This window comes from Oryzias latipes, chromosome 9, assembly GCF_053564925.1.
Source record: "Oryzias latipes strain Hd-rR chromosome 9, Olatipes_Hd-rR_3.1".
Lineage (NCBI taxonomy): Eukaryota > Metazoa > Chordata > Actinopteri > Beloniformes > Adrianichthyidae > Oryzias > Oryzias latipes.
The window spans coordinates 30,822,490-31,390,177 of record NC_136245.1 but is presented as its reverse complement, the minus strand read 5'-3'; the positions used below and the strand labels follow the sequence as shown (position 1 = coordinate 31,390,177).

General features: G+C 39.5%; 2 protein-coding genes and 2 long non-coding RNA genes across 7 annotated transcripts; 3 read left to right on the top strand and 1 right to left on the bottom strand.

The window, feature by feature from the left end:
- The first annotated feature begins 968 nt into the window (after window positions 1-968).
- On the top strand, window positions 969-43,077 carry aacs (acetoacetyl-CoA synthetase). 2 transcript variants are annotated; one of them, XM_004072081.5, is made up of 18 exons: window positions 969-1,212; window positions 1,950-2,053; window positions 2,754-2,874; window positions 3,247-3,360; window positions 8,423-8,520; window positions 9,842-9,956; window positions 10,363-10,444; window positions 10,532-10,685; window positions 13,816-13,896; window positions 14,915-15,039; window positions 23,887-23,951; window positions 26,119-26,241; window positions 37,516-37,629; window positions 39,906-40,031; window positions 40,228-40,297; window positions 41,480-41,538; window positions 41,701-41,903; window positions 41,977-43,077. In XM_004072081.5, exons 1-18 carry the CDS (start codon window positions 1,074-1,076, stop codon window positions 42,112-42,114), a joined length of 2,031 nt encoding a protein of 676 aa, XP_004072129.1. In that variant the 5' UTR covers window positions 969-1,073; the 3' UTR covers window positions 42,115-43,077. The 2 variants fall into 2 exon arrangements, with proteins under 2 accessions (XP_004072129.1, XP_078808462.1); XM_078952336.1 differs by lacking the exons at window positions 969-1,212; window positions 1,950-2,053 and adding an exon at window positions 2,495-2,613.
- Window positions 43,078-61,746: 18,669 nt separating this feature from the next.
- On the bottom strand, window positions 61,747-77,596 carry LOC144994456 (uncharacterized). The gene is made up of 2 exons (XR_013658002.1): window positions 76,082-77,596; window positions 61,747-75,055 (listed from the first exon to the last, which is right to left on the bottom strand). It is a non-coding gene; the product is annotated as an uncharacterized LOC144994456 (long non-coding RNA).
- Window positions 77,597-96,522: 18,926 nt separating this feature from the next.
- Window positions 96,523-363,544, top strand: si:dkey-215k6.1 (transmembrane protein 132C). Of its 3 annotated transcripts, XR_013658211.1 has the most exons (17): window positions 123,679-124,459; window positions 214,120-214,538; window positions 215,337-215,914; window positions 263,809-263,949; window positions 308,405-308,600; window positions 327,170-327,313; window positions 350,650-350,855; window positions 353,141-353,204; window positions 353,517-353,648; window positions 354,874-354,951; window positions 356,469-356,531; window positions 357,783-357,911; window positions 359,866-359,994; window positions 360,118-360,402; window positions 360,610-360,851; window positions 360,995-361,783; window positions 361,972-363,544. XR_013658211.1 is itself a non-coding variant. In XM_078953270.1 (16 exons), the coding sequence occupies exons 2-16, from the start codon at window positions 214,281-214,283 to the stop codon at window positions 361,566-361,568; spliced, it is 3,219 nt and encodes a 1,072-aa protein (XP_078809396.1). In that variant the 5' UTR covers window positions 96,523-96,590; window positions 214,120-214,280; the 3' UTR covers window positions 361,569-363,544. The 3 variants fall into 3 exon arrangements, 2 of the variants coding, with proteins under 2 accessions (XP_078809396.1, XP_020561373.2); XM_078953270.1 differs by lacking the exon at window positions 123,679-124,459 and adding an exon at window positions 96,523-96,590 and having other exon boundaries at window positions 360,995-363,544; XM_020705714.3 differs by having other exon boundaries at window positions 360,995-363,544.
- A 30,186-nt stretch (window positions 363,545-393,730) lies between these two features.
- On the top strand, window positions 393,731-441,283 carry LOC144994455 (uncharacterized). Its single transcript, XR_013658001.1, has 5 exons — window positions 393,731-394,528; window positions 394,610-394,712; window positions 431,758-431,862; window positions 435,069-435,222; window positions 436,445-441,283. It is a non-coding gene; the product is annotated as an uncharacterized LOC144994455 (long non-coding RNA).
- Window positions 441,284-567,688: the final 126,405 nt, after the last annotated feature.

Below are 567,688 nucleotides of genomic sequence, written 5' to 3'. Positions count from 1 at the left end.
AAAATAATATACATTTCATGAACACATTTTATGTCACAAGATTAAAAGATTCCATCAACAAGTAAATCATTCAAAATCACAATTTTTGATTACTCCCAACTAACTATTTATTTATTTTATTTCATTTTAACTTGGTCATGCAATGCCTACAGGAACATCTACTGATCAAATTTTGAATGACACCACCAGGCATTGAGGAGGGTCACAATTTCGTGGTCCTGATTGGTCACACCTCTAAGCCCCAACCTTGGATCCTGCTCAGTGATTGGTTAAAGCATTTGGGAGGCTGTGCAAGGAAACTTTCTATTGGTCAAGCAAGACGTCAGTCAACCAGAGGCGGTCCGCCGTCATCCGACCGATCGGTCGGCTGATGTGGGACCAGTTTGCCGAAGACCAATCACAGTCCTTCATTTTGACGCGCACGAAAATGTGAGCTCATTGACTGCGCGGTGCTGTTGGGATGTCGTTCAAGATTCAACTAGTGTTTATCAATTTTTGAAAAAGAGAATAACAGGGAAACTATTTAATGAGTTTCCAAAATGTTACCACCTTTTATTGAAAAATTGGTAGCAAATGCATTACTATTCTATTATGTGTTTATATAAGAATATAAAGAATCTTTACTTCTTGATTAATTTTAAACAATTGTTGAATAAATCAGGATATTATTTTTCATGTATAGTAGCTGATATATTAGCCAGGAGATCATTTTCCACAAAAATATTTTTAACTGTAGTTATAATTATCTTCCAGCTATAAAAAACAAAAAACAAAACAATCTTTAGATTAATTAAAGATGTCAAGTTTTTATTCGGATCTAGATAACTGGATACTTAAAACAACTTTATTGCACAAGCTGGAAGTAAATACAACACAAAACACAATTTTAACAAAATAAAATTATCGACGTTATTCTGGAGAAATTCGGCTCAATATTTTGAAAGGCATCACACCAGCTTACGTCATGACGCAGGGGCGTGGCCCGGCAGCGTTCTTGAGCAGCCGCACACTTCCATTCAGCGCACTCAGACTAGCCTGCTATCCCGAGGCGTTAGGGAGCTCGCGCAGCGACTATGTCCAAAGAGATGGAAGGAAAGAGCGAGAAGATTCTGAACATGGACAGCAAGGTGCTGTGGTACCCGGACTCCAAGAGGAACACGCGGATGGACACTTTCAGGACGCAGATCAACGCGGACTACGGGCTTAATCTGGGTGAGTAGGACAGGATCGAAGCGAAGGTGGGAGGGACTCAGTCACTATGAGCTTAAAACACAGTTGGAGAGGATGCAAATTGGATTTTTATGTGCTGGATAGAGAAAGAATAAGCAAAACAAAATTGGAGCCTCTGTGACTGTGTTAGCATTAGCATCACTTCATCTCTAACCCAAAAACAGTGCTGCCAGCAGACCTGTTAATTGTTAATGAGCAATGATGCACATTTTATCATTTATAAACTTATTAACAAGATTGCACACCACTCCCGTTAGCAGCAATCAGCTGTTTACAGCTCTGCAGATCTGCAGGTGATCTGAGGCCTGTTATTTATTTTTTTACATTTGTGTTAGTGGATGCAGATAAACATGAATGTATTAGAATGTATTAGAATGTATTAGATCACTAAAATAAGAATACAATGGATGAAAAAACCCTGTCAATAAAAAATGACATATTAATTTATTTTAATAAATCTATTTTTTATCAGTTTGATCATCCGATTAGATCTTCTTTTACTTCTAGTATCCAATAAAGCTTCTAGAATCTGTCTGGTAAATTAGGATTGATTTAGTCACTTTTTTCCACCTCTCATATCTTCATTTGTGAAAACGTCCAGAAAAAGTGAAATTAGATTGGCGGTATTTGTTACAAATATTGATTTTGCGAAGTGTTAAAGTGTTTATATCATTGTTTGTATCGTCTACCTTTGGAATGATTGACGCTGTGCTCTCTAGCCAACTACAATCAGCTGTATCAGTGGTCGGTGGACAGCTATCCAGATTTCTGGGGAGAAGTTTGGCGTTTCTGTGGAATCATCAGCTCTAAAACATACGAGGAAGTAAGTAAAAAAAAATATATTTTCAAAAAAAAAATTTGTTTTTACAGTGATCAAGACTCAATGTCCTGATAGTTGTGTGATACTGGGCGCTCATAACTCATTAATTACGATTTAATTTAAAGCCAAATAGAAAAAAAAAAAAAAAAAACGTTATGTTTGTAATATAATATTTACCATTGTTGCTGCGTAGTTCCAGGATGCAGACACTTATCTGAAGTAATAAATGATGTGTCATAATATGTTAGGCACACCTTTTTTGGGACATAAGGACATTTTATTCCACTTAATTTGCCGGCACCATGTTCTCACCCACATAAATCCAATATTTGACTTTGTGTTGACTCTGCTGCCTCTGTGGCTAAGCATTCTGGGAAAGTAAAGGGTGTCTTGTTTCAACTGAAATCTCTGAAGGAAACTAGGAACAGTGTAGTTGCCATAAGAACTAAAAAACAAAATAAAAACATAAGTATAAATAACAAGTCTGAGTGACAGCCAGGTTCCATGAAGACATAAGGAGGAGTGCACTTTTTCTTGCAAAAAAGACTGAAATGGCCAAAAAAGTATTTCGTTTCTCAGTTGGTTTTGTCTGATTTACACTAAAAACATCCAGTCGGGTTAAAAACCTCTGAGTTTTGCCTCATAATAGAGGAAAAGAATCCTCACCAGAGTGGAGCTGCATTAACTGCTGTGTGTTTGCTAGGTGGTGGATGCAACTAAGAAGATCTCCGATGTTCCAGAGTGGTTTAAAGGAGCTCGACTTAACTACGCAGAGAACCTGCTTAAACACCCCGACCAGGACAAAGTGGCTCTCTATGCTGCACGTGAGTGCACCTCTGAATGTGTGAGCCTGCCGTCTGTGTGCAGACTTCACACACACACACCTACACACACTCACCCACACACACACACACACACACACAGATCGGCCAGGGGTAATGGAAGAGGCTGGCAGAAGACGGCAGATGTTTACGTCATCCGCCTTGTCGTTATTAAATTAAATGCTGCGCCCTGTTTAACCTTTGAATGACAAATACTAATGAAAAGCTCTCTCTGCGTGGACTTAGGAACACGCACAGCCTTCCACATGTTATTAAGAGAAGAAAAAGTGGTCATTATTCTGTAAAACGTCTTTATTCCTTTTGCAAAAAACATTTTCTTGGTTTATAAATGATTTGTGCTTCTTTGTTAACCAGGGGAAGGTGGAGAGGAGATTGTGAAGGTAACCTTTGGAGAACTGAGGCGAGACGTGGCTTTGTTTGCCGCCGCCATGAGAAAGATGGGAGTCCAGACCGGAGACAGGGTTGTAGGTAAGTCTTACATCAACTGCCCCTTTTTATCTAATAAAAGAACAACAAAAAAACAACAACAATGAAATGCAAACTATTTTCTTTATCATCCAAAACCATCCGGAGAGACAACATAGTGACTTGTTGAGAAGTTTGCCTCACGTATTTTTTGGCTTTTAAAGGAACATTGCAGGGCAGCTGAAAGACGTTGGGGGAAAAAAGGACAAATTCAAAATAAACTTTATGTACAATATGTATATTTTTTATTTAAATTATTTATTTTTGTGCAAATAAAGTTTGCTTTAATGTAAGAATGTTTAATACTTTCATCAGGACTTTTCTTAGTCTCATCACTAACCTTAATGCCCCCGCCTTACCAGCCCCTCATAAGGTGGGGGCATTAAGGCTGGACTGAGGCCTTGTGAAGCATGTGAGTAACTATGACGTTAAAGCTACAAGTGGACCTAACTGTTAAAGCAAGAGTCTGGATAAGTCTGTAAAACACCAGTGGGTTAGCAGCCCCCCAGCAAAAAGCCATTAAGTCATTATTGACAAACATTAAGAAATCATTAATACAAGTTTCTTTAAGTATTCCAAAAATAAAAGTGCCTTAAATTACGTATACATATTTTTTATGAATACATATTTTTGATTCATTCATTTGTAATGGCCTTCCACTCTGAGCTTCTCATTTGCCACCCTTCCAAAGTCTACTGCCCCCCCTGTATAAAATGTTCTAGTTCCTCCGCTGAAATATCATGGTAGAACAGAGATGAAGAGGTCTGATTGCTTCCTCACAGTAGGAGCTTTTTCTGAAAGGTATTTATTCATTTTGCAGTTAGTATTTCTACACGGTGGAATCGCTAAATATACTTTTCTTCAATGGTTCATTTGCGAGAAGGTTCAGATCCTCACCTTTACATTTACAACCTGCTGCTCAGCGGCTGCAGTTTGGCTGTAATGTAAATAATATTACTGGCACAACTCAGAAGCTGCAATGTAAGTTAAAGAACTGGTCTCTGTCACAATTCTGCTTCAGATGTAACCATCTAAACTGGATACCATAAACACAATGAGTTTCTTTAGCAGCACATTGATTAGCTCTACTATGATAACCCCACATTTACCATCAGTCTTTCTCCGGTTCTTGTGTTTTGTCTGAAATCTCACCATAAATTCAGCCCCAACAATCCCATGTTTCTCTCCAAATGATTCTTACTTTAGAATTTCATTTTCTGTTATGACATGTGTGTAACTTTCAGCCAAATCTTCCACATAACCACAAAACACTCTTTAAGTTTTCAAATTCAGCTGTTGAGGAGCGATCAGGTCCTCCCGATGTCTGCCTGTAGAGGAGCTGTACATTACGAGCAGCTGGAAGTAGAGCCCTGCTGCCTGCGAGACGCGTTCTTTAAGGAAATCTGGTTTTTCCTGCCTTCAGTGCAGCTTTTCCCTCTCTCTCAAGCTGCAGATCTCCAGAGCTTGTGTTTTTCCTCATTCTTAGATTCTTAGACTGATTGGCACATGCTTTGGTTTGTGAAAAGAATTGTTTTGTCAATGCCTTAGTCACAACTATGTATGAGCGGTCTGCGAGCAAAAAAGGGGCAAATAGGTACGGGGCATAGAGGCGGCCCGCATGAAATGACAAGGTACCAGATCGCTTGGTGAGCCCATTGAGGAAAAAATGTTCAAGCACCTTTTTCTTTGGGTTTGCTTCAAGCGACAGGTTGAACACTTATACAACACGTACGAGGGAAAACGGGTGTGCTGTATGAACAATTTTAATTTTTGTCAATGCCTTTAAATCCGGTGCAAGGGACCCGTTGGCGTGATAAACAGGCGCAGCCTGACTGTTAGAAATGAGGATATTAGTAAATCGTAGTGTAGTTTAAGTGAGCTTCCTAGTGTGACACCGTACGACCGCATCACCCATGCGTCATAAATGTGTTCAACCAACATTAGTTTTACAGATACTTTTCGATACACTTCCCCCATTGCGATAATGGTACGTTCCATTTTCATGACATCACTTGCTGTGGCCGTACGAGCCTCAAGGGAACTGAAATAAATCCCTCTGAACAGGTTCAAGTGACTAAAGCCTTTCAGAGAGTCCATCTTTTAGATGAGGGGTTAAAAATCAATCTGTTGTTACTTTAAAATGAATAATGATGAGGCCAGCACAATAAATTCGCAAATTTATCGTTATCGCAATATCAAGCTGTGCAATAAGCATATCGCAAAAGTCGATGAAAATTGCGATAAATGGTTACCTTAAATGTGCTAAAACAATCTTATGGCAGCTTGAAGTATTTAACGGATCAAATAAACCCCTTTATGCGTTTGAACAACGGGATGGAGCCCTTTTATGTTAGATGTTTGCCTCCTTTGTAGACGAGGATCATTTGGAGTGTAATTAAAGTTATGTGGACTTGTATTTAAATGAAAGTGTTGCAGTGAAATGGAAATGATGTATTTAGATGTTTTGCTATTTGTTCATGTAACACAAGGTTTTACGTCATCGCAATATTGATCACTAATATTGCAAATCGTGAGTTTTGATCATATCGTGCTGCCCCAATAACTATGTTGTTATTCTCAAAGAAATAGACTATGCAAATATAAAAAAGACTTGACGTTATTTGGCTGCTGGTTGGATTTTTCAAAGCAATGTGGCTTCTTTAAAAAAAACAAGTGAGATTTTTTTTTAAAATTTTCATCCATGTTTGAACTGAAACAGAAAATCTAAAACGAAATTGTCTTTTTTGTGGATGTAGGTTGATTTTTTTTTTTTTTTTAATTTACATTTAGGCCCTGCTGTTTCTCTGTAGTTCTGTCTCTTTCCAGAAATCTAGAATTGCCGTCAGTTCAGAGTTATTGAATGCAAGCAATGACTAAAGTGCGATATAGTTTGTGCGCCTTTCTAGTTGAAGGAAAAGATGGGTATAGGAGGAGTGAAGGGGAGGGGGTGCATTACCTAAATGACCTGAGCTCTGTGGGAGGCTCATTAGAAAGATGTGAAGCAGAGTGAGAATCACAGGGGAGTAAGGAGAAAGCTTCTTCATGTCTGTCCTCCTCCTCCTCCTCTCTTTTCATTACTTTTCTCAGATATCTGAGCACCGTGTGTGTGTGTGTGTGTGTGTGTGTGTGTGTGTGTGTGTGTGTGTGTGTGTGTGTGTGTTAAAGGCTGGAATGTCCTTGTTCCCAGATTGCAATGAAAATGTCTTCGATTTCTGTACTCTAGAAGATATAGAAGCACTTAGCTGATGAAGCTGAACGTTTTTTTGTGCCAGAACCACCATCCAGCCTGTGGCATGATGGGCCGTGGCGACCTCCATTAAAGTCCGTATTTTCCTCCTCATCCTCTCAACTCTTTTTATTATTTACTTTAAAAATTCCACAGTGACTTCAAATTAATTAGTAATTTCACAATTTATGACTTGAAATCAGATTTAATTAAATAGTCTATCCCTTTATCTATTTTTGTCAATTTACGCCAAAAACCATTTATGCTTGGTTGATTTGGGAATTACACTCACTAAAAGTTAAACTATTATTAATCTATTAATTCTAACATGACAAATAATCAATAGTTTTCTGGCTAAAAAAAACGCAACTAAATAAGAAGACAAAAAAATAATTCAGAGATTTGATGAAGGGGAATTGTAATTTTTAAGTAAAGATGGATATTCAAAAACAATTTCTTCATTTTTTTAAGCCAAACCTTTTATCTAGTAGGAGTTTTATTTTTTCTTTATATTTTATGTTGCTAAAACACCTTCTGGAAAACCCTCACCATAGAAAATATCAAACGGTACAACAAACATTTGCAGTGTTAATTTTGCACGCTGCGTTCATTAGTTTCACATCAGGATTTGATAGAATTGGAAATATTTTTGCTTCACTTTGATTTTATCATCTTATTTATGACTAATAATCTATAGGGCAATTTCCTTCGCAACAAATGGATGATAAATATATAGTAAACGGAGCTAACAGGTTTCCGCCAGGCCTCTCCCCTCACAAACAGCTGATGGTGACACACGATGGTGCAAAGTCTTCTAAGAAAGACGGCAGGCTGGCTTTATTCCTCCGTTTGTTTGACAAAAATACAAACCCCATAAATGTGCATGGAAGACGAAAAGAACAAAATTTCTGTGTCACGGTAAAACAAACCACAGCTGAGGTTCCTGTTTATTACAAATCCTGCAAAAGAAGTTTTTTATAAATAGTTAATTTTTTTTCTTCCTGTTCCTTGAAAGCTCCCATCCCTCAGTAATCTGCATCAGTAAAGATGCTGAGTAATTGCGACGTGGAGTCGGTGTTTTTACGACGCAGCCGGACGGTGATTCATCACGTCAGCCACGTAGGCAGTCAAACAAGTTGTTGTAGGAAGATGAAGATTCATGATGCAATTTCCATGGGTGCGGTGTGAGAGCGCCATTTATCATACGAGCTCGCAGAACCGGTGTGGCGGGCCGGCGATCCGTCTCCGAGCGCGTCATCATATCGCCTGGATGAGCTTCCCGGCTGCAGCTGGAGTCGGCATGGCAACCAGACGAGGCTGATTAGTCGGGATTCATTTAAACTGTTATTGCCTTTGACCAGTCCGATGATAAGATTGAACTACCGGCAATACATTTGTTTTATAGAGGGAGATTAGCTGCAGGTTATCAGAGAAACTGCACAGGTACAAGGTAGACAGGTAGCATCAGACCTCCTGCTTTTAAGAGGCATTGTTACCGCTGGTCATTCCTGCTTACATTTGAACTCGTGTTGACATTTCTGCTTTGTTCCATCTAGCTTTCATTAAACAGTCTCTACATGTCAGTCGCTACAATCCTTTTGCGAGCATAGGCCATAAATAGTACAGTTTACACAAGATCTTCTGATAACAAAATGTGTTCTCAATTGTTTTTTTTGTGGTACTCTTTCATGCGTTTCATATTTTTAATAAAACTGTTTTTAACTCCCAATATAGTCCTTAAAGTTTGATATTAGCTGCGAAGCTACTTTTGTAAAGCAAACAAACATATTGAATTCCTAACTTTCTTGTTTTTCTTTTTTTTCTCGTCTGTCTCGTCAGGCTACCTGCCTAACGGGATCCACGCCGTGGAGGCCATGCTGGCAGCAGCCAGCATCGGGGCCATTTGGAGCTCCACGTCTGTCGACTTTGGAGTCAATGTGAGGACAACTTTTTATCTTGTCTTTGTGTGTTTTTAAAAATGTTTTTTTTTTTTTTATTAAGTGGTTCTTTTCCCTCCGTGTTCTGTCATGAAGTCTGTTTCTCAAGTGAGTTTTAATGGAGCTCACTTATACCATGGTCTGGGTGAATACTCTATTCTCATTGGCTGCAGGGTTTCCATTAAAAAGTGATCATTTACACCTAAAAAGAAGTTCCAGTCAAATGGCCTGAATGTTCTCTATTAGTGCGCTGGCCTCAACACCAGTTGGTAACCGAAATCACAGAAACGTGGAATATAACTAATAGAACAGTAAGACAATAGAAAAGATCTGCCCTTCTCTATGCTGGACATGACAGGATCTCTATCAAATGTTGCCATCAACGGCAATGTAAATATTGTAAATATTTGTTGCCTGTCTTTCTTTCTTGTTTATATTGTTGCTTGACACAGAGTGAACACGTGTTTATGGATAATCCTAGTGTTAATCAATGAAATAAATTGATTTGTTTGTTGATGGAAATGTATCGATCAGAGTTCATGGTGGGTATTTCCTGCAATTAAAGCGATCCATGATACTACTTGTGGACTTTGTTTTTCTTTGTAACAAACTTTTGTATCATTATCTGAACAAAAAAAAAATGTTTTGTTCGATTTGTTGACGTTTATAACATTGATCACTTTCCTCTACAGGCGGTAGGCTTAGAAGGTGTTACCATGACAACGCATCACACAGCTTATCTATATAGTCTGTTTCTTGTGAAAAATTGTTTTAATATGAAAAAAAAAAACAATTTTAAAGTACCAATACTTGATGTAATATTTGCTTTTGTCGTAAGTGACCGTGGGATAAAAGCAGGATTATGCTCTTCAAGGTGTCCATGATCAGAAATGAAAGGACATCGCAGAAGCAAATGTCCTCCACTTTGCGTCCAACGGCTCGGACCTGTGCTTTGTCCATTCATCCTAATTATGGACACCTTGAAGGACTTTTATTCCTTTCATACGCTGCAAACTCTCGCCTGTTAAATCTAAAGTTTTCAGTTAAAACGTAGCATTTTGTTTTTTTTATAAATAGGTCTTTGTTTCATAAATTAGATTTTAACTGTTCCAGACTTCAATGTGTTTTTTCTCTTTTATTTTGTTCTCCATTTATTTTTTTATGTGATGACGCCCCCTCTGGTGAATCAGGAGAACTACTGCTTTCATTAAAAAAAGAGCTAGTGCTGCAAGATTCTTTTGTTTTTTTGCTTTGAAGCTGAATTTATTGTCTTACTACGTATAGCATCTAACCGTGTCCTGTTCCTTTTGTTTTTCTTTAGGGAGTTCTCGACAGATTTTCTCAAATCCAGCCCAAACTGATCTTTTCTGTTGCTGCTGTGGTTTACAACGGCAAAACTCACGACCACATGGAAAAGCTTGTAAACGTTGTGAAAGGTTGGCGCCAACATTTCTTACACTTTCCAGGTTTCCAAACTCCATCCTCAGATTCGACGCCTAAATGTCTGATTTGGTTAATGATTTGAGGAGTTGAAAGTTAAATGACTTCATGTGGAAAGAGCTGTTTAGTTTCATTTTTTTCTAATAAAAAATGTTTCAAACTATTAATATTGGAGGTTTTAGTAAGTTCGAAAACTAAATGAAAGCATTTATGATTGGCAAATATGTGTTAAGATGTAGTTAAAATAATCAAGAGTCCCTGTGAAACGATTTGTTATGGGAATTTTTAAAATATAAAACCATCAATTATGCCAAATGTGAAATGCTCGCTGGGCCTTTATCTCAATAATGATGACATGAAAACAGAAAAACATCAGCCCCTGTCTTCTTCTCACACTCCAAGGTCTTCCAGACTTGAAGAAAGTAGTTGTAATTCCCTATGTTCGCTCCAAACAGGAGACTGACCTCTCCAAGATCCCAAACAGGTGGGCGTCTCTCATCTGCTGCCCTTTATCCTAAAAAAACCGGAAACCCCTGATGGATGTTCTCCTGTGGCTTCTGTGCCGTTGCAGTGAATTCATTGATGATTTCCTGGCGTCTGGGCGTGGCGAGGGCGACCCGTTTCCTCAGCTGGAGTTTGAGCAGCTTCCGTTCAGCCATCCGCTGTTCATCATGTACTCATCTGGAACCACTGGAGCTCCTAAATGCATGGTCCACTCAGCTGGGGTAAGAAGCGCCAACCTTGAGCCAAATTTCCCTGGACCGTTTCTTTAAAAAAAAAAAGTCAAAACAGTTTCCTTTAGCAGTCTCTGCCCGGCTCATGGTCCTATTTGTCCTCATAAAACATTTGACATAACTGCTTGGTATTGTTGTTGCCGCTGTGACCCAGCTTTTTTTAGCGTGAGACGCAGCTGCGTTGCATTCAGAAATTGGCATCCCAAAGTCACATCTGTGGCTGAACTCCCCTGGGCTGACCCACATGTGCAGCACAATGTTCATTACACACCACTGCCCCTAAGAGAAGTCAGCCTTGTAAGAAGGAGCTGATGCTGTCCACCCAAAGGTCTGAAGGAAAAGAAAAGAGAGGAAGAGGAGAGACAAAAGCCGGTTATGTGTGTGTGTGTGTGTGTGTGTGTATATTTTTGGGGAAAACCATACAACCTTCCCACGGGGAAGGGGATTCAGTTTCCAGGATAAAAAACATGTCCACAGATTTATTTGCTATTGGCATTAATCTCCCCTAACAATGGAAGCCTGTAGATCTTTACTGTCCCACTTTTTTAACGTCAAAACAGTGACTGCAGATCCTTGAAGCTTTATTTGTTTTATTAGTCACTTTTGCTTAGCTCATTGTCTCTGAAAAAAGAGTTTAAAGTTCTTGAAATGTTATGTTTATGGAGGTTCTGCTCCGATCATCTTTTGATCTGTTGTAAAAGCGTCTCCCATTGGTCTTTTAATGATGATTATGGCGTTTTTTGCCAAAAAAAACAAACTTTTCTGGAATGTAGTTTCTGTAGTAGATCATTAGAAATTTACCTCTGAGTTGGTTGTGGGTAGGAGCGCTGGTACAGAGCAACCCCGCCCCACTTCCTGTCTATCCAGCTGTACAGTTTTGATCCAGATGCCAGCTCAGACGAGGAAAATGAATCTAGGTGTCTACATGAATCAGAACAGAAGGAGCTAGTGGCCCGCCCAGCATATTGTTGACATCATAAATACGATCTTCTTCAAACTGCATTTTCCTCTGACGACGGCAAAACGCCACAAAAACACGCTAACAACACAACAGACTGGATCACATGCCCTTATAGCTTGAATTTATTGTCGCCTTTTATAAAACCAAACGTGATTGGAATCATTTTTGCTCTATGACAATCTAGCATTTTAAAAATAGCCTCTGCCTTATATTTAAACTTGTACGATACAAATACTTTTGCATTTTTAGTGGCAGCTTTTTGGCATTCCAGACGTTTGATATGTGTGGCCATATTTATCTTGTTTTTGCTAAGAAAATAACATGTATTAGGTGCCTAAAAACTTAATGCATTATGCCATTATTTAGAAAAAAAAGAATATTTTTTTACCGTGTCATCTGCAATGTTTTTGTTCAGCATTAAACTTTGCGCTAAAACTTCTAAGAGGAACCAGAGAAGTGTTGTTGTTTTTAATTCACAGGCTTATACCATCTCTGTTATTATTCATATTGTGACTTAACCTATCATCGAATTAACTTAAGACCAAGTAAAGATGGATGCACATATATTCTTTTAGTGAGCCTCTTAATTGAATAACCAACTTTGGAAATGGCAGATCAAAAAAAAAGTTGGCAGAATTTGTTCTTAGACTCAGTCATCATCTCATAAAAGTGACAGGATGTATCTGTTAAGCATCGCAGCTGTCAGAAAGATCTACTCTTTGCTGCTAAATGCTCTGGGAGTGAGTTTCAACTCATGCAACAGGGGGTTGTGTTGAGTAAATCCACTTAAAATAAACTTGTAATGCGATATATTCAGCCTTAACCCTTGTGCTGTTAGATGTCCCCACCCTTACATTGACGTGTTCTCCCTACCATGACAAAGGTGGATAAAGGTGGAAAGATTTCATGTAATCCATGGAAACCAGTGAAGATCACAAATCATTGAAGAGGAAGGTTCAGCGCACTGTCTAGTGGGTCTAGATGACCCAACTCCCAATTTTAAAGTGCCTAGGATAGCACAAGGGTTACGGTGGTTTCTCAACTAAGTCTTCAGGTTGTCCAGTGATCTGGATGTTCCACCAAGTAAGGTCTGGCTTCTATTTTTGTCCTGTGTGTCTAAATGCACAGCTCCATTTCAAGACCATTTATTACAATATGATCTTGCTGATGAGCAGAGGTTTTATTACAATAACTATACTTTTGCTGGCATACTTCCCACCACAAGATGGCAGCAGACCTCCATCAGCAGATCCCTTCAGTGTTAGTGGCTCCAAATTGAGTAAATTAATGACATATTCATGAGAAAGGTCATCTCTGCAGGAGACGGGATGGTTAAAAAAAAAGGTCACATTTTTGAAAAAGTGGTGTTAAAAACTGGTTAATTCATTTAAAAACCCCTTTTTAATGCTTTTGTGGGAGTCTGTAGTCCTGTCTGACACCTTTTACCGTTCCTGTATTTAAAAAAAACAAAACAATAATGGTTTCTGTTTCTCATCCTCCTCATTTTTCTGCATTTAATTTCAACTTCTCTCTCTTTTTCCTCTACATTGTCTCCTGCTTTGTCACAATTCCCCCTTTTGTGTTACCTCCCTCTTTCCATGCTGCCAATAATTGGATGGTGACACTTTATTGAAAAAGCGTTTTGGTATTGTGACGAAGGCTGTCCCCTCTGCCTCTGCCAATTAGCCACAGTCCTGTTGTGCCTTTTGCTTTGTTTCGGCTCTGTTAACATGCTGTCAGTAGCAAAATGGCACACGGTCCTGCCAAAGTTTGCGCGAACACTCACACACACAGGTGGAACGGCTGTGACAAGGATGTACACATAAGCTGAGCCCTAAAACACAGTCGCGCACGCTCCAGCCTGTACTCTCCTCCAGCAGTAATGACCTACCCAGCTGTGATGGTTTGGAGACTTGGGGAGTATTTGCACTTTCCACAAATTGCCTGCTTTAAGAGGGGAAGTGGCGTGTAAAAGCTGAGTCGTTTCCGTGCAGCTCTTGGAGTGCAAAGGATAAACACTGTCCTTTAACATGACGAGCAGGCGCTGCCGCCCCGAATCAAACTCTCCGGCGCCGGCTTTGTGGTCACGAAATGCTGGGTTTGTGTCGTTCTACGAGGTCTTTTAGAAACCAGAACCAATGCTGCTCCTTGTCTCTTCAGGGCACCCTCATCCAGCACTTGAAGGAGCACATTCTCCATGGCAACATGACTGCTAGCGATGTCATCATTTACTACACTACGGTAGGTCAAAGGAGTTAACCTATAACGATAACCCTCTCAAAAGTCCTTTTTTTTTAATATATTGAAGCTTTCCATAGCTCTTTAAACCAACGTTCCCTCACATGTGTCTAAGAAACATTTTAAAAAACAGTAGTGGCGTTTGGTGCGTCCCTGTTTCCCCTGGCTAAAGTTACCACAAAAGGTTGTGCAAAACCTTCCTTTAAATCTTTTAAAGAGCCCCTTGAGATGTCGCTGCTCATCAGCTCTTCACCCGCCAGTGAAATGATGGAGAAACCACGTTGGCCCCACTTTGGTCTACAATGGCTTCCTTCAAAGCACTGATCCATGTTCAGAGCCGTTGTACTGCTGCTGCTGTTTGGACCCCCCCTTCAAGACAAATGCAGACCAGAAGGTGAAGTGGGTCTCTTGAGAGCAGAGGGCCACTTCTCCTTGATCAGGGTGTCGGCAACTCCTTGCAAGCGACCCTCTCCAGAGTAATTCCCACGTCTTCACTGGAATATTGCCGCTGCCGCTGCTGGGATTTGTTCTCTCACATCAGTCTTTCTCCTCTCTACTGCAGTAGATTTTGAACTGCAGGGAATTCTGGGAACTCCTCAGCATTTTCATCTTTTTCAACATCTCTGGAAGTAGTTCTGAAATGTAGTTTAGGTTGTTGCTGCATCCTTTTCCTTTATTTCTACAAGAACACTTTTACTTATTTCATTCAATATTGACTTAATATTTTTGTTTGTGTTTTTTTCTGATTTGGAAACTCTTAATTTTGCTCCGGCAAAGTTTGTAAATGTTTAATTTTTTACATATTAAATTAACGCTTTCCTCGTTTAAAATTTCAATAATTTGATGCAGACAAACGCCAGCATGACCGAAATATTTACCCAACTTTTATTATGAAAAAATCGTTTCTGATGCCAATGAGGCCAAATCAGTAGCTTTTTGCAAATAATGCAGCTCTATGCTAGTTGTTGAAGCAGCACTTCTTCCAGATAACAGATGGTTGTGTTGCTGTGTGTGTTTGTAGACTGGCTGGATGATGTGGAACTGGCTTGTGTCCGCTCTGGCGGTGGGCGCCTCCGTGGTTTTGTACGACGGTTCTCCGCTGATGCCCACTCCTAATGTTCTGTGGGACCTGACAGACAAGCTGGGGTGAGTTTAACACACGGATAGGAGACACTGAAGCACTAGGAGAAGCTAGTCACTCACTTGACGTGTTGAATAGAGTTTTAGATTATAATCCTTGTAATTGATCATATTTTAAATAAAGATATTTGGTATTTTTTACTACAGCAGTGAAAAATATGACTGCTTTATTCAATTTGAAAAGCATAAAGACGAGCTGTATTTAAAGTGAATACACATATTTAAAGAATATCTGAATCAGTATGAAACACTTTTTCTGTTATTTACAGTTTGTGACCTTTTTAATGTACAGTTTTAGGACTTTCTGGAGTTAAACAAACAGAAAAGCACATTTTGTTGTGTTTTTTGCTGCCAAACATTTTCTTTGGATAATTAGTAATAAAAATACTTGGGCACCTTATCTTGAATTTGCATATGCAAGGGTATATTTTCATTGTTGCAGCATCTCAGTAGCAGAGATGCAGAACAAAAATGAACATGGCATTTCAAGTCGGTTGAACTGCGTAACCATAGCAACAAAGTGGAGGTTAACGATTTAGAAAATACAGAACTGGAAGAATTTACGAGACCCTCTCTTTGCTTTTTAATTGTCATATTAATAACATAATAAATAGATTGAAAGAGTAGTAGATGGAGTTTTTCTTTGTTTTTTTTCAACAAATATTGAACTAAACTATGTTCCTAATTGAAGTGTTAAAACTGCGTAACCATAGCAACAAAGTTGAAGAGTTTAGTTAAAGCATTCATTTGTTTAATTGTCACTCAATCATCAGTTAGTGATAAATATATAAAGTGAATTTATTGAATTCTTTTTAGTTTTAGATTTGATTAAAACAATGTTCCTAATTGAAGCTTTTTTTTTTTTTTTTTTTCCTTTTTTGGGAAGCTTTCATATTTAGACGTCAAGATTACTTCAACAGCAGTTTTTTCTAAATTCCTGTCTCTCATATGGAAAGAGGAAGTTGGCTCCAAACACTCAACTGAGGAAGAAATCTTTATTATTTAGCCACAAGTGAGCAGCCCTGCAGCCATTTTTAAAGCTGTTCTCTGTGGAGCAGACTGTTTGTTTTAGGTCAGCCTTTCCTGAAGCGCTGCGCTATGAAGATGAATAGAGACACTTTGAGTTTGGAAGAAATCCAAAGACTCGCACAAAAATCACAGAGGCGGCAACTGAAAATGCAAATTGTACACATTAACACGACTGGAGGATGTAAAGGTGGAATTTGGTGAAGGGTGGAATTTTCTCTTTAATGTTTCCCAACTTTGTTTTTTAATCATTTTTTAACCTCTATCATTTGAAGAGCAAAGACTCGACAGCAATCTCATGCCGACTCCCGTGTGTGTGTATTTTTGTGTGTTTTGATGCATCAAATCTGATAGGACAGATGGCTTGTTCTCGTTTTCCCTCAATGTGTGCATTAAGTTTCTCACTTCTGAAAGTTGTGTATGCTTTGCCTCAGTGCATTCCAAGAATTTCTAATTAAAAGTTCAAGAAAGGGATATGCGAGGGTTTAAAATAAAGTGGATAATTGCCTCTAAAATACAAAATACCAGTATTTTGAGCAGTAGTGCCTAATTCTGTCTGCATTTAATGAAACTCCTTAGTGGGTTTGAGGATTGTTCCTGAGTTTGATTATTTATTGAATGGAAATTGAGCAAATACAAAAAGCTAATCACATACAGTCTGCTGATAGTCGACCATCCTTAAAAAAACTTTTACAAAAGGATCCTGTTTGTCAAAATATTAATAGACATATGGTTAAGGAGGAGGAAGACAAGACGTCACCCCATGAACAGTGTTCTTTTCTGTTCTTTAAACAAACCACTTGAAATTGGTATTTGAAGTTGGTTAAACTGCGTAACCATGGCAACAAAGTGAAGGAGTTTAACGATTACAAAAATACAAAGCAGGATGAGTTTAGGAAACCTTCTCTTTGCTCATTAGTCGTCATACCACCGTCAACTGTTCAAAAATAGATTAAATGAATGAAAGGTTAGTTTGTGAGGCTTTTATGTTACGAAAGATGTTACTAATCATCAAGGAAATTTGTTTTTTTTGTTATATGGCTTAAGCAGGATGTCCAAATTTTGCTTCCTGTTCTAATTAAATCAATTAAGTTGATGTTAAGAGCATTATTGTGATTAAAAATATTTACTATTCAATCTGAGACATCCCTTTTAGTATTTTAGAATGCAGGAGGTCCACAAAGGCTTTGCTGCATCTGTAAAACACTGGTACAGCCAGCACTTGCAGAATGGCTTATTGTATGACTTATGACTGCGAGTGTGTGTCTGTCAGGCTCAGGTTATTAAAAAGTACTGCGGTCAGCAGAAGCGATACTTTCATGCAGTGAAAGTGCTCCTGTACCTGGGAGACGCATCTTTACAGATGGCACTTTGCCTTCAGCAAGAACGGCTGTGAAGCGAGATTTTGAAATGCAGAAGAAGTTGCAGAAGTGCAGAGAATTAGTTCTTCGGCAGAAACACTTGACAGGATCTGCTTGGAAATCCCAAAGCTCTGAGCCCCGTCCTACAGTCCTATAAGTACTTTGAATGATCGGTGTGTTGCAGAGGTGGATTTTTTAAAACGGGTTGCTTGATAAACGACTGGAGGGGAGATTGCAGGTCTGTTTCTGCTGAAAGGCTTGGTCAAACGTGTCATTTTCCGAGAAAAACAAATGTCCTTGTGCTTTGACCTCAGCGCTTGTTTTCTTGGGCAAGTAATGGAAGACTTTGGGGAACAATGCTACAATGCTGGTCACAAAAATACCCACGCTGAGGCATTTAATGAAGGCCTTCCAAGAGTGACAGAAAGATGGATAGTACCTTAAACTGTGAGATTTTTTGAACCAATTAAGTGCTGATATTGCAGCTTCAGATATATTTTTCAGAGACCAGACCTACGTATCCAGAAAAAAACCCTAAGGGGAAGACTGACATCACTTTTCTTTTTTTTTTTTCTTTAACTGCCTTTTCTCTTAAATTGAGGTTGGACATTTTAATTGGAGCTAAATCTGTCAGACTAGGTTGGAAAGTTTAAAACTTACTGTGACTTTTTCTTTCCCCTTTTGCCTTGACTTTTTTGACCACTTGCGTCATCATAATTGTCACACAATCCTTTTTTGTTTTTTTACATAAAAGAAATATTTTACATAAAATTGAGAAATTTTCGAGGGAAATTTTTTTTTTAATGTGCTTTAAAGACTTGGTTCAAATATCGATTATTGAAGGTGTTCCAGTGGTCTTTTAATTATAAATGTGTTGTTTTTAACCAAATGGAATTTTTAGCTTATTTTTCCTGATATATTTCTTCCATCATTAGAAAAATGTCACAAGAACATTTTATAAACATCAAACATGATTTTATTGGAGTGGGTCTTTTAAGAATAAATCAATAAATAAAAAGAGGCCAAGGTCAAATGATAAAAGTAAAAAAGAAACCAAGAAATGTTGATGAAAAAAAAAACAAGTACCCATAGAAAGTTTTATCAGAGATTTAGAAGTTGTTTTGAAAGTCTTCAGCTGTATTCCTGATAAAAGTAAGTAGAAAACAATTACATCTTGATGTAATAAGTTCAAAATCTGTGTTTTCATTCTTGTTTTCTGTTTATTTCTGTTCATTTGTTCTTTGAATTTAAACCTTATGTGTCGATGGACGAGGATATGTCAATGCTTTCTCCTCTGTAAAGGTAAAATATTGTCACTAAACATAATGTAATTATTTTTAATTTAGATTATTTATGACTATACTCGAATAGATTTTCCACATATGAAATTTTGGTCTTTCGTGATACATGCGTGACATATACATAACTCACAAGTGTTTCTTCAGTTAGCCATTTGTCGACGTGCGCAGATTTCCGTTCAGGGTACCAGCCGACGGGTCTTTACGTGAATTCGGTTTTGAGTTTGACATTTTTGGTTCGATTGAGAATTACGCAGTTTACGCGTATTTTAGGTAGTTTATACGCAATTATAAGGGAAATCTTACGGAATTGTTCCTGATTATTGTTAGATGCATACGCAAATGTGTCGCTTTCCACGACCGTTCCCCGTATGTCTAGTGACTTTTCACGCATAAACCAACAATGTATAGCTTCAATATCGTGTACACGGCGCACATATCACATTCAAATTATGTGATTAACGCACAACGCACTGATGAATTGCATATAAACAGAACAATAATCACACATGCTTCATGTTCTGCGTTGATTTGTTCTTAGCGTTTTAACGTGGTTTCTTTGTGATACATCTGTGACAATGTCATGTGAAGACTGCAACTTTACTCACTTTTTCTACGAATATTCACTACAACCAATTTTCATCTGTGCAACATGCCTAGTGGCTATGTGACATGGCCTTAAGATGAGAGCAACATGCCTGCATGTTAGTGATAAGGACAGGAGAGTCATTTAGAAAAAGATGTCCTGACAAGTGAAGCTTGAGCCGCTGCATCACGACACGCACAGACGCACATTAGCGTAAAGAAAATGCTCAGAGGTGCCTTTGTGCCTCATTGCCTGTAAAGCTTCTCTTATTGACTTAGGAGCTTCCAGAAACATGTCTCACTTGAAGCTCATACGCTGGCTCACGCCGCCTCACAGTCTCAGAAGCAAGGACTCACAGCTTCTCCTCCTTCCTCCATCCTAAACACCCAATTAGGAGCCACACCTAGCCACCTGCCTCCAATCAGAGCAGACGGACGGTTTCCGAGGCAACTAACGACGAAGTCAACATGCAGATGGAGGGTCATCTGATGGAGTGGAGATTGACTTTTGTCAGATAACAAATGGGTTTGAATTTTCATCTGCAGATGACTAGAATTAAATGCAAAGAGGAAAAATAAGTAATACGAATATTTATAAACGTTCAGCTTGCACGCATGTGGAAGATTTGTTGCTAATGTCCAGTTTCTCCTCTTTTGCATCTCAAAAGAAAAGGTTTTAGAGAAGGATGAAAAAAGACCAATATAATAAAAAAAAATCACATATTCTAGATTTAACTAAATAAAAGTACTCGTTAGAATGTCAAAGGAAGTGAAGGAACCGGCAACTTAAGCCTGCATGAACATTTAAAACATTGACCTATTTGAAAAGAAATATCTTATTTGAGATCAACTTAGTTTTTATTAGATTTTTAGAGTATTTTCTATTCCAACATTGGGAAATATTTGGATTTTTATATGTGGATTTTTTGATATCTAAATGTGCATTTTGTACTTATGTAGCTAAAAAAGCAGATTTTTTTCTATCATCATGTTCTAATATTTTTTCTGTATTTTATTTTGGTTTACCCACATTAATTGACTTACCTGATCAAACTCTTGTTTTTTTTAAAAGCACATTTAAAATAATTATTCGCTTAATTGTTGTACATCCTGAATATTCACAATATTTGAAGTAGATTTTTTTTAGATAAATAACAATGTCTGCATGTCAACACCATTTTTTTATGAATTATCAGTGAAATCTCTTCTTTGGGATCATTTAAGTAACAGTTTGGGGTTAACACCATTCGGAAAAAAACTGAAAAATACATTTTTTTATAATTTGAAATAATTGTAGGCATGAATGGTTTAGGAACACATGAGAAACACGATTTTAAATCAACCTGGACTACTATCGCTAGAGTCAATCAAACCTTCTCAGGACTTTTGGTCTTTTTTAACCCTCCATGGTCATTTAGCACTTCAGTAACACCAACATCTATGAAAAAAGGCCTAATGCAAAACAACTCTTGTTTATTTGATTGGTCAAACTTCAGGGTCTTTATGTCCCACCAAACTGTTGTTTATATGTACTGCTTACAGACAGGAATGGTTAACGAGAAATTTGATTGATTTTGATGTCGGTGAGGAGAAAACGTATTAACTTGCGAAGGAGGACTTCAAAAAGTCCTTTGTTTTGGTTTAAATTAAATCTGCAGGGAAGATGTGACGTTTTGTCACTTCTCGTTCTCCACATCTGTCCATTTCTTGGCAGCTGTCAGGATAATCACCATTCAAATGAAAGGAAACTCCAAAACAATCTAATACTAAGGTTTATTCAGGTAAACATTTCATCAATACCTGCTCTTGTGGGGCATCTAAAGTTGTTGTTTTTTCTCTCCTTCTGTTCATTCACCTAAAAGTCCTTCTTAGTTTAATTTTCCCTCAACCTGTAGATGAAGGCTCAGCTGACACAAGCTGTGTTTCAGCATCACCTCACTTTATATGTTCACTGCGACTTACTCTCCTCCACTGGGAGCTACTGAGCAGCTCCACTGGAGCAGATGGGATTAAGGGCAAAGGCTGCTCCGTAACTTTTGCCCTTTTTATTCTTTTATTTACATTCATCTTAGACTTAATGAAGCTACAAACGGACTGATGCCACTGTTGAGGGTCGGCACCAAAGTCGTGCTCACTTCACCGCAACGGTGATCCCTTTCATCAGCATTTACGCCAAATAACGCTCAACTTTTGCATCAACGTCCGTACTTCTTCCTGCAGAATTAATTTCAGTTTCAGAGTTTCCAAAACAGATGTTTAATTTTTGACAAACCAAAAAGTGAAGTACAGCCTTAGTCACATACACCTATATGTGAGGTTGACCCGTATGGATGCTGCCGGTTTCTGGGTTGTCCAGGCCCATGGAGGGTCATAGAGAAGAGCGGCTTCATCTTAAGTGGAGCACAGGTGTGTCTTTCAGTTCTTTTAAGGCATGTATGACTATCACATGGGATGTCATATTATCAGAACACATTATTGTTGTAGGTGTGGCAGCCGTGGTGCAGAGGTAGAACAGTCGTCCACTGGTTTAAAGATCACAGATTTGGTTCCCGCTCTGTTTTCCCATGTGTCAAAGTGTCCTTGGGCAAGACACTGAACCCCAAATTGCTCCTGGCGGTTATAGGTTGGCACCAGTGTTAGACAGCGGAGCCGCCATGGGTGTGTGTGACTGTAAAGCAGTACAAGTATACACATTTACCGTTTAAATGTACCATGAAGTATTTGTAAGGCTAATGTAAATTGTACTCATTTATGACGGACTACTGATGCCATGGTACAGTGTCCTCTCTAGTCATTAGTAAGGTGCGAGTACTGGCCCCTTACTGACCGCACACATGGGTTGTGCACGAGGTACCTAAGTGTGCCCGTAGGACGCCTGTTGGATGTTCACACAAACTACGCTCTTATTGCCTAATATCCTCATTTCTAACAGTCTGGTTGTGCGCATTGAGCACCCATTTTTCGCATGTGCAGCACCAACAGGTTCCTTTTGCAGTCCACAGAATTTGGGGCAGTTGAAAAAATCTGTACGACACGCCTGCATTTCACCTACTTCAGGCTTACATGGTCTTTAACTGATCGCTGTGACCTGTCTCTCGCAGCATGGCCGTAGAAAAACAACATTTTTACTCGACGGGCTCACCGAGCAGTCTGCGACCCGCACAGGTTTGCCCGTTTTTTTTGCCCGTATCCATCCATAAGGGCAGTTGTGACTAAGGCTTACTTGAATTTGGTTAACCAGATCTTATAGTGGTTTAGTTTAAAAGGAACACATTCAAGAAAAGAACATTTCGATTGATTTCAATTAGAGTTTTTTTTTTTCTTTTTAATAAGAACAGCTCTTAAATGAGGCAGAGAAGATAGTGTAGTGTCTGGATATTTTTACCTAAAGCACAGTCAAATGATTAGTCATCAGTATAGACATTAGGGTTGTGCCGATGGACGATACCATCGTCCATTGTGATGGCTGACTGACATCACATGCGCAGTAGTGTTTGAAATACCGGAAGAGGAAATTAGTTCCGCTGAGAGGCTCCATACATAGATATCTGGCAGCTCGGCAATATACGAGAGAATCTTCTAAACGTGCTTGTATTAATGTTACGGTTATTATGAAGCACCTGTTCGCTCATCATTTTAATTTTAATTAGTGTGGTCAGTGCTTTTTCTGTTGAAGAACGGAGCCGGAAGAAGGCACGGCTAAGAGAGGCTAACACACGCTAACAACATTTAGCCTTTGATGAACATAAATCCATGCGGGAAATGCTGCAATCTGCAGCTTGGCGGCACGTATATATGTGGGAATAACATCAGCCTTTATTTTGTCGGGACACGACTGGAAACACGAATCCACGTGATTGTTTGAACGGTTTCTAAGGACTGAGCGATATTTCTGCTTTGAACAGCTCACACACCGCCCCAAAGCCGCCGAGTGAGCTGACGGTCCGAGCTCTGCCCGGACACACACCTTTACCGGAAGACCTGGTTCTCCTGAGTTCGGTAGCTCGTTCACCTAGAGCTGCGGGACGGATCGCAGTCCGAAGTCTCCCACACATAGCGCACACGTAACACAGCATCCTCCCTTCCCCTCAAACACAAAGCTGTATATGTGCGACTGCCCTGCTCAGAGACACGGTCACTCGGTCCACCGGTCCACTTGACTAATCAAGTGCAGGAGCGGATTACTTCTTTGATGAGTCAATAGTTGGGAAATAAAATAAATAAAGTAAATTAACGAATAATAATTACATAATAATGAAACATTTAAAAATTACCCCCTCCGACGATATCATCGTCCATCCCGATGGTTTACTGCAAACGTCGTAAACTGCCAATTTAAGGGACATCGCCAACACTCTAATAGAAATGTTTGAGAATTTAATAAACCATTTCAGGGAAGAAGGCTGTCCTCGTACAGTGGAGGGCGTTATCAACCCACCTCTAAATGATGCTCTTTGTATAATTCCTTGAAAAGAATGATTTACTGGTCTAGAAGCTTTGTTATTTTGAAGCATTGTTATTTTGGAATAATGAGTTGTTATTTTTATTTTTTTTAATGCTCTTGTCTTTATCTTTTTTCTCAGAATCACTATTTTCGGTACCGGGGCCAAGTGGCTGTCTGTGCTGCAGGAGAAAAACTTCAGACCCTGTGAGTTATCGTTACCCATGCAGTTTACACTATTGTCCAAAGACACACATATACACACATATACACACAAAATACAAGCAGATAGACATTAAATAGGACTCTTTAATACAAAGCGGCTTTGATTGTCGGTGCAGTTTCTCTGCTTAAATGAGCCCATCTGTGTTTTGATGCTGCGCTCTAATCACCATTACATGACATTGGTCCCATTTAGCACACTGCTTTATCTGAAGCTACTTACAAGTGAGGAACACTCTGAGGGACAACGTGGGGTTTAATGCCTCGGCCAAGGACATCTTGGCGTGTGAGGCGGAGAGTTAAGGATCGATTCAGCAGCCTTCCGATTGAAAGACGACCTCTCTGCCTTCTGAGCTGGAGCCGCCCCTAATAACCCAAACCATAAATCTTCATTCAAGTCGTCCGCTCTGTGTGTGTGTCTGCTTGTCTGCAGCTTTTCAGCTCATCCTTAGGGTTATTGATAGACAGGAAGGTTTAGAAATCATAGTCTGCCCCTCCTTACTGTGGTCTCTATACGTTACTAGGCTCCTATTAGGAAAAAGGGCAGTGTAACAAAAAGGTGTGTGTGTGCGTGGTTGTGTGTGTTTGCATAAAGCATGCCTGAACTGGGCCAGGGAGAATTGGGTGGATGTTCCATCTTCACTGGCTGCCCCAGTGGAGGGGCCCTTTTCCCTCTGCTGACATTTGGACTGGACACCTGGAGGCATGGTGGGTGGTAGCAGGGAGTGTGTGTGCACGTGTGTGTGTGCGTTCACACATATGTTGGGGTATTCATGGGGTGAGAGTCGGTTGCTGGAAGCTTTTTTGTTCTTGAAGTGCCACTGGTGTGTGTGTGTTAGAGATATGGGCTGCTAACTGAAACCCTGTGTGTGTATTTTGTGTGAACTTGCATCCGCTGTCACATCAGAGTACAAACCACAATAACACAACTGGTCGTGAGCCAGAAAACACAGCTGTTCATATGTGCGTGCCCGCGGTTTTTGTGCTTCAGTCAATTCTGTGGATTTTCTTTGATTCTGTACCAATGATGATAATTAATTACAGCTCTGATCCCACAACAGTGCATTGTATGGTTGTCTAAGAAAACATTTTTCTTGCTCTCAAATTGGACAAGAATTGCAGAATAAAATGAACAGAACTTTGTGATGTCCTCATTTAGAACAACCAGCCTGTTTTTTATACTTTTATCAAGATCTGAATACATGTTCAGTAGGTGTGGAACGGTTCATTTATATTTATATCATCATTTGTGGTTGACGATACGATTCAAAGTTCATTTTGGTTCATTTTAAACGATCCGATTCACTAAAATCGATCCAGGACATCTTTATCCAAAACTTCAACCAGTGTGGATGCTGAACAGTGCAGGTGAGGTTTTTCAGATTCCTTGGATTTCTTGCAAAATAATTAAGCGTAAATTAAACATGTGTCCAAACAAACAAGTAAAAAAGAATAAATGGCAAATCCATTCACATTCTAGTTTCCTAAAGTTCAGCCCACTGTTGTTTTTCCATATCCATGGAATCCAAAGGGAACATTCTAGCACACTGGATGGTCACATGACTTTGCTAAATTCAAAGTTTCCACACATTGGACTGGAATGATGGACTGGCCAGTTTTTGCTGACATCACATGTGTGTTGTCCGCTGTGATTGTACTTGGTTGTTTTACATGATAGGAAAATAAACCTACCATGTCTCAATCCAAATGGTATTTCCAACATTGATTACAATCAATTGACTTTGTTTTGAAACTCTCGATTCGATTAACAACTTGCCTCAGATTGATCTAATTATATCATAGGAATAGAAATCAATTAGTCAAATAATTGTCAATCATGCTCAGAGATGGATGAATCTAAATAAAAATATTAAATTCTATACAAACCTCTCTAGGTTTAGGCTAAAATATGATCAGAATTCACAATTGTATGTCATGCACTCCTGCAAAACAGATGATCACATTCTCCTTTTAATCCCATCACTGTTTGGTTTCTGAGGCTGCAAAAGGCAAAAGATTTGCTTTTATTCAGGATTTAGAATAAAATACATCTTAATAAAATTGAGTGCATCTCATGACAATTTGATTTGAAACTCCATGTGTAACATGGACTCTTCTGTAGTTTTTATTTTCAATTATTTTTGTGTCTCAGCGGAAACTCACAACCTTCAGACTCTACACACCATCCTGTCCACTGGATCTCCTCTCAAACCTCAGAGCTACGACTTCGTCTATCGCTGCATCAAGAACAACGTACTGCTGGGTTCCATCTCGGGTAAGCCCAACCACTTCTGCCGCTTTTATCTTCTATACACATTCTACGACTATCTTGCAGTAAACTGGATTCCGTCACACAAGAAGTACAGGAAAGTTTTGTTGGGTTACAGAACAGACAGAACAGTTAGATATTTCAAAATAAAACTATTGAAAGATGTGGTGAAATCTTTGCTCTAAAAATGAAATTGCCACAAATATGAGGCACTTCTGCAGTTTTGATGATAATATGGCTTCTGTGAGAAAACCAAGCAATTTGCTTTTTTCTGAAATGTTTCCTTTTTTCCCTTTGAAGGAACTACTAAATCATGTTTTCCTCTAAAAACTTGTCACCGTTGCTGAATCTGATCATTTTCTTTGTGTGCATTTATTTTAGTATTTTCGTCACTTCTGGATGCATGTGGATGAAACGTTGTTAGCCAGAAAAACTAATAGTTTTGGGCTGTAGTCTGAAAAAACCCACTAGTTCTGTGATTTGTCGGAGTTACGTTGAGCATCTCCTCATAGCTAAATGTTTAAATATTGAGAAGAAACTTGATGTTAATAAAAGTCCATGAAGTCCTCTTATCTAGATTCTCATCCAAAAAGTAAAAGTCCTTAAAAAAATCCTTAAAATCAAACTTTTTATTTATTTATTGCACTTGAAATGAAATTCAGATTTTTGCTTTGGATAAAGATCAGTTATTGGTTCCTAATAGCTCTGATCAGCAATTCAAAGCTTTAGAAAATCTAATGGTGCATTGATGCTTGTGAAAAGGTCAGAAAGAAATGGTTTCCATTCTTTGCCTTGACTGCTCTTGAAGCAGAAAATGAGAAGCTAAAGTCTGGGTAAAAAGAAGTAAAATCTCAGATGCAATGGACGAGAACCACCGTTTAGGAAGAAATTGAAGTTTTAGACCAGACAGAGATGAAATATCTGACTAAAGCTTTTGCTTCAGAGTAATATAAAGTTCAGGAAGTCATTTTTTTATATGCCAAAAAGTCATCACTGGAGATAAAGGTTTAGTTTGTGGCCTGAAATAACCTGAAACTTTCTTCACTTGGTGTGTTTCCATGAATTAAGGTACCTTATTCACCAAAAAAACGCACATTTATGGGTTTACAGGGACCCACTTACATCAGACAATCCCCAAAACACAGTTCATTTGGGGATCACCATCACTGCGTTATGTCCTCAAACAGGATTAGGGTAACCGTGCTGTGGCCAGCTTGCAGAGTTGGATGCACTCCGGTACTTTTGGTGACCACACCGGATCGAGTCCAGTGAACCCGCTCTCCGGCTTTCTGAGCCGGCCTCGCCTTGGTTCCCTCTTCCTAAAGTCAAAGCACAGACCAGAGCCAACACAGCAGGCGAAAGTGCTGAGTGAGAATGATTTTTGCCCGTTGAATTTCCCAGCAAAGTGGCAAAACGGTGGAGTGTCTGCCCTGAAACTGAGCGATCATGGGTTTAAACCCACAGTGAGTTAATACTAAAGGCTAAAAATGAAACCCAGTCCCTTCCTGCTTGGCAGTCAGCATTAAGGGTTCAATTGGGAGGTTAAACCACCTAATGGTTCCAGAGTGCAGCTTTGACTGTTTCATTGCTGCCCCAGGGAATGAGTCCAATGCAGAGAACAATTTATACACACTGGTGTGTGACAACTAATGGGACTTTAAATTTGCTCATGGGGAAAGCTAATTAGAAATCCAGGTTTTCAGGTTTGGGGGAAAATGGATGTAACCCATTCAGTGATGTTTCAGGAGGGTGCTGCTGTCTTAGAAAAAAAAGATGAGGGAATATTTTTGTTTAAGTTCCTGGTTCCTATGTATGTTTCCCTCTGGTTCTGTTGACCTGCTGTATCCCAGTGACCTGAGTGCTTCACGGCTTTATGAAGCAGCAGCACCTGCCCCACTCCCTTGTTTCTGCCCCTGAAGTCAAGCATTCACATCTAAAGGAGTGGTCCAAACCGGAGACGACCACCTCCGGGGGCGATGCTGGGCGTAACTTTACAGGCAGAGTGAGGACATTAGCTGATTCAAGCTCATTTCCAAATTATAAATATTTTTTTTAACGGCACGTCTCCAGGTTCTCTTGTGATGCAAAGTACAGCAACAAAGCATCTGTGACGTGGACATAAAGAGCTGACCGGATGAAAGAAATTTCCAGCAGTATAAATTATATATAACTGTACATTTTCCTCGCTGCACAAAGATGCACGAGAACAGACACACACGCCTTCTCAGCCTATTGTGGTGCTGACAGGCCAGGAGAATGCTATCTGTCTCTTTATGTGAGTTCTGAGACGGTTAACATTTAGCTCAGCCAGTGTGACTGACGTCTTATAGTCACACATACACATACACACACACACCGTGAGTAATAGCTTACAGCAACACACTCACACAGATGTACACAGCCCTTGCAAATGGCACCCTTAATGTGTGCAGCATGGGCACAACATTGACCAAGATGTCAGTCACAGGGCGGAAAAATAATAATAAATATGAGGTGGTGGCTGCAATCCATTTCCTTAAACGTCTTCCCCTTGCTGTCCGTCTTTTATGTGGTTTTCATTTATTCAGTGAATCTTTTAAAATGTCCCATTTTACTTAAACACCTGTATAGTTGACCTTTTATAGCAAATCAGTAAATATTTTAATACTCTTACTTATTTTTCTTAAACTGATTTTAAAACAGGGTGTTAATTTCATAAACCATTTAGGTGTTTTCTACCAAAAAAAAACACAGTTTAGTTGGGAAAACCTTTATTTTACCTGGCAGACACTCAGAGTTCTCGATTCTAAGAATGTCAGTTTGTCTTGGTCATGCATTTGTACTTGCTTTTGGTTAAATGGATGTTTTAACTAACAAATGGGAAAATAGTTTACAAATTAGTTATTGTTAAATAAAAAGTTGGTAGACATTTTGTTTCTTTAAGGTTAGATTGTTTAATAGAAAGATGGACAGCATACTAACCCGAAAAGGTTTTAGCTTGTCGGTATATTTTAAGTTGCTCTTTTTAGTGCTCGTTTGTTCTTTTGTTTCCAACTTTTATGATTTTTTGTTCATATTCCATGAAACAGGACACAAAAGCATTTACCAAAAATAGATGTCTATGGGGAAAAAAATAGCTTCAAACTCAAATAACCGAAGACTCTTCATGAATCCAACCAAATATTGACAGTTTTCGGTAAAATGTCACAGCTAAGAGATGATGCAATTTAAGTATTTGGTCCTGCAGAGTAAAATATTACTACTAACATAATCATTCCAAACATTTTTTTTCACAAAAGTGCATTAACTGGACGTCCAGCTTTTCTATGTGGGTCTATTTTAAGGATGTAGCCAGGCTCTTGGTGGTCCAGATCATCATGTTTACTGATGATCCTCTAATCTTTGGTGGTAGCCGATAAGTAACATAAAACAATTTCTTTAGAATTCAAAAAGAGATTTTGTGGCCCTGTGTGAAGAGCTGGTCTTGGCTCAGTCATTTTCCATCTTGTCGCCAAGGGCAACAGCAGGCTGCTACACTGCTGGCTGCCAACCGACCTAACCTTGACCCCTGAAGTGAACCCTCTGTTGGTGTGTTTGTGTGTATGTGTGAAGATTTATCACAACATATGTGTGACTGTGACCAGTGACTGGAGCTCACAGTGGCATATGGGATGGCCCTCTTTGCTGGTTTCACCGCGGGTTTGAATCCTGCTTGTTTTGTTAGTCCATACATGTTAATTTTGCCCTTCCATTTATTCAAACTTTGATCAAAATCTCCCTCAAAGATGATGCATCTTCCTGCCAGCAGGGATCTTGCAGCCATGCATTTCTTCACTTTTAACACATTCACTGCTGGATTTCCTCACCACCGTCTGACATCCCATATGTCACTTTTTAGCTTCCTCTGTGCCCATCTCTTGGTTATTTAAAGGGGCTTGCTTTACTAAACTTTGACCATTGGTTTCCAATCCAGCAATTCACCTACACATGCATGAATTTCCGTTGAAGGCTGGTTGATTTGTGGAACCTAAAAAAATGGTATACTTGAACAAAAATGTACGGAAAGTTTGGGATCCATGGGATGTTTTAGTTGAAGCTAGAACTGCAACATTTAATTTCCAGCCCTTCTTCTTCTTGGTCATCAACATCAATTCGGTCGCTTTTGTTTTAAAAGTAAAACCCATCTCTACCCAAAGCTGTTGCCTTTATGCTGAGAGTTATTGTGGCGTTTATCTGAAAAAAGGGATAAAAAGCTTTTCTTTTGGGAAAAAAGACTGAAGGGGTAAGATGGTGACTCATATGAAAGTGGCTCATATTGTAGTGGAATACTGACAGCTCAACGTAAAGAAAAAAGGCTTTTCTTCAAATGTCAACTGATGAGAAAATGTTTAAACTATTGAAATTACAAGATTTGTTGACATTTACAAATGGATTCATTAAGTGGTTGCGTCGTTTTGGGGAACAAAAAACAATTCTGTCTTTATAATAACAATTCAACGTATAACAAACATGTAATTTAAGATGCTTTTTTTTTTAAACAAACATCATCTTTAGGTATCTCAGTTTAAAAAACAAATCAGACAAAAGAGTGAACGAAAATAAATCATAAAATTGCTAACTGTACTTCATAACTTCCACAAAATGTTGACTGGTCTTGGACATGAAAAGGTTGGATGCAAATCCAAGAAATCCCCTATATAACTGCTTTAAAGCCTCTATATATTATATAAATAAATCAAACTAGGTAGTATAGAAACAGGAGTTCTTCTTCTGCTTAGAAGACTTGGTGCTGTTTGGGGAACAAGTTCAATGTGACAAGTTACCTTCTTGTTCATGCACACAGAGGAGTGGATGATGGAAGGCATCCCAAGAAAGCCGCGGTGTCTTTTAACCTAAAATACATCTGTGTTTGAAAAGGTACGTGTGTTTTTGGTGTGTGTGTAAGCCCACCTTTGGCGGTGGGTGAAACAATAAGATAATTGCTTATCTTCCCACTAAAAGTGTGTTTGTGTTTAATCAGAAAACAAAGTTAGCACTTCCTCCAGGGAGCCAATTAAAGCTCAATAAAGAACCTGGCAGACAGAAAAAAAAAGGGAGACCGTGTAGAGAATAGAAAGAAAGGAACGAGAGGAGGGAAGAGAGGTAGAAGGGCAGAGCGTAGTTGAGAGGAAGGAAACAAGATGGATGGATGTGGTCTGTGATTCAGAGGGGAGTGAAGCTAGGAGGTAGGCTGAACACTGGGAGGGAGATAAATAGAACGTGTCAGAATTAGTAGATGATGGGAGGCAGAAAGTCAAAATAGATGTGTGATTGCAGGCTTGGGAAGATGTTGCTAAGGAGTAAAATTCCTAAATAGGTCAATAAGGGTGGTGTAAAGTGCTGAGGCTGATTGCGTTAACAATGTCGGACCAGTAGCAGTGAGAGATGTCCTATGGTCGGGTTTTATGAAGACCTAGAGGAGTCTGTTGAGCAATAAAATGACAAAAGGATAATGGCTGAGACAAAAACAGCGAAAACACAATTTGATAGTTGAAAAATCAAGAGGTTTGATAGTTTAGGGAAGTTTAGTCAGCCGGGTATCTAACTAATTAACTAACTATATAGGTATTGTAGAATGCGTATGTGTTCATGCTGAAACCTGTGTGTCAGCGCCCTGCGTGTGTAGTAGTTGGTGTTTCTTTTTTTTTTTTTTTTTTTTTTTTTAACTTGTCCTGTCCAACAGCTAGGCAAACAGATGAGAGCTGAGGGCCTCTTGTGTTGGACATATTTTATTCTAACAAGAGGGGTTATTCATCTTCAGACAAACCAAAGGTATGTCTGAATAAACCCCTTTTGTAATTGAGGCCAAACTTTATTAATTTCAATCATGTTTGAAAATCTTTGGTGTTGGACCGGACGGAAAAGGAAAGAGGGGAACAAGAGAGAGGGACGTTAGAGAGAGGGGGGGGTAGGAGGGTGATAATAGGAGGGGAAGGGGGGTAAGACCATGAAGCAGCATAGAGCAGGCAGGTTTACTGGTTGTTTATCGTTACGGTACGGTTCAAATGTAGTACAAAAAGGGCGGGGCCTGTTCACACACACTCAAATATTATCAACACACCTGCTAGCCGCAGAAATGTCCACATGTCCACATGCACACAAAACAGATAGTGTTCACGAACGCATACTTATGCCTTTAAACCAACTAGTGTGAAATCTTTCATTCATTCGATCATGCAAACTATTAGTGCAAAGGTGAGCTAACACCTGTGCTCAGGTGAGTGTTTATGTTCTTCTAAAATGGATGGTGGAATGTGAAAAGAAGGAGGAGGAGCGCCCAGCCACCCCCACACCCATACCCCCGCCGCAGCAGCAGCGGCAGCCGGAATTCCCCCAGCGCCACACGGGAACAGGCAGGGAACAACCGCCCCCCGGGCGACCAAGACCGCCACCCAGGCCAGGGCCAGCAGGACCGCCGCGAGGCCCCCAGAGCCAGAGAGCAGGGAGGCGCAGAGGGAAAGAGAGCGCCGCCCCAGCCCAGCCAGGAAAGCAGCCCCCCGCCGCGCCGGAAGAGCCCAACGCAGGGCCCCACCGGAGAGGGACGCTCACAGCCCCAGACGAGCACCCCACCACCACCCAGGAGTTCCGGGCATCCCCCCGCCCCGACCCCAGGTACGAGCCAGGACCCCCCAAGGGAGACCCGCTCCGCACTCCAGGCAGCCACCCACCCGGCCCACGGTTGGTCCAGGTAGGAGCAAGGCAGGGGCCCGCCGCCCCCGCCCAGGAGGGGGGAACCCCGGGGAAAAAAGGGCGGCCCATAAGGGATGTTATAAATATGGCCCGACCAGGCTCGGCCATGTTGGAAGTTTGGCGGGGCCCAGCGCCCAGGGGCAAGGACCAGGACCCACCCCCCAGGGACACGAACACCCCCGGCTCAGGTGTAATATGAACCCCCCCACCGTGCGGAGAGAGCACCGCCGGGCCCAGGGAGCCGGCACCCAAGGGACACGGCCGCCATCGCCAAGGGGCCCACACCCCCCACCAGGGACGGGGTAGGGGACAGATGGACCCAGGTCCCACCTTCCTTGTAAAATGTGTGTGCGTGTATGGGTGTTTGAGAGGGTGTTTGTGTGCATGTGTGTGTGTTTATGTTTGAATGTATATATTGAAGGGGGAGGGGTGTGTGTACTAAGGGGGGTGCAGTTAAAATTGGCGAGTAGGGCACTAAGGGGACATCTCCTGATTACTCACAGTGATGTCCCCTCACCCTCCACACCAAGGGGCCCTAAATGTCTAAGGTGCGGTTAAAATTGGCGGGTAGGGTGCCAGGAGGACATCTGCTGCTTGCTGGCAGTGATGTCCAAGCACCCCCCCTACCAAGGACCCTACGTGTCTAAGGTGCAAATAAAACCGAAAGAGGGGGGGCCCACTCCATACGGCAACCATAGGAGGGGGGCCACTCCCAAGTAGCCCCCCCCCAAGGCGCATCGCAGGCTAAACCCCCCACCCCCTCACCCTAATATGAGGTTATATAAGGAAGGGGGTAAGTTGGGGACAGCTGGTAGACTGTCCCCCGGTGGTCAAACAGCCGTCCCCCAGCCCACCCCCAGCAAAGGGGCCAGGGCCACCCAGCCCAGGGGCCCACCCCCGGAGGCGCCGACACCCCAGGCCCGGCACCACCCACCCCACACAGAGAGAGAGGAGCCAGAAAGCGTCGCCCCCCCCCGGAGCAAGCCCAGGCCCCCACCCCCAGACGCCGGCCCTAGAAGAGCTCTGGTCAGGCCTCGACGGGACCGAGGAGGCCAACCGGCCGAGGCAACCACTGATTGCCTCAGCGGAGACCCCGACCCGCTAGCCCCCCCGACCCGTACTAATAATGGGCCCCCCCTCCCCCCCAGTACGCCCCCCCACAGGACAGGGCCGACAAGCCCCCCACCCCACCCCACCCCAGACCCCGCAGCCGAAGCGGGTGACACCCAGAGCGACCGGGGGCCCCGAGAGGGTTGTCCCGTCCCGTCCCAGAGCCAGGGAAGGGCCGATCCCAGCCCCAGGTGCAGATGGGCAGCCCATCCGGCGCCGCTGGGCCCCCCCCACCCGAGCAGGGCCCCCCGCCAACCCCCCCCAGCACAGGCAAAGGGACCACCCCCCCAAGCCAAGCCAGACCACCACCCCACCCCCCCACCACGCACCCCCACACCCAAGCCCAGAGGACCACGCAGCGCCCCAGCCCGCCCCACCCAGGCACCGGACCCGACCCCCCGACCAACGGAGCCCCCCACCGCCCCCGCCAGGCACCGGAAGCCCCGACCCCCACCCCAAACCACGGCAGAAGGGCAAGGAGCAGCGACGACCAGGCCCTCCACCCCCTAAGTCATGGAGTCAACCACAGGAGACCAGAGAGACTGAATTCTTTCAAAGTTACTTGAGCTTTGGGCTGACATTTTTTCCAAGCTGATATGATCAAACAGCAGATTTCTGTGTTGACTTATGTTTATATTTTTCTTGTTTTTCCAATTTATTAAAATAGTTTTTTTGGCAATACAAAGAGTTATGAAAATGATAGATGCTAATCCTTCTTCTATATCGATGGCACTCATGTCACCAAGCACACAAAGTGACGGTGAGGCAGTGATTGAAACCTTAAGCCAGACTGATAAATCGGCACATACCTGCTGCCAGAGAGCCCTGACAGGAGTGCAGAACCACAGTGCGTGCATGTAGCTGTCGGGTAGATTATTATCACAGTGCTCGCAAATGTCTGAGTTACTGAGACCCATCTTGAACATCCTCTGTCCAGTGTAGTAAATTCTGTGAAGAGTTTTGAGATGGATTAGCTGCAGATTTGGACTTTTTGTCAGTTTAAAGGTGTTTAGACAAAGTTCTGACCAGAAGCTTTCATCTGTGCTGATGCTCAAATCTGCATCCCATTTTTTTGTTGGAAGGGCAATATTGTTATCTAAATTACATAAAAGTTTGTATATTTTGGAGAGAGTTCTATTCATTGAAAAATTAATCAGAGTGGTAACTACATCTGGTAGCTTTAAATCGTCGTCTTTAATTTTATACTTTTTAGTAATACTTGATTTAAGTTGCTGATATTCCAAGAAGTTATTTATTCCATGTTTGTCTTGAAGTTCCTGGGGGGTTATGAATCTTCTATCAATAATTACGTGCTCTAGTTGTTTTATGCCCCCTGCTTGCCAAGCTGGGAAGTGAATCATTTTTTTGTTAATAAGGATGTCCGGGTTGTTCCAGATGGGTGTCATTTTGCACGGTTGAATTGATGATTTTGATATTTTGAGAAATTCCCACCAGGCTGTTAAGGTGGCATTTATATTAATGCTTTTGAAACAATCCTGTTTTTTAACTGTTTGGCTAATAAATGGTAGCTGTGACAGGTTGATCTTTCCACATAACAGTAGTAGTAGTTGGTGTTTCAAAGTGAAGGAGAACAGTAATAAAAGAACGTTTCCCCCAGAAGAACGGTGATTGATTCCTTATTATTTTACTTTATTACTTCATTATTTATATTATTAACCCGCTCTAGAGTAGAGCTGTGACGGTGTGGGATTTTTGATCACTGCTGTGATGAAGCTGCAGGAGCCGAACACAAAATCCCCAAATGAATACAATTAATAATTACAGCGCTCTATTCTTTATTAACAAATAACCGTATGTGTGGGATTTTTGACCACGGCAGTGATGAGTGAGGACTGACCTGATTACATAAAAAGCCACCTGGTGGTTACCAGGTGTACTGCCCTGGCTACAGTTTCATTTAGTTTTTAAATCGCTTCAATCTGGAAATCTTTGTTCACTCTGAACACAAAAGGTCCTTAGTCTCATTTTCCTTGCTCAAGGTACAACGTTTTCAAAAAAATCTATAAAAAAAAAAGACTAAGAAGAGAGGAGAAAACTTTAAAGAGTTTAAAAAAAGTTTTAAAAAATAATTTAAATAGGATTTTAAAAATACAGTAAAGAAAATGTAAATTCATAAGTTGTTTGAAACTTGATTCATCAATTAATTTATCATTCTTTGTAACTCCTGATCTTACATGTGTTTACCACTAACGCAAATGTATGTTGTGTTTATGTTCTGTGCATTGTAGGTTTTGAGTAACACAAAAAAAGTGTTAAAAGTTGCGCTTAAGCGCAAATAAGCCTTAGCTTACCAGTCAGTGAAACAATTAACATGAATTACCTAAAAATGATCAAAATAAAATTACTTCTTCTTGGTGGACTATAGAAGCTTTTCTTTTAGTTGCTTTGCTTAAAGCAGTTTCTATGTGCAGTTCGCTCCATTGCTGCCACTGCAAGACAAAAAAAAAAGAGATTAGTTGTCTGGGGTGAACAAAATATAAAAACTGAAATGTTTGTGTACGGTGATGGCCAAAAAAAATCCTGCTCATGATTCTGACCAGACTTTTAAACCATCAAACTGTGACCACAGCAAGGCTCCCCGACTGTGAGTGCAAGAGCAGCACTCGTCCCAGATAGGTCTGCTTCCAAAGCCAGCTCAGTGCAATGAAAGGCAGAAACAAAACAAAAAAACCTGTTTGGTGTTGCCTACAATCCATCCTCACAAGCCACGGGGCTTCTGGGAAAAATCCTAATTTAGAACCTTTACATGTCACATTGGATCTTTGTGTGTAAAAGAATCAGAGGAAAAAAGCATTTAAAGAAAAGAGCATCATCCCCACTGTGAAACATGGAGCAGGACTGGTTTTCTGTTGGGACTCTGCTGTTTCTGCTACGGGGAGCCTTTATTTTAAGCTCAGTTTTGATGAAGCTGGAATGCAGAGGGTTTTCATCAAATGTCCTTTTCTAACCTTTCAAAATACAAGAAAAAAAATGCTGAAAAAACACTAAACAACTGGCATCCTGGCTATGTTGTTTCGTACAGAAAACTCCAAAATCATATATAAAATGTATAAAGTACTTTAACTGAACCTTACTTGATACTTTCATCAATTACTTCTTCACTCTTGCTTGCTTGTCGATGAAATCCAATCATGGCATCTGGACTTAAAATCTTTTATTTTTGAGATGTTCCATCACTCTTCCATCAGTCTTCTTGAGCAAATACCTGGATGACTGTATTTTACTTAAACCAGCATTAATAGGAATTTAGGCAATCGAAACAATATTGAATGGTTTCAGATTGGAATTGGTTGATTAAAATACTGCTGAAGGGATCCTGTGCGTTCATGAGTACAACTTTTGACCACACTACCCAAACTGCGGGTCAAGTGTGGCCCTGAAACTGGCCTTTGCACATTTCACTGATGTATATCTCTGCTTTCCTTTGTGCTTTTTCTCCAGGTGGCACCGACATCGTGTCATGTTTCATGGGTCAGAACCCAACGGTTCCAGTGTACCGAGGGGAGATCCAAACCAGAAATCTCGGCATGGCTGTAGAAGCATGGAGTCCTGATGGTGAGACTCTGACTATTTCTAAGGATTTTAATGTCCTTTTTTTCCTAGTAGTCAAAACGCAGGACGTTTACAGTTTTAACTGGTTTAACTGGAGACAGTTGATTTCAGATGCATTTTTAGTTTTTCTTCATTTCCAGCTGGAGGAGAACAGGCAGATTTGACAGTTTGAGCGATGAGATGAATTGAAAGTATTCATTGTATTGACTTCAAGGCTTGAAATCAATCAATCAAAGTTGGACTGGGCCTTAATGAGTTAATCAAATCTTAACACACTGCTGATTAACAACAATTATGTTACTTTTGTGCACTTGTGTTTATTTGATTCAAAAGACTTTGAATTATTCTGAGGCGCAGTGTTGTAGCGATGTGCTGTTCGTAAAAGAAATGACTATAAAAGCTGAAGCTTTGTGGTGAGCAAAAAAGGTGAGTCAGGGAGACACGAATTATCAGCCACTTATAAGTCTGCTCTGTTAAAAAATCCTTATAGAGTTAGCAACACTATTTACCTGTCAATTAGCCAATCACATGCAAGAACATGAAAGATTAGAGATTAGAATTGAAAGACGGATGGAGGCAGGCGCTCCAAAGACAGAGTTAAGTGGTGCGGTCCACAGACGGAGAGTCAGATTTGCAGGGAGAATGTAGATTCCAGTCTACTAGAAAGTGCTAGACTTTTCTTTCCAAAGGAAAAAAAAAGGCAAGCAATATTGGAGATATTCAGCCGTAAAGTTCTGAGCCAGATGTCGGCTCAAACGAGGAAGTACTTGGATCTAGTTGTCTGCTAGTGGATGCATCAGAATGAAGTGGATTAGTTGAGCTTGTGGCTTACCTTAGCAGCTTCTACATCACAGCCACGAGCTTTTTCCAACGAAATGTTTTCATCTGCTCCTGATTCACAACGATTTGAGTAAATGCGGGAACCTCCCAAATGGATAAATAAAGTTGTCTGTCTGTCTAAAGAAATAATCAAATCAAATCAAATCAGATCAAAGTTTATTTGTATAGCACTTTTCCAACACAAAGTACTCAAAGTGCTTTACATGATGAAATTTAAAAACAAAGGACAAAACAAAAAAATATGTAATTAAAAAACTGGCACAATACCACCCCCCACCCCCCACCCCCCACACACACACACACACATGTACTCACTCGCTGTGATAAAATGACAAAAAGATGCAATGTAGAAACCTGGCTTTGTACTGAGGTTGGGGAAATGATGTTTTGGGGACATGTCCACATCAGTGACACCCCACTCAGGTTTACAGAGTCCACTACCACAGGACCCCCCAGATCCAGACAAAGAGCCGGACCTGAGAGATCCCATTGCAGCGACCCCGCTCACTGGGAAGGGTCCATCACCGATGTGGAGGATCCCTTGGAAATACTCAGAAATGCAAAGTTAATCTTGTTTGTTTTTTATAAATGGCCTCCATCATCAGAAAGGTGCCACAAAAACACGTTAAAAACACCATTTTCATTGGAGTGGGACATCAAAGAAGACTTTTGAACATAAATGCACCAAGTAATTTATCATCTAACTTTTTAATTTAGAGAATTTCCATGTAAAGAAAATCCAACTGTAATTGTGTTTTTATTTTATTTTATTGTGGTGAATCTGTTTTTCTCTAACATGGACTCTTACCACTGAACAGGCCTGTTTATGCTGTTCCCTGACACAGGAAAACCACATTTCTAGTTATAAATTGAACAAGAATGGTTATTAAATGTTATCATATTGTTGCTCAGAAAATAGCTGTTGGATACTGAAGCAAAAAATAAAGTTCTACGAAACTTCTTTACAACCTAAAATGTTTCTTATACTTTATCAAATTTTGGAGCCAGCAGTAGAATGAATGACAGAAAACTTACATTTAATTGCGATTAAAAATTGTAATCTACTTAGAAATGTCTGGAATTTAATCAACCGTCCCTGTATCATCGGGTTGTTCTTTTAAATCAACAAGGTTTGTTGTTCTCTGTATTTTCCCCATTTATTTTAGCCCTGCAGTCTGCACCGCCATATCTCTGCCACCTGAAAGAAACTTAGACTGGGGGGTGTTATTTAACGGCAATTTTGTAGGAAGATCCTTGGATTATTTCAGTCGGTCCTGAAGCCAGAGGGAGAATGTTCAGGTGGCGCAAAACCGCACGCCCAAAGTCCATCAGGCTTTTCCGGAATTGTGTTTGTGTCTGCTGCACTCTGATAAATGTGTGTCATGGTACACAGAGGAAACTTGAACCTGAAAATTCTGTGTGTGTTTGGGCTTTCACAGGTAAGCCGGTGTGGGGGGAGAGCGGGGAGCTCGTCTGCTTGAAGCCAATCCCCTGCCAGCCGACACACTTCTGGAATGATGAGAATGGAAGCAAATATCATAAAGCTTACTTTTCTTCATTTCCAGGTAAACACAGCATATTTGCAGAGAAATGTAACATAAAATAAATGCACCTAAAACCACTCCTTAATTTATAACAATAATTGATGAGAATGAGAATTGGTTGTTTTTCTCATTTTCCCTGTTTTATTTGTACTTTTTTGCTGAATTGTTATTGCAGGAATAAAATTCAGTTTTGAATCTCTTTCTTTGTGTTCTTTAGGCGTGTGGGCGCATGGAGACTACTGTAAAGTCAACCCAAAGACGGGGGGCATTGTCATGCAGGGCAGAAGGTCAGCTTTTGGGTTTTCTTTTTCTAACAATTTAAACACGGTTAGTACCGGGTAATTGTCAAAACAAATAAAGTTCACATTTGTGTGTTGGGTCGTTTCTCAAGACGTTTTGAACTCAGGGTTTAGGCCATTGACTGTATGTGACGTTTGGGCGTCACCTTTAGAAAATGGTTTACTTCCGGCTCCAACAAAATGAATTCAGAGCCAGACGTCGTCAGTAAGATTGCTCGGAGTCAACTTTTCCATGCCAACCCCTCTCACCAGCCGGGAGTGAGCTTGTTGGAAGGCCACACCCCTACCACTTGAAAGTGGGCTTGGGAGAGTCACTTCTCACATACAGTCTTTCACGTGTTAGGACACCTGCAACCACAGGGGGCGCCAAATTCCTGTCAGTAGACACAGCTGAAGACACTTTGGCTCTCAGAAAAAAGTCAAAACAGCTGCTGGAGCTTCATTAAACACACTTGTAAAATTGTTACTATTAATTATAATAATAATAATTATATACTATTTTTATTATTATATGTTATCTTTATTTTTTTGTACATTATTAAACTAGAAATAAACATGAACGCATGACAGACTATAGACACCTCCTCTCGTTCCCTAAAACAGCCATTATGAGGGCAAAGACTAAAACGGAAAACGAAAATGGTTTTAACTGATGGAAAAGTGTTTCTTAGTGAAATAAAACATATTTAGTTCTAATTCAATGAGGTTACAACACAGTGGTCAAAAACTGTAGGTGGCTTCAACGTTACCAGTAGTAGATATATAGATGTTCCACCTTAAATACCCAAAAAAGAGAGGATAAAGAGAGTAAAGGATAAAAAAACTGAATGTCTCTTTAAAAAAAAAAAGTCCACAAAGAGGCCGAAATTTTTGTTTTTTTTGTTGAGGAAGTACAGAAAGAAATGATTAATGATCTGACATTTTGGAAAGTAAAATAATTCAATTTTATTTTTAACTTGGCATTTGTCCCCTATGTAATTTACAGGACCTAAAAGAAATCCTCATAACTGCAGATATAGTCTGGTGCTGAAAGAGATAGTTTTATGTCAAATGTAGAAGGTGAAGAGGTGTTCCATCAAACAGGGAACTGAACTGAAGCGTGATACCAGCAGCTGTGAAGAAAAAGAAAGGGGAAGCTGGAATTTGAATTCTTGAATCTTTGTGCCTCAGTGATGGAACACTAAACCCCAACGGAGTCCGCTTTGGAAGCTCTGAGATCTACAACATTGGTGAGTAGAAAAGGTTGCAGGTGTGACGGGACGCGGATGTGATGCAGGAAAAATGATTTTCTCCTTTTTTTTTATTGTCCAGGAAAACGTTTTAACGCTTTTCCCTTTTTCTTCTTCTCTCCTTTTGCAATCCTTCTTTGATCCTCCCTTTCGTCCCTGCAGTGGAGGCCTTTGAGGAGGTGTCAGACAGCCTGTGTGTCCCTCAGTACAACTCTGACGGAGAGGAGCGAGTCATTTTGTTCCTAAAGATGGCACCCGGAAAGTCCTTTTCTCCGGAGCTGGTGACGAAGATTAAAGGAGCCATTAGGAAAGCGCTGTCTGCGCGTCACATCCCCGGCCTGCTGCTGGAGACCAAAGACATTCCTGTAAGAGAAACATCAGCCAGAGGTGAGGGGCACTCTGGCTTGACTGATGGCTTTTCCGTTTGTCCCTCTGCAGTACACCATCAGTGGGAAGAAGGTGGAGGTGGCCGTCAAACAGATCATCGCTGGTCGTGAGGTGGCACAGAGAGGAGCCTTCTCCAACCCAGACTCCCTGGATTTTTACAAGGACATTCCTGAGCTGAGAGACTTTTAGGCTTTGCGGGAAACATCTCCAGGGTGGACAGACGGGAGCAAAGTGCAGTTACTGCCGTATTCTGAGCTTTATACAGACTCGTTCATTAATATATTAACAGTTATATATTTGCAAGTGTTTCTGTAGGGAGAGGACTTTGGAGAAATGAAATTCAGATGCTGCTGCCAGCGAGTTGATGTTGAGATGAATGAGGCTTTCAGTGTCAACGTGCACGGCTGTACCGCTGTTCATGCAGTGCAAGAGGAAAAATGTGTGTTTTATGTGCTTAAACAGTTTAGGTTTGCTTCAATGTAGAACTTGCACCAAAACTTGAGAGCTTATCTACTGAGGTAATTTATTGATCTTTTATTGTATGAGTCGGTCAAACTACCTGCATTTAAAGACTTTTCTTCCCATGTTTTTAGGCAAAAATGTTGCTTAATGCTGATTCAAAGGCTCATTTCGGTTGAAGATTTCATCTGAGACACTAAATTGATGTGCATCATACAGCTGCTGTATAACTTCATGTCAAAAACGACGTCCATGTCCCAGAACTGTTTGGAAAAGTCATTTATTGATACACACTGTTTCTACTTTTACATACAAAAAAAACTGTATTTATTGAAAATTTCTGTATCAGTCATAAAACCCAAAGGATAATAGTTTTAAACAGATTAGTTGCAGCATTTTGTGTGCTTGAACTAAACTTGTACTTAGTTTGAAAAGCGACGATAGCGACTAAACTGTGTTTTTCTAAAACCAGACGGGCATCCAGTGTTTCTGTTCCAATTCAGGAAGCATTTTATTTGACTTGCAGGGAACATTTTCGTACTTTTTTGTGTTTACCGATTGTTAAAAAAAGTTCATCTTTAATGTTGTACTGGCTTCTCATAATATTAATATTATTTTTTTTATCAGGGCAATGTGTTGTTGGGAACATAAAGCATCAGGTCAAAAATCAATAAAAATAATATTTGTAACAAACGGATGATGACTAATTTTGATTTGAAATAATATTATCCCAACAAAGTTCCTGTTTTTTTTTTTTTTTGCAATCGCTACATTTAGGTTGCCTCCATTCAAATATTCAAATCAAAATGACCTTCATTTTCATGTAGGAACTTCCATTGGTGGAATCAGTGAAATCAATACAGCACACTCATTCAATAAAATCTACACTCAGCAACCACTTCATCAGGTCCACTTGTTTTTTTCTCCTTTATGCCTTCAGAACTGCCTTAGTCCTTGGTATAGATTCAACACGGCACTGAAAACTTACCACAGAGTTTGGTTTGGTTTGGTGTGAACCTGCAGTAGGTTAAGCTTTCCTACGGCTCTTCATGACCAGAGATTTTAATTGTTATGAAGCATGGAATTACTTTGTGTTTTGCAACAGGACAGATAATGGATGATCTCCAGGTGGACATCATCTACTACTATAAAAGTAGTAGAATATTGGCAGGAAAAACTGTTTTCTAGCATATTTGTCTCCTTACAGCACAAAACAACTTCTTCTTATTTATTTTAATGTTATAAAACTGTTAGATCCCGGCGACAGAAACCTGTGGAGTCTTTTCACAGATCATTTTTCGCAGTAACCCAATGAGGACGACTCGTGCTGTCACCGTTCCTTGGCTCTAAACTTGCTTTTGAACTTCTGGCCTCAGTTTTGCGCAGAAGCACTTGTGTTAGAATTTTTTTTTTTTCTTTTGGTCACAGACCTGCTTACTGGTGGAAAACTTTTAACTGCCAGATAAACTGAAGCCACTTTGAGAGCAAACAGTTGTGTTCCAAAACCGGAGCTTTTAAGGCCGGTTGGAGATTTGCCGTGTGCTCCCACATTGTTTTCCAAAGATAAACTGGAAGAATTGTTATCCTCTGTGCACACCAAGCACAAAAAAACCCCTCTATTTCTTTGTTTTTTTTTCTAAAAGTTGACATTTCCGCTTTTAATTCGGAGCTTAAGTCAACAGAAAATGACAGACAGATGGTTGGTAAAACGGAAAAACAGTTTGCGTTTGCAATTAAGTGATGCTCTGGGTGTGCGTATAAGATGACTGAAGGCCAATCACTTTGACAGATGGCTGCTATAGGAAGTTTAAAAGATCCCTGCAACCTTTACACAATCGGTGTGAAAGCTCACACCTGCCAGTCATCCAACTTCTAACACAACAAAGAAAAGAAAGTTTTTGTAGATTCTTTTACTGAAACTTCAGTTCTTGATGCGTCGTTGGTTTGTTGAAAGGAAAGGTGGATTTTTTTTTTTTTTGCAAGAACCAAATAGATTTTAGGAGCAAAATAAGAGAAGAGGCTGAAGTGTTCAGTAAATTTACTAATAAAACCCACCACATAAACACCAATGAGATGGACTGAGGCCTTTCTCTGAGTGAATGGTGCATTCTGGTATTACTAACATCTAAAGCAAATATAAAAGGAATCGACTATTTTAGATGGATTTCAATCTCCGATGTTGGCCACACAGTTTATCCATTTATTTTGATTTCTCATTAAAGTATTTTTAAAACCAAAAAATCACATCAATATTAGCTTATGTGGCAAAACAAGACATTTAAAGAGAGCGACAGGGAAAGCCATGGGTCACTGTCAATGTGTTCCCACTTATATGAGGAATCATTTTGAACTCATTATTGTCTAATCAAACATTAACAACATTAAAAGCCACAAATCTTTTTGGGGATAGAACGCAAACATGAAAAACTGATCGCCATTGTATACTGAATGACAAAATCTTCATCCAAATAAACTAAACACTCATTGGTCTACGAAGGAAAGACCATGTTGGAGTACAGGATTGAATGAGAAAACCAAGGAGGAAAAAAAAGTTGTCACATTCTCGTCGCTGCGAGTCCACAATTATGCCAATCTGGTTTGTTTGTGTTTAATTTTTGTCCTTTCTTCCAAACGTCAATGTGGTGCGAGCTGGGAAAAGGTTAAAAAAGAGAAGTGACGGAAAAGGCAGATGAAAGACACGGCAGACAGAAAATGCCAAATGTTGATGGAGGGATGCCCGCTGCGTCCGGCCGTCTTGATGGATCACTGCGATGTATGGAACATTCATGAGGCATAAAGGGAATCAATAACACGCTTCATATGACAGCAGAGGAGACACAGCACAGCTGGGGGCAAAATACTTTTGTGAGGAAAGCTTTGGGCTTTGAAAAGGGTTTCAAGTTTTGATTATTTTGTCAAAAAAAAAGTCTTAGTTAACTCTGTCAGAGGGTCTCATTTCAGTCAATGAACCAGAGTGTCAAGACAAAACCAAGTTTAGAGAACATTTCTTCTCTAAAGGGAAAATAAGTTATTACATTTATTTTATGGCATTCATTTACCTGTCACAACGATGTTCTGAAAAGCACACAAAAAAAATACATTTTGCAAAAAAGAATCAAAAGTTTGAGAAAAACAAATATTTTTTATTGAGTCTAAATGAGTGCAATGAAAAAAAAAATAGAGCAAATTTTGAGTAAATATTAAAGAAGGTGGTTCACAGTTTTAGTGGCATCAGCCTGCAGCTGCTTTGGAATAAGTATTAATAAGTGAATCTGTGATTTCAGATTCTCGCTTTTGTTTCCAATCAACTCCTTTTTCTGCCAGAATGAGTTGCATCGAACACACCAGACTCCTGATGTTCTCTCAAAAACTCTGCAGGTTGTTAACCTCTTAACTGCAGCCATGTGATGCACTTAAACAGCAAAAACTTGGATTATTTTAATAATGTAGGCTACGTACAACTTTAATCTTTAATTATTTAATTTTTTTTGGAAGTAAACACAAAAAAACGGAAATAGCATCTTCTCACTCACTTCAAAAACGTACTAATACCCCCACAAGTCTCTTTTTTTTTTAAATCAGACAATAAGACAAATGCAGAAAATGCTGAATGAAAGAATGGAAGAAAAAAAAGGACTTTCCTGAGCTTAATAATCAGCTGGAAACAGGGGAGACGAGAATTAATTTTATTTCAAACATGCCTTATTTAAAGCTTGAAGGAAATGAAGGTGTTAGAGACATAAGAACAGTAACTGGCAAAAAAAAAAGAAGAAAGCAAACAAAACAAAGGAAAGAAAAGAGAAATGAAAGACAGGAATGTAAGCCAAACAGGCAGAAAGCCGCCATCATCTTTTTCCAGTTCCTCCCGTCAATCTTGACATCTTTTATGCAGAATTGTTCACATGTAGGTGGTTTCTTACTTTGTCAATGCTCGGTTGACTCTTTTAAAGCGGCAGTTTGATTTCTGTTATTTGAGCAAAGTTTTTTGTGTGTCTTTGTGCAGAGCCTTTTTTTAGCCTTTGGTGGCAGCGACACAGTTTGAGACGTCCTGGCTTTCAGAAGTGACAGCAGAAACCGAGCCTAAGTGAGACGGATCCAATGAAATGTGTTGAAGAAGGTTGACACACAGTTTTCCTTCCATGTTTAGTTCAGTTCTGTCAGAGGCTCTGTGTGTGTGTGTGTGTGTGTGTGAGAGAGAGAGAGAGAGAGAGAGAGAGAGTGGGATGTGCTATTGGCAACTTTAACTTCAAACCGCTCCAAACCTTTCTGTGCTCTGATCCTAAGAGATCTGCTGATGTGAGACAAACGCTGATGTTACGTTACTGTCTTTTACAGACTTTACCAAAAACTGCAAAAACACACATGATAAATTAACACAGACAAATACAGAAATGTACTCAAATGTCAAACAAATGTACGAAGATTTTTTTTTTCTTGCATCAGCATCCCATCAGTGCATTTTTGGTGGCTCATTAGAGCTCTGTTAACATTCACGTTGGTGTGACAAGAAAGAAAAACTTGCAACAGCTTTTTTAATGCCAAACCTTGCACCTTGCATGAAAGCAAACACACAACATAGAATGTATGTGAATAAAATGTCAATAGAAAATTGAACAGTATCTTCCTGTTTTTTCTACCAGTTCAGAATTCATCTTTTGATCTATTTTAATTATGATTTTCAGCCAAAATCTGGGGACATAGTTTCTGCAGAGCGGCATTAGAAATTCACCTCTGAGTTGTGGGCAATACCACTGGCAGGAAGCCCACCCCAGTTTCCCATCAGCCATCTGTTTACAGGCTCTTCTGCGATCCTCTGACACCCCCAACCAAACATTACCGGAGCGACCAAAAGGGCGAGCAATATTGGAGCTATCCGGCTGTACAGTTCTGAGTCAAATGCCAGCTCAGACGAAGAAAACAAATATGGAAATGGATCTCTTCATCTATAACATCAGAATGGAGCGGAGCAGGGAGCTGATTGTAGTTTCTTTGTCACAAATACAAGCCTTTTTTTTAAACTGCATGTTTTCATCTGATCCTAATTTGCAATGATTTAAAGAAATACTCATAAATGCAATTTTAAGATGAGTTATCTTTATGTATTTCCTCCATAATCAGAAAAATGCCACAAGAAAAACACAAATTTCATTGGAGGGGGTTTCTATCTTAAAAAATGACTCACCTAGAATAGATTGACTCACATGTGGATGATCAAAAATGGAAAGTAGTTTGATGACTTTGCCTTTCATACTTAAATTTAAGTTTGGAACATGATTCAGTTTGGCAATAAATCTTAAACCATTGGAACACATACAGTTTAAAAATATATTTCTTAGTGTTTTAGATGAACGTGGTAGATCTTTTCAGTCCCAACAGCAAAGATGGAACGTTGAAAAAAAGCAGAAGAAGTGTTGATGACAGTGAGTTGACAGTATACAAGCAGACGGACAGATGGAGAGAAAAGTGAGCAAATAAAAGAGAGTCAGCCACGGATGGAGGGAGTGAAAGCAGAAAAGTAAGCAGGACAGGGGCTGTTTAGAGCTGCCTGTTTGGACAGATGGTCGTCTGTGTGCTAATTACAAACCAAGTGCTTGACACTGCAAACATAATCAAAGAGGAAACTGGCTTTATTTGTTCAGCTTCACCCTCATGGAGCCATGCACACAGAAAACAATACTCAGTTACACACTGTCCACCAGCCGGTTTATTGATGCGACAAGGACGCTCATGCAAAAAGACACAAATGCACACTTGGTCTGAGGGAAATCTGCAAATTCTGCACTTAAGGTGCAAGTTCTGACTTGTTCATTCGTTCATCTTCCAATCAGTTTGTTCCCTTTCGGGGTCGCGGGGCTGCCGGAGCCTATCCCAGCCAGTTGTGGGTGAAGGCAGGGGACACAGGTTGTCAGTCTGTTGCAGGGCCACAATCACACACCCATACAGCTTGACATTTACACCCATGAACAATTTAGAGTACAGTTCATCCATGAAGCATGTTTTTGGGAAGCCTGAGTCCCCGGAGAAAACCCATGCATGTACACAAATGGACTCCACAAAGAAAGGTCCGCTGTTTCAGATCCCTCAGCTGGGACTTGAACCAGGGACCTTCTTGCTGTGAGAAAAGAGCGCTAACCACTGGACCACTGCACCACTGCAGCCCCAATTTTTTTGAGGATATATTACCTAGTTGTAAGGGATTTAATAGATTTTTGATATTCAAACTCCACTTTTATATTTATATTACTGATTTTTGAGTATCATTGCGAATTGTAGTGCTTTGTAGAACTTTTTTTTAAATGTTAAAATCTTCTCTACGTTTGTCTATTTTTGAAAAAAAAAAAAACTGTTAATATTTTTGATTTGATTGTGGATTTAATGTGACAGCAGACACAAAAGTCATTTCAATTCAATCAAATATTACAGAGAAGTAAAATAATGTGTTCAAGTCATTTCCAACATTTTTTTAACATCAACTGTCTATTGTTCTCGTCTCATTTGCAGAAGTTCCTCCAAAAGTTTTTTTTAGTTGATCAACTGTGACCTCCCTCAGCACCTTATGTACTTTTTTTGTTGGTGCATGTTTACTGAGGTAAAACAGAACTGTCATCTGCTGTCGTGATGAGACTGCAGCTGACGAGGCTGCGATACCCCGGCTCAGACTGAGCTGCTAATCCTCTGGTAAGAGCCGGTAAACCTCTGCAGGTGTGTCAGGCAAGCTGCTAGCTGAGGGTGCGTACATGGAAAAGCCCAAACACACATGCATAACCAGTCATATGCAGCATTTTGTCAAAACACAGGCGTTAACCGCACGTCACCTTACATTTCCTTTCCCACATTCGCAGATTGAAATATTAGTCAAAACATTAATGATTGTTGATGTGTGTGAAGAAGCTTTAGAAATGATTCTTTTGCTCGTTCCATTAAAAAACGATCAGGACTGAAGCTTAATGAAACTGCAGACATTAACGCCCAAAGGACTCTTTAGAAGCAAGATGACTTTGTGGAAAATGACCCCCACCTTCTTGCAACTATGGTCCTTGCTCTAAACGTTGGAAAAAAAGATTTCCTTCTCTTGCTAAGGGGATGCTGTAAGACGACCAACTTCCCCTTCAGACAAAAAAAACAGCAAAGGGTCCTGAAGCCACATTTGTCTTCTTTCTCTGTGAGGCCCTGAAGAGCCTCCAAGCACATGCAGAGGTCAGCCAGTCAGGACTCTCCAGGTGGTTCAGCAGTTCTGCACATGCGCTCTTGAATGCATCATGTAGAGCAAGATGCTGCCTTTGTGATGAAAAGGGTTAAAAAACAGGACTTATTTCATCTATAAGTTCACCTATTTTTCTTGTTCAATTAGCTAAAAAGAATAAAGAAATAAGATAACAGAAACAGTTTTCATTTACTGGTGAATTCCCCTGGATCAAAATCTTCAACAAAATTGAATAGTTGAATAAAGAGAGTAAATTAAAAGTCTTTCTTCACATTGCTTAGAAGTCGGCATCACTTTGCCAGACAGCTGTTGTTAGTGAACTTGACACTTGAAACCCTAACAAAAGAGGAAGAGATTCATTCCTGATCTGGCAACAATCTTCCACCATTTTCCTCCTGAGAACAAAGGTCTCGGATGCGGAGGAGCTGGTTCACATCCCAGTCACTGCACACTCAACTGCTTCACAGAGCTGAAGGATGAAACCTGATAAGGCCATAAGAATCTGCAAGAAGCTGGGACGGGATTTTCAGGTTAAACACCAACATTTCTGCTTTCGTGCACCAAGAAAATTGTTTTATTGTATTCATTTTTTTCAATTTGCTGCCACCTAAAATGAGGAAACTAACAAAAAATAAAATTGTCAAATTAACTTTGAAAGCCCAAAACAATTGCTCTTGGGTGGTCTGCGGTTAGTAATCAGTGACAAAAGGGAAACCCTGGTGAAGTCCAAGCATCGAGTGTCGAATTTGGCATGTGTCAAAAGAGAGACAGTGGATGCTAATTTGATGCAGAAAATTGTGTTTGTTATTCTGTGGTTGGAAGAGTTATTCAAGATGCACTTTTGGGAGAAAAGTGCATCTTGTATGATTTTTCTTCTTTATTTGTCATGGTGCCTCTGTCAGCTCTCCTCCCCCTCCCCTCTCTGCTTGGCCTCTGATTCATCCCAGCTGCGTCCACTCATCTCATCACCTCACCGACCTACTTAAGGAGCCTCAAGACCAGGATTCATCGCCAGATCGTTACCCCTGATGGTGCTAGTCTGGTCTTCCTCTCTGTCTTTTCATGTCTAGTATCTCGTCCATGCCTCACGTACGTTTTCCTGTCTCCAGGACCTTCATGCCCACGAGTGGACACCTCGAATCAAGAGACAACCGAGCAGAACATCACCAGAAGCCACCTACCTCGTCACGGAGTCTCAGTCACGTCCAGAGCCATAGCCGAACCTCCAGCCAAGCCAAAGAGCCACAGCCGAGCCGAAACCACGTCGGGAGCCGCAGCCGCACTTCCACGTCTCGCTTCGGAACTTCGACGTCCCTCCAGCTTCGCCGTCCTCCTGCCACAGCAAACTATGTCACCTTTCTGGAACAATTAAACTTACTTACTTACTTACATTCACCTCTTGTCCTCCTTCGGGTTCCAGCAACTGGGTCTGCCAAGTTAGCGAGCCATGACATTATTATGCCATTTTTTAGCTGCTGCAATATCTCTGGAGAAACTTATAGTCCCAAAAATACAGTCGTTCTCTTAACACAGGTCCTCCAAAAATGCCGCAAGAACACGCTAAAAACACCAAAAACAGAATTTAAATAAACACCTTCTTTGCACACACTGACATACAAGCACACATACTTGCCCAGATTTGGCAAGATGCCAAACCTTCGACAGCTTGCAATGAATATTCATTGGATAGTAAAGTATGTGTGTGTGTGAATGTGTATGGGTGTGTATTTGTGTGTGTGTGTGTGAGGTTCTTGTGGAAGTAGAACTGCAGCTTTGTGTAATCCCACTCAACAGGTGATTTACCCTCCTGGGACGGGACATTTTGTCTAAAGGGTGCGTACTCCTGGTGAAGTACCTCTGGGATGCAGAATGCCCCAGTGTTTCAGAGTTAAGCAGGATACCAGCACAGCTAAAAGCAAAGGTTAGGCTCATCAGAACACACAAACAAACGCAGCATTTCATGCTTACAGCAGTTTCTCACTGTAAACATTTTGGTATTGCTTGCGCTTTCCTGTGTAATTATAGTTTGTGCTTTGCTGTGAAACTCCCATGTTGGAAACAGACAGAACAGTAACGAGCACAAAGCATCAAACATGAACAGCACGGATCCCAAAGCAGTTTTTTGATTTCAGCCTTTTATGTAGAAACAATCAAATTAATGAGAATTTGTTTTTCAAATACGTTTTCAGATACTAAAAAAAAAAAAACTGAGGCTCACAGAGAAACATGCTCCATGCAAACACCTGGGTGCCTGTATGAACTGGGAGATTCGGCCTCATCAGTCTTTGTTAAGACTTCAGGAAGCATTTATGCCTCTAATTAGGTTTCAGAGTGTGTTTGTGGCAGAAAACAAATTGGCTGATTAAGGGTCTGAGGAGATGTCCTTCTATAAATTAACAGAAAGATGATTTTATCAGGTCGTTATACAGTGTGCCACCAAGTTCAGCATATCAATCAACCAAAGCGACTCGTGATTTACCTGCAACATAACAAATATTTAAAGACGTGCTCAGATAAAATGTGTTTTCCTTATTCCTGTGCTGTAAAATAAAAAATTATACTTGACTTGTGGTTAGGATTTAAAAACTGAACATTGCTTTCTAGACTTTATTGAAAAGAAATAACACATTTTGTTACCAAAAATGTTTTTGCAATTTCATTGAAGCAGTCATTTTGAAGAAGCCCTTCTATTGCCCCTAGTGAAATAATGGACTACAGGGCAAAAAAAACACTGGACCAAATTATACACAATGGGTTTTTAAGGAAAGTTTGGATCATGTTAATGAGATAGGGGACTCAGAAATGCATTTTATAAATATGCATATTGATAAAACAATAAAAGGCAATCATTGCAAGACAAAAAGAGGAAGGTTTTCAATGCCATTCAGTAAATGCAAAGTAGATTTTTGAGGAAAACTTTAAGAAATTAATCAAAATTTGAAAGCAACATCACGACCTGCATTATCTGCATAGCTGATGGGATTACAGAGTCAAAAGAAAGAATAAGAAAAACAAAAGACATTTTTAAATTCATCTAAACCCCTAAATAAGAGAACAGATTTCTGAAATGCTTCTAGAATAGCAGATTCTGACAACTTTAGTGAAATACTGTAAATCAATAACACACTGACAGATAAAAAGAAAAAACATGTTCTTAAAACCACCTTAAAAAACCCACCATGTCATGACTGCCGCTGCCCCTCCCTCTCAGCGGCCGCTCATCAGGTCTGATTCTCCTCACCTGTACGCCTCAGTATTTAAGCCTGCCACGTAGTCTCAGTTATTGCCGGAACGTCTAGCCTTTTTTGCCTGACTACCAGCCTCGTTGTTGTGATTTGAGCTGAAGTTCAAGTTATTAACCCTACGCCCTGTCTATGTTAACGCTCCAGGTCCTCAAGCCAAACAACTACTTACCTGTCACGCTTCCAGAGACCAAGCATTCTGCCTGCTCGTCAGCCGACGCTCTCACTCCGTGTCTTTCTCCACAAGACTGCTATTCCAAGTCGGATCCATCCCAAGAATCTCTCATTCCCGGCTCTGGCCTCTAGAGGACTTCTTCATTCAAGGTTTCCACGCTTCACCCCCCCCCTCTCGCTTCTCCCTCAGTGACTGTTTTTCGACTCTCCTCTCAGCCTGCTGGCGGCTCCCATCTCTTGCAACGCCCTCTGGTGCCTATTCCGAGTACTGCAAGCTCCAGCTCCCCAGTCTCCTCAGCCCAATAAATATTAAGTTACATTCCTGGGTCTGTCGTTTTTGGGTTGGTCCCCAAGATCCTTCCTGACAGAACGTTCTGGCCACAATGGACCCAAAGACAGCTCAGGAGTTCCAATCCCAGGTTGAGGGTGCCTTCAGGAACTATGATCTGCGGATGGCTGAGTTTTCTTCAGGTTTACGTGACATAACTGAGAAACTCGCTTCTATGAGTGTTTCCCAAGGATTACCGCCCTCTGTCACTGTGCAATCCATCAACGAACCCAAGATGAATCCACCAGAAAGATATGACGGAAATCCTGCTTCATGTCGGACTTTTCTCTGTCAATGCGAACTGATTTTTTTCTCTTCAGGAATCTTCTTTTCCCTCAGAAAAATCTAAGGTTGCCTATGTAATTTCTCTGCTGACTGGCCGGGCGGCTCAGTGGGCAACAGCTGAATGGACTCGTGACTCTATCATCTGTTCCTCATACAGGAGATTCTCAGAAGAGCTCAGGGAGATTTTCGACCCAGTAAAACCCCATAGAGAAGCTGCTCGACAGTTAACCAAGATACGCCAAGGGAAAGAGACAGTTGATGATTATGTCATTCGTTTCAGGACCATTGCAAGTAACAGGTAGTGGAATGAGGAGGCCCTCTACGACATGTTCTATGAAGGTCTGTCTGACAACGTTAAAGATGAACTGGCAGCACGTGAACTTCCAAGTCGCATCAATGACTTGATGTCCCTAGCCGCTCGCATTGACAGACGCATCCAGGAGAGGGGGAGAGAGAGACCACAAAGATCACGCCCCGTTTCACATGAACAGCAATCCTGTTTTTTCCCCAAGCAGTCAGCCCCTTCAGGCTCAAGCACGGAGGAGCCCATGCAGTTGGGTCGCACCCGACTCTCCAAAGAAGAGAAAGATCGTCGTTTCCAGCAGAACCTGTGCTTTTACTGTGGCTCTCCTGGTCATCATGTCAATAACTGCCCAGTAAAAGACCAGGCTCAACACGAAAGGAGGAGACGTGTTTGAGCCTTTCTGTGTCCTCCTCCTCTCATCCCAACCCAAGAACCAGAGCATCTTTTCACGTCAAGAATCAGGTACTCACAGAAACTGTTTTTATTGATTCAGGGGCTGATGGCAATTTTATGGCAGAGGCGATTGTACAAAAGTGGGGTGTTAACGTTTCTTTGTCTCAGCAACCTTTGAGTGTCAAAGCCATTGATGGACATGTGATCACTAACAGTCTTCTTGTTACAGAACCTGTTAAGATGCAGATCGACAATCACACTGAAACTGTCAGATTCCACATCCTCAGGAATATTGACCTACCCGTTATACTAGGACTGCCTTGGTTGCAACGTCATAATCCTCAGGTTGATTGGCTTACAGGACGAATCCTGACCTGGAGTACTGACTGCCACAGAAACTGCCTTGGTGCCATGGAAACCCCATCAGTCCCTAGCCAGAAAATCATCTCTATTGAAAAATACCCTGACCTCTCTAAAATACCCACCCCTTATCACGACCTTAAGGAAGTGTTTAATAAGGTAAAAGCTACCAACCTACCTCCACATCGCCCTTACGACTGTCCCATTGACCTCTTGCCAGGTACTTCTCCCCCCCGAGGTCATTTATACTCTCTGTCGGTCCCTGAGAGAGCGGCCATGGAGACGTATATTAAGGAGTCTCTAGCTGCTGGACTCATTAGACCCTCCTCCTCCCCAGCTGGGGCAGGGTTTTTCTTTGTAAAGAAGAAGGATGGGGGTCTAAGACCTTGTATTGACTACCGAGGGCTAAATGAAATTACAGTACGCAATCGTTATCCTCTGCCACTCATGTCCTCTGCCTTTGAACTCCTTCAGGGGGCCAGGATCTTTACGAAGTTGGATCTTCGTAATGCCTACCATTTGGTGCGGATCAGGGAAGGAGATGAGTGGAAGACGGCATTCAACACACCTTCAGGTCATTATGAATACCAAGTCATGCCATTTGGCTTAACCAACGCTCCCGCAGTTTTTCAGAACCTGGTTAACGATGTGTTAGGGGACATGATCAACCGCTTTGTTTTTGTTTATCTGGACGATATCCTGATATTTTCTCGTTCAGAGGTTGAGCATATCCAACATGTGCGCAAGGTTCTCCTACGCCTACTCCAAAACCAGCTATATGTTAAGGCTGAGAAGTGCGAATTCCATGCCACCACCACTTCTTTTTTGGGTCTGGTCATCGCTGAGGGCAGAGTTAAGATGGATCCTAAGAAAGTCCAGGCAGTGTTGGAATGGCCCAAACCCGAAAACCGTAAGCAATTGCAACGTTTTCTAGGATTCGCCAATTTCTATCGGCGCTTCATCAAGAATTACAGTAAAATCGCTTCGCCTCTACATGCCTTAACATCATCCAAACAGAGCTTTTCTTGGAACCAGAGAGCAGAATCTGCCTTCAAAGATCTAAAGAACCGCTTCACATCGGCTCCTGTGCTGGTTGTTCCTGACCCCAGTAGACAGTTCATTGTGGAAGTAGACGCTTCCGACACTGGGATCGGAGCAGTTCTATCCCAACGCAGTCTGGATAACAAGGTGCACCCTTGTGCCTTCTATTCCCGCCGTCTGTCCAATGCTGAAATGAACTACCATGTCGGGGAGAAGGAGTTATTGGCTATTAAAGAAGCATTAGAAGAATGGCGGCACTGGTTGGAGGGGGCCGAAATTCCTTTCGTTGTGTTTACTGACCACAAGAACCTGGAGTATTTAAGAACTGCCAAAAGGATGAACTCACGCCAAGCTTGCTGGGCCCTTTTCTTTAACCGGTTTACCTTCTCTTTGTCCTATAGACCAGGGTCTTGAAACGTGAAGGCTGATGCACTGTCCCGAAGGGATGAATGCCCCCTGAAGAAGGCCTTTCCTGAGTTTATACTGCCTACCTCTGCTCGACTCGCTGTTCTCAGTATCGACATAGAAGAGGAGGTAAGGTCGGCTAACCAGGACTCTCAATCTCCTTCTGCCTGCCCCGTAGGACGTCTCTACGTACCTGTAGATCTCAGAGCCAGGGTTATTCAATGGTTTCACACCTCACGTATGTTTTGCCATCCTGGACAGAGAAGAACACTCTCCATCATTGGACAGCGCTTTTGGTGGCCCAACATGAGGAAGGACATCAATGAATATGTCTCTGCTTGTCCAGAATGTGCCCAGGTCAAAGTAACTACGTCCCCACCTGCTGGATTTCTGCAGCTTCTGTCTGTCCCTAGAAGGCCCTGGTCCCACATCTCCCTGGACTTCGTCACAGGACTTCCACCATCTGAGGGCAAGACGGTGATCCTTACGGTGGTAGACCGTTTTTCTAAAATGGTTCATTTTGTTGCTCTACCCAAGCTCCCCACGGCCAAGGAGACTGCTGAGGTCCTACTCAACAACGTCATTCGTCTCCATGGCCTTCCCAGAGATATTGTCTCAGACCGGGGACCCCAATTCACTGCTAAGTTCTGGGCGGAGTTCTGCCGGTTGCTTGGAGTCTCTGTGAGTCTGTCCTCTGGTTTTCACCCACAATCCAATGGCCAATCAGAACGGCTCAACCAACAGTTGGAGACCGGCCTCCGTCTTCTCTGTAGCTGCGAGCCTGCATCTTGGTCCCGCAATCTGGTCTGGGTTGAGTATGCACATAATACCCTTCCTTCGTCTGCCACAGGGTTGTCCCCCTTCCAGGTGGTGTTTGGCTACCAGCCCCCTCTCTTTGCTTCCCAGGAGGGGGAGGTTTCTGTGCCATCTGCCCATGCGTCCGTTCGCAGATGTCAGCAGGCCTGGCGCAGGGCCCGGCAGACTCTCCTACGGACCGTGGAGACCTACCGCACCACCGCAAACCGACGGAGGATTCCTGCTCCCTCCTATCAAGTGGGTCAAAGGGTTTGGCTTTCTACAACTAACCTGCCTCTTCGTGTGGAGAACAGAAAACTGGCTCCACGGTTTGTTGGTCCCTTTCCCATCTCCAAAGTGGTCAATCCGGTGGCAGTTCGCCTGCGTCTACCCAGGACTCTCCGTATACACCCTACCTTCCACACTTCCATGGTGAAACCTGTCAAGACCAGCCCTCTTGTCCCTCCTGCTGAGGCCCCGCCACCGGCTCGATTCATTGATGGGGGTCCTGCTTATACAGTGAGGCGCCTGCTTCGTTCTCGCCGCCGTGGACGTGGCCTACAGTACCTAGTAGATTGGGAGGGTTATGGTCCTGAGGAACGTTCCTGGGTTCCTGCTCGGTTCATCCTTGACCCTGATCTTGTTGCCCAGTTTCATAGTGAGCATCCTGACCAGCCTGCCCGACCGTCAGGTGCCGGTCGTTGAGGGGTACTGTCATGACTGCCGCTGCCCCTCCCTCTCAGCGGCCGCTCATCAGGTCTGATTCTCCTCACCTGTACGCCTCAGTATTTAAGCCTGCCACGTAGTCTCAGTTATTGCCGGAACGTCTAGCCTTTTTTGCCTGACTACCAGCCTCGTTGTTGTGATTTGAGCTGAAGTTCAAGTTATTAACCCTACGCCCTGTCTATGTTAACGCTCCAGGTCCTCAAGCCAAACAACTACTTACCTGTCACGCTTCCAGAGACCAAGCATTCTGCCTGCTCGTCAGCCGACGCTCTCACTCCGTGTCTTTCTCCACAAGACTGCTATTCCAAGTCGGATCCATCCCAAGAATCTCTCATTCCCGGCTCTGGCCTCTAGAGGACTTCTTCATTCAAGGTTTCCACGCTTCACCCCCCCCCTCTCGCTTCTCCCTAAGTGACTGTTTTTCGACTCTCCTCTCAGCCTGCTTGCGGCTCCCATCTCTTGCAACGCCCTCTGGTGCCTATTCCGAGTACTGCAAGCTCCAGCTCCCCAGTCTCCTCAGCCCAATAAATATTAAGTTACATTCCTGGGTCTGTCGTTTTTGGGTTGGTCCCCAAGATCCTTCCTGACACACCAAGTAAAATATAAACATTATCTAAATAAAAACATTGTATTAAACAAACCAGTAAGAAAATAAGTAAGACCCTAACCCTAACCACGTTGTTTTTGTGCATTTAATATATTTCTATATTTTATATTATATCAAAACCCACAAACTTCTATATTTAATTCACAACACTGAAGGGAAGACAAAGGCAGACAGACAGAGCCGGCTCTCTTCCAGGCATGAGAACATCGATGTTAAACATTAAAATCCAGTAAAAACCTTTAAATCTGTCTCCTGGCTCTTCCTCCTCCTTTCTTTGCCCTTCTAGATCCAACCTGGTCCCCCTCGGCTGTTTCTGGGCCAATTACTGCCGTTCCTCTGCCACGTCTTTGGAAAGCTGTATGGAATAGATGGCCTTAAGTATAATCCCAAAAAAAGGTGGATGAGGATAAATTTGCAGCAGGTCAGTGCAGGAGAATAACTCCAAAATGAGAGGAGGCTCAGACGAGGCTGGTGAGGAGAGAAATGCAAGAACTGATAACTTTGGATTCAAGCAGTTAAGTCTAATAATAGAAAACTGGGATGAAGTTTGTGTCTGCACGAAGGAAATCAGCACTGTGATGTATTTTAATAAGGAAAGAAAATATTTAAAAACGTTATCTTCATTATGGTATTAGTTTTCATATTTTTGCGTTATGCTACAATTGACTTCCATATTTATTTGCAAACAATTTTGTTTTTTCTCAATTTGCAGATTGAGAAAAAAGGTAAATAGGTCAAAGTTTGACCTGGTTCAACTTGCAATGTGCGTTCAGTGGCCAAAGTTTTTTCTAGTAGAACCCATAAACAGTCTCAGTAATGTGCGTAGTGACACATAAACACAATGGTTTTGAATGCAGAAGCCTGAAACACACATTTATGTGCGTTTACATAGACTTTACATTGAAAGTCACTTGAATACGTGTTGCAGAGGGCGGTGGTGAACAACAAGCTTTTAGGCTGCTCTACTTCAGTTTTAGCTCATGCGACATAAAAATAGATAAAATTGGCTAAAAAAGTTTCATAAATGTGTTTTTACTTTGCAGATTTTATTAGCTGCACCTTTAATAAGTGGTTGATAGTCGGCTGCACACAAGCACAGCTACAGTAATAAAAAATGACCAAAAAATGCATGGGAATGCATTTTGAAAAGGTTCTTTGCCTGCCTGTGAGTCATCTTTGAGTGATCCTCATAGACAAACAGATTAGACTCATCAGTGATCAACCCAAGAGAAAGCTTTTCTCAGTCCTGATCCTGCTCTGAATGTTTTCCTCATTTCCCTGCTCTCACACTTGCGATTTAGTTCATCAGCTCTGCAGAGACCTGCTAATGAGTCACCGTGTCAGGTGTGTATGGAGCAGGAAAGGAAGGAAAATATGCAGAGCGGAGGGAAGTTATTACCAGGCTTGAGAAACATTGCATCAAGGTAAAGGAATTGTAACCAAAGATAAGCTGTCAGCCTGTTTGATGGAAGAAACCTGTGGAGAACATGTGTGTGTGTTGAGCAGAGGTAAAAAAAAATCCTGTTTATTTAAGGACACTAGGCTTTCAGGTTCACCACTTTGCCTATCCAACTAGTTTTTTGCTTTGGTTTTGGCTTCTATTTGTAAAATGTCAACAAATGGATTTCATGGTCGAGATGCAATCTGTCAGGCTGGGGTTGTCCAGCAGATCAGAGAAAACAGTCATGGAAGCATAAATCACTTAATCAATCAAAAATCTCAGGTAAACTAAATCTTTAAAAAAGAGATTTAACCTGACGGAACTGAAACAGGAAGTTTACCAATAAAAATCATCACAAGAAGTAATAGGGACCCATCTATTCCATTATTTTTGAATGTTTTTCTTTTATATTATTATAATTTCAATTAATTAATCATAAGTTATTGTTTTATATTTTTTTATTTTATTGATTTTTTTAACTTTTGTATTATGTTGTTTATTTTAGATTGTTGTTTTGTTTAAATCCTTCATTGTAAAGCACTTTGGTCAGCCCCTGCTGTTTTAAAAGCTCTTTATAAATAAAGTTGGCGTGACTTGATTTTAAATAAAAGATATACAAATTCATAGATTTAGTCAAATATAGTCTCATTATATGTTTTCCTTATAATGTACAACATAAATCTAAGATAAGGCAGTAATTACAATTTTCAAGAAACTTAAATTAAGAACTTAAGTTAAAGAAAGATGTGTCTAAATATAGAGTATCCGGCCATGGGAGGATCTTCAACCACAAATCAAAAAATAATAAATCAATGAAGTAATTTTTAAAAAATGTTTACAATGTAATATTCCAAAGATATGAATAATAAGAATTGTTGGTTATATTGTCTTTATTTCATAGTTACATGATATGTGTAAAGTAAGGAATCCACATTTGTTGTTGTTTGCGTTGTTGTTTTTTTGTTCATTGTTTTGAAGGGAGTGTGGACCAATGTCTTTATTAATTAAATAAAAGGGACAAAACAATAAGTGTCCTTCTTTCTGCTCCACTTTTTGTAACAAAAAAGGTTTGTATGTTTTATGTTTTTGTAATTGTTTTGTGGGAAAAAAACAAAAAAAGAATTAAAGCTACAAGTAGCATTTAGCGGGCCCGAGCACGTGCGACCGCCTGGCATGGGCGACCGCCCCAAGAACAACGCCCTGCTCGAACCGTTTGGCTTCAGTCTTCCTTCTGGTTTCTGGAGCTGCAAGCTACATTTAACATGATTGACACAACTGCCCTAACAGACAACTACAAGAGGAGTTTTAATGTATAACACGGTGAAGGAGTTTTTGTGCAGAAAAAGGTACCATTAGAAAAGTTGGTAGCCATACCTGCAGACGGGGCTCCTGCTATGATCAATAGACAAACAGGTTTCATCACTCACTGTAAAGCTGACCCAGACTTTCCAAAATGTCTGCATTACTGCTGCTTCATTCACCAGCAGGCCTTATGTGCAGAAGTGATTGGCTCTGGACACATAATGACTCCTATTGTGAAAATCATAAAAAACCTCAGCTGCAAAGCAAAACAGCACAGGATTTTCAAGGTGCTATTAGAGATGTCTGCTGAATATGGTGAGTATGAATAAGAATATGGTAAATTTGAACTTGCAGTTTTGACTGACATTACTGGAAAACTAAATCACTTTTACTGTGATCTGCAAGGCAATGGCAAAACTATATATTTTTTTGGAACAGACTGCAGTGTTTCTTGTGCGGATTTTTTCTGCCAGGGCTTGTCGGCTTGGTCTGTGGTTGTTGCCCTTTCTGGGGAAGCTGGAGTTTAACTTTGCAGCCTCACGGCTGTGAAGTGGACCCCGTTGATGTTCTAGTCTGGGTGGGTGCGGTGGGGATTCTCCTATGGCGAGATTTATAGAAATTTCTCTGATTAAAAAAGTTAATTCATGAAGACATATATTCACTGACATTAAAAAAATGTTTATGTGACCTCAGAACACGGACATTGTAGGGAATCGAACCCCATCCCAGTAACTGGGAGTACCATTACCAATGTCTTTTGCTTTTTTGAAGTCACATGGCAAGGAAAGCAAAACCTGCATCATGAATAACTAGGCCATAGGAATGCAATAGATACATAAATTTCAATTACTTTCTGAAGTACTTTTTGAGTACTTGTAATATGTTTGTAAATCAGATGGTTTGAAATTTAGAAATATGCAAAAAAAGGATTTTGATTCTTTACTCAATTGCTAACTACAGAAAAAAATGTAAATTTGTAATGCCTTATATGTATTCATGATGCAGGAAAAGAAACCATATTTCCATAAAGTCAGAGGATTGTGACTTAACAGAGATAAAGATGTCACCATCTCTCCCCGTCTCCTTCGCCACAACAACTGACACCAGCATGTATTTAGTTAAACATTTGACGTTTTAATTTAAGTCAGACGTTGTGACTCAACAGAGATAAAGATGTCACCATCTCTCCCCGTCTCCTTCGCCACAACAACTGACACCAGCATGTATTTGGTTAAACATTTGACGTTTTATATCAAGTCAGACGTTTGTGACTTAAAAGAGATAAAGATGTCGCCATCTCTCCCCTTCTCCTTCGCCACAACAACTGACACCAGCATGTATTGAGTTCAACATTTGACGTTTTATATTAAGTCAGACGTTTGTGACTTAAAAGAGATAAAGATGTCGCCATCTCTCCCCGTCTCCTTCGCCACAACAACTGACACCAGCATGTATTTGGTTAAACATTTGACGTTTTAATTTAAGTCAGACGTTGTGACTTAACAGAGATAAAGATGTCACCATCTCTCCCCGTCTCCTTCGCCACAACAACTGACACCAGCATGTATTTGGTTAAACATTTGACGTTTTATATTAAGTCAGACGTTTGTGACTTAAAAGAGATAAAGATGTCGCCATCTCTCCCTTTCTCCTTCGCCACAACAACTGACACCAGCATGTATTGAGTTCAACATTTGACGTTTTATATTAAGTCAGACATTTGTGACTTAAAAGAGATAAAGATGTCGCCATCTCTCCCTTTCTCCTTTGCCACAATCATCAACAGTCACTTACATGTGTAAAACGACAAAGAACCCCATCATGATCACTAAAGTATGTTTGTACAACTGTACATTCGACTTTATAGTTTGTTGTTTTTAAGTACACATGATCGATTATCGTATTTTTTAACGTTGTGTTTTCAGAAACCAGTTGAATGAAACCTTTATGTGCCATGAAATCAGTTATTGTCTTAGAGTTTACTAAGTTTTCATTAAAATCACCCATTATAGCAATGGTATCACCCAGGGGCTCCAAAAGATCAACTAATTTCTTAAGGTTCTCTCTAAATAATGAAATGGCATATGATGGTGGACGATACAGAACTGCCACGACTATGTTTGATGTAATAAATCTGTGCACTAAACATTCAATATCTACATTTTGTATCTCTACATGTTCAAACAGGATATTTTCAACGGTGTACATTCCAACACCACCATGTTTTAAGCCTTTAATCACATTCAGTCTAGGATCTACTCCACTATAAGACAGTGAGCGTGGCATACTATAAAAATTATACCCACTGATGTTCAATGCATCAGTTAAAGGTGCATTTGGAAGCCATGTTTCAGTTACAGCTATGCAGTTAACATGTAACTGTTTTGTGCACAAAGCTAAGTCCTTTACATGCCACTGTAAATTTTGCACATTCATGAGGAAAATGCTGAATTCACATGAACTAGAAGTGAGATTTTCTTTATTTATCAGATATTGAGGCATGTTTGCCACATATTCAGAAACTGTTTTGTTACAGTAAATGGCCTGTTCCTTAAAATCTTGAATAATTAAACCAGACAAACTTGTTACGCGGCTTAATGCAACATAAGCCTGCCCAGGAGCAAAAGTTTTTTTCAAAGACACAACAACATTATCAATGGTAAGACCCTGAACTTTATGAACAGTACAAGCCCAAGCAAGTTTTAGAGGAAACTGACGTCTCAGACCACCTCTTCCTGTGACTCGTTCCTCTTCTGGAACAATGGCTACAGAACCTGAGACAAGCCCTGGATGATTTTCATACTGTTTCTTCCGTTGTCTTCCAATGTCTTTATTATCAAAATTCACAAAAACAATTTGTGGAAAGTCAGAGTTTCTATAGACAATATCAGTCACAATTCCACATGCACCATTGACAAGACCATCTGCCACATCAACATTTTTACAGAGCATGACACGTGCATTCTTCCCCAAAAGAAGTCTTTCTGCTAGACAAGTATTGTTAGCATTTGAATGATTACCACTTAGTAACACTTGTCTACCTGTTTCCTTACAATTTACATAATCTTGAGCTTTAATAGTTACATACTCTGGACAGGATGAGTGTAGATGGGTTAAATTATGTTGATTTACTTGACCATTAGTTGGGAAAATATGTAAAGCAGAGCTGCCTTCTCCCGTTTCACGTGACTTCAATTGTTGGATATCACTTTTTAACATTTCAGTACCTTTGCATCGTGTCCTAACTCTGCCGAGTAATTTGGCAAATTCCTGATCTTTTTGGCGTACAATGGTTTCTAGGCAAACAATTTCAAACACACCACACCAAAGATCCATACCCACATTTTCTACATACAATGGTTTTCCTCTCACTGGAGGTAATTGAAAGAAATCCCCAACTGCAATAATACAAACATTTCCAAACAATGCAGAGTTACCAGTTTGCTTTATTTGCCTCAGACGCCCATGAATATATGCTAATAAATTATGATCTACCATGGATATTTCATCAATTATCAAAATCTGTAAACTGCTGTAAATGGCACGTAAAGAATTTAATTTTTCCTCACCCAGTGGTGTGTAAGGTAAGCGGACATCTTTACCAATACAAAAAGTGTTGTGTATAGTACTTGCTTGTACATTAAACGCAGCAATTCCTGTGGGAGCCGTCAACAAAACACAGATGTCATCTACATGACGACAAAGAGGAGACAATAGTCTATTTGATTCATATTGTATTGCTTTAATTAGGTGAGTTTTACCAGTCCCTGCACCTCCTGTTATGAACAGGTGGAATGGTTCTGGCTTTTTTCCCAAAACCTTTTCCACACACCATTTTCTCACTTGGTAAAAAATATCCATCTGAATTTCATTTAAAGAGCGAATTAAAGCCAAGCCATCACTACGAGGCATTTTTGTGTTATTCAGTTGAAAGAAATGGCTATGTTGAGCAGAAACTCTTAAATCAGGAATATCAAATTCCTGTTCATCATCGACACTTTTTTGGTTCTGCAACAACTCTTGACACTCAAGTCTTTCCAATTCTTGCTCAGGGCATAATTCACACCAGGCATCTTCAACTACACCAGCATTATCTATCCCTTGCTGAGCATTAACCAATTTATCACCATCAATTTCAAATTTACTTCTGTTTAATGTTACCACGGACTTTACCAACTGCAGACCTGAATTACCAAGTCTTATCGTGCCCTTATGAAAAAAGTCTTGATACGTTTCAAAACCTTGAGGTTTCAGCTGGCTATCGCTGTAGTATGGCAAAAACAACTGCAGATTGCTTTGATAAAACAATTCAGGCTGTTTTGTTTCAGAGAACTTAACGTAACGTACAACAGCAGGTTGTGTGCGGGTTCTTTTTACAACATATCCAGTGTTGTTGTTCAACTTTATTCGCTTAGCAGCACTTTCATTTTTTGACAACACACGAAATTCGGAAGCAAATACTGCTAAACACATTGAAGGAAAATCATCACTCTTAGGTCTGTTCTTATATCTATCCACAATGCTTGTCATCCACATATCATCTGTGCTAACAGAATGCTTTGATGCTTTTTCTTTAAGTACTTTTAACGGTAAACTCATTTTAACAGTATTTTCACCAACAGGAAGAAACACAACTTTCCGAGAGCACTCTTTCAAATGTGCATTTGTCAGTCTATAAACACTTTCTTGAGCAGATACATCTCTGTTGTGCAAATATGTACTGCCTAATGTTTTTAGACTCTCTTTGGCAGAAGCATTTCCATCCCTGCATGCTTCCTTTTGTGCACACTGCAATAATAAACCCATTTCCTTCTCTGATTTAGAGATGTAAGAAATGATGTACACAACACATGCGTATGCGTCGACAACAAACTGTATATCCATATTAGCATTCCAGCATTTTAACAGTGGCTTGCTATATTGATTAATCCAAACTTCTTTAAGTTGACGTTTCAGCACAACATGGGTTTTCCGAGCACAACAGTTATATGCAGTTTCAAATGTGCTTTGGTTTAACCCAACAGATTCAAACAAATCCTCAACATTGTCATAAGTTGGCCCATCAGTTGAGAGAGCAGCTTTAATGTGTGCAATCAATGCAGAAGCCTCTTTTTTCTTCAATTGCGGTGTCTGTGCATTTTCTTTACAGTTGCAAGACTCTTTCTGTGATAACACACATTGACAAGACTGTGTCTCTTCAGCACTTGTGCTACGTGATATGAATGTACGCGCAGAAGGTGGTCTAGGAAAATTAAAACGACACACAGTTCCTTTTTTTTTACATGTTTTCGCATGTGTTTCAGAGTGTTTTTGCACAGATGTTACAATTTCCAGTAAGTCAATATTTGATGGTAACTCACAAGTCACATAACGATCAATAAATGCAATCACTTCAGCATCTGTATTTCTGTCAATTACAGGTGCATCCTCTATCCAAAACAGGCAATGAAGATGTGGTGAGCCTCGTTGCTGAAACTCCACCCTATAAAAATAATCCTTAATTTTTCCTATAGGACATGCAGGCGACATAAGAACCTCTTTCAGAAAACAATGCCAACGAAAATCAAACATCCGAGCAGCAGTGACAGGATTACGACGCAAAAGCTCACATCTGTCTGCCCATTCCAACTGCTCCACAGTTTCAGTTCTACCTTCGTGCTTCAGAATGCAGGAAAGTAAATTCTTCCAACGCATATCAGCTGAAGAAAATGAACAGAACCATGTGGGGATTCCAAGCTGCCTCACACAAGCCATGAGGTCTTTCTGGGCCGCCTGCCAAAAAGCTGGCGTACCTCTAATTGGTTTTAAAAATCGGTACCCATCATCAAATTCCAACATCCTTTTAATAGAATCATCACTTTTCAACAACTCTCCAGTAACTACTCGTTTATTTTTAAAATTATACTTACCTTTTCTTACTGCAATCGAAACATTTGAAACGACCTTTTCTAATTCTGTCATATATTGGGCAAAAAAAATATATTCCACATTTTGTGCAAAACGACAATCAGCATTAAGAATCCTGTTGTTAAAATATCGTGATAGAGTTAAAGGATGTTGTCTTCCATCATGATATGTTGGTCCACCCTTAGGAAACAACACAGGAAAACACTTAGCCTCATTTGTAATATCGGACAACAACTTCACCGGACTATTGCCTTCAGCGGGAGCTACATTCAAAATGTGATCAAAATATTGATCCAAAGCCTCTTGACCAATGTCTACTGGCATTAGACAAGTGTCCTGGAACATGCAATGCTGCTGTCTATCATGCAGAAGTTCATCTCCTAAAACATTTGAATCGTCAACATTTGCAGTGCATTCAACATCTTTTTCTACCACATCAGATGTTTCTTTACAAAAACCATTAATCCAATCATTATTAAATTTCACGTTGTTATAATAATAATTATGGGTTTGTAAAAACTGTAAAGCCTGCTTAACACGTTCCGTATCAACATACTGATATTCATAATGTCCTTTATAAGTAAGCTTCCGTTTTAATTTCACAGGCACAAGAGAACCCTCAATAGACATGCGTGGTAACAAATAAGTTGTTTGTTCAGTATTTGCAGGAACACAAGTAATAGGTCCATGCACGCCATTCTGTCCACCTTTGGGCAATGCTAACAGTTTCATAAATGGAATATGTAACGCTATTAGATGTTGTTCTAATTGATTTAAACATGCCAATTCCGCTGGTATAGGTTCAAGTTCTAAGTTATTTTTAACACTTTCAGCTGGTACTTTACCTTTCTTGATTTTAGCATGACACGTGTAACAAATCCACAATTTGCTTCTTGATGTTTTCATCCATTCACAATTTTTTGAGCAGTTTGCATTGCAGATATGCAAATAACCAGAAGTGATACATTGATCAGCGATAAGTCCAAGTCCTGCATTACTGTACAACTCTTTTTTACAATGTAATACTTGATGTTCAAATAACAACCTATGACATACACAACAAACAAACCCAGGTCCATCTTTAACTTTATCCAAAAATTGTTTCATAACAACATCAAACTCTTCCAACTGTTTTTTATTCAATTGTCGCTTCAATTTCATCCCATCCAACACACTTTTCCTAAAGTGAGGATCTTGACGATATTTTCTAGAACTCAGTGCTTTAACATTTTCTCTATGAGTAACATTACTCTGATATTTTCTAGAACTCAGTGCTTTAACATTTTCTCTATGAGTAACATTACTCTGATATTTTCTAGAACTCAGTGCTTTAACATTTTCTCTATGAGTAACATTACTCTGATATTTTCTAGAACTCAGTGCTTTAACATTTTCTCTATGAGTAACATTACTCTGATATTTTCTAGAACTCAGTGCTTTAACATTTTCTCTATGAGTAACATTACTCTGATATTTTCTAGAACTCAGTGCTTTAACATTTTCTCTATGAGTAACATTAATCTGATATTTTCTTTTACTCATTTCCTTAACATTATGTTTGTGTAACAAATCAAATTTATACTTGCTTTTACTCCCATTTTTAACACGATGTCTGTGTAAATCATCAGTTCTGTATTTTGCAGAACTACGTTCTTTAACCCACATTTTATGCATAGCATTTTCCCTATATTTATTTTTACTCAATTCTAATGCTCTGGATCTACGCAAAGAATCAGATGCATATTTCCTTTTACTCATATCTTTTTTCTTCTGTTTATGCAGTTCACTTGTTTGATATTGCATTTTGTGGTAAAAAGATCTCCTTTTTTTTAGATACTTTGAAAAGGAAGATTCACCAACTGAATCACAACTAACATTATGTGGTTGAAAAGAACGACATCTTAACAGTGGTTTCTCAGAACAAATACTATTGCTTTTACACCAATTGGCACACCCAATTTTACCACTACAATGAACACAAACAACAACCTCGTAATATTTCTCACCACATTCTCGCAAATAAATTGCTTGATTTCCAAGTATTTTATTTACAGGGTTATACTTTCTCCATATGCTACCATTGTGTACAAAAATTTCTACTCCCAAAACATTTGAAGTAGCTTGAATGTCAATCTCACATACAAAACTGCCAACATATTTCATACGTGACTTTTGAATGTACTCAGACACTGTGGCATATCCTTTCTCCAGCAACTTCATATGAATGTCACTGTTCTTTAGCATAAACTTAACAACAGCCAGTCGAACTCTTCTATGACAATTTTCAGATCCACTAATGACTCGAGAAATAGCACGAAAAAAACTATTGCCATCATTTAATGTGACCTCTGTCTTACAAATAGAACCAAGCGTTACATTATTAGTTGGAATGTCTTCATACTGCTTCACAAAATCTAAATCAATATGTTTTGACAACAAAACTGTACTCTCAAACGACAATGGATAAAAACTGAAAGCATTTTCAACTAAATTGTTACTTTGATAAATTTCACTGTTTTGGTGATCATTGTTAACCAATGCACTAAACAAAACTTCATTACAATCACCAACTTCAGACCTGCCATGTTTAACACTCTTGCAATCTCCTTCTGACAGCATTTCTGAGTCTCTTTTGCGTTGCCTCATATTATGACCCAAATTATTTTTTTCCATAGATTTACACAACCCAAAACAACGCTGCTGCTGAAACATTTCAACGCAAGTTACAACTTCATAATGACACTCATTTATATTTTGCAAATATATGCCTTGTTTAGATATGGCCTTACGTTGACAGGCATATTTCAACCAACGTTCATTGTGAAATGTATACACACTCACACCCAAGTAGTCAGCTGTAGCTTGAATTTCAACCTCTGTAGCCCAACTACCAGAAAATCTCATTCTAGAAACATTGAGATATTCATCCACAGACATATTTTCAGATCTCAAAAGAGAACTATAATTTCCAACATTCTTTTGTAAATGTGTGACAACTGCACGTCTTAACTTTATGTGATTTTTCTCTGTACCACTAATAACTTTGGACACAGCCCTAAAAAAACAATTGCCATCGGCTACTATATGATCAGTTTGACATGGAATTCCCAACATATCAACCTCTAGAGGGTTAGAACAAGCAGTGTTTTCACAATGCACATTCAGTTGTTTACACAATGCTTGTGTAACATCAAAATCAACAGGGTAAAACTCAAGTTTCTTTGATGAAACATCAAGAAACTCAACATCCAAACTAGCTTCATTAGCATCATACCATTTTGTCTTCTTTGATTCACGTTGCACAGTAGAAAGCTTACGCTTTCTGTTACTTTCATGCAACGGTAAGGGACCAGTTTGAACATCTAAACTGCACCCGAAACCAAACTGTGACCCAGTATTTAATCCAGTTTTACAATCCTTCTCAAGCACACTTTGTTTATTTTTCTCACTATGATCATTGTCAGTAACAGCAACGGATGCAATTTCAAAAGCCATTTCTTTCCCTGCAAGTGAAATACTCAGGCAACAAATATAATTGTATAAATCATTAAGACTAGGAAGGTACATGATAATACTTCTTCCATTTACATCTGCCATTCCAGTACCACTGCGTGCATGTGAATCCACCACAGCATAATGGCCGTTTTCTGAAATAACAGCACAAGTACTACTGCCTATGGTCAAAAAACATGTTTTATACTTGACAAGCATGTGCTCCAGTCCCTTTTTAAGAGTTATCACTTCACCACTGTCAACAAATTTACCATTACTCACATTAACAATCCCAGAAACGTATTCACCATACTCAAACTTAAATAATTTACCATCAATTTCAGAATCCATGGGCAAATCAGGTACTGACAAAAACTTCAAATTTCCAGGGATGATTTTGTTTTCACACACCGAGGAGTAAAGCTGATCACCAAGAAACACAACATGGTCCAAGTCTGTTGCCTCCCACTCAAAAACACTACGATGCGTGTGTTTAGCCATACTCACCAGGGCTATTGCCATGCACTGCACACCTCTGTTTTGAAGCTGCCGATCTCCTTGATGAAAAGATCCCCTTACACAACGTTCTGTGTCAAATCTGTTACAATTGTTTTCATTTAAAATCACTGAAGATGATTTTTTTTTTAAATTACTGCCCTTTTTTCCAATTTTCAATGTATTTTTGCATTCCATTAACACTTTACATTTATCGCCAACCACAATTTTGTCATTTAACTCCTGAACATGTTCTTTTATAAAACCAGTCTGTCTTTTGCCCAAAACTGACTGATTCACACGTGCATCCTCTGCTCCCAAACCAAATGTATTATTACACCCGTCCCAAGAAGCTTCTTTCACAAACATTGAACTAATGCCAAACCATTCTGCATTCAAAGACTTTTTCAAGTTCCAAATGTGCAACATCAAGTCATTAAAGCAACTGTTGAAGACAGCCACAGATGTTCCAATATTAGAAAACATTCCAGATGAATCTCGTGCACCACAATCAACCACAACAAAATACTCTTTGTGATGAATGACAGCACAAACGAAACCCTGCAAATCCAACAAACACAGATCTTCCTCCATCAGTCGCTCCTGCATCATTTCATACAACAGTGAAAAATCTTCACTCTTTGAATCACCAGAATACACAGGCTCATTGATAGCAACATCCCAAATTCTTCCAAACACACTGAGCTTTTCAGAAACCTTGAATAACTTTTCGGAATTGTTCACACATCCATCACTTCCATTAAATGAACAAACCAACTGCACACCTTCATTTCTAATATTATCAACATCAGCGTCCCTCCATGTACACACTGGAGCAACAACATGGTTGATTGCAGCCACAACACAACATGTAAGCGATGTTGTACTATCACTTGAATTTGTCAATCTTACTTTCATTCCAGAAATCAAAGGCCTCTGTATTTGCTCCAGACAAACACAACCAGAAGTTTTACCTTCTTCCTGAACCTTACACACTTTGGTGCGACGCATATTAAATCCCTTCTTTCGTGGCATCTAAAAAAAAAATAAAAAAATGAAACCACCATTAAAATAAAATTCTCATTTCTATTATGTATACATAAAGCAATACATTTATACCACACAGACAAATAATCAAAAACATAAAATTAAATATTCAGACTATTGGAAAATAGTTATACACAAATAAATGTAACATGTGTCCTATAATACAGTGGTCCCCAACCCCCGGGCCGCAAATAATAAATAACTTACTTTACTTCCGGTTTATTTATATCTGAATCTGAAAGATGTTTTATTTTGAAAAGATGCCCGATTCTCTGTGTGACTGTCACACCCGTCTATGTCACCAGTAATGTATGGAAGCGATTCAGTAGCATTAATAAAAAGCAAAGTTAAAACCAGAAATGCTTTTTCATTTTCAAAAAGAAGCTGCATTTTGTTGACTCAAAAATAAAATGAAAAAACAATCCCCCAAAATGCTTTCTTTTCCTTCCTCAAAGCTTATTCTGTCACTTAATTAAAATGAAAATGGTATTTGACATTTCATTTTCAAGTCGTTCTCTGGTAAATGTGTAGCATAATTCATTTAGAAATGTTTAATTTGACCTTTAAAATGGATTAATAGAAATGCTTTTCTGATTTTCAAAATGAAGCTGCATTTTTTGACTCAAAATTAAAAAGAAAAAGCAATACTTCAAAATGCTTTATTTCCTTCCTCAACACAGCTTATTCTGTCACTTAATCAAAATGATAAAGAAAATGGTGTTTGACATTTCATTTTAAAAAAGGTCCACGGTAAATGTCTAGCAAAATTCATTTAGAAATGTCTAATTTGACAATTAAAATGGATTAACAGAAATGCTTTTTAATTTTGAAAATGTAGCTCAAAATTCAAATATAAAAGCAATATTTCAAAATGCTTTTTCATTTTATACTTCAATCCGCCTATTCTGTGTCATAATTAAAACGAAAATGCAAAGAGGGGATTGCATTTTAACATCCACCCTGCAAAACTTGGAGCAATATTCATTTCTTAAACACATTAGCAGAGGGGGGGTGGGGCGATGACGTCACTGCTTTCTCCGTGTGTACGGCCGCTGTCGCTGAGAGACCTGGTGTGTCTGTGTTCGCATTAAGATCACCTAAAACTGGGTCCTGTTCACAAACCGCTGGACCTGGCCTGCTCAAACCTGGATTCCTGGATCTTAATGCGAGAAATGCAGCAGAATGTTCCTTTAGCTCCCTCTTGAATCAGAAGCTGTGAATCCCAACCCAACTTCTTCAGCGTCGTCTGACCGCACGGATTTACAAACATATGATCAAGCAGAGCAGGCCTTTAATAATAATCATAACAGTAATAAAAGCACATTATGAAGATAGTCTCCTGCAGCTTCACGCTGAGTGAGTGTTTTTGGTCCAACCAGCAACCGTTTAGCATGGAGAAATCTGTCTGTTGATGGAGCTCCAGCTGTCAAACAGCAAATTTAGCTGCAAATAAATTTGTAAATATGTGAGAATTACATCAGTTTTTATTTTGTTCTGGACACCACTGGAAACACAAATTCATATGATGGTTTCTCGGATCATCGTAGCAGCATTTCCGCCTTCAGCGATCGGAGCTTCGCGCTCCGCTATGAAAAGGCAGCTGGCGGTCCGAAGATAAAAAGCTTGTCTGCGTGCGTCAGGAGGAGGACCGCAGAAGACGGACATGCTGCTAGTTAGTCCTGAGAAGCTGTGCAAACTCATCAGAAGTTCACAACCATCACAAAACCCTCTTCTCTGCCACTAACAGTCTGCTCCTGGTGCGTGTGTCTTTCAGCAGGCGGACACACGGAGAAAGCAGTGACGTCATCGCCCCGCCTCCCCTCTGCTAATGCTTTTAAGAAATGAATATTGCTCCAAGTTTTGCAGGGTGGATGTTAAAATGCAAATGCAATCCCCTCTTTGCATTTTCATTTTAATTATGACACAGAATAAGCGGTTTGAAGTATAAAATGAAAAAGCATTTTGAAATATTGCTATTATATTTGAATTATATTTGAATTTTGAGCTATTTGATGCAGCTACATTTTGAAAATTAAAAAGCATTTCTGTTAAACCATTTTTATTGTCAAATTAGACATTTCTAAATGAATTATGCTACACATTTACCATGCACCTTTTTTTAAATGAAATGTCAAATACCATTTTCTTTATCATTTTAATTAAGTGACAAAAAAGCTGTGTTGCAGTATAAAATGATAAAGCATTTTGAAGTATTGCTTTTTCTTTTTAATTTTGAGTCAAAAAATGCAGCTTCACTTTGAAAATAAAAAGCATTTCTATTAATCCATTTTAAATGTCAAATTAGACATTTCTAAATGAATTATGCTACACATTTACCATGGAACGTCTTGAAAATGAAATGTCAAATACCATTTTCATTTTAATTTTAATTAAGTGACAGAATAATCAGTGTTGAAGAAGGAAATGAAAAAGCATTTTGGTGGATGGCTTTTTCATTTTATTTTTGAGTCAAAAAATGCAGCTTCATCTTGAAAATTAAAAGGCATTTCTGGTTTTGACTTTGCTTTTTATTAATGCTACAGAATCGCTTCCATAGTAACACAGACCAAGGTGCTCCTCTCAGTCACGTGATAAGTTATCGCTAAAATAAAACCCAGGAGCTAGCAAAATGAGTAAAAAACAAACGTCTTTGGAAAGTTTTTTTTGCATAGGTGAAAAGGCCCAGCCAGGAGACAGAAGAGGAGCCTTCTACTTCCAGAAAAAAATAGCTACATTTTTCTTTTTTGCACCATGAGTGGCAGAAGGGGGGAGGATGATGAGAGCCATGCAATGTTCTATCCATGGGTGTCTAAATTAAAGCTGGGATGTGTGATGTCACACATCTGTTCCTCCTTCTGCGTGGCGTTGCTACAGTAATCCTCCACCAACATCTCAAAGACCTGTCCGTTAACTTAAAAAATGTGCAATCAAGTTTATTGAAACAAGGTTGGGGATCACTGCTATAATAGATTATTAAACACTGCAAATTTAACTTACCTTTACCAAACTCTTTAATGGCTTACAAAACACAACGTTCTCTGGAAAAAACAGCAAACAGCTCCTCTCTCTGTTGTCCAGACAAAGGTTTAGTCACTGGTGTGGAAGATCCCTCAGAGGAAAACTCTGGAGTTACAAATAAAAATGTAAAAGGAAAAACATTTAATTCAAACAAAAATAAATACATAAACAAACTTTAATAGACATGAAATGGTAGATGCTCTCTGGGAGGCTAATCCATAGAGGAGGTCCATTAAAACTGAATGAGGCCTTGCCGTGTGTTTTAACTTTTGGGATAACCAAAAGGCCTGTATCAGAGGACCTCAGGGTCCACAGGGGATCATACATTAAAATCATATCAGACAAATATGAAGGCCCAAGACCATAAAAACATTTATAAACTAATAATAACGTTATCAATCCTAAAGCGAACAGGAGGCCAAGCAGCCATTTTAAAATCTGTGTGTGTTCCTGCAAATATATTCATACTGGCTGCCACACTTATAGATTATATGAAAACATTTATACACAAATAAATTTAACATGTGTCCTATGAAATTATTAAACACTGAAAATTTAACTTAAAACCTAAAAAGTACAAAATAGGTTGGAACTGATCTTCAGTGGAAATACTCACGGGTCGGCACGCGTTCAAAATGTATTATATGTGAACTGCTATGTATTTGATCAATTAGAAAGGAGTTTCACTGGTTAATGTGGTTTAAAAACCGTAAAAACTACATTCGAATATTTAATTGAGAACTACAAAGATGGTGGATAGACTACAAAAAAAAACGATCTCTGAAACTGATAGAAACTTGTTGTTTGTCGACCAGTATCGATTCTACATGTCATTTTGTACATTTGTGTCCGTTTAAAAAGAAAATTCGTCGGTTGGTTTGCTTTGAAAAGTCTTTTTAAAATTACGTTCGAAACAAAATGCCCGCCATCACTTCCGGTTCAACGAAGTAAAAGGTCAAATTATTTGCGTTCGTCTAATCAATTTTAAGCAACTTTTACGGTTTTTTATTCAATAAAATTGATAATCAGAAGGTGAGTAGTCGTTGTGGCGATGTAAAAAAGTGTCGATGGTCGATTAAAGTAATGGTTCGTTTACAAGTCGCGGGAAAATTCATAATGGTCGTGACAAACCTCGAGTCAAATTGAAGGCGTCCTCGGCGCAGTGCGTCTGGCAAGGTCGAGTTCTTCTCACTGGGGGTCCTGTAGTCTTCCTTGCTGGTCAGGAGCGTCGAAGATCGAAGTGCAGAGGAAATGAGAAAGTTCTGAAAAGAACTGATTTGCTCAAATTCGGCAAGCTTCAGCGAAATTCTCTGTGGGGTGTGATTCTCCAGTCGTCCAGCAGGGGTCGAGCAGAGGGAGTACTCAGACGAAAATGCCCTGCCTTCAATGGCTTGACCAGCTGCTTGACTTGTGGTTTTTCCCATCATGCATTTTATCGTTCGTATTTGATGAAGTAGATTGATTACATGTTATTGCTTTCATGAAATAATAGAAGTTCTACTTCGTTTAGTTCCGTATGTATGTGTAGAACATTTTATAGTAATTATTTTATTGATCATTAGTCCGTTAGGGAACATTGTAGCTGTTGGGTTTGTGCCCCATTGGCATGAGTTCTCCCATGGACCAATCAGACAGCTCCGTTTTTAGTTTGATCCCAAGGGTTAAAATCTAATAAAATTACATTCCAATCCCAAAGTGGTGGTGTGTTGTCTTCTTTGTGTTATGTCTGTGTTCAAAAAAATGTTTTGTGGGTGATTCTGTTAGATACATCTCACAAGAAACGTTTGCTATTCAGGGGTTGTGACGTCATACTTCCCATGATGCTTTGCTGGTGGGGGAAGCCTGCTGCATGTGAACTTTGTCAAAGAACAACAAAATCTTTTACAGCATAAATACTTAACGGTCACCTGCTACCTAGAGGCCGAATTGTAATCCCTTTGACTCTCTCTGGTGGACTTTTCTTAGAAGTTCAATCGGCTGCTTTATTTAAGTTGAGAAATCTTCATATCTATAAATATAAAGAAGTCTAAAAAATTTTTCAAAACACAACTGCCCTTACAGACAATTAAAAGAGGAGTTGAAATGTATAACACGGTGAAGGAGTTTTTGTGCAGAAAAAGTACCATTAGTAAAGCTGGTAGCAGTGACTGCAGACGGGGCTCCTGCTATGATCAATAGACAAACAGGTTTCATCACTCACTGTAAAGCTGACCCAGACTTTCCAAAATGTCTGCATTACTGCTGCTTCATTCACCAGCAGGCCTTATGTGCACAAGTGATTGGCTCTGGACACATGATGACTCCTATTGTGAAAATCAACACCTCAGCGGCAAAGCAAAACAGCACAGGATTTTCAAGGTGCTATTGGAGGAGATGTCTGCTGAATATGGTGAATTTGAATTTGGTGAATCTGAACTTGCATTTTTGACTGAAATTACTGAAAAACTAAATCACTTGAACTTCGAGCTGCAAGGCAATGGCAAAACTATATTTTATTTATGGAACAGCCTGCAGTGTTTCTTGAGGGGATCTTTTCTGCCAGGAAACTTCAGGAGTTTGACAGAAAGGTGACCAGCTGTGCAGCTGTTTGTGTACAGGGAGAGTAACAGGGGTGAAAGGACACAGCCCTGGGGGGATCGGGTGCTTGTGGTCCGAGTATCTGAGACGAGCTTCCCCAGCCTCACATACTGCTGTCTGTCCGTCAGGAAGTCTGTGATCCACCTGCAGGTGGAGTCAGGCACATTCATCTTGGAGAGTTTTTAATACCAAAGATGTATGAAAGACATACCGAAAAAATATGTCTTTCAGTGTTTAACTGGCTGTCTTTGGATTATGCATGCCTGAGTAATGGCCATTCTTACTACTCATCTCTCTGTTCACTGCTTGCTAATTTACATAGCAGGGGTCCCAGCAGGAGGGGGCGGGGTTGTAACACGACTCCTTCAGCAGAGCCAGGCTGAGAGAGGCTTTGACATGTAAGATGTTAGATGTTAGAATGCCAGATGTTAGAATGACCAGTTCATTTTATATCTATGAAAATATTCAGGGAGCTATGGGACATGTTCAGCTTTAGGTCTGTGAAAATTGGTGTCGATTGTTGAAACATAAGTTACCATAAAAAAAATGTTTGTTTGGAGTCTAGACAGATTTAACACAGGTTTTTGGATGAAAAGGATTTTTTATAAATCATCTGTTACACTTTTAAGTCTGAAAAAAATATGGAAGGCAGCAAACACAGATCCCTACCGTTTTTAATTTTTTTGTGCTGATATTTGAAAGATAAGTTATGCAAAAAAATAGGTGTTTGCAGTTTTGCCTAAAAAGACGTTTTCGGACCTTTTTGGATGTAATGCTCTCTAAGATGTCACCTGTAACTTCAATCATTCTGAATTTTTTTAGGAAGCAGTAGCACATAAATGCCTATGAAAGTTGAATTCTTGGTGCTGATAACCTAAACAGAATTTATGCTAAAAATCTTTGTTCAGTCCAAAATTTCATTAAAAAAATCAAGTGATGAAGTTTCTCGTAGACCCTATAGTGTTACATATCAAAGCTGGAGGTTATTAAAGGCATCTAATTCTGAAATCTCAGCTTCCTGAGACAAACGGCTGATTTATAATAAATTTCTATTATTTGGGTGCACATAATCGACCACTTCCTGTTACGCAGGCACCGTCAGGTGTACACCCATGAAACTTTACATGATGAGAGAGGACCCTTCTGAGTATCTCCAGTTTTAATTTCATGCACATCGGACAAAGCAAAGAGAAAATACAGGGCAGAATGTGCCCAATGCAATAACTAGGTGGCGCTATAGAGCTCGTCCAAGATTGTCATATCCATGGGTTCAGAATAGAAGCTTCATCATATCCATTGAATTTCAGTGAGATTGGACAAGGAATGTGCACGTGAGAGCAACTTTTGTGTGCATAGCGAGATGCCCAACTTTGCCGCTCTGTCACGACCACACCCCCGCATTGAAAGTTATGGTTTTTTGTCAGAGTAAACTTCAATGGCTTTTCAACAGGTGGACGTCATTTTCAGGTGTGTCGGCTCATCCTACTCGGAGCAGTGATGCTCCAAGTAAAACATGTCATTTCCTCTTGCCAGCAGGTGGCGCTACACTTTTTCCAGATTTTTTCACTGCAGATGTGTTCAGAGTCAGACTACAATCATGCACATCAATTTTGGATCAGATTGGATTATGCATGGCTGAGTAATGGCCATTTTTCTTTTCATGGCGTGTTTTCGAAACGACCTCCAATTTTGACGCGCCGCCATGGTCACAAACATCCATAAAAACTTAAAAGCTTTGCAATTTAACATCGGACATGTGTCTAGTTTACAAAACCAAAGTTTGGAGTCATTACTCTCAAATCTCTAGGAGGAGTTCGTTCTAGAGCGAGGCCTGCAAATGACCAAAATACAGCAAAAATGACATATTGTCATCAAAATATCAGACTTCCTGTGCGACTGACAGCTTGGTCCCAAGAGACTTTTTTGTAGGTTTCTATCCGATGAACATGCCCTGTTAAAATCAGGTTTGTACTATAAAGCATATGGAGGTGCTCGCGAAAACAAATTTTGCAGGTGGCGCTATCGAGCCATTTTTGTTTACCTATGCCGTTCTCCTATAAAATATGAAATTTTTCGCGACTCCTGATGTGTATACAAAATTTGGTGAGTTTTGGGGTATGTTAAAGGCCTCAAAAAGGCGACGGAAAAGTCGGAAGAATAATAATAATAATAATTAAAGCTACAAGTAGCATTTAGCGGGCCCGAGCACGTGCGACCGCCTGGCACGAGCGACCGCCCCGTGAGCAACGCCCTGCTCGAGCCATTCTCGTCGTTTTTTCTTGTCCATTCTGGAGCTCCAAGCTATTGTTAATACGACAGCAGCCTGGGGGGGGGGGGGGGGGGGCTGTAATCTGTTGCCTTAAGGGACAAAGACTTTTGCATATAGCATGAAAAAAATTCAAGCAATGATGATAATTGCTATCACTGTCCCTAAGGATGAGAACAATAGAACTCATTCAATTTCCACTACAATGTCTAGATGAGTGTCAGCTATGTCTGATAACTTGGCCAATTAGCTGGACCGGGATCTTGCAAAGTGCAGGTGGTTAACGTCCAGTGTGATGAGTCTGTGGACGGCAACAGTACAGCATAGCTTTTGGTTTCCACAAGAGAAGAACTCCTGACACATCTGCCCTAACAGACAACTACAAGAGGAGTTGAAATGTATAACACGGTGAAGGAGTTTTTGTGCAGAAAAAGGTACAATTAGAAAAGCTGGTAGCAGTGACTGCAGATGGGACTCCTGCTATGATCAATAGACAAACAGGTTTCATCACTCACTGTAAAGCTGACCCAGACTTTCCAAAATGTCTGCATTACTGTTGCGTCATTCACCAGCAGGCCTTATGTGCAGAAGTGATTGGCTCTGGACATATAATGACTCTTATTCTGAAAATCGTAAACAACCTCAGCTGCAAAGCAAAACAGCACAGGATTTTTAAGGTGCTATTGGAGGAGATGTCTGTTGAATATGGTGAATATGAACATTGTGAATCTGAACTTGCATTCTTGACTGACATTACTGGAAAACTAAACCACTTGATCTGCGAGCTGCAAGACAATGGCAAAACTATTTTTTTTTTGACCAGCCTGCCTTAGCCAGTGTTTTTCTTGTGGGGATCTTTTCTGCCAGGGCTTGTCAGCTTGGTCAGTGGATGTTGCTGCAGTTGTCTCCCTTGCTGGGACAGCTGGAGTTAAACACAGCAGCTCACGGCTCTGAAGTGGACCCCGTTGCTGTCCCAGTCTGGATGGGCACTGTGGCGATGTTCCAATGGCCAGGCTGGCTCCTGGTATAAAGAGATTCCCAAATACCATTTCCTAACCGCAGAGCCAAGGATGTGTTTACATGTTTAGGTCAAAAATGTGATGGACAGCTTCATGTTGTCTAAACATGCCACCCTGTTATTAATCCAGTTGATATGGTTCTCCATCTGTGTCTAGGTGATAGAAAAGCATTTTTTTTTATATTTAGAGCTCTAAGCAAACAAACAGTTGTCTATATAAAAGAGCTTTTACAATTGTGCACTTTTAGCAGGTCTCTGAGTTCATGTGACCAATGTATGGTGGATTTTCACAGACCTTGTTTAAAACTGAAGGTGAGAGAGACTTAGAGAAATGGCTTCATTGTTCTGGAGTTCTTTGTTTCATCCACAGAAGAGTAGAATTGGTGATTGATTTTGAAAAGCTGCTGAAAAAAGTATCTTTTTCAAATTGCAATTTCTAACTTGGGTTTTACATTTTGTGTTCCATTTTTTGTGCTTTAATTGGGAAGCATTTGTTATTTGTTTGGTGTTTTTAAGGTTCTGCAAATATACACATCATTTTTTAGAGACATTTGTTATCAGTTGTGTTTGTTGATTTGTAGTTTAATTTCATTGGATGTATAGATGTCGTGTGGGGGGGAGGCTCGAGAGCAGGTAGGACCCAGGCGCAAAGACGGGTGGCAAACGGGTTCAGGGCAAGTGGGTTTATTTAACTAACAAAAAGCGCTGCAGAGCAGGATGACAAAACTAAAAACAAAAACTTACTGTGGCATGGCAAGGGACATGGACGCCAGACAAGAAGACGTGATCAACATGAGCAGAAGTTAATGGACCAGCACAGGAGGAAGGCAGAGACAAGACTTATATACAGACAGGGCAGACAAGACACAGGTGAACACGATTAGGGCAAATGGGGACCAAAGGAAGTAAAACTCAAGAAACATGACAAGACAGGAAACCTTTCAAAATAAAACAGGAAACAGAACCAAACAAGACAGAACAAGAACTAAAGCGAAAAAAAAAGACAACAAACTGAAACCATGACAATAGAAAGGAAAAGAAGTTCAAACATTGATTATAAAAAAGGATATAAGAGATAAAAAAAAAGAAAAAGGAAAAGAAAAAAGATAAAATATTGATTTAATTGCATTTTGAATGAATAAAAAACAATGATTAATAGAATCAGAAATCAGAAAAAGTTTTATTGCCAGGTTCAGTAGAGCGCACTTTACAAAACGAGGAATTTGACTTGGTGTATAGTGCAATTAAGAATAAGTTAAAAATTAAGTTAACAACAACAACACACTATATACAGTAGAGTAAGGTGAATTAAAGTGGGAGCACAGATGGGCTGGGATGGTGGGGCCTGTAAGTGGCACCGACAGTCCTTTGGTGGGCGGGGGGGGGGGGGGGGTCACCTGGGGGAGTTGGGGTACTGTTCAGCAGGCTGACTGCAGTGGGGAATAAGCTGTTCTTGTGGCGCGAGGTCCTGGTCCTGATGGACCGGAGCCTCTTGCCAGGAGGGAGGGGCCGAAAGAGATTATGTCCTGGATGAGAGGGGTTGGCTACAATCCTGGCTGCCCGCCTCCAGGTCCTGGAGATGTGCAGCTCCTGGAGAGACGGGAGGTGGCAGCCGATCACCTTCTCTGCTGAGTGGATGACGCGTTGCAGCTTGGCCTTGTCTCTGGCCGTGGCCGCAGCGAACCAGACTGTGATGGAGGACGTGAGGGTGGATTCGATGATGGCGGTGTAAAAGTCTACCAGCATCTTTTCAGGGAGGTGAAACTTCTTCAGCTGCCTCAGGAAGTACATCCTCTGCTGGACCTTCTTAGTGATGGAGCTGATGTTCTGCTCCCACTTGAGGTCCTGGCTGATGATGGTTCCCAGGAAGCAGAAGGACTCCACAGAGGTCACCGGGGAGTCACAGAGGATGACAGGGGGGAGGGGGGCTGGGGCCTTCCTGAAGTCCACTGTCATCTCCACTGTCTTCAGAGCATTAAGCTCCAGGTTGTTAGCGCTGCACTATGACACCAGCCTGGCTATTTCACTCCTGTAGGCCGACTCATCTCCGTCAGAGATGAGGCCGATGAGTGTGGTGTCGTCAGCAAACTTCAGGAGTTTGACAGACAGGTGACCAGCTGTGCAGCTGTTTGTGTACAGGGAGAGTAACAGGGGTGAAAGGACACAGCCCTGGGGGGATCCGGTGCTTGTGGTCCGAGTATCTGAGACGAGCTTCCCCAGCCTCACATACTGCTGTCTGTCCGTCAGGAAGTCTGTGATCCACCTGCAGGTGGAGTCAGGCACATTCATCTTGGAGAGTTTTTAATACTAAGTCTAGACAGATTTAACACAGGTTTTTGGATGAAAAAGGATTTTTTATAAATCATCTGTTACACTTTTAAGTCTGAAAAAAATATGGAAGGCAGCAAACACAGATCCCTACCGTTTTTAATTTTTTTGTGCTGATATTTGAAAGATAAGTTATGCAAAAAAATAGGTGTTTGCAGTTTTGCCTAAAAAGACGTTTTCGGACCTTTTTGGATCAAATGTTGTCTAAAAGTTCACCTGTAACTTCAATCATTCTGAATTTTTTTAGGAAAACTAAACCACTTCAACTGTGATCTGCAAGGCAATGGTAAAACTATATTTTTTATGGAACAGCCTGCAGTGTTTCTTGTGGGGATCTTTTCTGCCAGGGCTTGCCGGCTTGGTCGGTGGTTGTTGCTGTTACCAATCCAGTTGATATGGTTCTCCATCTGTGTCTAAGTGATATAATCAGAATCAGAATCGTTTATTGTCATTGTACATGGGGATACAATGAAATTGCAGCAGCCTTGGAGTGAAGGAGTTACATAAAATAAAAATAAAAATAGAATAGAAAAAGAAATACTGTATTTACAACTCTTAACAAAAAATGAACAATATGGACAGAAACTGTTAAATATTAAATATTTGTGAATAAAATAGAATGGAATTACATGAGTTGCTGTGAGCACAGCTTAATAAATATCAAGTTATTGCACAGTGACCCGGTTAGACAGTCAGGATATTGCACGCATTGTAGTAAAATTAGAGTGAGGTGTGGTTAGTGGACGTATGTGCATTCCGTATGATAATTGCCTGTGGAAAAAAGCTGTTTCTTAGTCTGTTTGTCCTGGTTCTGATGGACCTGTACCTCCTTCCAGAGGGCAGCAGTTCAAACAGAGGGAAAGCAGAATGGGTGGAGTTAGTGGTGATGCTAGTCACTCTGCTGAGGCAGCGAGACTGGTAAATGTCCTTCAGTGAGGGGAGGGGGCAGCCGATGATCCTCTGCGCTGTCTTTACCACTCTCTGGAGACTCTGCCGTTCTGCTTCAGTGCAGTGGGAAAACCACACTGTGATGCCATAGGACAGAATGCTCTCAATGGTTGAGCGGTAGAACGTTACCAGCAGCTCCTGGCTGACGTCGTTCCTCCTAAGTTTTCTCAGGAAGTGCAGGCGTTGCTGGGCCTTCCTGATGACAGTCATGGTGTTGTTAGACCATGTGAGGTCAGCAGAGATGGTGGTGCCCAGGAGGGTGAAGCTGTGGACCCTCTCCACACAGTTTCCATCGATGTAGAGTGGGGGTGGATCTGTTCTGTTTTTTCTGAAGTCCAGGATGATCTCCTTGGTCTTGGTGGTGTTCAGGATGAGGTTATTAGCCTGACACCACCTTGAGAGTTTCAGGACTTCGTCTCTGTAGGCCGTCTCGTCGTCCCCAGAGATCAGCCCCACCACAGTAGTGTCGTCTGCAAACTTCACCACGGTGTTGCTGGTGTGGGCTGGTCTGCAGTCTGCTGTGTACAGTGTATACAGCAGAGGACTCAGCACACATCCCTGTGTGGAGCCTGTGCTCAGCGTCCGGGTGGAGGAGAGGTGGGGGTCAAGTTTGACTGTCTGTGGTCTGTTTGTCAGGAAGTCCTTGATCCACGTGCAGGTGAGTGGGTGGAGTCCTAGTTCAGACAGTTTGTTGACCAGAATGTCAGGAATGATTGTGTTAAAGGCTGAGCTATAGTCCACAAAGAGCATCCTGGCGTAGGTGTCTCTGTGTTCCAGGTGGCTCAGCGCAGTGTGGAGGGTGATGGAAATGGCATCATCCGTTGATCTGTTTGCTTTGTAAGCAAACTGGTGGGGGACGAAGATTGGAGGGAGGGAGTCTTTGATGTGTCCCAGGAGCAGCCGCTCCAGACACTTTGTGATGACAGCAGTGAGTGCAACTGGGCGGAAGTCCGTGAGGAAGGCTGTGGATGAGGACTTTTTGGGTATCGGGATGATAGTGGATGACTTCAGGCAAGCAGGGATGAAAGCCTGAGCTAGCGACAGGTTGAAGATTTTTGTGAAGACCTGGGAGAGTTGATCGGCGCAGGCCCGCAGAACCTTTCCGGGAACTCCATCAGGTCCCGCCGCTTTCCTGGGGTTTACCCTGCTGAACATCCGTGCCATCCGTGCCACGTCCATAAAGGCATTGTTTTTATATTTAGAGCTCTAAGCAACCAAACAGTTGTCTATATAAAAGAGCTTTTACAATTGTGCACTTTTAGCAGGCTGAAAAAATTATCTTTTTAAAATTGCCATTTCAAATTTGGGTTTTAAATTTTGTGTTCCATTTTTCTGTGCTTGTATTGGAAGGATTTGTTATTATTTTGTTTAAAAGTGCTACATATTGTATATACACATAATTTATTTAGAGAAATTTGCTATACGTTGTGTTTTTTGGTTTTGTAGTTTAATTTCATTGGATTTATATTAAGGAAATGAAGTTGCAGCATTGATTAAAAAAGGATAAAAGAGACATTTACTGTCTAAGTCTTATGTTACATCTGTAGAACTGTACTGAGAGTTGGGTTTTGTTTTGGAGCACATTCATATGTTTTGTTTGTAAAAAAAAAAGATAAAATATTAAGTTAATTGCATTTTACATGACTAGAAAAGCAATGATTATTCATAAAAATCTATGAAAGACATACAAAACAAATGAAAAAGCAGTCTGCCCTCCCTCTTGTGTCTAAACTATTGTCACCTCACTTCTGGGTTAGTTAGCATATGAACTGGCAGCTGGTGTGTGTGTGTGTGTGGGGGGGGGGGGGGGGGGGTGAAATTTGACTCCAGCAACAGGGATGATTGAGGAGCAGGCTGCAGCATGAGGAAAAGACTTAAGCATGTAAGAGGAAATGACATCCTACAGTTGACCAGTTCATTTTATATCTGTAAAGAATATTCAAGAAGCATTTAGACATGTTCAGCTATATGCGTGTGAAACTTGGTGTGGATATTTGAAGCATAAGTAATTTTAAAACACACTTGTTTGGAGTCCAGACGGAAAAAGCACAGGTTTTGGGATGAATCAGGATTTTTTTAAAATCATCTGTTTCACCTGGACTTCTGAAAAAAATATGGAAGGCAGCAAACACAGATCCCTACATTTAAAAAAATAAATGGTGTTGATATATGATGATTAAGTTATGAAAAAAAATAGGTGTTTGTAGTTTTGCCTAAAAAGACGTTTTCGGACCTTTTTGGATGTAATGCTCTCTAAGATGTCACCTGTAACTTCAATCATTCTGAATTTTTTTAGGAAGCAGTAGCACATAAATGCCTATGAAAGTTGAATTCTTGGTGCTGATAACCTAAACAGAATTTATGCTAAAAATCTTTGTTCAGTCCAAAATTTCATTAAAAAAATCAAGTGATGAAGTTTCTCGTAGACCCTATAGTGTTACATATCAAAGCTGGAGGTTATTAAAGGCATCTAATTCTGAAATCTCAGCTTCCTGAGACAAACGGCTGATTTATAATAAATTTCTATTATTTGGGTGCACATAATCGACCACTTCCTGTTACGCAGGCACCGTCAGGTGTACACCCATGAAACTTTACATGATGAGAGAGGACCCTTCTGAGTATCTCCAGTTTTAATTTCATGCACATCGGACAAAGCAAAGAGAAAATACAGGGCAGAATGTGCCCAATGCAATAACTAGGTGGCGCTATAGAGCTCGTCCAAGATTGTCATATCCATGGGTTCAGAATAGAAGCTTCATCATATCCATTGAATTTCAGTGAGATTGGACAAGGAATGTGCACGTGAGAGCAACTTTTGTGTGCATAGCGAGATGCCCAACTTTGCCGCTCTGTCACGACCACACCCCCGCATTGAAAGTTATGGTTTTTTGTCAGAGTAAACTTCAATGGCTTTTCAACAGGTGGACGTCATTTTCAGGTGTGTCGGCTCATCCTACTCGGAGCAGTGATGCTCCAAGTCAAACATGTCATTTCCTCTTGCCAGCAGGTGGCGCTACACTTTTTCCAGATTTTTTCACTGCAGATGTGTTCAGAGTCAGACTACAATCATGCACATCAATTTTGGATCAGATTGGATTATGCATGGCTGAGTAATGGCCATTTTTCTTTTCATGGCGTGTTTTCGAAACGACCTCCAATTTTGACGCGCCGCCATGGTCACAAACATCCATAAAAACTTAAAAGCTTTGCAATTTAACATCGGACATGTGTCTAGTTTACAAAACCAAAGTTTGGAGTCATTACTCTCAAATCTCTAGGAGGAGTTCGTTCTAGAGCGAGGCCTGCGAATGACCAAAATACAGCAAAAATGACATATTGTCATCAAAATATCAGACTTCCTGTGCGACTGACAGCTTGGTCCCAAGAGACTTTTTTGTAGGTTTCTATCCGATGAACATGCCCTGTTAAAATCAGGTTTGTACTATAAAGCATATGGAGGTGCTCGCGAAAACAAATTTTGCAGGTGGCGCTATCGAGCCATTTTTGTTTACCTATGCCGTTCTCCTATAAAATATGAAATTTTTCGCGACTCCTGATGTGTATACAAAATTTGGTGAGTTTTGGGGTATGTTAAAGGCCTCAAAAAGGCGACTCTTCCGTCGGAAGAAAAAGAATAATAATAATAATAATAATAACTCTAACAGATACAATAGGGTCCTTGCACTCCGTGCTCGGGCCCTAATAATAATAATAATAAACCTAACAGATACAATAGGGTCCTTGCACTCCGTGCTCGGGCCCTAATTAATAAATAAGTCTTGTAAAAATGAAAACACTGAAACCCTCAAACCCCACTAGCTGTTATTTGATCTTATGCTCTTTGCCCAGTGGTTTAAAAAAATAGATACTAATTGATCAATCACTGATTTAAAGAATACAAAACCCTTTTTCTTTTACTTTGATAGCAGGTTTAGGAGCAATACTCAGCCATGCCAACCAGAAGAAAGAAATCGACACAAACATGTACTTTTTTATGATTTTTACTTAATAAAAAGTTTGCTATGATTCAGGAAATGTGAAATACAGTTCAGTCTGGAATAAAAAGATTAAACACAAAATGCATTGTGTGTAACAGTGGTTGTAGGATTGTAAGGTTGCAAAACAAAATTAAAGCTACAAGTAGCATTTAGCGGGCCCGAGCACGTGCGACCGCCTGGCACGAGCGACCGCCCCGTGAGCAACGCCCTGCTCGAGCCATTCTCGTCGTTTTTTCTTGTCCGTTCTGGAGCTCCAAGCTATTGTTAATACGACAGCAGCCTGGGGGGGGGGGGGGGGGGGGGGGGGGCTGTAATCTGTTGCCTTAAGGGACAAAGACTTTTGCATATAGCATGAAAAAAATTCAAGCAATGATGATAATTGCTATCACTGTCCCTAAGGATGAGAACAATAGAAATCATTCAATTTCCACTACAATGTCTAGATGAGTGTCAGCTATGTCTGATAACTTGGCCAATTAGCTGGACCGGGATCTTGCAAAGTGCAGGTGGTTAACGTCCAGTGTGATGAGTCTGTGGACGGCAACAGTACAGCATAGCTTTTGGTTTCCACAAGAGAAGAACTCCTGACACATCTGCCCTAACAGACAACTACAAGAGGAGTTGAAATGTATAACACGGTGAAGGAGTTTTTGTGCAGAAAAAGGTACAATTAGAAAAGCTGGTAGCAGTGACTGCAGATGGGACTCCTGCTATGATCAATAGACAAACAGGTTTCATCACTCACTGTAAAGCTGACCCAGACTTTCCAAAATGTCTGCATTACTGCTGCGTCATTCACCAGCAGGCCTTATGTGCAGAAGTGATTGGCTCTGGACATATAATGACTCTTATTCTGAAAATCGTAAACAACCTCAGCTGCAAAGCAAAACAGCACAGGATTTTTAAGGTGCTATTGGAGGAGATGTCTGTTGAATATGGTGAATATGAACATTGTGAATCTGAACTTGCATTCTTGACTGACATTACTGGAAAACTAAACCACTTGATCTGCGAGCTGCAAGACAATGGCAAAACTATTTTTTTTTGACCAGCCTGCCTGAGCCAGTGTTTTTCTTGTGGGGATCTTTTCTGCCAGGGCTTGTCAGCTTGGTCAGTGGATGTTGCTGCAGTTGTCTACCTTGCTGGGACAGCTGGAGTTAAACACAGCAGCTCACGGCTCTGAAGTGGACCCCGTTGCTGTCCCAGTCTGGATGGGCACTGTGGCGATGTTCCAATGGCCAGGCTGGCTCCTGGTATAAAGAGATTCCCAAATACCATTTCCTAACCGCAGAGCCAAGGATGTGTTTACATGTTTAGGTCAAAAATGTGATGGACAGCTTCATGTTGTCTAAACATGCCACCCTGTTATTAATCCAGTTGATATGGTTCTCCATCTGTGTCTAGGTGATAGAAAAGCATTTTTTTTTATATTTAGAGCTCTAAGCAAACAAACAGTTGTCTATATAAAAGAGCTTTTACAATTGTGCACTTTTAGCAGGTCTCTGAGTTCATGTGACCAATGTATGGTGGATTTTCACAGACCTTGTTTAAAACTGAAGGTGAGAGAGACTTAGAGAAATGGCTTCATTGTTCTGGAGTTCTTTGTTTCATCCACAGAAGTGTAGAATTGGTGATTGATTTTGAAAAGCTGCTGAAAAAAGTATCTTTTTCAAATTGCAATTTCTAACTTGGGTTTTACATTTTGTGTTCCATTTTTTGTGCTTTAATTGGGAAGCATTTGTTATTTGTTTGGTGTTTTTAAGGTTCTGCAAATATACACATCATTTTTTAGAGACATTTGTTATCAGTTGTGTTTGTTGATTTGTAGTTTAATTTCATTGGATGTATAGATGTCGTGTGGGGGGGAGGCTCGAGAGCAGGTAGGACCCAGGCGCAGAGACGGGAGGCAAACGGGTTCAGGGCAAGTGGGTTTATTTAACTAACAAAAAGCGCTGCAGAGCAGGATGACAAAACTAAAAACAAAAACTTACTGTGGCATGGCAAGGGACATGGACGCCAGACAAGAAGACGTGATCAACATGAGCAGAAGTTAATGGACCAGCACAGGAGGAAGGCAGAGACAAGACTTATATACAGACAGGGCAGACAAGACACAGGTGAACACGATTAGGGCAGATGGGGACCAAAGGAAGTAAAACTCAAGAAACATGACAAGACAGGAAACCTTTCAAAATAAAACAGGAAACAGAACCAAACAAGACAGAACAAGAACTAAAGCGAAAAAAAAGACAACAAACTGAAACCATGACAATAGAAAGGAAAAGAAGTTCAAACATTGATTATAAAAAAGGATATAAGAGATAAAAAAAAAGAAAAAGGAAAAGAAAAAAGATAAAATATTGATTTAATTGCATTTTGAATGAATAAAAAACAATGATTAATAGAATCAGAATCAGAATCAGGAATCAGAAAAAGTTTTATTGCCAGGTTCAGTAGAGCGCACTTTACAAAACGAGGAATTTGACTTGGTGTATAGTGCAATTAAGAATAAGTTAAAAATTAAGTTAACAACAACAACACACTATATACAGTAGAGTAAGGTGAATTAAAGTGGGAGCACAGATGGGCTGGGATGGTGGGGCCTGTAAGTGGCACCGACAGTCCTTTGGTGGGCGGGGGGTGGAGGGGGGGTCACCTGGGGGAGTTGGGGTTCTGTTCAGCAGGCTGGCTGCAGTGGGGAAGAAGCTGTTCTTGTGGCGCGAGGTCCTGGTCCTGATGGACCGGAGCCTCTTGCCAGAAGGGAGGGGCCGAAAGAGATTATGTCCTGGATGAGAGGGGTTGGCTACAATCCTGGCTGCCCGCCTCCAGGTCCTGGAGATGTGCAGCTCCTGGAGAGACGGGAGGTGGCAGCCGATCACCTTCTCTGCTGAGTGGATGACGCGTTGCAGCTTGGCCTTGTCTCTGGCCGTGGCCGCAGCGAACCAGACTGTGATGGAGGACGTGAGGGTGGATTCGATGATGGCGGTGTAAAAGTCTACCAGCATCTTTTCAGGGAGGTGAAACTTCTTCAGCTGCCTCAGGAAGTACATCCTCTGCTGGACCTTCTTAGTGATGGAGCTGATGTTCTGCTCCCACTTGAGGTCCTGGCTGATGATGGTTCCCAGGAAGCAGAAGGACTCCACAGAGGTCACCGGGGAGTCACAGAGGATGACAGGGGGGAGGGGGGCTGGGGCCTTCCTCAAGTCCACTGTCATCTCCACTGTCTTCAGAGCATTAAGCTCCAGGTTGTTAGCGCTGCACTATGACACCAGCCTGGCTATTTAACTCCTGTAGGCCGACTCATCTCCGTCAGAGATGAGGCCGATGAGTGTGGTGTCGTCAGCAAACTTCAGGAGTTTGACAGACAGGTGACCAGCTGTGCAGCTGTTTGTGTACAGGGAGAGTAACAGGGGTGAAAGGACACAGCCCTGGGGGGATCCGGTGCTTGTGGTCCGAGTATCTGAGACGAGCTTCCCCAGCCTCACATACTGCTGTCTGTCCGTCAGGAAGTCTGTGATCCACCTGCAGGTGGAGTCAGGCACATTCATCTTGGAGAGTTTTTAATACTAAAGATTTATGAAAGACATACCGAAAAAATATGTCTTTCAGTGTTTAACTGGCTGTCTTTGGATTATGCATGCCTGAGTAATGGCCATTCTTACTTCTCATCTCTCTGTTCACTGCTTGCTAATTTACATAGCAGGGGTCCCAGCAGGAGGGGGCGGGGTTGTAACACGACTCCTTCAGCAGAGCCAGGCTGAGAGAGGCTTTGACATGTAAGATGTTAGATGTTAGAATGCCAGATGTTAGAATGACCAGTTCATTTTATATCTATGAAAATATTCAGGTAGCTATGGGACATGTTTAGCTATAGGTCTGTGAAAATTGGTGTCGATTGTTGAAACATAAGTTACCATAAAAAAATGTTTGTTTGGAGTCTAGACAGATTTAACACAGGTTTTTGGATGAAAAAGGATTTTTTATAAATCATCTGTTACACTTTTAAGTCTGAAAAAAATATGGAAGGCAGCAAACACAGATCCCTACCGTTTTTAATTTTTTTGTGCTGATATTTGAAAGATAAGTTTTGCAAAAAAATAGGTGTTTGCAGTTTTGCCTAAAAAGACGTTTTCGGACCTTTTTGGATGAAATGTTGAATAAAAGTTCACCTGTAACTTCAATAATTCTGAATTTTTTTAGGAAGCAGTAGCACATAAATGCCTATGAAAGTTGAATTCTTGGTGCTGATAACCTAAACATAATTTATGCTAAAAATCTTTGTTCAGTCCAAAATTTCATTAAAAAAATCAAGTGATGAAGTTTCTCGTAGACCCTATAGTGTTACATATCAAAGCTGGAGGTTATTAAAGGCATCTAATTCTGAAATCTCAGCTTCCTGAGACAAACGGCTGATTTATAATAAATTTCTATTATTTGGGTGCACATAATCGACCACTTCCTGTTACGCAGGCACCGTCAGGTGTACACCCATGAAACTTTACATGATGAGAGAAGACCCTTCTGAGTATCTCCAGTTTTAATTTCATGCACATCGGACAAAGCAAAGAGAAAATACAGGGCAGAATGTGCCCCATGCAATAACTAGGTGGCGCTATAGAGCTCGTCCAAGATTTTCATATCCATGGGTTCAGAATAGAAGCTTCATCATATCCATTGAATTTCAGTGAGATTGGACAAGGAATGTGCACGTGAGAGCAACTTTTGTGTGCATAGCGAGATGCCCAACTTTGCCGCTCTGTCACGACCACACCCCCGCATTGAAAGTTATGGTTTTTTGTCAGAGTAAACTTCAATGGCTTTTCAACAGGTGGACGTCATTTTCAGGTGTGTCGGCTCATCCTACTCGGAGTAGTGATGCTCCAAGTAAAACATGTCATTTCCTCTTGCCAGCAGGTGGCGCTACACTTTTTCCAGATTTTTTCACTGCAGATGTGTTCAGAGTCAGACTACAATCATGCATATCAATTTTGGATCAGATTGGATTTTGCATGGCTGAGTAATGGCCATTTTTCTTTTCATGGCGTGTTTTCGAAACGACCTCCAATTTTGACGCGCCGCCATGGTCACAAACATCCATAAAAACTTAAAAGCTTCGCAATTTAACATCGGACATGTGTCTAGTTTACACAACCAAAGTTTGAAGTCATTACTCCAAAATCTCTAGGAGGAGTTCGTTCTAGAGCGAGGCCTGCAAATGTCCAAAATGAAGCAAAAATGACATATTGACCTCAATATATCAGACTTCCTGTGCGAGTGACAGGTGGGTCCTTTCAGACTTTTTTGTAAGTCTCCATCTGAAGAACATGCCCTGTAAAAATCAAGCTTGTACGTTAAAGCGTATGCGGGGCGTCGGGACAAAAGTCACTGTAGGTGGCGCTATCGAGCCGTTTTTGTGCGCCCATGCCAATCTCCTATAAAATACGAAATTTTTCGCGACTCCTGATGTGTGTGCCAAATTTGGTAAGTTTTGGAGTATGTCAAAGGCCTCAAAAAGGCGACTCTTCCGGTAGAATAATAATAATAATAATAATAATAATAATAAACATTCGAATTACAATAGGGTCCTTGCACTCCGTGCTCGGGCCCTAAAAAAGAACTTCATGTTCACAATGAGACAGGAAGGGACAAAACAACAAAGTTTTTGTCGACACAATGAGAAACTAAATGAAGAGTTAAAATGTGCGTGTGTGGTTTGTTCAGCTACACAGGGTCAGCAAATGTAAAGTGTGCGTGTGTGTTTAGTCAGTGGGTCAATATCAAGAGTCAATCCTTATCCCTGTGTAATCCATTTCTCCTGATAAAGTTTTTTTCCTACTTATGTGTATTTATGTGAAAGTGTGTGCACACATTTGTGTTTAGGTCACACACTTTATCCCTGTGTAATCCGATGATCCTGGCAAACAGAGATGGAGAGCGATCCCTCCAACAGCTTTGTGTGCATAATGAATTCTCGCCTCCATTTTTGCTTTACCTGGTACAGCTCATTGTGAATGTGACTGCACAATCAAGGACGTAGATCAATGCAGATGAAGAAGAAAACCGTGGGAAAACTCGCCATAAAACATGACATGCTTCACCCTGAACAGGTGAGAGAAAAATATAACAGACCTGCAGGTCGGCAGAGGGAGTGCTTTCCAATACTTGTGTTGGGAAATTTCTTATCTTCATCAAATTATCTTTTTAAATGAAGAATCGAGTTAAGCAGAGGATTACACTTTGCACTTTGATTTTGTTTTGTTACTTCACACCAAAGTTGAAATAGGTCCCCTGTGTTTCAGAAGAAAAACCTCACAAACACTTTGTTAGAGCTGGGGCTACCCCTGAGCTACAGGCTAACTTACCTGGATCAGGTCTTTTCAGGAGGAATTAAACAGATTCTTTTTTTTCAGATAAATGGAAGGGAAAAGATGAACTGTACCATGACAGGGTTCTGAAAGCTGGACTGCAATGTCCCACTCATTATGAGATGTCTCTGTCAGCTGTTTTTGATGGGCGTGGCCTGCGATAAGTGGCCATGCCTGCCCTCGCATTCCTCCATGGCCTTCCTCATCCATCGTTTGAACCTGTTTGTTTTTGTTCCATTGTCATCCCAGTCCATGATGTGATAATTTATTTTGCAGTGATCTGGTTTTGCTGATGGAGGTTTGGGTGCCCTGCTTCCTTTGTGTTTTTATTTATTTGATATTAGTATTTAGGGGAGCCAGCAAAGGTTGTCCAGGCATCTGGTCCAGATGCGTCCTGGATGCCTCCCCAAAAATGCCACACTGGGACCCCAGAAGATACGGAGAATGACTCGGAACCTGCTGGAGAGACTACGTCTCTCCACTGATCTGGGAATGCCTTGAAGTACCCCCAGAGGAGCTGGAGGAGGTAGCCAGGGGGATGGGAGTCTGGCCATCCTTGCTAAAGTTCCTGCCCCCTGACCCGATTCCGGATAAGCGATAGAAAGTGGATGGATTCTCCCTCTGACAATGAATTTTTTCCTTTTTTCTCTTGTGTTAAATGTTTGTCCTTTTTCTATAACGTTACCTGTCCACGGTGTGCCCCACCTTGACCCAACAGTGGCTGGGACAGGCTTAGCTTGTGACCTTGAAAATGATTCAGCGGGCTCAGAAAATGCTTGGATGGAAAAAGAAGAGGCGAATATGAAATGCAAAGCTTTAAGTGTTTCCATGTTGAAGTGTATTTTGTAAATGACATTGTAATCTTTTCTTGTTCTATTGTGTCCTTTGAGTGAACTTGTTTGAGTTCTATGTGAGGTTTGGTCGCTGTGTTCATGGCTCTTTGGATTGGTTCTGTTATTCCCTCCCCAGATGTCTGGAATGATTCATCTTTGTTCTCCATCTTCGCCATGTTCAACTTTTTTTATTCTTTGGTTTTTGTTCCCGGATGCTGGTCCGTTCAGTGTTTTGATAACTGTCAATTTGAGGGTGATGGGGTGTTCTGAAGGCCGCAGCAGGTACTGGTCTGTATGTTTGTGTGGATTTCCTAAATAATGTTATTTTTATGCTGTTGTCCCTAACAAAAAAAAATTAAATGTTTTTTTATTTTTTTTATTTAACATTGACTTAACCAGGAAAGTCCCATTGAGATTAAAAACCTTTTTTACAAGGGAGTCCTGGCCAAGAGGCAGCAAAAAGTTACAAACACAGACAACAAATAAAATTACAATTTCAATTATAAAAAGTTACATTTAAAGGAGTTGACCTCAAGTGCTCTCAGTCTAGCTTTAAAATCATTTAAAAAGATAAGTTCAGGGAGCTTCCAGGTTTTTTGCAGTGTGTTCCATGAAGTGGGAGCAGTGTGAGAAAAAGACCTTTTTCCCAGTTCTGTGCGGACAAATGGAACACTGAGCAACAGTTGATCATTTGAACGCAATGAATATGAATCAACAATTTTCCTCGTTAGTAAATCTCCAATGTAGGAGGGAAGCAGTCCAAGCATGGCCTTGTAAATAAAAGTGTATATGTATATATATATGTATAAAAATATGATTTTTTTTTATACCAAAGATAGTAGAAAATGTACAAACCAGGTCCTTGAAAGAGGTAAACAGAAAGACATTTAACTTTGTTGAGTAACTAAACTTTAACTTAACCAACTGAACAGACCAGCTAACCCAAATAAACTGACATAGCAAGAAGAAACACCTGGGAGAACATTCATAGTGGCTGCTCAAACCCTCTGACAAACATGCAGGACTCTCAATATGTTTGACAAAAACTACAAAACGACTTGGTCTTTCAATGGGAATAAGCAACACACATGATAACTAACAGAATTAAAGAAAATAAACATCATTTAAATTAGTCCATTGTTTTCCCCCTGTAAAACTTGGGTAGATGGTACCTGCCCAATTGCCTGGGTGGTGTATTTAAAGGTCATACTTCCTGTTTCACCCCTTTTGGCCTCACAGCTCCAGGATCAGAATCTCAGCCACACCTGCAGGGACCAGCATCATTCCCCAACAAATCAAAACAGGTGAAGCCAATAAAACTGATAACAATCAAAACTGCACACAAAAAGTGGTTGCCACACATTCACACTAGAAAAACAAAGTGAAGTATTTATTTTAAGTCAAGGAAATGTGTTTATTTATTTGAGCATGTCAGTAGAGTCTTGAAATGTGACCCTGTAAACTCTGAAAAAGGAAAGGTGGTGTGCAGTGAGTGAGGGTTTACCACCGTTTTGCTGTAGGTGTGGCAGTGTCTGCTGTCATCACACTTCTGGATCTTCACGTTCAGGAAGGATCTTGTGATTTCTGCTTCTTTGTTGAGGGTAAACTGTATGATTCCAGTTGAGTTCTTGTGTGTTTGCTAATTTCTTCTATGTCATCTACATATTTGCATTGTATTTGTTGGGTTGGTATGGAAGCGATTGAGGAGCATAATTAAAAATAAAAGTCAAAACCAGAAATGCTTTTTCATTTTCAAAATGAAGCTGCATTTTTAGACTCAAAATTAAAATGAAAACGTAATCCGTAAAAAGGCTTTTTCATTTTCTTCAACTGTTTATTCTGTCACTTAATAAAAATGATAATGAAAATGGTTTTTGACATTTCATTTTCAAAAAGTTCTCTGGTAAATGTGTAGCAAAACTCATTTAGAAATGTCTAATTTGACAATTCAAATGGATTAACAGAAATGCTTTTTTAATTTTCAAAATGTAACCGCATCAAATGACTCAAAATGAAAAATGAAAAATCAATACTTCAAAACGCTTTTTACATTTTCTACTTCAAAACCACTTATTCTGTGTCATAATTAAAACGAAAATGCAAAGAGGGAATTGCATTTGCGTTTTCACATCCACTCTTCGAATAGTGTTACATGTTTCTATTTGACTTAGCATTTCCAGAGGGGAGGCGGGGCGATGACGTCAGTGCTATCTCTGTGTGTCCAGCTGCTAAGAGACACAAGAAGCAGTGCAGTCAGGCTTGTAGCCTTGTGTTAGTGGCAGAGGAGAGGGCTTTGTGACGTTTGTGAACTTCAGATGATTTTACACAGCTTCTCAGGACTTCCTGGCAGCATTTCCGCCTTCCGCAGTCCTCATTCGGACGCACCGCGGTTCGTTGAAACTTTCCTGCGGACTAGCTTTGTCTTCCGACTGGCAGCCGCCTTCGCATAGCGTAGTGCAACGCCCCGCGATCCGCGTCTCCAGATCCCGGAAGTGCAGGTCGGAAGTGCTGCTACGCAGATCTGAATATCTCAAAACCATCATATGAATTTGTGTTTCAAGTGGTGTCCAGAGAAAATAAAGGCTGATGTAATTCCCACAAATTTACATCCAAGATGCTCATTGCGGCATTGCCCGCACAGTTTTAAGTCCCTCTATGGCTAATGTTTTTGCACATATTAGCCTAATGCCTACCTTTCTTTCGGGTCCGCGGAAGGCTGAAATGCAGCTATGTAAGCGGTGTACAATGATCCGAAGTTCATTACCGCTACAAAGCCCTCTATTCTGCCGCTAACACAAAGCTACAAGCCTGGCCGCACTGCTCCTAGAAAGTGTCTCTTGGAAGCCGGATACACGGAGATGGCGCTGACGTCATCACCCCACCTCCCCTCGGGAAATGTTAAGTCGAATTGATACATGCAACGCTATTCACAGGATGGATGTGAAAGTGAAAAGGCAATCCCCTCTTTGCATTTTTAGTTTTAATTATTACACAGAACAAGCGGTTTTTAAGTAGAAATGAAAAAGCATTTCTAAGTATTGATTTTTCATTTTAATTTTGAGTCAAAAAATGCAGCTTCATTTGGAAAATGAAAAAGCATTTCTGGTTTTGACTATGATTTTGGATGATGCTACACAAATGCTTCCATAGATTGGTGCCCTTTTTGGTTGCTGTTTGTTCCAGGTCGTCCATAAAGAACCTGTATTTATATGACAGTTAGAGGATCCACCGTCTGTAGATGTTTGAAACAAAAATAAGTGGATTTCATAATGCAAAGAGAGAATATGTGCATAAGACACTAGACCGGTTTGTATGGTGGGCCATCACAAACGGCTGATTTTGACATGCAAATAACAGGTGAAAATCCTTCTGAGGAAGACTGTGGTCAAAACGTGTCAAGAGCAGCTAGGTCATAATCTTTTCCTAGGTCTGACCAAAAGGACATTATAAGCTGCTGTCGGGCTTTAGTTTTTGTCAAAGTGCAACATTTTTGTTGGAACATTTGAATTGGAAGCTTATTTTGACTGATTTTATCTTGAATTGCGCAGTGTGTCTACCAGGTTCCATAGGGGTTACAGCTTCAAACCACAACCACCAGCACTGAAATGGACCCGTCGGTCAGTGGCTTTACAAAAACGAACCCCCCCCCCCAAAAAAGCAAAAACACTCTAGATGGCAGGGAAGAATAGCAGTGGTTTATAAAGTCTCTTCAGAACGGCTCACAGAGGGCTAGACAGGCTTTGATAGGACCAGATCTTCCCAGCAGCTCTGAGCAGGTAAGACTTTCAGGGGTTGCTGGTTCTAGTATGAGCAGAGAAAGACCTCATCTTTTGATAGTTCTCACACTCCAGTACTGGATACAGTTCACAGATTCAATCTGGAGGTACAGACAGGGGGCAGGCGGGGCAGTTCCAGATTAGATTGGGGGGGGGGTCAAAAATGGAACAGGCAGACCCGATCAGGATTCAAAACAGAGAGACAGCTTTCTGGCAGAGAATTAATGGTGAGGAAGAGGCAGGTGAAGCGGTGCAGGTGATGTCTGGAACAGGCAGAGCAGACAAAGGGACAGGCAGAATCCTGACAAGGAGGCAGACCAGGACACTCTTTATAAATTAACAACCTTGTTGTATTGTGCTGCACTTTTATTAGAATTTTCCTTGTTTGTTCATGTGATCCTTTTCCAAACACAACTCTTTAAAGGAGAAACAGTTGGAATGATGCATCATGAAAGACTTGTGATGTTTTCTATGCTAGAATACTAGATTTATTTGAAATGACCTGCTCTGTTGGTACTGTCATACAACAAGGAACTGAAGTTATTTTGCACATTATCGTTCTCACATTGCTGTGGCAATATCTGCATTAAAACAACGCGCGCCACTGTGGCAGAAAGTCACAGATTTAATGCGAAAAATGTGAAGGTAATCGGTTCGGTTGGAAAGAATAATGTCTTTTAGAATGACGTTCCGTTGCTGCACATACTAATTGCAGCCTTTGATTTCCATCACATGCAAAGGCACAAACACGCACAAATTCAAACACACATTTGCTCACAGGGGAAATGATTCAATATGACAATATTCTTAATTCAAAGTGTTGGGGGCAAATTGTCTCAGGTGAGTGTGTGTGTTAGTGTGTGGGCTTTTGTGATCCTGTGGGAGACAATCAGAGTGAAATGAGTGTAATTAAGCTGCCAGTTGTGGTGTGCTTCTGTCGAGAATTAATATCTGTTGGCCAAGTACGTGTGTGTGCGTAAAAACTGATTAGCATCGTCTCAATGGGTTGCTTCCATCCCTTCACAGGTGGCAAACAGCAAAGCCCCCTGGGTAATCTGTCCAGCAAATTGGATGTTTGTTTGAACTGACATCCAGCTTAGAGCACTGAGGGTGTGTTTGCTTGTTCCGATAAGTGAAAGCTATCCAAATGACTGCGTACACCTGTGATGTTCAGAGGCGGGATATGCGTCTCTCACACGGACTTGTGGTTGCTCTCCAAAGTTCTGGATCTCTCTTTTCTTCCTTTTTGGGGAAACTGAGTTTGGATTTACTCCATAGAAAAGAATTGCTTCCATTTCTTTAAAGTTGTTTCTATCTAAAACACAGTTGTGGTCTTAGTCTGTCCAAGCAGCACAGCAGATGTTCCAGGTTTGAAAATCCAAGATGGGAAAATCAATTCATAAAACAGTAGACTGGTGGTAAAGCCTTTGTTCAATTCAGCTTTTAGTTTGTATTACGATAATTCAGACTTCTTCCATTAGAAAAACCAACAGTGAATTTTCATGCAGTTATTATTTTGATTACCGTAGTTTAAACATTTTTAATTTGGGAACGTTCTTTCAACGTTAACCTAAGTGCAGTGACATGTCAAGAGCCAATTGAATCCAAACCTCTTAAGGTTCGCAGATATTTGTAGCCCTCATGCTATTCAGGTCAGTAACCTTAGTTAATACCAAGAGGCAGGTTAAAAGACAGAGTGGAACAGAGTAACAGAATGTATTGTGATAAAGCACAGAATAGAGAAAAATAAAAAAAATTACTGTAAACAAGAAAACCGACAATTGTATAATGGAGAACATAGATAAATAAAATTAGCCTTATAGTTGTAATTTCTGAGCATTTCTTTATTCAAATCTTTGTACAGCAGAAGCATTGGGACAAACTGCTTTCGGAAAAAAAACTTAGTTTGAAGAAAAAGTTACAGCAAGCTCTCTGCTCCACACTTTTCTGATTCATCCACCTGTACACAAATGGATTCATGTTCACCTTTGTTTTCCTTGTCCTGGATAGCTCCAATATTGTTCGGCATTTTTGTTGTACCGCTAATGTTAGGTGGAGGTTTTAAGGGGCTGTAAGCTAGAGGGAGAAAGTGTAAACAGATGGATGATGGAAAATGGCTGCGGGCTTACTCTGCACAAACAAATTTGGCTTTATATGAAGGCAGATAACACAAACACATCAACAAAAAGCCTAAACCCAGATGTGTTACTATGGTAAAGGTGAAACCATCCAAAGCTCGTTAGGCCATTTTTGGCAGCAACAACTGCATTTTTGACACTGAATGCAATCTTTTCAGCATCGTGAAGGGATTTTGAACCACTCGTCTTTGCACAATAGCTGTTAATTTCATGCATGGTGTCGCTGAACTTGGAGTAACTTTGGTTGGACAGTCCCTCCTAGAACAGTTGACCACTGCTCCATATTTCTACTATTTGTGGATGACGACTTTAACTGTGGTTTTCTGAAGTCATAAAAAAAGAAATTAAATAATTTTCCCAACAAACATCTGTAGCCTTGCCCCTCATTTGTTCTGGAATTTATTTCTACCACCGTATGATGTCTAATGTTAACGAACCGGCTTTCCTCAGTCAGCCAGGTCTGCTCAGATCAAACCATTTCTCGATTCAAGGTCTCGTCATCATTAGACCTGGAAGTGGGTTGAGAAATTTAAATCAGCTTTCTAAAAATGTTAGTTAATTCATGTTTTGTTGTTCTAATTTTTAAATTTGCAACCAAATAATAAATCCGACTGGGCCAAATACTTTTGGACATTCCTGCATGAACATATAGAGATGCACAGTAATGGGAGACTTTGCTGTAAAGCATCTGCAGAAGCAGACTGACTGACAGATAAAGTAATATAAACACAAGGAAAGACAGAGAGGAATCAAACAAGCCACAATGCTGAAAGTCAACATTTGCTGACAGAGGGGTCTGTGAGCATCTTCTAACACTTTGAGCACCAAAATATCCCTGAAATGCTGTCTATCATGGATCTGAAGGGATTCCTCATTGAAGTGGTGGAAAGCTTTCCGGAGCGTTTCTGCTCTTCTTTGGTACAGCTCGACTCTGCCATCAAAATGTCCAACTGCACGTACAGTGAGCTGTGTTAGCGTTTGGACCATTATTTTACCAACCTAGAGAACTGGTACTGGGGTAGGTTCTGGCAGTTTGAATCCCAAACCTATGACTTTTTTATTAGGGCCACTGTAAAAATTAAAAAAATACATTTAAGGGCATAAATTTATAAGAAAAATTAGTAATTTTACAAGGAAAAAACTTTCCTTTCAAAAATATAGTCTCTTCTTCTGAAGAGGCCTGCAAATTCTTTTCGATGTTTTTATAGTCAAACTTAAACTTTACTTTATACTTAAAATGGAATGAATAGAATGAGACATATTTTCTTCTTTATAGCCAAAATAAAACATAATCTGTGGTTTTCTATGTCGTTTATGCAGAGCAGCGGTAGTTCATTAAAATCTCACCTCTGAATTGCGGATGGAACTGTTGGTTTGGAGTGAGCCGTCCTCCTCTTCCCATCATCCCTTTGTTTACTCTCTCTCCTGCTAGCTGACAGCCTCTCACAACCCCAACCCAATACTACCGGTGTAGCGAAAGGGATACGCAATATCATAGCTATCCAGTCATCCAGTTTTGAGCCGGATGCCAGCTTGTATGAGGAACTTGAAGACGTACATGGATCTATTTGTCTACAAGTGAATGCATCAGAATTAAGTGAAGCTTCTTGTGGCTTGCTGTTTTAGGTTCTATGTCACACCTACCACTCTTTTTTGATAACATTTTTTTGTCTGCTCCTGATTCACAACACTTTGAATAAAGAAATACTCAGAAATGCTATTTTGAGGTTAATTTTCATTATACATGTCTTTCGTTAATCAAAAAAAAAAGCCACAAGAACATCTAAAAACACGAAAAAACCTAATTTACATCAGAGTGGGTCTTTAAAGCTCCTGGCGCTCAACTACAGTGACCTGTCCAACTATGTTTGATCCACCGCTCTGAGAACTGAATACAAAGCAATGAAGAAATGAACCTTTAATCAAAGAGCTTCTTCTTTTCTGGTCATGTGAAAAAGTGTGAAGCCCTAACTGCGCCATATTTTCTGGTCCGTGACTTCCCCTTCGGCTCTCTTTTCTAAACTGCTTCTTTTATTGGACTCATTAAAGCAGACTCAGCGGGGTCGTCTCCTAACACCTTGTGGACCATATCTTAAAACAATACTAATCTGCGTTTCACTGAAAGGTCTCTTTTTGCTCCAGCTGTGGATTTTCTTGGTTTTATGACATTTCTGGGTTCTGAGCAGTTTGAATTTAAGCACGAGTGACAATTTTAGTCTAAACGTGAATTGTTTCCAGACCTGACTTCAGACCTTGTTCAGGGCAGACACAACTTTAACTCAGTTCGGTTACTTCTATAGAGAGCCTATCCATCTCTTTGCTTTGGTTTTATTTCCCTCTTACTCATCTGCTCTGTCCTTCCAGCTCACCACCTCCACTCTCTGCCATCTCTCAATCATCCCCTCCCATCCTCTCCAGTGTTTCCTGAACCTTTACACTCTTTCCTCATCCCATTTGCTTCCTAGCTTGCTTTCTGCCCACCTTCGCAGCCACTCTACTCCCTCTAACAATAATTGATAGTCTCTGGTGTGGTTATTTCATTTAAAGGGCCCTGTAAACAAAATCGCCCCTGACAGAACCAATATGGAAATCTCAGGCAGTGGGGCCACAAGTTATGACCTGTGTCATGGTTTGTGTATGAGAGTGCGTGCAGGAAAAACGTGAAGAAAGCGCCTCGGCGCATAGATGTTTGTGAGGGTGTATTTGTCTGGCTGGGACAGAGAGGCAAAAGAGCGGTCCTCAGTTCTGCGTAATAAACTCTAGCGCAGTTAGTCATTAAGTGGGATGTGAATGTGTGGCTTTGTGAGTCTGATGGGGAGGGGTCAAGGCCAAATTGACATCAAATAGTCTAAATTAGCCCCACTTGTCTCCATTGATTTACGGAGGACGAGTAAATTGCTTCTATAGGGAGAGAAAGCGAGGAGGTTCTCCAGGTTTTTCTGCTATTGATCTTGGTGGGCCGTTGGCGCTGACAAAAACTGTGGAGGGAAAACACAGACGAAACGTTATTATGACCGCCGCTGTCACGTAGAACCTTTTTGACCGTTATGTCCCCATGTGTGGATCAATCTGTCCAAGTGTTTAGGTTAACAGTAAAAACCACCAATAGAGTATAAAAAACATCTGAGGCACACGTTTTTACATAATTAGCATTTTTCTTTGTTGCTTTTCTAATTAATAAAACCAGCATTAAAGTTAGTTAGATCGGGAGAAGAAAATTTGGTCTTTGTTTTTATTTTATTTTTGGTTTTAACATTTAACATTTTCTGAGAGAAATTACTTTAGTCAAAATGTTTCTAAATCCACAAAAACTACAGTTCCCAGAGCCTCACCCCTTCACATTTGGCATTACTGAGAAGCCCTAAATGTCCTCTGTTGATTCCAGTTGGGAATTAATTCAGTAGTATGCAGTGGTTGGAAGATATTCAGGTTTAGAAACATCCTCCAGAGCATATTTGCATTGCTGGTAAGTCAGGAGGCTGTTTAATTACAAAAATGTATTTTACAGAGGAAGATTTTTTTTTATAACAGCTTTATTTAATACATAGTTACTTTTAATTTATGTAAAGTTGTGTATAAATAAAGCTTTCGTCATTTTTGTGGTTAGCTTTGAAAACAGAAACACTGATTTCAATAGATAATCTCCAAATTGAAGCAGTTTTCAATGATTCTGTTTTGGCTGAAGAACTTAATGTTCATATTAAAGCAAAGAACAAAATGTTTTAAACTGTTCACACCCCAATCTAAATGCACTTTCACACAGACATTACTGGTCTGGGTTAGCAGCCACATCCATTTGAATTTTTACCCTCATGAATTTAAAATTAAACGTTACATTCCAAAACCATTCAGTTGCAGTTTTTGTGTTGTAGGAATGGCATCCATTGTGGGTTCAAGCTTCAGCCATGATTAAAAGAAAGAGTAAATACATAAAAGCACAATAAACAAACAAAAAAAAAACGTCCATTTGGAGGAAGAAAAAAAAAGCCTTGTAATGACCCCAACCGCTGCAGGATAAAAAAGTAAAGTGCATGGTGGGTAATTTAGCTCTTGTATTGGCCACTAGCTTGGTTTTGGTTCCATATTTGTTCTCCAAATAAGGGGACATGTATTCCTTGATTTTTGTTTTCTTGATTACAATGTATTTGTTAGTTTTCTCAAAAAAAACTATCACTTTATTTTACTAAAGCGATAAAACCGTTATCTCGAGACAGAAGGCTGAACAAACATATTTTCCGATGCAGCCAAGGGATAAACCAGTTTTCTGAAGAAAGAGCAGGTCTTTTGTTGTCTGCCTTATAATGCCACAACGTTCATGTTAATAACACTCAAGAGTTTTGAGTTTAGTCTTGGTGGCTTCCAAATGTTTTTCATTCATTTCTTAAGACGGGTTCCATCCAAGTTCTGATAAAATGAGGAAACCATGATTACTTTTTTTTATCTGTCAATAAACTTATTCAGAAACCTGATATAATCCAGCTGGTTCATAATTAGGGCCCGAGCACGGAGTGCAAGGACCCTATTGTATCTGTTAGGTTTATTATTAGGGCCCGAGCACGGAGTGCAAGGACCCTATTGTATTTACTCGGATTATTATTATTATTATTTTTCTTCCGACGGAACAGTCGCCTTTTTGAGGCCTTTAACATACCCCAAAACTCACCAAATTTCGCACACACATCAGGAGTCGCGAAAAATTTTATATTTTATGGGAGACTGACATGGGTGCACAAAAATGGCTCGATAGCGCCACCTACAAAATTTGTTTTGGCGAGCCCCGCCACATGCTTTGACATACAAGCTTGATTTTTTCAAGGAATGTCCATCAGATGGAAACCTACAAAAAAGTCTCCTGGGACCAAGCTGTCAGTTGCACAGGAAGTCTGCTATATTGATGTCAATATGTCATTTTTGCTGCATTTTGGACATTTGCAGGTCTCGTTCTAGAACGAACTCCTCCTAGAGATTTATGAATAATGACTCCAAACTTTGGTTTTGTAAACTAGACCCATGTCCGATGTTAAATTGCGAAGCTTTTAAGTTTTTACGGTTGTTTGTGACCGTGGCGGCGCGTCAAAATTCGAGGTCATTTTGAAAACACGCCATGAAAAGAAAAATGGCCATTATTCAGCCATGCATAATCCAATTTGATCCAAAATTGATATGCATGATTGCAGTCTGACTCTGAACACATCTGCAGTGGAAGAATCCGGAACAGGTGTAGCGCCACCTGCTGGCAAGAGGAAATGACATGTTTGACTTGGAGCATCACTGCTCCAAGTAGGATGAGCCGACACACCTCAAAATGATATCCACCTGTTAAAAAGCCATTGAAGTTTACTCTGACAAAAAGCCATAACTTTCAATGCGGGGGTGTGGTCGTGACAGAGCGGCGAAGTTGGGCGTCTCGCCATGCACACAAAAGTTGCTCTCACGTGCACATTCCTTGTCCGATCTCACTTAAATTCAATGGAGATGATGATGCTTCCATTCTGAAACCATGGATATGACAATCTTGGACGAGCTCCATAGCGCCACCTAGATATAAACAAATACATTTTTTGTCACATTTTGACCTATCTTTTCTCTGTGCTTTGTCAGACGTTCATAAAATTACAACAGGAGATACTCACAAGGGTCTTCTCTCATTGTTTAAAGTTTCATGGGCGTACACCTGACGGTGCTTGCGCAAGCCACCGCCAAACAGGAAGTGGTTGATTGCGTTGCAGTCAGATAATTAAAAATTCATAAAAAATCAACCGTTTGTATCACGAGGCTGAGATTTCAGAATGAGATGTCTCTTACATATCTCCACCTTAGATATACAGCTCTCGCATGGGTGCACAAAAATGACTCAATAGCGCCACCTACAATGTTTGTTTTCGCGAGCCCCGCCATGTTCTTTAACATACAAGCTTGATATTTACAGGACATGTTCATCAGATGGAAACCTACAAAAAAGTCTCTTGGGACCAAGCTGTCAGTTGCACAGGAAGTCTGCTATATTGATGTCAATATGTCATTTTTGCTGTGTTTTGGTCATTTGCAGGCCTCGTTCTAGAACGAACTCCTCCTAGAGATTTGTGAACAATGACTCCAAACTTTGGTTTTGTAAACTAGACACATGTCTGATGTTAAATTGCGAAGCTTTTAAGTTTTTATGGTCGTTTGTGACCGTGGCGGCACGTCAAAATTCGAAGGCGTTTCGAAATCACGCCATGAAAAGAAAAATGGCCATTACTCAGCCATGCATAATCCAATTTGATCCCAAATTGGTATGCATGATTGTAGTCTGACTCTGAACACATCTGGAGTGGAAGAATACGGAAAAGGTGTAGCGCCACCTGCTGACAACAGGAAATGACATGTTTTACTTGGAGCATCACTGCTCCAAGTAGGATGAGCCGACACACCTCAAAATGACGTCCACCTGTTGAAAAACCATTGAAGTTTACTCTGATAAAAAACATATCTTTCAACGCAGGGGTGTGGTCTTGACAGAGCGGCAAAGTTGGGCGTCTCGCCATGCACACAAATGTTGCTCTCATGTGCCCATTCCTTGTCCAATCTCACTGAATTTCAATGGATATGATGAAGCTTCCATTCTGAACCCATGGATATGACAACTTTGGACGAGCTCTATAGCGCCACCTAGTTATTGTATGGGGCACATTCTGCCCTGTATTTTCTCTTTGCTTTGTCCGATGTGCATGAAATTAAAACTGGAGATACTCAGAAGGGTCCTCTCTCATAATCTGAAGTTTCATGGGTGTACACCTGACGGTGCCTGCGTAACAGGAAGTGGTCGATTATGTGCACCCAAATAATAGAAATTTATTATAAATCAGCCGTTTGTCTCAGGAAGCTGAGATTTCAGAATTAGATGCCTTTAATAACCTCCAGCTTTGATATGTAACACAATAGGGTCTATGAGAAACTTCATACCTCTTTTTTTCCTATACAATTTTGGACTGAACAAAGATTTTTAGCATAAATTCTGTTTAGGTTATCAGCACCAAGAATTCAACTTTCATAGGCATTTATTTGCTACTGCTTCCTAAAAAAATTCAGAATGATTGAAGTTACAGGTGAACTTTTAGACATCATTTCATCCAAAAAGGTCCGAAAACGTCTTTTTAGGCAAAACTGCAAACACCTATTTTTTTGCATAACTTATCTTTCAAATATCAGCACAAAAAAATTAAAAACGGTAGGGATCTGTGTTTGCTGCCTTCCATATTTTTTTCAGACTTAAAAGTGTAACAGATGATTTATAAAAAATCCTTTTTCATCCAAAAACCTGTGTTAAATCTGTCTAGACTCCAAACAAACATTTTTTTATGGTAACTTATGTTTCAACAATCGACACCAATTTTCACAGACCTATAGCTAAACATGTCCCATAGCTACCTGAATATTTTCATAGATATAAAATGAACTGGTCATTCTAACATCTGGCATTCTAACATCTAACATCTTACATGTCAAAGCCTCTCTCAGCCTGGCTCTGCTGAAGGAGTCGTGTTACAACCCCGCCCCCTCCTGCTGGGACCCCTGCTATGTAAATTAGCAAGCAGTGAACAGAGAGATGAGGAGTAAGAATGGCCATTATTCAGGCATGCATAATCCAAAGACAGCCAGTTAAACACTGAAAGACATATTTTTTCGGTATGTCTTTCATACATCTTTAGTATTAAAAACTCTCCAAGATGAATGTGCCTGACTCCACCTGCAGGTGGATCACAGACTTCCTGACGGACAGACAGCAGTATGTGAGGCTGGGGAAGCTCGTCTCAGATACTCGGACCACAAGCACCGGATCCCCCCAGGGCTGTGTCCTTTCACCCCTGTTACTCTCCCTGTACACAAACAGCTGCACAGCTGGTCACCTGTCTGTCAAACTCCTGAAGTTTGCTGACGACACCACACTCATCGGCCTCATCTCTGACGGAGATGAGTCGGCCTACAGGAGTGAAATAGCCAGGCTGGTGTCATAGTGCAGCGCTAACAACCTGGAGCTTAATGCTCTGAAGACAGTGGAGATGACAGTGGACTTCAGGAAGGCCCCAGCCCCCCTCCCCCCTGTCATCCTCTGTGACTCCCCGGTGACCTCTGTGGAGTCCTTCTGCTTCCTGGGAACCATCATCAGCCAGGACCTCAAGTGGGAGCAGAACATCAGCTCCATCACTAAGAAGGTCCAGCAGAGGATGTACTTCCTGAGGCAGCTGAAGAAGTTTCACCTCCCTGAAAAGATGCTGGTAGACTTTTACACCGCCATCATCGAATCCACCCTCACGTCCTCCATCACAGTCTGGTTCGCTGCGGCCACGGCCAGAGACAAGGCCAAGCTGCAACGCGTCATCCACTCAGCAGAGAAGGTGATCGGCTGCCACCTCCCGTCTCTCCAGGAGCTGCACATCTCCAGGACCTGGAGGCGGGCAGCCAGGATTGTAGCCAACCCCTCTCATCCAGGACATAATCTCTTTCGGCCCCTCCCTTCTGGCAAGAGGCTCCGGTCCATCAGTACCAGGACCTCGCGCCACAAGAACAGCTTCTTCCCCACTGCAGCCAGCCTGCTGAACAGAACCCCAACTCCCCCAGGTGACCCCCCCTCCCCCCCCCCGCCCACCAAAGGACTGTCGGTGCCACTTACAGGCCCCACCATCCCAGCCCATCTGTGCTCCCACTTTAATTCACCTTACTCTACTGTATATAGTGTGTTGTTGTTGTTAACTTAATTTTTAACTTATTCTTAATTGCACTATACACCAAGTCAAATTCCTCGTTTTGTAAAGTGCGCTCTACTGAACCTGGCAATAAAACTTTTTCTGATTCCTGATTCAGATTCTGATTCTATTAATCATTGTTTTTTATTCATTCAAAATGCAATTAAATCAATATTTTATTTTTTTTCTTTTCCTTTTTCTTTTTTTTTATCTCTTATATCCTTTTTTATAATCAATGTTTGAACTTCTTTTCCTTTCTATTGTCATGGTTTCAGTTTGTTGTCTTTTTTTTTCGCTTTAGTTCTTGTTCTGTCTTGTTTGGTTCTGTTTCCTGTTTTATTTTGAAAGGTTTCCTGTCTTGTCATGTTTCTTGAGTTTTACTTCCTTTGGTCCCCATCTGCCCTAATCGTGTTCACCTGTGTCTTGTCTGCCCTGTCTGTATATAAGTCTTGTCTCTGCCTTCCTCCTGTGCTGGTCCATTAACTTCTGCTCATGTTGATCACGTCTTCTTGTCTGGCGTCCATGTCCCTTGCCATGCCACAGTAAGTTTTTGTTTTTAGTTTTGTCATCCTGCTCTGCAGCACTTTTTGTTAGTTAAATAAACCCACTTGCCCTGAACCCGTTTGCCTCCCGTCTCTGCGCCTGGGTCCTACCTGCTCTCGAGCCTCCCCCCCACACGACATCTATACATCCAATGAAATTAAACTACAAATCAACAAACACAACTGATAACAAATGTCTCTAAAAAATGATGTGTATATTTGCAGAACCTTAAAAACACCAAACAAATAACAAATGCTTCCCAATTAAAGCACAAAAAATGGAACACAAAATGTAAAACCCAAGTTAGAAATTGCAATTTGAAAAAGATACTTTTTTCAGCAGCTTTTCAAAATCAATCACCAATTCTACTCTTCTGTGGATGAAACAAAGAACTCCAGAACAATGAAGCCATTTCTCTAAGTCTCTCTCACCTTCAGTTTTAAACAAGGTCTGTGAAAATCCACCATACATTGGTCACATGAACTCAGAGACCTGCTAAAAGTGCACAATTGTAAAAGCTCTTTTATATAGACAACTGTTTGTTTGCTTAGAGCTCTAAATATAAAAAAAAATGCTTTTCTATCACCTAGACACAGATGGAGAACCATATCAACTGGATTAGTAACAGGGAAACATGTTTAGGTTTAAACTTACATCAATAGACAACATGAAGCTGTTCATCACATTTTTGACCTAAACATGTAAACACATCCTTGGCTCTGCGGTTAGGAAATGGTATTTGGGAATCTCTTTATACCAGGAGCCAGCCTGGCCATTGGAACATCGCCACAGTGCCCATCCAGACTGGGACAGCAACGGGGTCCACTTCACAGCCGTGAGGCTGCTGTGTTTAACTCCAGCTGTCCCAGCAAGGGAGACAACTGCAGCAACATCCACTGACCAAGCTGGCAAGCCCTGGCAGAAAAGATCCCCACAAGAAAAACACTGGCTCAGGCAGGCTGGTCAATAAAAAAATATAGTTTTGCCAATGTCTTGCAGCTCGCAGATCAAGTGGTTTAGTTTTCCAGTAATGTCAGTCAAGAATGCAAGTTCAGATTCACAATGTTCATATTCACCATATTCAACAGACATCTCCTCCAATAGCACCTTAAAAATCCTGTGCTGTTTTGCTTTGCAGCTGAGGTTGTTTACGATTTTCAGAATAAGAGTCATTATATGTCCAGAGCCAATCACTTCTGCACATAAGGCCTGCTGGTGAATGACGCAGCAGTAATGCAGACATTTTGGAAAGTCTGGGTCAGCTTTACAGTGAGTGATGAAACCTGTTTGTCTATTGATCATAGCAGGAGTCCCATCTGCAGTCACTGCTACCAGCTTTTCTAATTGTACCTTTTTCTGCACAAAAACTCCTTCACCGTGTTATACATTTCAACTCCTCTTGTAGTTGTCTGTAAGGGCAGATGTGTCAGGAGTTCTTCTCTTGTGGAAACCAAAAGCTATGCTGTACTGTTGCCGTCCACAGACTCATCACACTGGACGTTAACCACCTTCACTTTGCAAGATCCCGGTCCAGCTAATTGGCCAAGTTATCAGACATAGCTGACACTCATCTAGACATTGTAGTGGAAATTGAATGAGTTCTATTGTTCTCATCCTTAGGGACAGTGATAGCAATTATCATCATTGCTTGAATTTTTTTCATGCTATATGCAAAAGTCTTTGTCCCTTAAGGCAACAGATTACAGCCCCCCCCCCCCCCCCCCCGGCTGCTGTCGTATTAACAATAGCTTGGAGCTCCAGAATGGACAAGAAAGAACGACGAGAATGGCTCGAGCAGGGCGTTGCTCACGGGGCGGTCGCTCGTGCCATGCGGTCGCACGTGCTCGGGCCCGCTAAATGCTACTTGTAGCTTTAATTATTATTATTATTATTATTATTATTATTCCGACTTTTCCGTCGCCTTTTTGAGGCCTTTAACATACCCCAAAACTCACCAAATTTTGTATACACATCAGGAGTCGCGAAAAATTTCATATTTTATAGGAGAACGGCATAGGTAAACAAAAATGGCTCGATAGCGCCACCTGCAAAATTTGTTTTCGCGAGCACCTCCATATGCTTTATAGTACAAACCTGATTTTAACAGGGCATGTTCATCGGATAGAAACCTACAAAAAAGTCTCTTGGGACCAAGCTGTCAGTCGCACAGGAAGTCTGATATTTTGATGACAATATGTCATTTTTGCTTCATTTTGGACATTTGCAGGCCTCGCTCTAGAACGAACTCCTCCTAGAGATTTGAGAGTAATGACTCCAAACTTTGGTTTTGTAAACTAAACACATGTCCGATGTTAAATTGCAAAGCTTTTAAGTTTTTATGGATGTTTGTGACCATGGCGGCGCGTCAAAATTGGAGGTCGTTTCGAAAACACGCCATGAAAAGAAAAATGGCCATTACTCAGCCATGCATAATCCAATCTGATCCAAAATTGATGTGCATGATTGTAGTCTGACCCTGAACACATCAGCAGTGAAAAAATCTGGAAAAAGTGTAGCGCCACCTGCTGGCAAGAGGAAATGACATGTTTTACTTGGAGCATCACTGCTCCCAGTAGGATGAGCCGACACACCTGAAAATGACGTCCACCTGTTGAAAAGCCATTGAAGTTTACTCTGACAAAAAACCATAACTTTCAATGCGGGGGTGTGGTCGTGACAGAGCGGCAAAGTTGGGCATCTCGCCATGCACACAAAAGTTGCTCTCACGTGCACATTCCTTGTCCAATCTCACTGAAATTCAATGGATATGATGAAGCTTCTATTCTGAACCCATGGATATGACAATCTTGGACGAGCTCTATAGCGCCACCTAGTTATTGCATTGGGCACATTCTGCCCTGTATTTTCTCTTTGCTTTGTCCGATGTGCATGAAATTAAAACTGGAGATACTCTGAAGGGTCCTCTCTCATAATCTGAAGTTTCATGGGTGTACACCTGACGGTGCCTGCGTAACAGGAAGTGGTCGATTATGTGCACCCAAATAATAGAAATTTATTATAAATCAGCCGTTTGTCTCAGGAAGCTGAGATTTCAGAATTAGATGCCTTTAATAACCTCCAGCTTTGATATGTAACACAAAAGGGTCTATGAGAAACTTCATACCTCTTTTTTTCCTATGCAATTTGGGACTGAACAAAGATTTTTAGCATAAATTCTGTTTAGGTTATCAGCACCAAAGACTACACTTTAATAGGCATTTATGTGCTACTGCTTCCTAAAAAAATTCAGAATGATTGAAGTTACAGGTGACATCTTAGAGAGCATTACATCCAAAAAGGTCCGAAAACGTCTTTTTAGGCAAAACTACAAACACCTATTTTTTTTCATAACTTAATCATCATATATCAACACCATTTATTTTTTTAAATGTAGGGATCTGTGTTTGCTGCCTTCCATATTTTTTTCAGAAGTCCAGGTGAAACAGATGATTTAAAAAAAATCCTGATTCATCCCAAAACCTGTGCTTTTTCCGTCTGGACTCCAAACAAGTGTGTTTTAAAATTACTTATGCTTCAAATATCCACACCAAGTTTCACACGCATATAGCTGAACATGTCTAAATGCTTCTTGAATATTCTTTACAGATATAAAATGAACTGGTCAACTGTAGGATGTCATTTCCTCTTACATGCTTCAGTTTTTTCCTCATGCTGCAGCCTGCTCCTCAATCCGCCCTGTTGCTGGAGTCAAATTTCACCCCCCCCCCCCCCACACACACACACACACCAGCTGCCTATTCATATGCTAACTAACCCAGAGGTGAGGTGACAAGAGTTTAGACACAAGAGGGAGGGCAGACTGCTTTTTCATTTGTTTTGTATGTCTTTCATAGATTTTTATGAATAATCATTGCTTTTCTAGTCATGTAAAATGCAATTAACTTAATATTTTATCTTTTTTTTTTACAAACAAAACATATGAATGTGCTCCAAAACAAAACCCAACTCTCAGTACAGTTCTACAGATGTCAACCCCTCTCATCCAGGACATAATCTCTTTCGGCCCCTCCCTTCTGGCAAGAGGCTCCGGTCCATCAGGACCAGGACCTCGCGCCACAAGAACAGCTTCTTCCCCACTGCAGTCAGCCTGCTGAACAGTACCCCAACTCCCCCAGGTGACCCCCCCTCCCCCCCCCCCCCCCCGCCCACCAAAGGACTGTCGGTGCCACTTACAGGCCCCACCATCCCAGCCCATCTGTGCTCCCACTTTAATTCACCTTACTCTACTGTATATAGTGTGTTGTTGTTGTTAACTTAATTTTTAACTTATTCTTAATTGCACTATACACCAAGTCAAATTCCTCGTTTTGTAAAGTGCGCTCTACTGAACCTGCCAATAAAACTTTTTCTGATTTCTGATTCTGATTCTGATTCTATTAATCATTGTTTTTTATTCATTCAAAATGCAATTAAATCAATATTTTATCTTTTTTCTTTTCCTTTTTCTTTTTTTTTTTATCTCTTATATCCTTTTTTATAATCAATGTTTGAACTTCTTTTCCTTTCTATTGTCATGGTTTCAGTTTGTTGTCTTTTTTTTCGCTTTAGTTCTTGTTCTGTCTTGTTTGGTTCTGTTTCCTGTTTTATTTTGAAAGGTTTCCTGTATTGTCATGTTTCTTGAGTTTTACTTCCTTTGGTCCCCATCTGCCCTAATCGTGTTCACCTGTGTCTTGTCTGCCCTGTCTGTATATAAGTCTTGTCTCTGCCTTCCTCCTGTGCTGGTCCATTAACTTCTGCTCATGTTGTTCACGTCTTCTTGTCTGGCGTCCATGTCCCTTGCCATGCCACAGTAAGTTTTTGTTTTTAGTTTTGTCATCCTGCTCTGCAGCGCTTTTTGTTAGTTAAATAAACCCACTTGCCCTGAACCCGTTTGCCTCCCGTCTCTGCGCCTGGGTCCTACCTGCTCTCGAGCCTCCCCCCCACACGACATCTATACATCCAATGAAATTAAACTACAAATCAACAAACACAACTGATAACAAATGTCTCTAAAAAATGATGTGTATATTTGCAGAACCTTAAAAACACCAAACAAATAACAAATGCTTCCCAATTAAAGCACAAAAAATGGAACACAAAATGTAAAACCTAAGTTAGAAATTGCAATTTGAAAAAGATACTTTTTTCAGCAGCTTTTCAAAATCAATCACCAATTCTACTCTTCTGTGGATGAAACAAAGAACTCCAGAACAATGAAGCCATTTCTCTAAGTCTCTCTCACCTTCAGTTTTAAACAAGGTCTGTGAAAATCCACCATACATTGGTCACATGAACTCAGAGACCTGCTAAAAGTGCACAATTGTAAAAGCTCTTTTATATAGACAACTGTTTGTTTGCTTAGAGCTCTAAATATAAAAAAAATGCTTTTCTATCACCTAGACACAGATGGAGAACCATATCAACTGGATTAATAACAGGGTGGCATGTTTAGACAACATGAAGCTGTCCATCACATTTTTGACCTAAACATGTAAACACATCCTTGGCTCTGCGGTTAGGAAATGGTATTTGGGAATCTCTTTATACCAGGAGCCAGCCTGGCCATTGGAACATCGCCACAGTGCCCATCCAGACTGGGACAGCAACGGGGTCCACTTCAGAGCCGTGAGCTGCTGTGTTTAACTCCAGCTGTCCCAGCAAGGGAGACAACTGCAGCAACATCCACTGACCAAGCTGACAAGCCCTGGCAGAAAAGATCCCCACAAGAAAAACACTGGCTCAGGCAGGCTGGTCAAAAAAAAATAGTTTTGCCATTGTCTTGCAGCTCGCAGATCAAGTGGTTTAGTTTTCCAGTAATGTCAGTCAAGAATGCAAGTTCAGATTCACCATATTCATATTCACCATATTCAACAGACATCTCCTCCAATAGCACCTTAAAAATCCTGTGCTGTTTTGCTTTGCAGCTGAGGTTGTTTACGATTTTCAGAATAAGAGTCATTATATGTCCAGAGCCAATCACTTCTGCACATAAGGCCTGCTGGTGAATGACGCAGCAGTAATGCAGACATTTTGGAAAGTCTGGGTCAGCTTTACAGTGAGTGATGAAACCTGTTTGTCTATTGATCATAGCAGGAGTCCCATCTGCAGTCACTGCTACCAGCTTTTCTAATTGTACCTTTTTCTGCACAAAAACTCCTTCACCGTGTTATACATTTCAACTCCTCTTGTAGTTGTCTGTTAGGGCAGATGTGTCAGGAGTTCTTCTCTTGTGGAAACCAAAAGCTATGCTGTACTGTTGCCGTCCACAGACTCATCACACTGGACGTTAACCACCTGCACTTTGCAAGATCCCGGTCCAGCTAATTGGCCAAGTTATCAGACATAGCTGACACTCATCTAGACATTGTAGTGGAAATTGAATGAGTTCTATTGTTCTCATCCTTAGGGACAGTGATAGCAATTATCATCATTGCTTGAATTTTTTTCATGCTATATGCAAAAGTCTTTGTCCCTTAAGGCAACAGATTACAGCCCCCCCCCCCCCCCCCCCCCCCCCCCCCAGGCTGCTGTCGTATTAACAATAGCTTGGAGCTCCAGAATGGACAAGAAAAAACGACGAGAATGGCTCGAGCAGGGCGTTGCTCACGGGGCGGTCGCTCGTGCCATGCGGTCGCACGTGCTCGGGCCCGCTAAATGCTACTTGTAGCTTTAATTATAGTTTGTTTTTGTTTTTTTTAAACACAAAAAGCTTTTTTTATTATTCATTTTATGCTCTTAATCTGTGCTCTTTTTACCCTTCTGTACAGGACAGATGTGTGGTGCAGAACATACACTTCTTGTTTACTCTTAGATTTGCCCGTCATATTTCCATCAGTTAAGAAACAGGTCTGTCAACTGAACAACTAAAGCAGAAACCCGCTTTGAACAGCTTTTTTCCTTTTCTCAAATCTGAAGCTCCAGTTGAATCTGCGTTATGAATATGAAGAATTAACTCCTGTTGAATCAGGTTTTATTCAGAACAGCGACAGTGAAAGTAAAGTGGGACAGGTGATACTTTAAGGAAAATACGGGAAGTGACTCGGACAGGAAACTGAAGGAAATTGATGCGGAAAAAGCTGAATTTGGTCGTCGTCAGTGCAGCCTCCTGAAGTCTTCAAAGACGACTGTTGCTCAAATAAGCAAAAATCCTTCCAGAGTAGAGTATCAAAGTTCTTGCGTTCATGTCTGCCTCCTTACTGCTGGTTTTGTTCATTTGATTGTTCACAACAGTAGATTTTTTAGCAAGATTTACATTTTCAAAATGTGGTGATGGTGTGAATAACAACAGTTGGGATTGATTGAGACGGCGTCGTAGGCCATGTTCCCCCTCGGTACTGTGCGGCATTTGCTGGAGGTGACTCTGCACACAGAACCCTCAGGCATTGTGAGCTGCCTTAATCGTACAGTTCTTTTGTGGGTCTTCAGATTCTTCCACCACACATCTGTGAAATGGGTTTGATGTCGGAGTCAAACAAACTGTCGGTAAAAACTGAAATTAGTGATGATATGTAACTGCTGGTTGTGTCTTTTTCGTGCATCACTTTGCGTGTTTTTCGGCAAACTCCATCCGTAAATGTGAACCTGCATGTGAGCAGCTCTGCTCCTGAGCTTCAAACTGAACAGGAGTTGTGTGTCATGCAACACTGAGGCATCGATTCTGCCTCAGCCAAAAGCACACCGCTCTGATTCACCAGGCCTGTCGGTGGTCTTCCTGTGTGTTCGCACAACAACACAAACCGAATGAAGATGGGCGAAGAGGACAAGGAGCCCACACTGTGTCTGAGTTTTTCGACTCTGTGTTGCAACATGTGTAACGATAGAAACATTATTCTACGCTACAGTTAAGTAGTTTGTTACTCCAGCAGAAAAGACAGACCTGAAACAGAAAAGCCTTCCTCTCACTCTGGTTGGGTATAATTTATCACACATGATCGACACACCCGTGAGCATACAAACACACACGGACCCACACATGGCTGCACATTTAAAGCCTGAGCAGTTCTCTTCTCCAGCTTTAATTGGATTCTAATGTATTCAGTTTGCTCCACTGGGCACGGAAATGTCTGTGGTACTCTGACTGCAGAGGGAGAACCGGGGTAGAGGAGGAGGAGGAGCAGGGAAACGGGGAGCGAGAGGGAGTCTGAAGTCGATGTGGAGGTTTGTCAGCAGCGGTAAGCTTTCTCCAGCCGACATGTGGAAAGTACCATCCGAACAAGCTGTCGCCAGAATTTCTGCAGGAGCTGTTTGACCTGAGAGAGGGGGGGCTGCCTGCATGGCTTCACATCGCATGGAGCCTCACTCTGAAATTAAGGTTTCCTCATAAAAAAAACAAACAGCTTTTGTCATAAATTAATCTATATTTATTTACTTAAAAGATCAAATTAAAGATGATAGTTTGATGATAAAAGACAACAAATAGAGCAATTTACAAAGTTAATGCTTGTTAGTTCAGTGTTTTTATTTAGCTGCATTGTAATAAAGGATGAAAACTTTTGATACTTAATTGGGCAGAAATGGTCTGAATCCCAGCGAGAGGACTTCCTGTGCTGTAACCATGGACACGTGGGTGATTTTAACTTGTCCGTTGGACTGAGAGTTCATGGTTGCTTGGCTGGAAGACGGACTGGCGGAGTCTCATGACAGCTGGGATCAGCCCGGCCTAAACTGACGAGATAAAAGGGGATTTTGGAAAACGAAGGAAAAGATGCGCCTAAAGCACAGACGATAAATGTACAGAGAAATGAGGTAGATAAAAAAAGAAAAGGAAAAAAAAGAGTTTGAACTGCTGTTCAAAGTATTCCTGGTTTAGGATGTTTATTCATAATATGGAAGAGTGTTTTAACAGATTGTAAGAATTTTACGTTTAAGAACATCTGAATTCAGAGAGTAGACATGACATGAGATACTTTTAATTAAAGGATATTTTTTAGATTCCTGATGTATTGCTTGAGAGAATCCCATTAGAGCAGTGGACTACGGTGGCCCTGACATTCAAATGACTCAACGCAAAAACATATCAACCCATAGTTTCGGACCTTATAAGCATTTTTTTTAATCACAATTTGCTCTAATAATTTATCTTTAAAACTGTTTTTTGCTGCATTAACTGATATCCATCTTTTTAGTACAACTCCATTCTTTTGTTACAGATATCTTTAACTATATTCCACAATGAACCTATAACTGTATATAATTTATTGAATTTTGTCTTTTTTTTATTTTAATTTTTCTTTTTACTTGCCATGAAATCCCAATAATTGAGATTAAGCAGTTTGTATGTTCTCTAATAAAGGTCTAACATGTAAAGATAAAACAAAAATGTATAAATCCAAAAACAAAGCAAAGAAAAACTGTCTTATGAAGCAGGTATCCTCCACTAAACAAAATACAATGCAGCAAAAAATATATATTTTTAAATGAATTACATTTTAAAAACCAAAACAAAATTCCAGAAACCAAAATACAACAAAAAATACATAAAAATAAAAGAAACCTTTCAGAAATGAAATAAGTTTTCTGAAATTAAAATGAATTGTTAAAAAATGAAGCAAAATAAGAAATCAATCCCTGATTGGTTTGTTCAATTTTTCAACTGGAAGTTTTTCGACAGGATATCTTCCAACGGAAGCTAATTCTTTAAGCTTCTGACCTCACCCACTGCAAAAGTTCAATGATTAATCAATTAAGTCAGTTGACGTCCAGTTTCTTAGTTTTTCATTTATTAACTTTTTATTTTTAATTTCTGGAATTTTAATTTCCTGGAATTTTTTCTTTTTTTTTAAATTTTGGTTTTTCGAATTTTGTTTTGATTTCCAAAGCATAATGTTGTTTTTAAATCATTTGTTTTGCTCTTTAATTGTGATCTCAAATCTGTTTAGCATTGAGTAATCTGCTGATGTGATTTGCACGTCAGGGTCACCGTCGTGGAGTTTAAAGGATAATTACAGACCTACACACATGACTCACTTTTGGAAACTTCCAACTCTCTTTGCAGAGAGACTTTTTTCAAATGCTGCTAAATAGATCAATCATTTGGGAGATCTAATGTGATGAACAGAAAAAAATTCAACCCAAATACAATAAAATTCAGTTTTAACAAACTGATTTCAACAAAATTCTTCTTTTCATTTTAGACCCTGAAATATTAAAAAGTTGTTCTGCCCAGAAACATGGCACAAATTACATTTGACACAAAATCGCCAAGATATGGATTTAAATACGATCTGTTGATGAATGGGAACCCAACCATCTTGGTATCTTTAACCAACAGCACTGTCCCTATAGTGTGGGCACTCCATGTCCTTTTCTTGGTGAGTTTGCTTTCACTGCAGATGTGAAACGGCACCCAATGATGGCAGCAATGAAGCACAGAGGAGGAAGAAGTGAGATCTTTCAGTGAGGAGCAAGATGGATACGTGGATGAAGAGGGTATAGGGAAAGACTGACGGATGAACTCATGAAAATGTATTAACAGACGGATGTCAGACTGTGGGTAGAGGGCTTACGCTGTTAAAAATATTTAGGTATAAGAAAATAATGAAGAAATGAAGGGCTGTATGGTGTGGTAGTGGTTAGCACTCTCGCCTCACTGATTTGAATCCCGGCTGAGACCTTTCTGTGAAGAGTTGGCATGTACTGCTTGTGCATGTGTGGGTTTTTTCTGGGCACTCTGGCTCCCCCCTCTGAGTCCAAAAACATGCTTCATAGGTTCATTGGTGATTCTAAAATTGTCCCAAGGAGGGAATGTATGTGATTGTGTGGCCCTGCAACAGACTGGCGCCCTGTTCAAGGTGGCAAACAGTAGTTTGGATCGGCTCCGGTGACCCGATGACCCTCAAAGGGATTCAGCAGGTTCAGAAGATGGATGGATGGCTGAAAAGATGAGGAGGAGGAAAAGAATTGGTCCCAACAGATCAGGATGGTTTATACCTTGGAAAAGATGGTGGTTAAGGCCCAGTTTTGCTTTTGGATTTTGGTCACAATTGTAACTTGATGATGTGAAAATGTTTCTGAAATGGTTTTGAAATCAAGTAATGGCATCTGGACGTCTTCTCTTTTCTTCTTGAATCGTTTGGCCACCCATCCAAGTCGCTTCATTGAGTTCCTGTAATGGTTTCTCTTTTAAAGACCCACTCCGATCATCTTTTGATCTATCGTGAAAGCGTTCCAGTGGTCTTAGTTATGATGATGCCGTTTTTAGCCAAAATCAAAAACCCTGTCATTTTCTAAGACATATTTTCTGCAGAGTGGCAGGAACACGAAACTAGTTTCCGAGCTGTGGGCGGGACTGTTTTGCACTCCCCCACTTTCCCTTCATCATTGCTGAGAGCTCGAAGTAGGGAGCTTGTGGCGCTCTCGGCGTGAAATACGTTTTTTTTTTTTTTTCAAACGGCTTTTTTCCCCCCATCTGGTCCTGATTCACAACGATGTGAATAAAGAAATACCCAAAAATTCAATTTAGAGCTGAATTATTTTAAATATAGGCTTTCATCATCAGAAAAATGCCACCAGTTCATTTTAAAACACCAATGACACAATTTCTATCTGGCTTTTATCTGCAATAAAGATCATATAAATATTAAGAAATACAAAAAAATTGCAGCTATTGAAAAAAAAGAGAGAAAAACAAGTAACCCTTCAACAATCCTTGAACCTGCCTGACCTGTTCTACTTTTGAACTTCACGCAGGATCAGAGATCTGTCGGCGATAAAGCTCAACAGCTTCAAACATGTCCGCTTAAAGAGCAGATTCTTTCTCATTTATAAAATAGCTATCAATTAGTGGTTGTGAGAAGCTCCAATCCTATATGACAATCCAATCTCCATGATAAATGCCTTCCTTTTTATGATATAATGAACACTTACTGCCTCCAGGCTTCCTCTAATAGTGACAAGTGATGTAACTTCAAACGGTGTCAAAATAAACCCCAAAGATTTATTGTAAAATGTAACTCATTTTTATCGCCAATAAAGGATATTTAAATCTATTTTTATTTTTGGTTTAAAATGTTTCCTAATGTGGAAATGCCAAAGTTAAATATCCTCATCACAGTTGCAGAGGAGCATCTCAAGGTTCCCATGCAGTCCTCTGGAACAGCCACAGACGCTGCATTTTCTACAAATATTTCTTTTCCGCATGCTTCCTGAACTAATGCCTCGCTTCAGCTGCGGCCCCAAGAGGAATAGATCAGTTAAAAATAGATCTTTCAGGCTGAACTCATGGAAAAAATGAAACTGGCAGAGAGAAAAGTCACTGAGTGAAATTAAAATGATGTATTAAAATGCACTTATGTAGTTTTGCCCCATAACTTGGACAGATGGTGGCTGCCTGCATGTCACGGCAGAACTCTTCTTGTGACTTGAAGGGCAAGAGGGATGTGGCAGCCTCTCATGATGGAGTCCCAGGGAAGAGGGCAGAGCGGGGTCACAGAGGATATATTCCTGTTGCCTCAAAGTCTAACTAAATACAACAAGCCAAAGGCGATCAAGAAATACTGCAAACTAAATAAATTAAGGAAGAAAGAATCTGAGGAGGGGCTTTCTTTGCCAAAAGGCTTCATGGGGACTTTTCTGTGAAGGTGTCGCTAGGGGGTGCTAGTGCTCCTTCCCAGCCTTTCACTGTGCAGTGATGGACAGACTGACACGAGCTTTAGGAAGTCCTCGCGCCCCCATGATTTACTATTCAACAAGTCCCAGTGTCACCTCTTCGGCTTTTACGCATTCCTGCTGACGAAGGGGCGCCTCGTGATGAGTCTTTGATAGATCCGCATTTTCCATGAACGACTTCCTGCTTGATAGAATAAAGTCGCGCCTTCTGGCAACTTTTGGAGGTCTTGCGCGCAAACGCAGCGTGAGGCTCGTATGAAGGATCTATCGGTTACAGAAGGAACAGGTGTAGCGTGTGTCTGCATGAATAATGTAGAGGAGCGCCTTTATAAAGGATAAACAACGCACGAAGGCGTGCACCGTGAAGCCAACACACACATGACAGAAGACAAGAAAAGCAGTTTGGATCATGTTTAGAATCTTTTCAGATTTTTAGTCTCCAACTTTTTATTAAAATCCTTGAAGTTTAATCATTTTGTTTTTCTTTAAACACCGACAAAACCCCAAGAAGTGATCCACTCATCCAAAAGAGGCAGACACAAGCAAAAAGAAGAGGTTTTACGCACTCTATTGGCTGCTAAACTGCCACTCTTGTCCCCAAATCCCGCCCTTCAATTTCGCCCCCCACCACCCCCTCACCCCTCTGCTGCTCTACCGGCTGGTGGAAGCGTCAGAGCTCTTTTGTCCTCTCCTCCCTCCATCACGACTGTGTTCACTCTCAAGTTGAGCGCAGAGGAACACTTGCGCGGAGAGAGGAGAGGAGTCAGTGGACACAGAGCGGGGAAGGAGGACAGGGAGAGAGGAGCAGCTTCTCAGCGAGCGGATTTTGGATTTGTTTCCCCCCAAACGCAGGAGCATCAATCGGCAGTTTTAAATGGGTTTGGAAGTGAACTTCTTTTTCAGTGCATGCTGGAGAGTTCGAGACACTTTTTAAACTTTGGAGGAGCGGAAAGGGTAACAAAGGCATTGACACTGAGGTCTGCGCACCTTTGACCATCCCGTCTGGATACATGACACAGAGGAGCGCACGGTGGGAAGAGGGAAGGGGTTCACACTAAAGCCAGGCGTGACGGGAAGGGTCCACGACGCGATTCTTCCGTTTTGTCGCTGAATACATATGGATTTATAGTTTTCTCCGAATCAAATTTTTGGCGAAGGCAAAGGGACGCAGTTTGGACAGAAAATGAGATTATTGATGGCACCAGTGCGATAGTGGCATTTTTTTTTTACAAAAGGAAATCTAAAAAAAACAAACAGATTTTACCCAATTTCCTCGAACAGTTCTGCTGGTTTAAGTTGGCAGGAGGTATGGAGCGGGTCAAGAGAGGCGCGCTGCTGGGATGTCGCCTCTGGAAGACGATGCTCCTTCTGGTCTTATGGAAAGGTAAGAGGTGGAGGTGGAAACTTTTCGCTGCTGACTCAAAGTTCCCCCCATTACCTCAGGAGTACCGATGTGTTCTTTTTTATAGCCTTTTTCTGTGTGTTCCTAACAAGTTTTAAAACAATATAAGTTAGATTTCTTCCTATATTATGTTGATCACCACATAGATGGAACCACAGCGGAGATGTTCTACGTATTTAGAGGTTGCAGTTTTTGGCTGAACTTTTGGCTCAAACTTAGTTCACCATATATTCCTTCTCCATCAGCATGACTAAAAAATTAACAACTTTCTCCAGTTTACAAGTTATTGAATCTTTCAAAAAGATATTTCCAGCTATTATTTCATAAATCCCTTTACGCGCGTCTGCGGGAATAACGATGACTGATGCTTTTTAAATGTTGGTGTCTTAAACAGTTTCTGAGGCAGCTGTGGCTGCAAAGCCAGCGTCTAATCTATATCTTCATGGTAAAAAAGCCCGACATGAGCTGTGGGAGTTCAGAGCTGATGCGTGTCCCTTGTGTGACCCCAGGATTTTTTTCTTGTTGTTCTTGTGAGGTCTTTCCCATGAATGGAGGATCGGCTGTCTCCTCAGCCTGCCGGAGTTTCTGCGGTACCGGCATGGATGGCCTGTGATATTCTCCTCGTATAATTACAAAAAATAAAAACTTTTGCTTTCCCTGAAATCCAAACTTGGATAAAGACGGGGTTGTTTTTCCCATGATTGGTTTGCTTGCAGAAGTTTTCATTTTAATAAATACAATCGAGTTAAACCGGTTCAGTGGTCTCAATTAATGATGGGTCAGATACATTCTTGCAGTAACTTCCTTGTCTGTGGGGACCCTGAAGTCGCCCAATCAGCTGCTCTATTCACATGAAATTGGATGCAACGTTTACTTGAACGATTACTAAACGGTTCATGTGCAGGTCGAGGAACAGATCCTCATTTTATCCACGGGGAGATAAAAAAAATAGCGCATGAACAGCCGATCAGAGCGCACCATGGCACACGCAGCCTTTGTTTTCCGCACAAATGACACCAGTTCTGCTGTTCCTCCTCAGTCCTGTCTGTGTTTTACCGAATGCGCGGTTGGTCGGCTTTGCGCGTTTTAATCAGCCTGGACGCTCACGCTCCGCCGGGCAGCGCACAGAGGCTGCGTTGTGCGCTCCGGAGCGCAGGGTCGTCGCGGCGCGCGGAACACAAACAAGCGACGGACTCTGAACAGGGGGACGCGAAGGAAAACGGCTGTGGCTGAGAAGCCACCGAGTGACCAAGGACTGGATTTGCTCAAACATCTCCCCTCTTCCTCTCCTTCCCCGACCCTCTGCTCTTGTCTGGCGCTCTGTGTGTGATGGAACACAAAAGCGCTTCGTGTCCAGAGACCGCCAGCGAATTTATATTATCTCCGGCTGCTGAATCTCTCCACTGGTAGCTGCTTCCCCTCCTTGCATTTCTCCTTTCTTGTTCTGCCTCGCTCTCATGCGCACACAGCGAGACCCATCACATCTGAACTGTGGTTAAACGATTTTATTAGACAAGGGAAACTCTGGCCCAGTTAAAAACCCATCCGGGTTTACCTCGATGTCTTTTCAATTGCAACAGCGAGTTCACCATCATGTGGACCTCTTATTCAACACGTTTGTTCCATTGTTTGACTGGAAAACGAAAACTCTTTCACTTAAAAAAAGTTAGGTGTAAGTCTTTGAATTTAAAACATAAATACAAAAAAGAACTATTCTTAATTTAAACAGACAGTAACTGTGACTGAAACTTTTCTCCTGGACTGTTGGGCCCACAAGGCTTTGTTTCCTGCAGTCTGCATTGTTTACTAGGCAAACTCTTTTTCACTGAGGGCCACATCAGCATAGTGGCTGTCCTCAAAGGCCCAGACAAAACTTATACATGTAACTAAATGTAATGAAAAATAAACGTAACTTCTCCTTAATGTTAAATAACTCATTATTCATGTATTATAACTTTTTAATGTGACAGTTACAGTTGCATAAAAAAACATGTTTGTTACTTTAGCAGAAATCCTTTTAAATTTCATTCTGTCAGGTTAGGTTATATGGACAGTGTTTAAGTCCTAATGTATAGTTGCACGATCCAATATTTCAAGTCCGATTCCCCCTAGATATGAATAAATACACAACAATTTTTTTATTTTATTTTAAGAAATGAAAAACTTTTATGCGCTTGCGGGCCACATAAAATGAAATGGAGGGCCACATTTGGCCCCCGGGCCTTGAGTTTGACACGTGTTTTCTAGCCCATAAGAACCCATGGTGACATCACAGAGGAACACCAAAAAATGTATTCTTTGGTCCACTTGGTCTGTGTATCTTGCACAATTTTCCTTTAAGGAAAAATCGGTCTGGGGTCTTATGGGTTAACTAAATGAAGAACTCTGGCCCACCTAAAGATAGTGGTCAGATTTACCTGCAGGTGAACCCTGATGCGGTTCCCCACAGTTATATAGTACATACTGAATTAAAGACGGTGCATTTTCTGCAAGAAATGATAAAAATGCTAAAAAAAACTCTGGTAAAGTGATGGGAGAAAGGAGTTTATCAATATATGATATTCAGAGAAGACTGTTTGCCTTTTTTCTTTTTTTTCCCCCATCCTTGTGCTCATTTATTGCAATATTTCCCCCAAACAGCAACTATAACATCTCCAGAAGGACTGATCTGAAATAAAGATGTGAAAGATCTGAGTGGGCTTGCACAGTGGCGCAGTGGGAAGCACTCTTGCTCACAGCATGGTTCAAATCCCTGTGTGAAGTTTGTGTACATGCTGGACAATCCGGCTTCCTCCCGCAGCCCAAAAAACATCCTTCCTCGGTTGATTGGTGACTCTAAATTCCCCTAGGTGTGTGTGATTGTGTGGCCCTGCAACAGGCAGGCCACCGGTCCAGGCTGTACCTCGCCTTTGCCCAACAGTAGCAGGGACGGGCTCAGGCAACCCTGTGACCCCACAAGGGATAGAGTGGGTTTAGACAAGGATGGATGGAAGATCTGAGCATTCCTCTACAGAAGTGTCTGCTGGACTGTCAAAGCAAACTTACAGCTTTCAATCCCAATTATCTGCCCCTCTTAATTATTCCACACAACACCACATATTCATTTGTGGTTTTCCCACATGCCACCCTGTTTGTCGGTTTTATCAAACCTCTGTTTTTATGTCAGGCAGTTTCTTTCTAATTGCATCATCCCGGCATTTCATCATCCAGGTCATCATCAGGATGTCATTGTGAAAGCAAAGAAAAGAGGTGTGTGTGTTCACTGTTGAAGGCTCACAGGGAAGAAAGTCAATGAGGGTTTCGGAGCAGAACTGCTGTGGGCAGAGTCTGTACATCTGACCATTCAGTTTTTGCAGCTTCATCTATCAGCTTTAGCCTGATCCTGTCTTCTGTCAACACGCAGGCCGTGAAATATCGATTCTTTCTTCAATTAAACAAGGATTTACATTTAAGCTTCACATTTGGATTGTTTTCTGGACAAAAACTGAAGAGATTTGTGAACATGTCATTGCATTGACATCAGCTCTCAAATCAAAAATGTGAAATGGTTGGAAGATTCACTGCAACAGTGGTGGAACCTGGGATTTATTAGAAAAAAATTAGAAATTATAGCAAACTGCTGCTGTTCACTGTAGCTAAAGCTAGACTTGGTATGATGTGTCTGTCTGCTGTTGTGACTGCAGTCTGTCATTCCAAACTGCATTTAAATATCATGCAAAATCCATTTTTGAGCTTTTAAGTGTATTATAATGTTCATTCCTCACGAAAGGAAAACCCCAAAACAGTAATTTATTCAGTTCCTGCATTTCTCATTTCTCTAAAATCCTGCGGCCCTCCCAATCCACGAAAACGAGCTGTTGTAGACCAGTGAGAACAGCCCCTTCCAGGAAGATCTGCGCTGCCAGCACCGCCCCCATCTTTGTAAAAGTTTGGATATTGTTTTTGTGGGGTAAAAGCAGACACGCTGCCGAGGCCGACTCTAGGTTGACATTATTAATTATGCGGTGCCTAAAAGGAGGGAAAGGCGGAACCTAAGAGATCAAGTTGTCGTTTATTTTATTTTTTTTTTCACTCTAGCTTCCAGTGTAACAGTTCTGAGTCATGGAAAAAATCTACATCACATTTAAAGGTTCCTACTTGAAATCTAGTGTACAAATGAAGTTTAAAGCAGCTACAGATGTTTTAGAGGTTGAAGACAAACTTTACCCTCAGATGTTAAGGAAAACTGGAAGCTAGAAAAAATTAAATACATGTCCACTTCAGTCTCGTATAGGTCGGTTTGTAAAAATATTGTCGAACATTAAACCGATCAGCGGCCCAAAAAAGGTTGGGGACCGCAGATCTAAATAAAACTGCTTGTATTTACCTTGTGACGTTTCTTATAACTTTAAAATCACAAAAACTGGCTTAAAATATGTTTAATAGGGGGCATAAGGACCGCTTGACAGGGTTATTAACAGTCGTCTTCTAAACGTAGGACAAAAGATGCTAAAAAAAGGGGGAGGGGGGCACAGCCAAAAATTACAATAAATAAATAAAATAAGACATGTTTTTTGGTCCCTAAAAAAAGAAGTAAAACACCACCATCACTTATGCAAAGGCTTCTTACACCAGTGTAACCAACACCAGCCTCTCTGGAACTGGAAAAAGTACCCTTTATAAATGGCTTAGCCCCTCCCACAGGTCCATTAAACATTCTTCTCTAAATTTCTGCCTTTGCAAATAAAATTTGGAAAACCACTGAAAACAAACTAAAAATTGGAGATATCAAAAACAGGATTTTAAGGCCTAAAATACAAAATAAATCATTGACATAGGAAACAAAGTGAACAATTTTGATGTCTGACATCACTTCCTGTGTCAGAGTGTGAACAGTAGAATGATTCCCCATATGTTTCGTGATGTAAGGAACTTTTGTTGACAAAACTTATATTTAATGACATATTGTTTCCTGTGAAGTAAACTAAAGTTCTTTGAACTTTCTTTGTTTTTTTCCCCTCCCCTTTTTCAGTGTTGCACTAGTTAATATTTGCTGCTGTACTAATGCAGGACTTTAAATCAATAAATTCACAATAGCAGCATCATTGTGAAAAGTTATGCTTAAGTTACGAAAGATTGCACTAAAGAAACGGCAAAGCAATAAGAGATCATTGACTTGATGTATTTTTATCTTTGAATCCTCCTAAACTGTTATCTTTTAAATGCAAAACATCTTAAATGACTTAAAATTAGGACATTCTCTTTAACTTTCAGGCACATAAGAGCTTTTAAATCTGTGTCAGACTCGTACAAACTCAGCATCAGCCGATTAGCAGCAGATGATAAATATTTAAATTTGTTAACTTGATCTATTTTTGTCCTCTTCTGGAGGGGTTGATAACATATGAAGTGATTCTGATCTTAACCTGCTCTAACATGCCTTACTTTTACAGCCTCGAATGTCACCAAAGCTCAATGTTTGATAATTGTTTCTGAACACGAAGGCTATTAGAAAACTGCTTAACTCTTAAAATAAATTGGACTTTTATAAAGTTTTCCAGCAATGCTGGTTAAACTAAAGCTAAATGTAGCTCAGTGTTACAAATAGTCCTCAAGTTTTTGAGTTCTTTATATGATTATGATTATGAATATGATTCTTTTTCATTTTCAATAAATTTTATGGAATGATGCATTTGATTTCCAGTCTGCACAACGCTGAGCACTTTGGCATTTCCAAAAATTGTTCAACCATTTTACAGCGAAACTTTAGTTCCAGTGTTCACATATTTTGACTACTGTAACTCATCGACTGTCTACGCATTGAACGTAACTCCAGCGGATGATGAAGCCAATAAACGCAGCCTGATATGCAACATTTTCCAGCAGTGAAGTGTTCACGCAGTCAACGTAAATCAGCGGATTCTGTCTTGACGCAAAGCGGCTTTGCACTGGCATGCAACACTTTGTTCGTGTTGTGTTGCATAATGATAAAAAGCTGTTGTTCTCCGCATCAAAATCCGTGGATTCAAGTTGATCGCATAAACCAAAATCTATGATACGTCTAAAAGTGTTTTATTTAGGTGTCGCCGGTGACTTTTCCGGTTTAAAGTGTTAAAAGGACATTCCAGATGCGTTGATTTTTCTCCCACAATGCTGTCAGAGGCAGATCGGCTTTTAAAGATGCAGCCTTTTCCTCCAGACCTCATGCAGGGAAATGTTTGACTGACTGGAGCCATTTGAAATGTGTTTATCAGGAAATCTCATCAGTCACGGCCCGCGGTTCGACTAGCGTGTGCATTAGCGCTTGGGTAATTTTAAAGAGATTACCTCAGTGTTCAGTGGATCATTTCATCCTCCATCACCTTTGTTGAAGTCGCCATTTTTTTCTCTTACTTGCTTTCTTTGCAAAATGTGAGTTTCTGATGGAGTAGGTGCTGACTTTAAAAGATGAAAGCTCACAGCATTAGCTGGAGTTGCTGCAATTTCTACACAGTCATATTTTACATGTCACATTGACAGGAAAAAAGAAAAAGGCACCATTCATGTTGTGTGTGTGTGTGTGTGTGTGTCTCCGTGTGTGCCTGCCTCTGTGGTTGAGTGCGTTTTGCACTACGCTGTTAACCTGTAGCAGAATGTCAGCTCTTTGCACCATTACTCATGCAATACAGAGCATTAATTATTAGTGACATAAAATCAGTGACACACACGCCGCTGCTGGTCTTTTTTTTCCTGCCCTCTCTATATGCTGCTCTTTCTCCCCTGCTTTCTTTGTGTCTCAATGGTTTCATTCAGGGCCACGCGCTCGGATCACTCATGCGCGCACTCGCAGACGTTCATATACAGCATTCAGACACAATTAAAGCTGGCTCTTTGAAAAGAAACAGAACGAATTGTCAGTCAGACAAGGGATGTTTCCCCGACGTGAAATATTTGAGTTAGTGAGATGTGAGGCTTCTAACTACCATATTGTTGGTAAATTATGCTCTAATGGTGTGTCTTTCAGCCCCTGAGACACGCATGCACACAGACACTCACAGCCTTTTTGTCATGGTGACAGTGAGCGGGTAGAGCAGAGAGGAAGCCTGAGAGATGTGTTGGAGAAGGTCATGGGGACGGGAAAAACAAAAGTGGGGGTATTAGAAGAAGTGGACTCTTCACTATTTTTGTCTTTTTTTTTGCCAGTTCAGACTTTTCTTTTTGTCTAATATATACCTATGTTTTATAAACCAATTTATCTTATTCTCTTTTGTTTCTGACAGCCCTACATGAATAATATATATATGATTTTATTGCAGATGAAAGAAAGTGCTTCGTACAACAGCGGTTCCGAACCTTTTTTAGGCCATGGACTGGTTCAATGTCACGGACTGGCTGAAGTCAGCGTCTGGTTATTTTTTTTTTTTTTAGTTTCCAGTTTCCCTCAACCTTTGATGTTAAGGTCTATACTTCTTCCTCCTCTGTGAAATATCTGCAGCAAATTGCATACAAATTTTTTTATGCAACGTAAACTTATCCTTGACCTGTAACTGGCGAAGTGGAAGCAAAATTTTTAGGTGCAACGGATAGATACAAAAAGAAAAATTGTCACAAAAACTGTTATTTTCTAAATATAATAATAAACCTGATTCCACTGCTTTAGCACCTTTGTTAGCAGCCTACTCGTAAAATTAGACGGCTAGTTGCCAAATATCATGCATTATTGTTATTATTATTATATTGCTGTGTGGAAACAGCTGTCACAGTAAATTCACATTTAGAGTAAAGACTCCTGGTTTTTGTCTGTTAAATGTGGCTTTCTTTTATTTTGACCTTTTCCGTTTCCTTTTTTCTCGCAAAAAAGGCACATATTTGGAAAGAAACTTTCCAAATACGTTGTTTTTTGTCAACTATACTAGCTTTGATTTAGCATTTGGCAAAGCTGCTTTCAGAAAGTATCAGATGGATTTTAAACATGTGACCTAGCCAAGTGTCGGATGTGGAGAACCCAGTAGTTTTCCAAAATAAAACTTCCTTTAGAACGGGCGGCCATGGTGCAGCGGCAGGGCGGTAGACACATGATCGTATTATTGCAGGTTCGATTCCCGCCTTGCACGCCCATGTGTCGAAGTGTCCTTGGGCAAGACACTGAACCCCACCTTGCCTCTGGTGGGAGGTTGGCGCCAGTGTTTGGCAGTGGAGCCACCGCCAGTGTGTGAATGTGTGTGTGCATGGGTGAATGGGACTGTGACTGTAAAGCGCTTTGGGCCTTCATAAGAAGGTAGAAAGCGCTATATAAGTATACACCATTTTACCATTTAGAATCAGATTATAAATGAGCAGGAAAAAATGTAGGCCAAGTTTCTTGTTTTTCCTTTTCGGCCTATTGCAAACTGTTCCACAGACTAGTACCAGTCCGGGTGGGGGGAGTTTAGAAACCATAGCTGTACAGGCACCTGCAGTAAAATCATTTTTTGAAAACTTATCAAATCAAACAACCAAACAAAGGTACTTTTCATTTTTGAACCAATCCAACTTTTTAAACCTGCAAGAAAACTTTTGCATTTTCCACACTATCGTTTTACTTTGACTGTGAGTGTAGAAATGTCAAAATATAGAACAGCTTTTAAAATCACGGAATACATCTGGTATTTCAGTGAAACAGAGATGTCCGACTTGATGTGCGCTTGGCGTGTTTTTCCAGCGTTCAGATGTGCGATTGAACAGCATATGTACACAGACACTCATGTAGGAAGGCGATAAGCCGCAGAATCAGCTGGCATCGCCTTAAGAAGACTAACTCCTCCTGTCATCACTCAGAGGAGCGAGAAGACGAGCGGATTGAAGACACTGACAGAGGTGAAGATTTTATCTTCGCTCCGCCACAGTATTCATCCTCTGTCACTTCCTTTTATCGGTAATCTGGCGGACAAAGCTTCCGGGCCGTGGACAGACCATATTTACAATCGTGCAACACGCTCGTCCACACATCAAGACAGATTTGTCTTTCCACCTTGGACCAACATATGCCATAACAACGTATACTTTATATTCAGATACTTCATTTATGTTGATAAGGAATAGTAAACACTGATTGCAAACATTTGTTTATTTTAGTTTGCTCATTTTTTATCCATGAAAATGTCTTTCAAATTCCGTTTCTAAACGCTTCTAAAAACTTCAGCACAGCTCTTTGATTCATCTCTTTTTTGGTTTTACACTGCTTCTAATAAGGGAAATACTGGAAATCAAATAATATTTAGACAACGAGAGAATTTTTTTGGCTTGTCAAGAAAAAAAACCAAGTTGACATATTTCAAATCAAGTGCATCAAAGTGCTTTGCACTTCAGAGGATCACAGCAAGTTGTAAAATTTGGTCCAGTTTGGTCATTAAAAGAATCATGTTGATTTACAATGAAAGCATTCATCGAGCCAACACAGAAAACATGCAGGGGATGACTGGACGAGGAACAAAAATCAGCTTTTACTAAAGGAAAAAAAACAAGCAAAACAATAAAACAAAAACAAAAGCATGGCCCTACAGTGGAAGGTAGTCGACAAAAATAGCGGTTAAGGGAAACCTTGGCAGGGATGTGAACAAAGCACAGACAAGGATCTGGCACCAAACATTGGAAAGCTGGCAGCAGAAATACTGAGGAGAACTGATGGCTAATACAATGCTGGAATGAGGCGATTGGTGAAAAACCTGAAGGCAAAATTCCACAAAACACATATCAAAACTTCAGTAGTATTTTTAGGAAGAGGCTAAAAGATTTCAAAGAATTTCCAATATCTGTCTTCTATCACTCATTTCAGTGTCTTGAGTCACAGGCTGGCTGGTTGCGCAGCAGCGGAAAAGACAAATCCCGAGAAGTACATCGCTCTCCCCATAATTCCAGAGTCTGAACACTTTGTCCTGATTGGGTCTTTTCTAGCACAATGTAGCTTTAGTGGTTTCAGCGTGACGACTCATAAAAAGCAAAGGCGAAGATGATGTATTCTCTGTTCCGGGACAAAAAGGATGAAGCCTCTTTACTCTGGCCGCTGACAGGTGTTAGCAGTCAAGTTTTAGATGCTGTTTGTTCCTCTGACAAACACCAGCAAGTGACTTTTACTGAAAATATTGAGGGATTGAATTACCCTTCCCTTTTGTTTTAGGATTTTTGCCCCAATTCTTCCTGCTATGGAAAAACCCTTCAACATGTCCAGCAATGTTAGACAAACGTTCCGCACATGTCACCTATGTTGTTTCGGTCGCCATGGAGATGAGTCTTGCCACGTGCGGGACACCAGGGGCAAACATCTGCTTTGTTTCTGCCATCATTCTCAGGCACTGGGGGGGTTTCTGTTTTGGTCAGGGGTCCTGACCTCGCGTCGTTGCAGACAGAAGGGACATCTAGACCGTGTCGGTGGTGTCAATGTGCGCGTTTCCACATGACTATATCTCTGATTTCTCTCAGCTGGGTTTGATATTCAGTTATTTGTAGTGCTCACACATCTTTCCTGAAAGTCAGCTGATTAGCTTGAACGGTCCAACTCGTTTCCTGTAAGCTTGTGTGAGTGTGTGTGCAGTCGGGGGTGTGGGAGCCAGAGTTTTTGTGTACAGTCTGTGAGGCTGCATGGCTTTCAAAGCCATGTCGAGAGGTTTAAGGGTCTCACTAATGAGCAAGTCATTTTCCCTCAGATTAGCATGAATAGCCAGACTAATTTTCTATGTGCATGCCTTAGCACGAGCGCCAGTGTTGTGTGTGTGTGTTTGCAGCTGTGAGTGCGGGTCCAGAAGTCATGTCTTGGGGTTTAAGGTTGAGCTAATCAGCAACACATTTCCCCCCGCATTAGCTTCACTTGGTTGATTAGTTGCACACTGTGTGTGAAAGCGTTCACGTGTGTGTGTGTGTGTGCTGGAGATACGGCCGGATCATTATCATCAGACTCGATGGAAACTTGCCACTATAAGATTTATTCAAACATTTTTGCTTTTGTTTGCAAAGAAAAGGCCCCGAAACGTTTCATCTGATGCGTCTCTTTGTTTGCATGTTTATAGGATTGCATGTTATGAAAAAATAGTAATAATATACAGATTTTTAAAAGAAACCTGCCAGTGTGACGGTAATGAAAGTCAATGAGTTTATTATTAGTTTATACCCTTTTTAGGAAGAAAAAAAGTGCTCCATATCTTGATATACTTGGTTTAATCCCAGATTATTATTGTTATTATCTTGTTCATGTGTCTGTTTTGCGTGTGCAGCAAACTGAAACGTCTCGATGAGGAAATGAAAAAGCAAAACGTCCATGCACTGTGGTTTTAATATCGGGAAAAAGAAACTAGTTTGACGGTTATTCTTTGACATTAACACATTAAGGCGGGAACAATGACTGCGAAAAAAAATATTTTTAGTTGTTTGCTGTTCTTTGTCTTATACATCATTCTTCTTGCATTTTATGAAAACCTGTCATGAAACATGTTGGTATGTGTCATTTCACACTTTTTTTTATTTTTTGTTTTTTAAATCTGTGGGATTAAAAAGCCCCATATGAAAACATTTTAAAAAAAAATTCAGACTATATTTTAAGAGAGCCATCTTAAAAAGAAAACGTATTAAAAAAAAAAAAAGTAGAAATATGAGGGTGTTTGCGAACGGCCTCTTGTCCTCCAAAAATCCAGTATGATTGCTGCAACTCTGCGGACACGCCCTCTGACCCTCGGAGCTGCAAGTCGTTGTCACACGTCTGGATAAGGACATGAGTGAAGGAATGTGCAGCATTAAGGACAACTGGATACAGTGATGAGCTGAAGCACTGTGTAGGACAGGGGTGTCGGAATCTGGGCCTTGAGATCTGGTGTCAAACATGTTTTCCAACCAAGCTACCACTGAAGCTCCTTCCTGGCTAAACACACCTGATCCAGGTAATCAGCAGCAGCTGAGGCAGGGTTTCTGGGAAACCAGCAGGAGGCCAGCCCTCGAGGCCTGAAGTTTGACACTCCTGGTCCAAGGCAACGACTCATTCTAACAAATTCCATTGATATTTTGTTTTAGGTTCCGGGGCAAGTGGAAGCAAGCAAATCCTGACTGAAAGAGGCAGCTAGCAGATAGTCTAAAGGAGCAGAGCTTGTTAAAAGGTCACAGTATCTGCTTGGCAGTACCATATTTTTGGACTTTATTAATGAGCATTCCATTTCCATTAGGTCATCAGGTGTACCAGATTACAGGACACATTAAGCAACAGTCTGGGACAGTCAGAGGACCAAGAGGCGGATGATTAGTCAGATGGATTGATGGGAAGTTTTCTAGCAAACTGTGTTGTTCATCCACGCCTCTTTTATCTGCAATATTCAACCTTTGCAGCGAGTGCCACAAAACAGACTTTGTTCAACTCATTCACAATGATTATATCTCTCAACATTGTTCATAATAAAAGATAAAATAAGAAAGCAGATACTCAATTTTTAGTGAGACCCTGATATCTGCAGTACTCCAACAATCCATCAAGCTGTGGCACTTTGTAGTTTACCAACGTCCTAGTAAAACAGTTTGACAGTTTTCAAAATGCATTGTGCCACAGAAAAATTCAAGATCAAGACAAACAGAAATCATACATAAAGTTCACACTTTGAGAAAATTAAAGGATTTTAAGTGTGCCGTATGTTAATATACAATAACTATTAGCACTCAGTGGCGAGATGGGACTGTTTGTGAAGCCTGTGTTCTATCATTTGTAAGCCCCTGTCGATGTATTCTTGAATACTTTTGCACACAGTTGCAGAGTATGTCACAGAATATTGCCTTGCACAGATTTATCATCAAATGGCCTTTGGGTTTGACTTCTTTGGCCATGTGTCTGGGCTATGGATCAGATAGGGTGGTTCTTGTGACCTTCTGTTAGGCTCATTAAGTTTGTTTAAAGTCTCTTCTCTTGTCAGATCATCTGCTGGATTATCCATAGAGTCTAAATAATTTGAGATCCAATCCTCATTCAACTTCTGTATTCCTGAAACCAACTTGTAATGGCAAGATTGTGACCCTCCCCCCCGTGTGAACATAGTCAAAACGCTCAACAGGACTGGCCAGTGGATTTCTCAAAAAGTTTGCCAGTTCAGTTGAGATCTTCAGAGTTTCATATAAGGAATAGGTAGCAGGTATTCAGGAGCAACTGTGGATTGTACAAAGTTGATGGGCGGGTTTACCTTCCTGTCAAAGGAATTGCTCCATAACCTCTTTCAGATGCATCTATGAAGATATTCACTTCTTGTTTAGAGGTATTTGGGGTAGCATTCCAAGATCTGCTTCCCAGTTGGACCAGACTTGCAGGAGTTAAGAGTGAAGTTCGGTTTCATTTCCACCATTTAGTGTTTCCCAAAGTTTCCTGAGAATGAATTTACTGGTAGCTTGTGCAGAAAGGGTATGCGGGGATCCTCCAGAATCATACTATGAAGCCAGAACTTGATAGATAATTGTTGCATTTGTTGCCCAAGTAGTTAGTTTGTTAGTTGCGGACAAAACCAAGAGGATTGTTTGTTGGGGGTTAGACTTGTCAGCTAATGACTACAGCTCCAAGCTTTTAGGCTCGACTTCAGCGGGCAGGTGGCTCAAGACATTTTGGTGCAACTTAAACCCGATGCAAACGTGGCCATGAGCTAATACAGTCAAATTTCACCTGATAACTCAGCCCCTTGTTGGCAGTTGTCAACATTAACCCCCTTCATGCCTGAATTTATGAGGGGGAAAAAAAAGTCTGAGAATTGCAGTGTAAGAAGATCTGGGCTTCCTACAGCTCGAAGCATTGACATCCAATGCTGCAACACTACATTGGCTGAATGGGCATTGCTTGTGGAACGGCTTGGCTGAGGATGGGAGGGCTTCATCCAGTGTGGAGGTTTTTACTAAAGAAATCAAAACTCATGTTTTTCCACTTTGATTAAAAGTATTTTTTACATTTTCCTTAGATTTGATTTTATGAACTGTTTTCCTCTGCGTATTTTTGTGCAATGTCAATCTGTGATTTTGTTACCATTACAATATTCAATATTATTTTCATGATTTATTCATTTATTTTAAAGTACTTTGAGTACTTTGACTTCTGTGAAAGCAAACGTGCCCTCCATATGAAGTTGAATCTAAATTTTAAAGGAAAAAAACACACACAACAAAAATAACAATAAGGCACAGAAGGCTATTAGATTGCATTTCAAGTAAAATTGTGTTTTTGAGCTTCAGAAAAGGTCAGTATTTACTTTCAAATAGACTTGCAGTGTTATTTAAAAAAATAAAGGTCCTTGTATAGCTGTGGACTTTAATTAAAATGGTCTGTGTGGCGTTTCATAGTTTTTTTTTTAATGAAATACTTGGAGAAAATAGTTTCTTTTGGCAAATCTGAACAAAAATGTAATCTTCTAGAAAAGATTTCTTTAGGTGAGAAGATTTAGTGGACGAGTCCTCAGCAAACTATGTATTCCCTTCAGGTTTTTCATTTACTTTTGGTCTTTGCGTTTGATAACATCTTCATTTATTCATCCACATTAGGTCATCTGTCATTTTTCTTCACTTGTCTGATATCTGTTCTTCCTCTTCCCCTGTTTTTCTCTCTCAAACTATTGCCTGCTGTCTCGTTTTTTTTGTTTTTCACCATCAGGTTTTCAAAGCCACCCTCATTTTCTCCATCCTTTTCATATTTTGTACCTTTTCTTCTTTTGACTCTTGTACATATTTTGTACCTTTTGTCGTCCTCCTCGTCTTTCTGACTCTCTTTTTCTGATCGCCTCTCAACCAGCCTTTTGAGTGTGTGAGCTGCTCAGCCTAAATGATTTTCTATTACCGGCGCCTGTTAACAGGGCTCCATTTGATCAAGCTAATGAAATTGAAAACTTTCATCTAAGCCAAATTGATTTCAAACCTGAAACCGCATGCGGACAGAGGCAGGAAAAAAGGAAAAGGCAAAGAGTATTATGTTAGTGGAGCGTGACATGCACTTCAGACGCAAACAGAAATCCATTTGCCGGCGTGTCTTTTAGCTTTTGTCCTTGATGGAACAAACGCCTAAATGCTTGTGTATCTGTGTCCAGGTACTTGCTATCATGTACAGTAAGCATCAGAAAAAGGCACCTTTGACAGAAATCTTTTAAACTTTAAGGTCCAGTTTGACGCTGAACTGCTGCAATATTCACGTTTTTAGTAAAAAAAAAAGCTGTCAAAAAAAAGCTTTTTTTAACCTTTATTTGGTGAATCTTTTTGTTTTGGTTTTATAGATATAAAAACGTAAAAATGTTCATTTAAAGCAGCAAAGATAAACTCACTGATCAGTAAATAATCAGAATGACTAATATTTATTAGCTGCAGCAAATAAAAATGTATTTATTATTAATAAATAAATAAATTATAAAGATAAGAAAAAAAAACAGTTTTTAGGAAGTTTTACCTTAGAATTATACTTTCACACTTGGCAATACTATTTTCAGCTTTATACTCTGATAGTTAATCTAAGCTGCGTAAACAACATCAGGCTTTTAAGGGAATTTTAACGAATTGTTGAAAGTCATTGTTGTTTTATAGATTCGAAATCAGAAAAAAATGCATTTTAGAAATAATTCGATGGCAGAGCAAAGACATCTGTGAAATAAATCGAATAAGAAATGAAATATTCTGGAATAAATGGTTGCATGAATCAAAAATTGAAGCTGTCTTTGGGTGGGTTTTCAGTGAGGTGCAACTGATTTATGAAAATGTTTCTGAAATGTTAATGGAGAGCGTGTCCCACGTTTGCGTTAGGATTTCAAACGTGTAGAGAACATTTTTCTCTTCATACTATATTTGTGTGGTTTTTACATAAATCAGAGAGGAGGAAAATTTCATGAAGAGTTGATGACAAATGAAATAAACGGTTACAGAAATAAGAGATCTTGTTTTTTTATTTTTTTTTTGTGGTCCCTGAGCAAATATTAGAAGTAAAACTTCATACAACAAAAACCCAAAGGATTTAATGAAAACGAGGTGTTACGGACACAAAACGAGCCGAAGTGCCGGAGCAAATCAAAAAGCAGCATTTTTACAAACTCATGAGCTACGTCAGCAAAAAGAGACAATGAACTAACTTCTAAAAGCATTTTTTAACAACCAAAGTTTTTCTTTTGTTTCTTTTTGCTTTTATCTGTAACTGTTTTATCATGTTTTTATACATTTAGGACTTCTTAAAATATGATATTGTTTTACTGTTAATAATAAATAAGTAGAGTCACAGTTGTTTAAAGGGCTTTACATGTAATGTTCAGTTGAGAGAAGACGGTGTATTCAAACGTCAAATTAAAATAATTATTGTAACATCCTGATGCGAGACAAAGGCAAAATATATCCTTTAGAGGTAGAACTATTTGATTAACATTAACATTTGATTTACATTAAATACAATTATTTCTGATCAATTTTTAAATATGTTTGTAATAATTTGCAATCTGTGTCAAAAGCCTCAACAGGTCTTTTACCCCATTGCAAATTGAACATTTTCATTTGGTTCCTCAGTCGAGGATTCCTTGGAAGTGAATGCTAAAAGTTTCACAACAAAACAGAAAGTCAGCATTTTTCTGTTTGCTTCCATCGGGCTTTAGTGAAGAATGAGGCCTCATTTGGTCTCCCAACAGGTAATTAACCAAGGAGTTCACCTATTTGTTCTTGTTAAAGTAACAAAAAAAAAAAAAAAATTTTAACAGAATGAAACACTCTTCTTCTTAACTATGGGTGGAGCTACAGGGGAGCAGGGGGGGGGGGGGGGGCAGCAATAAGCTTTGCCCCACACTTCTCCCCCCAGTTTTTGAGTGAATATTAGTATCATAATTGACAAAGATTAAGAATTTGTCAATACAAGCTTCTTTAAGCATTTCAAATTGAACAAAAGCAGCATTTTTAAATAAATGAAAAACAATAGTAATAAAACTGTTATAAACTGTAATATATATATTGGGGCGACAGTGGCTCAGGTGGTTGAGCAGGTCGTCCAATGATCGAAGGGTTGGCGGTTCGATCCTCGCTCCCACCAGCCAAAATGTCGTTGTGTCCTTGGGCAAGACACTTCACCCTCCTTGCCTCCAGTGTGGCTCCACTGGCATGTGCATGTGCATGAATGATCCCGGTGATGGTCAGAGGGGCCGTAGGCGCGAAATGGCAGCCACGCCTCTGTCAGTCTGCCCCAGGGCAGCTGTGGCTACAAGCATAGCTACCATCACCAAGTATGAATGAGGAGCGAATGAATAATGGACACAATGTAAGCGCTTTGGGTGTCTTGAAAAGCGCAGATAAATCCAATACATTATTATTATTATTATTATCCATAATCCTTTCTTTTTAAAGGCCGTCCACTCTGGTGTTTTGCCACCCTTCCAAAGTCTTCTGCCCCCACCCCAAAACATTTGTTTGCTCCGCCTCTGTTACTAACTTTAGAAATATGCAAAACATGCAGAAAGAAAATGGAAGAAGACATGAACAAACACACAACAATGCCAGACAGAAACAGGATCACGTTGAGTTAAAACCGGCGGCGTAGATCCATGGTCGTTCCTTTTGTTTGGCCACCGCTCCATTGTCAATCCATTTGAGCTCAAAAGCTCTCCGGATGCAGGTTGTCTTACGTCGTGTTCACAGAACACAAGGCAGGGTAATTTCTGTTCATCTGCAAATGTGTTGGAACAAATGTGGTGTTGGGGGACTGATGTGCTGAAGAATGTTTAGGCTAGCCTGCACACAAGTCCCGATGTTCGCTTTTGTGGCGGCGTGAAGGAAGTTCAGGGATTTGTGTTTTTAATGTTTGGCTCCAAAACACTTAATGACATTAGCCACAGTGTGGGAGAGAACGCAGGGAGGGGAAGGGAAACGAGTAATGGAAGGGAGATGAAGCTGGAGGAGACGGTTTAAAAGTAGGCAGGCCGTGGTCTGGGCTTTGAAAAAATGGATCAAGTGATGGGGGGAATGAGTCGGAGAAATGAAAGAAGATGAAAAAGTAAATGCGTGAAATCAGAGTGTAGGTGGTGGAAGGAAGGAAAAGGGGAATGAGATAACAAAAAGAGGGAAATGGACAAGTAACAAGAAGAGAAGGACAAGATAAACACATTTAGAAAACAAAGGATAGGAACAGGAAGGGTATTTGGGGAAAGAAAAAGCCGGCGCACAAGAGGGAGATTAAACATTTCCTACTGTGTTGCTTTTAGGCTCTAGGCTGGCATTACAGCTGAGATTTCCACTATTTACAAAGCCCCCAGTAGCATCAGAGCTCCATCTACATAATGTTTAACATGCTCAACTCGGCTGCGCTCTGCCTATCAAAGGGAGACGCTGTACGGATTCTGGGCATCAATCCCTGAGGACTGCAAGAGTCCAGGGAGGCTGCAGCAACAAAACTCAAAGAAGAAAACATTTTTTTTAAAGCTCCCAGAATTAGTGTATTGTTTCACTTTTCAGAAGTAAAAATTCCTTTATTTTTTATTTTGCTTCATCTCTCTTCAGATCATCCATCTGCCAAAGCTGAACTTTCTCCCCCTCTCAGTATTTCCTATCCAAGTGAAAGATTAAAGGAACATCGCATTACCTGTACCTGACAGGATAAGTACACGCTCTAGGAGATGCAAGGAATGCCAACGACGGCGCTGAAACAGGCGACACCAAAGCAGAGAACATTTGACATTTCAGTGAAATGTGGCATGAGGCTGTGCTTAAGAAAAGAACTGAGGCTGCATCTATTGTGGATCACTGACAGCCTGGTGATTACACATTGACTCACTAGCAAAGACTACATCACCACAGGCTTGTCAAGGGACTTAAAACCCGCAATTTCCTACTTCTTATTACAACTTTTATGCTTTTGCAAATAGCTTCTATGGATCATAATTTCTTGTATCGCCTTTAGCTCCAAAAAGTTATCCGTGCAGTAGCAGTTTGTCTTCTTTCTCACATCTGGATTTGTTCTCCTCTTTGGATTTGTTTTAAAAAACATAAAGACAAAATCTGGAAGAACCAAAAAAGTAACATCTTTACAAGATTCTTTTTCATGTGGTAACTGTTTCTTCTTTTGAATCAGTTTTTAAACCAGTCTTCAACCATGCTTAAGTAGATAAATGCATCATATATTCTATCAAGAAGAAAAAGCTAAAAATGGCACCAAGACAGATTTAAAATGATTACAAACCAAAGTGTGTGTTTTTCTCAGAAGGTCTTTTAGAAAAAAGTCCTTTAGGTTGCATGGACAACATCTTTGGTAGTACACTATTCCCTCATTTATCGTGGGGGTTACTTTAAAAAGATAACCCGCAATAGGTGAAATCTGCGGGGTAGGATTATAGTTCACTAGTGGACTATGGTGGCAGAGAAATGCAAGACACGTTTACATATAAAATACAACAACAAATCCCGATACAAACGAACATATCCTGAAGCACTAAAAAATATCTCGGTACAAATCAACAAATACTGAAACGCACGCAACAACAAATCACGGAACAAATTACTGAGTCCTGAAAGACAAAAGCAATTCTGGGTACAAATGACCAAATACAGAATCATACATATATCATCATACAGAAACTATCCCGGTATAAATTACCAAGTCCAGAAACACCAGCGCGAAAGCGGAGACACGGCTTCTAATGAAAAGAGAACGTTCTGTATGGTATCAATATAGCGTTTGGTTGCAAATTGTGGGTTTTGGTTCTCAATTTATGCATTTTGATTCACAGATTTGGGGTTTTGATGCGCGGTTTTACTGTTTTGATGCGCAATACTTTAGGCGCTAATTTGACACCATAGTTCTGAATCTCTTAAGTGACGTAATGGCAAAGGATTGAGAAAAATGACACAAAGCGAGCAGCTGCTAACCACAGAATTTTCAATTTAAAAGGGAATACCCTTTCCGTTAGCAGCTGGTCGTGTTTGTTTAACTTTTTCTCTGTCTTTTGCTGTTCTGTTTTGCACTTGCTGGACTGCTTTAACTGAAAGGGAATACCCTTAATACTGGAAGTGACATCAAAACATTACCTTTCTAAACATTGTTATAAACTTGTCATAAACTTGGCAGTGGTCCACCTCCCATGGTTGCTGCATGACAGCTTCCCTGTTTTGTGTGATGAATGGTCCTTTTAATTGTGCGTTTGAAGCCTAAATTCACAAGAAGAAAAGTGGAATATGTGATAAGATCAAAATGAGTCAATGACTGACGCAAACATTTCAGAAAGCTGCTCTGTTTATAACCGTTTTCTTTGAAATGTTTACATTTTCCTTATTATTCTGAGCCTGAGAAGTTAAAAAAAAAAAAAAAAACGTAAACGTTTAAAGTTTAAACTTTTCTCGGATGTCTGTTAAATTAGCGCTGCCATAGTAAAGTGCCTCTTAAAAAAGCCTCTATGCCACTTTTTTTTTTTTACAGTGTTGGTCTTTAAAAAGTGCCATCTTAATCACAGCAACAAAGGTCAATCAATTTGAGAAATGATGGGAGTGCTGTGCAAACGTGTGGCTGATGGGCTGTAGGCAGCAAGAGTGGTGACCTGCTCTCAGACCTCTGCAGATTGATAGAAGTGCTCACAGGTGTCGCCCAGGCGTCACCCACAAGCTCTAATTTAAAGTCAATTAGAAACTCAGACAGAAATATTACTTTAGACACTCCTTGAGACAAGTAGTTTAAAGATGTTGTGAACTAAATAAACACAATCTTTACAATGACCACTTTCAGAAAGTTATGTTGTCATTATTCTTCCTTGCTAAAAGGGAACAAGTCAATAAAAACAACAAACTGAAACCAATGTTCAAACAACTTGCTGCAGTTTTGATATCACTCGGTGGTTAATGTTAAAGGTTTATAAACTCGAGCTTTGTTTCTCTATAAAAAATTACACCAGTCCGTCTGTGGTGCATCTCCATTGCGTCAAGAGTCCGTCTCACGACCGTCAGTTAGTTTACATGGTCTCCGTTTGGGGTCTGTTCACCCCAAAGTGGTTTGTCCTACCAACCCCGTGTCCAAGAACAGTGTTTCATAACCAGTGTGCCGCGGCGAGATGATCAGGTGTGCCATGGGAAATTACCCATTCACTGAACTAAAAACATTTTCCATCTCCAGGATATCAGCTCTGTGTTCATCCAAACAGGCCCTGATAAAACACTGAGTAGTCAAAAAATACTTTTTTTCTTTGCGTTTATTTAATTCTATATAAGACATTTTGATAAGAATGACAGTACAACGATTTAGCAGCAGCTTCAGCTTTGTTTTTGGAAAAGTCCCGCCCCTTTAACTGTCTCCACCAATCATTCTTGGAGGCTTAATCATACGTCATCAGTTTGACCAATCAGAAGTAGTTAAAGTCTTCACTTCCTTGTTCCGATTCTGCTCATAAAGTCTCATAAATAAAAATTACAGTTTTGACCAAATTTGAGAAAAGCGGAAATATTTTTGGAGTTTGTCTAAACAGCGAAAAACTCTGTCAATCTTTTGGTCAAAGGGACACAATAGGTGTTTCTGTAAGGGAAGCCAATTTGGAAGTTTTGACAGAAGGTATCTACCACCTGCGGATGCTGTGAGGGAAAACAGTCTCTTTTGCTCAGTGACAACCGGATTTTGTTTTAAATACGCTCACCATGAGCTTCTATGCCACGGCATGAAGGTGACCTGCAGAGACAAACGTTTAACCAGAAGTAAAAATGAAAGATGCAGCACCTGCAGCAGGATTTGAGACCTGAAGACTAAATATTTGAAGGGTTGCAGATTGTAAACACATTTATTAAAAAAGGCCAAGACGCAAACAAAGGCACGACAAAACTGAAAACTAAATCACTAGACTGAAGAAATGAGGATCAGACTGAGACAAACTGAATTCAAGCTGGCATGAATAATGAAGCACCAGCAAAGTACTCTTTCTGTGGGTCTTATAAAAAATCTCAGCTTTGGGTTGAATGCTCTGTAAGGAATTTAGGTGCAGATTTTTAAAAGTGTGTACTGAATGTGTTGATGGTTTAAAGTTTTGTCAGAGCAGGAGATTGCATTTGACAAAACGTTGTTGACCTCCGACAGCCTTTGTGTGTCTGCACTTGTTGCAAAGGCAGTGAAAGTCAGTGTCATGTGTGTTTGGGCTGCTGCGGTGGGGGGGCTTTTCCCAACTTTTTTCAGGCTCCGTTGTTTTTCTAAAGAGGGAGGAAGCGATTAGCCGCCCGTTAACGAACCTCTTAACGAACTCCACTAATGAAACCTGAGGGCAGCTCTGGGATGGCTTCTGCGTGCCACCCTAATTAGACTACCAAATGAGAGCTCGTTATGCGAACCAGTCAGAGCTAATCTGCATATCTTTACCTGAGACATTTAGGCTACACAGACAAACGTTTACCTAACGGCAGCGAAGGGGAAAAGTGGGGATGGAGAAGTGGACAAAGAAGTATATGGAGGAGATGAAGGTAACAGTTACTGCATCTGATGTGGGGAGCTCTCATTTGGCTTAATCTGTGGGTGGGTGGATCAGTTTTGAAAATAAAAAAGTACATTTGAAAAATGTTCTGGGGTTTTACTTTAAGGCTGTGTAACACAGCCACTATGTAAAATTTGCACAAATTGCATGGATGAAAATTGGTCATAAATGAATTTATGTGGAATAAGCAAAACATTTTGTGGTCTTTTACTTGAAATTTATATAGATGTATCACGAATGAACTATGTTAAAACGTCGAAGAGGTAAAAATAAACCACGCAAGAACACATAAATAAACTTAGAACGTGAACCATGCATGATTATTGTGCCGTTTATATGCAATTCATGCAATTCTGTTTATTTGCAATTCAATGCAATTTATATCAGAATCAGAATCTTTTATAATCATTCTGCAGTGCACAATGAAATTTTTTCCAGCAACTCTCGTCCAACAATATAAAAAGGTAGAATAAAATAAAATAGGAATAAGGAGCTATATAAGGCATAAATACATAAATACTGTATGCAATAGTAATAGTGATGGTTTGAAATAATATTGAATTGAATTTATTTGTGTGTCAACTACGTAATTAGAACGTGAGATGTGCGCCACATACACGACAAAATAGATATACATCGGTCTGACATGCATGAAAAGTCTGTAAGATGTACGCAGAACAGTCGTGGAAAGCCACAAATTTGCACATGCATCTTGAAAAGGTCACACATAAGTACATAAGGGTTGCATAATAATTGGGTATAATCTATGTAAAATATGCGTAACTGCTTAATTCTCAACTGACCAAAGATTTTGAACAGCTCAAAACTGAATTCACGTAAAGACCTGTCGGCCGGAAACCCTCAACGGACATGTGCGAGCATCGAAAAATGATGAACGAGAGAAACACGTATAAATTACGTGTATCACGCATGTATCATGAAAGACTGAAATTCTTACTTATAAAATGTAAAATGTACATATTGACTGTGTGACAGGAAACTTTCCTTCCATATGATTTAAAAAAAAAAATAAGTAAAAAATAAAACATTTTTACAGTTTCATAATTTAATTTGTGCAGTGTCAGGTAGTGAAAATGTAACACTACACAAACTGATTGCAGCACTAGTGTTCCATCGCTATATTGTAATTCACCTTTTGCGGTCTCCCCGTTTCGTGCATTTTTTTTCCAATTGATTTTTGCATGCTTTTATTTTTCATTTTTTTATGGCACACTTTGTTCTGCCTCCTGATTGGCTGCAGACCTCGTCTGCAGTACACAATGAGTTCCACTTACCACATTTAAATAAATCTTCAAACACTAGCAGATATTTGCTTTGATTCTATAAATCGGAACTTAATTTTCTACCAAGGTTTGAACTTTGAAACTATATTCACACCAGGCTTAGAAATACGTATGTGTTCAGACGACCACTTACATGGAAAAGTCTATTTAAATGCACATATATGTGCATTCAAAATGCTCGTTTTCATGCGTCACTACGTAAGTTTTTAAGCTGGTCATGGGGGTCCATGTAGAAAACATTGAATGGGCGTTAAAAGCACCTGTTAAACTTTGACTAATCAGGGACTCGGATTTGTTGTATATGTGGCATCCTTTTTAATTCATGCAAGTGCCAACCAGTTGAAAATTGATCATAATTGTGGTTTGTGTTGGAATTAAATGAGACCAATTCTATTGGTGAAAGGACAGTCCAGTGTGAACACCACATGCTAAAGGCGCATTGAAGAACCCTCGTTCACCACATGCCCAGTGTGCATGTTGCATGAAAGGTTAAATAAGAGAAATTTTGTTAAAATGTTCATATTTGTCAGAGAAAACTGTATGAAGTGTGTAGTGAGGAGTTTTACAGCCTGAAAACATCTGTAAAGATACTTTGAGGAGTTCACCTATTGCGGGTTAATTTCAGAAATTAACTCCCACGATAAACGAGGGAACACTGAACTTAAAAACTAGATCACCATAGGCATGAAGTGGAGCTGCATTTGTGTCCTCCTGACTTGTTCCTACATGATTCATAATACATGCAAGACCTTCTGTGATTGGCTCCTGGGTGAGATGCGTATTTCCTTGCAGCTGTCTCTGAGGTTGATGGGTTTGACCTCTGCAACAGGAATCCTGATGGATCACTTGCAGCAGCCAGCCCAGACCCCTGTATGCTGTGGAGACTGACGCTGCATATAATGCTCTATGAGTGCTGCCATCTGCTCGTTTAAGGTCAGCTTACCTGTATTTTAAACCGTCTGAGCCTTTTTTCCTCTTTGGTCTACTTTACTCATTTTTATGGGGAAATTGTTTATTCAGTTCCAATAAAAACAAGCAATCCTCCTTTGAGGAACACGGCGTGGTCGGATATAATGACAGGTGTGTGCGTGCGCCTGTGAGCGAGGGTTTTCTTTTGTGTGTGTGTGTTTGGCTCATTAGAGCAGTGGTTCAGAGGCGATTAGTTATCGTCATGTTGCTCGGCCTGCTGAGTTGTGGCACAGTCAGCAGCCATCTTTTTTCCACACTCTCGCACAAACAAATGCACACACACACTGAGCTCTACAGGAGTTGTAGAAGTTATTACTTGTCCCCCAGTGCTTTGTACAAACACCAACACACACACCTTCATAACTTATCTTAAACCCCTTATTCCTAAACTCAGATGTGCTGGAATAAACGCACATTCCCTGCACAAACACACACATGCTCTTTCTCAGACTAAAACACACAAGCTAGACCCACACTTGGTCTCTTTATCATCCACCCCTGACTTTGTCCCGGTGACCTTGGGCGATCGTTGCCAGTGGCTGCTGCTGAGATTTCTGCGTAGGGGGTTGGAGGGCGGATGGAGAAAGGCTTGGCCTGGGATCACACAACTTTCATCCCTCCATCCATCCGTTAGTGCGCCTGATGAATAGGAGAAAAGTTTCCCCCTCTATTGACAGATGGCTGTGTAGTTTTTTTTGGAAACTCATGAGGAGTTCATTTATAATAAATCCTCTTTGGATTCCAGCTGCAACCGCATCATATCATTGAAAATGGTGTGATTATGTTTTTTTCAAACAGTGAATGTACACAAAGTAGCATTAGATGATCTACGTCTGGTTAGAAGCACCAAAGTCTAACTTTATTTATGCTGTTTTAACACGAAAACATCTTTACATTTAATCCCAATAGAAATATTAAGAGAGTTTCTTCATTTACAGTCCCGCTCTATAAGTGTAGGAAAAGCATAGATTAAAAGCATCATGTAAAAGCCACTCATACATTCATTAGTGAACGTCTTTAAAACCCACTCGGATCATCTTTTGATCTTTTCTTAAAGCGTTCCCAGTTGTCTTTTGATGATGATTATGGAATTTCTAAAATCCAAAATCCTGTGTTGTTTCCTTGGAGAAACTGTAGTTTCTGCATAGCGACAGGATTTCATTAGAAATGTGTCCCAGAGTTTTGGACAGGACCATTGGTGCAGAGCAACCCCGGTCCCCCCTCAAAGAAGGGAGCTTGTGGCCCGCCCAGTGTATTTTCCACGTCACAAATAAACTTTTTTTCAAACAGTTTTTCATCTGGTCCTGATTCACTATGATTTGACTATAGAAACACTCAGAAATGCAATTTTGAGCTTAACATTCTTTATGTACACCATCAGAAAAATGCCATAAGAATATGTAAAAAAACACCAAAAACGCTTTTTTTACCGGAGTGGGTCTTGAAGCTTGGTTTGATTCAGTATCTACATTACGTTCCTGTTTGGGCTCTACATATTTTCATTTCACGTTTCCTTTTGTAACCCTTCTTTTCCTTAAATTGTTGTGAAGGTTCACAATTAGTCAATGGAGAAGATGGGGGTTTCTTGCAAGATCTTTTAATATGTTTTTTTTTTTGTAAGGGAAGATAAAAAGGTAAAAAAACAGAGTAGTTTCTAAACTAAAGTAATTTGGGCCCAACTGAAAAAAATAACTAAATGAAACAAGACAAGTGGGACTAAACTAAACAGGCCTGACCAGACTCAGCCCCAGCACTGACTGACACACTGGGGAAGCTTTATAGACAGGGACAAACCATGCTGGACACATGAAAAACCATCTAATCAAACATTCCAACTTACTAATCTAATTACAAAACAGGAAAACAGAAACCAAACAAAATTCATAAAACACAGAAATGGTCTCCAACAAGAAATGGACTAAATAATTTCCTTTAAATAAACAAAAATAAAGTCCATGAGGAGAGTTGGTAATCCAATCCCCAGTGGAATTTCCCAATCTCCTCTACTGATCACTAAGGAGGCTCTCACCTGGGATGGAAACTCAGAAAACAAACAAAAGTGAATAAACTATTTTTTCTTACTTAAAACAAATTAATCAAATGTGTGCACCCATTATTTATTTATTTGAAGTAAACAAAGTAAAAATGAATTAAAAGAAAAATAAAGAAATACTAACACCTATGTGGTGGTTTGAGGTTCAACCACCACAGTTGTGTCTGACAAAATTCTTTTTGATGTTTAGAGAGAGATTTTTCTACAACCCACTTTTTAAAAAGATCTGTGGCTGTTGGAGTGAACCTCCTGCTCCACAGAGTGAACCATGTCTCTGATCAGAGCAGCTGGAGTCTCGTAGCTTCGTGTTCGCAGGCGGAGAAGGTGCTTTGTCATAGTGTGCGGCCCGGAGAAGGATTCGGACCGCAGTCCGTTCGGCTGCAAATGCACTTAAGTATAATCATAACAATAATAAAAGCACGTTTGGAAGATAATCTCACTCTATGTCTGAGCTCTGTTTGTTTACAACCGACCGCATAATATCTTCTTCTATGATATTATCGTAATTTGTGCAGACCAATCACTATCTGACACGTCATCGGAGCAACGGACAGCCAATCACATAATGTGATGTCAGCACTAGTCGAAAGACTCCGAACGGTTGTTGCAGGCCGAATGGTTATGGTACCTACACCGGTATTTTTCATAAATTTTACAGACATAACTACAGAAATGTGTTTATTATCGGTGCAAAGCTGCTTTTCTCCACATCAAAATCCGCTGGAATTGCATTAATTGGGTAAACGGTTGAAGTTCAAACGATTTGATTGCTGGAGCTAAAGCTGTGGTGTTTAAGGTTTCATTTAAAGGAAGAAAATATCGTTTCCTACATTCAACAAAATAATATCAGTGTTGAATGAATCATATTACACACAAAAATTGTCAAATTAATTCCTTTGATGTCTAAATGTGAGCAAATAAACATGGCCTAAACTTAAAAAAAAAAAACAGCTTTTAGTGTTGGGTTTATAAATTCTAACGTTAAAAGGCTTTTGACACATGAATGCAAACATTTGATGTTTTTAATAGAAATTGGATTTGGTAAAACAGGCCTGACTTGCCTACAGTCTGGATTTGTCTCTTCTATCCTTTTAACCAAGCTACAAATAATCTGTTGAGACAACTTCTGTTTTCCCTTAAGTCATGACGAAAACTTTTTTTGTCATACTCTTTGAACTCGCCTGTTGTGTCTAAGATTTGCGTGAATCTGACTTTCTGGCGTTGATAAGCATCTGCTGTAGCCCAATGTCCTTGCAGTCAAAGCTTTTGTTCAGATTTTCTTCAGTGAAGAGGCCTTTAACCTTGTAATACTTGGTTATTTGATTTGATGACAACATATTGATGTAAATGTCTGATGCTACTCATGCACCGGCTCAAACTGATGCGCTGTCAACCATGTCTGGCAGTATCAGTCCACAGTCACAGTTTCATTGGCCACACAGCTGCTGGCTGCCATTTTGAAGAACAGCTGACATTTGCTTTCTCTCTCCATCAGATACATTACTGGGCCTGGGCCTCTGACATTTTTGACAATGTGTGTCTCTGTGTGTGTGTGTGTGTTTATGTGCGTGTCTGTGTGTGATGAGTTACTTGGGCATGGCTCACTGACATTTTATTGGATGCTAATGGGATTCATCGCCCTGGATGCTGGATGGGAGGCGGGCTCGGCTGGCCGTGTGTAAATGGCGCCTGTCGTTCACCTGTAGGAATGCGTGTTGATTGTGAGCTGGGAGGAGCTCACAGCGACACATGGGCAGTGTTGAATGAAGGTGTGTGTCTGCGGAGTGGTGGATGCTATGTCAGGGTCTGCTGTCCTTGCAACAGTGTTGGTTCATGGGTGGGGGTGTGTGTCTGGAGGGCAAAGAGATAAAGGCGCCTGGCTTTTTTTGATAAGGACTCCCACCTCAACCTCTTTATCACTTCACTGTTCTACCTCTCTCCCCTCCATCTCACAATTTCATCTCTATCCGTAACAACAACACCGCCTCTTTCCTCCTCTCGACGGTTCATCCTGCCAACGTTCGTCTATTTTACAGTCAGACTTTGCCTCGCTGGCTGAAACAAAGATGCGGCTGCCTGAGGCAAGCTTAAACATTTAACTGTACAATAGGAAGCTGACGCTTTAAACACTGATGTATAGGGTGCAATTTATTATAGTACAAATCCGGTTTTAATATTATTTAAGCTTAAGCATTGCTCGACACGTTAAATCTTAAAATCTATTTTTAGTACAAGTCAGGGCTTTTTTTTTAAAGTTTACAAAAATGGAAGTCTCTTTAAGCCACCCATCTGTCAAGCATGGTAGTTGACTGTTGATGATTTCTCCTTGCACTGGTGGAAATTGGGTTTTACGCAAACGTAGCAGAAATCTGGTTAGACTGGGTCCTGAATCAGATGATGAATGCATGAATCGGGTTTACATGTTCACCCACATTCCTTATCCCACATACACTTCATTAGAAAGAACAATGCAAAGAGCTTGTTGGCTGTTTTCTTCTCGCTGAAGTTGTTGTTCAGCTTTCGGCCTCTCCCGTTTGAGGTTGCAACAGCGAAACGGCTTTAACTGATTCGCACAGGTGGCATGACAGATATTTTTTTTGCCGGCTGCCCTTCAACCCTGTTTTTTATCTGGGCAGGGAACCGAAAGGCACAGAAGGGGCCAGACTTGGGGCCCTCTTGTGGCTACACACAGTAGTAGTGCAAAGAGTCTTGCTCACTCTGGATGAAGCTCATTGTTCACGTGAAATTAACTCTAGTTTCATATAAGGCAGAAGAAACATCCTAAAATGAGAACTTTAGGTCACATTTCAGAAGTTTGTTTCAGTATATTTTTAAGGGTATTATATTATTATTGTAGCATTTTAGCATGTTAATATTATTACACTTATATTATTATTTAAAATGTTTTCCTGTGTCAACACAAAATAAATTATTACAGAAGGTGTTTAGGGATTGAAGATTTAAATTTGTCAAAGAATAGCTAAAGATTATTGTCAGTGTTGTTAATCTTGAATAAAAGTTGTCAAGTTTAAATCATGGCTATAACTAAATCTAACCAAAGTTTTCCATAACAAAACTCCGTATTTTTTGATAGTTTTACGATTTCCCTCTAGCTGACAAAGTTTGCTAAATAAAGTTGTCTATTCTGATTGTATTTTTGACCTTTTTAAAAATTTTAGCCAGCTCAGACACTAACACACCTCACAGCGTAGCACAATTCATGGTTCCTCCTACGAAATGACTAAAATTAGATGCATTTCTCATAAGAGATTATGTGTCTTAGTTTAATGACATCACTTGTTTTTCTTTATTTACTGAGCTGAAAGTTATAGGCTACAGTTAGGAGGCTGAAACAAAAGCTCATCATTGGCATTTGAATTTGAAATTGCTCATCTATGGGTACGCAGGAATACTTCTATACCTGCAACTTTAAATTGTATTTTTTTTAGAACATGGCAAAGTCATGAATCCTAACCAGTCTTCAAATATATCAAAACAAACAGCTGGTGAACATTTTTAATAAAGAGGTGAGAAAAATGTGTTCTGCTCCAATATAACCAAATATTTATAAAACCTTAAAGTTTTGCTTTGTCAGGGATCAGCTGCAATAACAGCCGATGAAGGATTTAGAGGGAGATTGCCCCCTGCACTTTGGAAAAAGGACCTTCTTCTTGCCCTACCAGCCACTTAAGGACTGTAAATCAAGCATACATATAGATGAACTAGTGAAGGATTAGCTTGAAAGTGGTTCTCAGCAGGAAAGCAGACGTAGCCTGTGGTTCTGCGCTCTGATCTTTCTCCTTTTCCTGATAACTCCTTTCTCAACACGCTTCTGCTCACTTTCAAGCATCAAGAAGAAGAAAGAGACGCGTGTACTGGCTGTGATGGATCATTTTCTCTTTGGTTGTCGTAATTGAAACACGTCTAAGACGATTTTCCCTCTTGCTCACTCTCCCAAACACTCCTTTGTTTGTGTCATGATGCATATAGTCTTTTTTTTTTTACTGCTGGGCATCTGTTCGTGCTGGATGAGGTGGCGAATCCCTCCATCTGTACCTCCCCTCTTGCCTCCTCTGTTTCCTGCCCTACATACACATTTATTTTCCTTCTTTCTCTCTCTCTTTTTAAACTTTTTACTTTCATCCTTGGCCACTGACTTTCCACTCTATTCATTTCATCATCTCATGATTTAGGTTTCCATCGATTTTTCCCTCCCTCCTTCCATCCTTACTTACTTTTTCCTTCTGCCTTTCTTCTTCATGCCTGCCTGTCTTTCTCTCTCCTTCTTTAATACCCTCTTTGCCTCCTTGGATCCTTTCTTTTCCCTCCCAGCTGGCTGTTTAGGAGCTGTTTGATATCTGATGTTCCTATGAGAGGTAATTAAAGCCTGAATTACAGGCTGCATGTGTATCCGCCTGTATATGTGCACATTTCAATGGATTTCACACTAATTTGCCTCAGGCTAAAATTGGAAAATGTTTCGGACAAACCACACCTACATGCATTTTAAAAACCTCAAGCCCTCATTGTGGCGGTGATCATCCCGTTAGATCAAACTAAATATGGTTTAAAAATAAATTATTTTTGGCTCTACAAAAGGAGATTCATGCAAACATCTTTTCAAACTTTAAATCTCCAGAAGTTTAACAGTTAGATTTTTTAAGCCTACTTGCTCTAATACAGAAATTGTAGAGACAACGAGACAAGTGCACACGTGCCCTTCCATTTATTTTATTTTTAGGAGGAGTCAAATTGATCACTTTAAGCTTTATCAATAAGCAAATCCTTGAATCCTGACCCACTCTGGAATAAGCTTATCGTGCTTACTGGAAGAAGAACCCTGGTCTCCCACGTACCAGTCCTTCAACTGAGCCATCCACCCGCTAAATAGTCTATATACTGTATGTGATAAACAAAAGTTTTTAAGCTATGGTTGGTCTTAATTTTCTCTGGTTTCCTTCGTTGGGGAGTTCTACAGGGCTCTACTTTTGGACCCTTTGCCTTTTCTCAGTTTACGGTCTTCCTCTGAGTTTGTCATCTCTTTTCTTTGATATGCTGTTGGAAGTCACTTAAATCAGGCTGCACTGTGTAAAAGAAGGGTAGTCGCAGACTACAACTGTTGATTACTTTCCTTTTCATCCAGCTTTGGCAGCTAGCTGTTGCTTTGCAGTACAGCACGTTGTTTTTTGTAGTCTTTAAAGTGCTTCTTCGTTCCTCATTCAGCTGCTTTTCTCCTGAAGCTCAGGTTGAATAACCTCTAAACTAAAGCTCGAAGCAGACAGATGCTTTGCAGCTTCAGACTCCTTGTTGTCATTTTAAAAATACATCTTTGAATTTTTTATTGTTTCTAATTTTTTTATCTTTGTTTTGACCCAACCTGAGGTTGTGTTCTTCTTTTTATCATTTAATTTTTTTTTTTTAATAATACTATTTAACATACATTCCATTTTAGGCTTATTTTTCCTTCTTAGATAAGTTTTGCATACATAGAATAATACGTATATCAATTTTGGTTTGACTTATTCTTATTTTTTCAAACATTTGGGACGAAGACATTAACATGTTCTTCAGATTTTATAGCAGCAAATATGAAAATGGAGCAGAGGAAAAAAGTAAATCTTCTGCCATTTTGTGTCATAATTGTTCACAACAGCATTTATTTCTTCATAGTATTTGCAAATTTCAAAACTCTTTAAAGAAATTACTTATCTTCAAAAAGCAGTTTAGCTGCATGCAAAGCACACATACTAAAATATATTTTGTTCACCATGCTACACTGGGTAAAACAAGTTATATCATTTATTCTCATTTGCTCCTCTTGTGTTGCCGTGTTTTTTCTCATCTATGCCCCTCTTTGTCTTTATTCTTCCATATCTCTGCATCGCCGATGTTCTCTCATGTGCCACTTCTGTTGTTTTCTCACTTGCCTGTCTGTTTCAGCCTCAACCATGTCACCTCATCCATCATTCCATGCACACATTTGTCTCCCTGGGAGTGTTTTTGAGAGACAATGAGTCAGTGGGAAATAGAGAAAGACACCGTTCGTCTGTTTTTGTTGTTGTTCTTTTATCTTTTTTGAAGGCAGTTTGAGATTAGAAAAGAAAACATTTATTAAGAGCGGGTTACTTTCATTGCTCCAGGCTTGAGGTAGAAAATGAAGTTTATGTCTACTATCTTTACTAGAAGTTGACACAAGGTAAAACTTTATGAATACCTGTTTATTAATTGTCTTTTTAAGCCCATACTTTATTAATGCTTTAACGGATGAATGACAGCTAGGAGCCCGTCAAACTCAAAATTTCTTCTGTTCCTTTCCAGTACAATCTGTGCAGCAGGGACTTATCATTACATCTGTAACAGAAATATCTGGTTTGACAGCTTCCAGCAGCTTCTTTAGAATTAAACCGGTACATTTGAACTGATTCATATAACAGAACTTTTCTAAAATCCAAAAATGATTTTCACCTCCTTTGTATAACTTCTACGTTACACATTTTGCCAAGTCGTTTGTTAAAGATAACCTAAGTTGTTGTTTATGACCCAATGAGTTGGGTTGATTTTGACCCAACAAGTTAGGTTGTTTTTAATCCAACTGCGAGGTTAAAAAGGGACTATTTTCAGGTTTATTTGACCTTAGGAAAAAAAAATAAACTTAGGGAAAAATGAAATCAATCTAGCTCCCCCCAAAATCTGTTTTTCACCACACAGTAACCCAAAAATATATCCCAACATGAATGACCCAGAAATGGGTTGAAGAAGTAACCCATGTGTGTTTTTTTCTATGGCTTAGAAAGTTCGTAATTTTTATAGATGAACATCTGAGAGGCAGTATTCAATTCCTTTTAAATTTGAGACAAAGATTCAAAATCTGTGTCTACCTGGTAAGATAAAGAGCACCTGGATGATGGGACACTTTAAATAAACATGTGAACAAACCACAAAAACACAGATTTTAAACCATTTTCCCCTCATTAATTAAGCATAACTCTGTTAAATCAAAGGCAATTGACAGGACTGGTCTGACAAGTGTGGATTCAGATCCATTTGAATTATTCTGATTAAGACTTAATGTCTTAATTTTGCTCTTACTGTAGCACACTGCAGCTCCTGTTCAGCATCTTATATGCAAACACCCAAAACATTCAAAAAAGTAACTCAGTATGAAGACAGGCGGTGTTGGTGCCAGCGTCCCAGAGCGGTTAGGATGTTACCTGCAAGAGCTAATGAGTGATTTCACTTTGGTTGCAACCTTTCGATTAGGTTTTGACTGTGGGACGATGACAATGATCCTGCTTTAGGCTTTTTTATTTTATTTTTTTGTCACAGCGCATGAAAAAAAACCCAAACTGTGCTGAATCATTGCAGAATTTTGCTATTAAAAGTGTCAAATGTGTTCAAAATAGTGGCAACTGTTATTGAGGAAAAATGAACTTGAAACTAGTTCAATTGTTTGCTGAAACAAACTTGGCATGCTCAGAGTTGGAAGGAGAAAGGAAAAAAACTTGGAAGGAAATCATGGATTCCCTTAATAAATGTATAGAAGGGGGAAAAAAGCATGAAGGACAGCAAGAAAGGCAGGAGTTGGGAGTCAAACAGTAGAGGATCACATCTAATCGATTGGAGGTTCCTGTACTTTTTGGCAATGGTTCAGAATTAAAATGCCTTTGTATCTGCAAAGGGAGGCAGAAGGAGCTGCCAAATGTGAAGCATGATGGTAAGAGTGAAGGCACTGAAAAACAGAAGGCTTAAATCGAGGTTTGCTGTGGATAACAGACGAGTGGCTCAACCCAGACAGCTGAAGGATCTGCTGCTGTCCTTCTGACAAACTGCAGCGGAGACTCTTGTGGGATTTGTGTCTGCAACTGATAAACAATATTAGGCAGATGGCTCTGTGCTTACACCTGAAAGAAGTGAGCAGCTTTCCAATGACGTTGTTTGAGGATATAAACTTAGTCACAATAAAGCCTCTCCATAAAGTTCTCTCACCAAACTGGTCAAACTCAGCTAAACCAAGGATAAACAATTGTTTATTAATAAAGTGTGAACTTGTGGGCAGATGGAAAAAAGGATCACAAACAAAAAAAAGTAAAGATAATTGCATTATATACCATATCTGTGTGGTTTCACACAGTACATCGAGACCTCCCACATAGTTGCAGGTTCTGGTTCAGCACCATGGACAGCACCACAACTCTTTTTGACGTAAATGGTTAAACAGAGCAGTGTTTCATCCAACAGTTTGGTCAAAAAAGACACCATTTACACTTAAAAACAGATTATGTGTTCATAACATTCAGAAAAAATCAACTACTTAAAAACATATTAACCATTAAAAAAATACTTTTATCATTTCATCTTAACCAAAATATCTGTTAAAGTTGCCTCTTTTTAAAATAATCCTATTTTTAAGAAAGTAGCTTTGGGTGAGGACACCCTGGATAGGTCACCAGTCTGTCGCAGGGCCACAATCACTCACCTATCCACTCTAACATTCAGACCTAGGAACAATTTATAGTAACCAATTAACCTATGAAGCATGTTTTTGGACGGTGTGAGGAAGCTGGAGACCCCGGAGAAAGCCCTCGCATGCACGGGGAGAACATGCAAACTCCACACAGAAAGGTCCCCCACCGGTGTTCTGTTTCATGTCCCCCAGCCGGGACTTGAACCGGTGGCAAGAGCGCTAACCACTGCACCATTTAACAACAACATTTAAATGTTGTTAGATGTTTGGATCATTTCTAGTCGGTAGGCTCTCTGCATCATAACACAATTAAGCAAAATAGAAAATGTGGATTAAGATTAAGAAATATTGTCTTTCTTGAGATTAGAGCTGAGATCAAAAGCTAAACTTTTTATTTTTGAAAAAAAAAAAAGATTGTGTTTGTCATTAAAAATTTAAGCTTCACTTTATCACAGCAGCACATTTTTTGAATATACAGTATTTGGCCTTTAGACGCCCAACTATGAATGCATGTCAGTTATGGAGCTTCTCTAGAAGCTCTGATTTACACTGTTTGCCTGGAGTGTCTGAAGTGTGGGAGGAAATGATTTAGACCAGCGAGATAAAGAGTATCAAGAAAGAGAAGACTAGAGGATGAAGGAAAGGAGAATGAGATTTAGTGAGAGTGAAAAAAGAAAAACTGCAGATACACTCAAGAAGTGAGGGGGTGATATTAGCCAGGGTGAAAGTGAGGACAAGTACTTTTTCCTTCTATCCTTCTGTCGTTTACTTGGCAGAAGAGCTCCTGTGGTTGTTCCAGTTTGGCAGAATCACTTTGTACTCAAGCTCTCCTTTTCACTATCTCTCTGAGTTAATGTGGAAAAATAAAAGGGGACTTAATGGCTGATATACATGAGGAGACAAGAAAACACTTTCTCCTTCCTTTTTGTGCAGATAGAGGGACTGGTGTCAGCAGAAAAAAGCACAACCGCTGGAAAAAATCCAAACCACACACGTTTAACTTTCAACTTCCTCAGCGTCTTTTTCGACACAGTCGTGCTTCGTATTTTACAAATTTATATCACAAATGAAGTTTTTTTCTTATCTGTGAGGACATGTGGCACTCGATGTTTTACTCAAAAACTTGTGTTCATGTGGTAGAGGTGTTGGGCCTGACCTTCTGCTTGGAGGATGAACTTGCTGTCCTTTGAGTCAGGATCTCTCCTCGAGTTTTTATGTGAGGTGAACATGTTGAAATTCTGAGAGGGACAGAAACTGGTTCTCTTGGTCCTTTAGAGAGAGTGAATGGACCCCTGGTTCCTGTTTGCTCCACCCTTTCATTAAAGACCCACTCGGATGAATATCGTGTTTTCAACATGTTCTTGGAGCCTTTCTCTCATAATGGAGGACATATATGACGTATATGAATGTCAAAATTCCGTTTTTTTTTTATTCAAATTGTTGTAAATCAGGAGCAGATAGAAAAATACTGTTTAACAAAAGAGCATAGTTGTTGCTCCACACCAAAAAACTGCAAAAACTGTCCCAGAAAACATTTTTTTAATTTTGGCTAAAAATGGCATAATAATAATTAAAAGACCAATTTGAATGCTTTGAAAATGGGACTTTTGGCATACTGAAATGACTTTTTGTTATTTTTTAATGTTAACAAAATACCACCTATTACATATTGTATCTCCACTATGAGCATTTGGTTTTCATCTCAGACTTTTTTTTCCTGTGTCTGATGGGTTCTAAATTTTGTTTTCATTTTCTGAGAAGTAAAAAACTCTGAATTTAAATATTTTTTGAATTTTTTTATAGGGTTTGTAAAGAGGGTTTAGACAATTTTTCTACACATTTTTCTTTACATGTTTGCTTTACAAAATTTCCTGAGAATGACTTAACGTTGATCTAAATGGGAATCATTGTTTACCGTTTTACTCATCTAGTTTTGATCATAGTTCTCTCAAGTTTCCTGGCTGCACATGCAGTGGAAAGCTTTTCCAGGAAGCTGTGCAGAGGGAGCAGCTGTCAAGGCAGGGTTGTGGTAACGATGGCTATGCATCACTGTGCTGATGTTTGTGTGCACACGCAAACGTCTGTGAAAGGGATTGGAAAGAGTGACTGCTCATATGTAGTATTTCTGGGTGCACATGTGTGCTGTGTGTGTTTGGTTAAATCTGACAGTCTGTCAAAAAAAAAAAAGAAAATCTTTTTTGGATGTCATTTATCTACCACACATGGAGGGATGTGTGCATGCACACACACGTATAAAACTCCCCAAAAAATCCAGAAACGTTTTTTTTTTCATGTATTTATGCAATTTTTTCCTGTATGCTATTATGTTGTGGATATATTTGTCCCTAGCTTGTTTGCAATTTCAGGATTTTACAATTGAAGTAAAAAGGCAGTGAAACTTCTGAATCCCCATTAAGTAACCATTTTCTGTCCCCTCAAAAAAGGCAGGTTCTTGCCTAAAATCATGACATCAAATGCACAGGATGAGCTCACAGCTGCAGAGTCACTGGTGTTGTGGGTCATTGTAGGTCAGGATTAAAGGATTTGCTCACAGGAAGTTGCTCATCTTTCGACAGGAATGAGGCGAAGACGAGGAGGTTGATGTCGGAGTTGTTTTTGAAGAGATCTGCAGGTCAGACTGGGCGGCAGGTGGGTCTCATCACCTGTTGGTGGCAGCTCGCAATTCTGCGTTCTACACCCGTGCAGCAGTTACAGATGTTTTAGTAAAATGTTAAATAATGTTACAGAAAAATACAGTTTTTAATAAAATAAAACCTAGAAAATACATTTGCTGACATCACAAAATGTTTTTAGTGCTGAAGGTTTATTTTTTTGAGTCCGTTTTTTCACACAAGGTAAAGGCCGTTTGTTTGAGGTGCACTGAAAAACGATGTTTAAAAAATATGCTGGCATAATATCATTTTAGAAAGCAGTGTGCTTGTAATTCTTGATAATTTACCTCATTAATTACAGCTTTCATTGTGACTACCGCCGCTGATGAATTATGCAGAGCGGCTGTAATATTGTTGCTCCTTGCAGACTCATTATTTTTATTGCACGCTTTAATTTCTCTCGTAGAAACTGCATATTTATGGCTCATTTTTAAGTCAACCACTTCAGCTGGGTGTGAAGCATAAAAGAGTTTGTCATATTTATGATGCAAACCTTTTGACGACCAAAGCAGTCTAGGCTAAATGTTGAAGAGAAGCAGAACAAAAGTAATGATGCGAGACTGAGTCAGGAACCTTCTTAAAATGTGGTCGTTTGGAAGAAGATTCACTCCAATGAAAAAAGTGATTTTGGTGTTTTTAAACATGTTTTGGGGCATTTTTCTAAAGATGGAGCAGATATATAAAGAAACTAAGCTTAAAATTGAATTTCTGAGTGTTTCGCTACTCAAGTCATTTTGAATTAGTAGCAGACGACAGAACGCCCCTTGGAAAAAGCTTGTTGCTGTGAGGTGGAAGCTACTTTGGGAAACCAAAGGTTCCCTGCTCCGCTCCATTCTGATGCATCCACATGTAGATGACTGGATCCATGGACGTTTTGGTTTTCCTCGTCTGAGCTGGAATCTGGATCAAAACCATATGGCTGGATAGCTATAATGTGTAAGCACTAATGTGAAGCCCGTGTCACACAGCCACTATGCATTCTGCGCACTTTCCTCGTATGAAATTTCAGTCTTTCGTAATACATGCGTGATATACGCAACTCATAAGTGTTCTTACGTTCGTCATTCGCCAATGTGCGTCGAGCGTTTGAGCAAATGGATCTTTATGTAAAGGCGGTTATTAGCTGTTAAAAAATTTTTGTCGGTTGAGAATTATGCAGTTTATGCGGATTATATATAGTTTATACGCAATTAATACAAAAATTTAGTGCAATTGTGCGTGAATTCTGCGAGATGTATACACTAATTTGTAGTTTTCAACGACTGTTACACGTATGAAAAATGGACTTTTCACGCATGTACCACCGATGTATAAGTTTCATATTTCCTAAACGGCGCACATATCACATTAAAATGACGTAATTGTTGCATGAATCACTAATGAATTCCACATAAACAGCACAATAATCACACAGGATTCATTTTTCTATGTTGATTTACGTGTTATTTGCGTGGTTTATTCAGACTTTTCTGTGCTTTTAATGTGGTTAATTCGTGATACATCTGTGAGAATTGAGAAACGACCACAACTTTCTTGCTTTTTTTCACATATGTATGGGGTGGGCTTACAACGGCCACAACTCAGTCCAAATAAGTCCAAAAAAAAATGACCCAGGTTTTTTTTATTTTTTTTTTTAGATTTGGGCTAAAAACAACATAATCCTAATTAAAAGACCACTGGGAATGCTTTAAAAATGGATTAAAAGAGGATCGGAGTGGAACTTTAAACACAAAAAACAGATCCCCAAAGCTTAAATGATGAAGATTTATCTTGGAATATAAAGTTGCAGCTTGGAGAGTAAATAAGAGACTAAAGTAAAGGTGAGACAGAAATGATGGGGGAAAAGAAGAGATTAAAGAGCCAAAAGGTAGAGGCAAGTGTTTTAAATGTGGGACTGGAGGAAGTTAACTAACCCCTCAGAGTGTGTTTGAGCATGTGCAGGACATTCAGCAATGTAGGGCATCACCTTGTCAGAAGTATTAGATCGTTTTCATCCTTTCTCCCGCCTGTGGGGAGAACTGAGGGAGAGCTTCACTCACACACATGCACACTCACAGCTGCTTGGTAGAATACACTCACTTGAGCTGAAACAGACAGAAACATTTTGCATAGTATGACACACGGAGCACATCTGTACATGCCCAGTCACATTGTTACAGTCGCGCAGAGACAGTGTGTGACAGGCTGCTGGTTTCAGACTTAACATGCTCCCTAAGCTGTCGCTTCTGCCTCACTCGGCCAGTCAGAAGGATCCAACCTGCCTCGCCTCACATTTGCAGGATGAGGTGGGCAGAAAGGGGAGAACCTATTACACTACTCTGTGCTATAATCCACTTAATGCCTCTTTGGTTAAAGCTAGGACTTCATCCATTTTTTAAAAAACTTACTTATTCATTGTTTTTTTACTGTTTATCTCTCATTGCTATAATATCCTCTGGCTTTAAACTGCAACCGGTTTCCTTCTGCTCACTTGTGCAGAGAGAGATTGGATGTTTCATTCATTTCATTGACGCACAAATATTTGACTTTCATGACTTCTGCTCTGAATTTGTCCTCAAGGAATGCAGGAGTATTCTCAAATATCGTTGCACATCTTAATGTTCCACATTCATGCAAAAGAGAGTATAATTTCCTGGGCAGCTGTGCGTGACCTGAGACTATGCATAGAGAATATGTTTTCTGTATGTTTTGGATTTCTATGCATGGATTCAAAATTAGCAGTTTAAGTAGTGACGCACATCCACTGTGATTTGCGTGTCAGGAGCATCCAGTTTAAATGCTAAGTCAATGTACAGACGCGATCAGCGGGTACTGTGGCGTGTTTTGAGCATCGAGTGCAGCGCAGAGGCCATTGCGCGTTTTTGGGTGAAAATTCTGTTGAAAATTACAGATATAGTCATTGTTTTTACTGTTTATTTCGCTGCATGAATTCAAATATCGGAACTTTGGCAAAGTATTGTGTCATGCCAACCATTCAGGAAATGAGCTTTGGCCTTTGTTGTGTTGATGATGTAATCAGTGGGTGGAGTCCAAAACCAACACCGAGGACAATCTGATCATTCTCCTCCTGAACTTTATATTTTTCTTTTTGTATCACGACAATATTAAAAAAGTTTCTTCAATTTTAATTTTATTTTCATTTGTTTCCTCCTCGGACTAATGCGGGATAGCAAGCAGTCAAACTGGAGAAGCTCACCGTGCCGGGAGAGTCTCTGATGGATCTCATGAACCCAAACATGGAGACAGGACTGTAGAGCTCCTTAAAATGAATAAACCTGATGTCATCCATGTCTTTCATAAAATTTAAATTAGATGTTCAGTCAATGCTTCCATGTAGCGATGAGGCCGAAAACTTTGGGCAGTAGCTCCTCCCACCCGCGTCTGGAGCATCTCGTTTATGAAACATTTTTGGACAAGTGTCCAACGGCAAATTTGCCGTTTGTCAAAACGGAGGTAGAGGATGCAAATTCGCCGCTTAAACTGGTGTGAACGGAGCATGAGATTCAGAAAGGAAGAAATCTCAAATAAGCAGAACTTGTGGTTTGTTTGTAAAACCACCACTTTTAATGTCTGCTGCTCACAAATTCAAACCGTCTTTTGCTACATGTACAATTGTTTTATGATTCTTTAAAGGAAGAATTCATAAGAGAATGGATTGTTAGTGTTGCCTGAAGGGCCCGGATAAGAGTTTTACTACAAAGAAAACACAAACAAACTTTGAACTCCTGGCATAGCCGTTTAAACCTCTTATTTCTGAAACCACAGATGTCCTGGTGTGTATGTTGAAGCTAATCAAGCAAATAATAACCAAAACAAACTAATTAAAATGAAGCAAAAAGAGCCAATCATTTCATTTATTGATTGGTCAGTTTATTTGAAGATTTAGTAAGATTTGATTTTCAAGTGAGTTTATAATAAGATGGCTTGGAAGCCAGTTATTTTTCAACAAGTGACCTTTTTTTTTATTAGTATACATTTAACTGTATGATGTTCTTACGTAGGTGTAGCTTAAAACATCTGCTTTCTTCAATCAAATCCACCCCTACCCATATAATAATAAATCCCCTTTTTTGCCCCAACATTTCCACAAACTTACCAAACAGTTGTGAATGTAAAACAGAAGTTGGACACACGAACGGAAACGTTTTAGGGTCTCCATTAGTTTTAGCACAGGGTAAGGATACTTTTTTAACCAAATACTATGATAGATGACACCCAATAAATGACACACATATATTGAAGTCACTCTATGAATGAAACAAAGTCTTCTAAAAAGCCACTCTTTGAGGGAGTCCCTACAGTTTTTTCAGTACTTTTTGGCACTATAGCCATGCTTGTGTTGAATTTCTGTTACCCTGAGATAAAGAGGTCTAAAAGAAAGCAAAAAAAAAAGTCTTTGTTTATTTGTTCCTGTCTTCTGCTCCGAAGGAAATAGTATGTACATGTAAATAGTATGTGGAAATAGTATGTTCTTAAAATTCTGATTTTTTTAAATGCTTTATTCAAAAATAATTGAGCAAAGCAGTACACCAAAGACAAAAAGACCCCCCCCCCCCCCAGCCTTAACACACATAGATAACACATTTAGGCTCAAAACCTTAAAAGTCAGAATAGATTTTATCTTCTGTGAATCTTAATGGTTTATTAGAATTATTTGGAACAAAACTGGAACCAAACAGCACTGCTCTGTGGTTCTGTAAGGCTCCAAACATGCATGTAAAGAACAAAAAATGCGGAAACAGACAAATCTTTTGCTTCCTCCTCCTGCTAACTTTCACAACAGACTTTATCATTCAATTCCAAGTGAAACTCCATTGTGGTGAAAATGCTGATTTGATTTAGTTGCACATTAAGATGTGGTAAGTCCTAATGGATTCATGGGAGGCAGCCTGAGGGCATGAAGCTCAGCTGAGAATAATTCCAAGAACTCTGTTTATTTTGATTTTATGAACAGTGAGAAAATTACTGGAGAAATGTCTAATAATACAAAGAAGAAAAAAAAAACTCAAGACGTAACCATCAAACTGTGATGGTGAGACATCATGCAACAAAAGTGCGCTTGTGTCAATACGCCTTCAATTCAAGAGACAATTCCACATTTTCTGCAAATATAATATAATCCAGCTCCATTTGTACATCATTCTCTGCTCCTTCCATGTTTCCTCTATGTCTCTTTCCATGTTTCTGTATTCTCAAAGCCTCCTCCTGATGCCTTTGTTTCTCTTTACAAGTTCAGCATGCTAACTAGAGGGCGAAGATTAGATGTGATTAAAGCTACATTGGAGACTGTTTCCACCTGCTGGGCCTCCTGGTGTTTTCTCAGGGCTTCCCTCTTAGTCTCCCTCATACTTCCTCGTTGTTTCCTTCTGTCTGCTCTTTTGTTACGTCAGCGTGGAGCTCCTCGTCGTCTGCAGTGTGTAATACTGGGAATGCTGTCTTAATGCCCGAGTATTTGCCAATGAGCCATACAAGCTCTGCTCGCTGAGCAGCAGCAGCATAATAGAAAGTGCACACACTTATGAAGACGCCACAAATGCAGACTGAAACATTGATGCACTTTAAGTTATTTTAAAATCCAGAGCAAGAAGACACTTTTGGTTTTGCTGGGTTTCCTTTGATGCTGCAGATTTAAACACTGTTATTAAACCAGAAATGTTGAGACTAAATTCTGCAAAGAATTTGAAATGCACAGATGAAAACGTGGATTTAAAGGCTGCTGAAACAAAGGAGGTTGAGTTTTTATTTCTTAAGGATCATTAGTCAAAAAACGCTGTTCAAAAACTGCAGAACCTGCTAAAAACCAGAAATGTCATTTGACTGGACCGCCAGAGGTTTAGCTGGAGCTGGACCAAATGCAAGGCAAGAATCTTTGGAACCTCGTGATTCAGTTTGAATACATTTCAGGAGATGATAATTAGAAAATTAAACGACTGTTGATGCATTATGAATCAGTGCTTTAAAAAAAAAAAAGTTTTCTCTTCCCAACAAAATACTAGACTACTTATTTCTTTTGAATGTGTAGCCCATGGTGTTCACAGTGAACATGCAGGGGGGGTCTTCTTCTTTATTCTTTTCCTACTGTTTACAATTGCATGTCTGCCACCTACAGTTGGAAGAGGCTTTGCGCAAAATGTCGAAGTGGTGCAATGTGTGCATAGAACTCAACAGGTTTGGATAATTCAATGGTTCGGTTCTTGCAATGGGAGATTTGGGTTATTCTGTCAGGAGAATATTCCCTTCTCTGCTTCTGTGCCGCTCCTAAGCCCGAATAAATTGAGAGGGTTGCGTCAGGAAGGGCATCCGGCGTAAAACATTGCCAAGTTAACCGTGCGACTCATCCTCGTAGGAGAGGTTGTTTCGCCGTGGCGACCCCTGATGGGAAAAGCCGAAAGAGGAAGAAGAATTATGTCAGGAGAATGGCCTTGGTTTATCTTTATTTGAAAAACAAATGCAGACGTTGTCAGGCTTGTCGCTGTGTCTGAGTTCCAGCTAAATCCTAGATGACCTTAACCCTAATCCAGATAACCCTAACCCCAACCCTAGCCCTAACCCTAACCCAGATAACCCTAACCCGCCACACTCTGAGTTTCGGTGAGTTACCAAATCCCCGATCGGTCAAAGTTCCACCGGGTTTGGGTAGCAATGCGCGGTCAGCCCCTATGCATTTGATACAAGGAGCCCAAAAATAGTCAATAAAAACTTGCATAGCAACAAAAGAGTTTTAAACGCAGGAGCCCGAAACACATGTTTGCATATACCTTTGACTGGAAGTGGCCCCTTAAGCACGCTTTGCAGAGGGCAGTGTGTACGTAGCTTCACAACTACTTCCATTACAGTTAACTTCTCATTTTTATAGCAACACCGTAAAAGAGATTCCCTTTTTTACTCTGCACTTTGCATTTCTTTTGTTTTTTCAAAGGGGAGAAAGGTTTTGCATCTTAATTTCCTGTCATCTCACTGATTGATGTGGCACAATCAAAGATCTTTATAAAGAAAAAAAGCAAAACGTTCTCCGAGCTGGAAATAAGACTTTCAAAGGAAAGCATGTTTTATCAAACCCTGGGGAAAAAAACAAACAAATATTGACTTATTCTAACAGTCACTAAACTAGTGTTTATTTTAAGTAACATTGAGGTTCTTGAGTGGGAGACTGAGTAAAAGAACCTGCCGAGGACATGGGCTGATAAACAGAGATGCTGAAGGGAGATTGTGGGGGAAAAGGGAACTAAATCCTTAAAGACGAGCGACACGGTATAACAAACATAAAAAAATGTATCTTCCCTGCACAGACAGGAAGCCAGAAAGTTGGTGACAGACAGAATCCGATGGGTGGAAAGAAAAAGGTGAAACTTGAGCATAAAACAGTTTGGAAGAGGCCGAAATGTGCTAGAGGGAGAGCTAATCGGTGAGGCATGTTGTTAATGTGTCCTGTGTTTCACTGTGGCCATAAATGAGTGAATGAGTGTCTGCATGCATGTGAACACAAGTATATTTTTAGCTGGGATGATGAAGCTCAATGCATCTGCTACCTTTCGCCCGTGGGAGGCTGGAGCATCCATACTTACTGCATTTCCCTCACACTTTGTTCCGTCACAAACTCACACATGCATGTGATCACCGACATGTCGCCCGCATGAACACTACACCCAGAATGAATGAAATCACACATGCAAGTGATGTTGCTTAAACTACCACTATCTTTTGATCTATTTTCTAGTGGTCTTTTAACTATTAATAAGCCATTTTTAGCCAAAATTAGTTAATAAGAAAGAAAAAAAAAACATTGTTTTCTCTGACACTATTTCTGCAGAGCAGCAGGAATTCATTAAAAATTTGCCACTGAGTTGTAGGTTAATTGATTAGTCTAAATTGTCCCTGGGTGTGAATGTGAGTGTGTGTGTGATTGTGGCACTGTGACACACTGGCGACCAGTCTAGGATGTCCCCAGCCTACGCCCACAAGTGGGCGGGAGAGGCTCCGGCAGCCCCGTGACCCCGAAAGGGACAAAAAGGCTTAAAAGATGAATGAATGAGTTGTGGGCGGGACTGTTGGTGTGAAGCAACTCCTCCTACCTTCCCCATTGACCAACACAAGGAATCTCTTTTGAAAGATCTCTGTGAGGCAGCACCTGAAATGATAAAATATAGTCTTCTAAAATAAAATTAAAAAAATGCACATACCCTTTATAGACACTAAACTCGATAATTATGCTTTTTTTTCCCTTCCTGATCCAAATTCCTGATTTTAGCTTCTCCCATCTTTGCCTTTTTCTTAGTTTTTGCTGTCAGCATCATCCCAAAAGTCAAACTAAAGATATGAAAACTGCTGGGTGCTCATCTTAAAAGCCGGCCCTCCCTGACAAATGCATGAGCTTGCTTATTGCTGGGTGATTTTTTTTTTTTTTTTCTTGGTTTAGAAGCGGTCACTTTCATCCCTTTTGACTGTTCGGATGTAACACAGCATGCAGCTTTGTAGGTTCGTTTGATTATTAGACAATAAAGCGGACGGAAACTCTGGTGACGAGTATGACTGAGCAATTCAGACCTGCAGTTCTGCTGCATTCGTCCGTACACCCACCAAGTCCTGTTGGCACCAACAAACCCCTGGTCTGTGGGGCTTTTGTCTCATTTTTATATTCACTGATGTCTGTTTTGGCTTTTTTTTTTTGTTTTCCTAAGCTGACAAACCACCTACAGACTGTGGTTTGGCAATTGTAGCTCATTAAATGCTCATGGTTCTGTGGCACAAAATTAACTCTGTGGGACAGCGCTGCTTTATGCAGCACACACAGAAGGGCACTTCTTTCTCCGCCCATGGACATTTGGGTTTATTATGCTTTTTCCTGGTCAGTGAGCTTCTTTAAAGCGTGGCCACTTGTGTCAATGCTTTTGTTTAGTTTTTTTTTTTATTGTGTTTTAGTTGGTGCACCACTCTCTGAATGCCATTATGTTTTAGGATGAACTGATAGAGGCAGGCAGATTAACTTAAATCCTTCCAAACGGTGCATGGAGCTTCCAGGATCTAATAACTTTAACAAAGTACTCCCTAAAAATAAAAAGTTTATTTTATCTGGGCTCAGAGAATGATTTGACATTATGCTTTTATTTCTGTTGTGTCCGTCTTTGAGTTTCACGATGTACAGAAAATGTGTTTGCTTTTTAGCAGTGCCAAAAAAGATAAAATTTAGTTTTAATAGGTTTGCTTTTTTATCCACAAGAGGAGCTGTTTGAGCCTGATGTTTTGACTGTTGTTATGTGTGGGATTGTACACAAACCTTTTCTCAGTTTCTGCTCCACGCCTTCTCCTTTTATTATTTTTTTTTTTCTTGTGCACTCTGGTTTGCCAGTCTGTCTCTTTGGATCTGGCGTGGCAAAGCAACATCAGTGAAGTGTCAGACAGGCCTGATCTTGTTTTGACAGAGGGGAAAGGATGAGGGCGGAATGGCAGAGAAACAGCTAAACAGATGCTTCCTCAAAAAAAAGTCAGAGGGAATTATTCTGCTTGGTTATTCAGATTGATGTACATATTTTTTTTCCCTGAAATTAGATTATGTATAAAAAAAAAACTCAAAGACAGACATTTATCTGTACATAAATATATTAAACTTACTTAGGGTATTTAGTCATGAATTGACAGGAAATTAAGAAGTAAAAAAAAATTATAGGAATAAGCATTTATATATATTTCGTTCATGTGATTATATTGGCACACATCATACTTTTATTTTGAAAATATTCCCCACATTTCTGCCCCCTCCCATTGTTCTTCTAAATTTAGTTGGTCTAGTTTTGAGCATAGCTTGTCTTTGTTTTAGATTTACTCAGAAAAAGTTCAGACATCAGAATAAACACATTACATTTGATGAAACAAATCCAACATTTTTAAACCAATAAATATTATGATTACTCCCAAAATGTAGGTTTAATTATACGATAAACGGATACGTTAAGGATAAATGTTTTAAATCGAATACATACTTTGACTCTCACTTTGATAAAAAGTTTAATAAAAGAAATTCCAAATGATAAAACACTTGATGTCAAATTCCAAAAGCAGAAGAAGTGAATTTAGGTCAAAATCACTTGAATAAACAATATGTGAGAGGAAAGAGCAAAATCCTGTTCAACGCTACACTGAGACTCTGGGGAATCCAGACACAAAAGCACTTAAACTGACGGCCCGAACTTAAATTTCACAAACAGACGTGTGATTACCAAAGCTGGCTTTCTCTTTATCCAGCCGCCTCTTCTTTCTAGCAGCAAAATCCAGGGACTTCAAGCAGAGGCTGTAACGCTGCCAGGCTGGAGAGGCAGGGAAAATGAGTCAGAGAGAAGTCCATCTATGACAAAAAAAACATGCATTTAAATCAACGTTTAAACTGCATTTTTTTTCAGTTTCAATTTCATTTGTTAAAAAGCTACCAAAACATTGACATGTTTACAGTTTACTTCCAATGTTTACCTAAATATTTCACTGTAAATTTGCAATAACTTGCACTCATTTTGTAGCATAAGAGGTTGAATTCACTCACAAAGTGTGGGACCATCCAGCGCCCTGGATTTTAAAGGCCCACTCTGATGACAATCCTGTTTTTAAAGTTTTCATGTTTTTGTTTGTGACGTATATAAAAAAATCAAGTACAAAATTGAACTAATTTATTTAAATCAATGTGAATCTGCAGCAGATGAAAAAATGCAGTTTGTAAAAGAGCTTATGTGTGATGCAGAAAATGTGCAGAGCGAGCTCTCTGCTCTCAGCAACAGGGAGGGGAAGGGGGGGGGCGGGGTTGCTCCATGCGGACAGTCCTGCCCACAACACAGAGGCAAATTTCTAATGAAGTACTGCAGCTTTGAGGAAATATGTCCTGGAAAATGACACTGGTTTTTGGATTTTGGTTAAAAACGGCAATTCGTTAACATACTATGAGTCACTCTACTTTTTTTTTAAATGTATTCTATGCAAAAAATATTCAGAACATTTTGCAAATACTATTTATGAATAGTGTGTTCTCATGATTTAAATAGTTTTTTTTTTTTTTCCAAATAACCAATCATTCAAACACAATGCATTGTGGTCTATTTTTGCAAATTAAATAAGATTTGATGCACATTAGTTTTTGGTAGAGACTTCTGGGAAATTTCAAGGGTGCTGGGTTTAGGATTTTCCAGATTGACACATGGCAATCGCCCTTTATAGCGCACTGAAATGGTGACTGAATTCAGATGAAGTAATAGCATTTTTAATGTTAAATATTTTGTTTTTCAGGACTTTACTTTGGTCAAGTAAATGTCTCACTGGTTTCTGTGTTTCACTGAGAAAAAACTCCTTCTCGACATCATCTGGCCACAATCCAAAGTATGTTTGAAATGTTTTACATATTGTTTTTGCTGCCAGTGATTCGGTGCCACATGGTGCTCAGTTTGGTTGTATTACACTGCTTCTCTAGTTAATAGGGTGAGACAAGACAGCTTCCTAGAGACATGCTGTGTTATTCTTACATGAGCCATTTGAAACTTCTGTCAGCTGCTGAAGTGAAAAAGATTGCTTGTTGAAAGTAAAGAAAAAAAAAGAAAGGCTAAAACGAAACGTTGTCTTGTGTCTTATCCAGTTTTTATTTGTCGTTTGATGAGCGAGTTCTAATTTTCCAGCAAAAGAAGAAGCAACTCTTGCCAGAGTAATTGAGCAGGATTAGCCTTCCAGACACTTTTTAAACATGTTGCTGCAATGTTATTGAAAGAAGTAAAATACCCAAACACCAATTTGGACAGTCTTGCGTGCTAACGCTCTATCTCCTCCTTTTTGTACAACACCAAAACAGCATCGCTAATGAACTGACTTGACATTAAAGTCCCCGGAATCTGTGCTGAGGGATCTATCTCACTGACAGCTCGGGACTTTTTGGGAAGACAAAGTGCAGAAAACATGTATTTATTGACATTTATTATTTGTAATCTTATTTGCGACACGGGCTCCAAAAGTTCATCAGTGATTTTTCTGCATGATCTGTAACATCAGGTGGAGAAGGAGACTTTAGATGGTCACCAAGTCTGTGAAAGTTTAGTTCTGTAACTCACAAGCTTCCCATAAAATGTTCTCACACTTTCTGACTCCAGGAATCTAAACTGGTTTGAGATGCTTTTGAGGCTCCTGCAAGGATTCGTTCAAAGGTGGAGAAACACATAATAATAATAATAGATATTTTATTTATCCCACAATGGGAAATTCTCCACATTTTGACCCATCCCCTGGAGGGCGCGGTGAGCTGCAGACTGGCCGAGCTCTCGGGGGGCGACAGCTGGCTGGGGAAAGCGGGGATTGATCTGCCAATTCTTTACTTGTTGGACAACCTGTTCTACAGTTTAGCTCAGCAACATGATTGTGCCCTTATAATTGGGGTTGAACTTTGTAAGGTTTTGAAATAATTTGTTAGAAGATTTTATGTGCTGGCAGTCTCTCTGAATCTTTTTACAGGTTTGTAACTTTTGAGCTGAAATAAAACCTCTAAATAGTCATCCATGATCAATTAAAGTGTTTTTTTTTTTTTTTCAGTCAGATATTGAATAGATGGCAAGTTGGAGTCCAGAAATGATGTATTGGTGTATGTTCCAGCCTTTGAGTGTGGGAGACCAGACTCTCTTTGTTAAGACTTCATATGAAGCAGCAACATTTCAGATCTTCTCTGCATTAATGACGAGGCTGACACTGAGGTTCGGCTTCAGCAAAGCTGCTAGGTGTCTAAATCAAACTGTGGGGACTGTGATATTTACTCGAGATGTGCATTGCTATTTTTGCAGCTTCTATATGGTTGCAGACATGATCACTATGGTGTAGTGTTTGTGCTGCAGAGGAGGTGCTGTAATTGGACAGTGTTTGATTCTGGTGGCTGCATGTTTCAGAGGAAGTCCCTTTCATCCTTTCATCACTCATGACACGCTTGATAACCTTTTATTGTCTGTCTCAACTCTTCTTCTCTTTTGTTACCCCCACCCTGGCCTCTTTATCCCCCCCCCCCCCCAACCTGCTTGCTCTTCCTGTTCTTTGTGCAGTTTCTGTTTCCCTCCCCGCCTCTCGTCTTTCCTCCGCCTTCGTCTCTCTTTGCAGCTTCGTGTCGTCATGTCTGTATTTTGGCTGTGTGGGCGTGATCCTGTCAGAACCTGCTGTGTGTCTGTACTCTCCCGTCTCCACACATATCGGTGTTCCTTTGTGCACACGGTTCTGTTGCCTGTTGTGTGTCTGTTGATGTTGTGTGTTTGCAGTTCAGTTGCCATAGAACTCACAGTTATTTCCTAAAATTCCAAACTTTATTGTCTTTCTTGGAAACATTTTAGTTTTTCTTGTTTAAAGGTTGTCTTCACAAAGGAAGTCTATAATCTTACACCAAGGATTAGCTGTGTAGTATTATCCAGCAGGAGTGACCAATAATTACACTGAACAAAGAAGAGGTTTGGAGAAATCCTCCAAATTTAGCAAGAAAGGCCTGAATGAAACCTCTAACTAGACTGTATTTGAGACCATCTGTCGTGACCCAGTTGGGTTTAGAGAAGATGGGAAAAACACAAAAAAACATCAGAAAATCTATTGTCACACATTTTCTAGCCATTTGGGCCGTTTTCTAATGTGCTTCCCAGATTTCCTTGCCCTTCTCTTGCCGTATTTAGTTGAAAGCAATGTAACAACATTGACCAAGTAAACTCCTTAAACATGTTTCTGTGCTATAAATCATCCTAAATTGGGATTTAAGAACCCATCAAATGAGGTGTCCTTTTTTCTCTCTTATTTAGAACACCCCAACATTCTTGTTGATACATCATTGGGATTACACAGAAGGTGGCAGAATGTTGTGATTCTCAATCTTGTCACTTTTGTGTAAAATCTGGGATGGTAGTCTCTTGCTAAGTCCTCCCATATGATGTAACTCACTCCTCTTTGCTTTGTGGAAATAGCAGTTTTTCTTAATTGCAAACCAAAAATAGATTGATCTGTTTTTCAAAAGCCTGATTTTATTGTCAATTATTTGACAATTATTACTTTTTCTTCTTTTTATACAAAACTGACATCAACTGCAAACAATTTCTGATTATTTAAAAAAAACTTTTAGAAATATTTTTTTATGTATCTGAACACATTTTTTACTTTCTTACATCAGACACGCTCCACCTGCCAATTAAAGCATATTTATAAAAAATAAGAATCTTCTCGCACAGACAAAATAGAAAGTGTGACTTTACCGTTCGTCTCATTTCCATGTGCTTATTGTGTTTTATTGTCAGACTGAACCAAAAACGGCTTTCGACAAGAAAAGGAATTTTAGGTAATTTGTTTGGCTCAAACTTTAAAGTGATAAAGTTTCATCTCACATTCAGCCCACACTGCTGTGTGTTTATGCCAACAGTTTTCGCCCTGGTTCTTAAGTATGTCAAAGTAATGAACAGTGTGCTTTGTCAGGACTGCCACAGCAACGGGGGTTCCCGCAGAGTTTGCTGCCCTCACCAACAGAGAGAAGAGAAAGAAAAAATTCTGTGGGCATCCTGAGCTGATTATGCATTTACAGACACTTTTTCAGGACAAAGTTGAAGACCAACTAATTGACTGTTCAACCCAACCATTCACACAGCAGCCTCCAAGCTGAATGAATAGTTGTTTGGTTGTGGTCTTGACAGGCTGCATGTTAAGGTTTTTGTGGTTCAGACATTTGCCCTCTAACGCTTTTTGGCATTTATCCTGTGAGAGCCCCTCAATATTCTCTCATGCGGGTTCTGGCCCAAATTCAAGACTCCAGTAATCCATTTTAGTCCAAATCATTTCAAGACTAACTTTTCCTAAAAAACTTTCAAATACATTTTTGTACAACCACGTAACAAATAAGATTGAGAATTTTTGTTCAGTGTTCTAAAAAAATAAAAATTAAAAATAAAAACCCTCCCTGAGAACCCCGGATTTTAAAAGCAATTTGGACACAATGCTTTTAAAAGCATTGTGCAAACGCCACACAGAGAGGTCCTGTTTTTTTAGATATGACGTCAGAAATTTCATGAACTGAAAAACCAAATCAATACGAGCATTTTAGGACAACTATTAATGATTCCACTGTGTTCTGATGATGAAAACATTCATCTTCTTCTGCCGTTTTATCCCTTTCGGGGTCACGGGGCTGCTGGAGCCTATCCCGGCTACTTGTGGGTGAAGGCAGGTGGACACCCTGGACAGGTCGCCAGTCTGTCGCAGGGCCGCAATCACACACCCATTCACACTCACACCTAGGGACAGTTTAGACTTGCTAATTGACCTGTGAAGCATGTCTTTGGACAGTGGGAGGAAGCCAGAGACCCTGCAGAAAACCCACGCATGCACAGGGAGAACATGCAAACTCCACACAGAAAGGTCCCCCATTGATGTTCTGTTTCAGGTCCCCCAGCCCGGACTTGAACCAGGGGGCTTCTTCTTGCTGTGAGGCAAGAGCGCCAACCACTGCGTCAAGGTGTATTGATGGTTTATTAAAACAAGTAACATTTAAACACATTTTTTTCCCCAAAATTGTTCAAACACAATGCATTGTGTTCTATATGCCCAATCGAGTGAGCATTAATGCACTCTAGTTTTTACGGACAGTACTATCAAATGGTGAACGCACTATATAGTGCTCAATGTTGTGAGCAGTGAAGGAATTCAGACACAACCTTAATGTAATCTACATGTTCGACACTGCAATCACATGGTTATAGGGTAGCTTTTTTAATCCTTCTGAAATCATTCCTCCCTTTTTTTGTAAATCTCTTTTAGTTTAACATTCAATCGCTGGAAATAAACTTGATTTGAGTTTTTATATGTTAGCCATTTCCTAGAATGTGTTTGAAAACAAGTCTCTTGACATCTTTGAAAACCGGATCCTGTTTTTTACACCAGCCATCCAACTACTATTGAAAGGGACTTAATGTTGACCTACTAGGTAATGGAACATGCATTTTAATTTTTTTTTCTTTAATAATAATAATTCGGCTCTTTTCCTTTTCCATCCTCTCATTACTCAATAAGAATTGGTGCTTGTAAACCAAAGCAGACAATGAGAGAATTCTGAATTAGATAAACAAACAAACCTCGTGACCTTCTCTCCACCTTTCATCTCAGTTTCATATATCAGTCACTTTGTCGTTTATTTCCCTCTTTAGATCTTCTCTGCTCATCACTTGTAGCTATCTCTCTCTCTCTCTCCTGCTTTTTCTACTCATTTTGTTAATGTCACTTAACCTCTCATCCCTTCTTTGTCCTTGTGTGAAGCTGTCAACTCTTTTCCTTAGCTGCAAATCAGCGCTTATTTACCATTTAGTTGACCTTATCTGACATTTAATAGCCTGTAATAGGAGATTGTTAAAATATCTTGTGCCTGAACCTCTATAAAAGTTTGCGATATAGCCATTATTTATGAATACAACATAAAATTGTTCAACATCTATTTACATTTTTAATTTCTAAACGCACACATTTAAAAAAAAATCATCAATTTTCTTAACAACCAGAACGACATGTCATTTTCTAAAATAATTTAAGAATTTTTATTGAAATTAATAAAATGACAATGGATATTTGAGACCTAAAAGATCATCAGTGTGACGGGCGATGCTTCAAAAAATAAGAATTAGTTTCTTTATGCAAAGTCAGTTCTTGTCAGAACAAGCATGTGTGAGCAGGCAGCTTCACTCTGGAAAGATTTGGAGTGTAAAGTTGGATATAAAAACACTTTTTTTTTAAAACAAACAAATTCTTCTTTTCTGTTGAAATAATTTGGTTTAAAGCTGCAACTTTCCATCATTAACTGTTTCAATATAAAAGTCAATGTGGTGGAGGATGTAGAAAAATCCCCCAAAATTACCTTTTTATTTTTTTTAGCCCTCTGCAGCTTTGACGATGAATTGTCTAATTGAAAAGCACTAATCACCCTTTCAGGTGCATCTGCTTTCACGTCTTTCTCAGAACTCTATGTTCTTGAAAGCCTCCATAGTAGAACTCAACAGTGAGACAAAAGTGAAGTGAGAGGCAATTCCGTCTAAATCTACACTTTATAAATAAAAAAAAATAAAAAAAAAGAACTCCATCAGAGAAAACAGGAAGGGAACAGAGAACTAGATTAAACCCCGTCTCAGAGACTGAAGGCATGACAGGAATCTGTCTGGGTAATACAAAAACCTGACATGAGAAACTTAAGGAACCCCACCCACATTCATCAGCGATGGAGGGGGGAATTGAAATTTATAAGAAGTAAGGAAGAAAGGGATTATTTATGCATTGTGACAGACATTATTAAGTGGATTTCTAATATGTAATAAGAGAGCTGAAAGGAAAGAGAAGGAAGCAGACACTAAAACAGACTTTCGGGCTTGACTGCAGGATCATCTGAAGAGCAGCAGCATAGAAACACCAAACAGTTAATACATGAAAACATTTCCCAGATGTTTCTTTAGTTTCTAAGTCCCTGAAAAACAGTCAAAAAGCGGAATTATTAAACCTTAAACCATCTGAAATCATATACCAGATGCAGACAATTATTAATGACATTTCATTTTTTTAATGTCCCCCCTAAAGCCTTATTCACATGCACATGTACAGAAGGTGACCTGTGATGGTGCAGCAGGTTATTATGTAGTCCGGGCCCGTAGAGGGTCATAGAGAGGAGTGGCTGCATTTTAGCCCTGTTAATCCCACTGGAATAAAGAATTGACCTAAATTTATTTTTTTTTTAAATTAAAGGGACTATATCATGCTTTTCTTCAGCCTTTCAGAGAAAACTATATCCATATATATGATATTTTTTTTACCTTTGGCACACTAAAGAATCATTTTTAAATGAAATATACGTTATTTTTGCAGCTCTTTTTCCTACCCGGGGCTAAGACGACTCGATCTCTGAGGCGGCTCCTTATAGGTGCCACCCAATTTGTGGCGTCATCTTAGAGCCGGCCTCGGCAGCATGTCCGCGTTTCACCCATGAATACGATCAACATCCAAACCTTTACAAAGATGGAGGTTCATATAAAACGAACAGGATAACTGCTAGCTCAGCGGAGAAAGTGTGTGTTTGTGTTAGCCTGGCGGCAGGGCTGGCAGTGCAAACTCTTCCTGGAAGGGGCTGTTTCCCCATTTTGTGACCCCCAATGTGAGAACTATCGTTTTCATTGATTGGCTGGTGCTCAGAGGCAAAGTTTTGTAGAGGAATAATAAGAAATGCGTGAAGGTATCAAAATACTGGTTTGGGGTGGTTTATAGTGAGGAATGAACATTATATTACACTTAATAGCTCAAAAAAGTTGATTTTTCTTGGTATGGACCCTTTAAGATGATTTTTAAACACTGATAAAATCCACAAAATATTTTTGTAATAGGATTTTTTAAAATTAGAATTGATTATAATTTAAAGGGTGATTTGGTAAGTAAAAAATATTGAAATGAAATTTCAGGAAAAGTCACCTTACAGTCTCTCATTTGATACAGTGGTTTGATAACATAGTGTAACTGTATCACAAAGAAATACTCATCATCAACAAAACCTCAAGTACTCATTTCCTGCCAAAACTGTTTTTTGTTTTTCGATTTCATGAAAGCAGGATTGGTTGACAACAAAGAAAAAAAGAATCTCAACAACATGCCTGCTTCTCACTTTCTTCACTCTGACTTACCCTTGCGTGTTGTATACGTGTTTTCTACAACCTGTCACCCAGACAAAAATATGCATGAACATTTGCACTGTTCAGGCTGACCGAGTGGTGTATGAGCTTGGCATTTCATGTGAGCCACCTGCGTATAGGTTTGCTCTTTCTTTCCCCTGCAGACACCCATTGACAGTTTAGACTAACGCTTAAGATGTTTATTTCTTTTTCCTTATTTGGGAAATTGTGATCCTTGTTTTAACTGGAATACTGAAGCAACATGTGGAATCTTAAAAAAACCGGAAGCATAATGCCATTTGACTGTAATAAGCAGTGCAGTGGAAGAAGTTCTTACATAACAGCAGGAATGAGTGTACAGGGCAGAATGAGCACTGTGGCAGCTTGAGGCAGTGTCAAATGAGCTGTTCTAATGCTTAATAGTTTGCTTTTTTTCCAAAGCAGCTGAAATGGGAGTAAAGTTTGAGTTTACTGCCATGATACCACCTTCTGTCTGACTGACAGGTCTGGAAATGAGCTGAAGGCGAGTCTTAAATCTAATCGGTGAAGATGACTACAGGCTCTTGATCCACTTCACTCCCAATTATTGCACCCGAGAAGATGTAGCGGGGCAGAGTTACAGGAGAATGGGAGATTAGCACAAGCACCGATAAATGGTGTGTTCAGGCTGTGCTTGAGGAGCAAACATGCTGCAACTATGACGTTTGGGATTCGTGGCTGGCCGTACATGTCATTTGACTGTGTGCTTGTGTTGTTTTCTCCTTCTTATATTATTGTACTTTGCAAAAAAATGGACCACTGTCAACTGTTCCCCTGGATGCTGGGTGTTAATCAGCTTATTTCATCTATTCAAAAGGGAGACAGCAAGTCTTCTGCATGCTGGGTAATCACAACGACAGATTCCTCTTTGCCTCACTCTCCGGTTCTGTGTCAAGTTGAGTTCCCACACTATTCAAGCATATTTGCGCCTTTTACCTTTTTTTGTCAATCAAATAGAGAAGCAGCTAATGAAGCAAATATAGAATTTGAATATTTGTTTTTAAAAAGGACAGCTGAACAATAAGGTGTTTGAATATTCCAACAAAAGAGAGACATTGCCTTCAGTCTGTTTTTTTCAGACAGCTGAGCGATTAGGTAAAGTAAACGCCCTTTTTTTATGGAGCCTAATCAATGCTGCAACTTTATCACTATCTTTATCACAACTTTATCTATCATGCCCTGCAGTTCTGCTTGTGCGGGACGGAGGCAGAATGGAGATCAAGAATTTTGAGGCTTTGACTCAGTGTCCAAGACTCAGCACAGCAGTAACGCCTCAAACATCTGCCATGTGGCTGATTACCAGCGAGCCATCTGAAAATCACGCATCTGATTGGCAATACCCTCCTTTCTTCTGATTTAGCAATAGTGGGTTAACCCTGAATGACCCTTTTGGAAAATTATTAAAAAATTACATTTTGCTCTAATATTTTACTCTTTAAGACCCACTTTAATGAAAATTTTATTTTGGGGGTTTTAATTATAAGGTTCTTGTGTCATTTTTCTGATATGGAAGGTGGACATATATAAAGAAAATTAAGTTCAAAACAGAATTTCTTTAATCAAATCGTTCTGAATCAGGAGCAGGCGAAAAATGTCATTTGGAAATTAGTTTATTTGTGACAGATAATACTTTGGGGGGGGGGGGGGGGGGGTCACAAGCTCCCTGCTCTTCTCCATTCTGATGCATCCACTTCCAGACAAATGGATCTATGAACGTCTTTGTTTTCCGCGTCTGAGCAGGAATCTGGCTCAAAACTGTACAGCTGGATGGCTTCAATATTGCTTGCCACTTTTGTAAATCCGGTAATGTTAGGTTGGGGGTGTGAGGGACTGTAAGCCAGTGAAGGAGTGTGTAAACAGAAAGCTCTCAGTTATGGATGACGGGAAGGGGTGGGTTTGGTTGCTCTGGGCCAACAGTCTGACTCACAACTTGGAGGCAAATTTCTAATTAAATCTGCGGATACAATTTCTGAGACAATGGCACACCTCTTTAAAAATTTGGCTAAAAATGGCATAATCTAACATAAAAAACCCCACAAGGAATGCTTCAAAAATAGATCAAACGGTGATTGGAGTTGGTCTTTGAAACTGTTTGTTGCTGAATGCCCATCTTTTTATGAAAACCCCAGCCTCTTTTTTACTGACATTTTTTTATTATATTACACAATACATACAGCGCGGCTAGTCTGCAGCTCACCGCTCCCCCCAGTATGGAAGCAATTCTGTAGCTTAATTAAAAATAAAAGTCAAAACCAGAAATGTTTTTCATTTTTAAAATGAAGCAGCATTTTTTGACTCAAAATTAAAATTGAAAAAGCAATCCATCAAAATGCTCTTTTCTTTTCTACTTCAACACCGCTTATTCTGTCACTTAATTAAAATGATAAAGAAAATGGTATTTGACATTTCATTTTCAAAACGTTATCTGGTAAATGTGTACCAAAATTAATTTAAAAATATCAAATTTGACAATTAAAATGAATTAACAGAAATGCTTTTTCATTTTCAAAATGTAACTGCATTTTTTGACTCAAAATTAAAATGAAAAATCAATACTTAAAAATGCTTTTTCATTTCTACATAAAAAACGCTTATTTTGTGTCATATTTAAATTTTTATTTATTTATTTTTTTTTTTTTTTTAGACTTGTCCTGTCCAACAGCTAGGCAAACAGATGAGAGCTGAGGGCCTCTTGTGTTGGACATATTTTATTTTAACAAGAGGGGTTATTAATCTTCAGACAAACCAAAGGTATGTCTGAATAAACCCCTTTTGTAATTGAGGCCAAACTTTATTAATTTCAATCATGTTTGAAAATCTTTGGTGTTGGACCGGACGGAAAAGGAAAAAGGGGAAGAAGAGAGAGGGACGTTGGAGAGAGGGGGGGGTAGGAGGGTGATAATAGGAGGGGAAGGGGGGTAAGACCATGAAGCAGCATAGAGCAGGCAGGTTTACTGGTTGTTTATCGTTACGGTACGGTTCAAATATAGTACAAAAAGGGCGGGGCCTGTTCACACACACTCAAATATTATCAACACACCTGCTAGCTGCAAAAATGTCCACATGTCAACATGTACACAAAACAGATAGTGTTCACAAACGCATACCTATGCCTTTAAACCAACTAGTGTGAAATCTTTCATTCATTCAATCATGCAAACTGTTAGTGCAAAGGTGAGCTAACACCTGTGCTCAGGTGAGTGTTTATGTTCTTCTAAAATGGATGGTGGAATGTGAAAAGAAGGAGGAGGAGCGCCCAGCCACCCCCACACCCAGACCCCCGCCGCAGCAGCAGCGGCAGCGGCAGCGGGAATTCCCCCAACGCCACACGGGAACAGGCAGGGAACAACCGCCCCCCGGGCGACCAAGACCGCCACCCAGGCCAGGGCCAGCAGGACCGCCGCGAGGCCCCCAGAGCCAGAGAGCAGGGAGGCGCAGAGGGAAAGAGAGCGCCGCCCCAGCCCAGCCAGGAAAGCAGCCCCCCCGCCGCGCCGGAAGAGCCCAACGCAGGGCCCCACCGGAGAGGGACGCCCACAGCCCCAGACGAGCACCCCACCACCACCCAGGATTTCGGGCATCCCCCCGCCCCGACCCCAGGTACGAGCCAGGACCCCCCAAGGGAGACCCGCTCCGCACTCCAGGCAGCCACCCACCCGGCCCACGGTTGGTCCAGGTAGGAGCAAGGCAGGGGCCCGCCGCCCCCGCCCAGGAGGGGGGAACCCCGGGGAAAAAAGGGTGGCCCACAAGGGGTGTTATAAATATGGCCCGACCAGGCTCGGCCATGTTGGAAGTTTGGCGGGGCCCAGCGCACAGGGGCAAGGACCAGGACCCACCCCCCAGGGACACGAACACCCCCGGCTCAAATTAAAATGCAAAGAGGGGACTGCATTTGGATTTTAACATCCACCCTGCGAACATTGTCGCATTATTCAATTTGAATAAGCATTTCCAGATGACGTCAGTGCTATCTCCATGTGTCCGGCTGCTAAGAGACACATGCTAGGAGCAGTGTATCTTTGTGTTAGCGGCAGAGGAGAGGGCTTTGTGATGGTTGTGAACTTCTGAAGATTTTACACAACTGGCAGCTGCCTTCACATAGCGGAGCGCAAAGCCCCCCGCGACCCCTTCCATAATTCAGGGGATGGGTCAAAATGTGGAGAAGAATTTCCCCATTGTGGGATAAATAAAGTTTAAGGTATTATACATAATAAGCCTGAAACTGTACAAAAAACAAAATTCTAAGAAGTAAATAATGTCAATTTTTTACATAATGAATTGAGATCAGATGATTTATAAATTTTTATAAAAAAGACGAAATGTGTATAGACAAAAATAAAATAAGGAAATCCAAAAACAAAGCAAAGAAAAGGTCAAAATAATGTAAAAAATGTGTTAAAAAACAAAAAAAAAACAGACGACCCTCCATGTTCACATTTACATGACATAACTCTTGTCAAGTTTGTTTTTAAACCAAAAACGTCTAATCAAACATGTCTATGAAGACTCTCATTCTAATCAAACAACCATTTTGAAACGTCTAGGTTAAAATTTTGAATGAAAACTACAATAATGTCAGGTTGGCGTTATTCCAGCATCATTGTAAACAGCCGAAGTGATTGGTTACGCACCGGTCAGTTCAGAGACTACTTAGAGAGCAAAGGTGACCTTTTCAGTGCAGATTTAGTGCAACAGGCTTTACCGACATGACTAAACACACATTCTTTTTTTATAATAAATAAAGCAGACTTGTTCGCATGCACCCATGTTTGAAGATAACATATATGTATTGATCGTGTGAAATCAGATGTTTTTGTGACACATTTAAAACTAGCTTATATTTGCACATTTCAAATAGACTGGAACACACAGGCATGTGTGTGAGTGTGTTTCTGCAAGGCCTCTTAACATTGATAATAGCACACTCCTCTGCAGTAATAGATCTGCCATTCAGCAGAAAAATAAAAGGCCACACAAAATCTCCTCTGTCTTGCTTTCTTCACATACTTTAAAGCTCCTTTTTAACGTATCATTATCAAGCCATCATATTTCCAAATTGAGGCAACACTGTCACATATTTTCTTTAATTGGCATAGGAAGTTACCCCCACATTCAGATTTTCCCTTTGAATTGTAAAAATTCCTGTATTAAGGATTAGGTCACAAGCTGTCACATTTCCTCTCCAGCTATAATTAGGAGTTATGTAACACAATACCGCTAAGCGCACTGTTAGACACACACATGTGGCTGCACACATATCCTCGCGCATTACAATGCAGTTTCTACAGACATTTACCCCCTCCAGACATGCACAGGAAAACGAGCATGTGCACAAAAAAACACACAAGTTGCTGATGTGGGAGAATGGATGCAACACGCCTGAGGGACTTTTAAATTATTGAGATGATGCCTTGAAACAAGTGATCACATGCAGCCTGGCATAAACACAGATTAAGAAAAAAGACTGTCTGGATTGCATTACTTTCTTTTCCCGCCATAAAACAAGCCTTCGGGTAGCAGAAAAAAACAAGCGGTCAATGATTCATCAGCAATGACCTATTTTATAAATAACAAGCTTTAATTAGCGTTCTTCAGGGCGCACCTGCTGTATAGTTAGAGGTCTATCAGCTTTAAAATACCATTAAAATGATTTCCATTAAATATGAAACTCTTCAAATGGAAAATGGGAGATAGATGAATAAGAAGATAAATACATAACTGGGCTATTGCCTCGCGTATTGGACAGGGACTTGATTGGAATACCTGACGAATTTTGTCCCAAAAAAGAAATATGAATGCACAAATGGAATTTCTGTCTCATTCCAGCTGGTGGAATATCAGGCAAAGACAGAAAATAATGAAGAGATGAATGAGGAAGACATGGAAGCAGAAAGAAATGTGGATAAAGTATTGCTTAAATCCAAAGCAAGAGATGGAAATGGATAGACGGATGGATGGTAATAGGATTTCTGCCTCGTTTTTGACCAATGGACTTTAAGCCTCATGTTTGTTGTGTGCAGATTGACTGAAAGCTGCTTATAATGCTTCACACTGCTGCAAGTCAACTCTTACAGTTTTTACTGACTGTAACCCCACTTATTACGCTGTAGGAAGCTTTGACTGACAGCCACTTTGCAGCGCTGATCTAAATTTAGCTTATTTTGTCTAAAGCAAATTTTAAAAGTTGAGTGACAAAAGATGGTCTAAATCCACTGATTGCCTTCTGGAGGTGAAAATAACTTTTTCGCTGACCTTTTCTGAGTAAAATTGAGTTTTTTCTTTAATAATTCCCATCACCAGTGACCCTCCTGCTGTTTTACATGCCATCCATTTCCCTCACCATATGCTGAGTGGGTCAGACAGTAGACTTTACTATCCACAGCCAGGGGAGACTATCTCAAAAAAAAAAAAGTTCACTTATTGTATTGGCTTTTTCATTGCAAAATTTGTCAGGTTTCTGGTGTTTAAAGGTGTTTTTTTTTTTCTTTGATTGTCTGTGGTTCTGTTAACGTGTGTGTCTGTGATTGTGTGTGTGTACCAGAGGACATCCAATATCACCTCTGCAGGAGGCCAGAAAAACCACCGCTTCACAGTTGGAAGCCAAGACAGTCATTACAAAGGGCATTGTGTTTCTATTTTACTGTGTCCAAATCTGTCTCATGTGCAAACAAAAGCAGCAACACACGAGTCCATATTACATAATAATTTGATTATTTTCAAGTTCATTCCTGTAATGAGATGCAAAGAACCACAGGCTTCAATGAAATGGTTTTGGCCAAGTTCTCGGATGAAACATTTTCCCTGGCTACTTTTTAAAAAGAAAAATCAATAAATTGGACAGATACATGTTAATAAAACTGAATCTTTAAAAAAACCTGGATTGAAAAAATGTATTGTTTTATAAAGTTCAAGTTTGAAAAGCAAGTTAAGATTTTAAAGAGTTTAGATAAGCATCGTAATTAGCTTTGGAAAGGATGCCAAATAGCGGCACGTTCTTAGTCAAAATGACATAAAATCAAAAACTGCTAGCAAATAAAAAGAAAACATTATTTTGTAACATATGATGTTTTGTTCCTCTCACTCTTTGCTTGAAATTCAAAATTTTCTGTTTCAATCTAGACTTTTCTTTTTTGGTGTTGAGCCTAACTGTAGGTGGAGCTGAAATGATGTCATCATAACCTCTATTACCCGAGGTCAATCATGTTCAGCAGCCGATGGGCTCAAAATCCTAGATTTAGGCTCAATTCCAAAAACAAAGTCTGAATTGACACTGTAAATTGAGGACTGAAAGCAAAGAAAGAGAAATGAAAAAATGAACAATTCAAATTCAATTATTTTAAATATTTCCTCCAAGTTTACAACGTGAATTGATAAGTGTAAAACTCTTTTCAAATGGTCATTTTTTTTTTCTGATTTACAATCTGTTTTTTTTTTTATAACCCACAGACATGTTTTAATGTGTTACTTTTTACTGTCTACGGTAAATGCAAAATTATTCAGTCTAAATAGATTGTTATTTGTGCAATATATCTGTCTGACATACCTAATTTAGTATCTGTTAAAAGTATCCGGGTGGGTGGCCTTCCTTCATTTCTTTGCTTTGTTGGTTCCACTTGCAGGATGCTGAATGTTGTTGTTTAATCAGTGGTTCAATAATTAACTCAAGCTGCTGGTAAGAACTTCTTCTGCACTTCTTCTGTTCCAAAATGGAACAGTAATTGACAATGAAAATTGGACAATATTAAGTAAGAGTTGCAGAAACTACCACCTACGTTCAACAAAAAATCAAGAACTTGCCTTAATCAAACCAAAATGAAGTTTTTTTACTAAAAACTTTGATTACGCGAACACCAAAAATTCTAATAAGATTCATCTGTATTTTTCTGTAGCAGGTCTGGACATGACACTTGCCGGATAAACATTAATCCCACTTTTGGTCCTGTGAGTTTGTGTATAATGTGTTTTGTTGTGCTATCATCTTAGTGTGTACCCCCACGATGTGCAAGAATGCTTTTCAGTATATGTGCAGCCTTTCAGGTGTGTTTGTGTCATTTCGTATGTGACTGAGCCTTTGCATGAAAAGAAAGGTAGGATTACTGGCTTGTTGTTGCGAGATAGGGTAGGATTTACGTGAGAGGGAAAAGGGGAAGGGGGAGAGCTGAGGCAGGGGGTGTGACAGGAGCTGAGATACAGAAACAAAGAGATAGATGAGGTGACAGTCAGTGGGAGGAAATACAATCAAAACGAAGAGCTGAAGAGGCGGTTAGAAATTAGAGAGAGAATAGGATACAAAGAACAAAATAAGAGGGAAAAAAGTGCACATTTCTAATTCAGGAGCATTTTAAAATAATAAGTTGTGTGTTACCAGTTGACATTCTACATGCGGTGGACTTATTTTCAATGTTTTTTTCTAAATCTGGAGATGATGTTGGTATTTTGGATGAATTTCCAGCAACTGAGGAGGGATGCATTCGGATATTTCCCTCAGAGGCTGGGTGAGAGGACAATTGTCGGTGGCTGCACAGATTTAGAACACTTTAACAAAAATGTTCATCTTTCTTTTCATGGAAGAGAATTTCTACTTTCAAAAATATAGCGTTTATCTTTGATTGTGACCCCCGGGGTGTCCGGCAGTAAGTCGGCCCTTTTCCCGGTGCATGTTGGACTCCGGCAGGGCTGCCCTTTATCACTGATTCTGTTCATAGTCTTTTTGGAAAGCATTTTTTAGGTGCAGTCAGGGACCAGAAGGGGGTCTGGTATGGGGACCCAAGGATTTCCTCTCTGCTCTTTGCGGATGATGTTATGCTGTTGGCTTCATTAAACCTCCAGCATGTGATAGGGTGATTTGTGGCTGGGATGGAGCTCAGCATCGCAAAGGTAGCTTGTTCTCTCTGGGTGGGTGGAGTGCTCCTGCCCCAGGTGGAGGAGTTTAATATTTTAGAGTCTTCTTCATGGTTGAGGGAAGATGTGTCACACAAGATTGACAGGTGGATTGGAGCAGCATTCGTTTTTATGTAGTTACTGTTTGGTCCGTTGTGGTGAAGAGAGAGCTGAGCCAGAAAGCAAAGGTCTCAATTTACCGGTTGATCTTCGTTCCAATACTTACCTATAGTCATGAGCTCTAGGTCATGACCGAAAGAACAAGGTCCCGAATACAAGCCGCTGAAATGAGCTTCCTCAATAGGGTGGCTGGGCGCTCCCTTAGAGGTCGGTGAGAAGCTTGGTCAACTGCAGAGAGCTCGCAGTAGAATCACTTTTCCTCCACATCGAGAGGAGCCAGTTGAAGTGGTTCAGGCATGTAGTCTGGATGGGCCTCCTGGAGAGGTGTTCCGGGCACTACTCACTGGGCAGAGGCCCGGGGAAGACCCAGGACACGCCGTCTCTCGACTGGCCTGAGAACGCCTCAGGGTCCCCCCAGAGGAGCTGGAGGAAGTGGCCAGGGAGAGGGAAGTCTGGGCATCTTTGCTTGGACTGCTGCCCCCCAAATGAGTGGAAGAAGATGGATGAATGGATGGCTGGATGGACAGACAGTCTTTAACTATCCTAAATATGACGTTGGTGCAATATTTTCATGGTTTTCATGAATAACTAAAATTATCTGATCTTCTGCTTCCTGCTTATCACAATAAGACGCTCTGGCCACCATCAGCCTGCAGGTAGCCAGGCTAATGTCAGGTAATCTTTTGGCTTATGTAGCTCTTATTGATTAAGCAGACAATTTAAGGCATAAAATGGTTAAAGAAGAGGTCACACTGGCTGGACATGACCTCACTCTGTTTCAGTTTAACCTCATGCCCCAACGGGAGTATCTCAGAGGTTCTTTCCATTCCATGAGAGGAAAAATCATTTCTGGGACAGAGATGTTTTGTGAAACTACTCTGAGTAGAAAGGCACAAATGATGGTGAGAACAATGGAAACCGTCACTACAATAGTGCAATGTCAGTTACAGGAAGTTTCATGACAGGCAGAGAGGCAAAGCTCAACTCCATATCTCTGGTTTGCAAAAAACTCTTTTTTTTTTGTTTTTTTGTTTAAATAATCAGGTTCTTTAAACTAAGGCATGAATTTGTTTTCAAGAATAAAGTCAAATTTATTCATTATTCTTAGACAAAAGACAGCAGAAAAAGCAAATTCGTGTTATTTTAAAATGAGAAACTTTGGAGGAATTCAAAACCTTGTTTATGTTTCTTTCTTTTTTCAGCTATAAAAAGTTAAAGTTTTATATATATTGGATGGGAAGCAGCCCTAGTCTATAATCAAGGTAACAAATTAGAACGTTGACATGTGGGGTACTACCTGTCTCATTTCTTTACCATGTCAAAAAATGTTTATTTCAATATTTTCCACCCCAACTCCTCTCTGGATGTCAGGATTTGTGCAGAAGCTGCTCATCTCCAACCCCTCAATGTGTAATTTGGAAATGCAAACGTCAACCCCCAGATTCAGTCTTCTCAAAGTAAATATGTTGGGAAGAATAGCAGAATGAAATTATTAAAATAAAGTGGGAAAGGCTGTTCAGTTATTAATGTTTGTTTATACTGGCTTCTGTTGAAAGGAAATGAATGCAGGGTGAAGCAATAAAGGTGCAGGCGGCTGCATTTTGGAGCTTCATGCTAATCAGCTTACACTTATATATTCACCCTCTGCTCAATGTGACACTCTCAGCAGGCAGGGATGCCTCCGAAACACACGCTGAATTCCAAACTTCTTTAACATTAAATAACCCATTTATTATGTTTACTTTGTATTTGTTTATAAAGTTGAATGGTTTAGTTATAATTTCTACCAAAAAATACTTAAATATGGCAAAAATAATGCTCACATGCCGCAATTTTCTACAGGCTTCAGAAATTATGAGTCAGAAAACAATATAGCTGTTTTGATCCCGGTGATGGTCAGAGGGGCCGTAGGCGCGAAATGGCAGCCACGCCTCTGTCAGTCTGCCCCAGGGCAGCTGTGGCTACAACCATAGCTTATCATCACCAAGTATGAATGAGGAGTGAATGAATAATGGCCACAATGTAAGCGCTTTGAGCTTCTGGAAAAGCGCAGATAAATCTAATCAATTATTATTATTATTATTATTAACCATTTTTTGTTACCTTTGCGAGTGTGATGGAAGTATCTCTGTGCCCACAAATGAGCGAAGAAAAGATTTACCTACTTTGACTCCTCAATAGTACACCTTATTATAGCAACGTCTCCTGAAGTTTATAATAAAACAGGAGAGACCTGATAGCAGTTAATCAGTACTGCTTCAACTTATAAAATAAACTAGGTATGAAATCTAGACGTCTCTAACCTTTTGTCTTATATGGGCCGGTTCACAGTAAGGGATACACATGGACGGCAATGAAAATACCCTTTCAAAAGTTCATAAGAATACAATTCAACAGTGTACAGAGTTAGTGGTAGCCCTGATGACGCTGGTTCTCTTCATATCGGCTTTCCATTGATATGCAATACATCACCAATGAAAAGAACCACATTTCAGTGCAAGGCTAACTTTCTGAGGTTCACAATCTGCTGGAATTATGCTAATTGTGTAAATGGTTGAAGAGATACGGTACTAGAAACAATTTAAACACGTGAGCTAAAGCTCTGGTGTTGAAGTAAAACAGGAAGGAGCTGTTAACAGTTGGAGTCAGTGACCAAAATATTATGGCTTTAAAATTATGAGATCATCTTGTTACAATCAAGTCCCAAAGTCTTTAACTACTTTTTTACTTTTATTTTGTTATGGTTATCTTGCATGGATGGCACTAAAAACCCATTAAAAAGTGTATAAGAATAACAAGAAAACTGTATACAGAGTTAGTGTCCTGTGCTTGTTTCTCTTTAATGGTCAGTCATACTGCGGGTAATGGGACACATTGAGAGCCTAAGTGAGTTACTTAAATGTAGTTTTGTTGTTTTCCTCTCAGTCAGGATCACCACAGAAAATTCCAATTTGCAAAAACTGGTTGTTGATATTCCATCATGTGACTGAGATAAGTTGCTTCCAATCTGGACAGAATAACAATTCTATTCTTGTTTTTTTTTTTCACAGAGAACATCTTAAAAATGTGGATTATGAATACTATCCTTTTAAATTGTTTTCTGTGCATTATGTTACCAAATGACCCACAGATACCCACAGATACCGGTCTAAGCCCCAATAGTTGGGTACTACATTGCCTGGGTATGCATTGTTTCTTTTTTAGCCACTATTTTAGAAATATCATAAATATCAGGATTAATGTATATTTAATTGAGAAAAAAAGATTTTAACACACACAAAAATATAATGTCCATATATTTGTTCCTCACTCCCCTGAAATACACAGTGTCTTAACTGGGTCTTGTAAAATTAGAAAGGCAAAAGAAAGAAGTGGAATATTGGAGGAACATCTGTTCAGAAATGAATAGATCAGGTCTGTTATAATGCTTGAGCTTGTGTTGATCCACTTTAGATTTCAGAAGTGGCTGCAGATGTTTCCTCCTTTGATGTGAAACTGCAGATACAGCCTGGATAATTGACATGATTTTTACAATTAAATGCTCATTCAGTCTCAAAATAATGCTTGTAAGATGACTCATACTATAATACATTCTCAGATGTTTGGAACAATAGGAAACAGAGATTAAAAAGACAGCAATTAAAACACATGGGATGCATTAAAATTGTAAGAATCTGAGCACAGATTGTAAACTATCTCAACATTAAGCAATAAAGAAACTTGATACAACAGCTCTAACCTTACAAGCTGCTTTTTTTTGTAAAAGGGAACATCACCTTCGGGTTTAACAATGTTTAGAAAAACCAGAGTATTCTCTGCCTCTGTTACACACTGAAAAAATATGCTTTAGAAAGAGTAAAGTGACTGACATGTAGGCTTTCTTTGTGCAAATGTGTACAATTGTCTTTTTTAATTATTTTTTGCTTTGGGTGGCAAAAGTAAGGTGGCCGACACTGCTCACACTACATGCAATAGAAACAACGCAACGGCATAAGCCGTAGCACAACGGAGTGGAATACAAGAGAAATGAGGAACGGACCTTTACTGTAAATAAAAAACAAAAAAACTATTCAAAAAAAGTTATTCAAGCTATTCAGTGCTTCTTAAGAGGTATGTGATATTTGTACTAATAAAACGTGTTTTCTTTCTAGACGTTATGTCTTACTAATATACGTTTGTCTAACAATGTAAATTTAGCCAGCTCTCCATAGTGACATGTGCGTCTAAAGCTTTTTGTTTAACACTAGTAAGAAATCATGTTATCTAGTTCAAATATCACATAACTCTCAAGAAGCGCTGAATTGCTTGAAACTGAACTGATATTTTATAATAAGTCCGTTCTTCATTTCTGTTGTAATTCCCTTCAGTTGGGCTTTGGTTTATGCCGTTGCGTTACTTCCTTTACATGTAGAGTGAGCCGTGTTGGCCACTGTAATAAAGCCTATCTTTAATGTTTACATTTGTAAAAACTTACAAAAGCTTTAAAAAATTATTATTTTTCTTAATTTAAAAACCCCACCTACGGATCTACAGGCTCTGACTTTTTCATTCAAATCCAAATAAAAAAAAAAAAAAAAAACTTGACATGGTCTACTCAAATCAGATCTGCATTTTGTCCTTTGAGGATTTGTTTTTGTGAAACTTTTCACTTGTTGGTTTTTGTTATCAGTTAACATCATCTAAGGATTAGGAGTCAAAGTCTTGGAAAAAAAGTAGGAATGTAAAATGAAAAATAGGCAATTCTGTGTAATTCTACGTCCACTTAGAATAGAGAAAAAAACATTTAAAAAAACCTTGCAGAGGAAAAAAACACATTTGTGGAAAATGAAGCTTTTATTTGATGGAGGGATGAGCAGCAGCTAAAGTCAGTCACCCTTATGGGTGATGCTGGCTGTCTGCAGGTAAAATATGGTCAAGCCTGTACGTGGCACGCAGGTGTTCGGCACAAAATATTAAAGTTGTAGACTCCTCGGTGAGTCCGTAGGGCAAAAATATACATGCCAACTTTTTTATGCATGCTGCAAGGGACAAATTGTAAGGAACACGACAACAAACATAAGGGTAAAGCAGGTAAGATGCAGGCACGTTGTAATGAGTTTTGTTTGGGCATCCTACCGGCACTTACAAATCATGCAGCATGCAGCATTTGTGCACGGTCGGTGAGGAGCCAGAACTCACACCTTACCTACAACTAAAATGTGCAGCATAAGTACAACAGCATCACCAGCACATCATACGTACAGGTAACATACCATATACCACACGTGGCGTCATAACATCCCAAAAGCTGCATGAGCTTTAGGGAGACTGCAAGACACAGCTGCGCTCAAACCTACAGCAACCTCCTGTACAATTGTATGTGACTGGGGCATCAATTTAAGGCAGGATGTTGGTTTACACTTAAAAAATTGTAAAATTGTGCAAAAAAATTATTTGTTTCATTGATATTTTCATTTAAACGGGTTGACTGATCCCGCATCCATTGATGAGTTTTAGAATAAAGGTCCATGAATCCGGTGAAAATGTTATAAGACTCGCTGTACAAACTTGTGTGAGTTTGTTTGTGTGCTGACCACGGTAAAGTGGCACCCTATTCTTTACCAAGACCCCCTAACCTCCCACACATATACTCAGTGTAAGCACAGACTGGTCCTGTAATGAAGTTTAATGACTGTGAGGCTGCTGCCAAACAAGAACAGGGAAGGTTGGAAAGAGGTACAACAACATTACCTGCTTAAAAGTCTGGAATGTTCATTGAATACAGGATATTATGCATTCTGCAAACTGTAGTTGATGCCTTTACTGCACCTATGGGCAAATGTGGGCAAGTGTTTGCAGTGAGACTAAATGAGACCAGATGAAAAAATTACTAATAAAAAGCAATTCATAACACCCATAAAACACCTTTGTGAGCCACCCTTTAAATATACAATCCAATTTTTACCCTAATTTGCTCATTTGTCAAGCATTTTTAGCCGTGCCTTGCCATGTTGACCACAAAGTTCAAGGTGTCTCTTTCACCTCATTGTGCTTTCCAACGAGTTTTTTTGTTTTTTTTTAATCTGTAGGATTTTATGCATTTAGCAGAAACCTGCAATTGCAATATTTTCTCTGGTGACGGGGCAGGATGTGACCCCCAGAAGGGTTTATAAATGGTTTGCCACACTGCCTTTGATAATTTGTAATGTTACCATTAATCTCAGCCGTAGACTTGAGGGACTCCCGTGTCTTAACACCGCATGCTCAGCAGGAATGAAACCCAACATTACTGACATGTTAGAGGCCTAAAATACTGAAAGATGAGCTACACAGTGGGAAACCTGCTATTTAGGTGCATTGGCACAGATCACTAAGAAAGGTGAGTCACATCTTAGGAACCAAGAGAGGCTTACCAAACCTGAATACATTGGAAAATGTTGCTCTGAATCAGTCTTACCACAACTTCTGGATAAAAGAGTCCAAATTTGGCACCAAAACCAAACATTGAGTTACTTACAATTTGAAATTCAAAATTGTTCTGTTTTCTTGCATGGACCATGGACAGGAAAAAAAGACTTTTTCAAAAGAAGTTGAAGTGTTTTTCTGAGAAGATTTCTTAATAAAATAAGATTTCTTAATAAAAGTTGTAAAGCCCTTTTAGCCCCTTAATGCCTGGTGTTGCTAGCGACAAACCACTTCGGCTGCCGAATTACCGAAATGTAGCATCTTCTAAAAAGCAAAAACAGAAGTGATTTTTTTTTCTCCATAGCTTGATATATTTTCAGGCTTTAAGGGGTTTAGGCAAAATTAAATCTTGAAATTAGCTATAAACACTCATATTTAGGTATATTGATCTGGTAATTGGAAATATTATGTCCTAAATAAAGTGTGTTTTGAAAAGGTTTTTTCTTCACTAGAGATATTATTTCTTATATCACGTGTAAAAATATATTAACACTAAAATCCAGACAAAAATACTTTTGTACGGAAAGACCTTTACGTTTTTAGTTTAAGTGGCGGCAAAGACTACATCTAATTGTTTTGTATCAGCAGCAGGGGTCATGATTTGTATTCCAGTCCGTGGTATGTTGAATGTATGCATAGGTATGAATGCTTTATAAATGCGTTTTTGTGTGTTGGTGAATCTCTTAAAGTGCTTGAGGGCTGCATTGACTTTGATGGATCAATTAGCCTGTTGAGCCATTATTTTACTAATTTTTTTGGCAAAGTGGCCGAGCTAAATTTTCAGGGACAAAAGAATAGAAAATGTTACTTGCATGCTGTCAAAACAATGAAAAAGTACATTCATGTTTAAATGAACTAAAGGATTTTAATTTAAAGATGTAAATGTGAATAATGAAGATGTAAATTTTACTTTTTGTGTTTTGCTGTTCCTAGCCCAGGAAGTTGAGGCCTCAGCTGCATTACCGGTACTAATGATGAAGATAACAGTCTTTTTCACTTCGACCTTTCATTTAGAGGGAGTTTTCCTCAACGCTGCCTCCTTTGCTTACTCAGATATTACACTGACAAACTTTGATGTAATCTGTTGGTCACTTAAATAGGTCATTAGGACAGTTATATAAATAATATGGCTTCAATGGAAATTTTCTGGACAGAAATTGATTATTTTGGCTGTAACTGTAAAAGCTCTTTCTAACTGATGTTTCTCCTTCGGTTTTTGTGTTGCACTATGAAAAAATGAGATGAAAAATGAGAAAATTTACTGAATATTAATCCAATGTACAGTGGTGCAAAAGGTGTTTCACAACCAGATTCGGCAAGTAGTCTGATTTAAAAAGACAAGGAAGGAACAAATGAGGTCTGTACTGTGAAAATAAGTATGTACGTCCTACGAACAGGCAAGAACTCACAGATCTCTAAGTTCTTGTTTAAGAAGCTCAATCTTGGGTCAACAGCCAACAATAATGGAGAGAGTGGAGAAGAGGTGAGGAGGTATGTCCAAGTAGGTTGGAACTGGTGGAGGAAGGTTTCAGCTGTGATGTGTCAGCAAGAATTTGCAGTAAGGTGTAGAAGACTGTGTTGAGAGCAGCCATGTTGGACTCTGAGAAAGAGGCTGGAGGCAGAGCTGGAAGCAGCAGAGATGAAGATGTTGAGGTTCTCTTGGGGAGTGACCAGGATGGTACGCCCCCCCCTCCCCTTTTTTTTTTAAATGATGCTTGGCTGGTGCCAAAGTCATGAGGCAGATTGACTGACTTACAGCTACATCCAATCATGTGATGGGTGTCAGCTCTCAGCCTCAACAGTTCAATTAATGTTACAAACTCTAACTATTTCTGTAATAAAAAAAAAAAAAAGTATCTTTATTTTACTTCTTGGATAAAAACCTGTCAACCCTAAAATGAACTGTTTTTTTCAATTAAATGAAAATACTAAAGCTGTGATCATATACATGTTTTAACTGTTATAAAGATGTATAAAGTGAAATATGCAGTTTTAACGAGTTTGTTGAAGCAATTTTTGGAATTTGCTTTACAGACACTTTCCATTATTATAAATCAAAAGTATTTAATGTCAGTAACACAATTTTTACTTTATTGGTTAGTGTCATACTTTTGTGAATTTTCTTATTGATTGAACATCTTTCAGCATTCAAGAATGTAATTGGATTCAGCACAACATATCAAACCTATTTTGCAGACGTCAAACTTGACTTTGATACATTATCAATCACGGTAATGTTTTATTAAGGAGAGACACCAAGCCTTTCCTGCTATTGAACAGAGAGCCTTTCATCAAGTGCCAAGTAATGGTATCGTTGTTTAAATCTGTTTCGTGTCTGTCTCATATGAATTAGAAAGGTATAAAGTAAAATTAGAATTAAAATTCAACACATTTTCAAAAGCTAGTGATTTTCTAAGGGATGAAGTTGGATTTTAATTTATTATTGTTATTTATTGGACATGCTGGTGTCCAAAAGAAACAAACAAAAAAATCACGTCATCTGATTCCTGAAACTTGCAAAATTAAACTATTTTTACCTTATTTTGTTTATAAGCAGACCTTGTCTGAAAGTTACAGGTATATATTTTACTTTGAAATAAAATATAATGGGGAGGTTGTAGGTCTCACTTTTGAAGATTTTTTTTTTTTAGAAGTGCCAGAGTGTTAATGATGTCATATCCTGCCAATGCTAACCAGTGGTTCACACCTTTGGACGGTAAAACCTTAAGACTTGGCTCGGCAAATTGGACTTTTTCTGTGAAACACAACATGAAACTTAGATGAAACAAGAATTTCACTATTAAAGGATGTGAATTGGTACTACAAGTTTAGAACCATTGGAATTTTTGATTTTCTTCATTATTTAACTATATGAACTCATTGTTAATATTGTTGTGGGGTGCCAGACCTATGGTACAAAGTGTCTGTGTTTGAATATTAAAAGAACGTTTTAATAGACAAACCTGCTTTTCTTAGAACTTCCCGTAGTCATGACAACAAATGCAACTTCTTTATCACTTGATTAGGTTAATGTGCTCAATTGCTTATTGACTCAAAAATCTAACCAGCAGATAACACAGCTGCAGCTCCATGTTAGAGGGCATCTCTGTGAGAAGTTACCTTGTTTGTTTGCTGATCGGCTATGAGCAGAACACCCGAGGCTACGCCCCTAAAAGAAACTTCACAGCAGAAGGCCGTAAACATCTCGCTTCCTCTGGTGGCTTTGAATTTTCTCCTGTGTGATTCAGATAGCAGATTGTGAAAATGTCCTGAATAACATGAGGCATTTTATGACCTCATTATAGTCTCTTGAAATACTGCAGTCATTCTTTGGTGGTGTCAGCGATGGAGGATTTGTGTGGATCTCAGCTAACTGTAGGACTCATCCTGTCTTCCATACAGCTCCTGACAACAGTTTAGCTGATTAAACAATTTGTTGAAAATAGAATTGAAATTATTAATAATTAAAGATAAAGGATTGAAAAAAAAGTTTAAAGAAAATAATGTGACAAGTTACCATTTGAAGTCATGCTTTTTTAACTAAACCTATTCGAATGACAAAATTGTCTGCAAACATGAGAACTGATGACCATGTGACTCGCTGGGGGATATTCACACCTTTCTGGATTTCACATCACACATTATGGGATGGCAGGCACACAGCTGCGTGTTTAATAGATGACCTTAAGGAAGAAATGATTAAGTCTGAAGTGTGCACTTGCAAATGTGTGTGCAAATGCTTAAGATTGGAAAGATTAAAAACAAAAATAGCGGAGAAAAATAAGTCTTTCCTCTGCTCTTCTAGTTTCTGCAGAATTTGAGATGAATGTTTGACGATTGTAGGACTTTAGAGAACAGCTAATGACATGAATTGATAGTTTTCATAACAACTGCTGTCTTGGATTGGTGTGGATGTTATCTCTAATATTAACATAAGCTGACACCCTCCCAGCACACACATGCTTACAAAATGGCAAAAGTTCAACAAGGTCACAATTACCCTCACAGCTTTTCACCCCAAATCAAGCCTGTTACCGTATTAAGACACAGAGATTTAAATGGGTTTGCCTGTGTATCTGTGGGTTTGAGAGGAAGTGACAAAAATACTTCCTCTTGTCGGATTGAATTACGTTCAAGTGGCTTTAAGACAGCTCTGAGTGGTAAACTATTGACGGCAAACAGAAGGAGCCTCCAGAGCATCCCAACAAAGTCTGAATCTGAAGAAAAGAAGGTGAACGAGACACAGGAGAAGGAGTCTGTCAAAGTTCCTCCTAATAGTCAGAAGATTACTTTTATCAGATTATGTTAATTAACTGTGGAACATTAATAAGATTATCCTAACCAGATTAGAGCTGCAAACAGATTATAGGGGGATTACAGTAACCTGCTGTAGTAAAAAATGTGTAAGATATTTCACGCTGTGTTTTCTACAGATTTGAACACTAAAAGCCAGAAACCACAACACAAAACCTACATTATGTCGCTTATCTCTGCTTTTTTCTTTCTCTCTTTCTTTTTTTTTTTTTTTTTAATTGTTGAAAGATTTGGTTTGAACCACATTTTAGTTAATCTAACAGTTTTAAATGGAGGTAGCGGAGTTCAAAATGATTTAAAATCTTTTTATTTTTGGCCATATGCTTAACCATGTAGATAGAAACAAACAACTCAGCGAGAACCTGACAGAAAACCCCCTGGAGGTCGATCTATTGCTGTCACTGTCAAACTAACACATTTTACTCTGGTCACAATATTGTCACGTTATTTTCAAACTTTAATTTAAATACATAGTTTCCTTCATAATCTAATAGAAATCTAACATTATTAGGTTCTTTATGTGGAAACGACGTTAAATAACCTTCAGACATTTTTAGCTGGTTTAATAAACACATGTTGGCTCTGAAGTGCAACGCCACGATTACTTTATATTATAATGCCAAAAAATCCACAGATTCAAAAGGTAACTGTATGAACCACAGCCTAGCTATCACTTTTAGCCCTGTGTTTATCACTTTTCTCCTTAAAAAGATCCATGCATTTGGTTTTGAGGTTTTGAAAGGACCCTTTATAACCCCACAGATCAATATAATGTATATTTTTAAAGTTTTGCTTTTAACCTGACTTACTGAATCATTTATTTACACTTTTATTTTTTGCAAAGCATCATGTAAAGTGGCTCCACTTCAGAAAACTCACAACACTAATTTGTGTAAGTGACACTTTCTCACCTACATATGCTCTTACCATGAAAACATTTTGCTTCTATTAATTATGCAAAACATAATTAAACTACATTTTATTTTGCCAAAATCTTTCTTTTTAAGAAATCTGACAGATTTCGCAATTCTCCTTTATTTGAAATAATCCGTTGTTTAAACAGAGTACCTAAGAGTGCAGGTAATTGTTGTAAAAGGATTCATTCCCTAAAAAAACGTGTTTTGACAACTTTTCTGGAATTTTTACCATTTGACTTAAAGCCTTATTACAGGAGCTCTAAGCCACTGTGGCAATTTGTCGAAACAGAAATCAATAAAACGTAATTACACAGTCGATGCTAAACTGTGGCATGACAAAAGGATGTAACATCACTGATATCTAACTCCAAGCTAATTTGTGTTTTATTTTGTTTTCTTTCCCTGAACAGCTAAATTGATGTGTATAAATGTATAGAAAATTCATTAGAGGACATGTTTGTCATTTTTAGTTTCCCCTTATATCTTTTCAAAACATGTTTAGACAGTCTAATTAAAGTTGAGTTTTAATTGTCAAAGCTTCACTATTTATTGCAAATTTAGGGTGAGGAGGTTAGATAAATATAGTGACATTGTAAAATTCATGTGCATATTTGGACATAAAAGCAAATAAAGTTTTAATAACTGAACTATTTGTAAGTCGCTAGGATCTTCTACTTATAGTAACTTTGACCAATGACGAGTTTCTTTCATTCAAGAAAAGTAAAAATTGCTAAATGTTCACCTCGCTTGATCTCTTCACCTCCTTCAGTTGTCTGCTTAGATTTACTCATCTGCTCCTTTAGCTCTTATCTGCAGTCATTTTATCTCCCACTCTTCCTTCTTTCTTTCCCTCTTTTTCTTGATTAACCCTTGTCCTTTTCTCCTCTTGTTAGCTCTCAGCCCTCATCTTTGGTGTCCCCCTTCTTTTCCCTCTAGGAGAACCTCTTGTCATATATATTTTTCTCGCTTGTCCTTCAGTTTAGCTGTTTTTTTTTGTCTTTCCAACTTATGCTCTCTTCTCATCCTTACCAGCACCATCGAGAGCCATCTTTCCTTCCATCATTTCTTTCCTCTTACTGTATCTTTTCTTTTCTCTTTCTTTCCTTTTAGTTGCTTATTTTCTTTCACTTGCTCCATTAAATCAGTTGAGGCTGCAAGTCCTTTAGCCCTTTATAAGCAGCTTTTACAAGTTGGTTGAGTGGCTGTGGGTCACTGAAGGATAGAATTGAATGGCACTAAGGCCCAGTGGATTTATCCCTCTCTTATATTCACATCCAGGAGATCCTGGCTTTGCTCACACACAGGGTTTTCTTCAGATCCCCATTGTTCAATGCTCTTATTGAAAACCCTGTATGGAGCTTAAAAATGAGAGTTAAAAGATGTTCAGTGACTTTTTGCTTAATCTGTTTCAGGAGGAAAACAAACAAGCATCCAATAACAATTGTTTTATTTAATTTTTTTGTGTAATTCTTAAAGCCACATTTGTATGTTAAAAATGGAGAAAAAAATATTCAAATTGTAATGGATACAAATCCATATGATTTACTGCACAGGTCAGTAAATCTTTAAAAGAAAAAGTCATTTAAAATGGCCATAAAACTTTTATTTTTTACGCTCCCCTCTGAACCCCCACCTGAACGTGGTGGGGGAGTTTGAGAGCTCGAGTGATTCCAGGAGCTTAGCTGTCTGGGGCTTAAGCCCCTGGTAGGGTCTCCCATGGCAGACAGGTCCTAGGTGACGAGCCAGACAAAGAGCGGTTCAGAAGCCTCTGATGACAAGAAAGACCAAGAACCAGATTATGTCGCCCGGATTGGCGTCAGCGGGGCCCCACTGTGGAGCCAGGCCTGGGGTTGGGGATCGCAGGCAAGCCCCTGGTGACCGGGGCTCTTCCCACAGGCCTCTGTCGGGCTCAGCCCGAAGGTGCGACGTAGGACCACTCTCCCATGGGCCCACCACCTGTAGGAGACCTCAAAAGGGATCGGTGCAATGTGGTTTGGGTGGTATGGAATTTGGCTTTTGGGACATGAAATGTCACCTCTCTGGAAGAGAAGGAGCCTGAGCTGGAGCGAGAGGTTGAGAGATACCGTCAATATATAGTTGGGCTCGCCTCCACACATAGCCTGGGCTCTGGAACTAAGTCCTTATAGAGGGGTTGGACTCTCTACCACTCTGGAGTTGCTCATGGTGAGAGATGGCGGGCTGGTGTGGGCTTACTTGTGAGCCCCCAGCTCAGCCACCAAGTGTCGGAGTTCACCTCGGTGGACGAGAGGGTCATGTCCCTCCGCCTACCAGTGGGGGACAGGTCTCTGACTGTGGTTTCGGCTTACGGGCCAAACAGCAGTTTGGAGTACCCGGCCTTCTTGGTGTCTCTCGAGGGGGTACTGGAAAGTGCCCCAGCGGGGGACTCCATTGTCCTCCTGGGGGACTTCAATGCTCATATCACACAGATGGCCGTGATTGCTAGAAATAGCCCCCTGATCTGAGACCGGCACGGACTGTTGGGGAGGCAATAACTCGGTCCTGGAAGGAGTTCGGCGAGGCCATGGAGAAGGACTATCCGTTGGCCTCGAAGAGATTCTGGCAAACCTTCCGGCGCCTCAGGTGGAGAAAGCAGTTCTCTACAGGCACCGTTTTCATTGGAGGTGGGGAGCTGTTGACTTCGACTGGGGACATTGTCGGACGGTGGAAGGAAACCTTTGAGGATCTCCTTAATCCCACTGACACGCCTTCTTTTAAAGGAGCAGAGAATGACGACTTTGGGGTGAGGCTGTCTATCACCCAATCGGAAGTCACTGAGGTAGTCAACCAGCTCCTCAGTGGCAAGGCTCCGGGAGTGCATGAAGTCCGCCCTGAGTACCTCAAGTCTCTGGATGCTGTAGGACTGTCTCGGGTGCCACGTCTCTGCAGCATTGCATGGCAGTCGGGAACTGTACCACTGGACTGGCAGACAGGGTTGGTGGTTCCCCTCCTTAAGAAGGGGGGCCAGAGGGTGGGCCTCCCTGGGAAAGTCTATGCCAGTGTACTGGAGAGGAGAGTACGTCCGATAGTCGAACCTCAGATTCAGGAACAACAGTGCGGTTTTACGACCTGGTCGTGGAACAGTGGACCAGCTCTACACCCTCCTTAGGGTGCTGGAGGGATTATGGGAGTTCGCTTATCCAGTCCATATGTGTATTGTGGGTTTGGAGAGAGCGTACGACCGTGTCCCCCGTGGTATCCTGTGGAGGGTGCTCTGGGAGTATGGGGTCCGTGGAGCCTTACTGAGGGCTGTCCGGTCTCTGCACGACCGGAGTAGGAGCTTGGTTTGCATAGCCGGCAGTAAGTCAGACCTGTTTCCGGTCCACCTTGGACTCCGGCAGGGCTGCCCTTCATCACCGGAATTTCTAGGCGCAGCCAGGGGCCGGAGGGGGTCTGGTTTGGGGCCACAGGATTTCCTCTCTGCTTTTTGCAGATGATGTTGTCCTGTTGGCTTCATCAAGATAGGATCTCCAGTGTGCATTGGGGCAGTTTGCGGCAGAGTGTGAAGCGGCTGGAATGAGGGTCAGCACAGCTAAATCTGAGGCCATGGTTCTCGACCGGAAAAAGGTAGTTTGCCATCTCTTTGTGGGTGGAGAGTCCCTGCCCCAGGTGGAGGAGTTTAAATACCTTGGGTTCTTGTTCAAGAGTGAGGGAAGACCGGAGCGTGAGATTGACAGGCAGATCAGAGCGGCATCCGTGCCAAAAGCAGAGCTCTCAATTTACCGGTCGATCCTTATTCCGATACTTATCTATGGTAATGAGCTATGGGTCATGACCGAAAGAACGAGGTCCCGAATAGAAGCGGCTGAAATGAGCTTCCTTCGTAGGGTGGCTGGGCGTTGCCTTAGATATAGGGTGAGAATGTCAGTCACCTGCAAAGAGCTCGGAGTAGAACCGCTTCTCCTCCACATCGAAAGGAGCCAGTTGAGGTGGCTTGGGCATCTAGTCTGGATGTCTCCTGGACTCCTCCCTAGAGAGGTGTTCCGGGCATGTCCCACTGGGCGGAGGCCCCGGGGAAGACCCAGGAGACGCTGAAGAGACTACGTCTCTTGGCTGGCCTGGGAACGCCTGAGGAGGAGCTGGAGGAAGTGGCTGGGGCGAGAGAAGTCTGGGCATCTCTGCTAAGACTGCTGCCCCCGCGACCCGGTCCCGGATAAGTGGAGAAAGATGGATGGATAGCTAAAATATTTTTCTGTTGTACAAAAATTAAACTTTTCTGCATATTTTCTTTATTTAAATTGTTGTAAATCAAGAGCAGATGAAAAAGTGCAGTTGGAAAAAGCTTGTAGTTGTGCATAGAAGCTACAACCTGCAGGCCACAAGCTCCTTGCTCTGCTCCATTCTGATGAATTCACTTGCAGACAAACAGATCCATGTAAATCTTTGTTTCCTCGTCTGAGCTGAAATCTAGGTCAAAAGTGAACGGCTGAATAGCTCCAATATTGCTCTCCATTTTTGTTGCACCAGTAGTGTTAGGTTGGGGATGTGAGGGGCTGTAAGCTAGCGGGAGAGCACGTAAAATCATAGATGATAGCGTTGCTCTGCGCCAACAGTACCACACTCAACTCAGAGTCAAATCTTAAGAATTACTGCTGCTCTGCAGAAACTATGTCCTAGAAAACAACACAGGTTTTAATTAAAAGAACATTGGGACAGCTTTTACAATGGATCAAAGGATGATCAGAGTGGGTATTTAAGGAGTAATGTGTAATTATTATTCCAACTTAATAATATTGAATGTTATGTAACTTATCCATAACTTGGGAAGGGTTTTGTGGGGCCAAAGAGACGGAAAGCTGAACATTTTTGACATTTCTCTGCAGATTATTTCCATCATCCAGCTGAATAAATTCTGTGTGTGTCTGTGAAAGTCTTAGTGAGTTGAGTCTTTCTTGCATGGTGCCCCTCTATTTTCCTCTGTGCAGTTTGACATCTTCTCTGAGAGCTCTCTCTTTTATGTGCCTCTGTCTCTCTGTTGCAGGGTGACCATGTGAAATTGCTCTTCACACTTCCCTGCTTTTCCTGCCACGGCACACATACACAAAGAAAGCAGGAGGATTGACCCCTGCACACATGCATGCACACACTCTCATAAATCACACTTACAAAAACCACCATTTCCTAAGTCCTCATCCCTCTATTTCATCCTTCCTTTACTGGGTGGTTCAAACTGGATGAAAAGTTACAAGAAAACTGTTGAGAGGAGGTCAGTATTGATTACGGACAAGGGGAACATTTTCACAGTTGGACAAGTTAAAATGGGGAAGGAGAGTCGGGTGACACAAGTACACTCAACTTCGACTGTCAAACAAAGACATCTGTGGGAATTACCCAAAATCCTTTAATGCAACTAGACTTGGTTTGTCCTACAAGGGGTGTTAAACATTTTTATTCAAAATCATGGACTGTAGAGGGTAAATGCAGGGTGTGTGGTATATTTTAGTTAGGTTTGGGACTGATCTGAAGCTTGTTTAGTTTTGTGGCTGTCATCTTGACCATATAAAACATCATCAAACCACTACCTTAAGCCTTAGTCAAAACTGCCCTTACAGGTGGAAGTATGCACAAACTTGCACGGGGCTCACAAAATTTCGAGGTCGAAGACAACTCAGTTTTTCTACAGGCATACTGCGAGTGACAGGTCATGGCAAACACTTGTACAAAATGCAAGAATGAAGTAAGGGGGAAGTAGGTGCGACTAAGACAGGTAATTTAGAATGCACACCTCGTACATGCAGCATTTAAAAGCGGTCAATAAGGGGCCAGTACACGCACCTTACTAAAGACGAGAGTGATGTGTAAGGACACCATACGACAGCAGCACTTGTACGTCGTAACAACATGCAACTTCCAACTACATGTGCTGTGGCTGCTCCTCTCTACCACCGTCCACAGGCCCAGACAACCCAAAAAAAGGCTAATGTGAGTAAGACTTTACTAAAAAAGGACTAACTCTGCCTTCAGCCAACAAATCTAGCATTATTTGGAACCAAGCCCCCACCTTGCATTTTTGGTTTTGAAGTTTTGCAATTCCTTGAATCGCTAATAAAGATTAGTAACAAAAGGAGCAATTTAACATTGATTCCAGTCAGATTTTACACCCAAAGTAATGGTATTAGTGGCCTGGTATTTTTCCTTCTTACTTATGGCCATGTGACAACTGGGAAGTGAATCAGTTTTAAGGTATCATTTTGACTTTCCTAGAGCTCCAATTTCTGTATCATGAGTCATGTTTTTTATTTGTATGTTTTTGATTGGCAGGTGGGTTGACCCTAAACTCTCACTGCAGTTTGCCCCCACCCTCCCAAGACAGACACACTGTATGTTGTTGGGTTGCAGTAGTCCAGTGCAGTGTTCAGATATTTATTAGAATGTTGAATTTTAATTTATTATTTTTTTTTTTGATAAGTTCTTGAAAATGTAAAGCAGTAAAGCCACATTATAAGCAAAATCAGGCACAAGGCCCTCCACAAAAATATAAAAGACGGATGACTTTGGCGCCACATTTAGGTCAAAAATCCAGGGCAGGCAGAAATATGGCTCAAGTTTCTAAAATCATAGATAACTTTGTGTTTATAACAGTTATGTCAAACTGCTAAATAACCTTTGGTGAGTTTTGCTTCTTTTATTAAAAAAAAAAAAGTACTTTGCTACATAAATAATCCAAAAAGGTCACTGATGTCAGGTGTTGGTGTTGAAAGTCAGCCTCCTTTCTCCTTTAAAATCCTTTGATAATCCATTTTCTCAGCCTTACTTTGTGATTTTTTTTTTTTTTGTTTTAACTCACATATCTCCAAAGGAGGGAACTTCAGAAGTATTTTCTTATCTTGGCCTGTTTCTCACCTTTAGTGACTGGATATTGAATTCATCTTCAGCAGACATTTTGGACTCAGTGAGGTACACCCCAGGCATTTAGCTAATTGACTTTTTTGTGATTAAATAGAAAAATGTAGCTTGATCAATACTGGACAGCAGGAGAAATAGTGAGAGCACAAAAGAAAAAGGAAAAAACTAAAATGAACTCCTTGCTTGTGATGAATGTGCCGCTCTGAAATAGAAACCTCATCCCTCTTTCATCCCCTTCATCCTCTTTCACCCTGTTATGTCTCCTCAACGTCTTTCCCTTTTGTTCCTCCATAACTCACACCATCTCTGTCTCCCTGTAACGCCTGCAAGTTTTCCCCCTTTCCCTACCTCCTCCTATACTCTTCTTCTCCCTCTTTGATAGCGTGCCATCTGTGTGATCAATAGTGTTCACTTTTCTCAGAAAATTTTCCTGTGATGAATTTTCCAGGCTATCAGTGTTGAATGAGTCAAAAGCAGTCTAACATTTTTGCTGCTTCTCATCAAAGTCTTCTCAAAATCAGAAGAGCTGATGTTAATTAATTTTTTTTTGTACGTGATAATGGCAAACAAATGTTAACACACAAAAAAGAACAAAAAAAGAAAACATCGATACGTGAAAGGTTTCTAATTTAAATATTGAGCTGCTGTTTTTCCTAACATGTTCAATCTTGTGATGCAGATACACACTTCCAGTTCCAGTCCCATAAAGCTGTTTGGAAAAAACAGCTCTTACTGCCGGATTTTTTCGGTTCCAAAAACCCCCCAAAAATCAGAGTCATACTTAATCACATCAATAACAGAGTAGCACTAATGTCGTTATCACTTACTGCCGTCTTTTCTTTTCGCTCACACCCATCTGGCTCTGCTCTTGTTGACTGTCTGTTTTGTTTCTTCTTATCCTACACGCTCCAATGTGTTTTGATTACTGGCTGCATGTGTGTGTCTGTACTTGGGAACAGAGCCGGATGGGCATTTTTATTTGGGGAGAGGAGATCCCAGATGGGCCTAGTCAAATCCTTATACATCTGGCTTTGTTCCTGTCAAACAAATAAAAGGAATATGAATTTTTAGCATTGGTTTCCTTGATGCATTGCACCCATTCTGCACGCATGTGGACAGGTTTGCACTTTTAAAATGTGGCACGCCTGCACGTGTTCATCTGAGCACAATGATGTACGCTAGACTGCTCAGAAATCCACACAGAGACACACAGACGCACAGCGCAGCAGGACGCAGTGGGTATGGACTCCTGTTGTGTTTTATGGTTGCCAAAGTAATAATGCCAGGGAATCTGGGCCATGCCAGCTTTAATGGTGTCCAAAAGCACAGTAGTATAAGTGTGACTGAGGGCCAGGCTGGCTTGTCATATAGTGTCTCCTATCGAGCTGGGATTTGTCATTTACAGCAGACTGCTGTAGATGTTTTTTTCCCCAAAGTAAGTCATCAAAACAACATCAGAAATGGGGTTTGTGTCATTTACTATTTGCTTTTGTTTCCTACTGTTATAAACTGTTTCTGTAGTATTTTGTGGAAACAAGGTGTATTTTTAAAGCTTCCCCTAATGTTGATGACATCAGTAAGTCAATGTGAGGGTCATCTTTTGCTCGCCAGGCTGTGTGCGTGCGTGTGTGTGTGTGTGTCTGTGTCAGCTGCTTCAGGTCCCAATCTGGGGTTGGGACATATGCTTCAGGAGACTCCTGTGGACAAACACCCATGTGGGCCCCAAAGGATGTTGCATTCATTTAACACACACAGTTTTATCTGAAGTGACACCCACGTGGGGGGTGGGCAATATGGGGTTCAGTATCTTGCCCAATAACCATTTGACATGTGAACTACATAAGTTGGTGATCCGTCCAACAATTGGTGATTAGTCCTCCACTTCCTGGTAGTGTAATGTTTTCACATTTGTATCTGAGGAAAAAAGTCGCCTGATGTTTCCATGATGCTTCACAATTGCATTGGCATGAAAGTTGCAGCCAACATGATTAACTATGTGCATTATATGTGGGGCTTCAATCAAAAAAGCAAATAATCTAGAGCTTAAACCAATTATTCACTATCAATAATATGTGTACTTTTCAAACTGTTCACCTTTCAGACACTATTCATGGTAAATACTCTTTCTTCACCAGTTCCATCACTCAGTTTGACAATCATATTTACTGGATTCATTGTGTCGTGTGGGTAGTGTACGTATACAATTGGAAATATGTCTGCTTATAATTGAGATAAATTTTTATGTCAAGAAGTTGTTTTCTTTATTTTCCAAGATATCTGAAATAGATTTGATATATCTTTATATTTTGACTTTTATTTTTTTATGTTGTCATTTTCCCCCTTTTTTATTGCTTGAAATAAACCAATTAATCCAATCCTCCAAATCCTTACTTATACAAACGACTACATTAATCAGTTCAAAGAGCAACATTGTTGGTTAGTTGTGATTTGTGTGACGTAAGCCCCCACCTTTCATTCCTAAGTTTTAAAGCAAACACAGGGAGGGATTTTCCATTGACTCCTATGTTAAACAGTAAGCTTACTTTTGTATTGAAGCTGAAATTATTGTGTTAAGATCTGTATATAAGAACTGGACTGAGGGAATGTGACATTATTCATAGAAAATGGTTGAGTTTGTTTGCTTCTGGCTCAGATGATATGAAGCCAATTCAGTCGCCATTTTTTACGGAATGGAAACCGCCATGTTGGAGCCAGACAATGTCAATAAGCAGGGATTGGTCCGAGTTGGTCTGAGTCAACATTTCCATGGCAACTGCTGTGACCAATCAGGTGTGAGCCTGTTCAAAGTTCACACCCCTACCACTTAAAAGCGCACTACAGAAAATCTGTCAGATGTTTTGAAAGTTGGACATTGGGGCCAGCAGGCACCATTTATTTTTATTGAGGCATCTGATTGGCCAGTTTATGACTTGAATAACTTGCAATAAAGAGAAAAATATATATAATTAAAAAGTAGCATTAGGAAGAACATCTTAAAGAAGGTATCAGAGTAAGACTGAGTAATAACTGTTTATTTCTCTATCGAGGTCTGTGGGATTGAAGTGCCAGCAGGCACTTCCTGTTTGGAATGCTGTCGGTTACTCAATCTAGTTCTCACATACAGTCAGTGGTTAAGGTGTGTTTCTTTGATTGGCAGGTGGATGTACTTATGGCTAAAATGAAAAAAACATTAACAAAACATTAAACATAACATTAAACATAACATTAAACATAACATAAACATTCACAAAGTGTTCCGGTTTCATATTAACGTTTCTAAAACATACGGTTCCTGTCAAAGATTGTTAGTCCAATGTATGTCCATAGTATTCGTCTATCGTGAATAGTCGGTCTCTCGTTCTCTTAACTTGAGGACTTTTCTTTCACAGACATTTCTTACTCTTTGGTTTTCTTTTTTTCGTTAGTTGCCTCTGCTGGTTTTGCTTAAACTCTCCCCTTTGTGTTCATACATTACACTCAAACTACTCTGCTTATTCATTTTTACACTGAGTTATCACTTCATTTCTCTGCTGATTTTTCTTTTTTTTCGTTATTAATATTATTTTTTTTTGGAGTCAGTATTACTTGCCCCAGACAGCACCATGCTGTCCCGTTCTCATTATATTTTCACACTCCACTTCCCTGGGACTCAGAAACACTCCCTCGTCTTTTCCACTCACCACTGGATGTGTGCTTTCCTTGTTTCAGGCGGGTTTTGGAGAGAATCTTCTTGTCTGATAACCGTATAGGAACCAAGCGCAGCAAAGATTTCATTGCTCCATAACATGAGGGATTGTTTCGCGATTTTTCAAATGGATATTCATGGAGTCTGATGTACTTAACACCAATATTGGATATAGTGAAGTCTAGCTCCTCTTAAATTGAACTAAAAGTTTGTTTTAGTAGCTATCAGCTCTAGCAAACACCCATCTCAGATTCCAGTTAATATGTTTAAGGGAAGTGATTGACCATGTTCTCAGCTGGGATGAGGGTCAGTGCCACCAGGTCTGAGAACAGAGAAAGGTTGTTGTCCTCTCTGGGTGGATGAAGCGCTCTGGTCCAGGTGTAGGAGTTTAAGTATCTTGGCATCTTGTTTAGAGCATGAGGTCAACAAGTGGTTTGGTGCGATGTCATGCAGTCCTTGAGCCACTTCATTGTGACGAAGGATGAAAATTCACTGGTGGAGCTTTGTTCCAATACTCACTTGTTGTCATGAGAGCTGGGTCATGACCAATAAAACTAGGCCCTGTAGTGAGCTGTAGTGAGCTTCCTTTGAAGGGTGGCAGGGCATTGCTCTAGAGATGAGGTGTGAAGCTTGGTCACCCAAAGAGAGGTCAGAGTAGAGTCGCTGCTCCTTCACATTGGGAGGAGGCAGCTGAAGGGGCCTGGGCATCTGGTCCAGATCCCTCTTGGACTCCTCCCTGAGGAGGTGTTATGGGCATGTCCCACTGGGCAGAGACCCTTGGGGAAAACCCAGGACACACTGGAGAGACTGTCTCTTGGTTGGCCTGGGAATGATTCAGGATTCCGATTGAGAAGCTGGAGGAAAAAGGGGCAGAGGGGAAATTTTGGGCATCTTTGCTTCTACTATTGCTTCTGTGACCTGGTCCCACATAAGATGAAAGAAGAGAGATGGGGGGATGATGGAAGATCAAGATTAGTGCTTTAAATTCCATCAAGGCACATTTGGAACTCTAAATTTTGTTTTGAAAATAGGAGAGGACATCAAAAGGGCCACTATTCCATCCATTTCTTTAAATCCATTCAGCATTTTCCCCTCTGGATACTTTGACAGTCTTTGCAGGGCCACACAGAGAGAGACAACCTCACACACTCACATCCACACCAAAGGGACAATTCAGATTCACCATTTAACCTATGAAACGGGTTTTTGGAATGTGAGAGGAAGCTGGAGCACCAGGAGAAAAGGCACAAGGAGAACTCTATACAAAAGGTCCCAGCTGGGATTTGAACCGGGGCTTTCTTGCTGTGAGGCAAGAGTGCAAACTGCTGCACAACCCACAGCCCACAATTTATGGTGTCAAAATTCCAGCATGTCAGAAATGCATGAAAAGCAAATGTAAATGTACAAAAAAAAAGAGAAAAAGCAGCATGCTCTTACTGATGAACACATGTAGTGCGCTTTGAGCACATGCTTAGAAAAAAAATGCTATAATGTAACTGCGATGCTGAGCTGATCATTTGAAAAAACCTGTGAGCTAATGTTTCCGCAAGTGGAGAAAGTGTGAAAAAACACCATGTTTTTTTTCCCCCCGCTCTGTCAGTGGGTAGTAATGTGTGTGTGAATTCATATGAAAAAGCTGTTAGGTGTGTGTGTTTGTCAGTGTGTGAACACAAAGGTGCATTTGACAGGTCAGTGACCCTGAATGCACGGCTGCGCTCATTTCAATGATTGGCCTTTTTGGAAAATATTCAGAATAAATCAAACTAAGAATTTCAAGTTGTGAGCATTCAAATCTAATTCTATTTTTCTTTTTTCTCCATCCTTTCTTCATTTTTTCCTTCTCTTTCATCCATCCACCCTTTCCCTGTTGGTGTATTTGTGGACGTAGTTTCCAACAGCACATTAGGAGCAGCAGGAGGAGGACTAGGAGGAGGTCCAGAGTCCTTGCTGCCACGCTTTTCCTCCTCTCTCCCCACCTACCTCCCTGTCCAATGTCAGCTGAGTGGTGCTGACTCCGCCTTCTTCCTGCGGGAAGCCAATCAAGAGGTCATGCGAAACAGCAGCCTATCGTCATGGACCGAGCCTTTCTTTCTCCACCAGCTAGAACCGGGCATCGCTGCCCCGCAGTCCCTTCCCAGCGTCAACTGCAGCTACGGAAATGTGAGCATCGAGCAGCCAATCCCAGCGGAGCTCCTTCAGGGGCCGCCCCCACATCTGCTGCACTCCACCAACCAGGTGACGCTGAACTGGAAGGTCAAAGGACAAGTCGTGGTGCCTAAAGTGGGGTCAGCAAGGCCGTGGATACAGGTGGTTGCTGAGAATTTACTTAAACATTGAAACATCTTTAAATGTTGTGTGTTCATAACTTTTTAATGTAGTCATTGATTTTTGCACATATTTAAGCCAAAGCAGCAGCAGGCCTGTTGGTGATTAAAAAAAAAAAAGATGGTGAAGGACTGAAATGAAAAATATAATTCTTGGCCAAAAAAGCAAAATTAAAATTAATGAGCTATTGAGTTAGATTATAGTTTCTCAGCACTGTAGGCATAATTATTTTGTAATTGTCCAGAGTAATTAGACTTACTAATGAGACACTGTAAATACACTCTTGTAGCTTCAAACAAAACTCTAGTTATCGAGATTAAAAATGTTGCTCACCTAAATTACATTTTTCTTTCATACTTGGCCATTAAATAGGAAAACCGTCAGTCACAAAGGTGAAGTTATTACAAAAAAGTAATGTTCAAATGCAGGAGAATTGAAAGAAAGGTGATTTAATAACAAAAAAGGCTCATAATTTATTGGACAAACTTGTGCCCTCTTGCTTAAAATGTGAAAATTATTCTAACCAAAAGTATTTAAGTCAATCAAAGCAATTAAAGATTTTGCAACACAACCTTGCACGCAAAACCTTCAAAGTGGTCAACAGTCATTGGGTTAAAATAAAAACAAATACATTTATTTCAAAAACTCAATTTTACTGCTAAAAAAAAATTTTTTTACAGAAATAATTTATCAATTTGTACATTTAAAGGACCTTCATCCTTTGATTTACATAAAAATCTTCTCAGGAGTGACATCATATGCATTTTTACATCCTGTTAGGTACTGTTTTACCTGATAGGACGGCGCTGGGATGACCCCAACCTGCCGCCTCCATCCCTCCTGCCTTGTGTCAGAGCCTTGGCTGTTCGTGACAAAAGTGAAGAGGCTCCCTCAGCAGGCTGCCGCCTCATGGGACCATCCGGCATCTGTGTTGTCCGTCTGGAGATTCCCCCAGTCTGGTTTGCACCAACACAAGCGAGAAAGAGACCACCTGAAGCGGCCCTTCCGTCAGTGGATGTTTACTACTCGATTATAGCCATGGAAGGAGCTCGTCAAGAGTGTCCTTCTGTTGTTAGCGAGCCATGGAGAGCTCCGATTTCAAGTGCCGGGGCTGTTTTGGGCCTCAGTGCGGGGCTAGGGGGACAGTGGACTACCATTGATGATGGAGGCCTTCAGGACATGCAGAAAGCTGGATCTGTGGAGATGAGCATGGGCACAGTTTCTGCCAAAGGAGAAAGATTGCATTTGGATGAAAATGTGGAGGTTCTGGTTCCACCCAGCCCGGTCCGGCTTGGCAAAACTGTGGCATTTGGCATTCACATGAAGACCAACTCAAACACGGAGCAGTTTACGTTAAGGTAGGACAGTAAATGCTTTCATCCAGTTTGATTCAGTGTTCCACAGTTTTTGTCTCCTATTATTCATTTCCTTTCATCTCTGGCCTTTCTTGTTGCACCGTCTCTCCTTATTAATTTCTTCCTCATTCACTTTCTCCCGACTCGGCTGCTCCTGAGGTGGATGGCTGTCACTTTTGTATGCTTAGCCTCTTTCAGTAACCGGCAGTGCAAATTACAACTTCATGAATATTCAACGTGACTGATCGAAGAGGAAAGTAAACAGAAAAAAAAGGGTGACTGGGGAGACGGAGAGCAAAAGATAGATTTAAACGAGTACATCTGTGTTATTTAGAGGAATGGTAATTCGTAGTATGTCAATGGACATAGCTGCATAAATGCATTTCATTTTTAATTCAATTGAGCCTTTTTATATTAACTATATTTCACAATTTGAATTAATAATATAGTCGACAACTGATCAGGATGCACACATACTACTATCCCTCCAGATACTAACCCATCACTCAAACTAACACTTAGGTGAGCAGAATATGATGGAGCTACATTCTCAATATAATCTATCATTTAAAGATAGTGTCACAGTTAGAAGAAAATAACATAAGGAATCACCTAAAAACCCGACAATAAAACTGAACTGACAGTTGGGATTCATGCCTGATCTTAGTTGACTTGCTTTTTTGCTTCCTAAAATCTGTAAACGCCATTATTAAGAATGATATGGAATATAAAACTCTGGACTTGAAAACTTGTTTTACCCTAAACTTTTTTTTTTTTTTAAACGTAACACTGGATACATCCTTATGAGATTCACGAAGCTCTATTACATTCTTTTTATTTATTTATTTTTCATTTATTCATCGTCTAAACCCTTTTTTGTCCCTGTCTTGATCACTGGGTTGCCGGAGCCTAACCTGGCAACTCGTGGGGCATAGAAAAGCATGTAAGAGGTGTTTTCAGCGGTGTAATAATAAACAGTTTGACCCTTTTTTCTCTTTGATGATGACAATTGTTGCTTTATGTTCGTCTGCGGCTCATCTGTTGCTTCATTTTCATTCCAATTCTGTTTACGTCGGCTATGGTGGCCGTTTTGGTCCTATACCAGCGTCCGCTTGGGTGTATTCAGACTGAAAATTTGTTCCGGATTATCAGGGAACCAAATGTGTCTTGTCTGAATACACCCTTAGTTTTACTTCCTGTTCTCGCTTCCCACTTCCTTTTTGTTGCTGCTGCTCTTGCTGCCTTTCACTTTATTTTTCACATATACTTTACAGATGTCTCATTGTTTTTTTCATATATGTTAATGGCATTAATTTGCTTTCTATTAAATTGTTGTGTTTATTAGAGGTGTTTAGGCAAACTCTTCGTCTTCATTTTAAAAATAACGTTTTTTTCAGATTTACCTTTCCTATGCATCCATTTAGTGTTCAGTCTTTTAGTTCTCTTTACCCATTTATCCATGATATAGGAAGCCTTTTTAAAATATTTTTTTGTTGCTGAAGTTATAGGGAAGAAGAAATGAGTGTCTGTGTTTGTTTGTGTTGGTCAGTATGTGCTTTTGATTCTTGCCCTCTATCCAAGCATACACTCTAATAGATAATCTTCCATGTTCAAAGCACAGTCAGTCATGTAATAAGGCTTAAGTGGATCCTGCTTGAGCGCAGGAGTGTGTGCATGTGTGTTTTTATGTGTGTGCCAAATAATAAGCCTTAAGTGTGCTCCATTACACTGAGGGGATATGATTATGATAAACTGCTGAGGAGATGGAGCGGCACGAAGAGAGGATGAACCAGGCAGATAGATGGAAAGGAAAAAGGGAAAAATAGTCGTTCTGCTCCAAAAATATAAACAGACAAAACCTGATGAGAAATGAAACAAAAAAAAGAGGAGAGGATCCCCTCGCTTGCATTTCTTCAGCAGCTCCCGAAAAACAAAACAAAAAAAAGATGAGATGGAAGGATGGGCAGAATCCTGCGTTAGTTAAATTAGATCAGGCATCCGTTTAGAATCACCCATCACCGGGCTTGTAATTCACATCACCAAACATGTTCCTGTCACAATGGCTTGAGACTGCCAGTGTGGAGAACAGCTAAAACTGAGGACCTACAGACACGCTCTCATTCCCAATTTGTCACATACTGATGTATGGTCAAGGGCCCTCTATGCCAGTTTGCATGCAGCGAGTACCCATTTATGTCACTTTTTGACACTTATCTAGGATATTTCTCACAGTCTGGGTGTATTTTGGACTTTTTTGTAGATTGTGTCCTTTGCTTGTCCTACTGAACTACTGAAAACTTTTCATTCTCTGCTCTTTCCTGTTTGTCCTGTACGGTTGACTGTATATGAAAACTGGACTGAATGAATGTGATGTCACCCATATAATGGCTTACTCTCAGTTCCAACAAAATGAAGCCTATTCAGTCACTTTTTTTTCTTTTTTTGTGATGTGGCCGTTGCCACGTTGAAACCAAACGATACCAATAAGTGATTGCTCCGAGCCGGTCTGAGTTAACATGTATACTGTATGACAGCCATTCTCGCCAATGAGGAGTGAGCTTGTTAGTCAGTACCCCTCCCACTGGATAGTAGAGCTTCTCCATGTCATTCCATTTTTTTAATTATATAATTCAGAAAGGTACACTTAGAGCTATTCCAGGCTATTTGATGGTGTAAGTTTAATCATATTTTGTTTGGGTATTATAAAGTCAATGTATTTTCAATTTGACTAAGCTCAGGAAAAAAAAAAAAAACTTCACCTGACCACTTATGTGCAGCTCTGCTGTGTTTTAGTTGGAAAACCAAGGAAGTGTCGGCAAAGAGCAGCTGAAGGTGGAGGAGGATGATAAGGTGGACAGTGAGGAGGAGTTGTCCTCTTTTCAGAACAGAATCAGGAAAGAGTTCTGCTACTTACTGTACAATTTAAACTACTTATAATAAAAAATGCTCCAGCCGTATTGTTCAAGTTTCACGAGGATTGTAGAGCTTTATTATGTCCAATAGGTTCTGGCTTTCAAAAAATCAATTGAAGGAAATTAAAATAATTTATTTTGGTCTCAGAAAATAAATTTGAGAAAAAAAAAGTTATTTATCCAAAAGATGTTGAATCTGAAATGAAATCAAGTTGTGAAGTTGTCATTCAAAACTAAATAATTTAGTAATTTAGCTGTTGTTTTTAACACAGCCCTCCTCCCCCGCCCCAACCTATTCTAACAACTAAAGTTGAAGTTAACGTCTCACTAGTTGTCACTAGTTGTCACAGGCGCTGGGTGTGTCAGATTTGTTCTCTGCATTCAACCCATCCTCAGGGGGGAAAGATGAGTTGCAGACAAAGTTGCACACATAACATTTGGTGAATCCAACACCAAAATGCCGATTATGAAAAAGGGGGGCATTAGGACCCATTTTGGTAAAACCCGACCATTGACTGTAAAAGAGAACCGGACTCAGGGAGTGTGGCGCCATCCATAGGAAATTGCTTATTTCCAGCTCATTCAATTCAATTCAATTTTATTCACATAACCCAATATTTACAACAATAGTCATCTCAATAGGCTTCATGCCGGTAATTGAGTAATAAACATGAATCATAAAGAATATAATGTCATATCCGGTCCAACACCAAAGATTTTCAAACATGGTTGAAATTAATAAAGTTTGGCCTTAATTACAAAAGGGGTTTATTCAGACATACCTTTGGTTTGTCTGAAGATTAATAACCTTTATTGTTAAAGTAAAATATTTCCAACACAAGAGGCCGTCAGTTCTCATCTGCCTGCCCAGCTGTTCGACAGGACAAGTTAGAAAAAAAAATAAAATAAAATAATATAAAGTCATAGAAATCTAGCCACAGGGGTTGCAAGCCAGTAACTTCTGTGCCGGTCCCAAGCCCGGATAAATAGAGAGGGTTGCGTCAGGAAGGGCATCCGGCGTAAAAATTGCCAAAATAACCATGCGAATCATCCACAACACTTTAGACATACCGGATCGGTCGAGGCCCGGGTTAACAACGACCGCCACCGATGCTGTTAACCTACAGGGTGTCGGTGGAAATTTGACTACTGTTGGTGGAAGAAAGAGGGGAGGCAGAAGGGTCCGTTGCCAGAGAGAGAAGGGAAAAGGCAGGAACATAGGTTTGAGAATAGGGACTCTTAACGTTGGCACAATGACAGGGAAAGGCAGAGAGCTGGCAGACATGATGGAGAGAAGGAAGGTAGATGTACTGTGTGTGCAGGAGACAAGGTGGAAGGGCAGCAAGGCACGTAGTATTGGAGGAGGATACAAACTTTTCTATCATGGTGTTGATAGGAAGAGAAACGGGGTAGGAGTGATTCTGAAGGGGGAGTTTGTAAACAGTGTTCTAGAGGTGAAAAGAGTCTCAGACAGGATGATGAGCCTAAAGTTAGAAATTGAAGGGGTGATGGTGAATGTAGTCAGTGGGTATGCGCCACAGGTTGGCTGTGAGTTAGAAGTGAAGGAGAGATTCTGGAGTGAGTTGGATGAGGTCATAGAGAGTTTTCCCAGAGGAGAGAGAGTTGTTATTGGAGCAGACTTTAATGGGCATGTTGGTGAGGGCAACAGAGGTGATGAGGAGGTGATGGGCAGGTTTGGTGTGAAGGAAAGGAATCTGGAGGGACAGATGGTGGTGGACTTTGCGAAGAGGATGGAAATGGCTGTAGTCAACACTTACTTCCAGAAGAGAGAGGAACATAGAGTGACATACAGAAGTGGAGGTAGGAGTACTCAGGTGGACTACATCCTATGTAGACGAGGTCATTTGAGAGAGGTTAATGACTGCAAAGTGGTGGTAGGAGAGAGTGTAGCCAGACAGCACCGCATGGTGGTGTGTAAGATGACTCTGGAGGTCAGGAAGAAGAAGATAGGGAAAACAGAAAAGAAGACCAAGTGGTGGAAGCTACAGAATGAAGAAACTTGTGAGGAATTTAGGCAGAAGTTGAGGCAGGTCCTGGGTGGTCAGGATGAGCTTCCAGAGGACTGGGAAACTACAGCAGAGATTATCAGGGAAACAGGTAGGAAGGTGCTAGGTGTGTCATCTGGAAAGAGGAAAGACGGTAAAGAGACTTGGTGGTGGAATGAGGAAGTACAGGAATGCGTCCAGAGGAAGAGGTTGGCTAAAAGGAAGTGGGATGTAGAAAGGACTGAGGAAGGTAGACAGGAGTACAAGGAAGCGCAGCGTAGAGTGAAGAGAGAGGTGGCAAAGGCCAAACAGAAAGCTTACGATGAGCTTTATGACAGGTTAGACACAAAGGAAGGAGAGAAGGACTTGTACAGGCTAGCCAGACAGAGAGACAGAGATGGGAAGGACGTGCAACAGATAAGGGTGATTAAGGACAGAGATGGAAAGGTGCTAACAACACAAGAGAGTGTACAGAAAAGATGGAAGGAGTATTTTGAGGAGCTGATGAACGAGGAAAATGACAGGGAAAGAAGGGAGGAAGATGTGGTTGTTGTGGAGCAGGAAGTAGCAGAGATTGGAAAGGATGAGGTTAGGAAGGCTCTGAAAAGGATGAAGAGCGGAAAGGCCGTTGGTCCTGATGACGTACCTGTGGAGGTATGGAAGTGCCTAGGAGAGACAGCAGTGGAATTTCTAATGAGGTTGTTCAATAGGATTCTAGAGAGTGAGAAGATGCCTGAGGAATGGAGGAGAAGCGTTCTGGTCCCGATCTTTAAAAACAAGGGTGACACGCAGAACTGCAGCAACTATAGAGGAATAAAGTTGATGAGCCACACAATGAAGCTGTGGGAAAGAGTAGTGGAAGCCAGGCTTAGGAAGAAGGTGGAGATTTGTGAGCAGCAGTATGGTTTCATGCCCCGTAAGAGCACCACTGATGCCATTTTTGCTTTGAGAATGTTGATGGAAAAGTACAGAGAAGGTCAGAAGGAGCTGCATTGTGTGTTCGTAGATTTAGAGAAGGCGTATGACAGGGTGCCGAGGGAGGAGCTGTGGTACTGTATGAGGTCGTCTGGAGTGGCAGAGAAGTATGTCAGAGTAGTTCAGGACATGTATGAGAGAAGTATGACGGTGGTGAGATGTGCTGTAGGTCAGACAGAGGAGTTCAAGGTGGAGGTGGGACTACACCAAGGATCAGCTTTGAGTCCTTTTTTGTTTGCTATGCTGATGGACAGGCTGACAGACGAGGTAAGACAGGAATCTCCCTGGACAATGATGTTTGCGGATGACATTGTAATTTGCAGTGAGAGTAGAGAGCAGGTGGAGGAACAGCTAGAGAGGTGGAGGTTTGCTCTGGAAAGAAGAGGCATGAAGGTCAGTCGTAGTAAGACAGAATACATGTGTCTGAACGAGAGGGATCAAGGTAGAAGCGTTAGGTTACAGGGGGCTGAGGTGAAGAAGGTGCAGGAGTTTAAGTACTTGGGGTCAACAGTTCAGTGTGATGGGGATTGTGGAAAAGAGGTGAAGAGGCGAGTGCAGGCAGGTTGGAGCGGTTGGAGGAAAGTGTCAGGAGTGTTGTGTGACAGAAGAGTGCCAGCAAGACTCAAAGGAAAGGTGTACAAGACAGTGGTGAGACCAGCTCTGCTCTATGGGTTAGAGACGGTAGCAGTGAGACAGAGACAAGAGGCTGAGATGGAGGTAGCAGAGATGAAGATGTTGAGGTTCTCCTTAGGAGTGACCAGGTTAGACAGGATAAGGAACGAGTACATCAGAGGGACGGCTCATGTTGCCTGTGTTAGCGACAAAGTCAGAGAAGCCAGACTGAGATGGTTTGGACATGTTCAGAGGAGGGATAGTGGATATATTGGTAGAAGGATGTTGGAGATGGAGCTGCCTGGCCGGAGGGCAAGAGGACGGCCAAAGAGGAGATATATGGATGTCTTAACAGAGGACATGAAGTTGGCTAACGTTAGGGTAGAAGATGTCCATGACAGAGTGAGGTGGAAAAGGATGATTCGCTGTGGCGACCCCTGATGGGAAAAGCCGAAAGAGAAAGAAAGAAAGAATATAAAGTCATAGAATTCCATAGCTGATTGCTGAACTAAACAGACTAAACTGAACTAGGCATCCCGGACGTTAGACCCTCGCAGCAACATGTCATCAATAAACAGTGTATGGTCTGAGTTGGTCTGAGTCAACATTGCTATGGCAACGAGGTAGTAGGTTGAAAAACTGTCATCTGGACTTGGCTTTTAAAGTTGAAAACATTTCACCTTTTATCCAAAAGGCCTTGTCAATTCTGAAATAGATGGTAAAAGAGCAGGTTTATGGGAGGAGTCAGCCCTGAAACTGGATGCCAACCACTCTTGCCTATCAGGAGTGAGCTTGTTGGAAGACCACACCCCTACCACTTGAAAGTGGGATGAGGGGAATCTGTCGGAGATTTAGAATTTAAGATGTGGGGGCTAGCAGGCACCACCTATTTTTTTTTTGAGACAGCTGATTAGTCAGTTCATAACTTGGATAACCTGAATTACAGAAAAAAATAATATTAGCAAGAACATGTTAAAAAAAGGTAGTTGAGCAAGAATGGTAATTCAGAGAAACAGAATGACTGTATAATAACAGTTTATATCTACATTAAAGGATGAGGGATTTTGGCTTATTGGAGCCAGTGGGTGCTTCCTGTTTGGAATGTGAGGGGAGGGGGGTCGCTCAGTCTAATTCTCCTTTGCAGTCAATGGTTTAAACTCACAATCTATACGTCTCAGTGGTTAGTTAACCTCTGAGTTGGTTCCAAGCTGTCTGCTTGCCTCTATAGTTACCACCTTAACTTCCAGCTAATTAACTACTACCTTCAAAAGGAGTTCAGTAGCTACTGAAAAGGTCGTAAAAAAGCACATAAATTAGGGGAACATAAAGTATTAATGTCAACAAACCCAAAATACTGAATGTCTTATAGGTAAAAACAGAACAAAAACAAAGCGAACATAAGAAAAGGACGTTGATGGTCCTGCTTGACTGAATCTTTCCCTCTCACTTCTTTGGGTGAAGACAGCAAATGTTTCTCAATCAACTTTACATTTCCTCTTCTGCCTCTTCAGCTTTTTCCATAAATGTAATTGACATGTTGCTGTGTACCAAAGGAGGTCAGATCTAAATGCCTTAAAAGCCACTTTCATGGACCGTCTTGGGGATTTTTAACCTAAGTGGATTTTAAGACCTGCTGCTTAGTGAGTAGTCACAGATGGAATTAATTTTTATTTCATCCCATAAATATTATTCATGAGTTTAACTCAGTCCGAGGACATCATATTTCAGAAGATTAATCTCCTTGTGTCACTTTACACGGAACACATGTGGGCATGACACCTTTAAAGTTTAAAGTGTTGCCTCAAGATGAAATATCTGTCTACAGCATTAAGATGAAAAAATGACAATCTCCATACAGTAGTGTAGCACAATTTCTGCCTTTATTTTTCAGCTCCCTTTGCTTGATGCATTGCTCGTTGTTCAATTTTTTTTGTCAAATAAAGCAACTGTGCTTATAGTTTTGTGCAGTGCAATACAGTTGCTTTGTTGTCAGAAATACATTATGTCATCACAAATTAAGTTTTAGCAAAGAAGGCTTTTTGAGTAAATAAAAACAGATCTAACAAAAGGTAACACTGATGCAGAATTTACAATGAAATGTGATAAAACCAAAATCCTGAGTAGCTAAAGGAAAAAAAAAAGCCAAATACACAAGGGCCTGCAGACAAAGACATATGACACACAGCAAACAGGGGTAGCAAAGATCATTGAGTTTGTATCGCAAAGATTGCCACAAAATTTGAAGCAGGTCTAAGAATTGTCAGCTGAATCCAGGTCTTTAGATGTGATGGACATGAATGGCAAAAAGGCAACTGAGCAAATGTCTGATTTGCTGTTTTTGTCTTTTCTGAAGAAAACAAATTATTCAAACTATAGCATCAGGGATATTCTACACACCAGAATGCACACTTGAAATGTTCTGCCGGTGATCAAAGCATCAGAAAGGATGATAAATCTGAAGCTGGAAGTTGAAGGTGTGATGTTGAATGCTGTCAGTGGTTCTCCCCCTCAGGTTGGATGTGAGCGAGAGAAGGCAAAATTTGAGGAAGATGGATGAGGACCTTAACAGTCATGTGCATGAAGGAAACAGAGGTGATGAGGAAAAGGTGATCAGAACAGGAGTGCAGAAGGTGGTGGACTTTGCCAGAAAAAAAAAGAAATTACATCGAAGAAGATGTTTTCCCAAAGAGAAAGATAGGATGACATTACATCTTGTGCCGACGTTGTAATCTGAAAAACCTCATTGACTCTAGCTGTGGCTGAAGAAGAGAGGATGGTGGTGTGTTGGATGACTCTGGTGGTAAAGAAGATGATGACAAGAGCAGAGCAGAGCAGAGGACAAAGTAGTGGGTGTTGCAAAAGGAAAATTGCTGTATGGCCTTTAGGGAGGAGTCGAAACAGGCTTGGGAGATCATGAGTTTCTTCAGGATGACTGAAATTAGGGAAACTTCTGGGCGAGGACAGCAAATACAGAGACTTTGTGAAGGAATAAAGAATTTCAGGAGTTAATAGGTTAACTGAGAAAAAGTGGCAGAGAACATAAATTAACAAGTAGGAGTACAGGGAGATACAGCACAGGTGAAGGTGGAGGTGGAAAAGACAAAAAAGGGTGTATGGAGACAAAATGAGGAAGTGTAGATCTGTACAGGTGATGCAGAGAGACAGAGATGGGAAGGATGTGCAGCAGGTTAGGGTGATCAAGGACAGAGATGGAAATTTGTTGACAGGTTCCACAAGTGTGATGGATGAGGAAAATGTTAGAAAGGGCAGTAGGAAAGGTGGATACTGTGGAGTAGGGAGTAGCAAAGATCATTGAGGATGAAGTGAGGAAAACACTGAACAGGATGGAGAGTAGAACAGCATCCTGACTACAAACCTGTGGAGGTTTGGGAGTGTTTAGGAGAGGTGGCAGTAGAGTTTCTGACTGAAGATCGTTGGGAGTGAGAGGACGCCTGAGGAACGTTGACCTGGTGACCACATGTTAAGAAGACAGATGTGTAGATCTTGGGAAACCTCAGAAGAACAACGTTGATGACTCGCACAATAAAAAAAAAGAATAATGGAAGCTAGGCTGAGGCCAGAAATGATCATTTGTGAACAACAGTTTAGTTTCATAATAGGGTAGAGTAACACAGATTATGCTTTAGGTGAACAGTGAAGGTCAGAAGGAGCTGCATTGTGTCTTTGTAGATCTAGAAAACGTCTATGACAGTATTCAGAGAGAGGAGCTGTGGTTTGTGTGAGGAAGACTAGAGTAGTAGAGAAGAATGTTGGAGATTTGCACGACACGTGTGAGAGCTGAAAGAAAGGATTCCAGGAAAAAGAACAGGAGGACAATGTGGACGTTCATGCATGTAGCGAAGGAGGACATGAGGGTAGTGAGGAGAATGAGGAGGATCGAGTCAGAGAGAGGGAGAAGATAAAGGGAATAGACGAGGAGTAATATGTGGAGTACAGACCAGAAATGTATCAATAAAGACTCACATAGATGAAAATAGTGTCTTTGGCATTTTAAACATGATGTTGGGACATTTTCTGATGATAGAGGACATATTTAAAGAAAATTAAGCTCCAAGCTGCACCTCTGAAAATTTATTTTTCAAATCATTCTGGATCAGGACTAGATGGGAAAAAAAGGAAATTTGAAAAAGAGATTATTCATGATGTATCAAAAATTGAGGGGTGAGATGATTGAAGTGGGTCTGTAAAAAATCCAAACCCAACGGACCACCTAAAACTCCACACAGCGATGTCCATGTTACACTGAATTTGCCATATAAGGATATTTACATGCTTCATCAATATTTTATTTACAAATTCCAATTTATTCCCTCAAAAAAAAAAAAAAAGTAAATACGAGTCCATGAAACATTACAAGATCCAAATGCATTAAACCATCACAGTTTCCGAATTATTCCTAACATTGCAACTTTAAAGATGAAAAAAAGGACGACTCATCCGGATGAATCCACGACAGCAGCACGAGAGCGTGAAGCTGAATACCTGCTAAAATAACCGCAAAAACTCTCAGCATGAAGATTTCATGCTATAAATCTATGATTAGTTGATGTTTTAGGCATGTCTTCAGTGTAAATATTAACAGAAAGAAGGTTAAAGTGATCAGTATCTCCCTCAGTAAAAAAACTCTCTTCAACTGCATTATCATTGTTTGGTTACCCAATTAGTAAGATAATTAACTATGAGAGGATAATTGATACTCATGTTAGCATATGTGTCTGACAGAAAGTCTCTTTTGCTTGTTTTTTTTAAATATTTTTTTTAATTTTCTGCAGCTATTAATCCATGTTCTTGTCAACAATATTCAGACATTTGTATGGTTCTTCATAGCGCAACTAGTCAAAATGAGTTACATATTATTTTTTAATTTTAAAAAATAAAAAGAAAGTTGCATATTTTTTATATTAGCAGTAAAATATTTAATAATAAAGTAAAGGACAAACAAGGACACGCGGGTTGTGTTTTTGTACTATGAGCTCCAGGTGTGCGTGTTCCCTCGTCCGTGTCCCTGAGTTAGCCCTGTAATGGACCTGTAACCTGTCCGAGGTGAGACCTGCTTCCTGGCGCATGACAACAGACATAAGCTTTGGGATAAAGTGCAAAGAGTGGCTGGAAGTTTGGATGCAAAGATAAGAGCGGTGAGGTTTCTCCAGAGGATGCAAGGGTTTGGTCTGATTTACCTCCATGAAACAGATCTTTAAAAGAAAAAAAACTAAATAAAAATAAAAACGCAAAAATAAAACAGTGACTTTCATTAGTCCTCTTTAAATCTAATAAGAAGCTTTTGATTTGTGTAAAATATTCTTATCTTTTTGGCTGAAGATGGACATTTGTGTTTTGTGTTGTGAAAAAACAGATACCAGCGAAAGAAAAAAACTAATTTGACATGCTTCGCTGTTTTTATTTATTTTTTTGACATTTCTTACATTATTTTTTGACTGTGTCTTTGCCTTGTTTTTAGATTTATATATTTTCATTCTGTTTGATCTTAAATTATGTAAATTCTTACAGCAGCAAAAATATTACTGAGTTTTTTGGGCAGTTTCAGGTTCATTGCGAAATTACTCTGTAATATAATGCAAAAAAAAAGGAAAACGTTGCAGTTGTACTAAAAAGATGGATATTGAGCACTGAAAGGAGAAAGAGTTTTAAACAACAATAAGTAAAGCAAATTACAAAGTATTAGTTTAAAAGGCTCTGGACTAAAAGAGCGTCTATGTTAACTTCAACCTGCCTTGTACTTAAAAATAAACAGTATGTCGAAATACGTCTAAATATTCTCAAAAAATGTAGACAAGATGAACTGTCAGGAGGTTATTAAAAAAATCCTTTTTGCAATTTATTTTAGCATATTGTTTTTTTCTAAAAGTAACCCCCCCCACACACACACACACTTAATGGAGAAATACAATTAAACGGATACTTTCTCAGAAAAACATGCAATCAAGTGGGGGTGCTGACTTTATTGTTTTCATCTAAAATATGTTTGACTTGTATTCAAGACCCACTCTGATCACCTTTTGATCTATAGTAAAAGTGTCTCCAGTGGTCTTTTAATTATGACAATGCCCTTTTTAGCCAAAACAAAAGAGAAAGAAATGTCCTTCTCTAGGACATAGCTTCTGCAGAGCAGCAGTAGTTCATCAGAAATCACCTCTGAGTTATGGATGGGAATGTTGGCATGAAGCAACCCCCACCCAACCATCTGGTCACCCATAACTGAGAGGTCTCTGAATACACGCTCTCCCACTAACTTACAGCCCCTCAGACAAGCCTTTTTTCATCTGCATCTGATTCACAACAATCAGAATAAACAAATACCCAGAAATTCCATTAAAACCTTAATTCTCTTCATATATGTCTACTATATCTACTATATCCTGAAACAATATATATATATATTCTAGGCAATTTATAAATATTATATGTTTATAAAATGATCATTTTGAGACAAACACAGGGATGTGAAGGTTTTGTTTCTTTAAATTGCAGTCATTTTTTTCTTTTTGTATCATTCTTTTGGAGGATTTTGCTATGCCTTACACAGGGGACCCATGTGCTGTTGCACTTTTCTTAGTGAGAGTCTAAGGCTGTGATACAGTCGCTGTAATGAGCATCATTTGACCTTTTGATTTGCATGGGAAAATAACAGGGTCTTTATACAAGCCAATAGTTATTTTTTTCAATTTCAGTTTGGTTTAGGGAAGTCAAGGAAAAAGGTGACTCAAGGGTAACAGTCAAGAGGATTACATTTACTGATTTCTGCTTTATCATTACGTCTACTGGCCTTTTCACCAAAGTGAAGTGATAGGGGAGGGGGGCAGACATAGAATGACAAAAAAAATACCAACAACTTTATTTAACCCCAACTGTCAATGAGCACCAATTAGTTCTTGTAACCCCCTCTGTGCTGCAGTTATGTTTCAGGCAGAACCATTTAGTTTCTCTAGACTGCATCCTTTCAGTCTCCCTCTCAGCACCTCTCTTTCCTCTGGTCCCTCTGTTTCTCTCTTCCAGATTCAAATCATTCCTGAATATTCATGAGGGTGTTATTTGCATTCCTGGCTCCTGAAAGAGACCGACACACAAAGGTGACAGCCATCAACCTCGAGATAGCGCCAGTGTTTGTGCATTTTTGGGCTGTGCGTTTGTTTGAGGGTGAGGAAAATTGACGGGTAAACACAGACTTGCGGAGGAATGAAATGAGGAGAGAGTGGAAGGAAGGCAAAATGCTATTTTTGCAGTTTTACTCACTAAATTATTGAAATATATCAGAAAAAGTAAGTCTCAAAAAAGCAGCATTACTGTACATTTTCTTTCTTTGCTGGTCTGCTGTTGATGTGCTAATGGTTCACCTTACACCTCCACCTCACTTATTATCCCCACATGCTCATTTAACTCTGTCTCCATACAAAATCCTCTACCGGTCTCTGTTTTTAAACTCCTGGCACTCCATTTTTTTCCTTTTGTATGTGTTTCTCAGCTCTGTTTGAGTTTGGGTCTGGTAATGCCAGCTTGGGTGCGCTTGATATGCAAATGTTTAGACGTCCCTTTTGTTTTGCTCATTTTTTTTTTCTTCTTCTACTTCCTGTTGTAGGATAGAAGAGCCTCTTTTAGAAACTGAGTTCCTTTTCCCAACACCTTCATTCTTGTGTGCTAATGATGCACACACCAGATGAAGTGTTAAAGCTGTTAGAGCACAGGGCAAAATGCCTTATTTTACAGTAACGTTTGAACAGTAGTTTCATTTACCTTCATGCTCAGTTCCTGAGGAATCCGTAATATCGCCATATTTTTTGCTAAGATGATGCTGATGTTCACGAAATTGTGTCACTTATTTTGTTTAGCTTTTTACCAAAGAGATGGTTGAAGAAAACCATCAGACTTCCATAAAAACGTTTTTTTTCTTTCTTTTTTCTCTTACACTATATTACTTTGGTTTCTGCTCCAAATATTTACTATCATTTTTTTTTTTATCTTGGTAAAGTACTGTATATTCTGTACCATAGGGTGCACCAGATTTTAAGGCGCACTGTCAATGCATGGTCTATTTTTGAACTTATGTCATATATAAAGCGCACAGGACTATAAGGCACATCAAGCGAGGAAAAAGAGTCAGAGATAAGTCCATTAGTCAGTCAAACTTTATTGACTTAGTTCACAGTTAATTGAGAACTGGGCTACACATTACCCACATTAAAGTATTCATAATACCTGTAACTCCCAACCTTGTTTGCAACACAAGCTCCATTTCCATTACGCATGTGCACAAAACTTTATCGAAAATGAAACCCAAACCGAATCACACAATAAGTCATTCAAAAACACGGATGTGAACAATTCTTTGATTTACAGCAGATACATTTAAATTTCTGCCACGGCACTAGCGCTCATCATCATCAATCAAAGGAGACATCGGCGTCTTATTCAGGCCATGCAGCGGCGAGCCCCTTATATGTGGGTTTATATACGGTTGAAGCCATTTTGGGAAATGGTGGTTGGTGATTTTAAAGAGGAGTTGTGGATCCAACATTTTCACATGACGCACTAAACGTTTGATGAGCTGTGTGACACTGTGGGACCCTTATGTGGCACCAGTTCCTACCAAGAAGCACATTGCCATCCGGTTGTTGGTCACATGACTCGTTTAATTTTAATGTTTCCATTACAGTTTTGCTAAATATGTCAATTTGGGCAGCTAAAAAAACCACCTCCTCCAAGTGCAAAAACTTTTTTTCAAAAAGTGTGAGTTATTAGAAATTCTCATTTATTAATTTATTAGAACAAATCTTATATGAACAATTTCATTATCAATGGAAATTAGCTGAAGACTGATACCGCTAAAATGAACGTTACTGTGACTATGCCAACTCCCAACCTAGTTAGCAACATGAAAAAAAAGTCTGAAACCCTTAGCCGTGCTACTATATTGACAAAAACACCAAAATTTGTTTGAAACTTGGAAAAAAAACAGGCTGACATTTTGACTAAGCGTCATGTACTGTACCTGTGAAAATGACTCTGACATCAGTAGACACAAATGAATCCATATATACGGTGCTCCAGACTAAAAGGCGCACCTTATAAGGCTTTTAAACATGCCTGCCCTACAGTGTTCAAAATACGGTATGTAGTTTAGAGGTGACAACAAATATTCCTGCTGGAGGCTGGGTGTTCATGATCACTGTTTTCTTCCTCACGATGCATTTAACATGTTCAGCAAGACGTGTGTCCTTTTTTTCATCGTCCTATTCCATTTCTACAAGAAGAGGGTTTAATCTACTCATGCATCATTGATGAGTTATGTGAAACATCAGTTTAGGAAGTAGGTAAGGCTGCAGATGGCTGCAGTCACCTGAGACCACAGTTTGAGTCCTGCAGGATGTCTGTCAATTTCTCTCACTGTAGTTAACCTTCACCTGTCATGTTGTTTTTCCCTCCATTATTTTTTCCAATTTCTCCTGAATTTTTATCAGGAACACAAATTATCTCATAAAATTGGGCAAAAGGGGGGACGCCTATAGTTGCACACCTGGGACACCGTATGTCCCAGGTGTGCAATTCATTTAAAGACCGTTTATTCACAGCAAATGCATGTCAAAATGGGCTGTTGGACTCTGCATAAAAAACAGAGAACACAGTGATTGTCTTTGGGGTGCTTTTGCAGGTAAAAATTTAGAGCTGAGCTGTTTTAATATTATAAAACAGATACATTGACTTTCGTGGGCCTTTTATGAATCACCGAACTGATAGAATTACGGGTGACAGCATAGTTGGCATGTTGGTGTGGCGGTTATGGAGATGAAATCCAGCTGGTGGTCGAAAGGTTAAAAGTTGCAATATAATTTCATAAGGGCTGGTTTCACGAGGTTACATCATTGCACCATGTTTTCTGCAAAAAACATTCCAAATGTCTAAAAACAGTGTAAGCCATCCAGCACAGGTGACTGTAGCAGGCTCACGGTGAGGAAAACAACCTGCTTTGGGCAATTTGGTATTAGCCATGTATGTGAGGTTTTTGGGCTGTGGGGGAAATTGTAGGAAGCCTCACAGATGAGGGAAAATTTGCAAGGTCCATGCAATTTTTTTTCATAGCTATATGGTTAGAACCCCATAAAAGCTGGTGTTTTTAGTAAAATAATTATGTGAAAACAAAAATAAATTGGATTTTAATTGTTAAAAATGGAACATATCTCTGTAAAGCCTTATTAAGATTAAACCTTTTTATTCTTTCAGCAGATAAATGTAACAGGAGAAAAACATCGGTCTACCTGATGAGATCAGGACATGTAAAACAAATTCTGATATTTAAAACAAGATTTTGACCAAAAGAATTAACAGATTCTTTTATAAACTAATTTCCTTTGATTATTGTGTTTTAGAAAGGTAAACATGTTTGGGATTTGTATTTATTTTCACTGAATTCTAAATTTCCAGCAGTGGAAAAGCCTAAAGCAATAAGCTACCATGGCTGCAGGGAGGATTTGTGGTGAACATTTTTGCCCCAAGTGCTTTTCCGAGCAGCAAAATCTGCCAAAAAAACGGGTTATTCCTTTATTTTTGCTCGGTGTAGTGTGACTTTGCCTTTATCCATTTGAATGTAGGTTTTGAAAGAGTCTCCCGTTACTCACTGAACCAATGGACAATCAACTGTAGATTCTGTTTTTTTTTTTTTTTCACAAGTAAAGTCTATTTTCTAAGAGAGAAAAATGCATCTCCAGATTCAACACAGCGAGAAAAAAAAAGAAAATCATAATGGTAAACAGCCTGGGGGAGGCATCCCAAAGGCAGCAGCTGCTTGATCTTTGTGCTAAATGACCAATGAAAGCTCACAAAGATGATGTGTCACAGGCTGCAGTTACACTGACCGCTGTGATCCATGGAGGCTTGTAATGTTTGTCATCTGGGAAAGTTGAGCCCCACTGAACTGCTCAGTCATTGTTAAATCACTCTAGACAAGAACTCTACCTGAAAGCATTCAACTTTAATTCTGTGTCAATTATTAATGAAGGAATTGAAGAACCTCGGAAGTCCCTCAAGGTTTTAGAGGGTGATCCTCCAGGGAATGCTGGCAGGTTCAGTCGTAACCCTTTCAGGCGATGAGGTTATCATTTCTGGAGCCATTCTTTATCTGAAACTAAAGTACAACTTACTGTAATTTCAGGAGCTGGTAAGAAGAGTCTCTGAATGAAGTTAAATCTGAAAAAAAAAAAAGGCTGAAGTGTTTGATCAGTAAAAGTAAGACTGAAATCCTAACTTTACAGTATGTGTTATGTATTTTTTAATCTTAGTAATTGATACTTTATTTTAATGTTTGCAGTGAATAAAAAACTATTATATATTATAATCCAATTATTTCAGGAAGGGTGCTAATTCAGCAGAGACCTATTTTCCCAAAACATTTTAACCACAAACATCATGATTTTTTTTAAGGTTTTTTTTTTCCCCCAAATACTTTTCCAAAGAAAAACTGTGCAAATCGAACATCTTTTGTTGAACATCACAACAGTTCTTGTATATTTTAGACTCAAATAAATGCAGAAAACATTTCAAACGTAGAAGCACTTTTACCTTTTACACTGTACTTCAATAAAACACACAGCTAAGTCAGCATTTTTTTCATTTAAAACTTAGATGTAACACTTGCAGACTCATTTTTTTTTCTTCTTTTGTCAGACTCCTTGTCTGAAAAAAACATCTCCTAAATTAACCCTTCAACACTGGAGGCGTCACTGGCCACCCCTAAATGACACACGCACTTTGACCAAACACAACTCTTCGACCGATTACGCAATCATTCCTCTGATTCTGACATGACTTTTCATATCGGCTTTGCTGCAAAATGGAATATATATGCAACACAGCTCAGTGGCCCTGTGGGACAGTGTCCGCCCTGAGACCGGAAGGTCGTGAATCCAATGCCAAGCCGAGTCGTACCTAAGACTCTTACATTGGGAGCCAGTTCCCTTCTGCTTGACACTCAGCATTAAGCGGTTGGATTGTTAAACTGTGTCTGCATTTCACTGCTGCCCCAGCTCATGGGTCAGGTGCAGAGAAGAAGTTTCACACACAGGTGCTTGACAACTAATGGGACTTTAACGTAACTTTTTAATATTACTAACGTAAAGATTTGCATATCCGCACAAGGCTGCGTTTTTCTTCATAATCTATTACTTTGATTGTGTAAACGGTAGTTAAAAGAATGTCAATGCTGCAGCAAAAGCTCAGGTGTTAAAGGGTTAAGGTTCAGATTCAGGGCAAATCTGTTTTCGAATTAAGTTTTATTTACGTAGTTGTCCTTTTTAAAGTGGCATAAACAAACAAACAAACCTTTTCTCCTGAGTTTCTATATGAGAAAAAAACAAACTGCATCCACTGCTACCTGGTGCAAATATTATTTTATACCACAGAGTGACTGTGCTGTCATTCTCAGGTAAAAATGCACTAGCTGAGCCTATTGCTAAGTTCAAGAAACTATTAGAAATTTCCCATGATGCGTGCTGTAATGCCCCTGCCCCATGTGGCTGTATTAGGTCATTCCTGTTCCACTTTTCTGACATCAGAAATTCTGAACATATTTCAGAAAACGTGCTTGAAACCAAAAAAATGTCATATTGTGGGGCAGAGAATGATTTTCTGTTGCAAAGTTGCCCTCAGAAACAGCAAATTCCGATTTAGGAATGAAAAAAAGATTTGTGACTAAAAAAAAACATGGAATTTGTGATAACCCCTATTGACGCAGCAGCAGACAGTTGACAAATGTCATTTGTTCTGCGGCAAAAATCTTTATTTCTTGTTAATACAATGTTTATTTCAAAACAGTTTGGTGCTAAGGCACAATTGATTGCTGACCTAAAACTGAAATCCTATTAAGAGCAGATGCCTTCCATTCATGTGGTATGGTATGAAGACGTGCCCGGCTCCGTGATTGACCACCGTGCTTCATGTTTGCTCGTTTATCAGTGCTAATTTGCCAGCTAATCTCCCCATTAAGCTCAGTGGGAACATTAGCCTAGCAAATTAGAGCTGATGAATGGGCTATTATTCATCGTAAAATACCCCCACTTCTTTCTCTTGCATTTTTGCTTCCTCTCACCATGCAATTCCTCCCTTTTCTTCCTCCATCTTTATCTTAACTGTACATCTCCACGCTTCAATATTTATATTCTCATTCCATGGTATCGCATGTGCTTTGTGACGACTCTATTTTGAGACATAAATGAATATTATAGTGCATTATCTCATGGCACAGTGTACTAAAATACGGGAATTGTTCCAAGAAGAGTTAACAATGAGAATCAGAGCCGTGAGAAGGTGCACAGTTTGGGCTACAGTTAGATCTTTGAATACTGTAACAGCTTGTATACGCGTTTGTTGGATGAACAGATTGTTAGAGAAACAAAGGTATCACAGATGCCTCCAGTCTTTCTTCTATTTTTTACCATCTTTTCTTCCCCTCTGTATCCCTCCACAGTTCCAATTTTACCATGCAGATCTATAGACACTCTTCTCTATATAAATTGTCTTTGAAAGTGGCATGTGTTTTGTGTGGTTTAATCTCTTTTGCATTCTTTGGTCCTTGAAGTGCTTTTGACTTTTTGTATATTTCAACCCTTGTGGTATAAAGCTGGAGTTCCAGGGCCTCTGAAGCCTTTCGTGTGGATTTCATGAAGGATGAGACAAGAAACTGACAGCTCTATAAGAGAAAAAAAAGAGGGAGTTAGGAATGGGATCATGGAGGGAACAAGAAAGAGAAGCAGTTTAATAGAAATTAACTACACTATTCTGTTTATACCTCTTTTCTTTTCTATTCTATTGTCTGTTGTCTCCTGTTCACTTCCTACTGCTCTTTTTGTGTCTAATCATTAGTATTTATCATGTGTTTCATAATTGCGTAATTAGTTTAAGTAGTCATCTTGAGATTAGTTACCCAACAATCTTTCAGAGGGACTCCTCTATCTGCTCATGTAACATGATCTGCGAAGATACTTTACTTGTACACATAACTGCATCCCTGGATGACTGCACACACACACACACGCACGCGCACACACAAATGCACGCGCACACACACACATGCACACTTATTAGAGAACCTTTCTCATCAGAACATCCTGCTGCTTATTAAGGAATTTTATTTTACAGACTTGAACTCCACACCTCTGCATTGAAGTCCCCTCTGACTGCCAGATTGAGAATGTTTGTAACCAAAGTAATAAGAGCCATGTCAGTTCACCAAAAAAAAAAAAAAAAAAAAAAAAACACTAGGCACCCTGATACAGAAGTAAGCATGTTTAAAAGCTGGTCTTTCAACCGTCTTTGTTTGTCTTTTCTTCTTATTTTTTTAACCTTAACTTTGTATTTCTGAAGGCAATCTCATGTTTTTGCCTTTTTCTGTGAATTCCTGCAACTTTTGGGGTTGTTTGTTTTGCTTATTGAGAACCTATTTGCATAAGATGGGTATGATAATAAAATGAAACACAACAACTTGGGAAAAAAAAACCCGAACAGTTAGTTTCATGTTTAACATGTCTGGTCTGAATACAGTTTCTCTTTGTTTGGAATTTGGCTTTTACTTCACGGGGTTACAGACAATATCAACGGCTGATTGTACGTTTAAAAAATGCACCCACCATCTGTTTAAGACCAGAAGTTCTTGAAGATTGTCCCAAAAAAAAAAAGAAAACAGTGCAGCAAACATCCCACTACATTTATTGCGCATTAAAAAAGTCGATGCCTGACAAAAAAGTTTATAACGAAGCATATGCGCAAAAAAAGTAAGCACAAATCTAGTAAGTGGCAGCCTATACTGCTTATTACAACTGTTTTTTTTTTACTGTGTAAACAACTAGTACAAAAAAGTACACACATACACTATTCACTAACTGTTTAGCTTAAACAATAAAAGGCTGAATAACAATCTTTTCCTGGTAATATTAAAATCACTTTAGATCATCTTTGGCAGTATTTTTATAGATATTTCAAGTATTTGTTGAGTTAACCAGCCTTTTACAAGGATTTTGTACCATAATATGAGCTAATTCATTTTTGATATTAACCGTTACTGAACCAAATCCCTCCATTTTATAGGAAACAAAAAAGAATGAAAGAGGTCAAACATCAGCTTTCGACGAGACGACATTTTCGTTTTTATTTACTCAAATATTAGATCATTGTGCAAGTGTGGTTTTGCATGAATGCTTAAGTTATTAATGAAATATTACAATACAAGAGAAGGGAGGCACACAAAAAAGCAAAAGCAAAGGACAGACTGACAGTAATGGGTGTACTCCAGTGGAGAGTGATAAGAGAGACGGAGGAAGAGTTGGTCTGCATAATGAGCTCTACAGCATGGAGGAGGGATGTGGGAGGGATGGAAAGAAAAAAGAGCAAGCTAGGGACGGATGAACAAACCTACCAGAGTCCAGGAGAGGACACAGAAATCTGCAGAGATGGATTGAATAACAGAGAATGTTGGGTTTAATGAGTATTCCAAGAGACAGCTTGTAAAGACGAGGACACAAAGATGAACATAATACAAAATGAATGTGGAGGTGAAATCTTAAGATAAAAATCCGGAGACTAGTAAGAACAGAGCTGCTGCAGATAAAGGTCAGCATGCCTCGAAGATATTGTATGCAAGCTCACTACAAATGAAGGGTAAAATACCAATTTGCCCAGAGTTTGAAACATGCAAAATTTGTTATCAAGTAAGTTTGATATTGACGAGTTAAGACAAACTAATCTTCCTCCTGTTTATATTGCAGAAGCTGCTCAGGGTGTGTAAAAATAGTTTATGAGGATTCGATTTGTTTTCAAGACAAACATCTGGTGACACTCATAAAAGATCATAACTTTTAAGGGTCCCATATGTGGCATGACTGCTGTAATAAAGTTTATGAGCGAATATTTATTTAGGAAGACCTATGCCCATTTTTAAGTTTTTAGGGGAAATATCTTGGTGTAATATGTAGTTTAAACTTTGATAATTCTTAAAACATTAGTGAATTACATGTCTTAGTGTTTTGACATCTGTCATTCACCATATGTTTCCTAGCAACTTCTCTTATTATATATTCAAATAATTTCAAAATTTGTTTTTAATTTGGTCATTCCGTTATCCCAGAAGACTTTATTTCTTCTATACTGCAGTGGATGCAGTTTACTTTTCCCAGACAAAAGCTCAGCTGGGCAGGATTTGCTTGATTGTGTGTTTTCATTAAGAACAGCTTAATGTAAATGGGAAAACATTTTTTTAGAGCTTGATTTTCTACACTAGAGCTTCTTATATCCTTGAGTAACATTCCAACAAGAAACGATGTTTCCAAGTCCTGCTAGCGTACCGTATTTATTTATTTGCTTCTACTGTTTCTCCAATCGTTTAATCAGGTAAGTTTGAGTAAAGAAAAATGAAAAGTTTTATTCAATATTTGAAACCAAAGGTACTTTTTGGTTAACAAAATAATCTTCTAGAATTACAAATAAACAAAAACCCTTGTCGAATCCCTTAAAAAACATTACCTTTGATATTAAAAAATAAATAAATCAGAAATTTACTTTTGACATTTCAAATAAGAACCTTTTAATTGTTAAAATGATCATTGAGATTTTTTTTCAATGATTTTCACAAATGAATATGTTAAAATAGGATCTGGGCAATAAAGTCCTGGTTTTGCATTATAGCCTTAATGTATCCTCTCTTACTTTGCTCTCATACTTGATCAAAGGAGCCAAAAATGGCTTCAAAAGCTTTGACTTGTAAAAATTCGTAAAGTCTCTCAGTGCTCATTACTAAAAAAATAAATCAAATTTCATCTTTAATTAAAGTGAGCAGTGAAATGGAACCCAAAGTGTTGTTTGATTGTGAATATTTGCCAACCTCGTGTCTGGATGTAGTAAGACTTGGGATCAAGGTATGTTAAACGTGACCATGACTGAGTGTTCAGGACAGATCTGCTATGTTTGACTGATGTGCAGCAACACATTGACTTACTCATGTTCTTCTATTCACACGCAATGACATTTGCAACATACCGATGAGATGAAGCTGCCAGGATCTAGTGGTGCTCGAAGAATTAGACTGCTGGGTATAATGTCACGCGCTGTCTCTCGTGTGCATTCCCAGAAGCTGTTCTAGCATGATCAGCAGTGGGTGGCATCAGAGGAGGCCAGCATATCTACAGATGCTGATGCTGCAGTGGAGACTATGCAAACCATCAACAATAAAGAATATGTTCCAAAAAAACACTTTTCTGTCCTCCTCCCCTTTAAAGTGTCGATACTTTTACAAATGCGTGAAAGTGGTTGAAGACGAATTGTTAAGCCGATAAAAGAGAAACTGGACAAAAATGTACAACAAATAAAACCAATCAAATGCCCATGCTCCCATTATACAAGCTCATATCAGTGGTATAATGGTACATGCATGTTCATGGACATTTTTTAAGAACTTACCCTGTTTGTCATTGTTTGCCTGTATGATTAAAGCATACACATTCATGTGTGTGTGTGTGTGTGTGTGTGTGGTTTCCGGCACAGGAGTCTGTGTGTTTGGAAGCCAAATCTTAAGAGGGGATCTGAAACTGCCCATGCCCATCCACATGTAGCACAGGCCCATTTGAGCCCCATCATGCAGAAACTTCTGATTCCCTGAGGTTACAGATGAACACAAGCTGGAGCGCTGAAAAGAAAAATACATCAAGAATATTTTTACTAACAAAAAGCAAAACAGTTACATATTTAATTTTTTTAGAAGTCTTGACTTTAATACGATATTTATTTTTACATAACTAAAATTTTCTCCCTAATTTTGAGATAATCTATGACAGTAAAGTTAGGACATTTCAGTTCATTCAATTTGTGAAACAATTCTACCATAAACAATTCCTCTTTTTCTTGAGTGATTTATTGTTGATAAAATTACTGAGTATACACTAATTTAATTTTACATAAAAAATTAAAAAAAAAAAAAACACCCCTCTCACCCTCCGCGGGTGGTTTCTCCTCCAAGCTCGGGTCCTCTACCAGAGGCCTGGGAGCTTGAGGGTCCTGCGCAGTATCTTAGCTGTTCCTAGCACTGTGCTTTTCTGGACTGAGAGGTCTGAGGTCTTTCCAGGTATCTGTTGTAGCCACTCCTCCAGCTTGGGGGTTACTGCCCCGAGGGCTCCAATTACCACAGGCACCACTGTCACCTTCACTTTCCAGGCTTTCTCCAGTTCTTCTCTGAGTCCCTGGGATTTCTCCAGTTTCTCATGTTCCTTCTTCCTGATGTTCCCATCGCTTGGCACTGCCACATCCACCAAAACGGCTTTCCTCTGTTCTTTATCCACCACTACAATGTCTGGTGGATTTGCCATCCCATCAGTCTGGATCTGGACACAGGATCTTTGCCCCCTCATTCTCTACCACCTTTGGAGGTGTTTCCTATTTTGACCTTGGGGTTTCCAGTTAATATTCTGCACACATGTTCCTGTATATTATTCCAGCCACTTGATTGTGGCGTTTCATGTATGCTTTCCCTGCCAGCATCTTACACCCTGCAGTTATGTGCTGGATTGTTTCAGGCGCCTCTTTGCACAGCCTACACCTTGGGTCTAGGGCCCTCACTGGGTGATGTACATTCTCCTCCGGGAATCGCACCCATTCATATCTATCTATCTCTATCTCTCCACTCTCTCTCTCTCTCTCCCTCTTTATATATATATATATATATATATATATATATATATATATATATATATATATATATATATATATAAATAAATATAAATATAAATATAAATGAGAAGGTGTGTCCAAACTTTTGGTCTGTACTGTATGTATATGTGTTTGCTGAGTTTGCTCTTTTTCGTGTAATCTTGAGCTTTCAGGCATTGCTGAGGCTCATGCTGCTTGGTTTTGCATTGTTAGGACCTGCAATCAAAGGGATCCTTTCCTTTTTCTTCCTCTGTGTGTCTATCCAGGGATGTTTCCTTGTTTTACATTTCACTTTGTAATGTGGCCTGTTTGCATTTGTAAAGTGTTCATTTACCAAACGTTAAAACACTTTTCCTTTTATCACCCAAAAAAACTAAATGTAATATAATTTTCCCCGTCTGAGAGGTGTTGTAAGAAAAGCATGTTCAGGATTGAGAAGGCAGACAAAGGCCTATATCACAGTTTTTCAGCCTCTTTTGGGAACGGCTTAACTTTGTGGAGTGATGCTTCAATCCCTCTGAATAACTGGAACTGCTCCACTTTTGTTGTCTGCACTCATTTGTCTTAAATTAAAATTTCCTTTGTGTGTAGTCCCTGTTTTTAAAAAAATTAAGCAAACAAGATTCTACAAAAAGAAACAAACAGAAGACCCAACGTTTCATTATATACTTTTAGAGTATCTTATCTTCTTTTTAAAACTTAAGTAAACGCATGCAATTAATATTAATTTGTTTGAAAACAGATTAACAGATTTAACAACAATCACACAGACATGTGGAGATATACATGAAATTACCTTCTAAAAGTTCAGCAGCTTGTTCTACTTTATTGGTAAATGTTTTAAATGGTTTGAGCCAAACAGCTGTCTGAGAGTTGGGATTTTTTGACTACAAAGGTTAAAGCAGACCAACATCGACCTCTGTGAAGTGTCTCATAGTGATGGTGTGGCTTTACAGTAACTTTTAAAGCACAATATGTTCCGTCTGTATCAGCAGATGGGTAGCACAAGTCAACCTGTCAGTTTGTCAGCGATCCAGTCATCCATGTAAACAGGATACCTTCCTAACAAATCCACAGACAGATTCCCTCTCTGTTGTTTTTTTTTTAGTTTCTGTCAGATACTTTTGCTTCAACTTTTTTTAGTTTGTGACTTTTTTTTCTTCTTTGACTGATCATACTATAATAAGGCAAATGGATCAAACAGATTTTTTCACAGAGGGTGAATCCTGACAATGCCTGTAAAGCTCAGTGTGGAGCAACAAAAGAGCTTCAGACAGAACGGTGAAGAAAGAAATGGATGTTGGAAGCAGCAGAAGAGTCAAGGACATGGGGTTTGATTCCACAATGATCTTAAAACATCGGGGAGGAAAAGTGAAGATCAAAAACTCAGAGGAGCTTTTAATTTGAAGAGATGCATTGAGGTTTAAACAGGTGAGATTAAGAAAATGAGTTGAAGAGAAAATAGTGTTGATGGATGACAAGAAACAAAGAGTTTAGAGGGAAAACAAATCCAATTAAAATGACTCAACATTACAAATACATCTTGTTTGGAAATGAACCCATAGCTTTTCATATAGAATGCCCAACTGAGGGTTTGAAGAGATATGGTAGTCGAAAGAATGTAAACACTGGAGCTAAAGCTCTGGTTAACTAGTTGTGACTACGTTATAGCCCTATTCACAAGTGCCTAATGGGCAGCTTTCGTGTAAAGCCAGTTTGGGGCTAGTACTCACACCTTACGAATGACTAGAGCAAGAGATGCAAACTACAGCCCTGCGCGGGACTGTTTCCTTCTTCCCGCTCCCGCCTGCGTCCACTCCCACCCACACCCGAAAAAGAACTTATTCCCGCAAAATGATAGAGATGCATTGATTTTGTGTCTTCTCCTGTCCCGCAGGAAAAGAAAACACGTATTTGTATTGACATTATTAAAGGGATTCATGGGGTTGTTTGTTTCGTGTCCCTTGCCTGCATGTAAAAAATAAAATAAAATACAAACAATTGAGAAAACTTCTCCAAATGTAAGACTTTCCTTGCTGAGACTTTTGTGCTGTAAATCAGCGGTCCCCAATCTTTATTGGCCGGTTTGACGTCTGGCAAAATTCTCACGGACCGGTATGTTATATGTGGCGGAGACACACTGCAGCAACGCTACAATAGAGGCAGAGACATGATAAGGTTGTTATGAAAAATGTGGGACACATAACTTTTACACAACATGCTTCCCAAGAAACCCAGCAAGGGCAAAGCCTCGTTGCTCAAAACAAAAGTCCAAGCGGTCCAAACACATCAGGATTCATATGCAGGACCTACAGTGGCCGGAATTGCCAGATTGATGTCTGATTGTCACCGGACCACCGACCCATGTCAACAGCTCTCGTCAAGTGCTCATGATGCTGTACGATTTCTAATAATCGGACGCTGGCAGTGGGACGGCAGAACAGGAGTAAGGGGTGGGACAATCTGAAATCTGCTAATCATCAGACGAATTTTGACAAATTTTTGGGGGACCTTGGAGAGCTTGGAGATCCAACTGCCAGTCAATTATTCCGGTGCTAGTTGGTTTGAAGGCATAAGTATGCATGTGTGAACACTATCTGTTTTGTGTACATGTTGACATGTGGACATTTTTGCAGCTAACAGGTGTGTTGATAACATTTGAGTGTGTGTGTGTGGACAGGCCCCGCCCTTTGAGATTTGTACTAAATTTGAACCTTACCGTAATGATAAACATCCAGTAAACTTGTTGCTGTATGCTGCTTCATGGTCTTACCCCCCCCCTCCTATTATTACCCTCCCACCCCCGCCTTCTCTCTAACATCCCTCTCTCTTTTTCCCTCCTTTCCTTTTCCGTCCGGTCCAACACAAAAGATTTTCAAACATGATTGAAATTAATAAAGTTTGGCCTCAATTACAAAAGGGGTTTATTCAGACATACCTCTGGTTTGTCTGAAGATTAACAACCCCTGTTGTTAAAGTAAAATATGTCCAAAACAAGAGGCCCTCAGTTCTCATCTGCCTGCCCAGCTGTTGGACAGGACAAGTTAAAAAAAAAAAAAATTCCGGTGCTGCCTTCCTGCTGCCCACCACCACGCGGCCATCAAATGTGCCCGATGTCCACTGACCGATATCAGAAAATCCTTCGGTCTGCATTTAATTAAAAAAAAATTTAAAACCTCTGTGGCCACAACGCATTGTGTAAAGATGTGACTGCCGCCTCCCGATTACAAATGCCACCACACGTGGATACCTGCGGAGTTTGGCTGATAAACTTGTATTTAGGTTGGGGCGGCTGCTGTGCAGTAGTGGGGCGGTCAACCTCCGATCGGATGTTTGCAGGTCCGATTTCTGCCTTGCCCGCCCATGTCTCGAAGTGTCCTTGGGCAAGACACTGAACCCCACCTTGCCTCTGGTGGAAGGTTGGCGCCAGTGTTTGGCAGCGTGTGAATGTATGGGCGAATGGGACTGTGACTGTAAAGCTTTGGCTCCAGGCCTTTGAGGAAGGTAGAAAAGCGCCATACAATTATACGCCATTTACCATTTAAGGTCGCAGCGTGCTGGCTTTTTGGTAAATATGACCTAGGTTTAAGATGTGGCCACTCCTCTCTATGACCCTCCACAGGGCCGGGCAACCCAAAGCCCTGTAGCACTCCTAAACCCCATGTACAGGTGAATATGACTAAATAATATTCTGTATTTTTATCAGCTTTCATGGGGGGAGCAGAAAATTGTCATTTTGCAGAAGAGTTCATTTGTTTTTTGTTGTTGCATCTGGTAAATAAACAAATTTAGTGAAAGTATTTTGTACAAAGAGAATACATTTCACTTGTATATTAACAAGGGATACAAAAAAGGCTGAAATACATATTTGTTTTATTTTTTTGCATTTTAAATGTGAAAAAAACAAACAAAAGCTTTCTTTAATAAATCACCTTGGGCCTCGGTTTGTTCATCTACAAAGAAAACAAATTACTGCACAATAAGCCATTAGATTCCACTACATCTGAATATCAAAGTTTAGCTTCTGGACAAACTATTGATTTGTAGCTTTGATGCCAAGATTGTGAAACTTGTTCTCTTTTCTCCTTAAATGAATTATATAAAAATCACAAACTGATTTTCTTCCTTTTTAATCCAGATGGTTTATGCTTAAGGCAAAAGGCATTAAAAGGAGAAGGTTTATGCAAAAGTTTTCATCACAGTAATGCTAATGTTTTTCTATTGCCATGCATTCTTTTCAAATGCAATTTGATAGGTCATGTTCTTTATTTTTTTTTATTGCTTTGGATGTTTGTTGGTCCTTCAGATCTTAGCTGAAATTAGATTCTCTCATTTTACCATCTGCTTTGGTAGGTTACCACGTTTCACCAAATAATTGCTCTGTTTTTTTCTTTTATGCACAAAAAATACTTTTTTTTTCAGCTTCCCTTTTTCCAATAAAGTGAAGACAGGTACCCTACTTGACAAAGGTTCTAAAACACCAATTACCCACAACTATTTTTTTAGTTGGTTTTGAATGAAATGGACAAGAAATTTGAGCAAAGTAAAATTTTAGTACCAAATATTTATAACAATTTCTGCAAGACTTGAAAAGAGCTGTCCAGTTTTGTAGACAGAATTTAGTAACAATTCAGCTACCTGACCTGTAAAAGGTGTCTATTTAAAATTAAATGTTTAGGGCATATTTTCGTCAATAAATTGATTCCAAGATATTATACTGAAGATTTAAAATGATCAATTTAAATACATAAATGGCCTATATTGTGCCTTTCAGAGTAAACAATATCCACATACAGTATATGATAACAAAGAAAGCCTTTTATTAAATATGAATTATTATCACAGTCCACGACGACTCAATCTCTGAGGCCCCACCTTTGGCTCTGTGTGGGCGCCGCCCATTTCATGACGCCAACTTGGAGTCGCCCTCGGCAGCATGACTGTATTTCAAAGTGGCTGTTTGTGTGTTAGCCTGGGGGTGGTGTTGTCAGCGCAGACTCTTCCTGGGAGGGGCTCTTCTTCACTTTGTGATGTCACAATGTGAGAACCCACTCATTTTCATGGTTTGGTACTCAGAGAGCAGGTTTTTCGTGTTTGTTAATGTAGACAGTGATGATAAAGGTGATCAGAATCTAATGTTTTAATTAAACCGTGGAATGTTCTAAAGTTTTTGAAAGTTTTGAAATTGTGGAACCTCCTTGACTCTTTGTAAATGTTTCTGTTTTTGGGCAATTTAGAAACTAAATACTTTACGTCCATCACCAAAAAATGAAGCTGACCTTACAATTTGTAACATAAATCCTCCCACCAAACACTGGGATGTCATCCCTGGCAAGCAACAGAGCAGGTTTCATTTAAGAATAGTAAAAGGGAAGTTGGAAAGCTGGTCAGGAGCGAATCTATCAGCGTGACTGACAAGTAAGTTGCTGCAGAGCGTTGCTGGCTGGGAAAGCACATCACTCTCAGAGGAGTGGGGCAGAGTGTGCAGCCAGCAGGGTGATTGGGTTTTGCAGCTACACAGTGAGGCGGTCTGGAGCTGGGCGAGGGGCGGTGAGGTGGGGTGGAGGCGCAGCAGAAAGGCAAGATTTGAAGTACAAAATGGAGGAAAAAAAGGTGGACAGGTCAAACAACAAGAGAAGTAGACTGGAGTGGCAGTTTTCTCCAGCCATTCCCACCTCTGCCAAAGTAAACAGGAAAATAAGCAGGGGAGCAGTGTAAAGGTGTGGATACAAGGAATGGCACGTTTGTGTATTTTATTAATGATGATGCTGAGATAAACTGATTTATAACAAAAAAAAATAAAAAAGGAAATGTGAAAGAATCACAAAAAAGAGGTGAAGATCCAAAGTTTGTTGCTAAAAACGTTTATCAGTAAATATCTTTTTATATATATATTTATATGTAAATTCAGTACAGACCAAAAGTTTGGACACACCTTCTCATTCAAAGAGTTTTCTTTATGACTATGAAGTCACACTGAAGGCATCAAATCTGTAAATTATCACATGTGGAATTATATAGTTTTCCGGTTCCGGGTTACACAGCATCGATATCTTATGATTTTTAATTCTGTCTGATAAAAACTGGGAACCGGATATTGATAAATCATGTAATAAAATGGTTACAGTATAACGGGGTGGGATTATATAAGTTTGCTTCCTTCCACTCCCTTTCAAGCAATATTTATTAATATGACTAATTATCCTAAGTTTGATTAGTGACTGTATGAATGTATAACTGATGATGATATTGCTTTTGTGTATTATTTCTACTTAATTGCTTGAAATAAACCATTTAAAAAAAAAAATATATATATATATATAAATAACAAATAGTGTGAAACTGAAAATATGTCATATTCCAAGTTCTTCAAAGTAGCCACATTTTGATTTGATTACTGCTTTGCACACTCTTGGCATTCTCTTGATGAGCTTCAAGTATATTTATTAAAAAAAAAAACACCCCTCTCAACCTCCGCGGGTGGTTTCTCCTCCAAGCTCTACCAAAGGCCTGGGAGCTTGAGGGTCCTGCGCAGTATCTTAGCTGTTCCTAGCACTGCGCTTTTCTGGACTGAGAGGTCTGAGGTCTTTCCAGGTATCTGTTGTAGCCACTCCTCCAGCTTGGGGGTTACTGCCCCGAGTGCTCCAATTACCACAGGCACCACTGTCACCTTCACTTTCCATGCTTTCTCCAGTTCTTCTCTGAGTCCCTGGTATTTCTCCAGTTTCTCATGTTCCTTCTTCCTGATGTTCCCATCGCTTGGCACTGCCACATCCACCACAACGGCTTTCCTCTGTTCTTTATCCACCACTACAATGTCTGGTTGGTTCGCCATTACCATCCTATCAGTCTGGATCTGGAAGTCCCACAGGATCTTTGCCCTCTCATTCTCTACCACCTTCGGAGGTGTTTCCCATTTTGACCTTGGGGTTTCCAGTTCATATTCTGCACACATGTTCCTGTATATTATTCCAGCCACTTGATTGTGGCGCTCCATGTATGCTTTCCCTGCCAGCATCTTACACCCTGCAGTTATGTGCTGGATTGTTTCAGGCACCTCTTTGCACAGCCTACACCTTGGTTCTTGTCTGGTGTGGTAGATCTGAGCCTCTATTGCTCTGGTGCTCGGGGCTTGTTCCTGGGCTGCCAGGATGAGCGCTTCGGTGCTGTCCTGTAGGCCAGCCCTTTCTAGCCATTGGTAGGACTTCTTGATATCAGCCACTTCAGTTATGGTCCGGTGGTACATCCCATGCAGGGGTTTGTCCTCCCATGAGGATCTGTCCTCCAGCACTGTATCCTCTGTTCTCCATTGCCTTAGACATTCACTGAGCACACTGTCATTTGGGGCCTTGAGCTTGATATACTCATGCATCTTGGATGTTTCATCCTGGATTGTGGCTTTTACGCTCACTAGTCCTCGGCCTCCTTCCTTGCGGCTAGCATACAGTCTCAGGGTACTGGATTTGGGATGGAACCCTCCATGCATGGTGAGGAGCTTTCGTGTTTTAACATCCGTGGTCTGTATCTCTTCCTTTGGCCATCTTATTATTCCTGCAGGGTATCTGATAACTGGCAGTGCGTAGCTGTTTATTGCCCGGGTCTTATTTTTGCCATTGAGCTGGCTTTTCAGGACTTGCCTTACTCGTTGGAGGTATTTAGCTGTTGCAGCTTTCCTTGTTGCCTGCTCCAGGTTGCCATTTGCCTGTGGAATTCCAAGGTACTTGTAACTGTCCTCGATGTCTGCTATTGTTCCTTCTGGGAGTGAGACCCCTCCTGTGTGGACTACCTTGCCTCTCTTTGTCACCATCCGGCTGCATTTCTCGAGCCCGAATGACATCCCAATGTCAGTACTGTAGATCCTGGTGGTGTGGATCAGGGAGTCAATGTCACGCTCGCTCTTAGCATATAGCTTGATGTCATCCATGTATAGGAGGTGACTGATGTTGGCCCCATTTCTGAGTCGGTATCCATAGCCAGTCTTGGTGATTATTTGGCTGAGGGGGTTCAGACCTATGCAGAACAGCAGTGGGGACAGAGCATCACCTTGGTATATCCCACATTTGATGGACACTTGTGCAAGTGGCTTCCCATTGGCTTCAAGGGTGGTTTTCCACAGCTTCATTGAGTTTCCTATGAAGGCTCTTAGAGTCCTGTTGATGTTGTACAGCTCCAAGCATTCAGTGATCCATGTGTGTGGCATTGAATCATAGGCCTTCTTGTAATCAATCCAGGCTGTGCACAGGTTGGTGTGTCGTGACTTACAGTCTTGAGCGACTGTTCTGTCGACCAGGAGTTGGTGTTTGGCTCCTCTGGAGTCTCTACCAATGCCCTTCTGTGTGTTACTCATGAATTGATCCATGTGCCTATTTATCTTGGTTGCAATGATGCCTGACATGAGCTTCCATGTTGTGGAGAGACAGGTTATTGGCCGGTAGTTGGATGGGACTGCACCCTTTGAAGGATCCTTCTGAATCAGGATCGTTCGCCCTTCCGTTAGCCATTCGGGGTGAGTCCCATTTCTTAGCAGCTGGTTCATTTGTGCTGCCAGGCGCTCGCGGAGTGCGGTAAGCTTCTTTAGCCAGTAGGCATGTATCATGTCAGGGCCCGGTGCTGTCCAGTTCTTCATACCTGAGACTCTTTCTTGGATGTCTGCCACTGTGATGGTTACTGGATTCTGTTCAGGCAAATAAGTCCCACCTGAGTATAAATCGCACCCCTTTCCAATCTATGAAAAAAAAATGCAATTTATAATCCGGAAAAAACAGTAAAAACACAAAAAACATTTTTTCATGATTTTTGAAATCCAATCTGGTTGCTGCATGTTTCACAGCTGTCAAATATTTTTTCAAATTCACCCTCCAAAGGAATTGTATGCTATTTGTTTTGAGGAGCGGCAAAATAAAACAAATTAAAAGATGGTATTTTGTAATTTCTCCATTTTTTATGTTATAAAATATGTAAACATCAGCCTCTCTGTCTGAAAATATCAGTTATTTCCTAAAATAAAGATCCCTGATTGAATTGAAGCTCGGCTCCTGTGCCCATCCATCCACTGCCTTTCAGTTTGTTTCTTCAGCCCAGAATAGCACTTTGTGCAACTGCTGTTGGCGTCTAATATTGCTGAGGAGAAACGTCACCTTGTGAGTTTCTCGGAGTCCCCCGAGGTTTTGACAAAATTGCAGCATTTGAAACCCTGGAATGAGAGCGGTTTGATTCTTTCAGGCATGGTGCACGCCGCATAAATGTGGACAACCAGGCGAATAACATGACTTCATTAAATCTGACCCAACAGACATAAAAGTTTGAGGTTGCATTCATTGTGGACTTTTATTTGAATCCAAAGCTGTTGGGATCCACCTGAAGTCTGTGTTGATTCAAAAAACCCCTTGGAGAACCATTCCAATTACTTGTTTTAGGAGAACAATTTGAGCTTATAGGATGAATTTTAATGACTGTATTTTTGTTTTTGTTTTTACTTCTTTAGTGGTGCATTTTCTGGACAGCAGATGTCAGTTGAGGTACTTTTCCATCCAAAGACTGACTGATCAACAGATTTCATCTCATCCCAAATCTGTCCACATCTGTACATAATACTTTTGTATTTAATGGTAGCTGAAAATGAGCCTACTTTTCTGTTCCTTTTCCGTCCCCAGATTTTCCCTCTCAGAGGTCATAAAGAGCCTTTGATGCTCTAACCAGCACCTCATTTCTCTTTCCATTAGGCTTTCAGCACATCTATTTGTCATTTTGATGTTAACTCCATATTGCAACGTGGATGAGTCAGCCTTTGCAAATAAATTCAGATCGTCCATTGAATGAGGTCCTAAAAGTCCACACTGGATGTTTTTGTTGAACGAGTTCCAAAGAGCTGACTGTCGAAGCATAGAGAAGCTGCTGGTCGGTTGGTGCGTTGCGTTAGTTGAGGCTGTAGGAGCAGAGCAGGGCTGAAGGAGGTGAAGGGGAGTAGTGGCGCTGTTATCACATGGCAACACCTGGACCACAGACTGACAGGATTGGACAGAGACGCCAGTCAAATATAAACACTGAGGCAAAGACACACGCCAAGCTCAAGCGATGCAATGCGACGCAAATTTGACGTGAGCTGGATTTGTTTTTCCTGTTCTCTGCTGACTTCTTAAAGGTCACTGAGGCTGGGCTGTCATTTACATTTCTGCCCTAATTAATACTTTACTTTGTGTTTCATAAACACTGTCATCTTGTGTTTTTTTTATGAGTGATGTGATCTTTTTCTCTTTTTTTTGTTTTTTTTTGTTTCATTTATTTTGAGAGACTTAGAGGTTAGATCTGTTACAAAGTTATTAAAATGCATTTTTTTTATCCTTTCTGCTTTTCTGACGTTACCCAACCTTTCTAGTGAAAGACATTAGTTCCTTGTTTTTCTGGGTTTGTGTTTCATTGAAACAATTAAAAACAGCTCATGTTTAGCCTAATGTTTACACATCTGAACAATGGACAGGAGTGCCCAGAAAAGCCCTGTGACGGAATTCTTCTTACACTCTTCTTACATATAAAAAGACAACACACCCATAAATATTGAAAAGAAAAACAAGAGTTCATTTACAGGAGTTTATTGGTCCCAAACAAAACAAAAAAATAAACCAACAGTTTCTTGGAGAGCTTGTCACCACCACTGTAACCAACACTGCCCTTCCTGGAGCTGAGAAAACTGCCCCCCTTTATTTAAGGCAGATTCTACGTTCACAACGGCCGTGGCAACGCGTGTTCAAGCAACCACTTCCAATAAAAAGTCTATGTTAAAGCGCATATATGAACTTCTTGTGGGATCAGCATTCAAAACTCTTGCATTCAGGTGTCACTACACACGTTTTTAAGTTTGTTTTTGCGCTTTATGTACAAAACACGTAGCCACTGAACGCATGTTGGAAATAAAACCAGTTGAACTTCGACCAATCAGGGACTTTGGTTATGATGTATGGTTAGTGTCCTTTTCCACTCACAAAGTGCCAACCATTTGAACATTGATCATGCAGGAGAAATCAATAATTGTGGTTTGTACCTGGCCGGAAAATAAACAACACAAGAGAGCTGTGAAAGACAAAACCTGCAGCAAGATTCGTGAGATTTGCGGCTTTGACATTTCGCACCATGTCTCCACCAACTGTAGGTACGTGTACTAGTATCAGGTAGCAACAGTCCAGTGTGAACGCCAATTAACCTAACACCTAAAAGCATGTTCAAATTTCTGCGTTCAGCATGCACTTGAACATACAACACATGCATGTTGTAAATATAGCATTGGCCCCTCCCACAGGGCAATTAACAAACATTTCTTCAAAACGAATACAAATCAGAAAATTCTTGAACATTAGCCAAAACATGTAAATACTTTAAACAGGATTTTATCTCTAAAATTGTTACAAAAACCTTCATTGGTAAACATAAAAATCCTTTAGAAAGCAAAAACAAAACAACTAACAATTTTGACATATGATGTCATTTCCTGTTTCCTGCTGTGAATGGAGATGTATGATGATGTCTACAATGCTCTGCTTTAAGTGTTTGTGGTGGGAAGAGCTTGATGGTGAGAACATTTCTACTTAAAACCACGTTTGCACCCTTAGATTCAAACAAATGAACTATACAGAGTGGTGAAATGCGAGTGATTTATATGTGTGTGGGCGTATACACACATGTGAGAGGTATGCATGTCGGGTGGCCTGAGAAGTGAGAACATAAAGAAAATTCAGGATGGCGTTCAGGAACTGTCCTGTGATGCTGTAGGATGCTAACTGCTGTATCCTCCACAACAGTTTGGGCATTGAGAAAGTAGGCATGGATGTGAGCCTTCCAGAGCCCCTGTGAACAACAGGCTGTTATGACATCCATCCTTCACAAGAAACACACTCCAGCTACCCTGCTCTCTTAGCTCCTAGCTGCTTGTTTTGATCCCACCAGTTAGTTGGAGTGGTTCACATGCTTGTTCATTTTTTTGTAGTTTTTGTTTGTTTTTTTTTGCTCCTGCCACCAGTATCGCAGTTACTTTAACCCTTGAGGACTATGATTCACTCACTCACCTGGGAAGTTTTGTCTGGGTTTTTGTGCAAATGTGTCAGTTCCTGTTAGGGTAAGCTAGACCTATGTGCACCATAACCAGTCAAGGTGTATGCGAACATCACAGATACACATGACTACATTTATACATCACTCATTTAATGGCTTTAATTGATAGAAAAACCTCCCAGCTGCAACTCTTCACTGAAGAGAGCAGAGGTGCTTTGGATAGTTTTGTTTTGATAAAATATTAGCTGCCGAGGTCTTCCACTCTTACATTTTTGATGAGGTGTTTGTAGCCTTTTTGCTGTGTTGAGTAAGCATTTCTCAATGAAAGTGCAGTAGAATGTCTCTCCGGGGTTAACAATATTTTCACCAAAAAAGCTTCTTACCTCCATCGCGGATGTTTTTGCATCATGGAAAACATTTCCATAGCAGCTCTGTTGTGTTTTTTGGAAGCATTTTTTTGAGATATCTTGACAGTTTTTCTTTCCCCCTACAACAGAAACAGGTGACAATACTGTCCTAAATATCATATATTTTCCTCCAGGCAAGCAATAGTAAACACACACACAGAAACTCTGACTTTATCTCTGTAGTGCAGAGAAAAGTTTTTGGCCAAAGTTTTATTTTTGGGGGGGGTTAGTAATCCTCAACTGGTGAAGTTTGTCTGTATCTGTGCATGGGGACTTTATTTCTAGTGTCTGAAAAGAGTTTAAAAATAGAGTAAGTCTAAGGCTGCCTGTTCCAGGGAAAAAAATCTGCATGTATTGATCTTGATTTTCTTCCACTAGCTCCATGAGAGGAGTTAGCTTAGCTTGGATGTCGTTCACTCGCTCCATGAAAGGATACAACGTAGATTGAATGTCATCAAGTATTTTTTTAAGGTCATCGTAGTCACCTGTTGCTTGGTTTTTCTTCGGGGCCACGGTCAGCTCTCTTTTTTTTCCAGAGAAAATCAACGTTTAAGTCACTTGAAGATCGTTGTGAGAGCTGCCGAGAACCACACACGTCCGTTTTGTAACCCGGAACCAAAAGTATTTCCGAGAAGGCTTTTTAAACTTGTAATTTTGTAAATTTATTTCCAACTCATGCATTTAAAAAATGGAGTAAATTTTTTACATTTTGGCCAAAAAGACAGAAACACACATGTCTAGAGCAATCTGGTGGCAGCAGTGGCTCAGACGGTTGAGCAGGTTGCCCAATGATGGAAAGGCTCGGCGGTTCGATCCCCCGCTCCCCCCAGTCAAGTGTTATTGTGTCCTTGGCCACGACACTGCACCCTCCTTGCCTCCAGTGTGGCTCCACTGGTGTGTGGATGTCCCAGTGACGGTCAGAGGGGGCCGTAGGTGCCAACTGGCAGCCATACTTTTGTCAGTTTGCTCCAGGGCAGCTGAGGTTACATCAGTAGTTACCATCACCAAGTATGAGTGAGGAGTGAATTAATAATAGACACATTGTAAGCACTTTGAGCGTCTGGAAAAGCGCAGAGAAATCCAATCCATTGTTATTCCCTTTTTGTTATTTTTAAAATGATGAACAGAAAGTTTGGTTTGCATGGTAGCAAACGAGCAAACGGAAAGCCTAGAAATACAGTAAACAATAAAAAAACGAAGTGACTTGTAATCTTTCCCTTTCATTTTTAAAAGATCTGATCACAAGCAGAATCTTTCTTTAGTCTTCTGTCATTTGAAAGTGATCAGCATCTTGGTGCTACACAGCTAATCTAGGCCGGCAGCCCAGAGGACAATCTTGAAGTTCTTGCAGCAGCCAGCAACCCACGATCATTGTCTGTACAGAAAAAGATGTCGTTCTAATCCCACGTGTGGTGGGAAGTGGCGTGGGCAGCTTTATTCCATGTGAGAAGGTTTTTATTTAAAACCACAACAGTCTCCCAACATTAAAAGCAGCAGATAGACATTACCAATGTCCTGCATCAAAACATGTGCAATGGTGGCAGCTATAAACACTGCAAACGCAATGGGATCTTAACCCAAGCTTCTTCCATGACCAGGGCAGCATCAGCTGGACGGAGGAAAGAATTCACCTGCTGTGCTAATGCAGAACTGAAACGATGTTTTTTGAAATTGACATCATTTTTTACAATATATGAGAAACATTTGACTTTACTTTTTGCTCCCTACTTATGCCTTCATGTAAATTTGTTAATCATTTCCTGCTGATTTCCATTTTCCCTGCAGCACTCCCAGGCTGTGAGTAATCCTCAGCTAATCAAAGAGAATTATAGCATTTGCATTCAAGCTGTATTTACATTAGCTTTCTTATGCCATTCAGCACACTTGATTCTGAAACATGTAAATTGTTGTCTTTCCTGCTCTGCATCACAGATGTGTTTCTGCAACTGACATTTTTTTCTAGCAACTGTGATAGAAATATACCCACTGCTGAGGTTTCTTTAACATTCTAGTCCATTTTTTTTTGTCTGTTTTATGTTTGCCTTGAAATCTAACATTTGGAACCATGAGTTTTTATCTGACACAAACATTTACTGCCTTCTGTAAGAACGTTTCCTTCATTCTCGGCGTTGCTCAGTCAGTCCAGCTTTGCTGATTGATGCAGAGGTGAAAAACGAGGCTGAACATTCCAAACAAACCAGTAAAATCTTCTTTTTGTGCATTTTGAATAGATTAATCATTTGGGCTGATGATGGATTTGAAACTCGAGACAGAAACTGGATAGACTCTGTGAGGAAGACTTCTTTTAGTTTGGACCTAATTACTAAATACTGTGTGGAGTAAAGTAAAGATGATTTTTGTTTGTATTATTCCAACAAATGCAGACGGTCAAAAGTTTTAAAACATTATTTCTGAAACTTATTTAAGTCCCATTAGCTGTTGCGCACCTAGGTGTGTGAACTGGGTTCTCCACATTTGACCCATCCCTTGGGGGAATGGCGAGCTGCCGGCGCTCAGAAACTATGTGGTGGTTGTTGGTTTGTTCTTTCATGTCAAAGTGCAACAATTGGAATACTTTTTTAATAAAAGCCTGAAACACATTCAAGTGTTTAAATACACTGATCCACATCTCCACCACCATATTTTACAATACATTGTTTATTATATCCAAGACTTTTGAACTTTGGTCTTCAATCATTCTACTATGAAATACAAGAAAATCCAACATTTAGTCCAACTTATAAATCGGAGCTATAGATGAAGTTGTGAGCAGAAATATTTGCTACAGCTTAATTTAAAAAAGAAAAGAAAAACAATCCAATACGGCTGCCCATAGAGAAAACACAGTAACATTATTTAAAAAAAAATCCTTATTTATCAGTAATGTACAGAAATATTTTCATTTGAAAAAATGTGAGCAAAACAACAGATTCCACCTTCAGCCTAAAGTTTGACAGCTCGTCACAGCTGAAGAAAAAACAGTTATTTAAAATGTTTTTTTTGTCAGGATCACAACATCAGTATTCCCATTCCTTTCTGACAGGAAGCAAAACAGAACATTAGAATGTGATAATTTGACAGCTGACTAAATGAAGTTGCACTTTTCCAAGTTAGATTTTTTATTTATATTTTTTATTTTAGAGTGATAAGAAAAATGCAAGTGCTGCTTTGGCTTCCCTTCTGTTGAGTTGTTGTCATCAGATGTCATTGGGTGTTGTGATTTGCCCAACATGCACTCTAGGCAAACTTTTTTATAATGGTGCATGGCATTTTCCTGCAGGAATCGTATCTGCCTCACTTTAATCCTATGATATTGAGACGTTGCCACCTCTGAGCGGAGTAATAGGTTTTCCCAATCTCTCGAGTGCTGGAATCGCTGCTGCGTTTTGGTCTCTGAGCTGTCAGAAATCACTGAAATCATTGTCCTCTGCAGATTTTACGTTGGGAAATTTAAAGAACTTGAGGAGAAGCCATTGAGCTATTTTGTGCTCACTACAGTTTTACTCAATTGTTAGACAAGCAGGAACATTTAGTTGAAAACATACACATTGATCTGGTTTACTGCAGTAGGTTTTGCCCAGTGTACAGGTTGCGGTTCCAAAAACCATTGTGTACTGAAAATGTCTGCTGTATTTATTTATTTTTTTATCTTTCCTTTCAGTCTCATCTGATGCAGCAATATTTTTGACACAGAGAGTGGCCTTTTTGAGTCTGTTTTTATACGCTACACCAAGTTGTTGAATTTCAGCTATGAAAGTAAACAGGCAACGGACTGCCTATAGTTTATTGTGAATTGGCTATAAATAGCTTGAATGATGTTTTTTTTAGGTAGAAGTAAGTTTGTAAACCTTGTGCTATCCTAGGCACTTTAAAATTGGGAGTTGGGTCATCTAGACCCACTAGACAGTGCTCTGAACCTTATTTCTTCATTGATTTGTGATCTTCACTGGTGTCCATGGATTACATGAAATCCTCTCCACCTTTATCCAACTTTGTCATGGTAGGGAGAACATGTCAATGTAAGGGGGGGGGGGTCATCTAAGATGGCACAAGGGTTAAACACAAGTGGAGGCAGGTCAGTTCATCAAGTGACCACTAGGTGACTCGCAAACTAATGATTCGCCTTCCACTTCCTTGGAATGGACTAGATTTACAATAGAAATAAAGATGGTTCCAATCCAGTTTTTTTCTTAGTAGCTAGATTTTACAAAGCTATATACACACCAGGGATGTTACGTGTATTCAAGAACGTCCTAAATGCGTTAATTATCCATTTTCAAGGCACTTCCCTCAATTAAAAGGGACGCCATCCAGACGTCATTACTAAATCCCAAGTCCCTGACTGGTCAGAGTACAACATGGCTTCATTTTCAACATACATTCAATGGCCCTGCATTTACCTAGAGCCCGAAAAGGTTTGTAGAAACTTGTGTAGCTACTCGTGAATGCATGAGTTTTGAACCCAGATGCCCAAAATATGCATTCAGACGCATTTGCACTTCAGGGCCACCGTAGCTATGTAAATAATTTTGTAACAGTGGAGTAGTACTTCACCTGTATCCTCACAGGTGTCAAATTCCAGGTCTTGAGGGTCAGTGCCCCTTTTATTGGCAGTTTCCGCTTGAGCATTCGTTGCTGAGGACAATATTTGGTGATTGCCAAATCCCTAGCTCTACATCACACTCCAAATATTTAATCATTGATTAGCTCTTTTCTCACATATTTCCTCTTTTTTTTTAAAGAAAAGAATACCTATATGACATTTTTGCCAACCAAAAGCATGACTATATCTAAAAAAAAAACAACTGCTTTATTTTTGCCCTCAACCAACTAGAGAACCATGTTTGGCCAGAAGTATGTATTAAAATTTTCTCTTTTGATGAATCCAACAAATTTTTTCTTCAACACTGTGTTTATGCTTTGAAAACCCAGAATTTTACCAGATAGTTTATGTTTTGAATAGAGATTACTGACCAAAGATTATTTGGAGTTTAGAATTATGTCAGGCATCTATACTTTTTAGAGGCTTCATGATTGTAGAGTTCAGTTTAGTTCTAAGAGAGACACGTCAATCTTCTCAGAAGGGAATCCTAAATGTCCAGTCCCTTCCCCTTTTGGTTAAAAGCCACTGGCGGCTGTTTCAACTGTATATTGTGCAAACAATGTGCAGTGTTGTATTTTTTGTTTTGCAGCTTATGCACAGTTTGTCTTTGCAGCATCAGCTTTAGAGGTTCAGAGCACTCCCCAGAGCTGCTCGATCAAGGGTTTCTTGTGATTTAGAGCACTGTGCATATACAGCGTACAGAAGGTAAGAGAGAAGGGATCATAAACCCTCAAACAACATGGCCAGTTTTCAAACCATTAGCTGTAGCTTTTTGCAGCTTTAAATTCTTTGTCAGAACAAAAACGACGGACACGTTGAAACCAGAAAAAGACAAGAAGAGGGATAAGATCAAAGACAGCCAGCAGCTGTGAAAAGCTGGGAATCAGTGGCATATACAAAACTGAGGTGATAAACGGGAGAAATTATTTGTCCAGTAGTTAAATGCTTGGTCTGCTGACCTTTACACCACCTTGTGGAAATGTAGACCCACAATGCAGTTTTTTTATTACTTTAGCTTTACATCTTCGTAACCTGGTTGACCCCGCATCCTTCCTCACTTCCTTTATCTATCTGTCTTTTATTCTCTTGTTTCTGTATATAAATCAGCCTCGACATCATTAGCTGCTACTCAAACAAACCTGCTGTCTATGGTGTCACTACTGCTGCTGCCATTTACTCATACGAGAACCACATGAGGGTGTGACCTTGTGTTTGAACTAACGGTACACTGTTGAACGGTACATCAGAGGATCGTGTGCAGTTGTGTTAAAACTTTAAACTTCATTTCCTCTATAAATATTTTTGTCCTCAACAGATGTGTATTTCCTTTTTTCCCTGACCTTTTTAAAAAGGTAATAAAGTGACCTTAAAGAGTGCAGAAAGGACTGAATTTGGTTTAATTGGGTGAAACGTGTTGTCCTGTCCCTGAAAAAGCTGTTTGTTCCTGGGTCCTTCGTGAAAAGTGTCAGCTATTAATATTCATACATTATAAAATGTTGCATTTTGATGGAGTTTTGAGGGAGCGACGAGGTATTTTAAGGGGGATTTTGAATGTGGTTTGCTTAAAATTAGCATTTGACAGGTAAACAAATATATTGAAGATGTTGAGGTTCTCCTTAGGAGTGACCAGGTTAGACAGGATAAGGAACGAGTACATCAGAGGGACGGCTCATGTTGCCTGTGTTAGCGACAAAGTCAGAGAAGCCAGACTGAGATGGTTTGGACATGTTCAGAGGAGGGATAGTGGATATATTGGTAGAAGGATGTTGGAGATGGAGCTGCCTGGCAGGAGGGCAAGAGGACGGCCAAAGAGGAGATACATGGATGTCTTAACAGAGGACATGAAGTTGGCTAATGTTAGGGTAGAAGATGTCCATGTTAGAGTGAGGTGGAAAAGGATGATTCGCTGTGGCGACCCCTGATGGGAAAAGCCGAAAAAGAAAGAAAGAAGGTAAACAAATATGTTGGAACATATAAAAAGAAATTAATTTACTTCATTCTATATGTTGTGTAAATGCAGTCATGTAATCAGCAAAGTTTTGGATTGGATGGGAAGCAGAACGGGTCTAAGGCTCCAGGCTGCTCTTCTTCAAAACTGCATCCTGCTAAGAAATCCTCCCTTATCTGGTGCTGATTACCTGGATCAAGTGTGTTTAGGCAGGAAGGAGCTTCAATTGCAAGTTAGTTGTAAAACATGTAGACATGTTGGCCTTCAAGGCCTGGAGTTTGACACCTAGAAAGATATAACTGTTGCAAATATCTCAAAGCTACAATGTTGAAATTTTGTTTGGATTTTCTAAAATGTCATTTTCTATTAGCTTTTTGTGTTGAATGATTTGATGATGTTATTTGCACTTCATGGCCAACGCACATAAGAACACATTCAAAACTCAGATTTTTACTTTTATGGGATAATTATTATTAATATACAGGAACATAAGGTATTTAGATTTAAAAATACATTGGATCTGAATCATTCCTTTCAGGATGATAAGGAAGTTTCTCCCTTTAGCAAAAACTCATTGAAGTAAAACAAGTTCAACAAGTAAAGTCCTTTGGTTTCCTCCACACTTCCTCTTAATTTTCCTTTTTGGAACACGGATGTTTAGGTATATCCATAAAGAATATTTTACTCTGGAAAAAGCTAAATTGACTGCACTGAGATACAAACTGCTCATTGAGTCAACAAATATAAATAACATTTGGACTGACGAGCATTAATGTTTCATAAATGTTTGGGGAACACTTCAGGTTTTGCTTTCACTCCTAAATGAAAAGATTTCAAAACTCTGGGATTGTTGGATGTAGTGAAGGAGGACATGAGGGTGGTTGGTGTGAACGAGGAGGATGGGATTGATGAAGGCAGACGATTTGCTTTGGTGACCCCTAAAGGGAGAATGTAGTGAGATCTGGCCATCTCTGAGCAGGAATATGTTACAGATCATTTTTATTTTACAGAGCAGTATTACACAAAAAATAAGAGAGGATAAATTGAGCAAAAAACTAAGAGGGAGGCAGAAATGTCAAGGAGGAGTTAACTTGTCTTCCTGAATTACCTAAAAACAGAAGGAGGAAGAACAATTTGCAGACACTTGTCAGACTCTGTTACTGTACAGAGATCTGACAGAAGCAGCTTTGGGATGCAGCCCTGTCCATCATCTTTCCTGTCGAGAAGCAAAAACTCACTGGCACACACATTCACGCTCACACACATGCAGCAAAGACCTGACAGATGCACCATGGGACGGCGGTGTTACTGGGTTTTTGTGGACAAAGTGACAGGCGGCTTTTCTCTTATGGTTGAACATGTTAAATATGCCATCACATCATCTCTGAATATCAGAGGCCAAGTCAGTAACTCCTCTTTAAACCTGACCGGAAAATGTTACTCCACTAAAACGTGTTATTGCACATGAAATAGGAAAACAGTGAGGTGGTGAAGATGTGAAGTAACTAACCTTGGTTAGTTGTAAATTTGAATCTAAGCCGTTAATTTTTATAATAAAAAATAGCACCATAAAAAGCTTTAAATGCTGCGATAATCTAAAAAATGCACTTTAAATCCTAAATTAGTTGAGGATCCTGAACAAGCTGCCCTTTCACAATATTCATTGACATTTTATGTGATATCCCATAACTGCCTGAGTCCTACAGTAAAGTGGCATGAAGAAGCACAAACAACATAAAAATTATGTTAATTTATTTGGAATAAAAACTTCAATGCCCATTAATACGCTAAGAAACTCCACTTTTAAGCATTTCTTTTGCCCAAAATGCATGTTTCCAAACTGAGGGAGGGGCGCTTCTTCTGCTAAATAGAACAAAACTGATCAGGGCTGATTTCACAGGAGAAGGAGAAAACAAACATAAAACACCTGGAGAATAAAGCAGTGTGGAGAGAGAAAGGGAAGAAAGAAGTTGGGGGGAAAACAGAATAAGATGGAAACAGATGGCTAAGACTCTAACCCCAAAACAAAAGCGAGATAAGAGAAGTGAAGATGGGATGGAAAAAAGAAAAAAAGTTTGGAAAAAGAAAGAGGGTAAATAATTTAGAAAAATCAAGTTAAGTAGATAATGACCAGTGATATAAAAAAGACAACTATGAAAAATGTCTCAATAAGAGGAAGAGGTGAAGAATATTTTAAGTTACAAAAAAAGAACCCGAAAACAAAAGTTTAAAAAGGTTTTTTTATTGATTAGTTCTTTTTTATTTTGACTGCAGTGGTGCTGTAGTTAGCGCTCTCACCTCACAGCGAGAAGGTCCTGGTTCAAATCCCGACTGCCTTTTCAGTGTGGAGTTTGAAGATTCTCCTGGAGGAGTTGAGGGTCTGCTCCAAGCCCTCCAGCTTCCTCCCACAGTCCAAAGACAGGATTCATTGGTAAATGACAGTGACTTTATATCCTGGCGTTCCAAACAGGAATTAGCCACGGGCAAAGGAAGCCAAAATCCTATGGACTTCTGTGAAATAAATAGCTGTTACTCAGTCATTCTATTAGTTTTTATTTTTTATTATTATGTTCTTGCTAATCCTATCGTTTTTCATGATATTTTTCTTTTACTGTAAGTCATTCTATAAAAAAAAATGGCATATCAGATATGTCTACGTTTGAAACATTTGATTGACAGATCAAGAAGGGGCTTGGCCTTCCAACAAGCTCACTTCTGATTGACAAGAGTGGTTGCCAAAAAAACAAGGATAATTTAGATTGATTTGGACCAATTACTGTTTACTGTCGCAGTCTGACTCCAACATGGTGGTGTCTGTATCATAAAGAAATGGTGACAGAATTCATTTCGTTTGGTTGGAGCTGGACGTAAACCACTCACTCAGTCCAGTCAGTAACTCACTCAAACTCACTCAGTCCAATTCTCATATACAGTCAATGGTTAATTGGTGTCTCTAAATTACCCCCTAGGTGTGCTTATGAGTGTGTTGCCCTGTAACCGACTGGCGACCTTTTCAGGGTATATGCCCCGCCTTCACCCAGCAGTAGCTCGGTTTGCTCCAGTATCTCTGTGTGTTCTGATGGATGGATGGATGGATGGATGGATGGATGGATGGAAGATCCCAAAGAATGGGTTTTGTTTTTGGTATAATTTTGAGCAAATAAAGAAATTGAAGTTGGGAGAGTAGACAACAGAGAGAGGGGAGGGTGAACTCCCCTGAGACCACGACTGCAGCTCTCGGTGCTCATTTCATCCACAATAATATCTAGTTCAGCATATTTCACACTGCACACAGATAGTATTTTTGTAAAAAAAAATATTAACTTTCATAAGAGCTTCTGCTGTCACTCCGTTGTCTTCGTCCTGTCAATCCTGCATTTTTTTTTTTCCCCACCGCAGCACGCCGTGGGAGGAAAAAGTGAGCCGTGTGAATCGAGTTTAAAAGACATTTTATACCGAGACAGTATGGCACACATCACAGATCAAAGAAACCAGCCAGGAAATTTAGGGCAGGGACATTCCAAACAAAGCAGATTGAAATTTCAGCAAATCATCCCTTAACTGTCAGTGTAATAACCCAACTGTTTTGTTTATAATGTGCTTTTGTAAACTTCCGATTAACCTCACTCTGTCTTTCCTCTCCCCGTCTTTGTCTGGTTGCTTTATTCTTCTCTGTAGGGTGTGGTTCCAGTCAGGCATCAACTTCCTGGCTGTGAAACCCAGCAACCTCGTCGCGTGGGAGATCAAACAGGAAATGGCAGCGGGAAGCAGTTCGTTGGCAGTTATGTGTCAGAGAAAGGCCTCCTCCACAGCAGAGAGGTAGAACTGAAGCTCTTATATCTACTCCTTTTTTTTTTAACAGCATCTTGTCATCCAGCCACGGCGTGCTCTTTCTTCGTACAAAGCATTTGTGGGTGCATGAGAAGTCTGAAAAGATCTTTGAATCATCAGCTTCAAGGCCATGAGAATAATAGTGCCCTACATTTGTTAATAGGAAATATGGCCTGTTTTCTTTTTCTGTGAAGTAAAAACCTGTCAAGTAATTAAAAAAATAGGCGGTTGATTATGCTGTGCAGGTAATGCTCCATGATTCTTTCGGACGACGAGGAATCATTTACATAACAGCAGCAGCAGCAGCAGGTGGATGGGATTGGACTTTTTGAAGGCTCAAAGAGAAACCACTGCTTGCTCTTCTAGACTGATTCTGTTCTTTACTGTTTGGTGGAGCGTAAAGGCCCACATAATCAGAATAACACAAGGGTTTTATTGCCTCATGGCAAAGCAAAACACATTTTTGTTGAACCCTATTAAACTTTTTTCATTTCATATACAAGTAAGGGATATTTTTCTATTTATCTGATCACATATGGCCTTTGAAATGTTAATTTTTCTACACATGAAACTGCAAAGGAATGTTAGTGGCCACCATGAAAGCAAAAAACAAACAAACCCAGATGAGAATAAAATTGTAAAATTATGTTAAAAAAGTCAACATTTCAGGAAAGTAGTAGTAATAATAATGGATTGGATTTATCTGTGCTTTACCAGACTTACAACGTGTGTCCATTATTCATTCACTCCTCACTCACACTTGGTGATGGGAACTTACCGATGAAGCCACAGCTGCCCTGGGGCAGACTGATGGAGGCGTAGCTGCCGGTGTGCGCCTATGGCCCCTCTGACCATCATCGGGACATTCATTCCCATTCATACGCCGGTGGGGTAATGCTGAAGGCGAGGAGGGTGTAGTGTCTTGCTCAGGGACACAGCAACGGTTGGGTGGGGGAAGCTGTAATCGAGTCGCCGACTCTTCGATCGTTGGACGACCTGCTCAACGGCCTGAGCCACTGTTGTACAGATATGAGACAAAAGTTGTAGAATTGAACAAATAAAAATTTAATTTGTAAATTTATGCATCAAGAAGTCATAATTTTACAAAGAAAGCATGCTTTTTCAAAAATAAAATGTTTCATTTACCTTTTAAAATGCTATAGTAAGGACAATGGAACATTAACCATTTTAATTTGTTGCAGACAGTTCAGAGAAATGAGATGGACATCACGCTGCTCACGCTGCTCCCTAAATCTGCTTTACTTTTTTTGGCAAATGTACAACATTATTTTCTCGAAATAACAACTTTTCTTTCAATAATGCATGACTTTTTCCATGCATGACGCAGCTTTCAAGTTAAAAGCAATCGTTAAAAGCAGTGTGAAAAAATCCACAATCTCTAACGGGTTTGGAAAAGCCAGTCTGCCGCGTGACGGAGAGGACAGCGCAAGCTCAGGAGTGAATTTACCTCAGGATGAGAGTGACGAACTAACAGCGACAGCGAAGGAGACATTGACAGAGAGTGGCGAAGAATATCTGACGCTATTCCAATCCGACACTGAGTAGGAAGACTTCCATGGTTTCAGTGCACAGGAGGCGTGTGCCGCGCAGAGGCGCCTATAAGTTGCTATAAGCTGCTCTCAGTGACTTTTACCGGTATGGTTTTTTTAACCAGCCCTGTTAGTGCTGTTACTACCATATTGCTGTCTTGTTACTGCCGCGTCACAGGCACTATTTGGAAGAGAGATGTGATGGTAGCTTGAGTATGTGCGTGTGTAGGAGGAAGGAGCCCGAGCAGCAAGAGTGAGCGCTTGCGCTGCACGGGCTCTCCCCTCTTTCTTACACACACAGCGCCGCGGTTTCAGCAAATACACATCCTCATTCTACATCACGTTTCCATGTGGTCACATGCGGCTTATAGACAGGTGCGGCTTATGTATATACAAAATGTTTTATCCTTTAAAATGTAATGGGTGCGGCTTGTAATCAGGTGCGCTCTATAGTCCATAAATCATGGTAGACTGTGATTATGTACATATTTTAAGAAGGGTTCAAACTGTGCAGATGTATCTTGAAAAATGGCAAATGGCGTATACTTATGCACTGGAAAAACTGGAAAGATAAAATCACCTTCCTTTCTATAAAATTCAAATGTCCTTAAAAGCTGTTGAGTAAAACAAAAAAAAGTTTCCTCCCTCTCACTGTTACTTTTCCCCTTTCTCTACTTTTGGAAGCACTGTAGAGGAATGACTTCCTGCTTCATGAAGCGATTATTGCTTGGCCACCGCTCAATTAGTACCACTTAGCTAGCTGTTAGCCGTGTCCATCCTTGACTGATTGGCTCATAAAACCGAAGATGAGACGGCTTTCTGCTTTCAAATTAAGCTCCTGAGGCAGTTAAAGTTTGAATGTTTTTCTCTTTTTGTTTTTATTTTAACTTTGATCTGGCTGCCTTTGGTAAATTATAGCATGAGGCGATTTTGGTGTAAATAGAACCCTGTAGTAAAGTGAAAAATGGACACTGGATAAAAACGTAATACCATTAAGATGGTTGAAGATCTGCCAATACAAAGTTGATTTTTTATTTATTTTTTTTGCCAAATAAAGGCTTGCTGGTTTTAAAAAAGAACTCCAAACAAATTAGGCTTTTTTGTTGTTGTTGCCAGTAGCTGTTCTCAGACGTGTCACCTTTTTGAAAATGGAGGTCAAAAAATTGAAATGCTAACTAGCTTTTGATCTGCAACGGGGTAATTGTGTTGTGATAATCCAAAGAATGAAAAGCTTTTGAATTTTTTCACTAAATGAGCACTTTAATGCCAGTCTGCAGGATTGCTCCTCAAAACGGGGCAAAGACCTGTCAGCTTTTGTGCTCCACTTCAGCTTCCTGCGTCAGACTCTCATATTAACCTTTAAAGATCAGCCTAAAACTTTGGTTTTTGCTGAAGCGATCAGTTCAGTGTGCTGCCTTTTTGCCTCACACTCACCATGTAGTTCTGTGTCTCAATCACTCAGCTTGCTTTGTTTTTGATGGCAGATGTTCTCATTTGACCCTTTCTTGAACGGTCGGAACCCCAGTGGGAATACGTTATATCAGATCAGGTTTTTGATTTGGAAAAATACACATTATTGCAGAAATGTGATTTAAATAGGAAACTATTTGATACATTCAAAGAGTTTTTAGGACTTTCAAGATATTTTACTGGGTTTAAAGTTGTTATAACTTCTCCAAGCTTTTCTCAAAATCATTTTGCACCAAACTCTTTACAGTAAAAAAGGTGATATATGACTCAAAAAATAAAAAATGTTCAGGAGACATCTAAATTCATTTTATTCAACAGAATTACTTTATAACATGAAGAAGCCATATGAAGCCTCTCAGACATTTTTTTTTTTTTTATCATTAAACATGGTTGTTTTAAAGTCTATAACAACAAGTTTAGCAAATGTAAAATCTCCATTTTATTTACATTTTATGCTGTAATTTTAATCATTATTCTGATGGTCATAATAAGCACTGTAATTTTTGTATAAATTATAACAATATTAATCTAAAGTTCAATAAATGTTGAATTCAATGTCTTTATTTTGGAAGCAAAAATGTAGATTTATGTTTTAGGAGCTAGTTTTAGGTTTTATGGGAATTTATTTAGATGGATCAGTGTGTACTAAGATGGTATTCTTATTTTGATTATATTTTGTTCTAAAATGACTATTTTTTTGTCACTATAATCAAAATAAACTACACCCCCACCAAAATGTTAACCATTTGTGTAGAACTTGCAAAAAAAAAAAATATTCTGCTGCTTAACATTAAAATTTGAAGTAATGCTATAATAGAAATGGTTGACTTTTTTTATAAGCTTATTTTGATATTTGAGATTTGTTGTCAAAAAAAAGGTTGAAATAAATTGCTGCATGGGCAGATCATTTTATGACATTTTTTTTTTCAGCGTAGAACAAGGGTTCAGATTGTCTGCTGGTCTGACACGATCGGTTTTCCCTACAGAAGAATTACAGTCCCAGCAAACAACATGCAGGAGCTCAGACTTTTATCAGTGATCATGTGGGTGGAAAGCCTAATGAGGAGAGCTGATCTGCACTCATCTGTAATGAGATATTTCTGTTTGGAGCACAAACTAGGATGTGGAAAAATACAACATTTCTAAATTGATGTTATGAAATAATTTATGTTACCTTTTGTTGTTCTGTAATTAAATAGGATCTTCACATTATGCATTGTTTAGCATGCCTGTAAACCAGGAAATGCATGGTGAATGAGTGCAATAATTAAGAGGCTGTTGTTGATGGAGATGAATAGAATGGGAATCGCATGATAACTTGTTTTCGGTGCCTCAAGCGGTAGTTTTTAATTGATGAATTCCCATTTCAAAGCTAATATTGGTGAATTTCTCAGTATTCTCTCATTATCAGATCATCTAAATGTAATTACACCAAACTGCCATATTAGTTAAACTCTGCTTAGTGTCAGTGCAACTAAAATTAAGACTTTTAGGCTAACTTTTTTTTCCCCTTTTGTAAAAATCTAAAGCATTCTTTAAAAAAAAAGTGTATCCCTTATTTCTATTTGTTCCTTTCACCTCATTAAATACCACTTTTTTTTTTTTTAGTATTGTCTTGATGTTTTGAGATGTTACTGAAGCTGTTAGACATTATTGAATCCTCCCAGCAGCATAGTCTAGTAAAAAAAAAGGATCTATTTTCTTTTTCCTCATTCTGTTTATAGTCTTTTTGTTCGTATTAAAAAACGGCCCTGAGGATAGCCTTAATTTTGAAATGACGGTTTAAATGAGGAAAATGTGTCACGGTTTATGATGATGCCACTAAAATGGGAGCAGTGCTCTATTTCATGATGAGGATTAAATAAATAGATTAACACTGTTAATGGTCTTCATTCAATACCAGAACTGGGTTAATGCACTGTCCACATTCCAAACAGGGACACGCTATTTATTTTTTTGACTGTATGTTTGCACTTGTGTGCAGGGAGCTCGCTGCTTGCTGTGGCGGCTTTGGGCAAAAGAAACCACTTGGAAGTTCTACATTATAATTTAATGAATTGAATCTGCAAAAACGAAGTCGTCTCATAGTCTAGAAGGTAGAAACCATTAAGAACTTTAAATGGGCAAATTGCTTTGCCACCATAGCTCAAAAAACAACCTTTAATTTGAAATAAATACCTAAAATGATCCAAGTAAAACGACCTAAGAAGGTAAAAAGGAGTTTTAAATTAGATATGAGGAGAAACTTAAGCAAATCTCACCTATTAATGTAATCTTATTAGAAACTGAGCAGCAGAAACGGTCACTAAAACTCTTTATGACATTCGGTGTATCAAACTCTCAACATAAAGGTTCATGCATTCATCTCGTCTGGAGTTTTCCTGGCATATATCAAACCTACAAAGACTCAAATTTATGAAACTTGATTTTTTTTATTTTATTTTGTTAGACATTTTTGTAGGAAAATAAACCATTCTTAATTGTTATTTTAGGTTTTTAAAAGTGATTTAAATGGAAAGAGTGGTAGATCATTGTCATTATATGTGATTTGGATTAAAAATAAATGTAGTTGGAATGAAATTAGAGCTTTTTGACTATGTGTTGTAGAAAGACGAAGAAAAAAAAACATAGTTCTGTTTTTTACAGCGAAAATATTCCTGGCTGACTTGGCTAAGATCTTAATAGCTCTGGTGTATTTGCATAACATATTTAATGAAGTACGGTGCAGACAGTTTAGTTGGGGTGAAGAGAGGCTTTAGTTTTAATGAACACAAACAAACACATAGGAGGGGCCCCTCATACAAACAGATGCATCCTGTTTCACCTCAGATCTTTGTAAGTACTCTAAATAATCACTACTGCCAGTAGTATTTTTTAGACCAGACTTATAGATTTTTCATGGTCACCATGAGCATCAAATGTTCTTGTTATCCATAAAACAACAGCTGCGGTTACACAGACAAACGTAATCGGAATAAACGCCTGATCAGAATAGAAATGCGTCACATAAACACGCATGTTAATTCTCTGCCCCGATCAGTCATTCAGATCAAATTTTCCCTCACCGCAGCTATTAATTATTAGAGAGGAAAACATTCCTCTACAAAGATTCGCGTTTCCTTTCAATCTTCAGACAAATCAGAGGTATGTCTGAATAAACCCCTTTTGTAACTGAGGCCAAACATGATTAATTTTAATCATATTTGAAAATGTTTTGTGTTGGACCGGATGGAAAAGGGAAGGAGGGAGGAAGAGAGAGGGACGTCAGAGAGGGGGGGTGGGGGGGGGGGTGGGAGGGTGATTCTAGAAGGGAGGATAAAATCATGACGCAGCATAAAGCAACAAGTTGCTGGATGTTTCTAATCATAATGGTCAGGTTCAGATGTAATACAAATCTAGAAGGGCGGAGCCTGTACACACACACACTCAAATGTTATATGCATACCTGTTGGATCTAAAAATGTCCACAGGTCAACATGTTGACTTTTTAGCATGGTTGTCCACTCTGTTGTTCTCAGCTGTCACCCTTCCGGTGTCTTCTGCTCCTCCATATATAATGTTCTGGCTCCACCAATGGTTTCACCAACTTCACGTCCTGCTGTCTGCCCGAGTCTTTGAATCTCAGGCAGGTTTTGTAAAAGATGGTAAAGTTTGTTGACTTGAGGCCAAGGACGCTGCGTCACGACTTGGCACGTTGGAGAATGGAAGCAAAAGGAGGGTTTGTTGTTTCGTCTGCCAACAGGTGAGCCAGCGCTGTGCGAAAGTTTAAGTACTTTAAAGATTCAAACTAAAACGTAGCCTGGCCTTGTTTGTCTAGACTAGAATAGTATGTCTATGCGAGTAAACATGTTTCCAGATTTAAAATCCTTTGTCAAAACTTTCTAAAGAGACCAGCTCAGTTTTAGTCGTCTAAGTGGGTCAGGCGTTGAAGCAGCCCTTCTTTAAACTGTGGATGCCACGAATAGAGATGAGGAGGGCATGAAAAAAAAAGAATACCCAGCTTTTTTGGCAACATTTAAAATGATAACCAAGTGGAACTGTCATTTCAAGCAATATATTATTTTATTTTCTTAAGTGCAGATACTGTGTGTCTCTTCAAACTGATAGTAATCTCCATCTATCCTGGTGACTATCATTAGTCACTGCTTTTAACTTTAGGCCGAGAATTGAAACCGACAACCTTTTTACAGCATTAAGGATTTTCCTTTTGCTTTTTCCAATTTTAACTTCCTATAGCAGCAAACTTTGATGTCCTGTTTACAGCTTATCTACCACTGAGAATAAATCCCTCCCTGCTAAATAAAAATCAACCAGCAGCAAACACAATCACAAACACACACATGTGGACTGTGGAGTTCCTCTTATAGAAGAGCAAAGGAAATGACCACCCCAGTGGAAACAGCGTTTGTTGTATTTTTTCTCTTCTCCTTTTCGTCCTGCTTTCCTGATTGTAGGGTACAAAATTCGTGGCAAAAATGTGAACATAGATTTTTTTCCAGAGTACTTTTCGATTGCTTTACAGAGCCTTGAAAAATTGATGACGGTAACAACCCCTCCCTCCGTCTATAAAACATTTTTCCTTTCATCTGTCATTTCATTTTTCTCTCGTTCTCTGTAGATTGATTGCTTAGTGCAGCTTTGCTTTGGATGGTATTCTATATTTTTAAGTTCTGTGCACTCATTTCCTGTTTCGCAAATTCTGCCGGAAATTTGCTTCTTTGTGCTTCTGCCTACAGAGTCTGAACTACTTGGTTTCAGAAAAAAAATAAGTCATCCTCCTTTTTCTTGGTGTCACTTAGTTAAGGTTCAAGGTAAGCATTGTGTGAGTAATTGTTTATTGCAGCTGTTAAACAACAGGACTTAACATTTTAGAGTTAATGGAGAAAACACGCAAACAAAAGTAAACTAGGGATTTGCAAAACTGTTAAAACATTATATGAGTAGGAAACTGATTTTAAAACATTTAAACTAGAGCAAAAAGCAATGCAAAAAGAGCTTTAAAATACACTCGGTAGAATATAAATTAAAGGGAGAGAAGAATCCCAAACAGTAACCCAAACAAAATGACTTTAAACAAAAAACGACTCATAATGTCACTAAAACACAGAAACAGTCAAAGTTGAGGTACAAAAAAGAAAAGTGAAGGGGTGTGTGTCGTTTTCTACCTATATGCTGCAGATTTAAAGTAGAATAACCAGATGCAAATATTATTTTTCCTTCAGCATCAAACAAGTTGTAATGACCCTGCTCAGTGCATTGTGGGAAGTAATCTTTTGCTCTGTGCTGTTATGGTATGCACTGCACATCAGTGGGTTGTTACAAGGTTGACATGACACCGTCATTACAATGTTGGTGTGCTTGCTAATTAAAAAAGGGAAATGAAAGGCTTTGCACTGAAAAAATTGAGCTCTGTCATTTTATTCCGTCTTTATTTTGGCTGCTTAGTCAACTTCTCATCATCAGAACACAGTAAATTCATAAAAAAAGACTTCGTAAAATGTTAATATTTAGTTTTTACTTCAGCAAATGGGTGACGAAAGTAGTAGGTTTGTGTCCAAACTGCATTCAAATTTCAATAAAGTGATGTATGCAATCATACACACAATCTTTCTGAATGTTTTTATAGGCCAGGTTTTAAATAACCCTCAATCCTATTGGGGCTTTTCCTTTTGCTCCACAACACTTTCCGCTCTTGTTCCCGTCATTTTTTTTAAAGAACATTCGTGGTATCCTCACCCTTACTGCCACTGTCAAACTCCCTGGAGAGCCAATGTGGCAGAATGTGTGGCTAATTAAGGCGACCTATGAGGACGCTGCATGTTCCAATCCTTGTCCTTAGAGATGTTCGGTGTCACAGAGGGAGTGCCAACACAAACTCCATACGTCTTTCGCAGGTGACTGTATTTGTGTGTTGATGTTTTTCTCCTTTTTATTCCCTGACTTCCATTCCTTGACTTTTGGTGTCCTCCTCATCTGCACCTACAACTTGTCCTCTATCCATTCTTGCCCTGAGCCAGCCCTGTAATCTTTTCCTCTTCCTTTTTCCAGCCAGTTTGGTTCCGTCGTTCTTGGCTCCTGCTTTATAGCTACGCCTCTCCTTAGGTAAGAGAAACTCCAGGGTCCCACAGCCGCTGTTCTTTTCATCGTCTAAATCAAAAAAACGAGCCCGTGTCCTTGACTTGAGAGCTCTCCAGCTCACAAGAGTGAACAAATGACACAAACAGACTAAGGGGACCGAGTGCCTCCATCTCTAGAGAGAGACGACTTAGAAGTGTCTACTATAGACGCAAAGGAAAGGAGGAGGAGGATAAAACGGAGCTTTCTAAAATGTCTGTTTTTCAGTGGGCAGAGAGGAAAGACGAGGAAGGAAAGGGTGGATAAAAGTTTTGGAAGAAAATTTGTGTTGGTTTGTTTGCATTGTTACAAAATAGAAAGATATATGTATATATAAAAAAGAAATAAATAAATAAAAACAAAAAAACCCACTTTCTATCCACAGCTGTGCATGGTTTGGGTTTGTAACCGTTGAGAAAGAAATGAAAAAAGGCCAAATGGTTCAATTTTTTTTCTTTAAAAGACTATAGCTAATTTAGACTGCCATTATAACACAATTTATATATTTTTTAGGCTAATTCATGTCAAATGTGTTGCAATGGAGTCATAATAAAAAGTATGTGTTTATCCTGAGGGAAACTCAACTTACTTAAAGTTTTAAACAGGAAGAAGCCTGAATATGTGACATGAATTATAAAACAGGGAATCTTTGAAAACTGCACCTACAAATGGTTAAAGAAGGTTGAAAATGAAACCTGGTTTACATTTACATGCTTATCTCGAGTCATTATTCTTTAAGACGGTCTCATTAATTGAAAAAATATATATATACACAGAAACTATAAATGCCAGGGTCCTGGAGAGGAGAGTTTGTCCGATAGTCAAACCTCAGATTCAGGAACAACAGTGCGGTTTCTGTCCTGGTTGTAAAACAGTGGACCAGCTCTACACCCTATCTAGTGTGTTGGAGGGATTGTGGGAGTTTGCTCATCCAGTTTGTGTTTTGTGGATTTGGAGAAGGCGTTCGACAGCGTTCCCCGTGGCATCCTGTGGAGGGTGCTCTGGGAGTATGGGATCCGGGGAGCCTTACTGAGGGCTGTCCGGTCTCTGTATGACCGGAGCAATAGCTTGGTTTGCATAGCCGGCAGTAAGTCAAACCTGTTACCGGTCCACGTTGGACTCCGGCAGGGCTGCCCTTTATCATCGGCTCTCTTCATAGTTTTTATGGACAGAATTTCTAGGTGCAGCCAGGGGCCGGAGGGGGTCTGGTTTGGAGGCCACAGGATTTCCTCTCTGCTCTTTGTAGATGATCTTGTCCTGTTGGCTTCATCGAGCCAGGACCTCCAGCGTGCATTGGGGCTGTTTGTGGCCAAGTGTGAAGCGGCTGGGATGAGGGTCAGAACTGCAAAATCTGAGGCCATGGTCCTTGACCGGAGAAAGGTAGTTTGCCATCTCCCGGTGGGTGGAGTGTCCCTGCCCCAGGTGGAGGAATTTAAATACCTTTGGGTCTTGTTCACGAGTGAGGGAAGACCGGAGCATGAGATCGACAGGTGGATCGAAGCGGCGTCCGTAGTTATGCAGCCGCTGTATCGGTCCGTTGTGGTGAAGAGAGAGCTGAGCCGAAAAGCAAAGCTCTCAATTTACCGGTCGATCTACGTTCCAGTACTCACCTATGGTCATGAGCTATGGTTCATGACCGAAAAAATGAGGTCCCGAATACAAGCGGCTGAAATGAGCTTCCTCCGTAGGGTGGTTGGGCGCTCCCTTAGAGATAGGGTGAGAAGCTCGGGCACCCGCGGAGAGCTCGGAGTAGAACCGCTTCTCCTCCACATCGAAAGGAGCCAGTTGAGGTGGCTCGGGCATCTAGTCCGGATGTCCCCTGGACGCCTCCCTGGAGTGGTGTTCGGGGCATGTCCCACTGGGCGGAGGCCCCGGAGAAGACCCAGGACACACTGGAGAGACTACGTCTCTCGGCTGGCCTGGGAACGCCTCGGAGACCCCAGAGGAGCTGGAGGAAGTGGCTGGGGTGAGGGAAGTCTGGGCATCTCTTCTTAGACTGCTGCCCCCGCGACCCGGTCCCGGATAAGCGGAGGAAGTTGGATGGAAACTGTAAATGTGAAATTTACTGGGAGATTGTTAGAAAGGAAATCAAATTGTGTCAAAATATGATTTTACTTTTTTTCCTGTAAAGGGTCTTTGCAGAGGAATAACAAAAGAAATCATAATATGACATAATATTACAACATAATATAACATGAACTATTTTAACTTGTATATAATTTGTTTCTGTCAACTTTTTTTTTCTTCTAAAAATTACAAACAAACAAATAGACATATTCACACACCTTTGGCTCTTTTAGTCAAAGTTGATATTGTAGTTTATATAAGTTTGCTTCTTCCCACTCCCTTTTCAAGCAATTAATCTAAATTTTTGACAATTATTATATGTAAAGACCAACTTCAATCATATTTTGATCTATTGTCAAAGCGTTCTCAGTGGTCTTTTAAATTTGATTACTCCATTCTTTGCCAAAATAAAAAGAACCTGCGTCGTTTTCTAGGACATAGTTTATGCAGAGCGACAGGGGTTCACTAGAATTTCTTTTCTGAGTTCAGGGCAGAGCAACCCCACCGCCCCTCCCCGATGCTGAAAGCTCATAGGAAGGAGCTTGTGGCCTGCGTCTATGTCACAAATACGCTCTTTTTCAAAGGGTATTTTCTTCGTCTACACCTGATTCACAACAATTTGAACACAGAAATACTTAGAAATGTAAATGGAAAATTAATTTCCCTAAAGTATGTCCTCTAGCATCAGAAAAATGGCAATATATATATATATATTATAATAGAGTGGGTCTTTAATGGAATCAGTGTTCCCTGCGTATACTGAATTTAATAGTGCAAATAAGTCTGTCCATGGTTTGGAGCAATTACGTCATAAAGAGAGCATCATTTAATTTTATTTCTCTATTTTCTAATCAATAATATTTTAAATAATTTTGCACGTGTATCAACACTCAGCCAAATTAGTCTGGCGGAAGGATTGATTGTCAAATGTTTTGCACAGTTTGTGTTTTTTTCTTTTGAAATTGATTTGACATTTCTATCCATATTTTTGCCAGTTTCCTTTGTTTTTATTGGTGAAATTTCTTGGTATAAACCACATCCTTGGCATGAACCAAATCAATTCACTAAAATGCTTCTGCAGGGACATTTGTATGTAGGACTCAAAAAGCAACGACAATATTAAATGGTTTCATAGTTTAGTTTTGAGTCATATTTAAAGCCTTGATTCACTGTTCTTTATGTTCCTGAGAGATTTCAGCTATAAATTGCATCTTAAATTATTGAAGTCATCCGGAAATTCTGCATTATTGTAGACTGAGGACATAAAACTCCAATGAGTTAAACACCATCAAAGCCAGATTGATCACTATTTGGATTGATTGTGTGAAAAGAATTAAACATGTTTAGTTGATGAGCAAAACAAGCTGATCAGGGGGTTGGAGATAAGTGGATGGAGAGGATAGAAACGTTTGCACCAAGACCTATGAAAGCAAAAATGACACTTTTTAAACAAAAAACCTTCAAATATTTTTTTTCTTCTAAATAATCATTTAACCTATTAAGAAACAGATCTTTGGAATATTAAAAATACCATATGTTGCGTTGGAATAATTTCCTTTACAAAGTTTGGTTTTATTACTTTTAACCAGTAGCACAAGTGTTATTTGTTGTGACTATAAAAGTTTCCCCTGATTTCAAAATAAAAGTCCATGGAAAACTGGCCCCACAACAGTCTGTAATAAAGAATGTTAATGTTTTATTTTTAAATCAATATTGTTTTTACAAAGTAATCTGGTTATAAGTTCACCTCAAATCATTTGAGTCCTACAGGTCACACATGACAAATAGGATAATTTTTGATCAGTTAACAATAAAAGTTGAACACAACATGACTTTTTAACTTAGTAGAGAGAGATTGATAAGAAAGATCAAACAAAGAGAGAAAATTTATCTGAGACAGTTTTCCTTCCCTTGAAGTTCCCTGAAATACGTCTTTTTACATTTAGCTCAGTGTAAAGAAATGTGGAAGTCATGGGAGAAAAGAGAAGGAATGTCAAAGGTTAGGAGTTGATGCATCATCGTTTGCTTTTAGAGCTGCAGGAAGATAGGATCAGCTTCAAGGTTGCATCTTAAAATCCATTAATACGATGCTTCTAGGAGTAGAAATGTCAATCATGCTGTCATCCCTGCGTTATGGCATCCGTCCCCTGTGAATTTGGTTGATAAAATCACATTTTTTTCTGGCGACACACTTCTTTTTCCAAGGGTTTAATGACCCAGTTCTTCTATTTACTTCTAACTTCTGCAACTGCAGCTTCCAAAAAAAAACCCCACATCATTTAATGTGTTCCAGTTTATTCTTCACTCTTAAACTTCCTCCCAGAGGACTATAACATGAGCACTGTACAAGATACAAAGCTACAACTTAGTTTTTGTGCCTTTTTTAGTCCTGATGATCTGTTGGTTTGAGACGTTACCTGACGGTATGAAACAGGATATGACCTCATTTTCAACTATAATCATGTGGTTTTGGTGTTACCATTTAGCAGAAAAAAAAAGAAAGTATGTCCAGGTAGTGATGTCTATGCAGACTGTGTCACTACAGTAGGAAATTAGTCAAAAATGTTTTGTTTTTTTCATTTGTGAGCCTGGTTGGAGCTGTGCTGCTTAACGCATTAATAAATTAAGTACTGTTCCTTTAAGCTTTTAGCCTTTTCTTCACATTTTAGAACTGATAACTTGTGCATTTTTATGGTTAGAAATAAAAATGATTCTATTATCACAGTTATAACAAATTATAAGACATACATAAATACTTTATTTTATCTTTAAATAAATTTTATTGTAATGTCAAAGTACATATACTTTAAGAGTCTACAAGTACTATAAATGTTGACAGTTTCAATCTAAAGGTACATGGAAAAATAAGTCAAACAAGTAATAAGCAAAAAAAAAAAATACTATTATTGATTCAAGACCCACTTCAATACAAATTGTCTTTCTGGTTTTTGGCTAAAAGTGGCATAGTTATAATTAAAATAGGACTGTGATATTCTGATCCGTTCACGCTTCTTAGAGCTTTCCTCTAAAAACCTGCTCTCTAAGCAGCAGCCCCTCCCAATTGACGAAAAACAGGGGGTTCTCACATTCATACGTATGAAATTGAGGCAAGCCCCGCCCCCAGGCTAACAGACACACCCACTTTCTCTGCGGAGTTAGCGGTGTTTGGCAAAAACACTTTCTTTTTATATGCACAATATGCACATCCATCTTTTCAAAAGATGTTTGTTTTCGTGGGCAAAACGCAGACCAGCTGTCGAGGCCGGCTCTAGTTTGACATCATGAAATGGGCGGGCCCATAAAGAGCGAAAGGCGGAGCCTCAGAGATCGAGTCGTCTTACTTCTGTGTAGGAGAAGGAGCTGTAAAAATAGCCTAATATATCTTAAAAAAATGTTCTTTTGTGTGCCAAAGGTAATATATAATCATATATTAGTACATTGCTTACTCTGAAAGGCCAAGGAGAAGCATGAAATAAACCCTTTAGGGGGTTAGAACAACAGCCTAAATCCCTTTTACTAAAATTGAATCTATACGTATTCTAGCTTTAGTCTACATAACAGGTAAAAGAAAACTAAATAAAAGTGTCAATCAAATCCAAACGAATAATGAATGTTTCTTCATGTAGGTTTCTCATGATGCCTTATGGATAGATTTACTTTCCCTAAAGCTGTTCCTTTTGTAAGTGAGGGTTGTGTTTGTGTTTTGTAGCTGACAAGAACATATGTCCTCACATCTGACGCTGCTTCTGTCCTTCTATCCATGCTTAGTACTCTTTTCTTTTGTTCCTTTTTGATCTTTTTTGTCAACCTTTTTTTCCCTCCGTCTTCCTGTATATAAGCAGCCCATTCTGCCTCCACTTCTCTCTCATTATCTGTTTCAGGTTCTTAACAAGCTGCTTCCTGTCTGTCTGGCACAGCTGTTGATTACCTAATTACCTTGCCTCTCACAAACCTTCACAGTCACATGCTCTTTTTTGGTTGTTTTCCTTTTTTTTCATACTCACACATAGGGAAAACTGCTGGGGCTTAAACAATGGATTACAAATCAATAATAAAAGCTTTACTCTGTAAACAAACTTTTTGTTTTGTGGAAATGGGGATTGATCGGTCTGCATTTGTGTCCCTGCATGTGCACATCCATGTTCTGGTCTCTGGATAAGTAATGTGGCCTATTTAAAGTAAGTCAACAGCACATTAAGCTTCTGAATAAACCTTTTTTTTTTTTAGGTTTATGCATCTTCACATGTAATATAAAGCATTGTAAATAAATGCTTTACTGTAGAATAAACATTTTGTGATTTGTCTTTTTTTTAAATGGTACAAGTCAAACAACAGATTTTTTTAATCAAAATAATTTTAAAAATCTATGACAAAATTAAGAAATGTAATTTATTTTGTTCTTTGATAACATTTTTTAACAATGATTTGAAGTTGTTTTATGTTTAACCAAAATCTAAAATATTTAAAGTGTTTATTTCTGATTCTTAGAGTTAGCAGAAGTTTGGTCTCATCACATCTATTTTTTACTGCCTTTATATCAGGTAATGGTTTAATTTTTGTCATGTAATTGTGTCTTTTTGTTGGGAGGGGGGGGGCATAATATTACCAGTTTTTTATTGTTGTATTGCTCTACTCCATTTTTATTCATTTATTTTAATTGTTTACATTCTTGTAGCAGAATAAAACAAATCTATCAAAGAATGTAACAAAAAGAAAAGCTTTTTACAAAAAAAATGCACTCAATGAAATTATATTAGCACATCAATATCAAAGAATCTTTGATTTCAAAATTTCAAAATCTTTTTTTTGTGTGTGCAAGTTGTATAGATTTAACCAAACAAAATTATCTTGTAAGTCTATAATGATATGTATAGATACAAGTTTGTTTTATTTTTTAACTAAAGAAAAACACAAAAAGTAGAGATCTTTACGCTACACTGGATATGTATATCTGGCTATGGAAAATTTATACACTTGTCGTAATATCTTATGTTTCCTGCAGTTCTGACACTATTTAGTTATTTTTATACATTTGCTCATAATTCTGTGTATTTGTAAAGTCAAAGTTTCTGTGTTTTAAACTTAAAAAAAAGAACAAACTCAGACCAACTGAAACGAGTCACCTCTTAGGGGAAATGACAGCTTCATTTCACTCTTTCAGGCTTTCCCTTTCTACCATTATTGACTCTTTTTCCCCTTTTTCCCCAGCTTCCTCGTCTTTGCATTGGTGGAAACCTGTCTCGCTTTTTCTCAGTCTATATCTCCATCCTCTATGTGATTAACAGTCCTGATCATGTGTGCCAGAATGCCCATTAGCTCGGATGCGTGTAAAAAGCCACTGCCCTCTTAAACACACACCACTTCCACGGTAATACATCAATCTCCACACACACACACACACAGCGGCATTAATGCTCTCGAGACTAATTATCAGTCAAGCGTGTCATCTTATATTTATTTGGGCCAGCGAGGTGCTAACAAGCATTTCTCCTTTCTTCTCCTTTGCTTTTATTCTAGTTCGCCATCTGTTTTCCTTTTCTATCCTATACTCTTTTCCCGTCTTTCACACTAACCCCCCGCCCCTCGCCATCTTTGTCTGCTCTCCTTCCTCTGCTGAGGCAAGGGTTTTACCAGTTATGTTCAGTGTCAGATCCAACGAAAAGCTGTCAGATATGTGGAGAGAAAGAAGCACCAAGCTGCATTAAAATGAGACAGAACAAAGGTGTGGTTTTGTGTCAGACTGCTGCACTCTCAAGCCCTCAGAAGATGCTCTCCGCTGTCCTGACATGGAAAAACACAACCATTTTTGACCTCTCCAGGTGATGCTTCTTATGAGACAAGCAGGCTCAAAAAGAGCCCCCCAAAAGAGATAAAAAAGCATGCAAAAAGCTACTGCTGAGCATAATTGTTGGTCAATCTTCTGTCTGCAAGTGTAAGTGATAACTGCCCTAAATATTGATCAACAGCAGCCACTTACTTATCTTAACAGGGTTTGATCTCACAAAGATCTTTCTTGGCAGCGCTCTGATGGCAGCGCAGCCAGGATCCATGGTTGTAGCTGTCGTTCAAAGTGAAGAAAATTGGATTATCTTGGATTGAAAATGACAAGAAATGATCGCAAATGTCTCATTGATAGTATTGCTTCATGGGGTTAAAACGTCTCTGCAGCGTTTGGTTGGAAGATTTTCAACTTTTTAATCACACTTTGCTCAGTAAACAGCCAAATATTCATTGGGATTGATTCCCTTTTACTGCAGGTTTGGGTGCTTGCAGCAGTTGACACAAGAATACCATTTATTTTTGATGTCTTAATATGAAACGCTGTAAAAATTTAAGTAAATAGATTTTTACTTTTCATGCACTTCATTTTTTTTTTTTTTACCATCACTAGCATGCATTTTAATACACCAGGATGTGTGCAGACACTTGGACCCATAAAGTTGATTGTGGAGTAGTTCCTCAGAAAGTTAATTCCCGGTTGTTTATGCAACCCAACTCCTGTCATCTGTTGGTTAAATTATTTTTTATCAGCCTGCAGAATTACCGGTAAATCGCCACAGATTATCCAAAGTGCTGCTGCATGTCAACCTCTTTGATCGTCCAGAACTGACATTCATCCCGTCATGGTTCAGACGTCCCCATCATAGACTGTATCTGAGAACTGGACCGAGTCAGTGTGATGTCACCCCCAAATATGGCTTACTACCGGCTTCAACCAAATGAAGTCAGTTTGGTCCACATTTTTTTGTGAGATGTACGTTGCCATGTTGAAGCAAGACAACGTCAGTAGGCAGTGATTGGTCCTAGTTGGTCTGAGTCAACGTTTCTATGGCAACCAATTCCATTAATCAGGAGTGAGAAAAAAAGACTAAATAGACAGACTACAAGCTAAACTCTCCAGCTAAAAGGAAGTACCACCACTTTACGTGTAGCTGCCTCATGATCCCAATAATTCTAATAATGCTAAAGTCTGACCTCTTCTGTTGTCTACTTCTTGACATTTCCTGGAGCATGTAAGACCTTAAATTTATTCCGTTTTCAACATAGAAATCCAACTTTTCCAAAAATGTTAACATTTTCTGTATTTCATGTCAAGATAAGAATGAAGCTCTGTTGATGGTCTTGCATGGAGAGATTCATCCATTTTAACCTCTTAGACCTGGCGTCCACATACAAGGACATCACATTGTGAGTTTTATTACCACTGTAGTTGATTCTGATTACCTGGGGTCCTGAGAGTACGAAATAAGAAGGACATATCAAACAAGAGCACACCACTCAACAGGTTAAATCTGAAAACATTAAGTTTGATCTCATTGACTACAAAGAATTAAAAGCATAACATAAAGCACTGAACATATTTCCTTTACAGCAGCCGGTAATCTTGTCTGTATTTGGACACCTACGCAACCTCCTCTACAACTACCTATCTAAATTCTGTGATGAGAAGCATCCATTTTCCAGAGGTTTAATGTTTCCGTCATTAAGTAAAACTGTTGAAAGATTGATTCCATCTGCAACTCTGAGATTTTGTCAGCTTTCAAAGAGGCCTATGTTGAGATAAAGTGAATAATTAAGGCAAATTTGGAGGATCATATCAATTTAAAAATGTCTATGTAATTTGAGCAAGCTGGCAGACAGCTAAACCAGAGCCAAACTTCAGCTCCCCCCAAGCTAAACATTTCTTCTGCTCTGATTAGCACATTGGTAAGTCACACCAACTGTCCGGGGACATTAGCAGAGACCTTACGGTAAAAAAAAAGGGGGGGGTGGAGCAGGCCATTTGGTGACATTTCAGGGTCGACCGTTGGTGATCAATGGGAAGCTGAAAGAAGATAAGTGGCTGATAATGTGCTCTCAGTGAGAGGAAAATATGAGGGTTGGGGTGTTACACAGACAGACGCTCACCCTGTCTGATTTCATTCACTGATATATTACCTGTGTGTTAAGGCGGTGTCACACAGCCACTACATACCTTTTGTGCATATTTTGTACGTGGAAAATGCACAAAATGAAGGTAGTAGCAGTGTGACATGGCCTTTAGGAACTAGGTTCTTTTTTATGTTTTTGGGTGTTTTCAGACCGCAAAATTAGCTCCGGATTGAATCCCAAACCTTGAGTTTGGTCTGTATTGCTTGTAAGCTTGTAAACAAAACCACGTGACAAAAGGTCTCGTCAGTCATTGGCCAGAAATAATGAGGGCAGGTCAAAACAACAGGAAAAAAATGGATGAACAGTCCTTATCGGGACAGTTAAGTTATTAAAACTTTATATTTCGATTACCAGTTTTAAACGTTGGGAACAACACTTTTTTCCTGTTTGATAACACGACAATCGTTGCTCTGTTTACGTCGGCTACGGTGGCCGTTTTGGTCTGGTTGTTCCGCTCTGGGAACAGTATTCAGTGTATTCAGACCGAGGAATCTCAGAGCGAACCAAAGTTCAGTCCGATTGGAAATGAACCGAGACCACCTCCAAAGATGGGTCAGAGAGCAGTTTCTGGTCCCGGACCAGAGAACGCTTGGGAGTATTCAGACTGAACATTTGTTCTGGATTATCGGTGGAAACGAACTCTGGTTCACTTTAAGCGGTCCAAATGTGTCCAGTCTGAACACACCCTTAGTTTTTGCCAGGTCGTGTTCTAAAGTCACCCTATCCAAAAAAAATAAACAATCCACCTCAATGGGAGGATTAAAAACAACCATTTTTAAGTGTAAAGACTTTTTTGATGCTTTGGAAATGTCATGATGACCCGTGTCCATGGAAACAGCCATCATCTGCCTCTTCTCTGATAAAGAAAGCAACTTTTACTGCAGCAACATCTAGTTAAAGCATGTACATGTACTTTCTTTGCCTATTTTCCACCACTTTGGTCTCCCTCAGATGTAATATGTACATCGTATGAGGAACTGAGGAAAATAATTTGATTTCACAGCTTTGAAGGAGCAGAAACAGTCAAGTAAATCAAAATAATGTGAAATTCATTTATGTTTGAAAATGGGCATTTTTATTGTTTTTATCTGGACAGACACTACGCTTTTTTTCTTTTCTTTTAAAATAGTTAAACACTTTTCTTAAACTGCTGCCATCTCACAATAATTTGGATAAAACCTGTATTCATGCTGTCATGCAGTGTGTGTCTGTGTGAATTGTTGGACCTGATGTAAATGTGGAAACGATGCCTAATCTATCCGGTTTGCCCCAGGTGCTCTCCGTCTGATTCTGGACACAAATTTGTGGATAATTAGAAAACCCAGAATGCACCTGACCACAATTTCAGGCACAACGAGGCGTTGGAACAACTTTCCTACTCAAGCTTTTTATTTTAGTTTTTCACTCCTAACTATCAATCTGAATCAAACACTTTGTTTGAAAATCATTTACAGCACTAAAAAGTTAGTCTTTTGGATGCGACAAAAACAAAAATTCAATTAAAATATACAGACCTTCATACAGTAGACGTTTTCATGACACCTTTGACAATTGCTGTTCAGAATTTCTCACGCATTTTCTTCCCCTTCAGTTTCTGGTGACATCCCCTTCCTTGAAACCAATTCAAACTTTCTTCATCTGTCACAACCAGATGCTTTTTTCCTGTAACAACTCGCCCTGATTTTCTCTCATCTTCCTGTCATCTCCTCTTCCTCTCAGACTTGTAAAGACCTCTGTGTTCCTTTATATAATTTTCTCGCTTTTTCGTCCCAATGCTCCGCTCACTCTAGCTTTTCACTCGCCGTCTTCCTGTCTATTAGTGCCGGACTCACCTCTTAGGCTAAGCAGAAGTGTGTGAATACTGGAGACTTTCTGCATGACACTTTTTTTTTTTTAAATCCTATTCTTTTCCAAATGAGTGGTTTTTCTTTATGGTCTTTCCAGAGGCATGCCAGTGAAAATGTACCCAGAGGAACAGGATTATTTAATTAATAAATAACTAAATCGTTATTTATTTATTTATTTTTGAATGGCTTTATTCATTTAAATGTGGTTGTTCCATCTTAAAGCTCAGTCACAGTCACCTGTACAGAGGTTGAGTTGTACAGGTGCTGAGGATTTGGGGTTTTTCCAGCACCACAGAGGGTCATTGAGAGGAGTGGCTCAATCTTAAGGGGACCACAGTTGTGTCTTGCAGTTCCCTTAACCCTTGTGCTATCCTAGGCACTTTAACATTGGGAGTTGGGTCATCTAGACCCACTAGACAGTGCTCTGAACCTTTTTTCTTCAATGATTTGTGATCCATGGATTACATGAAATCCTCTTCACCTCGATCCACCTTTGTCATGGTAAGGATAATACGTCGATGCAAGGGTGGGGTCATCTAAGATAGCACAAGGGTTACGGCCCGTACAGCCACCTTAAGGGACGTCAGGAAAACGGAACGTACCGTTGTCATGCATATTGTAATTCATGAAATGATATCATGGCAGGCGGCAGCTACGAATCTGAAGGGCCAGCGTATTTCCTGCTTCTGTCGGCATTCTCAAGTTGCAGAATTTTACCTGATGAGTTGGTTGGATAGAAAAAAAACACTGGCTCAGTCAATGATGAACAATGTTTTGAAAGAAAAAAAGAAAGTTCTCTCTCCCACACTTTTTAGTGTTGTGGCTCCACTGTGCTTTGACCTGAGGAAGAAGCTCCTATAAATCCAATCAGTCCCATCTATTCTCTAAATGTTGACCTTTGGCTTCCCGGTTCCCTACTTTCACAGGCTCGGCTACTTCTGTGGAGATAGGCCGTACATTTAGATTATTTCCTCTTCTCTCAGTCTTCCATCCTATGCCTTTTTATCCACCTTCACACCAAATGCATAACACACCTGTGATTTGTTAGGTGCGCCATTTTTTCCCCCCGCCGTGGGACTGAAGCACACCTCCATGTGGGGACTTTCACTTTAACTTCAAAAACTCTTTCTTCCACCTCTTCAAAGCTGAAATGAAAACAGAAAATGCTGAATAATAAGAGCTATCACAGGCTATGAAGCATAAAATGATGGACCCAAATAAGCTGAAGTTGTCTCTAGTCATGCTCCAGTGAAATAGAAATTTCAAAAATAAATCTTCAATTCAACTCATTAAATTGAGTTCAGAGACACTTTATTAATGCCTGAAGGGAAATGAGTTAGAGTGAAGATTGACTAAATTTAGAAGGAAACACTCTGATAGACAGAAAAAAATGTCTTCTAACTTAAAATCAGCGAGAAAACACTCACCTGTAAATTGCTAAGTATCATCCCATCCTTCTTTCATCAATTTTGTATCTTAAGTTTTTTCTTTTTTTTTTTTAATCAGTTTATTTTTATTTTGGCTTGAAAAAGTGGATGGAAATACTCATTTTTGGTGCAAATCCCCTCATTTTTATAATGGTTTCGATCATCTTTTGATGTATTTTAAAAACATTGTTGAATCAAAAAAGTAATAAATAAATAAAAAAACCTGCATAATTTTCCATAACAGTTTAGCAGTGGTAGTTCGTTAGAAATCTGTCTCGGAGTTGTGCGTGGGACCATTGTTGCAGAGCAACCCCGCCCCCTTCCCAACATCTTTTTACACTCTTTGTCGCTGGCTTACAGCCCTTCAAACCCCAAACCGAACATTTCTGGTGCAACTAAAATTGTGCAATTGAGCAATATTGGAGCTGTGGAGCTGAACAGTTTTGATCCAGATTGCAGCTCAGATGAGGAAAACAAAGATGTACATGTATCCACTCGTCTCCAAGTGGATGCATCAGAATGGAGCGGAGCAGGGACCTTGTGGCTTGCCATAGTTGCTTCTACGTCACACTTACAAACCTTTTAAAGCAGCGTTTTTTGTGTCTGCTTCTAAAACAAAACAATTTGAATGAAAATAAAATTCTCTTCGTTTTCTCTATGTCCTCCATCATAAGAAAAATGCTACAAAACCACGTTAAAAACACATTTTCATTGGAGTGGATCTTTAAAGAAACCATAAGTGTGTGTGCCGTCTGTAAGCCCAAATATTAATTTATTTATTTTTGGAATCAGTCAACCAAGGAAGTAATGAGAAAATTAATGACAATAATAATAAGGCGCAGCTTGACATATTCAGTTACACCTCCTTCAATTACATTCTGTACATTCACATCTTAAAAATACTAATTTGATAATACATCACTAATAATAATAATGAGTAAATATTTTTTCAGTGCACACTATTTGATGGTGTTTATTGTGTGCGTCAGTGAGGTCTCAGGAGATTGAGCGGGGAAAAAAATTCACTGTCTGCTGGCGGATTCTAATGACTTTCTTAGTGTGCTGGTTATAAAACCATTGACAAGATATGAGAAGAAAGATGTATATTAATGTAAACTCTTGACCAAGAATAGTTTTTGGGGGGAATTATTTTGGTTTCCTTAAAACTCTGAGCAGCACCTTCGCTCAAACGTCCCTTTCAATGTTATTTAAAGCTACGGAATATAAGATTATTAGTATTATTATTTTTTTTTTAATGAGTGTCATTAAAAAAACTAAACTGATGTATTTATGTCTTGTGCATCATGTTTCAACCTTTAGCATAAAATTGTATCAGACACGAACTGCTTTCCATTCTCCAAACAGTCAAATGGAAAGGTGGGAGATACTTTTTTTTTTCTTGTGTTTCTTCTTGCCAATTTTCTCTCTCTGTGCCTGGCTCTGTCTCATGCAGACCCACACCACTCACAATGTGATAAGGAAACGCCTCGCTGCTTTCTCCCTCTTCCTCTGCAATCACAATAACAACGTTCAATCACTGTCTACCCCCATTCTTTCCCTATCGCCCCCCCAACATCCACATTACCTCTAAATTCTGATAATCCCTTAATCCCCTTCTTTATACATTTAATTCATAACACTAAATATATCCAGATTTTGACCTGATTTCAATCATTTAAGAAACTATTTATGAACTCAGCTCATGAAATCTTAGGAGCAAAAACTGTAGTTTACTCTGGCCAGATTGTGAGGTCGCAGTTATGCTTATCAAAGTTTGCCCTTTGTGAATGATTACATTGCTTGCAAATGCTTACCATTCACATGTCACAGATGTGTGATGGCTTTGTCTATTTATCTGATTTTCTCTGGTTGCTCTGATTGACCTAACACCCCCAACACAACCACCACCACCCTACCTTCCTTCTGAAGTTATGCAAACCTAGAAGTACTAATTGTTGCAGTTCCTTATTAGACCTGGCAATCAACTTCCATTTTGAAAAATGGGAATATTCTGTCAAGTTCTGAAAAAGATCCACCCTGATTATCCTTTGTACAGAGCCGGGGGATTTACCGTATTTTCCGGACTATAAGTCGCACCGGAGTATAAGTCGCACCAGCTCAAAAATGCATTATAAAGTAGAAAAAAACACATATAAGTCGCACTGGACTATAAGTCGCATTTTAACTTTCACAACCTTAAATGACACAATCATAGCAGACTGTTTATCTAATAAGTTCACAGTAATTTTTTCTCAAACTTATTCATTTATTCTTTTCATGAAGCATCATTGGCCAACTAATACTCTGTTTTCATCCTGTATTTGTAGAAACAGTTTTCACTTTTATTGCATTTCTGAATCTATGAAATCATTGGAAAATAGAATATTATGTTGTTAGCCTTCAAGATCTTACTGTAAAAAAAAGTTTGCTGATTCTCTGAGTCACTTAACATACTCTTAACACTTAACATACCTCATACATCAAATTGACCCAGGAACATCATCTCTATTTCTCACAAATGAACATAACAGGGGGGTTAACAATGTATTTATTTCAATTTATTTCTAATATAAGTCGCTGCGGAGTATAAGTCGCACCCCTTGCCAAACTATGAAAAAAAGGGCGACTTATAGTCCGGAAAATACGGTAGTCACAAAAACGATCTATTTCAAACGTCATTATTCTCATCGATTTACAACAGTTTGAATATGGATATAATCAAAGACACAGTTCTAATCTTAATTATGTTTATATATGTCCTCCATCATGAATACAATGCTACAAGAACATGTTAAAAAAACACAATTTTGATCTGATAGGGTCTTTAACCAGGCAACTTTTTTCTTACAATTTTAAATTTTATACCTTAACTTTTCTTTTTAACTCTCAATTGCTCTTCTTAGGAAAGCTGCTTGATTGACAGAGTTGCTAGTAAGAACTGAGGGAATTAGACTCAAAGGCTCCTGTTGTACTGAGTCCAGACCACTTACCATCTGACATTAGAGGCTTCAGGCAGAGGGGAAAAATGGCATTTGGCCTTTAAAAACGGCCCCAAAGACACACCCAAGATATTGACTGGAGAACACAGTAGCCCCCTTTCCCCAAACACACCCACAGTCCAGTTAAAAATAAAACACACCTTGTCAATCTATACATTTAAAAGGTACAAAAACAGTCAGTTTCTGATTAAAAGGGATTAGTTCAGGCTCGTATCTCACTAGGCTGCAACACAATGAAAGTAGCTAGACAAACAACATTTGGGGATTAAAAAATAAATAAAACTTAATATACTTGTAACCATAATACATTAGGTATGGGTTTAAAAACTTTTGGTGAAAATTTTTCAAAAATGTGACCTAGAACCCTACAAACATTTTTGGAAAATGTCGAGTCTCCCTCTTAAATATCTTTTTTAATTTGTTTCATTTAAAATTTTCGTTTCATTTATGCTAAAAGATGGTAGATTTATCATTAGGGAAAGGTGTAACCGCGTGATAAAAAATGTCTAAAATTATTATTTAAATCTGTCACAAAAAAACCAAATCACTGTAATGCATAAGACTGTCCATGATAAAGCGTTTTGTCCTCCCTGTCCCTCTGCAGCAATGGAATATTCCAACAGTAACAGCAAGTCAGCTGCATAGACTTTTGAGAAGGGTTGTGAAGGCAAAGAGAAAGCGAGAAATGTGTTGCCACACTTCTTGAAGACAAAACAGGGTAACAACAGAATTAAAAGGAGCTTCAAAATAAAGAGAAAGAAAGTCAAGAATGATAAACGGTACAGAAGGGGGGAGGAAAGGCAAAGGGGGAGGCAGAAAATAGTATTTTTGAGAATATTTATTTATTTTTTAAACTACACACCACTCCATAGTGTATTGTTTTGTTCCGCCATTCAGGTATATATTTTTTTTCTTTTGCCTTCTTTAGTAAAACGTGACCAATTAAAGAGAAGACCACCAAGTGAGGGGGGGGGGGGGATAACTGCATTTATTTTAATGTCTTTCCAAGTAAAACTAATGTATATAGAATACATCTCTTTAACATTTTAATGGGATTGCAGTTTAAATGCTTAAAACATTTGGATCTTTGGCAGTGATGGTGTCTAAAAGTATTCAGCGGATGTTTTACCCTATAGCACCAAAAAGTTTCCAAAAGAGATGTCTTATTTTTTTGTCTCACGCAGGAACATTTTTATCTTAAGATTAAATAGCAACATATTCTCAGTTTAAGAAAACACATTTTAGTGACTAGAATTTTCCTCATTAAACTAAACAAAATTTTTTTTGTATTTGTCTAACCCCATCGGCAGTTTTTAGCTTATTTAAAGAAATTCTTTTAGATTTTAGGAGGTTTTGACCTATTTTTAGGTTAGATTTTTTGCAGTATGAACATACAAAAATAAAAATAAATAAATAAATCCTACCGCTGTAAGGGGCCCCATGTTATTGTTCACCTGGGGGCACCAAATTATTGCACCACTGATGCAATAACTGATAAAACAGTTGTAAATTACAATGCAGAAAAATCCCTTTAAACTGAACCAGACATGGCATTTAGGTCTCTTCAAAAATGCTCTTTCTTTATGCTCCTTTGCATGTCGCAATTCTCCATGCTTTATTCCTCAGAGATGGATTTACCTAAGCTAATTCTTCAGTATTTTCTGCAAACGTGGAGTTAGAAAGTGACCACGTGTGTAGTTTTTGTATCTGTGCAGGTACTGCAAAGACCTCCACATTTATCCTTATTAGTGGTTCTGTTTTTCTCTGCCTGCTTGTTACAGTGATGGGCTATCAATGAGCTGAGTAACCTTGACGGTAAATTTAAGGTGAAATTGCTCACTTTGTTCTTTCAAAGTGGCCCGCTGCTTCCCCAGCCACTCGGAGTGTTTTTCTGACTCTGCTGCACCCCTTCCCTTGCCATCCTCCTGCATTCCTCCTTCTTTAAACATACGTGCACAGTCACATGCAATCCCTCCACCTCCCTTATGGCTGTCAGCATGAGGAGGTGAAAGGCGAAGAGCGCAGACTTCTGGGAGGGGGTGTAATTTTTATAAGGCCTGAGTGGGGCCCTGGTCTGCATGGCTGACAGGCTGGATTTGATACATGGCCTGATTCAGTCACTCTGCCCGCTCAGCCCTCTGCAACACCCCATGGCATCACTCCGATGCCCCTGTGTATTCTATTAGTGACTAAATATATGCAAAGCACAATCTCAAACGAGGCGGATCATCAGACAGCGGGATGACCGTATGCGATGAGGTCATGCGGTTCTCAGGAGAACGTTGAACTCAGAACACAATTTCACAAAAAAACAAGAACGTAAAATAAAACAAGCACATTTTGTGTTCATTATAAACTTAAATCTACACTGCAAATGTAAGACTAACTTTTTTTTATTTACATTTTTTTACTAAAATGTCCTAAGTTGTAATTGCACTTGCTTGAAAAGACATTTTATAAATAAAGATAAAAAAATTAAATTAATTACTGGTTTTACATAATCACTGAATCCAAGCTGCTCTAACTACACAAGAATGACGTTTTCAAATGAATTTGGTTTTAAAAAAAAGATTTTTGTAGTTGGGATAAGCAGTTGACAGTCTCACAAGGACAAAGCTGAACTTAAAACATATAAACTAATCTAAGTTTTAGTAAAAAACATCCTAACCTTGCTCTACGTTGCTCGTTTGGCCCTTGTTGCCTATTCATGCATATATACATCAAACCACTTCTGCTCTAAAGTTACCCTAAGACGGATGGACAGACAGACAGACAGACAGACAGACAGACAGACAGACAGACAGACAGACAGACAGACAGACAGACAGACAGACAGACAGACAGATTATTTTTTTGTCTTTGGTGGAAAATTGCTTGAATGCCCGCTGCCTCATCACACGACATATAAACATGTGAATTTGTGATGTAATCTAAAAGCACCATTAGAGAACAGTAGCTCTCCTTGTAGATTCAAGGGAATTGAATTGAAGGGAATTTAACATATATATAATTTTTTTTTCTTTTCATAACTGAAGGCAAAATTGAACCAAAAGCAGTGTAGGAGTTGAGAACCTCCATGGTCAAAACACGTGGCATGTTTGCAGGAAGTTCCGTTTTGTCTAAAACTGGTGAAAAATTTGTCTGTGACCAAAAAACAAGACCAACTAAAAACAATTCTTTGCAGAAGGCTCACACTGAAAATAGAGCCATGAAGTCAAAGTACTGATCCATTCAGGTGTTTTAATTTGGACCAGCTGCTCTTTTAATGTGGCTTTGCAGGCAAGAGCATTGATAGCATCTCCTCACACCGCTAACAACTCCCCGTTCGTAACATTAAGGAAGATATTTACCGCTTACAGCTGGCCGTGGCTGCAGCATCTTGCTGCTTAAGTCCCAGCACAGCCAGTCCAGTCTGGGAATCTGTGAAGACGCTCCAGGTGTTTTGTCAGCACACAGGACAAACGTCGTAAAAAGTGATGCAGGTAGTTGTTAGAAGTCAGCTTTTATCAGCTAAAATAAGTCAATATGTTCTTGAGTTTTTCTCAGTGGTTCCTACTTTTTTGTCTTTAATGCAATGATGACCAACAACATAAAATTACGATTTTTCTTTTGTCTTCCTTTATTGTTTTAAGATGTTGCTCTGTAAACCTAGATTCCAGGGCATTTAAAAGCCCCCTGCTCTCCCTTGAGAAATTCTTAATTCAATGCTTTAGACCCTCCGTGCGACTCCCTATCCTCACATCTCCTTAGCATACTTTAATAGTGGAGTGTGATGGCAGCGTAGGCTGGCCTTTATCTCTTCTCTTCTCTTCTCTTGGCCTTTCTGGTTCTTTCTAGTTTCCGCCGCTGTCTCTTCTCCTCTACTCAGTGTTTTTCACTCTATTTGTTGTGATAAATGACTGTAAGATGTGATTTCCCCAGGATCATATCTCTCTTTGGGCCACACACCATAATTAGACAGCATGATTAATAATTCATTTTTCCCTTTTTCCTCTTTGGAAGTCTCTGTCAGAGTGCATATGTGAGAGCCCGGGTTGGGCGTCTGCGTGGGTTTGTGGAAATCCATCACATGATATAAAGCCTAACGTTGAGTCATTTTCCAGTCTGAGCTTGAAACGATGAAGAAGTTTCTGCTGAAACAATAAAGAAAATTAGTTCACCCAAGAAACTCGACCTGCACATCAATGTTTGAAGAACCACTCCAATGAAAACAGTGTTTTTTGTGTTCTTGTGGCATTTTTTTGATAATGGAGGACATACATACAGAAAAGAATAAGCTCAAACTTGCATTTCTGATGATTTATTTACTAAAATTTTGGTGAATTAGGAGCAGACAAAAACATGCAATTGGAAAATGATCATATTTGTTACGTAAAAAACATGCTTCTTGCCCCACTCAGACCCCAATAAGGAGGGGGGTGGGGGTTGATCTGCACCTACTATCCTGCCCACAACTCAGAGGTAGGTTTCTAATAAACTCCTCCCACTCTACAGAAACTATGTCCAAGAAAAGGACACGGTTAATTTTTTTTTGGCTAAAAACTAAAGAAATCATACTAAAAAAAACACTGGGAACACTTTGAAAAAATAGATCCAAAAATTATTGGGGTGAGACGTTAAGAGAAACATAAAAGGAAATTAGGATTAGTAAGAAAAAAAATACCTATGTATATATTTGAGTTGATATAAATTGTGCACCACATCTCTAAAGTATTGTTATGAGGTTTAAAAAGGACATATTATTGTTTACATGTACGTCTTTGGGATCTTTATGAATTTGTTCGGTGTCCATAGAGATGTTTGACCTAAACAGCTCTTCTGCTGCTTTTTCTTATGCGACAATGGACAATAATAACAACTTTCATAATTATAATAGATTTTACTAAGGAGGAGCCTTTCAGACACTTATAAAGTCTGTGCAAACTGGAAACATAAAAAAAAAGACAGATATGCAATCAAATTAAGCCAAAATGGTAAACAATGAAAAAAGAAGTACAATGGGTCCAATATCAAACATAAAGTGAAATATTTTCTGTAGCAAATCCTAAACAGATTTGAGTTCAACTTGCAAAAGTAAAGACTTTAGTAATGTCAGAGGGGAGTGAATTTTAAGGTTGCGGTGAGGAGTGGCTGAATGCCCTTTTCTGCACAATGAGTGCAGACGGAACAGGGAGAAGGACGCTCTGAATGTGTAGGCAGTTACAGTGATATGTGGGATATCAATTCCAGCAGCTGAGGTTGCAAGTTGCCTTGTAAGTCAAAAGCAACATCTTGTGTGGGAGGTGAAATGAGGCTGGAAGCCATGGAGCCTTTTGTAGAACAGGTGTGATAGGACAGGTCAGGTGACTGAAACTCAGCTGCTTCCTTGTGTAGTGCTGATTCAATCAGAACAGTACCAACAGGACATGTCTAGTGCCTAACTTCCACATTTTTGTACATCCTTTATATTTTTATTTTGTGTTTTTTCATGTCCAGCTAACCTGAGCATTTTATCAACATAATTTTGCATTTAACAAAAGAGTGGTTTTGTTCAATTAGTTTGTTGCACCCTAAAAGAAAAGAACCCTAGTTCTGGTCTGTGCTCGTCTGGGGCTGTGGCCGCTCTTCTGGGGCGGGCACTCCTGGCACGGCGGGAGGGCTGCTTTCCTGGTTGGGCTGGAGGTTGCACTCTCTGTCCCCCCCATGCCTCCCTGCTCACTTTGGGGCCCCAGCGGCGGTCCTGCTGGCCCTGCTCTGGCTGGCGGATGTGATCACACTTTCACACTAGTTGATTCAAATGCATAAGTATGCGTGTGTGAACATTATTTGTATTGTGTACATGTTGACATCTGACTATTTTGGGAGCCAACAGGTATGTTTAAAACATTTGAATGTGTGTGTGGACAGACCCCGCCCTTATAGATGTGTGTTACATCTGGACCTCACCTTAATAAGTATAACCATCCAGAAACGTGTTGGTATTTGCTGCTTCATGGTTTGACCCCCCCCCCCCCCCTTTCTATAATCACCCTTCTATCCCCGCTCTCTAACATCCCTCTCTCTTCTTCCCTCCTTTCCTTTTCCATCCGGTCCAACACAAAAGATTTTCAAATATGATTTAAAATGAATAAAGTTTGGCCTCGATTACAAAAGGGGTTTATTCAGACATACCTCCGGTTTGTCAGAAGATTCATAACCCCTGTTGTTAAAGTAAAGTATGTCCAACACAAGAGGCCTTCAGCTCTCATGTGTTTGCCCAGCTGTTGGACAGGACAAGTTATAAAATAAAATAAAAAAAAGAGAGAAAGCTCCTGTAACCTCGATTTTATGGCCATAAAACTTTCTGTAAACAAATAAAAAAACATTTTATTTAAATCTCAGTGGATGGTCTTACATACACAAACATTGTGCATAATGTATGTTTTCACAAACAAAGTGAAGTTCTTTGTTGCACGTATGTAAGAAGTAAAGCAAAACGGATCATTAAACAGTAGGAAGGCCATTGTGAGGAATTGTGTGTTTATGTAGTGAAAGCAAAATTACCACAGACTTCATGCAGACCATTTTGTATATGTGCACTGTGGGAGTTGAGTCATAACTGTGCGGAACTACATAAACTGGAAATTACTTAAAAGCCTCATGGCTGTTTCAGTAATTCTAGTTTAGAGCAAAAGCTATTACTCTATAACAAATTGTAAAAGTAATTTTACCTGGATGTAAATGAATAAAAGATTCACAATTAAGAAGTCAATACACGTACCTAAAATTTGTTACCAACAGAGGACACGATTCACGGTTCTAACTCTGGTTCCATACACTGCTTTTTTCTTCTTCTTCTCTAAGACAAATTGATTTCTGCTCAAATAAATAAAACAAAGGAAATGTCATTTCTGCCCATCAGGGCCAAATAGGCCATATCTCAAAAGGCATATTTTCGCCTCTGTAGAAAAATACCACAAAGGTATCAGTGAGGACGGAGAAAGGCAGAGATTGATGTGAAACATTGTGCCGGATTAAATCAGGGTTTAAGAAGGTTAGTGTGCCTGTCTGTCTGTCTGTCTGTCTGTCTGTCTGTCTGTCTGTCTGTCTGTCTGTCTGTCTGTCTGTCTGTCTGTCTGTCTGTCTGTCTGTCTGTCTGTCTGTCTGTCTGTCTGTCTGTCTGTCTGTCTGTCTGTCTGTCTGTCTGTCTGTCTGTCTGTCTGTCTGTCTGTCTGTCTGTCTGTCTGTCTGTCTGTCTGTTTGTGCCTAAGGTTAGAAGAAAAAAAAAAAAAACGAGACTGTTTTTTCTCATGGCGGGGCAGCAGTGGAGATGACTGCATCCAATTACACTGTATGTTTTATTACACTCCTGCCTGTGTCACATTTAGAGTCAGGCACTGGTTTGTTAATGTCTGTCTGTCGGATTTTCAGAGGCTTTTTTCCTGCAGCTCCGCAAATCGATACGACGCTGCTGTTGGTGTTTGAGTGTGTGAGACTGGCAAAAGGGAATTTAAGGCCAATAGAAACCAATAAAGTTTAAATCAGAGCAGACTGATCTTTGCCTGCACATTTGGCTTTCCTTGTTTCCTTTGTGGCTGTTAAGCAATGCCATAGCCTGACATTTTTTTAAAAAAAGGCTATTTTCAATGTATAATTTTTGTTCATTTTTCACTTTTTCTAGTAAATTAGTGCAAATGTTTATTATTTTAAACAGCACCTTAATTTGTTTTTCTACATTTATTTTGTATTTGCTCCTTTGTGCTTCAGTGAGCTACTGTTGCTCTATCCGTATGTATTTATATGAATAGATAGTTAATATTTTGAATTAAATGTTCAGATGCAACATGCACAGCAGTCATGCAGCTGTCAGGCAACACATGATTAGTGACATCCTCAAAAAAAAAGGGTTTGAAAGAGATGTTTATAACGAGTGAAACTTTGATTGAACTTCAGCTATAATAATAAACCACATCCGAAGGCTAAATAATTGTAACAATCACTTTTTTATAAGCTACTCTGCATTTTTTTCTGTTTAAAGCAGTGGTTAATGAAGTGATGTTGATATACTAAGTGTAATTTTCTACAGGAAAGCAGCAGTTCTCTTTTAAAAGCTCCTGCAGCCATGATAAATGCTTCTTCCCGGCATCTACCTCCGCTTTTCCTGCTGTGTGCCCCAAAAATAAGGCAAAGAATCCATGAAAAATACACAGAAAAAGCCAACAAAAGGGAGACGCCTGGGACCAAACACACACCGTTATCTCTGTGCTGTGCCTCTCTTAAAAGCATTTGCATGTTGGTTTGGATCTGGTGCATCTCCTCCCGTCTGAAATGAGAGGATGAGGAGCCATTGTTAAAATGAGGAAGAAAGAACGGACTTTAAGGGGGATATGAAGGTTATGAGATGGTGTTTGGAGACTGTGTGTTCATGTAAGCCCTTGATGGGGGGTCTGTTCATGAAAAAAAAGATGTATGAGCAGCCAGGAAAGAGAATGGGTGGTGTAACGCGTGTGAGAGGAAGATGAAGGTAAGGAGGGGTTTTCAGTGCATCATCTGAGAGGAAGGTCTTGAACAGAGGCCAAAAGAAAAGAATGAAGAAAAATAATCTACACACAAAGGGAAGCATCTGCATATATAGATGTTTTATCTATAAAAAAGGGAGGATTTTCTGTATACAAATTAAAATAAGATGACTGTGACCAAAGACACAGCACCTGAATTTATATCTGCAGCCTCTTACGCTAAAATCTTTATTTTCTTCTTGTCAGCATGTTTTTTATTTTTTATGTGATGTAAACAAGATTAGGAGTTACAGTTTTATAAATGGATCCTAGATTTTGTGGGGATTGCTCATGTTCTCATGCAAAATAAGGAAATTGGTCTTCTTTTATTCTTTAACCGTATTTTCTTTTTTTAACACGCATGTGAGAGACATTTTCTTTTTTTGTCTGGACATCTTTCTTTGAATTAAATCATAGGAAAAAAGGAAATATTCAGGTTACAACAAAGCAAATAAAGAAGTCATGTTTCACATTGAACTGTTTTGTGCGCATCATAAGATGAACTCAAAATCTTTTTGTTTTATTTTGTAAAATGCGTCTTATGTCCAGACTGCGTTTATTTAGGATTAATTCTGGTTGTGCATACTGTTGTCGAAAGGGATTATTATTTTATTGTTTTTCTTAAAAAGGAGCGCTGCGCTCTATCAAAATGTTTGTGTGATGTTATTTTGAATATTCTAACGCAGCTAATATTTAGCGTTGTTGGACTTTTCTCTATTTTTTTTTAATGTGTTACCAACAAAGCGGAGAGTTAGCGTCGTCACAGTAATGTTTGTTGTAGTGGTTTCAGTCTTGCAACCAAAGTTGGGAGTTACAGTTATTGAACGCACTTAATAAAGTCTGAAGGACAGACCTATCTTCGATGCTTCTGTTTTAATGCACCCTACAGTTCGGGTCACATCATGTATAACATCATTGCAAATATAGACCATTTTATTAATGTTGTTTTTTTATTATTGTTTTCCTGTTTCTCTTTCTTTATTATAGTATCTTCCACCATTTTTTGCCGCTTAACGCCTTATACAATTCTTCAGGTATTTCAACCATTTAACTAATAAAATCTTCAGCTTTTTCCAGCTATGACTTTCGGTTTTACAAATCTTTGAACTTTTCAAGATATTCCGGGATTTTTTGCCTTGAAATACATGGGGAATCCTTGGTGCAGAAGCTCGCTGGTTCGAGCATTTTTCACAAAAATATCTTTTTTGTTATTGTGTTGTTTTCACTTTATTTATGGTCAACTTTGATCATTTCTTTCTTTCTTTTTTATTTTGTGCCAATTATTACCCTTTAAGTTTCATTTTCATTCAGCAGTTTAGCATTAAACCATGTATTTTCCTCTTGAAATGCAGCTCATTTGAGGTCCTTTTTTAATTGCATTAAGTGAAGTAAGTTAAGGGATTTGCACTTCAGGACCACTGCACTTTTTCCAAGTGAACATTTATTTTCCTCTCTTCCTCTTTACTCTCCATGTCCCTGGACTTCAGTGTTTGAGAGCTGATGGTAACCCAGATCTTAGTGGAGGGCAGTGGAGGCTAAACCAGGTTAAGAAGACTCAAAGGATGTGTGTGTTTTCAGTCAAGCTAAGTGTGCATCAGGTTTTTTTTTCTTTTTAATGAAATGTTGGCCAGGCAACCACTGAGTACAAACACAAAGTTACACAAAAACACACACGTGTTTGTCGGTCATGAGGGTTTCAGATGAACTGAGGGGTTGTCTGTGACAGAGCAGAATAAAGGTGAAAGTGTGTGACGGCTCTGACAGAGTGGTGTCAGCCGGTGGTTTCGCAGGGATTCATCTCACTTTAGTCTCTCCTGTCCTCTCTTCCATTCGGCCGTCCATTTGTCCGTTTCATTTGCAAAGTACCCCGTTTCTGTCTCTTTGGGTCTCACGCTCACCTGCAGCAGCTCCTGCATGTTTACATGCCTTAGGGGAAATGCTGTTTTTTCGTAGGAGGAAAAAAAAAATACATAAAAATTGTTTCATTACCTCTTTTCTTGTTGTCCGCTTCCTATTTCCATCTTGCATTTTCTCACCTGTACCCCCTCTCAGGGGACGCTTCTTCTCTTCTTCCCTGCAGTTTGTGTCTGTTGATATGTTTGAGTGTTTGTTCTCCATTGTCCTTTGAATTTCCCCCGAGACCACCACTTTTCTGCAGCATGCTTTGAAAAGACGCCCTGTCTTCCCAGCACTTACCGCATGACGTGAGTGATTGCGTGTTTGTTATATATGTTCTTTTTGAACCTTCCAGGGAGATTTTTCTTCACCTCCGTCTTCTCTTGAGGAGAATGAGCCGTTGAGAGTTCAGCGACAGGGCTTGGATTACAGAGGAGCCGCAGGACGCCCAAGTTCCCCAACTGCCGCATATTTTTGGAATAAAACTTGAATTATCAGCAACTGCTGTAGCTGTGTTCCTTTGTATCAGTTTTTTCATCAAGTCATGCCACTCCGTCTTGACGACACACTTAAATGAGAATGAGAAAACTGTTGAAAAACATAAAGACCCTCTGAATGTCATTTGAGTTGACACAGTCTGGAAAATAAGTATTTTAATTGATGGCAAAATAGATAAAAAGAAAGAAAATAAATAAATCATTTTCCCTAATCAGCTCTGAGACTCTAGAAGAGCCACAGCACTCACAGACTTAAGTGAGTCCATCCGTCTCTGAAGGCACTTGCAGATGCCAGAAGTGTCTTTTTATCTGGGTTTATAGGCTAAGCCATGCCAGCATCCCCAGGCAGCAAAACATCAGAGAGATCTGTATCTGCCTGTCTTGTTTTGCACCAAGCTATCAATTGACTTCCAAAGGAATAAAAGTCCAACCTCAGATATTCAATCCCTCTGCAGAACTGTTTTTATAAAGTGAATGGCCTCAGATCATATTGTAAAGATTAAGAGCTTGTATTGTGCCTTTACCCATTTTTCATTATTTTCTGTTTGTAAATGTGAAAGCTGCATGACAAAGTTACAAAACCATGTCTTAGAGATTTTTTTGACATCTCGAAATACTTTCTGACAAACTCATTTGTGGTCCAAGCATTTGTTTAACTATGTCATCCTGGCACTTTTCTATAAAGTGCACTGTTTTTAGCTTAATTTGAAGCAAAAAAAAATATGCGCTTCTTCATTTTTACAAATAAGCAAAACTTCCACAGTTCCCAAATTGCTTACCTACATAAACATGGAAGTATTAACCCTATCAAATGAGAAGCCTTTTGTTGATTTGCACAATTTCTTTCTTGGAAAAAGACCATTCACTGTTTACAAAGAAAACTTCTGTTTAAAAATGATATGTATAGCAAAAAAAATCTCTTATTTAAAATACTTTTTAATGAGCTGGAATTTAGTTTTTTCGTATTTCAAGTGCAATAAGATATTTAAAGTAGAAACGAGATAAAAATACCTGGTGATATTTTTTCTAGTGTAAATCGTGTTAAGCACAGATTGACCCTGTCAGTCTTGGAGTGCTGACTGTTGCCGCCGTATCAGTGTCTGGAAACACGGCTGAAGGTCAGCGTTGCCTCAAGGAAGACGAACTCTGAGCTGCTGAGAAAGTGTGAATTTCTGCAGCAGCTTTGGTTTCTAGTACTGTCGTTTTGTGTGTACGTGTGTGTTTGTCTGCGTATGCACCAGAGAACAGTGTAATATTGTTTTGGAAGCCTAGTGGTCGAGAAGGAGCTAACACCTGAATGAACCTGTCACTGTAGACACATTGCTTTTTCAGCTCCAGTGATTACACTGCACCCAAACACGCTCAACAGTTTTGGGATAGTTCTTCATGCACGGGTGTGTGTGTGTGCGCGCCTCACAATGTGTGTTGCTTATGGCTTGCCTGTGTGCATGTGTCTATGTGAGAGACAGGAAGTGAAAGCAGAGCTGGCAGAGCATTGTGTCTCTGAGTGTATGTGTCTGAACCTATATGCTGTTTGTGCCTTCTCCCCATAAAATTTAAATTAGGTATATTGCTGCTGCGTTCTGTGATGTTTGAAGAAAAAAAAATACAGTGATTTTGATGGTTGTTCTTGAATGTGTGCACATGTGCATGAAGGAGAAATGCCAACATTTCTTTACTCATCTCTGCATTGCTAACGCATCAGATTGATTGTGCTGAATGAAAAGGATTTTCACACACAGACATCTATAATGCCTGTTTAGATCTATAGTTTGACCAATAGGTTTGTCGCTTGTTGCAACATAAAGCAATATATATATATATACTTAAAACATATAATGTGACAAATAAATGAAAAATAATAATTAAAAAAAACTGAAAAAAAGAACAAAAGGGGGTTTATACAAATTTACACCCTGGTTACCCAAAGATATATAACCTCTTTTTGTAATATTTAAACCTGTCCAACACAAAAGGCCTTCAGCTCTCATCTGTTCGCTCAGTTGTTAGACAGAACAAATAAAAGAAAAAAAAAACACGTTTTTTTTTTTTATTTCTTTCAAGTTTACAATGCGATTCAGTTTCACGTTTAAACTGTTTTTATTTATTCTAATTTGACATCAAATTAACCCACATGGTTGGCACTTTATGGGGTTATAATGTAAATGTCACCTATAGAGCATTAAAGACCCACTCTGAGGAAAATCATCTTTTTGGTGTTTCTGATGTCTTCTCATGGCATTTTTCTGACAAAGGAGGACAGATATAAAGCATGTTAAGCGTAAAATAACTTTCTGAGTATTTCTTTATTCAAATCATTGTGAATCAGGAAAAGACAAAAAAAAAATGCCTTTTGGAAAAAATAGTGCATTTGTGATGTAGAAAATATGCTGGGCGGGCCACAAGCTCCCCGCTCTGAGCTTTCTGAAATGAGGAGGGGTTGCTTTGCGCCCACAATACAGAGGCAAATTTCTAATGAACTCCTCCATCCTAGAAAATGTAGAAAATGACACACGGCCTCTAATTTTTGCTATAAACGACATAATCATAATTAAAAAAACATAAGGAACACTTTGAAAAAAAGTGATTGCAATGGACATTTAAGCATATGAATTGAAACTGAGCTTAACAGCTGCAAAATCACATAGTTCTCTGTTCTTTAAAAACTTAAATTTGAATTACATCAACTGGGCTTTTGTGCAAGTTCAGCCACTTTTCTGTGCAACAATTTATGCTCCAGTTTACTTTAGTATTTTCAAATGAAAGAATTGCACAGTTTGTCTTCTCAGCAAAGGTAAAACTTACTCTTCTCTCTTCATGCAGAAAACTATCAATGCCTAAAAAAAGCAAAAGCTGGCCTGAGATAAACACAAGGGAGGTTTTTGCATTTCAAGGACATGATGGCCCAGGATGATTGTGGCTGCGCACGGCTCTAAAAAAGCTGTGAGTTCAGCAGACACTTTAATCTGGAAGATGAAGATGGTGGAAAGGGTTTGATGATGATGTGGTGTGATTTGCTGGTATTTATTTCTTTTAGTATCATGGACGCAGGTTTGGTTGGGAATCCAGAGTGCTGTATGTGGTGGTATCTAATGGACTAAATTGCAAATAGCATCAAAATAAATACCCCCATATTAGTTTCCTCTTTGAAGAGTGTAGCAGCAAACAAAAATCCTTCAGTACAGCAAGATTTTGGGTTTGTCCGTTTGGGCTCTGGTCCTTCATCGCTCACACTTTCCTTCTGCTCTGACTGAGGACATATTGGTACTGAAAAGCCCATTGAAACTTTATGTAAAATTAAGAAAATGCTAAATGTTTATCACAACCACTGACAAAAGAAATACGAGTAGAGTTTGTTTATAACAAACATGAGAGTTAACATTCACTGATGAATAAATATATTTAAAATGTCTAGTGCTATTTCTATTCAGTCTTGGTAAGAACCCAATATTTTTGGAACATTCCTACATACTGCAAACACGGTGGCGCAGTGGTTAGCGCTTTTGCCTCACAGCAAGAAGGCCCCTGGTTCAAGTCCCAGCTGGGGGGTCTGAACCAGAACATCAATGGGGAACTTTTCTGTGTGGAGTTTGCATGTTCTACCCGTGCATGCATAGGTTTTCCTACAACTTCATAGCTTAATTGGTTAATCTAAATGAACCCTAGGTGTGAATGTGGGAGCGTGTGTGATTGTGGATACTTCACCCTGCGACAGACTGGCAACCTGTCCAGGGTGCCCCCTTGCCTTCGCCCCCACAAGCGGCCGGCACCAGCAGCCCCGTGACCCCAAAGGGGAATAAACGGAAGAAGATGAATGATTCCTACACACTGCATAAGCAGGGGAGAGAATAAAATGCTTCCAACACAGTGCTGGTGCCAAACAGGTACTTTTGAAATGGAACAAAAAAAACAAAAAACATTAAAGTTTGACAAAGCAGCATGAAAGGGTGAAGGACAGTGCTTGAATGGGTCGAAAATGCTATTATTTTCTTATTTTTGACAGTCTGCACTGCAGCGCTGCATTTTATTTTCACATGTGTTGAAATAAACGCATATTTCACCACTCACCGCCACAACAACTGTGTTTTTTGGAGCATCATACACATTCCTCTTATCCGTTGCAACTTAATTAGAATCTTTTGCTGTGGAGTCCAGCCAAACCTTTTTTCGCTTCACCTTTGGCATTTTGACTAAAGTGATAGGGATGTTAAAGAAGAAGCACCCAAATCTGGATAAAGTACCGTAAACGAGTACCAACTTAACATCAAGTTTTGGAACCTATTATACCTTTAACTGGAAGAAACTTCAAGCAAAACACATTTTCGCCAGCTGAGATCAGACGTACTCAAACAAAACAACACTAAAAACCAGTGGGCTAATGTAAAGCTGCATTCACACCAAACACGAGTCGTGAGGCATCGATTTTCAATGTTTAATCAATGTACAGATGCAATCTGAGGTCCTGGGGCACAATTTTAATGACAGCTGCACGATTTAAGTGGCTTGATTTGATCGTCATAGCGCATCGCTTCCATAGTTCAAAAATCAAAACTTTGGGGAGGACGAAGCAGCATGTCAACCAATCAGGGGCTCAGCTTTGAGCCTGTAATGTTTTTTGTGATGCAATCAGGAAGTGGAATCCAAATCCAACATGGAGGAGAATCTGACTGTTATTTTTCTTATTTTCATCGAGTCAAGATTACAAAGGTCCTCTAATTATATTCTTATTTTTTTTCTCCTGTGACAAATGCGGGACAGCAAGTCATCAAACTGGGTCACAGAGAGAGGGAAGTACCGCTGAAAGCATCCGTCCTTCAGACGAAGCTCCTGCTGCAGGGTTGAAGCTCACTGTACCGAGAGAGGCTCTGATCTCATGAACCCATGGAGATGTAATTACCGATGCCTTTGTAGATCTTTTCAAATAAATAAACCTGATCTTTCAACATCATCTGTTCTTCCATGTATTGCGAATGATATATAGACAGACACCACTCCATGTAGCGGTCAGGCTAAAAACATTTGGCGGGACCTCCTCCTTCACGCGTCTGGGGCGTCAAGCTTATAAAGACATTTTTGGACAAACGTCAAGCTACAAATTTGTCCAGATAGAAGCAGCAAATTTAAACACAGCATAACAATGACGCATCAGGTTGTGGAAAAGGTTTTCAGGAAGGAAAAATGTCCAATGGATCACATGTTTACCTCCCAGTAGTCTAGCCGTGACCCTTGTGCTATCCTAGGCACTTTTACATTGGGAGATGGGTCATCTAGACCCATTGGACAGTGCTCTGAACCTTTTTTATTCAATGATTTCTGATCTTTACTGGTATCCATGGATTACATGAAATCTTTCCACCTTTATCCACCTTTGTCATGGTAGGGAGAAGACGTCATTGGAAGGGTGGGGTCATCTAAGATAGCACAAGGGGTAAAGCAGGAAAAAAACTTCATTCAGAACATTGAGACAGCCAATAAACATGAATTTTATTTGTTTTTATCAGATGTTTATCTGCATCGCTGTAGCATTTTTTCCATGTCTATGCATGCTGCTCCAAATCCAGAGATAGTTTTAATCACATCTCCAGAAGAGAGAAGACTACTGAGACGTGTAATAACCCCACAGGTGTGAGATTAAAAACTTTGGTTTGATTTGTTCCGATGATTGTTTGAGTCAGACTGGATGCCAAACTAGTAGAAGGGATAACAAACTGTGCAATGTGTCTTTCTGACAAAAGAGAAAGAAACATGTCAGATCTGATCCAAACAAAAAACGTAGATGTGTCTCCATCTGTTGTTGTGAGTGGCAGCCACATCCATTCCTTCATTTTGCTCTGACTTGCTGAGACAGAAGTTCAGCTAAAGTAGGAACTTATAATAAATTCTTGAGTGAGAACTAAAACAAATCTGATTCAAAGAGCTAAGAGACTGCACTTTATGTGAATTGCTTTTTCTGTTTAAATGGGTTTTTTTCATTTTACCAAAGAATATTGAAAACAGCAGAGCAAATGCCTTTTAAGTTTATGAATATCATTTAGAGAAACACTCCCAAACTTCAGCAAAATGAAAAGGTTCTCAGAGAGTTTTCTGATTTTTTGCTGCGTTAGAGTATAACGCAGCCTCAAAAGGCCTGATTCTTTCAGAGAAGGACTAACCGTGATGTAATGTTGTGTCCCGTCTGTTACGAGACAGAAAGGAAGCAGGATTTGTGGAGACAGATGACAGTCTTACATGAATCTGGACTTGGTAGGAGGTCAAGGGGAGCTGACACCCATCAGTTTTGCTCCTTAATCTATCTCTGTAACGCATCACTCCCCCATCTCCCAGGACACACACACTCCGTCCATCACACACTCAAACAGCAGATATCACAGACCCACAGCAGCTGGCTTTGTCATGACCTCTAACTTCTATATATCTGTGCGTCTTTATGTGTAGTTCGCAGGTTTAGAACGTTAAAAATCAATTTATAGCTCCTTTCCGTTTTTTTTTTCTTTCTCGTAGTGGATCTTCTTGTCCCTGGGTTTGTGTTTTTTAGGTAGCAGGATGACTGTGGCTGGAAAGAAATGCCTTTTTTCCCAGAAGGAACCAGATAGCCTCAAAGAACAGAATTTGTTTGTCTCTAAAATGTGTTTGAATGTTTCTTTTTTCTATTTCAGTGCAGTTTATCCCTCAGGTGTTGACAATTTATTAGAATAATTTCTCTCAGTGGGTCAGTTATGTTGCACTTAATGTGAATTGTAACTAAGTAAATGCTCCACAACTTTTCATATTTACAGGAAAGGAAAGATTTGTTTCTTAAGATGCTCTTTTTTATTTATGTATTTCTTTTATTCATTCTGTCCTAAATTTATCCTGCATGTCACCTCAGGCCTACGTTCTGGGGTAGACTTCCAGCCACAAGGTGAAGAAGAAGAAGCGGAGAACTGTGTGTAGTGAGACGAGACTGAATGAGGTTTAATTTACAGTAGCAGCAGACAGAATCAGCATCTGTGACAGACTGAGAGGCAAAGCAAACTGTTTTTCAAACTGCAAAAGAGAAAGAACATGATGTTCTGGGATGTTCTTCCTGTTTTACATGTGAATCATGACAAAGCTTTCTAAGAACCAAAATAGTTTTTAATGAAAAACCCTTAATTTAGGGAGAACATTTTGAGTTCACAAGGACTACATCATCTGAAAATACTCTGACCAGAAAGGTGAATACAGTGTTTATCCACTAATTATCCTAAATTTTATAAATTTTGGACCATAATGCCAAAATCTTGAGATGCTGCTAAATAGAACATGTTTAAATTTACATTAACTCCTTTTAGTACTGTTGAAGACTCAATTTTATTTAGTTTCAAATGTTATAATGAATCTAAAGGTTTGGGTATTAAAGCAGCCGGGTTGTGTTTTCGTTCTTTAGAACTGGGATTTGAGACAAATCCTACATCAGGGAGTCTACTAGGTGGGGAGGGGGGGGGCTTTCACTCCAGGCTTTGAAGGCTACTGTCATGCTTCTTTTCAAACAACCCTACCATCGCAGCTGGTGGAACATGCCTGAACCAGGTGTTGGTAGGACAGTGATATCTGGAAAACAAGCAGGGCAGTGGCCCTCATGATCTGGATTCAGACAATTGTGCTTTTTGATGCAACTTTCCCTGTGCTTGTTCATTTGAGCATTTCAAAATGATGGGTAGTGACATCAAAATGTAAATTCTATCTGGAAGATCTTGTCATAATGTTATGCTGAGGGCAGTAAAACTTCCATCAATCCATTTTCTGAACCCTACTGAATCCCATTTGGGGTCACGGGGTTGCAGGAGCCAACCAAGCTACTGTTGAGCACACCCTGAACTGAATGCTAGTCTGTTTCTGAGCCAGACTGAGTATTTTGATGCAAAAACTGTCACGTTTGAGCAGATAAACAATACAAATTAGGGTTTATGCATGCTTGCATGACCCCTGGTGCAGTTTACATACAGGTGTAAAAGCAGATGGAATATCCAGTAAATGGGGGAGAAAACTAAAGTGTTGTGAAGGCTGTGTAAGACATGTCTGAGAAATAAGGAGTAGTATGGTGGTACCTACCCCTAAAATATTTATCTACATGATCTCCATGACGACCTTTTTTTTTTAATTGTAGATTGGAAAGTTCCTCCTATGAAGTGATGCAGCTGGACTTTGAGGTGGAGAATATCATTACCTTCGTTCCAACCCAGACTCTACACTGGACAGTGGAATATCCAGACCGAAGTCAGACAAGTTCCCAGCAGGAAGAGAAAGTCTCACACCTCTACATTAGCAATGCTGACATACAAGGCATTGTACCTCTGGCTGAGGTAAGCACACCAATTTCTATTAATACAGACTCAAATGTTTCTAATAGTTTATATTAATGACCTTTTCTGTTTGAATATACTTAATTGTTCACTTTTTTTTTTTTTTTTACCTTTGCTTCACCTTCTTGCTGACACCCCCACCTGCCTCATTCCTCAGGCTGATCAAAGCCTTAAAGGTTACCTTGTTTACCCCCTTCTGTTGCTCCTCCTGGGCACACGCACAGGCACACAGCAGCTACCCTCACAGGTCTCAAGAAAGACAAAAAGCCATACAGTTTGACAGATTGGCATAAAGTTAAAACCAGAAACACGCTAAATATCACAGACATTCTTTCCTTAATGGTTACATACCTCTTTTTTGTGTAGGTGTCATTGCACTGGTCAACCATAAAAGTGAGTCACCCCTGTGACTACACACACTTTGCATGTGTTTCTGTTCAAACACACACACACAAACACACTTATTTCCTTTAAAACTCATACGTATGCATATATTAAGCATAAAGTGTCAGTAGTTGTCAAATATCAGGGTCTGTGAAATTTTTTCTTGACCCATCCCTTGGGTGAGCTGCAGTCCCAGTCAACCATCCGATGGTTTAATCCCCCCAATACAACCCCTTAACCCTAAGTGTCAAGCAGAGAGACATTGAGTTCCATTCTTAGATTCTTTAGTATGACCTGACCACAGACTAAAACCAACGAGCTGCGAGGCAAACACCCCTGAGCTTCCTAAATGTTGCTTTAGGTTTCAAAACAAATACGGTGACGTCATTTGCACACCTGTATAGTCTGACATTTGAACATTTGAACAATTTGTTCTTTTCGTAAAACTCTCAAAATTCTACCCTTCATGGAAAAATAAGTCAGGGGTCATTGTACTTACCTGACATAATGGTATTATTACTTTCATTTATTTTGTGTCTTTCCCTTTTTAAGGCTTCTTTTTAATCATTGCCACGTATTTCTTTTTTTTTTTTTTTGAGTTAGCTTCGGGAACTATCAAGTTAGAATTTCATGGGCCAGTGTTGATGTGCATATGACATTAAAATTCTTGATCCCTTGGAAAATCCAACATTTTTTTGGGATAAACTGTGTGAACCATGTCTCTAAATAGAGATGGGCCTTTTTTTTCAAATTGTTAAGTGCAGTTAGAATCCTAAACACTAGGGGATACTGATTGCTTTCCAAATTTGCAATGTCAAAAATCTTTTTTAGAGAAAAACCTCCTCACGCCTCTTATCACTAACAATTTAATGGATCCTAGTATTACAACCTCAAATGAATATAGCAGTCAAATGTTCCACGATTCACTATGTTTTCTAGGTCTTTCTACTGCTCTATTGTTTGAAACCCAGTTATGGTTTAATTCTAAACCCAAGACAAACAAAAATGACAGTTGAGGAGGCTATGAATTGGAAAAGGCCTGATAAAATGAGTATTTTGTGAAATAAAACTGATAGCTTTCATTTAGTGTCCTGAAGTGTTTTTATCTGTTCTCCAAAATACTCTTACCTATTCCCATTACAATCCAAATCATATGAAAGAAATGCCTGCCATGGTCATTGTAGAAGTCGTGCAATTCCTGTAGATCAGGTCATGTGCTACTAACACACCGGGCATGTGTGGCGCGTTCAAGAACGGGCTCAAGATGGGTTTAGTTTTAGTATAGGTGTTCATACTGGAGTGTTGCTACCCACTACTAGTCATGTGCTCACAGTCTGAAGAGGTTTGGTGTGAAATGTCAAAGCGGCGCAAACCTCGCAAATTTGGCCCCAAGATTATTCTTTCACAGCTGTATTCCCAGATATGAACAATAAATCCAGCCGGACACAAACCGCAATTATTCATAACGGTCAATTCTCAAACCGTCTTTGAAGCGGACGCTATCCATACGTCACTACCAAATCTGAGTCCCTGATTGGTCAAAGCTCTACTGGTTGAACTTTTGACACACGCTCAAACACTGTAATTTTTGTATGTAGAGCACATAAATAGATCTAAAAACGTGCGCACCGATGTATGAGCATGAGAGTTTTCAACATGGGAGCCTAAAACACTCATACATGTGCGTTCACACTGACTTTTCATCAGAAACAGTCTCTTGCATTTCCAAGGCTAGTGTGAATGTAGCATAAAACAAGTGTCAAACCTGGATTATTTGTTAAACTTGGTTCTTTGTATTCATGATGAGCATCTTCTCAGTTCTGGGGTGAAATTGGTTTCTGTGGCTTTCCTAAATCTCACAGTTTCATACTTCAGGCAGCAACACTGCGCTGTTAGCTTTGGTCCGTGTGAAGTCGTCTTCGCATTTCCACATCGGTCTGCCTCCAATGTGTGGCTCCTGTCATGGGGATTTCTCCTCCACATCACCATTCTCGACATCAGGTCAAAGAGTAAAGAAAAACACAGCGATGCCTTTTGGCTGCATTCCTTCACCTTTTACCAAGTTAAATATAAGCATTTCATCATGCATTCACAGCTCTGAATTGAAAGTGCTGGCTGAGCTGAAGCAATGAAAAAGCCTCTAAATGAGGAAGAGGAGGCTGCTTTTCAAAATGCCTCTACTTTCCATTACCACTGAGGTAGAGCTAATCTGGCCCGATAGCCCTCCTTCAAACAGCAAAGCCCAAGTGACAAAAAATTTTAAAGGTCTCTGCACCCTCGTTTCCTCTTTTCTTGCACTTTGGCAAAGGCGAGCTTGAAAGCTTTTTTTTTCCTTTCTTTTTTTTTTAGCAACAGTAATTTTTGAGGAACTTTGAGTAAAATACTCTGAAAGGTTTTATCCAATATTTCTGCTCATGTTAGGTAAAATAAAAAAAACATCCTTTGTTTCAAATGTTTTATTCTGTGAATTTATGAGTGTAATAAGTGTATTTATGAAAATGTTCTGCAATAGCAGCTAATTAGGAACGCTCAGGTTTAGGGAGACGTTCTGTCCCAGATTAAATTGTTGTGATAACCACAACAATGAGAAATCAATAGTGGAAAGGTGAACTGTTTATGTTTCTGCAGTTGTCACAACCCCTCACCAAAAAAAGATAAAAAAGAAGAATGTGTTTTTTGCTGCTTTATTTTGTTAATCTTGGGTTAGCAGACACAGTTTTTCACATTAAAACCCATTTAAACATTTACTTATGAGAAACCAAACGCTGAAACTATGACATCGACTGCTTTTACTCTTCATTTTCTTTTTTTCTGTTAAGGTTTTTCTTTCAAGCTCTAACAACTTCATTCAGCTATTATGCTACATTCATGTGTTGTGCGGTTTCATGAACCTGTGGTATTCACACCAAACAAGCATGGCAGCAGCAGCAGGGAGGGGCTTGTTCTTCTTCAGTTCTGTCACTAGAGCATGTCTGCCAACTACAGTTGGAAGAGTCGTGGTGTGAAATGTCAAGGCGGTGAAGATCTGAATCACAGGAATCTTACTCTAGGCTTTTTTTTTCACAGCTCTAATCAGATATGTGAAAGACTTGGTGTCACATAAAATAAACTGCAATTATTCATTTCCCCTCCATGATCATGTATGTTTTACCCATACCAAATCTAAGTCCCTGATTGGTCAAAAGGTCAGCTGGTTAAACTTCCAGCGTGTATTCAGTAAAAGCTCTGTTTGTTCGTAGAACCCGAGAACGGACTTCAAACTTGTGTGGCGACCCGTGAAAGCCATAAACGTGGGTTTATGGGTGTTTACATAGACTTTACATTGGAAGTGGTTGTTTGAGCACGAGTTGCTGCAGACAGTGTGAATGTGGCTTCCGAGCTAGTACTTCTCTTCTTTCAACTGTTGATTCCTTCTATTAGTATAATATTCACTCACAAACAGTTCATGTATTTGGCTTTGCTTCAAGTGAATATCAAAATATAAGCAGAGAGAACGAGTAATAGAAATGGAAACACAAATGCCGAATCCAGAATGGAAAGAAATATGAAACAAGCAAAATGTGAGAGTTATGAAAAAACAAATAATACAAAGAATCTCGTATGTTTTCCAGGATCTTCTGGACAGAACCGTTTAGTGTTTGGAATTGGATTGGTGCGGATTATGGACATGTTGAATGTGACTGAATTTTATGTTTGTTTTGGAGAAGTGTAATTAAATCGTTAAACTTTAGTATTCCTGAGAGCAGATTAGAGCAAATGATTTTTAGAGAAAAAAACTATGTTAGATACAATTTAGTCCAACTTTTAGTTAAAAACATTTTACTCTTAAGTAGCTTCATGTTTGTATTTGGCAAAGTCCTTTCATAAAATAAATGAGATGTCTACTTTCTGTTACTCCTGCCACCGACACACAAGAATACTGCACACTCATTCCTGCGTCCACATGTGAACATCCCATTTCACTTCCCTCCTTCCACCTCTTTTCCTGCTCTCTCTTTGGGTAAAAGCATCAAAATGGCTGCTATTACAAACCATTTTGGGCTTCCTGATTTGTTTACCAGAGCTCCTGACCAGGTGCTGATTATTGGTTGGTTGTTTGTCACTGGGAAGGGTCAGTGGACTGTGGCTCCAGGATGAAAGCTGCAGATTTTCTGGGGCGCAGAAAGGATAAAATTGTGAAGCAAAAGTGTTGCTTCATCTGAACCCACCTCAAACCTGCTCCAGCCTTTCATCCTTCATTTCAAACTGCTTCACATCTAACAACCTGAATTTGTTTTAGGATACACATGGAAACATGCGTCGTCCCCAAAGCTACTTTCAAAGGAAATGTGACATATTTGAATGATGGATCTTAACTGCTGCTGGGCAGCTGCTCCCTCCTTCGTCTCTTTACATGAGTCAGTTCATCAACAGCCTTTTATAACTCAGCTATATAATAATACAATGCTTCCACCTCTCTGATTTCTTTTTTTTCCCTTCCAGTTCGATGTATGCATTACGTCTCTGGCCTCTTGGCTCAGCTGGGGAGGAAAAAGTCCTCTCCAAAAAGGAGGGATTATTACAAGTAATTTGTATCCTGTGGGGGCTGAAAAATTGGTATCATCTCTTAGTGTCAAGGGGAGAGAGGAGAGTAGAAAAGGAAAAAGACTGCCTTGGAAGAACACATATAGACTGACATGGATTTTGCTGTTGTTGAATATAATTAAAATTCTGCCACCCTTTTTTTGCTTCTGATTTTTCTAGCACAAAAATTGTAAACATTTTTGCCATATTTAGCAAAAAGTAAATCCAAATCCATCATTAGGAGTCTCAGACTTCAGACATTGAGTGCCGGCATCCTGCTGGTTTTCAAGAAATCACCTGCCGCTGGTTCCCTGGATAAGGTTGTGTTTAAGCCAATAAAGAGCTTCAATGGCAGGTTAGTTGGAGAACATGTAGAACACTGGCCCTCAAGGCCTGAAGTTTCAGATCTGTGGGCATCATGATATCCAGAGTAGAATAGAATCTGTTTTGTTTGTCCATGTTGATACTTTGTTTACAAAAAAAAAAAAAACAACAACAAAAAAAAACCAATGTTCAAATGTTTTGTAAGTCTCATTTGTTAAAGTTTGCAGCTCACAATTCATGTTCAAATTCCCCTGGAAAGTTTGCACTATTATATATAAACTAGAAGGAAAGGTTCTTCTGTTTAATTTATAAAAAGCCTTCAGCTAATGCAAAGAGTCATCAATCTGTCAAAATAAACTCAGATGACTTCTCTGTGTCTCCCAGGTTGAATAAAGTATTCACATGCTAATGTTTTCCAAATAAAATCAGAAAATGCCAGATATTGCCTGTTTCAGAGATGCAGATTTACTTGGGAGTGTTTATTTTTGGATGTAAATTTGTTAAGGATAAAATCAAAATATTGGCATTTACTTTAATCTAATTTAGGTAGACTTTTCTTTAAACCAGTGAATTCTAAAATGTAACCAGAACAGAGAAAGAACTGAGAAGGGAGGAGGTTCCGGATTTATGCTAAGATGGAGATAATAAAATGCAGAAGAGATAGAAAAAGAAACATCTATTTAACATCGGTGAGGTTTCAAGTTTTGCATTTCAGCACCAGGGACAGCGTTAGAGTGCCTTCTGCACATCCAGCTGTTAACTTGTTCCCGTCACCTGATTCACAAAAAGCACACATTTCTGCATGAACTAATCTGTAAGTTGGCTAAAAACATCAGACCCTTTTTTGCTCTTAGAACAACAGATAAATGTTGAATGTATGTTTTTGTATGTGGTGCTTGTTAGGACTACACAATAAACAAGTAAAGAACTGTCTCAATTACATGAAAACAACGTTTTGAATTAAGGGAATGCAAAACACACAGACATACTTAACATAGTTGTACAATTTCTTAAATGAGGAAATGACAGGTGCTTTGAAACTATAAAGACACTTAAAGACCCACTTTGAGGAAAATTCTGTTTTTGGTGTGACAGAAAATACACTGGGTGGGCCACAGGCTTCGCTCTAATCTCCAACAAAGAGGGGAGGGGCTTAGATTTGCTCCGTGCCAACAGTTACTTTCTAATGAACTAGTTCCAATTTCCAGAAACTGTATTCTGGAAAATTATACAGGTTTTTTTTTTAGTTTGGCTACAAGGGCATAATCATATTATAAGATCACTGGAAACTCTGAAAATAGCTCAGCAGATGATGGGAGTGGTGGCATTTTAAGTTTATTTTAGAAAACATAGATGTTTCTTGCATTGCATTTGGGGTTTCTTGCATGGCAGTTCTGGCATCATTAGAGAATGAATTGGGCCTTTTCCCATAAAATGAATTCCTGAATATTCTGTCCAATTGGCCAATGTGTGGAGGAAAGTAGTTTTTGTCTCTTACAATTGTCTTTTTCTTTTGATTTGCTCCTTTTCCTATAGTTTGAGATTTCAAAATTCCTTACAATCCGCTTTCCCGAGTTTGCTTTGTCTGTCCTTCCACTTCTCTGTCTCCTCCGCCTAGACTTCGTCTTTGGCCTCTTCATTTCTCAACAGAGTTCTACTTCTCTGAGGATTTGCCTTGCAATTAATTCTTAATTAAAGGGCTTGTTTATCTTTGTTGCTTAAAGATGCTCGTGCATATGCGTGCACGTGCAGACCTCTTAGCAAAGCAGTTATGAGAAGTGGCTAACATAGTTTTCAAACTCAATTACAGATTTAGCATTTCCACAGGCGGGGTGTTCATTAAAAGCGGCCTTTTCCATTTTTCTTTTTCATTCATCTGTCTTGATCCGCTTTGCTTTCCTAGTTTTTGTTTGTGTATGTTTCTTAGTAGTCACCTCAATCTTTCTACTGCTAATGCTCTCCAGAATGTCTCTGTTTCCGTTGCTTTCTGCAAAGAAAAAACGTAAAATTTTCTTTGGAGGTTTACATTGTTTCCTGATGCAACATTTAAGAAACAACATACAAATTTTTCAGTAAATAAAGCAACTTTAATATTTGGTGAATTACCCTCCTTTTGTTTTTTTCCACACAAAACAAAACCGTTTTTATGAGTCTTGTCTTTATATCTTGTTTTAAGCCCAATTAATCAAGACATTTGACACATTCAACGTATGCATGTTGCTGCATATGTATTTGGGTCACTAAGAACTTATGTGTGCTGGGCTGCAGCTTCATTTCCATATTGAGCGACTGAAAAAGAAAGAAGAGGAAAACGCATGGATGTCTATGTAGGAAAGTAGGAAGTAAGAAAAGATTATTAAATAAATGCAGAAGGATGTAAAAACTAAAGAGAAGCTATGAAGAAACTGGACATTTCTGTTTTTTGTAAGGTGACAGAGTTCATGAATTAGTAACAAAGACACACGTAAAGCAAATGCAAGTTGGTTTGCAGAGGATACAGGGCTGAAACACATTTTTTGTAATACTTTTACACCCTAGATTACTCTGATGCTAGTCTAGGTTTCAAGTTGGAGTACAGTCATGTTCTATGCGGGTCTTGATCATGTGGCCAGATAAAAAAACAAACATGGGTCTCTGATATTGTTCAGTGGGCCGGACCAAACATGGAGGCGGGCCAGATCCAGCCCCCAGGCCGTAGTTTGCCCACCCCTGGTCTAGAGTCTAGATACTCTGGAGCATTTTTAAACATTCACACAAAGCAGATACATGCATAATTTCATTTTCTTACTGGCTTATTATAAAATTCCCATTTAAAAAAGAAAAGCAACAAAAAAACGGAATAATTTCAGTCATTTCCAAAGAAATTTTGGAGGATTTAGGTCGACTCCTAAAGTTTGGGACTTAAGTTTTCCGTAAAAACTTTGAAATTTAATTTAAATTTAGAGCTGCAGTTTTGTTTTGTTTTTTTCTGGTAAATTTGAGGCATCAGATGCTGTTTGCCCAATCTGATATTTCAAGTCCGATTCCCCCTAGATATGAATAAATACACACCAATTTTTAATTTTTATTTTAAGAAATCAAAAACGTTTATGCTCTTGCGGGCCACATAAAATGACATGGCGGGCCACATTTGAGGGCCTTGAGTTTGACACATATTAGAGTTTAGAAAAACATATTGAAATGCATATTAATGCATATTAAAGGTGACTGAAGCTCAGAAACATGAAGCTGTTCTAAATGTAAAAATATTGAGGGATACTTTTTCTTTTTCTACAGAAAGTCCAACTTTAAGAAGACAGATATGTAACCTGACAGTTTTTTCTTCTTCTTTTTATGTAAAAGTTAAAAAAAGAAAAAGAGTACAATCTTTATTCTAAATAACACAATCCCATTTGAGAAAACCTCTCCCAACTGTTGTGTGGTTGAATGGCAGCAGATGAAAGTGTGTTGCTGTTGTTAACTCTCATAACCTGTTATTACATGTTGAACAAAATATTACAATAAGAACCCAACCCCCTCCTTCACCCTTCCCACTCCCCTCCGTTAAAACATACGAGCGGTGACCCCACACAAAAGGAATACTGATAAAAGTAACTTCTAAAATAAACTTAAGGCTTGGCTCTGCTGTGAGGAAACAGTATTTTTATGACAACAACGGACAGAAAAAGCAGAGGAGATGTTTGGAAGAACATTAGAAGGTAAACTGAGAAAAAGAGAAAATTAAGGACAAAAATGAAAGAGAATAACCAGAAAAAGACAAAACAAAGAAGTGAGCAGAAAGGAAAATAGGAAAAGAGAGATGGAGAGTCAGAGGAGGGGCCGCTGGAGGTTTAGATCACCGTCTCGGAGGCCTTTGGAAGTCCACGGAAGAAGGAAAAGGGTGAGCGACGCGGAGCAACGAGAGCAGGGCAGTTCTAATGCAATTATGACTCTGGAAATTGAAAGTACAATTCTCCCTGGGATCTTTGTTTGAGTGCTGTGTGTGTGTGTGTGTGTGTGTGTGTGTGTGTGTGTGTGTGTGTGTGTGTGTGTGTGTGTGTGTGTGTGTGTGTGTGTGTGTGGTTGGCTGTTAGCTTTCATATCTACTAAATGTCTTCATCCCTTCCTCCCCTCTGCTCCCTCTTCATCCCTCCCCCCTCTGTTTGACTCCTCAGAATGACTATTTTCACAGTCCCCTCCCCTCATTCCCTTTTTTTAGTTCATTTATTTTTCCTTCCATGCAGACAGACTGTATTCATCCACTTCTTTGCTTTTTCCTCTACAGTTTTTGTGGCGCTATTTTATAAATACCTGCTTTCAGTTTCTATTTTTGATTTTTCATAAACTCAGGAATTCACCTGAGATCACGATCGTCTGGCACAAAAAACTGCCTTAAATGAAATCACAAACATTCTGAAGGTTTTGCTGCCAACATGGAACAAAGTGACTTCTATGGATCAATATTAACTCAAGCTGTGGATCATTACTTAGGTGGGGTTCTGAATGATCCACAAGACTGATCGGATCAACGATTGGCAAACCAAACCACAATTCTAACTATTTTATCTAACTATGTCTAAATTGTTTCTATTCATATGCATTTTTACAGATTAAATGAAAATTATAATAAAATGTGTTAAATCATCATAATGTATAACTTTGTTAAGAACAGGAGATCAGAATCAACAAAATAAAATGCATAAAGATTTTAAAAAAAGAAATTATATTTGTCACACTTAAAGGTCTGTCAACCTCCTGGTTAACTTCAGCTATAGACGAAATCTCAAATTTTTGTTATCGTTTTGGATTATTTAACAACAAATCCTGAAAATGTTCTCTACAGCTTTTATATCCTCAAAGTTTTGCCAACTTCCAGTAGATCGATAGAGAGAAAATAGTGAGTAAAGACACAGAAACAACTTAATAAAAAAACTAGAAAAAATTGAGTTTTCTCGTCTCATTAACAAACTGACTTTTTTCATCTTTAGAGAAAATTGATGCCAAGATTTTTAAAAACAGTCCTAACTTAATATTCACAATGGACAATGACAATAAAAGCATATCTATCTATCTGTCTATCTGTCTGTCTGTCTGTAATTGTATTTATTCAAATCTATTTTTTTTATTTAAAACAAATTCATATTTTTTCCTATGCAAAAAAACAAAAACTTTTTATTTGACAATGAGAATTTTCACTGACGATTTCCTCTGAAGTTTTTATATTTTATTTAATTGTCTCTTTACTACACTGCTAGATTTATAAAGACTGCACCGTCTCATATATTCATTCTCAATTTTTCAGGAACAGATCACAAATATCTGAGTATTAAGACACTCGTAACAGCACTAATAATAACTAAATATATTCTTCTTGTATTTGCTAAAAAGATTAGCCACTAATTCTGTCTTTTTGGGTTAAGCAAAAAACATTTTCTTACCACAGTGTTTAGCATAGGAATCAACCCTGATGTCCATCTTTACACACCGTATCAGGAACTGGTGGTGTTGAACCTAAAATACCAGAAACATCAGCATGACAAAACCAAGGGAGCGACAAAAGAGTGAACCGCAAATCAAACACTTACATCTTGAACACAAATACAACCAAAACCTGGTGTAACTTCCAAGAAAAACAGAAAAGGACAAAAACCAAAGAAGCATCATTAAAATCCAAGAGCAGAACTCCCGTGGACATCAAGTAACTTAATAATTTTTAAAGGATGAAAATCTTACCCTCCTCATCATCAGAGGATGCAGGAAGTGTTAGAAAGTAGTTAGCACAATACTGTCAAAATGCAATAAATACACTTTTTAACCTGTAAACACCAGTTTTCTTACTTTTATTTTCTTTTAGACCATAAACATGTTTTTTTAAACAATCTTTCTTCTAACAGAAGTACTTTTAGAAGAACTGTTGACTTCTCTGTTTTGGTTGCTAAGGAGCCATTCACATTCTAAGTTTTGCTCTAATTTGAAGATGTTTTTGCTTTTTCCATGATGGATAAAAGGATTTGCAGCTCTTGGCTTCACTGCTGACATTTGATGAGAGCTTTCACACCTGCACAACACCTTTTGCTGCACATGTAATGACCTCTCAACAAGATTAGTTTTTCCTGTTGGGACAAAGTGTAAATTGCCTCTATTATCCAACTATTGTGATGCTTGAGAAAATGAATGGCAGTATGTTATAGGACTATAAAAAAAAAAAAAACATAGTTTTGTTCCATGCTTGCACTTGTGTTCATATTTTTGATGTATTCAGTAATTTTCCAAAGCAAACGTGCAAAAAAAAGTCAGATTTTCTCTGGCATTAAGGACTTTTGAGTCTCTGAGCAGGGATTAAAACGAAGGAGGAAGGATCACAAGAAATGTTTCAGCATTCGGACAGCGTTTATCCCAGAGCAATTACGCTGCCTAACATACAGTATGGTGTATTTTCCTATCACACAAACACACACACACACAGTAAAGCAAAGTGTCAAAGTTGCAGACTCAAGAACACACGCAGATGTGTTGCAGCTGAAGAAATGAGGCGGAACTCCTTGGGTCTAATAGTCTGGCTGTAATTAACATTGTCACACTGATAAAAGCCATTTATCTCCGACATATCGCACACACCAACTCTTTTCTAACATATGCTGTCATGTAGCAGTAGAAACTCTTCATAACTTTCCCTTAATGCTTTTTTTTTTTTTCTCAATCTTGATCATAAACAGTGACGGTTGGCACAGATTTAGTGAACAATGAGTCAGCAGGTTTACTCTAACTGCTACAAGACAGGTGAGTTTTACACAAAGGTCAGCTGCAGAAATCCGGTCACCAGCAGGAAACATTTCGCTGAAAAGTCCATGGCGGCTTTTGCTATGGAAGCGACTCGGGGTTGGGTTGTTTATCTTTTCTCTAATTTATGTCAAATGTTTGTAATTCAGCAAAAATGATGCGTCTGCTGGTAAGGACAGAAGCAAGTGCTGCTCTCTGCTGACTCATATTATAAATATCTGTATATGACGTTCTATACATCAGATTTACAAAATGCTGTAATGTAACAACATGCAAGGGAAAGTCAGGGTGAAGTAGGTGAAAATGCAGGCGTGTCATACAGATTTTTCTTTCTTTTTAACCCGCCCCAAATATAGCAGACTGTGGAAGGACCCCATAAGTGCTTTTCACTGGTTTCCCATTTTTTGCCCGTATCTACCCATTAGGGCAGTTGTGACATATTTGGGAAACATTTTGACTCGTGGGCCACAAAAGGTTCTAAAATTTGACAGAAGTACCAGACCAGTGGCAGATTCGAGGAGTGTTTTTAGTAATCCACCTCATGAGAGAAAGAACTAAAAAGAAGCTTGAATTTTCATTGAAATTTGTTATGTTTATTTTGAACCTGAACATTGTGGAAATGTTATTTCAAAATTGTGACTTTTTTCTCATTTATTGCCAATTGCAACAATGGGTTAAAGCTGCTCTGGAAATTGCAAACTTAGAGGAATGCTGCATCCAGGTGGTGCAGGAACGATAAAAAAAAATGGCTGTCTGACTCGGAAAAAACACATGAACGTCAGAAAACCAACGAAATTTTCTAAAATCACATAAATGCCGAATAACCTTCACCACCCAAACAAAAGTCAATGTATTTGTAGTGCAGCATCTATGGGTAGACACCAGAAGTACAGAGAAAAAAAACATAAATATAGATTATTCAAATAACTTATTCCAGATTGGCGAGCCGGGTTAAAAAGTTTAACAGGCTACCTAATGCTCCTCCCACCCCTCGACAAGAGTGTGGCACTGTACGGTAGCCAACTACTTCACTATACACTTACCACACACAACCATGAGCTCCATTTTCAAGGGAACTGCAAGACACACCTGCTCTCCCCTTATGATGTGTCGCTTCAGCCACTCCTCTCCACAACCCGCTACAGGCCCAGACAACCCAAAAACCCACAACACCTGTACAGGTCAGCCCCGTATGGGTGCATGTGACTACGGCAATCATGACTGATTTGTGATCGTACTGCAGTGTGCTCCAAAAGAGAAGATTCAAACAGAAGTAAAAGCTAAAAACTTCATTTAATAACGCAGAAAGGCAACAAGCTGTTGGAAGAGCTCAATTTCTTTTTAGCTTTACTGGACATCTGATCATGTGCTTAGAGGCCTCAACAAAGACAAAAATCCATATAGATGAAAAAAAAAATTCTTTAACTGAAGATCTTCAACATTTTTTCCATTGCTGAATCGTCTAATTGGCTCCATTCTGGTGTAACAATGAGTCAATCTGCCTACAGATCACTATGGTAGATTAGCAGCCCTCACACATTTCTGCAGCTCAGCTTATGTCAGAATCCTGGAAAGCTTTCTCTAATCTTTAACTCATTTCTCAGGCTATCCAGTCCAACTTCTTTTCATTTTCTCTTCATCTATCCTCCTGTTTCCTATACATCTGATTGTATTGCAGAGATCAGTTCATCCCTTTTGCTGATAATTAGCAGAAGTTTGTCCAGACTCCCAGCAAACATTCACACTGACGTAATGTGGAAAGTGGTTGCAGGGTTAGATCTAAGTTAAAGCACTTCACTTTAGCTCGGGGTTAAAACTGTTAAAAAGTCCAACTCCTCCATTATCAGTTTGCCTAATTAGCCAATCGGTAAGCAAGTCGATCAGACGAGGTGCCTCTAATGCGTCTCTACGGATATTTGGTGGCTTTCTTTCAATTAATTGTATGTGTTAGCATGACAGCGTGAAGTGTGGAAAACATCCAGAGGGATGAAGCCTGATATAATAAATGCTTTTAGGTTTAAACAATGACCTCCTCCTGCAAGGATTCACATCTACACATTATGTAAGAGCCTGTTAACACATGTATGTCTAGACAGGCTGTGGCTCTTTTGCTTTATTTCGGTTTAGGAGGTATATCTCTTGTTTTTCCGCGTCCGCTTAAATTACACTCTTAAATCATCGTGTGCAGCTGCAGCAGCAGCAGACGATTTCGTGCCCCACTGTTTGCATTAGTAGACTGTGGTGAAAAGGTCAGAATGAGAATAAAGGAAGACTCTGAGATGTATATGTTCCAAGCAATTTCCCCCTAATGAGAAACCTGACAAGTTAAGGAATGAACAGAACAGTAGATAAGGAAGATGTGCGTCCCTTCACATCTGTGAGAGAGTGCGATAATGTCTCTGCATTTAATGGAAACACAACCGCAGATTAGATCAGCTGTTTTTCCATTTCGATTGGAGGAACTTCCTTTCTTTTGTTTGCTTTTGTGCGTATGAAAGCAAGGATGGAGAAAATGAAACCGGAGAATGAGATAATGCAGAAATAAAGACAAACAGATAAAAATGCTCATGATTCCAAAGTAAGTTTGTACAAAAGAGCCACAAAAAAAAGGTACACAACTATTTCTACTGTGAACTCTTATGTGAGTGTGTTTGCCTCTGTGATGGGTGGTCTCGCTCTGGTTGCTCCACTTGAAGTTGCTTGCACATACACCTTATGAAGCACAAACATGCATGGATAAGCTTCGCTGAGCACAGAGGCTGTTTCTTAGACTTGATTTCTCTTTGCGGCATCACACAAAAACATTTTCTGCAGGGCAGATGCACGTGCAAACCCCAAACGCGTTCTTTCCTTCTGTCTGCTGCGCCCTCTGTCTTGCGAAATCTCTTGTGCACTAGCACAGGTGTGCAGGGAACGACACAAACCCACACAAGAATGCATTTATTTATACAGACACTTGGCTTAGAGAAACTCACCACACAAGCACACTTCCTCTGAGCTTATCTCAGTTTAGTGTGAAGCAGTTTTTTTTTTAAAGCAGTAGGGAGTCAGTTGTTGACAAGCCACTTAATAATTCCTTTGGACAGGCATGAAATCCTTCCCTTTTCTTTTCCTATCGCTTCCTCTGTCTCTTTGACTCCTGTACTAATCATCATTTCCCTAGTGTGCTTTTATTTTTAACACTTTTTTTCGTTTGTCTTTTTGGATTTTACCCGTTCATTACTTTTCTGGTCTGACCCCCCCCCCCCATTTTTCCATGTTTTTCTGCCGTGTCCAGTTCATTTTATAACCAGGAATGTGACAACACACCAGTCCGGGTTATTACATGTCAGGACCATCGAATAAAAATGATGAACTGGTGTGGTCACATGACCATAAGTATGTTTTGAGCTAGACTGATGCTCATTTGAAAGAAGCTGTCAAGGTCGACACCCAGACTCTTAACATGAGGAGAGATGGAGGAACTGTCCACAAAGGACCATTATGTCAAAGTTTATATATGTTTTCTACATATCTCACATGCTGTATTCTCATTACTTTTGATCACCTCATCCTGGTTACACGTTTGCCTTTTTGCATATTTCTATTCACTTTAATGTAGTGCACATCTGCCCTCCCTCCTTCAAACTTCGCTGACTGTCCCCTTGAAATAAATCCTCCTTGCATTTGTCTTAAACTAAATGATATCCACCTTAACTAAAATGGCCACTTCGCTTCATGGGGCCAAATGTAAAAGTTAAAACTCATAAAATAAGCTTAGTTTTGTCAGATTTAAGGCTTAGTATCAAACAAAACATGCTAAATGTAAGTGCAATATATACCTGCAAATGTGAATAAATAAAATTATATTTGTAACTGTACACCATAATGTTGAATCCAATGTGAAGTTAAAAATTATGTTTGAATGTTAAAAGGTAAATGGTGCATACTTATAAAGTGCTTTTCCTCGAAGGACCAAAGCTCTTCATAGTCACAGTTCCATTCACACATTCACACACTGATGTGCAGGTCCGCTGGCACAGACCTTCCACCAGACGCAAGGTCGGGTTAAGTGTCTTCCCCAAGGACACTTTGACACATGGGGGAGCAAGGCGGGAATCGAGCCTACAATCTTCCGATCAGAGGTCCACCGCCCTATCACTGCACCACGGCTTCCCCATATGTCTAAACTGTGTTCTTGAATCTAAATGTTGAAGAAAAAGGCTCATTTGTAAAGCTAAATAATGCTTTTAAAAGTTCCATCCAAATGATTTAGCTGCAAACAAAAGATAAAATGTCATAAATGTATTCTCTCTAGGCGCGTTAACATGTGATCTTCACCTCTTTAATATTAAAAACAATCATTATGTGTTATGCAACTGAAATATGAGGCACAACTGAGCAAAGTGTGAGGACAAAGGACATCTAGAAACAACCAATTATGTGTGTGTGTGTGTGTGTGTGTGTATTTTAGGCTTGCATGAAAAAGCGAGAGCCATCTAATTAGCTAAAGGTCATGTGAGCTGCAGAGGGATATGACATTAGGCAGGTTGTCACTGGTCACTTGTGCTTAAAATCTTGAGTATGTGTGTCAAGTGTTAGCACAAGTTCACATGTAAGTGTGTGTGTTTTCTCTAGGTGCGTATCTGTACCACATTGGAATAATTCTTTTAACAGTCCTCCAACACTTTCTGTAGTTTATTTACCCAAGCAGATTTCATCCGGGATTACATTCTCCTTTATCAGTTTATGGGTAATAGTAACTACGTTTCTGCATTTGTATGTAAAGCAGATCCTCTATAAACAGTTGAATTATTCTTAACTGGTTTCATAGAACTGTTAAATGGACAGGATTGTGCTCTTGTTTTAGTTTTTTATTTGGCTTATATTCTCTTGTCAGCCTTGACTTGTCAAAGTCCCATCAGATTCTAGTAGCTAATTATCCACAGCTGTCTTCCTTTCACAGAATCATCCTTAGAATATTTATGTTCGAATTCCTTCACTACTTACTACATAGTGCAACATTTAGTGCGTTAGCCATTTTGTAAAGCTGTCCGAAAAACCGAAAAACCAGTGTGCATCGATGCTCACAAGATTAGGGAATATAGACCACAATGCATTGCGCTTGAACAATTTTCCATGATAAAAAGGCATGTTCATTGTTTTTTTTAATAAACCGTGTTTACACAATGGATTCATAGTCTTTGTAAAATGTTCGTACTTATTAGCTTGACGTCATATTTACCGTTGCCAGAAAAAAGTTGTTAACATGATCCACAAATTGCTTTTAAAATCCAGGGCACTAGATCGTACCGCACTACATACGTCATTATTAGTTAGGGAGAAGGGAGAGAATTTGGACTCAGCCTCATTGTCTCAGTAGTTTCACGGATCTGCTCTTTGGGTCACCTGCTTTTACCTTTGTTATTTCCTTTGTTCATGGTTTTCTTTATTCTTTAAGTTTATTAAAGCTTTGAAATCTTGACAACAAACTTACTTTTAAATGTAAAAAGTACTGCGGGGGATACACATAATAATTGCAGTATCTAGTATTTAGGCCTAGTGTTTTCGTTTTGTTATTTTGTTTTAAACCCAATGACCTTGTTCAGTTTTCCTACATTGTATTTTGTGCCCTAGTCTTGATCTCCCTGTGCCAGTCCCCAGTCCGGATTTATCTATTTATTTATACATGTTTGCCAATGAGCCGAGACCTCAAAATAGCCTAATTCACACACTAAAATCACCAAAATCAGAGTTTTCCTATAAAATATACTAAAACAATAAGATAAAATACACAGAGAAATTCATTATTAGATACAAGGTTGTGTCAGGAAGGACATCCAGCCTAAAAACCTCTACCAAACCGCCTGTGCAACTCCGTAAAAGGTGATTTGTGTGGCGGCCTCTGAAGGGATACGCCAAAGGGTGAACAACATTTTGTTGCACGTTTGACTACGATTTCCTGTCATATTTGAAGTTTTGACCATTTGTGTTGCATTTTCTCATAAAGTCAAGCATGCAGTTTCATCTATCATTCAGAGAAAGTGAGGTTGCAGCAAACGTTTCCCATAATAGGGATTGTGTTGGTGTTGATAAATGCCCCCTTGGAAACACAACGCCAAATAATCAAGACTGACATGAGCACACAGTGTTCTGGGGAGTGCATGTGCTGCTTTGCTATTTTTGTTGGAAGGATCTAATCAAATGTAATCATGCTGATTACAATAATTGGGAGGTTTCTAATCACTTCTTTTTCTCCCTCATGTTCTTTTCTATTACAGTTTCCCTGTGCTCTGTTTCTTGTTGCTGTGTCTCCTGCATCATTAATCAGCACTTACGTCTACGTTCATATGTGCTAAATGCTCATTTCCAAGTAGGATGGAAGCAGATCAATTCTTGTGACAATTATTTCCTCAATTAATTAGACATTAAATTTTTTACCTGACAGAGTTAGAAAATATAAAACAACATGACTGTGTTTTAATTATTATTGTAATTTACCAACAAAACTGGCACATGAGAAGTTTGTTCAATAATTTTCTTTCCTGTCTTCCTTCAAGGACACAGAGGTGGTGAACACGGCCATTCTCACTGGGAGGCGAGTGGCAGTGCCCGTCAAACTGGTTACTGTGGAAACGGATGGGCAGGTGAGGGAGGTGGAAGACTCCATCACTTGCAGTTCGACAGACGTGGATGTTGTCAAGGTATTTATTTCACTGATTACAATCAAATGTTTGCATTCATTTGCAGAAAAAATAAGTTACGTAATCGTTAAAGCTGACAGGTTTGAAGTTTCCCTCACTGAACGAAGTGAAACCAACGTCCCACAATGCTGCTGACTTTGCCAAACCAAACACAGCAAATATCTAAGGCCATGACAGATCCTCGCAAAATATCATATTCTCCCAAATCTATGTTTAAACTCTGAACTCTGAAATAGAGTTTGATGAATGAGTTATTTCATTATTGAGTCAGCAAGAATTTACAAACGATGAAAATGTACATTTATTAAAATGCTTATTGAAGTCTGGTGATTGCGAGCAGCAGTTTTGCCCCTGGATGAATAAAGAAGTCATTTCTCGAGAGCTTGATGAATTATATTTGAACAATTTGCATACATATTATGCATTTGCAGGCAGTGATTTTTTAAAATGTATTTATTTATTTTGCTGCATGTGAATTGCTCTGCTTCTCCCTGAGTTTGCTCACCTGCATTGATTGACTTATATCCCGTCGATTTTATTCTCCACGGCGATGACATTCGGGGGAGTGGGAGAAATAAATAATGCCGAAAATGACACAGTTTGTTTAAAAATGGAAACATTTCTTTGTCAGGTATAAGAGAGATGCGTCAGACCATTGTCACTTTGTAATGCATTTCTAGAAAAAGTTTTTTAACTTTTGCATTTTTGGACCACAACAAATGAAACTAACAGCAAAATAATGGTTTTTTTTTTCTTCATGTCTTATTATGTTTGCAGAGAAGTCACAGTTTAGATTGTCTTTTTAGACTTAAATTGGAGAGAGCTTCTAACTAAATGTTTTTTCAAATAAAAAGGGACTGAAGGCTCTATTGTAGTTACAGGACATGCATGAGATCTGCCACCCTGCCAACTAAATTAGCTACAAACCGCTTTACTAATTGATAAGAAAGAAACACCATTCACATGCTTTTATAACAGAGCCAGTGTAAGAGCCTGAAGATTGATTCTGCATGTGCATTGCTCTGTACAGCCTCAGGGCCTAATGAAAAGCACCCTTGGTGTGACACTTTCTATATGATACCAATTTCCTGCTACAAGCCGATAGCAGTCGTGCTGTTTAAGCACAATCAATAACAGCACCGTGAAAATGGAAGGAACGTATTCAGTTAAATGTAATGTGTTCACCGACGTATGAGGCCGCAGGACTCTGTGTGTGTTTGTGTGCGTATGGAAGTTGAACATGTGTACATCTCGGTATCAAGTGCATATGACTCCATAAAAAACAGAAATTCTCTTTGGGGCCGCGTACTACAGGGAACTTTAAACCTTAATCGATTTATGAAAAAACAATGATGAGCCTAAAGTCACCCTACAGAATGAAGACACAGCCAATTTAGCCCTTTTTTTGTCCTCAGGACTTTTTTGACTTAAAACAAAGTGTTTCTGTTTTTTGGTAACTCCAAAACTTTGTTAGATTTGCATCTTTGTTTAAAATCCAAATGCACACATGAATTAGACATATTATATATAGTCAAATCATAATATTTTCTGAAATTCCAGAAATGGCTTTATCAAAATATTGCAAGTACTTCAAGGCTGTGTCACACTGCCACTACTTAAATTTTGCACATATGTCTTTTTTATTATTTTTTATATTTCATGGATGAAAAATGGTCATATGTATAAGTACCAGGAAAAAAATGGTGGTCTTTAAGTGAAAATCTAACAGATTTTCATGATATGTGTGGCGTATACCCAATATAAAAGTTATACATCAGTGGTACATGCATGAAAAGTCCGTTAGACATATCTGGACGTACGTGCAACGGTCATGGAAAGCCACAAATTTGCACTATCATCTTGCAAAAATTGCGCACAATTACTTGAGATTAATGTAATAAATGCGTATAAACTACAAAAATACACCAATTGTGTAATTCTCAACTAACCAAAAATTCGGAACACCCCAAAACCAAATTCACGTAAAGACCTGTCGGCCGAAACCTTTGATGGACATCTGCGAAAATCAGCGATAGACAAATGCAAGAAACACTTATGAATTACACAAGTTATGCAAATATCATGAAAGACCGAAATTCTGTTACAATTACAGTTCTGTTAACATAAACCTGTGTTTGTTTGTTCAGAGAGAACCCTTCTTTGCTAACTGGCTTTCTGTGGAGACTTGCAGTTGCAAATTAAAAAAAAAACTGTAGAACGTTTCACAGAGCAAAATTCATCTCGATGCATCACAGTCAGAAAATAAACAACAATAAAAATCACAATTTTGTACTTTTTTTTTGGCATCGTTCAGTTTGAAATCTGGATTTTCGTGGCAAACATATTGATAAGCCATTTGTTGACCAAACCACTATTTTAACCATTAGTCCACAGAAAAAAAGTGCAATGGTGTTGTGAAGGGTAAACTTTAAAATTATCCATACTTATAAGGACCCTGTATTGTTTTGTACGTTAAAGTCTTACACAGTAGCTACCCCCCCTTCTGTCTTTTGTTTACTTTTGTGTGTAGATTTGACAAATTTGATAAAACACCTTATATGTATTTTTTTCATAGTTTGGCAAGGGGTGCGACTTATACTCCGCAGCGACTTATATTAGAACTAAATTGAAATAAATACATTGTTAACCCTCCTGTTATGTTCATTTGTGAGGAACAGAGATGATGTTTCTGGGTCAATTTGATGTATGAGGTATGTTAAGTGTTAAGAGGATGTTAAGTGACTCAGAGAATCAGCAAACTTTTTTTTACAGTAAGATCTTGAAGGCTAACAACATAATATTCTATTTTCCAATGATTTCATAGATTCAGAAATGCAATAAAAATGACAACTGTTTCTACAAATACAGGATGAAAACAGAGTATTAGTTAGCCAATGATGCTTCATGAAAGGAATAAATAAATAAGTTTGAGAAAAAATTACTGTGAAATTATTAGATAAACAGTCTGCTATGATTGTGTCATATAAGGTTGTGAAAGTTAAAATGCGACTTATAGTCCAGTGCGACTTATCTGTGTTTTTTTCTACTTTATAATGCATTTTTGGGCTGGTGCGACTTATACTCCGGTGCGACTTATAGTCCGGAAAATACGGTACTCAGTCATCCCAGCTCTGTGTGGAGAACCTAATCAGAGGCTATGCTTCCAAATGGAAGCTAATAAAACCCACACCTCAAACATGACATTGTGGTTTCAGAGGGCACTAAAGTAAATATTTTTACACCACATAGCTTCTGACAGAGAAATGCATTTTGCTGAAATTTTGTTTTCATAGCCGAAAAGCAGCTGTGTCATTGCTGCACAGCAGCCGCCAAACACAGAAATCATGGAGCAACAGGAAACCGTATAGAGTGATGAGATGGGATGAGGCAACACTGGATGTTTTTGGGTTAAGAACAGCAGCGAAGTCTGCACCTCTGGTGTGGAAGTGTTGTGTTTAATCCAGTAAGGCATCTCCTTTGACTTGCTTCAGATAAATATTTACTTTTGAGTTGTGGCGGAGAATTTTGGATCAATTAAAAAAAAAAAATAAAAAAATCTAAAGTCTCACTTCACAACATCAATGTCCCCAGAACACTTAATGTAACAAAGTTAAATCAAACACAACTAAATGCAGTTAATTTAATCGGTGGATTCTAATGTTGCATAATCAGATTAAAAATAAATTAGATGTAATAATAAGCTTTATTTGTATAGCACCTTTCAAGATATAGAATCACAAAATGCTTTACAGTAAACATAAAGGCAAGAAACACACGATATAATGCACATATAGAAATAATACAAAGTTAAGAGAACGCTATTTTAAAAAGATACGTTTTAAGCTGCTTTTTAAAAGAAAGTACTGAGTCCACAGATCTGAGGCTCTGTCACCTTTTGTTTTCAACCGAGTTCTGGGAATAACCAGCAGACCCTGGTCACAAGATCTCAGGGACCTGTTGGGAGTGTAAGGCTGTAGGAGGTTTGTTAGGTAAACCGGTGCTTGGCTCTTCAAAGCTCTGTATGTTAGTACCAGGATTTTAAAAAGCACTCGGTAACGGATGGGGAGCCAATGAAGCTGGTTCGGCAAGGGGGTGACATGTGAATACTTAGAGGATTTTGTTAAGGGCCTAACAGCAGCGTTCTGGACAACTTGAAGCCGTTCCAGAGATTTTTCATTTAAACATGTGAAAATGGAGTTGCAATTGTCGAGGCGTGTCGAAATAAAAGCATGGATGAGCATCTCCATTTTTGAGCGTGACAGAATAGGACTCAGTTTAACAATATTCTTCAAATGATAGAAACAAGAGCGAACAAGTGAGTTAATATGACAGTCAAGAGATAATACAGGATCTAAAATAATGTAATATCCTATGATAGCATAATATGTTAGTTTATGGTTCAAATCCTATGATGTTCACTGATTTTGCCCGTGGACAAAACAAACCTTATATTGTCCCCAATTGTAAAACAACTTCTGTTTTTATTTTTTATTTTTTTTTAATGCAAATGTATTTATAGGAATTGGGTTGACTCTTCTTATGGAAAAAATGTTAGCAGTGTTCTCGAAATTGGAATAGTTTCACCTAATAATGCAGACTAGTTGGTAGCCATTGACTGACTATTAGAACTGGAATGTGTGGCCCCTCACCCCTTGGTTTCTAAACAGGAAGTACCAGGTGGCTTCCCATAGACTACTATAGAGAAATAAACAGCTGTTACTCAGTCATTCTCTTTGTCCAAATAACCATTCTTGTTGTGATACCTTTTTTGAAACATGTTACTGATAGTCCTAAATATACATACATATATTTTGTGGTTATATGAACAAATCATTTGGGTGCCTCAATAAAAGTAGGTGGTCATGTTTGATTGACAGATTCCGTGTGGTGCACTATCAGATAGCAGTGAATAAAGAAAAATAACATAAAACTGAGCTATAAAGAACAGGTATTGTAGTGTAACATTTTACCAAAAAAAGCTGCACACAGCCTTGCATCCAACTGATTGTTTTGAACGCGGAAACCCTGAAACGCTCACATATGTGTTTACATAGACTTTTCATTGGAAGTGGACATTTGAATGCACCTTTTTTCTAGCCCAGTGTGATCATAGCATCAGGCATGTTTCACATCCTTTAAGGTTGTGCTGTGGAAATCTTAAACACTAGGAAACTGTAAAGTTGGCTTTGAGTTTTACATTTAAGCCTCATTTCCAATGAGCGGTAAAGTTCCGTACAATACTGTTTGGTTCGGTTTAAAACGGTCCGCACAATTCAGGCGAGCATTTCATCTCAAAGTTGGACCATCACACACATGCGGTGAGTAGACAGATTGTGTAGCTTTGCGTCATAGTGGTGCAACTACAGCAAAAAACAAATCTATGAACAACACAAATGGAGTTCAACCGCTTGGCTTTTGGTACTTTGTATATGCAAAACGTTTCACCTTGTTCAAGAAAAGATTGCAGGCGGCGAAAAGGAATACCCTGGCGCTGGTTTGGCGCTTTTTTTTGTCTTTATGACCTTTTGGCAATAAACTGGTTTCATCATGTGACAACAGTATCTGGTCTGTTCCTTTTTTCTATGGACTAACAGCACTCGGGGGCCCAAAAGTTGTACAGATTGGTTTGGGTTGATGGGTCTATTTTATAATGGAAACTGTCAAAATAGCATATCAGACTGGACCGGCCCGGACCGTTCACTGGAAACAAAGCTATAGAAATAAAGTTTCTCTCTTTCACTGTTGTTGTTGGGGCCCTTTATGGTTGATCCATCATATTAAAGGTGAAGCTCAGCCCTACAGTTTTTTTTCCCCCCAGCTTTTAAAGTTTTTTTTTTTTTTTTTTTTATTATTCCAATCATATGTGTATACATATCTACATTATTACATACATGTTTTGTTTATATTGGAACTTGACCCATTTTTTGTGTGAAAATGTCACTTTATCATGAACACAGCATACTGACCCCAGAGTGGTCTGTTTGTCACTTCATACAGTAGCAAACATGTGATAATGATGTTCTAATCTGGTTAACTGTCATCAGTAGTCTGAAAGGAAAAAAGAAAAAAAAAAAGATTCAATTTGCATTTGACTGTGCGTCAGTAATATTTGTGTAATTACTTGTGGTGGAACAGGGTGGATGATGCAGCACGACACATTAATAAATGTATGGAAATGACTGAACCTGTCACCACTCTGCAGTGCGGAGCAGTGTTTACTGCTGCGGCTCACTTTAGCCTGTTTATCCAGCGCACCGCATAAAAAAAAACAGGGATGTTTAATATGGTGGTCCACACCTCCCCATCCCCCTTGTCACATTCAGTGTGGGTGTAAAATATCTTGTTAAGGTCCCTTGAAATTCTGTCAGTTGTGATGTGCGTATGAGCTGCTGCTGTTGACACAGCAGTATGTGGAGGTTAGCGGTGTCACAGTTAGTCAGGGACAGATAGGGGACAAGCACACGTGTACACACAAATTAGTACCATTATTCTGACCTCACGCAGTGGAAGAAGGTGAAACAAGGAAAGATGGGATGAGATGGTGAGAAGATGACTCACGGATCAATGAAGAGAGGAAGAACGAACCGGGGGAGAGACCTGGGATAGTACGGAAGTTAAAAGGACACAAAACTCCAAACTGTACTGATTTGGAAAAAAGTTTTTGCTCCCCTTCTGAAGACATTTAAAGTCCAAGTCTGCTCATCAAGATTGAACAGAGTTCAGAACAGAGTTCCTGCAGAGCTGCGGGAATTCATTAGAAATTCTGGCACGGCACTGTCGGCACGGAGTAAGCCCGCCCCCAATTCCCCATCACCCATCAATTTACATGCTCTCCAGTAGCTTATTGCCTGTCACACCCCCAACCTCACATTACCCGAGCAACAAAAATTGCGAACAATATCGGCCGTAGTTTTCATCCAGATTATAGCTCAGAAGAGGAAAACAAAGACACACATGGATCTAGTTGTCTTCAAGTGGATGCATCACAATAGAGCGGAGCCGAGAGCATGTGACCCACCCTGCATATTTTCTATGTCACAAATACAATTTTTTTCAAATGACATTTTTTTCTCTTGTTTCACAACAATTTCAATAAATAAATACTTAGAAATCTAATTTTAAGCTTAATTTAATGTATTCCACCATCAAAAAAAGTGCCATGTTAAAAACACCAAAAACATGCAATTTTTTGGAGCGTTTTAAACCAAATGTTTTCTAACTAAATACATTCCAGCAAACTAAGCATTACCCAGTAAACACAGACTATATTATACAGACTATACAGATAAAGCTGGTCAAACTTGATCATGACTTGTATTAAAGCAATAAAATAAAGTTTTAAACTTGATGAGGCCATGGATCTTTTTCGTGGCGACAAATATGATTAGATATTTTCGGAGAGAGTCTGTTTTTCACCTTTAAAGGTATTATTCTGCATAATTGACCTACGTAAGGTTATAATACAAAGGGCAAATCAGTTTCAGTGCATATTTTGAATAAACTCCAAAGCCTTGAGTGTTTTTAGCCTTAATTGTTTTCATCCTGACTTTGGCATGTACTGTTGGAATTTTGATTGTCTGAGATTCTACTTTACTGGTAGAGTGTAGAAGTTTAAGTTATTTTATTTGGTCTTCTAAGCTTTCCCAAAAGTGGCTTTTTTTAATGGTCTGTTCCTTTTTTTTTTATTGTTAACCTCTTAAATGCAAATATGCAAAACTAAATAAATAAAGGAAACCACTTTTTCACAGCATTTAGATCTTTGCATCACTCATTTACCGACTCCAACATAAAATGCATGTTTAGTTTATGCGTGAGTTTTTGCAGTAGAACTCAAACAGACACTTTGCAAAGTAACCTTTTTATCTTTTAACACACTAACAAAGAAAACATTGCATGATTGAAAAAAAAAAGGGGGGGGTGGGGCTAAGTTATCAAAACATGGAGAACACTTGACGAGGATCTGGCAGCACACAACTTTAAACCCAACAAAGATGCACTCTGTGGGAGTAATTAATGAAGACAGAGCTGAGGCAATAAACAGAAACCAGGTTTGAGACACTGACATGTAGCGGCGATGAAGAGAGAGTCGACAGCAAAACAGACATGCAAAACCTAAAAAAAAAACACTCTAAATCACAAATTTGGGTAACAAATAAAGAGAAGGAGGGGCATGAGTCCTCATTAAACTGGGAAAATAGTTGCTTCGACGCTCAGTTAAACTAAATATTTGGATTTGTGGTGCATGTGAGTGCATCCAACAGGATTATTGCAAGAACAAGTTTATTCTAGGTATGACTTGTGTGCTCTTAATGCAGCTACTTGAATTAGCTTAAATTTGTTATTCTAAAACCCAGCTTGATCAGAACTATTATGAAGAACAAAAGTGTTAATTGAAGCTCAGAATACAAGCAACAGTAGGGTGAAGGCAGGGTACATTCTGGACCTGGGCCTTCTTGCTTTGAGGCTAACCACTACACCATTGTTTCCCCAACTTTGACGTAAATGCTGCAATTTTACATTTGAGAGGTACATCACTCAGATAGATACAATGTCTTTATTGTGAGCTGGAAAAAAAATCACAAATTGTTCAATAATGCCAGCACACAAATCCAGTGTTCACAGTACTATTTTATGTCCCGTCTAAACAGCCATTTTTACTTTTTAGCTACATTTTTGTCTCTTTATTTCTTTCTGAACATTTACACTCGTAAGACAACAAAAAAATGGGCAGTACGGTGGTGCAGTGGTTGGCACTGCCTCACTGTGAGATTATCCTGGTTTGAATCCCGGCTGGGTCCTTTCTGTATTGAGTTTGCATGTTCTCCATGTGCAGGCGTGGCTTTTCTCCGGGAACTCTGGCTTCCTCCCACAGTCTCAAAACCTGCTTCATAGGTTCACTGGTGACCCTAAATTGGCCCGTGGTTGTGCAGGACCAGATCTCTTTGGAACCAGAAATCACACGGAAAAATGACGTCAACCTATTCAATGTTTACTCTAGAATTAAGTTAAGGTTCTTTAAGTCAGAGATTCAGGTTTAGGAATGTTTTTCACTTTAAAAGTTCAATTATAGTGTTTAATCAGTATACTAAAAAAAATGTCTCATTTTAATGCTGTGAATTGAATTGATTTTAATCGAAATATCTGTTAAGTGATAGATTTCTAACAAAAGGAAAAAAACAGCTTTTCTGTCATTCATACAGATTTCTTGATTATCTAAAATTGTGGTATAGCGTGTGGCAAAACAAACAGCATCACCATCAAACCCTGGAAAGTTTGGGTTCATGCTGATGAAATCATTTGGAGGTAAATCAATAAAGAAGGATGGAAGGGTAGTCGGGGGCCGTGGGTCATGCGAAAAGCCTAGAAAGGAAATGAAAAGTAAAGTGGATTAAAGATAGAGGTCAGACACACACCCTCCTGCACACACATAAACATAGGCATACACGGACACACCAATCGTTACACACCCGCTCCGTTTCTATAATCACACATTTTTCAGTTAACAGTAACAGGCTTAGGAAGTGACGTGAACTTCACAACAGCAGAGCGGACCATTAGCAAAACCAAAAGACAGAGATCGGCAGAGCTGTGACCTTGAATGGGGGGTATGCTTTTTTTTGTATGTTTCTTTTGTAGAGCCCGAAAAAGGTCTTAAAAATTTCCGTAGAGTCGCGCGTGAGGGTTTTGGATGTGAAAGCCAAATTTGGCACATACTTACATTTGCATGGTCTTTTCATTGGAAGTGGGCGGTGGAACGCGCGTTTCCGAGGCCGGTGTGAACGTAGCACTAGACATGGTCATCACTGTTACATTGGACAGACCAGAGGAATTCTTCTTGCTTCATTACTTGGGACTCGTCCATGGGAAGAAAAAAAATTCAGAGGAAAAACGTTGTCATTAAAAAACATTTAAACAAATCCTTATGTGTAAAGCAAAACACACGAGAAAATGACACAGTAAAGTATTATATCGCGAGTCCATATATTTCAAAATCATTTGCATTGAAAAGTGTTCTGAGAATGAAGCAACAATCCAAAACAGAGGAGATGAGGAACAAAATATCCATATAATATTGGGGCACGTTATCAGGATCTGCGTTGTACAAATCTGTTTGTCCATATGTACACACAGGAGGCCACACAGCAGTTGTATTAATATGCTGCGCTCTAGGAAAAGTGCATCCACATCAAAATTCCCCACTCATCTCCATAAAGTCTGGTTGCCTCAATCAATAGGTAATTAACAGCTTATTACCATGCAAATATCAAAAGTCTATTTATTGATAACTTGAGCAAATGCTGCACCCCTAAACTGTGGTTTTCCAAACCTTCTCATGAGCTGTGAGCCATAAAAATCAAATAGGTCTGCAGGTCACAGTCACTGCCTGTACACAGATAAAAATGACTTGAACCTTGTTCTGATCTCACCGCCTTTATCTGCTCCTACAGTGAGCCCCCATGTTTCCACTCTTCTCTGTTACCTCAAAACTTGGCAGTGGTTGCTGTTTATCAGGCCTCATCAATGGAGCAAAAACTATAAAACATCGCAGTCCTTTTTGGGCTTAAAAAGATTTTATTTTCAAACTGGATTTGATACAAAATATTTGAAAGCCATTTGGATTGGAATTGGTTTATTTCAAGCAATCAAAACAAAAAATACTAAAGACAAACAAAAGATAAATATGCATATATAGAGAAATGATTGGATGATTAGTTGTGATTTGATTGAAAAAATTAAAATACACATCCATATGCGTCAGTCCACACCAGAGATTATATACATACACATATAAATGATACCATTATATACTCTCATTCATATAAAAACATTTTAAACTTATGACAAGAATAGCAATACATGACACATGACACTTTCAGTCAAGCCTTAATTGATTATTTTGATATTTTTTTTGGGGGATATTTTGCAAGAAATTGAGTTTTCTGCTAACTAATAAGCACTGCAAGCATGTGACTGGGCGATGGGATTTTCGATGAATTTAGTGGGGGAAGGAAATGTTAGAGACAGTTAGTTTAAGGTGAAACACACACATCAAGTATCTCATAATTGACAATTAGTGAACTATTCTAAGATGACTTTTTTTTAATCTGCAGAACGCTGCATTGAGTTGCAGCGTTTTGGCTCATTTTAAAATGTAGCATCTTTGGTTTTACATAGTAGAAAGTGAAACTTTTGGCCATCTTATTGTCACTCACAAAAAGTGACTTACATGGGAGCTTTGAAGAGTGTAGATACTTATAAGACATGACAGGAACAGAGGCATGAATAAAAAAAAGAAAAGGGTTTGTAAAATGAAGCTGCAACAAACAAATGTGAAACGGCATTGAATTTATATAACGGCCAAAATCAAAATATAGAATCAAATGCAGCCGTGTCTTTATGTTTAATAATCATTTAGTCAGACATCGGCTAAAAGCTTCACGATTTCAACGGCTCTGAGATCAGGTTGAAGAGTTTTTACTGAAGATGGGAATGGAAACAACTATTGATCTTTTGTAACAAGATCTAAAAGAAATGAGTAACACAGAAATAAAATATATGTTTTTTTTTAAATATAGTTTCTTTAACTGTGAACCAAGAAACAATAAAATCCTGTTCTGCAATAATGTGAGATATTGAGAAGGATTGGTTTCATTTCTATTATGACTATTAACACTATTATATAATTCACTCGACACTATTATTTGTACAACTGCTTAATATTTCATGTATAAATGTATGTGGTATAGAATACTTGTGCATTTAGCACAGGGCTGCAATCTATTAGTTTTACTTCATCATATAATGTGTTGACCTAAGCATCCATCCATCCATTTACTCTACCCGTTTGTTCCAGTGCGGGGTCCCGGGGTTGCTGGAGTCTAGAGGCAGTTTGCCAATCCTTACAGGGCAAAGAACTGCAGCATGAACATCCAAACTGAACTAAACTCATTTAAAAAAACAGAATAGGTATTTTAGATTGTGACCATAAAAAACCCTGATTTCTACCTTTTCTCCAGTTGATTTGGGGGCAGCAGGAAACAGAAAGCTGAGCAGATCTGGCGTTCCTTAAGCCGCGTTCCCCATCTCCTCCTAGGGGAGCCTGAGGCCGTCTAATCCTGCTTGGGAGGTATAATCTCCAGGGCCTGCCCTGGAGTCTCCCCCTCAAATGAATGTGACCTGAATAGCTCCGCAGGGAGTCGTCCAGGAGGAATCCTGATCAGATGTCTACCCGCTGGATGCAGTTTAGTTCCTAGATTGCCTATTCCTAAAGCCATTTCTGTCATCGTCCTGTCTTTTTCATCTCGCTTTCCTCATTTGGGTTTATTTGAAAGTTGAACCGTGGAAAGCCCAGACATGGAGGGAAACATGCTGTAGTACAAGGCAGAAAGAAGAGATGGGAATTGTCTAAATCAGCTGCAGTGGTTCTGTGTGTGTTCTTGTCAGCAGCCTGCGGCTGGCTGCCGCTGCAGAGCTATTAACAGTGGAAAAGGCCAAGCTGCTGAGCTGCTGAGCTGCTTTCACAGGGGTCAGACATCTGCTCTTTCCAGCATTACACCACTTATGTTTAAATCCACTTTAGCTTAAATGTTATGAAATCATGTACTGTAAAATTCGCAGGGCAAAAGTGACACAGAACAGGCAGGTAATTACCTTCATGTTGAACAAATGCGCCGGACAGAGAAGGCGTGCCGATTCTCACCCTTTCCAAAAACCAAATGGGATTCAGTATGTTTTATAAAATATTACATAATGCTTTCATTTTTTTCAATTGTTAGGTTTCAGAAAGATTTCAACTGTTGTTTTTCTCATGAACACTCTTTTCTGATCCTGTTTTGTCCCTTTAGGTATTAAATGTTGCCTTTTTGATCATTTTAGCTCCACAGTATATCGAAGCACAATAATGTAAACAAATGTTTTATTTTGTTTTTCCATAAAGGTTTAATAAAACTATTAATATTGTTCTAAACTTAAGACATTCTGCAGAAGCTTTTGCTTCAAAAATACAAAGGAGCTGCTGTTAGCAAACGTCTCATCATCCGTCTTCTATTCTTTCAACACATCCTTCTGAGAAGAAACCAATTTATTTGTGTTCTCTGTAGGGAAGAGTTGTATTTTGGATTATGTCATTCAAAGTTTTCTTCACTAAATCCTGATGTGATTAAAAAAAAGGACATCCTTGCATTTCTAATGATATCTCACACGTTTGAGTGAGATATCATGTTTCAAAGCATTCCCAGTGGTCTTTTAATTAGGAATTTTCTTGTCGTTTTTAGTCAAAATAATTAAAAAGTCATTTTGTTGGATATAGTTTCTCCTCCCCATTGCTGAGAGCTCTCGGTTTACACGTCTCTCCCGCTAATTTACAGTCTCTCAAATCCCCAACCTAACATTAAATGGCGAGAAATATTGGATCTATCATGATGTACAATTGTAAGCAGGATTCCAGCCCTCACGAGGAAAATGAAGACGTACTTGGATCTCCTCGTCTACAGGTAAGTGCATCAGACGGGAGCGGAGCAGGGAGCTTGTAGCCCGCCCAGCGCATTTTCAAGACCATAAATGAGATATTTTCAAACTCAGAAATTGAATTTTAAGCTTAATTTTCGTTAAATACTTCCTTCATCATCAGAAAAATGCTACATGTTAAAAACAGGATTTTCATCTGAGTGGGTCTTTAAGCCACAAACCAGGTGCTTCCTTTATGACAACATTCCTATTTTTTATTTTTTTTGTTCCTAAACTAAATTAGATTTGTGATTCCCCCACCAAGGTTTGGGTCTACCCTCAGGAATCTTCTCAGTCGAGTTCACCTGGAAGTCCTCAATAAAAAGAAAAAGCACAAGAGGCTTCCTAATCAGACCACTCAAGCTCCTTAGCCGGCTGCTGAAGGCACAAGAGCGCAGCGCCTCTACCTCCCGCCTCCTCAGGATCTTTGACCTCCTCCAACTCTCGTTGGGGCTTCACATATAGCTACCATGTGAAGGGGTCTTTTCTTTTTGCACTTTTTCAAGATAACAATCCAGTTCCAAACCTTAACACAGCTGAGTTTTTTATCTCAAGATCTTAAATGCTCCTCAAGCAACAACGTCATTTCAAAAGAAGAAACGGCAGAAGATGAAGACGGTCATTCCAGCCTTTCTTTTTAAAGAATAAAAAAATGAAAACACCAAATCACTTGGATAAAAAAGAAAAATAAACATGGCATCAATTTTTCACATGGATATGGACGTCAACAGTGGCTTAAAAAAGTTACAGTTTAAATTTTACCATAAAGCAATTATTATTATTATTTTTTTTACTTTGAAACTTGGAAGTGTGTATGTAAAACTTTTAATACATATGTAAAACTTGAAAATGAGCACCAACACACACTTACACTTACACACAGACTCAGTTAGGTCACAATAAGACCATACAAACAGACATATTGGGGGCAGCCTTGACTTATATCCCTATGCTAATAAGCATTTTAATTCGCACAGGACCTGGAGGCTTTACAGAAAAAGAGGCTGCACCCTCTTCACATAAAAGCACAAACATAAAGCCACTCACTCCCTTTAGCTGAAGCCCCGAAGACCTCCCCTAGAAAGACGGAGGAAGGTTTTTCTTCACCGCATTACTAAGAAAAAAAACACTCAAAGGGAGGTTAAAAGTGCGGCATGAAATTTGACAACGATTAATGAGCTGAAAAAGTTATTGTTCACTAGTTGGTGGAATAACAGAAAACACACACATCTCCTTATGTTTCTATCATTGTCTCCTGTTTTCTTGTTTTGTGTAAAATTGTCTACCTTCTTGGGCTCCTTACAAATTTTGTAAATCTATTTTTTTCTTCACATGTTCAAGCTGTCACTTTCTATCTCCTAATTACAGACTTTCACTGTGGAAAACAGCAAAGTGTTTAAGGTCTTAAGAGGCTTTTTTTTTCTTTACTTTACACTTTCTGAAATTAAAACCGACAGGCCCAGCGATGAGATGCAAACTTGTATACTTGCGTGTCTGCAGCCTGTCTCAGATGTCACCAGTGTGTGCAAAAACAGAGCCTTTGTGCCAAAATTGCAGTCATGTGAAACTTTGTGCAAAGATGCTTTGGCTTTATGTGGGCTTCCTTAAATGACAGACAGGTGGGACGTCAATCCCATCAGTCTGTCCCTCAGGGCCCGCTTCCGTCTCAGGAGTGGCCCCTGATTGGATGATATGATTCTTAAAGTCAGATGGATAGGATTGCTGGAGGCAGAGAGAATTTGGAATGGGTGGTGTAATAAAGGGAGGTGGACTGTGAAACGCACAGAAACAAAGACTGAGAAATGAAAACTGAGAGTGAGAGATGGATGAAGGAATTTACAGGTTAGGATTACATATTCTAGAGAGTAATAGAGAAAATCAGATACAGTAAGAGATATGCAGAAGACGGAGAGAACGGCAACTTTAAATTTAGACGGATCACTAAGCTTGAAGGGAAATTAATATGAATTTGAATAAATGACTTTGCCTAAGGAGATTGCTGGCAAATGGGTGTGAGTGGGTGGCTGAGTTTTGGGACTTCTAGGCTGGTTTTGAGGAAAGGAAAGAGAGTCAACTGAAAGACGGGCGTAATGAACTATAAGTTCATTTCATGGCCTGAAGAAAACTTTATGTTCCGTTAAAGAGAAATAAAAAAAATATATAACGCTTTTTTGTTTGTTTGGTTCCTTATGTGGATTGGTTGTAACTTTTTTCAAAAAAAACAAAAAAAAATTGTTTGATTGTTTATTATCTGTGTTTCAGTGGTTTTTGTGTGACGATGCTTTTAAGCGGGTATGGTCGCCTAAGGGCAGCACAGTGGTGTAGTGGTTAGCACTCTCGCCTCAACGTAACAAGTCTTTGGTTCAAGTCCCGCCATGGTTTTTACTGTGAAGTTTCTGTTCGATTCTGCTAATTTAACCCTTTAACTCCAGAGTTTTAGCTCCAGTGTTGACATTCTTTAAACTATCATAACCCTTCAACTGTTTACTCAATTAATGTAATTCCAGAGGATTCTGGTGTGTACAAAAGCAGCCTTCCGCTGATATGCATCAGTAAATCAGCTGATTCTGTCTGGGGAGAAAAGCACATTTGCACCATTGTGCAACACTTTCTGTTAGTAATGTGTTGCATTTTGGTGCCGATATGAAAAGCCGTTTTTCTTTTCTCCGCATCATAATCAGCTGATTCATGCTGATTGCTTAAACGGTCAAAGAGTTATGGTATGTGATGGTATGTGTGTTTTAATCTGAATCGGGAGCAGATGAAATAATGCAGTTTGACAAAGTTTGTAGTTGGTACATACAAACCACGAACGGCGGGCAGCAAGCTCTTCACTCCACTCCATTCTAATGAATCCACTTGAAGACTAATAGATCCATTAACGTCTTTGTTTTCCTCGTCTCGGGTTTTTTGTTGCGCCACTAATGTTAGCTTTGGGTTGTTAGGAGCCGTAACTAGAGTGTAAACAAGGGGATGATGGGAAATGAGCACAGGATTACTCTGTGCCAACTGTTCAGGCCACAACTCAGAGGCGAACTCCTGCCACTCTGCAGAAAGTATGTCTTAGAAAATGACAGTTTTTTTTTTTTTTACATTTTATTTATAAAACAATATGATCATAATTAAAAGACCATTAGTAACAATTTGAAAACAGATCAAAAGATGATTGGACTTCAATATAGCCTAGGCCTAAAATGATGGAGTTATGTTACTTTACAGATAACTTTTTAAGTGAAGTTGATTAATTGATCAATTAATACCTAAACATGGATATAGAAAATCAGAATTACCTCTTTTAGCAACAAGAACACATTTTTTCATTGTTGGTAAACTTGGTGTCGACAAGCTGAAATGAACCCAAAGTAATAAAACAAACGGTTTGCTTTCCAGTCAACAACAAAGTGGTTTTGATATTCAAAGTACAGCTTTTCAGGACAGAGAAAAGTAAAAGGCGGTTTGATAGGAAAACTGTGACTGGCTCCTGCACATCCTTTGAGACATGACTGCAAATTAATGTTTACAAAAGCCCAGATAATAAAGGCAATTTGCGCTGAAGCAAGCCTGGAGTCTGCGGGTCAGAGGCTCCCACGTCCTATTTCAGCCCAGCGTGCTTCATTCTGAGTGAAAGCATGCACATTCACCCTAATCCATTTGCTGAAAATTTTCAATTTGAGTTACAGCCTAGACTTGACTAAATGCTACTCTTTCTTTAGCTGCTGCAATCAAAAAAAGAAAAGAAAACATATGCAGTGTATTTCATTTGTCCGATTACTTACCAGCCCTTGAAATGAAGGGATTGTGTTTAAAAAATGCTTTAGTTTTCACATTTTTACGCAATCTTTTTGTTCAACTCATGGAATAAAAGCTGAAAGTCTGCACTTCAATGGCATCTGAGTTGTTTTATTTAAAATTGACTGTGGCAAAGTACAGAGACTAAACTAGAAAGAATGTGTCTCTGTCCAAATATTCATGGTCCTGTCTGTATATGTATGTTTTTTTTATGTGAACTCTAACATGTGCTCCAACATTTGAAGAAATTGCAGTGCTTTTAGTAATAATGCTGCTTTTAGCAGGTTGCAGCATTATGAGAGCAGACAAACAAAAGTGAAAACATTCCAAACGAAGCAATTCAATGTTCTATTTCAGAGTAACATCTTTCTAAAGTGTGCATGTTGTTGTTATTGCAAAGATAAATCAATGAGAGTCAGACATTACTTTCTCCATACTTCATTCTAGTTTCTGCAGATATAGGTCGTACAGCCCTTTTCAGAGTCATTATTGTGTGTGTGTGTGTGTGTGCACGCTTTGTTGTTTATTGTTATTACATGTGATGAGGACAAAAACTGTTTTTTGATTGTTAACACCTGCTGAGATTATTTTTTTTTTGTAACTTTTTGTCCCCAGTTTTCAAATGTCCTTTTAACCACTCTCCATGTAACTTCATTCTTTTTCTCCTTACGCTGCTTCTGCTTTGTGTACAGGTAAAAATCAGTTTAAAAAAAAATATATATTATTTTCTTTATCATCTTTACATCTCTAATCAAGCTGTTTATTTAAACAGACTGTCTGAATATTTTTATGCGTCTACATTTTATTGCGCAGTTTTCCATGTTAAAAAGAAAAAAGTCTTTCAGTCAAAAGTATAATATTGAGACAAAAAAGGCAGGTTTAACTTGCGTAAAGCGATTTAAAAATTTAAAAATAACAATGTTTTTGTCACTTATGTGAAATGCTACATATTGGCAGCTTGTATGACCACAGTGTTTTTCTCAGTACATAGAGGAACTGTAGCTCTTGGTTGTGTAAATTTAGCCACTTGTTTGTACCAGTTGTGCTGCAATGTAATATAGTGTAGAGCAGGGGTGCTCATTGTGGGTAGATTGCGGGCCATCGGAGATAAACAACTGAAAAAAATTAATTGTATTTTTTAAAAATCCATCAGCGAATCATCATCCTCGCTTGGAAGTCTGTGGCGTGATTGACATGCAGAACGGCCAATCAAACATCCCCTGATCCATACGTCACTGCACACGTGAGCGCAAATTTTTTTCTGCCATCGGAAAGCCGCTACTGGCTCTGCTGCGCGCCAAGTCACCGGCGGAGGACCAGGCACTCCGCCCCGCAGAAGTGTTTAGTGCGTCACGTGTCGCCCCGCGCGACCTTACCATCTCAAAAGACAAGACCCTTAACCCTACTGCATATCTGGGTTTCCTTTGAAAATACAGGGTTGAGCGAGGAAGGGCATCAGGCGTAAAAACTCTCTGCCAAACCAGTGACAGCTGATTCGCACTGGTGAACAACATTATTTTGAATAGTTGCTGTTGCACTTTGGTTCTTTGGCACATCAAAGGGGAATCTTTGTTTTATAAAAGTTACTTAGAGCCAATGATTGTTTAAATAGCCCTGCTGTTTGAACACCAACCAAAAGTTTCAAATCTTTATAGACAAGAAGAAAGAAAAGCTTACAGTTCAATCAATGCTTCAATTTAATGGAGTAGGGAGAGTAATTCCTTGATGATCTTTCCAGCCACGTTCGTATTTGCAGCACCACAAAGATGAATTATTCAACTGCATTAATTCCTTGAATAGCAGAACAAAAATCAGACTTTTTTTTCCTGAGACAGGTTATGTTCATGTGGAAAATGTTCTTTAACTTTTGTTAAAATATTTTGTTTTGTCCAGGAATTCAGTGGTAAAGTTAGAAAAATACATAAAATGACACAAAACTGTAAGCATAATATATAACATTTCTATCACACAGGCAGTGAAAGAACATTTATTTTGCAGCACAGTGTATTCATTTGATGTGAATTATTAAACAGAACAGATATAAATGTGGACAAAACAAACTTTCAGTCAAAAAAAAGACATCTCTCATGCTGACACATACATTAAACTCAGCTGTGTGTCTGTTTGCAGTGGGGTCAACTGTCTGCCACTATTCACGCATTCATCCCGTTTGTCATCCCTTTCATGTGGTTGCAGGCAACTTTTTGGAAAATGCTTTTGCTTCTTGATTCCAGACCCCTTTGGACACAAACAAAAGAAGTTATGTGACCAGATGCAGAATCTTTAGATTTATGTATACTTCTTTAGTGATTAAGTCAGATTAACTGATCAGGAGTAAGCAAATTAAACACAAATATAGGAAAATGATGGTGTAAAGTGTGAACATGTGTTGTCAGACTGTAGAGGAGAAAGCTTTTAGCTGTCATCTTTTTAGGTGGTTCTAATCTGTGTTCATCTTTCTGTGCTTTAAAGTTTTACAGCTTTTTTCCACTTGACTTAAACTTGATTTTGAACGCGGCACTTCCCCCATCCCTCGGGATTTCAGCTCCCGGCACAGTGGCAGTTCAAACCCGTGCTGTAAATAACAGATATGAACAATGGTCACAGTGTTTTGCTCTCCTACTGACTGCCGCCATCTTCAGCCCTTCATTGGAGACCAAACGCCTGCTGCAGTTTTCACACTAATTTTCACCTGGAAAATAAAACTGATTTGGAGAAATAGTTCGAGGCAGCAATAGTCTAACATCCCTTTGATGTTGGCGAGCGGTAAATCAGGTTTCCGAGTAGGGAGGAAGATGAAGAGGAAGACCGGGCAATGAGGGAGGATGGGGATGAGGTGGTAACAAAAGTAAGAGCAGGTCAAGCGAGGAAGATGGTGCATGTTGGGAGAGATCTAAAAAAAAAATTAAAAAGGGGAGAAGAAAGGGAGAAATTGAAAATGGGAAGCTGAGAGGAGAGGGGCCGGGCATCTTATATTTTATGCCAGGGGAGCAAAGGCATAGAATGGAAAGTTAAATTGAAATGTTTTAAAAAGTGAAAGCAGACAGAAGAAACGCTGCGGCTGTGATTTAAGAAATGTTAACCTTTTAGAAGATCAAAGAGCCCAAAAAAGCCTCAAATAAAATATGTTGCACTGCCTAAATTCTATATGCACAGATTTGTCTTTTTTTAATAGAAAAATTGGTAAAAAGCTGAGTAACGCAGCAAAAATGTTGCATTATATAGTGAAAACACAAAATGCTTTTCTACTACTGAGTTTCTGCAAAACAATCTTTTTATATTACAGATAAAAATCACTTTAATTCACCAAAAAAAAATTATAGCTGTAATGGAAAAAGGTTAAATACATTTTAAATGTAAACTTAAAAAAAAAAAATTCTAATAAGTGACCATTGTGCTTTTTTTCAATATGTCAGTCTCTTTATTTATTTTTGTTTGTTTTCCTATTTAGACTGGAGCTGCAGATTGTTAGTATATTTTATATGACGTAAGTATAGGTCTTTTTTCTGTTTTCTTTTTTGATTTAAGAATTAATGCAGGCTAAATTTAAAGGAAATAATTAATCATGTTTGACCATATAAAAAACAACTTCTGTGTATTCAATTTTTTTTTTTTTTTGATATTTCATCAATTGAAAAACATCATCCCAAGTCGTTTCCATTGTGGTCAGAAACATAGGAATTTCAATGCAATGGTAGAAATTCTTTCAGGACACAGTTGGAGACACGTGTGATGAGAAAACGTACCTTCTTTGACAGGATGCAGGTCTGCAGGTATACTCTAGATCAAGGGTTCAACGGGATCTAAAATTGACAGTAGGGCCGAACCAGGAGCAGATGCATGGTGTGTTTTGGCAATCCACCTCATCAGAGAAAGAAATGAGGTCTGGACGAAAACATGCTACAGGCTTTGAAGGAAAACACACAAATTTAACAGAACGTTTTAGATTTTTTTTTCAAAACTGTTGCTTTTGTTCTGATATCAGTGCCAGTTGCACCATTGGGTTGATCTCCCTCAAGGGAAAACGCAAACTTAGAGACAAACTTAGGGACACTGTGTCCCTGTGGGGTGGGTTCTGGTCCTTGCCGCCGGGTGCTGGGCCTCGCCAAACTTCTATCTGTGGCCGAGCCTGGTCGGGCCATGTCTACAACAACCCTTGTGGGCCCCCTTCTCCCTGGGGTGCCCCCCTCCTGGGCAGGGGCGGCTGGCCCCTGTCTTGGACCATCGTTCAATGACTTCATTGTTATTAAAGATTTCAGGAGGCGGTTGACAAAGACAAAAAACACTATACATCAAACAGCCTTTTTTTTTTTGAGCACATAAATACACTCGTAAAACCTAAAAAAATGTATTGTTGAAGTACAAATGCAGTCAACCTGGCACATCATGAAACAGGCCAGTGTGGGCATTATGCTTATTACGCTCACATTGGCCTTCATTAAAGAAGGCACTGTTGGCAAAACATGTGGGATGATTAGTCCAAAAAAGTGTCAAGTGGATCAGTAACGCAGTCAGCCAAGTGAGACAGAAATGAATGAAATCCAGGTGTTTTTTTTGTTTTGTTTTTTTTGCAGTTTGGCCTCAAACAGTCACCGTTTCTGTCAAGGTGCAATCTATTCCTGAAAATATGCATTACAATCTGGTGTCCACACACATTTTCCAACCTTTGTATTCATTGAAATTGAAAAATAGCATTCTAAGACCACAGATCTGCAATTACAAGATAAAAGGGAACATATGTACATATTTCCCCGCAAAAACAGACACTTTTAGTTCAACCGAAAAAGAAAAGCCATCATTTTGTAAACCAAAGTAATCCATTGAATTTATACTATTTATGTTTTTTATAGATTTTTCTAAAATGTGACAAGGTATACTTTCTGCACCGTCCCTTGAAGTTGCCCTCACTCTGCCCCAAATTCATTTTATTTTAGATTTATCTCCTTAGAAACCATTTTATTATTTGCTGGCCTGGGGGTGACAAACACTGTGACTTCTTAGAAGAATCTGCAAGAACAAACGTTTGGATTTCCTTGGCAACAGAGGTTTTTGTGAACCGCGCCCACATTCCTGATATGTTCATATCATCATTATTATTTTTAACATTTCATGTATTTCATTACATTTTCACATTATTTCGGGCAACAGGTAAACGTTTTTGACCCCTCACCACGCTAACGTCATTAAAAACCTGCAACCTCTAAACCTTTTTTCCTAAGTAGCCTCCGATTGATGCTTGAGAAGATGATAGATCACATTCCCTAGGAGGATTTTACTAAAGTGTTTTTGCTATTTTTATTTAACTCTTTTGGATTTTCCACATATTTTTAAAATGTTTGCATAAATATTACCAAATGCTTTTAATGTTTTACATTACCCACGATTGAGGCGAGGGATTAGGCCTCAATATTTATCCTTGTGGGGTTCTGTAACTCATACTATATAAGCATGCTTTACAACAATTCCTCATTTTGGTTACGTGCAACCGCTTGACGCAAAGCTTTTTTTTTTCTGATTGAAGCTCAAAGGTCAATGTGGTGGGAAAAACTTGACCTGGTGGGGCGTGTACGAAAATTTGTAAAGATTGAGCCATCAATTATTTTTTATATTTTACAAGGATGTGAAAATCGCCAAATTTCACACTTTGCAACAGAAAAGCTGCTAAGTTGTAGGTCCTGTGGCCATCCCATAATAATTTCAAAACTTCCTTTGGAAATCCTGGACACATGTTTTTTGGTTTCGTTAGTGGATTTTGAAATACTTTTTTCGGGGGCCCAATAACAGAAGTTGACCCCATTTTTGGGGGGTGGTGGGATAATTTAAAAGGCCCAAAATTCATTTTCCTCAGGCACTAGGTGGGTGCAAATTTAGATGAGATTTTGAGCATGTGGCAGCAGTAACATTTTTGCTTAAAGGTGCAGTAGAAAGGAGGATTGCGAGAACAATCTGGTCCTGCAGTCCAGGACTACTGCAGGTCAGGAGAAAAAGGAGGAAGTGAATTCTCACGCTGTCCTCTTTTTTTTCTTTTGACATGTTTGCAGGTGTCTCAGAATTGCAATCAAGTCTTGGTAAACGGTAAGGAGATGCGGGGTCATCAGTCCTTGGCAGTAAACTTCACCTACCTCCACCTGACCGCTCAGCTGCACCTCAACGTCTGGGTGCCGAAGCTGCCGCTGCAGATCGACATGTCGGACACGGAGCTGAGCCAGGTCAAAGGCTGGAGGGTGCCCATCGTCGCCAACAGGAGGTAACCCCAAAGTATAGAAGGACGCTGATCGTGTGGATGATGGCAACAAGCTTTCTGACTTCACAGCACATCGGCATTTGCTGTCACTCTTCCTGTTTTTTGTTAAGCACATTTAAAGTGGTATATATTTAAAGATTTTTTTGTGACGGCTGTTCCCTTAAGTATTAATCTGCAGCAGCATATTAAGAAAGAATTCACATAGAGCTGCATTATTTTAAGCTTTATTTATTTAATGGGACAAGATTGCAGAACAAGAAGGGGATTTAAAAGAAATATGATATTGATAAACAAGTAAATCTTCTGTACGTCCTCCTTAAACTAATTTAATTTACCTAAAATTTCTATAATAATTTGTATTCTTTTAACAATCTTAATGCTGCCCATTTATTCTAATTTTACGCTCTGCTCTTCAGCTGCTCTGGGGTGCCTTTTTTTTGCCTGTTTGTTGCTTTTATTTTCCATTTTGACATCTTCCTATTCTGCTCTGCTGGGTCTTTTTTTTTTCCAATTTTGCCCGTTTTCGGTTCAGCCAGCCTGGACCTGTGTGTGCAGACTCACACGCGCCTCTCCCCACTCTAACCACGATGTCGCAGAGTAAAACACTGAGCCGCTACGCACACAGACACACACGTGTGACCGCAGCCACGGAGAGTGGAAAGAGAATTCTTCTTATATTGCCTGGTTTACACAAGTGCTGCAAAAAGTTACAGGATGCACAAGTCCTTCAACTGTGTTGGGTGGAAATGATGCAGAGAGGGAAGAAATAGTTTGTGTTCATTTCTGTGTTCCAGGGAAAAAAAAGAGATTTACAGCTGGAGGAGGAACGCCGGAGTGCTATCTTAAAAGAGGAAAATATAATAAATGAAAAACGAGTTGTGAAATTATGAGGAAAAAGCCAAAATTTTACAAGAATAAAGTTAAGCAACCATGAAAAAAAAAAATAATTCACAAAAACAAAGTCATATGAATTTGTGCTTTAAAAAGTTGAAATTTTAAAAGGAAAACGTCATGCTTTTTCAATTCTAAAATGTTATTTTTAGCTTATAAAATGTTTCAGCAAAGACAACTGAACATTCTCTGTTTAGTGTATTTTACTGTTGATTTAGGGAAATGGGATGGACGTCACTCTGCTCAAGTCTATCACTGAATCCGTTTTTTTTCTGTTTTTTGTAATAGTATAACTTTACTTTCATCAAATAACATCTTTATTTTCAAAAAGTGTGACTTTTTTTTTCTAAATGTATGGTTTTAATTCATAAAGTTTTTATTTTTTACTCGTAAAATTGTGACTTTTTTATAAATTCATACGAGTGCTGCACAGAACTGCTAGTGAAAATAAAAGAACAAAGTCATTTATCTTTTCTTAAGAGGCCTTCCCAGCATCAAAATGTTATAAAATACATGAAAGCCTTTAAAAAGCGACACTATAATAAGGAATTGTCCATGCAAAGTAGAAAAGAAATCTACATTTGTCTTTGTTGTCATTCTCACACTATTTTTATATGTGTAATATTATATTTGATGTATACTGATGTTACTAATCATCTTCCCTACATTCAGCATAAAGGACAACATAAACACACCACTAATAATCAAGGAAAAACACAGTTTATTGTTAATAATGATCACAACTGATCTAAGACCAAATGTGTGATGTCAGCCTGGTAAGGTAAGGAAGCAAACGTGCAATTTAAAATAGTTATTTAGCTTTGTACATATGTATATTTTCAGTGAAACACAATTTTATTGTGTTTTACAAGATTATCTATTTTTATTGTTTAAGCAGCTGGAGAGCACCGGTAATCTCGTTGTCACAAGTTTCTTGTGTAACAATGACAATAAAGGCTTTCTGATTCTGATTCTGATTCTGATTCATATTTCACCTGCATTGGTCTGAAGCCATCCACTCTACTCGTCCCTTCCCCCCATTACTGTTATTCTTCTGTACTAACCTGTTTTGTTTTAAATGAATATCACATACCGGGTGTAGGTTCTTATAAAGTCCAGATTTGTTTTAATGATTGGACGCTTAAACTCAAACAGGCACACCAGTAATCTGTTTTTGCCAACATCTCAATAAACTCAGCAGCTGGAATAATGAAGGTGCTTCAAACTGGTCACACATGGATTTTAAATGAAAATGTGTTTAAAATGTAACCTGAAGCTAAGATTTGACACTAGCTTAAACCGAGAGTGCAAAAATTAAAGGGGCCTTTAATTACCTGATAATCTCACCCTCTCATATTATTTTTTCTTTCCGTCTCCTTTATCTCCTGTCCTCCCAGACCCACCAGAGACAGTGAGGATGATGAGGATGATGACAGGAAAGGCAAAGGCTGCACCCTCCAGGTATCATTTGATTGCATTTCATATCACACTCTGAAAGCTACTTTTCTAGATTTGCTGTTGGAAATAAAAATAAAAATAACTTTATTAAGTAATGTTTTTGTTAGCTGGGATTAGAAAGGAAACCTTTTCTAATGCATAAAAGTCTTGGGAGCATTTTTGTAAGTTGTTGCCCTTAAAAATCAAATATATCCTGTGTTTTCTCCAAGACAATAGTTGTATAAATAAGGATTTTAGTGATTTGTTTAGATGATTCTGTTTATCTGTTATTATTTTTATCCCTCTGATCTCATTTCATCCCTTTTCTCCCTTCAGTATCAGCATGCTCTGGTCCGGGTGCTCACTCACTTTGTGGCAGAACCCTCTGACCCCGGGGGGGAAATGGTTTACATGCTGGGTGCTGATTGGCAGGCTGACATCACACATTTGGTCTTAGATCAGTTAAAGGTAAGGAAGCAAACGTGTCCCAGTGCCTGGTGATCTGGGTTTCACGTTTTTATTGATGAGCAGCGGAATAGTGAACTTCAGACAGGAAGGAACAAACGGAAGAGCGTGAAACTGTTTCAAGTTTATAAAGACAAACATTGATCAAGTAACAGCTGGTTCTTTACAGCATTTATAGAACCCCAGTTCTATGAAACAAAGAAGAACTTTGTCAAAATGTCATATTTCGTATAAATTTTGTCTCCTTAAAGATCCATCCAGGTGAAAACTGCGTTTTTGAAGTTCTTATGGGTATTTCTCTGTAGGTGGAGGACACGTATAAAGAAAATGAAGCTCAACATGGCATTGCTGTGTATTTTGATTTAGACAAATTGTTGTGAATCAGGAGCAGACAAGATAATGCTGCTTGAAAAAGAGCTTATTTGTGACATAGAAAATCCTGGGCGGCCACAAGCTTGCTGCTCTGCTCCATATTGACTAGATCCACGCACGTCTTTGTTTTACGCGTCTGAGTTGGAATCTGGCTCAAAACTGTACAGCTGGATACCAGCTGTACCAGTACCAGTAATGTTAGGTTAGAGTAGAGGGGCTGTAAGCTAGCAGAGGAATGTGTAAACAGAGAGCTCTCAGCAGTGGGGTTGGTAAGGGGGGGTTGGGTTGATCCAAATGCAGTCAACCTGGCACGTCATGAAAAAGACCAATGTGGCCATTATGCTTATTACGCTCACATTTGCCTTCAGTAAAGTGCACAACTCAGAAGCCAATTTCTAATGAACTCCTGCCACTCAGCAGAAACTACGTTAAAGAAAATGATTTTTTTTTTGCCCAAAGACGGCAAATTCATAGTCAGAAGACCACTGGGAATGCTTTGAAAATAATCAGAAGATGATCAGAGTGGGACTTTAACTTGCCTACCAGGTGTGTAAGCCCCACAGTTTAATGGCTTAGATTTAAATTGTGCATAATAAAAATACAGGTCTCGTGCACATTCTGTAACATCAGCGTCCAATAAGGTTAAGGAGGATATGGACTGATTTACAATATTAAAAACATATAAAATAATAAATATAAACACAAAAAATATTTTTTTTACTTGGATTTACATGTACATGACTTTTCTACAGTTGTACAACAAGCTTGTAGCTGAAAATAGATTGGATTATTGTTGAAACGTACCCCAATAATGCTCTAATGCTGTGCTTTTTTGTACTGTTGTCACATTCAACAGGTAGAAAAACCTCACATCGCCAAGCTGGTAGATGGAGGGGTGCTGATAGGGCAGGATGTGGGAGTCACCATCATCCAGGTGAGCACAGTTCCTCTTTTCACTGACGTTTCTTCCTGAACCAATTACGGACCACGAAACTGTCTGTTCAGATGTTTCCGCTTAAATCGATGCGCTTCAACCCACAGCTTTCATTTAGATTTCCAGTAGACTGTAGGTAGCACTTCATGGACGACAAGTCCAGAAAGAGACAGTGGGAAATGTCTAATTATGGGGGGTGCAACACCACTTGACACTTCAGATTGCTTCATTGAACACATGGAAGTATTTTCCTCTCTTGGATGTCGAAACGTCTTCTGATGACTCATTACGGAATTGTCTGTGTGTGTTTGTGTTTGCGGCTTGGCCCTGACTTGTTCAGCAGTTACACACATCCTGAACACATGAGGGGAAAGTGGGATGGATTCCTTTGTAGTCTTTACAGTATAGTTAAAAAAATACATTTCTCTTGATAGTTTTCATTTTGTTTGTTTCATGTGAATAGTTTTAAAATTAGGTGAAATCTCCATTTCTTGTAAAATAGGTTGGCAGTTGTATTTGCTGGCATGTATAATTTAGCGCAGAGGCCTCAGGATTTTGGAAACAGATGAGTGTGTTACTTTTAACCAACGGGGGACGCACACACAGATGTACCGAGGCGTGCTCATAGACAGCTGTGCCCTGTTTGAGAGCCAGGAGAATCTACCCGGCATCAAGTTGCCACATTTGACAGCCATCATTTGATAGTTTGACATTTCAATTTTACCACCAAATCAGGTTTTCAGAGTCTCAAGCCTTCCCTCTATCCCACATCTTTCTCCTTCTTTTTTTTCCCTCCTCCTGAATCGGACTTTAAGGCAATCCCATAGACGTCAATCACTGCGTTCTTACCTCTCTGAGGGTGGGATTGAGTTTGACACTCTGACATGTTCTCTGAGAGATTTTCTTTGTACACCAATCAGATGTGGCTGTCCTCGTGTCGCCAGGCGGAGGACTACACTCCAACACGGGGCTCCTAATCTCTTCTACTTCTGTCTCCATCCAGTCCTCCACACGCTCCTTCTCTGTCCTTGTCTGTTTGTCATTGTTGCTCCTCTTCTGACACCTGCCCTGTTTGGAGCTCCCGCTTCACTTTCCTTTATTTCATGGGCTCCTCCTCCGTCTTCTTCTTCTTCTTTTTTGGTTTTGGACTTGTCAACCCAATGGATCAAACAGCAAACAGGAGGATAGTAAACCTCAATTTACTTGTTTGTTTGTTTTTGTACATTTTTTTTACATTTAGCGGCTTTGTAGCCTAGAATAGGTGGATGAATTTGAGGCCAATTTTCCTCCTTTGGGAGGACAAGATTACTTTGATAATTCAGAGGCAACAGCACAAAAAGTACAGAAGATTGCAAAGCCTAAAAGCACACATCTCTTTTTATGTCTTTTTTTTACCTAAAAGCAGACAATTAACGATTTATTAGTACAGTATGTTTTTATATACTTTTACTAAAGTAGAGTTTTTCACATCATTTTTTTTCCTTCCTTAAAAGTGCTTCATGTCATGCTTTCTGCAGGTTCTGTCTCCACTGTCTGACTCCATCCTGGCAGAGAAGTCAGTGACCGTGCTGGATGACAAGGTATCATTTGATACTAGAACACAAGTTTCTTTTAAAATGTGAATATGTTTTTTTTAATGTGTTTATTTTATTTTTATTTTAGGGCATTGATAATACTTGTTTATTATATAGAAATAAGCAGCATCCTAAAGTAAACAAATCGCTACTTGAGCTTTCAAATACTTTCATCCTTCAGTTGTATCAAATTCAATTCATTTTATTCAATTTATCTAATTTCAAACCCCTTCACCTAAAACTTGTATATAGTATGTTTAAATGTAGCACTTCTTTTGCTCATTAATGAACTGGCTTTTGTTTGGAAAAAACACATAATTGTCCACTTAACCCTTGTGCTATCCTAAGCACTTTAACATTGGGAGTTGGGTCATCTAGACCCACTAGACAGTGCGGTGAACCTTTTTTCTTCAATGATTTGTGATCTTCACTGGTGTCCATGGATTAAATGAAATCTTTCCACCTTTATCCACCTTTGTCATTGTAGGGAGAACACGTCAATGTAAGGGTGGGGTCATCTAGCCCAAAGGTTAAACATCCACTCCAATCATCTTTTAAACTGTTTTCAAAGTGTTCCCATTGCCGTTTTTTGCCAAAAAATAAAAAAAATCTGTCATATTCTAGGACATTTTTAGAAATTAACTTTAAGTTTAAGGCGGGACTGCTGGCACGGAACACAATCACCCCCAACCTAATTTCTAAGAGCTCTCTGTTTACACGCTGTCCCGCTAGCTTACAGCCCCTCACACTCCCAACTTGACGTTACCGTTGCAAAAAAGTGGTGAGCAATATTAGAGCAATCTAGCTGTACATTTTTGGGCCAGATTCCAGCAGACGAGGAAAATAAAGACGTACATGAATCTATTTGTCTGCACGTGGATGCATCAGAATGGAGCGGAGCAGGGAGCTTATTTCCCGCCCAGCATGTTTTCTACGTCACAAATAAACTCTTTTTCACAAGGCATTTTTTCGCCTGCTCCTGATTTACAACAATTTAATTTAATTAAATAAGAAATACTCAAGAATGCAATGTTGTGCTTAAGTCTCTTAACATATGTTCGTAAGAGAAATGACACCACAAAAAGGGAAATAGAATTTTCAAGTGGGTTTTTAAAAATATCTTTCAATATCTAAACCAAAATGTTTACATTTTCGACAGTTCCTATTATTTTTAACAATCATTTGGAGAATTCCCAGTTATTTTTCTGCCTTTGAATTGAATTTCTGTCTCTAACAAAGAGATATTTGTTTGTCTAGGTGACGATCACAGACCTTGGGGTTCAACTAGTTGCATCTTTATCCCTCAGTTTGACAGCGAGTCCTGGAAACTACCAAGCTTTGCAGCTCACGACTACAGCGTCCGAGCTGCTGCACACGCTCAAACAGGTAGGACATCCGTCAGGTGATTCGGGAACACTGAGGAGTGCTTTGTGACAAAATTGCTGTTCTTTTGCCCATTTGTTCTAAAGGGGATTCAACAGAAAAAAGCCATCATGGGGTTTGTTCCATTCAAGTCAGTTACAAAAAAAATCAATACATTTATTCTCTCACTCTATTGATAGTTTAGATTTTTAACTTAAAAAGGTAAGAAAACATGATGTCCATTAAAAATAACACTTTACAAACAACAAATAAGGCTACATCTTAAGCTAGTGTTTTTCTTTACTATTGTAATACCTCAACACTTCTCTTCATGGGGGCAAAAGAAGTAATTCTTGTGAAGCCAACATCAGCTTGCTGCTATCTTTTCTATAATCAATTTCTAATTAGGAGTGTGAAATTTCCCAGCAGGAGTGCCACGCTGACAAGAGCCTAAAGTTCTGTTCTTTCATGCAGTGCAGGCCTGAAATACAACAAAATAGACAACTAACAAAGGACGTAAAAAAAAAACATTCACAAAACTTAAGGTTACTGCTCAGTTTTCTGTAAATTCTTAGTTCTGTGGTCGGGCTGCACTTTTTTGTCTTTTTTTTATGTTATACCATATTCTATTAACACCCTGATTTCCTGTTTTTTATGGTAAAATGCTGTTTAGTTATGTTTCAGGAGTTATATTTTACGTTTTTATCTTTGCAAAGAATCCACTTGCATTACAGTTTGCATAACAAAAGTGCGGTTGGCTGTTTTCTCATGTCATAGTGTGAATAATTTATACAGGTGACTAGGACCCTCACAAAAAGTCACTTTTACAACAACAGCAATACAAGTTAATTGAAACAACCGAAACATGTTTAATGCCTTTGTCATAGGGGTGGATACACGGTGGATACAGGCAATCTGCAGGCGTAAAATGGGCAAATCTGTACAGGGCACACAGTTGGCTCTCACAAAGTTTTAAGATAGTAGACAACCCGGTGAGCGCTTAAGAAGAAAATGTTCATGCACATTTTTTTTACAGGCATGCTGCGGGCGTTCAGGTTACAATTTGCACTTTCGCGACATGTTAGAGTGAAGTAGGTGAGACGCAGGTGCGTCACATGGAAACGTGTGAGCTGTACAGGGAGCCTGGTGATAATGTTTAAGTGAAAGGTGCACGCTCTCTGCACATCTCTTGTCTGGCTGTTAGAAATGAGGAAATTAGACAGTCTGAACACCGTTTGTGTGGGCGTCGTCCTATCACTACGTATCACCTGCAAACCACGAGCATGCAGCATTTGGCCTCAGTCAGGCAGGAGCCAGTGCACGCACTTTACTAACGACCAGTGTGCTGTTCAAAGGACACCGTACAACAGCATCACCCGCACGTCATAAGTGTGTGCAACTTACATTATCCTCACAAACACTTCACATTGCACTTACCACACGCAGGGTAATAGTATGTTCCGTTTTTGGCCCTTAAGGTGGCCGCTTGAGCTTGAACTGCAAGACACATTTCCGTTCCTCTAAGAGCCCAGACAACCCAAAAGCCCACAGTACCTGTACGGGTCAAGCCCCATACGAGTGCATGTGGCTAAGGCACAAGAAGTTGTTTGTCACACATGATTTTACTTTCATGAATAGTGCCATTTTGAAGCAAAATATTAGGGATTAGATATTATTGTAAATAGTCAAAGTGGAAATCTATTGAGTTCATTCTGTTACAATAAAAATAAAAAACGGATTCCTCCAAAAGATAATATAAATATTTAGTTTTAGTTATTAATTAATTATTTGATTGGGACGATTGAGGAACATTTATTCAGTGATAGATGCAATTATGCCAGATTTTTACAATAACTCTTGTTTACATATGTAGCTCCCAAGCAGAATAACACAAGAACACAAAATAGATTTAACATGTTTTTTGGTGATACAATTCAAAACAATTCTAACTGGTTTTTTTTGTTGGGGATTGATTCAGGAAGCCGTGTTCAGTGCATGGATTCAGTACAGCGATGGTTCAGTGACGCCTCTGGACATCTACGACCCCAAAGACTACCTCCTCTCGGCTGTCTCTCTGGATGAGAGCGTCATCTCTATCACCAATCAGGTTGAAACAGCACTTATGAAGATTTTTAAAAAGTCTGAATATCTAAGACATCTAGAAGAATACATTTCATGTGATTTGCTATAACAACTCACACACCCTCTTTCCTATGACGTTGACCTTCAGGAGCAGCACTGGCCAGTGATTGTTGCAGAGGGAGAGGGGCAGGGACCTATAATCCGAGTGGAGATGGCCATCTCAGAGGCTTGCCAGAAGTCCAAAAGGAAAAGTGTACTGGCATCTGGAGTTGGGAATGTTTTTGTTAGGTTTGGAGCTAAGAGTGAAGAGAGAGTTGGACAGGAAGACAATGGAGAACTGGAGAACAGCACAGGAGATCATCAGACAAAAGATGACGGAGAATGGAAGGACAACGGTGCAGCAGCAGACCGAGAGGAAGGAGCCATGAGGAAGGTGGGACAGTCATTGGGGGTGTCTGCTCTAAACTTTATCATTTTCAAGATAAAGGATTTTAAATTGATTTTAAAAGTCTTTTTTGAAGGTGTGAAGTCAGTTCTAGTAGAATGTATCAGAACATCTAACCATGTTACTATGAGTTTACTCCAAAACACATTATAATATAGACTTAAATATGTTCCTTTGTCTCTTTCAAATATCCAGGTCAGCACAACAACCAAGAGCACAGTAACTCATCGTGCTTCAGGTGGAAAAGGTGCTGGCAGCAGAGGCAGCGGTCACAGCAGTCACCCAGCCCAGGTGGAAGTACCAGGGGCTGGAAACGGTGAGCTGACCCCGACAACCAGAGGCCTCTCAGACTTGGAGATTGGGATGTATGCCCTTCTGGGGGTATTCTGCCTGGCAATACTCGTCTTTCTCATCAACTGTGTCAGCTTTGCTTTCAGGTAAGAGAAACATAAACACGAATATAAAGTTCATCATTTGAAAGCAGCAATTTAAACTTACCTTAACATTTGAAGACCTACTTGTCTGCATTTACAAAAAAACTGTCCAACCGTTGTGCATAAACTTTTTTTTTTTTTTGCAGATATCGTCATAAACAGGTACCTGTTTTGGAGGCCGGAGGCAACATGAACCACGCCCATGACTGGGTGTGGCTCGGCAATGAGGCTGACCTATTAGCCGACCAGTGTCAAGGCGGGTTGCCTGACGAGTGCACCACCATCATTGACCGGAACGAAGGAGGATATGAGGAGAGCAAGTACCTGTTGAATGGGGCTGGAAACACCTTGGTGATGGGTGTGGCCACAGGTGGACACCGTGGCCTCACCCATGGACAAACCTTGCCAAGGTCGGTTCCAGAACCACATCAGTGCCTTTCAGCAATCACCACAGGTGGCAAAGACACCACCGGCCAAACAGAGCATCTAAATAATTCCCCACGAGCCACGACTGCAGTTGCAGCAGCCAAACGCAAACGTGTCAAATTTACCTCTTATGCCACCGTTCTGCCCAATGATAATTCAAGAGCAGCATACACCAACTCCTCAGTCCTGGTGAGCAGTGGGAATGAGGATGACATCAAGTGGGTGTGCCAGGACATGGACATGGGTCAGTCTGAAATCAGAACCTACATGGAGAGGCTACAAGACAATCTGTGACTTAGGGGGAAAGAGACTGAGAAATAAAGAAGCAGAGGATGAGTGTGGAAAGGGAAAGCAGACGATGAGTACAATTCACCTGTAATGCCTTTGCAATGGATTATTGGAGGGAGAAAAGAAATAATGCTAGAAACAGGATTGAGGACTAAAGGGTTTGAAAGGGTTATAAAGAGACTTTTAAGGGGATGCTTTCATTTGGCTCCCCTTAAGCTTTGGTAAGTGTAAGGTCATCACTAGCTCACACTCAAGCTAAAGGTAGCAAACAATAAGTAACATCATAAGTTTGTCTTGTATTACTTATTGTGATAATTTTAGTGAAAAAATCCGTATTACTCACTCTTGCTTCTGAATGTTTTGTTTCAGAAACCCATTAATATAATATATTCCTTCATTATTAATTCAGGGTAACTTCAGAGAGCCCTGCGATGGACTGGTGACCTCTTCAAAGGTCTTCAAGCCCTCTCCCAATGATAAGAAAGCTCCACCCAACTAAGCAACTGGAGAAATAACAAAAACCAGACTACAAAGTCATTATTAATTTGAACAACAGGAAAACTTTCATCACTACAGACTTCCTTTTTCAAGCTTGTGACATTCACAACATTTGTGTTAAAAAAATCCTGTCTAGTTTTAATATATGAACCTATTTTGTATTTAATTATGATAAAACGTTATAATCTCACAACTATCTGAAAGTCAGATCAACAATCTTTTTTTAAAAATAGTCTACAGACTTTAAAATGTGAAGGGTTTCTGCGGTCGAGTTGAAATGAAGGCGGTCCCGTTCGCTCCTCACTAGGCTTTGTCGACGGCCTTAAGTGACATTTCATGGAAGAGACCAATTCTCCCTTGGATCCAGGACACAGGCATTTACTCTTGCACAATAATAAACTGGAAAGGACCATTGTCGAGGCTTCATCTGTTCCCTTCCTGTGTTCAGAACCAGTCCTGACCCCCCCCCCCCCTCCCCCCCGGCTCTCTGCTGGTCTGTGATTGGACAGCAGTAGACGCTCTGGGAACTGCTATATCCAGTGGAGCGCCATTGGTACACTCACAGGAGTCTGACGGATGGGGCTCCTGTGAAATGGCTGCTTGGGCTCTTCAAAGCCTGACTGAACACGTAATAATAAGGATTCTTCAAAAGAAAATGGGAGCAACAAGACGGGCGGCAGTGCAAGCAGCGTCATACATGGGATGAACAGAAAATGACGAATGACGTGACAAGAAAAAGCAAATGAACATCTAGAAAACAGCTGAGTTCATGAAATACCTTGCTTATTATAAATATATTTTTCCTTTTTGTTTGTACTTTTGATAAACAGCTTTTATTATGTTTTACCTTCAAATTTTCCTAATTTAGGAAGATACGGAATTGTAGCTTTTTATGTTAGAGATTTATTAAGGATTTAAAAATATATGATTATTTTCTTTGTCTTAGATGTTCTATTTATTTGAATGGCTCTTTGAGAGAGTGAGAGATGTCAGAAAACCCAAGGATCAAGATGGATATCAACAAACCTGGCTGGTGAATGATAGCACACACAGGAGGAAGGAGGACAGAGCAGGCAGAGGTTGCCTCACCTTCGTTAAGCTCAGGTGACGAGTCGAGACGAACTGACGATAAAAAGGAGGATTGTTAAGATTGCAATATTTATTTATAAATGTGTTCCTGTTTCAGAGTACACTGTATGTTGTAAATAAATAAACATGCTTCAAAGTTCTTGTGAACACGATTGCAGGTCACTAGCCAACAGCATTGTGATATTTTGTACGTTTTAAAGTGCAAATATGGAACAGAGTATCTACCACCACAATGTGAAAGTGATCTCACTGGTTCTTTTTCTAAAGATGTTCCTGTCCTTGTTTCAAGTATTGCATAAACTCTCATCTATGTACAGGATAGGGAACCATTTTCCTCCACCACGGGGTGTAAAACTGTAAGCATTCATGTCAGAAACTCCCAAAACAAAATAAAACTAAACCAAGAATTCAAATGTCTATGAAGAGACTTGTCCAAAGGACAGCTAAGGCAGGGTCTGGGTGATTCTGAATACTCGTATATTAATTTTTTTCATGAAAAATGGTTGATTTAGAAAAATAATTTACACAAAGACATCAAGTGAAACAGAAAGTACTCTGAAAAGAAAAATGAAACAGGCTGAACAAGGCCCTAAAAAGAACTAAAACTGGTTTGTGCCGCTCCCACCAAAGCAATGGACATTTTGATGAAAAACTATATTGTTTGTTATGGACACAAAACTGTATGTAGCCTTTGCTAACATATTTACAAATCTGCTGTGAACAAAAAGGAATAGTCCGAGTTTATAACTGCTTATGGTACCAGTGTAGCAAAGCTTTCAGATAAAAGTATAAAACTTTTATTTATTTACCAGGCTGTTAGTCACGTCAGACTTCACAGCCTTGTATTTCAATCAATTGGTGTTAACTCAATGAAACATGGAGGGAAGAGGAATTTTTAATAAAAAATGTGTTTTGAGTTATTAAAAAACTGTAATACAATAACCAGAAAGTCGCTCACATTTATCAATTGACAACTCCGATTTACTGCTTGCTTACTAAACTGCTGCTGGCTTTTATCACTATATTAAAGGGAAGAGGAAAAATGTTTTCAGACCACCGGCAAATCTGTCTATTTGGTTTGTTTTTGTATTTTCCACTTTTTAAAAACAATATATGCTGCTCTATAATATAAAGTAAACTTGGAAGGATGTTGTGTCACGGTAAAGCATGCTAGCTTTTTTTTTTCTTCGCCTGGGTACAGGTGGTTCAGTGTGCTGTTTGCAGGACTGGCGCATGGGAAACCAGGGTTCAATACCAGGGGGCACGATGGGCTTCATCCAGTGTCCTTGGGCAAGACCCTTTGCGCAACCACCTAACTATGTAGCCACAAGGGGGCCTAAGTCTGGATCCCCCTGTGCCGGCCCCCAGCCTGGTTAAAATACAGGGCTGGGGACCGGCACAGGGGGGGATACAGATTTAAGGCCCGTTCACACCGGGACGAATTTCGCCGGCGATTTTCGCCGACGTTTAACGCCTCGTGACTAAACAAAGGGCACCGATGAGAGTGTGCACACCGACGCGAAAAAACGCCACGCGTCAAAGCGTCAAATAAAAACGCCTCGGGTTCGTTTTTTTTTTTTTGACGCCTCGCGTCGAAATCTATTCGTCCAATGAGAATGGCGCTTTTGCACACGTTTCTGGAGCTTCTGAAGTTACAGTAAAACACCACTTGGGGGCGCTCAAACACAAAACTGCCTTGCTGAGCACACATACCAGCGAAGAAGATAGACGCCGAGTAGCGTCTACACTGCCGCGAAGAAATAATGACGGACATTCTAAAATATCCCCGAACCAAGCACCAGTTGGAGCTACTGGTGTTTGAAATATTCATGTTTTCTTTGTATGATTCTGACAAGCGCGTAAATACTTGCTCTCTTCTTCTGAGTGAAAAGCGACTTTAAGAAGTGTAAAGTTGCGCAGCGCAACCTTGTGTACAGGAGTATTTCTGTTTACATTAAGCGCCATCTAATGTCAGGGAATGAAATTGCATGTTCGCTCGGCTCATCGTCAGCGAAAATCGCCTGGGTGTGAACACAAAAAACGTGGCGAAAAACGCTGGCGAACAACGCCTGGCGAATATTCGTCCCGGTGTGTACGGGCCTTTAGGCCCCCAGTCAGGTTAAAATACAGGATTGTGAATGCTGAGTCACTGAAGGGATATGCAGAAAGGTGAACAGGTAAAAGATACCTGAGAACAAATGTTTCGATACACACTTGCTGCTTCTCAAACATTTGGACACATGTCAAGTAATCCATAACATATCCATGGTATATTTGACCACAAGTGTGTGATTGCTGTGTCCTGTGCTTCCTAGGAATATGCAAACTGTGCTGAGTAGACTTGCAGAAGTGGGTCACAGCGCACTTTGGTAGAATCTGGATTCTGGTGTAAATGATAAACATTACAGTGGGCTAAGGACAACCTGTACTCCCATTGCTTAAAAAGACTTCATGTTATGAATCACACAACTTTGTATGCTGACCATTGATTGTATAGGAGAACTGGAGAAAGTGAGTATGATGTCACGCATAGAAAACAGCTTACAAACGAAACTAAGTCAATTCATTTGTCACTTTTCATGATATGGAAGCTGCCATGTTGGAGCCAGACAACCTCAAAAACCAGTGATTGGTCTGAAATCTGTCAAACATCTGATTGGCCAGTTTACAACTTGAATAACTTGCGCTACAGAAAAAAATATCGTGAAAAAAATAAGATGAGTTAGGACATGTTAAAGATATATTAAAGCAATAATGTTATTAGGACAAATATACTGACTAAATACATATTATTTAGCTGTTAATTTCTCAATAAAAGTCTGTGGGATTTTGGATTTTGAGGCCTGTGGGCACTTCCTGTTTGTAGTGCCAGGGGAGAGGGGTCACTCAGTCCAATTCTCGTATACAGTCAATTATTTTGACAGCCGGGTATTATTAAGTCTGCTTTTTGTTTTAAAACATCTATTTGAATTTACAATCAAGCTCATTTCTCTTTACTAACAGATGGCTGACGGGCAGTTTTTGTCCGACATGGTTTGGTAGGGATTGTCTGGTGTAAGTAGGACCTTTAATGCCGACTTAAGACAATATATCTGACTTTACATGTGCTGTCTTTTACTCTTAGAAACTGTTAGTGTTATTTAAGAGTTAACATAAACAGGAATAAAACTATAGTCACCTCTGTCCCTGGAGTATCAGAGAGAGCTGTTGACCCCCTAATATTATAGAAGACTACGCAGCAGTATCGGAGACACAAGCCTTGAAACATCACCTGTAATTTAAGTACCCAGGAGCAGACTTTTGTGTTGCTGATGCTCAGCAGGTGGCACAACTGCAGAGAGATATTTATTAGACCTTAAAGTGCCCACTAGTTTTCACGCACCCGAGCGTGCAAAATTTGTTCTCTACATTTTACCCATCCCCGAGGGAGCAGTGAGCCTCAGTACAGCCGCACTCAGCAGCCGTTTGGTGGCTCCAATCTAACCTTGAAATGGGGATGCATTGAGTCCTGTTTTTAGTGTTGTGGGTATGACCTGAACCCACAATCTCTCAGGCTCAGGTGTGGAGTCATGCTTGAATTTTGTAAACAGGACGATTCTTCATTGACAACTTCTAGTTGCAGTGGAAATAGGTGTGGCCCTAAAACCCTAAATTGCCAGCAGTATAATTAACTGTAACGGTTATTTATTTTTTTCATACAGGGAGTTTCATTACCACCTATTGTTTCTATACATCCAATAAGTTTAAGATTGGTTTACTTCAGTGTTGTTTGTTCTCTAAAAAACATTCATGTAAAGTCGCGCATTTATAACTATTCTATTAGTAGCCACTAAAGACTTTAGGATGCCTATTTTTTGGAGACTGTGACTTTGTGTTGTTCTGGGTTTTTGATTTCCCTTTAATTCATGTCTGTTTGGTATTCAGCCAAGTGCGGTGATCCTTTCACAATGTGGACCATAAGACTACATATTCCAACCAAAAGATGATGGGAGGGCTTTGATTCCCCTTTTTTGGTCGCCCCAACCTCCCATGGTTCCTCTCAAATAAGCAAAATGTTTAAATCCAATATAAATATATTTATATAAAATGTTTTCAAATTAGCATTTGATAAAAAGTCAGTACAGAGCAGTAGTTCGGTAAGTAAGCTGTAAAGACAACTTTCAAAAGAGCGGGGATAATCGTTTCTGCACAGGAGACAAAAGTTCTGTTATACAGAAAGGTTTAAGGTTGTGCTTTAGATCCAGCAGTAGAGCAGGTCAGTGCAGGAGAAGCCAGTGCAATGTTCAGTTTAATTTATCTACTTTTTGCTGTAGTCATTGTTTAAATCATGAAGCCCAATAAAGAACTAATACCAGAAACGATCAGTTTTGTCTTTCTTATCCAACAGCGATGTCTTAAAAAAACACATTGTATCGTTTTCCATTGCCATAATCCAGTGACGTGCGGTGAGGTTAATGGCTGGTGAGGCACTGACGTCATCAGTCAGATTTACAAACATATGAACCATACTGAGTAACTTATTCACCATTTGATTGGCAACAGTTAACATGTTTTGTTTAAAATACCATTTCAACATTTTTTTTTTCATATACAAACTGCAGCATAGAAAAAAGAAAAACGTAATTATCGTCTTACCTTTACTTGTAAATAAAGTCCATACGCCGCTCCTTCTGAAGAAAATGTCTTGCCGCTTGCTATCACTTATTCTATTATTTTTTAGCATCATAATCTCAGGGCTCACCGGCGCCCCCTAACATGAGGCACGAGGACTGCTGGCCTCACCCAGCCGCTTTTTTGCCGTCGTTTAGCGCTCAGCACAAGAAACACGTCCCTCACATACAGTTATTTATAAAAACAAACACTGTACATCATATACATCTGCTAAATTATGTAAACTCAGCTCATATAGTACAAGTGATTGAACCGACATACAGAGAGACAGCAGTACCGTCTGACTGCATAGGTATTGCGCAATCCAAGGTGAGGCTCAGCGGGCTGGTGCCTCATTGCACGTCACTTAGTATCTGAACGGCAAACGCGGAAGTTCAGCAATTTTGAAAAGAAAAACACCCAAAAATGGTACAGTTAAATGGAAAATGACTGCAACGCACAAATTACTGATTAAATATAAGAATTGAATTTATTTTTTCTCTTTTCTTTCCATAATGACAGGTGAGGCACAGCCTCACCTGCCTCTCCTGACTGCACGTCACTGCCATAATCTGGTATTTTGGTTGTTAAATGATTAAAAACAATAAAACATGTAGTTATGGTCAAGAGTTCTCTATTAAATCTCCCACAGTCAGTGAAGCTTGAGTCTGTTGCAACATCATGTAAGTAGTACACTCCTCCTGTTCACCTTTAAGGCCCTCCATAACCCGGCCCCTCCTTATCTCTCCGACCTCATCCATATTAAAACCCCCTCTCGTTCTCTTCGGTCCTCCTCCTCTCTTCAGCTCTCTGTTCCTCCAGCCCACCTCGTCACCATGGGAAGCAGAGCCTTCAGCTGTTCGGCTCCCAAACTCTGGAATTCCCTCCCTCCTAATCTCCGTAACATAGACGCTCTTCCAACTTTCAGATCAAAACTCAAAACTCATCTGTTTATTTCTGCCTTCCCATCCTGAGTCACTTTTGATCTTTGTCTTTTATATTTATTGTGCTTTTAATGTCTATTTTTAACCTTTGCTTTTACAGTGTCCTTGGGTTTCATAGAAGGCGCTTTAAATAAAATGGATTATTATTAATATTATTATAGTATGCCATAAGCTTTCCCATTTAAAAGTGTAAATCCACAGATTTTTGGGTGTCATAATTTTTCACTTTTAGATAAACACTTTTAGAGTTTAAGTTTGACTTTTTTTTTGTTGCTCTTTTTTGTGTATTCAATGATGACATACAAAGACTGATATTATACTTATTCCTGTCAGAGTTGCTGATACTTTCCCAATTTTGTCTGTTGCCTGCAGTGGGACAGCCAGCGGGACTCTTTATGATAGAGAAGCATTTGCATCAAAAGTTAATTAAGATAATGCTTTGTAGCTCACTGGATTGCAACGAAAAATAGGAAATTAGAGATTGATGATTAAGTTAACACTTGATCCTCAGGAGCACAGTTACCCTATGGCACACTGGCCACCATCTAAAATGTGTGCGGCGCAAACTTGTCTGGAAATGTAGGGCCAGAGGGGAAACTGTTAGATGTTATGTTAAATGAGCTTCTGAGCCAGCAGCTCTGTGATTTTAAGTACTGTCAAAGCCTGTTAAGTAGTCATTCATCAGCCTATATGTTACAGACTGCTAAGGAAGTTGGGACTACATGCTCAGGCATATTGCATTCAGAAGCTTGAATGTTCAGATGTGATGTAAAAACATGTTCTGTTTGGCACAAAGTTGTGTTTGTTACATTTGACTACTGGAAGGTTGCCAGATGATTGTTCATACAAATTAAGTCAAATGATTTTTTAAGGGTAGATACCAATCCATGAGATCTTGGGCAAATGTTTTTTTTATTTTTTCAGTCACAAAAAGGTGTCTCTTAAATTAACAAATACATAAATGTTTGCCCTGTTTACACCTTAGTCCAACGTCTTAATAAATAAAAAGGTTTACTTGTCTCAATTATTCCTCAAAAGTAAAGGTAGGGGGTTTAGACGCAACAAGACAAGGAAGGATTTCAATTTCTATTTTGAGAAGAATTAAAAACCATTTCTGTATCCAATATTTGTCAGAAAGTTTGATTTTTCTTTATAAGATGGTAATGCCAGTAAGCAATGAATTGTCCACTTCAGAGATGTGTTTGTACTTTTTATGGTTCCACCATAACAATGGTCTTGTCAAATTAAACTCCAGGAAGGAACTGAGATTGCTGTGGGAAGTGAAAATAGGAAAGAAAAAATCTGAAAGGGCAGAATAATTACTGAATTTGTAGATTTTTAAAATATTTTTGTTATTATGCTAACAAGCTGTTGCGTATTTGAAAGTCAGGTTTGGGATGTGATTCTCAAATATTACTTAAATTTCATTTCTCATAATACACATTAATTCACAAAGTTGTTCTTTTTTTCCAGCCTGTTAAGAGCATTTGCACATGCTACAAATACAGATTACAATTTAGGGGTGCATTTGAAATGTTTTCACATAAAGCAAAAATGATTTGCTTGGTATTTACCAATCAGTGCAGACAACTAATAGGCGAGCACCAGATCTATATAAAACTACAAGATGTGGGATGTTCCTGGCATTGATAAATCATTTACGTAGCTTTCCAGTAATTTCTTGATTTGAAATTAAATCCCACATATCCAGACACATCAAAAATCGGGAAATTTACATGTTCTGCACAGCCCCCCCACCCTCCACCACATATAAACAGCTAAACTATGTTGTAGCACAAGGCCAATTTGCATCAAAAGCAGAACGGAGCAGAACTGGTACTTGATAATGTAAAGAAAACCTGTGTTTACAGTAAATATAAAGATTACAGGCTAAATATAAAGATAGGGAAAGTATTTTCTGAACTTGCAAATCAATGTTCTCACTTTCTACCTTTACAGCGACTTGCAATATATTATACCGTTTTGATCAAATGGCTTTGATAAGGCAAACCAGCAAGATGAATTTATGACAATGATCTCCACATGACAACAGTAATACAGAGAACAGCCGTGTTTTGATAGTCCTGTTGTCTTTTAGAGAAATGCTCTCCACAAACACACACCAGATTCATCAGATCCAAACTACCTCATATCGATCTTTTATGAAACATCATCACACTTTATAAGTCAGTCATTCAGGCCATGTCTGCAGGGCTTCTTTGCCTCTCTCCACTGTCCTGCAACTCAGGATAGAAGAAGAGAGAAAAAAAACATACCGTAAACAAAGAGAACATGTAGTTTTAAAGCGGCCATCTTTGCTAAAATGAAGAAACTTCTCATAACACAAGTAGGAACTCTGTCCTCTACCCGAGATAGTAATTTGGAATCTCCTAGGATTAAAAAATGAAATTGGTCATGAATTATGTTATTAACTGTCATCACAAGTCTAAATAACAAGGTAACTTGTTCAAGAACACTAATAGCTGATAAAATGAACCAAAAATTTGTCAAGTGGAACCCATTAAGTCATTGTCAATAAGCTCAAGACTGGCACACAAGAAACCAATTTCAATTCCCAGGGAACACAACAAGTCCAGTGTGGGTCCTTGGGCAAGACCCTACTGCTCAACTATGTAGCCACCAGGGGGCTCAAGTCTGGCCCCCCTGTTCCCATCCTTAGCCTGGATAAAATACGGGCTTGTGACAAGAAGGGCATCTGGCGTAAAGAATCTCTGCCAAACCACCTGGTGACTCTGACCCTTTTCGTGCAGGACCCTTATGCTGTCTAACCAATCCAGTTTGTAATTGATGTGAACATCCAGGTACCTGTACCCATCCACCCTCTCGATGTCCAGTCCCTGGATGACCACTGGTGGAGACTGAGAAGCCTTTTTTCGGAAGTCTACCACCACCTCCTTGGTGTTGGTGGCATTGATGTGAAGGTGATTGAGTTCACACTGGTCAACAAAGTCCTTGATCACCTTCCTGTATTGCAGATCATTCCCCTGTGACACACGTCCAACAATGGCTGTATCATCAGAGAACTTCTGGATGCTGCAGTTGTTTGAGTCATAGTGGAAGTCAGATGTATAAAGGGTGAAGAGAAAAGGAGAGAGCACTGTCCCTTGTGGAGCCCCCGTGCCACAAACCACCTGATCAGACACACAGTCTTGGACCCTCACATACTGTGGTCTGTTGTTGATTGAGGTAGTCATGTTCCAGCAGGTCAGCTGGATGTCAACTCCTGCTCCTTCCAGCTTTACGCTGATGGTTGAATGGTGTTAAAAGCACTGGAGACGTCAAAGAACATGACTGCCGCAGTACTTCCAGGTTCCTCCAGATGTACCAGGGTTCTGTGCATTAAGTAGATGACAGCGTCATCCACTCCAATGCCCGGTCGGTACGCAAACTGCAGAGGGTCAAGCACTGGGCTCACCAGGGGTTGGATGTGATTCAGTATCAGCTTCTCCAAGGTCTTCATCAGGTGAGACGTTAAAGCTAAAGGTCCGAAGTTGTTGGGCTCCCTTGCATGTGCAGTCTTTGGTACTGGGACCACGCAGGAAGTTTTCCACAGAACGGAGCTGGTCTGCACAGTCCCTCGAACAGTCTGGAGCAGATGCCACCTTTAGCTTTCCTGGTCTTGATCCTGCGAAGCTCTCCTCTTACCTGATCCTTTTATATATCATTTTATATATCAAATTAAACAGAATGTGTTTGTAAAGACGGACCAGTAAAATGTTTAAATGAAAGTAATTTTAAAAGTTAAACAGATTCCAACATCATAAACTCAAACCATTTTTGATTTTTTGATAGATTGTATTATTTAGAGGGAAAAATAGAGTTCATTGACCAAATGCTCCTGGTGTTTTCTTCTCTTTCTTTTGCATGATTATAAATTCTACCACTAAATACAGCTTTTTCTAATATTTTTAATACCAGTTTTCTATTGTTGACCTTATTTATTTGACACAAAATAGAAAAAGAAAAGCTTGCTTGTTGCTTCCAGCTTCTGCCCAAGGGCTCCATCTGAAATCATGGACCACTTTGTTACTGTTGAATACATGGAACCACAGGGATGCATTGAAATGTATTTTATGCTCCACTAGGAACAATCATAAAGGAAAACAAGAGCAGTAGCCCCACATTTAGACCCTTTATTACTCTTTATGAGTAATAAGGGTCACATACAGGTAAAGCCTCTCAGGCCATTTCTCTAAATATCTCCCCATTTTCCTCCAGCACTGATGTCATATCAGATCTGAGAGCGTGTCCTATCTACTGTTTCTCTGAGGACCACACTGTTCTAACAGCAGTTTTGGCTGTTTGTCCAAAATCCTTTACAAGGAAAATACATTTTCTAAAACCTGTTTAGTCTTGTGAAAACCTAACAAACTCCAGATAAATATACATGTCTGTTTTTGCACAAGTCTTTGCATCGCTAAGTTTTCCTCTAAAAACCTGCTGTCTGAGCTCCAACCCCCTACCAATCCCCAAATCAAATGGGTCACAATGTGACGTCACAAAGTGAAGAAAGCCCCTTCCAGGAATAGCCTGGAAGGGGCTTTCCTTTCGTTTCATTTTTGCTCTACAGGCTCATTGAGTGGTCCACAACCCTGATTTTTCTAGCAGACCCCCTGCGTGCCCTTTGCTGTTGTCCATTTTCCACCTGCAGACAGCCTGGATTTGCCCTGTATCCACCTGTAAGGGGCTTTAGTTTGCTTATTCAGTGTTGTTTAGGGTCATGTTCTGTTTTGAGTTATTTCCTGTTACAGTCCCTCCAGGTTGAAGGTCATTATCATCTACAGCTGTTTCCATTTGTGATAATTGTCGTTAGCATATAGGTGTCTCTTTCAGTTCATCCTGGTCAGGTCATTTGTTTTGTCACCCATATTTTGCTCCCTAGTTTTTGTCATGTTCAGGTTTTAATTTTTTTATTGAATAAAATGTAATAATTTCTGCCGGTCTTCTGTATTTTGGGTTCTACACCACCGGTTGTTTGTGTGAGCAACGGCTATGCTACGATGAAACTATCTGCTGTTGCTATGATGATGTAGTTATTTTGGAGGAAGCTCTGTAATGACAGTATTACATTCAGCATGTTGAAATGAGCCTGTAGTGCTTTGGTCCATTAAGGTAAACATGCCTTTTGTTTTCTTTAATGTGCTGCAAAGGGCAGCTGCCACTCGCTTTTATCCTATTGTACAACATACATGTTCAATTCCACCACGACATATCCATCCATCTTCACTGCCTGTTGTGTCCTGAGCAGGGTCACAGGGGTTGATGGAGCCAATCCTGATACTGCAGGGTGAAGGCGGGGTTCACTCTGCATCAGAACTTCTCAGACCCACATAGAGACAGACACACTCACACTTAATACCCAAGGAACCAGAACATATTGTCAGCTAGACAAAAGTTGCATCTGTGTGTTGCTAAAAATATGGTAGTTATTGAACAGCTATTAGTTAAGATCTTGAAGTGTTTCTAATGACGAAAAAAATTATTTTGTTGATTGGATAACTATTAAGATTTTTGTCAAATTAAACTGTAATTTAACATTTTAATTTTTTGCTCTAAGACATGCGGCTGCTCAGAATGTCAATTTTATTTCACTGACATTCTTACACAATATGTACGATGAGATCCAAAACATAAAATAATAAATAAAAATAACAATAACATTGGAGTTTAATCCTCCGTAAAACACTATACAGAAAACCTACACAATGGGGTTGCATGTAAAATTATTATGTTTTTTTTTTTTTTTTTTTTTTACTTGTCCTGTGTATCGTCTGACAAACCAGAGGTATTTCTGAATAAACCCCTTTTGTAACAGAGAGTGCAAGCTCCAGCCCAACCAGGAGAGCAGCCCCCCCGCCGTGCCAGGAGGGCCCAACGCAGGGCCCCGCCCCAGAAGAGCCACACAGCCCCAGATGAGCACCCCACCACCACCCAGGAGTTCTGGGCATCCCCCCACCCGAACCCCAGGTACGAGCCGGGACCCACCGAGGGAGACCCGCCCCACGCTCCAGGCAGGCACCCACCCGGCCCACGGTTGGTCCAGGAAGTAGCAAGGCAAGGGCCAGCCATCCCCGCCCAGGAGGGGGGCACCCAGGAGAAAAGGGGGTCCACAGGAAGTGTTGTAAAACATGGCCCAACCACGCTCAACCACAGTTGGAAATTTGGCGAGGCCCCGGGCTCAGGGGCAGGGACCAGAACCCACACCACAGGGACACGGACACCCCCGGCTCAGATATGATGTGATCCCCGGCTTCTGGCCTTGCCATAAAGCTCAGAGATCCCTCTCCTTGCGTGGAGAGAGGGCTGCCAGGCGTAAGAAGCCAGCATCCAGAGAACACGGCCACCGTTGCCAGGGACCCGGTACCCCCTACAAGGGATGGGGTAGGGGACAGATGGTCCGAGGTCCCACCTTCCTTGCGAAATGCATGTGTGTGTGTTTGTGAGGGTGTGTGCGTGCATGTATGTGTGTTTATGTTGGAGTGTGTATTTTGAGGAGTAAAGGGTGTGTACTAAGGGGGTGCAGTTAAAATTTGGCAGGTAGGGCACTTGGGGGGGACATCTCCTGATAACGCACAGTGTTTTCCCATCACTCTCCCCACCAAGGTGCCCTAAATGTCTACGGTGCAGTTAAAATTGGCGGGTTGGTCCCCAAAAGTACATCTGCTGCTTGCTGGCAGTGATGTCCAAGCATCCCCCCTACCAAGGGCCCTACATGTCTAACATGCAAATAAAACCGAGAGGGGGGTGGGGCTATTCCATAAGGCAACCATGGGAGGGGGACCACTGCCAAGTAGTTCCTCCCCCCAAGGTGCATCGCAGGCTGAACACTCCCCCCCCCCCCATCACCCTAATAAGAGATTATATAAAGAAGAGGGTAAATTGGGGACAGTCTACCAGGTCAAACAGCCCCCCCCCCCAGCATAGGGCCCAAGTCCCCTCACCCCAGGGGTCCCATCCCCCGAAGTTAAATCTTAAACGGTACATATTTATCATTTTTATTTTTTCATGTTGGATATCCCTGTCTAAATGTAACCAAATCTTGGACAGAATTTGCTGACATCCTAAAAGGTCCAGAATGTTTAAAACACTGCTATAATTTCAGTTTGGGGTGATTTTCTGATCCCTAAAACACATTTTGCCACATCTGTTGCCCAAAAGTGGAGATATTTGGGGAAACACAGACATGGTTTTTTGCACCTGTGCAAAAGACAATTCAGCTGCCACATCTCACAACTTTGTTTGCGATTCTGAAAGACCTGTAAATGAAATCCCTAACATGTTATTTTAAATCTTTTTTGCTTTTTTAATTTTATGTATGCATTGTAAATAATGGTTAAAAACATTGAAAAACAGACTTTCATTCATACATTCATCTTCTATTCCGTTATATCCCTTTCGGGGTCACGGTGCTGCCGGAGCCTATCCCGGCCACTTGTTGGCGAAGGCAGGGGACACCCTGGACAGGTCGACAGTCTGTCGTAGGGTGGAAAAACAGACTTATATGTTAAAACAAACATTACTCTGACTAAGCTAACTCCCAGGCTTGTTAGTTAGTAACACTAAAAAAAAAAATCTACGACACTGCTACACGTTAGCTATGTTGGCATATTTACAAAACACCCAATCTTGTTTGGATCTCGTAAAGAAAGAAAAAAGAACATTCAGACAGACCACCTTGTAACCCTCAAAATTGCTTCAACATCAATGAGTACAACCAAAATTAATTCATATATGAAGCACTCTTGTTAGGCACACTTTTTTGAAAATTAAAAACGGTTTTGAAGTATGACTTACGGTGGAGATGGTACAGTAAGAAAGACTATTAACTCAAATTGCCCTAAAATCTGCTCCAAATTCCATCGTTGTTTACAAAAATGCACAAAACCAAAATCTCAAACTTCTCAAACTCAGTTACTGAGTAAATTACTTTTCTCTACATCTGAAAGTCCACATCAGCAGTCGTCTTTTTGCGGTTTCTCTTTACATTATTTCTTTATGCTTGTGCAACACTTCACAACAATTTAGGGCTTCTCTCCATTAACATGTGTTTTTTCTGTCCCTGCAGGCTCTGCTCTGCTACACAAGTTGATTTACAGCTCTTATCAAATACATATTGCCAAGCGAGTGAGACGTGCAACCTTTCATTTGCACGACACTGCCCCGCAAATTCGACACGCTACATTAACAAGAAAAATGACTGCTGCTATGCAAGCCAATACTGTGTGTGCGTGTGTGTGTGTGTTTGTGTGTGTGCCCCAGAGAGAGGATAAAAAATGCAGTTCTGTAAGTGTCTGAGAGGGAAGTTTTTCCGCAAAGCGTTAGAGAGCGTGCACGTTTCAAAGTAAATCATTCACAGATCCAAGTGCATGAAGGTTTGGCACTGCTCAAGTGTTTTCTATGAAAAATGGAGAAAAGAACAACGACAACAACAAAATGTAGCCACAAAGATCCAGTTAATCACTTAATGCCAATTAAATTCATCTTTTTGATTTAATGTTTCAAAATCCCCCTGAGAGCTACGTTGGTGACATTAAGTGTCGGTCAGTTGCTCCATTTTTGGAAAACACGAGCTTTAGAGCCAAATGCAGGCATACAAAACTTTACAAGACTTTTTAGATATATTTTTGTACTTTAATATTTACAAAAAATATATAAAAAAAACATGCAATCAGCTACCCTGGGTATTTATTTAAGAGGAACATGTTAAATGACATTAGTTGTTTTCTGCACTGGGACTAATGGAACTATTAAATAATGTAATTGTGAGCTTTTGTTTGGTTATCCAAATTCTGACTTGATCTTAAAAAAAAAAACTAAATAAATAAAATAATCAAAAACAGACCAAATTTGTAGGGGGCATTAAAGATAAATCTGTAGACCACATTTACACAATTATTATTATTTTTTTTATATATCAGAGATAATTACTCTGTTATCCAAAGTGAAAGAATTATAGAGGGTTGAATATTGTATTATTATCATTTTTTATTTCCTCCATAATATTGAACAGCCAATTACCAAAAGTGGTATATAAATCATACAATGATATTTCAAAGTTCTGAGAAGTCAGATACTGATAAAATAGCGTATAATAATATTTCACAACTATACCTCAATTAAAACACACAAATAGCCAATAAACCAATTAAAAAAACAATACAAAAATTAAAGGAGTAAAAATAAAGCACATAAACAAAACAGATGCCATGGACCTTTTGTTGTCACTTTTTTCAGACTGGTTTAGAGATAGGAGCCAAAATGTAAAGAAGGTCATTAAGATTTTATCATGGACATTAAATGTCTGGTGTTTCAAAGAGGTCAAGGAGCTTAGTACAGCTCAGTACAATGTGTGTCCATTAAAACAAAAAGCTGTCACCCAGTCAGTATTCAGATAACTGAAGGTGTCCTCTGATGAGTCTACAACCAAGTTAGACTTTAAAGGTCTCTTTGGTACAATGATTGGTTTACAGCTATGATATTCAAAGGCATTTCTATTCTTCCCTCCATACCATTTAGTGTCTGTAATTGAATTGGGCATTGGCGTGCGTTAAACTTAAAGAAGACATATGCCTCTGCACTCTTCACCTGTAGTGATTTTATTGCCTAACAAATAACCAGAAAGAACGATGAATTTTCCCAAGGCAGACACACGGCAACACCCGCAAATGAACTTCATTATTTGAGTCAAGAGTCTTCCATATGATGAAATAATTACCCATTGTGATAAGAACCAGGTCTGTTACTATCCCCACAAAGCCGATCAGGTTTTTAATTGAGTGGTCTGAGTTCTTAATGGCCATTGAAACCAGCATTCAGTGTAGTTTTCTCTATTGACCACTTCTTTACTTTGATTGCCTCTTTTTGTCTTTAAGTGTCTCCATGGGAAATTAAGCAAGCAAAAACACAGTTTTTGTTGGTTCATATTCATTTGTACATTTTATTCATTTCATTTATGTGAGTCTATGAATGACTGTAACCTCTTTTTTTGTTTGACCTCCCCCGCAGCTCATCAGATAGTAGCTGACAACCTCTTGTGTTGAACATATTTTATTTTACCATCTGCTAATTATTCCACGGGCAAACCAACCATATGTTTGGATAAAACTCTTTTATATTGAAACCTATAATAATAGTTTTCTTTTAGTTTACAGAGCAGATGAGAAACACAGAGCGCCAGGCAGATGTGGACAGAGATGTTAGGAAAACGTTGGTTGAAGGTAAGACAGAGAGTAATGCCTTAGTCAAAACTGCCCTTATGGGTGGATATGGGCTGTCTGCAGCCAGAAAAATGGGGAAAACCTGTACAGGGCAAGCAGGTGGTGCTTCTATCTACGACCTTCCACTGACCTGGAAAACTCGAAAATCTGCAGCAGCCGTACAGATCGACCCCCTGTACGTGTGCATGTGACTAAGGCTCAAAGAGGTGAAGCGCTAGAGGGTACAGGGTAGTTTTTAAAACCAGCATTACTTTGCTGGAGATTATTTCTAGAGGTACAGCATCAAACACCAAGGGAATGCACTTTTGCATTCACAATTTTCATTCTCAAATAATCAGCTAAACAAGACACCAAACCTGACCCACTGACACGTTGACTGATATTGTTTGTAAAACAAAAAATAAATCTCATTTAGTTTTAGATATAGACATTTTCTCTTGGCTGTATGTTTGACATACAGGTGTAATAGAGGTGACTAGAGCATTAAAGTTCTGCTCGGGGTATTTTGTGCCATGAGAAGGAGAGTTAACTTCTGTATTGATGATAAAAATTATGGGGGAAAAAAATTGAAGCTTATATTTAGTGTTGTTTTATGATCTAAATTTCAGGGTTTAACCCCTTGTGCTATCTTATGGGGTCCAGATGACCCCACCCTTACATTGACGTGTTCTCCCTACCATGACAAAGGTGGATAAAGGTGGAGAGGATTTCATGTAGTCCATGGACACCAGTGAAGATCACAAATCATTGAAGAAAAAAGGTTCAGCGCACTGTCTAGTGGGTCCAGATGACCCCACTTCCAACGTTAACGTGCCTAGGATAGCACAAGGGATAATTTGGGCAACCTTTCACTTGAAATTCACATCAACACATTCTCTATTTATCTTCAAAGTAAGTTTTCGAAACTTTTCAAAAAATTTCCCTTTATTTACGGAACCTTCTGAACTAAATGTTTAAGGATTGAAGCCTGTCATGATCCTGCATCACTTACTGCCTGCAGCACCTTAAGGTAATCAATCTCACACTTCCCACCTGTGCTCTTGCCTCTGTAACCAGCCTTCACTCCGTAGATTATTTGCCATGGTTCTTTTTGTCTCACTTTTGATTTCGGGATTTCCTCCAAATTCTTCTTGATTCTTCCAGATTAATGCTTTTGGATCTCCTGCTGAGATGGGTTTATGTTTTCTCTTTTTTTTTTACCTGTGTAAATTTTCCTGGGGTGGAGGATTTTCATCTTTTAACAAGACAAATCACAAAGAATAGTTCAACGGCAGAAAAAAGTGAATAAAAGAGGCATCTGGAATCTTTTTCCCTTTTAAAGGTTAGATTTTTTGCCCATTCAAGTACTTTTTAGTTTTTTTTTGTTCCTACTTCCATTTATCTGGCGACTCCTGATAGAGGTCTGGGACATCTCCTCCAACATCACATGAAGACGTGGATGTCTTCTTCTTTGTGTTTGCTTCCAGATGCTTTTCATTTATTTCTATTGCACTACTCTTGATCACTGTGTGCATTTCGGACGTCTACTCTCATTTCACACCCTGTCACAGACCCAAAGCTGTGGCTGTTTTTAGATAAGTATATATGAGTAAGCACAGGCAGGATTTGGCAGTATGCGGAATTGGTTGTCAGTAGTCAAAGCAGGAAAAAAGGGGTTAAAGTATAAACAGAAGACGTATAACCAACATGAGAAACCGTTGCTGTTAGGTAGCATGTTGTGCTTAAAGCCTCAAAGGAAAGGTCAGATGACCAATTACGGAAACGGATTGCTCATCTTGAAGGATCTGGAAGGATGAATCCTGACTCTGGAAAGTATCATGCAATTTCATGTCTGTTTTAAAGTGCCAGCTTGAGTCAAGTGTACAGGGAAATGAAGCAGCAACCTGGAGGGGAAATAAATATATAGTATATGGATATGTAGATCTCCAAGTGGTGGTAAGAACAAAAATGGTTGTACCACAATTTATTTTAGAATGAAGTTATTTCTGTTCACACACAACAGAAATGAGGGATCCTTCATCACTACTGCTTTATTACCTTTTACACCAGAACTTTAGCTCCAGAGTTTACATTAGTTCAACTACCGCTAACTCTTCAACCGTGTAAATGAGCTGATTCTGTGAATGGCGGAAGAGTTGCGGCAGGTCAATTATTGAATTGGTCACAGAACATGCAGTTAAGCATCACTCCTGTGATGGATCCTTGGTAAGGCATGCAGATCATACTCTTTACATGGTTTACTTTTTCATTTGGAGTGGAGAAAATCATGACTAAACCAATGCAACCAGTACTCGTACTACAGAAACCAAAAAGAGGAAGAAAAGTATAATAGAGAGAACACCTTATCCTTCTGACTGTTACATGTTGGTCAGCACCTCCATTTCCTTACTAAAATTATTTGCTATCAGATTCCTGAATTTCACACTGCCTTTTCTTTCCTTTCTCTTTCATGTCTTACTGGAAGTCTGTTTGCGCCACAATGCTGGGAAACTGCATGAGGGTTCACCTGCAATTGAATCAAGATCCTCTATTTCAGAAGGTTTAGCTCTCAGACCAAAAGAAGCATTCATGATCGTAGAATGAATGTGCCGCCTTTCACATTTATTTCCCAACACTCAAAGAGCATGTGCTTGTCAGTGACAGAGCCACATTTTAACTGAACCTGTGTTGATTTAAGGACAACGTTGCAGGTTTGCAGCACAGACTTACCTTATTGGTTTTGATCATTTCAAAACAACCTTGGTTGTGAATTGCTGCATAAATAAACTTAATTTATTGGAAGAAACACTATAATGTTTGTGCAAACCAGCTTCCTGATACCATATGGTAGGATCCTATAGGGTCAAAGGTTAACACAATTCAGTCGAGCTGCAGATGTTAATTCTAACAGTACTTTAACAAATCTGACCTTCTTAGGGCTGTTTGATGAAACACACCCCTGAATAAGCTTGTTTGCATTAAAATGCACGCTGACATGGACTCAGTAATGAATACCTTCAGAGCCAAATGCAAAATAAATCTGCTCAAGTACAAAATCCCCACGCTGCGGTGCACAGTGTGCAGTTTCTCCGCAATGACATGCACCGGCTTACCTTTCGAATTCACAAAATGGGGCTACAAACTGACAAGGTGAGCTGCAAAACCCTATTCTATTTCTAACTCCACACACGTGCCAAAAATACATTCAGGTTCTCCTGTTTTTCCCAACTTTTATGACACCAGCAAAAAGGCAGACAGGAGCAACACAATTCTGCAACCCCGAAGCCCGTGTTCCTTCTCCCTCTCCCTTTTAAGTATTAAAACACAACCACACACAAACGAGCCCGTTCAGCCCACCCTGCTGCTCTTTTTGTCCCATCTCCCCCATTAAGAGTCCGACAATGTCGGCCTTGATTTATGGCAGCACCTTAGTGTGTCACCATGTGTTTATGTAGGCCCTTACTTATAGGCTGGGGGAACACACTGTGCATGTGTGCAAAAACAAAAAACACCATAGTCTGATAAGCATTTGAATATGTGTGTGTTGTTCTTTGAGTTAGATTGAAAGCCTTAACTGGTTCCTCAGGGATCCAATACTCTTTACTAAACGACAACTTGGATTAGATCTGAGAAAAATTAAGTGAGCAAAAACAAAATGTTATGAGATAAAATATTGAAAACTAGTAACTGGGTCAAATCCAGCCACTGAACTTCAGTGGTTTCACTAAGGTGTTTATTCTTCCTCCCAAAATCAGCTAAAAGCAAAAATTTGTTTAGTTTAAAGCCGCTTGAAGAAAAAAAGCTTTTAATGTAAACACTAAGGTAAACTGGATTTTGTTGTTCAAAATAGGAACTACTAACTAACAAATGATTTTTTTAGGATGTTACACAGGAAAAAAAATATCATTCTAAAAACAACTCAAAACACAAATTACAATATTTAAATGAATACATTCTGCAAATGAAATTAGTAGAATTTGTCTTTGTAAGAATTCTTAAAATTAGTTATATCTTGCTCTTTTAAGACAACTTGATCTTCAAATTAGCTATAAAAACACTCATATTTAGGTACATTTCTCTGGTAATTGCAAACATTATGTCTTAAAATAGGTGTGTGTTGTTAAAAAAAGTTGCTAATCTTTTAAGTAAATATTATCCTTTAAGGGCTCAGCAGTCCAAATGTCCAGATAAAGTTGGCAAAATTGTTGAAAATTGGGTCAAAATGCTAGTATTTTGTGTTTCAAGTGTTTTCAAGATAAAAAGACTAAAGATTTGTTTATACATTAGTTATTTATATAAGTTGTAACACCTTATTGAAAAGCTACTTGTTAGTTTTTGTCTTATATCAAGTGTAAAAAATATATTTGAACTAGAAACTGGACAAAAATACTTGGTGTTACTTCGTGTTTTTTAGAGTACAGCTTCACGGGGAGTTATGAGTTTCTCCAGATTACTTTTTAATTTTGTACTTGTGTTGCAGGTTTATGGGTGTCCGGGCCAGTGAAGGGTTGGGTTACCAGAGACCTGTATGGCCACTTCAAGGGACATCATGAAAATGGAACATACAATCGAGGAGTGTTCATAAGGCTGTTGACATGTGGGTGATGCTGTCGGTGGCCTTAAGCCACACTCAAGTCATCAGTCATGGCTGTACAACTTACTGCTGGACATCGGTTATCTACCAGTACTGGATGGACAAGTGTGATCAACATATGTGGGCCCCTTGCACAGTCTGCAAGGTTTCCACACCCCCTGTGTCTCACCTAGTTCACCCTTATTTACTCTTGAATATTGTTTAAATGTTCGCTACGACCTGTTGCCTGCAGAATGCCTACAGAAAAAAAAACATTTTTTTTACTCACAGATCGGTCAATGACTTTGATATTTCGATCACCTGTATGTCCTGTACAGGTTTGCCCCTATACACCCGTAGGGGCAGTTGTACATGAGACAGTAAGTCTCAAACCTTTATAGAATAAATTTAAATGCGCCATGAAAAGCAAGACAGAAAGGCAGATTTTGGAAAGACGGGTGACATTTAAAAGAAAAGAAAAAAAAAGACAACCACTGACATAAAGGTTTTCACCTTTTTGTGAAACTGGCTTCATTTCCAGCTTGTTGAACAAAGACAAAAAAATGCTGCCTAATTTCTCAGAAGCTGTCTTTCACATCCACACCCCTTTGGAAGCTTACCTGCCATGTCACAGTTCAACAAAATACTGCCACAAAATGAAGCTGCAGAAATGTTGGATAAATAATGCTTAGAGTGAAATAAAGATGACGTCCAGGGGGTCTCATTGGAACAATGGACTAGACCCAGTGGGTGTTGAAGCGATTTTATTGGCAACTACTGAGCTGTAAATGTTTCTTCACAACTCAGGCGTTTAAGCACGAAAGTTGTTCATCACAGTTTTAATCATCAAAACCTGTAATGGATGACACTGTCTGGTAAACGGGACTGATGGAGCCGAAAGCATTGAGGTTTATTTCAACAGCTTTTTACAATTTTTGTCTTGTTTAACTGAGCTTTGAGTAACTAGCCTCTAAATTCTGAGTTGTTTTTATCGAGTGTTTGACTAAAAAATAAGGACTTTAGAGGGATATTTCTTTAATTATTTTAGCAAACTAAATCTTTTCTGAACATGACCTATCATGAAATCTAAACCTAAAAAAGTGAGAATATTAAACTACCAATACACATGTTTAAGTCCAAGAAATTATAAGCCGTATTTCTTCCCAAAGCCTACAGTCCTTTTACACTTTGATAGGATTCCAAATAGACTTGTAGCTAAATTATGAACATTATGCGCATTTCTACCCTTTTTCCCCGGTTGCCAAGAAATATTCAGTCTTATACAATGAACATTAGCTGAATTTTTGCTGATTATTGACTTTGACTTTAAAAATGCATTCAGACTTGGAGGAGCAGCTCTTTATTACCTTGTCAAGGATGTGTTATAGGTTGAGTCAGTGTCTTATTAGGAGTCCTTAAACACCATCCAATGACTGACATAAAGCTTCACTATGTACATCTATAAAAAAAATAAATAAAAATAACACCCCTCTCACCCTCCGCGGGTGGTTTCTCCTCCAAGCTCGGGTCATCTACCAGAGGCCTCGAAGCTTGAGGGTCCTGCGCAGTATCTTAGCTGTTCCTAGAACTGCACTTTTTTGAGAGGTCTGAGGTCTTTCCAGGGATCTCTTGTCACCACTTCTCCAGCTTGGGGGTTACTGTCCTACGTACTCCAATTACCACGGGCACTACTGTCACCTTCACTTTCCAGGCTTTCTCCAGTTCTTCTCTGAGTCCCTGGTATTTCTCCAGTTTATCATGTTCCTTTTTGAGAAAATATGAAGCTGTATGTATGTATGTATGTATATAATAATGGATTTGATTTATCTGCGCTTTTCCAGATGCTAAAAGCGCTCACAATGTGTCCATTATACATTCACTCCTCATTCATACTTGGTGATGGTAGCTACTGCAACAGCTGCCCTGGGGCAGACTGACAGAGGGGTGGCTGCCAGTTCGACCCCTCTGACCATCACTGGGACATTCATTCACACACTAGTGGAGCCACACTAGAGGCAAGGCTGGTCTTGCCTGAGGACACAATAACAGTTGACTGGGGGGGGGGGGGGGGGGGGGGGGGGGGTTGAACCGCCGACCCCTTCGATCATTGGACAGCCTGCTCAACCGCCTGTCTGTCACCGATCCTAGCACTTCAAACATTACTCCTTAATCATTTCTGATGCTTTGTGAACATAGGAATAATGTTCAACATAAACACTTCTTTACATTTTTATTCAGAACAAGGTGTGTAGCGTACTTTCATCCGGATGATAATTATTTTCTGCAATTATCTTCCTCAATGTATCAAGATATTTTCTGGCCACTTCTGAGTCAGCTGATGCCATTTCGTCATGCAGGGGCACAAACTTTGGTTGGTAGCGATTCAGGAACTGGTGGAAACGGTTCTTGCTCGCTGTGAAATTTTCTTTAGCAGCTGGCGGGGAAGCCAATGGACCGGCGTGCTCCTCATCTCCACTCACCTCCTCAGAAATTCCCGCAGCACCTTCTTCAGATGCAAAAAGTCTGACACAAGCGTCTTGAGTCGTCTGAGCTATTATGATGAACAGAAGGAGTAATCTGTCAAAACAGGAAACCGTAACTATTGAAACGCGAATAAGCAGGGATTACTGTACTGCTACTCTGACAAAACTATGGCCTTAAAAACTGACTGTTTTTTTGTTGAGTAGGTAAGAATGCAATATTCATAATTAAAAGACTACGGGGAATGCTTTAAAAAACAACTCAAAAGATGCTCAGAGTGGGTTTTCAAGTTGGTGGGGGTTTTTTTGTGGTGTTTTTTAAGCTTTATTTTGGCTTAGAGAAATAACATGATTCATGAGCGTCTTTGCTCGTGACATTTGCATCACACAAGAGCCCTTCTATACCCAAAGATACTTTGTTCAATAGGTGCAGCTGATTTGGTCCAAAATAGCATCTCAATATGCCGTTTTCAGTATTTGAGGAACAATTTCCTGTGTGTGTTTGTGTGTGACAGCTAAAACGAAAACTGTTAAAAGCCTTTGGGTTTCTCTTTTAACGCCAGTTCATATTGTTGTGCTTCAGAAAGATTAAAAATCCTGATCAAGCGACAACTCTTCAAATATTTTCGCTGAAGTTGATAAACAAGAAAAACATGACAAATGGTTCTTTCACCCTGAGATTCCACTGCCCTCAAAAATCTGCACTCCAGTTTTACTCTGCTGGCTCACTGTAGGTCCCCCTGATTCCCTTCAAAAGCAAAGCGCTTCAAGCTCTCCTCCACTCTGGTAGACTTTGTAAGTTAAACTTCAAGTATTAGGATTAATTTGAGATCACACAGTGAACTGTTTAAGCTAAAACCAGAAGGTCTAACCTGTTATGGACAGATTAGACCTTCTGGTTAGACCTGTATGGTGGGATCAAGGCATCCTTATAGAAAGTATCAACTTTTTTAGAAAAGGGGGCATTTAACTTTAACCTCACTGGACAATCAAACTCTGACAACATGCTCATCAATCATCTCCAAATCTTTCATCCATAATTTATCCGTTAAACTACTCATTTGTGTGTATTTGCCCTCCCTCACTTGTATTTTCTGACTTTTTCTTTGTAATCCACATTGTTTTAAAAAATAAATAAATAAATCTCTACAAGTTTGAACGTGCACATCCCTGGTGGTCTTACAAATAGATGATCCAGATGACATCAGCCCTGTAAAAACCTGCTTCTCTGAGCATTCTTGGTGAAAATTACATTTCTCTTCCGTGCTTGACATTTCTCCATAGTGATTTTTTTTCCTCCTTTATTCCCTCTTCAGGTGTGCTGTGCGCTCTGCGCCTGGATACTGTAGGCCTTATTTACATTCAGAGCTGGACTGGATCCCCCAGGAGTCCTGCAGCCGTTCACAGCAGCTTTTTCCTTGACAGAGGCTGGCAATTCTTTTCGTAGCGGGCCCGTCCTGCCTCTTTTAGGTTTGGCTCACTCGTTCTGGATACCCTTGTAACCCTTTTTCCTTTTTCTTCATCTTAACTGAAGATTTTGGACTTTACACAATTTTAAAAAGTCAGTGTATATCTTGTTAAAACAAGGAAATAGAGTCTTTGCTGTTTCAAAAGACAAAACATTATTGCAGTCAGCTGGTTGATGCAAGTCTGTGTTTCACATATAAAAAACAATGGTATATTTCTAGTAACCCTTGTGCTATCTTAGATGATTTAGATGTTGTCATATTAAAACACAAACCACAGAGTGTCAATAATGCAAAATGTTGCAAAAAAATTAACAGTTCGGTTGAAATGAGAATTTCATGCTTGTTTTGATCTTTATTGTAGGTAACAATAAAGTTTTATTTAATAATAATAGCAAAACAAGCTTAAACTTTTCAATGAAAAGAGGCAAGCTTAAGTGAACTGACATGTCTATGCATAGGGTTTAAGGTAAATAACAGCACGTAAATTTGAAAGTTGACATTGTAAATTTTGAAAAAAATAAAATAATGTTGAAAATTTAAAAACAGTACACATTCTTGAATAAAAAACTATATATAAACCTAAAAATGCTATTAATTTAAGTGTTTATTTGTAACAGTTTACATTTTGTATTTTTATTTTTTTTCCGATTCTGTCCTTGGCTTTTTGTTTTCAGAGTTGAGCCTTATTTTACATGGGGGTGGGGCTATGGGCACATTGGCTGCAGAGACATGGTTGACATCAGGTGATAGAAGTTATGGTGACATCATTTTCACTCCAAAACAGTGCCTGGTGTTAGTGTTACTGTGTTATCTCTGCTTACATTTATCAAAATTTGGGAAGGCATCATCACTACTATGCCACAATTTTTTTTTTCAATATTTCTTTCAAGTTTAGAATGTGTATATTTCAATATATATTGTGTATATTTTCAATTAACTTTAACCCCGTAGACGTGAAGCCTTAAACTCTACAGTCTCAAGCAAACTTTTCCCCCTGCATCTTCAGAGCCTATATCTTCGGTTTACTCAAAAAGTGTAGTTTGGGGGTTTCCGGTGTGAAACCCTGATCCTTCAAGAGTAACTGCATGTTGCAGCTACTGGCAGTTTTCCATTTATCCAAGTTGTTTCTGTGTCTACTGTGTTGGAAAACTACACTCCCAAAAAGACCAATGACAGTGAAATTATAGCCCAGTAATTGCTGCGGTGCTTGGCTGGGTCCCGGGATTGCTCCTGTCTCCAGACCACCAAACTGCTTTCCAGAGGGCAACCACTGGAACTGATTTACCTTTGAATTTATCAGAGGTGTCACTCTCCACTTCCTATTTCTTTATCTCATTTCATTATCTCCCATCACTCAATCACTTGCTTTTCATTTGATTTTCAGACGGTAGTTTTTTTCTATTGAGTAAGTGGTAAAGTTAGTTTATTGCTCTATTACTGCCGCTCTTTACTAATTAAGGTGTCGACAGACCTCAGCCTGTGGATACAAAATCTGACTTAAGTGTTTGGATGTTAAAAGTGGGGAAAAAAACAACCTCTCTCCTCTCTTGTTGTCACATTTAGATGAAGAAAAATTCCGTTTGCAATAATTTGTTGCAAAAAGACAAAGTCTATTATTATCCTTTATTGATAAGTCAGCAGTTACTCAGTCAGTACAACAGCTTGTTCTCCTTTTGTCATTTGACACCATAATTTGTTTTTATCCAGGCAAATACGTATGATTTTCTTTCTTTTTGTATGTCTACGGGTGCTTTTAAATCAAAATATCGAAGTAGTAAGTTATAAAACTTTCTTCTGCTTTTATTATCCGAGAGAAAATATGTCCTGGAACATTGTGATTTCTGAATAATTAATTTCAGTATAGATGTGTGAAAATGTTGTAAGATGATGGCATTTATGGAAACGGTATCTGAGCGTGTGCTAACTATACTAATGATCTTTGTTGTATTTGTAGAAATACACAAAAAATGACCACTTTTGGCATTCCAGCTCTAATAAGGGGCAATTGGAATCTTTGTTTAAATTCTATATAATGCTACTTTCCTTAAGAAATAGATTTGGTCAGAAGGCAGCTGCTGGTATGTTGTCTGACAGAAAACTACGTGACAACATCACCCCTGTACTCTGCTCTTTTAGGAACCAGTTGAAGTTTCAGATCTTCCACTCAATTTCTCCTGAAGGTTCCTCAAACACTGATCCAGAGGGGACAAAGCATATGCAATTGCTAAACCTAAAGGCAGTGTCACACAGCCACTACATACATTTTGCATGGATGAAAACTGGCCATACGTAAATAAATGTGGAAAAAGTGAGAAAAGTTTACGTGAAATCTTCACAGGTGTATCACGAAAGAACCACGTTAAAACCACAGATGAAGTACGAACCACACAAAGAACACGTAAATCAGCGTATATGAACCGTGCGTGATTATTGTGCTCTTCATGTGCATTTAATTTGTGATTTGTGCGTCAATTATGTAGTTTGAACGTGATATGTGTGCCATATGGACAATAAAAAAGTTATACATTGGTGGTAAATGCGTGAAAAGCCCGTTAGCCATATGTGGGCATACAGTAGCAGTTTTAGGTAAGGGCAGTAAGAGCAGTCAATTCAAAGGGGGCACCGGCTCAGCACTTGGCGGACAAAAAATCTGCACAGCTTCTATTATCTCTTATATCAGTGTTTTTCAACCAGTGTGCCGGCACGTGGGAGATGGCCAGGTGTGCCGTGGGAAATTGCCTTCATTAACTGATCTAAAAACATTTTCCATCTCCAGGATATCAGCTCTGTGTTCATCCAAACAGGCCCTGATAAAACACTGAGTAGTTAGGAATATGATAGATCGTAAAATACCTTTTTCTTTGAGTTTATTTGATTCTGTTAAAGACATTTTGATAAGAATGATGGTACCGCGATTTAGCCGTAGCTTCAGCTGTTTGCGGAAATGTCCCGCCCCTTTAACTGTCTCCACCAATCATTCTTGGAGGCTTAATCACACGTCATCAGTCTGACCAATCAGAAGTAGTTAAAGTCTTCACTTCCTTGTTCCAATTCTGCTCATAAAGTCTCTCAGTTCCAACAAAAATACCAGCTAAAGCTCATATTTAGCAGTGTAGCTTTCCACGGGATCAGGTGTCAGACCGTGGAACAAGTGAACAAAACCATGAAGCTCAGAAACGAGAGTCTTTCTGCCCTTTTGTGGCAGTTTTTACACTACATCACCCATGATGCATTGGGTTAAAGTGACAGCATCTCAGCGCACAATGAGTCTTTCTTGTTAAATGTCTTGAAACCACAACGAACACACATCAAACAGTATTTAAATCTTCTAACTTCACTTTTATTACATCTTTTAGAAAAAACAGCTGCAACGTCCAGCTTTTTCTGCTATGATCACAAAAATGCACGAGAGATTGCGGAGGGGCTGTAGATCAATACAGACTAGGAGTTTCCCCCCTTTTTTTTTTTTTTTATGCTGGTGTGCCGCGGGATTTCAGTCGAGGTTAAAGTGTGCCATGGCTCAAAAAAGGTTGAAAAACACTGTCTCATATGATGGTGTTTGGAACAGCCTGAAACCAGCTAATTGGCGCCCCCTGCAGCTGTGCGCAACGCGTTCCTGTCGGCTGAGAAGGCCTGTGAAAGGTGTGCAAAGAAAAAAGGGATGGGTGGAAGAAATCAGTTCAACCGCGAGTCTCTCCAAAATTAAGTGGACGAATGGGAGACGAAGGTGGGGGCGGAATCTACTTTATAAACTGTTTAAAAAAAAAAAGTAATACCGTAACATTCTATTACCTACATTTTGATACTGGAATATAAAATTGTGCATTTTATGTTAATTTTTTTATGAAGTGGCCAAATAAAAATGAGGTCACCAAGGTAAAAAAATAACTTTATTTGAAAACTTTGGTGGGGGAGTTAATTGTCAAGCGCCAAAACACCAGTGAGATGAAAGTAAAAGGTCAAAGCCATCTGGTGCCCCATTTAGAACACAAGAAACGAAGAAAAAGAGAAGCGAGATAAAGAAAAGCGTTAGTCTTCATAGCTGGGGATGCATGTTTTCCAGTGCTACCTGCCACAACGACGTCAACGACCAAAACTAGTCGATGACTTAAACGGAAGTAGGCCGAAATGTTGCAACTGACATCAGTGATTATTTTTCACGCCTTAATTTTCTTCTTAAAACTGTGCCCTACCTTTACTTGTATAATTAGCAGTAACCGTTAGCACGTCATGACTGGTGTGTCTGCAGTAACACTAAGGTTTTATTGTATTAGTAGTTCATAAAAGTTTAATGAGCTGTGATAGTTATACAGAAGGCTGCTGCTGCCATAAGATCCTCATGAGGTAAATAACTTCAGATTAGTCATTATTTCAATAATCATTTGTGGCAGCCTAAACGCATTTACTGTTAAAGGCTGAATGAAGTCTAACCCCTCTTTATAAGTGTTTTACTTTGGTTGCATATTTGAACTGTTTATTTCCTAATGAACATATTAAAAGCTATCTAGGAGTGACGTAAAAAAGAGACTTTGGTTTTTAAACAGCCTTCAAACTGGAAGTCAAAGAGTTGATTCTTTTTTAACGACAACTTTCATCCCAGTTGAGGAAAAATGCATCATTCTGTTTGTTTAATTGCGTCATTTTAATATTCTCTGTGATAGAATTTTGTTCCAACTATTCTTCCAAAATTAAAGTGGAGCCATGAGGCTCGTTAGAGAGCCATTTATTTTGAAGAGTTTGGCAAAATATTCAGAGCCTTCACGACTGGAGTAAACATTTACAGACAAAATATTCCAAATACTGGCATATAACAAATATGGTATCCCAAAAAGTGAGTTTTTGAACTAACATTTGAAATAGCATTTGGAACTTTAGCTTTTTTTTTTGGTTGATGCTTTAAAAATGTGCATATGTTAAAACATAATGAAGCATTTGAATGTCTAGATGAAAGGGTTTGCTTTGAGCACCGATCAGTGTCTCTGCAAGACAAAACTGTTCACTCTTTCACCCTGGAAGAGAGTAAAGGAAACAGGAATATGTCTGTTTAAGAAAAAAAGCCTTCTTTTCTGTGTTGTCAGTGACAAGAAGCATTCTTTGCTGTGATGTAATCTGAAGTAATCACTGATGACAATTGCAAGTACAAAGCTTTTGTGAACATATAAAACAAAGCATGAGCCACACTGTTTTACAAACGAGACAGAAAATAAAAAATGTGCACATCTGTCAGCATGTTCTTTTTTCTGTTCTGTGTTCTGTGCCCTTGTGAGCTACAAAGCTCTTCAAGGAGTCGTCTTGCTTTGGAGGTAAGTTAAATTGTAATAAAAAACAGATTCGTCCTAAAATTATCAGTCATCTATAATTTTTTTTAGGTTAAAGCAGACTAGATATATCCTAAATTGGAATGTATTAGATAAATTGAGGTAAAATGTGAAGGTTTGACTTTAAATTCATTGCATTTTTGAATATTTTAATATGCAGATGACATACAATTTACTATCTGCTCAAATAAACTTAATTTAGTGAAAAACTGGGTTTGCTTCATATGTCCGTCTACCCTATCACTGCCATGACTTCCCTCAGCCTCAGGCTAACCAGAGTTTCTAATCCAAGAATGATTTGTATGTCAGCATTGAGCATGTTTGCCTTTTACTGGGAGGCATTTGTGAAATTAAATTCCTCCAGATTGCCTGTTTTTTTGTTGTTGTTGTTTTGAATAATGCTAGTGTTCCTTTTCAAACAAGACAGCAAGATTTTCCATTTACAAAAGCAGTAATGGAAAACCAGCAACGGCGGGCAGCAACAGACTAAACACAGGACAAAAACCTTTGTTCAGAGCGAAAACTCTGCTTTCAGAGAAAAGTAGCACTTTGAACACCAGACGAAAACAGAATAAAATAGTCTGATTGCAGAATGATGTGTGAAACTCTGAAAGAAAATATAAAGTTAGGCTCAAAGCCTAAAAAGAAGGCTTCTGTTGTGGTCACTGTGTCTGTACCTGCAAATAAAAACTGAAATCTATGTAAACAGCGACATGGATCACCAATTAACAAAAAAGACTTTTTAGGTTTAAAATTCAATCTAGTTTCTCAGTCTTACTTATAACCGTTTTACACCATCAAAATATATATCTCTTCCATTAAATTATTTGCTTTGGTATGAGCCAAATACTGTAGGTCACATCACATTATGAAGCTTTGGTGATCTCACCATTCACTGGTGTAGCAGCACTATTTATCCGGTTTAATGTGATAAAAAAAAGTAACACAATAACTTTTATGTATCAAGATCCTACTGATTCTTGTTAGTTTGTGTTTTTACAGTGAAAGACACCAATGTATTTTTGTTTTGTTTTTTTCCCCAAAAGATATTTGGCAGCAATAGATGGAGTTGATCTTTTTCCCCAACAGAAATAGTTTGAAGTTGTCCTTATGAGGACAATCCTAGATGCCAATCCTGGATTTGTACCTATGACAAATCAACTTTTGTTTCATGTTGATGTCAAAACACAAGTATCATGAAAAGAGTCTAAAGTTTAAAGGTCTGACAAACAAGTTGGTGTGCATGATCTCTTTTTTTTTTTTTTGTCAGAGCATTTCTATCTGAAAGCTCCAAAGATTATGTAAATTTAATATCAAAGTAATAGAAATCTTAACCCTTTTTAATTTTGTGGTAGAGCTAAAATGGAAGAAATCTGGACCCATAATAGGTAGAAATTTAAATTTATTTAAACAAACTCAAGAGAAACAAATTGTAGCTGGAACTAAAATGAGAAACTAAAACATGATTGAAACTGAACTAAGTTTCCACACGAACAAGTTGACGTGCAGGAATCTGACATAACCCAATCCAAACGCAGGACTCAGATGTACTGAGGGAGTGTTAGCTGGAACAAAAACACCTGTGGTGATTTTTAGGCCAAAGCAGGTGTGAACTTGACTGGAGCAGAACACAACTGTCAAATCAAAACCACACAAGCTCCAAAGCAAACTGAAGATTAGCTAACTGTATCTGTGTATCATCAGGAAAGTTTAACCAAAATAACCCAGGTGATGGTAACAGGATTTCTGTAAATATAGTACATTTTATGACTTTAAGTATTTTTAGTTCTTTGTTTCTATCATCTGCAGGTTAAGAAATGTGGCTGTGAGGTTGCTGTTACTACCTAGAAATATGAGCTGTGATGGAAACCACAACTGGATTGTCTCTTCATCAGCTTGGATTCAGGCTCAGGTAAGAACAAAATGTTAAGGTTATTTTATTTTTTTGCGTGCCTACAGCATAGGCCTTCTCCCTTTTTTTTTTAATTTTACTTTTTTTTTTTTGAGGGCATGTTTTGTTTCAAAATGAACGTGGATTTGTTCGGCTTTAGACTGTTTCTTCTTAGAATTTTAAAAGAAAGTGACTGTTTGCACGCATTTCTCTAAAAACAGACCGCCAGTGCTGAATTTTTTTCTTGGCCGCATGAACCCGGAGGAAGGGTTAGGGTTGCGTTTAAGGTTAGGCTAATATGTGCAACCAACCACAACATTTAATTCAATTTTATTTGTATAGCCCAAATTCACAACAACGGTCGTCTCGATGGGCTTTAGTCCTGAACGCTCTTTAAATATGTGCAAACAATGCAGCAAAGTGCATCCAGATGAATTTCCATCATTTTTTGTGCTTGGTTTCACGTACAGACAAGCAAATACATTGGCCATTTAAAAAAATAAAAAACAAAATATAAGTTCTTTTGTGCTGATGGCCTTCTGTTTCCAGTTTGTTCCCCTTTGTGTTTCCTTTGACTTTTCTTTTTTCCATCTTCCATCTTTCTTCATCTTTTGTCATTGGACCTTTTCACCCTCAAACCCCCACTTTCGCCTATTTTCCACCCAGGTGAGTAATGTTATGTCAGAACAATGGGCTATTGTGTTTTATTGAGTTACCCATATTCTGCTCTCCATCGTTCTTCATAAATCCCTCCTTTAGTATTCCTTAATCTCCTCCTGACTGTGTGTCATTACCCTTTGGATTAAATATTCTGTGGCTTCCCTACACATTTCAGATTGAAAACAGATGCTCAGGATTTTAGAAATGTTTTGGTAAAATGACTAAAGGAATTCCTGGAACATTTTGAAATAGGAGGAGTAGGGAATTGCTACAATTGCTAATGAAAGTTGGATGATCGGGGTGAATAATTTTAAAACCTGACTAGAAGATCAAGAAAAAAAGTCATTCAAAAAAAATAGTCAAAGGAAAACAAAAGGTGACAAAAGATTGTAAACTTAAAAAGAATTAATGGGACCTTCGGAGTGTCAATCTGCTGGATGGACTCTCCGTGTGATGGAGGAATACGCAGACAAAGCGCACTAGAAGAAAAGACAGTGTGGTGAAAAATGGCCAGTCAGTGTTGAGGCTTTAATCAATGCTTGATTAATATTAATTCGTTTAGCCCTGGCACAGAGGCGGGGCTAAGCCATCACTTCCTGCCATGATTGATTGCTGTGAGGGCACGAAGGGCATGCTAACATAGCAACACACACTGGACTTCCTCTCTGTCCCTCTCCTTCTAAAGCACATTCACATATGCAAAACCACTCGTGCATCGTTTGTGCTGACACTGTCTGAACTTTCAGGACCTCGGATTGTGAGGCTTTTTGCATTTTAACCTTCCTAACATGTGCACGCAGAATGAAAGGCGATTAAAGTCGTGCCTGTTTAGGCAGAGCTCTAATCTAAACTCTTGTTGGTTCAGTCTGTTGCTGCATACATTTGAACACATGTTGGGCTTTAAACAATTTTCTGTAGTACAGTGTTTGGAGGGAAGCGTTTTTGGAATTATGCAGTTAGAATTAACACCCTTGTGATGTTCCTTTTTTTGAAATTATAATTTTTTTTTTAGAAAGATATTTTTGTGAGTTTAGTTTTTGTGCAGTCCCCCTTAATATTTGATATTCCTGTTCCAGACTATAATAAAAGGCCCTGAAACAACTTTTATTCAAAGAGGATGCTTAAATAGTGCACCTTTTTTTTTCTCCTGAGGCTAAGTTTAACATGTATATCATTCAAAATCAACTTTTTGAGCTTTTAAGTGTATTATGTTTAATTCCTCACAATAAACAACCCCAAAGAGGTATTTTGATCCATTTGCACATGTCTAAGCATTCCTCTAAAACCCTGCTCTCTGAGCATCAGCCCCTCCTAACCCACGAAAACAAGCAGGTATTCACCTTGTGATGTCACCCAGAGAGGACCAGCCCCTTCCAGGATGAGTGTGTGCTGCCAGCTCCGCCCACAGGCTAAAATACACACCCACTTCCTCCGTGGAGCTAGCGATTATCGGCAAAACATTTTCCTTTTATATGCAGATCTATCTTTGCAAAAGTTGGGATGTTGTTTGTTTCCACGGGACAAATGCAGACTAAACTAAAAAAAAGAAAAAAAAGGAGTAGCACAACACACCTAAACCATTGTGTCCACCCCTGAGGATGATGTTCTGCTCAGTTCCAAAGTTGGGTCCGTCCATCAGCTTAATTTGAAAAAACAAAAAACAAAAAAGTGTTTTTGGACATGCAAAACATGAAATCAGTGACTCCCTCACTAATGCTGATCATTCTTCCTCATCATTTAAATGTTCTGTTTTAATTGCTTATGAAACTTGAGTATTGAGTTGGCCGCTCCCGATTAAACAGTCAGATTTCTTGGAGTCAGCTGATCATCTCTGCCTGTGTTCAGTGTTTATGTCTGCCTTTGTGTTTTCAACATCTTCAAGCCTTTGGTTTAGCTTGATGGAGTTTGTTTTCTATCTGCCTCTCGCATGTCAATCATGTGTTTTGGTTCTGTTCTAATGATCATTGCAACAGACTTGGAAAATGAAAAATCGCCAGATTAAGGGATGCATGTGTGTCTATGCTCTGAGGTTGTGCTGCTATATGTTTGTATTTAGGCTGCAGGAAGTGAAGGGGGGTAGAGGAACACGTCTGGTCCAATGAAAGCTGGTATTGCTCAGAGCTCTGCCATTTTTTAAGCTAACTAATAGCAGTCCGTTGGCCCAATAAATCATAGAAAGTGAGATAAAAATGACTATCAGCAAGATGGAGAGGAAGAAGCTGTGCCTCGTCATCATTTTATCACTTGTATGTATGTGGATCTGATGGAAAACCTGCATGTACTGGTCTGAGTGTATGGTAGAAATATTGTTTAAATCTGTGAGTCTGTTGGTGAACATTTACAGATTCATGACAAAAGCCTGCTGGGAAATTACTCATTTATATATTTATCTGTTGGAGGCTAAAAATTCTCACAGGAAAAAGTGGCCATAGAAATCAATTTTTCTCCCAGTGGAAACTCTGTTTCAGAAATGGAAAGTAATCAAATGCAAACATGACCAAATTAGTTGCAGCTGAGGTCAGGGGGGAAGCAACGCCTGTGTGTCCTCATGTCAGTGGGGAAAACATTTGGAGATGCAACAAACATTTTAAACATGTAAAGGAAACATTAAACCTCCACCTCTGTTAAACTGTGCAATAGTGAATGTTTTCTTCGTATTTACGACTATATCATCTCTCGAAACATTTTATCTAAAAGGATGCCCAGGTAAAATAAAAGTTAGATGACTGAATAAATAATTTTGAAAAAAGTAATTTCCAGAAATCAAACTGAAATCAAATGAAAACCCAATGAGAAACTAAAAATGGTAGGTACTGTGGGACATCGCTGATTGGATGATGACGGTTGTCCATGATATCATACTAGATATGCTCCGTAATATAGAACTTTATTTTTTCATTTTTTATCAGTATGCGGACATTGAAAACTCATTCGGAAAAAACGTACATTTCAAACCAATCATCGCACCTCATCATTCAATCCAAGATACCCCCCCCCCCACCCTCTCCGATGCCTTACTTTTTTCTGATATGTTATTTATTTTTTTTAAATCATTTTTCTTTAATGAGTTTTGGTTTCTGGAATTTTCTGTTTTTTATTCCTTAAATTTCTTTTTTAATTGACATGATAAAGTTCATAGTGTCTGTATTATCAACTGACTTCTTGGTTCTTTTGCTATCAAACACGGGTTGTTTTTCACATACCTGAGATCTTCCAGAAGACGAACGCCAGTCAGTTTTATAATTGACGTTGTGATCTTTGTCTTTATACGGTTAGTGGTTTGAACATCAGGGCCACCATACTAAACTGCACTCCTGCCCATTTCCTAATGCCAGCAGTGATACATTGTGATCACCCCAACAAATGTCCCAGATACAGTTTTCTCCACATCGCGTGACTTCGTCTAATCAAAACACCCGTTATGTAGTGTCTCACATCACTGGTTGACATCATTCTGAACATTTCCCCTTTTTATATATAGTCCGTTCTCCCGACACTTACTGCTGAGGACAATTTAAAGGTGCAATTTTGTCAAATGAAGATATTCATTGGACAATATAAAGATGCTACAACATGCTGGGACCAAATTACGGCTGTAACACCAGTGACGCACATGGAAACCTTTTGAGTCATAATGGCTTCCTAAGAGCTCCATAAATGAATCCCATCAAACTGTTTTTGAGTTCTTATCCCCCAAGGTGCTAAAAATTTCTCAAAATAGTCATTTGAGATTTTCACAGAAAAGATAATTTTCCCACACCTTTATTTTGACATTAATGTGAAAGTCTTTTCTCTGCTCAGTGCCTCACTTTGATTCTTGGTCTCCCACGTTCTTATAATTTTAGTATTCAAGTGCTGAATTTTATTCCACTTCAACTTTCATATTATTTTTACATAGGCTGGCATTCACAATCTTCTACGTACAGTGTTGACTGTCTTATTCGGCCGTGGTGCAGCGGTAGGGCGGTCGACCCATGATCGTAAGATTGCAGGTTCAATTCCCGCCTGCACATCCATGTGTCGAACTGTCCTTGGGCAAGACACTGAACCCCACCTTGCCTCCGGTGGTTGGTTGGCGCCAGTGTTCGGCAGCGGAGCCGCCACCAGTGTTTGACTGTGTGTGTGACTGAATGGGTCTGTGACTGTAAAGCGCTTTGCGCCTTGTAGGTAGAAAAGCACCATATAAGTATACGCCTTTTACCATTTATTCATAACATACTTAACCTGTTTGATCACATGGAAAATTACAACTTGAATTGTGGTGTTTTTAAAGACAAAAAAGTCCAAAATAAAATACAGCAATAGACATTGTAGATCTAAAGAGCAGACATTGTACAGGTCAACTTATCGAAGGTCAACTTGACCTCGACTAAGACCTCAACTCAGGTCAAGTTTTTCATCAATTTACTGGCTTGCCATACAGACACTGCCATTATTTAGTCTGAGCTCATTTTCAGAATATCACAATGCAATTCTCCCCAAAAAAGACCATACTTTTTCAAGAATATAAAATTAGGGTATTTAAGAATTGGTACACATGACGGCATTCTGTCAATGATGATGGCTCAAAAACAAAATCCATCCTTCCATTATCGCTTTTGGGGGTCACTGCCAGAGCCTAACCTGGCCGCTGTTGGGCGAAGGCAGGGTGCACCCAGTCACTTGATTTGGACGCACATTTTATTAAAAAATCAGATGGTATAATTATACACATGCACTGATGAGACTACAATGCACTCCAATTCAAATTACACTTCACTCAGGCTTTTATATGGCAAGCCCAGAGGAAGCTATCGATTTGCCAATTTGCTTACTCCGCTTTTCTGCATGCAATTTTTCTTCCAAGTTACTGGTGTGAGGAATATGATAGGTCAAAGATAGCAGGATTTTTTTTTCTTATAGAATTTTAGTTTTACTCTGTTTCTAGACTTACAAATGCAGATCCTAATTTAGATGAGTAGAATATTTAACTTTTATTTTTTTGTGCAATAAATATATAAAAAGTAATGACTAGATTTGGAGGGTTTGAAGGATCTGCTCTGGTGTTTAAGTTTGGACTGAGCTGCTGGTGTGTTCCCATTCTCTGTGGATGTTGCTGATCCTAGTACTCACTGGACAATGTTTCTGAAGACATGGGGGCTTTTGTTAAAAATGACCCTGTTGACATTTTCACAGTTGTACTCCAGAATAAGTCTTTTCAGACGAGTGAGGGGGAACTGGAAGGTTTAGGTTTTTAATTTTTTCTTTTCACTGTCGGACATGATCTTTTTCCTCCATTTTTTTTTGTTCATTTATTTTTTTCTTCAACTCTGCTGACCTCTTTATTTCTGCGCTGCAGCGACATTCATGAGTCTCTTAATGCAGCTGCATGTATTTAAAAATTGTGAACATTCAATTCAAATAATTTTAATAGCACACCAAGTACATGTACACTCTTCCGTTTTCATTAGGGAAATGTATCACATGCAAATTGACTCTAGAATTGACATCAGAAAATCCTAGTTTGCAGTTTATTTACTTTAAGTTAAGCTTTGTTTTCCTGTGAATTTCTAAATTTCCATCAGTTTGTGTAGTTGACAGCGCCGATCTGAGTTTTTTTTTTTTTTTTTAAAACATACATCTTTTTAAATAATATAGGCAAAATTAAGAAATAATGAAATGGGTAACTGCTTGAGAAGTATTTTGGAAGAAATGTTGAAACCAGCCTCGTTCTAGGGTGTTTAGTCAAACTTTGTAACCAAAGGGGGGGCCTGGGTGGGAGTGAGGACTATCAGACAGAAAAGGGAAACATGGGTTTGAAGGTATGGAGTGTTAAACTCCAGCCTCACGGCTGTTAATTGGACCCCTTTGTTTTCCCGGTCTGGGTGGGCACTGTGGCAATTTTTTTTTTCTTCCTACGGCCGAGCTGGCTCCTGGTGTGAAGAGATTCCCAAAATTCTGTTTCCTCCTTTCCTAAGAAAACCCACTGCAGCAGAACAAAGTTTAAAACATTAATGAAATATGTTGCTAAAATGATTAGAAATGGAAATGCACTCAAACTCAAGTTCACATCTGGATCTGTAAATAATGTTGTGGGTGGGAATTTTATTTTTTAAGAATAAAGTTAAAGAAAATATTGTTGTCAACAGGTGTTGTCATTGTATTTTTTATTTTAATGTTTGGTTGTGATTTAAAGTTTCGGTATGTGTTGTTGTGCTGTGTATTTTGGTAATCTGGTGCTCTCCTCTCTGTTTATCTGCTCTCAATTGTACTCATCATCATCCCACTCTGAATTTCAATGATTTTTCTTTTTTTTGCTCTTGCTTCCTCCTATTGTCCTTTTCTTACTTTAAAGGGACTACAGGTGGACAATTGGTGGACAAGGCGACCCATTTTATACATCCATTACAAAATGCAAATCAGAACCAAACAGCAAGACTGAACTTCTATCTGTAGGGTTTAGAAGAGGCAGCTTTGCCATCGTGAGTCTCGTTTAATTTCTACAGATCTTTTTAATATTTTACATGCAGATTTAAAAAAAGCTAAAAAAATATTTTAAATACCAAGAATAAGAAATGGTCTTGGCTTGCCAAATATGTACAAAATACATAAAATCTGTATAGTCTAAAAAACTCTTTGGGACGAATGACTTTTAAACTAAAACGCCTTTTTCCATGACAAATTTGAACGCATCGTCTTGAGCCCAGATGAGAAACGAAGATAAATGAGTGACGGAAAAGTGCTGAGAACAAACGAGACTCAATCAAGTAAGGAAAATCAGCAATAAAAGGAAGCGGCACAGAAAAGAGGTAACGAATGCCTTGTCAATGAAAAACACCAGGACTGAATACAAATGGCAGATGTGGAAGGAGGACACCAAAGAGGTAAGACTGTACTGATTGATTAAAAAAAAAAGACCTGTTACTAAATAAGAAAATGTAAAGATGTTAAACTGTAAGATTAAGAAATCAATCTCAATTTTGTATTGCCAAAACTTGTATTCTATTTAAACTGTATAAATAGAAAACATTATTTAAAAGTCATTTTTCTTTGATTTAGTTGAGTGTCCCTTAGCCCTCAGGACTATCTGTTGGGACTCTTATACTTAGGGGACATTATTGCTTCTAGTGTGACTGAATATCAATGACATAAACTCATCACGTCCTCAGATTACAGCCCCCTAGAGAGCTATAAACCATGGGAAGGCAGACGCATCACAATTCAATAATTGCCTCAATCATTTACCCCATAGCCGCTGACATAGACACAAAACATGCTGTATATGTTTGCATCTGGAAAAACGACACTGAACTACACTGTAAACTTATACTGCAGTACTGTTACTCTGGATTGTTGCCCAGCCCACTGTCTGTTATGGTAACAGAAGTAGAAGTTTTCAGTTGACAAGTTCCAGTTCCATCTTTGGCGTATGTTTTGGTGTCAAAAATGTCTGTTTGTGAAGATTTTGGCAAGTTGATGTTTCAGTTAACCTATAGGCTGATTAAGAAATGTCTAAAAGAAATATACAGACTGAATTGGAGCAGACCCAGAACCAAATACCGGAGAAAAACCTAGTAAAAACAGTAAAAGTTTTAAGGCTTGTGCACCCAAAAAATGAATGCATGGAGTCCTGAGATTTGATTCATATCCTCTTATTTTCACAATGGTATTGGCAGTTTGGTGTATAGGTTTCCAACATTGTCATGGTATCTCATTTTCAATGGATGCCAATGGTTCCAAAAGCTGCTGCAGAGCCCTGGAAAAAACTCCGGACATCTCTAGAAGGGAAAAGTCCCAAGAACCGCAAAAGCCCTGCACGGGACCCTCAAGCTCACAGGCTACTGGAGGATCTGAGCTTTGGTGGGAAGCAAACTGTGGAGGATTTTATTTTTTTTACGTTTTTCATTTATTTGTATTTATTTTAGGTGCAGCAAAGTACAAGAGCAAGTTCCCCATTTTTGCTTTTCAAAGTCCTTCTTGTAAAAAGAGAAAAAAATAAAAGTGAGCCTTATCTGGTTCTTTTTATTTTTTCAAAAGTTTCCATAAAATAAGTTTTTAATAAATACTATTAAAAACAAGGCACATTAAAGTGTTGTAAAATAGTCCTAGTCTAATTAGAGGGAATTCCGTTGTGATTAAACAAAAGCCTTTCTTCTGGGAACATGAAAGACACTGTACATTTATGTGGTATTCTGCTGTGCTGCAGAAAGGGGGGCAGTACTGTTTCCAGAACAAGAGAAAGTTGTTTTTCAGGTGTAGATTACTTTAATGTGACTTTTAACAGGAAGAGAAGTCAGAAGAAAAACTTGGAAATGGGAGCTACAGAGAGAGGAAAAAAATCCCCTCAGAAATTCAGTTTCAATCCAATCAGTATGGATTTAACTCTTATTTCCACACAATTTATTGAAATGACACTTTTAGCTATAAATGTATTAAAAACTGGTTCGGAATTATAAGTTAAGAGTGAAGATAAGACTATTTTTCTGGCTGATACATGGCAAACGTACATTTTAACTCTGTCAGCCCAAATGTTACTTTACGTTACAAAATGTTGTATTATCAGGAGTTAGGAATATTATAAAAGCATAATTTAAGAATAGTTAAGTTTATATATTATTCTCTGGTGTATGTGCTTAGGGTTAGTAAAGTTTGGTGTTATAGTTTGGTGTAATACAGCATAAAGCTGGTTGGTAAGACTAGGGCTTAGCATTTGAGAGTTAAATGTGAAGCCTTCATTGAGAGTGATCATTTTTTTGGGGAGAAAAAAAAATAAAACTTCAGTAGAGTTTGAAAAAAAAAAGTGTTACGGTTTGTAAGAAGGTAAAGATTTATAATTCTTTTTAGTAACTCCTTCAGGATTTTGTTCTGTTTTTCCTTTAATTTCCCCTCAATTTTCTTTATCAATTTGCATTTGCCATTATTTTTACCTCTTCTCAAGTAGTACTTTTTTTTACTTTAATATTAGTTTGTTTTAACTTTTTTTTTTTTCTCTTTAGCAGAATGGAGGCCTGGCTTTTATCCACTATTTTCTTATTGGGTTTCCGATTATAACTAGTCCTATTTTTTTTTATTTTTTGTTTATTTTCCCTTACATGGAGCAATTGGACTTGTTGTAGCTTATTTTTACAGTTTCAGTAGAATTTACTGCACAAGTCATTGAACCTCATAGATTCCCCAATTTGGTAAGAGTGTGCAAGTCCTCCAAATAAAACATATGAGATGCTTCTATGTTTAGTCATGACAATGTTTTTTTTTTTTTTCCTAAAATGTGCCTCTGTTGAAATTGATGAGATTAACACCCCCCATCCCATCTGCAGGGACAACCTTTTAGTATAATTAAGATGGAATATGCAAAAGATTGCTGTCAACCTCATACTGTCAAGCGCTCCATGCTGCACTCAAAGCTCCCTGACCATCAATCACAGCATTAACCACCTGATCCTATCACATTCCCATTGACAGGTTGCATCAAAGCCCCACATCTCTCAAAGCTTTACAATCTTTGCCTCTGAAGAGCAGCAAATTGACTTGTTTGGTTAAACATTAGCCGGTAACATTTATCCATGAAAGTACAAAGCATTTCTGTTTCCAGATGGGATGGGAAATTCTGAAATCTGTAATGGAGGAGGACACCTGTTGGGTTTCATTCTGCAGATTAATGTGGTATTAAATGGAATCTCTCTGAAATTGAAATTTAAGCACCTGCAAACTAAATGGTACGTCCACAGCTGTGTTGTACTACACATCAAGCTGCATTAATCATTCTGTATGAAAACACACCAATCACATTATTAGGAGTACTGTTGTAGAACTGGTGAGGAACTTATAACCAACCCACTTTTCCACCAATGTTCATCTGAGTTGGTGTTTGTTTGATCTTTTTAATATCCATGTTGACTTTGTGTGACAGTCTGCAAATTTACCACCTGCACACAAAGGATGCATGATTCTTTGTATCATTCGAACATTTCTTAGTAGAACTGATAACAGGAAGGACTTGCTGCTGATGGCCTAATTAGATGTTTTCATTTAATCAGAATCTGGAATCAACTGTCTCAGCTGAATTGCTGAATTGCAGTGAATATGACAGAAGAAAAGGGGCAAAGTGGTAGATTTATGAGGTTATATTTAGGCTCTACAACAACAGATCCCTGACCCTGCCAATAATTAGCCTGAATGTTGTTCAAATACGATATAACCTGTTTTCTCAGAGACAATAGGCCTTGAAATACCCATTCTGATGAAAGTTTTTTTGATGTTTTTAATATGTTCTTCTTTTTTGTGGCTACAATTGGCATGCCACAAACTTCCTGCTCCACTCCATTGTGATGCTTCCACATGTAGACGAATAGATTCATGTATGTCTTTTTTTTTTTCTTCATCTGAGCTGGAATCTGGCTCAAAACTGTTCGGCTGGATAACTCCAATATTCATTTTTGGTCCACTGGTATTGTTATGGGCGGGCTTTGCAGGGGGGTTTAAAGCCAGCGGGAGAGAATGTAAACAAATGGGTGACTGAGGCAGCATGATCCACACCAACAGTCCTGCTCACAACTCAGAGGCGATTTTTCTAAAAGTACTGTCGCTGTGAAGAAAATGTTCTAGAAAACAATAGTGTTTTTTTGATTTTTGGAAATGACAATCATATTAATAATGATGGGAATGTTTAAAAGAATGGCTCAAAAGTTAATAAAGCCACCAAGGGACTGTATTACCACCTCTACAGTTGATGCAATAGGCAGAAAAAAGTTAGTTGGGAGGGGCAAAGGTAGGAAGTTGAAGTTGTCTGAAACTCGGTTACACGCCTCTTGGGGGAGACCATCCAGTGATTGGGCTTCCCTATCAGAGGATGATTGGAAAAGGCCACGCCTCTCTTTGCTGCAGAATGACTGCTTGCATGTAGAGTTAGATGGGGCTTGAGTCTATCTGTATATCCTACGGGAAGTTGTGAAAGTAAAATCGGGACACAGTGCCAGTTGATCAAACTTTATGTACTTCATAGAAAAGTACAACAAAGGCATAGTGTTGTGAGGCAGGAGAAAAGCTCTAAGGATCTCAAACTGTGAGCCTTCACTGGAGTAGTTGGCGTTGACATTAGTCTCGAACAGGCATTATGAGGAGCTTCAGGTTTAAATAGCAAACTTTAAATATTTCATGTACTGACTACCAGCCAAATATGTTTTCAAAATGAGCTTGTATTTATTTTAAAGGGTCACAGATGAATAACTACTCAGGCATTCCCAAATGATGTGCACTGAAATAGCTCTGCTGTGAGTATACATTATAAAGTGACATGAATCCCTCTGTTTACAACTCCAGCCCATTATATTCTGTATTCCCTCAGCTCTCATTCCTCAATGCTAATCTGACACAGCATCACTTTGATGATGAGTGCAGCCTCATTATGTTTGTGTGCTCTTCAAAACTGTGTGTTCTTTCTTTGCAGCTGTGCGCGGGTGTTTCCTCGTGCACGTGTCTGTCTCCATGTTGGGAAGTTGACAGAGAACTCCCTACAGAATAACAATCAGCTGTACAAGTGCTGCAAAAAGGAAAGATGAATAGTTGTTGAAGAAATGCAAAGAGGGAGCAAGAAAAACGTTGACGGCGCTAATTAAAAACCAAACCATTAGCTTTGTGTTAATAGGATGATTTATTTTCCCACGGGAGTGAATAACTATTAAATTATGCCTGTGGTGGTAAAATGAATTTTTGGTATTCAGGCTTGTGATGAAGGGATTGTTCAATATAAATTGTAGTAGTTTTGATCATTTACATTCAGTTATAATTATTGCTTACTGTAGCTCATCAGCCAATAAGAATCCCTTTGTCACTGAACAAGGGAATAAGAATATGAGAAAAAAAATCTAAATGAAATGCCATTCCTGGATTTATGTATAACAGTCATTAAGGTTTTATTGCTACTGTCCAAAACGCTTGACATTACAGTATAACTGGTGACAAAATAAAAGGGTAAACATTTAAAATAATTTAGTTCCATTGCTACAGTATGATTAACCTAGAACTACCTTTCCTGTCCATGCTCTGCACCTGTCTTTATGTGCAATTATAGGATAGAAATCCAGCAAGCAGCCGTGGTAAACTGTCACTTCTAGCCTCCAGACGGCTATGTGCAAACTTTGTTTCATGCTGGATGTTCACTGTGAAACTTACTAGTCATTGGCCACCAGTGTTAGGCTATTAATTCAAAAATGTAAACATAAATCTTTACTCTTTGTTTAAAGGTAATATTTTAAACATATAGTGATATTTTCTTTTCTTCCTAAAATTAATCATTGTGAGGAACGGACTCTCAGATTTAGTTTTGGGTTTTATTTTCTTAGTTCTTGCGATGTTCAGTAACACCAGGTTAATGTTGATGATCATCTACAGGTGTTTTCATTTCTGATGGTTACACTCAGTGTTTGTTAGCAAGAGTTTGGAGTTGATTTCAGCAATTTGCTTAGTGCATATGTTCTACTATGTTGGTGTGCAACAACAAATCCTAAAAGTTGGATTGAAAATGTTTGGAATCGTGTCAGTATGTGGGGCTTTTGCTGATGGTAACTTTAATGGCATGACTAATATTCTATTTGTAATTGTTCATGGTTTATCAAGAGAAGTAATCTTATTACTAACTCTGGTTATCATTCTTTTCCTTTGTGTTCAGCATCATAATTGGAATGGGATTAAAAAAAAATCACTTTTTAGTCAATTCATTTTGTTCGTAGTTGATGTAATATGGCAACGTATAAACTTGATTATCATTAGAAATGTTTCGAAGGAATGGATGCTTATACTGAGCTGTTACTTACAGTTATTGCTGCACTCTGTTGGGTTTTCATTCAAGCTAAACCCCCGTTGTAGCTCTAGTAATAATAGTAATAAATAACTAATAGTGCATTTGATGTAAATCAGCTTTCAGAGCACCAAAGCACATTGTACACGGTAGAGGGTTAAAAAAATGAATAGAAAAAGAACCAGGAGCACAATAAACAAAAAATAATATTGCAATGTTATGAGAAGGCAGTTTTGACCAGAAGTGTTTAGATTAGAAAATAGAGAAAAAGGCAGTGTTGTGGTTTTCAGAAGGAAGGAAGTTCCAGTTCGGAGCTGAGTAGCTTGAGGCTTTGCTCTTGTTTGTGCTGACGTGGACAAAAGGCACAGTGAGGTGGATGGAAGAGTAGGGTCTGAGAGAACCAGAGGAAGACGATGTATGCAGGAGATTGGACAGAGGATGAAGGGAAAGGTTGTGGGTGGCCTTAAATTCAAACAATTTCAAACTAAATTCTATGAGATTAAATGCAAGGCTTTCAAAATGAGAAACTGGACACTGTTGGAGATAATCTAAGCAAAAGAAATAAATTACGTTTTTTGAACAGCTTTTGAACAACAAAGGGAGAAGAAAAAAGATAAAATGAAGAGCTCTAGGACGAACCCTTGAGGGATCCCTGATGTGATGGGGCAGCTAGGACCAGAAGGATTTGTGTTAACTTGTCCTGTCCAACAGCTGGGCTGGCAGATGAGGACTGAGGGCCTCTTGTGTTGGACATATTTTACTTTAACAAGAGTAAAATCTTGAGACAAACCAAAGGTATGTCTGAATAAACTCCTTTTGTAATTGAGGCCAAACTTTATTAATTTCAATCATGTTTGAAAATCTTTGGTGTTGGACCGGACGGAAAAGGAAAGGAGGGAAGAAAAGAGAGAGGGGGGGGATAGGAGGGTGACAATAGGGGGGGGGGGGGATAAGACCATGAAGCAGCATAAAGCAACAAGTTTACTGGATGTTTATCATTACGGTAAGGTTCAAATGTAGTACAAAACTAGAAGGGCGGGGCCTGTCCACACACACACACTCAAATGTTACCAACACATCTGCTAGCTACAAAAATGTCCACATGTCAACATGTACACAAAACAGATAGTGTTCACACGCATACTTATGCCTTCAAACCAACTAGTGTGAAATATTTCAGTCATTCAATCATGCAAACTGTTAGTGCAAAGGTGAGCTGACACCTGTGCTCAGGTGAGTGTTTATGTTCTTCTAAAATGAATGGTGGAATGTGAAAAGGAGGGAGAGTGCCCAGCCATCCCCACACCAAGACCCCCGCCGCAGCAGCAGCCGCAGCCAGAACCCCCCCAACACCACACGGCAGCAGGCAGAGAACGACCAGAACGACCCGTTGACACCATATGTCAACGTTTTATAGAAAGGACCTAACTTTTCTGGTGCAACAAAAACGGCGAGCACCATCGGAGCTTTCCAGCCATACAATTGTGAGCTAGATGCCAGCTCGGACAAGAAAACAAACTGTAAATGAATGTAGTCGTCTGCAATTGGATGCAACATAATGGAGCGAGGCAGGGAGCATGTGGCTCACTAAATTTTAGCACCTACTCGCTGCTATAAGCTTTCTCCAACAGTATTTTTCATCTGCTCCTGATTCACAATGATTTGTAGAAAGACATTCTCAGACACATACGATTGAGTTTAATTTTTTTTTCATTATGTGTTCCATCATCAGAAAAATGCCATAAGAACAGACTAAAAAAACCAAAAATATGATTTTCATTGGAGTGGGTCTTTAAGGGGCAGTATGTGAAAATGAGCCAGAGGAATTTCAGAAGAGGGAAATTCAGGATGGAGCAGAAACCTTCATTAGAAAGAGAAACTAGTGTATGCGCACATAACCAGAGTCAGACTGTGGCCCTAGTACTTTAAGCTAACAAATGATTCACTACTCAGCCAGTACACTAACACACTGAACTACTCACTTTTCTGACAAGCCAACTAACCAGCTGTGAAACTTGCACAAACATCGGCCTCTTAGCTGCTGCATGCTGTTACTCTGAGTGAATATGCAGTCAAGGAGAGAGGAGGTACGGAGGGACATGGAAGACCAAAGGAAGAGGGGGATGATGAGGGGGAAGTAAGGGGAGAGGTGAAGAGTAAAATGCCAGAGAGGAAAGGTATGTGGGTGGGGTGATGGATAGAAAAAGGGAAAGGGGTGAGTGAGGGAAAAATTGAATGAGGGATGGAGGAGAAAGAGGGACAGGAGTGTAAGTTTGCATAGGGGTGAAATTGAAGTAGCTTTGAAAGGCAATTCAGCTAAATCAATTTGAAGTCCTCTATTGAAGGACTTGGAGAACATCTAAATAACTCAGAGGTCCACACACATACACACTCACACACATTCAGACAAGGACCAACTGAATATGCAAAATGTATCACACCCACTTCTCACATGTGCAAATGAGTATAAACTGTAATAAACTTTCTGTAATGGATCACATTCGTGCACATTTGGTTATTCACACTTCTTTGTAAATGTATACATATGTCACATTAAGACACCAATGAGTCATTAAAGAAGTTAATGCAATCTACATCCAATCTAAAATCTGTTTGCATCATCATTATGATGCAACATGAAGACTAGCAACTTTCATTTGATCCCAAAATATTAAGTTCCTTCTATACCTGGTTGATTAATTTGTTGGCCAATGACAATGAACTTGTTGGTGTTTGCAGATCCAGTCTTGGTCCATAACACTAAGGCTACAGATACACCGGCCATGTGACATGTGTTCGGGAACATGCTAAACACACATTCTTTAACACCCATTTGGCACATGGTGTTCATTCTCGCTAGACTGTGAAGTACCCGATAGTACGGGTACCCCCAGTTGGAAGAAGCCTGATGGGAAATGTTGAAGCGGTGCTAGTCTTGCTCCAGGGATTTTCTTTTACAGCTCCATTCCGATATATGAAAGACATGGTCATAATTTTGGTCGGGCGCAAACTGCAATAATTTATTTCTCCTCCATGATCACTTTTCAAACGGCTCTCCCATAAATTGAAAGGGAAGGCACTAACAAATCTGAATCCCTGACTGATCGAAATTTGACTTGGTTTAACGTTTTATGCATGTACAATTGCCGCACATTTTTGTACGTAGAGCCTAAAAACAAACATAAAAATGTGTGTCGCTATACGTGAATGCAGAGGTTTTGAATAAAAGCCCGAAATGCACATATCAGCATTTACAGACTTTTTATCGAAAGTGTCTGCTTTAACGGGGCGATGCTGAGGATGGTGTGAATGTGACCTCAGATCTATGACAGATCTTGGTGCCAAAACAAGGCAAGGACTTGCGAGGGCAAAAGGTTGTGGTCACATTGCTTCCTGTGTGTGTTTAGATTTGATTGTCTGTTTCTGCTCTCCAGCTTTCTAGCTTTTTGTGACGTTGCTCTGTTCCCAAACTGCAAAGGTTGCAACTTTTTTTCTGCATCAAAATTTTTTTGCCCAATTAGTTTCCCATGCATCCCTATGAGTTTTAGGCAAACTAATACAATCAATTCAATGCAATTGAAAAATCCATTTAAAAAAGCAGTGCTTTTCTTTACACACCTGGAAATAACCTGTGCCATAAATGGTCTGTCAGCTTGAGCTCACAAGAAAACAGATCATCTTGTGTGTTCACATATGAGTTAACTGGTCCACCTCATAGGCGTACATGCTAAATTCCTTCTTTGTGCCACTTTCACTGCGTTGTGGGTCTGAGGTCCACGTCCTGGAACTGTGTGGATCCACAGAAAACGCATACCTTTTGATTCTCCGGTGTTGCCTTGCTGCATCTTTTCCTGAGGAATCGTTACATTTTTTTTGATGGATTCAGCAGTAAGAGGTCGGACTGAGATGGTGTCTATTGATTTTATATTTGGCACGCTGCACTGTGGCCACTTAGTCATGGAATCTACCTTACTCTCCCAGTTTCTCCCTCACACACCATCCTCTGCTTTTGAGTCTCTTCTGTGCTGTTCTCATTTGTTTTTCTTTTACAGCTTCTCCTTAACTTGCTTTGACAGCAAACTATTTCATAGTCTTGTATTTTAACTTGAAATGTATTTACTTCATTAGTTTCCATCATATACTCATTTATTGTGATTTTATATTTGGTCTTAAATTTTTTTTTAAGATTTTGATCTGAGCCAATGGCGGCCCGCGGGAAGATTTTTTGTGGCCCTCAATAAAAGAGAGCCAGAGCAGGTTCCTTTGTGGAAAAAACGTTGTTGGCGAGAAGAAAAGGCGCTTTCTAGCTAAGTGAACAAATGCTTACTTTGCCGTACCTCATGGGCTGGATCAAGTTCTGTCCCTGATTTGCAAGCAGGTAAATGCAATGCCCAAAGTATTCAGTATAATTGTCACTATCACAACAACTGACAAATTTACCGGCGAAGAGCGCAACGATAAGCTCCAACAACTACAAGAGGCTATGGTGCACAGCAGATAATGTTTGCAGAAATGGCTAAATCCAGTGAAGCTGTGACAGAAGCTAGCTACGTTGTGGCTTTGGAAGTGGCCCGGCAAAGCTAGCCCTTTAGTGACGGAGAGTTTGTAAAAAGAATGTATGCTGGAAGTAGCTGCCATTGTTTGTCTAGAGCAAAAGACAACATTTGAAGAAATAAGTCTATCAAATGATACAAATACTAGACGAGTAGAAGATCTGGACAGCAACCTCTGGGAAAACATCTGGGGGCCGGGTTAATTGGACAAATGACACTTGGTCATTAAAGTTATTAAAAACAACTTTTTCTGTTTATCCATTTTTTTCGTCAAAATTGGCCCCCAGTCTAATGTCGAGTTCTTAATTTGGTCCTCTACTTCGAAGACTTTTGTCAGATCCTGTTAAAAGCCTTGCAGCAGTGTTTTGGACTAAGTGAAGACAGTTAACAGATTTATTAAAACAAATCAAACTGAAAATTACACTAATCTAAACAAGAATAAATAAAAGCATAGATAACCATCTCTAAGACTGATTACATAAACAAGGCCCATATTTTTGGTGTGTTACGTAAATGGTAAAATTATTATCGTATTATGTCATTACTAAAATACATGGCATAACAATTGTGGCAAAATTGGATTTGGTTTAGTGGTTTGCGGTATAAAACAGTTTAGGAAGATTGAAATATTCCTGATTGTTGAAGAAGACAAAGCCGGTCAGTAGAGTAAACCTTATCTTGACAGATTTTCTGATTAAAAATAAAAATAAACCTTTGTTAGCAGTGGGAAACTTCTTTAAAACTCTTTTTGAGCAATTTTGAATCAAACTAACAAAGCAAACAAAATGATTTCTGGGGATTTGCTCTGGTTTGTCTCTTCCATGACCCCAATGCTCTTTTTGTTCCCCTTGATGTATTTAATCATATGTGCAAAGTTGCAAGTAATTGAAGTTGAGCCCTGCAGACTGGTGCAACCACAAGAAAAATCAGATGAATTAGCAGCTTTAGTTCTGCTGAGGCCAGGAGATGAACAGAAACACAAACTGCAGGTCCTCATGTAAAAGTGTCAAACGCTTGAGCCGAATTACTTTGGTCAATAAATCTAGCTGTGACTGTTGTGTGAGTATAGAGAACGAGCAGGAACGGTCTAAAGTCCACCCAAAGCCCAATACCACAGAAATTTAATTAAAAGAACAGATGATTAAAAAAAATCCAATAAGAGTAAGTGAGTGTGTTTAAACTAACCTTTTTTTGATTGAAATTAAATTTAAGCTGTGTGCTGAAGGGGAGTGCTGAGATATCATACACTTATATTTAACTCAGTTTTAATATTCCATGCTTGTCTTTCTGCTAAGTTGTTTTTGTAATTGACGCAAAAGAAAATGTTCAATGAGATGTGAGTATTTCTACACACTTATTAAAGATGAATAAATATTACAACTGAGTGAAATCAATACTAAAGGATGAATTGCATAAGAGAAAAACTGTAAGGCTTCTTTATTGTCAAATTCTGATCCACTTGAATTTAAACCCAATTCAAATACAAAAAATATCCGGTTTCTGTTGAGTTTGGTGCATTTTATGTTCTTTTAGTTTGCGTCAAGGTTTTGTTCTCTTTATTTTTAGATGTTTTCTCCCACAGTCATATTCATAACAGTCTTTAGTTTCAGATATGCTCATCTGTTTATTGTTATTGTCCATCAGAATGAGATGATTTTGTTACAAACTTTAGAGAGGCCAGCCGTCTTAGCAGGTGTGTTTCTTGTCGGCCTCTTTTCACTATGGATTCACTGTGCATGTCAAATTTTAAGGCATATCTGTGAATGGAGCTTGCTTGACGTGTCACTTTAGTTCTTCTAAAGTCAATGAGTTCTTTTGTTTTTTCCACATACCCCCTTTAAACATATTTTGATCTACTGAAAGCTTTCCCAGTGGTGTATTCATTATGATTCTTTTTTAAAGTAAAGTAAAAAAACAAAAAAAAAACTGCATCGTTTAGGACATAGGTTCAGCAGATTGGGAGTATTTCATTTAGAAATTTGCCTCTGAGTTTTGGTCGGGTTGATTGGCACAGATCAGCCCCGCCCCCCTTTTCCTTCCCCATTGCTGAGAGCTCGGACCAGGGAGCATGTGGGCTGCCCAGCATATTTTCTACGTTACAAATAAGCTCTTTTCAAACATTATTTTGTCGGCTCCTGATTCATATGTATTTGAATTAAAAAATGGTCAGAAATGGAATTTTGAGTTTATTTATTTATTTATTTTCATCTGAAAAATGCACAAGACCATGTTAAAACACAATTTTCACCTGCAGGATTCTTATAATCTTAGCCAGCAGTTCCTACTGCAGAACGACAATTTCTAAATGTGCTTTCATAAAAATGTTAAAGGTCTACTCAGCACTTACTAGATAAGGTTGACAAACCTCCAACAGCTATACGACTACAGTACCAACATTTAGTGCATCAGATCATTTTATTGTCTTAGTGACTCCTGCTTCTTAATGTCACTCAATGTGAAGTGAAATTAGGACCCATTCTTGGCACCTCTTTGGTTTAACTTGATGTTCTCCAACCCCTGGACCTGTTTTAAACGGTCAAATTTGTTATAATTCCAAAAAAATGCGGATGACTTTAAATAATGAAGTGCAAAGATGTGATTTGATTGTTCCTTTTTCAAGATCTAACTATATGAGAAGAACAGTGCTGTTTAGATCTTCTGTTGCATGGAATCAAGTGTCTGTAAGGACAAGGCTTATTAGTAACAAATATCATTTCAAAAAGATTTTAAAACTAAGATACATGGACCACTTACAATAACTAACAATTTGAATGATATGCCATGTATTATTGTTGAGGTTATGTTGCTATGTGTTTTGATATGCTGGTATAAAAATGAAATTGTTTTAACTTATTTTAACATGTGAAGCTTTTAAGGTAAATATGATGAATTAGTCACTGTATTTTCTGAAATCAGTTTTGGTTTTTGTGAAATTGGTAAAATGTATGTATTTTTTGTGTATGGACCCCAGGAAGATTAGCAACCACTTTGTGGAAGCTAATGGGGCTCCAAATAAATAAACAAATAAACAAAGGCTGAATTAAAAAAGTAAAAACCTGACCAAGATGAGTGGATAATTAATTTAAAAAATTGTTATTATTTGTTTGGGTACCACATATTTTTCTGCTAGCCCCGCCCATATGAAATGGTTGATAGTGATAGGACAAAATCTTCTAGGGAATGCACGTCATCTCAACAGTGCAGGCCCCCTGAAAAGAAGTCAGAAATAGTTAAGATTTGAACAATTGCCATCACTGTTTGTTTATAAGATTATTTTTCTAACAAAATGGAAAATGTTTATTTCTTCAAACATGGGTCTTTATTCCTTTTTTAGAATTCAGGTTTTGCAGTACATGTATGTACTACCTTTTTAATGTACATTTGTCTGGTCAAAGAAAAAACAAATGAAAGCAGCAGCAGTACGGCTGGATTGTTCCCCCTTTCTTTGCTTTTATTGTATTGTGAGCCCAAGAATAATCATTCTTAACATTCTTTGGTTGTCCTGATCATGTCTGAGGCAAAACAACAAAACCGTCTGACAAAGCAGCAACCTCTCACGGCAAAAGCAAAAGGAAGTTTTCATTTTTATTTGTGTACCCCTGAAACAAATGAGGGGGGGTACACATAGCCAAGCATTGGCTTACAGCATGGGTCAGCTTGTTGCAGATAAAGTTTCATTTAAAGAAAGATTCACTCTGGGCTAAAACTCTAGCGTTTAACGCTAGAGTTTATAACAATGGTTAGCAATGGGCTAAAGTGATGGCTAATAGCGATTCAAGTCCAAAAAAAAACAGCAGTAACTGTAAAAAAATACAGTTTTTACACTGTAGAGTTTGGCACCTAAATACATGTAGCCTATATTTACTAAATATTTAAGCGGCTTAATTTTATAATTTAATCATTTAATGAAGCAGGCCATTCCTACATTTTATTGTGCTACTAAAAGAACTCCAGCAAGATGAGTATTTGTTTATTTGAGTAGAGCTCAAATTGGCTTAGATTTTGTTTTGTTATTTTTAATGGCAGATCGGTGGGCCCAGGCTAAAACTACATTGTCAGAATGATTTTGTACTGAGCAGGGTAACACTTCAAGCTTCACTGTCACTTTTGATATTCCACAGGTCTGAGATTCTCCATTTAAATACATCTGTGATGCTGACCATCTTTTGATCGCATTAAACGTGGCAAAAGGGAAAACCAACTTTTAATCCCAACCCTGACTAAACATCCCCTATAAACGGATGCGCAGAAAAATGCTAAATCGGTAAATATGTTTTTCTGTATTAATTTCCCGGCAAGTACTTTCTGCCATTAGAAAAACTTTTAAAAAATCCAAATTCTTTGTCATTCCTGTTAAATGCAAAATTAATTGCTTCCTAAAAAGGCAAATCAATCATCTGCAGCTTTAACTGAAACATGAGCTTCCATCTCCAAATATGGAATTTATTTGTGCTGACAAACCATTTTAAATAAAAGGTTTTCCTTTCTTTTTCAGTTGGGTATTGATCAGGCTTCTGAATAATGAAATAAACCATGAAAAGACAGCTTCTCAGCCAGAAACGTGATCTTCAGCCAGCTTTAAAGAAGTGTACTGAAGGCGTTATCTGAAACGGTCTGAGGCTGACACACAAACTGTCAATGGAATCGAATGGCAAAAAAGGGGCTGTGCTTATGAATACGTTTCAGACTTCTTGATGTTGGTCAGGACATGAGTCGCAGACATTTGAGCCTCCCCTTACTGATTGTGGTTGATGTATCAGCAACAGTACAGTTGTGCTTTGTAAGCAGAGAAGATGTGAGCTGAGAGGTTAAACAGGTTTGGACCCTCAGAGTCCAACATGTCAGCATTTCCCAAAACAACAACTTCAATTACTTCTTTTTAGCATGACTATTTAGTCTGACATAAATACATATGTTGTCAATATTATTGTTATGCATCTTTGCTAGGATGTTTAGAAAAAGATATGATTTCCCTTGACATCACATTTTCAAAGGTGGCAAATATGAGCAAGGATTTACAGTATGAAGGATTTCCACTTTGAAGACTTCTAAACTCTCTTTCAGGACTGAATATATACTAACATTATATACAAATATGGCTGTTTTGATGCGATGAACGATTTCAAAGATAAGTTCAAGTCTAGACCAATCCCTTCATTTGAATCTTCAGTATGAAGCCAATGGGAGAAGTTAATGTGGGTCATTTTCCCCTCAAAGAAGCCCCTGCTCAAAGCTGAGAGTCTGTCACTTCAGGGTCAAACTGTTCTCACTGGTTGTATTACTTTGAACAAAGATTTGGATATATTGACTGACATGGATTAATGTTTTCTATAAGAGTACTGATGGCTCATATGTGGGAGAAATGGATCAATTATATCAGGGTGCATAACTTAAGCTTCCATCACATGCACCCATACAAGGGTTGACCCTTAAAGGCGCTGCAGGTTTTTGGGTTGACCTGGTCTGTGAAGGGTCATAGAGCAGAGCAGCCACATTTTAGGGGAACACAGATGTGTCTTGCAGTTCTTTTGAAGCTCGTGGGGGCCACCTTAAGGTATCTCATGAAAATGGAACATACCATTTTTGCCAGTGTGTTAAGTGCATTTTGGAATTTTCATAAGGATAATGTAAGCTGCATACTCTTATGACAGCTGTTGTTGCCCTTACAGTACACTCTAGTGACCAGTCGTTAGTGACGTGCGAGTACTGTCGCCCTACTGACCACATTTGAAATCCTGCATCTGTGGGTGTTAGGAATGCACACTTATAACGTGAACACCTTATGCGATGTTCAGGATTTTGGTGGGGTTGGAAAAAATGAAACCTCAACGACATGCCTGTGTCTCATCTGCTTCACAAATTTGCATAAACATTTTCTCTACAACCTTTTGATTTGAAATGGTTTATTTCAAGCAATCAAATAAGAATAATACACAACAACAAAACAATCATCAGTTATACATTCACACAATGACGAATCAAACTAAAGATAATTAGACATATTAATAAATATTGCTTGAAAGAGAGTGGAAGGAAGCGAACTTATATAATCCCATCCCTGTTCTACCGTAACCATTTTACTACATGATTTATCATTATCTGGTTCCTAACTTTTATCAGACAGAATTAAGAATCCTGAAGTATCAATAAAGCACATGACAAAGATGAATTACTTAAATTATGTAAAAAATAAATATTTTAGAAATCAACATAGCAAATGCAGATCACTTATCCAAAATATATGCAGATTGTGTTACTTATAAAAGTCATGTATATGATTTAATAAAAATACAATATCAGTAAAATAGACATCAATAATCTTTATAGCAAAAACTGCTCAAGTATCAAAAGTTAAAACATGTGCAAAATTATGTTGCATTTTGAAAGATTTTTGGATTTTCTTACCTGCGTGTCCCATACAGGTTTCCTCAATTTTCGCCCGCAGACGGCATGCATTCACCCGTAAGGGCATTTGTGACTAAAGGCCCGTACACACCGGGACGAATATTCGCCAGGCGTTATTCGCCAGCGTTTTTCGCCACGTTTTTTGTGTTCAAACCCAGGCAATTTTCGCTGACGATGAGCCGAGCGAACATGCAATTTCATTCCCTGACATTAGATGGCGCTTAATGTAAACAGAAATACTCCTGTACACAAGGTGGCGCTGCGCAACTTTACGCTTCTTAAAGTCGCTTTTCACTCAGAAGAAGAGAGGAAGTATTTACGCGCTTGTCAGAATCATACAAAGAAAACATGAATATTTCAAGCACCAGTTGCTCCAACTGGTGTTTGAAATGGTGGTTCGGGGATATTTTAGAATGTCCGTCATTATTTCTTCGCGGCTGTGTAGATGCAACTCGGCGTCTATCTTCTTCGCTGGTATGTGTGCTCAGAAAGGCAGTTTTGTGTTTGAGCGCCCCCAAGTTGTGTTTTACTGTAACTTCAGAAGCTCCAGACACGTGTGCAAAAGCGCCGTTCTCATTGGTCGAATAAATCTCGATGCGACGCGTCAAACCAAAAAAACGAACCCGAGGCGTTTTTTAAAAAGTGACGCTTTGAGCCACTTTTACCTTTTGAATGTATTTTTTTTCCCGTCAATTCTTTTAAACTGTAAATTTTTGGGACTTTAACACTCTTCATGACAACCTGACTACCGTTAGAAAGCAGACACTGATGCAGATTGTGTCAATAACCAAAGAGCTGTTGTTCATTTAGGCTTAAGCCCTCTTGGTTTATTCACTGCTGGGTAAACATTTTCTCAGACGCGGTGTCTTTGTTCTGCTTTAACAGCACTTTCTTCCTCAGATAGGCCACTAACATCCATAACATGTAATCATTGTCATTAGAGCTTCAAATGAAGACTTGGCACGCCATACTGCAAAAAGCACATGGTTGATGATTGGTGTCTCACAAAGTTCTTAATATGTACAAACAAACCCATCAACCTCAATTATGCTGCCAAATCTATGTTTGTGTGCTTTCTAATTAACTTTACTGATGCTACAATTTAGCACATTGTGAGCTTTGACATGACTGTCAGTTGGAGTGTCTTGTATTGGCATTAGTGGCTTTAAAGCCATTTTACATGAAAAGCTTTACCAGACTCACCATGACAACAAATGTTGCCACAGGTAGCATTGGACAACTTTTATATTAAAAGTTGAGTGAGTAATTTATAATTTCCCAAGGACCTATGCTTTATCAGCGCTGATTTTGTTTGGGTGCAGATGCAGCACGTTAAGCATTTGTTTTCAAGTTTTATATGGAAATGAAACTTCTTAAGGTTTACCCATGAACCTGCCATTTGTTGCTGAATTAGATCTAACAGGGCAGCTGCAGCAACAGGTGAGGTTCACTCTGACCTAATAAGGCTCTTACTTTAATGGGACAAAGTTGACCCCCAACTCATTAATTCTTGTCTGAGACATCCATGTGGCTCTGTTCCTCCATGTTACAAATGTTGTATCTGAGTGAAAAAGGTTTTCATAAAATTAATTTTATCATCCAGGGATTGCAGTCCTGTCTACACAGTGTGCATGACCACAACAGTTGATGGTTTAAAAACTTGTGCTTTTCATCACTTGCTTCATTTGCTGCTGAGCTTTGTCTTTGTGGTCACCACTTACTTTCAAAAAGCTAATGTTATGTAACATACACACATTTAATGTCCTTTTCTGCAATATATACCTGCTTTCCTTGGTGGTTTGTGGGTCTCTGTACAGTTCCTCCTCCCGTTCTCTTTAAAGAAGTTTTAACTTCAGCAGGAAGCGTCAGGCCATATTGCTGATTTCTTTACAACGAGAATGTTTGGATGGACCTTTACTGCTAAAGCAAGAGGGGATGCCTAACATATAGTCGTACATTCATAAAATAAGCTATGCTATTAAATCTTAAAGACGAGTGGCTGGATGTAGGACTGGTGCGCAGGAAACCTGGGTTCATGCGTTGAGCTAAATCCAGTGTTGGGTCCTTTGTGCTGCTTATCTGGGTCTCCCTGTGCCTTGAAAATACAGGACTGTCAGGAAGAGCATCCGGTGTAAAAACTCTGCCAAACCACCTGTGCAAATCAGTGGATGCTGATTCGCTGTGGCGACCCTTAATACGATAAGAAGTAAGGTGAACAACATTTATACTTTAAGACTGAGAAAAGCGTTTCATCGTGAGATTCAATTGTCTTAAAATCAGAGCGTTTCTTGAGAAACTGCAAACTTTTATCAAGATTTCTAACAAAAATGTTTTAAGTGCTTTAAATGAGTTGGACAATTGACTTGCCTCCAAAAGCCAAATCATGTTTTGCAAACCTATCAATCATGATTCGGCACAGGAATGGGAGCCATCATGAATGGGGAATTGCAGTTTAAACAGCATTTGTCCATATAGGTCTCATTCTTATGTGTCCATGACTTGTATATTTTATTTTTATTTTTTTTGACACTTGCAGGACACCATACTTTTGAGAACTGCAGTTTGACACCTGTGGAAAGGCTAAACATGACATTGGACTTTTTTTTTTCCTGAAAAACAATTTGGTATGGATTGATGTTTGATTGTGGTGCTATGTTTTAATTTTGTAAAATCATTCTCAATTAATTTGCTTACATAAACAGAGGTATTAAAGTGACGGTGATGATAAGCAATGCTACAAATAGAAACTGTTGTAAATAATGGAAAATTGTGTTTTTAAGAAAAGGAAAAATATGAAAAGAAGAACCAGAGAAATTATCGGAGAGAGAAAGGACATATAGAGATTCACTAAGAGCTGTCTGACCTTTGACCTATGTAACGAGAGCCTGAGCGTCCAAATGTCATTCAGATAACGAGTTATGCTCCCTTTGACACTAGATGGCTGTCGGTGGAAAGACGGATGGCCCACTGGGAGTGAATGGAGTCCATGGACAGTGAGAGTGTGAGCTTCAGTTTCCATTAATGTGAAAGATACAATACACTAAATGGTATTTAGCAGACACTTTTATCCGAAATGACCTGAAGTACCTCATTGAGTGCTTTTATTTTTAGAAAGGATGGTCCCATTCAAAAGGTCCCCTTACACTTTGCGCTTCTTAGAGTTGGAGTACTTTCCAAGACTTTGAGGTTAAGCTTGACTTTGACACGCTTGTAAGGAAGTGTTACACAAGAACAATTAAATACATCTATAGTGGATTATGCATATTTTTTTCTTTGTAGATGGTAAATGTTATTTATGGAAGCAGAGTTGCCCCCTTGATAGAACAAGTTGATGACAAACACCACACTCTCCTAAACACATTGGACATATTTGTTCCTCAACATCTTTAAAATGAGACAACAGTGTAATGTCCACTGTTGTTTCTGTGGATCTATAAGGACCTATGTGCAGATCTGTGTGTGCCCAGAAAGACTGTGCAGAGACTACTGGAAAACAGATCCCAAGTGGCTTGGGCCGGGCAGCCATGTTCTACCCATTCTTCTCTTTACACTCTCCCTTTCCTCCTCAATTTACTGTACATCATCTGGCTAATTTTCTCTTCTCAGTCCGCTCCAGAAAAAAATAAAAAAGGCGGATGTTATTAACAGATATGTAATACTCATTGATTATAATCAGAATACAATGTCATTAGATCCAGATATCATTGCTAGACATTGCAGATCAAGTTATCAAGCAACTGAATCAAGTGCTCATTGATTATCCTCAAGAAGATTTTTTACATCTTTTCAGTAAACATTAATGATAAATGGATATCAATGTCAATATACCTATATCTATCCATATAAATCTATCTATATAACAGAACCCCAGTTTAAAACACGAGGTTGTCAGATACCAACAAATGAGGGGGAACATTGGGGGAAATATTGAAGCAAGATAATTCTATGGTGGTTGAAGAAGACCTACCAAAATAAAAGAAACCAAAGACATGATGAGCAACGAAATCCCCAAAAATGATTAAATAAACTCAAGTCACTGATTAAAAAAAAAAAAAAAATATCCGCACCAGGAGAACCAAAGGTTTTTCTTTAAAATGGCGGAAGCGCAGTAGTTGCTTCTCGTGTTCCTGGTATCAAGCTCATTTAGTACATTTTTAGTTTACTTTTTAGTTGATTCCGGAGCTTTAAATATTCTTTTATCCCTTTAGCCCCACTGTCCCCCTCCCCCCCTCCCCTTTCCATTTGACTCCCATGGACCAACAAACATTTTTTATATTGTGTTTAGATTTATACTTTTTTTTTTGTATGTAGGTTAATTGCCGTCAGATTTCTTATTTGTTCTGGTTTGGCCGAAGAGAGAGGTAAATTTGGTTTCTTCATTGGTGAAAAAATGATGGGATTTAAATCAAAGGTTGAGTTTCTAAAATCGACACACAATTTGATCTACTAATACAAATTTAAATACAAGTTGAATAAATTGGTAAACTAAAAAAAAATAGTCTTGACAGGTGCAAAAATGTTGGCCTTTAAATAAATCCAACAACATGCTCATTAGCCAGCTTTTAACACAAATTCCAAATACCTCCTTCATTAGCCCAAGTTTGAACCTTTCAGCTATATTTAAGTGATATCTTTTAAAGCTCACCAGATGTAACATTTGACATTCTCAGCTTAAAAGGAAAAGTTTCCATCCTCTCATTCAGGCTCTTCTATCCTTTAGTCTCCTGTTTTACTTTTATTTCCTTCTTTGCCTTCCATGCTTTTCCAAGTTCGCTCACTCCCAGTCAGATTTTTACACCTTCTCTGACTGCGGACAGAGCCAATGGCAGATCGAGTACAATCAAAAGGTGTCACGACCTGGCAGATCTTTTTAGTGGCTCGACACCCAGAGGACACTGTGTGACTATGCCAAAATCAATCTACCCTCCATTCATCATCTGAGCCTGTCGGCATCGGCTCGTGAAGAAGTGTTTGGAAATCTGCAAGTTTGTTTTCTGGGGTTGAAATATTTACTTTCTTCACAGTTTAAGAAAGTGTCAATAAAATTCAAAAGAACATTTATTGATTTAAAAAAAAAACAACTTCTTATTGAACTGCAAATGAATAATAGACTATTTTAGAAATGCATAAACGTGTTGCTCCTCTTCTCAGCAGAGCTTCAATGCCACAACAATGACATCAGGATTTTACTTTTTATTCTGTTTATCCAATAACTCTTTAAACGTTAAAGAGGAAAATCTTCATTTGAACAACTACAGTCCCTTAAATATTGCATTTACAAAACTTGAGATGAAATATTTTACTATACCGTCCTAAAACTCTTGAGCAGAAAATTACTTTAGTTGAATCACAGCTCTGACATACAGAGGGGAAGAGCCATGTAACCACAGCTTTATTTCAATAATAAAGAAACACAAAGTAGATTAAGGTCCAGATGAGACCGAAGTGAAGAGCTGAGCATGAGACTACGACCTCAGGGCTTGCAAAGATCAGGGCAGGGGGTTGTGAGTGCATCCTCTTATCTCCTGTTGTCGTCCCGTCTCTACCATATTAGGAGCTCCTTCCTCGAGTTTTACAGTTTTTATTTTGTTTTGTTTTTTTTCTTTTCCTATCCTATAGGTACAGATTTCATTGAAGGTAAAGTGAGGCAATGCTGCTGCACGACACTGAATTAATGTTGTGAATCACAAAATGTAACAAGGACAGAGAATTTTTATGTAGAATGTTTATATACTTTCCTGCTAGCTTACAGCCCCTCACACCCCCGGCCTAACATTATCGGTGCAACAAACATGGCGAGCAAAACTGTAGCCATTCAGCTGGAGTTTTGAGTCGGATATCAGCTCAGACGAGGAAAACAAAGACACACACGGATCTGCAAGTCGATGCATCAGAATGGAACAGAGCAAGGGAGCTTGTGACCCACAGTGTATTTTCTACGTCACAACTATAATTTTTTATTTTATTTTTTAGCCAGCACTTTTTTCATCTGCTGCTGATTTACAATTTGAATATAGAAAAAAAGCACAGAAATCCAACTTTCAGCTTTCATGAGAAAAATGCCACAAGAACATGTTAAAATCACCAAAAACCCATTTTCATTGGAATTTGTTATTTTGTAAAGGTGATCAATATTTCCTGGGACTGGTATGGTCTGAGTACTACATAGTCTTTGTGGAGTTTGGGTTAAACGTGATGTGTAGTTTATGTAAACATTGTGAAATACTCAGTGTTGCATGAGTATTGGTGGACCTTTTGATGTAGAATGTCACACGGTTGCATTTCCGTCTTCAGTCTTAATATCTTTTTTGTTTAATTCACATTTTGTTTCATAGCTGCTGGTCAGTTTCTTGTTGTTTTTTTAATTTATTTTCTTGTCAGAAACGAGACCAAGATTGCTTTTATTCTGGAAATTGCTTAATGTTTACATGAATGGGTTCACCCGCTTGTGTTTGCCTTTTTTATTTTTATTTTTTAACCTAAGAAATGATTCACTCTCTAAATATATATATATATATATATATATATATATATATATATATATATATATATATATATATATATATATATATATATATATATATATATATATGAGCTACTTCAGCTGTAATAAGGGAGAGCAAATTGGATCCAAATGTCATTTTCTTACTTGATCAGCGATTTCTGTTCAATCATGAATCATTTGCCAACACATCCCACTTTATCCAATTTATCATTAGTAGAGTTTCCATGGAGAAAGCGTGATATACATCTGTTATGTTTCACGGTTAGTCTGTAATTACCTGCCGACTGCCTTGAAACACTTTAAAATATAATATCTATTTAATTAAATCCTGCTCTCTACTTTTGGAGATAAAAAACAAAGTTGTCTTTGGTGACAGCTGACAATTTTTGCCTTTTCATTGTCTCAGCATTTAGAAAAAAGACCCCTTGAACACACCGTCACAAGTTCTTCCTTTGTAGGGCTCCCGCCTTTGTTTCTTGTACGTCTTACTCCATCTGCAGTTGGAAAAGTAATTACTGTTTCCTTAGATTTTTAAAATGGAAGGGCTGTGGAGAGATTAATGCATCAAATGATAAAAATCTCCATACAGCAAAAGCCTCTTTTGTTTTCATTAATCACTGAGCGTCCGTGTGTGTATTGTTCCTTGTGTGTGGCCCTTTAAAGGATGGTGCCATTATTTCCTCCTTATTAATGTTCGAAGAAGAAGCCTCAGAGGAAAATATCAAAGACAACGGAGTAAAGAGGACTTGTACAACCCTTTATAAACATGCACTGAAAAACAACCTATAAAGCCTGTTACCATTGAAGCTACAGTTCTCTGCAACATTTTGCTTCTGAGTTTTTTAGACTTCTTAGACTCACACACTTCAATTCCAGTTAAGCTGCCTACATTCAGAGAACTTCAAATGGATTCCTATGGTTACCATTGCATGTGGAGCTAGAACAGTTTGTACAGTAAATACTGCGGAGGTTGAGGGGTTGTTAATTCAGTATCATGGTCTAATCTGACAAATGTACTAACATTTAAAGACCCGCCCCACTGAAAATTGTGTTTTCTTGTGCGTTTTGAACATGTTCCTATGGGAATTTTTTGATGGAACATCAAAAAAAAGCAGATTGAATAGTGCGTATTTGTCATGTAAACACTGGGTGGGCCACAAGCTTCCTGCTCCGCTCCATCCTGATGCATCCACCTGGAGACAAATAAATACATCTTTTTTTTTCTTTTCTTTGTCTGACCTGGAATCTGCCCCATAACTGTACAGCTGAATAGCTCTGATGGTGCTCGCCATTTTTGGTTGCATCGGTAATGTGAGAGCCTGTAAAGCAAGCATGTAAACAGAGAGCTCTCAGCAATGCGGAGGGGAAGGAGGGGCGGGGTTGTTACGCCGAGAACGATTGATGAACTGCCACTCTGCAGAAACTGTCCAAGAAAATGACTTTTCTTTTTTAGATGTTGGCTATAATAATAATAAAATAAAGAAAATATTTAAAAAGTACATAAAAAAGAATGTATTCGAATGATTATTCAATATTAATTGGAAAACTCCTTGAAAGACTTTTAAAATAGCCCAAAAGGTGATCGGAGTGGGTCTTTAACCCCAGAGCACAAATCTCTGGCATGATAAAGATACAAATATTCTTATAGCACTGTCTTGTTTTTCTCTTATTGCACAATATTTATTTACCAGACTAAAACCAAATAGAATAGGATAAAAACAGAAAAAATAGGATAAAACCGTTTTGCACACACAGGCAAAAAGGCAAAAGTCTGTGTTTAAAAAAAACAAAAACAAAAATTCTAGAACAAAAGAGCAGGTATAGCAGTGTTTATTTTAGAAATGTATGTTTTATGACGAGATTTAAAAAAAACTGAAATTTCTGTTGAGATATTATTTTATTACCAAGGTTAAAGTAAATGTAGCAATGATAGACCTGGGTAACCTGGCTACCAAAGCCTTGTAATTTAAGTTGTATGAATGAATTTGTCTGCAAATTGAGAAGTCCAATCCACCTTCTATTTCGGATTACAGTCAAAAGTTTGTAATGAACTTCAGTCCTATAAAGAGAGTTGTGACTGAAATACTGAGGAACCAGAAAATCCTTAGATTTTAATGCCATATTCTGTTAAATACTGAAATAATGTAGTATGACGACTTTTTATTTTTATGTTCTTAATTTACCGTGTTTTCTTTTATGAGTAAATTAACAAATAATCATTGTAGAGAGAAGCCGCATTTCTACCTAAATAAATAGATAACCCATTTGAGTTTTTTCCCGCTATATTGTTGTTTCCTCTTTAAATGCAAGTCTTTGGGTCTTGAACCAAAATGCAGCTGAGTCCACTACTCTGAAGAGGTGTCAGATTACACAATGAACAGTTTACCGGCACATTCACAGATAAATCAATTTCTTTCTTTCTTTGGAGTTCTGTAACTTTGTTGTGATGGATGGCAATCTAAATGGATTCGTGCATCAATAAGGTGATGACGTTGTCTCAGAGAAAAACCTTCGTCACCCCGAGGCCTCCTACACTGCTGATGAGGGGAATGAGTCTGCACACAAGTACAAACACACGCCGCCCACTGCACACACACCTTAGTAGTGAGAACTTAAATCAATAATAAACTGCTGAGTATTTTTTTGTATAGGCATCTTTTACTGTATTGTGTTTCAATACTTTTACATGTGGATCCATCAGTTTTCATATCTATTTCTGTTCTAATGGTCAGAATTGGAACGATCTGAAACGACAAATAAAATGTAGGACATTTTGAGAAAAAGACTAAATGTGCAAAGAGGAAGAATCAAAGTTCCAGGAAGACGCAGAAACAACACCCCAGAGCAGCCGTCTACACAGAAACTATTGTGGAAATGGGGGTTAAACTCAGAGCGCAGGAGTCAGATGAGATCAGCCTGAGTTTCTCTCACTGTTGGGAGCTTAAAAAAACGAAGAACTGCACTTTGAGAAAATGCTGGGATGGGGAGAATGGCCAGCTGCTGGATTTTGTGAAAGTTTAGATTCAAAGAAAAATGCTTGACCTACCCAGCTGAGTCCGATTACCAAGTCATCGGGTCTGAGATCACGTTTGAAGACTAACACAGGGAGAAAAGTCTGCAGCTGATGACCGCTAATAGCTGTGTGTACAACATGGGAAACAACATGGGTGGAGAGAACAAAGTGGAAGCCAAGTGTTCACATTTTAGTTTAAATTTTTTTATTATTTTTTCTAAATTTTATAACTTTATCATTGTCATTTTTTGTATTTTATTCTCTTGTTCTAAGTTTACTGTTGTTTTTAGTTTCTTTAGTGTTTTGTCTACAGGGATCTTGTTCTCGGGCTATTGGTTGGATTGGACATATTAAAAACTGCTAACAATACAAAAAGGGTTGTGTGTGCTATTCAAAATCTAAATTCTAAAAAATAAAAACTATTTAGAAATAAAAAAAACACACTTTTGGTTGAGACTTAAAATAAAAAAATAAATATTCAGAAATTAAAATTAAAACTCAAAAAAGGGATCAAAATAGAGCTCCATGTTGTTGGTCAGTTAGTGTGTATTCAGACTGGACATATTTGGTTTGCTTAAAGTGAACCAGAGTTTGTTTCCCCTGAGAATCCGTAACACATTTTTAGTCTGAATACACCCAAGCGGACCCTAGTTGTAAATGAGTTATAACTTTAACCTAACTCAAAAGAATAGTAGTTCTAAGTTTTTTTCAGGGGTTGGAGCACAAAGAAGGTTAATGATATTTTCAAAAAATGTCATAAACTTCGATAGCACTAGGAAATGATTCAAACTCCTTCAAAAAAAAGACAAAATAACCGTTTCAATTTCAAATCTTTCTCTCAAAATGTGATTGTAAAACATTTTCCTTTTCATTTGTTCCTGGGAGCATTAATCAGACTTCTAGATGTACTTTAGGACAGTTGGGATTGAAATCCATTAGAATAAAAAAAAAAAATCCAGCATCTCTTTTGCATTGATTACAGACGGATCAAAATACTGTTCCTCTTCTAAATAAAGTAAAAAATTCTTCCAATATAAATGGAAATCTATTTTACTTACTAGTTTTATTATTACAAAACCTTTTTCTTTAGTATAGAGGGTTATTGCTTATTTGTGCTAAACTTGGTTGAAAACATTACATTTGTATTTTTTTTAGAATCACCTTAACTTTGAAATTGTTTTCCAAAGATTACTCAGAGCCCACTTGCATTACAGTTCCACCCACCATTCAGGGTTTTTATGCTGACATCACCCTGTTATTGCACCCATTGAGGATGTTTAGTCCCACAAAAATGACATTTTTAAATCTGGCCAAACTAAATATGCGTCTATGTATGTCTTGAGTGCTCCAAACAGGTTTAGGCTGAATAAAACCTGTAAAAAATGCCATGCATTTTTCCTTTTAAGTTTGTTTTTCTTCAAAGGTAACTGAACTGTTACCAAAAATCCAACATTTTAGTTGCTTTATACACCGATTTGGGTGATAACTTGATTTAATCTTATTGTTCCACTGTGAGTTAAAAAGATCTTTTATTTATTAATATCAGTTGTACATATTTTCTTCCAGCAAATGATCTAGACATGATGGCTTGTTTTCTTTTGCAAAGCTCAATTTAGCAACTGTTAGCACATTTGTGCAACAACATCCATTTCTTGGGGGACTTTTCTGCACTTCCTTTCCAACCTTTTCTTTTTACTTTCATCCCTGCTATACTTGCTCCTTATCTCCCCCAGTCATCTGTTTTTCCCTCTCTTTTTACTCTAGGTTTAACACGCTAACTGTTCCTTTTTCCTCCTTCGAGCATCATGGTAATCATGCTCCAGACAGATCCAAAGGCTCCCAATTCCACTTCAAAGGCCAGGCATTTCCTCATTGTCAGTACGACTACCTGTCAACTGCACTTGCATGCCACCTTACAGCAATGAAACGGGGACGCTGCTTTGGAAACCAAACCAAAATAAGTATGGCCTACAAGGTGTTTAGAAAAAGGAGGAAGATCATTTGAGAGTGAACCTTCATAGAATTGGTAAAGGTGGATGGCACTTAACCAGAAAGACAGATGTGTTCTTGTTAACATATGCATTAATAAGAGGAGAGCTTGTCAACACTTCCCCAGTTTCAGGGTTGGAAGTGGGAGAAAAAAAAAAATCAGAATGCTGGTGCCATTTTCCACCTTAGGGGAGGAAAATGCATTACCCGATGATTTCTATTTGAACTTTTCTCTCACTTTCTCTTCCTTTAACTCTGTTTTACTTCCTCCTCTCCTCCTACATCTTTGCTCGCTTTTCCACGCCGCAGGAAGAACAAGTGAGAGGTGTAGTTTCTGTTCCTCCGTGTCTCGTTTTCCAAGCATGAATTAAAGTTGCATTCCGTGCTGCCATTGTTAGGCTAATAAGAAAAAGTTATCTTCAAAGGGTTTGGATTGGGGGGGGGGGTGAGCCAGGAGGATGGGAGACGATGTGAGTACGTGTGGAGCTGGATGTGGGTTTTAGCTGCACTGTTGATTTTTTTTTTCTTTTTTTTTTTTCTTGAGTCCTTGTAATCCGTGAAATTACACCTGCCACCTTTCTGAGTGTGTGCTTGAGCGCACACAATCGCACGCTTTCCTATTTGTACAGGTGTGTCCGTGTACAACAACTGATGTGCTTTAATACAAACCATTAATGTTCCAGTCTCACACAACAATCATAACCGCTCCTTATCCACGTGCGTGCAGTCTGGAGCTATATTTCTGCAAACAGTGCACAACACTGTATTCTTATTAACAGTTCAAATTCCCATTAACAGTCAGTCCCAGATAGCAAGTTAATTAACTCTCTGCCCCCCTTTTCCTCTGGCTATCAGAGCACAGGTAGCCTTTCATGTTGCCACCGAGAGATAGAGGGAGGGACGGAAAGGATTGGGAGAGGTGTGAGGTGCAAAATGGGGGTAAGACGAAAGGTTTAACGGGAAACAGAGGCAGGAGGGTGATAGAGGAAAGAGAAAAAATAATTGACGACGGGAAAAAAGATGGATGTAAAAGAAGGGAAAGTTGGATTTAGGTGAAAAAGTTCTGGGAGGGTTTAAGTTGCACAAAAGTTTTCTTAAATGTAGAAACAATGCTGTTTTTTTTCCCTCAACATATCTAATTTTTTTCTCTCCAAATTTTTTTTCAGTAATTCAACATTTAATGAAAGCACAGGAGATGAGAGAAACGACTGGGGGCTCACGAGGGAAGATTTTGGAGTGAAATTGACCTTATTTTCATCTTTACTTGAAAGGTAAGCAGGCTGGAACCTGCATCTTTGGCTGCAATTTGCAGGACTATTTAAGAGCACTGCTGGACAACTTTATTCTGCATAGGTTTAAGGTGATGCCAGAATTCTCAAATTTATCGCAATGCAACAGCTTCTAGAGTAGGTCATCATTTTTCATGGTTTTACGACTACAAATGTGTCAGGTTCATGCTAGAAAAAGGACAAGGTGAGCATAAAGGCTGGGTCACACAGCCACTATGTCTATTTTGCGCATATTGCACAGATGGAAATTGCTCACACGTCAATGTATTCAAAGGAAAAGTAAGAGCTGTGGTCTATGTGAAATTTTTACAGATGTATGCCGAATTAACTACGTTAAAACCATAAAAAAAAAAAAAAAAAAAAAAAAAAAAAAGAAATACATACATACTTGTAAACTCACCCACAATTGCATTAGATTAACCTAATAATTGGGTATTAATTCCGTAAAATACGCATAAACTGGGTAATTCTCAACTGACCAAAGATTTTGAACGGCTTAAACCGAATTCACTTAATGACCTGTCGGTCAAAACCCTCAATGGACACATCGACAAAGCGCACATCAATGAATTACATTCACCAGAAAACTTATGAATTGCATATGTCATGCATGTACCACAAAAGACAGAAATTTGATGCATGGAAAACGTGCAAAATTGTAGTGACTCTCGATGCATGGTCCACAAATCGACACATAAAAGATTAACAGACTTTGTGGCGATACAATACAGTCCAATACCTTTACCTAAAGAGAGGCAATCTAGAGATTTATTATTCTTTTGGCTTTACAATTCTAAATTACGATGCATGACTCAATAGAGAAACTTTTAATTTTTCTTTTTGGCACTTTATTTTTAAACAACAAAACCAAAACGTCTTTGACACAACACCTTCAAACATCAAATGGTGGTTTAATAAGTGTGCCATATGAATTTATTCAGGTATTGTTTGCAGTACTGTGAATAAAAGGGTTATATGGGTAGGAGCGGATTCCGCCGCCTCCGCTCTCAGCATCTCTCCAGGATCTTTGCTCACATCCTGACAAAAACAATCCGCTTCCTTGGTTCTTTCAATCATTCATTCACTATCTTTGCTACATTTATGTACATTGTCATTTGAGGGTTAGTGTTGCTTGGGTCAGTGATCATGTAGGGAAAATGCATTTCTTAGAAGCAATTACACCTATGGAGCTATAGAAACAAAACACTTCATTTAATTTGGAGATTTAGCAGACAGATACTACAGTAGGGAACTAGAAAAATAAAAGTCCAGCACACTTGCACTTTAGAAACAGCTCAACATTTACATTTGATCTGACTGGAATGCTTTATCCGCTTTCATTAAATGTGCAACAGTGCCTGACTGTGTGTGAGTGTGTGTTGACCTGCTTGTATAGCAGTGTTTCCCGCAGGCCTTCTTTTCAGGATCAAGCCTGTCACGCTCTCAGCGCGAAGAGGTCGTGACAGCCAATTAGCTCACTCTAAATTGATTCAACCATCAGTGTGTTTGAGTGCGTGTGAGTGTAGGAGAGTCAGTTTATGTGTATCCAAATCAATGCTCATGTTTTATCGGCAAACTCATTAGTGTTTTCTCTGAATGATTGGAGCAAGCAAAAAAGGCTGGAAAATGCGGAAATGTGTGATTTACTGTACCTATCCATTATCTAAACTCTCCTTATCCTCCTGGGGGGTCATGGAGCTGCAGTGAACAAATATTTTGTATAAATGAAAACAATATGCAAGGGATATGAAAATAACACCAATTCCACCTCGGAAAATCTTTATATGTGATCATACATTATCTTTTCTCCTCAATTATTCTTATTTCTGTCAGCATGGGAACCCAGGGATAGAATACATGAGCTCACTAACCAAATGCATTACACAATTCCACTGAAAAGCCCATTTTAAGAAGAAAAATACACTCAATAAAGTGTTTACATTGTGGAAAAAATAGAAATATTTCCGTTTCTGTTCAAACGTGCTCCTGTTCATATTCAGAACATAGCAGTGAGTGTTCAATGCCGTCATGACACGGCACATTGATTTCTACAAACTGTTATTCCAGCTAGGACGATGAATCAATTAGTCTCCAAATGGAGCTGTGAACACGTATCAGCCTGCTATTCATGTCCATCTGACACAGGGGATTTTGAGCTACAATGTGGAGGGTTAAAAAACCAGATGTAACAATTGTGATCAAGTTTATGTTCAAGTCGAGTTTGATTGTTGTTTTGTTTCATGTGAAGGCAGGGGATCGCACCTTCCATTTTCAATGAGCCTCAAACCTTGAGCCTCAGCAACGTACGTTCAAGCAGCCACTTTCAATGAAAAGTCTCTTTAAATGCGTGTATATGAACGTTTTAGGCTTCTGCTACGGAAGCTTCGACAACCTTTTTCAGGTCGTTCCCAGTGAACACCTGTCCATTGAAGGTGTTGAACATTAAACCAGTTGAACTTTGACCTGCAAGGGGTTTGGCTTTGATATTGACCTATGGATGGCTTCACTTTCAATTCACTGAACCGTTTGAAAATTGATCAAGGATGAGAATTAGTGATTGCAGTTTGTGCCCAGCCGGAATTATATGACACCAAACCTTTCATATATCAGAATAGCGCTGTCAAAGAAGAAGCCTGGAGCAAGATTCTTGAGATTTGGCACCGAGCCTCTTCCAATCAACTCGCCGTACGGGTGCATGTAGATGGAGCTACTTGACCAGCGGTCCCCAACCCCCGGGCGGCGGACCGGTACCGGTTCGTGGGTCATTTGGTGCCGGGCCGAACAGAAAAAATAAATAACTTTCAATACTTCAGTTTTATTTATTTTGGAACCTGAAAGATGTTTTATTTTGAAAAATTGCCCAATTCTCTGTTACATCCGTCTATTTCACTCTTGACACAGGCCAAGGTGCTTCTCGGCCATGTGGTAAAACCCAGGAGCAAGCAAAATGAGTAAAAAACAAACATCTTTGAAAAGTTTCTTTGCCAAAGGGAAAAAGCCAAGCCCGGAAACAGAAGAGGAGCCTTTGACTTCCAAAAAAAAGCTACATTTAATAGACAGTACTTCTGTTTTGCACAAGTGTTGGAAGGGGAGAGGATGATTACACCTGTGCGATGTACAATGTCACGTTTGTCAAAATAAAAGTTCAAACTACGTTTTGTCACATCTCTGTTCCTCCTTTGTCGTAGCGTTGCTGCAATAATTCACTGCCACATCTTAAAATCCGCTCCGTGAAAACTTTGACGTCATACCAGTCCGTGACGATGTGACGATGTGACCTCACCAATTCAGGGCTCTTTTGGATTATTATGTTATGGAGGATTGGGAGAGATTCAGATAATGGTAAGTGTAATTCAGATTGATTTACCCTATCTTGTCTTTTTGCTTGTAACATCCTTGATTATGAATTGTTGCTTTAAAAATACACAATCAATGTCTGGTTACTGAGCAAATGTATTTTATTTAGTTTTTTTATTTGCTCTTTTTTGGATTTTGAAAAAATTGTTTTTCTTTGTCCCATCTCTGTGTCAAATATCCCTCATATGATGTCCTCTGGGAATTTAGTGTAAAATACTCAGACAGATGTATTGAACATGGTTCTTTTAAAATGTTTTTTGTAACAATATCATGAACAGATGGGAAATTGCACATCTTAATATTTTTTAATCACAGGTTATATGCATTCCTTTTTTTTACCTTAGTTGTAATCAGTTTCATTTATAACTTTTATTTTTATCATCTATGCCTCCACATTTTTTCTCTCTTGGTCCCTGTAATTTTTCTGCTTTAGATTCTCTTCATTAATCAGTCTCTCGTGCCCACTCACTAATTCCCATCACCATTTGATCAAACCCTGACACTCTTTCAGGCTTTCAGTAGCAACAGTTGCAGTAAATAAAGCTAAAATGAAACGAGGAATAAATAAAATATGAGCAGGAAAATGAATAAATAAAGTGTGCATGTATTAATAGGAACATGTCAAAAATGCAGTTGAATAGAAACCAGCAGCAGCCGCCACCACCGCCTACGTTTACAGTCCTGATGAAAGACTACGTTATTTTTGATTATTCCCTGCCTTTCTTTCTTTTCCTTTTGGACCTTTCCAAGCTTCATTAGAGTTGCTTCTCTTCTGGAAGAATACTGGAAAATAAATAACGTGTTTACAAACCCTATTAAACAACACAGAAAATACAGGAAAAAGAAAAAAAAACTGATTTTAACCCTTGTGCTATCCTATGGGGTCCAGATGACCCCACCCTTACATTGATGTGTTGTCCCTACCATGACCAAGGTGAAAAAAGGTGGAAAGATTTCATGTAATCCATGGACACCAGTGAAGATCACAAATCATTGAAGAAAATAGGTTCAGAGTACTGTCTAGTGGGTCTAGATGACCCAACTCCCAACGTTAAAGTGCCTAGGACAGCACAAGGGTTAAAGATTGTCTAGAGGGGAAAAAAAAAAACATTTAAAACTTTTTTTACCAGTTAATGGTCAGCTGGTTAAATGCATTTTAGCTAAAGTGTATTTTAAAGTACGATGTCCTCTCAAATATGCCTCTCAGATCACAAAATCATCAGAATGCAACGTCTCTTCCCACATTCCACCTTGGGCATTCAGGAACATGCTGATTTCCGTGGAAACGGAGCAGTTTGGTGGTGATTGGTCACGGTTGTTATCATTCCTGTCAGGACAGGTGTGAGCGCGCTCAGTTAAACTGGCTCTTGATTGGCTCAAACTGCCGGGAGGCCGACAAATCCCTAATCAGCCTGTTAGCATACGAATAAGATGAGCGAGAAAGAGTAAGTAAACGAAAGGGAGAGCAAGACGGAGGCAAAGCTCTGAAGAACGGGGAAGAAAGACAGAGAAAAAACAAAATGAGGATGTGTTTTAAAGTATTTGCCCAACGTTAAGGGGTAGAACTATCAGCAAAAGTGACCGCCAGCATACAAATGTGGACACAAGCTTTGAAACCCAAATTTTGCTCAGATTGGTGGAGGAGTTGATGCAAAAAGAAATGCTAAGAGCAGCCATTATGACCCAACTGTGAACAAAAATATATAACAAAGTAAAAAAGAAGAAATTAAACGAAGACGCAGCAAAAAAATTTAACATATTTTCACAGAACAACTTTTAAAATGTTGATTTTTGAGAGGAAGGATGACTATCTTTTTATTGTTTAAGTCAGCAGTTTTAGTCTTTTTGTTAAGTTCATGATACCTGGTTATTTTACTGTTCTTACACTTTTATGTCTTTTTTTTATATTCCTATGTCATTGAGTTTTATACTTTTATTAATTATTTTTTTATATATATACTTTTTATGTCATTGTCCTTGTTTGAGTGTTCTATTTTTATCCTTACGTCTTTTATATGTTTTGTGTATTTTGTGGCAAATGGTCCTATGAAATGTACCATATGTGTGTGTCAAGTTGACATGCAGACATTTCAGAAACTTTTTATAAAGAATTTCACCATTATTCTTTTTCTTATATGCAACACCATTAAAGATATTAACTTGCATGAATCTAAGTGGAAACTCCAATGCTAACAATTTAGTAACCATTGCAAACTTACATTTATTGAAAATCATTTTTTAAAGATGAATTTGTCAAAAACGGCTTATATTATTTGGCTGCTCCCCACTATAGGGGTCACCATCGCAAAGGAATCACTCCTAGGGATTTATCCGATTTTATTTCCGATTATCTGACGTAATTGGACTTTGTCTGTGGCTGAATTTAGTTTGTATATTCTATTTTTCACTTATTGTTTTAACCATATATGAGAACTGGACTGAGTGACCCCTCCCTCCTCACGCTCCAAACAGGAAGTACCCGCTGGCTCCAGGAAGCCTAGATCCCATAAACTTTCATGGAGAAATAAACAGCTATGATTCAGTCGTTATAATGGTCAGAATAGCCATTTATGCTCGACTACAATTTTAATCCAATTTCTTTAATGATATATTTTCTCTTGTGCAAGTTATGAAAGTTATAAACTGACCAATCAGATCCCTCAAAAGTATGTGATGTCTACTGGCACCAACGGCCGACATTTGAAACATTTGACAAATTTTGTGTCGCCCGCTTTCAAATGGAGTGGGGCCTTCCAACAAGCTCGCTCCTGATTGGTGAGAGTGGTTGCCAAAGAAATGTTGACTTAGACCAACTTGGACCAATCATTGCTGACTGGCATTGTCTGGTTCCTACATGACTGCTTCCATATAGAGAAGCAATGGTGGCTTGGTTGATTTAATTTAGTTCGAGCTGGAGGTGAGCCATTTTCTATGGATGACATCACACTCACTCAGGCTGTCATTCACATCCAACGGTTTTAACCCAAGTCTTTTATATCAAGCACCTTCTGTTCTACGCAGGTTGATGAAAGGTGTTTTGCAAATCAGGTAATTTGATTGAAAACTGCAAACCCGCTGGTTACAAGTCCACTGTCCACTTTCAACGTTGCAGTTATAGGTCAAGGGTATACATGCAGAATACATTTTTTTATTTAAAAAAACAAACAAATAAATCTGCACTGTAAGCGTCACTCCAAAAACCAAATAAATTAACACTGTCTCACCATTGTTTTTTTATTTTATTGTTTTATTTTATCATGAAATATTTCATACAGTCAAGATAAGTCCCTCAAACAAATAATTTATGACTGGATGGCTCTTTAGTAGCTATGTCAGAACTGATCAAATCCATAATTAATGGAATTAGTTTAATAGACTTAATAAGCTCCTTTAATCTGGAAATGATTCTTCTAATTACATGCAGCTGTTTCAAACTAAGATGTAAGTGTTGTGGTGTGCCAGCATCTCCTCCATTCTTCTCCCTTGTTGTTTTCTGTGAATGTTTTTCTCAACTCTGTCCCTCAGGTTTAGCACAAACATCTGTGATTATTGTCTGAAGACTTTTTTTTTTCTGGTGTTTTATCTCAGAAAATCAATGTTGGCCTCAAAGCATCATTTGGAGCAGATAGCTTTTGTGAAGCTCTAACGATGGTTAACTTCACCTTCACAGTTTAAAGTTGTGCTCACCTGCTTTTATTATCACATCAAACACATCCTGAAAATCCAAAAGGATTTAATGGCACACCGGCTTTGAATTCAATCTGCACACAATATTTTTAGGCAATATTTTGTTGACTTCCCAAAAGTGACATAGATGTAAAATCCTCTTTGATAAATTCTAATGTCTAAACTTTTTACAGGGAAGTATTGCAGCAAAAGACGTTTATACTTTGTCTCCAAAATTTAGGAAAAAGACATTTTCAGCGGACAGGTTAGGTATTTTTGGTAAAGATTGGTTATTTTTCCTGGGTTCCGATTGGATTTATCCATTTTGGCTCATTGTACTAGTTTTATTTTATTTTTTTTTGTCATGATTTCATTTCACTTTACAGATGCAAAATCCTTTTTTTTTCTCCTCTAAAGGTTTTAACTTTGTTTTTCTATATGTTTATTTGTGAGATAACAGTATTTGTATTACAATCTGTCACTACTTTTCTCTGTAATGAATCAAAGGCCTGAATTGAAAGAATGAATCTCAAATTACAAACAGTCAGATTTCCCATTTGTAACACTTTTTTAGGTTTTGTATCTAAAGGGTTTAATTTGGATCATGTTTTCTGGTCCATAGCAGGTCAGAGTTGGTTGTTTGGCGCAGAAACGCCTGCATTTTCTCAGCTCATTCAGGCTTTCTCATTTGTGATAAGTGCAGCTTTTGTTACTTTCACACAGAGCACCACACAAGAGGGAAATAATGTTTGCATCCTATTCAGATTTAGTCTTTTCTTCAAACAAGCACCTGTGAGTTCTTATCGCAGGTGAGATGCGTTTTGTGTCAGACACCTGTCTTTGTCAACAGTAAGAGTCAATTTTTACAGCACTTTTATTAAAAACAAACTATTAGTCCCTCATACCATACAATTCTAAACCTAATATTAAAAGTCGTTCATATTGGCCATCTATTAACATCTCTTTTTTTTTAAATGAAATAATTCATCATAAAGCCAAAATAAACACTTACCAGCAGCCGTGTTGCCTCCAAAAAGGTCTTTCAAGCGTTTTCAACAATAACGTTTAACAGAATGTTTGCTGGCAAAATGTTCTACATCTAAACGTCTTTTTGTCCTCTCTTATCATTTAACCCCCCCACAAAATTAAGGTTGTATTGAACCAGTTTCCTTATGTAAAGAATCAATAAATAACCTTTGATAATATTAATGCCACTATGTAATATTTTCCTGTTGTCAATCTGTTATCATTAAAGGTTTTTTTCTTTCTTTCTACCTCTTGTGTGTCATTCTTCCAGTCACCTTAAACATCATTCAAAATGCATCTTCTTTGGCAGAGTAGAATTTTTATTGCTCAGAAAGTGCTCAGATATTCAAACAACTGACAAATACCGGTGTACAAACTGTAGACATTGGCAGTATTGGCAAAACATTGATTTTAGTGTTGAAGCTGCAATCATAAAGCAAAGCAAACTAGTCTTTAAGTGGGGGGAAAAACTGCTTTATATTGAAAAGATGGAGGTTTGATCCATTTTTTTTGCTATGAAGACCTCAGACAAAACTTGCCTCCCCTGTGCCCTTTTTCCCGCCTAACCCTACTATGACCCCATTGACCCTGAAAGGTACAATAAGAGAGGACAGAAGTGAGTCAGTAATTCAGTAAATGCTTCTCTTTTAAAGTTTTCTCAGTCCTCAACACCTTATCTTGGCCTCCATCTTTCCTGTTAACTGCCATTTCCTAATTACATTAAAAAGTGGGGAAATGTCTACCTGAAAGTGCTGTCTTAAGCTGTTGTTCTGATTTGTGAGCATCCATTATTTTTAATTCCAGGAGTGCTAGAAAGCTGCAGAGAGAATGTCATGACTGCAGTTTGGTGAAATGGGTTTACACAGCAAACGCTTTTGCAAAACTAAAGTGATGAGACTTGGATTAGCACAGTTACCTATGGTTTTTGTAGATTTTTCTTTTTAACTTTTAGATGCAAAAAAAAAAACCTAAAACATCAGTGTAATATAAAAGAGTACCTTGCCTTTATGATTTATATGTTGCAGCCATGTTGCGCTTTCATCCTTGTTTAGCATCAAACACATCACGTGCAGTAATTTGTCTTCATTTTGTAGTTTTCAAAGCTCTGTGAAAAGCTTTTCGTTTTCTGAAAATGAAGAATTGAATGCTGTCATTGTGGCCATTCCTCTTCTGTTTTGGATGTCAAAGGGCTGTTAATCCACTATTATGATATATCACTGCATGCTGCTCAGGGTAATCCACAAGTGCTGTTGTTTCCTCCTATCTCACTGTGCAAACTCAGACAGGATTTTGCTTGTTCCTCCACTGAAGTCGCACCTTAAAAATTCCTTTATGTTGACATTTGTCTTATTTAAATACACCTTGTTGTTTGTCACGAAACACAATGAATCTTTAATGCAAATGTGTCTAACAGGTTCTAACTTAGAACATCAATTATACTGTATATTTCCATATTTTGCACAAAGATAATTTTTATATTTTTGTGGTTTTTCCATCTGACTGTTCCTGTTTTATTTAATAAATTCTCTGAGTACCACCAACATTTTTAAATTTATCTCAAAATACCAAATAAATGTAATGACATTTAAAAAAAAAAAAAAAGTAGGGTATTTGTTTGTCATTTGGCGGTCTTTTGTAAACTTTCAATTTAGCCTTTTTCTTCATCGTTTTTGTGCTTTTTTAATTTTTTATTTTCCCAGTACTATGTTTAATTGTGTTTTCCTTCTGTGCGTGTTGTTTTTTACACAACAGCCTCGCTGCTGTGTGTTGTTATAGAGGGACTGTAGAGTTGTCATCTCAGTGTTTGTGTGCTAATGTTTCTCCTGTTTGTGGGTGAGATGCTCAGTGGTAAAACATCCATGCTGGGTCTTTCTAGCCTGTTTAAACATGATGAAGGTGTTTCATTATCATTGGTTTAGCACACCCAGGATGGAGCCTGACGGGTTGAAACCGTCCTCTAACTGTCAAATACCTGCCATTCAAGCCAAGGGAACTTTATTTATACAGCACATTCTATACAGAGACTATTCCAAGTGCTTTACATAAAACAATAAAAAAAGAACTTAAAGGAGTGATCATTAAAACAAAACACTAAAGAAAGTTAAAGTATATAAAGTCATCTTAAAGTGCAGAGCTAAACTTTTGAATAAAAAGTGATCAAATATAGGTGAGAACAGGAGGGTTTTTAACCTGAGTTTAAAGAAACCGAGTGTTTCAGCTGATCCAAGGCTTTCTGAAAGTCTGTTTCAGATCTGCGCAGTATCTCATTTGGTTTTGACTCTAGGAACTAACAAGAAAGCGGATCTAGAGGAGTGGCCGGTACATACTGGGTCAGGAAGTCGGTCTGTTTAAACCACTCAAAGCTTTATAAGCCAGCAGCAGAACTTTAAAGTCTAACCTCTGGTTGTCAGTCAGCCAATGTAAAGACCTCAGAGCTGGACTTATGTGCTCTAATTTTTGGCCCTAATAAGAACTGGAGCTGCAAAGTAATGAATTAGCAGAAGTTTCCTGATTGACATTTTTGGAAATCCTGTAAAGACACTGTTAGTGTCAAGTCGACAACAGATGAATGCATAAACCACCTTTTCCAGGACCTTCTTAGATATCAGATCCTTAATCCCTGAAATATTTTTAATATGATAGTTGGGTGATTTGGTGTTCAGGCCAAGTTTGTTCCCTGAACAATCAGAATTCTATATACCAGTGGTCTCCAACCTTTTTAAGCTGCAGCCCAGTTTAATGTCAGACAATATTTTTTCAGACAGACCTCTACAAGGCTGAAGCCGATTTTTATTTATTTCTATTTTTTACCTCCAGCTTCCCTTAACTTCTATAAAGGTCACTAAAAACTGGTATTTTCTAGATATAGTAATAAACATAAATCCACCATTTGAGTAACTTTATTAGCAGCATCCTTGTAACATTAGACAGTCGGTTGTGGGTATTAGGCATTATGATGGTTTGTGGGAACAACTGTCACATTAAATCCATATTTGCAGCTTTCTTTTCTTTCAAAGTCAACGGCTCTTCTTCTGTTTCCTCACAGACTCTTTTGTGAAACTTTTTCAATTTAGTGATCAGCGAGGCTTCTTTGAGAATGGAGCGGATGGATTTTCGACATGTAACCGAGCGACTTGACTCACTAATGAGTCAGATGTGGTGGAGAATCCAGTAGTTTTCCAAAATATATATATATTTTTTTCCTGAAGTCCGAAACCAGCTGGCCTATGGGCTGGTACCGGTCCACAGGCAAGAGGTTGGAGACCACTATATGCTGATGTTTTTTTGGTGTTTTTTTTTGTTGGTGTTGTTTTGCAAATTAAAGAAATTTTTTTTGACTATGTGGAGGACTAAAAATCTTTTTTGAAAATGTGTGGTTAATTATTTGGTACATACAAGCATAGCCAGGGTCAACGGATTTGGTACCTTTTATATAATATTGCGCTTAAGGAAAGTTATTATGACGTTTAATAATTTGGATCTTGTTTGACAGCAGCGATTTGTTTTTGTTTTTTTCTTGTATGGTATATTGGTTCTATGACTTCATATCTGTCCAAGCTGGCCGGAAGCATTTGATTGGAAAATTGGTTTTATGTTTGCTCAATGAAACCTGTGACTTCAAATATAAGTTTCAAATAAATGTAAGTTATTTTTTTCATTTGGGTGTTGCCACTCCTGTGTTTTTTTATTTCTGTGTGTGCAATCATCCGTTTTTGTTGCATGTTCACTGCAATTTTATGTCAACATTTTTGTGTTAATTCCTTTAAATCTCTTCTATTTCCAAACTGCATGTGGTTTGATGCATTTCAGTCTTTAAATACTCTCACACAGAATGCTTTAATACTTGATGCTAAAGTGTTTAAACAGGATCAAGTTGGTCAGATTTCAAGCTAAAAAGATATTTATTTAATCAACTTGGTGAAAGTGGGACCAGGGAGCGTCAGACATGTTGGTGTTTACAGACTTCTCGTCATTACAAGAGCCTGATTAAAAGAGCAGGAAGGCAGATGGAACAGTGTCTATAGCAGAGCAACATGTGCAATAGTGAGGGAAAAATAGACGGAGAGCAACATTAATTAAAGCCATAAAAGAACAGATTGAATGTCCTGGACAATGGTGAGTCAGTAAGTTAGAGTGTCTGTTTATAGGTGTGTGTGTGTGTTTGTGTGTGTTTGTGTGTGTCAATCCATCTGTTGTTAGGTAGAGGAGAACAGGGCTGGTTTGTCATATTACTAATTGAGGCGGCACTAGAGGGCGCTGTGACTTGGCACTGGTTACCAACAGTTGACTGGGCGTTTACCCCGTTTTCAAACATTTTTTTTTTAACACATAAAATCCAACAATGAAGTGGTGGAGATATTCTTGCAGCGCGGTACAACCACCAGTTCTTCCCAACATCAGATTTCTAAAATGTGGTCCCAGAAAATTGGTTTAGGAGTTAAGACAGATATTCAATGTGGGTAAAAAATAAGTGCTAAAGCAAAGCATACATTTTAATGCTGTATTTTAACATTAGGTATGCTTTGAGATCACATTTTTCACTTTATTTTGCATCTACTGCACACCATTTATTTTTAACTAATTTTACACTGAGAAAAATGGGTGGAAACTACATCTAGCAATGCATGCGGGCAATGCAGCAATTTGCCATCTTTTCTTCTCCTGCACCTGAGCTGATGTGCACGCTGGACGGGCAGCTCAGGGAATTTACACAATGCGCATGCGCGTCTGGGCCGTTGTGACATCACAACGACTTATTAATTCAAACCGAGCATCTTTGTGACAGTTTTACAGCGATTTGATGGGGGAAATAGTCAGAAATAAAAAAAATGAAATGATTTTTTTTTACACATTTCTTATCTTTCATAGGAAAAATACCACATGTACATGTCAAAACCTCAAAAAACATGATTTTCATCAGAGGGGGACTTTAAAGTAAACTAAGAGGCTCTCAGCTTCTTCATCTGTTTGCTCAGCTGCTCCACAATTAAAATATAACATATCTGCATAAGTTCTTTTAATGCCAAAATGTTGGCCTCCATCTGTGCTTGAAAGTAAACTTGTTTCCTTGTGGCTTTTATCCATTTCTTGGTGTTTGCACAACTCATTAGTGGGTCCACTTGCACATGCACTGAAGGAACGGAACTGCCAAATTCATTAAATCTACATGTCTCTGCAGAGAAAAGGACATTTTGTCTCCCACCTGTAGAATAAAAAGATGAGCCGATACTAAATAACAGTTTTAGCTGCTAAATCAAAAGCTGAATTTGTAAATATGGTTCTTTGTGTAATTTTCCCCCAATGTTTTTTTTTTTTTTTTTCCAAAAGTGTAACTCCACAACAAAAGGAGAACTGAGTGCAGGACAGGAAGTCTGAAACGAAACGGACCAAAAACTAAATGAATATCAGAGAGAAATGGAGAAGATGGGGGAGGAGAGAAGGAATTGAGACAGCGAGGGAGTGAAACAGGAGGCTCCAGATGGAAGGTTTGCGTTGCCGAGGCGGGTTGCCGAGGAAGTCATTAAGCAGCCATTTCATCTGCGTCTGCTTGGCTAGCGAGAATTCTAATTGCATCTAAGGAGAGGAGAGGAGAAATGCCAAAGTACATTTACATCAAAGATAGAAGACACTAGAGAGCCTGTAGCCACCAGACCCTCTCTATCTCATCCCCTCAAACTCTGGCTTGCTGTTTAGCTTTCTCCCTCTCTTTATTTCCAAATTTCCTTTTGCATTTTTCTCTCACATTCTCAGATGTTGAGCCTCAGTCGAGTGTCCCCACCTTTCAATTCCCTCGATTTGTGTTAACTTTTTGACTCAATCTCTCCCAACGACTAAATAAACTCACATATCTACCATTAGGAATGCAGGTGTTGAAAAAAAAAAAAAAGATTTCCAGAACTCTTATTTTTATCCTCCCCCCCCCCCCCCCATCATGCTTATTTCTTATGCCATCTCTTCTAATGTCCTGTTTTTTCCCAATTCCTGCTGCTGATTATGTGGATAAAAGTCTGTGTTGAGCGAGCTGTTAACGTGGTTCTTTGCCAACGAGGTTTGTTGACTCCGTTATGAGTGTTTATAGATCGTGTCAAAGGGTTTACATTGATCTGAGAGACGATGTGTGGTTGGAGGTTTGTCAGGTACTTTCTTCAAAATGTTGGCTAATTAAAAAGATTCTGATAGAAAAAGCAATTAAGTGCAGTGCTAATTTAGGAGCGCAGCAGTGTAAATGTGGTTTTATTAACGCTTACATGGGTATGTAAGAGTTATGTTTGCGTGTGAGACTAAGATGTTTCAGTAATAGCTTTGAGCTGGATTGGCCTTCCACTTTCGCCCTACAAAGAGAAATTGCTTATTGCTTTTAACCACTTGAGAAGGGGAGGTGGTTGATGGGGACGTTAAGAAGGGGGAGTGGGGAAGGGGAGGTGGAGCTGAGGTTATTCTGTCCAAAATAATTTCAGCCTCTCTTTAAGAACCATTGGAGGCATTTTTTCATTCGAACGGCAGTCAGAGTGCAGCCCTTTCTTACCGGAAAGGCAACAAGTGGAGCTTCAGCGTTGGCATTCAGTTGAGAAAGCTGAGGCTTGGTGTCACTTAATAATATTATACGGCCGCAGCCTCAGTTGATCTGTAACTGAAATCATTCCAATCTGCAATAGTTTCAGCTCTGCTGCCATTCTTGAGCTAAGTGGCATAAAAAACGGCACTTTTCTCAGTTTCCATTAAAAACTGCTTTGATTTCAGATTACTTTTTTCTGACATGCTGGCTGAGGCTGGTTGCAGAAAGGTGGCAAAAAGTAACAGTTGGGAATCTAATCTATCAGATGTTATTACTGCTGTTCCTTTTTTTTTTTTTTGTTTTTTTTTGAAGAGCGCCGCGGCAAAGTGAATCACTTGTAAAGTTTATAAGTTCTGCAACAAGGTCTCAGGAGTTCAGCAGAGAGAAAAGTTGGGATGGCAGCAAATCCAAAATGAAAGACTTCATGAATAGATTCCTTCTGGGGCTCCCACAGTGTTTGCTGCTTTATTAATCAAGTTCAACAACCTTATAAAGCTCAAACTAACAACTACTGTCTTAAAAACACAAATAAAGCAGGAGTTACACGACCCAAGTGTCACAATTACCAAAAAAAAGGATAAATACAACAAACTAGCTGACTCTGAGGGCGCCCTTCAGTCCAGGGAAGCAGTCTGATGACCTCGTCAGTAACTCGTTTAGACCAGAGCAGATTCTGAAGCCGAGAAAAGCAGCCTTGTGCTGATATGCAACACTTTACAGGCCCCCTCATCTAACATTGGAAACATTTGACAGATATTTTGTGGCCCACTCTTAAGTGGCTTCTAACAAGCTCACTGTTGACTGGCCAGAGTGGTTGCCATAGAAACGATGACTCTGATTATAACCAGACCACTGACATCATCTGGCTCCATATCACACACAAAAAAAGGTGACTGAATTGACTTTATTTGGTTGTAACTGGAAGGAAGCCGTTTTCTACGGATGACGTCATGACCCGCTCGATCCAGTCCTCCCCTTCGACCGTTGAAAACTCAGTGGGACTTTGTCCGGACCAAAAATTGAAACTACAACTTTATGCTTTCAGAACCAAAGCAGGCCCAAAGTGGCTCGTAGTTTTGTAAGATATATATTGTAAAGCGCATGTATGGCTTAAATTGCACAAACCTGAACCTTCTCCACACAAAATCTTTGCATATGAGAAAGTTGTTTGAGCATAATCTTTTATGTTTGTTTCGTTTTAAAAAAATGTATGCGTGAGTAAGGTTTTTGCTTTTTCAAATTCAAAAAGAGAGATCTTGGTTTACTGTAGAAATAAAAAAAACTGTCTAATTCTGTTTGCTGCCTTTTCATGAAATCAGTACTAGAAAACATAAAGTTTGCTCTTTAGTTGTAGACTCTTGTTGCAAAAGGTTAAAAAAAACAGACGATTTCTTCACATTGAGTAGACCCATTAGGCCAAAGACTTTTGGGGCTGGTTTGTGCTGTGAGAACACTTTTAATCTGTAAAACTAAAATTTAAAAGGGAAGGTAGCTGAAGTAACTAAAGTTGATTTAATAGGCTGAAAACCAGAACAGGATAATCTCAAACAGAACGGGTGAACGGGTACTGGCTCCAGCAACCCTTCAATCAGGATGATGCTGGTGTGAAAAAAAGAATTAAATATTGGAAGGAAAAAATCTGAGAGCGTTTAAACCAACTACAACGGGGAGGAGGAGTGATTCATTTCATACAAGTGGGGAAACATGTTCCTTCAGACACACTAAACAGACTTTAAAATATCTATCCTTAACTTGGACTTTGTTGGACAAATAAATTGCTTGTCTGCAGCATTGGGACAGAAATCCATCAAACTGTTTGAAAAGTAAAAACTTTATCTGTGGTCTTTATTAAAAAAATCTTTTTTTGTTTTGTTTTTTTGCAGTAAAGAGTAACAATTACCTACTTGTTTTAGCACTTAAATTGTTGATTATTATTAATTCACTGTAAATGCAAGCTTTGATGCCCTTTAAAAACCACTAAATAATAAGTTTTAGGAATCAGCTGCACACTTGTCTTACATTTTTCCTCACATATGGTGTCAGAGGTCTCATTTCTCAGCATCATTGCTGGCTAACAAACATGAGAGAACGTGTTATCCCCTTATGCAAAATCAGGTTAACACACAACACTGCAGGGACACAGAGATCAAGCTCCTAGCATAGCAGAGTTCAAATCCAACTCAAGATGTTGGCGATGATTACAAGCTGAGGAACATCACTGAAGGAAGGTGTTCAAATGAAGCAGAGATAGTTTGCAGCTGTGGACAAAAAAAGAGCAGGCGGTTATGGGAAAAGCAGCAGCAGCAGGAGGAGGAAAATCAAGCACCGGATGTAAAACAGGAGAAAGGCAAACACACTCGATAACCAAAGTCTTTCACCTGTGAAATAATAAATGATTTGCGGGCTTATCGTTTCTCTCCCTCCATCTTGCCTTTCCTTCGGCTCTTTTCTTAACAAAGTGCCCGCAGGAGGCAAAGGAGCGTCACTTAACTCACTTTGCAGCGGAGCGGGTTAAGGTGATGGTTCAGACTAATCATGCATTTTGTGGAACACGCACCAAATTTGGAATGAATGCACCGTAGGATCCCCTCTTTCAGAAAATCCTGTTTGTCACAAGAAAAAATGGCAGCCATTTGTAAAGATGGCAGCTACACACCCCAGTGTTTCCAAAATGTTAAATGTATATTTGTGCCAGTTACAACAACATGGGCTTTTATTACATAAAGTACAGTCTTTTAACTTGGGGGGCAACATAATACGGTTATGTGTACATTATAAATATATTGTATGCATTAAAATCTTGGCTTTTTGCTTTTAATCCAAAAAGAGGCTCCATTCGAAATGTGGTGCTTCTACAACAAAATGAACGATTATTTTATTTAGGTGTGTCCAATATTTACGTTCATGACATACAGATATTTTAGCGCATTGTTTTCTTAATCGCATTAATATAATTTTCGCATCACATGGCCGCTTCTGTGAAGTCTGTTCATTTCTGATAATGCACACCTTGAAGGCCATTATTATGCTTTTATTTCCCCCCTCCCCCAAAAAAATATTAAATCCATCATTAGTACTTTAATCTTATGTTCATGAGTTTTAATCGTTTTTCCCAAAAAGCTGAATTTTCAAGACGCGGTACGAGGCGTTGTCATACAGAGTATTCAACAACCACCTTCTGGCGCTTGTTGTGTTCAGCTATTGTTATAGCACTTGACGCCACTAGGCGGAGCAAAGAGCAAGAGTTACGACTGAGGAAGGTAGAGAAGAAGTGAGTGTGGAGATAAGCTGCTGCATGTTGTAGTGAGTTGAAGCTGAAAATAAAGTCCAGAAACAAGATCCGTTTTGTGGATGATTTCTGCCGCCGCTCTTCTAAACACAAGTTTTACGAAGCATCATCTCAGATTCACCTCTCAATGCTTGATTTTGATTAAGTCAAAAATCTAAAATCTTTCTGAAAGACTGAAATGTATCGACATGTGTTGCAATTATGGTATTAATAAGTCAATTGTTTTGGATTACTCAGAAAAATGCTTTTTAATGTGCTAAATTTGTGGTAGAAAAATAAACGCATTAGTAGTGTAAAAGTAAAGGTTGGAAGTCTGTTGAACAAAAAATAAAAACTTTATGAAGCCGCTTTTTTGGTTGTATTTTGATCTTTTTCCGTGCCCCAATATTACAAATTTAAATAAAAACACCTAAAAGTTTTAAAACAAAAATGAAGATGGACCCTGAAAGCAACTTTGTGATGAAATCAGCGGTCTGTTTATTTCATATTCAGGCTGAATCTCTTCCAGGTTGTCCGATATTATTTTAACCCATAACTACCCAAACAAGTCAAAATCAATGGAAAAAAAAAAAGTTTTTACTTTCTAATTGGGGGAGTAATGCAAACCATGTTTTTAATGTTTTCTAAATGTGCTCCACTGTTTGGTTGAGCAGGCAGTTAAAGGGTTAAAAATCACATACTGAAGAAAACTCAAATCGATTTGGAGTGCAGAGACTGAACTTCCTGTGGCTAGACATCTGCAGTGTTTCCGTATTCATGTTCTGCTCATGGAGTATGAAGTAAATTACTTACAAGAAAATCCTGGGCCACAAGGAAGAGCCGATGACCCGACGCATCCTGCCTCATCTGTCAAACATGAAGGTGCTTATTCAGGTAGGGCTTGGGCATGTATGCCTGCCAACCTAACAGGGGACGCTGACATTTATTGATGGTTTCATCGCTGTCGGAAGAATACAGAGGTTTACAAGAGTTCAGATTCAGCCAAATGCATCAAATTTAATTGGGGAACATTTTATCTTCCTGAATGCCGGAGGCTGTCGTCCAAAAAACACTTTCTTGCTTTTCATCTATCACAGACTGACACCTGTTGAGGCTTTTCATCACATTTTCACTATTTATTCACGTTGTGTAATTTACTGGGGTGGATTGCGATCTACATCATTGTGTTGAAAGATGATGACAAAAACTGTCTTGAAACGAGATTGGAGAAGTTTTTGTTCTTTTTAACCTCAAGAAGCTTTAATATTTAACATTGACACCAGCTTAAACTATTAGCAGTTAAAGACAAACATGAGGTAAATGAAGTTTTTTTTTAATACAAAACTTAGCAAAGGAGGCCCTTTTAGTCCTTGTAATTGTGGGAAAATGCACATTTTTGTAAATGTACTAAGAAATTCCACGCAGTAACCGATGCATTCTTATGAAAATGATGTAGAAAGTCTAGTCACTGCCTCGCCTAAGCGTGCTTGACAGCTACATGTATTTATTTCAAATACAAGCCAAGCAGCAAGTTTCTAATACTGTTCAGGTTTTTATTCCTATGAAGTTTTTCTTTTTTCTTTTTTCTTTTTTCAAGGTTGTTGATTTAATTAGCAAATGTCAAGAAGTGAGAAATCAGTATTATTGTCAAAATCTGTGTTTTTCTGTGGAAAAACTTATTTTTTTTATTTTAATTCCAGGATCACCTATTCCTCTACATGCATCGCAATAGTTTTATGTTGACAGATTTGGATCAGAAAAAGAAAAGATTGTTTCACATTAGTCACAAATAACCAATTAAATGTTTAGTTTTGATAGTTCTAAAGCTTTTTTCCATGCCAGATTGTTGAATTAGCAAAAAATAAGGGGTAAAAACTAAGTATTTTGTCAAATTTACTGTTTTCCACAGAAACATTTTTTTTTTGGGGGGGGGGGGGGGGGGTATTTAATGCATTTTCTCAGATTTTTAAGTTACCAGATTTAGACAAGAAACACTATCATAAAAATAACATTTTAGTCGTAGGCTCCGTTTTACTATTAAATATTTTGCTCCCAGAATTATTAAATATCTAAAACTAAGGTTTGTTGCATTACATTGTGTGTGTGTGTGTGTGTGTGTGTGGAGCAACATTGAATTTCAGGGACCTTGCAAACAAAAATGCCATAAAATACAACTGCAAATTATACAAATAGAAACTGTAGATATTGCTCTAAATTGTTGACATTATTTTTAATAGCTTTTTTATTGTATTCAGAAAGGAAATCCACAAATATAAGAGAAATGGGAATTAAAGTGAAATGCATGCCACGGAAATGCCACAGAAAATGTAGGATAAATGAGGTGATTGAGAAAACATTTGTGCTGAAAGCACAAAAAAAATCATGCAAAGTTTACAAATATTTTTTTAGATAATCTCTCACAGTGGGCGTGCACCTACGATGAAAATTAAATGGCAACTTCTAAATGGGAGAACTTGCAAAATCCCAGGGTGTTCAAATACTTGTTTGCCTCACTGTGTGTATATAAGAGCTGTAGCAACCAAAGGCTAAGCGTTAACATCAACCACAGATGGTTCTAAGATCTTGCTGAAAGAGGCTGAGTGTGGTGCAAAAACAAAAGCTAGACACTGAACTACATGTTCAGATAGTTGATATTGTTTTTGTATTTCAAATCAATACATGTATCGCCAAATGAAATATCGTGATACTTAATAAAACTTTTATTTATTTATTTTTTTCATAAACCCCTAATTGAAGCGTGTTTTTGCCATAAGGCTGAAACAGGGGGCAGAACAATCGTGGGACATGGCAGGGCTTTATACCATCTGTCAACAAAACCGTTCTGGAGAATCCAGAACCAAGAATGGGGAAATTTTCACTTGCAAATGTCATTTGCCTTCTCCTCCATTAAATCATGAAGCAAGATGTCTTTTTCTTTCATTTTTATCTGGGTTAATCAGAGAAAAATGTAATTTTACAGTACATGCTAAATGTCTTTTTTTTTCTCTTTTGCTGTTTAAATCTAGTAAAGATCCTGTCAAACATGATTATTCAACTATTTTATTGCTCCATTAATGGATTTTAATTTTGCACAAGCAAAATGCAAACATTTGACGACTTCTTAAGCTGATTGAAGATCAATAGTGGAATTGAGCCATCAAGCTACATGCAGAATTGCTAGATTTTCATTTCCTTATTTTAGTTTAAACAATATTTTACAGTTAAAAATGTACAAGTACTGCTTTGGAGTTTCATCAACATCAATCTGTTAAGATGTTGAGTACAAAAAGTGTCTTTCTCCTCTTTTATGACAGGATTTTCTCCTCTCTCTGACACTCGTGCTGTTTATTTCAATATTAATCCACATAAACCATCACAGAGAGAATGAGGTGTGATTGTTGGAGTAATCCACCAGGATCCTTAATGGGCAGAAGTGAAAAAGAGCAGAGGATTAGGGGGCTGTGACGGCTAATATACTCCATAATTAGCCTGTTAACAGCTTCTGCGATGGTAGGATTAACCAAGTCTGAGCTGAAAACTTGACAGAGGCTGCAAATGAGTGACGGCCTGCGCAGAGCGTGCTCAGAGTGAGCACTGAGAACGCCACCAAGGACAGAAAAGAGCAAACGAAAGGGGCAATGGAGTGAGAAATTGGAGAGTAAAATGAACATTTTTCTAGCTTTAGACGGGACATTTGAGGTATGAGAAACAAAGAGGAGGTGTAACTGTTCTGTGACAGAACGTTGACAAGCTTAAGCATATTTGTAGACGGCTGGAGACGTGTTTCAATCCTGGATGAGAGCTTTCACAGTCTGGACTATAGTTTTAACCATAAGCTTTCTTTGTCTTTTCATCTTCTGGAACAAAAGTTGGAATTTCAATGTTTAAATCAGATGCTGTTTGAGCAAATATGCCTTGAGAATTTACAGCCATGCTTCTTAATGACTTCATTGACACAGGATGTCAGATAATTTTTCTGCTTTTGCACATTTTGGGCTTTTTCAGATTTCTATTTCTTTTAAAATGAAATATATAAATATGATAACTTTGGAGCACTTTCAAAACTCCAGTAAGGCCCTGCAAAGCACACAGAGGAATGGAGCCTCATTCCAAATTTACAAAACTTCTTTCCCAAATGAAGTTCATTCTTCAACAGCGAGACGCAGCTCTTAGCTGTTTCTCAACCCTCACACTGTTCCATGTGGAAATAGCTACATTTTCTTTCCTCTTCCTTTCAGGATTCCTTATCTGGTTACCTGCTGTTTGGTAAGGTTTAAATTCTTCAGCCACGTTTTATTTTATTTTTTTGGTTAGCCTTCAGAAAAGATCAATGTTTTCCCTGAATCATAGCAACACAAAACCGCCTGCGTGCTGCCAGGCCCCTCCTGGTGCTTCTTATTGCACCAAGGTGAAGTTTTGAACAAACAATTCTTTATTTTACTCAAAATGTCACCTTGGTGCAGTAAGTGCGGAGCTGAACCTTTTTGTGTTTTTATCACAATGTATTCTGACCCAGCTCCTGTCGCTCTATTTGATGCTAATGTTTTGTCTTGGTTCACTTTGAAAAACGCTCCAATGCTGTTCACTCGAAAGAAAAATTTCTAAAGAATATCCTGCACTTTAACAAGTTCTTACAGATTTTTTTTTTCTTTATGTTACACAATAAAATGTTAAAAAGCCATCAAGGGTTTAAATATTTTCAATTCTTATGTCCAGGACAGCAAATGTATCTAGTTATCTACTGTGGGGGTTTTATTTTGAATTTTTTTGAGTTGTGTCTCTTTCATACCCGAAGATTTCCTGCATTTTTTGAGTTCAAGTCTTTCAGGATAAATAGCTTGATCCACTCTCCTCTTTGAGGAAAAATGCTCTTTATGTACTTGTGGTGATTCTGAACGAGAGGGATCAAGGTAGAAGCGTTAGGTTACAGGGGGCTGAGGTGAAGAAGGTGCAGGAGTTTAAGTACTTGGGGTCAACAGTTCAGTGTGATGGGGATTGTGGAAAAGAGATGAAGAGGCGAGTGCAGGCAGGTTGGAGCGGTTGGAGGAAAGTGTCAGGAGTGTTGTGTGACAGAAGAGTGCCAGCAAGACTCAAAGGAAAGGTGTACAAGACAGTGGTGAGACCAGCTCTGCTCTATGGGTTAGAGACGGTAGCAGTGAGACAGAGACAAGAGGCTGAGATGGAGGTAGCAGAGATGAAGATGTTGAGGTTCTCCTTAGGAGTGACCAGGTTAGACAGGATAAGGAACGAGTACATCAGAGGGACGGCTCATGTTGCCTGTGTCAGCGACAAAGTCAGAGAAGCCAGACTGAGATGGTTTGGACATGTTCAGAGGAGGGATAGTGGATATATTGGTAGAAGGATGTTGGAGATGGAGCTGCCTGGCCGGAGGGCAAGAGGACGGCCAAAGAGGAGATATATGCATGTCTTAACAGAGGACATGAAGTTGGCTAATGTTAGGGTAGAAAATATCCATGATAGAGTGAGGTGGAAAAGGATGATTCGCTGTGGCGACCCCTGATGGGAAAAGCCGAAAGAGAAAGAAGAAGAAGATGTACTTGTGGTGATAATAAGATTATATAGATTAAATGCTTTGGTCATTTGATTGTCAAATAAACAACTTCAGACTCCTCCAGGACTCTTCCTCTTGTCCCCCATGGCACCGTCCATCAGTCCGAGATGCAATTAGGAGCTGTGAAATGTTCAATTACCAGCAGAACAATGTCTGAATACTCGGTTGTAAGTTCAATTGAGCGAAGGGCTGAAAAACATGGGCGTAACAAAAAGGAAATTCAACAGTTTTTATGGAGTATCTTGTTACTTTGACAGAGAAAAGCACAAAGGAGTTGGCGTGGATTCAGGATAAAGCATGGGGGTGTTTTCTCAGTGACACAACTGTTTGTTATCCAAAAGTCATGACATCTGTTTTGTTTGATGAGACTGATGATTATTTTAGTAGCATACATATTTTAAAATCTACTCAGAGCATCACAGTTGGCTTTGTGTCCCTCAAACCCAGCCTTTGCCAGCATGTCAGTTAAAACCTTAAACATGATTAAAAATGAAAATGAATAAAACCGTGAGCAGAATTTACCCCCACCCTTACCACCCCTTTTGATCTGCCTTTTCTGGCTGGGCAGCTACACACCCTTTACTCCCCCCTTCTGCCCATGTCACCCCGGTCCCCCAGAACACCGTTGGGGGACCTTTCCGTGTGGAGTTTACATGTTCTCCCGGTGCATGCGTGGGTTCTCTCCGGGGACTCCGGACTCCTCCCACCATCAAAAAACATGCTTTAAAGGTTAATTGGTGACTCTAAATTGTCCCTTGGTGTGAATGTGAGTGTGCGTGGGTGTGTGATTAGTGGCCCTGCAACAGCCTGGCGACCTGTCCAGGGTGTCCCCTGCGTTTCCCCGCGAGTGGCTGGGATAGGCTCCAGCAGCCTCGTGACCGCGAAAGGGACAAAACAGGTTCAGAAGATGGAAAATGATTTTTTTTTTAGCCCCATAAGAGGCTTTAGCCCTATCCATTGTTTTTTTTTTTATGATGTTTCCCACTGTTATGTCATAATTTTCTAAAGGGGTTGTTCACTGCACCCATAATTCGGGTACTGTACTGTAGGTGCTTGAACATCTGTGAGCTTTTGTTCAAATGTGCAGAAAGAAGAAAGAATAGCTAAAGTAATCTGGTCCTTGCAGTCCACTGCTATGAAACATAAAAAAGGTTCATCATTGCAGGACAGTCAGTTTCTATTGCATAAAATCATCAAATTATTCAAAGCATTATGTAGGTTGTCCGAAAGTTACATTTTTGCTTTATGTTCTTAAAATAAAGTTCCCTATTTTTTCAGCTTTTACTGTTGAAATTACTCATAAATAACTTTTTCATTAAAAGAACAAAAAGGCATGGCAGAGCCAATGATGGACGTGTCACAAAAGCATCCGCTGCTGTAAAGGTTTCCATGCTGTTACATTACTATACATTCATTCTGTCTCCTAGTACAGCCTTATCGAGCCTTTCAATGCTCACAGAGGTGTCTGGGACCTTTGTTTTGTAACTAAAGCCATACTGGTGCCAGAACCTGCCATTTTCAGCAGCCAGGAGGGTTGCTTTGAACTGGTCCTCATCCTCTGTGGACCAATTTAAAGTGTTAGCCCCCCAACGTTTCCAGTTATGGCCAGTGAGGGATGTACTAAAGTAGGGACAATAAGAGCGGAGGAGATTCAAAAGGAAAACAACCCAAGCAAGAGACAGAAACCAAAAAAGAAATGAAAGAATGAGCTTAACTCAAATGAAGCAAAAGTCAAATCACCCTACGGCTCTGTCTGCCTGCTGATGTGTGGCTGCAGCAGCGGAGGCGTGAGCGGTTCTGTGTGTGATTAACAAAGGTAACTCTTATTTTGTTTGCAGGGAAGATCTTTAAACGCACACAAAATCTTTCTGAAATAAGGCAGATACTCGGTACTTGTCAGGATTTATTAGCTTGCAGATTCATCTTAGGCAGCAATAACTTAGAGTAGTCGTTTTTCCTGTACAACTTAATCACATCAATTTGGAGAAAATGTGGCTCAATTTTCTGTTTAAAGTTTTAAGTTTATGACTATTTGCTTTCACACAGGTTTTAGGAACAACCCCCAAAAATTTATCCTACATTCACAAACATTTTAAAACTTTGATTTCTCTAGTTTTTTTTTTTTTTTTTTTTTTTTTTTAAAGCTATCTGCATGTTGGGTTTGGATAAATGTCTTTATATACAATTAAGCCAATCTTGTGCTAAGGGCTTTGTTTGCTTCAGCAAATCCCACATAATTACTCTCTCTCCACCATGCTTGGTAGTTTAGGCACTGAAGCGACACATCTTTACTTTGGTATTTTCTGCACACAGTGGTATCTTTTTGTTATACTAAACTACATCATGTCAATTTCCATAATTAAGAAAGTAGGTGCAGTAGGAAACCTCTTCAAAGCTTATTAGGCGTTTTTTTTTTACCTCTACCATTTTGGATTTGATCTCACTCGGTAAGAAGCTTTTTTTCTGGTTGTTTCTTTTTCTTATTGTAAGACTAAATGAGTTATTTGTTTACATTTCTATTTAGACACAAAAAATAAATTGCAGAAAAAATGATTAGTAATGTCTTTTAGTCACAAGTCATCATTTAATTGCTGAATATAGTAAAGTAATCCCCTGAAAATCAGCTATTTTTCTTCTCTAGATGTTATTCATGTTTTCATGGTGCAGATTATTTTTAGAATTGTTAACCCCGTATTCTCAACTACCCAAATCTTTTAGTTAACTCTGGTTGAAACCAGAGAGCAAAGTTGCATTCACAAACAATTTGTATAGAATTGGTGAGAATTCAGCATGTAAAGATTTTATTATAAAAATGCATAAATATGATTGGATGAAGTGGTTTCAATAAATAGCGGTGTGGGTTTTCCTCAACTGTAGGTAGAGAGGTGTGGCATTTGTTCTGGAAACAATGCCAGGAAGATAGGGAATGACACAAAACATCAAAAAAGGTTTAAGAATGATGGGACCTAAAGACGCATTTAGGAGCCCTAATTACACAAATGGCTAATACTCAGAAGAAAAACCAATGGAAGCACTTTGGTTTGAGTCATCTGTTTAGCATAGAGCAAAGATCTTCTGCCCTGGAACTATTTTGTTTATAGATAGATATGGACAATTACAAATTTAAATGCAGATTTAGAGGCTCTTATTGTTAAAATAATTCAATAAATTGTGTATTTCATTAACTGTTTTAAATTTGAATGCACAAAATGTGGCATCTATTTATGCAAAAAAGGCGAGAAATAGAGGATTTACACGGCACTAAACTAGTCTTTTTCTCACAATTAGTGGCTACTCAATACTTGAATTCATCAGTACATCAATTGTAGCATTGTTTTCTCTCCCTGTGAGGATTGAGAGGAAGAAAAAAACCTTTTATTTAATAACATAAGTGGAATTCAGTAATGGTGACCTCACCCTCGTGTCGTCAAGGGTTTTTCCTCTGAAATGTTCACGGAAGCTTGTTGATTCACAGAATTTGATGATTCGAAGTGCTGACAAATAAAAGCTGGGATTTAAAAATGCTTGTTTTTCACATCATTGCTGTCATCAATTCATAATTTCACAGTAGCACATAGCAGATGTATTATGAAAGCAGGAGTTTTTCTCTTTCTCTGTACCCATAAGGATAAATTGATATGTTGGTGGCTATACATAAAATGTTATTATAGTGCAACAAAATGGGTGTTGGGAGGTGTATATATGTGGGCTGCACCTCGGCTGCATTAAACTAAACACACACTGCTTCCTCCTCTGAGAGCGTCAGGAGGACATTAATATTACAGTGCTGATACCAGAGCAGGTCAAAGGGTTATAAATTATATCACATGGTTTTATGGATAAAGTAAAATGGAACATTATCACAAGGCCAGTGTTAAGCTGAGCAGTCCCTCAGGAAGCATAGGCGCCCTGAACAAATTGCAGCTGACTCTTCAGTATGTATGTCTGTATCTCTGTATTTCATACAGTCCATTAGCTGACTCGCTGACACTGCCTCAGCAGGTTCCCGTTTCATTATAAAGTCCACAATGTCAAATCAGTGATCAATAATTCTCTGTGACGAACAGATAAAAAAATGTGTCTGGGTGTGTTTGTACATATATAAAAAAATTATATCTAAGCAATCTATTTGTGTCAGGCATCTTTGCCCTGATGGACCTGGAAACATCAACGGCACCCATCCGCTGAGGCCTGCTAATCTCAGAACCAAATCTAACTCGATTCTTAATCCTTAAACAACCTTTTTCTCCCAACTGAGCTAAGAACTCAAACCAAGCTGAAGGTTTGGCAAGACCATGACCCATGCCAGGGGTGCTCATTACGTCGGTCGCAAAAGATGTGATGGTAGATCGCAGGCCATTAAATGATAAACAAATAATATATATGCATTTCTTTTATTCTGTCAGCAAATAATCATCCTCACTGTGAAGTTTGTCACTTGACGTAGAGAACGACAAATTGAACATCCTTTGAGACAAATGTCACGGCACACGCATGTTTAACTACGCTGAGTGCACATTCTGGCTGCCATTCTATGTCAGCCCCGCTACACACCAGGTATCTGGTGGAGGGCTACTCCAGCCCGCAAAAACATTTATTGAAGCTCGGGCTGGCCGGCGTGCATCCTGTATTGGAATCTAGACGGAGGCGCCCCATTTGACCCAGCCGTCCTGACACAGCACCTGCTGCCGGGTCTGCAGCTCCTGCGCTGAGTGCGCTCTGTCGCTGCTGCACTGCCCAGCCAGGCCCGCAACCATAGACCATAGAACGAGTGGGTTCTTATATTGTGACAGAGATGAGTGAAAAACAGCCCCTTCCAGGAAGAGTCTGAGCTGCCGGCACCGCCCCCAGGCTTTAAACACAATCCACTTTCTCCACAGAGCTAGTGGTGATCGGCAAAATGCTTTTCATTTAAGATGCACAATATGCACATACATCTTTGTAAAAGGTTGGACGTTGTTTGTTTTAATGGGCAAAGGGCAGACACGCTGCCGAGGCCGCCTCTAGATTGACGACATAAAATGAGCGGCACCCACAAGGAGTTAAAGGCAGTGCCTTTAGAGAGAGTCGTCTTAGTTCCGGGTAGCAATATGAACTACAAAAATGGCTCATATTTAAAAAAAGTTTGTTCTTTAGTGTTCCAAAAGTAATATATGATGATATATAGGTATAGTTTACTCTGAAAGGCTTAAGAAAAGCATAAAATAGGCTCTTTAAGTAAAATCTGTCTCACTTTGTTGGAAAAACAAGCCCACAACTGGTTATTTGATAAACTAACCAGTATTTCTCTCAAGTTGATTTACCTTCTAGTCACACTTCGATGTGGAAGTCGGTGGAACGGTTGGGTGAAAAACTGGGAGCCTTTGCGTATTATGAGTTAAAACATGCAGTGAACCCAAACATTTGCCCTTCTTGGTCATTTAAACTCGTTTGTATTTTTGCCTCTACTTTCATATTCTAACACAAACTACAGTTGTTGTTTTTTTATATATTTGGGCACAAGTATATTGAAAAAGCTAGATGTAACTGTTTCTAGTTGTTTTTATGTTTTAAGTAAGTGTTAATGTCCGACGAATGATGCAATATCACTTTTTAACGCGGCCATCAACCCGCTAATACTATGGTCACTTAAAAAAGAAATAAATAGTAACCCGTTTTTAGTCCTTAATTCTTGTTTTTTTCCAATTTGGATTGCTTTTCTCACAAAAAGCGAACTATTTGCGGCGCCACACCACGTAACAAATAGTTCGCGCCGCACCACCGCTGCAGTCAAGATTTGTCGATGTAAAGGGATATATATATGCTGCTTTTTCCGTTGGGTTGAATAAAGCATCGGTTCAGAGAGAAAATTCACCTCTTACCACTTGTTTTTGTCCAAAGGATGAAGCAAAAGGTTGTTTTAAAGAAGTGATACAAAACATTTAAGATAGGTGACTGGAACTTCATTTTTCACCATGCGGTTATCCTGTGGTATATCACTTTTTAATGCACACCTAGCAGCCAATCAGAATCGAGTATTCACCTGGACCTTGGTATAATACAGCTTGGGTGGAAAATGAATGTGGCGGACCACTTCACTATAAAGAGTATCTGCCTCCACTTATAGTAATGTGACTCATTTATTGATCTGCTGATTAATGCTTTCTTGACTTCCATGGCTTTTTCCCCATTTTTTTCTCCCAGTTTTTTACTTCTAAGCTTTTTATTTTCTAGAGATGTACAATCCACTGTCATATTCTGTTAATCTTTTCACCATTCTTTTCCTCATTTCACCACTTGCTGCTCATTCTGCACAGTCAAAAAACTCTGAAGTCAGGATTTTCTTTATTCCTTGAAGGGACCAGAGTGTCCTATCTCGTTGTCTCCCTGACACAATAAAATATTATGGTGCAAGGATCGAAAGCTCTCGCTCCCTCGAGCAGCAGAGCGTAAATCTTCCTGCCTCACAGCTACCCAAACATGCACCCTGATTGCCGTGTGTAAAATGCCAATGCTTTTCTTTTCCCGAGCTAATAAGGATGCACTGTTACTAAATGGACTATAAATGGAAGTGAACCTTGAACCTTTAAAAGGTGGTACAAAGGAGAGATAGTTGCAGGGAAGTCTCTTGTAAATCCGGTCAGTGATTGCTTATCTCACACACCCAGCACCACCTCCATCCACGTCCCGCCATCCATTTCTCCAGCCTTAGCACGGAAAGGGGTGTAAATTGCTTTGGTTTTATGAAGTTGGAACAAAGTTACAGCATACTTAGAAATATGTGGGTGTAAAAATTAAAGAAGGACAGTTTTGGGATGTGAGGAGAAGAAATGCAGTGAGTAAGGCACAAAATAACAAGTCCCTGCCTGGATTCAATGAAACAATTCTCTATTGAAGACCCACTCCAATTGATATACTGGTTTGGCGTTTTTAACATGTTTGTGTAGCATTTTTCGGTAACACTTTATATTAAGATTCCTTAACAAGCTTTGTTAACACATTAACAAGCATTATAAATGAATTTATAGGGTGTTAGTAAGACATTTATTAGTACAATAAGTCTAATAAGGTTTATTAAATTATTTAGTTAACACATTTACAAGCATTATTATTAGGATGTTTTCAAGATGCTAATGATGCATTTACTGATATTATAGGTGCCTAACAAATGTGTCAGTGTTAATAAGCTTAATAGGATTTATTAACAACCTTTGTTAACAAATTAAGAAGTATTATTATTGTTTGGGGCTCTAGTAAGACATTTATTAGCATTATAGATGCCTGACACAAGCCTAAGTGTTCATAAGCTTAATAAGTTTTATTAACTAACTTAACAAATTAATAGGCTTTATTAATGTGTCAGATGCTAGTAAGATATTTATTAGCATTATAAATGTCTTGCAAATATCTGAAAGTGATAATAAGATTTATTAACATCTAAAGTCAGACCATTGTCTTCTGAATCCGTATTTCTAAACTGCTTATAAGCTTTACAAATGTATTTATTAACTTTGTTAATAGTTTATTAATTGTTTTGCAGCACCTCATCTAAAGTGTGGACGTATTTTACCACAAACAACCACAAAGCATAAAGATTGTAAAAATAACTTTATGACGTTAAAACAGACTAAACATACACAAATCGTTCTGTAAAAGATATATAATAATTTAATTCAGACAAATAAAAAATATTAAAAAACATATAGACTGGTGTTGGATGACTCTAGCATCATAACTAGTTATAGGATAAAGTATTAGCATCTATCCTGAGTGAAAAATTCATTGCAAATCCCATCACCAGGAGACAGTTCTCTGCATTCAATGCCAACTGCATTCAACCACTGTTGCCTTGCTTCAAAGTCCACAAGAAAGTTGCACAAGCCAGTGATTTTTGAAGAACGAAGACAATAAACCTACAGGAGCCATGCTAAAGCTAACACGCTAACGACCGACCGGTGCAGAATCAAAGATGGGCGGGGCTTTTTTCGTCACCTGTGTGAAAGCAAAGTCTAAGAGGCCATTCAATTGGCTGAAAGTGAGCATGCCTGTTTTGCTGATGAGTTTGATTGACAGATTCATTAGCCAATGGTGACATTAGTTAACCTGCCCATCTTTGATTCCTTTCAGAATCAAAGATGGGCAGGTTAGCGTGTTAGCTTTAGCATGGCTCCTGTAGGTTTATTGTCTTCGTTCTTCAAAAATGACTGTCTTTTGCAACTTTCTTGTGGACTTTGAAGCAAGGCAACAGTGGTTGAATGCAGTTGGCATTGAATGCCGAGAATTGTCTCCTGGTGATGGGATTTGCAATGAATGTTTCACTCAGGATAGATTCTAATACTTTATCCTTATTAGCTATGATGCTAGTCATCCAACACCAGTATATATGTTTTTAAAAAAAATTTGTTTGTCTGAAATAAATTATTATATCTTTTACAGAACGATTTGTGTATGTTTAGTCTGTTTTAATGTCATAAAGTTCTTTTTACAATCTTTATGCTTTGTGGTTGTTTGTGGTAAAATACGTCCACACTTTAGATGAGGTGCTGCAAAACAATTAATAAACTATTAACAAAGTTAATTAATACATTTGTAAAGCTTATAAGCAGTTTAGTAATATGGATTTAGAAGACAATGGTCTGACTTTAGATGTTAATAAATCTTATTAACACTTTCAGGTATTTGCAAGACATCTATAATGCTAATAATTATCTTACTAGCATCTGACACATTAATAAAGCCTATTAATTTGTTAAGTTAGTTAATAAAACTTATTAAGCTTATGAACACTTAGGCTTGTGTCAGGCATCTATAATGCTAATAAATATCTTACTAGAACCCCAAACAATAATAATACTTCTTAATTTGTTAACAAAGGTTGTTAATAAATCTTATTAAGCTTATTAACACTGACACATTTGTTAGGCACCTATAATATCAGTAAATGCATAATTAGCATCTTGAAAACATCCTAATAATAATGCTTGTAAATGTGTTAACTAAGTAATTTAATAAACCTTATTAGACTTATTGTACTAATAAATGTCTTACTAACACCCTATAAATTCATTTATGATGCTTGTTAATGTGTTAACAAAGCTTGTTAAGGAATCTTAATATAAAGTGTTACCCATTTTTCTCATGATGGAGGAATGTTGGAAAAGAAAACGAAGCTCAGATTTGCATTTCTAAGTATTCCTTCACTCAAATCATTGTAAATCAGGAGCAGACGAAAAAAATAACGTTGTGAAGTAGATGCTACAGTTGGTGGGCCACCGACTCCCTGCTCTACTATATTACGATTACAGACAGCAGATCCATGCATGTCTTCGTGTTCCTCATCTGAGCTGGCATCTGGCTCTAAACCGTTCGGCTGAAGAGCTCCAATATCAATTTTGTTATACTGGTAATTTTCTTGAATAGAAGTTATAAAAACCCCGAAGAAAATTCAAAAGCAGCCACCTCCTTGCATTCAAAACTGCACAAGCACATCTGAAAAAAGTGATTAGAAAAAAAAATTAATGAAACTATTAAAAACAACTAAAGGTAACCAAAAAGCCCCAGCCCCAGGCCCTGACTCGAGCCTGGGGCTGGGGCGGGGGGATGCTCAGGACTCCTGGGTGGTGGTGGGCCGCCTGACTGGGGCTTGGGGTGCCCCCCCTCACTGGGCCCCCTGGGTGCGGTGGGGTGGCTGCTACACGGGTTGGGCGGGGGCTTGCACTCTCTACCCGCTGCGGCCCTGCTCTCTGGCGTTGGGGGCCGCTGTGGCCCTGCCCGGGGTGACGGATTTGGTTGCCCGGCGAGCGGTCTTTCTCTATCTGCTGTACTGTGCTGGTGTTGGGGGGGGTCCGGCTGCCGCTGCTGCTGCGTTGGGTGGTGGTGGGGGGGCGGCTGCATTCTCTCCGTCTTTTTACATTCCATCATCCACCCTAGAAGAACATAAACACTCACTCGAGCACAGGTGCTATCACGCCTTTGCACAAACAGTTTGTCTGACTGAATGAAATGTTTCACATGTGTTGTCTGAATGCATAAGTAGGCGTGTGTGAATGTTAGTGGTAGTATGTCCAGGTAAACTTGTTTGTGTGTGAACACTTATGGAGCCAACAGGTGTGTTTGTACATTTGGGTGTGAGTGTGGACAGGCCCCGCCCATTTTAAATTTTTCATACATCTTTACCTGTCAGTTGTGATTATAAAGCTCCAGCAACTTGTTGCTTTCTGACGCTTCATGATCTTACCCTCACTACTATGATCACCCCTCAACCCCCCCCCTTATCGATCATCCCTCTCTCCTCTTTCCTCCTTTTCTTTTCCGTCCAGTCCAACAAAAAATATTTACAAATATAATTAAGACGAATTAAGTTTAGCTCAAATTACAAAAGGGGTTTATTTAAATATACATCTGGTGTATCATAAGATACATAATCCCTGTTGTAAAAGTAAAATATTTCCAACACAAAAGGCTTTCAGGCCTCATTTGTTTGCTTAGTTGTTGGACAGGACAAGTAAAAAGAAAAAAAAAAGAATTATTAATTATATATAAAATAAATCAATAAAAACTTTCAAAAATAAAAACTTAATGATTAATTTTGATTTTATGTTGCAGTTGTAAGGGACTGTAAGCTAGCAGGAGCGCAGATGATGGGAAATGGAGTCAGGCTTGCTCTGATAAATTTATAAGGAACTCCTATTGCTCTGCAGAGACTATGTCGTAGAAGACAAGTTTTTTTTTTTACTTGTCCTGTCCAACAGCTCAAGCAGATCAGAGCTGAGTGCCTCTTGTATTGTGCACCCCAAGGTGCACCGGTCATATACCCAATGCCTCGACCGCTCGAGACCTACGCCGGCGCCCAGATGAGAAGCACCCCCCCGCCCGGGAGTCCTGAGCCCCCACCCGCCCCTAACCCCAGAGGCAGGCCGCCACAGTCCATGGTCAGCCCACACTGCACACCCGTGCAACCTGCCCGCCAGCCCCACTGAGGTCAAGAGGGGGGAAATCGGCAGAAACCGACCACCCTAGTGGGAAGGCGGATACAGACCAGCGGAGGCCCCAGATGGGGCCAGGGGACGGTGAGCCTGAAGACCAGGCTCTATTTGCTGTAGGAGTGTATTTATGTATGTTGATGCTTAGTGTGTGGTGTATGTTCTAGGAGGGGTGCAATAAAATGAATAAATAAAAGTTTTTAATTGTTAAATTTTGGCTTAAAAACAGCAACTGAATAACTAAAAGACCACTAGGAATATTTTTATAATAAATCCAAAGATGATTAGATTGGGACTTAAGTGTCACATTGATATTACAAAATGTACATCATTTTCTAACGTCCCAAATAGTTTACTTTTAATAATCTCCACTATGGTAGGTATTAAAAAAATTGTGTCTGCAGCGATCCAACTAGCTTCCATCAAATCAGGAATCCAAGATGGAAGATTATTGCAAAGAAATACATTTTGTGATCAGCTTATCAAAATAATGCCACGGCAAAATACTTGTCACTCCCAAAGCTACTTTAAGCAAAGGAAACATGGCTTAGAACTTTCTGGGGGACAGATTCGAGATAAAAACCAGGTGCAAAGGTGCTAAAGGGGAAAAACTGTGAGAAGAAAGTGATGGATTGGGGAAAAAAAAGTTGGGAGTCAAAGATATAAAGGTAGGGAGGAGAAATCGGGGGAAAGTTAAAGTGAGTGAAAGGAAGACGAATTAGCGAGGAGGAAACATTTACATCTATTCTCCATAAATCGTGCAATGACTCCTGAGGGCGTTTTCAACATGCAAACCTGCTGACTGACAGCTTAATGATTGGCACTTAGAGAGGAGCAGAGATGCGTAAGGCCCAGAGATGGATGGATTGATGTGAAAGAGGAGGACAATGAGAGGGGGAACAGGCTGGAGATGCTAAAGGATGGAGATGTCTCAGGATGAATGAAGTAAATGGATGCGTCAGGGAGCAGATGAATGTGTGGATGAGTGAATGAAATGACGGGGAGCTTGAAAAACAGAATCTGGAGGTGCAGTTAGGTTTTACCCTTTAATTAATTCAAACGTCTGGGTTTAATTACACTTAAAAAGGAAGATTACATGTGACTTGATGAGAACATGTTTATCTCTACATAACGTGCTCTGCATGTTCCCATTTCTCTTAATTTGATCCTTTTTTTTTCATTCTGGTAACTTTTTGATTTGTTTTGTTGCCATTTAAATAAAGTTTTAGGAGTTCAAAAGCCGAGTGAGATGACTGACACATCTGTGGGAGCCATTTAGGTCACTAAAAGGGAAGCCGGTTTGCACTGGTTTGACATGAGAGATTAATCAGTCAAATTAAAAACTTCAACTGATTTGATTGTGAGAGCATGAACCAATTGGTTAAGTGAAAAAACTAGAAACATCCGTGAAATCAACCAGCAAAATGACATTTTAGGTTTTCAGTTGCAACTTTTAAAAGAAGCAAAGGGAACTATTGAAATGTTTTAGAGGCATGACTGCCATGACTGTCATGTTCATCCAGACCTGTTTCATTCCTTAAATAGTTTATTATTACATTGAACTATTCAAATTAAAATCTGATTTTCTTTCATTGATTTTCAGGAAGTTGGTATTTAGCATTATTTCTGTTCGTTTGTTTCAGTGACCATTGCCTTTGTGTTTGTACATTCACATGGTCAGATATTGTTTGAATCAGATGATGATTGAATGAAGAGTTTGGTGCCTGCAACTGCCTGATTAGTGCACCAGTATTTCCAGTCAAATTAATTATCTTTATATATTATTTTAAGCAAAAACAATTTAGCCAGACTCAACATGCACTATGCGCCTGTACTGTATGACCACTGAAATGGACCGTTTTACTTTATGGAAGTACACAAAAAATGTTTGGAGTGAGAAAAACACGCACATACACACTCATACACAAGCATGCAGACTATTTGAATGAAATGATGAAACGAAGCCACTAGGGAAACTCAAATAGATCAATTCATGTAATGAATGGCCCAACAAGCTGCTGCTTTGTGTGTGTTTGTGTTGAGGTCCAGCACACTTTCATAAATATTGAAGAGTTTTCTTAATGCTGGAATTATGGCTCTGACTCACAATGGCAGAGCTTTGTCCTTTTGACTCTTTGTTAAAAGAAGTTGGACTTCTCTCCATCTAATCTGCTAATATTGTGCTTTAGTGGCCGACCCAACTTACTAACTAGAATAAAAGATAGAAGTGGAAACAACTAGAAATACAAGTTTTATTACGAGGACAGTGGATTGGTGTGCATTAACTCCATCCATCTATCACCTTCAGAAGCAGCTGAATTCCTTTTGGGGCCACTGGGTTGGTGGTGCCCATCCCAGCAACTATTGGGGTAAGGTGGGATACGCCCTGGAGAGGTTGCCACTCTGCATGGCCACATACGTAGGGACACAGAAAGGTCCCAGCCAGGATTTGAACCGTGGCCTTCTTGCTGTGGGGCAAATGCGCTACTCCACCATGCAGCCCACACACTTTAAATTGAACCCACTGCTTTTCGTGGGGAAGCGTGAAGGGAAAAAGGGAGGGGTGTCGTGGTTGACTGGATAAGACACGCACACCCAAACATAGCTGTGAATACTGTAAATGTAAATGTGAAGGATGTGTTTGGGTCTAATTTCTCCAGATACTCCCATGTGATGCTCATTCTGATGAAAACTGTAAAAAAAAAAAAAAAACAACAACTTTGCAGTTGTATCCATTTTCCATCACTGGACTGTTCCCCGCTGCTCTGTTATTGCAGCTACTTTAAAAATGAAGCAGAGGACTTTTTACTTTTTTATTGCATGCTGGTTGAAATGCTGCTCCAACCCCAGAAGGAATAACTGGATAAAAAAAAATAAAAAAAATCGTTTTCCTCTCAGTGGAGCAGCAGGAAGTTTCATGATGTTGTTTGATAACTACATGAGTTAAAGTGACAGCTCACAACAATTTTTGAATTATTTATGAAATAAAGCCTTTCTTTACACGCTGTGTTAGTGACTACATGAATCGAGACCCATCCAGAGGCAGTTCATGAGTAAATTGTCTTTTAAGTGCATTTTGCTTTATCATAACCCACTTATGTCTAAGAAAATGTTGAAGATTTCTGATGTGGAAAAAGACAGAACAGCTTTGGTTCAATATGTGCAACATCTTGGAAAGTCCCATTTTTGTCTTTAATCTGTCTCATTGTTTCTTGTGAGCACAAATAACCAGTACTATTGATTTTTTTCATTTTCTTTTTTTTTTTTTTTTTTTACTATTTTTTTTAATCGACCAAAGATGTGTGATAATGATTACTGAAATTATGCAAAAGTGTTTCCTGATCTGCAAATTCTGTACTTGATCTCCAAAGTGTAGCATAATTACATTACATGACGTGTGATTCAGGGGTATTTTTTACTGAAATCATGAAAGATCAATCACGTTGCTTGGGGGAAAAAAAAATCAGCATTTAATCTAATCGGAACCGGATGATGACGACTTTGCAAAATGCTTCCCACTACTTTTCAAGTAATAAGTCAAACTCTACTTGACTTTAGTTAATATTCATATTTAATTAACACCTAAGTGTGTATTGTGTGTATCAAAAAACAAATTTTAATCAGTGCATGTCATTATTTCTGTAATGAGTTTTATAAATCGCTGTGATCTTTTATTTTTTTTGTCTAAAAACAATGTTTGAAATGATAAATAAATCAAATCAAATCAAACTTCTACGTCGTAGACGGGCTTCATTAGATGGAATAAAATCAAAGGTTACTTTTTAAGTTTGTATTGAGTTGACTGGTGTGACTGCAGTGGGGAATTTGTTTTTGTTTTTTTTACTTTAGACTTCTTTTTTTATACACCACATTATGATTATGACCAGCACACAATAACTTCCTAAGTTGAATGCTAAGATGTGGCTGCCTCAAGATTTGAACATTTCCTTCTACTTTACTCCTGTCTGTTCACATGAGTTTGTATTTTTATCATTTATTTTTTTGACACAACTTGTTCTTTTTCAAGTGTGTTTCTTGCTCAAACATCAAAAGTTTCTGTCATCTCAGGAAACTTGTGGATTAATTTGCTCTGCTTTATAACTCTACAAGCAGGCACTGCCTAATACCGGGAGCATTTCTAAATCTATTTCCTAAGATGTTAGTCAAGCATGATAACATGCTCGCCTCTGTATGCATGCTGGGTCACTCATCACCACTCATACTTGAGGCAACCATCACATTTTTTTGCCAATATTGCTTTCGGACTACATGAAAGTATCTACTTAGTGTTAAATGTGTTGTGCGTGTGCTTTTTTGTGCACAACTGCCAAGTGTGATGTTAGCATTGCTCGTACATCTGAAGCTGTGGCTGATTTCCAATTATGTCTTACATCTCTAATACACACCCTGCAATCAAACTTCAGAAATCTTTGAGAGTTCAACTCCAGTTCAACTTGCATTCCGCCAATAAACTGACCAAAGTTTAAGTTTGAAATGCAAGGCCTCATAAAAAGCCAGGGTGAACTTCTTATTTTCTGCTGCTGAAAAAGTGGCAATAAGCCTGTATTGATTTCCCAGCATCCTCCTGTGGTTTAGCCCCAGTCAAATTAATGGAGAAATTACTTTTTACTTTTTCATTTCCCTCGAAGTCCAACTTGTTCTTTTTCCATTTTTGTCACTTCTCACACCTCTCCGCACTTGTTTACTTAGGGTTTTACTTCAGGGTCAATACTACATGTTGTACAAATGGAAACCAGAGAGCTCAGTCCTCTCCTGGAGAATTCTGCATGCTCATGCAGTGATCTTTTTATAGAGATGAATAGAAAGAGTGTAAAGGTACTCTTGAAAGAGGTTACCCTTTCCGCACCTTGTTGAGCACATAAACATTCTTCAGTGCATTTTGTGGCAGAGCAGAGTGATTTTCTTTTCAGAGACGAATCTCTTCAAAGGTTTGATGCTGAATTGGGTTATGAATCCACATGACAGTGCAGAGACAGAGCAAGGCCACTATACACGCAGCCAGGGTCCCTTCCTTCCCTCGCTCATGCTTTATACACACAGCATGTAGAAGCGTGATCTGCTGACAGTGCAACCTCCAACAAGCATAACAATAACAATTAAAGCTACAAGTAGCATTTAGCGGGCCCGAGCACGTGCCACCGCCTGGCACGAGCGACCGCCCCGTGAGCAACGCCCTGTTCGAGCCATTCTCGTCGTTTTTTCTTGTCCATTCTGGAGCTCCAAGCTAATGTTAATATGACAGCAGCCTGTGGGGGGGGGGGGGGGGAAAGAGACTATAATCTGTTGCCTTAAAGGACAAAGACTTTTGCATATAGCATGAAAAAAATTCTTAAATCTAAGCCTCGTTTAGACCTGCTCATTTTCTCATCAAGTAGAAGAAGGTTTTTATCAGATTAAGAAACAAGCAATGATGATAATTGCTATCACTGTCCCTAAGGATGAGAACAATAGAACTCATTCAATTTTCACTACAATGTCTAGATGAGTGTCAGCTATGTCTGATAACTTGGCCAATTAGCTGGACCGGGATCTTACAACGTGCAGGTGGTTTAACGTCCAGTGTGATGAGTCTGTGGACGGCAACAGTACAGCATAGCTTTTGGTTTCCACAAGAGAAGAATTCCTGACACATCTGCCCTAACAGACAACTACAAGAGGAGTTGAAATGTATAACACGGTGAAGGAGTTTTTGTGCAGAAAAAGGTACCATTAGAAAAGCTGGTAGCCATACCTGCAGACGGGGCTCCTGCTATGATTGACCGACAAACAGGTTTCATCACTCACTGTAAAGCTGACCAAGACTTTCCAAAATGTCTGCATTACTGCTGCTTCTTTCACCAGTAGGCCTTATGTGCAGAAGTGATTGGCTCTGGACACATAATGACTCCTATTGTGAAAATCATAAAAAACCTCAGCTGCAAAGCAAAACAGAACAGGATTTTTAAGGTGCTATTGGTGGAGATATCTGCTGAATATGGTGAATATGAATATGGTGAATCTGAACTTGTATTCTTGACTGACATTACTGGAAAACTAAACCACTTGATCTGCGAGCTGCAAGACATTGGCAAAACTATATTTTTTTATTGACCAGCCTGCCTGAGCCAGTGTTTTTCTTGTGGGGATCTTTTCTGCCAGGGCTTGCCAGCTTGGTCAGTGGATGTTGCTGCAGTTGTCTCCCTTGCTGGGACAGCTGGAGTTAAACACAGCAGCCTCACGGCTGTGAAGTGGACCCCGTTGCTGTCCCAGTCTGGATGGGCACTGTGGTGATGTTCCAATGTTCAGGCTGGCTCCTGGTATGAAGAGATTCCCAAGTACCTTTTCCTAACCGCAGAGCCAAGGATGTGTTTACATGTTTAGGTCAAAAATGTGATGAACAGCTTCATGTTGTCTATTGATGTAAGTTTAAACCTAAACATGTTTCCCTGTTACTAATCCAGTTGATATGGTTCTCCATCTGTGTCTAGGTGATAGAAAAGCATTTTTTTATATTTAGAGCTCCAAGCAAACAAACAGTTGTCTATATAAGAGCTTTTACAATTGTGGACTTTTAGCAGGTCTCTGAATACATATGACCAATGTATGGTGGATTTTCACAGACTTTGTGTAAAACTGAAGGTGACAGAGACTTTGGAGAAGTGGCTACATTGCCCTGGACTTCTTTGTTTCATCCACAGAAGAGTAAAATATGTGATTGATTTTGAAAAGCTGCTGAAAAATGTATCTTTTTAAAATTGCAATTTCTAATTTGGGTTTTACATTTTGTGTTCCATTTTTTGTGATTGTATTAGAAAGATTTGTTATTTATTTGGTGTTTAAAGGTGGTACATAATGTATATACACAATCGTCTTAGAGACATTTGCTATATGTTGTGTTTGTTGTCGTTGTAGTTTAATTTCTTTGGATGTATTGAAAGGAAATGAAAAGAAGTTGCAGCATTGATTAAAAAAGCATAAAAGAGACATTTACTGTCTGATGTTACATCTGTAGGAGTGTACTGAGGCTGGGTTTTGTTTTGGAGCACATTCATATATTTTGTTTGTAAAAAAAAAAGATAAAATATAAAGTTAATTGTATTTTGGATGAATAAAAAAGCAATGATTAGTGCTAAGGATGTATAAAAGACAAACAAAACAAAGGAAATTGCTGTATTTTAGTGTTGAACTAGGCTTTCTAACTGTTCTACTTTCTGTCTGCCACTCCTGGCTAATTTACATGTGAGCACACAGCCGGGGGGTGGGGTGGGGGGCTAACTCCACTCCTGCAGCAGGGGAGATTGATGAAAAGCTTGAGGATGTAAGATTGAATAAATAAAATCCTAGAGTTGACCAGTTCATTTTATAAATGTAAATATTTTTTATTTTGGTACTGATAAACTAAACAGAAGTTATGATAAAAATATTTGCTTGAGTCAAAATGTCCAAAAATTTGCTTTCAGCACAATAGGGTGATTAAGGTGGTTAAATGTTTCTCGTATGTATAGTGCTGCTTTTCAAACGTGGAGCTTTGTAAGACGCATTTAATTCTGAAATCTCAGCTTCCTGAGACAAACTGCTGATTTCCTATGAAGCTTGATTATATGATCATGCTTCATGATCATTTATGAACATATATAGCTCGTCCAAAATTGTCATATCCATGGGTTCAGAATAGAAGTTTCATCAAATCTATTTAATTTCAGTGAGATCAGACAAGGAATGTGAACGTGAGAGCAACATTTGTGCATGGCGAGATACCCAACTTCGCCGCTCTGTCACGACCACACCCCCGCGTTGAAAGATTTGTTTTTCATCAGAGTAAACTTCAATGGTTTTTCAACAGGTGGACGTCATTTTGAGGTGTGTTTGCTCATCCTACTTGGAGCAGTGATGCTCCAAGTAAAACATGTCATTTCCTGTTGCCAACAGGTGGCGCTACACCTGTTTCGGATTTTTCCACTGCAGATGTGTTCAAAGTCAGACTACAATCATGCACAACAAATTTGGATCAGATTAGATTATTTATGGCTGAGTAATGGCCATTTTTCTTTTCATGGCGTGATTTCGAAACGACCTCAAATTTTGACGCGCCGCCACGGTCACAAACAACCGTAAAAACTTAAAAGCTTCGCAATTTAAGATCGGACATGTGTTTAGTTTACAAAACCAAAGTTTGGAGTCATTGTTCAAAAATCTCTAGGAGGAGTTCGTTCTAGAACGAGGCCTGGAAATGACCAAAATAGAGCAAAACTGACATATTGACATCAATATAGCAGACTTCCTGTGCGACTGACAGCTTGGTCCCAAGAGACTTTTTTGTAGGTTTCCATCTGATGAACATGTCCTGTAAATATCAAGCTTGTATGTTAAAGAACATGGCGGGGCTCTCAAAAACAAACATGGTAGGTGGCGCTATTGAGCCGTTTTTTGTTCACCCATGCAAGTGCTGTGTATCTAAGTTGGAGATATGTAAGAGGCCTCTCATTCTGAAATCTCAGCCTGGTGATACAAACGGCTGATTTTTTATGAATTTTTAATTATCTGACTGCAACGCAATCAACCACTTCCTGTTTGGTGGTGGCTTGCGCAGGCACCGTCAGGTGTACACCCATGAAACTTTAGACGATGAGAGAAGACCCTTATGAGTATCTCCTGTTGTAATTTTATGAATGTCGGACAAAGCACAGAGAAAAGATAGGTCAGAATGTGACATAAAATGTATTTGTCAATATCTAGGTGGCGCTATGGAGCTCGTCCAAGATTGTCATATCCATGGGTTCAGAATGGAAGCCTCATCACCTCTATTGAATTTCAGTGAGATTGGACAAGGAATGTGCACGTGAGAGCAACTTTTGTGTGCATGGCGAGACGCCCAACTTCGCCGCTCTGTCACGACCACACCCCCGCATTGAAAGTTATGGCTTTTTATCAGAGTAAACATCAATGGCTTTTCAACAGGTGGACATCATTTTTAGGTGTGTCGGCTCATCCTACTTGGAGCAGTGATGCTCCAAGTAAAACATGTCATTTCCTTTTACCAGCAGGTGGCGCTACACCTATTCCAGATTCTTCCACTGCAGATGTGTTCAAAGTCAGACTACAATCATGCATATCAACTTTGGATCATATTGGATTTTGCATGGCTGAGTAATGGCCATTTTTCTTTTCATGGCGTGTTTTCAAAATGACCTCCATTTTCGACGCGCCGCCACGGTCACAAACATCCGTAAAAACTTAAAAGCTTCGCAATTTAACATCGGACATGTGTTTAGTTTACAAAACCAAAGTTTGGAGTCATTATTCACAAATCTCTAGGAGGAGTTCGCTCTAGAGTGAGGCCTGCAAATGTCCAAAATGAAGCAAAAATGACATATTGACCTCAATATATCAGACTTCCTGTGCGAGTGACAGGTGGGTCCTTTCAGACTTTTTTGTAGGTCTCCATCTGAAGAACATGCCCTGCAAAAATCAAGCTTGTACGTTAAAGCGTATGCGGGGCGTCGGGACAAAAGTCACTGTAGGTGGCGCTATCGAGCCGTTTTTCTGCGCCCATGCCAATCTCCTATAAAATACGAAATTTTTCGCGACTCCTGATGTGTGTGCCAAATTTGGTGAGTTTTGGGGTATGTTAAAGGCCTCAAAAAGGCGACTCTTCCGGTAGAATAATAATAATAATAATAATAATTAAAGCTACAAGTAGCATTTAGCGGGCCCGAGCACGTGCGACCGCATGGCACGAGCGACCGCCCCGTGAGCAACGCCCTGCTCGAGCCATTCTCGTCGTTTTTTCTTGTCCATTCTGGAGCTCCAAGCTATTGTTAATACGACAGCAGCCTGGGGGGGGGGGGGGGGGGGGGGGGGGGGGCTGTAATCTGTTGCCTTAAGGGACAAAGACTTTTGCATATAGCATGAAAAAAATTCAAGCAATGATGATAATTGCTATCACTGTCCCTAAGGATGAGAACAATAGAACTCATTCAATTTCCACTACAATGTCTAGATGAGTGTCAGCTATGTCTGATAACTTGGCCAATTAGCTGGACCGGGATCTTGCAAAGTGCAGGTGGTTAACGTCCAGTGTGATGAGTCTGTGGACGGCAACAGTACAGCATAGCTTTTGGTTTCCACAAGAGAAGAACTCCTGACACATCTGCCCTAACAGACAACTACAAGAGGAGTTGAAATGTATAACACGGTGAAGGAGTTTTTGTGCAGAAAAAGGTACAATTAGAAAAGCTGGTAGCAGTGACTGCAGATGGGACTCCTGCTATGATCAATAGACAAACAGGTTTCATCACTCACTGTAAAGCTGACCCAGACTTTCCAAAATGTCTGCATTACTGCTGCGTCATTCACCAGCAGGCCTTATGTGCAGAAGTGATTGGCTCTGGACATATAATGACTCTTATTCTGAAAATCGTAAACAACCTCAGCTGCAAAGCAAAACAGCACAGGATTTTTAAGGTGCTATTGGAGGAGATGTCTGTTGAATATGGTGAATATGAACATTGTGAATCTGAACTTGCATTCTTGACTGACATTACTGGAAAACTAAACCACTTGATCTGCGAGCTGCAAGACAATGGCAAAACTATTTTTTTTTGACCAGCCTGCCTGAGCCAGTGTTTTTCTTGTGGGGATCTTTTCTGCCAGGGCTTGTCAGCTTGGTCAGTGGATGTTGCTGCAGTTGTCTACCTTGCTGGGACAGCTGGAGTTAAACACAGCAGCTCACGGCTCTGAAGTGGACCCCGTTGCTGTCCCAGTCTGGATGGGCACTGTGGCGATGTTCCAATGGCCAGGCTGGCTCCTGGTATAAAGAGATTCCCAAATACCATTTCCTAACCGCAGAGCCAAGGATGTGTTTACATGTTTAGGTCAAAAATGTGATGGACAGCTTCATGTTGTCTAAACATGCCACCCTGTTATTAATCCAGTTGATATGGTTCTCCATCTGTGTCTAGGTGATAGAAAAGCATTTTTTTTTATATTTAGAGCTCTAAGCAAACAAACAGTTGTCTATATAAAAGAGCTTTTACAATTGTGCACTTTTAGCAGGTCTCTGAGTTCATGTGACCAATGTATGGTGGATTTTCACAGACCTTGTTTAAAACTGAAGGTGAGAGAGACTTAGAGAAATGGCTTCATTGTTCTGGAGTTCTTTGTTTCATCCACAGAAGAGTAGAATTGGTGATTGATTTTGAAAAGCTGCTGAAAAAAGTATCTTTTTCAAATTGCAATTTCTAACTTGGGTTTTACATTTTGTGTTCCATTTTTTGTGCTTTAATTGGGAAGCATTTGTTATTTGTTTGGTGTTTTTAAGGTTCTGCAAATATACACATCATTTTTTAGAGACATTTGTTATCAGTTGTGTTTGTTGATTTGTAGTTTAATTTCATTGGATGTATAGATGTCGTGTGGGGGGGAGGCTCGAGAGCAGGTAGGACCCAGGCGCAGAGACGGGAGGCAAACGGGTTCAGGGCAAGTGGGTTTATTTAACTAACAAAAAGCGCTGCAGAGCAGGATGACAAAACTAAAAACAAAAACTTACTGTGGCATGGCAAGGGACATGGACGCCAGACAAGAAGACGTGATCAACATGAGCAGAAGTTAATGGACCAGCACAGGAGGAAGGCAGAGACAAGACTTATATACAGACAGGGCAGACAAGACACAGGTGAACACGATTAGGGCAGATGGGGACCAAAGGAAGTAAAACTCAAGAAACATGACAAGACAGGAAACCTTTCAAAATAAAACAGGAAACAGAACCAAACAAGACAGAACAAGAACTAAAGCGAAAAAAAAGACAACAAACTGAAACCATGACAATAGAAAGGAAAAGAAGTTCAAACATTGATTATAAAAAAGGATATAAGAGATAAAAAAAAAGAAAAAGGAAAAGAAAAAAGATAAAATATTGATTTAATTGCATTTTGAATGAATAAAAAACAATGATTAATAGAATCAGAATCAGAATCAGGAATCAGAAAAAGTTTTATTGCCAGGTTCAGTAGAGCGCACTTTACAAAACGAGGAATTTGACTTGGTGTATAGTGCAATTAAGAATAAGTTAAAAATTAAGTTAACAACAACAACACACTATATACAGTAGAGTAAGGTGAATTAAAGTGGGAGCACAGATGGGCTGGGATGGTGGGGCCTGTAAGTGGCACCGACAGTCCTTTGGTGGGCGGGGGGGGGGGGGGTCACCTGGGGGAGTTGGGGTTCTGTTCAGCAGGCTGGCTGCAGTGGGGAAGAAGCTGTTCTTGTGGCGCGAGGTCCTGGTCCTTATGGACCGGAGCCTCTTGCCAGAAGGGAGGGGCCGAAAGAGATTATGTCCTGGATGAGAGGGGTTGGCTACAATCCTGGCTGCCCGCCTCCAGGTCCTGGAGATGTGCAGCTCCTGGAGAGACGGGAGGTGGCAGCCGATCACCTTCTCTGCTGAGTGGATGACGCGTTACAGCTTGGCCTTGTCTCTGGCCGTGGCCGCAGCGAACCAGACTGTGATGGAGGACGTGAGGGTGGATTCGATGATGGCGGTGTAAAAGTCTACCAGCATCTTTTCAGGGAGGTGAAACTTCTTCAGCTGCCTCAGGAAGTACATCCTCTGCTGGACCTTCTTAGTGATGGAGCTGATGTTCTGCTCCCACTTGAGGTCCTGGCTGATGATGGTTCCCAGGAAGCAGAAGGACTCCACAGAGGTCACCGGGGAGTCACAGAGGATGACAGGGGGGAGGGGGGCTGGGGCCTTCCTGAAGTCCACTGTCATCTCCACTGTCTTCAGAGCATTAAGCTCCAGGTTGTTAGCGCTGCACTATGACACCAGCCTGGCTATTTCACTCCTGTAGGCCGACTCATCTCCGTCAGAGATGAGGCCGATGAGTGTGGTGTCGTCAGCAAACTTCAGGAGTTTGACAGACAGGTGACCAGCTGTGCAGCTGTTTGTGTACAGGGAGAGTAACAGGGGTGAAAGGACACAGCCCTGGGGGGATCCGGTGCTTGTGGTCCGAGTATCTGAGACGAGCTTCCCCAGCCTCACATACTGCTGTCTGTCCGTCAGGAAGTCTGTGATCCACCTGCAGGTGGAGTCAGGCACATTCATCTTGGAGAGTTTTTAATACTAAAGATGTATGAAAGACATACCGAAAAAATATGTCTTTCAGTGTTTAACTGGCTGTCTTTGGATTATGCATGCCTGAGTAATGACCATTCTTACTCCTCATCTCTCTGTTCAATGCTTGCTAATTTACATAGCAGGGGTCCCAGCAGGAGGGGGCGGGGTTGTAACACGACTCCTTCAGCAGAGCCAGGCTGAGAGAGGCTTTGACATGTAAGATGTTAGATGTTAGAATGCCAGATGTTAGAATGACCAGTTCATTTTATATCTATGAAAATATTCAGGGAGCTATGGGACATGTTCAGCTTTAGGTCTGTGAAAATTGGTGTCGATTGTTGAAACATAAGTTACCATAAAAAAATGTTTGTTTGGAGTCTAGACAGATTTAACACAGGTTTTTGGAGGAAAAGGATTTTTTATAAATCATCTGTTACACTTTTAAGTCTGAAAAAAATATGGAAGGCAGCAAACACAGATCCCTACCGTTTTTAATTTTTTTGTGCTGATATTTGAAAGATAAGTTATGCAAAAAAATAGGTGTTTGCAGTTTTGCCTAAAAAGACGTTTTCGGACCTTTTTGGATGAAATGTTGAATAAAAGTTCACCTGTAACTTCAATAATTCTGAATTTTTTTAGGAAGCAGTAGCACATAAATGCCTATGAAAGTTGAATTCTTGGTGCTGATAACCTAAACATAATTTATGCTAAAAATCTTTGTTCAGTCCAAAATTTCATTAAAAAAATCAAGTGATGAAGTTTCTCGTAGACCCTATAGTGTTACATATCAAAGCTGGAGGTTATTAAAGGCATCTAATTCTGAAATCTCAGCTTCCTGAGACAAACGGCTGATTTATAATAAATTTCTATTATTTGGGTGCACATAATCGACCACTTCCTGTTACGCAGGCACCGTCAGGTGTACACCCATGAAACTTTACATGATAAGAGAGGACCCTTCTGAGTATCTCCAGTTTTAATTTCATGCACATCGGACAAAGCAAAGAGAAAATACAGGGCAGAATGTGCCCAATGCAATAACTAGGTGGCGCTATAGAGCTCGTCCAAGATTGTCATATCCATGGGTTCAGAATGGAAGCCTCATTACCTCCATTGAATTTCAGTGAGATTGGACAAGGAATGTGCACGTGAGAGCAACTTTTGTGTGCACGGCGAGACGCCCAACTTCGCCGCTCTGTCACGACCACACCCCTGCGTTGAAAGTTATGGCTTTTTATCAGAGTAAACTTCAATGGCTTTTCAACAGGTGGACGTCATTTTGAGGTGTGTCGGCTCATCCTACTTGGAGCAGTGATGCTCCAAGTCAAACATGTCATTTCCTGCTGCCAGCAGGTGGCGCTACACTTGTTCCAGATTCTTCCACTGCAGATGTGTTCAAAGTCAGACTACAATCATGCATATCAACTTTGGATCAGATTGGATTTTGCATGGCTGAGTAATGGCCATTTTTCTTTTCATGGCGTGTTTTCAAAATGACCTCCAAGTTCGACGCGCCGCCACGGTCACAAACATCCGTAATACCTTTAAAGCTTCGCAATTTAACATCGGACATGTGTTTAGTTTACAAAACCAAAGTTTGGAGTCATTATTCATAAATCTCTAGGAGGAGTTCGTTCTAGAACGAGGCCTACAAATGTCCAAAATAGAGCAAAAATGACATATTGACACCAATATAGCAGACTTCCTGTGCGACTGACAGCTTGGTCCCAAGAGACTTTTTTGTAGGTTTCCATCTGATGAACATGTCCTGAAAAAAATCAAGCTTGTATGTCAAAGCATATGCGGGGGCTCGGGACAAATGTCACTGTAGGTGGCGCTGTCGAGCTGTTTTTGTGCGCCCATGCCAATCTCCTGTAAAATACGAAATTTTTCGCGACTCCTGATGTGTGTGCCAAATTTGGTGAGTTTTGGGGTATGTTAAAGGCCTCAAAAAGGCGACTCTTCCGTCGGAAGAAAAAGAATAATAATAATAACTCTTACAGATACAATAGGGTCCTTGCACTCCGTGCTCGGGCCCTAATTAAAGCTACAAGTAGCATTTAGCGGGCCCGAGCACGTGCCACCGCCTGGCACGAGCGACCGCCCCGTGAGCAACGCCCTGTTCGAGCCATTCTCGTCGTTTTTTCTTGTCCATTCTGGAGCTCCAAGCTAATGTTAATATGACAGCAGCCTGTGGGGGGGGGGGGGGGGGAAGAGACTATAATCTGTTGCCTTAAAGGACAAAGACTTTTGCATATAGCATGAAAAAAATTCTTAAATCTAAGCCTCGTTTAGACCTGCTCATTTTCTCATCAAGTAGAAGAAGGTTTTTATCAGATTAAGAAACAAGCAATGATGATAATTGCTATCACTGTCCCTAAGGATGAGAACAATAGAACTCATTCAATTTTCACTACAATGTCTAGATGAGTGTCAGCTATGTCTGATAACTTGGCCAATTAGCTGGACCGGGATCTTACAACGTGCAGGTGGTTTAACGTCCAGTGTGATGAGTCTGTGGACGGCAACAGTACAGCATAGCTTTTGGTTTCCACAAGAGAAGAATTCCTGACACATCTGCCCTAACAGACAACTACAAGAGGAGTTGAAATGTATAACACGGTGAAGGAGTTTTTGTGCAGAAAAAGGTACCATTAGAAAAGCTGGTAGCCATACCTGCAGACGGGGCTCCTGCTATGATTGACCGACAAACAGGTTTCATCACTCACTGTAAAGCTGACCAAGACTTTCCAAAATGTCTGCATTACTGCTGCTTCTTTCACCAGTAGGCCTTATGTGCAGAAGTGATTGGCTCTGGACACATAATGACTCCTATTGTGAAAATCATAAAAAACCTCAGCTGCAAAGCAAAACAGAACAGGATTTTTAAGGTGCTATTGGTGGAGATATCTGCTGAATATGGTGAATATGAATATGGTGAATCTGAACTTGTATTCTTGACTGACATTACTGGAAAACTAAACCACTTGATCTGCGAGCTGCAAGACATTGGCAAAACTATATTTTTTTATTGACCAGCCTGCCTGAGCCAGTGTTTTTCTTGTGGGGATCTTTTCTGCCAGGGCTTGCCAGCTTGGTCAGTGGATGTTGCTGCAGTTGTCTCCCTTGCTGGGACAGCTGGAGTTAAACACAGCAGCCTCACGGCTGTGAAGTGGACCCCGTTGCTGTCCCAGTCTGGATGGGCACTGTGGTGATGTTCCAATGTTCAGGCTGGCTCCTGGTATGAAGAGATTCCCAAGTACCTTTTCCTAACCGCAGAGCCAAGGATGTGTTTACATGTTTAGGTCAAAAATGTGATGAACAGCTTCATGTTGTCTATTGATGTAAGTTTAAACCTAAACATGTTTCCCTGTTACTAATCCAGTTGATATGGTTCTCCATCTGTGTCTAGGTGATAGAAAAGCATTTTTTTATATTTAGAGCTCCAAGCAAACAAACAGTTGTCTATATAAGAGCTTTTACAATTGTGGACTTTTAGCAGGTCTCTGAATACATATGACCAATGTATGGTGGATTTTCACAGACTTTGTGTAAAACTGAAGGTGACAGAGACTTTGGAGAAGTGGCTACATTGCTCTGGACTTCTTTGTTTCATCCACAGAAGAGTAAAATATGTGATTGATTTTGAAAAGCTGCTGAAAAATGTATCTTTTTAAAATTGCAATTTCTAATTTGGGTTTTACATTTTGTGTTCCATTTTTTGTGATTGTATTAGAAAGATTTGTTATTTATTTGGTGTTTAAAGGTGGTACATAATGTATATACACAATCGTCTTAGAGACATTTGCTATATGTTGTGTTTGTTGTCGTTGTAGTTTAATTTCTTTGGATGTATTGAAAGGAAATGAAAAGAAGTTGCAGCATTGATTAAAAAAGCATAAAAGAGACATTTACTGTCTGATGTTACATCTGTAGGAGTGTACTGAGGCTGGGTTTTGTTTTGGAGCACATTCATATATTTTGTTTGTAAAAAAAAAGATAAAATATAAAGTTAATTGTATTTTGGATGAATAAAAAAGCAATGATTAGTGCTAAGGATGTATAAAAGACAAACAAAACAAAGGAAATTGCTGTATTTTAGTGTTGAACTAGGCTTTCTAACTGTTCTACTTTCTGTCTGCCACTCCTGGCTAATTTACATGTGAGCACACAGCCGGGGGGTGGGGTGGGGGGCTAACTCCACTCCTGCAGCAGGGGAGATTGATGAAAAGCTTGAGGATGTAAGATTGAATAAATAAAATCCTAGAGTTGACCAGTTCATTTTATAAATGTAAATATTTTTTATTTTGGTACTGATAAACTAAACAGAAGTTATGATAAAAATATTTGCTTGAGTCAAAATGTCCAAAAATTTGCTTTCAGCACAATAGGGTGATTAAGGTGGTTAAATGTTTCTCGTATGTATAGTGCTGCTTTTCAAACGTGGAGCTTTGTAAGACGCATTTAATTCTGAAATCTCAGCTTCCTGAGACAAACGGCTGATTTCCTATGAAGCTTGATTATATGATCATGCTTCATGATCATTTATGAACATATATAGCTCGTCCAAAATTGTCATATCCATGGGTTCAGAATAGAAGTTTCATCAAATCTATTTAATTTCAGTGAGATCAGACAAGGAATGTGAACGTGAGAGCAACATTTGTGCATGGCGAGATACCCAACTTCGCCGCTCTGTCACGACCACACCCCCGCGTTGAAAGATTTGTTTTTCATCAGAGTAAACTTCAATGGTTTTTCAACAGGTGGACGTCATTTTGAGGTGTGTTTGCTCATCCTACTTGGAGCAGTGATGCTCCAAGTAAAACATGTCATTTCCTGTTGCCAACAGGTGGCGCTACACCTGTTTCGGATTTTTCCACTGCAGATGTGTTCAAAGTCAGACTACAATCATGCACAACAAATTTGGATCAGATTAGATTATTTATGGCTGAGTAATGGCCATTTTTCTTTTCATGGCGTGATTTCGAAACGACCTCAAATTTTGACGCGCCGCCACGGTCACAAACAACCGTAAAAACTTAAAAGCTTCGCAATTTAAGATCGGACATGTGTTTAGTTTACAAAACCAAAGTTTGGAGTCATTGTTCAAAAATCTCTAGGAGGAGTTCGTTCTAGAACGAGGCCTGGAAATGACCAAAATAGAGCAAAACTGACATATTGACATCAATATAGCAGACTTCCTGTGCGACTGACAGCTTGGTCCCAAGAGACTTTTTTGTAGGTTTCCATCTGATGAACATGTCCTGTAAATATCAAGCTTGTATGTTAAAGAACATGGCGGGGCTCTCAAAAACAAACATGGTAGGTGGCGCTATTGAGCCGTTTTTTGTTCACCCATGCAAGTGCTGTGTATCTAAGTTGGAGATATGTAAGAGGCCTCTCATTCTGAAATCTCAGCCTGGTGATACAAACGGCTGATTTTTTATGAATTTTTAATTATCTGACTGCAACGCAATCAACCACTTCCTGTTTGGTGGTGGCTTGCGCAGGCACCGTCAGGTGTACACCCATGAAACTTTAGACGATGAGAGAAGACCCTTATGAGTATCTCCTGTTGTAATTTTATGAATGTCGGACAAAGCACAGAGAAAAGATAGGTCAGAATGTGACATAAAATGTATTTGTCAATATCTAGGTGGCGCTATGGAGCTCGTCCAAGATTGTCATATCCATGGGTTCAGAATGGAAGCCTCATCACCTCTATTGAATTTCAGTGAGATTGGACAAGGAATGTGCACGTGAGAGCAACTTTTGTGTGCATGGCGAGACGCCCAACTTCGCCGCTCTGTCACGACCACACCCCCGCATTGAAAGTTATGGCTTTTTATCAGAGTAAACATCAATGGCTTTTCAACAGGTGGACATCATTTTTAGGTGTGTCGGCTCATCCTACTTGGAGCAGTGATGCTCCAAGTAAAACATGTCATTTCCTTTTACCAGCAGGTGGCGCTACACCTATTCCAGATTCTTCCACTGCAGATGTGTTCAAAGTCAGACTACAATCATGCATATCAACTTTGGATCATATTGGATTTTGCATGGCTGAGTAATGGCCATTTTTCTTTTCATGGCGTGTTTTCAAAATGACCTCCATTTTCGACGCGCCGCCACGGTCACAAACATCCGTAAAAACTTAAAAGCTTCGCAATTTAACATCGGACATGTGTTTAGTTTACAAAACCAAAGTTTGGAGTCATTATTCACAAATCTCTAGGAGGAGTTCGCTCTAGAGTGAGGCCTGCAAATGTCCAAAATGAAGCAAAAATGACATATTGACCTCAATATATCAGACTTCCTGTGCGAGTGACAGGTGGGTCCTTTCAGACTTTTTTGTAGGTCTCCATCTGAAGAACATGCCCTGCAAAAATCAAGCTTGTACGTTAAAGCGTATGCGGGGCGTCGGGACAAAAGTCACTGTAGGTGGCGCTATCGAGCCGTTTTTCTGCGCCCATGCCAATCTCCTATAAAATACGAAATTTTTCGCGACTCCTGATGTGTGTGCCAAATTTGGTGAGTTTTGGGGTATGTTAAAGGCCTCAAAAAGGCGACTCTTCCGGTAGAATAATAATAATAATAATAATTAAAGCTACAAGTAGCATTTAGCGGGCCCGAGCACGTGCGACCGCATGGCACGAGCGACCGCCCCGTGAGCAACGCCCTGCTCGAGCCATTCTCGTCGTTTTTTCTTGTCCATTCTGGAGCTCCAAGCTATTGTTAACACGACAGCAGCCTGGGGGGGGGGGGGGGGGGGGGGGGGGCTGTAATCTGTTGCCTTAAGGGACAAAGACTTTTGCATATAGCATGAAAAAAATTCAAGCAATGATGATAATTGCTATCACTGTCCCTAAGGATGAGAACAATAGAACTCATTCAATTTCCACTACAATGTCTAGATGAGTGTCAGCTATGTCTGATAACTTGGCCAATTAGCTGGACCGGGATCTTGCAAAGTGCAGGTGGTTAACGTCCAGTGTGATGAGTCTGTGGACGGCAACAGTACAGCATAGCTTTTGGTTTCCACAAGAGAAGAACTCCTGACACATCTGCCCTAACAGACAACTACAAGAGGAGTTGAAATGTATAACACGGTGAAGGAGTTTTTGTGCAGAAAAAGGTACAATTAGAAAAGCTGGTAGCAGTGACTGCAGATGGGACTCCTGCTATGATCAATAGACAAACAGGTTTCATCACTCACTGTAAAGCTGACCCAGACTTTCCAAAATGTCTGCATTACTGCTGCGTCATTCACCAGCAGGCCTTATGTGCAGAAGTGATTGGCTCTGGACATATAATGACTCTTATTCTGAAAATCGTAAACAACCTCAGCTGCAAAGCTAAACAGCACAGGATTTTTAAGGTGCTATTGGAGGAGATGTCTGTTGAATATGGTGAATATGAACATTGTGAATCTGAACTTGCATTCTTGACTGACATTACTGGAAAACTAAACCACTTGATCTGCGAGCTGCAAGACAATGGCAAAACTATTTTTTTTTGACCAGCCTGCCTGAGCCAGTGTTTTTCTTGTGGGGATCTTTTCTGCCAGGGCTTGTCAGCTTGGTCAGTGGATGTTGCTGCAGTTGTCTACCTTGCTGGGACAGCTGGAGTTAAACACAGCAGCTCACGGCTCTGAAGTGGACCCCGTTGCTGTCCCAGTCTGGATGGGCACTGTGGCGATGTTCCAATGGCCTGGCTGGCTCCTGGTATAAAGAGATTCCCAAATACCATTTCCTAACCGCAGAGCCAAGGATGTGTTTACATGTTTAGGTCAAAAATGTGATGGACAGCTTCATGTTGTCTAAACATGCCACCCTGTTATTAATCCAGTTGATATGGTTCTCCATCTGTGTCTAGGTGATAGAAAAGCATTTTTTTTTATATTTAGAGCTCTAAGCAAACAAACAGTTGTCTATATAAAAGAGCTTTTACAATTGTGCACTTTTAGCAGGTCTCTGAGTTCATGTGACCAATGTATGGTGGATTTTCACAGACCTTGTTTAAAACTGAAGGTGAGAGAGACTTAGAGAAATGGCTTCATTGTTCTGGAGTTCTTTGTTTCATCCACAGAAGAGTAGAATTGGTGATTGATTTTGAAAAGCTGCTGAAAAAAGTATCTTTTTCAAATTGCAATTTCTAACTTGGGTTTTACATTTTGTGTTCCATTTTTTGTGCTTTAATTGGGAAGCATTTGTTATTTGTTTGGTGTTTTTAAGGTTCTGCAAATATACACATCATTTTTTAGAGACATTTGTTATCAGTTGTGTTTGTTGATTTGTAGTTTAATTTCATTGGATGTATAGATGTCGTGTGGGGGGGAGGCTCGAGAGCAGGTAGGACCCAGGCGCAGAGACGGGAGGCAAACGGGTTCAGGGCAAGTGGGTTTATTTAACTAACAAAAAGCGCTGCAGAGCAGGATGACAAAACTAAAAACAAAAACTTACTGTGGCATGGCAAGGGACATGGACGCCAGACAAGAAGACGTGATCAACATGAGCAGAAGTTAATGGACCAGCACAGGAGGAAGGCAGAGACAAGACTTATATACAGACAGGGCAGACAAGACACAGGTGAACACGATTAGGGCAGATGGGGACCAAAGGAAGTAAAACTCAAGAAACATGACAAGACAGGAAACCTTTCAAAATAAAACAGGAAACAGAACCAAACAAGACAGAACAAGAACTAAAGCGAAAAAAAAGACAACAAACTGAAACCATGACAATAGAAAGGAAAAGAAGTTCAAACATTGATTATAAAAAAGGATATAAGAGATAAAAAAAAAAAAGAAAAAGGAAAAGAAAAAAGATAAAATATTGATTTAATTGCATTTTGAATGAATAAAAAACAATGATTAATAGAATCAGAATCAGAATCAGGAATCAGAAAAAGTTTTATTGCCAGGTTCAGTAGAGCGCACTTTACAAAACGAGGAATTTGACTTGGTGTATAGTGCAATTAAGAATAAGTTAAAAATTAAGTTAACAACAACAACACACTATATACAGTAGAGTAAGGTGAATTAAAGTGGGAGCACAGATGGGCTGGGATGGTGGGGCCTGTAAGTGGCACCGACAGTCCTTTGGTGGGCGGGGGGGGAGGGGGGGTCACCTGGGGGAGTTGGGGTTCTGTTCAGCAGGCTGGCTGCAGTGGGGAAGAAGCTGTTCTTGTGGCGCGAGGTCCTGGTCCTGATGGACCGGAGCCTCTTGCCAGAAGGGAGGGGCCGAAAGAGATTATGTCCTGGATGAGAGGGGTTGGCTACAATCCTGGCTGCCCGCCTCCAGGTCCTGGAGATGTGCAGCTCCTGGAGAGACGGGAGGTGGCAGCCGATCACCTTCTCTGCTGAGTGGATGACGCGTTGCAGCTTGGCCTTGTCTCTGGCCGTGGCCGCAGCGAACCAGACTGTGATGGAGGACGTGAGGGTGGATTCGATGATGGCGGTGTAAAAGTCTACCAGCATCTTTTCAGGGAGGTGAAACTTCTTCAGCTGCCTCAGGAAGTACATCCTCTGCTGGACCTTCTTAGTGATGGAGCTGATGTTCTGCTCCCACTTGAGGTCCTGGCTGATGATGGTTCCCAGGAAGAAGAAGGACTCCACAGAGGTCACCGGGGAGTCACAGAGGATGACAGGGGGGAGGGGGGCTGGGGCCTTCCTGAAGTCCACTGTCATCTCCACTGTCTTCAGAGCATTAAGCTCCAGGTTGTTAGCGCTGCACTATGACACCAGCCTGGCTATTTCACTCCTGTAGGCCGACTCATCTCCGTCAGAGATGAGGCCGATGAGTGTGGTGTCGTCAGCAAACTTCAGGAGTTTGACAGACAGGTGACCAGCTGTGCAGCTGTTTGTGTACAGGGAGAGTAACAGGGGTGAAAGGACACAGCCCTGGGGGGATCCGGTGCTTGTGGTCCGAGTATCTGAGACGAGCTTCCCCAGCCTCACATACTGCTGTCTGTTCGTCAGGAAGTCTGTGATCCACCTGCAGGTGGAGTCAGGCACATTCATCTTGGAGAGTTTTTAATACTAAAGATGTATGAAAGACATACCGAAAAAATATGTCTTTCAGTGTTTAACTGGCTGTCTTTGGATTATGCATGCCTGAGTAATGACCATTCTTACTCCTCATCTCTCTGTTCACTGCTTGCTAATTTACATAGCAGGGGTCCCAGCAGGAGGGGGCGGGGTTGTAACACGACTCCTTCAGCAGAGCCAGGCTGAGAGAGGCTTTGACATGTAAGATGTTAGATGTTAGAATGCCAGATGTTAGAATGACCAGTTCATTTTATATCTATGAAAATATTCAGGGAGCTATGGGACATGTTCAGCTTTAGGTCTGTGAAAATTGGTGTCGATTGTTGAAACATAAGTTACCATAAAAAAATGTTTGTTTGGAGTCTAGACAGATTTAACACACTTTTAAGTCTGAAAAAAATATGGAAGGCAGCAAACACAGATCCCTACCGTTTTTAATTTTTTTGTGCTGATATTTGAAAGATAAGTTATGCAAAAAAATAGGTGTTTGCAGTTTTGCCTAAAAAGACGTTTTCGGACCTTTTTGGATGTAATGCTCTCTAAGATGTCACCTGTAACTTCAATCATTCTGAATTTTTTTAGGAAGCAGTAGCACATAAATGCCTATGAAAGTTGAATTCTTGGTGCTGATAACCTAAACAGAATTTATGCTAAAAATCTTTGTTCAGTCCAAAATTGTATAGGAAAAAAAGAGGTATGAAGTTTCTCATAGACCCTATTGTGTTACATATCAAAGCTGGAGGTTATTAAAGGCATCTAATTCTGAAATCTCAGCTTCCTGAGACAAACGGCTGATTTATAATAAATTTCTATTATTTGGGTGCACATAATCGACCACTTCCTGTTACACAGGCACCGTCAGGTGTACACCCATGAAACTTTACATGATAAGAGAGGACCCTTCTGAGTATCTCCAGTTTTAATTTCATGCACATCGGACAAAGCAAAGAGAAAATACAGGGCAGAATGTGCCCCATACAATAACTAGGTGGCGCTATAGAGCTCGTCCAAAGTTGTCATATCCATGGGTTCAGAATGGAAGCTTCATCATATCCATTGAAATTCAGTGAGATTGGACAAGGAATGGGCACATGAGAGCAACATTTGTGTGCATGGCGAGACGCCCAACTTTGCCGCTCTGTCAAGACCACACCCCTGCGTTGAAAGATATGTTTTTTATCAGAGTAAACTTCAATGGTTTTTCAACAGGTGGACGTCATTTTGAGGTGTGTCGGCTCATCCTACTTGGAGCAGTGATGCTCCAAGTAAAACATGTCATTTCCTGTTGTCAGCAGGTGGCGCTACACCTTTTCCGTATTCTTCCACTCCAGATGTGTTCAGAGTCAGACTACAATCATGCATACCAATTTGGGATCAAATTGGATTATGCATGGCTGAATAATGGCCATTTTTCTTTTCATGGCGTGATTTCGAAACGCCTTCGAATTTTGACATGCCGCCACGGTCACAAACAACCATAAAAACTTAAAAGCTTCGCAATTTAACATCAGACATGTGTCTAGTTTACAAAACCAAAGTTTGGAGTCATTGTTCACAAATCTCTAGGAGGAGTTCGTTCTAGAACGAGGCCTGCAAATGACCAAAACACAGCAAAAATGACATATTGACATCAATATAGCAGACTTCCTGTGCAACTGACAGCTTGGTCCCAAGAGACTTTTTTGTAGGTTTCCATCTGATGAACATGTCCTGTAAATATCAAGCTTGTATGTTAAAGAACATGGCGGGGCTCGCGAAAACAAACATTGTAGGTGGCGCTATTGAGTCATTTTTGTGCACCCATGCGAGAGCTGTATATCTAAGGTGGAGATATGTAAGAGACATCTCATTCTGAAATCTCAGCCTAGTGATACAAACGGTTGATTTTTTATGAATTTTTAATTATCTGACTGCAACGCAATCAACCACTTCCTGTTTGGCGGTGGCTTGCGCAAGCACCGTCAGGTGTACGCCCATGAAACTTTAAACAATGAGAGAAGACCCTTGTGAGTATCTCCTGTTGTAATTTTATGAACGTCTGACAAAGCACAGAGAAAAGATAGGTCAAAATGTGACAAAAAATGTATTTGTTTATATCTAGGTGGCGCTATGGAGCTCGTCCAAGATTGTCATATCCATGGTTTCAGAATGGAAGCATCATCATCTCCATCGAATTTAAGTGAGATCGGACAAGGAATGTGCACGTGATAGCAACTTTTGTGTGCATGGCGAGACGCCCAACTTCGCCGCTCTGTCACGACCACACCCCCGCATTGAAAGTTATGGCTTTTTGTCAGAGTAAACTTCAATGGCTTTTTAACAGGTGGATATCATTTTGAGGTGTGTCGGCTCATCCTACTTGGAGCAGTGATGCTCCAAGTCAAACATGTCATTTCCTCTTGCCAGCAGGTGGCGCTACACCTGTTCCGGATTCTTCCACTGCAGATGTGTTCAGAGTCAGACTGCAATCATGCACATAAATTTTGGATCAAATTGGATTATGCATGGCTGAATAATGGCCATTTTTCTTTTCATGGCGTGTTTTCAAAATGACCTCGAATTTTGACGCGCCGCCACGGTCACAAACAACCGTAAAAACTTAAAAGCTTTGCAATTTAACATCGGACATGGGTCTAGTTTACAAAACCAAAGTTTGGAGTCATTATTCATAAATCTCTAGGAGGAGTTCGTTCTAGAACGAGACCTGCAAATGTCCAAAATGCAGCAAAAATGACATATTGACATCAATATAGCAGACTTCCTGTGCAACTGACAGCTTGGTCCCAAGAGACTTTTTTGTAGGTTTCCATCTGATGGACATTCCTTGAAAAAATCAAGCTTGTATGTCAAAGCATGTGGCGGGGCTCGCCAAAACAAATTTTGTAGGTGGCGCTATCGAGCCATTTTTGTGCACCCATGTCAGTCTCCCATAAAATATAAAATTTTTCGCGACTCCTGATGTGTGTGCGAAATTTGGTGAGTTTTGGGGTATGTTAAAGGCCTCAAAAAGGCGACTGTTCCGTCGGAAGAAAAATAATAATAATAATTAAAGCTACAAGTAGCATTTAGCGGGCCCGAGCACGTGCGACCGCATGGCACGAGCGACCGCCCCGTGAGCAACGCCCTGCTCGAGCCATTCTCGTCGTTTTTTCTTGTCCATTCTGGAGCTCCAAGCTATTGTTAATACGACAGCAGCCTGGGGGGGGGCTGTAATCTGTTGCCTTAAGGGACAAAGACTTTTGCATATAGCATGAAAAAAATTCAAGCAATGATGATAATTGCTATCACTGTCCCTAAGGATGAGAACAATAGAACTCATTCAATTTCCACTACAATGTCTAGATGAGTGTCAGCTATGTCTGATAACTTGGCCAATTAGCTGGACCGGGATCTTGCAAAGTGCAGGTGGTTAACGTCCAGTGTAATGAGTCTGTGGACGGTAACAGTACAGCATAGCTTTTGGTTTCCACAAGAGAAGAACTCCTGACACATCTGCCCTAACAGACAACTACAAGAGGAGTTGAAATGTATAACACGGTGAAGGAGTTTTTGTGCAGAAAAAGGTACAATTAGAAAAGCTGGTAGCAGTGACTGCAGATGGGACTCCTGCTATGATCAATAGACAAACAGGTTTCATCACTCACTGTAAAGCTGACCCAGACTTTCCAAAATGTCTGCATTACTGCTGCGTCATTCACCAGCAGGCCTTATGTGCAGAAGTGATTGGCTCTGGACATATAATGACTCTTATTCTGAAAATCGTAAACAACCTCAGCTGCAAAGCAAAACAGCACAGGATTTTTAAGGTGCTATTGGAGGAGATGTCTGTTGAATATGGTGAATATGAACATTGTGAATCTGAACTTGCATTCTTGACTGACATTACTGGAAAACTAAACCACTTGATCTGCGAGCTGCAAGACAATGGCAAAACTATTTTTTTTTGACCAGCCTGCCTGAGCCAGTGTTTTTCTTGTGGGGATCTTTTCTGCCAGGGCTTGTCAGCTTGGTCAGTGGATGTTGCTGCAGTTGTCTCCCTTGCTGGGACAGCTGGAGTTAAACACAGCAGCTCACGGCTCTGAAGTGGACCCCGTTGCTGTCCCAGTCTGGATGGGCACTGTGGCGATGTTCCAATGGCCAGGCTGGCTCCTGGTATAAAGAGATTCCCAAATACCATTTCCTAACCGCAGAGCCAAGGATGTGTTTACATGTTTAGGTCAAAAATGTGATGGACAGCTTCATGTTGTCTAAACATGCCACCCTGTTATTAATCCAGTTGATATGGTTCTCCATCTGTGTCTAGGTGATAGAAAAGCATTTTTTTTATATTTACAGCTCTAAGCAAACAAACAGTTGTCTATATAAAAGAGCTTTTACAATTGTGCACTTTTAGCAGGTCTCTGAGTTCATGTGACCAATGTATGGTGGATTTTCACAGACCTTGTTTAAAACTGAAGGTGAGAGAGACTTAGAGAAATGGCTTCATTGTTCTGGAGTTCTTTGTTTCATCCACAGAAGAGTAGAATTGGTGATTGATTTTGAAAAGCTGCTGAAAAAAGTATCTTTTCAAATTGCAATTTCTAACTTGGGTTTTACATTTTGTGTTCCATTTTTTGTGCTTTATTTGGGAAGCATTTGTTATTTGTTTGGTGTTTTTAAGGTTCTGCAAATATACACATCATTTTTTAGAGACATTTGTTATCAGTTGTGTTTGTTGATTTGTAGTTTAATTTCATTGGATGTATAGATGTCGTGTGGGGGGGAGGCTCGACAGCAGGTAGGACCCAGGCGCAGAGACGGGAGGCAAACGGGTTCAGGGCAAGTGGGTTTATTTAACTAACAAAAAGCGCTGCAGAGCAGGATGACAAAACTAAAAACAAAAACTTACTGTGGCATGGCACGGGACATGGACGCCAGACAAGAAGACGTGATCAACATGAGCAGAAGTTAATGGACCAGCACAGGAGGAAGGCAGAGACAAGACTTATATACAGACAGGGCAGACAAGACACAGGTGAACACGATTAGGGCAGATGGGGACCAAAGGAAGTAAAACTCAAAAACATGACAAGACAGGAAACCTTTCAAAATAAAACAGGAAACAGAACCAAACAAGACAGAACAAGAACTAAAGCGAAAAAAAGACAACAAACTGAAACCATGACAATAGAAAGGAAAAGAAGTTCAAACATTGATTATAAAAAAGGATATAAGAGATAAAAAAAAAGAAAAAGGAAAAGAAAAAAGATAAAATATTGATTTAATTGCATTTTGAATGAATAAAAAACAATGATTAATAGAATCAGAAATCAGAAAAAGTTTTATTGCCAGGTTCAGTAGAGCGCACTTTACAAAACGAGGAATTTGACTTGGTGTATAGTGCAATTAAGAATAAGTTAAAAATTAAGTTAACAACAACAACACACTATATACAGTAGAGTAAGGTGAATTAAAGTGGGAGCACAGATGGGCTGGGATGGTGGGGCCTGTAAGTGGCACCGACAGTCCTTTGGTGGGCGGGGGGGGGGGGGGGGGGTCACCTGGGGGAGTTGGGGTACTGTTCAGCAGGCTGACTGCAGTGGGGAAGAAGCTGTTCTTGTGGCGCGAGGTCCTGGTCCTGATGGACCGGAGCCTCTTGCCAGAAGGGAGGGGCCGAAAGAGATTATGTCCTGGATGAGAGGGGTTGGCTACAATCCTGGCTGCCCGCCTCCAGGTCCTGGAGATGTGCAGCTCCTGGAGAGACGGGAGGTGGCAGCCGATCACCTTCTCTGCTGAGTGGATGACGCGTTGCAGCTTGGCCTTGTCTCTGGCCGTGGCCGCAGCGAACCAGACTGTGATGGAGGACGTGAGGGTGGATTCGATGATGGCGGTGTAAAAGTCTACCAGCATCTTTTCAGGGAGGTGAAACTTCTTCAGCTGCCTCAGGAAGTACATCCTCTGCTGGACCTTCTTAGTGATGGAGCTGATGTTCTGCTCCCACTTGAGGTCCTGGCTGATGATGGTTCCCAGGAAGCAGAAGGACTCCACAGAGGTCACCGGGGAGTCACAGAGGATGACAGGGGGGAGGGGGTCTGGGGCCTTCCTGAAGTCCACTGTCATCTCCACTGTCTTCAGAGCATTAAGCTCCAGGTTGTTGCACTATGACACCAGCCTGGCTATTTCACTCCTGTAGGCCGACTCATCTCCGTCAGAGATGAGGCCGATGAGTGTGGTGTCGTCAGCAAACTTCAGGAGTTTGACAGACAGGTGACCAGCTGTGCAGCTGTTTGTGTACAGGGAGAGTAACAGGGGTGAAAGGACACAGCCCTGGGGGGATCCGGTGCTTGTGGTCCGAGTATCTGAGACGAGCTTCCCCAGCCTCACATACTGCTGTCTGTCCGTCAGGAAGTCTGTGATCCACCTGCAGGTGGAGTCAGGCACATTCATCTTGGAGAGTTTTTAATACTAAGTCTAGACAGATTTAACACAGGTTTTTGGATGAAAAAGGATTTTTTATAAATCATCTGTTACACTTTTAAGTCTGAAAAAAATATGGAAGGCAGCAAACACAGATCCCTACCGTTTTTAATTTTTTTGTGCTGATATTTGAAAGATAAGTTATGCAAAAAAATAGGTGTTTGCAGTTTTGCCTAAAAAGACGTTTTCGGACCTTTTTGGATCAAATGTTGTCTAAAAGTTCACCTGTAACTTCAATCATTCTGAATTTTTTTAGGAAAACTAAACCACTTCAACTGTGATCTGCAAGGCAATGGTAAAACTATATTTTTTATGGAACAGCCTGCAGTGTTTCTTGTGGGGATCTTTTCTGCCAGGGCTTGCCGGCTTGGTCGGTGGTTGTTGCTGTTACCAATCCAGTTGATATGGTTCTCCATCTGTGTCTAAGTGATATAATCAGAATCAGAATCGTTTATTGTCATTGTACATGGGGATACAATGAAATTGCAGCAGCCTTGGAGTGAAGGAGTTACATAAAATAAAAATAAAAATAGAATAGAAAAAGAAATACTGTATTTACAACTCTTAACAAAAAATGAACAATATGGACAGAAACTGTTAAATATTAAATATTTGTGAATAAAATAGAATGGAATTACATGAGTTGCTGTGAGCACAGCTTAATAAATATCAAGTTATTGCACAGTGACCCGGTTAGACAGTCAGGATATTGCACGCATTGTAGTAAAATTAGAGTGAGGTGTGGTTGGTGGACGTATGTGCATTCCGTATGATAATTGCCTGTGGAAAAAAGCTGTTTCTTAGTCTGTTTGTCCTGGTTCTGATGGACCTGTACCTCCTTCCAGAGGGCAGCAGTTCAAACAGAGGGAAAGCAGAATGGGTGGAGTTAGTGGTGATGCTAGTCACTCTGCTGAGGCAGCGAGACTGGTAAATGTCCTTCAGTGAGGGGATGGGGCAGCCGATGATCCTCTGCGCTGTCTTTACCACTCTCTGGAGACTCTGCCGTTCTGCTTCAGTGCAGTGGGAAAACCACACTGTGATGCCATAGGACAGAATGCTCTCAATGGTTGAGCGGTAGAACGTTACCAGCAGCTCCTGGCTGACGTCGTTCCTCCTAAGTTTTCTCAGGAAGTGCAGGCGTTGCTGGGCCTTCCTGATGACAGTCATGGTGTTGTTAGACCATGTGAGGTCAGCAGAGATGGTGGTGCCCAGGAGGGTGAAGCTGTGGACCCTCTCCACACAGTTTCCATCGATGTAGAGTGGGGGTGGATCTGTTCTGTTTTTTCTGAAGTCCAGGATGATCTCCTTGGTCTTGGTGGTGTTCAGGATGAGGTTATTAGCCTGACACCACCTTGAGAGTTTCAGGACTTCGTCTCTGTAGGCCGTCTCGTCGTCCCCAGAGATCAGCCCCACCACAGTAGTGTCGTCTGCAAACTTCACCACGGTGTTGCTGGTGTGGGCTGGTCTGCAGTCTGCTGTGTACAGTGTATACAGCAGAGGACTCAGCACACATCCCTGTGTGGAGCCTGTGCTCAGCGTCCGGGTGGAGGAGAGGTGGGGGTCAAGTTTGACTGTCTGTGGTCTGTTTGTCAGGAAGTCCTTGATCCACGAGCAGGTGAGTGGGTGGAGTCCTAGTTCAGACAGTTTGTTGACCAGAATGTCAGGAATGATTGTGTTAAAGGCTGAGCTATAGTCCACAAAGAGCATCCTGGCGTAGGTGTCTCTGTGTTCCAGGTGGCTCAGCGCAGTGTGGAGGGTGATGGAAATGGCATCATCCGTTGATCTGTTTGCTTTGTAAGCAAACTGGTGGGGGACGAAGATTGGAGGGAGGGAGTCTTTGATGTGTCCCAGGAGCAGCCGCTCCAGACACTTTGTGATGACAGCAGTGAGTGCAACTGGGCGGAAGTCCGTGAGGAAGGCTGTGGATGAGGACTTTTTGGGTATCGGGATGATAGTGGATGACTTCAGGCAAGCAGGGATGAAAGCCTGAGCTAGCGACAGGTTGAAGATTTTTGTGAAGACCTGGGAGAGTTGATCGGCGCAGGCCCGCAGAACCTTTCCGGGAACTCCATCAGGTCCCGCCGCTTTCCTGGGGTTTACCCTGCTGAACATCCGTGCCATCCGTGCCACGTCCATAAAGGCATTGTTTTTATATTTAGAGCTCTAAGCAACCAAACAGTTGTCTATATAAAAGAGCTTTTACAATTGTGCACTTTTAGCAGGCTGAAAAAATTATCTTTTTAAAATTGCCATTTCAAATTTGGGTTTTAAATTTTGTGTTCCATTTTTCTGTGCTTGTATTGGAAGGATTTGTTATTATTTTGTTTAAAAGTGCTACATATTGTATATACACATAATTTATTTAGAGAAATTTGCTATACGTTGTGTTTTTTGGTTTTGTAGTTTAATTTCATTGGATTTATATTAAGGAAAAGAAGTTGCAGCATTGATTAAAAAAGGATAAAAGAGACATTTACTGTCTAAGTCTTATGTTACATCTGTAGAACTGTACTGAGAGTTGGGTTTTGTTTTGGAGCACATTCATATGTTTTGTTTGTAAAAAAAAAAGATAAAATATTAGGTTAATTGCATTTTACATGACTAGAAAAGCAATGATTATTCATAAAAATCTATGAAAGACATACAAAACAAATGAAAAAGCAGTCTGCCCTCCCTCTTGTGTCTAAACTCTTGTCACCTCACTTCTGGGTTAGTTAGCATATGAACTGGCAGCTGGTGTGTGTGTGTGGGGGGGGGGGGGGGGGGTGAAATTTGACTCCAGCAACAGGGATGATTGAGGAGCAGGCTGCAGCATGAGGAAAAGACTTAAGCATGTAAGAGGAAATGACATCCTACAGTTGACCAGTTCATTTTATATCTGTAAAGAATATTCAAGAAGCATTTAGACATGTTCAGCTATATGCGTGTGAAACTTGGTGTGGATATTTGAAGCATAAGTAATTTTAAAACACACTTGTTTGGAGTCCAGACGGAAAAAGCACAGGTTTTGGGATGAATCAGGATTTTTTTAAAATCATCTGTTTCACCTGGACTTCTGAAAAAAATATGGAAGGCAGCAAACACAGATCCCTACATTTAAAAAAATAAATGGTGTTGATATATGATGATTAAGTTATGAAAAAAAATAGGTGTTTGTAGTTTTGCCTAAAAAGACGTTTTCGGACCTTTTTGGATGTAATGCTCTCTAAGATGTCACCTGTAACTTCAATCATTCTGAATTTTTTTAGGAAGCAGTAGCACATAAATGCCTATGAAAGTTGAATTCTTGGTGCTGATAACCTAAACAGAATTTATGCTAAAAATCTTTGTTCAGTCCAAAATTTCATTAAAAAAATCAAGTGATGAAGTTTCTCGTAGACCCTATAGTGTTACATATCAAAGCTGGAGGTTATTAAAGGCATCTAATTCTGAAATCTCAGCTTCCTGAGACAAACGGCTGATTTATAATAAATTTCTATTATTTGGGTGCACATAATCGACCACTTCCTGTTACGCAGGCACCGTCAGGTGTACACCCATGAAACTTTACATGATGAGAGAGGACCCTTCTGAGTATCTCCAGTTTTAATTTCATGCACATCGGACAAAGCAAAGAGAAAATACAGGGCAGAATGTGCCCAATGCAATAACTAGGTGGCGCTATAGAGCTCGTCCAAGATTGTCATATCCATGGGTTCAGAATAGAAGCTTCATCATATCCATTGAATTTCAGTGAGATTGGACAAGGAATGTGCACGTGAGAGCAACTTTTGTGTGCATAGCGAGATGCCCAACTTTGCCGCTCTGTCACGACCACACCCCCGCATTGAAAGTTATGGTTTTTTGTCAGAGTAAACTTCAATGGCTTTTCAACAGGTGGACGTCATTTTCAGGTGTGTCGGCTCATCCTACTCGGAGTAGTGATGCTCCAAGTAAAACATGTCATTTCCTCTTGCCAGCAGGTGGCGCTACACTTTTTCCAGATTTTTTCACTGCAGATGTGTTCAGAGTCAGACTACAATCATGCACATCAATTTTGGATCAGATTGGATTATGCATGGCTGAGTAATGGCCATTTTTCTTTTCATGGCGTGTTTTCGAAACGACCTCCAATTTTGACGCGCCGCCATGGTCACAAACATCCATAAAAACTTAAAAGCTTTGCAATTTAACATCGGACATGTGTCTAGTTTACAAAACCAAAGTTTGGAGTCATTACTCTCAAATCTCTAGGAGGAGTTCGTTCTAGAGCGAGGCCTGCAAATGACCAAAATACAGCAAAAATGACATATTGTCATCAAAATATCAGACTTCCTGTGCGACTGACAGCTTGGTCCCAAGAGACTTTTTTGTAGGTTTCTATCCGATGAACATGCCCTGTTAAAATCAGGTTTGTACTATAAAGCATATGGAGGTGCTCGCGAAAACAAATTTTGCAGGTGGCGCTATCGAGCCATTTTTGTTTACCTATGCCGTTCTCCTATAAAATATGAAATTTTTCGCGACTCCTGATGTGTATACAAAATTTGGTGAGTTTTGGGGTATGTTAAAGGCCTCAAAAAGGCGACGGAAAAGTCGGAAGAATAATAATAATAATAATAATAATTAAAGCTACAAGTAGCATTTAGCGGGCCCGAGCACGTGCGACCGCATGGCACGAGCGACCGCCCCGTGAGCAACGCCCTGCTCGAGCCATTCTCGTCGTTTTTTCTTGTCCATTCTGGAGCTCCAAGCTATTGTTAATACGACAGCAGCCTGGGGGGGGGGGGGGGGGGGGGCTGTAATCTGTTGCCTTAAGGGACAAAGACTTTTGCATATAGCATGAAAAAAATTCAAGCAATGATGATAATTGCTATCACTGTCCCTAAGGATGAGAACAATAGAACTCATTCAATTTCCACTACAATGTCTAGATGAGTGTCAGCTATGTCTGATAACTTGGCCAATTAGCTGGACCGGGATCTTGCAAAGTGCAGGTGGTTAACGTCCAGTGTGATGAGTCTGTGGACGGCAACAGTACAGCATAGCTTTTGGTTTCCACAAGAGAAGAACTCCTGACACATCTGCCCTAACAGACAACTACAAGAGGAGTTGAAATGTATAACACGGTGAAGGAGTTTTTGTGCAGAAAAAGGTACAATTAGAAAAGCTGGTAGCAGTGACTGCAGATGGGACTCCTGCTATGATCAATAGACAAACAGGTTTCATCACTCACTGTAAAGCTGACCCAGACTTTCCAAAATGTCTGCATTACTGCTGCGTCATTCACCAGCAGGCCTTATGTGCAGAAGTGATTGGCTCTGGACATATAATGACTCTTATTCTGAAAATCGTAAACAACCTCAGCTGCAAAGCAAAACAGCACAGGATTTTTAAGGTGCTATTGGAGGAGATGTCTGTTGAATATGGTGAATATGAATATGGTGAATCTGAACTTGCATTCTTGACTGACATTACTGGAAAACTAAACCACTTGATCTGCGAGCTGCAAGACAATGGCAAAACTATTTTTTTTTGACCAGCCTGCCTTAGCCAGTGTTTTTCTTGTGGGGATCTTTTCTGCCAGGGCTTGTCAGCTTGGTCAGTGGATGTTGCTGCAGTTGTCTCCCTTGCTGGGACAGCTGGAGTTAAACACAGCAGCTCACGGCTCTGAAGTGGACCCCGTTGCTGTCCCAGTCTGGATGGGCACTGTGGCGATGTTCCAATGGCCAGGCTGGCTCCTGGTATAAAGAGATTCCCAAATACCATTTCCTAACCGCAGAGCCAAGGATGTGTTTACATGTTTAGGTCAAAAATGTGATGGACAGCTTCATGTTGTCTAAACATGCCACCCTGTTATTAATCCAGTTGATATGGTTCTCCATCTGTGTCTAGGTGATAGAAAAGCATTTTTTTTATATTTAGAGCTCTAAGCAAACAAACAGTTGTCTATATAAAAGAGCTTTTACAATTGTGCACTTTTAGCAGGTCTCTGAGTTCATGTGACCAATGTATGGTGGATTTTCACAGACCTTGTTTAAAACTGAAGGTGAGAGAGACTTAGAGAAATGGCTTCATTGTTCTGGAGTTCTTTGTTTCATCCACAGAAGAGTAGAATTGGTGATTGATTTTGAAAAGCTGCTGAAAAAAGTATCTTTTTCAAATTGCAATTTCTAACTTAGGTTTTACATTTTGTGTTCCATTTTTTGTGCTTTAATTGGGAAGCATTTGTTATTTGTTTGGTGTTTTTAAGGTTCTGCAAATATACACATCATTTTTTAGAGACATTTGTTATCAGTTGTGTTTGTTGATTTGTAGTTTAATTTCATTGGATGTATAGATGTCGTGTGGGGGGGAGGCTCGAGAGCAGGTAGGACCCAGGCGCAGAGACGGGAGGCAAACGGGTTCAGGGCAAGTGGGTTTATTTAACTAACAAAAAGCGCTGCAGAGCAGGATGACAAAACTAAAAACAAAAACTTACTGTGGCATGGCAAGGGACATGGACGCCAGACAAGAAGACGTGAACAACATGAGCAGAAGTTAATGGACCAGCACAGGAGGAAGGCAGAGACAAGACTTATATACAGACAGGGCAGACAAGACACAGGTGAACACGATTAGGGCAGATGGGGACCAAAGGAAGTAAAACTCAAGAAACATGACAATACAGGAAACCTTTCAAAATAAAACAGGAAACAGAACCAAACAAGACAGAACAAGAACTAAAGCGAAAAAAAAGACAACAAACTGAAACCATGACAATAGAAAGGAAAAGAAGTTCAAACATTGATTATAAAAAAGGATATAAGAGATAAAAAAAAAAAGAAAAAGGAAAAGAAAAAAGATAAAATATTGATTTTAATTGCATTTTGAATGAATAAAAAACAATGATTAATAGAATCAGAATCAGAATCAGAAATCAGAAAAAGTTTTATTGGCAGGTTCAGTAGAGCGCACTTTACAAAACGAGGAATTTGACTTGGTGTATAGTGCAATTAAGAATAAGTTAAAAATTAAGTTAACAACAACAACACACTATATACAGTAGAGTAAGGTGAATTAAAGTGGGAGCACAGATGGGCTGGGATGGTGGGGCCTGTAAGTGGCACCGACAGTCCTTTGGTGGGCGGGGGGGGGGGAGGGGGGGTCACCTGGGGGAGTTGGGGTACTGTTCAGCAGGCTGACTGCAGTGGGGAAGAAGCTGTTCTTGTGGCGCGAGGTCCTGGTCCTGATGGACCGGAGCCTCTTGCCAGAAGGGAGGGGCCGAAAGAGATTATGTCCTGGATGAGAGGGGTTGGCTACAATCCTGGCTGCCCGCCTCCAGGTCCTGGAGATGTGCAGCTCCTGGAGAGACGGGAGGTGGCAGCCGATCACCTTCTCTGCTGAGTGGATGACGCGTTGCAGCTTGGCCTTGTCTCTGGCCGTGGCCGCAGCGAACCAGACTGTGATGGAGGACGTGAGGGTGGATTCGATGATGGCGGTGTAAAAGTCTACCAGCATCTTTTCAGGGAGGTGAAACTTCTTCAGCTGCCTCAGGAAGTACATCCTCTGCTGGACCTTCTTAGTGATGGAGCTGATGTTCTGCTCCCACTTGAGGTCCTGGCTGATGATGGTTCCCAGGAAGCAGAAGGACTCCACAGAGGTCACCGGGGAGTCACAGAGGATGACAGGGGGGAGGGGGGCTGGGGCCTTCCTGAAGTCCACTGTCATCTCCACTGTCTTCAGAGCATTAAGCTCCAGGTTGTTAGCGCTGCACTATGACACCAGCCTGGCTATTTCACTCCTGTAGGCCGACTCATCTCCGTCAGAGATGAGGCCGATGAGTGTGGTGTCGTCAGCAAACTTCAGGAGTTTGACAGACAGGTGACCAGCTGTGCAGCTGTTTGTGTACAGGGAGAGTAACAGGGGTGAAAGGACACAGCCCTGGGGGGATCGGGTGCTTGTGGTCCGAGTATCTGAGACGAGCTTCCCCAGCCTCACTTACTGCTGTCTGTCCGTCAGGAAGTCTGTGATCCACCTGCAGGTGGAGTCAGGCACATTCATCTTGGAGAGTTTTTAATACTAAAGATGTATGAAAGACATACCGAAAAAATATGTCTTTCAGTGTTTAACTGGCTGTCTTTGGATTATGCATGCCTGAGTAATGGCCATTCTTACTCCTCATCTCTCTGTTCACTGCTTGCTAATTTACATAGCAGGGGTCCCAGCAGGAGGGGGCGGGGTTGTAACACGACTCCTTCAGCAGAGCCAGGCTGAGAGAGGCTTTGACATGTAAGATGTTAGATGTTAGAATGCCAGATGTTAGAATGACCAGTTCATTTTATATCTATGAAAATATTCAGGGAGCTATGGGACATGTTCAGCTATAGGTCTGTGAAAATTGGTGTCGATTGTTGAAACATAAGTTACCATAAAAAAATGTTTGTTTGGAGTCTAGACAGATTTAACACAGGTTTTTGGATGAAAAAGGATTTTTTATAAATCATCTGTTACACTTTTAAGTCTGAAAAAAATATGGAAGGCAGCAAACACAGATCCCTACCGTTTTTAATTTTTTTGTGCTGATATTTGAAAGATAAGTTATGCAAAAAAATAGGTGTTTGCAGTTTTGCCTAAAAAGACGTTTTCGGACCTTTTTGGATCAAATGTTGTCTAAAAGTTCACCTGTAACTTCAATCATTCTGAATTTTTTTAGGAAAACTAAACCACTTCAACTGTGATCTGCAAGGCAATGGTAAAACTATATTTTTTATGGAACAGCCTGCAGTGTTTCTTGTGGGGATCTTTTCTGCCAGGGCTTGCCGGCTTGGTCGGTGGTTGTTGCTGTTACCAATCCAGTTGATATGGTTCTCCATCTGTGTCTAAGTGATAAAATCAGAATCAGAATCGTTTATTGTCATTGTACATGGGGATACAATGAAATTGCAGCAGCCTTGGAGTGAAGGAGTTACATAAAATAAAAATAAAAATAGAATAGAAAAAGAAATACTGTATTTACAACTCTTAACAAAAATGAACAATATGGACAGAAACTGTTAAATATTAAATATTTGTGAATAAAATAGAAAGGAATTACATGAGTTGCTGTGAGCACAGCTTAATAAATATCAAGTTATTGCACAGTGACCCGGTTAGACAGTCAGGATATTGCACGCATTGTAGTAAAATTAGAGTGAGGTGTGGTTGGTGGACGTATGTGCATTCCGTATGATAATTGCCTGTGGAAAAAAGCTGTTTCTTAGTCTGTTTGTCCTGGTTCTGATGGACCTGTACCTCCTTCCAGAGGGCAGCAGTTCAAACAGAGGGAAAGCAGAATGGGTGGAGTTAGTGGTGATGCTAGTCACTCTGCTGAGGCAGCGAGACTGGTAAATGTCCTTCAGTGAGGGGAGGGGGCAGCCGATGATCCTCTGCGCTGTCTTTACCATTCTCTGGAGACTCTGCCGTTCTGCTTCAGTGCAGTGGGAAAACCACACTGTGATGCCATAGGACAGAATGCTCTCAATGGTTGAGCGGTAGAACGTTACCAGCAGCTCCTGGCTGACGTCGTTCCTCCTAAGTTTTCTCAGGAAGTGCAGGCGTTGCTGGGCCTTCCTGATGACAGTCATGGTGTTGTTAGACCATGTGAGGTCAGCAGAGATGGTGGTGCCCAGGAGGGTGAAGCTGTGGACCCTCTCCACACAGTTTCCATCGATGTAGAGTGGGGGTGGATCTGTTCTGTTTTTTCTGAAGTCCAGGATGATCTCCTTGGTCTTGGTGGTGTTCAGGATGAGGTTATTAGCCTGACACCACCTTGAGAGTTTCAGGACTTCGTCTCTGTAGGCCGTCTCGTCGTCCCCAGAGATCAGCCCCACCACAGTAGTGTCGTCTGCAAACTTCACCACGGTGTTGCTGGTGTGGGCTGGTCTGCAGTCTGCTGTGTACAGTGTGTACAGCAGAGGACTCAGCACACATCCCTGTGTGGAGCCTGTGCTCAGCGTCCGGGTGGAGGAGAGGTGGGGGTCAAGTTTGACTGTCTGTGGTCTGTTTGTCAGGAAGTCCTTGATCCACGAGCAGGTGAGTGGGTGGAGTCCTAGTTCAGACAGTTTGTTGACCAGAATGTCAGGAATGATTGTGTTAAAGGCTGAGCTATAGTCCACAAAGAGCATCCTGGCGTAGGTGTCTCTGTGTTCCAGGTGGCTCAGCGCAGTGTGGAGGGTGATGGAAATGGCATCATCCGTTGATCTGTTTGCTTTGTAAGCAAACTGGTGGGGGACGAAGATTGGAGGGAGGGAGTCTTTGATGTGTCCCAGGAGCAGCCGCTCCAGACACTTTGTGATGACAGCAGTGAGTGCAACTGGGCGGAAGTCCGTGAGGAAGGCTGTGGATGAGGACTTTTTGGGTATCGGGATGATAGTGGATGACTTCAGGCAAGCAGGGATGAAAGCCTGAGCTAGCGACAGGTTGAAGATTTTTGTGAAGACCTGGGAGAGTTGATCGGCGCAGGCCCGCAGAACCTTTCCGGGAACTCCATCAGGTCCCGCCGCTTTCCTGGGGTTTACCCTGCTGAACATCCGTGCCATCCGTGCCACGTCCATAAAGGCATTGTTTTTATATTTAGAGCTCTAAGCAACCAAACAGTTGTCTATATAAAAGAGCTTTTCCAATTGTGCACTTTTAGCAGGCTGAAAAAATTATCTTTTTAAAATTGCCATTTCAAATTTGGGTTTTAAATTTTGTGTTCCATTTTTCTGTGCTTGTATTGGAAGGATTTGTTATTATTTTGTTTAAAAGTGCTACATATTGTATATACACATAATTTATTTAGAGAAATTTGCTATACGTTGTGTTTTTTGGTTTTGTAGTTCAATTTCATTGGATTTATATTAAGGAAAAGAAGTTGCAGCATTGATTAAAAAAGGATAAAAGAGACATTTACTGTCTAAGTCTTATGTTACATCTGTAGAACTGTACTGAGAGTTGGGTTTTGTTTTGGAGCACATTCATATGTTTTGTTTGTAAAAAAAAAAAGATAAAATATTAAGTTAATTGCATTTTACATGACTAGAAAAGCAATGATTATTCATAAAAATCTATGAAAGACATACAAAACAAATGAAAAAGCAGTCTGCCCTCCCTCTTGTGTCTAAACTCTTGTCACCTCACCTCTGGGTTAGTTAGCATATGAACTGGCAGCTGGTGTGTGTGTGTGTGTGTGTGTGGGGGGGGGGGGGGTGAAATTTGACTCCAGCAACAGGGCGGATTGAGGAGCAGGCTGCAGCATGAGGAAAAAACTGAAGCATGTAAGAGGAAATGACATCCTACAGTTGACCAGTTCATTTTATATCTGTAAAGAATATTCAAGAAGCATTTAGACATGTTCAGCTATATGCGTGTGAAACTTGGTGTGGATATTTGAAGCATAAGTAATTTTAAAACACACTTGTTTGGAGTCCAGACGGAAAAAGCACAGGTTTTGGGATGAATCAGGATTTTTTTTAAATCATCTGTTTCACCTGGACTTCTGAAAAAAATATGGAAGGCAGCAAACACAGATCCCTACATTTAAAAAAATAAATGGTGTTGATATATGATGATTAAGTTATGAAAAAAAATAGGTGTTTGTAGTTTTGCCTAAAAAGACGTTTTCGGACCTTTTTGGATGTAATGCTCTCTAAGATGTCACCTGTAACTTCAATCATTCTGAATTTTTTTAGGAAGCAGTAGCACATAAATGCCTATTAAAGTGTAGTCTTTGGTGCTGATAACCTAAACAGAATTTATGCTAAAAATCTTTGTTCAGTCCCAAATTGCATAGGAAAAAAAGAGGTATGAAGTTTCTCATAGACCCTTTTGTGTTACATATCAAAGCTGGAGGTTATTAAAGGCATCTAATTCTGAAATCTCAGCTTCCTGAGACAAACGGCTGATTTATAATAAATTTCTATTATTTGGGTGCACATAATCGACCACTTCCTGTTACGCAGGCACCGTCAGGTGTACACCCATGAAACTTCAGATTATGAGAGAGGACCCTTCAGAGTATCTCCAGTTTTAATTTCATGCACATCGGACAAAGCAAAAAGAAAATACAGGGCAGAATGTGCCCAATGCAATAACTAGGTGGCGCTATAGAGCTCGTCCAAGATTGTCATATCCATGGGTTCAGAATAGAAGCTTCATCATATCCATTGAATTTCAGTGAGATTGGACAAGGAATGTGCACGTGAGAGCAACTTTTGTGTGCATGGCGAGATGCCCAACTTTGCCGCTCTGTCACGACCACACCCCCGCATTGAAAGTTATGGTTTTTTGTCAGAGTAAACTTCAATGGCTTTTCAACAGGTGGACGTCATTTTCAGGTGTGTCGGCTCATCCTACTGGGAGCAGTGATGCTCCAAGTAAAACATGTCATTTCCTCTTGCCAGCAGGTGGCGCTACACTTTTTCCAGATTTTTTCACTGCTGATGTGTTCAGGGTCAGACTACAATCATGCACATCAATTTTGGATCAGATTGGATTATGCATGGCTGAGTAATGGCCATTTTTCTTTTCATGGCGTGTTTTCGAAACGACCTCCAATTTTGACGCGCCGCCATGGTCACAAACATCCATAAAAACTTAAAAGCTTTGCAATTTAACATCGGACATGTGTTTAGTTTACAAAACCAAAGTTTGGAGTCATTACTCTCAAATCTCTAGGAGGAGTTCGTTCTAGAGCGAGGCCTGCAAATGTCCAAAATGAAGCAAAAATGACATATTGTCATCAAAATATCAGACTTCCTGTGCGACTGACAGCTTGGTCCCAAGAGACTTTTTTGTAGGTTTCTATCCGATGAACATGCCCTGTTAAAATCAGGTTTGTACTATAAAGCATATGGAGGTGCTCGCGAAAACAAATTTTGCAGGTGGCGCTATCGAGCCATTTTTGTTTACCTATGCCGTTCTCCTATAAAATATGAAATTTTTCGCGACTCCTGATGTGTATACAAAATTTGGTGAGTTTTGGGGTATGTTAAAGGCCTCAAAAAGGCGACGGAAAAGTCGGAAGAATAATAATAATAATAATAATAATAATTAAAGCTACAAGTAGCATTTAGCGGGCCCGAGCACGTGCGACCGCATGGCACGAGCGACCGCCCCGTGAGCAACGCCCTGCTCGAGCCATTCTCGTCGTTCTTTCTTGTCCATTCTGGAGCTCCAAGCTATTGTTAATACGACAGCAGCCGGGGGGGGGGGGGGGGGGGGCTGTAATCTGTTGCCTTAAGGGACAAAGACTTTTGCATATAGCATGAAAAAAATTCAAGCAATGATGATAATTGCTATCACTGTCCCTAAGGATGAGAACAATAGAACTCATTCAATTTCCACTACAATGTCTAGATGAGTGTCAGCTATGTCTGATAACTTGGCCAATTAGCTGGACCGGGATCTTGCAAAGTGAAGGTGGTTAACGTCCAGTGTGATGAGTCTGTGGACGGCAACAGTACAGCATAGCTTTTGGTTTCCACAAGAGAAGAACTCCTGACACATCTGCCCTTACAGACAACTACAAGAGGAGTTGAAATGTATAACACGGTGAAGGAGTTTTTGTGCAGAAAAAGGTACAATTAGAAAAGCTGGTAGCAGTGACTGCAGATGGGACTCCTGCTATGATCAATAGACAAACAGGTTTCATCACTCACTGTAAAGCTGACCCAGACTTTCCAAAATGTCTGCATTACTGCTGCGTCATTCACCAGCAGGCCTTATGTGCAGAAGTGATTGGCTCTGGACATATAATGACTCTTATTCTGAAAATCGTAAACAACCTCAGCTGCAAAGCAAAACAGCACAGGATTTTTAAGGTGCTATTGGAGGAGATGTCTGTTGAATATGGTGAATATGAACATTGTGAATCTGAACTTGCATTCTTGACTGACATTACTGGAAAACTAAACCACTTGATCTGCGAGCTGCAAGACATTGGCAAAACTATATTTTTTTATTGACCAGCCTGCCTGAGCCAGTGTTTTTCTTGTGGGGATCTTTTCTGCCAGGGCTTGCCAGCTTGGTCAGTGGATGTTGCTGCAGTTGTCTCCCTTGCTGGGACAGCTGGAGTTAAACACAGCAGCCTCACGGCTGTGAAGTGGACCCCGTTGCTGTCCCAGTCTGGATGGGCACTGTGGCGATGTTCCAATGGCCAGGCTGGCTCCTGGTATAAAGAGATTCCCAAATACCATTTCCTAACCGCAGAGCCAAGGATGTGTTTACATGTTTAGGTCAAAAATGTGATGAACAGCTTCATGTTGTCTATTGATGTAAGTTTAAACCTAAACATGTTTCCCTGTTACTAATCCAGTTGATATGGTTCTCCATCTGTGTCTAGGTGATAGAAAAGCATTTTTTTTTATATTTAGAGCTCTAAGCAAACAAACAGTTGTCTATATAAAAGAGCTTTTACAATTGTGCACTTTTAGCAGGTCTCTGAGTTCATGTGACCAATGTATGGTGGATTTTCACAGACCTTGTTTAAAACTGAAGGTGAGAGAGACTTAGAGAAATGGCTTCATTGTTCTGGAGTTCTTTGTTTCATCCACAGAAGAGTAGAATTGGTGATTGATTTTGAAAAGCTGCTGAAAAAAGTATCTTTTTCAAATTGCAATTTCTAACTTGGGTTTTACATTTTGTGTTCCATTTTTTGTGCTTTAATTGGGAAGCATTTGTTATTTGTTTGGTGTTTTTAAGGTTCTGCAAATATACACATCATTTTTTAGAGACATTTGTTATCAGTTGTGTTTGTTGATTTGTAGTTTAATTTCATTGGATGTATAGATGTCGTGTGGGGGGGAGGCTCGAGAGCAGGTAGGACCCAGGCGCAGAGACGGGAGGCAAACGGGTTCAGGGCAAGTGGGTTTATTTAACTAACAAAAAGTGCTGCAGAGCAGGATGACAAAACTAAAAACAAAAACTTACTGTGGCATGGCAAGGGACATGGACGCCAGACAAGAAGACGTGATCAACATGAGCAGAAGTTAATGGACCAGCACAGGAGGAAGGCAGAGACAAGACTTATATACAGACAGGGCAGACAAGACACAGGTGAACACGATTAGGGCAGATGGGGACCAAAGGAAGTAAAACTCAAGAAACATGACAAGACAGGAAACCTTTCAAAATAAAACAGGAAACAGAACCAAACAAGACAGAACAAGAACTAAAGCGAAAAAAAAAGACAACAAACTGAAACCATGACAATAGAAAGGAAAAGAAGTTCAAACATTGATTATAAAAAAGGATATAAGAGATAAAAAAAAAGAAAAAGGAAAAGAAAAAAAATAAAATATTGATTTAATTGCATTTTGAATGAATAAAAAACAATGATTAATAGAATCAGAATCTGAATCAGGAATCAGAAAAAGTTTTATTGCCAGGTTCAGTAGAGCGCACTTTACAAAACGAGGAATTTGACTTGGTGTATAGTGCAATTAAGAATAAGTTAAAAATTAAGTTAACAACAACAACACACTATATACAGTAGAGTAAGGTGAATTAAAGTGGGAGCACAGATGGGCTGGGATGGTGGGGCCTGTAAGTGGCACCGACAGTCCTTTGGTGGGCGGGGGGGGGGAGGGGGGGTCACCTGGGGGAGTTGGGGTTCTGTTCAGCAGGCTGGCTGCAGTGGGGAAGAAGCTGTTCTTGTGGCGCGAGGTCCTGGTACTGATGGACCGGAGCCTCTTGCCAGAAGGGAGGGGCCGAAAGAGATTATGTCCTGGATGAGAGGGGTTGGCTACAATCCTGGCTGCCCGCCTCCAGGTCCTGGAGATGTGCAGCTCCTGGAGAGACGGGAGGTGGCAGCCGATCACCTTCTCTGCTGAGTGGATGACGCGTTGCAGCTTGGCCTTGTCTCTGGCCGTGGCCGCAGCGAACCAGACTGTGATGGAGGACGTGAGGGTGGATTCGATGATGGCGGTGTAAAAGTCTACCAGCATCTTTTCAGGGAGGTGAAACTTCTTCAGCTGCCTCAGGAAGTACATCCTCTGCTGGACCTTCTTAGTGATGGAGCTGATGTTCTGCTCCCACTTGAGGTCCTGGCTGATGATGGTTCCCAGGAAGCAGAAGGACTCCACAGAGGTCACCGGGGAGTCACAGAGGATGACAGGGGGGAGGGGGGCTGGGGCCTTCCTGAAGTCCACTGTCATCTCCACTGTCTTCAGAGCATTAAGCTCCAGGTTGTTAGCGCTGCACTATGACACCAGCCTGGCTATTTCACTCCTGTAGGCCGACTCATCTCCGTCAGAGATGAGGCCGATGAGTGTGGTGTCGTCAGCAAACTTCAGGAGTTTGACAGACAGGTGACCAGCTGTGCAGCTGTTTGTGTACAGGGAGAGTAACAGGGGTGAAAGGACACAGCCCTGGGGGGATCCGGTGCTTGTGGTCCGAGTATCTGAGACGAGCTTCCCCAGCCTCACATACTGCTGTCTGTCCGTCAGGAAGTCTGTGATCCACCTGCAGGTGGAGTCAGGCACATTCATCTTGGAGAGTTTTTAATACTAAAGATGTATGAAAGACATACCGAAAAAATATGTCTTTCAGTGTTTAACTGGCTGTCTTTGGATTATGCATGCCTGAATAATGGCCATTCTTACTCCTCATCTCTCTGTTCACTGCTTGCTAATTTACATAGCAGGGGTCCCAGCAGGAGGGGGCGGGGTTGTAACACGACTCCTTCAGCAGAGCCAGGCTGAGAGAGGCTTTGACATGTAAGATGTTAGATGTTAGAATGCCAGATGTTAGAATGACCAGTTCATTTTATATCTATGAAAATATTCAGGTAGCTATGGGACATGTTTAGCTATAGGTCTGTGAAAATTGGTGTCGATTGTTGAAACATAAGTTACCATAAAAAAATGTTTGTTTGGAGTCTAGACAGATTTAACACAGGTTTTTGGATGAAAAAGGATTTTTTATAAATCATCTGTTACACTTTTAAGTCTGAAAAAAATATGGAAGGCAGCAAACACAGATCCCTACCGTTTTTAATTTTTTTGTGCTGATATTTGAAAGATAAGTTATGCAAAAAAATAGGTGTTTGCAGTTTTGCCTAAAAAGACGTTTTCGGACCTTTTTGGATGAAATGATGTCTAAAAGTTCACCTGTAACTTCAATCATTCTGAATTTTTTTAGGAAGCAGTAGCAAATAAATGCCTATGAAAGTTGAATTCTTGGTGCTGATAACCTAAACAGAATTTATGCTAAAAATCTTTGTTCAGTCCAAAATTGTATAGGAAAAAAAGAGGTATGAAGTTTCTCATAGACCCTATTGTGTTACATATCAAAGCTGGAGGTTATTAAAGGCATCTAATTCTGAAATCTCAGCTTCCTGAGACAAACGGCTGATTTATAATAAATTTCTATTATTTGGGTGCACATAATCGACCACTTCCTGTTACGCAGGCACCGTCAGGTGTACACCCATGAAACTTCAGATTATGAGAGAGGACCCTTCTGAGTATCTCCAGTTTTAATTTCATGCACATCGGACAAAGCAAAGAGAAAATACAGGGCAGAATGTGCCCCATACAATAACTAGGTGGCGCTATAGAGCTCGTCCAAAGTTGTCATATCCATGGGTTCAGAATGGAAGCTTCATCATATCCATTGAAATTCAGTGAGATTGGACAAGGAATGGGCACATGAGAGCAACATTTGTGTGCATGGCGAGACGCCCAACTTTGCCGCTCTGTCAAGACCACACCCCTGCGTTGAAAGATATGTTTTTTATCAGAGTAAACTTCAATGGTTTTTCAACAGGTGGACGTCATTTTGAGGTGTGTCGGCTCATCCTACTTGGAGCAGTGATGCTCCAAGTAAAACATGTCATTTCCTGTTGTCAGCAGGTGGCGCTACACCTTTTCCGTATTCTTCCACTCCAGATGTGTTCAGAGTCAGACTACAATCATGCATACCAATTTGGGATCAAATTGGATTATGCATGGCTGAGTAATGGCCATTTTTCTTTTCATGGCGTGATTTCGAAACGCCTTCGAATTTTGACGTGCCGCCACGGTCACAAACGACCATAAAAACTTAAAAGCTTCGCAATTTAACATCAGACATGTGTCTAGTTTACAAAACCAAAGTTTGGAGTCATTGTTCACAAATCTCTAGGAGGAGTTCGTTCTAGAACGAGGCCTGCAAATGACCAAAACACAGCAAAAATGACATATTGACATCAATATAGCAGACTTCCTGTGCAACTGACAGCTTGGTCCCAAGAGACTTTTTTGTAGGTTTCCATCTGATGAACATGTCCTGTAAATATCAAGCTTGTATGTTAAAGAACATGGCGGGGCTCGCGAAAACAAACATTGTAGGTGGCGCTATTGAGTCATTTTTGTGCACCCATGCGAGAGCTGTATATCTAAGGTGGAGATATGTAAGAGACATCTCATTCTGAAATCTCAGCCTCGTGATACAAACGGTTGATTTTTTATGAATTTTTAATTATCTGACTGCAACGCAATCAACCACTTCCTGTTTGGCGGTGGCTTGCGCAAGCACCGTCAGGTGTACGCCCATGAAACTTTAAACAATGAGAGAAGACCCTTGTGAGTATCTCCTGTTGTAATTTTATGAACGTCTGACAAAGCACAGAGAAAAGATAGGTCAAAATGTGACAAAAAATGTATTTGTTTATATCTAGGTGGCGCTATGGAGCTCGTCCAAGATTGTCATATCCATGGTTTCAGAATGGAAGCATCATCATCTCCATTGAATTTAAGTGAGATCGGACAAGGAATGTGCACGTGAGAGCAACTTTTGTGTGCATGGCGAGACGCCCAACTTCGCCGCTCTGTCACGACCACACCCCCGCATTGAAAGTTATGGCTTTTTGTCAGAGTAAACTTCAATGGCTTTTTAACAGGTGGATATCATTTTGAGGTGTGTCGGCTCATCCTACTTGGAGCAGTGATGCTCCAAGTCAAACATGTCATTTCCTCTTGCCAGCAGGTGGCGCTACACCTGTTCCGGATTCTTCCACTGCAGATGTGTTCAGAGTCAGACTGCAATCATGCATATCAATTTTGGATCAAATTGGATTATGCATGGCTGAATAATGGCCATTTTTCTTTTCATGGCGTGTTTTCAAAATGACCTCGAATTTTGACGCGCCGCCACGGTCACAAACAACCGTAAAAACTTAAAAGCTTCGCAATTTAACATCGGACATGGGTCTAGTTTACAAAACCAAAGTTTGGAGTCATTATTCATAAATCTCTAGGAGGAGTTCGTTCTAGAACGAGACCTGCAAATGTCCAAAATGCAGCAAAAATGACATATTGACATCAATATAGCAGACTTCCTGTGCAACTGACAGCTTGGTCCCAGGAGACTTTTTTGTAGGTTTCCATCTGATGGACATTCCTTGAAAAAATCAAGCTTGTATGTCAAAGCATGTGGCGGGGCTCGCCAAAACAAATTTTGTAGGTGGCGCTATCGAGCCATTTTTGTGCACCCATGTCAGTCTCCCATAAAATATAAAATTTTTCGCGACTCCTGATGTGTGTGCGAAATTTGGTGAGTTTTGGGGTATGTTAAAGGCCTCAAAAAGGCGACTGTTCCGTCGGAAGAAAAATAATAATAATAATTAAAGCTACAAGTAGCATTTAGCGGGCCCGAGCACGTGCGACCGCATGGCACGAGCGACCGCCCCGTGAGCAACGCCCTGCTCGAGCCATTCTCGTCGTTCTTTCTTGTCCATTCTGGAGCTCCAAGCTATTGTTAATACGACAGCAGCCGGGGGGGGGGGGGGGGGGGGCTGTAATCTGTTGCCTTAAGGGACAAAGACTTTTGCATATAGCATGAAAAAAATTCAAGCAATGATGATAATTGCTATCACTGTCCCTAAGGATGAGAACAATAGAACTCATTCAATTTCCACTACAATGTCTAGATGAGTGTCAGCTATGTCTGATAACTTGGCCAATTAGCTGGACCGGGATCTTGCAAAGTGAAGGTGGTTAACGTCCAGTGTGATGAGTCTGTGGACGGCAACAGTACAGCATAGCTTTTGGTTTCCACAAGAGAAGAACTCCTGACACATCTGCCCTTACAGACAACTACAAGAGGAGTTGAAATGTATAACACGGTGAAGGAGTTTTTGTGCAGAAAAAGGTACAATTAGAAAAGCTGGTAGCAGTGACTGCAGATGGGACTCCTGCTATGATCAATAGACAAACAGGTTTCATCACTCACTGTAAAGCTGACCCAGACTTTCCAAAATGTCTGCATTACTGCTGCGTCATTCACCAGCAGGCCTTATGTGCAGAAGTGATTGGCTCTGGACATATAATGACTCTTATTCTGAAAATCGTAAACAACCTCAGCTGCAAAGCAAAACAGCACAGGATTTTTAAGGTGCTATTGGAGGAGATGTCTGTTGAATATGGTGAATATGAACATTGTGAATCTGAACTTGCATTCTTGACTGACATTACTGGAAAACTAAACCACTTGATCTGCGAGCTGCAAGACATTGGCAAAACTATATTTTTTTATTGACCAGCCTGCCTGAGCCAGTGTTTTTCTTGTGGGGATCTTTTCTGCCAGGGCTTGCCAGCTTGGTCAGTGGATGTTGCTGCAGTTGTCTCCCTTGCTGGGACAGCTGGAGTTAAACACAGCAGCCTCACGGCTGTGAAGTGGACCCCGTTGCTGTCCCAGTCTGGATGGGCACTGTGGCGATGTTCCAATGGCCAGGCTGGCTCCTGGTATAAAGAGATTCCCAAATACCATTTCCTAACCGCAGAGCCAAGGATGTGTTTACATGTTTAGGTCAAAAATGTGATGAACAGCTTCATGTTGTCTATTGATGTAAGTTTAAACCTAAACATGTTTCCCTGTTACTAATCCAGTTGATATGGTTCTCCATCTGTGTCTAGGTGATAGAAAAGCATTTTTTTTTATATTTAGAGCTCTAAGCAAACAAACAGTTGTCTATATAAAAGAGCTTTTACAATTGTGCACTTTTAGCAGGTCTCTGAGTTCATGTGACCAATGTATGGTGGATTTTCACAGACCTTGTTTAAAACTGAAGGTGAGAGAGACTTAGAGAAATGGCTTCATTGTTCTGGAGTTCTTTGTTTCATCCACAGAAGAGTAGAATTGGTGATTGATTTTGAAAAGCTGCTGAAAAAAGTATCTTTTTCAAATTGCAATTTCTAACTTGGGTTTTACATTTTGTGTTCCATTTTTTGTGCTTTAATTGGGAAGCATTTGTTATTTGTTTGGTGTTTTTAAGGTTCTGCAAATATACACATCATTTTTTAGAGACATTTGTTATCAGTTGTGTTTGTTGATTTGTAGTTTAATTTCATTGGATGTATAGATGTCGTGTGGGGGGGAGGCTCGAGAGCAGGTAGGACCCAGGCGCAGAGACGGGAGGCAAACGGGTTCAGGGCAAGTGGGTTTATTTAACTAACAAAAAGTGCTGCAGAGCAGGATGACAAAACTAAAAACAAAAACTTACTGTGGCATGGCAAGGGACATGGACGCCAGACAAGAAGACGTGATCAACATGAGCAGAAGTTAATGGACCAGCACAGGAGGAAGGCAGAGACAAGACTTATATACAGACAGGGCAGACAAGACACAGGTGAACACGATTAGGGCAGATGGGGACCAAAGGAAGTAAAACTCAAGAAACATGACAAGACAGGAAACCTTTCAAAATAAAACAGGAAACAGAACCAAACAAGACAGAACAAGAACTAAAGCGAAAAAAAAAGACAACAAACTGAAACCATGACAATAGAAAGGAAAAGAAGTTCAAACATTGATTATAAAAAAGGATATAAGAGATAAAAAAAAAGAAAAAGGAAAAGAAAAAAAATAAAATATTGATTTAATTGCATTTTGAATGAATAAAAAACAATGATTAATAGAATCAGAATCTGAATCAGGAATCAGAAAAAGTTTTATTGCCAGGTTCAGTAGAGCGCACTTTACAAAACGAGGAATTTGACTTGGTGTATAGTGCAATTAAGAATAAGTTAAAAATTAAGTTAACAACAACAACACACTATATACAGTAGAGTAAGGTGAATTAAAGTGGGAGCACAGATGGGCTGGGATGGTGGGGCCTGTAAGTGGCACCGACAGTCCTTTGGTGGGCGGGGGGGGGGAGGGGGGGTCACCTGGGGGAGTTGGGGTTCTGTTCAGCAGGCTGGCTGCAGTGGGGAAGAAGCTGTTCTTGTGGCGCGAGGTCCTGGTACTGATGGACCGGAGCCTCTTGCCAGAAGGGAGGGGCCGAAAGAGATTATGTCCTGGATGAGAGGGGTTGGCTACAATCCTGGCTGCCCGCCTCCAGGTCCTGGAGATGTGCAGCTCCTGGAGAGACGGGAGGTGGCAGCCGATCACCTTCTCTGCTGAGTGGATGACGCGTTGCAGCTTGGCCTTGTCTCTGGCCGTGGCCGCAGCGAACCAGACTGTGATGGAGGACGTGAGGGTGGATTCGATGATGGCGGTGTAAAAGTCTACCAGCATCTTTTCAGGGAGGTGAAACTTCTTCAGCTGCCTCAGGAAGTACATCCTCTGCTGGACCTTCTTAGTGATGGAGCTGATGTTCTGCTCCCACTTGAGGTCCTGGCTGATGATGGTTCCCAGGAAGCAGAAGGACTCCACAGAGGTCACCGGGGAGTCACAGAGGATGACAGGGGGGAGGGGGGCTGGGGCCTTCCTGAAGTCCACTGTCATCTCCACTGTCTTCAGAGCATTAAGCTCCAGGTTGTTAGCGCTGCACTATGACACCAGCCTGGCTATTTCACTCCTGTAGGCCGACTCATCTCCGTCAGAGATGAGGCCGATGAGTGTGGTGTCGTCAGCAAACTTCAGGAGTTTGACAGACAGGTGACCAGCTGTGCAGCTGTTTGTGTACAGGGAGAGTAACAGGGGTGAAAGGACACAGCCCTGGGGGGATCCGGTGCTTGTGGTCCGAGTATCTGAGACGAGCTTCCCCAGCCTCACATACTGCTGTCTGTCCGTCAGGAAGTCTGTGATCCACCTGCAGGTGGAGTCAGGCACATTCATCTTGGAGAGTTTTTAATACTAAAGATGTATGAAAGACATACCGAAAAAATATGTCTTTCAGTGTTTAACTGGCTGTCTTTGGATTATGCATGCCTGAATAATGGCCATTCTTACTCCTCATCTCTCTGTTCACTGCTTGCTAATTTACATAGCAGGGGTCCCAGCAGGAGGGGGCGGGGTTGTAACACGACTCCTTCAGCAGAGCCAGGCTGAGAGAGGCTTTGACATGTAAGATGTTAGATGTTAGAATGCCAGATGTTAGAATGACCAGTTCATTTTATATCTATGAAAATATTCAGGTAGCTATGGGACATGTTTAGCTATAGGTCTGTGAAAATTGGTGTCGATTGTTGAAACATAAGTTACCATAAAAAAATGTTTGTTTGGAGTCTAGACAGATTTAACACAGGTTTTTGGATGAAAAAGGATTTTTTATAAATCATCTGTTACACTTTTAAGTCTGAAAAAAATATGGAAGGCAGCAAACACAGATCCCTACCGTTTTTAATTTTTTTGTGCTGATATTTGAAAGATAAGTTATGCAAAAAAATAGGTGTTTGCAGTTTTGCCTAAAAAGACGTTTTCGGACCTTTTTGGATGAAATGATGTCTAAAAGTTCACCTGTAACTTCAATCATTCTGAATTTTTTTAGGAAGCAGTAGCAAATAAATGCCTATGAAAGTTGAATTCTTGGTGCTGATAACCTAAACAGAATTTATGCTAAAAATCTTTGTTCAGTCCAAAATTGTATAGGAAAAAAAGAGGTATGAAGTTTCTCATAGACCCTATTGTGTTACATATCAAAGCTGGAGGTTATTAAAGGCATCTAATTCTGAAATCTCAGCTTCCTGAGACAAACGGCTGATTTATAATAAATTTCTATTATTTGGGTGCACATAATCGACCACTTCCTGTTACGCAGGCACCGTCAGGTGTACACCCATGAAACTTCAGATTATGAGAGAGGACCCTTCTGAGTATCTCCAGTTTTAATTTCATGCACATCGGACAAAGCAAAGAGAAAATACAGGGCAGAATGTGCCCCATACAATAACTAGGTGGCGCTATAGAGCTCGTCCAAAGTTGTCATATCCATGGGTTCAGAATGGAAGCTTCATCATATCCATTGAAATTCAGTGAGATTGGACAAGGAATGGGCACATGAGAGCAACATTTGTGTGCATGGCGAGACGCCCAACTTTGCCGCTCTGTCAAGACCACACCCCTGCGTTGAAAGATATGTTTTTTATCAGAGTAAACTTCAATGGTTTTTCAACAGGTGGACGTCATTTTGAGGTGTGTCGGCTCATCCTACTTGGAGCAGTGATGCTCCAAGTAAAACATGTCATTTCCTGTTGTCAGCAGGTGGCGCTACACCTTTTCCGTATTCTTCCACTCCAGATGTGTTCAGAGTCAGACTACAATCATGCATACCAATTTGGGATCAAATTGGATTATGCATGGCTGAGTAATGGCCATTTTTCTTTTCATGGCGTGATTTCGAAACGCCTTCGAATTTTGACGTGCCGCCACGGTCACAAACGACCATAAAAACTTAAAAGCTTCGCAATTTAACATCAGACATGTGTCTAGTTTACAAAACCAAAGTTTGGAGTCATTGTTCACAAATCTCTAGGAGGAGTTCGTTCTAGAACGAGGCCTGCAAATGACCAAAACACAGCAAAAATGACATATTGACATCAATATAGCAGACTTCCTGTGCAACTGACAGCTTGGTCCCAAGAGACTTTTTTGTAGGTTTCCATCTGATGAACATGTCCTGTAAATATCAAGCTTGTATGTTAAAGAACATGGCGGGGCTCGCGAAAACAAACATTGTAGGTGGCGCTATTGAGTCATTTTTGTGCACCCATGCGAGAGCTGTATATCTAAGGTGGAGATATGTAAGAGACATCTCATTCTGAAATCTCAGCCTCGTGATACAAACGGTTGATTTTTTATGAATTTTTAATTATCTGACTGCAACGCAATCAACCACTTCCTGTTTGGCGGTGGCTTGCGCAAGCACCGTCAGGTGTACGCCCATGAAACTTTAAACAATGAGAGAAGACCCTTGTGAGTATCTCCTGTTGTAATTTTATGAACGTCTGACAAAGCACAGAGAAAAGATAGGTCAAAATGTGACAAAAAATGTATTTGTTTATATCTAGGTGGCGCTATGGAGCTCGTCCAAGATTGTCATATCCATGGTTTCAGAATGGAAGCATCATCATCTCCATTGAATTTAAGTGAGATCGGACAAGGAATGTGCACGTGAGAGCAACTTTTGTGTGCATGGCGAGACGCCCAACTTCGCCGCTCTGTCACGACCACACCCCCGCATTGAAAGTTATGGCTTTTTGTCAGAGTAAACTTCAATGGCTTTTTAACAGGTGGATATCATTTTGAGGTGTGTCGGCTCATCCTACTTGGAGCAGTGATGCTCCAAGTCAAACATGTCATTTCCTCTTGCCAGCAGGTGGCGCTACACCTGTTCCGGATTCTTCCACTGCAGATGTGTTCAGAGTCAGACTGCAATCATGCATATCAATTTTGGATCAAATTGGATTATGCATGGCTGAATAATGGCCATTTTTCTTTTCATGGCGTGTTTTCAAAATGACCTCGAATTTTGACGCGCCGCCACGGTCACAAACAACCGTAAAAACTTAAAAGCTTCGCAATTTAACATCGGACATGGGTCTAGTTTACAAAACCAAAGTTTGGAGTCATTATTCATAAATCTCTAGGAGGAGTTCGTTCTAGAACGAGACCTGCAAATGTCCAAAATGCAGCAAAAATGACATATTGACATCAATATAGCAGACTTCCTGTGCAACTGACAGCTTGGTCCCAGGAGACTTTTTTGTAGGTTTCCATCTGATGGACATTCCTTGAAAAAATCAAGCTTGTATGTCAAAGCATGTGGCGGGGCTCGCCAAAACAAATTTTGTAGGTGGCGCTATCGAGCCATTTTTGTGCACCCATGTCAGTCTCCCATAAAATATAAAATTTTTCGCGACTCCTGATGTGTGTGCGAAATTTGGTGAGTTTTGGGGTATGTTAAAGGCCTCAAAAAGGCGACTGTTCCGTCGGAAGAAAAATAATAATAATAATAATCCGAGTAAATACAATAGGGTCCTTGCACTCCGTGCTCGGGCCCTAATAATCCGAGTAAATACAATAGGGTCCTTGCACTCCGTGCTCGGGCCCTAATAATAAACCTAACAGATACAATAGGGTCCTTGCACTCCGTGCTCGGGCCCTAATAATAATAAACCTAACAGATACAATAGGGTCCTTGCACTCCGTGCTCGGGCCCTAATAATCCGAGTAAATACAATAGGGTCCTTGCACTACGTGCTCGGGCCCTAATAATAATAATAATAAACATTCGAATTACAATAGGGTCCTTGCACTCCGTGCTCGGGCCCTAATAATAATAATAAACATTCGAATTACAATAGGGTCCTTGCACTCCGTGCTCGGGCCCTAACAATACTGCCCGCTTTTCTGCAGCAGTTGTGGAAAGCGGAGCGGGGCAGCTTTGTGTGTGTGCATGCATGTGTGCGACGTCTTTGGGTAGAAGAAAAATGGGCTGAGACAATGGCAGCGAATACAATCTACATTGTGCTGTCCTGCATGAGTCCCTTGAGGGCTGCAATGGCTGCAACTGAGACATCTTATTTTGTGTAGGTGCGCGTTTGCACAAAGTGCTAGATAGGAGTGAAATGACTGTGTACCGCCATGTGCATGAAAAAAAAAAGACGTGAATTGTTGTGCTAGAGAGAATAAAAGCACAACGTTGTAGGTAAAACTTTCTCATTACAACTCAGGTATGTTGGCTGAGAGAACAAACAGCTTAAGGTAGACGTTTCATCAACCCTTGATCTAATGCATATTGACTTCCGGATTGAACTACATTAAAATAATAAATAAATGAAGCCAAGCCAGTGCATCGAGTAGCTATAGGGATGCCACTATTTTCGGTTTTCAATCGAACTGTACGTCACACCATTTATTTGTTTGTTTATTTATTTATACATTTTTGCCAACAGGCTAAAGCTCATTGTTAGGCGAATTCACACATTAAAATCACAGAAACATAAAACAGAGAAGTTCGTCCTTTCACATTTTCCACAAACCTTTTATTTATTTTAAAATTCAAGACTTAAAAGTGCAGGAGCAAACACGAAAATAGGTCAAGGTTAGGACAGAAAAAAAAAGCATTTGCCGAAATACAAATTTGGCAAAATGTTCCAAATGTAAATCGTGAGCAAATGAAACATAAAATAAGAAATATTGTTGGGTTGTTCGCTCTGACACATGGAGACCAAAGCAGCCTAACTGGTATGAGGAGACAATTCATCAAGGTCATTGTACTGAATCATGGAGAAAGAGAATTGTTGCGTCCCAACAGCATCATAATTATTACATTGACAGTCTCAAACACATATTGCTCTAAATTTAAGGATTTATTATTTATGTTTTATTTCGTTACACAAGAATCAGTTCAAGCTAAGGGCAAATTTAAAAAAAAATCGGAACTTTCACATTTTTTGTTGTTTTTTTGTAAAACACAAGTCAGATATCAAGCCGGAGCAAAACCGTGGCCCAAAATCAAATTTGAACTCAATTGGGTTGAAAAAGAATTGTTGCATCTTAAGTAACTATCATGTGATTCATTAAACTGGGAAGTCAATTCCTATCCACCAATGTACTGTTTGAAATTCACAACAAAATATGAAGAAATATTCTCAGAATGAACTTGCATCGATACACAGAGACTTCTGGGAAATTTTTTGAGCACTGGAGTTTGGGATTGTAGATTCAGACAGCACTAAAAAATGGCAAACGCAATATATAATGCACTGTGTAGTGAGGAGTGAAGGAATTTAGACAAAGCCACAGACAAAGAAGAATTCAACAGATTTAGTGATTTAAAAGTGAAATGAAGAGTTTAGTTAACCCAGTGCTTCTCAATTATTTTTTGCCAACCCCCCTTAGGAAAAATAAAATGTTTCCCCTAAATCCCCCACCCCTTCAACCCCCCCCCCCACACACACACACACACACAGACTTGCGCGGTGACAATATATTAGGTTAGTATCTATAAAAATTGTGTAAGTATACCTACAATTGTATTTTTAAACATTAACAAAAGAAAAAAAATATATAAACAAAAATATCCACTTTTAACAAATATTACATTTGTTTAGTGACAGAAACCCTGTTATGGTCTAAAAGAGAAAAGAAGCTGAAAGTGCCTGAAATAAAAATAATCTGTTAGTCATTATTTACACTAGAAACATTTTGACCAACTGAACCATTTGATGCTGAGAAAAATAATTAAATTAATAAATAATATCACATTTAAATTGATAGGAAACATTAACACAGCAGCACCAATATATTTAACGTTTTTAGTCTGAAGAAATAGGTAAAAAATATTGTGCAGATTTTTTTTCTGAATGATGATTGTTTATTTCTGATCTCAAAGTGCAGCTGTTTTCCTGCATTTCCTGCTGTCTTTCTGTCAAATTCTGACACCGACTAAATGACAGGCAGACAAAGAATACATTGATGGAAAATAAAGACACGTCATCAAAATGTCTACAATAGTTAATAAAGAATGACATTATTAGCATGAGCTGAGGAATGTAAAGGCACGTGATGATAATGGTGTTGCGCAATCCTGGCAGCGCTCTGCGTGCCCCGTTCCACCTGGCCGCCTGAGCCCACCACCCCTCCCCTTTCCTTCTCACACACGCATGTGAAAGGAGACGTGAGCAGCTGCAGGGACGGGAATTCACAGGTTTCAGGCTGTTACAAACTATAAGATTTGATATAACAGATAATAGGAAACCAACAGTGGCGAAGATTTTTTTCCAAGCACCGGGCCCCGTTAAATTTGCATCCCGGACAATTGCCTGTATTACCTGTGCCTAAAAACGCCACTACCGCGTGCCCCCCTTGCCATCGCATCGGGCGCGCCCCACTGTTTGAGAAGCACTGAGTTAACCACATGTTCCATATGCTATGGTTATCTTAATAATTGCACATATTTGTTTACACTGATATACTGGACACTCAATTCCTTCTGTGTTTCATAAAGCTTAATATGGTTGCAGTAGTGAAATGTACATAATTTCATTCTGCTGTTGTTATCTATTCCAAATGTGCAACTTGTGTCTTAAATATAATTTCTTTCTTCTTTATCATGCATTTTTTAGCTGCTGAAACTTATACTGTGCCACAACTTATAGTCTGAAAAATACAGTACTTGTGTCTCTCTGCAAGGATGCATCCATCGAACCTTAGGGAAAAGAAAAACTTTAATAAAAGAATTTAACCTTACAGAAAAAATGTTAAAGCCACTATGAAACCACACAATGTGCTTTCAGAGCGTTTCTTCGGTGGCCACTCGCTACATGGTGGTGCCTGGTATTTCTATTCACAGCTGCCTACTTTTTTTCATTCCAGTTTCTGTAAGAGTTTATTTTTTGTTTTGTTGTTTTTTTTTCCTCTGTTTTTGTGGCTGTCATGTCCAAAAAAAATTAAAAAAAGGATCTGGGAAGAATTCTTACAAAGGATTAAACAAAACTCAATGAGCTGCAGTCCTGACTTCAAGTAAAAAAAAAGTTGACCTAAGATTAAAAGAAAAAGGTTTTTGGTAATTTATATTAGGAGGTAAATTACTTAAAACTGCACAGCTACATCACCTGCTGATATGTTTTGGTACCTTTAGTTTGGTCATACATGTACACGCAAACACGTTCAGACAGGGGTTTTGTCATGTGTTTTTACTATCACACAAGAATTTAACTTCTCCTTTTGGTAAATAAAGTTCTAACATTTTTAGATGGTGGTGAAAAAAGTATAATTTTCTCTGCTGCTCGATGCAAAATTTCTTTAAATGAGAAAAAAAGTATGTCAAAGCTAAAAACATAATAGTTAAGGGGGAGACAGGTTTTGAAGGAACTTTAAAAAGAACCATTTAGACTTTTGAGTATTTCCTCTTTTTTTGTTGGAACTGTACTTTTTTTAAACAAAAATAGAAAAAATAAATAATTGGAATGCAAGCATATCTTCCTATTTACTGCTGTGTTGTGAAAGTTCAGTGGCAAAAATAGAAGAAAAGAAACTGACATTTTATCCAGTCTTGACTGTTTATTTTGAGCTGTGGTACCAAAGACAGTTTAGTTAAAAAGAAAAAAAAGTCTGGTCTCTGCTTGAACTTTAGCTGCATGTAGAAAAGGGGAATAAATTAAAGCAGAGACATCAAAAGCCAGAAAGTGGATGAGTGGCACAAAGAAGAGCAGAAAAAACCAAAAAGGAGCAGATGGGAAAGCATGTTGAGAAGAGAACGAAGGGACAAACCAAGAGATGAGGTGTGAAGTTGAAAATATGATTGGCATTTCTGAGAAACATTAGAAAAAGAATTACAAATACCAGTTTGATAGTCTTTTTTTTTTGAAATGTCAAATAAATATGCAGATCTAGCGAGTGGATAAGTGGGTGTTATAAGAGTTATTTTGATTTGTTTTGTGGAGGATTTCAACAGATTTTATGCTGAAAAGTTGTCAAATGTCTGAAACTTTCAAACGGATAAAACAAAAAATCTTTTACAAATCTGTTTGAAAAGAACCGAGACTTGTTTTGCTTTGAACCCAGAAGGTGAAAAATAATGCAGCTTCCTAAAAAAAATATTTCCTTGTATCTTTTTGAAGACCCACTTTGATAAAAATTTTGTTTTTCATGTTTTTAACATGTAATTGTGGCATTTTTCTAATGATAGAGAACAAACATAAAGGAAATTATGCTTAAAACTGCATTATTAAGTAATGTATGCAAGCAGATAAAAAAACCTATTTTGTGATGTAGAGAATACGCTGGATGGCTCACTAGCTCCCTGCTCTTAGCAAAGGGGAGGGGAAGGGTGGCGGGGTTGCTTCCCGCTAATGATCCCGCCCACAGCTCAGAGGCAAAGTTCTATTGAATTACTGCCGCTCTGCAGAAACTATGTCCTGGAAAATGGTGCAAATTTTTGATTATGGCTAAAAATGACATAATCATAATTAAAAGACCACTACACTTTAACCCTTGTGCTATCCTAGGCACTTTAACATTGGGAGTGGGGTCATCTAGACCCACTAGACAGTGCGCTGAACCTTTTTTCTTCAATGATTTGTGATCTTCACTGGTGTCCACGGATTACATGAAATCCTCTCCACCTTTATCCACCTTTGTCATGGTAGGAATAACACGTCAATGGTCATCTTGACCCCATTGGATGGCACAAGGGTTAAAATAGCTCAAAAAATAATCAGGGAATTTAAAAAGGGTAAACTGTTCAGATTGGCATGTTTCTTAGTTCCTTGGGAAGGAACCAAAAAAAAGATTCCTGTATAGAAACAGAAACCCTTAAACTGACTATCTTCAGACAATTGTGTAAAATAATAAATGATATTTTAATGTCTTATGAATGTTCTATTTGGAGTTTTTCTTTGACTTAGAAAATTATTTATTTGCTTTTGTTTAATTGATTTTTTTATGGTTGTTTTTTTGTCCTCTCTGCATTATTTTGGTTTTCTCAAAAGCCCTGGGTTTTTTTTTTTGCCTTTTTTTTCAGAAGAGTAGAACAATCAAAGAAACAGAAAAATAACACCTTGCTGATAAGTTCTTTTTTTTTTTTTTTTACCCCTTTTTTGTTTCTTTCACAGTCGTCCGTCTTCCCAAACAATATTACAAAAGCAATTCCACACCAGTCAATAGGCTGCAGGATTGGTTCTCATCTACCCTGTCCCATAAGGGCTGCCATATCATCAATACAGATTTATACCACAGCCTGGCAACTCATATACACAGATGCCAATATGCCGGCTCTGTCTGCTGGTAAAAATACACTGAACAATATAGGTTGTTTTTATGAACACTTTTAACACACTAGCGGTGGTGAGGAAAAGAAAAGGTGGAAAAGGAATGGGGGAAAAGTTCAATAAATGAAGCTCAAGGTTGTTCTATATAAAAACAGACTTTTCACCTCAATGGAAATCTGCAAAAAAGTGTTTGCTTGTGGCTAAAAGTGAAAAGATAAGCATTTATATCAGCACAAGGCTGCTTTTCTCTGCTGGAATTGTGTTAATTATGTTGAAGAGTTACAGTTGTCAAAAAAATGTCAACACTGGAGCTAAAGCTCTGATATAAAAAGGGTTAAAGCAGAGCAACTTCACAGGCGATCCAAATCAACGTTTCTTTTTGTTTGATTTTGTTTTTTTTCTCTTCTCTGACTTTTTCCAGAAAAGTGACAAAAAGTTTCACATGGTGCTACACTTTAAAAACAATTTAGAAAAGTTACTTAACTATCCTGTTCAGTAAACTAACAAAATAGCCAAACTCCTAAAAAGTTTAAAAAAACAGACATTTCCACCAACTGACAAAAGTATTATAAAATAAAATCAAAACCCTGGAGACTGCTTATGCTGCTTCTGCACAGGAACACATTCTGAGAGATCTGAAAAATTTAAAGCTGCAGTTAAATGACATCATTAATAAACAAACACAATTTCAAATACAAAGGCTACGACTTGAAAGATTTGAAAACTCTAATAAATCTGGCAAATTTCTGGCTAATCAGCTTAAAATTAACAGAGAAAAATCATCAATCACCTCTATTATGGACCAAACAGGAAATGTCACCCATGACCCGGTCAAAATTAATAACGCATTTGAAAACTTTTATAAAAACCTGTACACACCGCAGATCAATCCGTCAGAGCAAAGTATTGACTCATTTCTTAATAATGTAAACCTACCCAGGCTAAATGAGGATCAAATCACAAACTTAGATTCTCCGCTCTCGCCGTCTGAACTTCATGAAGCTCTGTTACTTATGCCCAATGGTAAAGCACCAGGGCCTGACGGCTTTCCTGCTGAGTTTTATAAAGAATTCTGGGAACAACTGGCACCAACATTTTATAAAACTGTCACATCTATTAATGAGAGCCAATCAATGCCACCTAACATGAACTCAGCCAACATAATTCTTCTTCTAAAACCAGACAAAGATCCCACTAGTCCTTCAAGCTATCGCCCTATTTCTCTAATCAATGCAGATGTAAAAATTATCTGCAAAGCACTAGCACAGAGAATAGAAAAAATCACTCCTCACATAATTCACTTCGACCAGACTGGATTCATCAAAGGCAGACACTCGGATGATAATGTCCGTAGACTAGTTAATATAATAGACTTTGCCACCATTAAAAACCAGGAAATGACGGTACTATCGCTGGATGCTGAAAAAGCCTTTGACAGAGTTAATTGGAAGTTCCTTATTGCTGCCCTCCAGAAGTTTGGTTTTGGAGAAGCATTCATCAATTGGATCAAAATATTATATCACAACCCCAATGCATCAGTTAGAACTAATAAACAGACCTCAAACAGGTTTTTTCTTGGAAGAGGAACCAGACAGGGCTGCCCACTCTCTCCTTCTCTTTTTGCTATATTCATTGAGCCTTTAGCTGCAGCAATAAGACAGAATGAGAGCATTATAGGAATAAAAACCAAACACAGCCATCATAAAATTAGTCTTTATGCGGATGACATATTACTGTTTTTAAGGAATTTACATTCTGTAAATGAAACAGCAATGATCATAAATGAATTCTCCTCCATATCAGACTATTCCATTAATTGGAATAAGTCTGTTTTATTACCACTCAACAGGAATATGGAACAAAGACTCACAATTCCAGTTAAAACAGGAAATATCAAATATCTGGGTATCTACTTTTCCCCCAAACTATCAGAACTGGTGCAGCTAAACCACACCCCATTACTGAAAAGCATACAGGACGATCTAACACGCTGGACCAACCTGCCTTTGTCCCTTATGGGCAAGGTAGCCACGGTTAAAATGAAAATCTTACCCAAGGTTAATTATCTCTTCTAAATGATTCCCACACAACCGCCATTAAAATGGTTCAAAACATTAGACTCATCCATATCAAGCTTTCTATGGAACAACAAACCTGCAAGAATTAGTCTAAAAACTTTAAAATCTGCAAAAAACTGTGGAGGATTAGAATTACCTAACTTCCACAAATACTTTCTTGCAAATAGATTACAATACATCTTAAAATGGTTAAAAAATAATCCAGAAACCAACTCATGGTTAGACTTGGAACAGGCGTTATGTGGAAAGATCAACCTGTCACAGCTACCATTTATTAGCCAAACAGTTAAAAAACAGAATTCTTTCAAAAGCATTAATATAAATGCCACCTTAACAGCCTGGTGGGAATTTCTCAAAATATCAAAATCATCAATTCAACCGTGCAAAATGACACCCATCTGGAACAACCCGGACATCCTTATTAACAAAAAAATGATTCACTTCCCAGCTTGGCATGCAGGGGGCATAAAACAACTAGAGCACGTAATTATTGATAGAAGATTCATAACCCCCCAGGAACTTCAAGACAAACATGGAATAAATAACTTCTTGGAATATCAGCAACTTAAATCAAGTATTACTAAAAAGTATAAAATTAAAGACGACGATTTAAAGCTACCAGATGTAGTTACCACTCTGATTAATTTTTCAATGAATAGAACTCTCTCCAAAATATACAAACTTTTATGTAATTTAGATAACAATATTGCCCTTCCAACAAAAAAATGGGATGCAGATTTGAGCATCAGCACAGATGAAAGCTTCTGGTCAGAACTTTGTCTAAACACCTTTAAACTGACAAAAAGTCCAAATCTGCAGCTAATCCATCTCAAAACTCTTCACAGAATTTACTACACTGGACAGAGGATGTTCAAGATGGGTCTCAGTAACTCAGACATTTGCGAGCACTGTGATAATAATCTACCCGACAGCTACATGCACGCACTGTGGTTCTGCACTCCTGTCCAGGCTCTCTGGCAGCAGGTATGTGCCGATTTATCAGTCTGGCTTAAGGTTTCAATCACTGCCTCACCGTCACTTTGTGTGCTTGGTGACATGAGTGCCATCGATATAGAAGAAGGATTAGCATCTATCATTTTCATAACTCTTTGTATTGCCAAAAAAACTATTTTAATAAATTGGAAAAACAAGAAAAATATAAACATAAGTCAACACAGAAATCTGCTGTTTGATCATATCAGCTTGGAAAAAATGTCAGCCCAAAGCTCAAGTAACTTTGAAAGAATTCAGTCTCTCTGGTCTCCTGTGGTTGACTCCATGACTTAGGGGGTGGGGGGCTTGGTCGTCGCTGCTCCTTGCCCTTCTGCCGTGGTTTGGGGTGGGGGTCGGGGCTTCCGGTGCCTGGCGGGGGCGGTGGGGGGCTCCGTTGGTCGGGGGGTCGGGTCCGGTGCCTGGGTGGGGCGGGCTGGGGCGCTGTGTGGTCCTCTGGGCTTGGGCGTCTGGGGGTGGGGGCCTGGGCTTGCTCCGGGGGGGGGCGACGCTTTCTGGCTCCTCTCTCTCTGTGTGGGGTGGGTGGTGCCGGGCCTGGGTTGTCGGCGCCTCCGGGGGTGGGCCCCTGGGCTGGGTGGCCCTGGCCCCTTTGCTGGGGGTGGGCTGGGGGACGGCTGTTTGACCACCGGGGGACAGTCTACCAGCTGTCCCCAACTTACCCCCTTCCTTATATAACCTCATATTAGGGTGAGGGGGTGGGGGGTCTAGCCTGCGATGCGCCTTGGGGGGGGGCTACTTGGGAGTGGCCCCCCTCCTATGGTTGCCGTATGGAGTGGGCCCCCCCTCTTTCGGTTTTATTTGCACCTTAGACATGTAGGGTCCTTGGTAGGGGGGGTGCTTGGACATCACTGCAAGCAAGCAGCAGATGTCCTCCTGGCACCCTACCCGCCAATTTTAACCGCACCTTAGACATTTAGGGCCCCTTGGTGTGGAGGGTGAGGGGACATCACTGTGAGTAATCAGGAGATGTCCCCTTAGTGCCCTACTCGCCAATTTTAACTGCACCCCCCTTAGTACACACACCCCTCCCCCTTCAATATATACATTCAAACATAAACACACACACATGCACACAAACACCCTCTCAAACACCCATACACGCACACACATTTTACAAGGAAGGTGGGACCTGGGTCCATCTGTCCCCTACCCCTTCCCTGGTGGGGGGTGCGGGCCCCTTGGCGATGGCGGCCGTGTCCCTTGGGTGCCGGCTCCCTGGGCCCGGCGGTGCTCTCTCCGCACGGTGGGGGGGTTCATATTACAACTGAGCCGGGGGTGTTCGTGTCCCTGGGGGGTGGGTCCTGGTCCTTGCCCCTGGGCGCTGGGCCCCGCCAAACTTCCAACATGGCCGAGCCTGGTCGGGCCATATTTATAACATCCCTTGTGGGCCGCCCTTTTTTCCCCGGGGTTCCCCCCTCCTGGGCGGGGGCGGCGGGCCCCTGCCTTGCTCCTACCTGGACCAACCGTGGGCCGGGTGGGTGGCTGCCTGGAGTGCGGAGCGGGTCTCCCTTGGGGGGTCCTGGCTCGTACCTGGGGTCGGGGCGGGGGGATGCCCGGAACTCCTGGGTGGTGGTGGGGTGCTCGTCTGGGGCTGTGGGCGTCCCTCTCCGGTGGGGCCCTGCGTTGGGCTCTTCCGGCGCGGCGGGGGGCTGCTTTCCTGGCTGGGCTGGGGCGGCGCTCTCTTTCCCTCTGCGCCTCCCTGCTCTCTGGCTCTGGGGGCCTCGCGGCGGTCCGGCTGGCCCTGGCCTGGGTGGCGGTCTTGGTCGCCCGGGGGGCGGTTGTTCCCTGCCTGTTCCCGTGTGGCGTTGGGGGAATTCCGGCTGCCGCTGCTGCTGCGGCGGGGGTATGGGTGTGGGGGTGGCTGGGCGCTCCTCCTCCTTCTTTTCACATTCCACCATCCATTTTAGAAGAACATAAACACTCACCTGAGCACAGGTGTTAGCTCACCTTTGCACTAATAGTTTGCATGATTGAATGAATGAAAGATTTCACACTAGTTGGTTTAAAGGCATAGGTATGCGTTCGTGAACACTATCTGTTTTGTGTGCATGTTGACATGTGGACATTTTTGCGGCTAGCAGGTGTGTTGATAATATTTGAGTGTGTGTGAACAGGCCCCGCCCTTTTTGTACTACATTTGAACCGTACCGTAACGATAAACAACCAGTAAACCTGTCTGCTCTATGCTGCTTCATGGTCTTACCCCCCTTCCCCTCCTATTATCACCCTCCTACCCCCCCCTCTCTCTAACGTCACTCTCTCTTCTTCCCCTCTTTCCTTTTCCGTCCGGTCCAACACCAAAGATTTTCAAACATGATTGAAATTAATAAATTTTGGCCTCAATTAAAAAAGGGGTTTATTCAGACATACCTTTGGTTTGTCTGAAGATGAATAACCCCTCTTGTTAAAATAAAATATGTCCAACACAAGAGGCCCTCAGCTCTCATCTGTTTGCCTAGCTGTTGGACAGGACAAGTTAAAAAAAACAAAAAAAAAAAAACAAAAAAACACTGGAGCTAAAGCTCTGATATAAAAAGGGTTAAAGCAGAGCAACTTCACAGGCGATCCAAATCAACGTTTCTTTTTGTTTGATTTTGTTTTTTTTCTCTTCTCTGACTTTTTCCAGAAAAGTGACAAAAAGTTTCACATGGTGCTACACTTTAAAAACAATTTAGAAAAGTTACTTAACTATCCTGTTCAGTAAACTAACAAAATAGCCAAACTCCTAAAAAGTTTAAAAAAACAGACATTTCCACCAACTGACAAAAGTATTATACAGAAATTTAAGCAGACATTTAAAAAAGAAAAGAAAGAACGACAGCAATGAGTATAGACTGCACAGCAACTACTTTGTAAAGGCAATATGTCATGTTCATGATTGTTTTCTTCTCTGATTGCACAAATTGGACATTTCTTTGTCAGAAAGTCTTTCAATGAGAGAAGAAAAAAGGTCGATCTGTTAACAATAACTAAATCAGATCAACTTATACTTCCCAGTGTAACTTAAAAAATTAAACAGAAAACTTAATTTAATGTGAAAATGTGTTTTAGGTATATAATCTCACTTTTTTAAATATTTTTTAATGTTCAAGTATTATTAAGTAATATCTCCATAAACAATAAAGAAAATTTATTAGAAGCTTTATAAAAAATAAAAATAAACAGTTTGTAGGATTTTATTATATATTTTTTGTTTAAGATTTTAAGATTGTGGTATTTTATTTTACCGGTACTTTTTTGTCAAATTTTTCCTGATATATGTGTACAGTACAATAACTGCGTTTCCCTTGACTATGGAATTGTGCAAATTGAATTTGTGATTAGAAATTAATTCGATTTGCACTTGGAGGAGGTGGTTTTTGAGGAAATTGACATATTTGGCAAAACTGCATTGGAAAGACTTTTAAAAAAAAAAACGAGTCAGATGGTGATGACAATGATACTCTTAAAAAAAAAGATATTAAAGATATAGCCAATACTTTCTCAGTTTATTTTTTTATTTTTAATATGTCCTCAGGCAACTGAGCAAACAAATCAGACTGATGGTCACTTGTGTTGGTCACTCAGATTTTACTGTTACAATGGGGCTCATGAATTTTTGTACACATGAGGGGTATATTTGAATACATCCCTTTTGTATTTGAGGCTAAACTATATTTTTGCGCATATGGTCTGGAAAGAAAAGAAAAGAAAGGAAAGAAAATAAAAGAAAAGAAAAGAAAGGACAGAATGGGATATTAATGATAGGGGGATTGAAAAAAAGGACAAAAAGAGGGCCCAAAAGTGGTAAAGTTCAAAAAGAGGCAACAAGTTGCTTGTGGTTAATCATTACTGTCAAATGTAGATTGCTATTAATATTTTATTTTAAAAATGATTACTTTTCCATGTGTTCTTGACAGCAACAAGGGCAACACAGCAGCCTCTTCAAAGCACAAAGTCTTGTTTTCTAACTTTTCTGTTGTAAAAAATGACGTTTTCCAGGCCAGAATATTTCCCTCTTTTTTTTCCCCTTACTTGACAATGATTGCACTTTCAAACGGCCTGTTTTCCACTGACAAACTCTTACTTTCCAATATTTGAAAAGAAAAAAAGAGAGCCATGGAAGTTTCCAGCTGTGATGATAGCTTCAATTTTGATAAGCTATTTACCAAAACGCAAACAGACAAGCACATACAAACGACAGGAAATTGTTGGTATTGCACACCTAGGGACCAGATGCTGGTAGGGAGGAGGGGGTGGAGGCTGGAGGGGAAGTGAGTGTGCATTGAAAGGTAAAAGAGGGCTGTTTGTGTGCGGGGTGGGGTGGCCAGGTAGGTATGGACTCCCTCTGCTCCTCAGATGCACAGCTAACAACAGCAGGATCACAGGAGGGAAGCATAACTGGGATCCGAGGCAGAAAGAGAGAACAGATGGAGAGGATTATTATACCCTCACACACACACAGACACATAAAATGGCTGATAGACAGCGACAAACACACACATTAAACTGTCTGCTCTGTCATACAGATGCTCTCAAACAAAATCCAGTCACATCTATGGGCCCGTTTACGACTCCTTCACACGCTCTTACCTGATAGCAGCCTTCCTCCTGTGAGTGTGTGTCCGTGTTGTGTGCTTATGACCTGCATACAGCTGCCTTTCTCAAAGTCACCTTGTAGAAGACTCTTCTCACAACCATATGTGCTCTCGTTTCAGCTCAGCATTTAATAGGGTTTGGTAGGTAGCCGTTACAGTGCAGGTTTACAGTGTCGGTGCAGATTACATCTCTGACAAGAGCAGAGTTTTAATATCATGTTTGCACTTTTTACTGTATGTAAAATGATGTTTTTATATTGGGACAGCTTTTAATTGGTTTAAATCTTACCTCACAGATAGAGATTTTATATTTAATTTACATGACTTTTCATCTGGAAGGCACAAACTGACATGTGGGAACCATCCTGGGTCCCACACTTTTTAATCTTTACATGCTTCAGCTTGGTGATGTCTTCAGGCATTAACTTTCATAGCTATGCTGATGACACTCAACTGTATGTAGCTGTGTCTCCTGACGACACTGGACCCATGGATAGCCTTTTAAATTGTATTTTAGATATTAAAATGTGGATGGGAGAGAACTTTTTGAAACTCAACCAAGAAAAAACTGAAGTCTTGGTAATCGGTTCTGAAGCTGAGAGGGATAGGGTCCAATTTTATCTGTCAACCAAATCTATGACTACATGTGACACAGTAAAGAACCTTGGTGTGATTCTAGATGCAGATTTGAGCTTTGACCAACATGTGAATCAACAAACTAAATCTGCATTTTACCATCTAGGAAAATCGCCCGAGTGAGACCCTTTCTCTCTAGAGCCAGTGCTGAATTCCTAATCCATGCTTTTATTACATCAAGGATAGATTATTGTAATGCCCTCCTTTCTGGTGTAAAGAAAAACACTCTTGATCACGTGCAGCTAGTCCAGAACTCTGCTGCACGCCTTTTAATGAGAACTGGAAGAGGGAGCATATTACACCGATCTTAAAATCCCTGCACTGGCTCCCTGTCAGCTTCAGGGTTAATTTTAAAATAATTGTAATAGTTCTTAAGAGTGTCCGTGGTCTTAGTCCTTCTTTCATATCTGACTTGCTTTTAACTTATTAACCTCCCAGAGCCCTTAGGTCCTCAGGTGCAGGCCTGCTGAGGGTCCCCAGGGTCAGGACAAAAAACCACGGCGAGGCCTCATTTAGGAACGGCGGGCCTCGTCTGTGGAACAGTCTACCTGAGGATGTGAAGGCCTCATCCACTGTTTAGGTTTTTAAAAAGAAATTAAAGACACATCTTTTTAAATCAGCTTATAATTAGATTTCATGTCATATCTTTTTATTCTTCATTCTTTATATGTTTTATGATGTTTTATCACATCATTTTTATTTGTTTTGTCTAGAATTTTTACTCTTATATTTTATGATATTTTATCATATACATATTAGTTTAATCTAGAAATTTTTGCTCTTATATTTTGCATGAAATTTTAACACAAATGTATTTGTTTCATGTCTTTTAGCCAAATTAGACTGTTTACAAATGTTTTCTCACCATTGGCGGGGGTGTTTGTGTCTATGCTGACACCCTGGCCAATAGGAGGACATGGCAGACGGCACCTTCTGGGTTCTCTTTTCTTTAATTTTTTCTTTTTTTTTTCTTTATTCATTTCTCTTTTAATTGTGTTTTTTTTTTGTGTGTCTTTTATTGTGCAGGGTTTATTTAATTATTTTATTGCATTTCTGCATTCTTGTTTTGTTTTTATGTACGGCACCTTGAGCTGTTTTGTACATGAAAGGTGCTATATAAATCAAATTAATTTGAATTTAAAGAAAGTCATAAATAAATAATATGTTGTTTAGTTCTCTGATAATCAAAAACATTTTTTTTGCTAATCCAGCTGTCATGATTTTGAAAATCCAGGACCAAAGTGGAACCAAAGACACAATCAGGTGCAGTCTGAACTGGTTTCCTTTTCAAGGAGGTGGCACACCTGTCGATCAGTTGTTAGAAAGGTGCTAAGCAGCCAGTATGTCATGCATCAGATTCTGAAATATGTGCTGCTGGAAAGATGTTGACAGTGTTGCTTGTACAAAAGTGTGCGGGAGGAAAAAGGTGGACAATTCAGCAGGACGTGTAACCTGTCAGCAGCCATCATGAAGGGTGTCTTTGAACGCTTCAGGGCTGAACTGTTTTTGGAACAAAATTGCAATTTTAGAAGTCCTCTTTTTCATCAACTGTCTTTGACCATGTTATGCTCTCCTACAGGGAGTGGCTGAATCCTGGTGGCAGGAACGTGCAGGTGTGCATGTTTGTGCAACTTCTTTTAGCCCTTTAAAGTCCCACTCCGATCATCTTCTGATCTATTTTTAAAGCGTTCCCAGTGGTCTTTTGATTGGGATTATGTCGTTTTTAGCAAAAATGAAAAAATCGGTGTCTTTCAGGACATAGTTTCTGCAGAGCGGCAGTAGTTCAGTAGAGATTTTACCTCTATGTTGTGGGCGGTACCATTTGCGTGAGGTAACCAGACTCCCTTACCCACTCTTTTTTTTTTTTTTTAACTTGTCCTGTCCAACAGCTGGGCAGGCAGATGAGAGCTGACGGCCTCTTGTGTTGGACATATTTTACTTTAACAAGAGGGGTTTTTAATCATCATACAAACCAGAGGTATGTCTGAATAAACCCCTTTTGTAATTGAGGCCAAACTTTATTAATTTTGATCATGTTTGAAAATCTTTGGTGTTGGACCGGACGGAAAAGGAAAGGAGGGAAGAAGAGAGAGCTCTCTGTTTACATGCTGGCTTACAGCCCCCACACCCCCACTCTACCATTACCAGCCCAAAAAAATGGTGAGCATTATTGGAGCTATCCGTAAAACTTTAGCCAGGTACAGGATAAAGATTTGAAAAAAAGAAACACCCAGAGATGCAATATTAAGCTAAATTTTCTTTGAAGATGTCCTCCACCATGAGAAAAACCGGTGGGTCTTTAAAATCGGAGATGTCACCAACAACAACTAGACATTACACAATCTTTTACATATAGATTCACAACGCATTGCTAGTGTAAAGTGTAGCACATCAGCCCAAATCCGCTGGAATCACGTAAATTGCATAAAAAGGCTAACGAGTTCCGGTGTTAAAAGGGTTATGGTAGTCTTCCATTGTGATCCATGTGTCATTAAACCTGTGGTGTGTGTTTTCACTTGTTCACACCACACGTTTCTATGAGTTTCTATGAGTCAGGCTGGCCAGGACTCTTGATCTCAGAAATGTTGAAGCTGCTCCATGCCCTTTTTCCTAATTCCGTTCTCTCTGTCTCCTGAAATACATTGCTTTTTCTATTATCAGCTGAAACAAACAGCCTCACACACCCCAAAGAGACAAAACCACACATTCACACACACTTTAACACTCTGAAACAAAGTCTTATGAGGGCCTTAAATGATGAATAAGATCCATTCTTTAAATAATCTGCACCAAATGAACTTTATTTTGTTGATCTAATCTTCATTCTCGTGTCACATCAATCAAGTGTATTAAAGTAAACAACAGCAACATCACTTTATGGGCTTTTCCCTAAATTCCTTCCTCACAAGGATAGAAGTGCGAGAGCCCACACACACACATAGTGGCAGGAATCATTTCTGTGTGTAATTTTCCGCATTCACTGGCGCTGGAGCAGACTATTTGATTGGTTGTTGCAGTGATAGATGCCTGGCCAGTTTTCTGATTACTACAATCTTCGATCTCCACGGCCCAACATAATGAGAATAAATGTCCTTTACTGTAGAGGGAATAAAGGTGTGCGAGTTATGTGAGAAAGGGAGGAAGGAAGACAGGGTCTAGAAGGCAAAAAAAAGCATCCAGTCTACATTTCTGACAGGATGATACCATTGCTTGCACATGAGTGAGTGACAGATGGTGCAGTTTGTATTAATGTTTCTGTTTTTTCACCATAACAACCACGTCCTGCATAAGATGTAGAACAAGTAAAGTTTTCCATTTTTACTTTAAGTTCAAAATATTGCCAAAAAATGATAGTTAACGTTTATTTTACAGTTTTAATAGGTTCATGTTTATTTACTAAAATACAAAGATTACTCAGGATCCTTGCTTTGTGGCTCTGCTCTGGTGCTGAAACCAAAACAAGAACCAGATTGCAGAAATGTTTTGTTTGTTAACCAGTGAGGCCAGCATGCAGCCCCAAGTAAAATATATGTAAATATATATGTCAAATTTCTATACTTATATCCAAGTTTCTGTTCCTTTTTTTTTTGTTGTAAACACCTAAAATCAATTTAAAGGGTGAAACCAGAAAAAACGTTTTTTCAATATTACAAACATGTTTGTCTTTTGACAGAATTGGATTATATAGAATTGTTAAATGAGTGTAATGCCACATACAGGTGATACAGAAATATTATCTTTCATCCATGTTTTAAATGCCCATCATTCTTTGAACATAACACTGATCAATAATTTGAAATCAATATGTACTCGTTTTGGACAGGCTCCTCTATGGAAGTAAACATGCAGCATCAAAGTACCGGTAATAGCAAAGAGCAGAGAGATTGAAAAGGGTCATACACTAAAATCCCTAATCCATTTTTTTTTTCCGTTTTAACTTTTTAACACTAGTTATAGAGTTTTAATGAATCCTCCAAGATCTAAAAAAGCCACACAAGAGTTGTTATGATATCAAACTAAGACAGAAACACTATTCTATAACTTTGAGACTGAAGGCTGTTATGGAAAACTGAATCCCTCCTCTGTGCAGATGCAATAAGTGTCCACAGATAGAGGGTCCAGATTGCAGCTGTGTGGAACTTCACATGTAAATTTTTTCCTGCTTTGATTTCTACTAAACTTAGAAACACAACTGTCTTTTACAACATCTTTAAGAAGGACTTCAACTGTTGAAACCAACAAAACCATCCAACGAAGTATAAAGTAGCAGATTGTGACTTGTCATATATCTAAGTAAAACGGTGTGTTAAGGTTGAGTGCATTGTTACATTTCTGAACACCGCACAAATTGAGACAAAGATCAAGCCACATGTTTTATCTAAAATGCTCTACCAGTTTGTGCTTTTCTGCTTTATCCCACTGGGTGTCACGAGGTTGCTGGAGCCTATCCCAGATACTGTTGGACCAGGTTGCCACTCCGTCGCTCAATCACCTAGTGACAATTTAGAGTCATCAGCTAGCCTATGAAGCATGCTGTTGGACTGTGGGAGGAAGCCGGAGTTCCTGGAGAACACCGACGCATCCACAAGTAGAATGTACAGACACCACACAGAAAGGTCCCAGCAGGGATTTGAACTCACACAGTGCTGTCCACTACACACCATTCGCCCTCTAAATTTGTTTTATTCCTTTCTAAATTTAGTAGCACATTCTGGCATTTTGCAGAAAACATTAAATTAGACCTCAGCATGTTATTTATTTATTTTTTTTTACTTAATGAAGTTTAACTGCCTGTATGAACTGCTGTGTTAGTGAAGAGATGCATAGTGGGAAAAGGAGGAAAGTGGTGTGTGAGTAAGAAAGTAATTACAGTGACTTGACACAGTTAGGCGTAGTGTTCATGTGGAAGTGTCAGGGGGTGTGTAGACTGGCTTTCTGTGTGTGTGTGTTTGTGTGTGTGACAGAGAATGTAATTGCTCTTCACCTTTACTTCAAAAGCTTTTAGCCTGGTCAGCGCTCAGCCAATCAGAACAAAGAGCCAGTCTGTGCGCAGAAGAGAGTTGAAGCAAGACTGTCTCTCTGCTAACTGGATTACCTTCACGCTCTCCCGGGCGTGCTGAGCTGCATGGTGTGGTACACAACTAAAACTAAATTAAGTGACAAAAATGGCCATGTTCTAAAAGTTCGGCTTCACTCTGACTCCTTCAAAGGCCTGAACACTGGAGTGGTTTCATTACTTCATTTACTTCCTTTGGGTTTTTAACTTTCTTTCACTTCTTTTTTACTCTCAATACTGGTTTACGTGCAATAATAAAAAAAATATTAATTTGATAAGTAATTCAAAGGTGTTTAAAATGACCATGGAACATAATTAAGTTAAATATAAGCTAAAACAAGGAATAAATGTTCCACACTTCCATGACTTCTAAAGAGAAAAAGACATGCTGAAAAGCCGTTTTCAGGAAACCTTGTTTGATTTCTTTGTCGGGATATTAAACTAAAAACTGGGGGGGTGTTTAAAACGTTGTTCATGTTCCCAAAACTACCAAGAGAACTGAGGCAAAACAAAACTAGGAAAGTGAGACAATCCCTTTCAAGAAAAACAGAAGCAGCATGAGGGTTTGACAACTGACCAGTGAAACCTAGAGACCTGAGAAACGACCAATGAGGCTCACAGCTGCATGCGGTAGTTCGGCCTAAGACTTAAATCAGGTGAGATCAATTACCAGCTAAACACAAAAAAGCAGGAAAATTTGTCAAATCTACCAGAATAAACCTAAAAACAACTTCAAAACAAAAGAATAGTCAGAACATTAAGTGAGACGTGCTCAAATGAGATGTACGGTTGACCTGAAGTGCAAATCGCATCAATAAATCACCCAACATAAAGCATAAAGGTCGCAACGACAATTAAAAAAGCAAAACAATTAAAAGCATTATATTTTAGAAATCAAAACGGAATTCCCGAAACTAAAACAAAATGTAAAAAATATAGAAATGAAACATTACCAAAAAAATGATACGACATAAAAAGAAAACATGTCGGAAAACTAAAGTAAAACATTTCGGGTGACATTTCCGTGGGAGTCTTTGGAAAAACTACAGTTCAGCATGCTGTATAAGCACCAGAATAAGGAGGCAAAAAGTTTCTAATATTTTTATTTTCTGATTTTCTTCATCTTTTTCAATTGAATTACTTTTGACTTTTTATATTTAGTCAAATGTTTTTAGAATTTACTCTCATCTGTGACCTATTTTTAAGCCTTAAAAATAATGTACTGTATTTTTCACACTATCAGACTCACTTAAAGGTTAAAAAACAAACCATTTCTTAACTGTTCTTTAAAACAACTTTCTTCCACAAACTGTGAAGAAAATAACGAATCATATCTTGGTCGAGTGTTAATTTTTTGTGATACAATTTGCTTTAAAGCTTCTCATAAAAGTTTTCCAAATAGCTCCACAGCTGTGGGTTTTTGTTTGTTTGTAACTGTACACATTTTCCATCTCTCCCATTTATCTTCATATATCTTGTTTTTGAGAAAGCTCATTTTCCTCTCCGTTTGTTTCCTCCACAGATTTGATTACCTATCGAACACCTCCACTCCTCCGTACTCCTGTTTTTTTCCCCGCACCTCCACCTCACCTTCTCTTCCCTCGGTTCTTTTTTCTCTCTTTTCCACCTCGTACTCTCTGCTGATTAAGAAATAAGAAAATGATGCTCAGAGGATCGGTGGGAAAGTTCAATTAAGCAGTGGGCTTCTGGGATTTTGTGTTGCTGAGGTGTGTTTGTTCATTTGGTTGTTGTGCACTTGTGAGACTTTTAGTGTGTGTGCTTGTGCATGGACTAAACTGTGTGTAGATGCATTCCTTGAATCTTTCTTTGGGTGTGTATCAGTCTCAGCTCTCCAGGATTAGTTTTCCTTCCTAATCAAAGGAAAGAAAAGCCCTCAGGTAATTACACCCCCCCCCCCCAAAAAAAAAAAACCTCTCTCTTGTTTTACTGCTGGAGGTTCATCAATTGAAACATTTAAGTGTTGCTTTAGAGAAAACAGATTCACTAAACTGTTTCTACAATCATTCTGCACATAAAGAAAGCAATAGTTAAGGTTTGTTTTTCATGTATGTAGACGGTAAATTTCGCATAATGTTACTTTCTGTCAGATGTGGTACATTTATTATCATTTGTGTTGTACCACATAAGCACATAGCGACATGAAAATACTAACAAGCTTGACACTAATGATTTTGTTCCACTAACTGACGAGAATGATGAATCGTATCGTATTTAAGTGTTCATTTTTTATGATACAATTTGCTTTAAAGCTATTTCTATCAACACTTTCTTTAAGGTAACATCCGCCTCCTCACAATCATTGTGATGTGATTTCACTGTGATCGCATTCACTGTCATCGCATGCACTGTGGCCCATTTTTATCCAAAAGGGGCTAATAAGCATAGGCTTCAAAATGCGTAGGTGTTGTTTTTTTTTTTTTTATTAGCTTGTTTTTTAAATAAATAAATAAATTTAAACATAAAGAGAAATTTTCACATATTTTGATCTTTGGCTACTCCTTTATTTTTTGTTTTTTTGTTCCAAAGATTGACCAGTTCCCCTGTGGCTCATGCGGCCACCTCAAGGGATATTATGAAAACTGGGGGTATGAATGTTGTGCATGTGGTGAATGTGTTGTGAAGTATTTGTAAGGATAATGTAAGTTACAGGCACTTACTTGACGTACGGGTGATGCTGACGTGCGGGGCTTTTCACGCTACACACAAGTTGTAAGAAACATGCGCGCACTGGCTCCTTACTGACTGCATGCAAATGCTTTACACATGCAGGTTATCTCTTGAAGAGCACCAACAGGCCTCTTCCGCAGCTCGTCAAGGTGAGTCTCCTTGCAGAAGTTCCCAATTGTTCTTGTAGGTTGCTACTTTCATTCTACTGTTCAAGTCATCCCATACCAGCGCCATGGGGTTTAAGTCTAAAGACTTAGATTCTCAGTTTCACAGTTTTGTACCATATTGAGCTATTTCTTCATTTTTTACCACTTTAAAATATAAAAAAAAAAGTTGTTTAATAATTGAAGTGTTCTAAAAGTGTGCAAATTCTGAGATTCATTGTCTCCAGATTAGCAGTTTTGTGATGAAATATTCAGATGTAAAAAAAAAGTATATATTTATTTGAAAAGAACTTGCCTATGGACACTTTTTAATGAGCATGACATATATTCTTCCTCCCGTTATCCGGCAAAGTTTACCCATCTGTTTGGGATTTGAATTCCCGACCATCTGACAGCCACAGTGGACTTGCATCTGCATCCGTTTATGTAATCATTAGCATCAGCACCAAAGACGCAGATGAAACATTCTGTCACTGCACACAAATGTGGCAACAGATTCTGTCTTTCCATGTTGTTATGTGGCTGTAATAACTTAAACTGGAGTTGTTGAGTGGAAGGCAGAACTTCTCCTTCTTCTAGACTACCACAGATTTTTGCCGAGGTTTTCATGTAACTCGGAGACAGATGAAAATGGAAAATGATGTAAAGGGGTTGTGCAAGTTTTCTATACTGCTTTAATCAATATTTTGGTGTTATGCCCACTTGAGCTTTAAAGCGAGAAGTTGTCCCCAAAACAAAATATATGTAATTTTATTTTTTTGTAAAGTTGACGAATATTTTTCAGTCCTTTTTTGCCATTTACATTCAGTCACCCATTGACTAAGTATGAACTGTATTATAATAAGCTTATATAATCTCTGGTTCAGGTGGTAGTACCACAGCATGTCTTGTTTTTTTTTTGCTTTTTGACTCAAGATATTTAATTTTTTGCTTTTTATAAGTACGAAACTACAAAGCTGCTTGTAAAAAAGTAATTATCTTTTGCATTTTCTTGTTGTGCACTACTTTTTTCTATGCTTTAGCTTTTTCTAAAGCTTTAGATCAGGGGTCGGGAACCTATGGCTCGCGAGCCATATATGGCTCTTTTGATGGTCACATGTGGCTCGCAGACAAATCTTTAATTATAGTAATTTTTTTTTCATTAGACCAGTCCTTCTCGGGCGCGATGCGATGCCAGAGGCGCGCAGTAGAAGCGGTGCTTGGAGAGAAAAATCTGCGCCAGCGCTATCAGTTACTATTATCTATTATTTCACAGAGTTTGTACCAGCTGGAAACTTGTGAATTGACGTGCCTAAAACTGCGCGCTCCCGTCTCTGAGAAAGAGCGCGCAGATGCGGGGACGGGATGTGTGAGGAAGAAAGCAGAGGGTGGGGGTGGGGGGACAGCAGGTGAATCGCGCAGGGATTATAAAAACGTAAAACCCGCTGCCTGTCACCCACTGCGGCGTGTGAGAGTGTGTCTGGCTCCCCGTCTGCATGTGATCAGTCTTTCTCACATCTACAGAACATTCAGACCTACGATCACGTTTAAAGTCTCAACGCCTGAACGAAGCAGAAACTCACCACGTATCAACCAGACTAGACAATCAGCAAAACTACCACGAGAAATACTCATCATTTATTAGCAACAGAATAACAATGTTATTAAAAAGAATCCACAGACTTATTGTACTTTAAAAATGTTGAAATTAAATCAAATGCACACATTCATTTGTATATTTAGTTTTAAACAAATTGTCGCGGACTGAGTTGGATGGCTGTTGGGCCGCGTTAAAAGTTCTGGAGTTCATTGAACGCGTCAAGCAGAGATCTGATTGGCTCTCAGTTCTGTCGCTCAGCCTGTTGTTAGGTAGTTTGGACCAATGGGGTTCAGCTATGGGCCGAATAAGGGAAATGGGAGGGCTGACGCGGGAGCAGGGGAATATAAAGTTGGGAGAATCGCTCTCGTCTCGGCGGGAGAGATTCAGGAGTTGCTGAATTAATTGTACGGCGTTTGTTGCGGTCTGCAGTAATCGGAATAAAGAACTTTAAAAGAGGTTAAGTCTCCGTGCCTCAGTGTGGGGAAGGGACACTACATTATTGTATGGCTCTTTCGAAATTACATTTCAAAATATGTGGCATTTATGGCTCTCTTGGCCAAAAAGGTTCCCGACCCCTGCTTTAGATGCTTTTATTCCACTTGATAATCATTGATGAATTAGGCATTTTTACTCCATCTGTTATTTCTCTTGAGTTTGTATTAACTGACCAATTCTTTGGACTATAACATAAAATAAACAAAGCTGGAAACACACGTTTTTTCTCCTCCTCTTTTGTCCCCATCCTTCTGTTTGCGTGGCTGCGTCTGTCTGATCTAATCAGTGAAAAGCTCTCCACTCTTTGCTTTGGAACATGCTAATGCTGCCCAAACAGACCAGCAACTGTTGATGCCAGCTTGGAAAGAAACTTGATTCCCCTGACCAACACCCTTCTGGGAAGTTTATGTTGACTGGAGATCATGTGTTAAATACAAACTCTGTCAGTGGTATTGACTCTATGTGGAACTGAGGAGCTTTTATTTATTTCTTTACGTACCGTATTTTCCTGAGTATAAGTCACAGGAGTCAAAAAATGCAAAATAAAGATTTTAAAATGACATATAAGTCGTTCCGGAGTACAAGTCGCACTTTTTGGAGACGGTTTCATCTCAAATCCGCCAAGCCTAGTGTGACACTGTTTACGTTGAACGTGAGTCACGTGTCAAATGCCTTCTTTTTTGACATGCATTAAATATGATGCTCAATGCTGTGTTCATAAACTAGATGCTCCTGTCGCCTGTGGGAGAAGCGACAAGAGTTTTTTTTAGCCTTAGTTCATACACAAAAAAAATACATTACTTCAATACAAAGAAAAAATCATAACGTTTAGGAGGAAAACGATCAAATCATGTGTGTTTTGGATGGGGCTTCTTCTTCTTGCTGTCAGTAGTGCAGACCGATCCACACACCTACAGTGCCCTCTATCGGTTGTTGGTGAGAAACAACCGATAAAGAGCGACCGGTTGGGAAAAAAACAAATATTTATGTTTAAAAAATAAATAACAAATAAGTCGCTCCTGAGTATAAGTCTGGTCAAACCCTGAAAAAAAGTTACTTATACTCCAGAAAATACAGTACCGTATTTTCCGGACTATAAGTCGCACCGGAGTATAAGTCGCACCAGCCCAAAAATGCATTATAAAGTAGAAAAAAACACAGATAAGTCGCACTGGACTATAAGTCGCATTTTAACTTTCACAACCTTATATGACACAATCATAGCAGACTGTTTATCTAATAATTTCACTGTAATTTTTTCTCAAACTTATTTATTTATTCCTTTCATGAAGCATCATTGGCTAACTAATACTCTGTTTTCATCCTGTATTTGTAGAAACAGTTTTCACTTTTATTGCATTTCTGAATCTATGAAATCATTGGAAAATAGAATATTATGTTGTTAGCCTTCAAGATCTTACTGTAAAAAAAAGTTTGCTGATTCTCTGAGTCACTTAACATACTCTTAACACTTAACATACCTCATACATCAAATTGACCCAGGAACATCATCTCTGTTCCTCACAAATGAACATAACAGGAGGGTTAACAATGTATTTATTTCAATTTATTTCTAATATAAGTCGCTGCGGAGTATAAGTCGCACCCCTTGCCAAACTATGAAAAAAAGTGCGACTTAAAGTCCGGAAAATACGGTATATCTTATATTCTTGTTTTTCTAGTTTGAATAATTTTTTATATGCTTGGGATGTCACACAGATCACTTCACCTAGGGACAATTTAGAGTAACCAATTAACCTATGAAGCATGTTTTTGGCCGGTGGAAGCCGGAGTCCCCAGATAAACTCCATGCATGCACAGGGAGAACATGCAAACTCCACACAGAGTTCTGTTCTGTTCTGTTTCAGGTCCCCCAGCTGGGGACTTGAACCATGGGCCTTCTTGCTGTGAGGCAAGAGTGCTCACCACTGTGCCACCATCCAGCAGTAAAAAAAAAAGAAATCTAGGATGGAATATCAATATACTTTTCTAAAATCATTTTTCCATTAAAGCAAATCACCTGAAATAACACTGGTTAGAGTTTTTACTGAAACACCGGTGTTTCGTGAATAACACACATTCTTTGAACTATGATCGTTCTTGCGGTCAATGTACATCAGCGGATTGTGAAGCAGAGAAAGGTGGGTTTTCATATCGGCTTTGAACTGATATGCAACACATTACTAACGTAAAGTGTTCCATGTTTGTGCAAAAACCTAAAAAAAAAATGGGGGTAAAGATGGTAAAATTGAACAGGCCTTTGCTGTCTCATGCGCCCACCTTGGCGGCGTGCTCAGCATTGAGTCTTTGACGATGGAGGAAGAGGTCGCAGCAGTTTGTGGCCTTAAGAGGGTGCAGGCTTGAAAACTGCAGGAATGGAAAAAGAGACTGCCAAGAGGTTGTGTCTTTCAGCTCGGCAGGCTGCCACCGATGTTTGCAATATGCACTTTGGAAAGGCCAGAATTAGGAGCAGACCACAGTTGGACTGTTCATGCGCAGCTGAGGAGAGAGTTGACATTTTTTGCCTGCATGCTGCCATGCTGCTATGACCAAGGCCGTGCCATGTCAGTGTTAACAGTTTAGAGTCTGGGGTTTTTGTTTTTCATAAATGCTGGTTGAAACTTTCCTCTCAGAGAATACTGCTAATTGTAGGGTTGAGTAATAGGCTATTAGGAAGTTGAACACAGAAGGGACCTACCTTTTTCCTGACACTGGTGAGGGCGGTGTGCTCTACAGAGAAGCTAAAAAGCAGGCAGTAATTTTCATTTAAAGACTCATTTTGATGAAATTGTGTTTTATGTTGTTGTTTTTTGGTGTTCTTGTGGCATTTTTCTGATTATTTTGGACATATATTTAGGAATTTAAGCTTAAAATTGCATTTCTGAGTATTTCTTTATTCAAATCATTGTAAATCAGTAGCAAAAGAAAGAATTGTGTTTGAAAAAAAGGACAGAAAAAAAAAGGCCACAGACTCCTTGCTCTGCTCCATTCTGATGCATCCACTTGCAGACAAATAGATCCGCACAGCTTGGTTTTCCTCGTCTGAGCTGGTATGTGGCTCAAAACTGTACGGCTGGATGGCTTTGGTTGATTATTTCTTTATTTTAATCACTACGGATGTCTGTCACATCTCTTACTCTTCAATAAAGTTAATTCCCGCAACATGGAGCAGTGGATTTCACTGCATACTTAAATTTCAGCTTCTGCAAATACATAGATCAGAAAACATTTAAAAATAAATATAGAAAAAAAGAAGAAGGGGGCAGACGTCAAACTAAAACATAAAGAAATGTTTGGAGGAGTTGAGGGGGAGTGCTTTGAGATGATAATTATAAGTTAATTGTGGTGAGTGATGCTTTACCCATATGTGCAAATTTCTTTCCCATAAATATAGTTATTATTGCAGGGTCAATATAGACCGGGGGAAGAAATCAAGAGACTTGCACAAATATTAAACCCCATATGCTCAGCTTTCTTATTGATTATAAAGATCAAACCTGGACCAAAATCTTACAATCTAATATGGACAGGTTTTTTGGTTGCCTGCTATTTTATATCATAGATTAGAAATATAGATAGAGCCTCACATAACTTTTCCTAAAAATACAGCAAAAAACAATTATAAAATGAGTTTAAATAGAATTCTTGCAAAATTCTCTTTACTTTTTTTTTAGTTTTTGAAGATCAGCATTGCAACTGTTTTGCCACTATTTTCAGAAGTTTCACCCTTAATCAGGTCGTCTTAGATATATTCAATTCATGAAAATAGAATTAAATTGTGAAAAAAAGGTCATATCAAATCCACTAGTCATTATTATTCACAATTTTAGCTCATACACATCATTAAACATAATTACCGGTATGTAACCACTGACAGTCATTTAGACCATTGCATTATGGGTAATATTTTCCTCTTTGTTTCAAAAGAATTTTTCTTGTAATGCATTAATATATTTATATTTATTCTTTCTTTTTTTTATATTAGTATAGGGTTGCTTTTTTTTCTGCAAAGCACTAAGTTAAAAATTGTTGATATGGTGTTACCCTTCCAGGGGTCTTCTAATGTCAAGCTCGTGTCTTTCTCTTTTAACCCTATCCTTTGTAGATCTAAATGTTCAAGAGCGGAAAACTGACCAAGGTCTTCCCAATGATCTGCACACTTGCTTCATCAAAGAGAGGTACTTGGAATCCCTTGTTTCTGACATCATGTCAGTGCAGAGGGCACAGATATGCTGGTTGAGGTCATACTAGACCCTTAAGGAAGTTGACGAGAAGTATTGCTGGCCGCAGCAGCAAAGTTAGTCTATTTTGTTGTTCTGCCATGGCTGAATAGCTAAACTGTACATGAATAGAATCAAACTGACTAGAAGTTTTAAAGAGAGACAAAAAGTTAAAGCACAAATCTTCAGAGAATCCACTTTAAAATAAAACACCACATGCACACATTCTGGGAAAACTTCTCATCTCATAATTTTGCCAAATGATCAGCATCATGTCGAGCATCTAGAATGCCTGATGGGACTTGCGATCATAGCAAAATACAAAAAAAAAAAAAAAAAGTTAAACAACCACAAGAAATATTCTAAAAATATTTTATATTTGCTGCAGAAAGACTGGATAATGCTACAGTATCTTTTTTCTTTCACTAGTAAGATTTAGAGCCATAACATTCATAGAGAAAAAAGGTTGAAATTGATTTCTTTTTTTTTTTTTAAAGAAGAGTTCAAGCAATCTTTCTGTTGAAAACCTGCAAATTTAATGTGTTGATGATATTCACTTGTGTTTAAAAAGAAATAGTAGACAGGAGGTTAAGAAGTCTTGGTTGAAAGAACGAAAGAAATCCAAGGAGTAAAATTCTGTTTGTATTAAACAGATTTAAAGTCGCTACTTATGCAGAACATCTGCAATACTTTGATTTGCACCGGGTAACAGCTTGCTGTAATTGCCATCACAAATTACAGAGACTAGGTTCCACTTCTACATTTCCATCACAAGAAAAGAAAAAAAACTCTGAAGCGTACAGCACATGGACTCCGTTAATAGAAAATGACATGCCATGACAATAATTCAGCATGACTGCAACAGGGAGAAAATTATCCATCACTGGACAACCCACAGGGTGTAAATTCATCTCATTTAAGATGAAATACAGCTGAGCTAATTAGAATATACTGGTGGTAGATTCGGTTGGGCGAAACTACAGAACACGTTAAATGGATACAGTTGGGATCGTCAGTTTGACATGACAGGAGGAAATCCATGTTTACTGGATTTCATGGCAATCCGTCCAATTGCAGTTCATTAAAAACAGCAATTTCTACAGTTATTGGTACTACAAGGGTCAATACATTAATGCGTAGAGCTGTGAAAAGTGTTTGACATCTCAACCAAATAAAATTAGATGCTTCTTCTATCTGTTCTGAAATTATCACACTCAAAAAAATGATTCAAGCCACCCTTTCATGTAACACAATTAAATTCTGTTTGTTTTACTTAAATGTATTTATTTTAAAATAATGTGTCTACATTTAATTGACCTAACACAAAATGTATTAATAGTTTCACCTATAAACTCCAGTAATCCAAAATAATTGAGTTCAAGTAAGGGGCGTGCTGTGCGGATGTTGAATGCTGTTTTACTGTTTCTCTTTATTCATTCTTTTTATAGAATCTTCTGCCGTTTTACGGATACAATTTTTCACCTATTTTAACCATTCAACTATTAAAATGTTCAGCTCTTTCGTCTAGAATTCAGGAAATATTTTGTTGAAATTGGGAGTTGTGTCTCAGACTACATGGCCTTGACTTGTGGTGTGCCCCAGGGATCGATCCTGGGACCCCTTCTGTTCAACCTCTACATGCTGCCACTAGGGCAGTTAATACGCAGTAATAACATATCTTATCACAACTATGCAGATGATACTCAGATCTATGTGTCACTGACAACAGGTGAATATGGACCGGTGGATTTACTCAGCCACTGCCTCCTACAGATCAGTGCGTGGATGCAGAACAACTTTCTCCTGCTAAACTCAAACAAGACCGAAGTTATTATTTTTGGCCCACAGAAACAAAGAGAAAGTGTCAGCAGCTACCTTCATTCTCTGTCTCTTAAACCCTCAAATCAAGTCACAAATCTAGAGGTAATCATGGACTCTGACCTGAACTTTAACAGCCATATCAAGTCAGTAACATCAGCGGCATTTTACCATCTTAAAAACATTGCCAAAATCAAAAACATAGTGTCAAAGGCAAACCTGGAGATACTTATTCATGCATTTGTCTCCAGTAGGTTAGACTACTGTAACGGCCTGCTCACCGGCCTCTCCAAACAAGCCGTAAAACAGCTTCAGTACATCCAGAATGCTGCTGCTCGAGTCCTGACCAGAACCAGGAAGTATGATCACATTAGTCCTGTGCTCAGGTCTCGGCACATGCTCCCTGTACCTCAAAGAAAAGACTTTTCCTTGAGGTGGGGCTACTCATATTTATTGGATGGAAATCCTGCCCACAATTAAATTGAGTTCATCCAATGAGTTATTTTTTTGAGAGCAGAGCATTATTTTGCGGTAAGAAGACAGACTGTTTTTAGTCTGCAAATTTTAAAAAAAAGCAGGAAAAGGCAGGCCTAAAGAATCACATCTACCAAAACTTTAAAGTGCAAAGTTTTTACCCGTAACTCCAAAAAGACAGCAGAGATGACTGTGGAGAGCCTTAGAGGGACTAGAGACAAGTAGGGTCAGAAATCTGTGACATTTTTGAGGCGTCTGCAGTTTAGAAACAAACGTTTCAAAGCTGTGGCTGTGAAGCTAAACATTTGTCAAACCTGGTAAGACTCCTGAAAGCTACACAGAAAAAACAACAGAAATGTGAGGTGCATGCTTCCTAACATGTGAGGTTTCAGACCCTCCTCGAAAAATCCTCGAACAGTCTAGTTTCATCCTTCAATCTACCACAGATCTCTTAAGTAAAACGAAAGATTTTAGTTCAAAATCACCTACTATGCACTGAGTTTAACAAGGATGCAAACATATGAACTGTTAAGCCAACATATTTGCTTTGATTGAGTCATTACAAACTAAATGGGTGGAGATTAGAAGTGTTGGGTAATTGGTGTAGTGTAAAATTTTTGTATGATGGCTTTTATCCGCAGAGACATGATCCCCTGCTGGCGTGTGGTTAAAAGCTCCACAGGAAATCCACCAGGTCTTTAGGAAAATGTGAAGAAATCACAGAGAGTTAAAGGAACACAGAAGTAATGACCCAAAAAAAGTCTTAAGCCCTGTTTAAGTGGCCAGTTCCAATAAAAAGTCAAACGCGTGTTTCAGGCTTCTGCATTCAAAACTTGCGTTCATGCATAGCTACATACAAAACGTGCAGTTATTGATATTAACTCACGGCGTGGCAGCCTGAACCGTCCTCCGCTTCGCATCGGACATTGCTTTCGCGAAGTCACTTGATTCTGATAATGCACACTTCGAAGACCATTAACCGGTTCATAATATGGTCACTCACCAAAGAAATAAACATTCAATTTGTTTTAGTACTTTGTTGTTTAGCCTTGACTGCAGCGGCAAAGCAAAGTCCCAGCCGGGATTTGAACCAGGGTCTTCTCACTGATTAGCGCTAACCACTGCACAGTTGTGCTGCCCCAGACCTAATGTATATTCACAGAAGAATTAGAAAATAATTGACAGAATTAAACTAGCATTCGAATCAGAAAAACACTTTACTCACTGGTTTTTCTAATCTTTTCCTCTAAGTGTTTGTGCAATCTGCATATTTTGTCATGATTTGACTTTTGCCCGTCAGTGCCAAAACACGCCTGCATGAGGGCTCTGACATTATACCTCCTTTGTCTGCTGCTTTTTAATCAACAAAGAGCGTGAGTTTAGAAAACTAAGAACAACTGAGAGCACCACTACAAAGCATCTATGCCAGTTGTGTCTTGAACATTAGCACAGAGTTGTTTTTGTTGTCAGTAGTCCAAAGACGTTGGTGCTGTTCCAGTTAACCTGAATAGGTTCCATTTTCCCAAAGGACGAAAATGCCAGACTTTTCTTTAAGCCCTAGCTACAAAAAACTTGCGTAAAAGGTCAGAAAATGCCTCATTTAAGAGTCTTCTGAAAACCACACTGATAAAGATAAAATATTGATGTGAACGTTAGAATATTCATGAGAAGCAGAAAGTGGACCTGGACACACAACTGTTTTTTTGAGTGTGTCACAAATCCCAATCCCAAGAGGGGGAGATGATCTTTATTCCTGAGTGTCCACACCCATTCTGCTAATATTGTAGTGACATGCTTGTGCATATTTTGTCACTGCTCCACCTGGCAAAGGTCTGGACATCCAGACATTAAAAAAATCACTGCGGATGACCCGTCTACATCTGAATGTTCAGCCATCCGCCTGTTTTTTGTAAATATTTAATTATTTTCAAATACTCAATAATAAAACAATTATTTGTACTTATTCCAGCAAAATGCGCTTAATCAAGAGCTGAAACAAAGAAATGTTGGTGATTCAAAGATTAAAATATCATAGTCTTCAAAACAATTTCAACCAATAAGGTCAAAAATTGCAATAATTTCCTTTTTTTTAATTAGCAAGAAACGTATCATAGAAAAATGTTGAAAGCCCATCTTTATTTTTGGACTTGAACAGATTTACAAATCAGAACAAAAATGATTCTGATAACTGGCTGGGCCTTCTCTGTTTTGCCTATTCTGTCATAAATTTTACAATTGCTGGCCTGCATTTGTTGCTTTTTCTTACTCCGTTTTTGCCTTTGCTCAATCCATCTGCCTCAGAGGAGGTTTATCTAACAAGGTAGTTGACAGGAGAGAAGTGTGAGTGGAGGGTGGCTTTTTTTTCTAACGGAAGCGCGGCCGTGTGAAGCTAATTAAATATTGCCTTTGAGTTGTCAAGTTGGTCTCAGTCTCTTCATTAAAGTGTTTTTTTTTTCTCTGTGTTCCAGAAATGCTTCTTCTTGTGTAACCTACCTTTTTATTTCTTACTTTCTATGTTTTCCTTAGTCCCTTTCCAATTATCTTTTGATATGTTTTCAAAGCGTTCCCAGTGATCTTTTAATTATGATTATGCTGTTTTTTAGTAAAACAAAATAAAAAATAAATAAAACTGTTGTTTTCTAGGATATAGTTTCTGCAGAGCGGCATAAAACATTCATCTCTGAATGTTCTTGGGGAGTAAGCCTGCGCTCATCTCCCATGATTCCCATGTTTACACACACTCCCAGTAGCTTACAGCCCCTCAAAACCCTGACAAAACATTACAGCAATACTGGCGAGCAATATTGGAGCTATTCAGCCGTACCGTTTTGAGCTATTCCAGCTCAGACGAGGGAAACGAAGACGTCCATGAATCGAATTGTCTGACAGTGGATGCGTCAGAGCGCAGAAGGGATCCTGTGGCCCGTCCAGCATAATTTCAACTTGACAAATATTTTTTTCTAATGGCATTTTTCCTCTGCTTCTGATTTACAATGATTTCAATAAAGAAATCTTATATATGTCCTCCATCATGAGAAAAATGGCAGAAGAGAATATCAAAACACCAAAAACACAGTTTTCATTGTGTGGGGCTTAATCTACCACATGGTTATTTTTGAAAGATGAACTCAGCGCAATGATTGTGGGCCTACATCAGCGAGTTTGAATGAAAAACCTGTCATTTTTATTTAAATCCTTGAACAAGCTCCATCCACTGAGCTGATGCTAAAAAAAAAAACTCTAGAACAAGTTAATATAAAAAAAACAACAAAGGGGGAAGACAGTTTCAAAAATGGAGGAAAGAACCCAACTGCAGACTGAAGACTTTGGTTTGATTGAAATAAACTTTGATTGGACTCCAAAAATCCCTTATGCTTCTCCTGCCAAATTAAACAAAAATGCCAGAATCCAGTCCGATACAAGCCCAAATGATTTACTAGAACCCCCCAAAAAAATCCCACAGTTAAAGTTTGTGGTGACTTTGTTCAGGACCACCAAGCAATTTTCCCTTTAGGGCTGGAAATTAAGCCTCTCTGCTTGTGTGACATACCGCTGACAAGCTGTGTCCAACCGGCAGGCAGTGTGCTTCTCAGCACTCAAGAGTGGGCAGACTCAAATTAAATCATCCAATTTTCAAGTAGTAGAGATAAGGGCAGGTAGAAGGGATGTACCAGAAGATGGAGCGCAGCAACGCTGGAATGAAGTCAAATGAGAATGTGGTGAATTTTTAAAACTCACTTGTTCTTTGACTTTTGATGCTTCTTCATAATTCACACAAAACTTGTATGCTAGAAAAATGACTTCAACAAGAAGTTTTGATGTTATGAGGAAAATCCAAATTTGTTCTGATAACAGACAGTTGTTTTTTTATATTGTGAGGAAACTGGAGATTCTAAACAGGACTGTAAAATAGGTAATTAGGTTCGTTCCCCTTCAGCTTCCTGCACACAGAAATTAATGAATAAGACTCAGAGACAGTTACTTAGCTTTTGTGGAGGTTTTACTTCGTACAAACACGAAGGGGACAGACAGATGAACATGGTGCATTCAAAGTCCGAACCAACGAGCTCAGGGATGGGCTTGGTATAAAAACCCTGCATTTGCATATTCAGAAGATCGTCCGATGGACCCCGTGTGAAAATCACACCCACAGGTTACTGTTGGAGAGAAGCTCCAAGGCTAAAGTGAAGATAAGTCTGAGACCTGCTCAGCAGATCACACATGCACAGAAAAGGGGAGTATGAGAATAAACTGTGAGAACAATAGTTTGGCTGTGCTTTCTTCAAATGTAATATAATTTTGAGATGACAATACATGCTCAGTGAATTAAGTTTAAACCATTAGTGTAATAAAAGTTAAAGGCAGTTTCTAACTATTCTTCACATATATAAATATTTGAATCTAATCAGTAAGAAGACAAAAATCCTGTTCTCCCAACAGACCACAGTATCGTATGCAGACATAATGGTCCAAAGACTCCTGTTTAACCTCATCTGTTAGTCTGTCCATCAACACAGAAAACAAGAAAGGAGCTCAAAGCTCATCCTTGGTGCAGTTCCACCAAGAACCACATTGAACTCTTCCGTCACACCTACAAAACATCTCACCGCTGTCTTCCAGCGCTCATTCATGTCCTGAACAACTCCAACTTACCTCTCTACCACTCCAAACTTCCTCATCCAAACTACAGCTACTTTTTTTGTTTCCAGCCAGACTTTCTCTTGATCTACAGACACAATGCAGTTCCTTCTGACCTTCTCTGTTCTTCTCCAGAAGCATCCTCAAAGTAAATTATGCATCTGATTTGGCTCTGAATGAGTTTCCTGAGTAATAAAGACTTGATGTGTTTGTCACAGTGAATCAAGGAGGAATAATTCCATCTGATCACTGTGGAATTTTTGATGTATTTATCTTGAGAACAAAGGTTAAAGATTGTGGTTTACCTTTCCTGTCCAGGGCTAGAAACCAGTGTGATTTGCCCCTCAGACAGACACTGAAAAAGGCATTCCTATCCCGTAATAGTAAAATATCAAGTAAGAATAGAAACTTTAGCAAAAAAAAGTCAGTGAACTGCTAAAATGTGACTGGCTGTCCAACAACAGGTCACCTGTTTGATGCTGGGATGTGCTGTCTATGATCCACCATGAAACGTTTAAGTATAATTAGTGTCTACTGTTGAGGTAAACCTGACAAATCTGAAAATGCTAAAAAAAAAAAAACGTGTTTTTTTATTTTCTTTAATGATCTGTGGAAAACAGCAATCGTTCATGAAATGAATCCAACTACTTATCTTTTCATTTAAAATTAAACTAAAAATTCCTTTTTGTAAGTTGTACTTGTTAGTCTGACATGTTAAACCACCCAAATGGTTGGCAATGTGTGCTTGTGAATGTGTGTGTGTGTGTGTACACTCTCATATGCACGGTTGTGTGTGTTTGAGACAAAGTCATGTTGAGCACACAGATGGGAAGGCTGAAGATGATTAAGGTGGTATTACATTGTCATTGGCTTGGCACGCACAGCTTTAATTACTAAGAGCGGCAAACACGCAATGACATCTTACTCCAGCTACACACATATTTATGCAAACAAGTGCCAGCCAACTGCGACACATCATGTGAATTTTATATATGTTCCCTGAAGTTGTGCTGTTTACACAGACAGGTGTTTACCAGATTGGGCAAGTTTCTACTCAAATCGGGCGTTTTTCACCCAATCTGGCAACACTGCAGACAGATAGCCACTGTAGTATCAGAGTATTCAAAAGCATTCATGTCATAGCGCTAGTATCAATACTTTACCATGGTACTGATACTATCGATACTCAGATCGATCCGCCCACCCCTAGACATGCAAATTGCATTTGCCTTACAAATACCTCACGATACACTTGAGGTGGCGACTAGTGAACTTCAAGACACACCTACACCCCCTTTAGGATGCAGCCGCACCTCTCTACAACTATCTACAGCCCAGACAACACTCGTACAGGTCAACCCTTTGTATGGGTCCATGTGACTAAGATGCAGCTCCTGCAGTAACATTGCTTTTGTTCTTTTAGCAGCAAATCCCTTAAAAAGCTGTTAAAAGGAAAAACAAAACAAAATAAAAATAACAGTAGTGCATTCTTGGGTTAAATTCTTGTAAAACATGCTTTATTTGAAAAAGAAAATAAAAATTTGCTGTTCATTCATCGTGTTTTTTAAAAATGGACGGTAAAGACATAAAGCTGTAAAATGCCCCACAATTTTTCCACTGACTTATCTTTTTGCTCCAAGATTTATTTTTAAGTAATTTTCTTAAGATTTTTTTTTTTAACAATCCAAAAAGTCCAGACATGATTGAACTAAAGTCTTCGCCACAGGCTGTAGGTATTCAGGTGAAGCATGTTGACCATGTCAGTAAAAAAAAATTTAAAAAACGCTGAAAACAGACAGAAAAGAAAATGTCAGGACAAAACAGAAACTTGTCTGACTGTTTGTAAAATCCATCTCTAGACTTTACTGTCAAACAGAAGAAGAAAGCTGTTGAAAGAGAAAAAAAACAGGAAGAAGAGTGGGTCAAAAGCTCAATCGAGCCCTTGGATGAAAAGCAAACGGCAATCGGTACGGCACAAACATGCGTGTCATCCCTGGGAATTGGTTGGCGGTTGGCGGTTGGTGGTTCATCAGGGTCCTCCTTTCTCTTCTTCTGTGCAAATGGGAAAGAGGTGGTGGAAGAGATGAGAAAGAGAGGCAGACATTTATATTTTATTGGACTGGATGCTGTGATGCCCATTAAATGGATGTTGTAGCCCTCCAGAGGACGGAGCGAAAGATGTAAAAGAGTAAAAACAATGAAGGACAGAGGGACAGGAAAGGGGAAAGCGCAAAAAAGAGGGGGAGAGTTAAATGTCAGTGAAAAAGCGAGGAGAGCAGAGAATGAGGGAGCATGACAGGTTAATCTAGAACAAATATCCAAAGTGACAGAACAAGAGAGCTGGATGTGGTGAGTTGTTACAGGGAGTGGATAAGAGGGGATTTACACAGTGAGTGACAAAGGGAGGGAGTGAAATTGAAAAACACAGAGGGACAGCCAGAGAAAGGCAGGCAGTAAAAATGAGGACAGGCTAACAGGAAAGAGGTGTGACGAAGAGGCAAGAGAGAACCACGGTAAAAAATAATAAGAGTGGGGGGGGGGGGGTGTAAAAAGTAGAAATCAATCCAGAGGGGCAACTGGAAAAAAATGAAAGAAAGCAGAGAGACTCAGGAAGCCTGTGTGTAGTTTGTAACAAAGTGGGAGGCCAAGCCCGGCGTAGAGCTGATGGAAACATACCACGGATGGAAAATTTCCACCTTTTCCGGTGAACATGAAGTCATGAAAGGGTGGTCCGAGACACGACAAGAAGGCTTTAGTCACAAGGTCTTTTTTCCAAGACAACTCAAAGTTACTATTTGATGCTTTTAATGAGAAGAGGGGTGACATTTATCAACGTTTAGGCCTCTTTGGAAAAATAAAGCTCATTTAGTCTATAGCAGTCTTTTTAAAGGTGCTTTTCAAATGACCAGCTCTGAAAGGTCTGCATTTATTCATAACATAATTTTTTTTTAACAATTCAGTTCAAACTATGATTTTTAGGTCGGATGCCATTCTTGACACAACCCTGTATTTTAACCTGGGGGAACCCAGACTTAGGTCCCCTTGTGGTTACATATTGAGGGAGTACCACAAAGGGTTTTGACCGAGGACTCACACTGACGACATATCTTGACGAAAATAGCTGAAACAGCGAAATGTCGGTGTCACATCTCTGCAGCAACCGGGGTGATTACGCTCCAATGGCCGTGCAACCATTACCATGTATAAACTGGGCTGAGGAAGTCCCTGACCAAGAAAGGGATGCAGCAGGTTAAATGGATGGATGGATGGATGGATGGATGGATGGATGGATGGATGGATGGATGGATGGATGGATGGATGGATGGAGGTCCTTTTTGAGTCCCAGACCTTTTAGATTTTTTCGTTTATCTTATTTTTGATGGCCTGCTATCTATCCCCTCTTTAGGATCTGCTGCTTTACTTGGGTAAGAGTTTTACTTGGGTAAGAGTGTCTCATTGTGTTTAAGAGCTTTGAGCGGTCAACTAGATGGCGAAAAATACAACATTAAAGGATCCATTTACTTAAATAAGGCTTTCAGGGGAGCACATGGTCACTGGCCTGCATGTCAGCATTGATTTAACAGCAGCCATGTTTGTATAATGCATGCAGAAATGCATGTAATCCAATTTGCAGCATAAGCTGCTTCCTCTCAGTCACCTTGTCTTCCATTTGAACACATGCAGATGTGTTGCATTACACATTCTGTGGAGGAAAATGAGCCGGTGTATTGGTGGTAAGGAAGTGACATGTAACTGAATTACAAGATTAGATGGGAGTAATGGTCAACTTGTGTTTCTCTATGGAGACAGGCACAAATAGAATGGGAAAAGGACTAGATTTATTACCTGCTTCTCCAAAAAGGAACATCCTGTGAACCGCTTAACACCTTATTTTTTATCACTGCAGACTGTATTCTACGCAACACAAATCTCAGAGCTATACTGAAGATAGAGCAGAGTTTTCAGACACTGGTTAATAAGAACTCTCCTGCTGTTTTATCATTTTTATTTCACCAGAGTACATTAGCTTTGAATTTTAAAATACTTTTGTATCACTAGCTGCTCTGTAAACGCTAAGTTAGAGCCCCTTAAAAGGCAAGATGGGACTTGCGATGCCTCTCACAAAAACCAGCTCTCTGTATGTCAGCAGCACAAAGGAGCTAAAAGGAGAGGGTTTCCCCTTACTGTCCAACTTTGTAACAGTAAGAAGAAGAAGAAAAAAATTTTATGGGTGCAGTTTGTGTTTTCATGTCTGAATTGGAAAACAAAAATAACTTGAATAAAAGGGGGGACATGTCTTTACAAAGTGGAATAAATTGAACAACACGTTCCAGTGTAAGAGGTCTGTCTGTTCTGTTAGATGGGCATGTTTTCGCTGACAGATGTCATCGCCTTTTCAAATTTCCTCAAGCTACTTGACCTCAGGTCTACAGAACCTCTCTCTTTAGCTGTTTATCTCCTCTGTCTCAGGTTCATGAACCTGCCGTATCCCGGAGTCCACCTCATGAAGCTGCAGTTCACCAACAGGAACCTTCTGGTTCTTGGATGTTTCCATCTGATGTCTCTGGCCCAGCGCCCAACCACCAAGGACTACTGACTGTTCATGTTTCACCATTAAATCTTTCAGTCACACTTTCAAGATCTGTCCTTATTGATGTGATGCAACAAAGACAGGTGTGGATGATTCCCCAAACCAGTTCACCGAGGGAAAACCAAATCGCAAACAGAATACAACACAAACCAACAATAAATTAAAATAAAATCAAACTAAATCATACAAACGTCACACATTTCAGTCCAAATAACACATTTCACCTGCTCTCCATGATGGATTTTGTGATAATATCACTGTAAAATTATTTGAGGGACAGATGACAGATGCACATCTAGCAAGACAGAAGAAACGGAGAGGCAGATGCGGGCTGGAAGGGATAAAAAAGAAAAGATTGATACAGATGGGAAGATGTAGATGGATTGGGACAGCAAGTCAGAGAGGATATCTGAGCATTTGGCCTTGAGCCTATATCAACACAGCGGGCTGACAGCTATATCTGTAGGCTTTATTAACATGGAGAGCCACAAATCCCTGTGCGCACACACAGACTACACATGGACATTACAAACTGAGGAAATTTCAAGGTTTGAAAGACAACTAACAGCACATAAAAAGCCTATTCTGAGCGTGATTAGACGAGAAACAGGTCAACATGACAGAGGAAGGAAAATAAGAAATGAAGGACTGCAACCACGTCGCTGATATTATACAAGTCAGTCTGACTGTTCGTTATCAAAGTGTGGAAAAGTTAGTATACTTTGCAAGCCGCGAAAATAGCACAGTAAGAAAAATAAAACAGATGCTTCAGCGTCCAAAAAAAAAAAAAAATCTGAAGCTGCAGTATTGGTGAAAAACATGTTACAGAGTTAAGCACTGATTAAAAGCAAAGTCTGTGTTAATGAATGACAAACACTAAGATTGTCACCTTTTGCTCTCAGTCTGATCCTCCAAGCTACTTTATGACTGAATGTGTTCACAAATAAAGTTTTCTTTAAAACTAAGTCCTTTGATTTTTTAGAAGATAAAAAGCTTTTCTACAAGTTTAAATGTAACTTTTTTGGACTTTATTAAATCAAGTTTAATCTTTCCTGGTCTTAAATTATGAATTATGTAAAAAGAAAACAAAAAAAGAACAGAAGAGAAAATTGAAAAAAGAAATCGATGTTCAATTGAATTATGTTGAAATCAAATCTTTTAGTGCACTTTAATTGGATTTGGCAGACATACCCATTTATGCAGGGAAAATTTAGCAACTGGTATGGTAAGATGAAAAAATCAAGAATCAAGACGTAAACATGTTACAGTGAAAAGTTTGAAAAAAAAATGTGGCAGGCTAGTGCCGCTAAATTCTTAAAAGGGGGCAAAAAACACACCAAACTAGCGTTTCAAAGCAGACTGATCAGATAGCTTATCAACTAAAATGCGGCAAAGAGGGCAGGACCTGTTTCTTTAAGAATTGTGAGACTCTGCCAGTTTAAAGCTTAACTTTAAATGTGGCAAGACTCGCAACTGCAGAAGTAGAGCCTTAGTCTCATGACCAGTATATGGTTGCTGTGGGTTTTCGGGTCTGTGGAGGGTTGTGGAGAAGAGTAAAATTATTCCCAGTGGTCTTTTAATTATAATTATGCAGTTTTTAACCAAAATCAAAAAGCCTGTGTGGTTTTTCAGACGTATTTTCTGCACATCAGCAGTTGCTCATGACCAATATTGGAGCTGTCCAACCTGAGGGAAATGAAGACCTACATGAGGGGAGGAGGAGCAGTGGGACTTTGGCCTGCCCATGACAGTTGCTGCATCACAAATTTGAGCTTTTTCAAATGCCACATTTCTTTTTGCTCCTGTTCCGTCATGAATTGAATGAAAAACCAAGTTTTAATCTGAAATTATTGTATGACGTGAGAAAAATGCTACAAGAACATGTTAAAAACACCAAAAACATGATTTCTATTGGAGTGGGTCTTTAAGTGTTCACGACCTGCTGCCCGCAGTATGCCCATAAAAAAAATGGGCATGAGCAATTTTCCTCTACCGGCTCACGGAGCAGTCAGCAACCTTGATATTTTGTATTTGTGACTCAGGCTTCAGATAGAGCCTTGTTTTGAGACTTGTCTAAAAGTTCTAACAGAAAACAATGAAAAAGCACTAAAGTGTTGTTTACATTATTGTTGATTTTAGAAACACTCACCCTCCTAGATATACATTTAAAGGAAAAACTATTGATCCAGCACAAAGCAAGCCTAACATCCCAAAGGGCTGAGCACAAAGAACAACCTGGGGAGCACTTACGGGGAAATAGAACAGTCCAGTGGCTTTCAAAAATAACGTTTGAATCTTTCCATCCACTTCCTGTAGCATTCATGTTGACCTCTATTGCTTACTGGTGTCATGCACAAAAGCAGTTTTCAGCTTACAACAAAGAACACTAGCAGCCGAAATGTTTCAACTGTTAGCAAAAGACTCGGAGCCCAGCTGGTTAACTCCCTAGTGGTTGGCAATTGTGTGTTTTTGAGTGTGTGAGATAGAAGGAGGAAGACATAGCAGCTGGTTGACTCAGTGGGCAGCAGGATGAGTTTCCTGTCAGAGTTGGCACACAGAAGCGACATCACCTGCCATATTGTTTAATTAACACCTTGGTGGATGTGTTTGTACTCGTATTGCTTACATTATAGGGACACGGATCTGTTTTTACGGTCTTAAATTAATAACTTGTCTGGAAGGACAACCTTTTACTTCATAATAGAAGTCATCAGGTGTGGGTAAATGCTGCGTTTAGTTAAAGAGATGGTTTTAAATAAGACGCTAAATAAGTGTCCATTAAAGGAGATAAAGCCTGTATGTCTATTGAATGTGTGTGGAGTTTAATTAGCATCTCAGTATGTGTTTAGTGTGTGTGCTCATGAGAGATGTATGCGTGTGCACACTCTTGACCAGGTATGCGTATGTGCATGCATGTCAATGACGGCCGAGGTCATTCCTGGGGTTTTAATCTGGACTCACATCAGGAAGTGGGATTGCTTCGGCTGGTCTGATTGGAATTTCCGCCAGGCAACCCAGAGGTTCTGCATCTGGACCGAAGACCAGCTTCCTGTATCAGTGCAGTCCTCTCACACTATGTTTGCCTCACACGCATTAAGAAAAGAAAGCAGACTGAAGAATGACATTTTACCTCATTATCCAGCAGTGAAGCTTTTAGACAACCTTTGTCACACCTCTAAGTACCAGTTTGATTTTTTTTCACCGCCTCTTACTATTCCTGTCAAACTTTCTTTTCAACAGAAGGCTGATATTTCACTTGGTTTGGTTGAATAACACGTTCAGTAGTTACGATGATAATTGCAGGCCATTCTGGGGGTAAAATTCACAGCTATGATTACTAGCTTTCTGAAGAATGAAAATACATCTACGACCTTTTAGAGCCACTTTGAGTGGCAAAACAGTCATGAGGCCAAAAAAAATAATTTGAATGTAAAAAGAAATGAAGTTTGCATTACTGAGCATTAGAGTTTGTGTTATGACTCACACTATGTTTTCCAAATGTCTTTTGTAAATGACTTTTTGCATAATTTAGAGCTTAAGGGAATTATTTTATCTTCAAGCACATGTTCACATTCAGCTTTCTAGAACTCTACAATTGTTGTGCCAACATTGATTCTGAAGAAGAAAAACAGAAAAATGCCTCTGCTTTAATATTAGACAAACAATTAACCTTGGACTGTATTAGAAGTGGATCTTAGGCCCACTTATGAGCTAAGTAACACCAGCCAATCCATGGCAGGTTGTTGTAAGGCAGGATTTTTCAGCTAGACTGATTCATTAGATGCCAGTATACACTCTATCCATCATTAAAAGAAAAAAGGTTTGCCGGCATGTATAATTAATGTGTCTTATTGCTTATTTTATTTGTTCCACTGTTTTCTGTGTTGTAAATCCTAAACTGTTGGAAGTTTGTGTTGTGGGTTCACAACCATCTAGTTCAAGCAACTAACATGTGACATGGGGTGTCTTATAATTGATGTGATAGATGAATTGCACGTTTTGTAGCATTACATACATTGTGATAATAATTGAGTTTGCACCAACTGTAGATTATGGATTTATTTCAATTTTGTATTCTTATTGCTAGTTCACAAAAAATCTAAAAACTAAACGAACTTACAAAGACAGTTCCTACATGTGCTTTATTTGTAGTCGAATAATTCTTTCTGTTCTTTCTTATTTCACAATTCCAACAATTCATATTATTATTGTTAAAGGTTCTTTTATATATTGAGATCTACAGTTTTAAATATTTGTAGACCTTTTTTTCAAATGGTCAAGACATCAGTCTAGTGTTATAGGACACAGCTGTGCTCTGCAGTTTTCCCCTAAAATCCGGTTTGTGAGACTGTAGAATACGTGCTGATGAAAATTCTGGAGATACTGGAGGAGCATTTAAAAAATAATCTAGAAACAGAAATATGAGTGGAAGGTATCCGATATTTGAAGAAATGACTTGAGCCACATTTATATAACAATACTTCTGGTATAGAAGGAGCTACCATTTTGACCGCCACTCCAGACCAGGTGGTGGCAGTAACGCACCACGACGTTGTTTGCCAAGAAAAAAAGAAGAACTGAAAGTTTTTAAATATTGCTTATTTTACCTTTTTTCCGGCTATTAAACAACTTGATCTTTTAGAGCTGAGAAACAGCTTTTCTTTGACCAAGGAGACATTTATTTTGTGTTGTTTTTTAACTGGGTAACAAGTTTTGGACTTATCTTTGGCTTGTCTCATTCTGTGGTGAGTTTGATTAATTGTAAGTTTTTCTGAAGGCTTTAAAGGGAGATGATTGTGTTTTTATTGCACTTTACGACTTTTTTCTTAAAACCTTGATGATAAAGTTTCTCGTTTCTCTTAGTGGACTTCAGAGTGAAATTTAATTTAGTCCCAGGATTGTAGACGTAAAAATGTTATTTTTTCCTGAGTACTTCAAGTTGAGCTTGATTATTTGAGCGCGTGACATTACAATTGCAAGTGTGGGTCAGGTTTCATTGCTGAATTTTAAGGTTTTATTTAGCTTATTTTTAAGTATGTCAAAAATACTCGTGTTAATTGAGTTTTTTCTCCTTTTTATATTCTTTTTGGTGGGGTTGTCTTTTCTGTAGCTCAATTTCAGTGGATCATATTTCATAGCTACAATAATATTGGGCTTTTTTGGTTTTTTTGCTTTTTCAGTTGACCCTTGTTGAGTTCATTACATCCTCTTAATTTGAAAGTTTTTTACTTGTATGTGTAAATTTTTGGCTTCTGTTTTTTTAGAATTTACACACACAAAAAATTAAACTTTTGATAAATTCAGTATAAATTTAGATGCAAATAACAATAATAATCAATTGGCATTTCTACATAAATTAATGACATTCATTGATATATGGAAATGCACAAGTGAGGTTGTTTGGGTCAAAATTGTGACAGAGGTTGTATTTCTATAGATGCAAACTGCAAGCGTACGAAATATAGTGTGTGTTCATTTCTTTTAGCTTCATTAGTTTAAAAAAAGAAAAGCTTTTAGTCTCAGTGTAGAAGCATAACTTATATTTTAACTCATTAAAAGTTTTTGGTGTGATATAAAACAAGTTTCCAAAGAGTATTACGAAGACGTATAGGAAGTTAAAAGAACAATATGAATGCTGCAGAAAAAGTAAGGGCTCATTTCAGCAGGTGCGTCTTGTGTTGATGTAACAAGTCTGTAGAGATAATTTTCCATAGGGGTGATTTTGAAGTCATGACTTCAAAGGCAGAAAGCCAAGTGCCTTTGATTTGTAAGTCTTGAGCAAGGTAAAACTAATACGCCGTAGGCCGGCGCTCTGTAATGTAAAACGAAGCTTGACCATGCAAAGTGTTGAAAGC

What these genes read in the sequence shown, in the direction of transcription:
- aacs (XM_004072081.5), top strand. Translation starts at nt 1,074, where the DNA reads ATGTCCAAAGAGATGGAAGGAAAGAGCGAGAAGATTCTGAACATGGAC. An exon ending in GACCTGACAGACAAGCTGGG is followed by an intron (nt 15,040 to 23,886) that starts GTGAGTTTAACA and finishes CTTTTTTCTCAG; the next exon opens with AATCACTATTTTCGGTACCG. An exon ending in ATTGTCATGCAGGGCAGAAG is followed by an intron (nt 40,298 to 41,479) that starts GTCAGCTTTTGG and finishes TTTGTGCCTCAG; the next exon opens with TGATGGAACACTAAACCCCA.
- si:dkey-215k6.1 (XM_020705714.3), top strand. Translation starts at nt 124,384, where the DNA reads ATGGAGCGGGTCAAGAGAGGCGCGCTGCTGGGATGTCGCCTCTGGAAG. An exon ending in CCTTCTGGTCTTATGGAAAG is followed by an intron (nt 124,460 to 214,119) that starts GTAAGAGGTGGA and finishes TTGTGGACGTAG; the next exon opens with TTTCCAACAGCACATTAGGA. An exon ending in GCAAAGGCTGCACCCTCCAG is followed by an intron (nt 353,205 to 353,516) that starts GTATCATTTGAT and finishes TTCTCCCTTCAG; the next exon opens with TATCAGCATGCTCTGGTCCG.